Genomic DNA, 572,009 nt, shown 5'->3' with positions numbered 1-572,009 from the left:
AAAGAGAAGCAACATTATAACAAACTCAGGCTCCCCTAGTGGTTAAAATGGTAAAGAATCTGCCTGCAATACAGGAGACCTGGGTTCAATCCCTGGATGGGGAAGATCCCTTGGAGGAGGAAACAGTAACCCACTCCAGTATTCTTGCCTAGAGGATCCCATGGACAGAGGAGCCTGGTGGGTTATACAGTCCGTGGGGTCACAGAGAGTCGGACACAATTAAGCGACTGAACAACCCAGCCCAATGCACAAGGAGGGGTTGGGGTCCACTTCCTAACTCAGACAGACTTCTACCTTCTTTATCCTACCCCTGCTGAGGTCTCCTATTTGCCTGTTGAAATGGAAATAACCAATTGCTTTACCCTCTGCACACAGACTTGTGTATGTGTATACACAGGCCACAGTTTTGTTTAAAAAGCCCCAAGTGCTACAGTCCGGCATAAAGTAGAAAGTCAGTCCTACCCACCACCGCTCAGGTAAGTGTTAGTTAAAAGCTGACACCTACTTTGGCCACCTGACGCAAAAAGCTGACTCACTGGAAAAGACCCTGATGCTGGGAAAGACTGAAGGTGGGAGGAGAAGGGGATGACAGAGGATGAGATGGTTGGATGGCATCACCGACTCAACGGACATGAGTTTGAGCAAGCTCTGGGAGTTGGTAATGGACAGGGAGGCCTGGTGTGCTGTGGTCCACGGGGGTCGCAAAGAGTTGGACGTGACTGAACGACTGAACTGAACTGACACCTATGAACACCAACTGCACGCTTTCATACCTCACCTTTCGTTTCATCCTGTAAGCTCAGGAAGGAGAGGTGGCAGAGGTGATGAGACACTTGGGGTTCACCAACTTCGCAATAGGGCTCCCCAAGTCCTGGAGCTTGAATGCTGAGCCTCGGAGCACCCGGCCGGCTCCTGCTCCACCATCCACCAACACGGCTACCCTGACCAACAGATGCCCAAGCCTCCATTTCCATCAGTGGGGACCCAGAGAAGCAAGACTGCCTCAGCTCTAACAGGTTGAAAAGTAAAAAGGGCTTCTACAGAGCAGGTGTGAGGAGCAAATCAGAGACAGAATATATGGCTGAGGTTCCCAAACTTGAACCACCAACACGAGCCTCTGGAGGGGACTTAAGGGCACCTCGCGGAGCTCCCCCCAGGGCTTCCCAAGTATCTGCGGCAGCAGGGGGATGAGCAGGCCTGATACTCTGCATTTCTGACAAGCTCCCTGGAGAGGAAATCACTGCTGGTTCAGAGATTCCTCCCCCCAACCTGGAGAATGGCCCCCTGGAAAGCATTCGCCCCGGCACCTCCCAGGTCTGCAACTGCTAAGTCAGTACCCCCAAAACAGAGCTCAATGCCCCACCTCTCTGTCTGAAGTTCCCTCGACTGCAGCCTCAGCACAGAGGCTGCTACCTCCCTTCCCAGGACCCCTGTGGCTTCCCAAGCCCAGCCAAACCTGGACCCCAAATCCCTGCCCTGGCTGAAAACATGCGTCCTTTTGGGCTCTGAACATCACACCTATCAGGGTACCCAGGTACCCTCTCGCCTGATGGACTGAATTTTCTTTCTGAGTTTTGCAGAGAGCTCTCGGTGCTGTGCTGAGTCACTCAGTCATGTCTGAATCTTTGGGGCCCCATGGACTGTGCAGCCCGCCAGGCTCCTCTGCCCGTGGGATTCTCCAGGCAAGAATACTGGAGTGGGTTGCCATGCCCTCCTCCAGGGGAATCTTCCCGACCCAGGGATCGAACCGTGTCTGTTGCATTAGAGGTGAATTCTTTTCCACTGAGACACCAGGGGAGTCCTGAATCGGCTCTCCATACACATATAACCTCCCTTTCTTGGATTTCCCTCCCTGTCTGTCTGTCAAATGCATTGGTGCCTTTGCTTGAGATTACCGAAAACTTGCTCATCTTGTGAAAAATGGCAATCTATGCAGTGATTTTGTTATTGTTATGGTGTTTAAATGATTCAATAAGAGCTGGAAATACAGTTATTCTTAGAAATAAAGATCTGAAGCAAGGAAACTGATAGCCATCAAAGAAAGAGAAATCATTTGGAATAAACGTTAGATGTTACAACTGATTACTTTACATTGCTCACAAAGCCATTCAGTCTCTTCTGTCACCTGAGCCCAGCGGTGATGCACAAAAGTGCAAGTCACTCAGTCAGAGTCCGACTCTTGGCGACACCATGGACTATACAGTCCATGGAATTCTCCAGGCCAGAATCCTGGAGTGGGTAGCCGTTCCCTTCTCCAGTGGATCTTCCCAACCCAGGAATCAAACCGGGGTCTCCTGCATTGCAGGAGGAGTGTTTACCAACTGAACTACCAGGGAAGCCCACGGTTAGGTTATCCACAAAAAGCTCGGTGTGGATGACCACAGAGCTGCTTGCCAAGGGCTCCCCTGCTGGTTCAACAGATAAGAACCCATCTGCCAATGCAGGGCAACTGCACTGTGGGTTCGATTCCTGGTCCAGGAAGATCCCACAGGGCAACTGAGCACTGGAGCCCTTGCTCTGCAATCACGGAGCCCACGAGCCACAACTACTGAAGCCCGAGCACTCTACAGCCCGCATTCCACAAGAGAAGCAGCCACGAGACGCCCGCCCACCGCAACAAGAAAGCAGCCCCCACTCGCCGCAACTAGAGAAAAGCATACGCAGCAACGAAAACCCAGCAGTCATAAGTAAATAAAATTATTTTTTTTTAAAGACACAGATTTTTATTTTTTATTTAAAAAATAAAACCCACTTGCCACACCCAACGTGCAAGGAGAAAGGCACAGAGAGACTGTGCTCCCGACCTGGACAAAGGTCAACGCGTTCCATACTCCCCGAGTCGCTAAAGCATCCTCAGGCGCGGGGCAGTGGGTAAGGCGGAGATGCTGACCCAGGGGAACGCTGCCCCCAAGCCAGGCCCTGGAGATGCAACGGCCGAGAGCTGCAAGAGGCCACAAGCCAAGGAGGACGCACCTGGAGAGCTCCAAACACACCCTTGGGTTCCTCCCAGCGGGAACAGAGCCTTATGTGATCCGCTGAACACAGCCTGAGCATCCAGGGGTGCAACAAAAGCAGCTAGGGAACGTCTGCTTCTCCAGGGCTGTGCAGACGGTCCCCAGCACGCGACGCCTGACAATGAGCCGGGGTGCATCATTATCCGAGAGGATATAATCACAGGAAGACAAGAAACTGTGAGATATCGCGTGCTGAGTCCTTAGTCATGTCCGACCCCCACAGATTGTAGCCCTGCCAGGCTCCTCTGTCCCTGGGATCCTCCAGGCAAGAATACTGGAGTGGGTTGCCATCCCCCATTCTGGGAGATCTTCCCCACCTTGGGATCGAACTTGAGTCTCCTGTATCTCCTGCAACAACAGGACTATTTCTGAGCCCAGGGATCGAACCCACGTCTCCTGCATTGCAGGCAGATTCTTCACCCGCTGAGTCGTCGGGGAAGCCCATTCTAAATCTTCCCGAAGTGCCAGCCCATGAGTTTTCTCAGCACTGCCAAGTGGACTATGGGAAGAAAATACCAAATTCTCATCCCTTACTGAGAACCCCCAAAAGCTGTAAAAACTACAATGTCATGCTACCAGGATCATATTTGTACAGATGGTTTTCTTAAAGCAAAACCTAATACACAATGCACAAGCTCGCTACTCAGGAGAAAGAGTCATGGGGTAATTACCCCCAGTGAATGAGGCATGCTTTAAAGACATTCCTGGAAAATTCCTTTTATTCTGTTCAAGAGCAGTCTGCCTTTTCTTTTTTTCTTTAATACAGAGCTGCAGAGAGAAATTTTTAAAAACTTGGAAGTTTCTAGATCGAGCCTTTAAAGCGATTCCAAGCACATAGTTTTCCATAAACTCTGCATTTTGATAATGAGGGGTGATTTTTTCGAAAGCTCCAGGTGTTAAGAACGGCAACCTTTCCTTCAGGAGAAATCTCTCCTGCTTTTAAGTCCATCACATCTGAAAATGAGCCAGAAGTGATAAACTGCCTCGTTGCTTTCAGGGGACTGTCTCCAGCAGCGGAGATGCTGGCCATCCCAGGGCGGGGAGGTGCCACTCCCTTGCACCCCACCTTCCCCCTGCACCCCACCCGGGATGTCTGGGAAAGTTTGGCTTGGAGCATCTTCCCCACCCCGCCAACCCTGCCCAGGTTCTGAAGCCGGTGCAGCGTCCAGGGATGAGGGGGAAGAAACAGCCCACATGAACTGGCCTGGCGGGCCCCAGCCAGACCCTGCTGGGTTCAAAAGGGCAGAATTCTTGTGTGCTGGGATCACAGAAGCACAGCAGGGCTATTGATCCGCTGGCCCACATTCCTGTCCGCAGAATGCAACTCCGGCTTCCCAGCATTGTTCCCTGGACTCAGGGGCTCCGACTCCTGGGACTAACAAGGGTTTCCGGCCATTACCTCTGCCCACACGTGTCATTCCTGGGATGGATGGAGAATCAGAGGAAGCCTTCTAGGTTTTCTGCTTCTGAACTTACCATGTTTTTTCCTCCTCTCTGTGGAAATCAATGTTTTGTTTTTTTTTTTTTACTGCTTAAACAATTAAACTGGAAAGAGTCGAGGAAGAATCCAGAATGCCTCTCCCTTTTCAGCTGAAACGTGATTTCCTGATTCCTATCAAATGTTATTCACTCAGTCGTGTCTGACTCCTTGCGATCCCGTGGACTGTGGCCCACCAGGCTGCTCTGTCCATGGGGATTCTCCAGGCAAGAATACTGGAGTGGGCTGTCATACCCTCCTCCAGGGGATCTTCCCAACCCAAGAATTGAAGCCCTGTCTTCTGCGCTGCAGGCAGATTCCTTACTGTCTGAGCCACCAGGGAAGGGCCATTACTACCAAGAAGAAGGCAAAGCAAAAAACCCAAAAATGACTTTGTACAGATCCTTTCCTTTTCTTAGAAAAGTAATACCTGATTACGTTTTCACACCACGTCGCCTAATTTCACATGAACGGAAGGCATAACTACAAAACTATAACAGTGACCGTTCAATCACAATCTACAACTCATAAATAACAAGAAGGACTTCCCTGGTGGTCCAGTGGCTAAGACTCCACACTCCCAATGCAGGGGGCCTGGGTTTGATCCCTGGTCAAGGAACTAGATTCCACATGCCACAGCTAAGAATCAGTGCAATTAAATAAATAAACATTTTTTTTTAAGAAGAAACAAAGAATAACAAGAAAGGTAAAAGAACAAAGCGTGGGAAAGATTTATTTGATATAGTGTTGATTTTTATCCTAGAGTGCAATCAGTTTGGCAGTTTGCTGTGGTTATCCGCTCAGTTGTGTCTGACTCTGTGTGACCCCATGGACGGTAGCCCACCAGGCTCCTCTGTCCATGGGATTCTCCAGGCAAGAATACTGGAGTGTGTTGTCATTCCCTTCTCCAAGGGATATTCCCAACCCAGGGATCAAACCCAGGTCTCCCGCATTGCAGGCGGATCCTTTACAGTCTGAGCCATCAGGGAAGCCCAGGAATTACATAACCAGAGTGGCTGATAATCTGTGCATAATTAGGCAATCGACTTGATGAGTGACAGTTCTGTGGGCATTAATATTATTTATACTGGGCTACAGCTTGGGGCTCAATTACCAGGGAAGTGTGGTCTTCAATGCTGCTACTGGAACTGGGTCCCCAAAGCACAGGCCACTCAGTCCAGTGCTGTTTGATATTTACTGAATTTTTAAGTTACATTCTTTTCTCTTCCACACAGAGGTGATTTCTACACACGGTCTGTAAGCCCTTCAATGCAGAACACACGTCCACGTAGAGACACTCGTCCTAACTCTTTAATGACAGGGACATCTCACCCTTCAGCTATCTGTCACTTCTCAGTTCACTTCAGTCGCTCAGTTGTGTCCAGTCTTCGCGACCCCATGGACTGCAGCACACCAGGTTCCCTGTCCATCACCAACTCCCGAGTTTACTCAAACTCATGTCCAACGAGTCGGTGATGCCATCCAACCATCTCATCCTCTGTCATCCCCTTTTCCTCCCGCCTTCAAACTTTCCCAGCATCAGGGTCTTCTCCAATGAGTCAGTTCTTCACATCAGGTGGCCATAGTATTGGAGTTTCAGCTTTAACATCAGACCTTCCAATGAACACTCAGGACTGATCTCCTTTAGGATGGGCTGATTGGATCTCCTTGCACTCCAAGGGACTCTCAAGAGTCTTTTCCAACATCACAGTTCAAAAGCATCAATTCTTCGGTGCTCAGCTTTCTTTATGGCCCAACTCTCACATCCATACATGACTACTGGAAAAACCATAGCTTTGACTAGACAGACCTTTGTTGGTAACATAATGTCTCTGCTTTTTAATATGCTGTCTAGGTTAGTCACTTCTAGAGCTACTGAAATCATCATTATGATATTTAATCTTCACTAGGAATCACTGATATTTTCAAACTATGGTGTTGGAGAAGACTCTTGAGAGTCCCTTGGACAGCAAGGAGATCAAACCAGTCCATCCTAAAGGAAATCAACCCTGAATATTCATTGGAAGGATAGATGAAGCTCCAATACTCTGGCCACCTGATTCGAAGAGCTGACTCACTGGAAAAGATCCTGATGCTGAGAAAGATTGAGAGCAAGAGAAGAAGGGGACAACAGAGGATGAGATGGTTGGATGGCATCACCGACTCAATGGACGTTGAGTCTGAGCAAGCTCTGGGAGTTGGTGATAGACAGGGAAGCCTGGCGTGATGCAGTTCATGGGATTGCAAAGAATTAGACATGACTGATCGACTGAACAACAACAAGGAATCACTGGGTGCTTGTTATTTAAAAAAATAAAAGGAAAAGACTTTCCTGGCAGTCCAGTGGTTAAGACTTCACTTCTGAATGCAGGAAGTGTGGGTTCCATCCCTGGTCAGGGAGCTAAAATCACACATGCTTTGAGGCCAAAGGGAAAACAGAACATAAAACAGCAGCAGTAATATAACAAATTCAATAAACACTTTTAAAATGGGGGACTTCCCTGGCCTTCCACTGGTTAAGACTTTGCCTTCCAATGCAGAGGGTGTGGGTTCAATCCCTCATCAGGCAGCTAAGATCGCACATGTCAAAAAACCAAAATATAAAACATAAGTAATACCGGAACAAAGTCAATAAGTAATTAAAGAAATAGTCCACAGCAAAAAGAAAAAAAATCTTCAAAAAAAATTCAAAAATAGTCCACATCAAGAAAAAAAAAAAAGGAAAACGTCTATTCTTCCCTTCCCAAGAAGCCCAACCAATAAGGAGCCTCTGTTGTGACATCATTACTTTGAGCGATATTTCATAAGAAGGAGAAAAGTTGACTCAAAGTGACTCATGTGGTTGAACTAGACAACTACTTTTCAACAGTCATCACTCAAGAAAGAAAAGAAAGCGAGGTCACTCAGTCATGTCCGACTCTGCGACCCCATGGACTGTAGCCCCCCAGGTTCCTCCATCCATGGGATTCTCCAGGCAAGAATACTGGAATGGGTTGCCATACCATTCTCCAGGGGATCTTCCCGACCCAGGGATTGAACCCGGGTCTCCCGCATTGCAGGTAGATGCTTTACCATCTGAGCCACCAGGGACGTCTTATCACTCAAGAGAGGTTCCCCCCGCCACCCCAACTGATTCCTTTACACACAGCTAGGACCAAGCAAGAAAAACAAAGCAGCAAAAAGCAAGTCAAGTGTCTGCAGGGAGCCCTCTGGAAGAGACAGACACTCGGAGGGCCGTGCCCTGAGCACACGTGCTCCACGTGGCCCCCGGGGATGAGTGGAACACCTGCCCATCACCCCCAATCACACCTGGGCGAGGAGGAGCGGCCGCGTCTGCCCTGGAAGCAGCCGCTCCCACCCCTGGGGCCTTCTGGAAGGGGCCACGCGCACGTGGGAGGTGGGTCTCCCATGCCTGCCCAGTCCTGGGCCCCTGCCACGTGGGAGGGAAAGAGGCAGCTGGTACCTGCAGCCACATCTCCTGCATCCTCCAGCCAAGTGCCGGGATGGGGGAGAGAGGACCCTGCCATGCCTTGGGGTACCACCCAGACCCCTTGCCTTTTCTCTGTTGGCATCAGCCCCGGGAGCTTCCAGATGGCTCCGGAAACTCCTACAACCATGTGCCTTCACTGCAGAGAGACACCCGCCACCAACTCCTGCTTCACAACTCTCCCTTGGCTCACAGGGGACCACTGCACCCACTGTGGCCCCCTCCTGGGGTTGCTGGGTACCCCCACTCCAGACTCTCCCTGGACAGGGAACACTGACTTTCTTTCCCAGGCTGACTTCTGCCTGTGGGCCCAGCCGGCTGCACCAGAGAAAGCCCTGTGACAGCAAGGCATGGAAGACCCACCCGGAGGACGAACCTAGGAGGGCCTTGTCATCAGCCTCCTCCCAGCCACATGTCTAGACGACTCCAGGATAAGGCGGAACACCTCGATCAATTTCCTTATGTTAAATTACGACTTTATTGAGCTACGAGCCACATACCATAAAAATTCACCCTCTCTAAAGACTGGTAGTCAGGGGTTCTCTGGTGGCTCAGACATAAGAGTCCACCTGCAATGCAGGAGACCTGGGTTCGATCCCTGGGTCGGGACGATCCCCTGGAGAATGGCATGGCAACCCACTCCAGGATTCTGACCTGGAAAATCCCATGGACAGAGGAGCCTGGCAGGCTACAGTCCATGGGGCCACACAGTCAGACCACATACCATAAAATTCACCCCCTAAAGGGTAAATGCATATATAAATTAGATAACTAACAAGGACCTACTGTGCAGCACAGGGAACTCTACTCAAAACTCTGTAATGGTCTACATGGGAAAAGAATTCAGAAAATCCAAAAAGTAGTAGATATCTGTATAACTGACTCACTTTTCTGTAGGTTCAGTTTCCTGTACCACTAAAACTAACACAGTATTGTCAATCAACTACCCTCCAACAAAAGTTTCCAAAGTTTTATTTTTTTTTTTTAAAAAGGAGCTTTAATGCACATCTGTCCTCAAAGGCCCTGGCTATAAACGCAAATGACCCTGGTCAAGCCTCCCAGCAGGCTTGTTATACAACAAGGAGGAAGAGAAAAGACTCAACAGAAAACTTGATAAACTCCACCATGAGGCATGCAGATACATCAAGGCACTCCCAGCCCCGGCAGAGTTAAGTTCATTGATGGATTCTCCTGCAGTCTGGGTTCCTTCAATAATGGTTTTTGAGGGGCTTTCCTGGCGGTCCAGGGGTTAAGAATCTGCCTACCAAAGCCGGGGACACGGGTTCGGTCCCTGGTCCGGGAGGAGCCCATGTGCCCACACCGAGCAACTAGGCCTACGACCCAAACCCACATGCGCTGGAGCCCGGGAGCCACAACAGGAGAAGCCGCCCACAATCAGAAGCCTCTGCACCGCAACTAGAGAGGAGAACCCGCTCTCACCAACCAAAGAAACCTCCTGGGCAGCAAGAAGACTGACTCATCACGGCCAAAAATTAACTAAAAAAGAGTTTAAAAATTCAAATGATCACGATCATGGTTTGAGACCTGGAGGGTTTTCGTTTTTTTCATTCGCAGTTGGGTTGCCTGCAAATACAGGAGAAAAGGGAAAACAGAGAAGCTCATTTCTCAAAGGGCTGGTCGAGGGGAAGGTTGGCTACAGAGAGACCCTGGCTCAGTGTCTGCACCCCAGCGTCCCCACCACCCCCCACCGCAGACAGGCACAGGGCAGCCTCGACAGAAGAACCGAGTCAGCAGGGTGCCACAAAGGAAGGATGAGGTCTTCCTTCCAAGACAAGAGGTTCACCCAGCTCGGGGTGCTGCAGAGGCTGGTATGTGGTGAGTCCAGAGGTCGTGCAAGGAAAAGACGGGTCCTGTGACTGTCCCGGGCAGGCTTTCATGCACGTCTGTCCTCAAAGGCCCCGGCTATAAATGCAAATGCCCCTAGTCAAGCCTCCCAGCAGACTTGTTACACAATAAGGAGGAAGAGAAAAGACTCAACAGAAAACGTGATAAACTCCACCATGTACCATGCAGATATATCAAGGTACCCCCAGCCCCGGGAAACGTGCACTTCACTAAGGGCTTCACCTGCAGCCTGGGTTCCTTAAACAATGGTCTGAGGCCACGAGGAGGCTGTGTGACACCGGGGGTGAGAGGGAAGCTACAGACACGGGACGTGTAGGCTCCAGGGACTAGGCGACTGGTTGGCCATGCAAGGTCAAAGAGAGGCAGGCAGGCATCCTGGATGTGGGGAGAAACCAGTTGGGCCAGCCCCGCAAGTGCAGGAGAATTAGGGAAGTTTATGCAAGATTCCATCTGTATCAGGCTGAGTTGGAAGGGGCTCGGGGAAGCACCCACCGGGCTGGTCTGGAAACTGGGATGGCAGTGGAAACCTGAGAGCGTCAAGCAAGCACTGGAGACCACCTAGAGGAGAGAGGAGGAGTCTTCGGCAGAAACCAACACTGCAGGTGAGGGCCAGGAGAAAGGGCCAGGACTGGACACTTCCCTGAGGGTCGCCAAGAAAGAGAAAGCATAGCTGTGTGAACGGGACGTCTGTGTAGATGGCCCATCGCCACACGGGTAACCAAAGAATTATACTCTGGGAATTAGTTCCCTGTGGTCCAGTGGTCAGGACTCGGGGCTTCCAACCGCAGGGGACACGGGTTCGATCCCTGGTCGGGGGGAACTAACGTCTGCAGGTCAACAAGCTCGGCCTTAAAGAAGAAAAGAAGAAAAATATATGAACTTAAAAAAAGAAAAATATATGAACTACACTCTGTAAAAGCAAATCAAGTCCCTGCCAGGAGCACACAAAGTGTCCTTACTGACCATCAGAGAATGTAAATTTCACCTTTGGGAGTAAAAGTTTCACAACTATACGGAGTGGTATGAGGTTCTAATTACTTTTCTGCAAAACACCAGCCTCCCTAGTGGACCTCCCTAGTAGTCCAGTGGTTAAGAATCAGCCTTGCAATGCAGGAGACACGGGTTCGATTCCTGGTCAGGGAAGATTCCATATAAAGAAAGCCAAGCGCAGAAGAATTGATGCTTTTGAACTATGGTGTTGGAGAAGACTCTTGAGAGTCCCATATGCCAAGGAGCCAACTAAGCCTGTGCGCCAACAACTACTGAACTCTCTCAACCCCTACAGCCCAAGAAACTCAACTACTGAGCCCATGTGCCCTAGAGCCTGTTCAGTTCAGTCGCTCAGTTTGCGTCTGACTCTCTGCGACCCCATGGACTGCAGCACGCCAGGCCTCCCTGTCCATCACCAACTCCCAGACTTTACTCAAACTCATGTCCATGGAGTCGGTGACGCCATCCAACCATCTCATCCTCTGTCGTCCCCTTCTCCTGACTTCAATCTTTCCCAGCATCAGGGTCTTTTCCAATGAGTCGGTTCTTCACCTCAGGTGGCCAAAAGATTGGAGTTTGAGCTTCAGCATCAGTCCTTCCAATGAATACTCAAGGACTGACTTCCTTTAGGATGGACGGCTCGGCAGCAAGAGAAGCCAGCGCAATGAGAAGACCACACACCCCAAATAGAGACTAGCCTATACTCACTGCAACTAGAGAAAAGTCCATGCAGCAACAAAGACACAGTACAAGCAAAAGTAAATGAACAAAAACAAAACCAAACCCCAGGCCCCTAAAAATGGGAAGGGAGAGGGGGAAGACTGCCCCCACCTCAGCTCGCAAAGTTGCAGCGGCCTGGGCTCTGTGTGATCCCCATGCTGAAATCACCACAGAATAAATACAAGTCAAGCAGCAACAGGCCTGTCTTTTCAAGTCCAGATGCTTCCTTTCCAAACTTTCATTCGAGACTCGGGGCATCTAAACATGAATGACAATCAGGAGCAAAGCTGCACGTACCAAAACCCCGCACAGCTATTTTAAAGCCTGACCTATTTGATTAATACGAGTTAATTATTAAAAATTAATTATTCATTCTCCAGGGCTTCCCTGGTAGCCCAGCTAGTAAGGAACCCCCCTGCAATTGCAGGAGACCTGGGTTCGATCCCTGGATTGGGAAGACCCCCTGGAGAAGGGAAGGGCAACCCACTCCAGTGTTCTGGCCTGGAGAATTTCAAGGACTGTATAGTCCATGGGGTTGCAAAGACACCACTGAGAGACTTGCCCTCACTTTGCAGTTCTGCAGAAGTTAAGGTTTTCTTCTTTGTTATGAAGTGAAGTGAAGTGAAGTCGCTCAGTCATGTCTGACTCTTTGCAACCCCGTGGACTGTAGCCCACCAGGCTCCCCCGTCCATGGGATTCTCCAGGCAAAAAACACTGGAGTGGGTTGCCATTTCCTTCTCCAAGGGATCTTCCTGACCCAGGGATCAAACCCAGGTCTCCTGCATTGCAGGCAGACGCTTTAACCTCTGAGCCACCAGGGAAGCCCTCTTTGTTATATGCCTGTCTTAAAAAAAAAAAAAAGCTAAATGATAAAACTCAGTACATGCCACAATTAACAAAACATATCCTTTTTAAAATTCCAAGTGGCCTACACAAAGCTAAGCTTCCTCTTAAGCTTGTATCTGAGTCCAAAGACTGTTGACAATGTAACTCTTTTTTTAAATATTTACTTTGGCTACACCAGGTCTTCCTTTCAGCATGCAGGATCTTTTAGCTTCATCACATGTGATCAAGTTCCCTGATCAAGGATCGAACCTGGGCCCCCTGCATTGGGAGGAAGGAGTCTTAGCCACTGGACCACCAGGGAACTTTCTCTCTCTCTTTTTTTAAATTGTCCCTGGTGGCTCAGCCAGTGAAGAATCTGCCTGCAATCCAGGAGATTAGGGATCGATCCCTGGCTTGGGAAGATCCCCTGGAGAAGGAAATGGCAACCCACTCCAGTATTCTTGCCTGGAGAATCCCATGGACAGAGGAGCCTGGCGGGCTGCAGTCCACGGGGTCACAAAGAGTCGGACACGACTGAGCAACTTTCATCTCACTTCATAGTTGCTTTATAATACTGTGTTACTTTCTGCTGTACAGCAAAGGAAATCAGTTACACATATACATAGTTATACATATACCTATATTCACTCTTTTTCAGGTTTCCTTCCCATTTAGGTCTCTAGAGAGCACTGAGTAAAACAATGTAACTCTTAAGAGAATTACCTTCAAACAACGTAATTAGCTCTACAGCGATAGAAAGCAAAGAATTCCAGAATTCCAGACTTCCGGAGGTGTGGGGGGGCGGGGTTCAATACAGCTCTCAACCAAAAACAACATTATTATACGCTTTGGGCTGCTGCAATCTTTTCCTTTACTTTCAGTTTTTTTCAAGATGGTTTGACTGTTTTTGCAACAAGAAAAAAAAGTTTCACTAAGCCAGTAATTGACAAGCACACGGACAATTAGCACACATAAATATCATTGTGTTTCAGTTCAGTTCAATCACTCGGTTGTGTCCCACTCTTTGCAATCCCGTGGACTGCAGCATGCCAGGCCTCCCTGTCCATCACCAACTCCCAGAGCTTGCTCAAACTCATGTCCATCGAGTGGGTGATGCCATCCACTGTGTGTACACGTTTACAAATGTGGCACAGTTCACAGAGACAGAAGCAGAGTTGCCCCAGCAGCATTGTCTCGTCAGCCTCGGCATTTCCAAGCCACAGGCAAAGAACCTCTTCACCTCCTCTGACAGTCTAGGACCTCGAGGCCCCTGAGCTGTGATCTTCTTCATTAGCAATGATACACTGACCACACCCCCAAATGCCTTGGTGCTGGTTACTAACTCATCCCAAGTCCATCATCCTTGAGTTTTCAAACTGGACCCTAAGGTTCTGGTCAGCCTAGATCCTCTCTCGGGGTTATGACTTTTTAACACATCTACCATCTTCTCCTTGGCCCTTTTTTTATGTGAGTCCCCTCTTCCTCCCATCCTTCTAACCTTCATGGGTTCAATGACATATTCACATGTCCACCTTCCTTCAGCTTCCCCCTGACCTTCCCAGGCTTCCCTTAAGCATGTTAACAGAAGAGGCTCTCCCTTGCCCACTCCCCTCATCACCCCCTTCCCCTAACCCTCAGGTGCCCACCCCAATGCCACATTCCTCTGGGCACCCGCTTTACTCTGCACTAGTCATTATCTCCCTTTCCTTGATGGTCTACCTGGCATCTACATTCCATTCCCTGGAGAAAAGAACAAGCTGCCTGCCGAGATCATCATTAATTAATCTGATAGAGGCAGCCTGGTTAATGAGGACTGAAGTGTGCAGTCCTCCCCAGGCAACACGGTCTGCCCTGGAACCTACATGCCTGCTAAGTCACTTCAGTCATGTCCAACTCTTTGTGATCATATGGACTGTAGCCCACCAGGCTCCTCTGTCCGTGGAGATTCTCCAGGCAAGGATACTGGAGTGGGTTGCCATGCCCTTCTGCAGGGGATCTTCCTGATTCAGGGATTGAACCCACATCTCTAATATCTCCTGCAATGGCCACACGTGCCACTTGCACTTGAACCAAAGCAGTTTAGAGAGAGTGAGTGAGTGAGTGAGTGAGTGAGTGTGTGTGTGTGTGTGTGTGTGCAGTCGTATCTGAATCTTTGCAAACCCATGGATTGTAGCCTGCCAGGCTCCTCTGTCCAAGGGATTGGTGTGTGTGTCTGTGTTAGTCACTCAGTCCTATCTGAAATCTTTGCAAACCCATGGACTGTAGCCTGCCAGGCTCCTCTGTCCAAGGGATTGGTGTGTGTGTGTGTGTGTGTCTGTGTAGTCACTCAGTCGTATCTGACTCTTTGCAACCCCACGGACTGTAGCCCGCTGGGCTCCTCTGTCCATGGGAATTCTCCAGGCAAGGATACTGGAGTGGGTTGCCATGCCCTCCTCCAGGGGATCTTCCTGATTCAGGGATCAAACCCGCATCTCTAATATCTCTTGCAATGGCCACACGTGCCACCTGCACTTGAACCAAAGCAGTTTAGTAAAGGACAACTCAGCCTCAGCCAGGGAGAAGGTGCGCTCCCTGACATCATGGCAGGCCAGCCCTCCCTGAGAGCTAAGTAGCTGGACCAGGGATTCTCTCTGCTCTGACTCACCACCATCCCCCTGAACAGTTCCCAAGCAACTGTGTGCAAGAAGGGGAAGGCAAAGCAACCCAGTGAAAATTAAATTATTGGTGGAGGGAAAAGCTAAGGTGGAAAGAAGCTGAATCTTAGAGCGTGCACGTCTCATTTTTACATTCATAAATGTGCAGGGAATAAGCTACGTGCTAACGTAGTGACCCACCAGGACAAGGTAAGTAGTCATTCCCTTTTGCCAAGGGTGTAAATTAGGCATTACATTAGGAGAAGGAAATGGCAACCCACTCCAGTATCCTTGGAGGAGCCTAGCAGGCTACAGTCCATGGGATAGCAAGAGTAGGACACGACTTAGCAACTAAACCACCACCACCAAATTAGGCATTATTTATTCAGTTTCTTAAGGCTATGTGTATTTGTTAAAAAGAATACACCTAGGGACTTCCCTGATGGTCCAGTGGTGAAGACTCCGAGCTCCCAGTGCAGGGGACCCAGGTTCCATCCCTGGTCAGGTAACTAGATTCCACATGCTGCAACTAAGACCCAACTAACTAACAGCCAAATAAAAAAAAATTAAAATTAAAGACAAAAAAGGAAAACTTTTGGAAACAAACTTATGGTTACCAGGGGGGGTAAGGGGGGACAGGGGCAGGATAAATTAGGAGATTGGGATTGACACATACACACTTATTAGTACATATAAAACAGATAACTAATAAGGACCTCCTATATAGCACAGGTAACTCTAGTCAATACTCTGTGACGGTCTATTTGGAAACGAATCTCAAAAAGAGTGGATATGTGTATCTGCATAACTGATTCACTCTGCTGTACACCTGAAACCAACACAATATTGTAAACCAACTGCACGCCAGTAAAAAGTCAAAACAAAAGGAAAACTTCTAATTTCTCTCCAGATTTCCTTTGTTGGAACAGTCTAATTCTTAAAGTAAATAACTGAAGAAACATGCAACGGTCCAAACACAACAGAGGCTTATTTCTCACTCATGTCATAGTACTACTGGGAGGGCAAGGGGCGCTGTGGACAGCCAGCTTCCTCCCCAGGCGTTCAGGGACCTGTGTGCATGAGGCTCTGCTCCGGAATCATGTGCATCCCAGACAACCAGGAAAGGGGAAAACAGTACTGGTTGGAAACAGGCCTGTCTGCATCACTTCTACTTGCTTCTGATTGGGTAGAATTGTCACATGGCCTCATATCCCCCAAAGGACGCTGGGAAGTGTAGTCCATCAGCACATGCAGAGGGAAGAAGAGACTCTGACTCCGGTTCTTAGCCCCCAAGGTATGCTGGGAAGTGTAGTCCAATAGCCCCCAAGGGACGCCGGGAAGTGTAGTCCAGCAGTGCATCCACAAGGAAGAGGAGACTCTGTCTAGAGTTCATAGCCCCAAGGGATGCTGGGAAGTGTAGACCAGCAGTGTATCCACAAGGAAGAGGAGACTCTGTCTCCAATAAGCAGATAGCATCTCTACCAAACCCGTAGGTCCAACTCCATGCCCTCAAAGATCTACTACTACCAGAAAGCCAAGCAAGTGAAGAAATGGAGTTTTCTGTCCTGGGGACAGTTAACCTTCATCTTTCCTACTATTTTCACTTCCCAAACCACTTTTTAAAATTCCCATTGCTGTGGGAGGGAGGTTCAGGATGGGGAACACATGTACACCCATGGTTGATTCATGTGAATGTATCACAAAAACCACCACAATACTGTAGTTAGCCTTCAATTAAAATAAATTTTAAAAATAAATAAATAAAAATCCCATTGGTATTGAATATCACATTGGTCTGAAAAAGCTACCTTTCAAGAATATTACAGAAAGAAAACAAAAATCTTTATTTTTCACAACTAGCTTTGGTGGAGAAGAGGGAATAATCACTTGCAGCGAGCTGTAAATGGCACAACTAATGTACTGGTGTTGGGCATTAGATGAGTTTCTGAATTAAATGCTTTTCTACAAATCCAATACTAAATGATCAAAATCAGTAACAAAATCTCTAGAAGACCTATTAAAGTGCTGCCACACAAAATCCAGGTTAAAGTCTTTCCTTGGTAAATCACCAGTTCAATACATTAACACTAGTTTTCATAGCTTTCCAAATTCTTTTTTTTTAAAAAATGTTTTATTTTGTATTGGAGTATAGCTAATTAACAAACAATGCTGTGATGGTTTCAGGTGAACAGCAAAGGGACTCAGCCATACAAAGACACGAATCCATTGTCCCCCCAACACCCCTCCTATTCAGGTTTTCACACAACACTAAGCAGAGTTCCCTGTGCTGGACAGCAGGTCCTTGCTGGTTCTCCATGTGAAATACAGCAGTGTGTCCATGTCCATCCCAAACTTCCTAACTATCCCTTCCCCCATCCTTCCCCCCTGGTAACCATAGGTTATTACAGAGTATTGAGCAGAGTTCCCTGTGCTGGACAGCAGGTCCTTCTTGGTTATCCATGTTAAATACAGCAGTGTTTCCATGTACATCCCACAGTTTTCCAAATTCTTAATAAAGCAGAAAGAGGTAAGGAGAAGGGAAGAAGAGGGAAGAGAGATGGAATTTAAATCTACCACAACTAGCTTTCCTTACTGCCTCATTTCATCCCCATGTTAATAATATACTTAAGTGGGAGTGATTCTAGTTTGATGGCCAGAACAATTAAGGATCAGCAAAGATTCAGGATAGACAGTAAGCTCTAGCTATGCCTGTGAGACATTCCTCCCAACTGGAACCACCGTGGCCAGGCCAGCGATGACCACTCTGACCTCACCAGGCAAGGTAGGGTTCCTCTAAACTGGCAATCCTCAGGTCGACTTTCAAACCTGCCCTACACCAGAAAGCTGTTCTCACTGGAGGAAAATAGTATCTGACAGCAATGTGCCTGGCCCCAAAGAAACAATCAAAGCAGTGGCCTTAAAAGAGAGCCCCGGGAAGCAGCCTGGCTAGATCACTCACCTGGGTGTGGGTGACTCACCCTGAACCAGGTGGTCACCCTTTCTTACACGCGGGCAGACAGCAAGGTCCCTCCACTAGACATTCAGACTGAGCCTCCAACAGGGCAGACAGAAGCCACACACACACAGCAGCAGATCTCAGAAATGGAATCTACGCAGAAGACATTTTTAAAAGCCAGTTTAATATACTCACAGATGTGAAAGAAGAACCATGAAACAGGATCAGTATGGTATCAAAAAGGAACATTCAAGAGCAATAACACAAGGCTTCCCCTGCTGGCTCAGTGGTAAAGACGCCACCTGCAAATGCAGGAGACACGGTGCAATCCCTGGGCTGGGCAGAACCCACAGGCAGCGGAGCAACTAAGCCCAGGCACCACAGCTACTAAGCGTGTGCTCTTGACCTGGGGGCTGGAATGACCAAGTCCACACGTCCTAGAGCCCTGTGCTCCACAACAAGAGAAGCCCATGCACCGTAACTAGAGAGTAGCCCCTGCTCATCGCAGCTAAAGAAAAGCCTGCAGAGCAATGAGGACTGGAAGAACCAAAAATAAACTATTTTTTTAGCTGCTCAGTCGTGTCTGACTCTTTGTGACTGCATGGACTGTATCCCGCCAGGCTCCTCTGTCCATGGGATTCTCCAGGCAAGAACACTGGAGTGGGTTACCATTTCCTTCTCCAAGGGATATTCCTGACCCAGGGATCAAACCCAGGTCTCCTGCACTGCAGGCAGATTCTTTACCATGTGAGAGCTATAGGGAAGTCCCTTAAAAAGAACAGTAAAAGAGAGGGGGAAAAAAAAAAAAAAACCAAAACCACTTTGGTATGTGAAGGAAAAAACTGAAAGCACACATTTAAAACTTAATTGAGGGGCTTCCCTGGTGGCTCAGTGGTAAAGAATCTGCCTTGTGATGTGGGAGTCACAGGTTCAACCCCTGATCCGGGAAGATCCCACACGCCAATGAGCCACAACTACTGAGCCTGTGCTCAGCAAGAAAAGAAACCACCACAATGAGAAGCTCACGCATCACAACTAGAGAAAAGCCCACACTGCATCTAAGACCCAGCACAGCCAAAAATAAATGAAATTTTTGAAAAAGAAAGAAAAAAGTACTTTAAAAAACTCAGTGCTTTGGAAAACATGGTTGCATGCCATCTCCCCAGATGAACCAAAGTAGAGAGAAGAGAAAAATAAGACAAAAAAAAAAAAAATCAGAGCCAGCCCAAAGGATAAAGAGACAGAAGGGCTTGTTGTCTTCCCAATATTACTGCACACCAGCAGAGATGAGAACACCAGCTGCAAAGAAAGTGCAGAGGGAAAACTGTCTCCAGCTCAGGCCTCTACACCCAGCAATCCTGTTACTGTCACGGTACGTTAATGACATTTTCAAACAAAGAAAGGTCTCAAAAAACGCTCCCCCACCCCTGTGTGTCTGATTATAGAAAACGATTTTTCGCAATTCGGGAAGATGAGGAGGATAAATTAATGATAAAGCACTCAGGAAATTAGGCAAAGAAACAAAACTTATCGTTAACCTTGGTGATAATGAAAACTTCGTGCAGGGCAAAAAAAAAATACTCAGAGTTTCCACCACCAGGTTCAGCAGTGTTGGCACTGGCATTCAAAAAACCATACCCAGTGAAAACTGCTAACCCGGTGGTTCTCAAAGTGGGAGATTTTTCTCCCCCTGGCAGGGGACACCTGGCGAGGCTTTTTTGATCATCTCACCTACAGGAGATGGAGATGTCTGTGTGGGCATCTCGTGGGTGATGTTAGAGGTATTATTCACCAGCCCACACTGCACAGGACACTGCCCACCACAAAGAATTATGTGGCCCCAGAGGTCAACAGTGCTAAGGCTGAAAAAAATCCCTCTTCTGTCCAAAATTATGATCGTAGTTATACTGGGAAGTTGGGGGCCCCAAGATATGTGTCTGTGTACTTGGTGGGAAGGAGGTGCATGGAAAAGAGACCACATCCCAAGTGGGAAGTCGACAGTCACCCAGAAACGGAACAAACAAAAGCAGCAGCAAAACAGAATGTAAGCAAATGCCCAAAGAAATCAGCTGAAAAGTTTCAACAGCTTCTCTGGAGGAAGAGGAAATGGCAAGTGGGGAGCTGCTGGGTTTAATAACAAGCCCCGAAGAACTATTTGATTATTTAAACTGTGCAAGAGCCGTTTTGATAAAAAATAAAAACAAAACTCAAAAAAGATACACTAACAACTGCGGCCCTTTCCTTCCTGAAGAAGTAAAAATGTTGCCTTTAGAGCCCTGGCTGTAATCTACCCTGCCTGGGTTCTCTTTGACCTTCACAATTCGCCTTTGATCTGAAAGTCTTGGTCACTTTAGAAGCTACCCCAACTCTTTACAATTCACCCAACCAAGGCAGTAGATACTGCCTCCAACTTTATAGCCAGGAGATTTAAAAAAAAAAAAAAAAAGGCCCACATTTTTTTTAAACTGTGACTGTGCAATTCAGAACATCCTGGTTTTTCACAACAGTCTGATTTATTCAAACCTGAAATAAAGTTGTTTGTTGTTCAGTAAGTCGTGTCCAACTCTTTGTGACCCCTTGGACTATAGCACGCCAGGCTACCCTGTCCTTCATCAGCTCCCAGAGTTTGCTCAAACTCATGTCCATTGTGTCGATGATGTTATCTGTCTCATCCTCAATCGCCCCCTTCTCCTCCTGCCTTCAACCTTTCCCAGCATCAGGGTCTTTTCCACTGAGTCAGCTCTTCGCATCAGGTGGCCAAAGGACTGGAGCTTCAGCTTCAACATCAATCCTTCCAATGAATATTCAGGGCTGATTTCCTTTAGGATGAACTGGTTTGATCTCCTTGCTGTCCCAGGGACTCTCAAGAGTCTTCACCAGCATCACAGTTTTAAAGCATCAATTCTTCAGCGATCAAGCCTTCTTTATGGTCCAACTCTTATGTCCATACATGACTACTGGAAAAACCATAGCTTTGACTATACGGACCTTTGACGGCAAAGTGATATCTCTGCTTTTTAAATGAGATTTATTTATTTATTTGGCTGTGCCAGGTCTTAGTCATGGCATGTAGGAGCCAGTTCCCCGACCAGGGATCGAACCCAGGCCCCCTGCATTGGGACTGCAGAGTCTTAGCCACTGGGCCACCAGGGAAGTGCCTTTGCTTTTTAATACACTGTCTAGGTTTGTCATAGCTTTCCTTCCAAGGAGTAAGCGTCTTTCAACTTCATGGCTGCAGTCACTGTCAGCAGTCATTTGGGAGCCCAAGAAAATAAAATCTGCCACCGTTTCCACTTTTTCCCCCATCTACTTGCCATAAACTGATGGGACCAGTTGCCATGATCTTAGTTTTTTTGAACGTTGAGTGTTAAGCCAGCTTTCTCACTCTCATCTTTCACCCTCATCAAATGAGTCCAGTTATTTTTTCAGTGATAACCTACTGTGCTTGTACTTAGACAAGTTCTCCCAAAGAGGGGCCTTAATTAACATCCCTACTGGTCAATGCAAGAGGCTCTGTGTATCACAGAGCCATGCAGATATCCGATCCACCCAGGTAACAGGAAAACAATTGTTCCACAAGTTACACCCTCCCTCTCCGGGACACTGGCAAGTTTTTTAAAAAAAAAAAAAAAAAGAACCAGGCAACCCTGAGCGCTTTCAAAGTCCTTCGTGTGGGTGGAAGGTTCAGCGTGGGAGAGCTCGGCTTGCAGAAATGTCTCCTCAAAGGATGGCCTGACTGCGGTGTGTGAAAAGTAAAAGAGGTAATGAGACTGAATAAAAAGTCTGTTCAGCCTTCAAATCCTGAAATAATCTCGCTGGCTGTTTACACTGTGCCCAGTGTACAAGGAGCAAAGCTCCCCAGGGCCCCAAAGAAATCCACAGACCCAGGTTTATTTGCACGCTGACACAAAACAACTTTGGCAAGAGGATCGCTCCAAAACGCTTTCACCAAATAGAAAAACCAGCCGTCTCCAAGCTGGGAGCCCAGTTTCTTCGGCCGCGAAATAGAAAGGTGAGTGAAGAAATCCCAGCTCATTAGGACAAGGTGAGAACCACTAATTTTTTTATGAGTCTTTCATTCTCCTTCTCCTTTCTACATTTAGCTCTAGGGCAAAATCGTTTTTCTTTTTTTGAAGGGTGAACGTTAGGACATGTTCCAAACTACTCATAACTGGAACAGGAAGGGCAAAATCCTTCCCGGTGGGGAAGCATGATGCAAACCTCAAGTTTACAGCTTTTCATGCTTAGAAGCCTCTGGGTTTATGAGTGAGTCAAGATGAGTTGGGAATTCCGAGCTGGTGCTAGTATGTTAAAGGACCCGACCACCAATGCAGGAGACTTAAGAGATGTAGGTTCGATCCTTGGGTCAGGAAGATCCCCTGGCAACGCAAATGGGCAACCCACCCCAGTATTCTTGCCTGGAGAATCCCACGGACAGAGGAGCCTGGCGGGCTACAGTCCATGGGGCCGTAAAGAGTCGGACATACTGAGTGACTAACACATAACAAGCTGAGTTAATTTCTAGGAGAGGAAGAACACACACACCCTCCGCCTCCACCCTCTGCACCTCAAAGCTCCGTTTTTTTGCCCAACTTCCCATCCCCACATGGAAAACACGTCATGAGGATCAGAGGTGAGAACTTGCAGGACCCAGAGAGGCAGAGGCTGGCACAGGCGGAGAAAGACACACCTGAAGGCCAGTTGGCAGGCAGGTCTACCAACTGCAAAGGTATTTCAGCACGGGAGTGGGGGGAGACTTCACCCCCCCTTTTTTTTTAAACCACACTGTGAATTTTTAATACAAACGTGTCTTTGGAACTCCACTCTTCTCTGAACAGACACAAACTGCAGCTGGCCTCAAAGCGGCCAGGACCTCACCTTGCCCAGGAGTTGCCCTGGCTACCACAGTACCCGAGCTAGCTAAGGTGGGGGTGTCCAGCCCTCATCCACCCACCTTTTCTGTCTATGGAGCCCTGGGATATGGGCTGTGGGATTCTGCTTCAACACAGACATCAAGCAAAATGCAGAGAGGCTGAGATAAATCAGCTCCCAATCCATAGCTCGGGGCTTCCCAGGTGGGCTCAGCGGTAAAGAATTTCTCGCCTGCCAATGCAGAAGCTGCAAGTTCGATCCCAAGGGTCAGGAACATCCCCTGGAGGAGGAAATGGCAACCCACTCCAGGATTCTTGCCTGCAGAATCCCACGGACAGAGGAGCCTGGTGGTACATGGGGCTGAAAACAGTCAGATAGGACTTGTGACTAAACCAAAATTTACAGCTCACTGACATGAATGAATCAGCCATGGGTGTACATGTGTCCCCCATCCTGAATCCCCCCTTCCACCTCCCTCCCCATCCCATCCCTCTGGGTTGTCCCAGCGCACCAGCTTTGCGTGCCCTGTTTCACGCACCAAACTTGGACTAGTCATCTGTTTCACATATGCTAATATACATGTTTCAAAAACCACCACAACATAGTAATTAGCCTCCAATTAAAATAAATTTTTTTTAATGAAAAAAAAATTCACAGCTCACGTCTACAGATGCCCTGTTTTCAAAACCTTCAACGGTCATTGCCAAAGAGCTTGGCTCTTGGCGGGGGCAAATATGGGGGCATCAGTGACAACAGCTTGTCCTGCCCAGGGGTCACCCGGTCACCGATCAGCATGACTCAGCACAACCCATAAAAAACGCAGCCCCTTTCAGACACAAGGCGACCCGCCGATGGCTCTGAACCTTCACTACCAGGAGGACCTCTGAACTGGGACATCACTCACCTGGGTGTGTGGGCCAATCACACCCCCTCCGACCCCCCAGTGTGTGTCCTGATTCTCCCCCCATCAGCCTGCCTTCGGCTTGCAAACCAGGAAGGACATTTAAAGACATAGCCTTGCATCCAGCGAGTGGTTTAAGGGTCTGGAGACCCGGGAAAGGGGGCACACTGGCCAACTCCCTGCCCCCGCACCTCCCCAGGAGGTCCTGGTCCCCAAGAGGCAACCTGAAACTCATCAAGGTCCCAAAGGAGCCGCCCCTGGGACCGGGGAAGGCCCGGATGACTGTCTTTCTTCTGGGGGCGCTCACGGAAAGGCTCCGGCGTTCTCGGTTGGAGGGAAAAGGGGAAGGAGGGGAATCTAAGACGCGATGAGAAGGAGAAGCAAGGCTTCATTCCTTCCCGAGGTTCACAAACATTCCTGAGGCCGCAGGGGGCCCGCTGACACCCAGCTGGCGCGCTTCGGGCTGCCCAGTGAATCCCCCGGGTGGCCCTTCTGGAATCCGAGCCCCTCCGCAGACATTTCAGAAGTCAGGCCCTCCCCCAACCTCCCCCCACCGCCCCGCCGCACCCAAGTCTTCCACTTGCTGACCTAATGGAGAGAGGAACGCCCACCAACTGCAGCGCTCAACCTACTGACAACGCTCCTGAGAGGGCCCGCATCAGAGCAGAGCCTCAGAGACGCAGACACGTCAAGGTCTCTGGAGTTCCTTAGGGCAGGAATGTTATTTCTGCTGCACACACACAAAAAAACGGCCTTTTGTGTTTTTTTTCCAGACCTGGTAAACCTCAAGCTTACAAGTCAGTGTCAAGGTACTGAACGGTTACAAATCATGCTGGCTGCTTTTCTGGGGACTGACTCTATGTGGCTCAGCTGGTAAAGAATCCGCCCGCAATGCGGGAGACCTGGGTTCGATCCCTGGGTTGGGAGGATCCCCTGGAGAAGGGAACGGCTAACCCACCCCAGTATTCTGGCCTGGAGAATCCCGTGGACTGTTTAGTCCAGTCACAAAGAGTCAGACACGACCGAGCGACTTTCACTTAACTCACCACGTATGCACTTGAGATTCCAACAATGCCACTCCGGGGGAGTCAGGGTCCCTTTAACCTTGACTCCAATCCAGAGAAAAGGCAGTTCCTCAGGGAGCAGCCCCCGCCAAGCGCCCATAAAACTCAGCTCGCCCATAAAACTCAGCTCTCGGGAGTTCCTGCTCCCATTTCCTTTTTTCCAGCTACAAAAAATGCAGATGAAGCAAGTATTTGTTTGAGTTTTACTATGTAAATAAAGCCTATTATCAGGGCCAGCACCGAGGAAAAAAACAGCCTTCCCCACCCAGGTTGGCCAGGCCAGGGGCCTCCCAAGCACCTTCAAAAAGAAGAATAAAGCACAGCTTTCCAAGCTAAAATCCTTTCAAAGCAAAAGTGGCGTACAGTTCATCTGCTGCTGCTGCTGCTGCTAAGTTGCTTCAGTCGTGTCTCTGTGCAACCCCATAGACAGAACCCCATAGAGTCGTGGGCTCTGTGCAACCCCATAGACAGAAGCCAACCAGGCTCCCCCGTCCCTGGAACTCTCCAGGCAAGAACACTGGAGTTGGTTGCCATTTCTGTCTGCAATGCTCTAGAGAGGGCGATTTTGTGCCAGGGTGCACGTGACAGTACAAAACACTTTCGGTTGTCACACATGGGAGAGGGGGTTACACTGCCAGTGGGTACAGGCTAGAGTTACTGCTAGACACCCTACAATACACAGGAAAGGACGCCCCCCACACCCCACTCAGCAAAAAAGGATCCAGCCCAGAACATCAGAAGTGCCAAGGCTGAAAAGCCCTCGTGGTGGTGGTGGTGGTGATGTTAATTTCATTTCTCAGTCATGTCTGACTCTTTGCGACCCCGTGGACTGTAGCCCCGCTAGGCTCCTCTGTCCGTGGAATTCTCCCGGCAAGAATCCTGGAGTGGGTTGCCATTTCCTTCTCCAGGGAGATCTTCCCCACCCAGGGATCGAACCCATGTCTCCAACTGGAGAAGCAGCAGAGATATGCAGGGTCAAGATCTGACCCTCAGGGCCCTTCTCAAGATGGGACCTCAGGGCTGTTCCATCTATAAAATGGGCTAATAAAACTCCATCAGGAAATCAGGGACTGAGCCGGCCTTGTTCTTGGTATCACCTCCAGCTCGAAGTTGTACACTCCCAGGAGGCTTTCAACCAAGACACTCATCATCATACATCTTACACGGGATCAGGCTTCTTCCAAGTCAGATTCTGTTAGAAATGAGCTGTAAAATACCCCAGCGCTCTAAATATGTAACCATGTAATTTCAGCATTTCTTAAATGCAAAAAAAAAAAAAAACTATTAGAAGACCCATTATTTAATGAGACCTAGAGATGTTTCCGGAGAAGGCAATGGCACCCCACTCCAGTACTCTTGCCTGGAAAATCCCATGGATGGAGGAGCCTGGTAGGCTGCAGTCCATGGGGTCGCTAAGAGTCAGACATGACTGAGCGACTTTACTTTCACTTTTCACTTTCATGCATTGGAGAAGGAAATGGCAACCCACTCCAGTGTTCTTGCCTGGAGGATCCCAGGGACGGGGTAGCCTGGTGGGCTGCCATCTATGGGGTCACACAGAGTCGGACACGACTGAAGTGACTTAGCAGCAGCAGCAGAGATGTTTCAGTAGCTACTGGGAAAGAAAAGATTCAAAGCTTGGATTAATCAAATTCTGGTGGTGAAACACGTTTCTCCAGTCTCCATCACAACAATCTACTTTCATTTTTTAAGACATTATAATGAGCACACTTTTCTCCATCCTTTCCTAATAAGTTCAGTTAAGTCGCTCAGTCGTGTCCGACTCTTTGCGACCCCATGAATCGCAGCATGCCAGGCCTCCCTGTCCATCACCAACTCCCGGAGTTTTCTCAGACTCACGTCCATCGAGTCAGTGATGCCATCCAGCCATCACATCCTCTGCCGTCCCCTTCTCCTCCTGCCCCCAATCCCTCCCAGCATCAGAGTCTTTTCCAATGAGTCAACTCTTCGCATGAGGTGGCCAAAGTACTGGAGTTTCAGCTTTAGCATCATTCCTTCCAAAGAACACCCAGGGCTGATCTCCTTTAGGATGGACTGATTAAACCTCCTTGCAGTCCAAGGGACTCTCAAGAGTCTTCTCCAACACCACAGTTCAAAAGCATCAATTCTTCGGCCCTCAGCTTTCTTCACAGTCCAACTCTCACATCCATACATGACTACTGGAAAAACCATAGCCTTGACTAGACGGACCTTTGTTGGCAAAGTAATGTCTCTGCTTTTCCATATGCTATCTAGGTTGGTCATAACTTTCCTTCCAAGGAGTAAACGTCTTTTAATAAAGTGACAGTTAATTACTTTAGTTGTTAACAACCAGCTGTTGGATCATGAGCAAACATCACTGATGACTTAATCCAGGAGAAAATGCAAGCAGGTGAAACACTGCCAATACCACACAATACAGCATGTGGTTAAGAAATACACATGCGCGTGTGACAGCGTGCTCATGTTCATGTATATACACAAGTGTGCATGGAAATTTAGCACGGGCATCCAAACTGTCCTGAATCCTCTCCATTCTAAGCAAAGAAACCACATTATCTCCAGTCACAGTATAACACCTATAAAAACCAAGCAGCAGTTTAAGGGAGGGACATAGGAGCATGTCAGGTTAAAATCACAAGCAGCTTTATTTCTGCAAAACCGTGAAGCACGATCTGGAAAGGCAGAGTGCGTACACTGCCACCAGTCTAGCCACACAAAGACACACACACAGAAACACACACACATGCAGAGTGTATACACTGCTACCAGTCTAGCCACACACAGATACACACACACACACACACACACACACACAGTGTGTACACTGCTACCAGTCTAGCGACACAGAGTCACACACATACACACGCAGAGTGTGTACAATGCTACCAGTCTAGCAACAAAGAGACACACACACACAGTGTGTACACCGCTACCAGTCTAGCCACACAGACACACACACACACCCAAGACACACACACACACGACACAGACACACACACATACACCCAAGACACACACAGCAACACACACCCAAACCGTAGCAACTACCGGGAGAGCCCATCAGGGGCTAAATCTGGAGCCAACAGCCCCCAGTGGTCTGCACAGGCCCTGGTTTGTGTCCACAGGCTCTACCGCACTGCTCCTTCGGTTTGTAGAGGGGGGCCCTCTTGCACAGGAAGATGTAACGCCACTAAGAACTCGGGGGTAGGGGTGTTACGACTTGGGGTACAGAGAAAGGGGGAGGTACTCCGAAATCCTTTTCCCCAGCTTCCGGTAAAACAACTGAATTTTTAGGCCAGTTTTCTTACCCAGTGGAAGCCCCCAAAGCAAGACGCTATCTTAAACAATATTGTACCACTTATTCGATCTGCTCTAACGACAGATCCGAGGAAGACAGCTTGAATTGGATCTGCGTGTGCTCTTTTTTAAAAGAAACACCTAAAGTTCTAAAGGTTTGGGGGATTCACCTGGTATCTTTTTAACCTTTACCATCCAAAATGTCTGGTAAAACTCATTATTTAAAAAGCTCAAGCTACTATGCTGTAAGGTATGCAGGGAGCACCAGATCTGCACAAGGTCTGCCCACTAAGCTGCCTCCCACTTTTCAAAGAATTCAATGCATTAATAGGTTGCACCTGGGTGAAATTAACAACAACAAAGACAGCCTCAACCCCCAGTTCAACAAAAATTCAGTGCACGTTTGCCCTCAGAGTCTCTAGTTTATAACCATAAAAAAATGAGAGAAAATAAAAAGATTAGTCCGGTCTCTCATTTGTTATCTAGGTAACAAAGCCACACCACCTCCTAAATGCAATCCGGTGGGGCAGGTTAGAAGTCAGTTCAGTGCTTCCAGCCGCGGTGAAGCAGGAAAGCAGAGAAAAAAACAGTAAGTCACCTTCAAAACCTTCTGCGAGCCAAGAATTTTTTTTTTGCATTTTAAAGAGAACTTTGTCCCCAGGAATGGCGCGGCCCAGACCTTCCAAGAGAAACTGACCAACAGACAGTTTTAACCAGGGGAAAACCAAAGGACTGGTTTTGTGTTTTTACGGGTTTATACAGGCTCGGCTGCTGAGTCTCAATATGGGTTTTCTATTTCGAGGCAAAAAAAGTCAAAGTTCTAAAGTAAACCCTACACACACACACACACACACACACACACACACACAGTTCAGTCGCTCAGTCGTGTCCGACTCTTTGCGACCCCATGGACACACACACTAGCAACTTATTCTCAAATCCCACTTTTATAAAGGACTCTGAAAACTTTCAGGTTTTTTTTTGCAAGTATCCAGGGCGCCGCGGATCTAGGGCTGGAAGCCAAACGTCAGTAAATATTGATGGGCTTTTGGGAATGGAGAAGCTGGCCTGCCGGCAGCTGCTCGCCCACACATCCTAGAGATAAGGGGTGCGGGTCCAAGTCGGGGTGCAGAAACAAGCATCCAAACAGGCTAACACAGGAGGAGCAGGCTCTGTCCACCCGGCGCACGTGGGAACGTTCCCCCCAGACCACTGGGCTGGCCCACAGGTACAGGCCGCCACTACCAAGGCCGGGAGTGACAGCGGAGGGCCGGGCCCCTTCCAAGAGGGGGAGGGGAGAGATCCGAAACAGGAGCCAATGGAACTATCGGCGGCGCCGGGAGCCAAAAAGAGCTGGGAAAGAAAGCAGGGCGGCCCAGGTGGCGCCCGGACCAGACACCTAAGGCGGGTCCCAGCGCCCCACGTTCTCTAAGGGGACCCAGGCAAACGCGAGTCCCGGGCCCCGGGCGCCACCCGAAACCCCCCCCTCGCCCGGCGCTCCTGACCTCGACGAATCCCCCGCCCCCCGAGGCCACCTCCCGGCTGTCACCATGCAAGTCCCGCGCCCCGCCTCACCTTGGTGATGACCAGCGGCTCGCCGTGCTCGCGGCCGCCCTTCAAGGTGAAGCCCCAAGGGGCGCCACCGCTCAGCTGCACCTCCACCAGGCGCCCGCCATCGGCCGTCCGTGCCTCGGCCTCCGCCAGTCGCTCCGGCCGCGCGCGGGGCTCGGCGCCCTCCATGTCGCGGGGCGCAGAGGCGGCACGGCCGCTCAGGCCCCCGGGGCCGCCTGACCCGTGCCCATACGCTCTGGAGAAGCCCAGCCGGCCGAGAGCGAGGGAGGCTCTCGGCGCCCCTGTCGCCGGCCGCGGACAAACTTGCGCTGCAACTTGCAAGGAAAGTGCCGACCCGGGGCGCGAGGGAGTACGGAGGACTCGCGGCGCTGCGCACTGGGGAAGGCGGTCCCGGAGGGGGCGGGCCCGCAGGGAGGGGTCAGGGAGCCGCGGGGAGGGGGCGGGCCGGCAGGGAGGGAGCGGAACAGCGGGGGAGAGGCGGGGAGATGCGAGGAGGGGGCGGAGCCGCGGGCAGGGGGCGGGGAAACGTGGGGAGGGGGCGGGCTGGCGGGGAGGGGGCGGGGAGCCCCGGGGAGGGGGCGGGCCCGAGGGGAGCGGGCGGGGAGCCGCGGGGCCCGGCGCGCGCTCGGGGGCAGGGGGCGGGGCGCATGAGACGAGGTTTGGCTCGCGCTGTGCGCGAAAGAACAGGGGGCTCGCGCCGCGCGCGCGGGAAGTGGGACTCTCGTCGTGCTGCGGGCGCCGGGGGGAGAGCTAGCCCCGCGGGCGCAGAAACCGGTGTCTGGCGCCGCGCGTGCCTGGGGCAGGGCTGACCCGGCGCGCTCAGAAACGGGAAGGGGGGTGGAACTCACGCCGCGGCGCGCGCCCAGAAACTGAGGGCTCGCGCCCCGCCGCGCGCGTAGGAAGCGGGGGTGGTTCTCGCGCCGCGCGCGCCGGGGGGAGGGCCGGCTCCGCGCGCTCAGGAACGAGGGGGCTTGCGCCGCGCGTGATGGGAGGCTCCACGCGTGCAAGGTGTGGGGGCTCGCGTCGCGCCGCGAGCGCAGGAAGGGGCGGGGCTAGCGCCGGGCGCGCCCGGGGGAGGGCTGAACCCGCGCGCGCAAGGAGTGGCTCGCTCCGCGCGTGCCGGGCAAAGGACTGGCCCCCGCGCGCAAGAACCAGGGTACTCGAGTGGCGCCGCGCGCGCAGGAAAGGGGGATGCTCGCGCCGCGTGCGCACAAGGCAGCGGCCTCGCGCCGCGCGCGCACGGGTCAAGGGCTGGCCCCACGCGCGCGCAGGAACTGCGGTCTCGCGCCGCGCCGCAGGAAAGGGGGGGGCTCGCGCCGCGCGCTCCCGGGCGAGGGCTGGCCCCGCGCGCGCAGAAACAGGGGACGTACTCGCCCCGCGCTCGCCGCGGGGAGGGCTGGCCCCGCGCGCTCAGGAACGGGGGGCTTGCGCCGCGCGTGACGGGAGGCTCCGCGCGAGCAAGAAGTGGGGGCTCGCGTCGCGCCGCGTGCGCAGGAAGGGGCGGGGCTAGCGCCGCGTGCGCCGGTGGGGAGGGCTGACCCCGCCCGCGCAGGAACCTGGGGACACGCGCCGCGGCGCGCGCCCAGGAAGCGGGGTCTCGCGCCGTGCGTGCCGGGGGTGGCTCCGCGCACGCAAGAAGAGGGACTAGCGCCGCAGGTGGCGAGGGGCCCCGCGCGCGCAAGAGTGGGGGCTCGCACCGTGCGCGCCGAGGTAAGGAAAGGCTGGCCCGCGCGCGCAGGAAAGGGTGTGTGTCCAGTCTGGTTTGATTTCAAGCGAAAGTCCTAGCTCTGTGGGAGTGATTTCCCTGGTGAAGAGGGGCCATAGAAAGGCAGTATTTTAATACAAATCACGGCTCAGTCACTGTTTATGAAATAGCAATGGATCAAAATGGATGTCACAGACCCAGACCTGGCAAGAGCGCGTGGTTTCTGGGGGAGATGGGTTAAGATGAGACAGCACTGTTGAGGGCTCCCGGTTCTGAAGAATTAACCTCCCTCGCCCCCCGGGAAGGCCTGCTGACGGGCGAGAGAGCGGACTTCCCGACCCTGAGCTCTCCGCCCCTCACCCCTCCTCCTCGCTGCCAAGCATCACCCTCGTGAGGCCTCGTGGCGTTCCGCGCTGCCCTCACCGAGCCTGGCGCCTTTTCTGCCAGCGCGGGGGGTCGGGCGGGGGCCGCGGGGAGGCCCAGGGCACATGACGCCCCCTGCCCGCGGGCTCCGCGTCCAGCACACGACCCAGGCCGATCGGCAGACCCGAGCCGCGCGCGTCCCCAGCACGACCCATGGCCTCCCCGCGCCTCGGCACCTTCTGCTGCCCCACGCGGGACGCCGCCACGCAGCTCGCGCTGGGCTTCCAGCCGCGGGCTTTCCACGCGCTATGCCTGGGCAGCGGCGCGCTCCGCCTGGCACTCAGCCTCCTGTAGCTGCGGCCTGGGCGCCGGCCTGCGGGTCCTGAGGTCGCCTGGGCCTCGCGACCGACCTCGGCCCGCGGCCCCCCCTCCGTGCGCATAGTGAGCGCCGCCGCCACTTGCGACGTGCTCGGCTGCCTGGGTGAGCGCGCGACCCGCGCGGGCGGGTGGCGACCCGTCGGTGTGCGAGTGAGGACGCCCGACCCGCGGGTGGGGACTCGAGCGTGCGTGGTTCAGGGCGCGGGGCCCGCAGGTGGGGACCCGACTATTAGTGGTTGAGGGCCGGTGCCCCGCGAGTGGGGTCCCCTTCATGGTAGTTGTGTGCGCACGGCCCGTCGTAGGTGGGGACCACTGCGTGCGCGGTTGAGGACGGGCGACTCAACGGTGGGGACCCCTCCGTGTGAGGGTGAGGATGCCTGGCCCGCGAGTAGGGACCCATCTGTGCGTTTTGCAGGGCGCCCATACCTCGGTGGGGACCGTGCCGTGGGCGGTTGAGGGCTCAAGGCCCGCGTGTGCGGATTCCTCCTTACGTGGTTGAGGTGGCGCGGATCGTGAGTAGGAAACCCCTTAGTGGGAGTTGAGGGCGCGCGGCCCACGTGTGGGGACACTTCCTTGTGCGGGTGAGGCCGCCCGGCCTGCAAGTAGGGACCCGTCTGTGCGTTTTCTAGGGCTTGCGCACCACGAGTGCGGACCACTCCATGCCCAATTGAGGGCTCGCTGCCCGCGAGTGGGGACCCATCTATGCATTTTCAGGACGCGGGTAACGCCGTGGGGACCCCTCCCTGTGCGACCCGCGGGTCGAGACCCCTCTGTGCCCAGTTGAGGGCTCGCTGCCCTAGAGTGGGGACCCCTCCGTGAGCGTTTAAGGGCGCACGGCCCGCGAGTGCAGACCCCGCAGTGCGCGGTGGACGCACGGCCCGCGGGTGGGAACCCCTCGGTGCGCGGTTGAGGGTGCACGACCCACGGGTAGGGTCCTCTCCATGTGTGGATTAGGACGCCAGACCCACCAGTAGGGACCCATCTGTGTATTTTTCAGGGATCGGATACCGCGGGTCGGGACCCCTCCGTGCCCAGTTGAGGGCGCGCTGCCCGCGAGTGGGGACCCCTCCGTGCGCGGTTGAGGGCCCATGGCCGACGAGTGGGGACGCCCTTCATGGGCGTGGAGGGCGCACAGCCTTGTGGTGAGGACAACTTCATGGGCGGTTGAGGGCGCAGAGCCCACGGGTGGGGAATCCTTGGTGTGCAGTTGAGGGCGCGCGTACAGCCTTGAGGACCCATTCGTGCGCGGTTGATGGTGCGTGGCCCGCAAACTGGGATTCCTCTGTGTGTGCTTGAGGGCACGCGGCCTGCCAGTGAGAACCACTGCCTGAGCGGTTGAGGGTGTACAGCCTTGTAGTGGGGACCACTGCATGCGCGGTGGAAGGCACACGCCCGCGGGTGAGAAGCCCTCCGTGTGTGCTTAAGGGCCACTGCACGAGCGTGGGGACGCCTCTGTGCGCGGTTAAGGGCGCATGGCACGCAGGTGCAGACCCCTCAGTGTGTGGTTGAGGGCGCACAGCCCAGTGCTGGGGACCACTGCATGCGCAGTTAAGGGCACACGACACGCGGGTGGGGACCCCTGTGTGTGCCTGTGAGGATGCCAGGCCCGCGAGTTGGGACCCGACTGTGTCCTGGGCATGCGCAGTACGGGTCGGGACCCCTGTATGCCCAGTTGAGGCCCGCGGCCGGCGAGTGGGACCTCTCCTTACGCGGTTGAGGGCACACGGCCCGCGGATGGGAACCCCTCCATGCCGTTGAGGGCGTGGGGCCCGCGAGTGGGGACCCCCTTCTTGGGAGTTGAGGGAACACGGCCCTCAACTGGGGAACTCTCCGTGTGCTGGGAAGGACACCCGTCCCGGGGCTGCGGGGGCCCGCCCGCGCAAGGTGGGGGCTCGCGCCACGCTCCCAGGAGGCGGGGGCTTGCGCCGCGCGTGCCGGGGGGAGGGCTGACCCCGCGGGCGCAGGAACCGGGGGCCTCTTGCAGTGTGCCTTGTGCGCCGGAAGTGGGGTTCTTCTGCCGCGCACGCAAGAAGTGGGGGCTCATTCCACGCGTGCCAGGGGCCTCACGAGCGCAGGAAGGGGGGCTCGCACCATGCCACGTGCGTTGGGGTCGGGGGCTCGCGCTGGGGTCGGGGGCTCAAGCCGCGCGCACACGGGTGAGGGCTGACCCCGCGCGTGCAAAAAGTGAGAACTCGCTCCGCGCGTCCCGAGGGGGCCCCGCGCCCGCAATAAGTGGGGGCTCTCTCCACGTACCCAGGAAGCAGGGGCTCGCGCCACGCGTGCCGGAGGTCCCCGCGTGCAAAGGAAGGGGGACTCGCGCCGCGGGTGGCGGGTATCCGCGCGCGCAAAAAGGGGGCTTGCGCCGCGCCACGTGGGCAGGAAGGGAGGGGATCGCGCCGCGCGTGCCTGGTGGAGGGCTGACCCCGCGCGTGCAGTAACCGGGGGGCTCGCGCTGTGGCGCACGCACAAGAAGTGGGGGCTCGCGCGGCGCGTGCCGGGGAGCCCCACGCGCGCAAGAAGGGGCGGCTCCCGCCACGCATCCAAGAAGGGGGACTCGTGCCGCGTGTGCCAGGGGTGCCGAGCGCACAAAAAGTGAGGGCTCGTGCCGCGCATGCCGGGGGACTCAGTGCACACAGGAAAAGGAGGCTCGTGGCATGGGCGTCGGAAAGGTAGGGCTCGCGCCGGGGGAAGGGCTGGCCCCGCGCACGCACGAAGTGGGGGCTGGGGCCACGCGTGCCGGGGGTGGGGGGGGGCGCCTGTGCGCGCTGGAAACGGGGGACTCGTGGCGTGAGGCGCGCCCACAGGAAAGAGGGTCGCGCACTGCGCGCGATGGGGGAAGAGCTGATCCCGCGCGTTGGTTGGGGGCGTTTGTTGGGGGCTCACGCCGCTGCAGATCAAGGGGCGGGACGCTCTTAGGCTGCCGCGAGGTGCCCAGAGGGTGTAAGGATCCTAGGGGCGGGTGCACCGAGGTGAGGTGAGGGGGCCTTGGATGGAGGCGCGCTTGGGACTTCCTCCCGCCCGCGGGGAGTAGGAAGCTGCGGACTACGGCTGCAGCTCGGGGCTGTGACCTGGGGGGATGGGCGCGGGGTGAGTGGCGCTCCCCGTGGGGCCAGAGGTCTGGCTGGGGCGGCGGCTTGAAGCCCAGCCCTTTCCTGCGCCCGGACAACAGGCAGGAGAGGCCGCGGACACTAGGTTTCATCCCTAGGTGGGAAAGATCCCCTGGAGGAGGGCATGGCAACCGGGTCCAGTATTCTTGCCTGGAGAATCCCTTGGACAGAGGAGCCTGGTGGGCTACAGTCCATGGGGTCGCAAAGAGTCGGACAGGCTGTGCGATTGAGCACACGATCAACCAAAAGATGAAAGACCATATAAATGCACCTACAGTTTTTGTATGTGCCCTGTCCCAACACCGTGCCTTCCTTGTGGCTCAGCTGGTAAAGAACTGTGCAATGGGGGAGACCTGGGTTCCATCTGTGGGTTGGGAAGATGCCCTGGAGAAGGGAAAGGCTACCTACTCCAGTATTCTGGCCTGGAGAATCCAATGGACTCTACAGTCCATGGGGTCACAAAGAGTCCAACTTTCACTTTCACAACACAGTGCTGCTCCCCTCACCCTCCCACTGGTCACCCCCAGCCCGAAAGCTGGTATTGACTAAAAAAATCTCAATTTAAACCTTAGATCTTAGCTAGGGCTGAAATTCAGACCACTCGGTCCACTAAAGCATGAAATCCTTGTCTCCATAAATCACAGCAGCTGTGGTCTATCACATTTTCATTCACTGTGTAATCGTTGTCTGAACACCCATCTGCCACTCAGAGGGCTTATACTGTCATTCCTTGAATTCAGGTGTAATTTTACCTACATCCTCACTAAACATCATGCTGCTGAGCTTTTTTTTTTTCGTCTTCACATAAGGCATCCCTTCCAGCTTCACTCAGTCAGTTCAGTCGTTCAGTCGTGTCTGACTCTTTGCAACCCTATGGACTGCAGCACGCCAGGCCTCCCTGTCCATCACCAACTCCTGGAGCTTGCTCAAACTCATGTCTATTGAGTCAGTGATGCCACTCAACCATCTCATCCTCTGTCATCCCCTTCTTCTCCCACCCTCAATCTTTCCCAGCATCAGGGTCTTTTCAAATGAGTAAGTTCTTCCAATCAGGTGGCCAAAGTATTGGAGCTTCAGCTTCAGCATCGGTCCTTCCAGTGGACATTCAGGACTGATTTACTTTAGGATGGACTGGTTTGATCTCCTTGCAGTCCAAGGGACTCTCAAGAGTCTTCTCCAACACCACAGTTCAAAAGCATCAATTCTTCTGCACTCAACTTTTTTCATGGTCCAACTCTCTCATCCATTCATGACTATTGGGAAAACCATAGCTTTGACTAGGTAGACCTTGTCTGCAAAGTAATCTCTCTGCTTTTTAATATGCTGTCTAGGTTGGTCATAGCTTTTCTTCCAAGGAGCTTTAATTTCATGGCTGCAGTCACCATCTGCAGTGATTTTGGAGCCCAAGAAAATAAAGTCTGTCACTGTTTCCACTGTTTCCCCATCTATTTGCCACGAAGTGATGGGACCAGTTGCCATGATCTTCATTTTTCAAATGTTCAGTTTTAAGTCAGCTTTTTCACTCTACTGTTTCACTTTCATCAAGAGGTGCTTTAGTTCCTCTTTGCTTTCTGCTTAGCATCAGTTGAATATTTATAAAGCCACAGTCTATATTGACATTAATAAACATGCTGCAAGAGACAGCACCAAGCCTGCTGTCAGATAGGTGCCCTTCTCTTAGCCCCTCATAAATCTTTCAACATTCCTGGGATTACACAGTTGAGCCCGTCTGTCTGTGGTCCCATCACATGGAGGCTTCTGTATCACGTTTCACATATCATGACAAGACTGTCAACCATCCGTGGTGTGACATTACGTCTGTCTTGTGAATGAAAGGCATAGCCAAAATGTACCAACTTGCACCCCTTTGGGAAGCATTCAGTATGACATTGAGCCCATGTAGACTTCTGCTGGTGACAGCTTTCTTTTCTAATAACTAACAACTCAGGCAGAATTTCCCAGAGTATAGTGTGTTTGTCAGCATCTAGCTTTTCACAACAGGGGGCCAAAGTACTGGAGCTTCAGCTTAAGCATCAGTCCTTAAGCATAAGTCCTGAATATTCAGGACTGATTTCCTTTAGGATGTACTGGTTGGATCTCCTTGCAGTCCAGGGGACTCTCAAGAGTCTTGTCCAACACCACAGTTCGAAAGCATCACCTGATGTGAAAAGCTGACTCATTGGAAAAGACCCTGATGCTGGAAAAGACTGAAGGCAGGAGGAGAAGGGGACGACAGAGGATGAGATGGTTGGATGGCATCACTGACTGGATGGACATGAGTTTGAGCAAGCTCCAGGAGATAGTGAAGGACAGGGAAGCCTGGTGTGCTACAATCCCTGGGGTCACAAAGAGTCGGACATGACTTAGTGACCGAACAACAGGAATGTTGGTTTTGTTCTACAAAGAACAAAAGACAGAGCACATTTATTCTGTGGATTTTCTCAATTTTTGGACATTCATCTTCATTGCTTAGGCCTTGAGACTGAGCATCTATCCTTTTGGACTCTCTGAGCATCCAAACCTAGACATTTGATAGTCTCAGGAATGTGTGTTCCACCTTGTCAAGTCTAAGGTTTATTTCCTTTGATAGAGCAGAGATAAGTGAAATGAAAGTGTTCCTGCTTTCACTTATCAACAAGCAGAGCATCGGTCAACAAGGCGAATTGGACCAACTTTTAGAGATTTATGTCTGTATGTGTTCGTCCTCCAGTTGTGTCTGCTTCTTTGACACCCCTTGGACTATAGCCCGCCAGGCTCCTCTGCCATGGAATTCCCCAGGCAAGAATACTGGAGTGGATTGCCATTCCCTTCTCCAGGGGATCTTCCCAACCCAGGGATTGAACCTGGGTCTCCCACACCGCAGGCATATTCTTTACTGTCTGAGCCACCAGGGAAGAGATTCAATCAGTAGCTAATCCTCTTCATGAAATAGAGCACAGATTGTTTAATTTTTTGTTCTAACAGATGTATAACTATAAAATGTAATGAAGGATGGAGTTCCAGAATTTTCCTGGTATGTTTCAAATTATAGGGTCAAGTACCTTTCAGTTTAAGCTCAAGCATACTGAAACACCTTTTTCACAGGGCCAGTAGGAGGCCACGTGCCAGAAGGTGACTAAGCCCGTGGGTCGTGGGTCATAACTGCTGAGCCTGAGGGCCCTAGAGCTCCTGCACCAAAAACATGGCACCCCACACCTCTCCTGGCTGGTCCCCAATTGCTGCAACTAGAGAAAGCCCGAGAGCAGTAACGGAGACACCAGCGCAGCCAAAAAATATAAATCAATAAATTTTAAAAATATTATATCTGAGAAGGGCCAAGTTTCGTGCTGGCAACTAGAAGAGACTATATACCTGATTGGGCTTCCCTAGTGGCTCAGTAAAGAATCCGCCTGCCATGCGGAAGAGCGGGGTTCCATCCCTTCACCAGGAGGATCTCCTGGTGGAGGGCATGGCGATGCACTCCAGTATTCTGGCCTGGAGAAGCCCCATGGGCAAGAAGGCTGGTGGGCTACAGTCCATGGGTCACATAGAGTGGGACACGACTGAGCAATTAACAGCAGCCCTGGAGAGGACATCTCGTATGTTAACACCCATCTGTCCTGGCTCTTGGGAGCCCTTGCCTTGCTCTAAAATCTACTGGAGGAAGAGCCAGAGGCTGAGTCCTCATCTACAGAAGTGAATTCTCCTCTGAGCTCTCTGGCTGTTGGAAGAAAACATTTCTTTGGGGCTGTCAAACTCAGAATGGGTGACTTCAGAGAGACGCTTCTGTGTTGAGAGTCTTGGCTGTAAACCTTCTTTGGAAAGGCTCACAGAGGTGGTCAGATCCATTGACAAGGATTTCTTCTTGAGCCACAGCTCCAAGTCTGCGCTTCTGTTCAGATCAGTTCAGTTCAGTCACTCAGTTGTGTCTGACTATGTGTGACCCCATGGACAGCAGCACTCCAGGCCTCCCTGTCCATCACCAACTCCCGGAGTTAGCACGCCAGGCCTCCCTGTCCATCACCAATTCCCAGAGTTTACCCAAACTCATGTCCACTGAGTTGGTGACGCCATCCAACCATCTCATTCTGTCTTCCCCTTCTCCTCCTGCCCTCAATCTTTCCCAGCATCAGGGTCTTTTCAAATGAGTCAGCTCTTCCCATCAGGTGGCCAAACTATTGGCGGTTCAGCTTCATCATCAGGCCTTCCAATTAACATTCAGGACCGATCTCCTTTAGAATGGACTGGTTGGATTTCCTTGCAGTCCAAGGGACTCTCAAGAGTCTTCTCCAACACCGCAGCTCAAAAGCATCAGTTCTTTGGCACTCAGCTTTCTTTATAGTCCAACTCTCACATCCATGCATAACCACTGGAAAAACCATAGCCTTGATGAAACAGACTTTTGTTGGCAAAGTAATGTCTCTGCTTTTTAATATGCTGTCTAGGTTGGTCATAATTGTCCTTCCGAGGACTAAGCTTCTTTTAATTTCATGGCTGCAGTCACTATCTGCAGTGATTTTGGAGCCCAAAAGAATAAAGTCAGCCACTGTTTCCACTGTTTTCCCATCTATTTGGTATGAAGTGATGGGACCGGATGCCATGATCTTAGTTTTCTGAGTGTTGAGCTTTAAGCCAACTTTTTCACTCTCCTCTTTCACTTTCATCAAGAGGCTTTTTAGTTCCTCTTCACTTTCTGCCATAAGGGTGGTGTCGTCTGCATATGTGAGGTTATTGATATTTCTCCCAGCAATCTTGATTCCAGCTTGTGCTTCTTCCAGCCCAGCGTTTCTCATGATGTACTCTGCATAGAAGTTAAATAAGCAGGGTGACAATATACAGCCTTGACGGACTCCTTTTCCTATTTGGAACCAGTCTGTTGTTCCATGTCCAGTTCTAACTTGCTTCCTGACCTGCATATAGGTTTCTCAAGAGGCAGGTCAGATGGTCTGGTATTCCCATCTCTTTCAGAGTTTTCCACAGTTTATTGTGATCCACACAGTCAAAGGCTTTGGCATAGTCAATAAAGCAGAAATAGATATTTTTTCTGGAACTCTCTTGCTTTTTCGATGATCCAGCGGATGTGGGCAATTTGATCTCTGGTTCCTCTGCCTTTTCTAAAACCAGCTTGAACATCTGCAAGCTCACGGTTCACATATTGCTAAAGCCTGCTTGGAGAATTTTGAGCATTACTTTACTAGCGTGTGAGATGAGAGCAATTGTGCAGTAGTTTGAGCATTCTTTGGCATTGCCTTTCTTTGGGATTGGAAAGAAAACTGACCTTTTCCAGTCCTGTGGCCACTGCTGAGTTTTCCAAATTTGCTGGCGTATTGAGTGCAGCACTTTCACAGCATCATCTTTCAGGATTTGAAATAGCTCAACTGGAATTCCATCACCTCCACTAGCTTTGTTCGTAGTGATGCTTCCTAAGGCCCACTTGACTTCACATTCCAGGATGTCTGGCTCTAGGTGAGTGATCATACCATTGTGATTATCTGGGTCGTGAAGATCTTTTTTGTACAGTTCTTCTGTGTATTCTTGCCATCTCTTCTTAATATCTTCTGCTTCTGTTAGGTCCATACCATTTCTGTCCTTTATTGAGCCCATCTTTGCATGAAATGTTCCCTTGGTATCTCTAATTTTCTTGAAGAGATCTCTAGTCTTTCCCATTGTTATTTTCCTCTATTTCTTTTCATTGATCTCTGAGGAAGGCTTTCTTATGTCTCCTTGCTATCCTTTGGAACTCTGCATTCACATGGTTATATCTTTCCTTTTCTCCTTTGCTTTTCACTTCTCTTCTTTTCACAGCTATTTGTAAGGCCTCCCCAGACAGCCATTTTGCTTTTTTGCATTTCTCTTCCATGGGGATGGTCTTGATCCCTGTCTCCTGTACAATGTCATGAACCTCCGTCCATAGTTCATCACACACTCTATCAGATCTAATCCCTTAAATCTATTTCTCATTTCCACTGTATAATCATAAGGGATTTGATTTAGGTCATACCTGAATGGTCTAGTGGTTTTCCCTACTTTCTTCAATTTAAGTCTGAATTTGGCAACAAGGAGTTCATGATCTGAGCCACAGTCAGCTCCCAGTCTTGTTTTTGCTGACTGTATAGAGCTTCTCCATCTTTGGCTGCAAAGAATATAATCAATCTGATTTCGGTGTTGACCATCTGGTATGTCCATGTGTAGAGTCTTCTCTGGTGGTGTTGGAAGAGGGTGTTTTCTATGACCAGTGCATTCTCTTGGCAAAACTCTATTAGTCTTTGCCCTGCTTCATTCTGTATTCCAAGGCCAAATTTGCCTGTTACTCCAGGTGTTTCTTGACTTCCTACTTTTGCGTTCCAGTCTCCTATAATGAAAAGGACATCTTTTTTGGGTGTTAGTTCTAAAAGGTCTTGTAGAATGGGATTAGGGCTTTATAAAGGAGACCCCAGAGAGCTCCGTGAGTTTCCCAGGTGGTGCCAGTGGTAAAGAACCCGCCTGCCAATGCAGGAGATGTAAGAGATGAGGGTTCCATCTCTGGGTCGGGAAGATCCCCTGGAGGAGGGCATGGCAACCCACTACAGTATTCTGCCCTGGAGAATCCCCATGGACAGAGGAGCCTGGCGGATTACAGTTCATGGGGGTCGCAAAGAGTCAGACACCACTCAGCGACTCAGCACACAGAGCAAATACATGATGGTTAAAAAAATATACATACACAGGTATATAAAGCACTACCTAACTACGCAGATCAATAGTCCTTAAAAAAGACAAGAGTACTTAGATGAAATTACTATTGCAAAAGTTTTCATTGATTTCTTTTTTTGACTAGGCAGTGTGGCTCCTGGGATCGTAGTTCCCTGACCTGGTGCCAAGTCGTAGCCAATGGACTGCCAGGGAAGTTCCAAGCATTTTTGCATTTTAAAGTACATTTTTAGAAAGCTATTGGTTATTTTTCAATGTTTTTTTTTTTCTTTTAATTAGGTAGGCAATGAGCATGTATTTCTTGAGGGCTTTTGACTTGTCCAGCACCAGGGAGGACTTGCGAAGGAATGTAAAGGATGCAAGAAATATGAAACATTCACTCTGGCCATAAAGAAAACGTCATTAGCTTCCATGAAACAATGAGGGCACAATTAACGTGCAAAATGGCTTTTCCCTGCCAAAGGTTCATCCGCATCAGAGAAATCCAAGTAGAGAAGAAAAGAAAAAAGAAATAAATAGACCTCTGTGTTTCCTTCTCATCCACTTTTTTTTTCCTCTGAAAGGTTTGAAAACACATCCTGGAAGGAATGACTGAGCTAGTATGCTGCTGGCTGAGAGGAGGTGGGGTGATGGTTCAGGTGGGGACCCCAGGGGCAAAGAAAAGATTGTTCTCTGTGGCCAAGTTGCGAGCATCAGGACTTGGTGGCAGCCTAGCACATGAGCTCAGAGTTCATTTTGAATCTGTCCCGAGTCTCCATACCCCACCTCCCCTAGGGCTGGTGTATATCTCGGGGGTTGGAGGCCATCAAAAACAACTTCCTGGGTTTTTGGCTGAAGTTAGCTGAGTTGAGGGGCTCCCGAAGGGAATTTCAGGCAGACGCACACTTGAGGGGAGGCAATTATGAGTTTCATTCAGGCAGGTGGAATCTGAGATGCTTTCCCGATACTGTCTTACCTTTCCAAGGGCTGTAGTAATAACGTAACATCGCTAGTGAAGAGCTATTCTTTCCCTTCGGGAGGTCTGAAGTCTGGAATCAGGGTGTCAGCAGAAGGGACTTCCCTGGAGGTCCAGCCGCTAACACTCTGCACCCCCAGTGCAGGGGGCCCAGGTTCGATCCCTGGTCGGGGAACCAAGATCCCACAAGCCACAACTAAGATCTGGCGCAGCCCAATGAAGAATAGCCCAATCCGGGATTCTTGCCTGGGAAATCCCATGGACAGAGGAGCCTGGCGGGCTGCAGTCCACAGCGTGGCAAAGAGTCGGACACGACTTAGTGAGCACACACACATACATTTTTTAAAAAGGTGTCAGTGGGGCCATAACATGTCTGGAGGCGCTAGCAAAGACTCTGGTCCTCCCACCTCCCACCTTCAGATGGCTATAGGTGCTTCTTGTGATTGCCCTAAAGTCCCACCTGAAGAATCAACTATCACTTCTGCATCTCAAAATCCTTATTGTAATCACATCTGCAAAGAACTTTTTCTTTTTTTTCCAAATAAGGTAATGTTGACGGGTTTTCCAGGATCCAGACCTGTCATCTTTGGGGAACATTTAGTCAGCTTACTGGAGAAATGGAAACCACTCATAGGTGTCCTGGAAAATGAAGGGGACTTTGCCAGTTAGTTTGGAAGAAGCCTGGCTAAAGCCCCACAGCTGATTTCCACAGCTCCCCCTCATGAGGAGCAGGAGTCAGGCTAACAATCCACTGACCTCAGGTGGTGCTTGCAGAAGCCTAGTCCCCAACCTTCTGCCAAGGGAGGACTACCCCCCAGGGAAGCCCTCACATAAAGATTTGGCATGTCTCAGTCACTCAGTCATGTGCGACTCTTTGCCACCCCATGGGTTGTGGCCCACCAGGCTCCTCTGTCCAGGGAATTCTCCAGGCAAGAACACTGGAGTGGCTTGCCGTTTACTTCTCCAAGATCTGGGATATGTACCAGCAGAAGACCCAGATAGACATTTCTCCAAAGAAGACATACAGGTGGCCAACAGGCCACATGGAAAAATGCTCAACATCACCAATAAAAGGAAATGCAAATCGAAACCACCATGGGGTATTGCGTCACACCAGTCAGAATGGTATTAAAAAGTCTGCAGATAATAAGTGCCGGAGGAGGGGTGGGGGAAAACGGAACCTCCTACACTGTTGGTGGGAATGTAAGTTGATGCAGTTACTATGGAGAACAGTATGGAGGTTCCTTTAAAAACTGAATACAGGAAAAAAAAAATGAATACAGAGTTACCATATGATCCAGCAATCCCATTCCTGGGCATATATCCAGAGAAGAACATGATTCAAAAAGATAATGGACCAAAGTTCATAGCAGCACTATTTAGAATAGCCAGGACATGGAAGCAACCTAGATGTCCATCAGCAGATGAGTGGATAAAGAAGATGTGTGAAGTAGCCCCCAGCCTGGGCCATGGTCACCACCCCATGAGTGACCCTCAGCTGAGGTCAGGGTCTGGAGATCACAGCACTGGCCAAGGGGCAGGCTTGAGGCTCCTGAGAGCACAGGAGCTCTGACACCCACCTGGCACCCTTACCTTCATCCCTAGTATATTTGTGAACGTCTTTTTCAAATCTTGAACGCCTTCTGGGACCCAACCTGCCTGTAACTTGGGGATAGTTCTGCCAATGAAATTGCAGGATGAAAATGCAACACCGGGGTCATCAAGGCAGGTCTAGTGGAAACCAAGGCAAGCGATTTCGAAGCTGCAGAAAAAGATTCCACATGTGAGATTTCAGCAAGATAACCTCAAATGTACTGCTTTGCCCAAAGGCAGAATGAAATTTCTCCTCCTTCGCCATGATATCACTTGGGTGATTATGCAATAAATGCCTTTCTAGCTTCATATGGCACATTTTAAGGGGAAAAACAAAAACAGTGAGTGCACGTTCATTCAATAAGTTGTGTCCCACTCTGCGACCTTATGGACCGCGTAGCCTGCCAGGCTCCTCTGTCCATGAGATTCTCCAGGCAAGAACACGAGTGGGTTGCCATTTTCTTGTCTAAGCAATCTTACCGACCCAGGGATTGAAACTGCTTCTCCTGCAGACAGATTCTTTACCCCTGGGCTACCTGGGAAGCCAAAAAATCCAGTAGAGATACTTGTAGGAGATTCTTAGATAGGACTTCCCTGGTGGTCCAGTTGTTAAGACTCCATGCTGCCAATGCAGGGGGCACAGCTTTGATCACTGCTCAGGGGAACTCAAGGGCATGGCAACCCACTCCAGTATTCCTGCCTGGAGAATCCCATGGACAGAGGAGCCCGGCGGGCTACGGTCCATGGGGTCACAAAGAATCCCGACTTAGCACAGACACACAAAGTTTCTCCTTCTCACTCCCAGTACAGTCACAGCCACACACACACACACACACACGGCAAAAGGGACTGGTCATCTGTGTATCCTTAAAGCTGATAATTCAAGGGCTTCACAGGAAGCAGGACGCTGAAAAGGAAGCCTCTGCTTCTTTGGTGTTCGAGGGCTATTGCTTTGGGTGCTGGAAATTCCTCACTGGCCACTGGCCAAAACATTTCTTTCAACTGAGTCTATATGACCCCTTCAAGGAACGTAGAAGTATTTCACTAGCAGTAGAAATAACAGGGAGTGACGGAGGACTGCTGTCTGAAAGGTGGTGGAGTTTTTACTGCAAGGGAGAGACTTTTTCTGGCACACATAGCATGTTTCTAAAAGTCGGATAGGTTGTCATTCCTTACCTCTACACAATTACACTTGTAGAAAGCCTGCAGGAACTACTGTGTGATTGGCTTTTAAAACAATACAGTTGCTTACATTTCAGAATAATTTTAGATTGGGACTCACCTGGTGGTCCAGTGGTTCAGACTCTGTGCGTCCACTGCAGGGGGCATGGATTCCCTGGCAGAGAATGTAAGATCTCCAGGAAACTAAGCTCCTACTGCCCTGTGGTGTGTGGCTGTCTCCTTTTCTAAATAAAGCTTTATTGGTACCATGCCTCATCCATTCACTTACCTTCTGCCAGTGGCTGCTCTGGGGCTCCCAGGGCAGTGGTGGGTAACTGCCACAGAGACCATGCAGCTTGCAAAGGCTAAAATATGTACTGTCTGGCCTCTTCAGAACAGGGCTTCCCTGCTGGCTCAGCTGGTAAAGAATCTGCCTGCAATGCAGGAGACATGGGTTCAATCCCTGAGTTAGGAAGATCCCCTGGAGAAGGGAAAGGCTACCCACTCCAGTATTCCTGGGCTTCCTTGGTGGCTCAGCTGGTAAAGAATCCACCTGCAAAGCAGGAGACCTGGGTTTGATCCCTGGGTTGGGAAGATACCCTGGAGAAGGGAAAGGCTAACCACTCCAGTATTCTGGCCTGGAGAACTCCATGGACTGTACAGTCCACGGGGTTGCAAAGAGTCAGACACGACTGAGCAACTTTCACTTTCATTTTTCTCTTCAGAATAAAGTTCTCTGACCCCTTAATAGACTCAAGTGCTGTCACTAGTTTGAGAGACCGGGGTTACATACATGGTTCACTGTGGATATTCAACCAAGGGCATCGCAATGGGACCCAGAGACCGGAAGGGAAGAGCCACCACTTTCAAATCATGGGCCCCTTCAAGGGGCGGACTGACCCACACTTTCTCTGTGAGTGCCCTTCGGTCCCTCTGAGATGGAGCTGTTGCTCTGGTCTGTGTATCAGACACATGTTTCCGCCGAGTGTGCAACCAGCTGCACATAAATCTGTGTCATCTGCAAACACGAGTTCTCGCCACAAGCCAAGCCCTTGAGGTTCGTGTGGATTTCCTATCACCTGCTCATGGCTGCTTCTATAGCAATATAGCAGTCATTTTGAAATTAGTGAGAGTCTGTGGTTAGTGAGCAGACTGCCTTTTTGTTAGATATCTGAGCTCTGACGTCAGAGCACGTGGCTGCCCAGAAACAGTCATCTCACTTTACTATGTTACTATACTGTGCAGCAAGGAAAAGGAAATGGCAACAAACTCCAGTGTTCTTGCCTGGAGAATCCTGTGGATGGAGGACCCTGGTGGGCTGCCGTCTATGGGGTCGCACAGAGTCGGACACAACTGAAGCGACTTAGCATTAGCATACTATGCTGCAGAAAGAAACATAACATTTAAATGAAGGTTGAAATACGTAATGTGTGTATATGTGTCAATGGACACGTGAGTTTGAGTAAACTCCAGCAGTTGGTGATGGACAGGGAGGCCTGGCATGCTGCAGTCCATGGGGTAGCAAAGAGTTGGACACGACTGAGCAACTGAACTGAACTGATACATGTGTCCATCCTATAGACCTCCCTGTGGAGCCCTATACCAAGGTCACAGACATGGAGCCCTTGGACTAAGGTCACAGGATAAAAATCTCTGGAACTGATCATGTCCTATAGCAACTATTGCCCTGAGCCTCCAGATCTAAACTGGCCACTTTCCTGACCCCATGTGAGCTAAAATACCCACTCTGTTATCCACCCAATAGCATCCTAGGGGGTTCTCAAGTGGCACTTGAGGTAAACAAACTGCTTGCCAATGCATGAGACATAAGAGACTCGGGTTTGATCCCTAGGTTGGGAAGATCCCCTGGAGGAGGGCATGGCAACCCACTCCAGTATTCTTGCCTGGAGAATCCCAGGGACACAGGAGCCTGGTGGGCTACAGCCCATAGGATCACAGAAAGAGTCGGACACGAGTGAAGCAACTTAACACACACAGCATCCTAACCAATCACCTAATGCCACCCTTCTAGTAGGAATTTTCTGTCTTAAGGCTATAAAAATGGGCTGCTAGCCAATCAAAGGGGCTGGCTCTCCTTGACCGGCCCCCTGTTCTAAAGGCGTCTCCCTCTCTGATAAACTCTCCTCTCCTCTCATTCTGCCTCATCTCTGAAAACTTTTCCAGCCCGTGCACAGACCACCACACTCCCCCAAAACACACTTCCTTCAGAGTGCAGTGACATTCAGATGCCATCACATCTGAGACCACCTGCGACCTGCCTCCAGCCTCTCAAAAGTGGACTTCTTCTTGCTTCGAGATGCTGAGTCACAGAGAGTACTTCGGTCTGTCTGACCCCTTTGCGGACACTCACATTCACGGGGCGGTGAACCTCGTATTCCCTGCTGGAGCTTAGGGAGTGACCTGCCTGGATTGAAGTCTCAGCTCTACGACCTCTGTGAGCTTGGACACGTCACATGTCTTCTGCTGCCTTGGACAGAAACTAGAGATAGAAAGGTGAGCCACCAGGATAGGGGGTGCCAGTTAAGCCAGACTTGAAGTTATCCAGTGCAGCCAACACTGCACTGGAAGGCAGTCGGATAAGGATACTCGCGTTAGCTTGGGTTCCTTCTTTGTCTCTGGACACAAACCCCACCCTGTCCTTTCCAGCCTGGGCTCGTCTCTTTGGAGGCTGAGAAATGGAGCTCAAGACTTAGTCAGATGGCTCCAGCATTGAATGTTCTGCTGACTGCTCTCTTAGGCACTATTTCTCAAGCCATCCATTTCTGCTATCTCTTCAGAACAAAGACTGGGTTTCCTTCAGGAAGCCAAGTCAGGTGAGGTTAATTCCCCACAAAAACCACAAGTCAGACTCTTTGGCTTCTAACTCTCAGTAGCTCACTCATAGTCTGACTCTTTGTGACCCCATGGCCTGTAGCCTGCCAGCTCCTCTGTCCACGCAATTCTCCAGGCAAGAATCCTGGAGTGGCTAGCTGCTGTTCCCTTCTCCAGGGGATCGTCCTGACCTCTGATGGAACCCTGGTCGCCCGCATTGCAGGCAGATTCTTTACCTTCTGAGCCACTAAGCCCAGGTTCAAAACCCACCCACTGTGTGCAATATTTACAGAGCTACTGAATTCCCCCGGGGTGGGGGTTGGGGGGCAGAAAAAGAGTTGCATGCCAAGCTGTAACCCACGACAACACTTTTTTATCCGCTTAAAGCTCTGTAGGCAACCTTGAGCAGTTTTGTCCGTTCTGGAGACACTGGGCAGAAACAGAGGCCGAAATGCAGTGACTCTGTTGCACAGATCCACCCCCCAAATCTTTGGCATCAGGGCAAATGGACAAACGCGGCATTTCCATCTTTTAAGGCACGTTCCACACACGATCTTCCAAAAGAATGTTCTGCTTTCCAGGAGCCAAGGAAATAGAAGATCAACTGTTCCAAACAGGTACTGAGATCTCCACTCTCTGAAGGACTCAGGGTCTTGGGAGTAGTCCTATGATGGTTTGTCCTGTGTTTACAAGCAAGTGCATACTCTCCAAGGGTGGTTAAAGTTTCAACACCATCAGTGTGTGTTCTGACTTCTATCAGAGCAGCTGCCCCTGCTTCCAGACAAGCCAGCCTGGATCTTTCTGAAGTGGTAGCGTTTGCAGCTCCTGGTTAGAGGCCCTGCTTCCATCTCGCAGTGACCTCCCCTCTGCCTTCCACCCCAACAGAAGCCCAGTCCTGTGGTTTTCTAGGAGGAAGGCTGAGGAGCTGAGGCCAAACTCTGGCTTATGTAAAACTGCAAAGCTGGTGGTGGAAATGGAGATGAGCCTCTGGCGTGGGAGACGGTGGAGGAAAAGCATAGGGATGCCTTACATCTGGTTGGAAAAATTCTGAGACCTCATGTTTACTGCTGGGAGGAGGTCAAAGACTGTCTGCTCCTGGCTGCAAATGGACCTGTTAAATTTCCTGATGGTAAGTATGATGGAGCTGGTGTTTTTCTTTCTTTCTTTTTTTTTCAAATTTTGATTAGTGAAGAATCTGCCTGCAATGTGGGAGACCTGGGTCCGATCCCTGGGTTGGGAAGATCCCCTGGAGAAGAGAAAGGCTACCCACTCCAGTATTCTGCCCTAGAGAATTCTATGGATAGTATAGTCCATGGGGTTGCAAAGAGTCTGACAGGACTGAGGGGCTTTCACTTTCACTTTTAGTAAAGCCATAACTTAGATGAGGCTCTTAGATTTTCAACTTGAAGACTTTTTTTTTTTTCAAGTCCACTCAATATATTACCAATAGTACTAATATCATTTTGAAACTATTATGCGTATAGAATTAAGCATGACTTTCAATGTTTAATGCAGTTCCTCTAAAAGCAGTTTGGCTTCCCTGGTGGCTAACTTGGTAAAGAATCCACGTGCAATGAAGGAGACCTGGGTTCAATCCCTGCGTCCGGAAGATCCCCTGGAGGAGGGCATGGCAACCCACCCCAGTATTTTTGCCTGGAGAATCCCATGGACAGAGGAGCCTGGCGGGCTACAGTCCACGGGGTCGCAAAGACTCGAACAGGAATGAGCGACTAACACACTTTAAGAAAATCTGAATAAACTTGAACTTTTTTTTTTTTTTTCCTAAAGAGAGTTACTCTTGAAAGCTAACATACAATGTCAAAAATCTAACCTTACATGGTTGAGATGAGTAAAAATTGAGCGGACCTGAAGGTATAAAACGTGTGTGTGTATGTGTGTGTGTGTCCAGTTTGGCAAAAGAGTTTCCCCTTTCTTCAAAGTTTTGTTGATTCCAAGCAAAAGTCCTAGCTCTGTGGGGTGATTTCCCTGGCGGAGGGGGGCCACAGAAAAGCAGTATTTTCATGCTAATCACGGCAGGGTCACTGTTTATGAACTGGCAACGGATCAAAATGAAGGATGTCAGAGACTCAGACTGCTCAGACCTGGCAAGAGCGCGTGGTTTCTGGGGGAGATGGGTTAAGATGAGACAGCACTGTCGAGGGCTCCGGGTTCTGGAGAATTAAGCACCCCCGCCCCCTCCCCCTCCCGGGAAGGCCTGCTGACCGGCAGGAGAGCGGACTTCCCGACCCTGAGCTCTCTGCCCCCACCCCTCCTCCTCGTTACCAAGCATCACCCTCGTGAGGCCTCGTGGCGTTCCGCGCTGCCCTCGCCGAGCCTGGCGCCTTTTCTGCCAGCGCGGGGCGGGGATCAGGCGGGGGCAGCGGGGAGGCCCAGGGCACATGACGCCCCCCCCCCGCGGCCCCCGCGCCCAGCACATGACTCAGGCCGGCAGGCAGACCCGAGCCACGCGCGTCCCCAGCACGACCCATGGCCTCTCCGCGACTAGGCACCTTCTGCTGCCCCACGCGGGACGCCGCCACGCGGCTCGCGCTGGGCTTCCAGCCGCGGGCTTTCCACGCGCTGTGTCTGGGTAGCGGCGCGCTCCGCCTGGCGCTCGGCCTCCTGCAGCTGCGGCCCGGGCGCCGGCCCGCGGGCCCCGGGATCGCCTCAGCCTCGCCGGCGACCTCGGCCCGCGTCCCCGCCTCCGTGCGCATCGTGCGCGCCGCAACCGCTTGCGACCTGCTTGGCTGCCTGGGTGAGCGCGCGAGCCGCGCGGGCGAGGGTGGGTGGGGAACCCGTCGGTGTTCGAGTGAGGGCGCCCGGTCCGCGGGTGGGGACCCCTTCTTGGGAGGTGAGGGCGCACGGCCGGGGACCCCTCCGTGCGTGGTTCAGGGCCCGTGCGTACTGCACTGATGGAGACCCCTCCGCGCGCAGTTGAGTGCGCGCGGCCCGCGAGTAGGGCTCCCTCTGCGGGTGAAGACGTTGGGCCCCTAAGTAAGGGCGCGTCTATGCGTTTTTTCAGGGCGTGCCTAGGTGCGCGGTTGAGAACCCGCGGCCCACGGGTGGTCCTCCGTGGGAGTTTGACGGGGTGAGGCCCGCCAGTGGGGACCCCTTCATGGGAGTTGTGGGCGCACGGCCCGTCGTAGGTGGGGACCACTGAGTGCGCGGTTGAGGGCGCGCAGCTCAAAGGTGGGGACCCCTCCGTGCGCAGCTGAGCGTGTGCGGCCCGCGAGTAGGGCTCCCTCAGTTTGTGGGTGAGGACGCCCGGCCCCCAAGCAGAGACCCGTCTGTGCGTTTTTTCAGGGCTCGCCTACGTGCGCGGTTGAGAGCCCTGCGGCCCCACGGGTGGGCCTCCGAGCGAGGTTGACGAGGTGTGGCCCGCCACTGGGGACTCCTTCGTGGGAGTTGGGGGCGCACGACCCGTCTTAGGTGGGGACCACTGCCTGCGCGGTTGAGGACGCGCGGCTCTACGGTGGAGACCCCTCCGTGTGAAGGTGAGGACGCCTGGCCTGCGAGTAGGGACCGTCTGTGCGTTTCCTAGGGCACACGCACCGCGGGTGCGGACCCCTCCGTGAGCAGTTGAGGGCCCGCGGCCCGCGAGTGGGGATCTTTCCGTGTGTGCTTGAAGACGCGCTGCCCGCGAGTGGGGACCCCTTCGTGCGCGGTTGAGGGTGCACGGCCCACAGGTGGGGACCACTGTGTGTGCAGTTGAAGGCACACGGCCCGGGGTGGGAACCCCTCCATGCCCATTTGAAGGCCCATGGCCCACGAGTGGGGACCTCTCTGTGCCCAATTTAGAGCGCGCGGCCCGCGAGTGGGGACGCCCTTCGTGGGAATTGAGGGCGCACAGCCTTGTGGTGACAACCACTCCGTGCTCGGTTGAGGGCACATGGCCTGCCGGTGGGGTCCCCTCCATGTGCAGGTGAGGACGCCCAGCCCACAAGGAGGGACCCATCTGTGCGTTTTTCAGGGAACAAGTACCGCGAGTCGGGACCTCTCCGTTCCCAGTTGAGGGTGCGTTGCCGGCGAGTGGGGACCTCTCTGTACGCGGTTAAGGGCGCACACCCCGCGGGTGCAGACCCCTCTGTGCGCGGTTGAGGGCGCACAGCCCATTGGTGGGGACCACTGTGTGCGCAGTTGAGGGCCCGTGGATGCGGGTGGGGACCATTGTGTGGGCAGTTGAGTGTGCACGCCCGCCAGGTGGGGTCCCCTCCGTGTGTGGGTGAGGACACCAGGTCCACGAGTAGGGACCCATCTGTGCATTTTCCAGGGGTCGATTACCATGGGTCGGGACCCCTCCGTGCCCAGTTGAAGGCCAATAGCCAGAGAGTGGAGTCCCCTGCGTGTGCGGTTGAGGGCGCACGGCCTGCAGGTGGGGACCACTGCCTGCGCGGTTGAAGGCACCAGTCCGCGGATGGAAACCTCTCTGTGCCCAGCTGAGGGCAAATGGCCTGCTAGTGGGGACCTCTCTGTGCCCAGTTGAGAACGTGTGGCCCGCGAGTGGGGACGCCCTTCATAGGAGTTGAGGGCACACAGCCTTGTGGTGAGGACTACCACTCTGTGCGTGGTTGAGGGCACACGGCCCACGGGTGGGGAGCCCTTGGTGCTCAGTTGAGGGCACGCGTACTGCGGTGGGGACCCCTCCATGCCCAGTTGAGGGCCCAGGAGTGGGGACCCCTCTGTGCGCAGTTGAGGGCGCACGGCCTGCGGGTGGGGTCCCTTCCATTGGCGGGTGAGGACGCCCAGTCCATGAGGCCCCTTCCGTGTGTGCTGAGGGCCGCTGCACGCTAGTGGGGACCTCTCCCTGCGCAGTTGAGGGTGCATGGACCGCGGGTGGGAACCACTGCGTGAGCAGTTGAAAACACACGACCCAGGGGTCTGCGAGTGGGGACCTCTCTGTGCCCAGTTGAGAGCTTGTGGCCCACGAGTGGGTCCTTCATGGGAGTTGAGAGCGCATAGCCCTGTGGTGAGGACCACTCCGTGCGCAGTTGAGGGTGCACAGCCCACAGGTGGGGAACTCTTGGTGTGCAGTTGAAGGCATGCCTACAGCCTTGAGGACCCATCCATGTGCGGTTGATGGTGCGTGGCCCGTGAGTGGGAACCCTCTCTGTGTGCTTGAGGGCGCACTGTCTGCGAGTGGGAACCACTGCGTGGGCTGTTGAAGGCGCATGGGCTTGTGGTGGGGACCACTGCATGCGTGGTTGAAGGCACACGGCCCGTGGGTGGGAAGCCCTCCGTGTGCAGGTGAGGATGTCAGGGCCGCGAGTTGGGACCCGTCTGTGCGTTTTCAGGGGCGCGTAGTGCGTGTCGGGACCCCTCCATGCCCAGTTGAGGCCCGCGGCCCTCGAGTGGGGATACCTCCATGTGTGTTTGAGGGCTCACTGCCCGCAAGTGAGGACGCCTCTGTCCGCGGTTAAGGGCGCACAGCCCAGGGCTGGGGACCACTGCGTGCGCGGTTGAGGACACCTGCCCTGCGAGCAGGGAGCTGTCTGTGCCTTTTTCAGGGCATGCGCACCTCGGGTCAGGGCTCCTCTGTGTGCTGTTGAGGGTGCGCAGCCAGCGAATGGGGACCTCTCCTTTTGCGGTTGAGGGCACACGGCCCACGATGGGAACCCCTCCATGCCCAGTGGAGGCCGCGGGGCCCTAGAGAGCCAGGATGGGGACCCCCTTCCTGGGAGCTGAGGGAACACGGCCCTCAACTGGGGAAGCCTTCGTGTGCAGGGAAGGACACCCGTCCCGGGAGTCGTGTGCATGGTTCAGGGTGTATGTACCACGGATGGGGACCACTCCTTGCATGGTTGAGCGCGCCTGGTCTCCGGGACTGGGGGACCCTCCATATGCGGGTGAGGACGCCAGGCCTGCGACCCGTTTGTGAGTGGTTGAGGGCGCCCGGCAGGCAGGTGGGGTCCCCTCCGTGCAAGGATGAGGGCACCCCGCCCACAGGTGGGGACCCATCTGTGCGTGGTTGAAGGCATGCAGCCCGCAAGTGGGAAGCCCTGGGTATGAGTGGGGGTGCCCAGCAGTCGGGTGGTGCATGTTTTAGGGCCTGTGGCCCATGAGTGGGGACCCCTACGTGTGCAAATGAGGATGCCTGCCCCAGGGAGCGGGTACCGCTTGTGCGTGGTTGAGAGCGCCTGGCCTGCGGGTGGGAGGACTGGTCCAGAGAGGGCTACCCAGGGACACTACGAGGACGAGTGGATTCTGCAATACAATATGGGTAAAAGTTGCTTCCGGAGACTTCTTTTTTTCTTTTCTTTTTTTTAACACTTTGATGTATTTGTTACTGCTCTTACTAGGGAAACTTTAGGCAGTGCTGTGAAGGAAAACACAGAAAATACAACGGTTCCATGATCGTTGTACCAATGAGAGACTAGTAGTTAATATTATCAAGCCTGTGCTCACATACATGCAGTTGTTTCCAAACCGATTTAGCAGGATCAGGAAGAAAACTCCATATATACGAGAAAAGTTTTATTTCCTTTTTTATCTATGTATCTAAATTTGGGTTTTCTATCACAGATGTGCAAACTTGTAGTCTCTAGGCTAAATCCAGCCTGCTTTTCTATGTACAGCCCATGAGTTAAGAATGTTTTTACATGTTAAAGTGTGTTTTAAAAATCTACCAGGGGGCTTCCCTGGTGGCTCAGACGGTAAAGCATCTGCCTGCAAGGTGGGAGACCCGGGTTCAATCCCTGGATCGGGAAGATCCCCTGGAGAAGGAAATGGCAACCCACTCCAGTACTCTTGCCTAGAAAATTCCATAGAGGAGCCCTGTGGGCTACAGTCTATGGGGTCCCAAAGAGTCAGACACGACTAAGCAACTTCACTTTCTCCCTTTCTAAGAGGAGAGTGAAAAAGCTAGCTTAACACTCGAAGCCTAGAAATCTACAGAACAGGGACTTCCCTGGTCGTCCAGTGACTCAAACACTGTGCTCCCAATGCAGGAGACCTGGGTTCGATCCCTAGTCAGGGAACAGGATCTCACATTGCGGCAACTGAGACCTGGCCCAGCCAAGTAAATAAATACTTTTAAGAACATCTACAGAACAATGCTATTTCAGACGTGTAAGCATTCTGTGAAATGTGAATGTCAGCGTCCGTAAGTGGACTCTTATGGGGATACAGCCGTGCCCTGCACTTGTGCACTGTTGGGGCAACATCTTCCACCCACCCCATTTCCCCACGAGGGCCGAAATGAGTGTTGCATAGAGAAACATAGAGAAAGTGTGGGCCACAGACCCTAAAATATTTTCTCTCTGATCCACTACAGAAACTTTGCTGACCCCTGCTTTCAACCCTAGCACGGCACGTTTTACAAACTCTAAGCTCGATACTGCTGACCTTTTAAACTTTTTTATTTTGGACTTTATTATATATATGCAAATGTAGAGACTGTATAAGAAGCCGCCTGTTCTCATCACCTAGCCTCCTCTATACTTCATCCCTGTACCCCACTCCGCATTGAATTAATTTGAAGCAGATCCCAGAGTTTATATCATTACATCCAACACAAATCTCAGTATGTAACTGTAGAAGAATTCAACCTATATATAATTATATACATAATTATAATATATGACATGTCCATTGTAACATACTGTATACTACATGTGTGTGTATGTTAGTCACTCGCTCATGTCTGACTCTTTGCAGCCCCATGGACTGTAGCCCGCCAGGCTCCTCTGTCCATGGGATTCTCCAGGCAGTAATACTGGAGTGGGTTGCCATTTCCTCCTCCAGGGGATCTTCCCAACCCAGGGATCAAACCTGGGTCTCCCACACTGCAGGCGGATTCTTTACTATCTGAGCCACCAGGGAAGCCATATACTATATGTTACAATATTATTATATATTACAATATATAATGTATTTAATATGTTATATTAGTGAAGTGAAATCGCTCAGTCATGTCCAACTCTTTGCGACCCCATGGACTGTAGCCTACCAGGCTCCTCTGTCCATGGAATTTTCCAGGCAAGTGTACTGGAGTGGGTTTCCATTTCCTTCTCCAGGGGATCTTCCCGACCCAGGGATCGAACCCGGGTCTCCTGCATCACAGGCAGACACTTTACCCTCTGAGCCATCAGGGAAGCCCAATATGTTATATTAAGTGTATATTTAATATAGTATCATATTATAATATGTAATTATATATATATATATATATCACACTGATATCATTGCCACCTAAAAAATAAGGAAAACCGATTCCTTCATGTCACCGCTACATGTTCAGGCATGTCATACATGCCAGTTTTCCGTTCGTTAGTTCAAATCAGGATCCAAAGAGCGTCCGTGTTCTGTGAGTGCTGACGGGTGCTGGCCATGTTGGAATCATCTGCTCTTGAAGGAGAGGCTCTGATGGTATTTGAATGGCTTCCACCTCCGTGTCCTGAGGGTGTCGCAGCAGCTTCTAGCCCACCTTGACCAGATACCTGGTGGATGTGTTCCAGGGGTTGGCTCCCCTGTTCCTCTTGCTGTTTTGTGCTTGGAGACACTCAAGAATCTTGACTCCAGACACATGCTATGGAACTTGTAGTCACTTTTTCAGACTGGAGTAAGACAGGAAGGAATACGTCCCTTTCTGTTAGCGACAAAGCGAGTGTGGTGCAGGATAATTAAATTTTAAAAAGTTGGTTTTCTCCCTGATTCTGCTGAAGCATTTGGGGGAAGCATCTTAATAGTTTCAGTAACTTGAATATCTGGAGATAGAGTTGCAGCCAAACATCTTTTGGGGGGTGGGTCAGGAAATAAGATTGGTACATCCTTTCACCTTTTGAAGGAAGGTACATGGCACTGTGGGCAAATGAGCAGAAGCAGGAGTCAGGGCAAGGCAGGGGGTGTCTGGACCTCCTCGCTGAAAAATAACAAGCACAGATGCCAAGGTGTCCCTGGTGGTGCAGTGGTAAAGGACCCGCCTGCCAATGCAGGGGACGTGGGTTCGATCCCCGGTCCAGGAGGGTCCCGCGTACTCCAGAGTCTGTGAGCCACAACTGCTGAGCCTATGCTGCAGAGACTGGGGTCCATAACATCTGAAGCCCACGACCCACCTAGAGCCTGCGCTCCGCAACAAGAGATGCCACGGCGATGAGAAGTCCACATACCACAATGAAGAGTAGCCCCTACTCTGAAACTAGAGAAAGCCTGCGAAGACCAAGTGCAGCCAAAATAAAGACAAAAAGAAATACAGATGCCTATTGCATGGAATGTGATTCCGCTCCCCCACTACCCCACCCCACCCCCCGGAGGATTTTTTAAAATCTTTTTTTTTTTCCTGGACAAATTGCACAGCTTGTGGGATCCCAGTTCCCTGACCAGGGATTGAACCTGGGCCATGGAAGTGAAACCACAGAATCCTAACCACTAGACCACCAGGGAAGTCCCGCCCCAGTTTTGCTGACACTTCACTGACATACAGCACTGGGAAACGTTTAGATATCCAGCACAATGACTCACATTTACCATAAAATGTTTCCTAAACACCCATCACCTCATATACATGCAAATATATATACATATGGTGTTTACTGAGCTCAAAGCAGATCTCCATAGTGAAAACAACAAAGCACTATTTGGAAGAAAACGTCATTTCTGTTATTTGCACTTAAGAATGAGAAGCGACATCTTTAGGATTTTAGTGTCCATAATGCCCTTTGGTGGTGTAGGACACAGTGTATATCTGGTTGCCTATTTTGAAGTATATGTTTTGTATGCCAACTACACACATTATGCTAGTATACAAGTCTGTACTGTTCATTTCCCCTTGAGCATTTTGTGTTATACACTGTACACTCAAACAGATGCTATCCCAAACCTCACAACCCTATTATATACGTCGAGTGTGGATACTGATTATAGGCGAATTAGATATCTGGATCCAAGAGCAAGGAACACTCCCAAATAATAAATGTCAAAAGTAGATTACAAGAGCTAACTTGTGAAAATCTTCAATTTTTAATTTTATTAAAAAGAACAGAAGAACTCTCTTCCACAACTTCAGAGTAAGCTTTTTCGGGACTTCCCCGGTGGTCCAGTGGTTGAGAATCCACCTTGCAGTGCAGGGCACACGAGTTCCATCCCTGGTCAGGGAAGATCCCACATGGCATGGAGCAACTAAGCCCATGCACCACAAGTACGGAGCCCACGAGCCATGACTACTGAGCCCAGGTGCCGAAACTACTGGAGCCCAGGTGCCCTGGAGCTGGTTCTCCGCAGCAAGGGAAGCCACAGAGATGAGAAGCCCAAGAGTAGAGGCCCCTGCTCGCGACACCTAGACAAAGTCCTGTTAGCAGCAACAAAGACCAATCAATAAAATAAATCAATACATCCTTTTTTAAAAAAATTAAAAAAGAAAGAATGTGCTTTTTTTCAGTCATTCTTTTTTTTTTTTTTAACATGAGGACTAGTTAAGCCGGACACTAAAAATACAGTCAAGAAACACACACTGTTATTCACACAGTTGCTTCTTAGAGGCAAATAAACGACCAACCAAAATAAGGAACATGACTCTAGCTGATGTTAGTGGAAGTGGAAATCAAAGCGCCAGGGATTGCTCTGCAACCATAATCCTTATCTTCTGAGTCTTTTTTTTTTTTTTCTCTGTCTCTCCTGTACCCACCAACATGTGTATCTTTCATCTCTGCCTCCCTCACATCTTTCTCTCTCCCTTCCTATCTTCTATCCATCCATCCTTTCATCTGTCCATGTGTCCATTTGTCCATCCATCATTTTTACAGTCAGCAGGCCCCCTTTAGGTCTGAGTCAGGAGCGGACACAAAGAAAGCGTTATCACCTGGTTGCCCCTTAGGTATCGCGGTCCGATCTGCGGTGTGGTTAGGGTTTCCGAGTTTCGTGGACGACATCTCTGCCATGAACAACACAGATGTGTGGCCTGCCGTCTTCTGCGTGGGGAGTGCAGTAAGTGTGGCTTCCCTGGTCACCCTCCCCACCCCTTCACTCCCCTCTGTTACACTGAGTCCTCAAAGTATGGTCCTGACCCTCCCACCAACCCAGTGAGGTTTTTACAAAAGCTCAGAGACCCCCACCCTTAGCCCACTGACCAGGGACCCTGTGGGAGGAAGGCCTGTCTGTGATTTAACAAACCCTCCAGGGGTCTCTGGAGCTTCCCAGGTGGCTCACGGGTGAAGAACCCGCCTGCTAATGCAGGAGGTGCTGGTTCGATCCCTGGGTAGGGAAGATCTCCTGGAGGAAATGGCAACCCACTCCAGTATTTTTTGCCTGGAGGATTCCATGGACAGAGGACCCTGGGGGGCTACAGTCCACAGGGTCGCAAAGAGTCGAACACCATTGAAGGCACTTAGCATTGCAGCACATCCCTGCCTTGCTCCCCCTGGGAAGGTCCTTCTTGCGCATCCTCTTTCGTCCTCAGCAGAAGCGCATCTGGTTCAAAGTGCCTGGCCAGGCCTGTCATCTCTGAGCCCGTCATCTCTCTGCCTACACATGTGAGCATCAGGAGGGGCTTGCTGGACCAGTCTGGCTGAGCAGACCGGGAACCAAGGCACCCGCCTGCCCCCAGGCCACGTCCCAGCCTAGGCTTCCAAGGGTGGCCACGTGTCTGCCGAGGGCTTTCAGGGACACGAGATGACATCAGGGAGGGGCGGGGCCACCCGGAGCCCGCCCCCAGGGGCTGGGATGACATCAGGGGTGGGGCGGGGCCACCTCCAGCCTGCACCTAGGGGCTGGGATGCCATTCTTCTGATTACAGCTCTGGATCCAGCTGCTGTACAGCGCCTGCTTCTGGTGGTGGTTCTGCTACGCAGTGGATGCCTACCTGGTGATCCAGAGGTCGGCTGGACAGAGGTATTCAGTGCGAGCGGCCGGGTTCTTCTGCTCTAGCTCATTGCTGGAGGGGAAGGTTGGAGAGGCCACGAGCACTTATTTCTGTAGGGTAGACACTGAAAGTGAAAGAGGAGAGCGAAAAAGTTGGCTTAAAGCTCAACATTCAGAAAACTGAGATCATGGCATCCGGTCCCATCACTTCATGGCAAATAGATGGGAAAACAGTGGTAGACTTTATTTTTGGGGGGGCTCCAAAATCACTGCAGATGGTGACTGCAGCCATGAAATTAAAAGATGCTTACTTCTCGGGAGAAAAGTTATGACCAACCTAGAGAGCATATTAAAAAGCAGAGACATTACTTTGCCAACAAAGGTCTGTCTAGTGAAGGCTGTAGTTTTCCCAGTAGTCATGTATGGATGTGAGAGTTGGACTATAAAGAAAGCTGAGTGCCAAGGAATTGATGCTTTTGAACTGTGGTGTTGGAGAAGACTCCTGAGAGTCCCTTGGCCATCAGGGAGATCCAACCAGTCCATCCTAAAGGAGATCAGTCCTGAATATTCATTGGAAGAACTGATGTTGAAGCTGAAACTCCAGTCCTTTGGGCACCTGATGCAAAGAGCTGACTCATTGGAAAAGACCCTGATACTGGGAAAGATTGAAGGCAGGAGGAGAAGGGGACGATAGAGGATGAGATGGTTGGACGGCATCACCGACTCAATGGACATGAGTTTGAGCAAGCGGGAGTTGGTGATGGACAGGGAGGCCTGGCGTGCTGCAGTCCATGGGATCTCAGAGTTGGACACGACTGAGTGACTGAACTGAACTGAGACACAATCCATCAGAACCTCCCAGTGGGCACTCCACCAAGAAATGTCTAATGCCAGCTCGTTTTTATGTAAAAGGCAGAAGGCACAATCAAAACAGCAAGGTATTCTTGCTGGGCACCTGAAACATTGTAAGTCAACTATATATATATATACACATATATATATTAAGAAAAAATAGCAAAATATTCTCCAGGTGCCCCCCCAACCAAAATTGAGGATTTTAAAACCATGGAAATAAGTAATTCAGTAAATTTCATATTTGGAACTGGACAGATGCTAGAAAAGGATTGGCATGATTATAAAAATTCTGATGGTATCTAAAGGTATAGGAAGAAGTTCTAAGAAGTGTGTATGGATGTGTTATGCTAAGTACAGAGCCCAAGATTTCTGGTGCTGGAGAGGGGGCTGTCTAGGAGGAATTACACAGTGGTTAGTGCCTTGGCCCCAGTGGGTTCAAGTTCCTGACCCTCACTCACTCACCTCAGTCACTGAGTGACTGTTGGCAAGTTTCTGAACCTCTCTGGATCACCTGCAAGCCTTACTGACTCTGCTCCTTTGGGGGGACAGGGTGGCTTGTGTGGGTGTACAGAGATGAAGGATGGGGATGGTTAAGGATGTAAGGATGGAGGTGGTAAGAGTGTAAACTCTGCAAGGAATGATCAAGGGTGGCAGTGGAGAGAGATAGCAAGTCTCTCAGCTCTCCTGGAATGTCAGATGGCCACCCACTTCTCAGAGACCTTCTTTGTGGTTTGGACTGAGCATTAAGACCCTTGCATGTTGGGTACCCAGATGACTTCAGGAAGGACAGAGGCTGGGAACCTCTTGCTACTGGGGGAGCTAGGTCCCTAGGAGGAATTATGCCAGCTCATTTTTATAAAAGGAAGAAGGCACAATCAAAACAGCAAGGTATTCTTGCTGAGCACCTGAAATGTCCATCCCTTCTGTCAATCTTGAGAGCCTTCAGTTCAGTTCAGTTGCTCAGTTGTGTCCGACTCTTTGTGACCCCTGCAGCACGCCAGGCCTCCGTGTCCATCACCAACTCCCGGAGTTGACTCAAACTCATGTCCATTGAGTCAGTGATGCCATCCAGCCATCTCATCCTCTGTTGTCCCCTTCTCCTCCTGCCTTCAATCTTTCCCAGCATCAGGGTCTTTTCCAATGAGTCAGCTCTTCGCATCAGGTGGCCAAAGGATTGGAGTTTCAGCTTCAGCTTCAGTCCTTCCAAAGGATATTCAAGACTGATTTCTTTTAGGATGGACTGGTTGGTTCTCCTGGCAGTCCAAGGGACTCTCAAGAGTCTTCTCCAATGCCACAGTTCCAAAGCATCAATTCTTCAGTGCTCAGCTTTCTTTATGGTCCGACTTGCACATCCATACATAACTATTGGAAACACCATAGCTTTGCCTAGACGGACCTTGAAAGCCTTAGGTTAAGGGAAACAAACCAGACACAGAAGGCCACATTTTTTACACTTCCACTTGGATGAAATGTCCAGAATAGGCGAATCCATAGAGAGAGATGGTAGCTGAGTGGTTGCCAGGGGCTGGGGGTGCAGGCGTGATGGGGGGAGACCCCCGAATGGGTGTGGGTGTCCTTTTATGGGGATGAACATGTTTTCAAACGGGTCTGAGGTGGGGCTTGCATGGCACTGTGGATATCCTAAATGCCGCTGAGTTGTTCACTTTAGAATGGTGACTTTGATGTTACATGACTTTCACTACTCAGCACTAAGGGGTGACAATACATACACAAGTGGGCACAGCTGTGTGCCAATAAAACTTAATTTACAAAAGCAGGCAGAGGGCCAGATCTGTACGGAGGGCTGTGTTTAAACAAATAAACAAACAAAACAACCTCAGAGGCACAATCAGGGGCTACTTGCTGAGAGTCTGCTCTGCATGTGTTTTACCGCTGCTCGCAGAGTGCGGGACCAGGCAGGCGCTGGACCTGAGGTTCTGGACCTGTATTCTCTCTCCCCCAGCACCATCCTGCTGTACCACCTAATGACCTGGGGCCTGGCTGCCCTGCTGAGCGTGGAGGGCGCCCTCATGCTGTACTATCCTTCCATGGCCAGGTAAGCCGGGGCTCCCCCAATGCCTGACCCCCGTGGGGCGTCCTCCAGCAGACATGCCTGGGTGCTGACCCCATGTGGGTGGGCGGGCCTTCGTCCAGGATCCGTGCAGCTGCGAGCACGTGCCTGGCTCCTTGAGCCAGCCAGGGTCCCCTGCTCCTGCCCATCACGTGTGTTGGGTTGGTGCTGTGCCCAGTGTGGATACAGAGCTTGCAGGGCACCATGGGTGTCCTAAATGCTGCTGAGTTGTTCACTTTACAATGGTGACTTTGATGTTATGTGACTTTCCCTACTCAGCACTAATGGGTAAAGCAACCATAGACAATACATACACAAATGGGCATGGCTGTGTGCCAATAAAACTTTATTGACAAAAGCAGGCGGAGGGCTGGATCTGTACTGAGGGCTGTGTTTAAACAAACAAACAAAAAAAACAACCTCAGAGGCACAATCGGAGCTGGGGGTGCATCTCTGCTCCCTACACACCTGTGATGGCTCTCTCCTACCTGCTCTTGATTTTTTTTTAATCCTTCAAACCAGCTTCCTCTGGGCACACAGGTGAGTTGAACATCCCAGGGCTGAGTTCCAGATGTCTGGGAGACTCAAAGGGTTGCTTTTAGAATAGCTCATTTTCAGCCTCTGCTGTCTGCACTTTTTTTTCATGTCTCCATCCTGTGCTCTTCTGAACACACGCTGGGAGATGTGGCCTCTGAAACTGTCTCAGACATTTCTTTGAGTCTGAACCCCTGCCCTTTACCATTTGTAAAACCTCAAGGTCTCTCTAAGGAGATATATTCTACATTTTAATGGAAAACTGAAAATCAGACGTTGGACACCATCTCTTGGTGATTTTAAGGTGTTGTAGACCCAGGGAGGGGCTTCCTGGGTAGCTCAGCTGGTAAAGAGTCTGCCTGCAATGCAGGAGACTCCAGTTCAATTCCTGGGTTGGGAAGTTCCCCCAGAGAAGGGATAGGCTACCCACTCCAGTATTCTTGGACTTCCCTGGTGGTTCAGACAGTAAAGAATCCGCCTGCAATGTGGGAGACCTGGGTTCAATTCCTGGGTTGGGAAGATCCCCTGGAGGAGGGCATGGCAACCCACTCCAGTATTCTTGCCTGGAGAATCCCATGGACAGAGGAGCCTGGTGGGCCACAGTCCATGGGGTTGCAAAGAGTTGGACACAAATGAGCAACTAAGCACAGCACAGCACAGACCCAAGGATCAGTACAGCATGGCCCATAGTACAGATCCGGCCCTTTGCCTGCTTTTGTAAATAAAGTTTTATTGGCACACAGCCATACCCATTTGTGTATGTATTGTCTATGGCTGCTTTATCCATTAGAGTTGAGTAGATTTGACAGAGGCCATGAGGGTTCTGAAGCCTAAAATATTTCCTATCTGTTCCTTTAGAGAAAAAGTTTGCTGACCTGTGGTGTAGACTGTTTCTCCCCATCTTTCTTAATTTCTTGCAGCTGCTCACTCAAATGTCTCCACAGTCCTATTGCTTTGTCAACTGTGACTACTTCCAGGCCTCTGTGTAGACCCCTCAAAATAATCTGCTCTCCCCAGGAGCCTTAAAAGGACGAAGACAGAATAAGCAGCTGTTACAGAGGATGCACTTAATCGGAAAGAGAATTTTTATCACTCACCTCCACCCATGGGATCCTGGGGCTGTTTTCATTTGAGCCCAGGTGCTTCCCAGATTAACACAAGGCCTCCAGCTGAAGCATTTTCATTCTCCATTATCTTATCCTCCAACATCTCCACCCTCAATCATCCCCACCCTCTATCATCTCCAATATGCATCACCTCCAACCTCCATCATCTCCACCCACCATCATCCCATCATGCCCATCTTCCATCATCTCATAGGCCATCATCTCACCCTCGAACATCTGCACCCAATATCATCCCCACCCTCCAACATCTCCACCCTCAATCATCCCCACCCTCCAACTTCTGCAACATCACATGCAACCATCATCATCTGCAACTTCCATCATCCTATCTTCTCTAACCTCCATCATCTCATCCTCTATCATCTCATCATCTCATCTTCCATCATCTCTACTCTCCATCATCTCCACCTTCCATCATCTCATCTTTCATCATCTCCACCATCCATCATCCCACCCTCCATCATCTCCACCATCCATCATTTTCATCCTCCATCAGAACCGTCCTCCATAATCTCCAGCCACCATCATCTCATCTGCCTCATGTCCACCCTCCACCATCTCCACCCTCCATCAGTCTGCCCTCCACCATCCCATCATCTCCACCCTCCATCATCCCATCATGTCTACCTCCATCTCCTCCTCCTCCATCATCTCTTTCTCCATCATTGCCACATTCCATCATCTCCACCTTCCATCATCCCATCATGCCCACCCTGCATCATCTCATCCTCCAATGTCTTCACCCTCCATCATGTCCACCCTCCATCATCCCATCATCTTCTCTGCACCTTCCATTGTCTCCACCCTTCATCATTTGCATCCTCAGAGCACTGTGCAGGCTCCCACCCTCACTCATCTGTCCCTCATCATTCGAATCTCATCTTTTGCTCCTCCTGTTTCCCTTTCTCCCCTCAAGCCCTTGTAGACCATGGTTTAGCTTTCACAGCTGAAGAAGAAAGCTTCATTTAAAAAAGAACGCACCATCTTCACATGGTATTGCCATCCTTAGGGCAACAAAAGGTGGGCACTGCATTGTTCATGCCTGGTTTTGTGCATTCTTCCACTTTCATCTCTGGTGTGTGCACTCCATACTGATGACAGCACCAGCATCTTTATCATGCCCCCTTCCCGGGCCTCCAGGGCTACGCCCTCCTCTGGCTTTCCCCCTCATCTGGGGTTGGACCTGAGCAACTTCTCCTTTGGATGCCCTCTCCCCCTTTGCCACTTTCTCTACATTATGCATTTGTTCAGTGACACTCCCGGCCTTGGTACCATAGCTGTGTGTAGCATACCACCATGTCCCGTTGCTGACGGACGAGTCCCCCAGCCCATCAGTAGACATTCCTGTCTTTGTTTCTGAAAAGAACCACCGAAATGATTATGGGTTACCTTGGGAACAAGTGTCCTGAGAAATAGGAAGCTCGGGTGTTTTCAGTTGTTCGAGGGCAGAGCTTGGATCTTATTGGTGATGTCAGCCAGGCCTAGAATGTAGTAAAGTGCTGAGGACCTTACCAGTCTATTGAGTGCCTTTGTCTTGCTTGAACTGTGTGTGTTTTCTTTGAAGGGGTCCCACAGGGGGGTTGTGGTGGGGGTGGGCGTCCATCATCCCAGAGTCTTTCCTGTCTTTACTTTTTTCCAAGGGGGAACTTGAAAAGTGGCCCACTTTCTGAGACAAGACAGAACTGTGATTGATCTTCCTTCTCCTTCTGTGACTTACTTGCTTGTCCACAGACATGATGAGATGTGAGTCAGGTTTCCTTCCGGCAGCCAGAAGTGATCTGTGCATTTCCCTTTGCGCTCTGGGTCCTCTTATCTCGGCTTTCAGATAAGGCAGCGGGTTATTTCAGGTAAAGCCTTATTGTTGGAGAATGCCTCGGTTTTTCTCTCCCCCCCTCCCCACCAGGTGCGAGAGGGGCCTGGAGCATGCCATCCCCCACTACATCACCACGTACTTGCCGCTGCTACTGGTCCTGGTGGGCAACCCCATCCTATTTCGAAAGACAGTGACCGCAGGTAAAGGGCAGGGAAGCTTCCCTGGGGATGAGGCCACGGGGATGAGCCCCAGGACTTGGGCCCCAGTCATTACCTAGGATCCCTGACCTCATCTGTCATCCTGCAGAGACGAGCAGAATGAAGTTGGGGAGAGTGAGTGGGTTTACATTAGTGACAGGGAGCAAGCCTGCTCAGTCACGGCTAGATGGTCTTTGCCAGCACGCGTTAGCGCACAGCCCAGGGACCTGTGGACTTTTTCCCTTCTACCTGGACTCATCCTGGGTCTATCCATGGCGTGCCCCCAAAGACCCAGTGTCCTTGAAAACTGGCGGAGGGGCAGATGGGAACAGGAGAGGAAAGGAAAGGTCACCCGTGGGTGAGGGGTGGAGATGGACAGGGCTGTCCCCGGTGGCGGAGGGGCTGGCTCCCCCCGTGCTGTCTGGGCCCATGTCTTCTCCCAGCTGGGCAGGAAGCAGGAAGGGGCCCACAGGACATGAGTCAGAGGCACCAGAAAGATCTGGGCAGAAGGTGAGTCAGCAGACCCACAGGAGGGGGCCTGCATTCCAGCCCCCTACCCCATCCTTGAGGAGACGAGCCCTGGGGCAATTCTCTAGCCCCCTCGTGCCCTGTGGGTCCCTCACGGGCAGAATTGGAATAAAGAAACACACCTCCACAGAAAGGTCACTGGAGGATCGACTGTGGATTGCAGAACTTTAAGCGACATGCTCTGCTACTTAGGGAGACAACATCACCAAGGCTCTTTGGGTCTCTTTCTCTTCGTATCTGCGTTGAAAAACAGTGTGTGTACACCTGTCAGTAACACAACATTGGAAATCGACTCTACTGCAATAAAAATTTAAAAACACGCAACCCCCATAGTGTATTAGAAAAAAAGAAAGTGAACTCACTCAGTCGTGTCGGACTCTTTGTGACCCCATGGGTTGTAGCCTACCAGGCTTCTCCATCCATGGAATTTTCTAGGCAAGAGTACCTTAGTGGGTTGCTATTTCCTTTTCCAGGGGATCTTCCCAACCCAGGGATTGAACCCTGGTCTCCCGCATTTTAGGCAGACGCTTTTACCATCTGAGCCAAATATAGTTTTAAAAACATTGCATTAAAAACAGTGATCCAATTACATCAAATAAAGGAAAACGAAGTGTAGGAAAAAACACTGGAAAGAAATATACTAAGATGCTAACAGTAGTTGTCTTTGGGGGGATGATAGGTTGTTAATTTTTTTTCTAAACTTTTTTTTATATTTTTCAACTTGTCTAAAGGAGGATGCCAAATCTTTCAATATTTTAAAATAGCAAGTATGAGACTCCCCTGGAGGTCCAAGGGTTAGGACTACACGCTTTCACTGCAGGGGGGCCTGGGTTTAATCCCTAGTTGGGGAACTAAGATCCCACGTGCAGAGAATCTTGGCCAAAGAAAGAAAGAAATCAAGGATAAATTATTACTGTTTACATTTTTTGGCTGCATCTTTCAGCATGGGGCATTATAGTTTCCTGATCAGAGATTGAACCTTGCCCCCTGTGTTGGACGCATGGAATCTTATAACCACTGAACCACGAGAGAAGTCCCCTAGTGAATTATTTTTATAATAAAAATAACATTTATATTTATATTTAATATTTATAAAATAATTTTTTATTATAAAGATAAAAAGTATAAACTGTTAAAAATACAGCTCCTGAACGAATAAAATCCAGATAAAATCGGGGGTGTAGTTAACAGCACTGCACCAGCGTTATTTTCTTCATGCTGACCAACGTGTGGCTGTGAGTGTGGTTGCGGAAGACGTTAACACTGGAGGCAGCTGGGTGCAGCTATATGGGGGCTCTACTATCTCTGTATATCTTATATAAATCTAAACAATTTCAAAAGTGAAAGTGAAAGTGGCTCAGTCATGTCGTGAACCCATGGACTATAAAGTCCGAGGAATTCTCCAGGCCAGAATACTGGAGTGGGTAGCCTTTCCCTTCTCCAGGGGGATCTTCCCAAGCCCAGGGACCGAACCCATGTCTACCGCATTGCGGGCAAATTTACCAGCTGAGCCACCAGAGAAGCCCCAGAATCCTGGAGTGGGTAGCCTCTCCCTTCTCCAGGGGCTCTTCCTGACCCAGGAATCGAACTGGGGTCTCCTGCATTGCAGGCTCATTCTTTACCAGCTGAGCTATCAGGGAAGCCACAAAGACTTCAAAGGAAACCTTTAAGAGCTGTGTATTCCCCCTGAGTGTCTGAGAAGCGCCCCCGCCCCTCCCCATGCAGTGGTGAGAGAGGCATGGCTGGTATCTTGCCTCCTGCTCTCCAGGGTGACTTGGGCTCCCATCCAGTTTGCTGGCCTTTGTCGATCGTGAACATCACACACCATTCCCCTCTGCTCCACAGTGGCCTCCTTACTGAAGGGAAGACAAGGCATTTACACGGAGAACGAGAGACGCATGGGAGCCATGATCAAGACCCGATTCTTCAAGATAATGCTGGTTTTCATTGTTTGGTAACGTGTTTCTGTTTCTTTAAACTCTCACTGGGACGTGAAGTGCAAACCTCTTGTAAGCTGCCTTCCCAAGTGTGACCTGAGTTCCAGAGGCAGAGTCTTGGGAGAGGAAACCTTTAGAGGCTTGTCCAGATGGCCCTGGAGGCAATGCTGTCCAGACAGGAAGGCCAGTCTGCACCCATGACCTTCTGGAAAGAAATTCACATCCGCTCAAATTATAGAGAATCGCTAAGAACAGAAAATCCTCACTTTAACGTGGTCACATCCCAACCACTTGCCTCTGGAGTACTGTCCCATCGCCGAGGGTTAACATTCAAATCAAATGCTTCATCGTGCCTTCTAAATCCATCTTTTATTTTTGCACCCATCTTTGTTTTATTTTTTAATTAATTAGTTTTTTGTTGTTGTTGCTGCAGTGTGAGGCATGTGGGATCTTACTTCCCCGGCCAGGGATTGAACCCTCATCCCTCTTGCACTGGAAGTACCGAGTCCTGACCACTGGATGGCCAGAGAAGTCCCTGCATTTGTCTTGACAGCAGGATTCCTGTATCTGATGAGACTCAGGGATGACACCCCGTGTCTGTGTGATGACTCACAGCTCAGGGCAACAAGGACAGAAACCATGACTCCCCAGGCAGTCCAGTGGTGAGGACTCTAAGCTCCCACTGCAGGGGGTAAGAGTTCCATCTCTGGTTCAGGAAACTAAGATCCCGAAAGCTGTGTGGCACAGCCAAAAAAACAACTAAAAAAAAAAAAACAAGAAGGGTAGAGAGCAATCTTCATCTCCTCAGTGGGCCTGCCCTGTCCCCCACAGGCAGTCTGCCCCAGCATTTCACGTGGGTTTGCTCTGTGCAAATAGAGCTGTGACAAGTACCAAATCAGAAAGCCCTTTGCTGCAGCGACAGAGTGCTTTGCCAGACAGGGCACACGTTGGTGGTTAATAATTTATCTGATGGGAAGAGGCTGGTTTGGACATTCTCCTGGGAGAGCCGTGAGTCACCTCCCTTTAAAAATACCCCGAGCCCGCCATTTCCAACTTCGCCACGACCTGCCGACACTACCGTCAGAAATTTCCGACATAAAACATCAAGGTTCGTGTTGGTTTCCATCAAGACGTCAGCTTGCTCGTCAAAGGAGGAACGACTTCTGGGCTATTTGACATGTGCCAGAACCTTCCACCCGATGTGGTGTTGATTGTGACCATCAGGAGGGTCTCTTGGTCTCTGCTTTCGGCTGAGGGGGATGCCGTCTCTGACGTCTAATTCTCGTCTAATTCTGCAGCTACTTGGTCACCCCTCCCGGACTTCTAGGTCTTGGGAGACATGTTCCCTGGGGCTTCTCAGGTGGCTCAGTAGATAAAAAAATCTGCCTGCAATGCCGGAGATGTGGGTTTGATCCCTAAGTTGGGAAGATCCCCTGGAGGAGGAAATGGCAACCCACTCCAGTATTCTTGCCTGGGAAATCCCATGGACAGAGGAGCCTGGAGAGCTACAGTCCATTGGGGTCACAAAGAGTTAGACATGATGGAGTGACTCAGCAGTCATGCATGCAGACATGTCCCCTGACCTCTGGCATTGAAAAAAAAGGATATTGGGAAGCAATTATCCTCCCATTAAAAATAAGCAAAAAAAAAAAAAAGAATGATATCACATGTTCTCTTTACCTGTGGCCCATTTTCTTTCTCACAGCTGGTTCTCAAATGTCATCAACGAAAGCCTTTTGTTCTATCTTGAAATGCAACCAGATATCAACAGCAGCTCTTTGAAACAGGTCAGAAACGCAGCCAAGACCACGTGGTTCATGATGGTAGGTCAATCTTGATTTTAAATGTACTTCCTAAAGGAGAAGAAAAAAACCCAGACAAGATAAAAACCACTGAGAAGTATGATCTATGTGTTATTTAAATATGTGGTGAGTTGAAGAGGTTGCGGGGGCCCCCTTATCTGGCTGTGGTCCGTGAGTTAGCTTGTGCATTTACTCTTGGCATCAGTATTAAAGGGATCCGACTCTGGTAAGTCAGTTTGGTAAGTGTCTCAAACCTTTCAGGCTGACTAAACATATCTGGGAATTTATCTGCAAGAAATGTTTCAGACTGAAAAAGCCACAAAGTTGGAGGTATTCCTTGGAACACTATCCATAAATATAAAGCATTCTAGACAACCCACATTTTCTTTTTTTTATAAAAGGGAATGGTTAAGTAAATCACTGTGTTTGATCTTGATGGAATGGTATGCAGATGCTGAAAATGACAATGTAAAGTATGACAATTATGAAATCTCATAATAAGTGAAAAATGCAGGATGTAGAGATTATACTCATTTCAACTACCTAATCACACATGTAGGCAACAATATTGCCTAGAAACACACCACCATAATCAGGTGGAAAGCTCATGAATACATCGTCCTCAATGTTTCCAGGATATTGTGTCCCCACTGCAAAAACTCTCATACAGGAGCTCTTAGTGGAGAAGTGCCTGGGTTTCCGTGGTGGCTCAGTGGTAAAGAATCCGCCTGCCAATGAAGGAGACCCCAGTTCGATCCCTGGGTCAGGAAGATCCCCTGGAGAAAGGCCTGGCAACCCACCACTTAGCAAGTAAACAAGTGGAGAGGCTCACCGTGTCCTCAATTAAATGCGTGTGCATTCAGTGTTGCCATCATTATTAAACACATATGACTCTGGTAAGTTAGTTTGGCAAGTGTCTCAAACTTTTTAGGCAGACTAAGAATATCTGGGAATTTCTCTGGAAGAAGTGTTGCAGACTGCAAAAGCCACAGAGTTGGAGGTATCCCTTGGAACACTGTCCATAAATATAAAGCATTCTAGAGAACCCACATTGCTGGGGTGATGCCCGGGACCTTCCTCTCCACCCCTCTTGTCTCCTATGTCTCCCACGCATCTCTGAAGGCTCAGAACCTCCAAGCCAGTCTCTCTCTTGCCCCAAACTAGCCAACAGGGTGCACCCCAGTTGAGGCCAGCCCTGTGGACCGAAGTGACCCCTGTGAGCCCTGATGCCCATCAGTGCCCTGACTTATATGCCGTCTCTTTCCCCTCCCTTCCAGGGGATCCTGAATCCAGCCCAAGGTTTCCTGTTGTCCCTGGCCTTCTATGGCTGGACAGGCTGCCGCCTGACGCTTCCAGGTCCCAGCAAGGAGATCCAGTGGGACTCGATGACCACCTCGGCCACCGAGGGGCGCCCCCTCCCCCGGGGGCCCCCACGAGCCCGGGGAAGGCCCCGCTCCCAAGAAGGATCTTCCGGGCGGCACGCACACTTCCGATGAGGCCTTGAGCTTGGTTTCCGAAGGTAAGAGCCTCTGGGTAGAGGCAGGCCTAGGTTGGGGGCCCCAGGCTCCCCAGGAACTCCTTTGTCAATGACCAGGAGGCTCCCTGCCCTGATTTCTGGAACCAGCTTCAGGGCATGAGTGGAAAGGGACCACCTTAATCTTGCAGCTCGTCACTCACCTCTCCTTGTAATGTGAGCGTGGTGCCTTTCCTCTGCCTGCGTGCCACGTGGCTTCAGTCCTGTTGAACTCTCTGCGTCCCCAGGGACTGTCACCCCCGCTAGGCTCCTCTGTCCCTGGGGATTCTCCAGGCGAGAATACTGGAGCGGGTTGCCATGCCCTCCTCCAGGGGATCTTCCCCACCCAGGGACTGAGCACCGTAGCCTTGTATTAATAATCACTAGCTCTGCCTTGGGCTGCATGACATTCTGAGTCTGAGATAAACGGTCACTTCTCATCCGGTGCTGACGTGTGCTGTAAGACAATGAACAGTAGGCGACCTGACCTCTGGAGATTTTTACGTGCAGTTTTGGTTTGTCCACTTCATCCGGGGGCATTTAAGATGAAATGCAGGTCACCCGTCGCTGGCCCTTCCACTCTGTCCTCTTCAAGACTCTCGCACCGTGGTCCTCAAATTGGTCCTCTTTTTAAACTCCTGTTCATCTAATTTGGACTTCCCCTGGTGGCTCAGATGGTAAAGAGTCTGCCTATAATGCTGGAGACCTGGGTTCGATCCCTGAGTCGGGAAGATTCCCCTGGAGAAGGAAACGGCAACCCATTCCAACCTCCTGCCTGGAGAATCTCATGGACGGAGGAGTCTGGTGGGCTACAGTCCGTGGGGTCGCAGAGTCGGACACCACTGAGAGACTTCACTTTCACTTTTCATCTAATCTGGGGTTATGTCCATTAAGCCAACTGATGTGGAGGGTGCAAGTATTAGTTTAAGGCCCAAATAATGTTTCTTTAAAGCTTGAAAGTGAAAGTGAAGTCAAGACTGCTTTCCTTTAGGATGGACTGGTTGGATCTCCTTGCAGTCCAAGGGACTCTCAAGGGTCTTCTCTAACACCACAGTTAAAGATGTGGGTGAAAATCAGCAAAGAGAATGACTCCCATATACAAGACCCCTATGTCTATACCACAGGCTGTATGGTGAGGCCAGAACCCTCAGGAACCGGGGGCCTTTTCGAATAAAGTGGTAATCTCGGAAATGAGATAAGGCTGCCTTAATCTCGGGCGTGTTTCCTTTCTCCTTTCCAGCCACTTTGCTTTCATAAGACAGAAAATACTGTTACATGTCAGAGAAAAACCTAGAGATACAAACTCGAAGTGGTAAGTACGGTTAGGCCTCTCCCCGTCTGCACTGTTAGGATGAAGCTTGACCTGTTTATCATATCCTTAAGCCTCTATCTGCTACTTTAGGATTGACTTCCAGGCCGACAGGCTTCCACCGAGCCTTCGTCATTAAGCATCTAACATGGTGTCTGGCACGTACTCGCCACTTAACAGAAAAGGCAACTGAATTTGAACAAATATTCCTTGAGCGCCTGCAACCCAATCAACACTATTTTAGCTGAGGCGGGGGCTGGGGTGTGAGCGTCTCTGAGAAGCATCACGTGGGCAACTTAGAAATAAAGACTTATAAATAAATAAAGGCTGAATTTGCATGTAGTTTGGTGGTGGGAAGCTGGAGAGAGGCATGTGGGGAAGAGATCTGTCCAGGGTGTTTACAGATTCTGCATTTTTATCTTGGGGCCAGCAAAAGGCCAGTTAAGGTTTCTGAGCGGAGATAGAACACTTACATTTGCTCGTAGGACTAACCTAGTGACTGGAAAATTCCATGGATGGAGGAGCCTAGTGGGGCTACAGTCCACGGGTTCGCAAAGAGTCAGACACAACTGAGCGACTTCACTTTCATGACTATGGCGGCAGTTCACAGTGAGAGGATCTGTGTATAATTCCTGATGACAACTTGAGTTCAAAATACGAGGAGCATCTTTGTAAAGAATCAGGATTTCCCCCAAGCCCTCACATCTTTCCAATAATCCCTTGCTTTTCCAGTCTTCCTCTTTCTCCATGCAATCCCGTGTTTCCCACAAAGCTCTATTTCCCTGTAATTCCCTACTTCTCTCTCCAACCCCATGTCTTTTCCAACTCTACACTTCTCCCACAATTTTCTTTCTTCCCCTTAATCCTTGCCCTGCCCACAACTCTCCATTTTCCCACAGCTTTCTGTTTCATTCCAGAATTCCTCTTTTGAATAATTTTACTTTCCCACAGCTCTTTGCTGTCTGTGGTCAGTCTTATATCACCATTTTATCTCCTAGGGTTCTGTTCCCGACCACATTTCAGTTCTTCTGCCATTTTATTCTTCTATGATTTTCTGTTCTCATTTTTGTTTTTTTCTTTTCCACAACTGCCTATTCATCCCCAAATTATTCATTCTTATGCAAAAATCTCCCAGGGCTCCCCTAACCCTCTTTTTCACAACGACCAGTCTCTCCCACAACACGCTTTCCCCGTAACGAAACAACGTAAGACTGTATGATCCTTGCCCACTGCCGCCCGCCATTCCGTCATGTTCTCTGCCTGCCTGCTGTGGGTGGAGTTTAGTCAAACAATCAGTTTAATCACAGAGGTGAGAAATGCTAAAACAAAGGAGAACAGTCAAAGGAGACCAAATAATAATAATATACTCATTAAGTGTAGTGAGATTTCCACTGTAGCTCAAACAGCAAAGAATCTGCCTGCGAGGCAGGAGACCCGGGTTTGATCCCTGGGTCGGGAAGATCCCCTGGAGAACAGAATGGCAACCCACTCCAGTATTATTGCCTGGAGAATTCCATGGACAGAGGAGCCTGGTGGGCTACAGTCCATGGGGTCACAAAGAGACATGACTGAGTCACTAACACACAGACACCAGGACCTTTAGTTCTTTCTGAAGGGGCTATAGATAATATTCTGAGCCACCTCCTGTGAGCTGTCTTATAGATACCAAAACACACCAGGTGGAAACGTTAACGACATGATGACCCAACTGTACCCAGGACTTGCTGCTGCTGCTGCTGCTGTCGCTTCAGTCGTGTCCGACTCTGTGCGACCCCATAGACGGCAGCCCACCAGGCTCCCCTGTCCCTGGGATTCTCTAGGCAAGAACACTGGATTGGTTGCCATTTCCTCCCACAATGCATGAAAGTGAAAAGTGAAAGTGAAGTCGCTCAGTCGTGTCTGACTCTTAGCACCATGAAGTCAGTGAAGAGGATTATCAGAGGTGACTGTACTGCTTCTGTGTGTAACGCGCCTCCCCCACCCCACCGCAACTTTGTCTCTAAAAGCTCTCACTCTCTGCCTGTCGGGGGGTTGGCCTTTGGACAGATGTCTGCCACCCTCCTTGTAGTTGCTGGCATCTGAAACAAAGCAAATTTTTCCTTTCCACCAACCTGGCCCGCTTATTGGCTTTTGAGCAGCAAGCAGCCAGACCCTTTCATGCATACCTTTTGGTCACTGTAATCTTCTGTTCTGACAGTCCTGTATCTCTCCCTCAAGTTCCTGTCCTTTCCCACAGCACCCTTTCTCACGATTCTGTCTCTCCCATCTCTCTGTATCCTCTGACACAATTCCGTGGCTCCAAAAGTTCCTTTTTCTCTCTGGGATGCCGCGCTTTCTCACAGGTCTCTTTTCCCTTCATCATCCCTCGTCTCCCTCTTGCAGTTTTCTCTTCTGCAATTCTGTTACTCTCACAATACCTTGTCTTTCCCTCCACTCCCTGTTTCCTCTTTCTTTTCCCCCCACACGTGGTTCTATTTTGCACAATCTTCCCTCGATCTTCAGAGTTCCCTGTTCTCTCCCACGCTTCCCCGTTACCTTCCACGTTTCTATCCTGTCTCATGCATCTTGTTGTCTCAGATTCTTTCCTGCCACCCATGTGCGGTCCACATAACTCCTGGTATGGGTTCCCAATGCCCAGGGAGTATGGGAGTGAATAGACCCCAGGGCCTCCAATCTGTCAGGCTGGCTAAACCTTGAAGGCGGTTCCACAGCTTGAAGGGGATGCAGGGCTAGGTGTCACACATTCTTTATAGCTTATGCTCCATACTTCCTGGCTGGGGTTGCCAATTTAGGGCTTTGAGATGTCAAGGAATCCAAGGACAATGGCCCAGGGCCCAAGAGACGACATGCCTCCCCGAATGGCAGGTCTACACGGAGCTAGGAGGCTCCCAAGAGCCTGCTTGGACTTGCAAGGCTCACTGCCGGGAGTTGCTAGGAAGGAAGCCTGGCCCTTGGGCACTGTGAGGTCACCAGCAGCTGCACTTCCTGCAAGGACACTCAGGTATTCACACGCCATGGATGCAGAATGAGTGCACACCTACCACAGCCTTGTTGGATTTGCTCAAGACCAGACGAGAAACCCGTGGAAAGGCAGACATGCTGGAAAACACTCGGTGCAGACAGCAGGCCAGCTCAGCCCAGGCGGGGCTAGGCTTGGGGGCTCAGGGGTCATCTGCAATGGTGCTGGCATCTGAGACTCACAGAGTGGTTGTGGCAAGAAGCGGTCTCCTTTGTGGAGCCCGAGGGGACAGCGAAGGATGCAAGAACTTAGGAGAAACAAAAAACCACAGGATGTGGAGCATGCCCCAGAGTGTCAGGTCACGAGGGTGGGTGCTGAGCTGAGACCTCGATCACGAGCCACTGTGTGACCCTCCAGGCCATGGTCTTTCTGCAAGAACTACAGAGACTGCACACAAGTTCCCACGAGCTCAGGATGTGAGGGTAAACAGTGTGGGGTGACCCTGTGAGAAATCAAAGCCTTTGTGAAGCGCCTCCAGCAGCAATGCGGTTTTGGAACCGGAAGTCATCTTCCCAGCTGGTGCCTGGTCTCCAGTTGAGCTGTTTCAAATCCTAAAAGATGACGCTGTGAAAGTGCTGCACTCAATATGCCAGCAAATTTGGAAAACTCAGCAGTGGCCAAAGGACTGGAAAAGGTCAGTTTTCATTCCAATCCCAAAGAAAGGCAACGCCAAAGAATGCTCAAACTACAGCTCAATTGCACTCATCTCACATGCTAGTAAAGTGATGCTTAAAATTCTGCAAGCCAGGCTTCAGGAATACGTGAACTGTGAACTTCCACATGTTCAATCTGGTTTTAGAAAAGGCAGAGGAACCAAAGATCAAATTGCCAACATCTGTTGGATCATCAAAAAAGCAAGAGAGTTCCAGAAAAAATCTACTTTTGCTTTATTGACTATGCCAAAGCCTTTTAGCGTGTGAATCATAACAAACTGTGGAAAATTTTTAAACAGATGGGAATACCAGACCACCTGACTTGCCTCCTGAGAAATCTGTATGCAGGTAAGGAAGCAACATTTAGAACTGGACATGGAACAACAAACTGGTTCCAAATAGGAAAAGGAGTACATCAAGGCTGTATATTGTCGCCCTGCTTATTTAACTTATATGCAGAGTACATCATGAGAAACACTGGGCTGGATGAAGCACAAGCTAGAATCAAGATTGCCAGGAGAAATATCAATAACCTCAGATACACAGATGACACCACCCTTATGGCAGAAAGTGAAAATTAACTAAAGAGCCTGTTAATGAAAGTGAAAGAGGATAGTGAAAAAGTTTGCTTAACTCTCAACATTCAGAAAACTAAGATCATGGCATCTGGTCCCATCACTTCATGGCAAATAGATGGGGAAACAATGGAAACTGAGAAACTTCATTTATTTATTTTTTTGGCTCCAAAATAACTGCAGATTGGGACTGCAGTCCATGGGGTCGCAGAGTCGGACACAACTGAGCAACTGAACTGAACTGACTGCCTGGCCTCCAGGAGGAGCGCGTTCTCTGCTCCAGCCAAACAGCTGCTCCCACCATCTTGACAGGCAACCTCGACTCTCCTGAGATGGGGCTGCAGGGTCCATGCCCGTTGACGTGAGCCTTTCCCCCTTCTCCCGTCTTCTAAATTCCTCTGCTCTCTGTGGGCTCATCACTCTTGGTGTGACCTACCCTGACCTAGAGCCCCCCGGACGTATCTTCATCCTGCCCTGGGAGGACCCTCCCAGCGCCTCTCCCCATGCAGCGCACCGTGGGGTTTCATGTGGTGGTCGTGGGGATGCTACAAGCGCTCTTGTTGGCCTGGTGATTAAGAATTTGCTTTATGATGCAAGGAACACCAGTCTGACCCCTGGTCCGAGAAGATCCCACATGCCATGGGGCAATAAAGCCCGTGTGCCACCAACTACTCAGCCTATGAGCCACAAATACTGAAACCCGTGCTCTGCAACAACAGAAGCCACTACAATGACAAACCCACTTACGGCAACTAGAGAAAGCCCACGTATAGCAACAACAGGCCCAGCACAGCTACAAAGAAATAATTTAAAATAATGCACTTAAAGCACAAGCGACTCAAAAAAAAAAAAAAAATGTTGGACGTCATCGAAATTAAAAAAATAAAGGAAAAAGGAAGTGCTGTGAACGATGGCATATCCGTAGAGGGCAGGAGACTAGTTTTAGCGAGGGGTCCAGGACACCTCCTTGAGAATGAAGTGACATTTGAGTTGAGACCTGAGTGCAGTGTGGGAGTGAGCCACGAGAACATCAGGAGAGCTTCATAGACAGAAAAGGGGATGTGCAAAGGCCATGTGGCAGGATTGAGCTTGGGTATAAAGAAGCCTGTGCCTGAAGTTTGTGAGCGAGCAGAGTGTCATGACGGGAACAGGCTGCAGCCATCCATAGGGTGTTATAAGTTGAGAGAATTTGGGATTTGGAGGTTTTCAGCAACGGGAGTCACCTGCCTCATGCACAGTTGAAAAGGCCACCCTTCCCTATGTCTTCCATGGCTCACACACACACACACACACACACACACACACACACACACACCCTAGAACCTGGCACAACAGCAGGCAAGCCTGGGTATTTCTGCCCTGAGAGAATAATCTTCACATCTGTTCCCACAGGTTCCAGAGGCAGGTGTGTCATTGGGATGGATTAAACGGGCCTCTAGGGGTACAGTTTTGGCGAGTGATGCCTGGCTTTGATTCCACTGATTGCTCCCCACACCCTTCCCCCTCCTCCAGCCACATGGCATCATCTGTGAAAAGGCCACTCTTAGTTTTACCAAGAGAAGGCCTCCGGGTACTTCCTAGAATTGTGCAAGTGGTGGCCAGGTGACCATGGAGCCCCCTGCCCAAGTGACCCCCCACCCCCCAGGACCACCGAGCACTGAGATATCTGGACCCCTGATTTAGCGCAAGTCCCAGGGCCCTGAAGCTGCACGGTGTCAACAGGCCCGGTTTCCATTTGCTCTGCAGCGTCCACAGGGTTTGGCTGAGAGTGTCTCAGGGTAAGGGCAGTGGGGTGGATACAGTCATGACATCAGTCAAGTTGCCCGAGATGATCCTGTAGGGTTTGCTCTAATCCCGCGTAGGTGGACGTATTATGTATTTTTCTTTTTTCGCTTTTTAATACGGCCGTGCAAGTTGTGAAAGGCATTCCCGGACATTGACACTGACCCGTGACAGTCTTTCCTCCTCCCCAGGTTCCGGCGGCAGTACCATTGAAATCCACATCGCAAGCGGGTCCCGCGGCGGAAAGGCCCCCGACTCTCTTCCGAAAGTCCAAGGAACCCCGTAGAGAGGACGAGACAGAGGGCTCTGGACCCTGTGTGTATTTTCAGACGCGAGGGTTCTCATCCCTTATGACGGTACCCTTGCCCTTCAGTCAGCACACTGCGGGGTGTAGCGTCCCCCCCAGCTGAATCTTCCTGTCATCACAGTTAACAGAGTGTTCCCTGGCAGCCTCTGTGTGATGCAGAGGCCCACCGTGAGCCTGTGCTTGGAAAGGAAAGGCAGATTCCCTTGGAGCCCAGCAGCTTGTCTGGAGTCTCCGTGGACGTTCGTTTCTCTGATCTGGCTGTAATGTCAACGCCAGATCCAGGTCCTTGGAAGAGTTAATAAATAACAATAATTAAAAAAAAGAAGTAGTTGTGTCTGAGCTCCCAGCCTGACTTGGGGTCTGTCTGAATAACACCTCTAAGCGAATGCTCTTGTGTAAGATAAGTGATGATGCAGGGACCGGGGACGCACCTGGGAGCAAGTTCCTCACCCACCACTAGGGGGCAGAGGAGGGCAGGCTTGGACCACCAGGTTAGCCTTCACTCTGTCCTCAGCTGTGTTGAGCGGTAGCGATTCAGTCTACGGGAAGCTTCCATTCAGTTCTGTTCAGTGGCTCAGCCAGGTCAGATTCTTTGCAACCCCATGGACTGCAGCACGCCAGGCCTCCCTGTCCATCACCAGCTCCTGGAGCTTGCTCAAAGGCATGTCCATCCAGCCGGTGATGCCATCCAACCATCTCATCCTCTCGTCCCCTTCTCCACCTGCCCTCAATCTTTGCCAGCATCAGCGTCTTTTCCAAGGAGTCAGTTCTTCGCATCCCGTGGCCAAAGTATTGGAGCTTTAGTATCAGTCCTTCCAATGCACACCCAGGACTGATCTGCTTTATGATGGACTGGTTGGATCTTCTTGCAGTCCAGGGGACTCTCAAGAGTCTTCTCCAACACCACAGTTCAAAAGCATCAATTCTTCAGCACTCAGCCTTCTGTATGATCCAACTCTCACATCCACGCATGACTATGGGAAAAACCATAGCTTTGATTATACGGGCTTAGGACCTGACTCTGCTTAGATTATTGCCTATATTTCCCTCTTTCCATAATTTTACATATATAATAATATAAAGCTGTCCTTTGGTGCCCATGAGAGGTTTGTTCTGGGACCCCCACAGATACCAAAATCCACGGACGCCCTCCACATCTGCATGGATGACTGTTTACAGACTTTATGTATTATAAACATATATGTGTATATACATATTTGGAGACAAAAATATTGTACACACTACACACAGGAGACACAAGCCACCTAGGTAAGTCTATGGCACAAGCACACAACGTTTCCTCAATTCTGCTGTGTGATGCTCATTCACATCAAGATTAGGACTCTTGTCTCACTCTGGAAAAGCTGTCCAAGCTGCTTCTGGATTTGTGCTTTTGGAGTCCTAGGGCCACAGACAGGATTCAGGGCATCCCACAACCGTGGCCGTGGTACCCCAGGGCCGCACGCTCCTAAAGCTGCACTTATTACCTCACAGCCACCTTGACCCAAAGTGTCCAACAGCAGTAAAAAGGACTTTTGAGCCTTTCTGGGTTCTTAACCTCTGTATCGATATCCTGTCTGCCCCAGTCATCAGAGAAGCCCCGAGACCTCTCCTCTGAGGGCTCCCCCTGCCGAGCAAGACACAGCTCCAACCCCATTCTAGAGCAAAGATGCTAGCCGCTGGCTTCCCAGGCTCCCTTGCAGCTAGAGTGTGTCTGGCGTGGCGGATGAGACTTGTGCCCCAAGTCAACGTTGGAAGCTGATGCGCAAGGAAATAGGCTGTGCAGAAGCAATTCTGGGGAGGGGTTGGCAGCTGCATGTCTGCTTTGGAAGGCAGCCTGGGTGAGCCCTGAGGGGTCAGCCCAGTGTCTGGCATCGAGCTGTGGGCAGCACCCCAGTGCTGTGTTACCTGCATGGGCCTGATTCTGGGCCTGGCTCTAGCCAGTTCTATTTGCACTGTCCCCCACACCTGGGATACCCCAGAGCTGCTCAATATACTCCTCAGCCATTCTTTCTGGCTTACGTTAGCCAGAGTCCAGTGGCTCAGCTGGTAAAGAATCTGCCTGCAATGCAGAAGACCTGGGTTCGATCCCTGGGTTGGGAAGATCCTCTGGAGAAGGAAATGGCAACCCACTCCAGTATTCTTGCCTGGAGAACTCCAGGGACAGAGGAGCCTGGCGGGCTACACACAGTCCACGGGGTAGCAGAGTCAGACACGACTTAAGCAACTAAGTTTCACTTTCAGTTCAGTTCAGTTGCTCAGTCATGTCTCTTTGCAACCCTGTGGACTGCAGCACACCAGGCCTCCCTGTCCATCACCAACTCCCAGGGTCCACCCAAACCCATGTACATGAGTCGGTGATGCCATCCAACCATCTCTTCCTCTGTCATCCCCTTCTCCTCCTGCCCTCAATCTTTCCCATCACCAGGGTCTTTTCCAATGAGTCAGCTCTTTGCATGAGGTGGCCAAAGTATTGGAGTTTCAGCTTCAACATCAGTCCTTTCAATGAATACCCAAGACTGATCTCCTTCAGGATGGACTGGTTGGATCTCCTTGCAGTCCAAGGGACTCTCAAGAGTCTTTTCCAACACCACAGTTCAAAAGCATCAATTCTTCGGTGCTCAGCTTTCTTTATAGTCCAACTCTCACATCCATACATGACCACTGGAAAAGCCTTGGAAATATATAGCCTTGCAAAGTGTTTAAATGAGCCTACTCATTGCCTTATTGGAAAGATTCCCCACCTCCTCATTCACAATCATGGTTTTGGTGGAGTTTCTCTCAGCAACTCGGCTCAAGCATAAATGTTTCCCTTTATAGGAGCTCCCATGCTCCAGAGTATTATTAACTTCAAGGCTCAGGGGAAGGTAACACTTTTAACAGTTCCTGCCTGCCCCCACCCCTGTGGAGTGTCCCTCCCCTCAACTTCCCATGCCGCTCTGCGGGTGGACCTGTATGTTAACTTTGCTTACCTTGCACATGGATGAAGACACTTTGCAGAAACAGGGAGCCAGGCTGGGGAAAACACAACAAAAATTCCACCCAATTCTGAGTCTTTCGTAAAGGTCTGTATCTGCTGCCCACGCCTTCCCATGCGTGTGAACTAGTGATTTGCAGGCTCCCAACACTGACAGTGACCAACACCAGCGCCCACAGGTGCACAGAACCCTCGCCGTGAGTATGAACACCTCAAAGACCTTTTAGGAACATCACCCAGATGTGGGCTCCTAAAAAAAGAAACCAAACAAGTTCTCTGCTCCGTGAGTGGAAACTCAGATTCCCAAATCAAACTGGGGAAGGGGGAGGGGGTTCTCAATGGACAAATATTTTTAGAATCACTGCAGCAGAAGGTTCCATAGAGATGAAAGTTAGGTAAAAGCTCAGGCAATCTGGTCTCAACCCAGTTTCCGTCACAGCACAGAGACCTCCTTGGAGCTGTGCCTGAGCTACCAGCGTGTTGCTTCAGCTACGGAAGCCCGAGTTCCAACACACTCGTTTAACAGTGGTTAAGTCCCGCCATGCGACGTGCACCCCGGTGGGTTCGGGACATGGCTCATCCCAGACCCTTCAGCAGCAGGGCTCGGGAGTGCTCAGAGATTCACCCCAGATCCGCTGCGTGAAAGCACCCTCAGTCAGCTAGGCAAGGCTTACAAAAAAAAAAAAAAAAAAAGAAACAAAACCAGGCAGGTCTGCACCCCGGGCAACACTGGGGCAGAAGCAACAGCCCAGGTCTGGCGTGATTCCCATGCAGGGTCAGCTTGTGGCCGGAGGACATGGGGCTCTTTGGGGTGACTCGCATGGCCAAATGCAGCTCGTCTGGCCACCTCTGTGTCAGCTCCACACTGCCTATCACCCGGGGGACATCGCTTCAAAGGGAACCGGTCACCGTCTGCATGTGTCTGCCTGAACCGTGTGCTGCGCCCGGTCACCAGCATCCCTACAACTTCAGGTTCTTCTCTTATTATTCATCCTGCACCTCAAAACTGCCAGCGACCCAAGCCTGCCTGCAGGAGAACATCCATCTGCTTTTTGACTTTTCTAAAACTGCCAGCCTGAAACAAAGTAATGAGAATGAAACTAGTTACACACACAAAAAAAGCACACTCGCCTTTCACATCATAACGCATCTGCAACCTCTGGTCTCTTCATCTGGTTTACAACGAACTGGTTGTAAAAGCAGCCCCGGCCCCCGCCCATTTCTCCCAGAGGAAAAAAACAAACAAGAGCTTGGGGACTTGAGGCAGCGGAGTTAGCGTGGGCCCCCCAGACGAACAAGAAAGTACACACAGAAAGTTCTCTATCAAAATAGAGCAATTTATTTAAGATAACCTAATATGGTCTGTTGATTCTCTCTTGGAACAAATGAGCCATCTCTCTCACACACACACATGGTGATTCACACACACACACACACACACACACACACACACACACACACACACACACACACACACACACACACACACACACACACACACACACACACACACACACACACACACACACACACACGGTGATTCTCTTTCCGGGAGCGTGTGAGGGTGGGGGTTGCAGTGGGGCATTGGTGGAGAGAACGGAACGGGGTGAGGGGTGCCGTGTGGATGGAACAGAAGCTGGAAGATGCGGACTGGACATCTGGCTGTACGTCTGACACAGACAATAAAAACCGCAGAAGCCAGACATTCACAAACCTCAGGGAGCGGCGGGAGGAAAACACTCTGCATTGGATGGGAAACACGATCAGAAAAAAAAAAAAAAAAAAAAAAAAAAGGCTGAAAGGTTAAAACAAAACAAAACAAAAAGTAGACCCTTACTCCCGACAAAGTGCACTTCACTAGGCTCCGAGATCTCTCTTCAGAAAGACAAAGTGAACATTGCGGTTCTGTAGCCGTGGAGTGGGCTCGGACGCGCTTCCCCGGGCGTGCGTGTGTGTGTGTGCGTGCGTGCGCGCACGCAAGCGAGCAGAACGAGCTCCCCGGCAAGGTGGACGATTCCAGGGATGGATCTGTGCGTTACTCTCTGCTTTCAGCACCAAGGTCCCATCTGCACACTGAGGACTACGAAGCGCTCTACACGAAGTCTAGAAGCCGCTCGCACTAACGAAGCGATGCGCCCACTGAGCGCTGGCAGAGGGTGCAGCGGGTGTGACTCAGGGCAGGCATGATTTCAGAGGCGCCGGCTGCCTCCTCCTCGTGGTCCCCATCCCGGGGCCTCTTCCTGATGGTTCATGGGCAGTTCTGCCTTCCTCAGCAGCTTCAGTTCATCACCACGCCCGGTATCCAGTCCGTGTCCTTGGCTTTACAGCCCCTGGCTCCAACCCGGCAACTTCCAGCCTGGTACAGGTTTACCAGGAGGCCCCCGTCAACACTTGGGAGACCCTGTGTACCAACCTCCCCGTGACGATCCTCTCATGAGCCTTTTATATCGAATCCCACCTTCACCACCCTCCAGCAGCATTTGGCTCATCAAACGCAAACCTTGTCTGGACCCCGGGCAGCTGATGCTGTGTGGACAGTGACACGTTTTCACTCGGGGAGGGGTCCAGATGGTGTTCAACTAGACCTCTGCAAACTGCATCTCAAAGTTAATCATTTTGGGGGGGGGTGAGGGGGGTCAGTGATTATCCGTGGACGCCTGAGGGCGTCTGCTATCTTCAAAGGTGGGAGTGGAGACGCCAATCAAACACTGACCTTCTGAAAGTTTGAGTGTTTAGATACAGCAGAGCCTGAGAACACGCCTGACCTGTGAAGAGTGCCTGTTGGTCTTCTGCTGTCAAGGGGGTTTGAAAAACTCTCAGATCCATGGAGATAGATAGTGAGCTGAGAGAGAGGAATGCACTCTGGCTTTGGGGCTGCTCCCAGGACAATCCAACTTCTGCACAAAGGCCTAGCCATGCCTTACTGTTGGCTTTTGGGTCCATGGACAGATACCACCACCCTCCAAAACCATCCAGGCTGGTTGCTGGAACACACAAGGGCTGCCAACCTACCCACCGCCAGCCCCATCCCCAGGGGAAGACGGATAAGCCCAGAGGCCCTGCTGCTAATTTACAAGCTGGGTCAGCATGGGGTCAGGACAGCAGTAAAAGTACAAAGGTTACCTGATCCAAGGGAAAGGAAAACTCCCCTAGGGACACACAAAGCCATGTTTTAATTTTTTTTTTTTTTTTTTAAAAACAGTAAAAAGATTCATTGTTTAAAAAAAAAGGGCAATTTCTCCTGACCTGCTGCCAGAGGAAGCAAACTGTGAAGATGGCCTGTGAACTGAGACACCCTACCTCTGTTAATTCACCCTCAGGACTGCAAACCTCTCTCCAATCACTTCTGTCGCTGTGAGACCCAGTGAGGTCCCGGAGGCCCCTCCAGTCGGTCAGCCCTGGAGGGACTCGGCTGAGCTGCTCCTGGTTTGGAGGGGGTCCCCCCGCCCACGCCCACGAGTCTCAAACAAGGCGGCATTGGTGTCGTCGAGCGGGATGGTTCCGACGGCCCCCCTTCAGCGATGCTGGATCTGGGAACGCTTCTTGGGTTCGAGGGCACCCCCTTGTCCGCTGTTCTGGTCCAATGCACTGGGAAGAAAGAAACGTCCAGGTCTTCTTGGAGCAGAAAAGGGGCTGGGGTCTTCCTCTCCAGCCGCACAGACCAGCCCCAAAGCCGACCCCAGAGCTGCCCACCCGGAGTCCCCTCACTGCTTTCCACCAAGTTCAAAGTGAAGGGACCCCTCTACCTGTCTCTTCCTAAAGGCTTCTTTTTTTGTTGTTAAATAGGAATCACACAAAGCTCTCGTGTCTGAATGGCCATTTTACGATTTTAAAATTGTTTTAACATAAAAAATATCTTTTTTCTCTTCTCCAAAAATACTCCGGGCTCTTTCTCTTATAAGTCATTTTTTTTTTTCTTCTTCCCCCTCCTTGTAAAAAGTCCCCCTTGCCCTGCCTTCTTACATAAAGCACTTATTATGCGCCGAAAGTGCCCTTGAGACTGGAAGATGGGAGGCAACTATGAGGGAGGGGGAGGGGGATGGGGGAGGGGGGAGGGGAAGATGCAGGCCAGAAAGCACCGCATCTGAGAGGGGCTGTGTCTCTGGTGGGTGAAACAACAGCAAAGAAGCAAGACACCCAGTAACAGTCTCCACCTTGGACCCAAGGCCCGCCGGCCTCCACCACCCTTCCACCCCAACCAAGACGACAGGATTCCAGCCCATAGAAAAACCACGGGGACAAAGGTTCTAGAAAATAGAAACTGTTGGGATTACAAAGGTACCCATTTCATCCATACAAACTGGTCTTTCGAACATCCTTGTGAGAGTTTAACTGTAGTGTCCAAATGTTTAGGGGGAAAAAAAAAAAAAAACAACCCATTGACGGGAGGAGTTTTTCCTCCCCTTTTGGTTTATCACAGCATTTTTTTTTCTCTTTTCATTTTGGCACAGCCTTTCCTGTTTTTTCGTTCCTCTCAACCATTGGAGCCTGTTCTGGGTGGCAATTGATCCATGCACTGAGTCAAGCTGGTGGCTTCTCGCTCCCCTGGGGCTGGACGTTTCAGGTGGAAACCATTCCTTTTCCCCGCCTTTGACAGCACTTGCGTGTGTGTTTTCTGTTTTAAACTTCTCGGTGGAGGTTATGAAAAAAAAGAAAAAAAGAAAAAATAGAGACTCCAGTGGCCAGGGATGACTTGGTCTCAAAGGACACTCCCTAAGGTCAGGTTGGCGCTGTTTCGGAGCTGACGGAATTGTGTCTGAATAGTGCTACAACCCCACACATCCACTGCTGGTCCGTCGGAATTCTCTTCTCGTGTCTGTAATATTTTTTCTGTGTGTGTTTACTTTCGCAGATCTAACACGCACACCTGGAAGGAGAGAGAAAAGCGCCTGTTATCTTGAGAGGCAACATAAGATGCCCTTAAGAGCACAGGATGGCACATGGCCTGTGGACCAAATCCGGCCCGCCGTCCACTTGTTTATAAATAAAGTTTTATTCACACAGTCCAGAGGGTTCAATCAGACCAGCTCTAGCGGACAAGTGAGTGTCTAAACATCATTAGCACCCAAGCCTAGGCCACAGCCGTCAGTGGGTGTCACAGACCAGACCCCTACATGGTGGAGCAGATGGCAACTGAAGCCTGAGCACACAGCTCGCGTAAGGGTCGGGGGGCAGGCTGACAGCCAGCCAGCCAACGCCCTGTCCTACATCTCAGGGCAATTCCAAGTGCAGAAAGCTAGACACCTCAGGGGACCAGCAGAGGGTTACTGGGACCCAGGAGACCTGTTGAATGGAAGGTTGGGCCTTCATCACCAGAGGGTCTGGGTGGGGGCGCAAAGGTTGAAGCCAAGGGTGGACCAAGTTAACTGCTCAGCCTCATCACCTGTCATGTGGTGGTCACTTCTCTGCTGTTGGGGGGAGGTCCTGAGCACCCTAAGACTTCCAGCAGCAGCCCCGGTTTCCACACCAGGTGCCAGCAACCCCCCACCCACCCCCCCAAAAGCACTAACAACCCAAATGCCTCCAGACACCTCCAATGTCTCCAAGGGTGCAACCGATGCAGCTGAGAACCACCAATTCCGCCAGGAAAAAAAACACACATCATTCAGGAAGCAAGAAGAGACATTCGCTCCCAGAGCACTGCCCAGCCCAGATGCTTCCTTCACCAACACACGTCTCCAAGGCCTATCACGGCCCTGGGAGTACTCCTACGTGGGTCTCAGGGGTCTGGACCGTTGTTGACCCCACCCTCCCCGAACCCTCCCTGCTCCCCGCACCGCCCCCTCTCCTGCCTGGGGAAGCCCCAGGGTGCTGCTTACGGAGCCGTCTGACGCACTGGCGCCCACTTTGTCGCCCCGGGCATTCCAGCACACCTCGAAGATGCCCCCGGTGCCTCGGTAGCTGTGCACGAGACTTCCGCTCTGCAAAGCAAGGGCGCAGTCACTCGAGAGGCGGAACGCTGGCGAGGCCACCTGCCCACCGACCCCACCTGGGGATGTCAGCCCAGAAGCTTGCAAAGCCACAGAAGCTAATAGAACTTTCAGTTAAAGGAGCTCTGGCCTCGCGGGAACATGTGACTCAGATCTGTAGCTGCAGTGTGGGGCCTGCCTAAATGACCCTTGGCTGCCCACCAAGAGAGACAGCCTCTATGGTTTCCGCCAGGCTCACGCCTCCCGAGGGAAGGAGAAAGTCAGCAAGATTGGATACGTGCTTATATTTCAACCAGGCTTCCGTCTCACTGAGTGTTCAAGGGAGCCTCAGAATAACTCAAAGAGTTTTATGGTTTAGTGGGGGAGAAAAAGGATGCAAAATGTGGGAAGCTGCTGTATATATACAGCACAGGGACCTCAGCTCGGTGCTCTGCCATTACCTGGAGGCTTGAAGATGGGTGGGGAGAGGGAGATTCAAGAGGGAGGGGACATATGTATACATATGGCTGATTGCCTTGCTGCATAGCAGAAATCAGCTGTAAAAAAAAGCAATTATCCTCCGATTTAAAAACAAACAAAAAAAAGGGTGGGTAAAATGATTTGCTGAGCTGCTGATGGCAGGCAGAACCCAGCTATTGATGGCAATTTTTTTGAAAGTCAAGCATCCTCCTGTGATGTGAGTTCGATCCCTGGGTCAGGAAGATGCCCCTGGAGAAGGGAATGGCTACCCTAACTCCACCATTCTTGCCTGGAGAATCCCGTGCACAGAGGAGCCTGGCGGGCTACATAATATAAGTCCATGAGGTTGCAAGAGTCGGACAGGCCTGAGCGACCGAGCACACACATGGGCGGCTGTCAGCCTGGCTCCACATTAGGGCCACTGTCGTGTCTCATTTGCCAAGAAGGCACGATTGCATGAGGCGGCCGCAGAGGAGGAGCCCGAGGTCTCAGTGGACCACCCTCGGCCCCAGGCTGGCTAACGTGGCATCCGTTACTACCTCCCTTGAGAAAGCATGTTCATCAGTGTCTGCCAGGCCTCAGGGCACACCAAGGGGGTGCCCGCTTCATCCATCCTGGGACCACACGCAATGCCTGCTGCTGTCAATGGAAGGCAGTGGGTGCAAGGTTTCCTGCCAAGGGCTCGGAAAAAAAATAACCCGAGTCCCTGGCAGGGGCGACCCAGCATCCACAAAGAGCCTGGGGCAGATGGTGCTGGGTGGGCTTCTGACCCTCCGGGGAACTGGGGATGTGTCTATGTCCGTGTCCGAGGCAAGGCATTCCTGAGTGCAAACTCAGGTTCTGGGGTCACCAAGAAAGTGAAATCAAACTGTCAGTCGCCCAGTTGTATCCGACTCTCGGCGACCCCACGGACTGTAGCCCGCCAGGCTCCTCTGTCCCTGGGATTCTCCAGGCTAGAACACTGGAGTGGGCTGCCATTCCCTTCTCCAGGAGAATCTTCCCAACCCAGGGATCAAACCCGGGTCTCCCACAATGCAGGTGGATTCTTTACCATCTGAGCCACCAGGGAAGCCCATGGGTCAGTGAGAACTTGACTGTATTGGGTGTGGGGCTGGGGGGGTTGGTGGGGACCCGGGCGGTGGGCATGCAGGGAGTTTACCTGAGTGTTCCAGATGTGCACACACTTGTCGAAGGAGCCGCTGGCCAGGTACTTCCCGTCGGGGCTGAAGGCCACGCTGTACACGGGTTCCTGGTGCTTGGTCAGTGTGTGGAGGCACACGCCCCGCTCCACGTCCCAGAGGCGGACGGTAGAATCGAACGAGGCGCTGGAAAGACAAAGATGGTCACCGTGGACGCCTGTGGGTTCAAAAAAGGCCACCACAGCTGTCGGCAGGTTCCCGCCGGTCTCCCGAGGACGTGACTCTCACAGTGGGAGTGACTTTCCTTACATCTCAAAGACCGTAAGTGGGTATTTCTTCCTCTTCTAGAATGTGACTCAACACACACTGAACACAAAGCCACGGTCCAGGGAGGGGACATGTATGCCTGTGGCCGATTCATACTCAGGTACGCCAAAAGCCATCACAACATCATAAAGTTTTTCTCTTCCAATTAAGATAAATAAATTTTTTAAAAAGTCATGCAATAAATCTCTTTCTCTTTTTGGGTGCCATTATCAAGGGAACAAATTGACAGCCACACTCATTTATTTCTGCATTTCTGTGAGACACAAATGCTACGTATTTGCTAAATTTTCTAAAACGGTCCCACCACTGACAACACATGTATCGCTGCCAAGTGAAAAACAAAGCCAAAAATAAAAAGCCGAGAGCCGTATTCGGGGAAATGGTTAAGTGAGCGAACACAAATTTTAATCTCACAGGAATTAAAATATAATCACATCCAAATATACAATCACACTCCCAGGAGCTGCAAATTTTAGTTCCGTCTAAATCTGAAAGAAGAGCGTGAGTGCATGCGTGCCAAGCTGTCCCATTCATGCCTGCCTCTTTGTGACCCCATGGACTGCATCCCCGCCAGGCTCCTCTGTCCATGGGATTCTCCAGGCAAGAATACTGCAGTGGGTTGCCGTGCTCTCCTCCAGGGAATCTTCCTGACCCAGGGATCAAACCCACGTCTCTTACATCTTCAGCATTGGCAGGCGGCTTCTTTACCACTAGGGCCACCTGGGAAGCCCACCCACCACAGAGCTGTTTCACCAGGCATTTCTTTCCTCTTCTGGGACTTACATCCATCCCTTTATGCTTGGCGCCTAGAAGGGTCACTTACGGCCGTCATGGGTACCATGTGATTCAAAAGCACCTCACAAGTCATCAAACAAAACAAAACAAAAAAGATAACGTTCTGTTCCTAGACCTTTAAGTGCATTTCAGGCCAGTGGCTTGCAATAGGAGCATAACAGCTCTCATGTTTTTCTGGATCAGCTTTTAGCTGATGCAGGAATTCCTTTCTGTGTTTTCTGAGAGATGGCCTTGGGTCAGGCACTTTCAGTAACAGATTCTTCATCCCACTGCTATGTGACAAAGACAAGGGGAGGGGGTCTCCCCCTCATTTACTGCAGGGCTGGGCCACCAGCCATTCTCCCCACTAACCCATTCTCTCCAATTCTGCAGGAAAAAACCCACAGCCGCTTCCTCCCAAGTCCTGTCTTTCCCAGGCCAGACCACACAACCATGCTTTGTGGGATCATGGTCTCCAGAACCCTCGGTGTGTCCCATGTTCACTCCTGGAATCTCTTTAGCTTGTGTGCCTCAAGGTTCTTATTAAAATATCCTACTGGGAGTACAACACTGTATCCCGAGTGAGGTCTGCCCAGGACTGGGAACAGAAGTCTGCAGAACGCCGCCTCCGTGAGGAGCTTTTGTGGGCTTCTAGCCGCTCTGCTCCCTTCTGCGTGTCACTGACTGACTAGTCCTCTGCATCCGATGCTGGTGTCTTAGGGGGTTTACTGCACACACCAGGGGTCCCCATCCTCCGGGACCTGATGCCTGATGATCCGAGGTGAAGCAGACACGATCATAACAGAAATAAACGGCACAATAAATGTAGTGCACTCGAATCATCCTGTAAACCTTGGAAAGTGATTTTCCATAAAACTGGTCCCTGGTGCCAAAAAAGCCGGGGACAGCCAGGACGAAAGGTTAGGCTGGATCTGGTATTGGCCGGGGAACCTTCATCACCATCAACACTCTCACCACCTGCAGCTCCGAGCTGGGCCAAGTAAACCAAGCCCGAAGCGAAGTGAAATGAACTGAAAGTCACTCAGTCGTGTCCAAGTCTTTGCGACCCCTTGGACTATACAGTCCATGGAATTCCCCAGGCCAGAATACTGGAGTGGGTAGCCTTTCCCTTTTCCAGGGGATCTTCCCAACCCAGGGGTCAAAACCAGGTCTCCCACATTGCAGGCGGATTCTTTACCACCTGAGCCACCAGGAAAGCCCAAGAATCCTGGAGTGGATAGCCTCTCCCTTCTCCAGAGGATCTTCCTGACCCAGGGATCGAACCAGGTGTCCTGCATTGCAGGTACATTCTTTACCAACTGAGCTTCTAGGGAAGCCCAACCAAGCCTGGGGTTCAAGCTAAACTGCTTCCTTTCTTCAGTTGTAGTAAAAACCTTCACCAAAGCAAAGTGCTGGGAGAGTGGATGTAAGCAATTCCTCCCTCCAGCCTCAAGGTTAAAAGCATCCTTATCTCAACTTAGCTATCATGTGATAACCTCTATCTCCTGGCCCTTTCACTTTGAGTTAAGTTTCTAAGTAACTCTGAATGTGAGTCACTCACTCATGTCCAACTCTTTGCGACCCCACAGACTGTAGCCCGCCAGGCTTATCTGTCCATGGGATTCTCCAGGTAGCTTTGTCCCATCTCCAGGGGAACTTCCCAACCTGTGTCTCCTGCATTACAGGCAGACTCTTTAGCATCTGAGGGCATGAACACGTTTGCAAGACACACTGACAGCATCTCCTGGTCTCTTGGGGACACGAATGACTTTTACTGGGCGCATGGCTGGCGCAGCCTCAGCCACCAAGGCTGCTTTCGGGAACCGAGACTGGGGTGCGGGCTGTCTGTCCTTTACCTCGCCAGCATGATGCTGGAGTTGGGGTTGCTGGTGGCCGGCCCGGTGGGACTCCACTTGATGGTGTATATCTCTTTGCTGTGCGCCTGAAGGTCGTGGACACACGTGTCCTGCTTCATACTCCAGATCTACAGGACGCAACGGGAACACGGTGAGCAAAGGCAGATTCTTCCACTGCGGGGAGCTTCGGCACCGTTCCTGCCTGGAGCACTGCAGAGGTTTCTCTGTCCCTGGGAAGCTGACGTCCAGCGGGGTGGGCGGCTGAGAAAGGGCAGGCGCTTCACAGGCAGAGGCGTCCGCTGACCACCAGGGGGCGCCCGTGAGAAAGGCCAGAGAGTTCCATAGCACCCTGGTCTGATCTCGGAAGCTAGGCAGGATCGGGTCGGGTCAGGTCTAGTTAGTAATTGGCTGGGAGAAAGGCCTCGGGAACGGAAGGAGGCTCCACGGGACCTCGACTGATAAACAGGGCTTCACTGCCGGGGCAAGCGCCACGTCGTTTGCAAAGAGAAAAAAACGACAGAGGCAGCAAGAGTGCTCACAGCACAACGGCCAGCTGCAGGAGGAGCGCTGGGACCGAAGACACAGCACGAGGCCCCAGGGGTCACCAAGGGTCACACGGCCCAGCCTTGCAGCCTTACCTTCAATGTCATGTCATCAGAGCAGGAGGCTAGCAACATGCCAGACGGATCCCATTTGATAGCGTTGACCTCATTCTGCAAGAGAGCAAAAGGTTTAAAAAAAAAAAAGAAAGAAATGAAGGCCTGGGTGTAGTAAACACAAGAGTCCAGCAGAGGGCAGGAGCGCTCTGTCTTCTCTGCAAAAAGCCTGGGAGTAGTAAACACAAGCGTCCAGCAGGGGGCAGGAGCGCTCTGTCCTCGCTGAAAAAAGCCTGGGAGTAGTAAGCACAAGCTTCCAGCAGGGGGCAGGAGCGCTCTATCCTCACTGCAAAAAGCCAGGAACCTGTAAAACAAGTTGAATGCAGAATTCCAAATAGCAAGGAGAGAGAAGAAAACTTTCCTCAGCAATCAGTGCAAAGAAATAGAGGAAAACAATAGAAAGGGAAAGACTAGAGATCTCTTCAAGAAAATTAGAGATACCAAGGGAACATTTCATGCAAAGATGGGTATGATAAAGGACAGAAATGGTATGGTCCTAACAGGAGCAGAAAATATTAAGAGGCAGTAAGAACACACAGAAGAACTATATAAGAAAGATCTTCATCACCCAGATAATCATGATGGTGTGATCACCAACCTAGAGCCAGACATTCTGGAATGCTTTAGGAAGCGTCACTATGAACAAAGCTAGTGGAGATGATGGAATTCCAGTTGAGCTATTTCAGAATCTAAAAGATGATGCTGTGAAAGTGCTGCACTCAATATGCCAGCAAATCTGGAAATCTCAGCAGTGGCCACACGACTGGAAAAGGTCAGTTTTCATTCCAATCCTAAAGAAAGGTAGTGCCAAAGAATGCTCAAACTACTGCACATCTGCACTCATGTCACACGCTAATAAAGTAATGCTCAAAACTCTCCAAGCCAGGCTTCAACAGTACATGAACCGTGAACTTCCAGATGTTTAAGCTGGATTTAGAAAAGGCAGAGGAACCAGAGATCAAATGGCCAACATCTGTTGGATCATCAAAAAATCAAGAGAGTTCCAGAAAAATATCTACTTACTTTATTGACTATGCCAAAGCCTTTGACTATGTGGACCACAACAAACTCTGGAAAATTCTTAAGAGATAGGAATACCAGACCACCTGACCTACCTCTGGAGAAATCTGTATGCAGGTCAGGAAGCAACATTTAGAACTGGACATGGAATAACAGATTTGTAATAAACAGGGAAAGAGTACGTCAAGGCTGATATTGTCACCCTGCTTATTTAACTTATATGCAGAGTACATCATGAGGAACTCCGGGCTGGAAGAAGCACAAGCTGGAATCAAGATGGCCAGGAGAAATATCAGTAACCTCAGATATGCAGATGACACCATCCTTATGGCAGAAAGCGAAGAAGAACTAAAGAGCCTTTTGATGAAAGTGAAAGTGGAGAGTGAAAAAGTTGGCTTCAACATTCAGAAAACTAAGATCATGGCATTCGGTCCCATCACTTCATGGCAAATAGATGGGGAGGGAAACAGTGGCAGACTCTATTTTTTGGGGCTCCAAAATCACTGCAGATGGTGACTGCAGCCATGAAATTAAAAGACGCTTACTCCTTGGAAGGAAAGTTATGACCAACCTAGACAGCATATTAAAAAGTGCAGACATTACTTTGCCAACAAAGGTCCGTCTAGTCAAAGCTATGGTTTTTCCTGTGGTCATGTATGGATGTGAGAGCTGGACTATAAAGAAAGCTGAGCACCAAAGAACTGATGCTTTTGAACTGTGGTGTTGGAGAAGACTCTTGAGAGTTCCTTGGACTGCAAGAAGATCCAACCAGTACACCCTAAGGGAGATCAGTCCTGAATATTCATTGGAACGACTGATGCTGAAGCTGAAACTCCAAAACTTTGGCCACCTGATGCAAAGAACTGACTCACTGGAGAAGACCCTGATGCTGGGAAAGATTGAAGGCGGGAGAAGGGGATGACAGAGGATGAGATGGTTAGATGGCATCACTGGGTCAATGGACATGAGTTTGAGCAGCTCCAGGAGTTGGTGATGGGCAGGGAGGCCTGGCGTGCTGCAGTCCATGGGGTTGCAAAGAGTTGGACACAACTGACCAACTGAACTGAACTGAACTGAACTAACACAAGCTTCCAGCAGGGGGAAGGAGCCCTCTGTCGTCTCTGCAAGAAGCCTGCTTGCATTCACCCTGGATAACCAAGCAGCACCCCAGGTTTCAGGCATGTTTCTCTTTCTCCTTCCTCCTTGATCCAAAGTGCACAGTCATACGCCCTACACAGCCAGCCACCCTCAGCTATATTTCTCCAAGGGGGGAAAAAAAATCACATCTAAGAAGGAAGCCAAATGAATTTATCTGGAAACCAATGTAAAACCAGTTAGTTATTTCAAAGCTGACTTTAAAAAAGTAATTTTCGTACTTTTTTTTCCCCTTTATGTCTTCAGACATTTTTATAATACCTACTTTAGTGTCTTTCCTGCAAAATCCAACACCTGGCTCATGCCAGATAATTAAAAAAGAAAAACAAAACAAAACAAAAACACCACTGCCAACCCAGGTGGATGACTGACCACCGGAGGCAGCTTCAATAGTCCCAAGGAGGCTAGAAGAGAATGAGTTGGCAGTCACAGTAAGTAGGCTTTTAATCCTAGGCAGAGACCAGCCGGTTTCCCAGCTCCCCACACACCTTTTGTGAACCCGAGGCCCCACACTCAGGACTCACACTCACCGTGTGTCCCTGGAATGTTTTGACGGGGCGGTCGCAGCCGAGTCTGCAGACGTGAATACACATGTCCGTGCTGCAGGAGGCGAAGGTAGTGTTGTTCTGCCAGTCCACGTCGAGAGCAGGGGCTTCGGAGAAGCAAAGGGCGGAGGGGTGGGGGAGAGGGGACAACATGGGCATTGAGCAGGTGTGCACAGAGCTCAGCTGACTCAGAGGCGGCAGCAGCAGAGTTGAGAAACCTGATAATGTGATTAAAGCAAGACTCGCGGTGCCCACACAGCCTCGGTGCATCACGGACCCTGAGGTTTGCGGTTTACATTTGCAAGGATGACCAGACGGCTCCAGAAAGAGAGCCGACCCCCACCAACGCGTCACCCAAAGTGATGCTTTCGGTGCCCTGAGCACACAGCAACTCGCTCCCCTGGCGCAGGTGAGATGGTAGGGGAGAAGCACCTTGCTGCTCCCAGGAACGTCACCGGGCTGGGTGATGGATTTTCTTTCGGTGGGGAAGGGAGAGAGCGGAGGAAAAAGACTTCACAGCCTATGTTCAACGTGTGTGTGTGTCTCTCGCTCAGTTATATCTGACTCTTTGCGACCCCGTGGACCACAGCCTGCCAGGCTTCTCTGTCCATGGGATTCTCCAGGCACAAATCCTGGAGTGGGTTGCTATTCCCTTCTCCAGGGAATCTTCCCTGATCCAGGGATGGAACCCAGGTCTTCCGCACTGCAGGCAGATTCTTTACCATCTGAGTCACCAGCGAAGCCCCATGTTCAAGGTATCAGGGTTGAAAGAAATGCCCCATGACCCGTTACTGCATTCTACAACTTGAAGATGCTGAGTTGACGAGAACATCTGAGGGGAGACATGTGGCCTTAGGATGGACACCGTGTCTACGTCCTGGGCCTTTCTCAGAGGCCGCTGGTTTGAAGACCTCCGTGAGGGTTTGGGGGACATGACGGCTTGCTTCCCTTCTGCCATCGTCCCCAGGAGACGACTCAGCACCCTCATTCTCTCCGGATATGTCCCTGTTTCTACAGAAAAGGAGGGTTAAGTCCTGCAAGCCTCTGCACAGATCTTTGCCAACTGATCAATACCTAACCTTGTCTCACGTGTTTCTTACACGTAAGTCAGCCCTGAAGTGGGACGAGAATCCAGCTCACCCAGGATATGATAAATCCGACAACCCCCTTCTAACCTTAGCCTTCAACGTATATTTATTAATTTTTTAACATGTATACTTTGGCCAGCTGATGCAAAGAGCCGACTCATTGGAAAAGACCCTGATGTTGGGAAAGATTGAGGGCAGGAGAAGGGGACGACAGAGGATGACATGGCTGGATGGCATCACCGACTCAATGCACGTGAGTTTGAGCAAACTCTGGGAGTCGGTGATGGACAGGGAGGCCTGGCGTGCTGCAGTCCATGGGGTCACAAAGAGTCAGACACGACTGAGCCACTGAGCAATTTCTGGCTGTGCTGGGTCTTGGCTGCTATGCAGGTGACTGTCTAGCTGAGGTGTGCGGGCTTGTCACTGAGCCAGCTTCTCTTATCGGGGAGCACAAAGTCAGGAGTCGTAGGGCACGTGTTTACTTGCTCCGTGGCACACGCTATCTTCCTGGGTCGGGGATCGAACCTGAGTCCCCTGCCTTGCAAAGGTAGAGTGTTAACCACTGGACCACCAGGGAAGCCCCTGTTCTTAACCTTCAAACCAGAGGTGCACCCCGTCCACCCTCCTGCCTTCCAGAACTGCAGGACAGATCCCATCAGCTTCTAAATCTTAGCACCACCCCTCACAGAGCCTGCAGGCGGAGGGTTTCACGGAGAGGCAACACTGGCTTTCTCAAGAACCCAAAAAGGGGGTTCAGCACACGTCCACGGCTCCTGCTGAATTTGCCACAGGCGCCCAGTGGAATGAAGGAGCCGGATCCACTTGGTCAGCAGGACGATCCTGGGAGTGTGGAAGCAGAGCCCGCAGCTGCTCTTGTTTATAACACTGCATGCATGAGCCAAGTCACAGATTTCCCGGGCCGGCCTCTGCCTTCAGGCAAGCAATTAATACGCCTGGAAGGGTGACAGTCTGGCACGCGGTTCCGGGGATGGTTAGCGGCACCTGGCCTTAAAAGCGAATATGTGCTGAGCCCCGGCCATCTGAACAGAGGATGCTGTGTACTCAGCTGACTGGGGTCGTCGGTCTGTGTGCACTGTGTGGCTGGGACCCCGCCCTCCCCCGACCAGTCACGAGGGCTCAGCGGTTCTAGGGGGTCTGCGTGACCTGCTCACACTTGGCCAATGACGTTTGAGCATCAGCACCGCGCTAGGCACAGTCATGCTTCACGTTGCTTTTTTCCTTTTAACTTTTACTTGAGAAAAGGTTATAGAATTGATGCTTTGGAACTGTGGTGCTGGAGGACTCTTGAGAGTCCTCTGGACAGCCAGGAGATCCAACCAGTCCATCCTAAAGGAGATCAACCCGGAATATTTACTGGAAGGACTGATGCTGAAGCTGCAATATTTCTGGTCACCTGGTGGGAAGGACTGACTCATTGGAAAAGACTCTGATGCTGGGAAAGATTGAAGGCAGGGGGAGAAGGGGATGACAGATGGTTGGATGGCATCACCGACTCGATGGACATGGGTTTGAGCAAACTCCAGGAGATGGTGAAGGACAGGGAAGCCTGGTGTCCTGCAGTCCATGAGGCGGCAAAGAGTTGAACACAAGTAAGCAACTGAACAGTAACGACAAACAGAATCCCGGGAAGGTGCAGAGATGTTACAGGAAGGCTCTACCCTGAATCCGTCACCCACTGGTTGCACGTCGCGGCCCTGCAGCACTGGCTGGACTTGGAAGGTGAGTGGGTGCAGACCCAGCTGTGTATGCAGTGTCATAGGCTTTGATCTCAAGGGCTGATCCATGTAACCAGCATGGTGGTCAAGAGCCGCAAGCGTGTTCCACATCACCAGGATCTCCCTTGGGCCATGTTAGTTGGCCCACCATCCTCTCCCTGGACTGAGATATAAATGCTATCTCACCCAGGATGTGATCCTTGGAGTCTGACTTTATTTTTTTTTCAAACTGCAGAAGCCCTTTGAGATCTATGCAAGCCTTTGGGTATTACCCACCTCATGAGTCACTCAGTTGTATCTGACTCTTTGTGACCCCATGGACTGTAATAGCCCGCCAGGATCCCCGTCCATGGGATTCTCCAGGCAGAACACTGGAGTGGGTTGCCATTTCCTTCTCCAGGGGAATCTTCCCGACCCAGAGATCAAACCTGGGTCTCTTAAATTGCGCGCAGATTCTTTACCATCTGAGCCACTAGTTAGGTCCTGTCTGAGCCACGATTTGACCCTCATGGCTTGGGCAGTATTATCAACAGTCTATCAGTGAAAATGAGTGGGTTGCCACGCCCTCCTCCAGGGGATCTTCCCGACCCAGGGATCGAACCTGGGTCTCCTGTATCAGAAACGGATTATTTACTGTCTGAGCCACGAGGGAAGGTCCTGTACTTGTTTTTAAACTGTTCTTTCTCAGTGCTGAGCGGTGGAACACTGTTAAGCTCTGAGGCCTAAGGTTTCTTGCTGACCGAGGGCACCCCCACCAAGCCTTCATGGGGAACACCTCTGGAGAGGCAACGCAACTGCTGATTATCAACGCATCACACACTGAGGGATGGTTGTCCCTACAGCTTAAAGAAAAGCACGCTCCCTTGTCTTCCATCTTGGACAGTGTCTACCATACCACTTCACGGTATAGAGAAAGAGCAAATAGCACCCAGAGCCAACCCAGCAATGGGATATGGGGCGACCCGTGGGCAGCAACACCCCAGGTGAGAAGCTCCCTGACGGCAGAAGAGACACGTGGTCCGTGGGATAGAAAGCCTGGGACCTTGGGAATGCTCTGGGGAAAATTTACATCCTGCTGAAAGACTCAATACAAGAGTCCTCAGGATGAAAACTGGTACAGGAAACTTATGGGCATATTCCCCTCTGAAAAAATCAGAAGCCAGAGCTGTCTGTGTTACAGACATGCCCCCATCACATGAGCACACTGGTGCTCAGCACGAAGAATCAGAACTCTGGCAGGGTTCTGCCCCATCGCTGAGTCCCTTCCCTACAACAGAGCTCGAGATGCTCTTATCCTCTGTAATGAGGCTGCGATCCCCGAAGGGGGCTCACGCCAAACCCGACAGAAATCCAGCAGGCTCACCTGCCACGGTCTGCTCTGTCCATGGCACAGACGGCCGGCTCAGAGGAGGTGACGCGCATGGATCAAATCATGGAGACCGGGTTGTCAGGGGCTGGGAGAGGGGCACTAGAGAGCACGTTCTTAACGAGTAAGGGGTATCCTTCTGGAGTGACAGGAATGTTCTGGAGCTAGACAGCGGTGAATGCTCTGCACATTCTGCCCAATGGAAACACACACATGGACACAGACACGCAGACCTACACACAGAGGCACGCACAGAGACACACGGACCACCCCCCCACAAGAGACACAGACCCACAAACAGAGACACACACCTACAAACACACACGCACCCACACAGACATGCCCCTTCAGAGAGACACCCACACCCACAGACCCCCCAAAGATACATCCCTTCCCACACACAGAAACACATCCACACACAAACCCCTTCCACAAAGAGAGACACACACCCACACCCACACACACACACACAGACCCCTTCCACAGAGAAAGACACACCCACACACAGACACACACCCACACACAGACCACTTCCACAAAGAGACACACACTCAAACACAGACACACACCCACACACAGACCCCTTCCACAAAGAGACACACACCCACACAGAGACGCCTCCTTCACACATAAAGACTCCCCTACAGAGAGACACATACACAGACCCCGCCCCCCCGCAACACATACACATCGCCACACAGAGAGACATACACAGAAACACACAAACAGACCCACATACACACGCTCACAGGTTGGGCGCCCAAGCTCCCTGCTCTTGGAGCCCTGCCCACTTCCTGGTGGGGAAACACAATTCTACAAAAGGCTCAGCGAGAACACAATTCTACAAAAGGCTCAGCGACTCCCACCTTCATCACTGCTGTTAAGAGTAAAACAGTACGAAACACCCCCAGCCCAGCACCCCCAGAGACGTGTGCAGCATGGAGTCCCCGAGCAGAGCCACGGAAGACATGGGCTGCCTGCCTCTCCAGCAGGGCGAGGTATGCACGGGGACCCTCCCGGGGCCTGCTGGCCGTACCAGGAGGGAAAGAAGGACTGCGTGCCTTTGTCACAGTCATGTTGAGGGCCCTTCGGGGAACCTCTCCTCCCAGGCTGCTTCTGCAGGACCACACCCCTCACCTCCTGCTTGGAGCCCTTCCCAGGCAGCGAGGTGGGTCACGCTAGCTTGGGGAGTCCTGGGGGCCAGCCCTGTGGTTCTGAGCATCACCAGGAACCTGGATCTGCCCAGCAGGAGAGACCCTCGGATGGCGACCAACACATCACCTCAGGGCCAGCCACTCAATGCATCACCCAACGTCCACCTTGCATGCTCAGCACTGCTCATGAGGCATGCCTTCTTCCGAGCATTCACCGTTACTTTAAGAGACCGTTCTCAGGACTCCGAATTCTTATTTTTGAATTAAAAACAAGAAAAGTTAAAAAAAAAAAAGTATTAAAAAAGTACTCACCGGAATGAAATGGAAACTGTTGTTTGGCTTCTCCTGTGTGAGCATCCCAGATTATTGTTGTCTGTGCTCCGCAAAAAAAAAAAAAAAAAAAAAAAAAAATTTAGTTACTGGTTCCTCCCGCAAAGGTATCTCCAGAAAAATTTGTCACACATGAGAACACAGCGAGCCCTTCTTTTTTTTCTAAACTAGCACTGCTCAACTTAAAATTTTCTAGTAAGCACACTAAAACATTAAAAAAAAAAAAAAAACAGTAAAACTTATTTTCACAATATACAGTTTATTTCACTCCAGTACAGTGAAAATGTCACTTCAACATGAATCAATATATTCGCATCATGTGGCCTGTGTCTTTTTCGCCCACTCTTTGGAATCCAGGGTGTGTCTTACACACTTAAATCACCCAGACATCACACTTATGAACTCAGCCACGCCTGTCTGGTTATTATACTCCTCCGGACGACAGCAGCCGTAACTGATATGCAGGAAGCTACCAATTTTGGTGGGAGTCCCATCTTTATCCTCAAACTTGAATATCTATCATTAAAAAAAAAACTTTTCTTTTTAAATGAAGAGATTTTTGGTTGCACAAGACGTGAGATCCCAGCCATGCATCGAACATGTGTCCCTCTGCACTAGAAAGTGTAGAGTCTTAACCACTGGACCCAGCAGGGAAGTCCCAAACTTGAAAAATTATTAAAAAACAAACAAACAAACAAAGCATATCTAAAACTCCGTTTTGGACCAATTTTCCAACTGAAACGCTGCAGAAATGGTTATTTCTTGAAAATCCCCCTGACCGTCACTCTGTGAAGTGGGGACACTACACAGGCTAGAGAAACTGGGTTCCACTGGGGTCTGGCCCTAATGTATTGCTGTACATATTAAGAAGAAGAAAAAAAAAAAAAAAAAAAAGATCTCCACCCCAGAAGACAAAGGAAGTCACGAATGCTTCTGAACACATTATAGTGTTGGGGAGACACTTGGGGAAGAAGCCGGAGGCAGTTCAATGCAAAACATTTGGAATTAATTCTCAACTGGAATTTTCAGCTAAATTGGAAACTTGATGCCTCCCTGTCATTGACATTTTAACAAAGATCTTCCTTTAGGAAAAACTGGCTCTACTTTGTATCAACAGCGCTAATGTTCCTGGCGAGATACTGACAGCACTGAGTGTGTTTGAAAAACTTCAGGCCAGCTCCAGTGCTAAGTCGCTTCAGTCGTGTCTGACCCTCTGTGACCCCAGGGACTGTAAGTCCATCAGGCTCCTCTGTCTGTGGGATTCTCCAGGCAAGAACACTGGAGTGGGTTGCCATGCCTTCTTCCAGGGGATTCTCCCCATCCAGGGATGGAACCTGCGTCTCTTATTTATAAGTCTCGTGCATTGGCAGGCGGGTTCTTTACCACTAGCTCCACCTGGGAAGCTCTAGACCAATTAACATTTTTATCCCCCGCTCCACTGTGTGGTTTATAGCATTTTAGTTCCCTGACCGGGTACTGAACCTGGGCCCCGAGCAGGGAAAGCGCCAAGTCCTAACCACTGGACTGCCAGGGAAGTCCCAGAGATTTTTTTTTTGATGGAGATTGGTCCTGAGTGTTCATTGGAAGGACTGATGTTGAGGCTGAGACTCCAATCCTTTGGCCCCCCGATGCGAAGAGCTGACTCATTTGAAAAGACCCTGATGCTGGGAAAGATTGAAGGCAGGAGGAGAAGGGGACGACCAAGGATGAGGTGGTTGGATGGCATCACCGACTCGATGGACATGAGTCTGAATAAACTCCGGGAGTTGGTGATGGACAGGGAGGCCTGGCGCGCTGTAGTCCATGGGGTCGCAAAGAGTCGGACACGACTGAGCAACTGAACTGAACTCTTTTTTCTTAACTGAGCCAGTCACAAGTCTGGCATGGCAGAGAATATATAAACACTTTCACAATTCTGACACAACTTCACATACCACATCAGTTGTTGTAACAACTTACTATCAGTTCAGTTCAGTCACTCAGTCGTGCCTGACTCATTTGCGATCCCAAGGACCTCACAACTTACTATGTGTTACCTTAAACACACACTGGACAAAAGTAAACATGACTTATCCAAAAGCTTTTATGGATCAGAAATACAGGTTAGCCACTCTGGGTTAAGCACGCACCGAGGGCCAAAGCCAGTATCCCTAACTTAAATTTCATCCCTGAGAAGATATCATTTTCAAGAACACTGTTATTATTCCTGCCACAGTTGATTCATCATGGTAGACAGTCTCTCACTCAGAGGTTCTAGAATTCCAGAAGATCAAAACCACAGAAGCTCACAAAACCTCCAAACAAGGCCCCTTTGATTTCTTAAGGGGGAGGTAGAATTTCCAGAATTCAAAGAAACCGTGATGTTTCCCGAGAGATTAAACATAGCTGAAAAAAGCAAGGTATCTCACGCTCTCACTCACTTTGTCTACTCCAGCACTCAAAATGTAATTGCCCTTCTTGTTCCACTTCAAGGCGAAGATGGGGCCTTTATGTTGGCCTAAGGTGCTGGCCAGGTTACCTGGTAGGTTAAAAACAAAGAGAGAAATCAGGGTGACTTCTGAGACACGCTCGGTCTATACCCCAGATGATGGCAACTGAAAGTACCCCCTCTTCCAACCCTGACGCGAGGGAGGCGGGGCCAGGAGGACTTACCATCCTCTGTCCATATTCTTGCAAAACCATCATAGGAACCCGTAGCCAGCAGTGTCCCGTCACTCTGTGGGCCAGAAACACACACCAACACAAACTATTTATTACAGCCTGCAGGCAGGGCCTCCATTCCCCGAGCAGGGGTCGGTCAAACTCACGGCCCCTGAAACAGAGCTGCAGACCCCTGACCTCTGGGCCACCAGGGGAAGTCCCAGGCTTCCTTCCCCAAAAATCATCACAAGGCCAGGGGGCGAGGAAAACACACCGCACCCCGTCACCAATGACGACACCAATAAAAGACACCGTACGAAAAGTTACTGAGTGACTTCGGGAGACCTTGACGAGCTTTGAAATAGCTGCAGATACTCTGACAAGAAAAGAGTTTGTGATGAAATGACAGGACATCCAGGAACGTGATAAGCCATTGGTGGGAATGCAAACTAGCACAGCCACTACGGAGAACAGTGTGGAGATTCCTTAAAAAACTGGAACTAGAACTGCCATACGACCCAGCAATCCCACCGCTGGGCATACACACCGAGGAAACCAGAACTGAAAGAGACATGTGTACCCCAATGTTCATCGCAGCACTGTTTATAATAAATAGCCAGGACATGGAAGCAACCTAGATGTCCATCAGCAGATGAATGGATAAGAAAGCAGTGGAACATATACACACTGGAATATTACTCAGCCATTAAAAAGAATGCATTTGAATCAGTTCTAATGAGGTGGATGAAACTGGGGCCTATTATACAGAGTGAAGCAAGTCAGAAAGAAAAACACCAATACAGTATACTAATGCATATATATGGAATTTAGAAAGATGGTAATGATAACCATGTATGCGAGACAGCAAAAGAGACACAGATGTACAGAATAGTCTTCTGGACTCTGTGGGAGAAGGCGAGGGTGGGATGATCTGAGAGAATAGCATTGAAACATGTATATTATCATATGTGAAACAGATCGCCAGTCCAGGTTCGATGCATGAGGCAGGGTGCTCGGGGCTGGTGCACTGCGATGACCCAGAGGGATGGGATGGGGAGGGAGGTGGGTTCAGGATGGGGAACATGTGTATACCTGTGGCGGATTCATGTCAAGTATGGCAAAAACCACTATAATATTGTAAAGTAATTAGTCCCCAATTAAAATAAATTAATAAAATAATATCAAAAACAGAAAAAAATAAAAAATAAACTGTATAGTCCAAAAAGAAAAAAAGAACGTGATAAAGAGAAAGTGAAAAGATGCTGGAGAGCTGTGTGTGTGTCCGGGCACAGATGCTGAGGGTCGGGTGGGAAGTTCGCATCTCCCTGGGCACACCTCAGGGTATCCCCACATAACAGGCTTCCTGATAAAGCCGCCAGACTCTTCCTGCCGCCGACGTGCAGCTTACTGAACACCATCCGGCTGGCGGTCGGCCCGGACCCCCGGGTGGGCTGACCCACAATCCCGTCCCCTTCCTGGGGTCCGCCCCAGCTCCGCCCAACACCACAAGCCGTCACCGAGGTCGCGGGGACTGCACAGGTGTCCCCGACGGCGTCCGGGAGGGAGGCAGCTTACGTTCCAGTCCAGCGAGGTGACGTCTTTGTTACTGGGGACGTCGTGGCCCCCCTCCCGGATACAGTGCCTCAGCACCAGCTGCGTGGAGCCCCCGTTGCTGTTTTCATTCAGGTTCCATATCCTGGCGGTCGAGTCTCCGGACCTGCGCAAGGAACACAGCCGGCCCTCAAGCTTCCGGGCCCAGAGCAAGCAACTCCCACTGTTGCTTGTCGCCTGGCTGGGTCTCTATCTTTTTAATGTCGCTCCAAAAAAAAAAATCACCGTGGTTTTCTCTCTCCACTCTTAGGTGCCCTAATCATTTTAAATGTCTGTGCATAGCTTTCCACACAGCTGAGAAAACAGCTGAATACGGACTTTTGCACAGGCTTAGACACCCCAAGGGTTCCACCCTGCTCAAAGCCCTGCTCTGTATGCTCTGAGAAGATTTCACACATGACGTAGAAAGGGAGTGTCTATCCCAGGAGGAAGGACTCGGACACCTGGACCCCGGGCACCCCCCAATCTGATCCTGGAGGACTCGGACCCCTGGAACGTGGGCACCCTCCATGTGACCCTGGAGGACTCGGACACTTGGACCCTGGGCACCCCCCAACCTGACCCTGGAGGACTCGGATACCTGGACCCTGGGCAACCCCCAACCTGACCCTGGAGGGCTCAGAAACCTGGACCCTGGGCACCCCCAAGCCTGACCCTGGATGACTTGGACACCTGGACCCCAGGAACCCCCCAACCTGATCCTGGAGGACTCGGATATCTGGACCCCGGGCACCCCCGGCCTGACCCCTTACCCCGAAGCCAAGAGGTCACTGACAGGGTTCCAGGCACAAATGAACACCTCGGACTCGTGGCCCCGAAGGACGGTGGCTTTGCTGGGCGGGATCTCCACGTCTCCATCTATTTCCATTGGTTTCGAGTGATTATCTGTCGCGGGGAACAGGACAGGACACGTGTCTCACTGACATGGAAGAAACCCATCCGTCCTCAGAGCGTGTAAGCTTGACAGATAACTTCCTCCGCTGCACTGCCAGGTCACTTGTGACAATTGTAACCAGGTGATGGCTTCTGTGAAGTCTTCACAGTCTCCAAATTTGATAGGGGAATTAAAAACTGGTGTTTATTCTTTGTAACTAGGGCCAGGCTCATAGGTAATAACAATGGGAATGAGACTGGACACAAACAGACAGCTGTCTCTTGAGCAGAATTTGAAGCTTTCTTCCCTGTCTTAGTGAACTCCGGGAGTTGGTGATGGACAGGGAGGCCTGGCGTGCTGCGATTCACGGGGTCGCAAAGAGTCGGACACGACTGAGTGACTGATCTGATCTGATCTCTGTCTTTTATTTCTACAGTAAAAAGACCCCTATTTTGTTACATTTTCCTAAGAAGTCAATGAGGAGAGGGGGACGCAGAGGATGCGATGGTTGGATAGCATCACTGACTCAATGGACATGAGCCTGAGCCAACTCCGGGAGATGGTGATGGACAGGGAAGACCAGCGTGCTACAGCCCATGGGGTCTCAAAGAGTCAGACACCACTGAATGAACAAGAGCAACACAGTGAAATTAGGAGTTCTGAACACCAAAGGCCATCTCACTCTTTGTTATATGCCTAGAACTTAAGTTGTGCTGTTGCTGGTTAAGTCGCTATGTCACGTCCGCGTCTTTGTGACCCGGCTTCTCTGTGCACAGGGATTCTCCAGGCAAAAATACTGAAGTGGATTGCTGTTTCCTCCTCCAGGGGATCTTCCCGACCCAGGGATCGAACCCGCATCTCTTAGTATCTCCTGCGCTGGCAGATGAGATCTTTACTGGTGAACAACTTAGCAACTGAACAAGTCAGTTGCAAATACTGCTACTAGAATGCAAGTTACAATTCAAACGACAGTGAGAATAATTAGGATACATATAAAGTTTCCTCAGCAAAAGTTCCTTCTGTTGATGGGACAAGTGATTTTATGAGACATCTTCCTGAGGCGTCACCTCCTTACCTACGAAGTTCCCACACGGACACGCAATCCTTCTTCCAGAAGGCTCACCACTCACAACCCCTTGGCCTGCTAACAACCTCATGGTCTTGGGACTCCAATGCTATTTTCTTACTGGAGCTAAGTGTGTTCCAGGCTTTTGAAGCCATGCAGACACAGCCCAGATGACCCAATGGGGACTCCAGGTTGTGAAAGGGTGGTGGCGACAGGTCATGGTAGATGCCGCACAGAAGAGACTCATCCTGGATCATGCTTTAGCGTTAAGTCGCTCAGTCATGCTGACTCCTTGCGACCCCATGGACTGTAGCCCGCCAGGCTCCTCTGTCCATGGGATTTCCCTAGGCAGGAATACTGGAGTGGGCTGCCATTTCCTCCTCCAGGGGATCTTCCTGACCCAGGGATGGAACCTGGGTCTCCTGCCCTGCGGGCAGATTCTTTACCATGTGAGCCCCCAGCAAAGTCCTGAAAAGTAGATCCACTTTTTCCCCTTCTATGTGGCACAAGAAAGAAGGTTCTTGAAGGTCAGAATGAAGTCTAACTTCAGACGCTGTAAGTCTCGCTGAAGCCGCCTTTTAATAAGAGCAGGTGGGACAGAGTAGAAGTTGGAAAACAGTGGACACTGCATGCGTGTGTATGTGTGTTGCGGGGGGAGGCCGGTGGCCAGCCCTCAGGTGGAAAGTAACCCCATTGCAGAGGCCCCCTCAAACGAAGGAGGAGCTGGGAGCTTCCAGCGCAGCTTGAGGTATGCACCTGTCTCCACGTGGCTACGCTCCCTTGGCGTTTTAGATTGAAAGAAACGGTGGAGTTTAAAAAGTTTGCAAGATTTCTGTAACAGCAGTAGGTACGTAGATTTCTCAAGCCTCACCAATTACGCTTCCTTTCTGGGGTGGAAGGTGAAGAAAACGGGGACGTTCACCTTCTGGGCTGTAGCTGAAGCAAACGAGGATGTTCACCTTCTTCCTGTTTTACTTTTAGCACCTTGACGGAGAGACCCCATGTGACTGGGCACACCCACGAATGACGTGCAGGCACAAGCCACGTTATCTTTTCTTCTCCTTTCCTGGGACCCTGTCCTTGCGAACCTTGTGAACAATGATTATGGGGCCTGCTGATGGGAGGTCATTTGATTCGACACTGCACAGACAGTCTTGAAGCCATCCTGCATGGCAGCCTGGCCCTTCTCTCTGCCCAGTGGTAGAGCCGTGTCCCGACTCCAGTGGGGAGAGGCCTCGGCCCGGAGATGACAATCTTCCCCCTCGGGTGTGCACAGCACTTCAGAGGGAAGGGGCGTTCAAAATAGGGAAGAAGACACACTCACTGGCAGAGACTTACATGCATGTACATACACACACACTCTGAACGTAGAACTTCCTTGAAGCTGTCTCTGAATTTGTAAGCAGGAGGTTCTCTGGCCTTCCCTGGCGGCTCGGATGGTAAAGAATCTGCCTACCAATGCAGGAGACGCAGGTCCGATCCCTGGGTTGGGAAAATCCCCTGGAGAAGGAAGTGGCTTGCTCCAGTGCTCTTGCCTGGGGCATTCAATGGACAGAGGAGCCTGGCGGGCTACAGTTCATGAGGTTGCAAAGAGCTCTCTGCCTCATTTCGCACACACTTTTGGGCATTAGTTAACAAGAACACTGCTGCAACCAGCCACATAAGTCGGCATTCGCTATGTGGGCCTGGTAACCTCTCAGTGACCATGGGCTCTGAGTGTCATGTCAGAATCTGTCTGCAGGGCAGGACAGTGCAGGGCGCCTCCAGAGATGAGACCCTTCTGAGCCGGGCGGTGTTCACACGGCAACACGACTACCTTTACACCCAGTGAGCTGTCAAAGCAGCAGAACTCCTACAGCAGAGGATGTGCAGGTATTAAAGAGTCACATCATCGGTACCACGTATACATTTAGACAGCCAGCGGGAACGTGCTGGGGCTTCCCACGTGGCGCTCATGGTAAAGAACCCGCCTGCCCACGCAAGAGACGGGGGCTCGATCCCTGGCTTGGGAAGAGCCCCTGGGCGGAGGAAACGGCGACCCGTTCCACTACTGTTGCCTGGAGAAGCCCGTGGACAGAAGAGCCTGGCAGGCGAAAGCCCACAGGAGTCGCAGAAGAGGCGGAAGTGACGGAAGCGACTTTGTGCACACACACGCATGGGAATATGCTGTTGTGATGCAGGGAGCTCTGTTAACAACCTAGGGAGGAGATGGGCTGGGACGGAGCTTCAAGAGGGAGGGGACATATTTATCACGTGTATACCTATGGCTGCTTCGTGTTGATGGACGGCAGGGGACCTATGTATACCTATGCAGACGCTGGTGTTCATGGATGGTGGAAACCAACACGATACTGCACGTTAATTATTCTCCAATTAAACAAACCAACCACGTCTAAGGACTTCGATGGGAAAATTGGAGCAAGAAGGCCTCCTGGGTGCAGAGTAAGCAAACGCTAGCCAAGGCCTGCAGGGCACCGTCCAGCGGACCCAGCCAGAGTCAGAGGACACTAGAGAAGCCCGCTGGGACCAGGCATCCCACACTCACTGATGGCGTGTGCTCCGTTCTCCTCCCCGTTGACTGTGGCCTCCCCGTTCTTTGGTGGGTTTTGCTGGGAAGCAGCCGCAGGTGCTGCTGTCGTGGCCGCTGCTGCTGCGGCTGCTGCCGCCGCTGCGGCTGCTGCGGCCGCGGCCGCCTGCTGCTGGGCCAGCTTCTCCCGGAAGGCCTGCTGCCGCGTCTGCACCACGTCCGGCATCACTGCGTCGATCAGGGACAGGGACTCGATGGGGCGGCCGTCGAACACCGTGCCGTCCTGCGGACAGAGCCCCGGGGAGGGGGGTGGGTCAGCTCCGGCTGGGCGTCTCCTGGGTTGGAAACGCAGGTGCCTGGGGCCCCGGGGAGGCGTGGGGGGCTGGGACTGGGAAGGGGTGGCCCATAGACACCCAGCACTCGGTCAATAACAACATGAACCCAGACGTGAGGGGGTCACCCCAAGCCTCCTATTTCCCATCACGACCGGAGGGCTGCAGTGGTCTCAATGGAAGGGGGCGATCGTGCTCCTCAGGGCAGGGGGGCATCTGGGAAAATCTGGAGGCGTGTCTGGTGGTCATGACTGCGGGGGGGTGCAGCTGGCATGTAGTGGGGAGGGACCAGAGATGCCACCCAACATCCTGAAGTGCACAGGATGCCCCCTCCGCTCTGAGAAGTCTCTGGCTCAAGCTGGAAAGTCCTGCGCCCCCCCACCCCCAACAATCAGGCTCTGACTCATAGCGTATGTTCCATCTGACATTATCAAACGCATGTTCTGCCATGTGAAGTGACTTCCGGGGACTCAGGATGCAGACAAATGCAGCCACGATATTGCTAACAACGGCACCGCTGAGTTACCACGCCTATTTCCTCGGCTTCCTCTCAGTTTCCTAGTTTCCATCAGGGATGAGGAAAAAAAAAATCTCCTACCCTTTTAGAAAACACAGGAGGGAGTAAGAGAGTCCTTTCCTGAGAAGGTGCTCTGATTATTAGAGTCACAAGAAACTCCAGGCCTCTCGCTGTGCCTGCTAGATGTTCAGACAGGTTTTAGACCGTTTTCCCTCATAAATCAGGAAGAACTGAAGGACGTACGTACCACCTACACAGTACTCGAATGAAACAGCACCCCAGCCGACTACCGGATACTACACGGTATTTGAAAATTAGGGAACAGAAAACAATGTAGAACGTGGCAAAAAGAAGCCACCCTCATCCCCTGATTATGCCCATGGAGTGGCCAGTGTTGACCGGCTGGCCAGACGGCTTCTACATCACCTTCCTTCTTTGCATATTCATGCCCCAGACGCATGACGATTTTGCAAAAGGTAGCAACTGCGCAGAGTAATAAAACGCTTCCTTGCCTAAACTCTAAACGCACACCGTCTCACTCGTAACAACCGGAAAGCTAAGTGATCAATGAGACGACCTTGCAGTCTCCTCTAGGCGATGTTGGACTTTGAATTGACAAGGGAGAGAAGGTATGGAAATGAAAGCCGTGGAAACTGGGTGTGTGTGTGTGGATATGTGTGTGTGTATGTGTGTGTGAAAGTCACTCAGTCATGTCTGACTTTTGCAACCCCTGCTCCAGGCCAGAATGCTGGAGTGGGTAGCTGTTCCCCTCTCGAGGGGATCTGCCGAAGCCCACGATCAAACCCAGGTCCCCTGCATTGCAGGTGGATGCTTTACTATCTGAGCCACCAGGGAAGCCCAAGAATACTGGAGTGGGTAACCTATCCCTTCTCCAGGGGATCTTCCTGACCCAGGAATCAAACCTGGGTCTCCTGCATTGCAGGCGGATTCTTTACCAGCTGAAAATTCTTTGCCTTTACAAGGGAAGCCCATATGTGTGTGTGTGTGTGCCCATGTATATGTGTGTGTGTGTGGATGTGGATATGTGTCTGTATGTGTGCCTGTGTGGGTATGTGTGTCTGTATACATATCTGTTATGCGTATGTGCGTTTGTGTGTATCTGTGTGTGCGCAGAGAAATCCAATCACAGCATCGCATAATCTGAGAGCTGGGGTCCTGTACTCCTATCCCCACATGTGTTTTGTGGGAAAAAATAAAAGAGACTTAGATGGGGTCACGTTGCCAGCAGAAGATCCCGGGCACCCCGATGTCTGAAAAGGAAAGAGGAGATTGCCTGCTGTTGGGCAGGAACGCCTACAGTATCCGCAGACAGCCAGGTGTTCTCTGAGATGCGGGGTTTTGGAAAACGACAGAGGAACGCATGTGAGAGAATGTGAGATACACTACTTCTGTGATTGTAAAAGCTTAAGGGAAAGTGGAGGTAAATGCTACAAAGAAAAGACAGGCCTGCAAGGATGAGAAAGGGGAAGAGCAGGCGGAGGAAAGCGTGGAAGGGTGCAGGGAGATGGGCTCGAGGGTGGGGTGATCGTGGGAGCGGACTTCTGGTAGTGAAGGGGAGGGGGCGCATGGCCACTGAACGGGGTCAGCTGTGCTGGATGCGTTGGAACAGAAAACGGGGACTTGGGGCACAGCAGTGTGCTGGATGGAGGTGGGGTGTGGGTAAACAGAGGCAGGACGAAAGAGAAAGGGTGGTAAGTGCAGTTACAATCAGAGGGAGTCAGACTGAGACTCCGGGAAGACCCGGACGTCACAGGAGGCCCCGGGATCCTCAGAGGACAGTCCCCAGACGGAAGCAAAGCAGGTGGGAAGGGGAGCTGTCTTGACCCCTCACCCTTTATCTTTAAAAGGCTTCAGTTCAGTTCAGTTGCTCAGTTGTGTCTAGCTCTTTGCGACCCCCTAGAATACAGCACGCCAGGCTTCCCTGTCCATCACCAACTCCCGGAGTTCACTCAAACTCATGTCCATTGAGTCAGTGATGCCATCTAGCCATCTCATCCTCTGCCGTCCCCTTCTCCTCCTGCCTTCCGTCTTTCCCAGCATCAGTGTCTTTATAAATGAGTAAGCTCTTCGCATCAGGTGGCGAAAGTACTGGAGATCCAACTTCAGCATCAGTCATTCCAATAAACACCCAGGACTGATATCCTTTAGGATGGACTGGTTGGATCTCCTTGCAGTCCAAGGGACTCTCAAGAATCTTCTCCAACACCACAGCTCAAAAGCATCAATTCTTTGGTGCTCAACTTTCCTTATGGTCGAACTGTCACATCCATACATGACTACTGGAAAATCCATAGCTTTGACTAGACGAACCTTTGTTGACAAACCTTTGTCTCTGCTTTTTAATACGCTTTCTGGGTTGGTCATAGCTTTTCTTCCAAGGAGCAACAAGCACCTTTTAATTTCATGACTGCAGTCACCATCTGCAGTGATTTTGGAGCCCCCCAAAATAAAGTTTCTCACTGTTTCCATTGTTTCCCCATCTATTTGCCATGAGGTGATGGGACCAGATGTCATGATCTTAGTTTTCGGAATGCTGACTTTTAAAAAAGGTTACAATAACCCACTTAAAAACTGCTATAAAATTGGCCCCGATATGCACATACCCTGATCTATAAAGAGGGAGGGTATTTAAGCAAATCGGGAGCAACTTAAATGTACACGTCTGGTCCCAACCTCCCGGAAGCAGCTGTGCAGTGAGAGCTCTAACAAAGCCATCGCTTGAAATAACCCTCTTGAACTCAACAGTACTCATCCCTCCGCTTCGATCTTCTGGGAGTGGCCTCACTCAGGTTCCAGTAAAACACAGACTCTAGTGAAATGACTCACAGGGTCCCTCTTCCACCGAACTGCTGAGAGACATCCAGGAGGAAGGGTCATTTCCGTGCCCGAGGCTGGCCCATGCCCATCGTGAGGCAGGGCTGAGCCTTGAACGAGGCGGGTCTGACCTCCCAGGGTCCACTACACGCAGATGGACGTGTTTCAGCACGTTTCCCACTGTTTGCCCTCCATGGTGGGCGGAATCCGCAGATACAGAAGGGCTGACTGTGGGACCTGAGCACCCCCTGTGGATTCTGAGAGACGACCGTATAAATCAGCATCCTTTTCAATGCATCATGATGACCGCTTTACGGTGAACGGTGTCAGATTCTTGATCTCCAAAGAAGATTTAGCTTGGGGCCAGGGACCAGGGTTGATCACTGAAGAGCTTTTGTGTAGCAGAAGTTTTATTAAAGTATAAAATGGGACAGAGAAGGCTTCTGACACAGATATCAGAAGGGGGACGAAGAGTGTGACCCTCACTAGCGTTGAGTTCAGTTGCTCCATTGTGTCAGATTCTTTGCAACCTCATGGACTGCAGCACACCAGGTCTCCCTGTCCATCAGCAACTCCAGGAGTTTACTCAAACTCATGTCCATTGAGTCGGTGATGCCATCCAACCATGTCATCCTCTGTCGTCCTCTTCTCCTCCTGTCCTCAATCTTTCCCAGCATCAGAGTCTTTTCCAATGAGCCAGCTCTTTGCATCAGGTGGCCACAGTATTGGAGTTTTAGATTCAACAGCAGTCTGTCCAATGAACACCCAGGACTGATCTCCTTTAGGATGGACTGGCTGGATCTCCTTGTAGTCCAAGGGACTCTCAAGAGTCTTCTCCAACTCCACAGTTCAAAACTATCCATTCTTCGGTGCTCAGCTTTCTTGATAAGTCCAACTCACATCCATACATGACCACTGGGAAAACCATAGCCTTGACTAGATGGAGTGTTACCAGGGTAAGCAAGGGAGCTATATCCTTTCTCATTAATTATTACAATAAATCAAAAGAATGTCTCAAGTTTGTGAAAACTTTACCAGACCAACTCACATAATTTACATTGTAAGATAACAGCATTAGCCAGAAGGTTTTCAGGAAGGAGAAAGTGTCCTCAAGCAGGAGATACACTGTTGTCATATAATCCTTAGGACAGAGTTTAAAGTGAGCTGTTTATGTACTCATGAGTTCAGGCTTAAACAAACAAACAAACAAACAAAAAACCATTTTGTGTGACTAAGACTTAAGGAATGTCAAGGGGGAAAAAAAAAAAAGATGTTTGTCCTTTCCTCTTCCTTGAGAATTTCAGGCCCCTATCTTCACCTTGAGAACCCCAGACCCCTTTCTCCTTCTCCTCCTCCTTGGGGACTCCGGACTTCTTATCAACCTGCCTAGGCATTGCCTCTCTCAGTAATACCACTGTGACCAACCAGTCCACAACCATCTATGGGCCTTGGGAGCTGGCTCCTTGGGTATCACAGCACTGGGATCCCCTGCTGGAGAAAAGGATTTAGCACAAAGGGAGAGGGGACCGTAATGCACTGGGAGAGGCCGTGGCAAACTCCCTTGCTAAGGTCTTCTCAGAGTGCCCAGGCTGCCCAGGGTGGGGGCGTGCTGCAAGGCCCACATCCTAACCCCCCGCCTCCCCAACCCTTGGGAGGAGGGCCCACATTACCTCGTTGATGCTGATTTCGGCCTCCACATACTGCAGGCCCTTCTGCAGGATGGAGATGAGGGCGGCGGGCGGCACTAGGGTCCCATTGATGTTGGACTGGCTGATATGGCTCTCGATACCGAATGTGAACGCCGAGTGGGAAAAACCTGCAGGAGCACACGGGAGGTGGGGAGGGAGGGTGGGGTTCCATGAGCAGGCACCCCTGGGGGGTCAGACGCACCTAACGAGTACGCGGCAGGGGGGTGCGGTCATGCTCACAGGACGCCCAGCCTCTGGTGTGGGCGGTGTCCCAGAGGCAGACGGCAGACCAAGGTGTGACTGCATGGAACAGCTGGTAAAAAAGCAGAGGTTTAAAAAAAAAAAAAAAAAGAAAGCGCCTTTCCAGTGCCATTATTATTATTTAAACAAAGAAACAACTTATTTAAAAAAAAAATTTTTTTTGGCTACCAAGTGCCACGAGTGGGATCTTAGTTCCCGGACCAGGGATCGAACCCGTGGCCCCACCGCACCCCCGCACTAGGAGCTGAGGAGTCTTAACCACTGGGCTGCCAGGGAAGTTTCCCCCTCCCCCCATCCCCAACCCTTTCCAGCGTTATAAAAGCAAAACAGAGGTCACAGTCTGCCCCATTGTAGACGTTACAGAAGTCGGATCCCAGGCTCTGTGTGCCTGGGTCCTGCACGGCTCCTTCCAGAAGCTCACGCTGATGTCTGCTGGCAGGAGCCCCCTCCCAGCATTCGGGGCAAATGAAGCTCACCACCAACAGTGGGAAGAAACACGAGGTGGTTCTGTACCCATCGCGGGGTAACCTTGAGTCGCTTTACAGAACTGGGCATGTCCCTACCCGACCCTTGGCTAAGGGCTGAAGGGTCCCCCCACACCCTGCAAAGCCCCTGCAGCACCCTCGTCAAATGCCTCTGCACGAACCCACTGACAACACTGGGCAGGTGAAAGGTAGTCACAGATAAGGCGTGCGCGGAGCTGCCTGGATGAAAATATGCAGGGAGAAAGACTGGGCTGCTGACTACACGGAACAAATGAGGCGTGTGTCAAAGGAGACTGCTGTAACAAACGAGGCCGTGTCAATGCAGGAGGCTGCCGGGCCAGGAAGGAGGTTTTTGGGGGCCTTCGGGTTGGGGAGGGAATGGTCTGAGGCATAAGTTTCCTTTCTGCTCTGTCACCTGTTGGGGGGTCCCGGGCACCCCACCTCCATCACTTATGAACATCTTGCCATCAAGACTGGCTCATCCTATGTGCTGGGGTGGGTAGAGGGGTTGGGGAGGGGAGTCTCATGGGGGAACCTGCACACTGCCTCCCCACCTCACTTTCCTAGGACACCCCCTTCATCAGCCGGATGATGGGCTGCCCGCCCCCAGGTCCCCCAGCCTCCATCCGGGTCAACAAATACAGCCAGCCTCTGCAATATACAGAACAGCCAGCAAGATGGCAATGTTACTCCACGCAAGGAGAGCCGTTTCTCTTCCTCCACTCCTCCTCCTCATGGCCTGATTATTAAGAATATATGCAATAGGCACTTGATTCATATTTATTTCCAGAGTAATACTGCAGAGCCTGCTACTGACTTCCCGTGTTATTTCTTTACAAGCCGGAACCACCTACATGAAACTGCAGGACAGCACCTTGGAGGCTCTGTCTCCAACACAGGGTCCCTGTGCTCCTGTTGTTGGAAGGGCATGAGCAGAGGAAGGCCCTTTGCAAATCGGCCTTCTGTTTTTCCTTCTGACTTGTTCTCTCTCTGGCCCTCCTTTGCCCTAACCACTGCTGCCACAACAGAAACATCCAGCCCTGTCTTCACCAAAGACCTTATTCTCTGCATCTCCGCCACCACACACAGAGCCTTAACCTCCAAGCTCTCTCATCCAGTTTCCGGCAAGGGTGCATGAGAAAAACCCCAGGTCAGCAGACAGAGAAGGACAGAGTGAGTATCATCGGCTGAGAGACACCCCAACCCCATGGACTCCCTACGTACTCTGGTCCACCGTGGCTTCTGTCTTGTAGAATTCTTCCCGGGTGACCATCTGACCCACTGACTTTTTCCATCTCCTTATCTGTGTCTCCACCAGCAGATCGGACAGGATGCTGGACTGAGAGTCATCTGCTTCCCTCCTGGTATCGTCACAAGGTCCAGAGCAGGACTACGCCCACTGGGTAATAACAAGACACCACCCGCCAGGCCCGACAGTGCCCACAGCTGACCAGGTCTTGCTTCTAATTGAAGAACGGTTCCTAATTCATGTAAGCCTTCCCACCACCACCTTCCCTCCCTGCTGGCTCAGATGGTGAAAGAATCTGCCTGCAATGTGGGAGGACCTGGGTTCGATCCCTGGGTTGGGAACATTCCCTGGAGAAGGGAATGGCAACCCACTCCAGTATTCTTGCCTGGAGAATCTCCACGGACATAGGAGCCGTGGGGGTCGCAAAGAGTCGGACATGACTAAACGACTAAGCACGCACAGGACCGTGTGCAGTCTCTCCCTTGTACCCTTCTCTTCTTTTTAGGAATCAGGTCCCGAGATCACCCTTGGGGTCTGACACAGGCCACGCACTAGCTCCAAGCTTGTGGCTGGACACCCGTCTCTCAGCCCACCACAAAATTCCACCTGGAACCTTCTGCAGAGCATTCCCCCAGGGCATAGCGTGGGCTATGGCCAGGGCCCCCAACAAATAACATCTCAGCAACTGACGGAGCAGCAGTCAGAGAGAGGTCACACTTCCGGTGTATGTCTTTGTCCGTTCCAGCTGCTGTAAGAAAATCCCACAGCCTGCGTGGTGTGAGCCACAGACATTTATTTCCCACAGTTCTGGAGGCTAAACTCCAAAATCAAGGCACTGGCACGTTCAATGTCTGCTGAGAACCACTTTATGGACCAGACACATGACTACGTTTTTCCCGTAACCTCAGGAGCAAGAAAGCTCTGTGGGGCCTCTTACAAGGGCACTAATTGCATTCACGAAGGCCCATCCTCAGGACCTGATCAACACCTAAAGACTGAACTTCCAAATATTAACTGGGGATAGTTGTTCAGTTGCTCATTTGTGTCTGACTCTGCGAACCCAAGGACCGCTGCACACCAGACTCCTCTGTCCTTCACCATCTCCCAGAGTTTGCTTAAACTCACGTCCACTGAGTTAGTGATGCCATCCACCATCTCATCCACTGTTGCCTGCTTCTCCTCCTGCCCTCAATCTTTCCCAGCAACAAGGTCTTTTCCAATGAGTCAGTTCTTCACATCAAGTGGCCAAAATATTGGAGTTTCAGCATCAGTCCTTCCAGCGAATACTCAGGGTTGATTTTCTTCAGGATGGACGGGATGGATCCCCTTGCCATCCAAGGGACTCTCAAGAGTCGTCTCCAACACCACAGTTCAAAAGCATCAGTTCTTCTGTGCTCAGCCTTCTTTATGGTCCAACTCTCATATCCATACACGACTACGGGAAAAACCGTGGCTTTGACTCTATGGACCAGGGTTACATTTAAACGTATTGAGGGGAGGCTTGCAAAATTCAGTCTGCAGTCACCTTGGAAATCTGCCATCTCTGGGAAGGACGCTACCTGTAGGGTGGCCCAGCCTCCACCACCATCTGCGCCCACCCCTCCCAATCGGACTCCAGGGCTACTGAGCACATTCACTTGCAGTTTGCCGGTCCTATAGCTTCTGTGCCTTAAGCGTGCTCAGCTTTCAGCACACCTCTCCTTCCACCCAACAAGACGTGGAAACAAAGAACGGACTATCAGCGGGTAGAGACGGAAACGCTTGGGACTGGCTCAGTGGCAGGCGTGCAAGTTGGTGAACAGGGGCAGAATAGAGAGCTTGGTGGCACCTGGATGGCCGATCCAGGTGACAGCTCAGTGTGAGTGCCGTTGCTGTGCACTGGGGCAGCCGCTGAAGCTCGGAGACCTGCCCACTACTTAGTAAGAGGCGTCCCCGATGAAGCACTCCTCAGGAAGGTTTCTCAACCGTCACATGTGAACCAAACTGTTCTTTGTTGTGAGGAGTGCTATGTCCTAGGTGTTACAAGATTTAGCAGCATCTATGATCTCTACACACTAGATGCTTGTTTTTTGTTTGGGGTTTTTTTTTTTTTTTTTGCTGCCCTGCATGATCTTAGTTCCCAAACCAGGGACCGAATCCATGGCCTTGGCAGGGGAGGTGTGGAGTTCTAACCACGGCACCAACAGGGACGTCTCATTACACACCAGGTGTTAGCAGCAAGCCTTCCATAGTCGTGACAACCGAAAACGTCTAACTAACCCCAGTACGGCAGAGAACCAAAGGCCCACAGGAAGCACACCCCCCTTAGTGACACACTCCTCAGGTCTACATCACGGACACATGTGCTTCATTTATAAACACCACGGGTGGATTGCTGTCACTGAAAACCAAGCCACAGAATTCAGGTAACACATAGTCATGGGGGGCTGGGGGAGCGGGCAGATAACCAGGTGAAGGAAGAGTATTTTTGAAGAGAAAAAAGGGTATAATCATGACAAGATGGGAAAGGTTTGCATGTGCTTAGTCACTCAGTCCGGAGAAGGCAATGGCACCCCACTCCAGGACTCTTGCCTGGAAAATCCCATGGACGGAGGAGCCTGGTATACTGCAGTCCATGGGGTCGCTAAGAGTCGGACACGACTGAGCGACTTCACTGTCATGCATTGGAGAAGGAAATGGCAACCCACTCTAGTGTTCTTGCGTGGAGAATCCCAGGGACAGGGGAGCCTGGTGGGCTGCCGTCTATGGGGTCACACAGAGTCGGACACAACTAAAGTGACTTAGCAGTAGCAGTCACTCAGTCGTGTCTGACTTTTTGTGACCTCCATGGACTGTAGCCCACCAGTCCACGGGAATCCCTCTGTCCATGGGATTCTCCAGGAAAGTATACTGGAGTGGGTTGCCATGCCCTCCTTTGGGGGATCTTCCCAGCCCAGGGAGCAAACCCAGGTCTCCTGCATTACAGGCGGATTCTTTACTGTCTAATCCACCAAGGGGAAGATTTATACTACATTTTTTATAAGGCACAACAAGACCATCAAGAGTTAAGTATGCACCCCATCTGTTCACTGCAGCATCATTCACAATAGTCAAGACATGCAAACAACCTAGATACCCATCAACAGGTGAACAGATAAAGATGACATGGTACATACAGAAAATGGAATATTACTGAGCCAAGAAAAAGAATGAAACAATGCCATTTGCAGCAATGTGGATGTAACTAGACATTATCATACTAAGTGAAGTGAGTCAGAGAAAGACAAAAATCAAATGATAGCACTTATATATGGAGTCTCTTTTAAAAAAAAAAGCACTAATGTACTTATTTACAAAACAGAAACAGACATCCAGATTTAGAAAACAAACTTGTGGTTACTAAAGGGGAAGGGAGGGAAGGGATAATTAGCAGTCTGGGATTAACAGAGACACAGCACCATACACAGAACAGATAACCACCAAGGACCTATGGCATGGCACAGACAACTATAGTTAATACCGTGCAATAACCTATAAAGTAACAGAAGTTTAAAAAGAATATAAAAAAAAATTAAATAAAAAAATTAAAAGAATATCAATATATACATGTATGGGGCTTCCCTGGTGGCTCAGTTGGTAGAGAAGCTGCCCGCAATGCGGGAGGACCTGGGTTTGATCCCTGGGTTGGGAAGATCCCCTGGAGAAGGGACAGGTCGCCCAGTCCAGTATACTGGCCTGGAGAATCCCATAGTCCATGGAGTCGAAAAGAGTTGGACATAACTGAGCAACTTTCCCTTGTACTTGCTAAACAGCTGGAACTAACACACATTGCAGATCTACTATACTTCAATAGAAACAATACATTGAAAAAAAAATAAGATTTTGAAGAGCACTATTCTTCCCATTTGGGGTGACAGGTGCTAGGAAAGCAGCGTGTGCATGGATGTCCTCACCCACCGCTGCTGCTGCTGCTGCTGCTGCTAAGTCACTTCAGTCGTGTCCGAACTCCGTGCGACCCCATAGACGGCAGCCCACCAGGCTCCCCGGTCCCTGGGATTCTCCAGGCAAGAACACTGGACTGGGTTGCCATTTCCTTCTCCGATGCATGAAAGGGAAAAGTGAAAGTGAAGTCGCTCAGTCGTAGCCAACTCTTAGCGACCCCATGGACTGCAGCCTACCAGGCTCCTCCATCCACAGGATTTTGCAGGCAAGAGTACTGGAGTGGGGTGCCATTGCCTTCTCTGCCTCACCCACTAGGCAACCCAAATAGATTGAAAACCAAGCACATGCTTTGTTTGCTGCTTAACCACTAAGCCAGACCTCTTTGACAAACAACCTCCCAAAGCATTCGAGCTGTGCAGTGAACCGTCCTGCCCAACTAATGTCGGCCTGATTCATCAGCAGAACCTGCTAAAGAATCACTCACTGGCCCTTGGAAACACTGCCTATTCAGCGGAGAAAGGCAGACACGTAATATTCGGGCAGCCGTGAGGCCGGTGGTCCACCTTCGGCTGAAACAAAGGCACCCGGGCTGGGAAGATCCCCTGGAGAGGGGAAAGGCTACCCACTCCAGTATCGGGGCCTGAAGAATCCCGTCGACTCTATAGTCCATGGGGTCACAAAGAGTTGCACACGACCGAGCGTGTCCAACTCTTAACATTAAAGGCAGCATCAAAGGCACTTGTTTGAGGCACTAAATGCAGAGTCTTTATTAAGGACTTCATAGACTTAATACTGGGAATACTGACAGCTATCCAAAGCCAGTGGGCACAATATGAAACTTGTCCAGACCAGGGATATGCAGCCCAGGGCCCACGCTGCCTGTGTTTATAAATCAAGTTTTATTGGCGTAGTCACTGCCCATGGGTTGATATGCTACCTGTGGCTGCTTTCACAGTGCAACGGCAGAGCAGAGTCGTTGCAAGAGACACAGTATGGGCCGCGAGTGAAAGTACAAGTGTGCGTTGCTCAGTAGTGTCTGACTCTTTGCGACTCCACGGACTGTAGGCCAGCAGGCTCCTCTATCCATGGGGATTCTCCAGGCAGGAATACTGGAGTGGGGTTGCCACGCCCTCCTCCAGATGGGCCACAAAGTCAAAAATATCTAGGATATGCTCCTTTATAGGAAATGTGCGCCAGCTTGACTATTCCGTGTCTATTGTATATGCACACTGATGTGTCCATGTGTTCAGTAGCTTAGCTGTGTCCACCTCTTTGCGACCCCACAGACTGTAGCCCGCCAGGCTCCTCTGTCCATGGGATTCTCCATGCAAGAATACTGCAGTGGGTCCCATTTCCTTCTCCAAGGTATCATCCTGACCCAAGGATCGAACCCGCATCTCTGGCATCTCCTACACTGGCAGGAGGATTCTTTACCAACTGTGCCACGTTGGAAGCCCATGTATACACATATGTACAAAAATATGCATGTATATCTACGTGTACCCACAGACGTATGTGCAAATGTATATATATATTTATATATATATGGACCCGCAGACACAGACCACACGAAAGCAAGTGTCGCGGTCTACCCTGTATCCATTCTTCCCTTTCTTACTGCTATGGACTAAATGCCTGTCTCTCAACATTCATACACTGAAAATGCACTCCTTAAGGTGGTGGTGTCTACTTTTGAACTGTGGTGCTGGAAAAGATTCTTGAGAGTCTCTTGGACTGCAAGGAGATCCAACCAGTCCATCCTCAAGGAAATCAGTCCTGGGTGTTCATTGGAAGGACTGATGTTGAAGCTGAAGCTCCAATCCTTTGGCCACCTGATGCGAAGAGCTGACTCACTTGAAAAGACCCTGATGCTGGGAAAGATTGTGGGTAGGAGGAGAAGGGGATGACAGAGGATGAGATGGTTGGATGGCATCACTGACTCAATGGACATGGGTTTGGGTAAACTCTGGGAGCTGGTGATGGACAGGGAGGCCTGGAGTGCTGTGGTTTGTGGGGTTGCAAAGAGTCGGACACGACTGAGTGACTGAACTGAAAAAGTGGTGGTGTCAGGGAGGTGATTAGGACATGAGGGTGGGGTCCTCACAAATAGGGTTCGTGTCCAAACATGGACACGGACAAACACTCAGTTCACGACTTAACCTGCGGGACGACATATGACTTTCTTCCCACAACACCTTCCTGGCCTGTTAGCAGCCCGCAGTGACTCTGCCGGCACCTGGGAATTCCTACCCTCGATAATGGTGAGAAAAACTGTTGGGTGTTTACGAGCCACTCAGCCTGCAGCCTTTTGTCACAGGAGCCGAAAAGGCCCCAAGACGTACCTCCTGCCCTGTGTGATTGACAAGGTGACGGTACCCGTAGCTGCTGTTCACCGAGCACTTCCCTAAGTGTCAGCCGGCAGTACTAGAGCTTTCTAGGTGCTAGACGGGACCCAAGACCCGTATGTGTACCCACAGACAGGTTACCCATGGTAACCTGGCTGATCTGACACGAGGAACCGAGGACTCACTCTCCTTCTCAAAAGCAGTGAAGAGTCTGCAGACCTGAGCTTGGCCTTGGAAGCCTCTCATTTCCTGCACTAAGAAGCTTGGCCATCTCTCACTATACCTCACCAGGCTGCCTTTGCGAGAAGCATATATACCACTTTCCCGCAGTACACCTCTGCTTAAGACTCTGCTCCCTTGGTCTACCACGGTGGTTCGTGGTTGTGAAGTGTGTGCACTTCTGTCGGCCAGAGGAAGACATGGGCAATATATGGAAATACTTTTGCTTGTCACCAGAGGGTGTGTTGCTGTGCAGTTGCTAAGTCTTTGAACAACATTCCACGCGTCTGCTACAGTTTTTTTATTACGAAGCGGGGTGACAGAGGATGAGGTGGCTGGATGGCATCATCGACTCAAATGGACTCTGAGCAAACTCCGGGAGATGGTGATGGACAGGGAGGCCTGGCGTGCTGCGGTCTGTGGGGTCACAGAGATTCGGACATGACTGAGCGACTGAACAATGGCAACTTTCTATTCGAGGAGAGAACACACTTCACCAGCCTGGGCCTGCCCTCGTTGGCTTCCTTCTCTGACCAACAAACAGGTGGAATTAGGTGATCGCCAAGGTCCCTTTCAATTCTAAAATTCTATACAGAGGAAGGAACGGCCTCATTGTCCCAGTTGAACCCACAAGATCTTGATTTACGGAGGTGAGTGAGTGACGACACACAGAGATTAAGACCACCAAGAACCCGTGACTTGCAGTTCCTGTGGGAAGGGGCCATGCCACGCTGCCAGGGATACAAGAAAGGTTATCGTATCAGGGGCCACATCACCAAGAAACAGACAGGAACTAGACTACAGCTTTATGGAAACGAGGGTGAGCAAGCAGCTCTGTGGGAACGTTGCCCACTGGACAGACGACAGAGTTAGAGTCTGTGTGCTTGGGAGGTCTCTATCATGATTTTCACGAGAGCCACCTCTGAGAAAGAGACAGCGAGCCCACTGATGGCTCTTGCCATCAGTCCAACCCTACAATAATGAAGGCCAAGCAGCCACTGGTTGACACGCTCATCCATTCCAACTGGCTATGCGGATGGAAGCCCAGTTCAAAAATCACTGCAGATGGTGACTGCAGCGATGAAATGAAAAGACGCTTGCTCCTTGGAAGAAAAGCCATGACAAAACTAGACAGCATATGAAAAACCAGAGATGGTACTTTGCCGACAGAGGTCTCAACGGTCAAAACCTGTGATTTTTCCAACAGTCGTGTATGGATGTGAGAGCTGGACAATAAAAAAAGGCTGAGCACCCAACAACTGATGCTTTCGAACTGTGTCACTGGAGAAGATTCTTGAGAGTCCCTTGGACTGCAAGGAGATCCAACCAGTCCATCCTAAAGGAGAACAGTTCTGAATATTCACTGGAAGGACTGATGCTGAAGCTGAAGCGCCAATCGTTTGGCCACCTGATGCAAAGAGCAAACTCACTGGAAATGACCCTGATGCTGGGGAAGATTGAAGGCGGGAGGAGAAGGGGAAGACAGAGGATGAGATGGTTGGATGGCATCACCGACTCAAAGGACATGAGTTTGAGCAAGCTCCGGGAGTTGGTGAAGGACAGGGAAGCCTGGCGTGCTGTGGTCCATGGGGTCGCAGAGAGTCGGACACGACTGAGCGACTGAACAACAAACAATCGGGAATGGCACCTAACAATGGGATCATCTCTGGAAACAAAAGCGTGGGCTGCTACGGTAGATGCGGTGTTTCCTTGCTTCTGGAGCATCCCTGGGCGCAGAGCAGTCAGCACTCTCTGTCCATTCCCCTCTGTCCATTCTCCCTGGATCAGTTTTCTGCCACAGAACCGCAGCGGCCTGCAACACGGCCCGCGTCCCTCTTGGTGTGGGGGACCAGGAGACTCGGGTGTGGGGGCGTTGGCGAGAGTAGAGGTAACAAATAAAAAGGAAGAGAGGCTGAGAGCAGTGAAGCGGATGCTGTTGCTGTTCGGTCACTAAGCTGTGTCTGACTCCCTGTGACCCGGTGGACTGTTACCCACCAGGCTCCTCTGTCCATGGGATCTCCCAGACAGGGATACCGGAGTGGGTTGCCATTTCTTTCTCCAGGGGATCTTCCCAACCCAGGGATCGAATCCAAGACTCCTATGCTGGCAGGTGGATTCTTTACCACTGAGCCCAGTTAAGTGCTGAATCACTGAAGTTGCTCAGTCGTGTCCCGGCTCTTTGTGACCCCATGGACTGCAGCCTACCAGGCTTCTCCATCCATGGAATTTTCCAGGCAAGAGTACTGGAGTGGGTTGCCATTTCCTTCTCCAGGGAATCTTTCCAACCTGGGGATCGAACCCAGGTCTCCCACGTTACAGGCAGACGCTTTACCGTCCGAGCCAACAGGGAAACCCAGTTAAGTGGCAGCTGGGTCCAGGAAATCAAAGAGAGGAAAAAATACACACACACACACACACACACACACACACATGCTGTAAACAGGCAAGGCGGGAGAAGAAGATACCATCCCCTCATCTTTGGGGGCTAATTTATCATCAGTTCACTTCTTCTTTTTGGACGTGCTGCATTTGTCTCGCCAGAGGATTACCTTTTCTGCCCGGGAAACCGCTAACCCCAGTTTCATTCATGGTCAACAGCACAAATATTCACTGAGTTGTTTTTGACTCTGCAATCTGCAATCACTGCACACGTGCACATCGACTTTATTGAATCTAAACCAACTCCCCCGCCCCGAGACCCAGCCCCCACTTTCTGTCCTAATTCTCTCCTATCTTGCTGGGGAATAACTTGAGCACAGGCAGGCTGCTCTCAGGGCTGCAGACCTACTCCCACTGACCCGCCGTAACGTGGAATTTGGTATAAAATGGAACTGCTTGGAAGGCGCCCAAAAGACATAGCAGGAGGACCTCGTTAAAAATAGGGTTTTGCTTCTAACATCTGGCCTGGACCCCAGGGGTGGCGGCTGAGTGCGGGCCTGCCAAGATGTTTAATATCCCCCAAACCTGGGAGGGCTCCAGGAGGAGAAGACATTAGTCAGGTTATAAATGCAGGGTGCTATTTCCTCCCGGGGCCGACCAACTGTGAGGGGAGGCAGCTCGCACACGAGGGGCGTCGGGGCGCGCTCCCCCAGACCCCAGCCCTGGCTTCCAGCCGCCACGCAGAGAAGCAAGGTTTGGGGCCAGCCCCTTTTGGCCCCATCACCCCAAGAGCCCTTGAACCCTCATAAAGTTTGGACTCGCTATTTTGTTAATTGGGGAATTCAACCATGACCGCCAACACAGAGATTTACGATGGATGACACCGTAAAAATTACAATAATAGAAACATACACACATACACGCACACACATGACTTAGGGGGAGGAGAAACAGAGAAAGCAGTTTGGAAGAGAGAGGGAACAGTCTTATCACTAGATGCTTGATGCAAGTGCTGTTCTTACCTGGGGGTAATTTCCTCCAGTCCCTCTTACTTCTGTAAATTGATTTTTCACACGCTTAATTCTTGTGGTCCTAGAATTTTACACCCCTGTTCTTTCTTAACCTAACAGAGTATCAGCACTTCTCCCAGTGACTCATTAGTCCCGGCCACCATTCTGCCAGAGATGGTAAAGAGTTTGCCCCCAAGGCAGGAGACGCGGGTTGGATCCCTGGGTCGGAAAGATCCTAGAGGTGGACACGGCAACACTCTCCAGTAATCCTGCCTGGAGACTCCTATGGAAAAGGAAGCCTGGTGGGCTTATAGTCCATGCGGTCGCAAAGAGTCACTCCAAAGGGTCCACTGAAGCGACTTAGCATTCACACCATTCCAGTGGAGTCTCAGTTTTCACAGAGAGTCACCCCTCATGTGCATGGCCTTCAGATTTCATTTTCAAAAACTAGCCAACGGGCTTCCCGTCGGACACCCCGGCCTTCACCTGCTGCCCGTGACCCAGAGTCCCTGTACTTCCTTCCCCTTCCTCCCATCCTGTATCCTTTGTAGTTCTTGCCAAGATGCGTCTTCACCCCTCAACAGTGTAACCGGCTTTTGCTGAGCCTTGTGACATTAACGCAGGCCCTTGATGATGTTGCTTGAAATGCTCTGCTTCCTTTTTCCCCTGAAGAGTTCTAGTTCAAATGCCTCCTTCTGTCTGCACCCCTCCCCTGCTCCCCTGTGAACACCGCCAACCTCACATTTAGCAGCCCTTGTGTCAAGACACCTGTTTATTCCCTAGGTGGGGAGAAAAAGACTTCCTCCTCTAGTGTGTCTCCTTCCAACCCTAGCACTAGGGCAGTGCCACCACTCAACAGGGCCAGCGAGAGACATTTGGTAGAGCTGAAAATCCTGACAACTGCTTAATTGGGGCACATCACATTCCTGGAGAGTGCCCGTACCTCTGATGGTACCTGAAACAATTTTACAAAGCACGGGGGGTAGATATTTTATTTTATTATTATTTTTTAAGATATTTTAAAATCTAACAATTATTGTTTTAATTGTGCATTATGCAAACACGATAGTAGATGTATTTGAAAATTTAGTGAAAAGTTAACTGCTTCAATTTTAAGGAAAAATGTTAGTAATCATTAACAAAATACTTTTAGGTGTATGCAGATATGGCAAAATGATGTCTCTGGTACAAGAGAACCAAGAATGGGAAATACATGTATAGACAAGGGAGGACTACAGACAAGTTCAAAGGACAAGGAAGTAATAAATACTCAGGATACAAACACTGTGTCCAGGTTCCCTGGACAGGAAGAAACACATGTATTCTATGGGCAGCCTCAGACAAGAGTCTGCAAGCTGTATCCTCTGGGCCAAATCTGGCCCCTGGCTTGTTATTATAAATAAAGTTTTATTGAAACACAGCTACTCTCAATGGTCTATGTACTTTTGATGGCTGCTTTTGGATCACAAAGACAGAAATGACGGTTGCGATAGAGACAAAAACAATACCTTTTAAAGTAAGATTCTGCAAACTGATCCAGGGGAGAGACCTAAATTATGAGACTACAGGTCTTCAGGAAAGCGGTTTTGGATCCGTTGGCTTGTATAACCCTAAGATGCAGACCTAATGAGAATATTGGAAAAGGAACATCACTGCCTAGCTTCCCTCAGTAAAACAGACATGAACATACCAGACAGAGAATTAACAAAACGGAATTCAGTGAAGAGGACAAAATGTCCAGGCCACGTGGGATTTATTTCAGGAATGCAGACTTAATGCTGAGAAATAAATCCACCATCCCAGCACGTTAAGAGTGAAGAAAAATCATTTAAGTGGAAGATTCTGGAGCCAGAGGGTGTATTCTGAATTCTAGCTCTGTGACTTCCTGGCAGCATGACCTGGGCAAGCCTCTATCTTCTCAACACTTTGGGTCACTCACCTGTCAACGATGGAGGCAGCTGTATCTACTTCTTGAAAATAAAATGAAAGCGTTAGTTGCTCAGTCGTGTCCAACTCTTTGCAACCCCACGGGCTGTAGCCTGCCAGGCTCCTCTGTCTGTGAGATTCTCCAGGCAAGAATACTGGAGTGGGTTGCCATGCCCTCCTCCAGGGGATCTTCCCGACCCAGGGATCAAACCTGGGTCTCCTGCACTGCAGGCAGACTCTTTTTTATCGTCTGAGCCACCAGGGAAGCGCCATCTCCATCTTAGGGGGAAACAGTTTGACTCATCAAGAACTGAGAATCATGCCCGGCACACAGCTCATGCTCAATAAATGGGAGCTACAGTCATTCAGACAAAGCAGCGGAACAGATGGAAACCCTGATAAGATATAGGGAGTGCCTGGCAGACAGAGACGCGAGGATGAGAGGACTGGGCATGGGGGCAGTCGGAAAGATACCGTGGACGAGAAATAGATGACAGCAATTCTGACATTTTCACGTGAAACCTGGATGAGGTTACGGGGGTCAGAGGAAGTTCTTTGCAGGGGAGGAATGGTGGTCAGGAAATGGCAATGCTCTCAGTGTGGGATCATGTTGAAGGATGCTTGGGAAATACACAACTAACAGCAGTACTGAAGGCAACGGAGAGGCTGGAGATGGCCCCCCCAGACTGGGGGATCTGAGGAGAGGCTGGGGAGAGACCACCCACTCCCACCCCCAGACAGGGGGATGAGATGCGAGTTAAGGATGGAAACCTACACTTGCAGAAAGAGCACCCCACTGCCCGCAGACCTGGATGTGGGAGGGAAAGAAAAAAGGATGTCACCTTTGGGATAGTGGCATTTTAGACGTGGACGGAGGAGACGTCACTAGGGCTACAGACAGACACTCGGGAGAAAAAAGGACAGTGTTGTGTCTGACAGTCCAGATGACCGGCTCACCGAGTCTGGAAGGAAGAAAGGGAGCTGTGATTGGCAGAATGAAGTACATCAAAGCTGGACATTTTGAAGGTCACATTAGAATTTCAGAGCAGGCAGATCTTAAATGTGATGGTGTATGATCTTTGGAAACAGGCACCGTGCTGAGCACGGTTAATTCATCTCAGCTAAAAAAGGAAACGGGAACCATCTGAGGCTTTTTCATATCGTCCCCACCCTTTAAAGGAGGAACCAATGGCCTAGGAAGTTGTAAGGACTTCTTCAACAGCACCTGACCTTCCTCTGATGGCCATACGCATGGAAATGATTTGGCTATATTGAGCAAGACACACGTTGAAACAAGTGTAACCTACACGCAGGCTTCCTGGGTGGCTCAAGTGGTAAAGAACCCACCTGCCAAGGCAGGAGACCCAGGAGACGCAGGTTCAATCCCTGAGTTGGGAAGATTCCCTGCAGAAGGAAGTGGCAACCCACTCCAGTATTCTCACTCACAAAATCCCACAGACAGAGGAACCTGGGGGGAGCTATAGTCCACGGGATCGCGCAAGAATCAGACGTGGCTGGGCGACTAAACAACAAGTTACAAACACTCGGCCGATTTGCAAGTGCTTTTGTAGCGCATTGCTTTCTCCCAATTCTCTGACAAGTCAACAAGCACAGGAATGGCTAAGCTTGAATCTGAGCTTTGAACGCACAGACGACGGAGGGCAGCAAACTCAGAAAAGATGGCAGAACCGCAACCGCATGGGAAACCGGGATGGCTGAGAATCTTGGGGATGTGTCGAGAGCAACCGCACCACGGTTCCGTTTTGCTACGCTTCAGTGGGTTATCATCACACCCAAACAGCAGTTCAGGAAGACATTTTTTTTTTGAATGAAGAGGAGCTCGTTGGCAACGGGCACCAATCGAAGAGGGTTTGGGATGAGATGATCCCAACCCAGTGCAGGGTGTTTTGAAAGCCCTAAGGGGCCTAAGGGGAGATGGCCCCCCGCAGACTGAGCTCTGTCCTGCAAAGGAAGCGTGGGCAAGCTTTGCTGCGGGAGGTGTGTGCAGCCCTGCCCCCACAAAGCTCTCCTGGGGGGGTGCTTTCTATGTGAGAGGCGTGGGTATCACATTCTCCAGTTACTTACCCACCCTTACACTTTTTACAGTGAGTTTTCAAACATGAGGTAAAAACACACAAGTGCACACGTGACCGTTACACCACCACACACCATGGTGTCCACCTGGAGGGTACTGGGGCTGGGCGGACAGCCTGGGTCTGCCCAGGTGCTCCTGCCCCTTCGACAAGAGCTGCAGGTCCACATAAAAGCCTGGATGGCAAAGCTTGGGTGGCTAACAACTCAGCCCCTTTGCCATCGGACATGCTGCTGGGAGAACCAGGTGTCATCACACTGCTCAGCCAGGAGGGGACACCCCCAAGTCTGTGCCTGGTTCTCCTGGACTGGACCCCGTGCACCTTTGCCCTTGGCTGACTGTAACCTGTCTCTTTTTAACTTGGGAGGGGGGTGGGGGTTGTTCCCAGGTGCTGGTAGGGGTAAAGAACCCTCCTGCCAATGCAGGAGACTTAAGGGATGCGGGTTAGATCCCTGGGTGGGGAGGATCCCCTGGAGGAACGCAAGGCAGCCCACTCCTGGAGAATTCCCCAGTCCCTAGGGTCGCCAGAGATGCCGAGAGTCACTTGAAGTGACTTGGCACCTACCTACGGATTACATCTCAATGGAGAAAAACTGAAGCTATCAATTCAAACAAAGGGTTCTCTTGGATACTGTGTAAACAAGAAAGCTGAACAAACAGAATATACACCCAACTGTATACGATTAAGAGGAATGTAACAAAAATGGAGCATCGACTTTGATTAACGTGTTGGTCTTTTCGATTGACTTTTCTTGAGACGTAAGTGCCACCTAACAAAGTGTAAGTCTGGGGTATGCACCGTGATGATCTGATACATGGATATACGCTGTGGAAGAACCACACAATACGCTCAGCTCACATATGCAGCACCTCACATGATCAACCTTTACTTACTTCACTGAGAACACTTCCAGGATCTTAGCAACCGTCAAGTACCCAATATACCACTATGAAGTAGGTTAAAATCCGTATCTTTTTGTTGTTATAATCCGTATCTTTTTGTTGTAATCCACTGCGAGTGTAACAGTTACTAAATTCTGTGAAAGTCGCTCAGTCCTATCCGACACTTGGCGACCCCATGGACTATACCATGTAATTCTCCAGGCAGGAATCCTGGAGTGGGTAGCCTATCCCTTATCCAGGGGATCTTACCAACCCAGGGATTGAACCCAGGTCTTCCGCATTGCAGGCAGATTCTTTGTTTACCAGCTGAGCCACAACGGAAGCCCAAGAATACTGCAGTGGGTAGCCTACCCCTTCTCCAGTGGATCTTCCCCGCCCAGGAATCGAACCGGGGTCTCCTGCATTGCAGGCAGATTCTTTAGCAACTGAGCTACCAGGGAAGCCCAAATTCTGTGACTCCTTCTAGCAAATCATAGAGCCTAGGGGTAGTCTAGGAGACAGGGATACATCACCAAAGAACTGGAAACAAAGAAATGAGACATTTCTGTTTCACCTGACTTATTTCCTTGCTCCCTCCCTCCCTTTCCGTCCTCACAGCCTGCAGGATTGTAGATCCCCAACTGGGGATCGAACCCCAGTCCCAGCAGTGAAAACACCAATTCCTAGCCACTGGACCACCAGGGATTTCCCTCACCTGCTTTTAAATTACTTTTATCCTGTGCTCATGCGGACAAACCATTCAGGTATTCCTTACTTATTATCTGATGAAACGAATATTTTCCTGTATGCTTTCTAAAGCAGAGGCTACCACTGCCTCACAGAAGTGCTTGCCTTTACCGTTTCATAAGGATCCTCTTTTTAAACGGGGACAACATTAGCAATGTAAAAATGCCACCGCAGTCAGAGAAGTATTTTTAGCAACTCAGCTGAACAATGAGCCCTGAACCTGGGTTTAAATTAAGCTAGCTGAACCATTAAAATGCCTTCCCGAATCCGGGGTGGGGGAAACGTGTCTAGCATAAGAAGGCAGTCCAAGCTCCCAGGAAACACAGTGGAGCCTACAGGGTGATCTGTCAGCCGCTAGAATTAGAGGGCAATGCTGCTGAATCATTTCTGGAGACGCAATTATTCACGAATGTTAAGAGTAACACCCTTTTCCTGGTTATCTAATCTCCTCACCGGGAGTCCAGAAAAAACCAAAACCCAAAGAAAAACAAAACCCAGATTGAAGACAGCTACTCCCAATTATTTTATTATCTGCTGGAGAACAGTATTGGCAGAAGTTCCCCCCTTCTTCAAGGGGAAAAATACTCTGGAAAAATTTTATAACAACAGGGACCGCTAGGACCACTGTTAAGAGTTTCATTTGCTTTCTGCAGAAAGAATCAAAATGCAGCCCAAGAAGACGAAACAGAAGGGAGGAATGAGAATCTCGTTACAACTCCACTTTGCAATAAAAACTAACTGAAGAAACACATCTCACAACTGAAGGATGTGTTATCAGTGGTTCTCAACTAGGGGTGGTTTTGCCCTCAGAGGGACATTTGGTAAAGGTCAGAGACATCTTTGGTTGTCACCAGGGAGGGCGAGGGGGGCAGGGCGTTCCTGTCATGCAGTGGGTGGAGTCCAGGGATGCGGTCTTAAGAACCTACAATACAGCATAGCCACCCAGCCCATACATCAACAGTGCTGAGGTTCAGGAAGCCAGGCCTCTGAGAAAGGTTGAGCGTCTTCAGATAATGCATGCTGTTCTGACCATTCAGAGTCCCTCCAAGAGATTCAGTTCAGTTGCTCAGTCGTGTCCGACTCTTTTCGACCCCATGAACTGCAGAACACCAGGCCTCCCTGTCCATCACCAACTCCCGGAGTTCACTCAAACTCATGTCCATCGCGTCGGTGATGCCATCCAACCATCTCATCCTCTGTTGTCCCCTTCTCCTCCTGCCCTCAATCTTTTCCCGCATCAGGGTCTTTTCAAATGAGCCAGTTCTTCGAGTCAGGTGGCAAAAGGACTGAAGTTTCAGCTTCAGCATCAGTCCTTCCAATGAATATTCAGGACTGATTTCCTTTAGGATGGACTGGTTGGATCTCCTTGCAGTCCAAGGGACTCTCAAGAGTCCTCTCCAACACCACAGCTCAAAAGCATCAATCCAAGAGATTAAGACCCTCAAACTCTGCCCACCTAGGAGAAATCTACAAGTGAAGACCACGAAGGGGATACTGAAAACCTGGCAAGACACAGGACCAGGAACGCAGAAGAACACCGAAGAACACTATTAAAATATTGATTGATTTTCGGCTGTGATGAGTCTTCGGTGCTGTGGGCGGGCTTTGCTCTGGTTGTGGCCAGCAGTGGCTACTCTCGAGTTGCAGTGCCTGAGCTCCTCATTGCAGTGGCTTCTTTTGTTGCAAGAGCATGGGTTCGAGGGGCACGTGGGCTCAAGTCGTTTCAGCTCATGGGCTTAGTGGCTCTCCAACATTGGCATCTTACCACACCAGAGATCGAACCGGGGTCCCCTGAACTGGGGGGCGGATTCCTATCCATGATGCCACCAGGGCAAGTCCCTGAATATGGACTTTTATCCTTCTACTAACGATACAGCCTGTCCAACGCCTATGGTGCCAATCAAATGCAGAACAGCTTCTCACGACAATGTTCCAGGAGGAGCGGGCCAGGTGAGCCTGGCCTATGATGCACGCCTGAGTCTGCTGAATTACCAACGAAGCAAAAATCTGGCTCTGGATACACAACCACCACTGTTCACCTTCAGATGACTCGATTATTTTTCTGTTGCCAAAAGCCCCAGAATGGCTGTGTGGCTATCCGCTTCTAAGCTAACACGGTAACACTCGAACCCATTATACAAAAGACACTCCATCAGAACCGAGGCCTGAGCCTTGGCTAACGACCTGCAAAATCTTAATTAAAATGTCTCGGCTGCATTTGTATTACTGACCACCTTCTCTGTCTCAGTCATAGGCAAAGCTCTGCAGACCATGGAAGCGTAAAGTCATGATTTCTCTGGTCTTTTTATTTTAGTAATTTCAAGATGATCATAAGCTGTGAAAACAGTGGAGTCATTTCACCCAGCCACCTTCAACAGTGACATCTTCTCTCACCGTAGGACAGTGTCAAAACCAGGGAATGACTCAGGTGATGGGTCACCTGACTGCAAACCTTCAGCTTCCCTCCTTTCAGATCGGTGTGTGAGCATCACCTAGGCACACAGCGTCTATGTGAAAGCTACTCCATCATGTCTGACTCTTTGTGACCCCGTGGACTGTAGCCCACCAGGCTCCTTTGTCCATGGGATTCTCCAGGCAAGAAGACTGCAGTGGGTTGCCTTTCTTTCTCCAGGGAATCTTCTCCACCCCAGGATCGAACCCAGGTCTCCTGCATTGGCAGGCAGAGTTTTTTTTTTATTTAACCACTGAGCCACCTGCTGCTGCTGCTGCGTTGCTTCAGTCGTGTCCGACTCTGTGCGACCCCACAGACAGCAGTCAACCAGGCTTCCTGTCCCTGGGATTCTCCAGGCAACAACACTGGAGTGGGTTGCCATTTCCTTCTCCAATGCATGAAAGTGAAAAGTGAAAGTGAAGTCACTCAGTCGTGTCCGACTCTAGCGACCCCATGAACTGCAGCCCACCAGGGTTCTCCGTCCACGGGATTTTCCAGGCAAAAGTACTGGAGTGGGGTGCCATTGCCTTCTCCGACTGAGCCACCTGGGAAGCACTTATTCAGTGAATTACACCATGTGAGATCTTCCCAGGCCAGGGATCAAACCTGTGCCACCTGTATCAGCAGGTGGATTTTTAATCCCTGGACTACCAATATGCATAATTTTTACACTGCTCAGGAACATTTCTGCAGAGTCATACCTCTGTGCGTTCAGAACGGAACCATCCTTTGGCTCTGTGCCTGGACTTGCCTGCGGAGAGAAAATGCCACCTAAATCTTACTTGGAATCTGATGTGAGGCGGGGCAAGAAAGGGCATATGTGTGTGCTACCTGGTCAGGAAATCTTTCTAACCATTCTCCTAACAGAAGCTCCACGAAATGCATGAAAAAAATGCCATCTACCTTCCATTTAAAACCTCAAGAGTCTGGTTATGTAACATGAATTCACAAGGATAATACAGACCACAGAGCCATGTGCGTATTATGTAAACCAAAGGAAACATGCCTGATTCTGCCTGGCCAGTCACATGAGTGCAGATATGGGCTTGAAACCAGTCCATCCTAAAGGAAATCAACCCTGACTACTCACTGGAAGGACTGATACTGAAGCTGAAGCGCCAATACTTTGACCACTTGATGTGAAGAGCAGACTCACTGGAAAAGACCCTGATGCTGGGAAAGATGGAAGGCTGGAGGAGAAGGGGACGACAGAGGATGAGATGGTTGGATGGCATCACCGACTCAATGGACATGAGTTTGAGTAAGCTCCGGGAGTTGGCGATGGACAGGAAGGCCTGGCGTGCTGCAGTCCATGGGGTCCGCAAAGAGTTGGACACGACTGAGCGACTGAACCACAACAGAAAATAGCTCCTGTCCCATGTTGTAGGCGCTTCTGTTTGAAAACCACCAGCGCTCCTCGAAGAAGACAGCAGGTATGGCTGTGCTAAGGTAGGCAACAGATATGCATAATAGATTAGCCTCCTGACCATGAACCACGACAAAGCAGGAAGCATACTTCACTGTATAAGGAGTTTCCAATCTTATTCAAAGGTGTTTATTTAATTTTTTAGTCTTTACCCAATGTCTCACCATGTTGCTTCTGTTCTACGTTCTGGGGTTTTTGGCCTCGAGGCACATGGCATCTTAGCTCCCCAGCCAGGGATTGCACCCACAACCCCCACATTGGAAGGTGAAGGCTTAACCACTGGAGCACCAGGGAAGGCCCTAGAAGGTCTTTTTGTTGTTGTTGTTCAGTCGCTAAGTCGAACCCAAGACTCTTTTGAGACGCCCATGGACCGCAGCACGCCAGGCACGAATGTTGTAAAATCCCCACAATAAGCAGAGAAATGCACCATCGTGTTGATTTCTGATATATGCGAAACGAATTTCTGCCATCTGCGCCGTAACCAAAGGCTGCTTTTATTGTCTCAAGTGTTTCAAATGACAGCCACTGGGGACACCCAGCCTGGTAACACCCGACAAAACATTCGGGAAACTCAGTTTCTCACTTGTGTTTCTGGTTCGCTGTCAGAGCTACCACCACAGTCGTCAAATGGTTTCGATTAAAGGTTCTATCTGTTTTTCACGGTGTGCAGACGTTGGTCCCAATGCTAGAGGGAGGGGAAATATGTCCCCCAAGCCATGAACACCTTGGGTGAATCTGCATGAATACCCATGCAAATCAATGCACATGGAGTCTTGGCTCCTGTCTTCCCAGGTGGGGCAATGGTAATGCGCCTGACTGCCCGTGCAGGAGACTCAGAGGACATGGGTTCGATCCCTGGGTGGCAAAGATCCCCTGGAGGAGGGCATGGCAAAACACTCCAGTATTCTTGCCTGGGAAGTCCCATGGACAGAGTAGCCCGGCGGGCTACAGTCTATGGGGGTGCAAAGAGTCAGACATGACTTAGGGACTAAGCATATCAAGTTCAGTTCAATCACTCAGTCATATCTGACTCTTTGCGACCCCATGGACTGCAGCACACCAGGCTTCCCTGTCCATCACCAACTCCCGGAGTTACTCAAACTCATGTCCATCAGGTTGGTGATGCCATCCAAACATCTCATCCTCTGTCGTCCCCTTCTCCTCCCACCTTCGATCTTTCCCAGCATCAGGGTCTTTCCCCATGAGTCAACTCTTCACATCAGGTGGCCAAAGGATGGGAGTTTAAGCTTCAACATCAGTCCTTGCAGTGCATACTCAGGACTGATCTACTTTAGGATGGACTGGTTGGATCTCCTTGCAGTCCAAGGGACTCTCAAGAGTCTTCTCCAACACCACAGTTCCAAAGCACCAATTCTTCGTCACTCAGCTTTCTTTATAAAGAAACTCCAGTTTCTTTATAAAGTTGGATGTCCAAGTCTCACATCCATCCGTGACTACTGGAAACACCATAGCTTTGACTAGATGTACCTTTGTTGGCAAAGTAATGTCTCTGCTTTTTAATACGCTGTCTAGGTTGGTCACAGCTTTTCTTCCAAGGAGCAAACGTCTTTTAATTTCATGGCTGCAGTATCTACCTGCTGTCTACCTAGCATCCCACCCAGCGCCTCCCACCCAGTTTTCTGCAGAAGGGTGCACTGGCTCAGGAGAAGCAGGCGGGCACGTGTGGACCCTGTCCCACTCAGCGGATCCATGGGAACCACGACCCCAGTAACAGGTTCACAGAGGCTAATTCCAAACCCTGAGAGGAAGCGTTAGCATTTCATCAGTATTGTGCAGATATATCTGCAGGAGACCAATGTCTTTTTACCTATTTTCCAATATTCCCTGTGCCCCAGGCACTGATTATCATTAGCTCTGTGGCGGGAATGAAATCTATAATATAAAACCACCAGCGGCTGTGAATTGCCTTGCTGTTGAGTGAGACCGAAGCGGACGCGGTAGATTCTGATAAACTGAACCCAGTTTTGTCACCTGGCCCAGCAGTGCGCCTCCCAGACAGCTGCCCAAGAAAAAGGAAAACCCCAGACCACAAAAGCCTATGTGCAAATGCCCCCAGGAGCCTTAGTCGTAGCTTGGAAACCACCCAAATGCTCTTCCACAGGACAAACGACTAACCGCCCTGCATCCATAAAACAGAATACTGGGCCAGGCTCAGTCTCTTAAGTCATGTCCAACTCTTTGCGACCCCATGGACCATAGCCCGCCAGGCTCCTCTGTCCATAGGATGCTCCAGGCAAGAATACTGGAGTGGGTTGCCATGCCCTCCTCCAGGGGATCTTCCCAACCCAGGGATTGAACCTGCATCTCCTGCATTGGCAGGCGAGTTCTTTACCACTGTGGAAGCCCATAGGAAATAGAAGACCATGTAGCATATAAAGGAAGTAGTACTGAAGTATGCACCAGCGTTAGCCAATCTCAGATGCACGGAGTCAGAAAAGCCAGACTCTCAAGGGTACACGCTGCAGAGATTCACTTCTCAGTCACAATCGCAGAGGCAACACTGCAGTGCCAGGAAGCAGACCGGTGGCACCAGCAGCTGCGGTGGGGTGAGGAGGAGACTACAAAGGGGGAGTTTTTGGTGGAACCATTCCATATCTTGTTTGTGCAGGTGTTTGTATCACTCTGAACATCTGTATTCTAAAAAGGGTCAATTTTCTGGCGTGAAAATTATACTCTATGTAAAAAAAAAAAAAAAAACCACGGTAGAGATGAAGGTGCAGAGGGATGGAGAAGCTGGACACTGACCATGAAGGGAACTGCCAGGCTGGGTGGCAGAGCCGCTCTGCCTCAATCGGCTTCTTACAAATCGTCAGGATGACAAAAGCGACCACATGATTAACCCCCAAGAGGCAGAGGCCGATGGACTCCTAGCCCTCCAAAGCGGACTGCCGCAACTCATGCAAAACGTAAAAATTAAAAGCACAACTAAGCCACTTTGCTGCTGGGGCTGCTCAAAATCTCCAGCTGAACTGAAAGAAAAAAAAAAAAGCCTTGCACACTAACCGATCTTTATCTGGATGCCAGGAGGAGCAACCATAAACAATAGCATCCAGACAGCACCTTCCACAGGCACGGCCCTTGCTTTAGACAACAGTGACGCCATGAAATCCCCTCTGCTTTAGAGGCTGTGGAATCCACGGCAGGGCGGAGGGAGGCCAGAGAGGAACCCTAGATGATGCGAATTCTGCCTCTTGAGGGCAGAAAAGGAAGCCCCTTTTCAAGATACTTTTCCTGAGTTTGCAGAGATGTGATGTGCATTTTGTCATAACACTTTCAGGAAAGTGTTGCTTCTGCACTGCGCCTCCCAGCTATCTGGTGGGGTGGGGTGCATGAGGAATCAATGTTCTGATGGGCACCGTTTTCCCTGCAGCCCTGAACATCCTGACCGGCACATGTGCTGCCCGACTGCACCAGCCCAGCCCCTGCGGTGGCAGAGAACTTGTGCCTTGAGGTGGGCTGGGATATTCTGGGTCTACCCACTGCCTGGTTGTACAGCCAACAGCAGACCCCCAGAGATCCAGAGGTCTGCCTCCGTGCAGGGTCCTCCCCACCTGCCATCTCCCAACCTCCTACACACACACCTTCTACACACATAGCCTGGGGGGTGACACGACTAAAGACCTAGGAACTTTCAAACCCCCAGTGGAGAAGCCACTCTGGGAGGAGTTGAGTGAGTCACCTAGCGTGACAGAGAATTTATGGATGATGGGTTTGATGCTGGTAAAGCAGAGACAGCACAGATACTTGATCAGGAGAGTCCTTCCTTCTCCTTCCTGCCTTCTTTTCCTTCCCCTCCTCCCCCGTCCTTCCCCTTGTTCCCTGTCCCTTCCTTCCTCTTCCTTTCTTCATTCCCTCTTCTTCCTTCCCCTTCTGCCCTCTTCCTTCCCTTCCCTTCCATTTCCTTCCCCTCCTTTCAGCTAGAAAGGAGACGTTATGAGGCCAAGAACATGCTCTGTCCACTTGATGGCTGCTCAGTAAATTCCCTGGTGGCTCAGTCAGTAAAGACTTTGCCTGCAGTGCAGGAGGCCTGGGTTTGATCCCTGGGTCAGGAAGATCCCCTGGAGAAGGGAAAGGCTACCCACTCCAGTATTATTTCCTGGAGAATCCCCATGGCCAGAGGAGCCTGGTGGGCTACAGCCTATGTGGTTGCAAAACATCAGACACAGCTGAGCAACTAAACCACCACCTAACCAAAGCGTGAGGATTTGAGATAAATGTTAAACAATCCCACAATGAACGTTTAACAACATTAGGCATTTCTTCTTTGGAGTATGCCCTCGTGGGGGTACCAGAGGCAGTTCCCGGACGCACACAGTCGTCAGAGGAACACACAGTCATCTCTTAACTCCTCACTCGATCTATGGGATTCTACTCAAGGCTCTGAAAAATTAGGACAGCCGCTCAGCAGATGCTACACACAATGGGCATTGATGGAATACACTGTGTCTCCCAAGGCTCCTTTCTTAGTCGCCTGGTTACAGAAAGTTTCTCAACAAATGTGAGACAAATGTAAACAAATCCTAAAAAAGGAAGTCTCGCTTTTCTGGGGGGAGGGATTAGACATTTCTGTGTTTATTCAAAGAGGCCAGCAACGCTCTTGCCCCGGGGGGCCCTGGGGACTGCCCACCGGGAGAAACCTTTCTCTAGGTTACACAAAAGTTTTCTTTCCCAAGTCTCTATTTACCTTCATGTTCACAGAGTGATGGCAATTTCACCTTAAGATTGTTTACACATTTGGACTGCACTTTTTCAGCCTATTTTTGTGCAACTGTTTCTAAAGAGAAAGAATCCTGAATTCCAAGCTGGAAGTCTTCAGGGAGGCAGGGTTTGGCACGTGGAATTTTCATCTGCAGACATCTCTGGGAATCTATGAGATCAGTGCTGGGAGGACACTTGGACTCCAGGTGAGAGATTTCCTGGTTAATTTCCAAGGTTAAGTTATCAGAGCCGTGGGTGTGATCTCCCTGATTGACGAGGGATGAGGTGGTACATATTTTGTTCTGCTCATTTTTTTCATAGGAAATATCTAGCAAGAGCTAATCCAAATGGTCAAATGTACATGTAGAAAGAAGGTGTACTCTTCATGAATAATGATAGCTAGGGTGGACAGCAGAAACAGACACCTCAGGCTTGCGTGGGGAGAGGTTTATTTATAACATGTGGCATGCCCCACGTATTTTATCCTTTTTGTTCGAGGATCAGAATCGAGCCATTTGGGTCGCCTGCAAGACTGGCCCATCTCACCCTTCTGGGCTCATTCTGAAAGAGTCTGGACCCAGGGACTCACACTTGGATCAACCTCAATGATAGCATGTGCGGAAGTGGGATGTGAGAACTGGCTTCTTTCTCGAATAATCAATTTGCAGACTACAGAAAATGTGACACAAAGTGAATCAAGCTTCAATATGCACAGAACCGACTGTTATAGCTTGAACTGTGTCCGCCGCAACGGCATAGGCTGGTAGTCCTAGCCCACAGCACGGCTCAGAATGTGACGGCGCTTGGAAGAGGGTCCCTGCAGATGTCATCTGTTAAGACGAGGTTGTGCTGGAATACCGTGAGCCCCCTAATCCACTATGACTGTGTCTTTACAAAAAGGAGAAGTCCGACAAACGTGGACAGAGAGTGACACGCACACAGGGAGAACGCCTCGTGAAGGGGAAGGCAGGTCTCGGGGGACAAAGCGCCTATGAAGCAAGGAGTGCCAAAGACGGTCCAGCCGAAGCTGGCAGACAGGCCGGAGCAGACCCCGTGGGGCAGACAGTCGCGGGAAGAGAGCAAGCCAGCTGGCACCCTGCTTTGGACTGCTGTCCTCCACGGCGCTGGGACAGAGCATTTTTGTTCAAGCCGCCCCACTGAGTTACCCCACACCAATTCTGTACACGGATCTGTAACCAGCCCACAGACGCTCTCTCTGTGGCCGGGACCAAGAACACCAAACACCCCAGCCCCATCCATCTATATATATACACACACACACACACACACACACACACACACACACACACACACACACACACTATATGTATACACCAGCCCACAAATGCCCTCCCTGTGGTGGGGGCTAAGAACACCAATCACTCTAACCTCTCCCTATATATACATATATACACACACACACACATACACACACATTTATACGTTTGCTTGTGTGTTTAGCTGCCCAGTTGTGTCCGAGATGCTTTGCGACCCCATGGACTGCAGTCCGCCAGGCACCTCTGTCCATGGAATTCCCCAGGTAAGAATAGTGGAGTGGGTTGCCATGCCCTCCTCCAGGGGATCTTCCTGACCCAGGAATGGAACTGGGGTCTCCTCCATGGCAGGTGGATTCTTTACCAGCTGAGCTACCAGGGAAGTCCCCATATGTATACACCAGCCCACAGATGCCCTCCCTATAGTGGGGGCTGAGAACACTCAGATCACCCCACCCCTCATGTATATACACCACATGTATACAGCAGCCCATAAACACCCTCCCTATGGTGGGAGCCAAGGACACCCTATCGCCCCACCCTATAATATATACACCATGTACACACACCAGCCCACAGATGCCCTCCCTACGGTGGGAGCTGAGAACATGAAATCACCCCACCCCCCACGTATATACACCAGCCCATAAACAGCCTCCCTATGGTGGGAGCCAAGGACACCCTATCGCCCCACCCTATAATATATATACCATATACACACAGCTGAGAACATGAAATCACCCCACCCCCCAGGTATATACACCATATGTGTACCCTAGCCCATAAACACCCTCCCCTATGGTCGGGACCAAGAACACCAACCGCCCCACCCCCATGTAGATGCACCATACATACACACCAGACCACAAACGCCCTCCCGAGGATGGGGACCCAGAACACCAAAACCTCCCCGCCCCTCACCACATCTATCACAACTGCTCTTGATCAAAATGGGCTTCCCCTGTGGCTCAGCTGGTAAAGAATCTGCGTGCAGTGCGGGAGACCTGGGTTGTATCCCTTGGTGGGCAAGATCCCCCTGGAGAAGGGAAAGGCCACCCACTCCAGTATTCTGGCCTGGAAAATCCCATGGAAAGAGGAGGCTGGTCAGCTATAGGTGTTCGGGTTACAAAGACTCAGACTGAGTGACTAACCCTTGACTTCACTTTATTAGAGGTACTTCCTTGGTGGCTTAAGACGGTAAAGAATCTGCTTGCAATTTAAAGAGACCTGGGTTCAATTGCTCAGCTCGGGAAGATCCCCTGGAGAAGGGAAAGACCACCCATTCCAGTATTCTGGCCTGGAGAATCCCATGGACCGCATAGTCCACGGGGTCGCAAAGAGTCGAAAAGGACTGAGTGACTTCACTTTCCCTTCACTTGATCTTCATTCCAGGCTGGCTTCAGGTGAACAGAAATGTCAGCACAAACAAGAACACATTCCCTCATCCCGCCCCAAGAGCAGGACGGCCCAGCCCCTTCTCCGCCTCCCTTCAGTCCTCTGAATGAGGGTGTCCGGAGCTCTCTCTTCCCTATAGACCGGGTTTTCCATCCGTGGTTGCTGGCCCTGCAGGTGGCGTGTTGGAAGGTGTTTTTTTGCCGCTCCGGGCAGGAAGCCGGCTTCTTACCTGACTCCTGGAGATATCGGTACACCAGGAAGTTCACCTCGTCACTGGTAATGCTCATCTTAGCCTCACCTCGCGGGGATGAGGTCTTTACGAAGCAGCAGCCACCACCCTCTGTCGGAAAAGGCAAGAGGAGAAAGCGGAGAGACGTTTCAGACACTGCCTGCGTGTTCCTCCTCAACCGCATTTCTTTCGGAAAATAATTGATACATGTAATACTCAGGAGGTAACTAATGCCCCATTCCTGCCGTACGTTCTGGTAACATAAAGGTTTTATAATTATCTAAACATATATACACATACAGATGAAAAATTTCCCCTGTATTTCCTGGTGACATAAAGCTTTTATAATTACCTAAACATACAAACATACAGGTGAAAAGTATCCCCCAAAACACGAGCTGATGCGTTTTATAATGCTGGCATGGACTCATCTATAAACCACATTAACGGAGACAAAATCAGGGGCACCAGAAAATGAGAACAAACACCTCGACTTGATTCAGTGAAGATCCTGCAGCGGTTGGTACCGAGCTTCAATGGAACCCCGAGACAGAAGGTGGCTGGTGGCACCGGCTGGCCCTTCCCTGGACAGACGAGGAAGATTAGAGTCCTGTCGACACCCCCAGGTTGGGTGACCACGTAGCTCTGGTCACACCTGTGGGTCTGCAGCACAGATGACTCACAGCAACCTCCCACGCATCCAAGTTCCATGCTGAACCTGACGGTCACCGAACCGACAGAGTGCACGTGGCCCCGACACACACAGCGAGGAGCTGAGTCATCGACAAGGAGATATGACTTCTATTAGGAGGCGGGGAGTCAGCAAGCTGCCCCGTGGACAGAGTGCAACGACAGCATTCAGTTCTGCGGCAGACTGGCCAAGACCATGGCATCTTCAAGGATGAACCAAGTGCTTCTCGGGACCCAGGGGCAGGAAGACCAGCCTGTGTGCCCGGACTGTGGACTGAGATGGCCTGTGTCATCGGCCAAGCAGGATTCTTACAGAGCTCAGAATGCTTGTGTGTGCTAAGTCGCTTCAGTCACGTCCGACCCTCCGCGACCCCCATGGACTATGTGTAGCCCCAGCCAGGCTCCTCCGTCCCTGGGATTCTCCAGGCAAGGACACTGGAGTGGGTTGCCATGACCTCCTCCAGGGAAATGCTTGTGCTGACTGCAATGAAGTTAGGGGAACCCCAGGGCAATGGTTCAGACCTCCAAGGACTGATGGGTTGGAGGTAAGGCAATCATGTCCTGAGGGCACCAAGAACAGAGAACATGGCACTCGGAGCGTGGGGGGGCTTGAGGCTGAGCCAGGAGGCCTGATGCTGACTGCACCTTCATCCCTATGGAGCTGTGGACCACAGGCCTCAGTTTTCTACCTATGCCAGCTGCGGATGCTAAGAACCGCTGCCCTCCCCCTCCCCCAGGAAGGTGGTGAGGATGACATGCTTCTACACACACTTCCAGACCAGGGCCCTGAGCACCGCAGAGACACAGGAGGGCTCTTAATCCTACTCCGCCCCACTGCAAGCATCCTCAAAGCAGAGAGACCACCACCGCCCCCAGGAACACGCCTCCAAAAACAATAACAAAAATGGGTTCTTGATTAGTGACATGGTGTTTATTTTCTTGCCTGACCCAGTTTTGATTCATGCATGTGTGTGCTCAATCGTGCCCGGCTCTTTGCAACCCCCATGGACTGTGGCCTGCCAGGCTCCTCTGTCCATGGGATTTCCCAGGCAAGAATACCGGAGCAGGTTGCCATTCCCTTCTCCAGAGTTCTCATCGGAGGCACCTCCCATTAGGTAGATCTGAGAATCTTTGTGGTTGTGACTGGGCAGAAAGGAAATGACCGTCTTCACTGTGTGGTAAAAACCACACATTCCCTCACTGTTCTGGTTTCAGAAGAAAAAATCAGTGTGAGCTGATGACACGTCTGGAGACTTCCTGCTTAACATGAGTGTTCCAACATAAATAACCACTGGGGGGCTGAAATCCATCAGGAAGCTGAAGGGAAGATTATTTACGGTATTTTTCTTTTTTTAATAACTTACTTTCCAGGTGGCAAAAAACTCTTAATAACCACAGTCATAAAACAGTTCAAAATTCAGTTGCAAGAGAAGTCGTGTCTATGATGTTATACTTAAAATGGAGAACCAACAGGACCTGCTGTCCAGCACAGGGAACTCTGCTCAATCCTCTGTAATAACCTTATGGTCACCAGGGGGAAGGATGCGGGAAGGGACAGTTAGGGAGTTTGGGATGGACATGGACACACTGCTGTATGTAACATGGAGAACCAGCAAGGACCTGCTGTCCAGCACCGGGAACTCTGCTCAATGGTCTGTAATAACCTTATGGTCACCAGGGGGAAGGATGGAGGAAGGGATAGTCAGGGAGTCTGGGATGGACATGGACACACTGCTGTGTTTAACATGGAGAACCAACAAGGACCTGCTGGACAGCACAGGGAACTCTGCTCAGTGTCATGTGGCAGCCTGGATGGGAGGGGAGTTTGGGGGATAAGGGATACATTTAATGTACGGCTGAGTCCTTTTGCCTTCTACCAGAAACTACGGCAATGTTGTTAATCGGCTGCACCGCAATACCAAGTACAAAGTTAAAAAAATTTTTTTTTTTTTTTTTTTTTTTTTTTTTTTTAAGGGAGTGGGAAATGGTGTCTAAGGGTTTGGCTGTATTGCGTGTACAGTATTTAACATGCTCTCATACTCCAGGAAGGGACAGGACCGCTCCCCAAACAACACAATCTGACCTGCTCTGTGATGATCTTAAAGGATGTAATGACCACAGAGCCACTTGAGCGTCAGCTCTGGGAGATGAAGACAGACAGGGCGAGTGAGTTTCCCTGCCCACGGGCGGGGAGCCTGGTTCAGAAACAGCGATGGAACAAGCACACAGTCACTCCAGGGTGGGGAGCGTGGTGTTCAGTGTGATATCATCCATGGCAGAAGTTTCTCTCTTAGTAAATCGGTGCCGTTAGGACGCAGTCTTATAACATCCTGTCATGCGGCCCCTTCCGCCGTTCTCCAGGGATGGAAGAAAAAGTCGGTCTGAGGTCCTGTCTCTGCTATGAGTCTGCTGGCCTGGACACTGGAAGAATGCATCGCGTAAGGTGATCTTCTGGACAAGGCCCTGGGACTTGATTCCACGCTGAGTAAGGGTGCAAAGCCAGAGCTGGAAAATCTACTATAAATGACCTCATTGCAGCAAGGCGCTTTCACAAATTCTCTGCCGACTGCAACATAGTAGGACTCACCTCCTGGCTTCCCTTCTCCATAATACTGGGGGTAGTTTAGCCGATCAGTCGTGTCCAACCCTATGTGACCCCATGGAATGTAGCCCACCAGGCTCCTCTGACCATGGGATTCTCCAGGCAAGAATACTGGAGTGGGCTGCCATTTCATCCTCCAGGGGATCTTCCCGACTCAGAGAGTGAACCTGGGTCTCCTCTGCTGCAGGTGGATTCTTTACCGACTGAGCCACCAGGGAAGTCCATAACATTGCTCTCTTTTCAAATGGAAACTGTGTTTTCCAGTGGCCAGTTATGAGACTAGAAGCTTAATGTGTGTGTCAACATTTACATATAAATGCTCTTGTACACACTGCTGGAGACTAAGGTGGGGAGGAAGCAAGCCTGTTTCATCACATTACACACCTGCTCAGCTTGCATTAACTGAAACGAAGCCGCCACGTAACTGCTGGAAAACGACTGCAAACTTTCGTTGTTGTCCAAAGACAGTAATGAGTACTATTCAATAAATGATGGCTTTTATAGTTGGACTTCAGTTATTGCAGAATGTACACACAGAATAGATTGGACAGAAAACAAGAAAATGTCAACAGTGGTTTCACCTTCTTTGCTTCCCCCACAGACTTATCTTCATTTTACTAAAGAGTATTTGCATGCATATTATCCTACAGTGAGAAATACAGTCCCCCCAAAGGTAAGATTTTTCACTAATTTTATAGTTGTATTTATTTACTTGGGAGCCCAATGGTCCAAAATTATAAACATAATCCAAGAACTATTCTTTCCTCACCAGAGTTCACATGCCCAGCAGTGGCATGCACGCGTGCCAGCTTGCTTCAGCGTGTCCGATTCTTTGCAGCCCTATTACCTCAGCCCGCCAGGCTCCTCTGTCCCTGGGATTCTCTTCAGCGTGTCCGATTCTTTGCAGCCCTATTACCTCAGCCCGCCAGGCTCCTCTGCCCCTGGGATTCTGCAGGCAAGAATGCTACAGCGGGCGGCCCTGTTCTCCTCCAGGGGATCTTCCCAACCCAGGGACTGAAACCACGTCTCTGACGTCTCCTGCACTGGCAGGCGGGTTCTTAACCACCAGTGCCACCATCTGAATAAGAGAATGCAGTAACCTAGTAAGACTGCAGTCCTCAAAAGGATTTTCATGACCGGCAATGACATCCATGATACAGTGCTACGTGAAAAAAAAAAGGAGGCTCCAAATGGAATGCGCGTGTGCCTAAGTTTCAGTTTGTACACACACACAAGGCCTCCCCCGGTGGCTCAGTGGGTAAGCAATCTGCCCCCAACGCAGGAGACCCAGGTTCGATCCCTGGGTGGGGAAGATCCCGTGGAGAAAGAAATAGCAATCCACTCCAGTATTCTTGCCTAGAGAATTCCATGGACAGAGGAGCCTGGCAGGCTACAGTCCATGGGGTTGCAAATAGTCAGACACGACTTAGCAAGTAAACCACACAAACCACACACACACACACACGTACAAATAATAGATACCCTCTAAAATGTAAACAGTAAAATAAAATGCACCAGTCTCTCCAGGGCTGGGACGATGCTGGACTTAAATCCGTGTACGTGTGGCGTGCCTTTTCGGTATTCCCCTAATTTCCTCCTACAAACGTGAACTGCAGTCACATTCATTAGGATGTAATTAAAATCAGGCAGCGTCTTCAGAAATCAGTATGAGAACAACCCAGCTAAGGAGGAGAGAAATTGGCAGGGTTGAGACAGCAAGGAGAAGGGAGCCTCCTCGGGTTAGAAAAATAATGACACGCTTCACAGAAATCAAAAGGGTGAGGCCTTCAGAAAGGGGCCTTTCTGAGCCTATGTGCCGGCCCTGATTCATTAGTGGCTGGTTGGTTAGCTTCGTTCCGACTCTCTGCACACAGGCATGAAGCATGGAGACGCGAGAGGACGGGACGTCCTGGCCCAGACATGCGGCCAAGACCACGTGTCCCCCTCCCGAGCAGCCATGGGTCCCCATCTCGAACCCTCTGAGCCGCACACCCTGCCCACCCCACACTTCTCTGCCCCATCGGGAGGCAGGCCAGAGGGAAACCTTCCTAAAAAAGTTCACCCCGATGATAGCAAGCCACTGCTAAGTAAGGTCTGTGTGGCAGAGAGACAGACACACACGTAAGTCCGACAGCACCGTTATATTTTACAGCCTTCCGTCCACGAGGTGAAATGCAAGCTCAGGTGCCCAAGCTTTCGCAGCTAAGTGCCTCGGGAAATACGGACAGCTTCAATGTAAAAATGCCCTTTCCCTTCTTTGCTGGAGGACGTGGGTCTGCCAGCTAAGGCTTCCGATTAGTCCGTAAATTAATTTACAGACTTTAATTATCTGAGACCGAGGGGCTGGAATGACAGTCTCTGCACTAGGCCCTCTGACAAATCACAGGAATATACACAGGCTGGTTACGAAAGCTCTCAGACAATGTGATTTTCAGCCACATACGCAAGATTTATCTTGGCCTGGATGATTCCCTTTTCTGTGGTAGGTGGAGTCCTAAGTGAGGTCATCGACTCCTATAATGTGGTCTCCAGAGTTTTGAAAAAACAAACAAGCAAAAAACCCTGTGGCTTTGTCTGTAAATATAAAGGCAGGCGATGCTTTGCCCTCTGAGTCAGCCTGTGTCTCAAAAACCTTGGTGCTAAAATAGGGAGATACTGAGGGCAGAAGGAAAAGGGGGCGACAGAGGATGAGATGGCTGGATGGCATCACCGACTCAATGGACATGAGTGAGTAAACTCCGGGAGTCGGCGATAGACAGGGAGGCCTGGCGTGCTGCAGTCCATGGGGTCTGCAAAGAGTTGACACGACTGAGCAACCGAACAACAAAAACAAAAGTATACTGTGATGCTTCAGCTTTAAATGAGCATGGTGACCCATGCCTCTATTCTTGCCTGGGAAATCCCTCGGACAGAGGAGCCTGGTGGGCTACAGTCCATGCGGTCTCCAAGAGTTGGACATGAGTGAGCACGCATGCACACACAACAACCACACACCACATAAAAGAAAAATACTCAAAGCACCGTGAAGCCGAGTATCCCAAGAGTGCCCTTTGACACTGAAATCAGCAAGCAGAAGGCATTCAGTTTTGTCATCCGACGCTCGGCAGGTGAAATTCCCACAGCCAGAGGAGTGCGCAGATCAAAACACAGAAAGAAATTCTGATGCGAACAGGGAGGGGTCGTCAATCTCGGTACTGTGGACACTCAGGACCACATGGATCTCTGTGACGGGTTCCCCGACGCCCTGGAGGATGATAAACAACATCCCTGGTCTCCACCCACTGGGTGTCAGGAGCAAACATCTTCCTCAAAGGTCTCCAGACGTGATCAAATGTCCCCTGGGAAAGGCTGGTTCCAGACGTCCAGAGCCACACTGCCCGTGGAAGGCCCTGTAATTCCTAAAGTCCATGAGCAGCGGCAGGCTGTTGGCCAAGCAACCACAACTTAGTAATAAAGTGTCAGTCACTTGACCGTGCCTGACTCTTTACGACCCCACAGACTGTAGCCCGCCAGGTTCCTCTGTCCGTGTGGATTCTCCAGGCAAGGAGAATCATGTTCATGGAGTGCGGTTGCCATGCCCTCCTCCAGGGGGATCGTCCCAACCCCTGGATCGTACCCGTGTCTCCTGCCCTGCAGTTGGATTCTTTATCATCTGAGCCAGCAGGGAAACCACAATGTGGACGCTGTCTTAAGCTCGCCATGGACCTCGCAGAGCTGCATGTCAGAGGCCTTCAACTCGAAGGTCACGGTCAGAAGACGGAGAAATAAAATGGGTGTCTTTCTCGAGGTCAAGGCTGGCGCACCGCAGCCCACAGGCAGATTCACACGTCGCCCACCTTCCGTAAGGCTTAGGAGCTATCCACGGCGTCTCTGTTTCTAAATGGCTGCAAGGAAAATCAAAACAATCCTATTTTGCCACCCCTGAAATTGCGATGACATTGGAAATCCAGTGCCCATCGGTGAAGTATTACTGATGTCACTCAGCCACACTCGTTCATCTGTGTATGATCAGTAGCGGTTCTCACAGGGCAAAGGCAGAGGAAAGCAACGGAGACCCCGGGGCCCACAAAGCATCAGCTATCAACATCTACTCTCTGGCCCTTGATGGAAAACGTCTGCCAACCTCACTCCCCCGAAGATTGTCCCCTCTCTACATTAGAACACGCCCGTCTTGTCGTTTTCCAGCCGAAATTCCTGTCTGGGAACCTGAAGGTGATGCCCTAAGAATGTGGACGCTCCTCAGGCATAACCCGCTGGTGGCTCTGAAATGAAGAGCCAAGAAGACACCACAGCCATCACCTGCTGTGTGTCCGTCACTGTCCGACGAGGGACCTGCTGAAACTAGGCTAAGTCAAACGGGAACAGACCAAGGTCCGTCTGGTCAAAGCCATGGTTTTTCCAGTAGTCCTGTATGAATGGGAGAGTCGGACCATCAAGAAGGCTGAGCACCGAAGAATCAATGCTTTAGAACTGGGGAGCTGGAGAAGACTCTTGAGAGTCTCTTGCACTGCAAGGAGATCCAACCAGTCCATCCTAAGGGAGATCAGTCCTGGGTGTTCATTGGAAGGACTGATGGTGAAGCTGAAGCTCCAATCCTTTGGCCACATGATGTGAAGAGCTGACTCACTGGAAAAGACCCTGATGCTGGAAAGATTAAAGGCAGGAGGAGAAGGGGACGACAGAGGCTGAGATGGTTGGATGGCATCACCGACTCAATGAACGTGGGTTTGAGTAAACTCTGGGAGATGATGAAGAACAGGGAAGCCTGGCGTGCTGCAGTCCATGGGGTTGCAGAGAGTCACACACAACTTGGTGAATGAACAGCAACAGGAACAGACATGAGCCCTCACTTTCTGACACACAGCACCCAGCGCAGAGAGAAAGGGCTGTGATTTACAGATGACTCCCAAGCTCACGGTCACGGAGGCACCATGGGCACTGTGGTATGTGAGCAGCAATGCCTTTCCCCAGCATAATCCCAAATGAACATCCGCATGTCGAAATCGCACAGGGAATCATCAACGGCTACACAAATTTCCAGAGTCACCTGTGAAGCTAAACATCAATGCCCAACTCACAGCAGGAAGTCAACGTGTGCGCTCAATTCAATTCCCTCAAAGCTCATGAATACTCAAAGCCCTGAATACTGAATGCAGACTCAATCAAGACACGGATGAGCAACAGACCTTCTCTCTCCCCTCTGACATTGAAACTATGACTCAACTGCGTTTTAAAAATACTGACTGATGGTGCAGCCGCTTTGGAAAAGCTGGGATGATTCTTCCAAACGTTAAACAGAGTTACCATATGACTGAGCGATTCTCCTCTCAGGTATATACCCAAGAGAAAATGAAGGTACACAATCCAGATAAAATTTATACACGAATGTTCACGGCAGCGCTCTTCTGAACAACTCAATAAAAGTAAACACAACTCAAATGTCCATCAGCTGATGCATGGATAAACGGCATACAGTGGTCCATCCGTACAAATGGAATATTCTTTGGCCATTAAAAGACTCATGCTACAACCTCAACACCTGATGTCACAGACTCAATTAACCTTTTCTAATTTTTCAATTTAAAAAAAACCAAACCACCCCTTCCAGATAATTAAGTAAAATATTGAAATTCTAATACAGCTGGCCCTTGAACAAAATGGAGTTTGGGGTGAAAATCCCCTTATACCTACAGGGGGCCCTCCATATCCATGGTTCCTCATCTGTGGATTCACTCACGGACTGTGCACAGCGGTTAGGTATTTATTAGGGGGGAAATTAACGTATAAGTGGGCCGGTGCAGTTCAAACCCATGGGCCAACGGTACATATTTACCTTGTTACATGTTTGGTCTTAAACAAAAATACCACATAAGGTTGTTCCTGTGGTTAAATTTGGGCCTATCATCTTACTTCTGATTGCTTCTTTTTAAAGAAGTACAGCAAAAAATCTTCCGCAAAAATGCCATCTTTTATGTTTTTAAAATAACAAAACTTCTATCAGTGGTTTTTTTTTTTTCCATTAAAACAAGGAAAGAACCAGAAAACACAAAAAAATAAAGGATAAAATCAAACTCTAAAATTCCATCTTCCAAAATACTAACAGTGCTTCTTCTTGATAGAGGGTGGAGAGGGGAACCATCAGCTTTAGGTTGAGACGTGGGCTTCAACTCTGGTTTTTCATTTTTTGGGGGGGTCACAAGGCTTTCGGGATCACAGTTCCCTGACCAGGGATGGAACCCACGCCTCCTGTAATGGAAACTGCAGAGTCCTAACCACTGGAACCACAAGGAACTCCCTGGGTTTCCATTCTTGATGTCTGCGCATCTATGATTCTTTGGTTTCTTCCTCTGGGTATACCTTATCATCTCACTAGATCTATCAATAGTAAGCTACATGTTTTTTTAATAACTTTCAAGGTTAAGTAGGAAATCAATTTGCAGATAGACACAAATCATATTAAGAAACTAACAAAGCAAAGAATTAAGATACAGAAGCCAAATAAGATACAGCCTCATGCCCTCAATTATAATCAATTTTGCTGCTTAATTTTAATTCATAATGGTGATGCAAGGGATTGATTTTAGAAGCTGTCATCTGCTCCAGAAAAGTTTAAAATAGCTGGTTCCGTATTCAGCTTCATGTTCAGTACAGGACAGTCGTATCCAACTCTTTGCGACCCCATAGACTGCAGCACGCCAGGCCTCCCTGTCCATCACCAACTCCCAGAGCTTGCTCAAACTCATGTGCATCGAGTCGGTGAGGCCATCCAACCATCTCATCCTCTGCTGTCCCCTTTTCCTCCTGCCTTCAATCTTTCCCAGCATCAGAGTCTTTCCCAATGAGTCAGTTCTTCAAATCAGGTGGCCAAAGTATTGGACTTTCAGCTTCAGCATCAGTCCTTCCAATGAATATTCGGGACTGATTTTCTTTAGGATGGACTGGTTTGATCTCCTTGCAGTCCAAGGGACTCTCAAAAGTCTTCTCCAACACCACAGTTCCAAAGCATCCATTCTTTGGTGCTCAGCTTTCTTTATGGTTCAACTCTCACATCCATACATGACTACTAGAAACACCATAGCTTTGACTAGACGGACCTTTGTTGGCAAAGTAATGTCTGTGCTTTTTAATATGCTGTCTAGGTTGGTCATAGCTTTTATCCCATGGAGCAAGCCTCTTTTAATTTCATGGCTGCAGTGACCATCTGCAGTGATTTTGGAGCCCAAGAAAATAAAGTCTCTCACTGTTTCCACTGTTTCCCCACCTATTTGCCATGAAGTGATGGGACCGGATGCTGTGACCTTCATTTTCTGAATGTTGAGTTTTAAGCCAACTTTTTCACTCTCCTCTTTCACTTTCATCAAGAGGCTCTTTAGCTCTTCACTTTCTGCCATAAGGGTGGTGTCATCTGTGTATCTAAGGTTATTAATATTTCTCCCGGCAATCTTGATTCCAGCTTCTGCTTCATCCAGCCTGGCATTTCGCATGATCTGCATATAAGTCAAATAAGCAGGGTGACAACATACAGCCTTGAGGTACTCCTTTCCCAGTTTGGAACCAGTCCATTGTTCCATGTTCGGTTTTAAGTGTCCGCTTCTTGACCTGTATACAGATTTCTCAGGAGCCAGGTATGGTGGTCTGGTATTCCCATCTCTTTAAGAATTTCCCAAAATTCTTAGAAGGTAAAAAAGCCCAATTCATCTTAAAGAATCAAGGAAGTAGCACATCGTTATTTAATAATGCTTTGTCTATTACCTTCATGGAGAAAGAAATGGCAACCTACTCCAGTATTCGTGCCTGGAGAATCCCATGGACAGAGGAGCCTGGTGGGCTACAGTCCACTGGGTCGCAAAGAGTCAGACATGACTTGGCAATTAAACAACAATTACCTTGAACTTCAGCAAGAAGAAAGACCTCAGACATGTATCATTTTAAAACAGAAGGTGTTCAGTTTTGGCAAAATGCAGTTCTGTTTGAAACGAATTTCAGGCGGAGAACAAAGATCAAAGGCAGGGGTGTACCTTTAGGGTGACTTCATGTGTAGACCTCGGAACCAGTGGGCTCCCCAGCACCCGATCATAGGAACTGCCAAGTGTCTGCTGGGACCTGCCTGGTGAGAAACAAGGAGATTGAAAAAAAGGAAAACCACAACACAATCAAAATGAACCTGAAAATTCTTTGGGAACTGTTCACCTTTGATCTCTCCTGTTCTTCTTTTCCTTTGTCATCTCAAACACGTTTTACTGTTTCATACCCTCTATCTTCAACTTTTACCCAAACTGTGCAGTTTAATTTGCAAGGTAAAAAGGAAAGTAATTAAAACCAGCCATCAGCATTATGGTACATGCAGAGCTTTACAAGGAAAACGTCTCAAAGTAAATAACATTGGTTAGAGTGCAGACAAGCATTCTGCTATCATTCAATGATAATGAACGCCCTCTTGAAACATCTTTGTTTTAGGGAGTGTATCACATAAAATCAGTAAATTAAACCGTACACACCCTAAAGAGAAGAAAGATGCTTCACAGAAAGTTGATAAACAGCGCTTGGGCCAATGTTACCATCATCACGCCATGCAAGTTTGCGTGCAGACATGCACTCAGTTATGTGCTCATGCAAACAGGGAAACGTTAGAATCGTTTCTCCCCCCCTTCTTTCGGCTTTCTAAAATAAAGCAAAAGGAAGCACTGACTACCAGGTCTCAAGTTTTCCGCTGTTATTCTCCTACATTTCCATTTCAGAGCAGTTCTGTATTTGCACAGATTTCTAAAGAAGCCAGGGGTATATCTCACAAGATAACCCTTCATATCACAAACTTGCTTTTCTCAGTCAACATAAATAGAAAGCAGTCAACCAGCATCTATTTAAGGATATGTACCTCCTTCCTTACAAAATGTCTTTGGTTGTGAGTGAGTCCAGGCTCCTACAGGATTTAAATTATCCACACATTCAAAAACTGAGGAAATTAAATGACTACCACTTTCTGTAAATTCTTGTTCAATAGTCTTAAGTGATATAAAAAGGTGCCAGGTTTAATGTAATTCAAATTCAGAAGCAGGGCTATGAATGAAGCTGTTTCTTATTAGTGAATTAATCAGAACCTCTTGAAACGTTTTTAAGGAAATTCAAGGAAATTATTCCCACTGAGCTATGTTTATAGTTATACTGTTCAAAGAAAGGAGATTAAAAAGATTCTATAAGCAGGTTCATAGGCTGTTAAGTTTCATTACACTATATTTTTAAAACATCATAAGGATCTGTAAGATGAAAGTAATAACCAAGAACAACTGAAAAAAAAATCTACCGCTGAAGGAAAATAAGATTTAAACAAAACTCTGCAGTTGTTTGAATAGACATTTAACGGCATTAGACTGAAGCAGGGACAAGGGAATATGGACTTTTCTTATAAAATAAAAATGCATTTCATTATGAAATAAATTCTGTAGTAGAGATGAAATAGGACAATACTCCTGAGAGTAACCTGACGCAGAAAGCAATTGACTATTTTCAGGACTGTGTTGTAAACCCAAAATAGCCTTCTGATGAGACTGCTAAATACCGTAAAGTATCAAAATATGAGCAGATGTCACCACAATAAGCCCCAAATTGCTTGAAAATTAAAACATTAAAATCCACAATAATTCAATTAGGCAATTAATATATAAACAGCTCTTATTACAAGCTGTTCAGGAAAAAAAAAAAAAGCTTCAGTATTTAGTATTTGGACCTATTCTTTGTCCAAAACAGATGGTAACTCACAAATTGAAGGTTATCTTTGATATAAGTTGTTAAATTCAATAAGAGTAATTAACATCATCTGTGTGTTAGAAACACACAAAACATGTGAAATATGACTTTGGTTAATGACATTCTGGTTATGCAACATGACAAATTAATTAGTTTACTGCTAAAAATAAGAAGTTAAAGTGAGAAATCTGACCTTCCAATACCTTGTCATTCCTGATTTTCCCATTACGAACAACCAAAGAGAACCACTACCCATAAGCCGTGCTGGCAAGAATTCATGGGACTGAAAAATATTTGTGGGACATGCAAATGATTTTAACAAATGCAATATATTCCTTAATTCTCAAAGGTAAACACACAACGAAAGTGACGTGAGTCCCTCAGTCACGTCCGATTCTTTGTGACCCCACAGACTGCAGCCTGCCAAGCTCCTCTGTCCATGGAATTCTCCAGGTAAGAAACCTGCAGTGGGTTGCCATTCCCTTCTCCAGGGGATCTTCCCAACCCAGGGACTGAACCCGGGTCTCCTGCATGGTAGACAGATTCTTTACCGACTGAGCCAAGTAACCCGTAATAAGAATATGGAAGCATCATAGCACGTCCACAGTGATAACACAGGTGCTTTCAACCAGGGGTGGTGTGTCCTCTGCCCCAGGGCACTCTAGGATATTAGGCAATGTCTGGAACCATTTTTCAGTGTCACAACTGGAGGAGGGACACGACTGGCATAGCATTAAGCATCTACAACTCACAGAACAGTCTTCCACACAGTAGACAGATCAGGCCCCCAAATGCTACTAATACCCAGAAACTATATTTTAATGGGACAGACTTTAGTGTTACGTAGGTTAGACTAGGGAAACAGAGTCCAAGATGGTAGTCAGAGGAAGGGACAACTAGAAGGACCACGTGCAGGGCAGACAAAGGAAAGGAAAAAGCCCATGAAAAGGAAAACCTGAGGCCTGGAACAAGAACCTCTGGAGGGGGAAGAGGCCTAACACACCCCTTTCCCTGACTGGCTTGACCATACACCCTAATTGCATTCCCTTCCCTGATTGGTTGCAGATACAAGCCCTATTTTGCAAAGGGAAATAGCCAATGGAGCCCGAGGAACCGCCAAGGGGAAGAGAAAAATGTATACAAAGGGAAACCTAAAAATGACACCAGACCACTCCCACGGGTGTGGGTCCACTCTCCTGTCTCAAGACTGTCCTGCACGTGGCTTGCTTAATAAATCCTGCCTGCTTGAGCTGTGTCGGTCTGTCGTTTTAATTCTTTCCTATGAAGAGACAAGAATGGAGGGGAAAAAACCTACTTGCCAGTAGACTAAGTAGACACTTTTCTTCGTGACTTCTGCCTTATTCGTACGGTGCCATATTAGAAGTACACATGGGCCTTCGATTCAGAAAGGAACACCCACGGGACACTTTAGCATAGACTATCACAATCTAAAACGGGTTACCGAGGTCAATCACGGATTCTGTATAGAGAAAATGGTTCACTAAGAGACACAAAAGCATCAGATACCCAACTGCAAAATAGTTCAAGGCATTCAGTGGATTAAGAGCATGGGAATAACAATGAATTCTTATAAGTGGGGGCTTCCGTTGCAGGGGGCACATTTCCTGGTAAGGGGACTAGGACCCCATATGCTTCGAAGCATAGCCAAAAAAAAAAAAAGAATTCTGATAAAGAAAAAATATTTAAGAGCAATGAAGCAAAATAATAACTATTACAGAGAGAAAGTCTCTGGAAAAATAGGAATACCAGAACATTCAAGGTTCAGCAGATAATCCCATCACTTAATGAGGTACAAATGAAATCAAGAAGAAACTGCATCGTTCATTTGAAAGAAGAATATCCATGTTTGCAAAAAAAGAGAAATGGCTTTAACAAAATTGAAATTTGAGTGGAAGGGCTTGAAAATCAAGTATAAAAGATTGTAAGAGAGGAAATTTATAGGCTTATCCTTTTACGTAAATACATGTAACATGTAAACGTCTTCTATAATAGAGTCCTGAAAAAAGTTTAGCAGAATGTTGAAAATTTCTGATGCTTTGTAATGAATACTTGGAAGTCCATTATTCTCTTCATTTCTTAGTATGTTTGAAATCTGCCAGAGTAAAATGTTGTTTTTTTTTTTTAATTCACATAAAAAGATCTGTGAACTTATTGATTTGCCCTTGTTACTTATGAGGCTGTAAGCTACTTTGAAAGCAAGAACAATGCCTTCTACCATCTCTTTATACTTCACTGTGGCTAACACACTACCTTACATTCAGGGATAAACAGCTCATCAGGGTGTGCTGAAATGTTAAAAACTAAATGTCTTTTTTGGGGGGAGCTATGGAAAATGCCATGGACGGAGGAGCCTGATGGGCTGCAGTCCATGAGGTCGATAAGAGTCGGACATGACTGAGCAACTTCACTTTCACTTTTCACTTTCATGCATTGGAGAAGAAAATGGCAACCCACTCCAGTGTTCTTGACTGGAGAATCCCAGGGACGGGGGAGCCTGGTGGCTGCCATCTACGGGGTTGCACAGAGTCGGACACGACTGAAGAGATTTAGCAGCAGCAGCAGCAGATACAGTTAAGTGTCTTCTAGCTCTGAGATTCCATGGTATCAAGTTTCAATTTATCTGCTTATGCTTAACTCTTAACTCACCAAGATATCAAAAATCACCTGGCCAGGTGATCAAGTCACATGTTAAGTCTTTCCCAAAGCACAAGTGAAGAGATTCCAAGTTTGGCTTGTTTTTTGCAATCACAAACCAGCAAATTAAAGAGAGAAGGAAGCAACCTTTACAACACTGTCAGGGGTCTAACACCCTGATTTCAAGCAGTCTACTTTGTCTGAGTTCCCTCCAATAGTCACTTAAACGTCCATAATTAACGAGAAAGTAGAAAAGAGCCTCCCAGAGGAAAGGGCCTGGGAACTGCAGCTTTGAGAAAAGACTAACATGTGACTTGATGACTGCTGCACTGGAAAACCAAGAGGAAAGCGGAAGTGAACTCACAAGATTTTTTGCACAAGTAAAGGAAACCGTAAACGAAACAAAAAGAAAACCTACAGGCTGGGCTGCAATTCAACAGGACTCCGTTTCCAAAACACACGAATAGCTCACACAACTCAGTAACAGAAAACCAAACAAGTCCATCAAAAAAACTGGCAGAAGACCAAAGTAGATACTCCTCCAAAGAAGACGTACAGATAGCCAATGAGCACCTGAGAAGATGCTCGATGTTGCTCATCACTGGACAAATTCAAATCAAAACTACAATGATGCATCACCTCACACAGGTCCGCATGGCCATCAGCAAGAAGTCTACAGATAACAGATGCTGGAGAGGGTGTGCACAAAAGGGAACTCTCGTACGCTGTTGGCAGAAATGCATTTGGTATGGCCCCTATGAAGAATGGTAAGGAGGCCCCTTAAAAAAACTCAAAGTACAATTACCATAGGATTCAGCAATCCCACTCCTGGTTATGCTGCTGCTGCTGCTAAGTCGTTTCAGGCGTGTCCAACTCTGTGCGACCCCACAGATGGTAGCCTGGGTATATATCTAGAGAAAACCCTAATTCTAAGAGATACATGCACCCACATATTCACAGAAGCACTGTGCACAATAGCTAGGATGTGGAAGCAGCCTACATGTTCACCGACAGATAAAATGCTAAAGGTGTGGGATGTTGTGTTTAGTCGATATATTGTATCCGACTCTTCTGTGACCCTATGGACTGTAGCCCACCAGGCTCCTTTGTCCATGGGATTCTCCAAGCAAGAATACTTGAGTGCGCTGCCATTTCCTCCTGCAAGGGATCGTTCTGACCCGGGGATCAAATCCATGTCACCAGCATTTGCACGTGGCTTCTTTACCAATGAGCCACCTGGGAAGCCCCTAAGGTGTGGTGTGTGTGTATATATATATGTGTGTGTGTGTGTCTCAGTTTTATCTCACTCTTTGTAACCCCGTACACTGGGGTAGCCTGCCAGGCTCCTCTGTCCATGGGATTCTCCAGGCAAGAATACAATAGTGGGTTGCCATGCCCTTCTCCAACATATCCATATCCATATCCATCTATACATGTATATACACATATACATACATATAATGGAATATTACTCAGACATAAAAAAGGATGAAATAATACTATTTTCAACAACATGAATGGACCTAGAGGTTACTGTATCAAGTCAGACAAAGGCAAACTCATCACTTATATGTGGAACCTAAAATATGACACAAACGAGCTTAGTTACCAACCAGAAAGAGACTCATAGACATAGAAAACAGATTTATGGTTACCAAGGGAGATTGGGGAGGGGATAAGCTAGGACTTGAGGACTGGCAGACACATGCTACTATACATAAATCAGATAAAAAACAAGGTCTTTCTGTGAAGTACAGGGACCTACAGTTAATATCATATAATAAGCTATAATGAAAAAGAAAACTAACCATAAAAACGGTTTATACATAGCTGCTACTGTGGATCTGTTCTAAGTGCCTTGAAGTTATGTAATCCTGCTAATAAATAATGACAGAATCCTTCCTACTAGAATGTCACGCTTCCAACGAGGATCCCAGGTACCCCCACGAGCAGTGTCAGACCAGGGGTTCACACACAGCCAGTCACCACTTTCTTGTCATGATGCCTTCCTGGCTCCAAACTGCAGGCAGCAGAAATATTGTGAATTGCTGTCCTTCTCTAGGGGCTTCCCTGGTGGATCAGCCGGTAAAAAATCCACCTGCGATGCGGGAGACCTGGGTTCCATTCCTGGGTTGGGAAGACCCCCTGGAGAAGGGAACGGCTACCCACTCCAGTATTCTGCCCTGGAGAATTGCACAGACTGTATAGTCCACGGGGTTGCAAAGAGTCGGACATAACTGATTGACTTTCACTTTCATTTTCCTTCTCTAGCTTGTCTGTGTACCTAGGTATTCACCTAGAAAATGACACTCCATGCTCAGGATATAACTTTCCCAAACTTTAACTTTTCTGACACATGCTGAGATGTTCCTGACGACTTCCTGACAGATTTTGAATACACCAGTTGCTAGACATTCTAATAAAGAGGTTCTCCTGCTGGAAGACTATAGATTCCCCAGAAGAAATATGAAACCAACGTGCATTTCTCTAGACTCTGGAAGGCTGCAAGCTAAAGATGGCAGTGCTTGACAAAAATGAATGCAAGTCTGCCAAGATGGTAATGACTTACAAAAATAAACTTGACTTTTAACATCATAATAGTGGCAAGAAGTAGGGCAGTTCTACACGTGCCTTTACCCACTGGGAATTAAAATCAGGCCATGATCCTCACGTCTCTTTTCACTCACCCAACTAGGAACACGGGTACCGTGAGGTGAGAGGTCATGGTGCATTAAGTGGTTCCTCATCTCCTATCATCACATTCCTCTTTGAACACCATTCATTTATGGGATGTTCTTTATTTAGATGGATTAGTTATTTTTTGTCACTATACTAAAAGGGTGCCCAATTCTCTTTCTACGTAAACTGGCAGACAAGAGTAAAAGGATCTGTTCTCTGTTAAGAGTTCTATTTATGACACACACACAAAGATTCTGGGTTGTTTTGTTCATGATAAACACTAATTACGTGCATGAATTTCAAGGGGAAGAAAAGGGAAGGAAGGAAGAGGAAGGAAGGATTGGGAAGGAAGGAAGGTGGAAGGAAGGGGAAGGAAGGAGGAAGGAAGGGGGAGGAAGGGAGAGGAAGGAAGGGAATGAAGGAAGAGGGAAGGAAGGGGAAGGAAGGAAAAAGAAGGAAGGGGAAGAAATTGGAAGGAAGAAAGAGGGAAGGAAGGGGAAGGAAGGAAAGGGAAGGAATTCGAAGGAGGGAAGGAAGGAAGAGGGAAGGAAGGGGAAGGAATGTGAAGGAAGGAAGGGGAAGGAAGGAAGGAGGAGAAGGGGAAGGAACTGAAAGGAAGGAAGGGGCAGGAAGGAAGAAAGGAAGGGAAAGGAAGGAAAAAAGAAGGGAAGGAAGGGCCAGGAAGGAAGGAAGGGAAGGAAGGAAGGGGAAGGAAGGGGAAGGAAGGGGGAAGGAAGGAAGGGGAAGGAAGGAAGGGAAGGAAGGAAGGAAGGGAGGAAGGAAGAGGAAGGAAGGAAGGAAGGAAGAGGAAGGAAGGGAAGGAAGGAAGGAAGGAAGGAAGGAAGGAGGAAGGAAGGAAGGAAGGAAGGAAGGGAAGGGGGAAGGAAGGGGAAGGGAAGGGAAGGAAGGAAGGGGGAAAAAAGGAAGGGAAGGAAGGAAGGAAGGGTGGAAGGAAAGGAAGGAAGGGAAGGAAGGAAGGGAAGGAAGGGGAAGGAAAGGAAGGAGGAAGGAAGGGAGGGAAGGAAGGAAGGAAGGAAGGGAAGGAAAAGGGAAGGAAAGGGAGGAAGGAAGGGGAAGGAAGGAAGGGAAGGAAGGGGAAGGAAGGGAAGGAAGGAAGGAAGGAAGGAAGGAAGGGAGGGAAGGAGGGAAGGAAGGAAGGGAAGGAAGGGAAGGAAGGAAGGAAGGGGAAAGGAAGGAAGGGGAAGGAAGGGGAAGGAAGGAAGGAAGGAAGGAAGGGAAGGGAAGGAAGGAAGGAAGGAAGGAAGGAAGGAAGGAAGGGAAGGAAGGAAGGAAGGAAGGGAAGGAAGGAAGGAAGGGAAGGAAGGAAGGAAGGAAGGAAGGGGGAGGAAGGAAGGGGAGGAAGGGAAGGAAGGAAGGGAAAGGAAGGAAGGAAGGAAGGAGGAAGGAAGGAAGGAAGGAAGGGAAGGAAGGAAGGAAGGAAGGAGGAAGGAGGGAAGAGGAAGGAAGGAGGAGGGAAGGAAGAGGAAAGGGAAGGAAGGAAGGAAGGAAGGGAAGGAAGGAAGGAAGGAAGGAAGGGAAAGGGGAAGGGAAGGAAGAAGGGGAAGGAAGGAAGGAAGGAAGGGGAGGAAGGAAGGAAGGGGAAGGAAGGAGGAAGGAAGGAAGGAAGGAAGGAAGGAAGGGAAAGGGAAGGAAGAGGAAGGAAGGGGGAAGGAAGGGAAGGAAGAAGGAGAAGGAAGGAAGGAAGGGGAAGGAAGGGGAAGGGAGGAGGAAGGGGAGGAAGGGAAGGGGGGGGAGGAAGGAAGAAGGGAAAGGGAAGGAGGGAGGAAGGAAAGGAAGGGGAAGGAAGGAAGAGGAAGGAAGAAGGAAGGGAAGGGGAAGGGAAGGAAGAGGAAGGAAGGGGAAGGGAGGAAGGGAAGGGGAGGAAGGAAGGGAGGAAGGAAGAGGAAGGAAGGAATAGGGAAGGAAGGGGGGAAGGAAGGAAGGGGAAGGAAGGGGAAGGAAGGGGAAGGAAGGGGAAGGAGGAAAGAAGGAGGAAGGAAGGAGGGAGGAAGGGGAAGGAAGGGGAAGGAAGGGGAAGGAAGGGGGAGGAAGGAAGGAAGGAGGGAGGAAGGGGAGAAGGAAGGAAGGGAAGGAAGGGGAAGGAAGGAAGGAAGGGGAAGGAAGGAAGGAAGGGGAAGGAAGGAAGGGGAGGAAGGGAAGAAGAGAGGGGAAGGGAAGGAAGAAGGAGAAGGAAGGAAGGGAAGGAATCCAGGAAGGAAGGAAGGGGAAGGAAGGGAAGGAAGGAGGAAGGAAGGAAGAAGGAAGGGGAAGGAAGAAGGAAGGGGAGATGGGGATAAGGGGAAGGGAGGAAGAGAAGGAAGGAGGAAGGAAGAGAGGAAGGGGAAGGAGGAAGGAAGGAAGGGGAAGGAAGGGGAGGAAGGAAGGGAAGGGGGAGGAAGGAATCCCAGGGAAGGGAGGAAGGAAGAGGAAGGGGAAGGAAGGGGAGGAGGAAGAGGAAGGAAGATCTGGGAGGAAGGGAGGGGAAGGAAGGGGAAGAGAAGAAGGGAAGAAGGAAGGAAGGAAGAGGAAGGAAGGGGGAAGGGGTTCCTGAATTGGAAGGGAAAGGGAAGGAACAAGGAATGGAATGAAGGAATAGGAAGGATTAAGGAATCTGAGGAAGGAAGAGGAGGGGGAGGAAGGGAAGAAGGGGAAGGAAGGAAGGGGAAGGAAGGAAGAGAAGGGAAGGGGATGAGGGGAGGAAGGAGGGCGGAGGCGGGAGAAGGAAATAGGAAGGCATTGAAGGAAGGAAGGGGAAGGAAGGAGGGGGAGGAAGGGCGGGAAACCAAGGAAGAGTCGAAGGGGAATTTCAACAAAGGCACCCTAGTACACACGAGGAATCTCACACGCAGAGAGAGCAGGAGGAAGCAGAAGGGTCCTTCACAGGGAACCTTGTATGTCTCTATTATTTCTCTAACTAGGTTAGGAAGATAATGTCCCTTTTCTGAAACCCCATGAAAAATCGGGGGAGATGAGATATGAAGACCAAAGGGAAAAGTTCTAGAGGAAAGCAGGGGTGAGGAAGGCAGGAATCTTGGATCCTTGACACCCAAACTGAGTCTGCTAGAACTGAACGGAGGAAAACAGCTGCAGACGGTACATAAATGGGAGGAAAAAGCCAACACAATTAAAAAAACAGATTGCAGGTGGGCTGGGGATAGGCAGGAGTCTGCCGATCCTCGCCTGAGGGCAGTTCTGGAAAATGGCATTCAGTCGTCTCTGACTCTTTATGGCCGATGGACTACAGTCCATAGATTCTCCCAGAGAATACTGGAGGGGAAGCCTTTCCTTCTCCAGAGGATCTTCCCAAACCAGGATCAAAACCAGGTCTCCCAAATTGCAGGCTAACTCTTTACCAAGCTGAGCTGGAAGGGAAGGGGAAGAATACTGGAGGATAGGAAGGTACTCTCCAGCAGATCTTCCCGACCCAGGAATCAACCAGGGTCTCCTGAATTGCAGGCAGATTCTTTCACCCACTGAGCTGTCAGGGAAGAAAGGCAATATCAAGCCTATTTTATTAAGGTGTGGACCCAAACTTTCTTGGAAGGAAGGCAGAGTCACTAAGGGTTCACCTTGGAAAATGAGGAAGCCCGGAGGCCCTCCATCCATGGGAAGGCAAGAACACCGCAGGGGTTGCCATGCCCTCCTCCAGGGGATCTTCACCCAGGAAGAACCCACGCCTCTTTATGTCTCCTGACTGGCAGATGGAAGATGCCCCTGGGAAGACGACTCCATATTACAGGAAAATAGACAACCTTCTAATTGACTTCAGACAATTAACATAGGACAGAAGTGGTCTATTCGAGAAAAAACAAGTCTCTGCCTTTGTTTCTAGGAAGGACTACAGAGGGGGTTCTGGAATGACGGGTGGAAGAGGTTCTGGTCTCTGGGACACACACACACACACACACACACACAGACATACACACACCATGTACACCTGCCAGGAGCTTCATGACACTAGCTCAAATGCCATTCTTAGGTTAAGATGATGCTCTTCCCAAGTGCAAAGTCTCATGAAATTTCCAGTTCTTTCACAGATCGATAAGCTGAAAACTGAAACAAAATAAATCTCATCAGGGAGATGACATCTCTTTTTCCCTCCCTCCACCTAAACACGATTTTTAACAGGCTCGCTTAGACTAATTTAGATTTCCAGCCAAAGTGACAGGAAGGGACAGAAAAGTGTGGGCCATTTGCTCCTACACAGGCAGTAATTTCTCCTTATCTAGGTCCTCACCAGAGGATCTGTTACAACTGATGCAAAGGACACTGACATTATCACTGAAGCCCAAGTTTTTTTATCAGGTGTGGGAACCTTGAGGGGAAGGACAAAAGACATAAACAAGGAGCCCCAGGTGGTGGGGGAAAGAAGGCCTGTGAAGGAGACGAAGAGACACAGGTTTGATCCTGGGCCAAAGATCCCCTGAGAAGGGCATACCAGACATGGAGGAAGGGGGAGTAAGGGGAGCCCATGGACAGAGGAGCCTGTTGGGCCATAGTCCACGGGTCGCAAGGAGAGCCGGGCAGACTGAACGAAGAGGGGACTCACTCACCACCAAGAAAACCGAAGTTTAGCTGACTGACGGGAAGGCCCAAGTCGGACATGACTGAAGGGACTTAGGGGCATGACACACGCATAAAGACATGTGAAGCACTAAACCACCAGCAAGAATACTTCCACTGTCCTTCCAAGGGAGGAAGGCCAGGCTCATTGTCACTGAAGATGGAGGGAGCTGGGTGGGGACACAACCGAAGTGATTGAACTGAAGGAAAGGAACTGTTCAGATGGAACACTCAAATATTTATCCACTGAAAAAACATGGAAGCGCGTGGTGGAAGGAAGGGAAGGGAGAAGAGGAATCCATATCCATATCCATCTATACATGTATATACACATACATACATATAATGGAATATTACTCAGACATAAAAAAGGATGAAATAATACTATTTTCAACAACATGAATGGACCTAGAGGTTACTGTATCAAGTCAGACAAAGGCAACTCATCACTTATATGTGGAACCTAAAATATGACACAAACGAGCTTTAGTTACCAACCAGAAAGAGACTCAGAGACATAGAAAACAGATTTATGGTTACCAAGGAGATTGGGAGGGGATGAAGGAAGGAGGACTGGCAGGACATGAAGAGAGGACAGGAAAATCAGATAAAAAACAAGGTCTTTCTGAAGGGGAGGGACCTAGAGTTAAGGATCATATAATAAGAAGAATGAAAAGAAAAACTAACCATAAAAACGGATACATAGCTGCTACTGTGGATCTGTTCTAAGGCCTTGAAGTTAAATCCTGCTAATAATACGACAGAATCCTTCCTACTAGAATGTCACGCCTAACGAGGGATCCCAGGTACCCCCACGAGCAGTGAAGGACCAGGGTTCACACACAGCCAGTCACCACTTTCTTGTCATGATGCCTTCCTGGCTCCAAACTGCAGGCAGGGGAAATATTGGAATTGGTCCTCCTAGGGCTTCCCCTGGTGGATCAGCCGTAAAAAATCCACCTGGAAGCGCGGAGACCTGGGTTCCATTCCCTGGGTTGGGAAGACCCCGGGAGAAGGGAACGGGGACCCACTCCAGTATTCTGCCCTGAGAATTGCACAGACTGTATAGTCCACGGGCTGCAAAAGAGTCGGAATAACTGGATTGAAGGAACTTTCATTTTCCTTCTAGCTTGTCTGTACCTAGGTATTCACCTAGAAAATGACACTCATGCTCAGGATATAACTTTCCCAAACTTTAACTTTTCTGACACATGCTGAGATGTTCCTGACGGACTTCCTGACAGATTTTGAATACACCAGTTGCTAGACATTCTAATAAAGAGGTTCTCCTGCTGGAAGACTATAGATTCCCAGAAGAAATATGAAACCAACGGGGAAGGGGACTCTGGAAGGCTGCAAGCTAAAGATGGCAGTGCTTGACAAAAATGAATGCAAGTCTGCCAAGATGGTAATGACTTACAAAAATAAACTTGACTTTTAACATCATAATAGTGGCAAGAAGTAGGGCAGTTCTACACGTGCCTTTTACCCACTGGGAATTAAAATCAGGCCATGATCCTCACGCCCTTTTCACTCACCCAACTAGGAACACGGGTACCGGAGGTGAGAGGTCATGGTGCATTATGGTTCCTCATCTCCTATCATCACATTCCCTTGAACACCATTCATTTATGGATGTGTCTTTATTTAGATGGATTAGTTATTTTTTGTCACTATACTAAAAGGGCTCCCAAGAAACTGGCAGACAAGAGTAAAAGGATCTGTTCTCTGTTAAGAGTTCTATTTATGACACACACACAAAGATTCTGGGTTGTTTTGTTCATGATAAACACTAATTACGTGCATGAATTTCAAGGGGAAGAAAAGGGAAGGAAGGAAGAGGAAGGAAGGATTGGGAAGGAAGGGGAAGGAATTGGAAGGAAGGAAGGGGAAGGAAGGGGGAGGAAGGAAGGGGGAGGAAGGGAGAGGAAGGAAGGGGAATGAAGGAAGAGGGAAGGGGGAAGGAGGAAAAGAAGGAAGGAAGAAATTGAAGGGAAAGAGGGAAGGAAGGAAAGGGAAGGAATTCGAAGGAGGGAAGGAAGGAAGAGGGAAGGAAGGGGAAGGAATGTGAAGGAAGGAAGGGGAAGGAAGGAAGGGAGACGAAGGGGAAGGAACTGAAAGGAAGGAAGGGGAAGGAAGGAAGAGGGAAGGAAGGGGAAGGAAGGAATGGGAAGGAAGAAAGAGGGAAGGAAGGGGCAGGAAGGAAGAGGGAAGGAAGGGGAAGGAATTCGAAGGAAGGAAGGGGGAGGAAGGGGAAGGAAGGGAAGGAAGGGAAGGAGGAAGAGGGGAAGGAAGGAAAAGGAGCTGGAAGGGGAAGGAAGGAAGGGAAGGAAGGGAAGGAGAAGAGGAAGGAAGGGGAAGGAAGAGGAAGGAAGGAAGGGAGAGGAAGGGGAAGGAAGTGGAAGGAAGGAAGGGTAAGGGAAGGGAGGGAAGGAAGGAAGGAAGGAAGGAAGGGGAAGGAAGGGAAGGAAAGGAAGAGGAAGGAAGGGGAAGGAAGGAAGAAGGAAGGAAGAGGAAGGAAGGGAAGGAAGGAAGAGGAAGGAAGGGGAAGGAAGGAAGAAGGAAGGGGAAGGAAGAAGGAAGGAAGGAAGGGGAAGGAAGGAAGGAAGAGGGGAAGGAAGGAAGGAAGAGGGAGGAAGGAAGGGAAGGAATAGGAAGGAAGGGGAAGGAAGGGGAGGAAGGAAGGAAGGCCCGAGAGGAAGGAGGGGAAGGAAGGAAGAGGAAGAAAGGGGAAGGAAGAGGAAGGAAGGGAAGGAAGAGGAAGGAAGGGGAAGGGAGGAAGAGGAAGGAAGGGGAAGGGAGGAAGAGGGAGGAAGGGGAAGGAAGGAATAGGAAGGAAAGGGAAGGAATTCAAAGGAAGGAAGGGGAAGGAAGGAAGGAAGGGAAGGGAAGGAAGGAAGAGGAAGGGAGGGGAAGGAAGGAAGAGGAAGGAAGGGGAAGGAAGAGGAAGGAAGGGGAAGGGAGAGGAAGGAAGGGGAAGGAGGAAGAGGAAGGAAGGAAGAGGAAGGAAGGAAGGAAGGAAGGAAGGGGAAGGAGGAAGAGGAGGAAGGAGAAGGAGGAGGAAAGGAAGGAAGGAAGAGGAAGGAAGGGAAGATGGAAAGGAGGAAGGGGGAGGGGAGGAAGGGGGAGGAAGGGGGAAGGAAGAGGAAGGAAGGGAAGGAAGGGGAAGGAAGAGGAAGGAAGAGGAAGGAAGGGGAAGGAAGGAAGGAAGGGGGAGGAAGGGAGGAAGGGGGGAGGGGAAGGGGAGGAAGGAGGGGAGAAGGGAAGGAAGAGGGAAGGGAAGAGGAAGGAAGAGGAAGGAAGGAAGAAGGAAGGAAGGAAGGAAGGGGAAGGAAGGAAGAGGAAGGAAGGGGAAGGAAGGAAGGGAAGGAAGAGGAAGGAAGGGGAAGGAAGGAAGAGGAAGGAAGGGAAGGAAGAGGAAGGAAGAGGAAGGAAGGGGAAGGAAGGAAGGAAGGAGGAAGAGGGGAAGGAAGGGGAAGGGAGGAAGAGGAAGGAAGGGGAAGGGAGGAAGAGGAAGGAAGGGGAAAGAGGAAGGAAGAGGAAGGAAGGAAGGAAGGAAGGAAGGGGAAGGGAGGAAGAGGAAGGAAGGGGAAGGAAGAGGAAGGAAGGGGATGGAAGGGGGAGGAAGGGAGAGGAAGGAAGGGGAAGGAAGAAAGAGGAAGGAAGGGGAAGGAAGAAGGAAGGAAGGGGAAGGGGAAGGAGGAAGGAAGAGGAAGGAAGGGAAAGGGAGGAAGAGGAAGGAAGGGGAAGGAAGAGGGGAAGGGAGGAAGGGGAAGGAAGGGGAAGGAAGGAAGGAAGGGGAAGGAAGGAAGAGGAAGGAAGAGGAAGGGAAGGAAGAAGAAGGAAGGGAAGAAGGAAGGAAGGGAAGGGGAAGGAAGGGAAGGAGGAAGAGGAAGGAAGGGGGGGAAGGAAAGGAAGGGAGGAAGAGGGAAGGAAGAGGGAGGAAGGGGAAGGAAGGAAGAAGGAAGGAAGAGGAAGAGGAAGGAAGAGGAAGGAAGAGGAAGGAAGGAATAGGAAGGAAAGGGAAGGAATTCAAAGGAAGGAAGGGGAAGGAAGGAAGGAAGGAAGGAAGGGGAAGGAAGGAAGAGGGAAGGGGAAGGGAGGAAGAGGAAGGAAGGGGAAGGAAGGAAGGAAGGAGGGGAGGAAGGAAGGAAGGAAGGAAGGAAGGAAGGAAGGGGAGGAAGAAGAGGGAGGAAGGGGAAGGGAAGAAGGAATAGGGAGGGAAAGGAAGGAAGAAGGAAGGAAGGAAGGAAGGGGAAGGAAGGAAGGGAAGGGGAAAGATGGAAGGAAGAGGAAGGAAGGAGAAGGAAGAGGAAGGAAGAGGAAGGAAGAGGAGGAGGGGATAGGAAGGGAAGGAAGGGGATAGGAAGGAAGGAAGGAAGGAAGGGGAAGAGGGGGAAGGGGAGGGGAAGGAGGGAAAGGGAGAAGGAAGGGAGGAAGAGGAAGGAAGGGGAAGGAAGAGGAAGGGGGGAGGGGAGGAAGGAAGGGGAAGGAAGGAAGGAAGGGAAGGAAGGGGAAGGAAGGGGAAGGAAGGAAGGGGAGGAAGGGGAAGGAAGGGGGAGGAAGGAAGGAAAGGGGAAGGGAAGGAAGGGAAGGAAGGAAGAAGGAAGGAAGGGAAGGAAGGGATGAAGGGGAGGAAGGAATCTGAAGGAAGGGGAAGGAGGGGAGGGAAGGAAGGGGAAGGAAGGGGAAGGAAGGGAGGGAAGGAAGGGAAGGAAGGGGAAGGAAGGAAGGAAGAAGGAAGGAAGGAAGGAAGAGGAAGGAAGGGGAAGGAAGAGCAAGGAAGGGGATGGATGGGGGAGGAAGGGAGGGCATGGAGGCGGGAGGAAGGAACAGGAAGGCATTGGAAGGAAGGAAGGGGAAGGAAGGGAGCAAGGGGGAGGAAGGGCGAAGCTTGGTGTTTTGAATCCTCGATTAAAAGGCCCAGGCATTTCAACAAAGGCACCCTAGTACACACGAGTGCATCTCACACGCAGAGAGAGCAGGAGTAACGCTGCAGGGTCCTTCACAGGGAACGCACTTGTATGTCTCTATTATTTCTCTAACTAGGCTACTCTGCTGACAATCCTCCCCTTTTCTGAAACCGAGTTTAAAAATCGGGAGATAGTCAGGATATGAAGACCAAAGAGGGAAAAGTTCTAGACTGGTAAAGCAGGGGTGAGCACACTTTCTCTGCAGGAATCTTGGATCCTTGACACCCAAACTGAGTCTGCTACAACTGCTCACGTCTGCTTTGGCTCTAAAACAGCTGCAGACGGTACATAAATGGGTGTTGGGTGTGCTTCAACACAATTAAAAAAAAACAGATTGCAGGTGGGGCTGGCCTATAGGCAGGAGTCTGCCGATCCCTGCCTGAGGGCAGTATCAGTGAAAGGCATTCAGTCGTCTCTGACTCTTTGCGACCCCATGGACTACACAGTCCATGAGATTCTCCAGGCCAGAATACTGGAGTGGGTAGCCTTTCCCTTCTCCAGAGGATCTTCCCAAACCAGGGATCAAACCCAGGTCTCCCACATTGCAGGCGAATTCTTTACCAGCTGAGTCATAAGGGAAGCCCAAGAATACTGGAGTGGATAGCCTTTCCCTTCTCCAGCAGATCTTCCCGACCCAGGAATCGAACCAGGGTCTCCTGAATTGCAGGCAGATTCTTCACCCACTGAGCTGTCAGGGAAGCCCAAGGCAATATCATGCTCATTTTATTAAGGTGTGTACTCCAAACTTCTTGTGTGCATGTGCGCAGAGTCACTTCACTTGGGTCTGACTCTTTGCGACCCCATGGACTGTAGCCCGCCAGGCTCCTCCATCCATGGGATTCTCCAGGCAAGAACACTGCAGTGGGTTGCCATGCCCTCCTCCAGGGGATCTTCCCGACCCAGGGATTGAACCCACGTCTCTTATGTCTCCTGCACTGGCAGATGGGTTCTTTATGCCCCCTGGGAAGACGACCCATATTACATTAAAATAGACAACCTTCTAATTGACTTCAGACAATTAACATATGACAGAAGTGGTCTATTCGAGAAGTAAAACAAGTCTCTGCCTTGTTTCTAGGAATGACCACAGTGGAGGGGTGCAGTTGGAATGACGGGTGGATTTCAGCCCAGGTTCTTGGTCTCTGGGACACACACACACACACACACACACACACACATACACACACACACATGTACACCTGCCATGGGAGCTTACATGACACTAGCTCAAATGCCATTCTAGGTTAAGATGATGCTCTCAGAACCCAAGTGCAAAGTCTCATGAAACTTTCCAGTTCTTTCACAGATCGCATAAGCGTGAAACTGAACAAAATAAATCTCATCAGTGTGGAGATGACATCTCTTTTTTTCCCCCTCCCTCGTTAAACACGATTTTTAACAGGTTTCGTTTTTAGACTAGTTTTAGATTTCCAGCCAAAGTGACAGGAAGGTACACAGATTTCCTGTATGCCATTTGCTCCTACACAGGCTCAATTTCCCTCCTTATCTAGGTCCCCCACCAGAGGGTCCATCTGTTACAACTGATGAACCCACACTGACATTATCACCTGAAGCCCATAGTTTATATCAGGCTGTGGCACCTTCTATGGGTTTTGACAAAAGACATAAACACACCTGAGCCCCCCAGGTGGTGCTCGTTGTAAAGAACCTTCGCCCTTCAATGCAGGAGACGTAAGAGACACAGGTTTGATCCCTGGGCCAGGAAGATCCCCTGGAGAAGGGCATGGCAACCCACTCAGTATTCTTGCCTGGAGAAGCCCATGGACAGAGGAGCCTGTTGGGCTATAGTCCACGGGGTCGCAAGGAGTCGGGCAGGACTGAACGACTTTCACTCACTCACTCACTCAAGAAAACCGAGGCTTAGCTGACTGACGGGGTCGCAAGAAGTCGGACATGACTGAAGGGACTTAGTACGCACACACGCATAAAGACATGTGTCCAGCACTAAACCACCATCAAGAATACTTCCACTGTCCTAAAAGTTCTCCGTGCTCCAGGGGCTCATCTCAGCACTGAAGATGGTGCTGCAAAGAGTCAGACACAACTGAGTGATTGAACTGAAGTAATATTCCACTGTCTAGATGCAACACTCAAATATTTATCCACTCACGTATAAAAGGACATCATGGTTTCTCCCAAGTTTTGGCAATGAGGAATCAAAGCTCTATAAACATATGTGTGCAGGTTTTTTCCTTTGAGTACATTAAAATTAAATGCCATTAAAATGATATAAGTAAGACTTGCCTGGTGGTCCAGTGGCTAAGTCTCCACGCTCACACTGCAGGGGCCTGGGCTCGATCCCCGGTCAAGGAATTAGATCCAACACGTGCAACTAAAGATTCTGGATGATGCAGTGAAGCCTAAAGACCCACACAGTTTTGCACTAAGACCTGAGCAGCCAAATAAATCAACATACTTTTTAAAGAATTATCTAATTAACAGATGTTCAGGGGAAAGCTTTTAAGAGGTTCTCAATTGTGGGCAACTGTGTCCCCGTAGGGTCATCAGTCAATGTCCGGAGATATTCCTCAGTGTCACAACTCAGGGGAGGGTCTCTGGCATGGAAGGGGTAGAGGTCAGACAAGATGTTCCCACGTGAGAAAGGATTCTTGGGCCCCCAACGTAACTAGTGCTGAGGCTGAGAAACTCTGCTGCTGCTGTTCAGCCATTCAGTCGTGTCAGACTCTTTGCAACCCTGTGGACTGTAGCCTGCCAGGCTCCTCTGTCCGTGGGATTCTCCAGGCAAGAATACTGGAGTGGGTTGCCATGCCTTCCTCCAGGGCATCTTCCCGAGCTGGGGATCGAACCCATGTCTCTTACGTCTCCTGCATTGCCAGGCGGGTTCTTTACCACTAGCGCCACCAGGGAAGCCCTGAGAAGCCCTGGTATGAGGATAAAATGCTAACTCTCCCTAGGTCCACTCCGTCTCACCTCGCAGAGACTGCCCCTATTTCCCAGCTCCCCCTACAGTCCTGCAAGTGCCCACCGTGTGGTACTCTTCCTTTTAACACAAACGTGATCTGCTATCATCCCTGAATCTGAGTCATGAGAGGTGCGTGTCACTGGTTTTCATCATGAAAACCTTTCAACAGCAAGGCTGCTCAGTACCTGCCTACATAAAATAACTCGTCGTCCACCTGTTCTCGTAGAAAGTGTACATTTTATCAAGTCCCTCTAGGTCCATGATATGACTTAACCATCACAACAATCCTTTTGTTATTCCCACTGTCTAGCTGTAAAAGGCCAAGTTCTTGAGAGTTTAAATGAACAGAACGGTCCAGACTGGTTTCACAGCTAGGAAATGGTCAAATTTGTTTGTTGTTCCTCAGTTGCTCAGTTGTGTCCGATTCTTTGCGACCCCATGGGCTGCAGCACTCCAGGCCTCCCTGTCCATCACCAACTCCCAGAGCTTACTCAAACTCATGTCCATTGAGTTGGTGATGCCTTCCAACCATCTCATCCTCTGTTGCCCCCTCCTCCTCTTGCCCTCAATCTTTCCCAGCATCAGGATATTTTCAAATGAGTTGGCTCTTTGCATCAGGTGGCCAAATTACTGGAGCTTCAGCATCACTCCTTCCAATGAATACTCAGAGATGATTTCCTTTAGGATGGACTGGTTGGATCTCCTTGCAGTCCAAGGGACTCTCAAGAGTCTTCTCCAACACCACAGTTCAAAAGCATCCATTCTTTGGCGCTCAGCTTTATGGTCTAAATCTCACATCCATACATGACTACTGGAAAAATCATAGCTTTGACTAGATGGACCTTTGTTGGCAAAGTGATGTTTTTGCTTTTTAATGTTCTGTCTAGGTTGCTCATAGCTTTTCTTCCAACGAGCAAGCGTTTTTTCATTTCATGGCTGCAGTCACCATCTGCAGTGATTTTGGAGCCCAAGAAAATAAAGTCTGTCACTGTTTCCATTGTTTCTCCATCTATTTTCCATGCAGTGATGGGACTGGAAGCCATGACCTTAGTTTTTTGAATGTTGATTTTTAAGCCAGCTTTTCCACTGTCCTCTTTCACTTTCATCAAGGGGCTCTTTAGTTCCTCTTCACTTGCTAACATAAGGGTGGTGTCATCTGCATATCTGAGGTTATTGATATTTCTCCCAGCAATCTTGATTCCAGCTTGTGCTTCGCCCAGCCCAGCGTTTCTAATGATGTACTCTGCATGTAAGTTAAATATGCAGGGTGACAATTTATAGCCTTGATGTGTTCAACTCTCCCAATTTGGAACCAGTCCGTTGTTTCAAGTTCTGTTCAACTTGTCTGGTTCTTGACCTGCATACAGATTTCTCAGGAGGCAGGTAAGGTGTTCTGGTATTCCGATCACTTTAAGAATTTTCCATAGTTTGTTGTGATCCACACAGTCAAAGGCTTCAGTGTGGTCAATGAAACAAAAGTAGACGTTTTCCTGGAATTATCTTGCTTTTTCTATTATCCAACAGATATTGGCAATTTGATCTCACGCTCCTGAGCTGATCTGAAATGTATTCAGTCATTTGCACTGTGTATATGTGTGTTAGTCGCTTAGTTGTTTCCGACTCTTTGCGACCCCGTGGACTGTAGCTCACCAGGCTCCTCTACCCATGGGATTCTCCAGGCAAGAATACTGGAGTGGGTAGCCATTCCCTTCTCCAGGGAATCTAGACGACTCAGGGATCGAACCGGGGTCTCCTGTACCGCAGGCAGATTCTTCACCGCCTGAGTCACCAGGGAAGCCCTCGTTTGCACTTTATCTACAAGCAACTACGCTCTATTCAGTTTTGGATTTTCTGTGATTTTTTTTTTTTTCCTTCACCGGACCGCCTTCCAGGTTTCCGCAGTTAGCCTTGACATCTAGAAGATGAAAGCCAGAACGGGAGTGAGTCATCCTGGGGCTTTGCATTCCATTCACGTGCGCATCTCTCCCGTGGCGTCAAACTCAGATCAACATCGAATGTCTTATTTATAGCGATGGTTTATTTATAGATGAGCAGGATGACCAAGAGCACCCTTATGCCTCCAAGAAAGCAGCAGCGTGTGCAGCTAGACGAGGAAACCAAGTGCGGGAAAAGGCAGTTCCTTCCTGATTCATGGAATGCAGTTCTTTGGAGATAAAACACACCCTATTTGTCATTAAAATTCTTTGTTTCTGAGTGCGTCTGCCTTCAAGATGTTAACGCTTCTTTTGTTCCATCATTGGTACGGGAGACTTGTGAAATCACAAGCAACCATTATTATTAGTGTCATGACTGGGGACTTGTCTGGGAGTTTAGTGGTTAAGACATGGCACTTTCACAGCAAGGGGCATGAGTCTGAGCCCTAATTGGGGGACTAAGATACTGAATGCCTCGAGGTGAAGCCAAATACACACAGACATATATATATATACGTATGTACACGTGTATTCATATACATACATATATATACACATGTACGCACACATTGATGACTGTAAAATCATAGCTAAATATGTACATCAGGCCTCATTTCATGCAACTACAGCTATTGAATATGAATTTTCCAAACTAGAAAATGAGAGCTGGGAATTCCGTGGTCTCTGTGCTTTCAATGTCAAGGGTCTGGGTTTGATTCCTGGTCACGTAATTAAGATCCCATAAGCCCTTGTGGTGCAGTGAAACAAAAAGAAAAGAAAAATGTCACCCACCATTTTTTTAAAGTCTTTTTTGATTTTGTTACAGTACGGCTTCTGCTTTATGTTTTGGGTTTTTAGGCCTGTGGGGTCTTAAGCTTCCCCGACCAGGGATCGAATGCACACCTCCTATACTGGAAGGCAAAGTCTCAATCACTGGATCTCCAGGGAAGTCCCGGCCCACCTTTTTTAGAGTTCTGATTCCTCACTGCCCTTTCCTCCTACCTGACGGCTGCTAACCAAAACAGACTCACATGTGAGTGCCCGTCAGTCAGTCCTCCAAAGCCAGGGACGAACAGGACACGTGGGTTGGTCTGTCTCGGCTAAGATGACTAAAACAGTTTGAGAGTTTGTTTCTGCCTAGCTTTCAAGACTCAAGCTTGCCTTCACGCGCAGGGGCTGCAGGAGGCAGTTTCTAGTACGGGCTCCAATATCACTGGGGGTGGCAACTGCAGTCACAAAATTAAAAGACACTTGCTCCTTGGGAGAAAAGCTACGACCAACCCAGACAGTGGATTCAAAAGCAGAGACATCACTTTGTTGACAAAGGTCCGTCTAGTCAAAGCTATGGTTTTTCCAGTGGTCAGGTATGGATGTGAGAGTTGGACCATAAAGAAGGCTGAGCACCAAAGAATGGATGCTTTTGAACTGTAGTGTTGAAGAAGACTCTTGAGAGTCCCTTGGACTGCAAGGAGATCCAACCCGTCCATCCTAAAGAAAATCGGTCCTGAATATTCATAAGAAAAACTGATGCTGAAGCTCGGATACTCTGTCCACCTGATATGAAAAAACACCCTGATACTGGGAAAGACTGAAGGTGGGAGGAGAAGGGGACGACAGAGGATGAGATGGACCGATGGCATCACCGACTCAACGGACATGAGTTTGAATAAACTCCAGGAATTGGTGATGGACAGGGAGGCCTGTTGTGCTGCACTCCATGGGGTCGCAAACAGTTGGACATGACCTAGCGACTCAACGGACAACAGCAAGTATGTGATTATTTGGAGAAACAAACACTTGAGACAATTCGTTTGAAGCAAGACCAAGAAATCTATCAGTTAAGTAAAGCCTCCTCTTTTAAAGGAATCTGACATAAATTCTGCGAGGCAGAAACCACCTCTGTAAGCTGATGGTGTGAGGTACCAAAAAGATAACACACCTCATGGAAGGAGGAGGCACTGCAGGGCCTGGCATTACAAATGTCAAAAAAGACTTGTGGTTTCCTGTAGTTTCAGAGGGCGACTGACTCTTGAGACAGAAAAAGATGATACACAATTTAACGCCAGAAAAAAATAACACACAATTTAATGAATATCCATGGGTCAACAAGCCCTGCTTGGCGGGTGCTCAGAATTCCCAGATTAATCCCAGGGTGTGATGGTCCCCACTGGCTTTCCACGGTGGGCTTGGGACGCGGAAGTCACATAAAATAGAATGTCACCCCGCGTGATCCGGGATCAAAGGTGCTCGTGTAGGACAGAGCTACAGGACGTGTGCGTCAGGCTCACATCTGCATGGACGTGGTCCCCGCAGTGATTTCCTCATCGCCCTCTGCCATCTCACAGACTTGGGAGAGCCCATCGCTGGGCAGTCAGAACCTGGAAGTCATCCCAGGTGGTGTGCGTTATATATCCCATCTCCCTTCCACTGCACCACTGGCCTATCTTTAGACGCACTTTTCAGGTACTAAAACAATAAAATAAACACACTGGCACACGCTGATTCTTCTAGCCCTGTATATTTGCCTTGAAGGCCAAACTCTTGCCTCTGTCTTGGGTGGCTAGTCTCAATCACGCCATTCTTTACACCCAATCTAAGCTGGCTTCCTTTTCTCCAGATTCCAGCACGCTGTTATTTGCCAGAAATTACACTCAGTGCTTGGAAAGGGTAGTGGTTCCCTTCCGACACAAGCTGGCACACTCTCGGAGAAGCAGTGTGGTCCTGGTGTGACCTCGGCTAAACCCCAGACTCCTTCGCTCGGGGCTGTGTGTCCCCTGGTGAGGAACTTAGCCTCTCTGGGCCAGTAAAGGAGCACGGCGTGTTTAGCAGTTATGCTGCAGAAATTCACAGATTCAGACACATAAAGCCGGACGCATAGGCCTGTACAGAACGACAGTTAACTGCAACATGCTAACGGCTGTGGAGTGGTTACTGGAATGATGCTGTGTTCCTTCTGTGCTGTTCATCATTTGTTTCAATTTTTAAAGCAAAAATGAAAACCAAGATGATTAAATATATTAATATATAAAAATTATATTATAAATAACAATGAATAAATAATAAATGATATAATACACAAATCTATACAAATACATAATATAAATATTAATATATAATTGTATATATTTAACATATAGTTAAATATATTAATATTAAATATATTAATATATAATTAAATATAATAATATATTTAATCATCTTGGGTTTTATTATATATATACACACAGACACACAAACATATATAAACCTAAAAGCCAATATAAATCTACATTTTCACCAGTGACTCCCACAAAGGAATAAATGTCAGAAGCTTCTTTAACAGGATTAAAACAGTCACATAAGTGAAAGTATAAGAGAATGATGTTTTTGTTTCCACTGGAACATAATCACAGTTATCTCTGGTTTTTTCTTAAACGGAAACTAACTGCTTGGTTTTCAAACAACTGCACTTTTAAGTGGGCAAATGTGTCTGAGAAAGGAAAAGAACAGGGTCAGAAGAAGGAAGAAGAAAACAATCAGGTTAGACGGAATGTAGATGCTACAATTCTTGACTCTAGCAGTATCTTCATGCTACACCATCAAATGATTTTATCCGCCTAGTACTCTTTTACTGATCCTCTTTTACCAGTCTAGCAAGCAACAGGCTTCGTGCAAACATGATTTCAAGTGTAGTGTTAGCGTGTTAGCTGCTCAGTCGTGTCCAACTCTTTGCGACACCATGGACTGGAGCCCGCCAGGCTCCTCTGTCCATGGGGTTCTCCAGGCAAGGATACTGGAGTGTGTGGCCATTCCTTTCTCCAGGGGATCTTCCTGACCCAGGGATGGAACTTGGGTCTCCTGTATTGCAGGCCGATTCTCCACTGTCTAAGCCACCAGGGCAGCCTAATGATTGCAAACACAGTAAAATGCAAATGCTCTATGTCCTATAAAAATCAAGTATAAAGGAAAACTAGGATTTAAGTGAATATCCTAGTTTAAGCTTAATCTGATTTCCTTCGATCCTGTCCAAATTTCCCTGGGGTCCTAAGATCACCCTCATGAATTATGCAATGTGTTAAATCCCTAAGTAAGTATACTGGAGTGTGTAGTATAGCTTCCCAGGTGGCGCTAGCGGTAAAGAACCCACCTGCTGATGAAGGAGACTTAAGAGGCGGAAGATCCCTTGGCGGAGGAAGCGACAACCCCCTCCAGTAGTCTTGCCTGGGAAATCCCATGGACGGAGGAGCCTGGTGGGCAACAGTCCGTGGGGTCGCAAAGAGTCGGACATGACTGAAGTGACTTAGCACGTCTGTACTACAGTTTGGAAGGTGTATCAAGATGTTCTGGGGATGCGACTTCTGACAACACAGTCAACAGAACAAAGTGTGACCCCGAAATGGTACTGGGAAGATGCCATTGGTAACAGGGAACTGGTGCTGTGTCAGATTACCTGGTTGTGCAAACAGAACTATTCACAAGTCACACGCCGCCCTAAACACACAGAAAACGTCTCTGCCAAAAAAATGCTGAAACGCCCTGCAGTTTCAAGTATGACATTTACATGGTTTTATAGAAATACCACGGATTAAAAATAAAAGACAGTGTCTTTTGGTAGGAGAGAAACCTTGTTCCTCCAAAGAGTATATGAGAAAACTAAAGTGAACTTTGAGATATCTTTCTCAATTTGGTTCCTCCATTATACAGAGATTTACTTATTCAAATGAGAAGAGAAGAGACGGCCCCTTACAAAGAAAAGGATGCAGAGTCTGGAAGTGCGAGTAGAAAAGTTAATGTGTCTTAAACGGGTGACTCTCCAACTTGACTGGGGACTTTATACTGTGCTCTCCTGCTGGCAAAGGTCAGTACAGTCAAAGCTATGGCTCTTTAGTAGTTACGTACAGATGTGAGAGTCGGACCATAAAGAACACTGAGTGTCTGAGAATTGATGCTTTTGAACTGTGGTGTTGGAGAAGACTCCTGAGACTCACTTGGACTTAAAGGAGATCAAACCAGTCAATGCTAAACCCTGCATATTCATTGGAAGGACTGATGCAGAAGCTGAAACTCCAATCCTTTGGCCACCTGATGTGAAGAACTGACTCACTGTAAAAGACCCTGATGGTGGGAAAGATGGAAGGCGGGAGGAGAAGGGGACAACAGAGGATGAGATGGTTGGATGGCCTCACCAACTCAATGGACATGAGTTTGAGCAAGCTCTGGGAGTTGGTGATGGACAGGGAGGCCTGGCGTGCTGCAGTCCATGGGGTCGCAAAGAGTCGGATATAACTCATCTGATCAACAACAAATCTCCTACTGAAGGAAGTCTCCTGGGGGCTCCCCCCCTCCCCATAAAGAATAAAAATCTCTATCTGGGACCTTAAGAACTGCAGTCCAGGAGACACAGATACAGGTAAAACCAAAGGAAGCGTTCGGGGAAAAGAAAGAACCAGGGGCTCGTAAAGACAGAATTCACAAGGGTGTTACAGTTGCCCAGTGAGAATTATGAGTGACTCAGATGCAAGTCACAGGTTATTTGTCCTCACAGAACCATGAGTTATTTTAGGGTTCCCAGGGGCTTTTTTTTGAGACTTAAATGTGAAACAGTGACAGCAAAAGGGTTCAGAACAGCGTGATTAATTAAGGAGACATTTGATGCACCCACTGACACCCCGGAAAAGCCCCTGTACACAGGCCAAGCACTCGACAAGTGTGAATACGCTCAGCTGACTTCTGGGGTCTTAACCTGTTCGATTCGATTAGCGCTTGGTAGATACGTTCTTAAAGGGCCAGAGACTAAATACTCTTCATTCCATGAGCCGCAGAGAGCTACAACCGTGCAATACAGGCATCAGCAGGTTTAGCGGTGTTCCAAGGAAACTTAATTACGTATAATGGAACTGAGAGAATTTTCATGCGTTATAACTTGTCATTCTTCTTGGCTTCATTTTTCAAAAAACACTTGCTTTATTTATTTTTAAATTATTTACCTGGCTGTGACTAGTTGCGGTATGCGAACTCTTAGCAGCATGTGGGATCTAGTCCCCTCAGCAGGACTGAACCGAGGGCCCCTGCATTGGGAGACTGGAGTCTTAGCCGCTGGACCACCAGGGGAGTCCCTGGTTTTTACATTTTTAAGTGGTCCCCCCCCACCAAAAAAAAAATCAAAAAATGGTGGTTCAGTGGTTAAGACTCCATGCTCCCAAGGCAGGGGTCCCAGGTTCAATCCCTGGTCAAGTAAACTAGATCCTACGTACCTCAAGTAATGATTCCCTCTGCTGAAACTGAGACCCAGAGCAGCTAAATGAATGAATGAATAAATAAGTAAGTTTAAGTTCAGTGCAGTCGCTCAGTTGTGTCCAACTCTTTGCGACCCCATGGGCTGCAGCACACCAGGCCTCCCTGTCCATCACCCACTCCCAGAGTTTACCCAAACCCATGTCCATTGAGTCAGTGATGCCATCCAACCATCTCATCCTCTGTCATCTCCTTCTCCTCCCGCCCTCAATCTTTCCCAGCATCAGGGTCTTTTCCAATGAGTCAGTTCTTCGCATCAGGTGGCCAAAGTATTGGACTTTCAGCTTCACCGTCAGTCCTTTCAATGAACACTCAGTACTGATTTCCTTTAGGAAGGACTGGTTGGATCTCCTTGCTGTCCAAGAGACCCTCAAGAGTCTTCTCCAACACCATAGTTCAAAAGCATCCGTTCTTTGGTGCTCAGCTTTCTTTATAGTCCAGTTCTCACATCCATACATGACTACTGGAAAAACCATAGCCTTGACTAGATGGACCTTTGCTGGCAAAGTAATGTCTCTGCTTTTTAATATGCTGTCTAGGTAAGTAAGTATTGGGTTGGCAAAAAAAAAAGAAAATGTAGAAACCATCCTTAGCGTATTTAATGTACAAAAGTAGACAAAGGGTTAAATTTCGCCTGCAGGCTAGCTCTGCTAAAGCTGTGTTAGATAAGATGAGGCATGGTTAGATTCCATTGCTATCACAGCTTGCAAAGATTACTGAAAAACGAACCTCAGAAAGCATTATGACAATTCGTCAAAACATTCAACACACAGTTACCATATGATTCAGCAATTCCACTTTTAGGTATAAAACCAAAAGAACAGAAAGCAGGAACCTGAACAGATATTTGCACCCCAATGTTCTAAGTGACAACATTCACAATTGCCAAATAACAGAAACAACCCACATGTCCACTGATGGATGAATGGATTAAAAAAGTGTTGTTTATTCATACAGTGCAATGCTATTCAGCTTAAAAACAGAATGAAATTCTGAGACATCCCACAACATGGGCAAACCTCGAAGACGTCGTTTAGTCGCTAAGTTGTGTCCGACTCTGCGAGACGCCATGGACTGTATCGTAAAGGAAATCAGTCCAGAATACACATTGGAAGGACTGATGCTGAAGCTGAAACTCCAATACTTTGGCCACCTGATGCGAAGAACTGACTTAATGGAAAAGACCCTGACGTTGGCAAAGACTGAAGGCAGGAGGAGAAGGGGACAACAGAGGATGAGATGGTTGGATGGCATCACAAACTCCCGGAGTTGGTGATGGACAGGGAGGCCTGGTGTGCGGCAGTCCATGGGGTCGCAGAGAGCTGGACACGGCTGAGCGACTGAACTGAAGTAATGCACTGCAGCCCACCAGGCTCCAATGTCCACGGAATTTTCCAGTCAAGAGTACTGGGAGTGGGGTGTCATTACCTTGTTCATCTGAAGACACTATGCTAATTGAAATACGTGAGACACAAAAGGAGAAATAATGTATGATCCCACTTATGGGAAGTATCTAGAGTAGTTAAAAATAGAGACAGAAAGTAGAATGGTCTTGCCAGGAGAGGGGCGAATGGAGAGGAGAGTTAAGTTTAAGAGTTTAAATCTGGAAAGGTGGAAAAGTTCTGCAGGTGGATGGTGAATGTACTTAATGGTACACAGCACAGGAATACTGTGTACTTACAAGTGGTTGAAAAGGGGAACTTTTATGTAATGTATATACTTTTCCATAACAAAAGAGATCTCAAAGGAAATGAACCTTCAGTGCAAATGTACTTCTTCCAAAGACCCAGCGGCTAGTTACAAACTTAGATCAAAATGTTTGTGACAGCTAAAATGTGCATTCGCCAGTCTACTCTGAAGAAAAGTCAAGAATATCTGCTTTTTCCATAAGCCAGAGCCAAATCCTTCACTGTGAAAAGAAGCTGTCCTCGGTTATCTTCCAAGTCACAGATGACATTTTAAGATACTTGCCACTGCAGCGGAGGCATTCCCTAGAAAACAGTCTCAAAATCTGGGTAATTTCTGGAATTTCTGAACGTTGGTCAAACCTAGAAATTCTTAAGCCAGCTTCTGTCCTTGGAGAATTTATCTTCACGGAAGCAGAATGACACATTTTGGCTAATTGAATTTGTATTCATCTTTGTGGTTAGGAAATGCGATTGATGTTCTTGCTAAATCAAGGTTCATCATAAAAGTCATTCAAAAAAACAAACATACGATGCTGTTACGTGATTCTCAGGACCATACTTGTGGTTGTTAGTAAAAACTCTAGAATCCAGGAAAAAAACAGCAGCTAATCAATCTAGGTGGGCCGTTTCGTCCTACCTAAGATGAAACCTGAAAAGTGAGGGGGAAAATTGGGGGTGGGGGTGGCAGATCTAAGCATAATTCTGGGTGGAAGCTATTTCCCTCATTTAAAAGAAAAGAGTTGACAAAAATAAAATGAGATTAATGCATGTTCTGTCAAAAACTCTCCCGATGGCTGGTTCACTGAAGTCTGATCTCCTGCAAACTTGGGGCTTCCCAGGTGGCTCAGTGGTAAAGATCTGCCTGCCAATGCAGGAGACATGGGTTCGATCCCTGGGTTGGGAAGATCCCTGGAGAAGGGAAAGGCTACCCAGTCCAGTATTCTGGCCTGGAGAATTGCATGGACTGTATAGTCCATGGGGTTGCAAGAGTCGGACATGACTCAGGGACTTTCACTTTTTTGCTGAATGAAAATACACAAGGGGTTATCAAATGACTTTGGAAAACTTTCAGGCACCTTAGGTTTCCAAAAGGAATTTTTGTTTTTTAAATTGGCCTCACCTCTTGGCTTGCAGGATCTTAGCTCCCCGAGCAGGTATGGAACTCAGGGCCCAGGGAGTGAGCACGTGTAGTCCCAACCACTGGACTGCCAGAGAATCCCCAAAGGCCTGTTTCTGTCATTTGGTTTTCTCCCAGTGCGTGCATGCTAAGGCGCTTCAGTCGTGTCCGACTCTGTGCGACCCCATGAACTGTAAGCCCACCAGGCTTCTCCGTCCCTGGGATTCTCCAGGCAAGAATACTGGACTTGGGTTGCTGTGCCCTCCTCCAGGGGATCTTCCTGACCCAGGGATCGAACCCACATCTCTTCCATCTCCTGCACTGCCAGGCAGGTTCTTTTACCACTAGCGCCACCTGGGAAGCCTGGCTTTCTCCCTCACTCCACTGCAAATCGACCACCTTTTAGGACAGGACTATGCTGCGTCCAGCTGCCCTGTGAACACATGCAGCGCCCCTGCCCGCTTCAAATCCCAGATCCACATCTCAGGTCCCAGGCCTCGCCGCTGCACGCTCAGCCCAGGACTGGCCCCCATGACGCGTGCACGTAGCGGACCCCGCGGCATCTCGAACACCGCATGTCCACGTGCGTCCAGCCTGCCAGCCCCAACCACCCACACCAACACACCCCCCCACTCCAGCCCACCTTGAGAGTTAAAAATGACACCTGCCTCCCACCCAGGGGGACACAGGCCAGACCCGTAGTTCCTCCAACCAGGATATCCACACATCCGCTGGGGCTCATTGCCCAAGACTGTCCGAGTCTGCGCTTTTCCTTCTCAGATCCGCTGGGCTGTGCTAGTGGGAAATAAGACTGCCTTCATCCTGGGACCCACTAGGACCACTCCAGTTCTGACCCGCAGCAGCAGCCAGCCACCAGTCACAGCGGTGGGAAAAGTCTGCAGGCTCTCAACTTGAAATGCAGCACCGTGACCATCGTATCCTGCAAGGAGCCGTCAGGTGGGCCCCGCAGCACAGCTCTCAACCTCATCTCCTGGTCGGTCTCAGGCCCCCACCATAGTGGCCTGGCCTCCTTTTTGTCCCTGGGGTTTCCAGAGCTCAGCGTCACAGGCTGCCGCTTTGTAAGTGCTGTTCCCTTTCTCTGGAACTATCTTTTCCCCGCTCTTCCCAGAAACATGCTTCAGACGACGGCTCACCAGTTTCCCCTTCTAAAAGCTCCAACGTAGAAGCCCTTCTGGTCCGAGGCCTTCAGCTACACGGCCCCACTCCTTCTTGACCACATGCGTCACCATCAAAGCATCCTGTGCCATCTGGGTACTGCCTGTCTCTCAGGTAGCAGGCAGGCTCTGGCAGGACATGGCCTCTGGACCACCATATCGCTGAGCTCAGAGTTCTCCCTCCAGCCACAAAACTGAGTTTCGTGCCAGACGCGACAAACACAGGTGATCAACAGCCTACGACATACGAGCATGAACTTAAAAACGGGCACGACCTTGAAATTCAGAATACAACACAAAAGGGACATCCCGGGCGTCCAGTGGTTAAGACTTCAACTTCCAAAGCAGGGGGTAATGGGTTCGATCTCTGGTCAGGGAGTTAAGATCCCATATGCCTTTGCCGGGGAGGGGCAAAAAACAAGAACATGAAGCAGAAACAGGACGGGAACAAATTCAGTAAGGACTTTAAGAAATGGCCCACATATGAAAAATCAAAAAGAGAAGTTAAGGACACAATCCCCTTTATCATCGCAACAGAAAGAATGAGATACCTTGGAATAAAGCTACCCAAAGAGACAAAAGACTTGCATGCATAACACTATAAGACCCTGATAAAAGAAATCAAAGATGACACAAACATGGAGAGATATTCCATGTTCTTGGATTGGAAGAATCAATACTGTGAAAGTAGCTATGCTCCCCCAAAAGGAAGCTACCAGATCCAATGCTATCCCTATCAGTAACCAATGGTATTTTCCACAGAAGGAGAACAAAAAATTTCACAATGTGTATGGAATTCAAAAGACCTCGAATAACCAAAGCAATCTTGAGAAAGAAAAAGGGAGCTAGAGAAATCAACCTTCCAAACTTAAGACTTTACAGTCTGAAAATAGATAGCTTCGGTCATCAAGATTGTATGGTACTGGCACAAAAAGAAAACGACAGAACACCCAGAGATAAACCAAAGCACCTATGGGCACCCTATCTTTGACAAAGGAGCCAAGAATACAGAAGGGAGAAAAGACAGCCTCTTCAATAGTTGATGCTGGGAAAACTGGACAGCTACATGGGAAAGAATGCAACCAGAACACTTCCTAACACCAAACACAAAAGTAAACTCAAAATGGATTAAAGACCTAAATGTAAGACCAGAAACTATAAAACTCTAAGAGGAAAACATAGGCAGAACACTCGATGACATAAATCATAGCAAGATCTTCTATGACGCACCCTCTAGAGTAATGGAAATAAAAGCAAAAATAAACAAATGGGACCTGATCAAACTTAAAAGCTTTTGTACAGCAAAGTAAACAATCAACAAGGTGAAAAGTGAGCCCTCAGAAGGGGAGAAAATGATAGCAAATGAAACAACTGACAAAGGATTAATATTCAAAATATACAAGCAGCTCATGTGGCTCAATGCCAGAAAAACAAACAAACCAATCAACAAGTGGGCAGAAGACCCACGTACCTCCAAAAAAGAAATACAGGTGGCTAAAAAGACATGAAAAGATGCACAACACGACTCATCATGAGAGAAATGCAAGTCAAAACTACAATGAGATACGACCTGATGCTGGTCACAACGGCCACCATCAAAAAACCTACAAACGATAAATGCTGGAGGCAGCGTGGGGAAAAGGGGACCCTCTCGAACTGTTGGTGGAAATGCAAACTGATACAGTCACTATGGAGAACGGTGTGAAGAATCCTTAAAAACAGAGGAATAAAACTACCATCTGACACAACAATCCCACCACTGGGCATATAACCTGAGAAAACTGGAACTGAAAGAGACACACGTACCCCAGTGTCCACTGCAGCACTGTCCACAAAAGCCAGGACGTGGACGCAACCTGGATGCCCATCGGCAGATGAATGGATAAAGAAGCTGTGGTACATATACACAACGGAATATCACCCAGCTATGAAAAAGAACACATTCGAGTCACTTCTAACGAGGTGGATGAACCTGGAGCCTATTAGACAGAGTGAAGTGAGAAAGAGACAAACACTCTGTATTAACGCATGTATACAGAATCCAGAAAGATAGGGCTGATGAACCTATTTGCAGGGCAGCAACAGAGACGCAGATGCAGAGAACAGACTTGTCGGCACCGGGGAAGGGGAAGGAGCGAAAATTGGAGAGAGTACCACTGAAACATATACAGTACCGCATGTAGAATTAAAAGCGGCAGTGGGAATTTGCTGTATGACGCAGGGAGGTCAAATCCACCTAGATAGGGTGTGAGGTGAGAGGTACGTTTGACAGGGAAGGGCTCACACACGTACCTGTGGCTCACTCATGCTGGTGTCTTGCAAAAAACCAACACAATATTGTAAAGCGATTATCCTCCAATTAAAAATAATTTTTTAAAAAAGAGACAGAGGGGGAAAAAAAAAGGCCCATGTTAAAAAAAACAAAGAAAAACCAAATACGATTACTTAAGACCAAACTCCAGTGAAGATGGCACTTTCCTCCTTCATGACTCACGGGTGGCTTTCAGGTCGCGCTGGGCTTTTATACTAAGCGCTAACGACAAGCAGAAAGTGTGTGTGGAAGTTGCCTGGAATCATATCCTTCTAAATGCATAGTTGAACGAGCAGATGGCGTGACACCTCCACATCACCTACATACAAGGGTATATCCTCGGCATTACGTGAGACAGACAATCTGGCAAGTCCTGCGCGAACACACACGCACACACATATGCAATTACCAGCGTCCGCTCTTCGCTGGCCGGAGAAGGCAATGGCACCCCACTCTTGCCTGGAAAATCCCATGGACGGAGGAGCCTGGAAGGCTGCAGTCCATGGGGTTGCCGAGGGTCGGACAGGACTGAGCAACTTCACTTTCATGCACTGGAGAAGGAAATGGCAACCCACTCCAGTGTTCTTGCTTGGAGAATCCCAGGGAAGGGGGGAGCCTGGCAGGCTGCCATCTATGGGGTCGCACAGAGTCGGACACAACTGAAGCGACTTAGCAGCAGCAGCTCTTCGTTGGCAGGGCTAACAGATAAAAAGATGAACGGCAAAAGGATCTCGTAAAGGATTCAGCCATTCCCAGGGGCTGAAGCTGCTGCCACCAGGCAGGTACGGATTTCCACGAGCACAGCTCAGGAAAGGGACGCCAGCCAGTCCAGGCTGTTGACAGGTCCTTACCCGTGCTCTGTATCTCCTCTACAGAAGAACCTTAAAGCGGGATGCCCGACGCACAGGGATGGGTGAACACAGCTGGCAAGGTAGTGTTCACAACCATCCGCGTCTTTCCTCTGGGTACCTCTGGATATGCCCGCTCCCAAAGCCGGTCCAGCTTTGCTCAGCTGCACCTGCTGCTGTAATGACACGCGTTCCTGAGATATTTCCCTTGAGAAAATATGAGTGCATACAGCAGCCGCTGACCGGATTTTTGCTAAAGCAGAGTTGATGCTCTGCAGACAGGGTAAATGGCAATCATTTTAATAGAGGCCGTGGAATCACATGTGGGAAAGACAACCACGAGGGGCTTCCCTGAGGGCTCAGCTGGTAAAGAATCTGCCTGCAACGCAGGAGACCCCGGTTCAGTCCCTGGGTTGGGAAGATCCCCTGGAGAAGGGAAAAGCTACACACCCAAGTATTCCTGGGCTTCCCTGGTGGCTCAGCTTGTAAAGAATCTGCCCACAATGGGAGACCTGGGTTTGATCCCCAGGTTGGGAAGATCCCCTGGAGAAGGGAAAGGCTACCCACTCCAGTATTCTGGCCTGGAGAATTCCATGGACTGTATAGTCCATGGGGTTGCAAAGAGTTGGACACGACTGAGCGGCTTTCACTTGCAGGATAACCAAGACTAAAACACAGGAAGACCTTACGGTCCTTGCCCCTCACGTCCCCCACCTCCTTTTTTGTCTGTGGAAAAACGTTAGCCAAAGAATAAGTTTAATCAGAGGAGTGAGAAAATGCAGAAACATAGGAAAACAGTCAAAGGAGACTAACTATAAACTATTAACAATTTAGCCACTAAGAATTGATGGCTTCGAATTGTGGTACAGGAGAAGGGTTTTGACAGTCCCTTGGACAGACAGCAAGATAAAAGCAGTCAATCCTAAAGGAAATCAACCCTGAATATTCCTTGGAACGAATCGAGCTCCAATAGTTTGGCCACCTGATGAGAAGAGCCAACTCATTTGAAAAGACCCTGATGCTGGGAAGGATTGAAGGCGGCAGAAGAAGGGGACGACAGAGGATGAGATGGTTGGATAGCATCACCAACTCGATGGACATGAGTCTGAGTAGACTCCGGGAGTTGGTGATGGACAGGGAGGCCTGGAGTGCTGCAGTCCGTGGGGTCACAAAGAGTCACACGTGACTTAGTGACTGAACTGAACTGAGCTGCATGTGCACGAATCAAAGAACTCATTTGTGCTTCCAAATGCCAGGAGTTTATGACAGCTAACAGTGATTACACAACTTTATAATATGAAATTAATGCAGCAAAATCACCACAATATCCCAGAGACCGCTAGTATTCTGAAGCCCCTTCATGAGATAGTAGTATCTGAAGGCTGACTCTGTAACACAGATAAATTAAGAATATACACAACTAGCTTCTTGGGCTCCCCTGGTGGCTCAGATGGTAAAGAATCTGCCTGCAGTGTGAGAGACCCAGGTTCGATCCCTAGGTCAGTAAGATCCCAGAGAAAAGGGAATGGCAACCCACTCCAGTATTCTTGCCTGGAGAATTCCATGGACAGAGGAGCCTGGTGGGGTACAGTCCATGGGGTCGGCAAAGAGTCAGACACAAGGGAGCAACTAACCCTTTCACTTTTTCACAACTGGTTTTTTAACATTAGAAAGGATATGCAATGGAATTGGAACTAAATTCATATTGAAATGAGTACATTCTGCACTTTGTTGAATGCATTAGCTCATACAAAATCATTTATGACAGTTTTTTTTTTAAAGCAGCTATCTGTGAAGTGAGATATATAACCATGAAATACGATAAATTTTTTAAAAAAGGATACATCCTGCTGATCCTTTTAATCTAATCCCTCACCGTATCTCCACTTCTGCCTTCACTGGCGTAAATTTAATCTCCCCAAGAGGTGGTTAAATCAAAGCCTTCTGGGCCTCAAAAGGAATGGTTCGTTGGTTGCTTGCTTGGGCTCCAGGGTCCGCTTGTGGGCATCGCCATGAAAGAACCTACTTCATCATGTTAATCTACGCCTGTGTTGCCACTGCTGCAAATCATTTCAACAGCACTATCTTCGCAGATTCCATATATGTTGTTGTGTGTGCTTAGTCACTCAGTCACTTTGTGACCCCATGGATTAGACAGTCCGTGGAATGCTCCAGGTCAGAATACTGGAGTGGATAGCCTTTCCCTCCTCCAGGGGATCTTCCCAACCCAGGTCTCCCACGTTGCAGGCGGATTCTTTACCAGCTAAGTCACTAGGGAAGCCCCAAGAATCCTGGAGTGGGTAGCCTATCCCTTCTCCAGGAGGTCTTCTAGTCCCAGGAACTGAACTGGGGTCTCCCACATTGCAGGCAGATTCTTTACCAGCTGAGCCACCAGGGAAGCCCCAAGAATCCTGGAGTGGGTAGCCTATCCCTTCTCCAGCTCTTCCAGACCCAGGAACTGAACTGGGGTCTCCCACATTGCAGGCAGATTTTTTACCAGCTGAGCTACCAGGGAAGCCCAAGAATCCTGGAGGGGGTAGCCTATCCGTTCTCCAGGAGGTCTTCCAGACCCAGGAATTGAACCGGGGTCTCCCTCATTGCAGGCGGATTCTTTACCAACTGAACCACCAGGGAATCCATTAATATACAGTATTTGTTTTCCTCCTTCTGACTTACTTCACCCTGCATTTTGACTTGTCACCTTGAAAGTGTATGATTTATTATAAGATTATGTCTGTTCAAATATACTTATAAAAGGTTTTTCATTTTAAATTATCAGTTGTTTGACATAGGGATTTGAATTTATCCTCATGATTTAAGTCCCTATGATGTAACTAATCCAACTCTAATTCACTCAATATATATAGAATGACTTTGCAACTACTATTCAAATTAAAGTACTAGCCAATCTAACATAGCCTCCTTGTAAAATATATTTACGATAAAAAAAAGCTGCAAGGGATTAACCTTAAAACATTTTAAAAAAAGAACTTACCTTAGTACCCTCTGATGGTTTCTTTCATTTCGGAAGCCCCCCCCAAAGTGCAAGAGCTAAGATCCTCCCATCTGTCTGCACTGACCTACCTACTGTGGTAGTTCTCACTGGGGGCGATGTTGCCAAGCACTCAGGGTGGGGGGACATCCAACAACATGTGGAGACATGTTTGGCTGCTTCAACTGTTAGGAGAGAGTTCCTGTACACTACTGCATAGAGACCCAGGATGCTGTTCCACACCCCGCAACGCAGAGAACAGTTCCTACCATCAAAAACTGGTGTCACTGTTCAGTTGCCCAGTCGTGTCCAAGAGCCGGACCGTAAACAAGGCAGAGTGCCAAAGAACTGATGCCTGCGAACTGTGGTGCTGGAGAAGACTCCTGAGAGTCTGCCCCCAAAACCCAGCTCAGTTCAGTTGCTCAGCCGTGTCCGACTCTGCAACTCCATGGACCACAGCACGCCAGGATTCCTTGTCCATCAACAACTCCCAGAGTTTACTCAAACTCACGTCCATCGAGTTGGTGATGCCATCCAACCATCTCATCCTCTGTCGTCCCCTTCTTCTCCTGCCTTCAATCTTTCCCAGCATCAGTGTCTTCCAGTGAGTCAGTTCTTCACATGAGGTGGCCAGAGGATTGGAGTTTCAGCTTCAGCATCAGTCCTTTCAACAAACACCCAGGACTGATCTCCTTTAGGATGGACTGTGTTGGATCTCCTTGCAGTCCAAGGGACTCTCAAGAGTCTTCTCCAACTCCAAACGTCAAAAGCACCAAGGTTCGGAAACCCATTTTATCCCCTTATGTATGCGGGGAATTTATCTCTTCTTCCTGGAGCCAGTTTTCACAGTCTATGTAAGTTGTACCTTTTTTTCCCCACCCTGTTGTTCCTAAATTGTCCATGAGACACTTTCATTTTTGTAAGAACTCAGTCTTGCTTCTGTCTTTCCAGCATTCAGACTCTTCACGTAATGGACAGCTGCTGGGAATAAGTCGTCATGAACTGACAATCCAGACACCTTTGACACCTCTTGTTATTTTTTTTTAATATTTACTTTTATTCTTGCTTATTTGCTTGCACCAAGTCTCAGGGCACATGGGGTCTTTTGTTGCAGCTCACGAGACCTTTTGCAGTGGCATCTGAATTCAGTGGTGGCATGTGGTACCTATGCACCCGGGTTTCCCTGCATTGGGTGCAGTGACTCTCAGCCACTGGACCACCAGGGAGACCAACACACCTCTCTTTGGGAAGCTACTATCTCACAAAGATAACTCTCCTCCAGTCCCCACAGGTTAATTCTCAACGGGAAACTTCTACCTTCTTCCCAAACTTAACAGACTTAACAACACTGGAGATAACACCACTCAACTTGACGAATTCTAAGTCAGATAATCCCACCATCAACACACCATCTTTCACTCCAAACATTTAGAGCATCAGCTTCATCGAGATGGGGAAAACAAAAACAAAACAGCAGGCCAAAAGTGAAGGATGCTCTGAAGCTTCTAGAAGGCAACAAAGCTAACCTTCTGCTCCAGGGAGAAGACATTCTGTATGTGGTCCTGTTTTGACCACAGAACCCAGGCCTATGATCAGGGCAAGGCTTTGTGGAAAGGACGGAGGGGGCAGGCGAGAAACAGAAGACCACGGTGATCATTCGGACATCAACAGGCTAAGAATTCACAAGGCATCTATTTCAAATGCCGCAGACCAGCCGTCATGAACGCTGTTTGATCAGTGTCTACCATGAAAAGCTGTACCTCCCAGACATCACAAATCCAGCCTATTCAGTCCCAGGTCGGTCAAATAATAATAATAACAAAAAACACGGTGTCTTGTAGCTGTCTGTGCTGTCTCCACCCCCACATCGCATTATTCCTACAGGATTTTAAAGGCTCAATGAGTCAAAATGGGGTCACACAGATGAAGTCCACATTTAAGCACTCATGATAAATGGGTCTGCTCCTCCGTCCACACCAGGGAGGTAAAAGTCCGCCCTAAATGCAAGGAAGTCCATCATCACACACGGGGGCCTCACACAGCTAGGTCTCTCTGCATTTATCTCTTCTTAATTTCTACAGGGCACAAGCCTCCATTCAACAATACGATTTTCACGGAATGGAAAATGCACGGTGTTAGGTCAAGAGGAGCGTTGAGAACCGATAACGCTGGATAAAAATAATTATAATGATCTACCAAGCACCCTGGAAAGCAAAACAGCATGACAGGCCCAGTAATACATAAACGTGTTCCATCTGCATACATTGTAATAACACGGCCACTGGAAGAAAATCCAGTGTCAACTTTCCTTACTGCCTCAGCGTCTGTGATTTAAACAAAATCAGGGGCTTCTTATTAATCAGTTCAATTCTCCTCTGAACCACCATCCACTCCATTCAGCCTGCACGACCAAAAATTTCTCATTAGCTTAAAAGAGACCGTGCTCAGGGAAAATCATTGTGTGTGCTAATTTCTACCAAAAAAAAAAAAAACCCAGGAGAAATCAATTTTTCCTTACAAAGTTTCTAACTGGCAAAGGTCCACTCAAGAGTGCTGTGGTTTTCTGCCTCCCCCAGTACTATTATATTAATATAAAGGGACATAATAGTTTATATATTTGTTGAAAACACAGAAAGAAGTTAAATGAACTTTCCTTTTCTATTTACATGGCTGAAAAATTATGAACAAATAATCCAAACACACCATATTCACATTTAAAAATATTCAATGAATACTCAACATTTCTACTCTATTTCTTTTCAGTGGGTGGGGATGTGTGCATGATTGTTAGAATCTGCTCTCTAGTAAGCACCCCACTCCAGTACTCTTGCCTGGAAAATCCCACGGACAGAGGAGCCTGGTAGGCTGCAGTCCATGGGGTCGCATAGAGTCGGACACGACTGAGCGACTTCACTTTCACTTTTCACGCATTGGAGAGGGAAATGGCAACCCACTCCAGTGTTCTTGCCTGGAGAATCCCAGGGACGGCAGAGCCTGGTGGGCTGCTGTCTATGGGGTCACACAGAGTCGGACATGACTGAAGGGACTCAGCAGCAGCAGCAGCAGTATTCTTGCCTGGGAAATCACAGACAGAGGAGCCTGGTGGGCTACAATCCATGGGGTCGCAAAAAAGAATCAGACACGACTAAATAACAACACCCAATGTGTCACACCCAACACATACTTTTATCCACCAGGATGTACGCGTTCTGTCTAATTTGTTCACTGTTAGATTCTCTGCATCTAGAAGAATTCCTGAGACAGGTGGCAAGTGCTCTAGAAACATTTATTTACTGGTTAGGTGAACGCGTTCAGTCTGAGAGATGGCGTGAACGCAAATGACCCAGGAGCATACAAGTTCATCAAGAACTTCATGTGCAAATATTCTGCAAAGTGCTACGTGGTGTGGAAGGACCGTAGAGACAGACGCCTAAGCCCCTTCCTGTACCAGAAGCCTGTGCTACAAACCACACAGGCTTTGCATAAAAAGATAACTCCCAACAAACCGCACATTAGACTAAGTCTGGCCGAGGTAGGAGGAAGACAACAAAGGCATGCTCTTTCGTCTTTGTTACTTCATGCAACCACTATAAACTCCCCGGAGAGCATATTCCCACTTGGTGCACAAAGAAAGAGGTTCCTGGTCACCTGGCTGAAACTCAGAGTAAGTGGTGGGCAAGAAAGGAAACACAGATGAGCAGAAGACGGAACCCAGAAGCTCTCTGCAGGAGCCGTTGCTGTACCATATACCCCCATCCTCGTCCCACAGTCTAGAATTCTGCATTGAACACGTGATTGTTTTAGCAACACCGTGTTCCCACTAGAGTGAGGACAAGGTCGAAGGTAGAATCTGCTAGACTACCGTTATCAGACTACCATTATCCACTTCCTTCCCTCACCCTTTGAGAACAGGAGACCTGGATTCTGTGTGGGCACATGGTCACACCCCTCTCAAAAGGACAAGCTTTCCCCGTAACCCAGTTCCAGCCAACGGCTACAAGCAAAAGTCAAATATGAAATCTCTAGTCTCTGCTCTTAAAGGCAATGAAATCCCCCTCCTCACTCCTACTCAGGGATGTGATTGTGAGGGCAGGAGCTGGGGCAGCCATTCCAGACACAGAGGAGGACAGAACTTTGGGGCTCCTACTGTGAGGCAGTGCTTTATGGAACGAGAGGTCCATCACCCCACTTTCAAAGCTACAGAAAGTTACATCTCAGCTGACTTAAGTGACTCACCCCATCACTGCCAAATTACCTAGCAGAAAGGTCAGAAGCTGCTTCCTGGCCTCTTATAACAACAGAGACATTCATCAACAGGGAAGAGGAAGTGAAGAAATTACAAACTACAGCTACTAATGATTTCCTGGTCAGAAACCTAAGACTTCACAGTGTGTTTTGGAACCAGTGTTCATTCATGGGCACCCTAGGGTGTTTTACCATATAAACAAAGCCTGAAGAAAATCCCTTTCATCAGAGGAGGCATCAGTTAGAGGCAGCCCTGAGCTTATGACTTTCTGGCTCTGAACCTGTACAAGTTTCAAAGCGTGTGCACATGGGGACCCCTGAACTTATAGGCTGCCAGGCTCCTCTGTCTGTGGGATTCTCCAAGGATGCAAGAATACTGAAGCAGGTTGCCAGATCCTTTTCCAAGGATCTTCCCGAGCCAGGGATCGAACTGGCAACTCCTGCAATGGCAGGTGGGTTCTTTATCACTAGCATCACCTGGGAAGCCCAATTCAACCTCTGAGACCTTTTTTTAAGTGCACAGCGGGAAGAACCAACCACCTTTATCTCACGGGGGATGCCGAGGGGTCAGAAAAACAGCGTAGACCGAGGACCTCGTTCCCTTCCACGTCAGCACCGCCTTTTGTGGCCAGGAACCCATACATCCGGCAGAGGTAAGGGGAGGTGGCCACGCGTGAACTCGGCTCACAGCGAGGCAAACAAATCCTCATGCTGACTCCCCTGGGTATACAGAACGCTTTAGGAAGGCCGACAGTGAAAGCAGGGCCCGTGTTCAGACGCGGATGTCACAACCAACCCACCGCCTGTGATCTCAAGCACTGCTTCTTTCCTTTGTGGTGTGAGAGCTCTGATGGGAGATGTGGATGGGCCAACAGAAATGTGACGTGGATGGGCCAACGGAAATGCGACGTGGATGGGCCAACGGAAATGTGACGTGGATGGTCTAAGAGAAATGTGATGTGGATGGGCCAACGGAAACGCAAGGTGAGCTTACATCTAATTAAAGAATGTTTAAACGCAAACTAATTTTCACAACATATTTAAACTTAACCCAGCATATCCCAAATAGCATCATTTCAACTGTAGTTCACACTGGTTTTTAAAAAAATTATTGAGATCTTCGACATTCCTTTTACCTACAAAATGTCTAAAATTCCCAAAGTCTATGTGTTTTCCACTTGCGCCACATCTTAATTAGGAAACGGAATTTTCAAAGGAAATAGACCACTGCTATCAGAGTTCAGAAGATGTATTCCGTACACTGAAAACACAGGTACACACACCCATGTGATTCGCAACATACAACTTATGGAGCAGCTGAACCAAGGATCGAAATTTAAATCAATAAGGAAATAAAATCTCTAAATCTGATCCTCCGTAACCCTAGCTATATTTGAGGGTGCTCCTTGGGTCTACAAGGCTTGTGGCCCCTAAACTGCTAAGAAGCCTGCAGGAGTGAAAGTTTGATGATTGTAGTCTGCAGGATGGAAGGACCTGGGGACATTCCAGGCCACACGATTCCTCTGTAATTGGTCCACATGCAAATTCTTAAATTATGCACCCACAGCATTTTTTTTTCCCCTCGACAAATTTCAAATAGATTAAAAAGAAAACCGGACAAGCCACCCAACTTTTAAATTTTCTGAAAATAGTGTAACTTCCTGCTAGAAAATTATTTTTCATAATGCACATTTTCATATTTTTACATAGACACTGGAATTTAGGGGCTCAGACTGGACTGACCAAGGCAACGAGTCCAAAGTAAGAAGTGCTGTAGGTTTAAATTCCACGCTGGATTTTGCAGACTTAGTACAGAAATGGAAAGAACATAAGATATGTCTTGGATGATTTTTTAAATATGGGTAACTTGTCAACATGACACTATTTTGGATAGTGAGTTGATTACATTAATACATAATGTTGCAAATAATGGGCTTCCCTGGTGGCTCAAACGGTTAGATTTGCCTGCAGTGCAAGAGACCTGGGTTTGATCCCTGGTCCGGAAAGATCCCCTGGAAAAGGGAATGGCAACCCACTCCAGTATTCTTGCCTGGACAATCTCATGGACAGAGAAGTCTGGCAGGCTACAGTCCACAGTGTCCCAAAGAGTTGGGACATGACTGAGAGACTGATTTTTTTTTTTCACTGTTGCAAATAATATTAATCGAGCATATATTTTGGAGAAGGAAATAGCAACCCACTCCAGTATTCTTGCCTGGAGAATTCTTTGGATGGAGGAGCCTGGTGGGCTGCTGTCCATGGGGTTGCACAGAGTCAGACATGACTGAATCGACTTAGCACGCGTGCATGCATTGGACAAGGAAATGGCAACCCACTCCAGTATTCTTGCCTGGAGAATCCCAGGGACAGAGAAGCCTGGTGGACTGCCGTCTATGGGGTTGCACAGAGTCAGACAAGACTGAAGTGACATAGCAGCAGCAGCAGCATATATTTAGATATATATTGCAAAAATAATTTATGATTTCTTTTTACTTCTCTACTGTGGCTACTAGAAAACCTTATATTAAATTTATGGTTTGCATTCTACTTCTATTTGGCAAGTGCAAAAACCCAGACAGTTTCCATGGTGCCTGCAGGCTCTAAAATGTGTTACTAATACTCAGCTAGATGAAACCATAGCATTTTTCCAAGGCTTCTTTTGTGTCCACTGCAAAATTTTAATTAGATGCCCATCGCATCATTTGTTTATTCCGTGACCAATTCAAGACAGATTAATAATCACAAATTGTTCTAAATGCAGACCACCTTTCTCTAGTAAAAAAAAACAATTTTCAGTTTGAGGATTTTTTAATATAGAGACTTATCACAAGTTCTGTTAAGACGCCTGAAAGGGTTGTGGGTCTCAAAAAAGCCACGGTCATTGGCAGGTTGCTCGCTTTGTGGGCAAACACTGACCTCTCACCTGGTGTGTACTGTTACACCTTCCGGTTTCAAAGCCACCTGGCCCAGCAGACAGCAAGGTGCGCTGTGAACTCCCGGGCTCACTGCAGAGCACTGGGTGTGGACCGCGTCTGGCTGAGCCTGTCTCATGTATAACCTGGGGGGTGACGTCACCAGAGCTGCACCCCTCTTCCTAGTAGGTTGCCATGGGAGACCTAGGGTGATGATGCTACAGTGGACTCTGTACCACAGTCAACAGTACAGCTCAAATCTCAGTGCGACCGTGTTTAAGATGGGCTTCCCTGATGGCTCAGTGGGTAAAGAATCCGCCTGCAAACGCAGGAGACACAGGAGATGCGGGTTCAATTCCCTGGATCGGGACCAGGAAATGGCAGCCCACTCCAGTATTCTTGCCTGGAGAATCCCATGGGCAGAGGAGCCTGGCGGGCTACAATCCAAAGGGTTGCAAAGAGTCGGACACGACTGAGCTTGCACACATTCTGTTTAAGATAGGGTGCTGCTGAACAGATATTTTAGCCAGGACTACAGACAGTTTTTCTTGCCGTTATTGTTATATTAAACCTCCTGTTAGACAAGGCTTCCTGCCCCTTACACTGTCGGCTATCACTTTTAAAGTTTAATTAAGCCTCGCCTACTCAAAGCGCTGGAGAACTCACAGCTAGAGATGCTTAGGCTCCCAGCACAGGGAGCTGTGTGCATCTCATCAATGATGACAAACTGAACATTCGAAGGCCTCCTTTTCCAAGAGGCCCTTTATTGTCACTTTGAGGTCTACTTTGAACAATAAAAAAAAAAAACACACCATTCAGAGATGGATTGGTTGAGTTGCCTAGCCACTGAGTTGTTTTCTAGCCACTGAGTCTCCTGAGTCGTGTTCCACTCTTTTGCAACCTCAAAAGACTGTAGCCCACCAGACTCCTCTGTCCACGGGATTCTCCAGGCAAGAACACTAGAGGGGGTTTCCATTTCTTTCTCCAGGGGTATCTTCCTGACCCAGAGATCAAAGACGAGTCTCCTGCACTGGCAGCCGAATCTTCTGCATTGGCAGGCCAATCCTTTACTGCTGAGCCACCAGGCAAGCCCAGGTTGGTGTTAAGGAGAAGGAGTTTATTTTGCAACAATGGTACGATAGTATAGGAGAGCTTTCTACTTTTACTACTTGGGCAGAGGGAATATGGCTTCCGTTTGCCCACAGTTGGAACCGGTACCCTGCACCTATCTGTGTTAACCACACGCCCTGGGAAACGGAGTTCAAAGTGAGCATCTCTCACCTTGAGCCACCGTGGGGAAAGGAACCTGGGAGTGAGTCCTCTCCCCATTCCTCATTTCTGTGTGTAATCGCAGAGTGTAGAAACAAGGAAACTCCTAGTGCGTAGCAGTAACATACTGAGAGGAAACAGAACCCTGAGACCTGAGAAGATGCATGTTACTATAGAAATAAGGCCATTTTTCCACGTATTACCTCATCGATTGAAATTTGGCAGGAAATGATTCATGGCTAGACTCTCACCTATTGAACATAATCTAGAGCAAAAACATTCACACATCATTGCGAAGCGAAAGCCGTTAAGCTACAAGGCGACAAGAACCGTATCCCAAAATCATTACATTTGTTTTTAATAATCTATCGATGAATTTTTTTTTTTTTTTTTTTTGCGGGCACATCAAGAGGCATGCAGGATTTTATAGTACCCTGACCAGGGATCAAACCAGCAACCCCTGCCGTGGAAGTGCCGAATCTTAACCACCTGACCGTCAGGGGAGTCCTTCTACTGATCATTGCTGTCTCATCTTTTTCCTCGCCTTTCATTCATTTCCTTTCCAGGTTTGGAAATGGAAAAAAAAAAAAAAAAAAAAATACTTAAACACTCTAAAAGGAGGAACTGAAATAGATCTTTGCAAAGCTTTCCAAATGTGTCATGTTATACAACAGCGCAAGGAGAGAGAAGCAACAGCAAACGCAGAGACGCCTCACTGATGACTTCAGAGCAACACAGAAAACAACCAATCCCCTCCTTGTCCCTAGCGTGCCGTGAAACAGCACCGTGCTTCAAATACACAGCAGAGACATTCGATCTATTCATTTGCACAGCAAAATATATGTCACCCGGACACACTCAGTCACACCTAGACACACACCCTTGGAAAACAAACTTGGGCTAATGACAAGTAGAAGCGAAGTGCAAGCCGGCCTATTGATAATTATAAATATTTTAAGATCTTTTGCAGGCTAACCTAAGAATCTGCGCTTTTCCTACAGATGTCATTCTGTAAAAACATCGTCTTCTGATAAACACACTAGGAATCGTGAAATGAGCTGAATTCACGTAGAGCAGTGACATTCAAAGGCATCAATTCTCATCCATGAGCAGTCACAGCGCACATCCCCCCCTCCCCCCACAATGGTTTTAAGGAAAGGGGTCAAAGAGAGTTAATGAGCAAAGAACGTATTTTGGTATAATCTCAGTAATAAGTTCATATGCTGACCCGCCTTCCTGCTTTCTGGACTCAACTCCTGTTTAAGACGCAGCCCCAATATACAGACTCACAGTCTGGCTCCAGTCAGGAGACTCAACTTCCCGGCAAACGCCAGAAATGGCCCATGTAGCTGAAACTCTGACAGTGCAGTCTTTATTAAAACAGCTGGCATTCACGTGGAACCCAGAGAGCGTAACCCCAAACAGAACCCGAGCCATTGCTTGCAAAGCAACTTACGTCCAAGTCACAGAAAAAAAAAAAAAAAATGCAAAAGACTGGCGAACAGGATGAAATAGTCCACCTCATTTTTTTTTTTTAAATCAAAGACATGCAAAAACAAAACAAAAAAAGTGCCCGCGTTCCCATCTCAGTTGACCACAATGTCCTGAGCTGTCTGAGAGACGGGGCCCCACCCCCCACCCCAGCCCACCCCACCCTGGGCTCCCTGGCAACAGGGAACAACCAGCACAAACTTTCAAGGAAAGCAATTTGGTAATCGGTCTCAAGAGCCCTACAGCTCCATTCCCAGCCATCTCTCCTAAAGCAAAAAAAAAAAAAAAAAAAAAAAAATTGGAAGCAATCTGAAGCTCCAGCAACAAGTGTTAAATCAATTACGGCACACAAACTCGACGGGATGGATGCTTGAAAAATGTTTTCAATGAACGTCGGCAATGATCACAAGGCTCACTCCATAAGGTTAAGTTGGGAGAGCCGGGTCACAAAGCTGAACCTTCCTGACGTTTCATGCACAGGAATACAGGCAGCTGGGAGGAGATGTACCAACAGTCTGATGGGGGAACCGGCGTGGGTGGGCTCAGAGGTGTTTATTTTGTTTCCAGATTCCATTCTTTGTTTTTTTCCCCAAATTGCTCATTCTATGCAGCACATTGCTTTTAAAAATCAGAAAAGAGGGACTGAAAATCCTGGCCAGCAAAGAGTAATGACTAAATTCCTCATCTGCCAAGGATGAAGAAGATGAATTAAGACAGCGATGTACCTGTTCACCTCTTTCCCAAGAACGTCAACGATGGTTTTCCTCAAGAGGTGCGGTGTGCCGGCGCGGGGGGGGCGGGGCAGAGATTCCTTCTCCTCGGGGGTTCACAGTGATCAGCCTCCTCTGAGTCACCTTGTGAAGGTTTATGATGCCAGAGTCTATAAACACAACATTAAATATTTATGGTTGATATTTGCTGCTTCTAAAAATAACGTGGAGGAGAAGGTCTCTTAACAAGGCCTCCCGTTGACCTTCTTGCTGAAATCACCAAGGCTGCTGATTCTGTAAATGCGCTGACAGCCACCCACAGGCCCTGGAAATCCGTAGGCCAATGCCGCCTTCTTAATCCAGTGGACGCCCCCAGCCCCGGGGGGCCCTTTCCACCTGAGCCAGGTACCCTTGGCCTTCATACCCCAGTGTTGATGGGGCCCCAAACCTGCTTATGCGATGGGGCATCTTCTTCCATCAATGAAATGTAACGAAATATTACATAAGCTTATCAGTTAGGAAGACAGTCTTTTTTTCCCCCTACCAAAACTACTTTCGATGCTTTGTTACAGACTAACAGACACGTCATCAGACAAAAATGTGCCATGAGGGGCTTCCGGAAGGTCCGGTGGTTAAGACTCGAGTGAGTGTCCACCGAAGGAGATGTGGGTTTGACCTCCTGTCGGGGAAACTCAGATCACACATGCTGTGTGCATGGTACAGAGTGCAGCCCAAAATTAAAAAAAAAAAAAAAAAAATCATGAAAACGCTGGCGGGGTGGACAAGAGTGAAGAGATCTCAGAGAAGGCAGTGAACATGCAGATGGATTCTGTGCGGAGATGGTTTCCTTCGGGAACCACTGCGCTTCACGGGACTCAACCCTGGAAACGGCAGAGGGTGCATCACGGGTACGGTTTATTACGGAGAGACGACCCCAAACTGGAATTACTGGACCCGTATTCCAAGACAAGGCTGAATTACCTTCCATCAAGCAATGAGTGAAGAAACCTGCGTTTAAATTTGCTGCTGTTTAGATGCTGTCGTATCCCACCCTTTCAAAACCCTGTGGACTATAAAGCCCGCCAGGCTCCCTCTGTTCACGGGATTTTGCAGGCAAGATCACAGCAGCGGGGGGCTGCCCTGGTGATCCAGTGGTTCAGACTCCGTGCTTCCCACTCAGGGGGCACGGGTTCGATCCTTGGCAGGGGAAATAAGATCCCACGAGCCTCATGGTGCAGTCCCCAAAAGTTAAAAAAAAATACTACTACTGGAGTGGGTTGCCATTTCCTTCTCCAGGGGATCTTCCCGACCCTGGGATCGAACCAGCATCTCTTGCCTTGGCAGGCTGTTTCTTTATCGCTGAGCCACTAGGGAAGCCTAGCATTCAAACAGCTTAAGCTTAAGTCTCCAGGAGGTGACGCTTACCTTGCTCCCCCTATAGCAGTAAGCATGGGCTTTGAAAGAAGTGTGGACACACAAGAGAGGGGAAAGTGGTAACTCGACACTGAAGGGACTCTGCAAACGCAAACCCTGAGCAGAGGGCAAGCTCTGCAAGCTCATCAGCGTTAGGTCATGTTGAGAGTCCCGGCCCTGGAGGCAACGTGATCACAGGGCCCGTCTCTGCGGTCTATGTCCCCCAAACTCATAAGCCCAGCCTCATCACGGGGCACACACGTGCCAAGCCCAAAGTGAGAGACGTTCTACGAAAGTCGCGGCCGGTATCCCTCAAAACAGAGACACCACCACCAAACAAAGTCTGAGACGCTGCCCTGGCCCAAAGGAAAGATGGAGACAGGACAACTGAGTTCAGTGTGATGGGGACGGGAATTCTGAGACAAAAAAAGGACATGGATCGAGAAAAGGTTAAACGTGAAAAATAATCAGATATACAGTGGACAAAATTTTTTTAAATCATGTATACGTGTTTCATTTCTTTTTTTCTAATTGATTTATTTTAATTGGAGGCTAATTACTTTACAATGCTGTAGTGGTTTTTGCCATACTTGACATGAATCCACCACGGGTGTACATGTGTCCCCCATCCTGAACCTCCCTTCCACCTTCCTCCCCATCCCATCCCTCTGGGTCATCCCAGTGCACCAGCCCCGAGCACCCTGTCTCATGCATCGAACCTGGACTGGCGATCTGTTTCACATATGATAATATACATGTTTCAATGCTATTCTCTCAGATCATCCCACCTTCGCCTTCTCCCACAGAATGCAAAAGACTGTTCTGTACATCTGTGTCTCTTTTGCTGTCTCACATATAGGGTCATTGTTACCAACTTTCTAAATTCCATATATATGTGTTAGTACACTGTATTAGTGGTTTTCTTTCTGGCTTACTTCACTCTGTATAATAGGCTCCGGTTTCACCCACCTCATTAGAAGTGATTCAAATGCATTCTTTTTAATGGCTGCTTTCTGATGAAATGCCCAGAGAGGGGCCTCACTCTTCCTGCAAACATGGCTCAACCATCATGGTTAAGAAATCTGTGCAGGAGTGTCTGTACGTGCCACCTACATCAAGGTCCATGTCTCTGGGTAGCAAATCCCCACACACACACAGGTTCCCAATCCCACCCCCATCTGGGTCAACAGCTGTTACTGTGGCCAAACCATCAGTAATTCCCTCACGGTTATGAGCGAGCCTCACTCCAAATCTTTGGACGCATCAGCAGTCCTCGGTCTTGGCAACCCTGGAGGAAACATACGTGTGCACACACACACACACACACACGATCCTATCAAGTCGCATTTCTGTCCTTCAAAATGCCATTTTCTTTCATGTCTCTTTGACTTTCCGCTTTTCCTCCCTTAGGAATTTTGGCTATCTGCCTTAGCTGAACTTGAAAAGGCAGGGAAGATGAGTGTCCATGGGAAAAAAACTAAAGTTGGGGTTGGGGGGAAGGATACTGGCAAATCCCTGGACAGCGGCGTGATGGCCACTAGCTGTGAAGGTTGCAGTATCTCCAACCTTGTGCCAAACAGACCAGGGGCATTTAGGGCAAGTAAAGGGCTCCCCGTGCAGCCTTTCCACATGCCAAGGCTTCTTCTGTACATGAAGGCTGCTGACGCAGCCGCTCTGGGGGTCAGACCCTTTGGGGTCCACCTTGGGCCAGGTCCACTTCCCTAGCCCGAAACCCACTCCTCTCTCTGCACAGCAGTTGCCTTTCTAGAAAACGTGAACGATAAGAGAATCCTGACTCTGAGGATCCTCCGAAATGTTCATCAAGTCAACCTGCGGGTGGAGAATTCACAAAATTCAGTTCCCTACCCACCGGGGTTCATTTCTTCTGTCTCTGCTCAGTCCTGTCTGACTCTCTGTGACCCACCCCGTGGACCATGTAGCCCCCACCGGGCTCCTCTGTCCCTGGGATTCTCCAGGCAAGGATACTGCAGTAGGTTGCCATGCCCTCCTCCAAGGGGAATCTTCCTGACCCAAGGATGGAACCTGACCCAAGGATGGAACTGACAGACAGGTTCTTTACAGTCTCAGCCACCAAGGAAGCCCTTTCTTCTATCTTCTGCTGCTGCTGCTAAGTCGCTTCAGTCGTGTCCGACTCTGTGCGACCCCGTAGACGGCAGCCCACCAGGCTCCACCGTCCCTGGGATTCTCCAGGCAAGAACACTGGAGTGGGTTGCCATTTCCTTCTCCAATGCATGGAAGTGAAACAAAAGTCGCTCAGTCGTGTCCGACTCTTCGCGACCTCATGGACTACAGCCTACCAGGCTCCTCCGTCCATGCGATTTTCCAGGCAAGAGTACTGGAGTGGGTTGCCGTGGCCTTCTCCTGACGTGCCTTTAAATTACCGTGAAGAGGTCATTTGAGCTTACACTTGACCTCTGCACTTTTACAGCCTCACCGGCACATGGAGGTTATCTGCGGAATGAATGAATGATGTTAGCGCTGACACTGAAATGCAATAAAGATGTTATCATCCTTGAAACTGTTAGAAAGAGCTCAGGGGCGGGGAAAAAAATTCTCATTCATTTTTTTTTCCCCATTAACTTTGCCTAGAAGACAAAAAAAAAAAAAAGGCAATTCATTATTTAGAAAAGGCAAGGGCAACCTTTCCTAAATGCCTTGGGGCAGAAGGTAAATGTGCAGGGGCAGCAATAATTCAGGCAGTCACTGAAGATTTATTTACCCGAGTTTAAGGAGGAAATGGGAGGAGAGCTGACTGGCCACGTCCACCGGCGGGGGCTCAATGGATGTTTCCATTTCCTGGGAGGGAAACTGACTTTCTGTCCAAGAATATCGTGGAGAGCACAAAACAGGTGCATAATTTTTTATTTAGCTAGGTAGTAAAGCGACGGGCTTCTGAGATGCTGCTCGTGGGAAAGAATCTGCCCGCCAGTGTAGGAGATGCAAGAGACTCGGGTTCGATCCCCAGATTGGGAAGATTCCCCTGGAGAAGGAAAACAGCAACCCGCTCCAGTATTCTTGCCCTGGAGAATCTCATGGACAGAGGAGCCTGGTGGCCTACACAGTCCATGGGGTCAAGAAGAGTTAGACACGACTGAGCACGCACGCACGCACACACACACACACACACACACACACACACACAGAGTAAAGTGACAGTCATTACATGCAGATTCTATTGTATCCAAAAGTCAGGGCACAGACACAGCTACAGAAATTTCCCCCCACTTTCTGACAGTTGACTAAGTACTCAAGTGAGTAATTCTCTAACCAAGATGGCAACTTACGGGTGCAGAAAATAAAAGGCTGTAGTACGCAGCCTCTTCACATGCATTTTTATTTGTTATTTGTTATCTCATTTATGTGGCCCCACCATGTAGCATGTGGACTCTCAGCTCCCCGACCAGGGCTTGAACCTGTGCAGCTTAAGGATGGAGTCCTAACCACTAGATGCCAGATAAGGCCCCAGGCAGCCTCTGAGATGAAATCCAAGGAGCCCCACCCCACTGGTATCTGCACCCAGGAACCACCCCAACCCACACTGACCAGGATTGGTCTACGCGACCCACAGAACACGGCAGAAGGAAGAGCACGTCCCCTCTAGGTCGGACTGTGAAAGCATGTGGCTTCCAGCACTTTCTTTTTAATGTTTTTAAGTTATTCTATTGTTAATTTATTTATTGGCTGTGCCATGAGGCATATGAGACCTTTAGTTCCCCATCCAGGGCTGGAAGATCTCCTTGCACTGGGAGATTAGAGTCTTAATCACTGCTCCATCAGGGAAGTCCCCAGCACCGTCCTTCTCTCTCTTTCTCCTGTACTCTGTTTCCCCTCCTCTGCTATCTCTCTTTCTCTTTCTCTCTCTCTCTCTCTCTCTCTCTCGATCACACACTCTGGGGAAGCCAGGTCACGGGCAGCCCTGCAGAGACGGGAGGGGACTGAAGCCTCCCGCCAACGGCCACGTTCATGAACGGGCTTGGGGTTGAGCCTCCAGCCCGGCACTAGGCTCAAGAGACTGTGGTCTTGGGGCCAACACGATGACTGCAACTCACGGGAGACCTCAAGCGGGAACACTCCGGCTCATCCGTGCTTGGATTCCTGAGTCTCAGAACCCACGGGAGGTGATCTGTGTCTGCAGTGTGCAGCTGGGAGTGCTGGGGTGATCCCTCACACCCCAGTGGATAAATAACACAGGGGCTGGAACTGGGAACGCACTGGTGGACGTCAGAGAACACTGGCATAGAGACTAATCCCATTCATTCGCTCCCCACAACTCGCCAACCCCTCCAAGCCAATTAGTATCTAATTCCATTTGTTTGCCTTCAACCAAGCATGCAAACACACAAACAGCTGCAAACGTAAGACCCAGAAAACTACATGCATCTACCCTGACCCCATCACATAGCTCTCTTTCAGTAAAACCAGGTCTACCAGGTAAACCATGCACGCTTAGAAACCACACTGACATTTCCACCCCTAAATCCCCAGCAATCACTTGCTCCCCTCAGCTAGGCACGTCCATGTCCGAATGGTACAAAACCGGCATTTTTCCATTGTTGTTGTTTGTTGTTTACTCACTCAGTCGTGTCCGGCTCTTTCGAAACCTCATGGACTGCAGCCCGCCAGGCTCCTCTGTCCATGGGATTCTCCAGGCAAGAATACTGGAGTGGGTTGCCATTCCCTTCTCCCGGGGATCTTCCGACCCAGAGATGGAACTCGTGTCTCTTGCATTGGCGTGTGGGTTCTTTAGCCATGACCCACCATTTTCCATTAGATTAGAAGAAAAGTTCTTTCCAATCAAGTGTAAAGGTCTTGATTCAGAATGAGATGAATCCTAAACGTGTCTGCTTTATTTTAGCAAATTCTTCACATAAGGTCTCGAGACGCTGTGCTGTATGTTACATCATTGTTAAAGAGTTCAGTCCAGTGGCTCAGTTGTGTCTGACTCTTTGCAACCCCATGGACTGCAGCACACCAGGCTTCCGTGTCCATCACCAACTCCTGGAGTTTACCCAAACTCATGTCCATTCAGCCAGTGATGCCATCCAACCATCTCATCCTCTGTCATCCCCTTCTCCACCCACCCTCAATCTTTCCCAGCATCAGGGTCTATTCCAATGAGTCAGTTCTTTACATCAGGCGGCCAAAGTACTGGCATTTCAGCTTCAACATCAGTCCTTCCAACGAACACTCAGGACAGAACTCCTTTAAGATGCACTGGTTGCATCTCTTTGCAGTCCAACGGACTCTCAAGATTCTTCTCCAACACCACAGTTCAAAAGCATCCATTCTTCGGTGCTCAGCTTTCTTATAGTCCAACTCTCACATCTATACATGACTGCTGGTTAAACCGTAGCCTTGACGAGACAGACCTCTGTTGGTACAGCAATGGCTCTGCTTTTTAATATGCTGTCTAGGTCGTTAAAGTGTAGATTGACCTGAAAGAAAAGAGTCCCCACTTATGGCTTTCAACTATTCTGGATTATTTTTCTCATATGCAGAATTTCCGTTTCTGTTCAGCAGACTTTCTCACAGCAGCACTCAGAAACAGTGGATGTGCACACATTCTAACTGGGGCCCTAATTTTGGAGCTGGATCAGGCTCAGGGGTTGTAATTATGATGGGAAATCGTATTCCCCGTGGTCCAAACTGCTCCTGGAAGCTGATCGTCCAAGGCCCCAAGGTCCATCCCCGAGGGCTGAACACGGTGATGGGGCACCCAGGTGATCTGCTGTTTACCACGTGAAGCCACCGTCGCCAAGAGAGGCGAACCCAAGGTCAAGGTTTCACCTACTGCACTCTGAGACTTTCAAGTTCGGAGTGTTTCTGACACGTCTGTTTAACACGTTTCCCTGAAAAGCGCCAGGAAGCCTTGAAATATGTGCCAGACCCACTCCAACAGTCTTGGGCTCCCCTGTTGGCTCAGCTGGGAAAGAATCCGCCTGCAATGCTGAAGATCTGGGTTCAACCCCTGGGTTGGGAAGGTCCCCTGGAGACGGAAACAGCTACCCAGTCCAGTATTCTGGCCTGGAGAATTCCTGGAGACTGTATAGCCTCCATGGGGCCACAAAGGGTAGGACACAACTGAGTCCCTTTCACTTTGGCACCAACGAGTCTTCCACGGTGCAATTTCTTTCACAAGAAACTGGACAAGAAACTCCATGGAAGGGCCTGGGGATTCCAGGCATCAAAACCACTCACAGGCACAACTGGTTCTACCCTCGATCACCTCTGCTGGGAAATGGAAGGGGGTTGCACTACAGATCGTGGATTCTAGAGCCTCCCCTGGCGGCTGGGGGCTTCACACGGTCAACATCACATGGTTGCATGACGGAATATTCCAGGGATCAGGTTAGGTGGGCCCACAGTCTCCACTTTGAACACTTCACCCCCTGAACCCCATCGTCATAAGCAGCAGCCCTCCGGGCCGGTCTCAAGGCAAAGCCCACTACTTCCTGCTCACCTGCGATCGAGAACAGGCTCCACAAACCAGCAAAGCCACCTACACCTCGCTCACGAAAAAACCCCCTCCTGACGGACAGGCCACGAGAGCTCCCAGGCCTCCCAGAAATGTCAGGAAAGACACAGTCCCCTGGGGCTTGTGTATGATGGTCACCCAGGCCCCGCAACAGCAGGCCTGGTGGGTGGCAGGTGGCCACACCTGCAGCTCTGTTCTGCCGGCTCGTTCATTTGATTAAAGACAAACAATTTATACCAGTTTGGACTTCTCCACCCGCCCTGTAAATGGCCAAGGGTAAAGGGAGATCGCCACTACTGCGGGTTGAACTGGGCCCCCCTCTAAAATAGATATCTTGTGGTCCCAATACCTTGGACACCTTAGAGTGCGACCTCATTTGGAAATAGGTTGGTCGCGGATAGAATTCATCAAGATGAAACGCCAACTGAAAACACAACGAGATACGCACCTGACACCCGTCAGATTGTTGAGCGTGGGCTCAGCCAGACAGACAACAAATAACAAGTGTGTCCAAGGATGGAAAGAAAAGGGAACCCGTACGATGCAGTGACGGTAAGAAGGCCGACTGGTGTAGCTACTGCGGAAAAGAGAACGGGGCTTCCCCAGAACATTACAAACAGAACGGCCGCTCGACCCAGCCGACACCACTTCTGGGCATTTTCCTGAAGAAGACGAAAGCACGAAGTTGAAGAGATATACATGTCCCTATGTTCACTGCAGAATTATTTAGAATAGCCACGATCTGGAAGCAACCTCAGCGTCCATCGAGAGATGAACGGATAAAGAAGACGTCACACACACACACACACACACACACACAGAGGAAAATGGCTCAGCCATAAAAACAGAAGGAAACCTTGCCATCTGTGACCACGGGGATGGACCCACAGGCTATTCAGTTCAGTCACTCAGTCGTGTCCGACTCTCTGTGACCCCATGGACTGCAGCACGCCAGGCTTCCCTGGCCATCACCAACTCCTGGAGTTTACCCAAACTCATGTCCATTGAGTCAGTGTAGGGTATTACATGAAACTCAACAAATCAAAGAGAAATACTGCATGATTGCACTTAGACATAGAATCTAAAAATCGAAACAAATGAAGAAACACAACAAAATGGAAACAGACTCATAGAAGGAGGTAGTAGGCAGGGGGCAGGAGGTGAAGGTGAGTGAAATATATAAGGGAGCCTAAGAGGGAGAAGGCAATGGCACCCCACTCCAGTACTCTTGCCTGGAAAATCCCATGGACGCAGGAGCCTGGTGGGCTGCAGTCTGTGGGGTCGCTAAGAGTCAGACACGACTTCAGTGAGCGACTTCACTTTCACTTTTCACTTTCATACATTGGAGAAGGAAAGGGCAACCCACTCCAGTGTTCTTGCCTGGAGAATCCCAGGGACAGGGGAGCCTGGTGGGCTGCCGTCTATGGGGTCGCACAGAGTCGGACACGACTGAAGCGACTTAGCAGCAGCAGCAAGAGGGAGAAACTTCCAGCCACAAAATGAGTCAAGGGGATAAAACAGAGAGCCTGGGGAATACAGTCAATAATAGTGTCATATGTTTGTTTGTATGGTGACAGATGGTAAGTAGACCTGTTGTGGGGATCATTCTGTAATGTATACAAAGATCGAGTCATTAGTCATGCACCCAGAATCAACATAGTGTTGAGGGTCAATTTGCGATTTCCTGGTGGCTCAGGTGGTAAAAGAATCAACCTGGGTTCGATCCCTGGGTTGGGAAGATCCCCTGGAGAAGGACAGGTAACCCACTCCAGTGTTCTTGCCTGGAGAATCCCATGGACAGAGGAGCCTGGTGGGCTACAGTCCATGAAGTCGCAGGGTCAAACGCGACTGAACGACTAATATTTTCACTCTTTTCAGGGCTCACTGTAGGTCAATCATATGTCAATAAAAAAGAAAAAAAAATACATCCAATCACACATACAGAATTCATCAAATGAGGTCACACTGGAGCAGGGCGGGCTCTTAACCCACTAGGATGGTGTCCACGTAGGAAAATGACCGTGTTAACATAGACAGACAAGGCGAAGACTAGGATGACGTATCTGTAAGTCTAGGGACATCCAGGGTTGCTGGAAACCACGGAAGCTAGCAGATGGGCAAGAAAGGAGCCCACCCAGAGCCTTCAGCAGAGGGCCAGCCTGCTGACATCTCAATCTGAGACTTCTGGCCTCCAGGAATGGGAGAGAATGGACTCCTGGTGTTTTAAGTCATGTGGCTTGTGGAATTTTGTTAGGGCTGCCCTAGGAACCGGCTATGACCACTAAGAAGCATAGCTTTTAACCTGCTTTATAATCAAGACAAGTGTTTATTAAAATGCTGTTTCTGAATATAATGTAACAACACTTTTCATAAGAGAAGACATTCATTTCATTAAAAGAGAAAAAAATAAAATCAAATAAAAGGAATTTCCTCACAGACTGTCAGGGAATCTGCACGTAAGGAAAAGGTCCCTCTGGCCGGCTTTGGTGCTAGTTTGGAACTTCATACCTTCACCCAGGTGGCCACCCAACATTCAACCTCAATCACCCAGGCCTCCACCGTGTCCCCTCCACATCCTGGGAGGAAGCTGGGGTTCAGGTGGCGATAGAGTGGGACGAGGTACAAGATTCCACATTACCGCGTTGACATTTTCAGGGCTGAAAAATGCTGCCCACAAATGCACAGATCAAAAGCATAGTTTGTTTACATGACTGGTATCTACATGCGTGTCCACAAGTGCATTTAAAAATCTTTCATAATTTCTACTGTGTCTAACATCAAGATAATTATTCTAAAAACCAAGGTGGCGTGTGGGTTTGAGACCAATAGGAGAGGCCCCGAACTCTAGCTCAGCCAGGCCTCCAGGGTCCATACATTAAATCTCAGCATGGATGAGACACCATCACCATAATGAGAATCTCTCTATTCCTCCCGGTAATGAGCCCTTTTGAAGAATTAATTAAAAATTCTGACATGGCTTCTCCGAAAGCAGAAAGGCGGGCTTCTTGAGGGGGGCAGAAGAAACTAGCTCATATCGGTGGGCGTGCTTAGTCACCCACCTTTACCATTCATGTTTTAGGATGTCTGCAAAGTCAAGGGATCTTCATGTACTCCAGGAGTTCTCCAGTGTTATCAGGCAATGCATCACGCTTCTCGTTTAACAGGACTGACAAGAATGCCGACTTCATGCGGATTAAGGGCTAAGTCTGCTTAGTCAGCCATAAAAAAGAACAAAATAATGCCATTTACAACACTATGGACCCAAAGAAGGTCGTACTGAGTGAAGTGTCTCGGACAAAGAAAGACAAATACCATATGATATCATTTATATGGTACAAATGAATGTATTTACAAAATAAAAGAGAGTCACAGATGTACAAAACGAACTTATAGTTACCAGGAGCTGGGGTGGGGAGAAAAACTGGGAGACTGAAATTAACATACACACTGCTGCTGCTGCTGCTGCTAAGTCGCTTCAGTCGTGTCCAACTCTGTGCGACCCCATAGATGGCAGCCCACCAGGCTCCCCCGTCCCTGGGATTCTCTAGGCAAGAACACTGGAGTGGGTTGCCACTGCCTTCTCCACCCCTAGATGTTAAATAGGTAACTAACAAGGACCTACTGTATAGCACAGAGAACTCTGCCCAATACTCTGCAATGGCTTACATGGGAAAAGAATCTGAAAAACAGTGGATGTATGTGTATGTATAATTGACTCACTTTGCTTTACACCTGAAACTAACACAACATTGCAAATCAATTATAATCCAATTAAAAAAAATCTACCTTTTGAACTTGTGGATTCTGTTATTCCATGAGCAGTCAACCAAGACCAATTATTAGAAAGAACCAAGGACACCAGCTTGAGGCTTTCCTGATATTTGTAAAAGCGAAAAGACACAGTCTATCACCATTTAGTAAACAGCGTCCATCTTATAAGAGGGGGCTTCCCTGATGGCTCAGTAAAGAATCTGCCTGCGATGCAGGAGACCCTGCTTCAATTCCTGGGTTGGGAAGATCTCCTGGAGAAGGCAAAGGCTACTGACTCCAGCAATCTGGCCTGGAGAATTCCATGGACTATACAGACCATGGGGTTGCAAAGAAACATGCCTTTAGAAAAGGCAGAGAAACCAGAGATCAAATTGCCAACATCCGTTGGGATTACTGAAAAAGCAAGAGAGTTCCAGAAAAACATCTATTTCTGCTTTATTGACTATGCCAAGGCCTTTGACTGCGTGGATCACAATAAACTGTGAAAAATTCTGAAAGAGATGGGAATACCAGACCACCTGACCTGCCTCTTGAGAAACCTGTATGCAGGTCAGGCAGCAACAGTTAGAACTGGACGTGGAGCAACTGACTGGTTCAAAATAGGAAAAGGAGTACGTCAAGGCTGTGTATTGTCACCCTGCTTATTTAACTTACATGCAGAGTACATCATGAGAAACGCTGGGCTGGAAGATGCACAAGCTGGAATCGAGATTGCCCGGACAAATATCAATAACCTCAGATATGCAGATGACACCACTCTTGTGGCAGAAAGTGAAGAAGAACTAAAGAGCCTCTTGATGAAAATTGGTGGCAGGAAAGCTGAAATCCAACACTCCCAGTCCCAGTCTTCAAGGGAAGGAGAGGAACTTGAAGACAATTGTGTCCTTAATGATCACTGACTGCTTGCGCTCCCGAACTGAGCTTCCACAGCGCCATGAGATGTTACAGACGGTTCTGCAAGATGACACACGGCACAGAATACCACCGTTGGTCATTAACTATCTCTTCGCCAAAAAAAAAAAAAAAAAAAAAAGGTTAATGCCCTAGAACACAGACTTATTACTTCATTCTCCATCCAACCAACTGCGGAGTGGTCCCCTAAGCGCCTGTAGCTCAGTCCACACACCCTGACTGGTCTTTCTTCCCTCTACCAAGAAAGAAGACTCATCGCTCTGCTCCCTTGTGACTGAGGGGTCTGGCCATGTCCCAGTCCAATCTGATGATAAAAAAAGAAGTTTTATTTATCGCTGTACCTCCCGTATCCAGCATAATGCTCGATCCACACAAAACCACTCAGCAAGGGTTGGCTGCCCTGAATTAAATTCAGATATAATATTATGAAAACACTATATGATGAAGCATGGCTTTGTGCAGATCGCGGGAGAGCACAGGCAAGCTTTTATGACTCAAGCTCCTGCCAACAAGCATTTCCAACAGGGGTCAGCGATGCTTAGCAATATTACCTAAGTGGAGGGGTCAGGAGTCTTCTCTCTTATGAAGGAATGTTGCTCTCTAGGGTTTTCTCCAAGCTGTGAGGACCTGCTGGGTTTCCATCACAGGCAGATAAGAGCAAATAAAGACATAGGGAGCTTTATTGATCCAGTCGAGACACACAGCAGTGCCAAAGAGTGATTTCCCATCAAGGATGCAGGTTGACTACATCCCTATGATAGCGGACAACCGCAGACCGGACAGGTGTTCTCACTGGGTCTCCTAGTCTCTCCCAGGCTTCTGTGGGGTTCACAAATGACTGACATTCCGAAGGCAGAGCACCTTCCCATTTTATAAAGATCTCCCCAAACGGGAAGTGTCAGGAATACTCTAGAGAAGCCCAGTGTTCATGATCTTTTTCAAAAAAAATAGAGATAGTATTTAAAGCCATTTATTAATCCATTCATTTATTGACCAAATATTTGGCATGCACCTATAGGGCTTCCGAGGCTTCCCAGTGGGAAAGAATCAGCCTGCCAGTGCAGGAGATGTGGGTTCGATCCCTGGGTCGGGAAGATCCCCTGGAGGAGGAAATGGCAACGCACTCGTTTCTTGCCTGGAGAATCCCATGGACAGAGGAGCCTGGCAGGCTATAGTCCATGGGGTCTCAAAGAGTCGTACATGACTGAGCAACTGAACACACACACACACACACACACACACACACACACACGGACACAGCAGGCATCTACTATATGCTAGACACTTTAAAAAAATGCTTAAAGTCTTTATTGATTTTGTTACAATATTGCTTCTGTTGTATATTTTGGTCCTTCGGCCATGAGGCATGTAGGACCCCAGCTCCACCAGGAAAAGAATCTGTACCCCCTGCATTGGAAGGCAAAGTCTTAACCACTGGGCCACCAAGGAAGTTCTTCTGCTAGATACTTTTAGGTTCAGGGCATTTAAGTAAAATAGCTAAAAAAATTTTTTTAAATGCCAACTTTGTTCAAACTTTGTTTGCTACATTCTATTTTTTTTTTTTTTAACTTTTTACTTTGTATTGGGGAATAGCCAGTTAGCAATGCTGTGACAGTTTCAGGAGGACAGCCAAGGGACTCAGCTACACTATTCATGTGTCCACCCTCCCCCAAACCCTTCTCCCACCCACACACCACGTTCATGATCTTTCATTAAAGGAACCACGGTGCCTGTAGCTACTTGAAAACTTGCAAAGTGGCAGGGGCCCGTCCTGTATTGTGTTTCAAGGTGCTGCAAAAAAAAAAAAACTCACAAAAACCTGGGCTCTACCATCTAATTCCTCATCCTCACCAAGACCAAGTCGGCTCCCAACAACCGGAGCCTGGCTGGAGAAACACATGTACATTTCTCATCACCACTACAGCTTTCCTGTGAACCCAGGAGAGCTTTGACTCTTTTCTGTCTCCACCAGGGAGCCCCAGCTGGGGGTGGGTCTCACGTCCAAGTGCAGGGAAGAGTTTCTCAGGGGCAGCCTGCCTGGCAGAACAACCCACAGATCTCTTGGAAGCTCACGGCCAGCCCTGGCCCAGCAGAACCCTGGGTACTTGTCAGCGTCTCTGCTTCTCTCCCACCTCTTAACGTCTGTGAGTGCTCGGATACCACCCATCGCAGGACACAGACGTTTATTATGCCTCCCATCCAGAATCCGCTCGTATCCCGCGCCAACTTATTTACGCAAGATGCTAAGCTTGGCCATTCACTATGGATCGGTGTTACTGCCACATTCAGATAACACGATAAAGATCAAGATAACAGCAACAAGGAAACCCTCCTTCTCCTTGGGTTCTAATATGTGATGTAGTTGACTCTGAGATCAAGGTGTGTGTGTGTGTGTGTGTGTGTGTGTGTGAAGTCACTTCAGTTGTGTCGGGTTCTTTGCAACCCCATGGACTGTAGCCCGCCAGGCTCCTCTGCCCATGGGATTCTCCAGGCAAGAATACTGGAGTGGGCTGCCAGTCCCTTCTCCAGGGGATCTTCCCGACCCAGGGATCAAACCCAAGTCTCAAGTCACGTTCATCATTACTAGTGCCCCCTGAAGGAGAACACTGACTGAAGACAAGACCAGGGTGGGCTCAGAATTCCTTGCTCAGGTTTTTGCTTCAACAAAACATCTGAGCATGCAGCAGCCGGGGCTGGACCAGGCCAAGGGCCGTCCCACGGTGCAGCTTCCAAAGGACACACACTCTGGACTCGAGGGCTGCTTGACCTAAACATTTCCCATAAATTTTGGGCATATCATGCATTTCTTTCTTTTTAAAAAAAAAAAAAAACAGCATTCTATCAGTGTCTATCACGCCCAGTGACTTTCGGCATTTAGAATACATTCTGACCAGTGGGTGGCTGAGTATGCGTGTGGGTTAGAAAACCGTGACAGAGTGGGCATTCACTGTTGTTCCCAATTAATATCTCTGGGAGGAAAAATGCCCCCAGAATTTCATGAAATAAATGAAAAGGCGAAGAATTCTATAGGATCCACTGTCGGGGCAGTTGAGTCCTCTGGCGTGACAACAAGGCTCGCATTCTAAAGTAAAGCAGCAAATATGCTCCAAGTCTTCCTTGCTGTTCAGTCGCTCAGTCATGTCTGACTCTTTGTGACCCCATGGACTGCAGCACACCAGGCTTCCCTTGTCCTTCATGATCTCCTGAAGTTGGCTCAAACTCATGTCCATAAAGTCTGTGACACCATCCAACCATCCCATCCTCTGTCGTTCTCCTTCTGCCTTCAGTCTTTCCCAGCATCAGGATCTTTTCCAATACATCAGTTCTTCGCATCAGGTAGCCAAAGTATTGGAGTTTCAGCTTCAGCATCAGTCCTTCCAATCAATATTCAGGGTTGATCTCCTTTAGGATGGACTGGTTGGATCTCCTTGCAGTCCAAGGGACTCTCAAGAGTCTTCTCCAGCACCACAGTTCAAAAGCGTCAATTCTTTGGCTCAGCTTCAAGCCTGGAGGCCTTTAAACACCCCTCTCCGTTTCTATCAGCGTTGAATCTATATTTCTAATTTGCTTTACTCTGGGTCCTTGTATCCACTGAGGACTTAAGTCTCTCCCTTAATGATTAGTCTCATTTATGACTTTTGCTTCATGTATGAGCATCAGTGTCAATTATATAAAGCCTCCACCTGATTATGCATAACGAGAGGCTCCAGGTGTGGTGGGTGTTAAGGTAAGCTGTGATGTGGGAGTCCAGGGTCCCCCACCAGCTTACTCCCTGGGGTTCCCCAAGAAGGCTGAGGGACACTGCAAGCCCTCTCCACCAGGACACGGCTCTCCCCGCTCGGGCTGGACACCACCTCCTGTGCCTCTGTGCTGTTGACGTTTAGCCGCTCAGTCGTGTCCAGCTCTCTGTGACCCCAATGGACTGTAGTCCATCAGGCTTCTCTGTCCCTGGGATTCTCCAGGCCAGAATACTGGAGTGGGTTGCCATGCCCTCCTCCAGGGCATCTTCCTGACCCAGGGGATGGAACCCAGGTCTCCTGGAGCATCGGCTCGTGGATTCTCTACCACTGAGCCACCTGGGAAGCCCAACTGCCCTGCACCCTTTCACTGAGTCAGTCAAGGGAACTGTCTGCCTTTACGCGACAAAAAAGACAGCTACAGGACGATCCTGGGCACATTAAGGACTCCCGTGTAGACCCTGGTGACAAACCTCATCCACACTCAGATTCACGGCTGAAAGCCCTGTGATGACCTCCCATCCTCTCGCACGTGTCCAGCAAAGACCCCTGCACACCCCAACCAGCCTCCATGAACAAATTGAAAGTGAAAAGCGAAAGCGTTAGCTACTCAGTCCTGTCCGGCTCTTTGTGACCCCATGGACAGCAGGCCATCAGTCTGTGGAAATCTCCAGGCAAGAGTACTGCAGTGAGTTACCATTCCCTCCTCCAGGGGATTGTCCTGACCCGGGGGATCGAGCCCAGGGTCTCCTGCATTGGCAGGCAGATTCTTTACCGTCTGAGCCACCAGGGAAGAAGCCTGGTTGAATGAATTTAAAGCGAAATCTAAAACAAGATGAAACTCATGCATCCCAGAGAGGGCGACGACAGATGCTGACATGTGCATTTCCAGAGACTACAATGGAAACGTGGGGCAGGTGTGGGGGGGTGGGGGGGGTGTCGGTGGGCGGCACTCTAGACAGTGGGGAGTGAGGACCGACAAGATACTGAGCCAGATCCAGGGGGAAACTTAACTCCCCCAGAACAGAAGAGGCCACGCTGAGAGGGAAGGGTGTTTAATGCATGGCTTCAGAACCTCAGAGATGTGAGCGTGGGGTAGGTCCCAACAAGGGCGGCGATGCCCACCCAGGAGGCGGGACCCTGTCCGCGGACGTTGTGGGCTGTCCCGGGTAGACAGATGCTGGGGGATGATGCTGACTCCTCGTGGCAGGGGCGCTGGCCTGCCCACCAGCCTCCACCCACGAGAAAAACCCGGAGCACTCTTCCCCAAGTTGTTAACAACCACCAGTATCTCCAGACCCTGCCTGATGGCCCCGTCGGAAGCAAAACTGCCCTGGTGCTATTCTATGGTGAACGGCCGACTTTGCTGACCCGTGCTTACGACAGACACTCAAGAGTTTAGAGGGCTGGCTGGCGCGAGAAATAATAATAAGCACTTCTCATCTTCCCTAGGAGCCGTAAGCAGCTTGACGAGCGCCACATCTAAGCATCCTGGCTCAGCATCTTCAAAGTACTTGCGAAACACTTCACATCCACTCTTCACTAATGAAGCCACGCATCCGCCTCCAATGTCCTCCCAGTCGTGAGTGCGGCCGTCTGCTCCCTCCCTAAACAGTCTCCCCGTGATTTTATTTACAAAATCAACTGTGCGGAGTGCAGGTGAACGTGAGCGGTCTCCAAGAGCAGACTGCAAAAATAAACAAATAACCCACGGCTGACTGGCTTCCCGTGTACTTGATGTTCAGCCCTCCTGAAGTCTGGGAGAACGGACTGTATGTAAATGATGACATTGAAACAGAACTGCCTAAACCTTCAGGAAGTTCTGTTCCCAACACAGGTTTGCTGATTTCATGGCAAACTGCTCCATGTGTAGCGGACTGGAGGGATACTGTTACCAGATGTTAGCTGAGAGAATCTGGCACTGTGTTCAACTCAGGCTGGTGACCAAACCCACCCGGGGTGCGGACATATGAAACAGAAAACTGCACCTCAATTTACAAGCTCTGCTTGGTTCCCCTGCTAGCGTTCAATTCTTCCAATGTCCCAGGGATTCAAACCACGGTTCCGGATTCCTTTTCACGTTTGCCGACCTCTCCCTAAAAGCCAGCAAGACGTGGGCAAGGAGGGCGTCTGAAAGGCGGCGGCACCCAGGAGCCATGCAGCCAGCAATTCAATAGAGGGAATTATTTATTATATGAACCCTCTACATCGAAACCCTGAAGCCAGGTTAACGTTTGGGCAAAAAGGTATTTACGTTTCAAACACGGAATATTGAGCACCCTCTTATCAACAAAGCTGTTAAGCCACTTCGCTGCCAGCAAAGGGAAATAAAACGTGATACGCCCATCTAGTCTTATTATTGGCAACAAAACCTTCAGGACTCTCATGTTGTTGGACTATTATCCAGCTGACCGTGGCCTTGGGTGCTCAATCGTGTCCAACTCTTTGCAACCCCAGGGACTCTAGCCCTCCAGACTCCTCTGTCCATGGGATTCTCCATGAAAGAGTACTGGAGTGGGTTGCCATTTCCTTCTCCAGGGGATCTTCCTGACCCAGAGCGAGCCCCCTGAGCGAGTCTGAGTGTCAGACGGGGGTCTGAGAACCACCGTGTATATTACAGGGCGGAGTGGCCAGACCACGCACAGGCTCAGGACATGGGTTTGCCCCCTCACTTGGACATTCTAAAGTCCCCTCCCCATTCACCAGGATGCCAAAGCTCCACTCCCTGCAAAGTCTAATTTCTATAACCTCACTAGAAGAAAAGCACAGCTGTGCAAACACACAGGTGAGAAAGGAAAACATCACGGAGGCGAGAGGCTTTTGCAAAGGCAGGGCAGGCACCTGGCCAGGTCTGTTCCAGACTGTTTGAATGTGTCTACATCTTAACATCATGGAACTTATACTTGGTTCAACCGAAACTCTGCTCTGGAGTGGGGCTTCCCAGGTGGCTCCGTGGTCAAGAAGCTGCCTGCCTGTGCAGGAAATCAGAAGGGACATGGGTTCGATCCCTGGGCTGGCACGATCCCCTGGAGGAGGAAATGGCAACCCACTCCAGCGTTCTTGCCTGGAGAATCCCCTGGAAAGAGAGGAGCCTGGCGGGCTACAGTCCATGGGGTTGCAGAGAGTCGGACACGACTGAAGTGACTGAGTACACACGCACGCACTGCTCTGGAGACCTCTGAAAGTGTGACATCTCCACTCGGTTAGCTGACCCAAGGTGACAATGAAATGCAAGTTCTGAAATTTCAAGATGCTCTTAAAGCAGTCTGCCTCGGACAGAGGAAATGCAAGCTGTGCCGTAGGCAGAGTTGGGGAAGCCCGCACGAATACAGGTATATGCTAATAAATTGAGGACAAGAAAACAAAATAAACCCACCGAGGTACGACATGGTGATTCTAGTCCGTGGCTCTTAAAAAAAAAAAGTTTTGTTTGAACATGACTTTAATCTCCAAGGACAATACAAGGATCCCTCAAGGCTAAAAATGTATTTCCTGTGGCTTCTTGAGAAGTTAAGCTCCAAAATAATTCTCCCCTCTCTAGGCAAGGCACCGCAAAAATCCAGGTTCAGTCGCTCTGTTGTGTCCGACTCCGCAACCCCATGGACTGTAGCCCACCAGGCTCCTCTGTCCATGGGATGCTCCAGGCAAGAATACTGGAGTGGGTTGCCATTTCCTACTCCGGGGGATCTTCCCAACCTAGGAATCGAACAAACCCGCGTCTCCTGGGGCTCCTGCATTGGCAGTCAGGTTCTTTACTGCTGAACCACCCGGGAAGTCCACCACTAAAGATGGCTAAGGACAAATTCCTAGAAGAAACGCCAGAAGAGAGTAAAGCAGAAAGCAGGGGTAGGGAGTGGGGGCAGGGAGAGCTGCATTAATATGGAATGCTGTCATTGAGTAATTTTCCCCACGACCTAGGAATCCCTGACAACTAACACTTACTACTCTCTGCCTAAAAATGCACCCAGTCACAACTGTGTTCCTCTTAGAATGAAGTGAAGTCAAGTGAAAGTCGCTTAGTCGTGTCCGACTCTTTGTGACCCCATGGACTTGTACAGTCCACAGGATTCTCCAGGCCAGAAAACTGGAGTGGGTAGCCTTTTCCTTCTCCAGGGGAATCTTCCCAACCCAGGGATCGAACCGAGGTCTCCCCCACCCATTGCAGGAGGATTCTTTACCAGCTGAGCTACCAGAGAAGCCCCCTTTTAGAACACAGATACATAAAAGCGGGGAGGTTATTACAGTAACATATGCACGGATATAAAAAATTCTTGGAGGTGCTTTCTCAGGAATCTCAAACAAGTTCACCCTGCTCTATAAATGCTGCTCCTTCCCAAGAAAATCTTCCCTGGTGGCTCAGACGGTAAAGCATCTGTCTACAATTCAGGAGACCCAGGTTTGATCCCTGGGTTGGGAAGATTCCCCTGGAGAAGGGAGGGGCAACCCACCCCAGTATTCTGGCCTGGAGAATCCCATGGACGGAGGAGCCTGGCCGGCTACAGTCCATGGGGTCGCAGAGAGTCGGACACAACTCGGTGACTTCACTTTTCCTAAGCAATTCCTGTTGGCAGTTCTCTGGGGTCTCAGGTGGGCGGGTTAGTCCATGGCGGGGAGCTTGGGCAGTATCAGGTGGGGGTGTTAAGTCAGGGAGAGAGGGGAGGCGATGGTGGGGGTGGGGCGGGGAGGTGAGGGCTGGCTTAGGGTCGATGGTGGGCTTAGGAAAGGGTGGGGGGTGCTGGGTTGGGGAGGGGTGGGGCCGAGCTGGGTGTGGGCTGGGGAGTGAATACTGGCAGGTATTCCAGCCAAAGGGCCCTGGGGAGGGTGAGGGGAGAAGGTCAGGGAGTCCTCTAGCTGGGGGAAGAGCAAAGCCACCCCTCAGATCAACCCCACCCCTCCACCGGTCCGCATACCTCCCCACACTAGATTTGGGCAGTGCATGCAATTGGCGGACACTGGGGGCTGGAGGAGGCCCCCAGATTCTGAATGACCTTCCCCGGGGGTTCTCCAACCTGAATGACACTCCAAACAGGTGAGCGTTGTCACCTGTCAGCACTCCAGCACCCCAGACCCTGGACAGGCAGGCAGGTTCTGAATGAGCAGACATGGGGTTTGATGGGGGGGCCTCCACACACTGGGCGGTAGGGTGGGCAGGGAGCCAGGCTAAGCTGTCCACCCCCAGGAGACACCCACAGGCTCCCCAGAGCAGGCTGGGTTTTCGGTAGCTAAGCAGGACCCAGGGAGGCATGCAGACAGGAAGAACATTTTGTTCTCGGGAGGGTGGTGGCCGAGCCTTCACTGGCCATCACGTCTCCTGTTCAGTCACCGTTATCAGGCGTGAAAATCGGCCAGAGTTCTCTACCATACGGAACACAGGAGAACCGCAGTGCGATTCTTCACCACCTTCACATCCTAAGTTTCCAGTGGTACGTAAACACCAGGATCTGTGAAAGCTCCAGACGCTCAGAAGCACCCCCCAAAGATGCCCCTCCACCCTCACCCCAGACTCACTCATTGATTTTCCCCTTCAAGTAGAGAGTACTTATGTAGATTGCATTGCAACGATTCAAGAACCATAAAAAACAAAAAACAAAAAAGAAACCCTATTTAGAAATCAGTTACAAATGGTGGTGATGAATCCCACTGAAAGCGAATTTTTTTTCCCCATGGCTGTTTTCATGCAGAAGAGAAAACAGCAAACATGGGTTGTAAAAGGTCCGAGATGGGATACACAGAAACAGATTATTCAACCTCTCTTATCTGCAATGAAAAAGTCTTAACAACTTCTTGAGAAGGCAAGATAAAGACAGAGGGAAGAGGACAGAGCTGAGCCAAGGACATGGTGAAACTGCAAACTACCCCCCTCACCACGCGACTGAACAACGGTGAGGGTGAAAGTCGCTCAGTCGTGTCCTGCTCTTTGTGACCGCATGGACTGTACGGTCCATGGAAATCTCCAGGTCAGAATACTGCAGTGGGTAGCCTTTTTCTCTTCTCCAGGGGGCATCTTCCCAACCCAGGGCTCAAACCCAGGTTGCCTGCATTGCAGGTGGATTCTTTAGCAGCTGAGCCACCGGGGAAGCAACAAAAGAGAAAAAAGAACTTTAATCTGCTGGGACATGGGAGAGCAGTGACCTGGGATACGAAACGTGGCATCTGAGAGCAGACAGACAGACAGAGGCTGTGCAACCCCGGCATCTCTTCTGCTGCAAAATGCTGACAAAACGCATCGCACTGCCCCAGTGGCTGCTGAAGGGCCCGACATTGCGCTAAGTGCTTTCCGTGGACAGCTGTCGTTTAATGCACACACGAAGGCAAAGGTATCATTCTTCTGCAGGGCACCAACAGTGAGGCTGAAACCTCAGAGCTTTTGCTGAAGGGCACAGGGAGTAAATAGGAGCCCTCCATAGCTGGGATGGCAGAACCCAAGAAATGATGGCTCCATCTCTGGGATCCGTACTGGGTCTTCCCTGCCAGGTGCTTCCTGCGCTCAACCACCCTTTTCCATGATTCTTTCCCCCCATAAGCCCCCCAAACCTCATCATGACTTGGGTTGGGGGGTTCACCCCCCCAACTCTCCGAGTTTATGTTAACAAGCTAAGAGTATACACGTCAGATGCCAGCAGACATATAGCGTCTAAACTATAGTTGCAACGTCTGTCCTACAACCCATAACCGATGCTGTGCTGCGTGATCAGCTGCTCATTCGTGTCTGACTCTTTGCAACCCCCCATGGATCGTATCCCGCCAAGGCTCCTCTGTCCATGGGGATTCTCCAGGCAAGAATACTGCAGTGGGTTGCCATGCCCTCCTCCTAACCGATGCTATCCACTTCAATATCCGATCTTACTCACTACCCTCTTTCAAACAGCAGTAGCAGCAAAGCCATGGGAATCCCATCCATCAGAACAGCCACCACACAGGAGTGATTAAAGGTCAGCCGTCATCCACCTGAATTTCTTGGAAATAAACCTTCGATTCATAAACCTCATCTGCCTGTAATGCTTAATTCACATACTTAGTATCACAAGAACAAAGGACTTAGGTGCACTGGATAAAAATTAAGAATTCTCGGGACTTCCCTGGGGTGGGGGTGGGGGTGGGCGGGTCCTGTGGCTGGGGCTCTGTGGTCCCAGTGGACAGGCAGGGAGGCAGGTGGGTTTCGATCCTGGCTTGCGGAGATGGATCCTACATGCTACAGTTAAGAGGTCTTGGTGCCGTAACTGAAGATTCTGGGTGTTGCACCTGAGATGTGGTGCAGTCAAATAAAGAAACATTTATACTGTATTTATATTATGTTAATGTATCAATTATATTTATATTATGTATTATTAATATGTATTAATATAGTATTAGTATATATTATAATACATGTTAATATATAATACACAATTATAATGAACATAAGATATATTGTACATTGTATTATATATTAATATACGTTATATAAATATATTTATATAATATAAACACACACATTTATATATTAATTATATTTATATAATATATATTAATTAAATTTAGTATAGATTACACTATTATAGTATGTATTAATGCATATTAATAGTATATATTATAATATTAATATATAATACAACCTAAATATAATAATATATATTTACATTATGTTTATAAATAAATGCATTCATAAATATAAATATATAGTGCTTGGTATTAGACCGACCACTTGATAACAAGCGAATTCCTTAAGATTGTTTCCCTCCCCTTCACACCTATCCCAGATATGAATTCAAGTCTGAGCAGACAAACTCCAGGAAGGACGTGGTGATGGACAGGGAGGGAGGCCTGGCCAGCTGCAGTCCATGGGGTCACAAAGAGTCGGACACAACTTAGCAGCTGAACAACCAAAAAAATACATTTAACATCTACTATATATTTGTAAGTAAATATACACTCGATATTTATTTATTTGGATTCTTGCCTGGAGAATCCCATGGACAGAGGAAATTGGACAGCTATAGTCCAGGAGGTTGCAAAGAGCCAGACACTACTGAGCAGCTAAGGATGCGCACTCACACACACACACACACACACACACACACATAAGGAATTCTTGTTCCCAGGCGCTAGGCTCGTAGCACCTGAACAGAACTAGGTAAAGGAATCAACATGTCAGACACATGACCCTTGCGAAGACTACCAGCTTGGGAATCAGGTTGCCATGGGAACATCAGCAAAGCCTGTTGTGAATTCAGTCGCTCAGTCGTGTCTGACTCTTTGCGACCCCACTGACTGCGGCACACCAGGCCTCCCTGTCCATCCAACTCTCACGGCTTGTTCAAACTCCTGTCCATCGAGTCGGTGATGCCATCCAACCATCTCATCCTGTATTAACACTGGTACCAAGGAATTCCCTGGCAGTGCAGTCAAAAAAAGAACAAGAAAAAAAAAAAAGCTGGAACCAGCGTGGCTCCCTTTACTTTCATGAACCCATGAAAAAGGGTTCTCCTGGTCATCTCCACCTTCCCCTGTTCCCTTGTTTGACTTTTTGCCACTCCCAGTGGCTGAAGAGAGCTCACACCCAGCGTGCAAAGTGGCTGTGTGCTCCATCTCTTGCTGGCTTCCAGGGAAAGAAGAATCACTGAGCTGACGTGCAGAGACGGGGCAGGGGTTTAAACCAGCTCGCAGCCCCACGATGCTTGCTTCTGGTTTCTCTTCATGTCACTATGTGCCTCTGTCTCCCATGGGGCTCAGGAAAACAAAGAACTTTCCCCCCTGGGCGTGGCTGTATGGGGATCTGGAATCCCCAACTGCAACTCCATGCAAGTAAAGGAAAGCAACAACCAGCTCAATCATCTCCCAATCATTTCCTCCCTCAGTCCCTGCAAGAGCAAACAGGGTGTGTGTTCGACTCCTTTCTCAGCTCACACGTGAAATCTGGAGAGTCAATCTAATTATTCTGGCTCCAATTTCCAATTCTATCAGTAAGCATTGACACAAGACAGGTCAAGGGCATTCCCTACAAGAGGCTAAAAATAAAGTTCTGCCTTCTTTGCCACCCCAAAGGCAGGGGTCCTAAAGCCCCATGACAGCAAATATTTCAGATGGGAGCTTGCAACGATGCCTGGGAGGGCTTTCCAAGGCCCTGATGGTGGACACACAGTTGCAAGTTTCAAATCTGTTACAGCTTTCTTGCATCCCGTTGTTGTGGAGACGGATTCTGTTATAACAGTACGCTTCAATTCTCTGCTGAATAGGAATTTATCTGACACCTCCCTCCTCCCGTCTCTCTGTGGCTTTATTTTCCACAGTTGGCACACAGAGTAATTCACACATTCGCAAATATTTAAGGGAAAATTAAATTTAAAAAACCAATAAACTACTTGGAACCACAACATAATGCCTGCCTGTCTTTGCTTCGAGGAATTTTTACATTAAATAAAGATGCAAAATCCCCTCCCCTGGGGTTTTCAGTTTGCCAGAGAGCTTACTTCTGTGAACGATTTCAATCTAACTCCTAGGATAACTGTCTTTGGTACAATCTATGGTTTTTTGCAAACAGGATAAAAATGACTTTCATGGAAAAGAAAGCATCATGGCTTCATTTCTTTTCTTTTTCTTTCTGTTATTTATTATCCATGCTATCTGTCTGGCAAGCTGTCCCAAGCTTCCTTGGGATGCCAGAGGCTGCAACAATTTGCAATATCCTTAAAAGAAACGGCCGATTCAGTTTCCCGCCACCCCCCAACCAAGGCCGCCTTGCTTGCCAGCTTGGTCTCAGTGCCAAACACGCCCGCGCATCCTGCCGCGGGGGGACCACGGAGGACACAGGATGTCGCTTGTGACATCGCCAACAGAGTCCTTTTCAGCCCCGAATTTCCAGGGCTCCCTTCTGTTCATTCCTCCAGCTGGGCGTGACATACCGCTGGGCTTCGACGCTCACAGGTGTGGCGCGTTCCTACTGACACCCCATCGTTGTCAGCTCCAGGGCCACCTCCCACTGAAGCAGTTTACTTTGGAGGCCAGGGTGCAGGGAAGCCAAAGGGGCAGGTTACCACCTCCACTTGGGGTATGTGGGTGTTGGGCGGGTGGGGAAGGTTTACTGTTCTCAGCAAAGAGTCTTAAGCATCTCATCACAGCCTTAGCGAGCAGTGGACCTTCCTCTGCAGTTTTACCCAGAGGATCTGGGGCCCCGATACTGCCAATACTCCGGGGCTTCTTCCCAGGCGGTTCGGCGGTAAAGAAACAGCCTGCCAATGCAGAAGACGTGGGTTCGATCCCTGGGTCGGGAAGATTCCCCTGGAGGAGGGCATGGCAACCCACTCCAGGATTCTTGCCTGGAGAATCCCCTGGACAGAGGAGCTTGGCGTGCTGCAGTCCATGGGGTCCGCAAAGAGTCAGACACGACTGAGCGACTGAACTGAACCAGGAAATAGTACTATTTGGCTATAAAAAGGAAGGAAGCCATGGACACAGCCTACGACATACGTGAATCTTGAAAACACTGTGAAAAGTGAGAGAAACCAAGTCACGAAAGGCCATATAACATAGGATTTACGGGGAACGCCCAATACAGGCAAAGCCACAGAGATACACAACATGTCTTCAGCTGCGGGGGTGGGGTGGCGGGGGTGGCGCTGAGGAAAGCAAGAAAAATGTAGGGAGTGACTGCTCTGGGGGATGAGGTTTCTTTGGGGGGGTACTGAAAATACTCTAAAATTAAATTGTGGCAATGACCGTACAGCTATGCACGTACCCTGTTCTTGCTGCTCAGTCGTGTCCAACTCTTTTGTGACCCCCTGGACTGTAGCCCTGCCAGGCTCCTCCGTCTGTGGGATTCTCCAGGCAAGAATCCTGGAGTGGGTTGCCATCTCCTCCTCCAGGGGAATCTTCCCGACCCAGGGATCGAACCTCCGTCTCCTGTATGGGCAGATGGGTTCTTTACCACTGAGCCACCTGGGAAGTCCCTTCTGCACCCTACGCGGCTACAAAGAGTCAGGGGTGCAGATGATCCTCAACCTCTAGCAACTGAACACACCTGAGAATTTGCTGCAGCCCCTGGGACCTGGAATTCCCCCCAGGGGTTATGGAGCAAGCCTGACCCCCACGCCCCAGGCTCCTACATGAAGGAGCCGTCTCATCCTCTCAAAGGGAGTCCAAATGCAGCAGCATCAGAGAGTCAGGACCAAAGCCGAGGAAGCACGTCGCAGGAAATGGATCCCCAGCAGGATGATGCATTTTGTGGCAAAAATCAGGTCATGCCAGCCCTGGCTAGCCACAGTCCAGAATTTCTTGATTCGTATTCAAGAACTCTCCGTCGCCGCAGATTTCACAGGTTTCGAGAGCCGTAAATCCATCTGCTCCCGGCTTATCTTGAGTTTCACACAAAATTAATATTCTACCTACATCCCACGCTAGGCAAAGACAAACAGCTCCAGAACGCAAAGTGACAGTATTCTATGTAAGTAAACACCGTGAAAAGACTCGGTTGAAAACATATCTGCAGCTTAACTTCTGTGTTTTAGAGGAATGTATATTCTGGCTTAAAACTCAACATTCAAAAAACAAAGATCATGGCGTCCAGTCCCACCGCTTCATGGCAAATAGATGGGGAACCAATGGAAAACAGTGGCTGACTTTATTTTCCTGGGCTCCAAAATCGCTGCAGATGGTGACTGCAGCCATGAAACTGAAAAGACGCTTGCTCCTTGAAAGAAAAGCTAGGACCATCCTAGACAGCGTATTGAAAAGCAGAGATATTACCTTGCTGACAAAGGTCCCTCTAGTCAAAACTATGGTTTTTCCAGCAGTCATGTATGGATGTGAGAGTTGGACCATAAAGCTGAGCACCGAAGAATCGATGCTTTTGAACTGTGGTGTTGGAGAAGACTCTTGAGAGTCCCTTGGACTGCAAGGAGATCCAACCAGTCAATCTTAAAGGAAATCAGTCCTGAATATTCATCAGAAGGACTGATGATGAAGCTGAAACTCCAATACTTGGCCACCTGATGTGAAGAACTGACTCAATGGAAAAGACCCTGATGCTAGGAAAGACTGAAGGCGGGAGGAGAAGGGGACGAGAGAGGATGAGATGGTTGGATGGCATCACCAACTTGATGGACGCGAGTTTGAGCAAGCTCCGGGAGTTGGTGATGGACAGGGAGGCCTGGTGTTCTGCGGTCCCCGGGGTAACAAAGAGCCGGACACCACTGAGCGACTGAACTGAGATTTTGTAAACCAAACACTATGTGGCCACACAGAAAAATGTCTTTAAAGTGGATGGAAAAAATTTTTAAGGTCAGGAAATACCCAGCCCTTTATCACTTTGAAATGCAATGCCTCCAATTAGAACATCTGTAAACCAAAGAACAAAGTACCCAATAACATAATTAATTTAACAAAGAAACTATAGCCTAAAATATGAATCACACTTAAAATTAATCAGCAACACTAAAATAAAGACAAAATGTGAACCCAGTAATGTCATTAATTTAAGACAGAAAGTATGTTAAACCGTGAATCATGCTTCAAATTAATCAGTCACATAAATCAGAAAATCCCGCAGCAGTGAGGATCTGCCTTCCCGACGAAGCTTTGCTTCAGGTTTACAAAATAAAAAGCCGACCGCAGCGCCTTATTTAGTTTGAAAAAAAAAAAAAATAATAAAAGATAGCTGTGTGTTTTAAAAGACCCAAAGATGCTACCAAAGCACTTCGTTGAGCAAGGTAATTTGCCAGACAGAATATACATTATTTAACAGATTTTCAACTATTCCAATGCACTTCTGTCAAGACTCCAAGTCTGCACCCTACAATTTCCACCCCAAACCAAAACTCAGACCAAACATCTGTGTGGCACCCCTGGCAAACCAGTATCCTGCTCCAATCCTAGCATGCAGCACTCAAATGCCCTCCTTACCTGTGACAGACAAACAGATAACCTCAACATCCATTCTGGGTTCTTCCTCGGCAACCAAGTGTCAAAAGAAATTCATTTCAACTGCTCTGTGTGAAGTTCTAAGCTCATCCGAGCTGAAAGACATTACTGTGTACCCCTGTCAGCAAACAGCAACTGCTTGAGGATTTTAGTATTGCAATAACCGTGTCAGGACAAAATCAGATCCCAATATAGAGCACTGATTTTTATTTTTTTGTAGATGATGCTTGAGTTATAGACCCGTTTCGGAATCATCAAGAACCCTTTCACATAAACACTTCATCACGTTGATTGCAAAGTGTCTCAAAAGTGTATACACACAGCACCAGAGTTGACAGTTTCTCAGAGAAGGCAAAGGAGGTGGTAACAGGAAGGCAGAGTCAGGGGGCAGTAGGGGACATCCACCCATCCCTCTCTGGGGCTGTGGTCAACTCCTAAGGAGGTGGTTCCCCTGGTGGCTCAGTGGTGAAGAATCCGCCTGCCAATGCAGAAGACATGGGTTTGATCCCTGGCCCTGGGAAGACCCCACATGCCATGGACCAACTAAGACTGTGCACCCCAACTTCTGAAGCCCATGCCCCTGAGAGCCAGTGCTCCAAAACTACTGAAGACCCAACACTCTAGAGACTGAGCTCTGCAACAACAGAAGCCACTGCAGTGACAAGCCCATGCACCGCAGCTTTACAGAGAGGAGGCCTCGATCTCTGCAGCTGGAAAGCAAGGCCGAACAGCAACGGTACTGGAGTGAGTCGGCCTTCCCTTCTCCACGGGCATCTGCCTAACCCGGGGATCGAACCCAGGTCCCCCACACTGCAGGCAGATTCCTTTTTTGTTTTCTTGGTATTATCACATTTTTGTATTTTTTTTTTTCTTTAATTGGAGGCTACTTAACTTTACAATACTGTAGTGGTTTTTGCCGTACATTGACATGAATCAGCCAGGGGTGTACATGCGTTCCCCATCCTGACCCTCCCCCCATCCTCTTCCCCATCCCATCCCTCAGGATCATCCCACTGCACCAGCCCTCAGGATCATCCCACTGCACCAGCCCTGAGCACCCTGCCTCATGCAACGAATCTGGACTGGCAATCTGTTTCACATATGATAATATACATGTTTCCATTCTGTTCTCTCAGATCATCCCACCCTCGCCTTCTCCCATAGACTCCAACAGTCTGTTCTTTACATCTGTGTCTCTTTTGCTATCTCGCATATAGGGTCATCCTTACTGTCTTTCTAATTTCCATATATATGTGTTAGTATACTGTATTGGTGTTTTTCTTTCTGACTTACTTCGCTCTGTATAATAGGCTCCAGTTTCATCCACTTCCTTAGAACTGATTCAAGTGTATGCTTTTTAACGGCTGAGTAATATTCCCTTGTGTATACGTACCACAGCTTTCTTATCCATTCGTCTGCCGATGGACATCTAGGTTGCTTCCATGTCCTGGCAATTGTAAACAGTGTGCAAGAGGATTCTTGCTGAGGATCCAGCTGAGGCACCAGGGAAGCCCAATAGAAGACCCAGCAGAGTTAAACAATAAATGAATAAGTAAAATTACGTATTTTTTTAAATATAGCTCAGGAGAAAGCCATCTCACTGGAAAACAGCACGGGAGATGTCAGCCGGCACAGGGCCCAGTTCTGAACACGCCTGCTACGCACCCAAATGTTTCTTCTTTGGGTCATTCCTGTGGAGGCCAACTGGAACGAGGCAGGTGGGATGAACAAATAGAAACTCATCTCAGAAGACAGTTCCTAAATCAGCAGAAGAGTGCATTAAGGCACTTGAGGAAGAATATAAAAGAAGATTCTGGAGTTTTTCCGTGTGAGTATCATACCATGGACCCCACACGCCTCCTGGAATTGCTTTCTAGGTCAAAAGAGTGGCCACAGGCCAGATATAAAAGGACCCCCCCTTCTTTATTTCTTTTTTCAAAATTGATGTATTATTGCATGGGCTGTGTTGGGCCTTCCTTGCAGCATGTGATATAGTTCCCCGATTGGGGATCGTACCCCTCCCTGCCTTGGGAGCGTGGAGTGTTAGCCACAGGACCGGCAGGGAAGTCATGGGACCCAGCTTTAAAAGATATCTTCACAGATCACTCAACTATCCATCCGTGGGATAACCAAACCACCATACACACACACACACGATGGAACATTATCTAGCCACAAGAGGGAAAACACAAGCTACCCCATCATTAAACTGCAAAGACATTTCAACTTAAACAGGCTCAAAAGGACGAATCTCATGTGATCCCATTTACGTGTGGTGCTTAGAAGTCTCAACTGCAGAGATATTAATATAAAGCAGAACCATGGGTGCCAGGCGCTGGGGGAGGGGAATAGAGAGTTGTTGAAATGCGTATGTAATGTTAGCTTGGGAAGATGGAAAAAGTTCTACACGTGGATGGTGGTGATGGCTGTATAACAAGGTGAAAGTACTTAATGACCGTGAAAGTGAAAGTCGCTCAGTCGTGTCTGACTCTTTGTGACTCCGTTGGCTCCTCTGTCCGTGGGGACTCTCCAGGCAAGAATACTGGAGTGGCTTGCCATTCCCTTCTCCAGGGGATGTTCCCAACCCAGGGATCGAACCCAGGTGTCCCTCATTGCAGGCGAATTCTTTACCATCTGAGCCACAGGGAAGCCCAGTGATAGTGAACTATGCATCTGAAAATGGTTAAGACAGGAAATAAAGCTGTAACCCAATGGGAAAAAATGGTTAGCATGGTACATCATACGTTATGCATATTTTATCACTGTAAAACATAATGCTTTGTAAATCTGACTTAAATAGGCATTAAGTGAAGGCACGACCTTTCAGACATAGCTTTCTGGACTGTAACTTCATCTTAGGATTCCGTTAAAAATTTGCTAATTGTGCACAGGGGTGTCTCATAAAAGTACAAACGTGGAGATTTCACAATTTTTTTTTCCCCTGGTGGCCTCACGGCACACGTTGTGGAATCTATTTCCCAAGCAGAGGTCAAACCCGTGTCCTTGGAAGTGAAAGGACCAAGTCCTAACCACCTGGACCACCAGGGAACTCCCCACAAGTATTCAAATAAGATTTAGAATTACTACTGACCATTAAGAAAATTACGCAAATGTTTTAACAGACTATAAATCACAATGAATCCAACTGAGGCTTATGAAGTTATCCATATGATCACATTGTCAAAAATGTAGTTCTTCCTGTGACGAAAAACAACATTTAGGAACAGAAACCCAAGTATATTCATTTGTAAGAGTATAATCATGTTGAGTATTGGAGTCCTCATGTGAGTGTGTGTGCATGCATGCTCAGTCGAGTCCAACTCTGCGACCCCATGGACCATACCCCACCAGGCTCCTCTCTGTCCATGGGATTCTCCAGGCAAGAATATTGGAGTGGGGTTGCCATGTCCTTCTCTAGGGGATCTTCCTGACTTAGGGATCAATCCCACGTCTCCTGCTTGGCAGGCAGATTCTTTATCTTTGAGCCACCTGGGAAGCCCCAGAGTCATCATAGGAAGACTCAAAGGGTATTATTCCTTACCACAGAGCTTCAGAGCCAACGCCAATAGTCGCTAACCTACTGTGAAGCATGATGAAAGGCAATATTCAATATATGCCAAGTTTGGGGGCAAATCCTAAACCAGCCAAGCTCATACTACCGACATTTGAAAGTGAAAATGAAAGCCATTCAGTCACGTCCGACTCTTTGCGACCCCATGGATTGTACAGTCCATGAGATTCTCCAGGCCAGAATACTGGAGTGGGTAGCTTTTCCCTTCTCCGGGGGATCTTTCCAACCCAGAGACCGAATGCAGGTCTCCAGCACTGCAGGCAGATTCTTTAGCAGCTGAGCCACCAGGGAACCCCAAGAATACTGGAGTGGGTAGACTCTCCCTTCTCCAGGGGAACTTCCTGATCCAGGAATCAAACCGGGGTCTCCTGCATTGCAGGTGGATTCTTTACCAACTGAGCCATCAGGGAAGCCCATTTGGGGTCAGATAATTCTTTGGTGTGTGAGAAGGTGGGAGAGGCTGTCCTGTCCATGGTGGGGTGTTTGGCAGCATTCTCAGATGCCAGGATCACTCCTTCCCATCAAATCAATCATATATGACAACCAAACACGTCTCTAGACTTTGCCAAGTGTCCCAGGGTGGGGCAGGGTGGTGGGGGGCGGTGGTTAGAAGACTGCCCCCAGTGGAGAACCCCTGTCCTCAAAAAGAGATCTTCAGGAACCGCCCATGTTTACGAAGAAAACCAAAAGGTAATACTAAGAAAAATAACACTCTCTGATTTGCTGTAAGAGTCAGAAGTAGTAACAGATGTCAGAAATGAAAAGAAACCTGCCATCACCTTCAGGCCATTTTACAAGCAGAAGCTACAGCCAATTTCAAGAGCTTATTCTTGAATTTTAATTAATCAGAACTCAATGTCCATTTATACCTTCCCAGGTGGTGTTAAGCAGGAAAGAACCAGCCTGCCAATGCAGGAGACATAAGAAACATGGGTTCGATCCCTGGGTTGGGAAGATCCCCTGGAGAAGGGAAGGAATGGCAATAGACCCACTCCAGTATACTTGCCTGGAGAATCCCCATGGACAGAGGAGCCTGGTGGGCTACAGTCCACGGGGTCACACAGAGCTGGACACGACTAAAGCGACTTAGCACGGCACAATGTCCATTTGCATCAAGTTCCGTGAAGAAGAGACTCACTAGACTCCTGATCCATCAGTTGAGGGCATGCCCCTGCCAACAGCATGAGTTTTTGTGGGTTCTAGAGGAAAGAAGTGGTTTCTCAAGAGAAAGTGGGTTTTTTCCTGAAAACCTGGAGGGAGGGCATGTCAGTGGGGCTCTACGTCTGTGTTCTGGGGATTCAACAAGGCAAAGGTTGTTTGGACGAAAAGAACACTGAATAAACCTCAAGCGAAGACTGGAAGCAAGGGCTGAATCACACTGACAAACAGCATCTCATCATGCACTTTCATCAGCAGGAGACCTCAGAAAATGAAACTGCACTACACCATTATCCATGTGGAATTCACGTCTTCCAATCAGCTAGTTATGGTTGCCAGGGCACCTGGATGCTTTATGGCTTCTGATAAGACAAATGAGCAACACCCTACGTCTAGCCCATGGCACCCCAAGCCTGCCGAACAATACCCATGTTCCAACCCGTGCCACTGCCTGTACCATACCTTAGTATGAAAAAGCCCTGCAACCGGGTTGGTCTGTAACATGGCAGACTGTCCAGATGAGATTCACAGAACACGCTGTGTTGCCCCTGCTAGTGTCTGGTTCTAACCATCAACAATTCTACCGGGAATGTCTCCAAAATGCAGTCCTTTGAGCCCTTTTAGGATTTTATGAACAGAAAAGAGTTGGTGAGAAAAGGCTACCCATCCCCTTATAGTAGGCCACACCTCACCCAATGCACCAGTTTCAAAACTGGGAAAGGATTACATCAAGGCTGTTTATTGTCATCCTGCTTATTTAACTTATATGCAGAGTACAGCCAAAGTTGTGACCAACCTAAACAGCATATTAAAAAGCAGAGACATTACTTTGCCAAAAAAGGTCCGTCTAGTCAAGGCTATGGTTTTTCCAGTAGTCATACATGGATGTGAAAATTGAACTACAAAGCAAGTTGAGCGCTGAAGAACTAATGCTTTCGAACTGTGGTGTTGGAGAAGGTTCTTGAGAGTCCCTTGGACCGCACTGCAAGGAGTTCATCCTAAAGGAAATCAGTTCATCCTAAAGGAAATCAGTGCTGAATATCCATTGGAAAGACTGATGCTGAAGCTGAAGCTCCAACCCTGGCCACCTGATGCGAAGAACTGACTCCTTAGAAAAGACCCTGATGCTGGGAAACATTGAAGCAAGAGGAGAAGGGATCGACAGAAGACGAGATGATTGGATGGCATCACCGACTTGATGGACATGAGTTTGAGCAAGCTCTGGGAGATGGTGAAAGATAGGGAAGCCTGGAGTCCATGGGGTCTCAAGGAGTTGGACATGACCAAGCAACTGAACAACATCATCATCACGCGAAATGCTGCGCTGGATGAAGCACAAGCTGGAATAAAGATTGCAGGGAGAAATATCCACAAGCTGGAATCAAGATTGCCGGGAGAAATATCAACAACCTCAGACATGCAGATGATACCACCCTAATGGCAGAAAGATCATTTTTGAAAGGACAAAATTACAGAGCCGGAGAAGTCAGTGGCTGCCAGGAGCCACAGAGGCTGACCATGCAGTGGGGGCACGCGGGGGTTTTCCTGTGCCAATGGAACGGTTTCTGTGTTGGATTATGGTGGGGGTTACTTAAAGCTCCACGTATGATTATAGCTCACACACTGTCCACATGCACGCAGGCACACACCCCAAAACTGCTAAAATGAAGACCAGGGCTGCATCAGCGCAAAACTGCAGCTGTCAGTTTCCTACTTTTGATAACATAGTATCTTCACGAAAGACCAGGGAAGGCGGGGGACGACCTAGACCTCAATTTGCTATTTTTTTTTGCTTCCCGGATGGCGCTAGTACAGGAGACTGTGGTTTCAGTCCCTGGGTTGGGAAGATCCCCTGGAGGAGGCCGTGGGCAATTCCCTCCAGTGAGAATCCCATGGACAGAGGAGCCTGGCAGGCTATACATTTCATGGCATCCCATGTGTTCAGTGGGACACAACTGAAGCACCAGACCACGCACACACATATTTTTGCCATGTCTTGTGAGCCTAATATTATTTCAAAATAGAAATTGTCAAAAGTAACAGTGTCTCACTCATGAACAGATACACCAAACGTGGGCTATTCACCCAATGGAATGGGGTCTGGTAATCAAAACGAATGCAACAGCACCGCTGAACCTTGAAAACGTTCCACCGAGTGAAAAACCAACCGTCCACGAAGCGCACACACTCTGCGTGATTGCATTGACACGAAACATCCAGAATGAACAAATCCAGAGATGCTGACCATCGACAGGCGGTGGCTGGGGACTGGGGGAGGCCTGAACAAGGAGTGAGCTCTCATGGGTCCATGGGGTTCTTTGGGGAGCGAGGAAATGGTTTAGAATCAGTTGTGGCGATGGGTGCGGAACTCTGTGAATATTCTAAAAACCACGGAAGCGTACACTCTGAATGGGCGAATTGTCGGCTATGTGAATAACAACATGATCAAGTTGTTAATACCATATGGCCGTGGCTGGCAGACGAGTTGTTATGTAAGTATCTTGCCATGATTTACTGTTCTTTCTTCACCCCAGGGGGCTGGGGGTTGTTGGTTCAAAAGGTCACCTATGATATCGTTTCAAATTACACGAAGCCCATCTGTTACTGATGGGTATGTGACCCCAGGCGTGTCTAGGTAAAGGGAGATAGCAGCTCTGATGCTAAGAGAATCAGAATCAGACTCCTTTGGGCACTGTGCAGGCAGGGTTAACATCAGGGCCTTTGCCTTTTCCTTAGGGAAGCCTGGCGTGCTACAGCCCACGGGATTACTAAGGGTCGGATACGACTGAGTGACTAAACAATAACCCCCATCACTCCCCTGCATTGCACCAGGCTGGCTTATCAACTTTTCCCTTTAAAGAGGAAAAAAAAAATCTTATTGCTCATTTCTCGCCTTTGCCCATAGAGCCCCCCATCTAGAACGCATATCTTCACTATGCACTGAGATCCCAAACGCCACCAAAACCCGTCCAAGTCTCCCCTTCAAGACGAAGGTCCAGCCTTCCTCAGCGGCTGCAAGGCAGGTTAGTAGATCCTTCCTGGGAATTCCCACAGCAGGAGACGTCTGCACCGTCCATGGGACACCCATCCATGCCACGGCTTTCTAAGACCTGTAACGCCTTCCCCAAAAACACGAGACATATCTCACTTAATTTCCACACACTCCACAATGCTCCAGAAGTAAGAGATTCAGAGAACAGTCACCCCAGAAACAGAAGACTTTCATAAAAGGGGGGTCTTGAAAAGGAAATTCTTGATCTGGGTGAGACCCGGGCCTTGCTGCAAGCTGGGTGAAATACAGCAGCCAAGACGATGGCTCCAGACTCCAGAGGTCCCCGTTCTAGGAACACTGCCTGGGTTCTCCATGCTCTCACGACAGTCCACGTGGGGCTCGGACGGAAGGAAAACGCCTCCCCAGGTGCCCCCAGCACAGGCCACATGGCCTCACGATGCTGTCCAACAAGGTGTTTATGGAAAGTTCTGTCTGGACCACAAACTAGGCCGTGGATGTCTGTCGTTTCCAAACACATACAAGACAAGCATCAAAAAAAAAAAAAAAAACCACACACACACACGCACACACACACACCTCTGTTTCTCATAAATCAGCCATCCGAGGGAAAATAAGTACCTGCAATGTTCTCGGGAATGAGAGACCATGAAAGAAATGATGCGTCTTGCAAAAGCACACAATAATCATCTCCATCTCTCCTTCCTAAAATTTCTGACTTTCCAAACGCTCCGAGAAACAGGAGTTTATCATGAAGTGCCAACACAGACAGATACACAGCATGTTTTGGTTACCAAATCAACTACTACAGAACATCTTGAGAAATTACTGTTTCTGGTACATACAGCCAATAAGTAATAGTAAATTTTTTAAAAAACATGGACCAGTTGACAGGATACTTCATTATAGAATAAGAAAGAAATCCATTTTACAATTTTACTTACTCAGAGACAAATGTAGGCAAATCTCGTCTTCCTTCTGGGATTTATTTTTAGGCCTGTTTTCTATCTTCGGTTACCTGTCAACAAAAACACATCCAACATCAGGCAAAAAAAGAAGTCAATGAAACCCACTCCCAGTATTCTTGCTTGGGAAACCCCATGGACAGAGAAGCCTGGTGGGTTACAACCCCTGGGGTCTCAAAAGAGTTGGACACGACTTAGTGACTAAATAACAACAAATTGCACTTTATCACACCTAGTATTTTTTAACATCTTTTTTTTAATGCAGTAAATATTACAATATAATCTGGATAACAGATCCTGGTGAATTCAATAAAAATTGCCAGATCTCCCTTGTGGCCGTTCAAAAACAAAAAAAGTCAACAAAAACATCTCAACTACATTCTCGACCATTCAAAGACTTACGCAGCTTTCTGAAGCAGTAGGGGTCTTAGGAAGCGGAAACATTAACAGTGTCAGATGGTGGACAACCATCGTTGGTGAAATTTAGTGTTTCGTCTCTGTGCATACAGTGAGCCTGTTCACGTGCAATCTGTTCAAAACTCTCAATCTCAAACTAGTTATGATCACCTCACTAGATATTCCAATCACCCCAAAACACGAGACACATCTCACTTATCTCTGCACAGTCCACAGTGCTCCAGAAGTAAGAGATTCAAAGAGCGGTCATCTAGCCAGCTAGAGCATCTAGCCAGCTCTCACTGTTCTCTAAGCACCCTAAAACACACTAAACGAAAAACACAGGTTATTTTTCGCTCGATTCGATGCAACCTGGCACATTCTCACTGAGAACTCCGCGTCCAGACGTGTGGAAAGAGCAGACGCCGCTCGGCGATGCTGCTGTTGGCATCAGGGAACACGATGTCTGCGGTCGTGCGACACTTAAGTATCCGGACGGTGAGAAGGGGGGGATCTCAGCGAGAACGGAACATTGGCAACTAACTAGTAAGAAAACGCCCAAGACCATGTAAGAGAACTGGTAGTGGGGGAGAAGTGACCATTGGACACGGAGCTGAGCTCACACCGTGGGCCGAGACGGGGCACCGTGAGGAGGGAGCCCTCGAACGTGCAGGAAGGCAGCCCACGAGCGCAAACGTCCAGTGGCGATAGCGACCTGGGTGACGGGGACACGGGAGGAGGGGCCGGGTGACCGTGCTGCAGAAGCGAGCGACAGTGGATCCTGGGCACGGAGGACTCTGCAGCCTCAGAAGGAGCCTGACTCCTCCTCCTTGGTCTCTCTTCACCCGGCACCAGGCTGAAGGACAGAAGAAAATCTGACCATCCCCCCACTTAAAATAAAACCCTTCAGGGCTCCCATCATTCTCAGGACAAAAGGCTTAGAGAAGCTCTCGCCCTGCAGAGGAACACGGGGGAGCTCGCAAAGGGCCGGAGGGGAACACAGAGGTGGAGAGAAGACGCACGGAGTCCGCGATGTCCTGGAGATGAGACGCGGGGCATGCACAGGTCAGCGCGTGTGTGCTGGGGTCGGGGGCAGAAGCAGTAAGGATGCCATCCAGGTTCAGAGCTCGAGCAAAAGGTGGGATGTTTGGGAAGTCAGAGTAGAGGAGAGAGCAAAAGCTTTTGAAGGTGTGAACTTTTCCTGAAACCCCTGTTGGCTCTCCCACTCTCTGAGCGGATTCTTAACTAGGTGATGGCACACGTCTGAGCGGGTGGCAGAGGTCACAGTCCCAGAGTTAGGTATGTGTAACCAATGGACTTCCCTGGTGGCTCAGACGGTAAAGCATCTGCCTACAAGGCGGGAGACCCGGGTTCAATCCCTGGGTCGGGAAGATCTCGGGAGAAGGAAATGGCAACCCACTCCAGTGTGCCAGGAAAACCCCATGGATAGAGGAGCCTGGTGGGCTACGGTCCCTGGGATCGCAAAGAGTCAGACGTGAGTGATTGACTTCGCTTCACTTCACTTCAACTGTGACCCCTGGAGCTGTGGGCCTGGCTGGGATGCACCTGGGGTGGGATTTCTCCACCTCAGCAGTACTGGCATTGGGACCAGATCACTCTATGCAGTGGGCTTCTCGTGGTCACTCATGGTAAAGCCACCTGCCAATGCACTGGACGCTAAGAGATGCAGGTTCGATCCCTGGGTCGGGAACATGCCCTGGGGTAGGGCATGGCAACCCATTCCAGTATTCTTGCCTGGAGAAATCCCATGGACAGAGGAGCCCAGTGGGCTACATACAGTCCATGGGGTCGCAAAGAGTTGGACACAACCGAAGCAACTCAGCAGGCATACAAGAATTCTCTGGGGTGGGGATGTGGGGCTGTGCTCCATGTGAAAGGACTCTGAACAGTATTTCAGGCCCTATCCACTTGACACCATAGGAATCCTGCCATCCATCCAGGGTGTGACAACCAAACTGACTCTCGCTGCCCAGTATCCCCTGGACAGCACAGTCACCCCGCTGAGATTATCTGAAGATTATCACACTAAGGCTTCCCAAGTGGCGCCACTGGTAAATAATCTGCCTGCAGGAGACGCAAGAGACCTGGGTTTCGTCCCTGGGTCGGGAAGATCCCCTTGGAGGAGGGCACGGCCACCTACGCCAGTATTTCTGCCTGGAGAATCCCATGGACAGAGGAGCCTGGTGGGCTACAGTCCATGGGGTCGCAGAGAGTCAGACACAACTGAAGTTAAGTGATATCATATGACATCCCTTTTACGTGGAGTCTAAAAAAAAAAATGTAACACCCTGGCAGTCTAGTGGTTAGTGGTTAGGACTCTGACCTCTCACTGCCCAGGGCCCCAGATTAATCCCTGGTCAGGGGGGAAACTAAGATCTCACAAGCTGTGCAGCACAGCAAATTAATAAAGAATAATTTTAAAAAAAGGACAAATAAATGATACAAATGAACTTCTTTACAGAACAGAAAGAGACTCACAGATACAGAAAACAAACGGATGCTTACTAAATGGGGAAGAAGGGTTGGGATAAATGAGAATTTGGGATTAAGATATACACACTACTATGAATATATATAACGGAGAAGATAGTGGCACCCCATCCAGTACTCTTGCCTGGAAAATCCCATGGATGGAGGAGCCTGGTGGGCTGCAGTCCATGGGGTCGCTAAGAGTCAGACACGACTGAGCGACTTCACTTTCACTTTTCACTTTCATGCATTGGAGAAGGAAATGGCAACCCACTCCAGTGTTCTTGCCTGGAGAATCCCAGGGACGGGGGAGCCTGGTGGGCTGCCATCTCTGGGGTCGCACAGAGTCGGACACGACTGAAGCGACTTAGCAGTAGCAGCATGAATTTGTGAACTAAATTGCACAGCACGGGGAATTACAGTATCTTTCTCATAACCTATCATGAGAAAGAATCTGACAAAGAATAGATTCAACGGTATTTCTACAAATGTAAAGGCCACCACCGAACCCAGAGGAGGAGGATCTGGCCAGTGAGACAGAGAAACAAGAGCGTAGCAATGCGGGATGAAAACCACAGACAGTTCGGTGTTCCTGGCTTCTAGTGACAGCCGCCACTCAGATTACCAGGGGAAGACTTAGCAAGTAACTGCCGCTGAGGCAGAGGACTGGAGGTGGGGGCCCGTGGCTGATAGGACGACAAGGACAAACACACGCCGTCTTCTCTGCATCTGCTCCCTGCACGGAAGAAACCGAGGAAGACTTCACGGAGGCGGCAGCATCCCTTGCCGCAAGGAGTCAGGTGAAGAGGAAGGTAAAGCGGCCAAGCAGCCGCCACGTGAGTGGTAGTGGAGGTCAACGGGTGGGCGCAAGCAGAGGGCATGGAAGTCTCCCAAAATGTCAGAGGGTGGGTGCTCAGAAAAGAGAATGCCGACAGCAGAGTACAGGAGGGCTGGTTGGCGGGGGAGAAAGGGGGCCCCACAGACCACAGGAAAGAGACCCCCTCTCCCCCACCGCCCAATCAGCATAGACCAACCTCAGTCTTGGGGCCACCCAGCATAAGAACAGCTGCTAGTGGTGGAGCATGCTGGCTCCAGGGCCACCCCACGACCAGAGCCAGCAGAGCAGGGCACCAGTTCAGTTCAGCTGCTCAGTCGTGTCCGACTCTTTGTGACCCCATGGACTGCAACACGCCAGGCTTCCCTGTCCATCACCAAGTCCCGGAGCTTGCTCACACTCCTGTCCACTGAGCTGGTGAGGCCATCCAACCATCTCATCCTCTGTTGTCCGTTCTCCTCCCGCCTTCCATTTTCCCAGCATCAGGGGCTTTTCCAATGAGTCAGTTCTTCGCATTGGGTGGCCAAAGTACTGGAGCTTCAGCAGAGGACCAGAGCCAAGCTGTTTTCTGACTTGCTCTCAAACCATCCCAAATCCCCCTACCTCTCGAAGGAACACATCTGAACCACCAGAAATTGGGATTAAAGGGCACCTCAGGAACCTCCAGTCTTGCTCTTTTCTTTACCCTCCCCAACCACGTGTTGTCTAAGCTTACAAGAAAGGGCCCACCCTCCTGGCAGACAGTGCTCAGAACCCTTTAACTCTTTATCAGTTTCAGTTCAGTCGCTCAATCGTGTCCGACTCTTTGCGACCCCATGGACTGCAGCACGCCAGGCCTCCCTGTCCATCACCAACTACCGGAGTCCACCCAAACTCATGTCCATTGAGTCGGTGATGCCATCCAATCATCTTATCCTCTGTCGTCCCCTTCTCCTCCTGCCCTCAACCCTTTCCTACATCAGAGTCTTTTCCAATGAGCCAGCTCTTCGCATCAGGTGGCCAAAATACTGGAGTTTCAGGTTCAACATCAGTCCTTCCAATGAACACCCAGGACTGATCTCCTTTCGGATGGACTGGTTGGATCTCCTTGCAGTCCAAGAGATAACTCTATCAAAAGGCTGACAAAAGGTGCCCCATGCACCATCCACCGCTCCATTCTGTCTTCCTTCCACCAAACTACTATGCACATATATTCAGTTAAAAAAAAAAATGAAAAAGTTTAAAAAAAAAAAAGAGAGAGAGAAACAGACTTACAAGCCTCACTTTGCTCCTAATTAATTATAAGAAACTCTCTCCGGACCAGAGACTCCTCAGCTGTGAAATGAGGGTATTAAATTATTTATGAGGTTTCACCCACATCAAAAAGGAAAATCGGAGGAACCATTTTCCTGTTGACTTCCTTGGTAAATTCTAAGGGAAAACACCTTGCAGGGAACTGAACCAAGAATTTGCAAAGGGATTGCTTTGGGAGGACTTGGTGGAGAGAGCGGGGTGGGCGGCAGACGGGTGTGAAGAGAATTCATCTGTGTTCCACAGCCACCTGAGCACAGAAATACATCCAAAGCAATTTTTTTTCCCCTCTTCTGAAGTTGCCATAATGATTAACATGTTCACCCTGGAGAAACTCTAGTTGTACCATCATGAAAAAAAAAATGCGAAAAATGTAAAATATGTTTTCCGAAACCACAGAGCATGACACAGGAGCTGCAGTTTCCTCCCGAGTCCTCTTCTTCCTTTTATTTTTTTTTTTTTGAGAGAGCCCGAATTAACCTGGCCGAGCCCCAGCAGCTCAGATACATTCCGGCGGGAGGGGGTCTCAACGCCAGAGAATTCTAACCGCTTCATTTGGTACGTACTTGCAGAGTTCAGGTTCTGTATGATGAAGCTGTTGTTTCCTGCACTTTCAATACCGCCCAGTGCTTTTTATATATTCGGATGATTCAGTCCATATTAGATTTTTTTTAATTTACTTTTAATTGGAGGATAATTGCTTTACGACACTGTGTTAGTTTCTGCTGTACAACAACAAGATTCAACCCTAGTATACATATGTCCCTTCCCTCTTGAACCTCCTTCTCATCCCCCTACCCCACCCCAACCCATCACAGAACAGAGAGCTGGGCTTCCTGCGCTATACAGGCAGCTTCCCAGGAGGCTAGTTATTTTACCCGTGAAAGTGAAAAGGGAAAGTCGCTCAGCCGTGTCTGACTCTTTGCGACCCCATGGACTTGTAGAGTCCAGTGGACTTCTCCAGGCCAGAATACTGGAGTGGGTAGCCTTTCCCTTCTCCAGGGGATCTTCCTGATCCAGGAATCGAACCAGGCTCTCCCACATTGCAGGCAGGTTCCTTACCAGCTGAGCTACCCGGGTGACCCATGGTGGTATTGTGTATATATCAGTGCCACTGTCTCAGGTCACCCCACCCTCTCCTTCGCCCGCTGTGTCCACAAGTCTGTCTCTATTCCTGCCTTGGAAATAGGTTCATCGGTACTACTTTCCTAGATTCCTACCAGGCTCCTCCATCCATGGGATTTTCCAGGCAAGAGTACTGGAGTGGGTTGCCATTTCCTTCCCCAGGGGATCTTCCCGAGCCAGGGATCGAACCTGGGTCTCCCGCATTGCAGGCAGATGCTTTCTTTACCATCTGAGCCACCAGGGAAGCCATACACACGCCTTAATACACGACATTCGGTTTTCTCTTTCTGACTGACTTTCCTCTGAATAACACGCTCTAGGTTCAGCCACCTCACTAGAAACATCAGCTTAGTTCAGTCGCTCGGTCGTATCTGACTCTTGGTGACCCCGTGGACCACAGCACACCAGACTTCCCTATCTATCACCAAGTCCCGGGGCTCGCTCAAACTCACGTCCATCGAGTCACTAGAACCTACCAGATGGTTAATCCTGTAAATCTGTGCTTTCTCCAATGGGGCTAATTGTGTCCCCTGCCCTCCCCTCCCCCAGCCACCGTCACTGGACACGTCCATGTCTGGAAACATTTTCAGTCCTCAGGACTCCGGGAAGGATATTACTGGCATCGAGTGAGGCCAGAGAGGCTGCTAAAGCTCCTACAGCACGTAGAACATCTCCCTTCATAAACAGCTAGTAATATCTGGCTCAAATGTCAATATCGCCACGGCTGAGAAATCCTCATTTGAACCATACTAAAAATTTAAAAAAAAAATTATTTATTTAGTGGTGCCAGGTCTTAGTCGTGGCATGCAGGCATGTGGGATCTAGTTCCTGAAGGGAGATTTAACCCGGGGCTCCCTGGACTGGGAAGGAGGAGCCTTAGCCACTGGGCCACTGAGGAAGTCCCCATACTAACATCGCTATAATTCTGCAGAAGGTATACACTGTGTATCATGTTTATTCTTTTCAAAGTAACAGAATACGCACACTGCAGGTGAAGCAAGACTTCTCATCTCAGCTGCAACCTTTTCAGCAGCATCCTTCCCCAATTCTGCTCTCCAAAGCAACCACACTTGAATCACAGAATTGTTTCTACAGTTGGCAATATTCCCTGGCATGGACTCACATGATTCTAAATAAACTGCTGTACAATATACCCTATCAACTTTAGAGATCACTTACTTGGTTTTCTCACATACGGATGAAGATTTTGTTTTTGTAAATTCCGCTTACCCCTTGGAAGAAAAGTTACGACCAACCTAGACAGCGTATTAAAAAGCAGAGACACTACTTTGCCAACAAAGGTCCGTCTAGCCAAGACTATGGTTTTTCCAGCAGCCATGCATGGATGTGAGAGTTGGACTATACAGAAAGCTGAGCACAGAAGACTTGATGCCTTTGAACTGTGGTGTTGGAGAAGACTCTTGAGAGTCCCTTGGACTGCACGGAGATCCAACCAGTCCATCCTAAAGGAAATCAGTCCTGAATATTCATTGGAAGGACTGATGTTGAAGCTGAAACTCCAATCCTTTGGCCACCTGATGTGAAGAGCTGACTCATTGGAAAAGATCCTGATGCTGGGAAAAGATTGAAGGCGGGAGGAGAAGGGGACGACAGAGGATGAGACGGTTGGATGGCATCACCGACTCAATGGACATGAGTTTGAGTAAACTCCTGGAGTGGGTGATGGATAGGGAGGCCTGGTGTGCTGCAGTCCATGGGGTCACAAAGAGTTGGACATGACTAAGCAACTGAACTGAACTGAACTGAACTTCCCACCACCCATCCTGGCTTACCCTTCCACATTTTTCCAACAGCGTAACATGTTTTGGTTACATATAAACTCTACACTGGCTATTTTGACAACGGAACAGGCACTTCCAGGCAAGCAAGCGGTAGGTTTATGATGCCTTTCTTCAGTCTAACTCTTTAATTTTCCTGGGATGATTTGGCTGCCTCTGTTTTTCTTTGATAATTCCCCCAACAACCTTCCACCGTCTTTCAATTTTTCACTCAGACAACCTGGCAGTTCTAAGTTCACCGCAACCATTGCTCTCCTGACCCCCCAAATATATACACACACCAGACCTTCCTCCTGAAATTTCTGGACTCTGCTCCAGTCTATACTTGTCAGAGTGAGACCTGCTGAGACCAGATGCCGCAAGATCACACCACCAGCATCGTAACAATTCTTTCCGCCTCTTTCTGTTTCAGGGATGCCAAGTCTCCCCCCTTTCTTGGTTTACTGTCTCCTTTCAATGGAACATATTCTCCAGCAGCTTCCTGAGAGAAGTGAAGTATGGAACCTTAAAGCCTACTGATAATCCTGAGTATGGACAAATCTCTTTATGCTACCCTGAATTAACAACCCGTGAGGGAATGAACGCAAAAGTCTGAGTGAAAATAAATTTTCATAGAATTCTAAGCTCAGTCTGTTTTCCGAGTTAAGAAATATGATGTCATTCTGATTCCAGGCCCTTCCTATGACTCTTTTCCATCCAAAAAAAAAAAAAAAAAAAGTGCTTAGACGCTGCCTTTATCCTTGATTTTCCACAATGAAATGCTGATGAGATTTCAAGTAGTAATTTTTGATACGCTTAATTTCTATTCTCTCTTCTATTTGGTTTGAAATTTCTGTCTTCTTCAGATTGGAGATTCCCCTCCTTCCCTCTGCCCCCCTTCCCTCTGTTTCCCTGGAATACTTATCAGGCAAAATCTGAATAACCATCTCTCATCTGTCTGACAAAACTTCCTGCACCGTATCTCTGTTGCCCAGTATGGTATTCATTGACATCCTATCTGAAAAGTGAAGGGCTTCCCCGCTAGTTCAGCTGGTAAAGAATGCACCTGCAATGCAGAAGACCCTGGTTCGATTCCTGGGTTGGGAGGTTCCCCTGGAGAAGGGATAGGCTACCCACTCCAGTATTCTTCGGCTTCCCTGGTGGCTCAGCTGGTAAAGAATCCGTCTGCAATGCGGGAGGACCTGGGTTCGATCCCTGGGTTGGGAAGACCCCCTGCAGAAGGGAATCCCACTCCAATGTTCTGGCCTGGAGAATTCCATGGACTGTATAGTCCATGGGGTCACAAAGAGCCAGACACGGCTGAGTGACTTTCACTGGGAGGTAAGGGCTTCACAGGTGGCGTTCGTAGAAAAGGACCTGCCCGTCAGTGCAGGAGACGAAAGAGACCTAGGTTCACTGCCTGGTTCGGGAAGATCCTCTGACGTAGGAAATGCCAACCCACTCCCGTATTCTTGCTTGGAAAATTCCATGGGCAGAGGAGCCTGGCGGGCTACAGTCCACGGGCTCGCAAAGAGTCAGACACAGCAGAGCATGCAGACAAGTACGGGGATTCATTTAGCCACGTGTGACTACTGAGCAGTTGAGAAGTGGACAGTACAACTGAGGCGTTGACTTTAAATGGAATTTGCTTTTCACTAATTTAAGTTTAAAGAGTCACACATGGCCGGGGGCTACCATGTGTGACGGCACAAACCTAAAGATGACGACCAAGAGGAAAAGAAGGCAACCAAGGAAGGTCAGTGCCTTTAGCATCGACCGTAAGATGAAAATAAACACAGAAGAAAAAAGTGCGAGCAATTTCTAAATCCCCTCGGTTACGATTTCCAGCATGAGGTCCCAGGATGTAATTCCGTAGGGGTCTCCTTCCTCAGAAGAGTTGGAGGACCTTTCAGCATGACGTCAGACAAGCAGAAGCAACCGTCTGCTCCTAAGATGATGTTTTATTATACCTGATGTATAAACAGGGCAGCCAAGGGTCCTCTCTCTCCTGAGGGGGAGACAGGAAATGAAGTCGCTCAGTCGTGTCCAACTCTTTGTGACCCCATGGACTGTAGCCCCGCCAGGCTCCTCTGTCCATGGGATTCTCCAGGCAAGAAGACTGCAGTGGGTAGCCTTTCCTTTCTCCAGGAGATCTTCCCAGACCAGGGATCGAACCCAGGTTTCCCACATTGCAGGCAGATTCTTTACCATCTGAGCCACGAGGAAAGCCCAGGTCGCCTCCGTATTTCTCAGAAAAGAGAAATCTGTATCGTACTCACAGCATCACAGCATAAAGTAGAAGCGAAACGTTAAAAATAATAAAACACAAGGGAGAGATAACAGGTAAGCTGCAGATGGCAACTTCTTCAAACGCCACCCTGATGGCTGTCATGGAGCCCTGATCTCAGCACACTTGGCAAGAGAACACAGTTCTCTACACGTGTTCTAGCAAAAAACACTGCTGCTTCGAGATGGGTGCTCCAGGGAACAGAAACTAGAGCAGCTGGCAAAGGCCTTCTCTATGCATTCGTTCATTCACTCATTCAACAATCGTCACAAACTGGCATCCATCTATGATCAGAAAACAGAGGAAAATCAAACCGGACAGCCCGCCACGAAGCTGCCCAGCGTCTTGTTTGATCAGAACCACTGGGAACCTTTTTATGAAAGTCCAGAACAGAACACAGCCGGCACACGCCACAGCTGTGCATTTACAACAAAGAGTAGGATCGCCATGCAAAAAAAGTCACTCCCCTTATTTCAGCTCTGAAGAAACCCAACCATACTAGCATTCCAGCAAAGTGAAGTCCAAGTCACTCAGTCGTGTCCGACTCTTTGCGACCCCATGGACTGTACCCGCCAAGCTCCTCTGTCCATGGGATTCTCCAGGCAAGAATACTGGGGTGGGTTGTCATTTCCTTCTCCAGGGGAATCTTCCAGACCCAGGGATTGAACCCAAGTCTCCTGCATTGCAGGCAGACTCTTTACTGACTGAGCTACAAGTGAAGCCCTTGTAGCTAGCCCTGGCACTTCAGGTATAGGGAAATAAGAATTCAGGAAACATGGCTCATTTTAAATTTAAGGATCAACAGGGAAACATATTTTCTTCATCTACTCTTCTGGTAAGTCATTTAATATGCACTCTGTCCTGCAAAGTGACATTTTATTATGCTTGTAGATTTTTTTACAAGCTCAGTGTTAAAAGTATGAGTTATTCAAATACGGACACTAACCAAGACATTTATATAAACATGATTTCTTCCTCAGTGCATTATGACACTAATAACAAGTATTTCATGCTTGTAGAACTGGCAAAATCAATGCCTCCGAGACTGTACTGACGTGTATGAGCACATATATATTGATATAGAGACACATGCATCATTTACCTCACTGGAAGGACTGATGCTAAAGCCGAAACTCCAATACTTTGGCCACTTGATGCGAAGAGTTGACTCATTGGAAAAGACCCTGATGCTGGTTAAGACTGAAGGCAGGAGGAGAAGAGGATGAGATGGTTGGATAGCATGACTGATTCGATGGACATGAGGTTAAGCAAAGTCCAGGAGAGAGTGAAGGACAGGGAAGCCTGGCGTGCTGCAGTCCATGGGGTCTCAAAGAATTGGACATGACTTGGAGACTGAACGAGCAGCACCACGACAGCAGGCTGAACCATACACACGTCACCCATGACAAATGAAAAGTACTTTCCCAACTCACACCACGATAGGCCACATAAATTTCACACGGAGAGACTACGACAGGACTTGTCACCTGAAAACATGGTACGAGACAGGTAACAGAACATGACCCAACTGGTCTTCTAATTCTGTAGCCATCCAGAGCTACTATCAACAGGAAAAAAAAATAAAAAAAAAACAGGCCCATGACAAACTTTAATAAGCTATCTACCAGTGACACAGAATATGTTGGCAGGCAATTTTATTTTGTGGCATGAAATTTTATTTAACAAGAGAAAGCGAATCACAGCACTTAAAGAGGATATATTAAAGCATCAGGATAACACGACCTTTTTCGTGTTCAGCAAACTGTCCATCAACAGCCACTACGATCTCTACACAGAGACCGCACCAAACGGTAAAAATAACCTTCAGGTAAGACATCGGTTTCTGGTTTACAGATGACACTGTGAGTGCTCCACAGGGTACAAAACAATCCTAGTTAATCTTCTCCTCATCTCCCAAAGCACCCTCTCCACATTTTGCAATGAGCCATTAAGTGAACTTTCTTTTTTATTTCTGATGTGGACCATTTTTAAGCCTTGACTGAATTTGTTACCACATTGCTTCTTGCTTCAGGTTTCATGTCTAAGCAGTCCTCTTAAATGTAATTGTCAAGCACAAGACATGTTACCTACTGGCTGAAATCATCATACAGGTTTCTGAGCAGCATATGGCATCGGCACTGACGTTTCTGTCATCTGCAAACACTTCCTACTCCCTCCCCGCCTCACCTGGAAAGCTCAACAGTATGGTCCTCAATTTTGTTTAACGACACACCTCTAAGATCATCCCTTTGGGAAGACGATTCAATTCGACTCTGTGCTTAAACACCTCAGAATCCAGGACACCAATGGCAACGATCAGCTCATTCAAGAACAGAATCTGAAAACACAGGCAAGCACACACACCTTCCGATTCACAGATCTAAGTTCTTCTGCAAATGTCGCCTCAGTATTTAGGACATCAGAAAGTTATCCCAAGTAATGGATGGAGAAAGTAGCATATATATATATCTGTGCTACCGTGTGTAGCATGGATCGCTTATGAGGAGCTGCTGTATAACACAGGGGAGTCCACCAAGGACTCTGTGATGACCTGGAGAGTTAGGATGGGAGAGTGGAAGCAGGTTTCAGAGGGAAGGGATATATGTATCAGTTCAGTCGCTCAGTCGTATCTGACTTTTTGCCACCCCGTGAATCGCAGCACGCCAGGCCTCCCTGTCCATCACCAACTCCCGGAGTCCACCCAAACCTATGTCTATTGAGTTGGTGATGCCATCCAGCCATTTCATCCTCTGTCGTCCCCTTCTCCTCCTGCCCCCAATCCCTCCCAGCATCACAGTCTTTTCAAACGAGTCAACTCTTCGCATGAGGTGGCCCAAGTATCGGAGTTTCAGCTTCAGCATCAGTCCTTCCAATGAACACCCAGGACTGATCTCCTTTAGGATGGACTGGTTGGATCTCCGTGCAGCAAGTCTTCTCCAACACCACAGTTCAAAAGCATCAATTTTTTGGCACTCAACTTTCTTCATGGTCCAACTCTCACATCACTACTGGAAAAACCATAGCTTTGACCATGCAGACCTTTGTCGGCAAAGTGACGTCTCTGCCTTTTAATATGCTACATAGGCTGGAGACATTCCAGGTTGCCACAACTGGGGCTGAAACCGAGGGTTTCTCACCACCAGCAAGCACTGACAGTTCACGGAACACACACACACCTGCCATCTGTCCACACCTGGCTCACGCACACAGCCCAGACTCTGTCTGGCCCGGCCACAACCCAAGCCCACCTCCTTCCCCACAAGCTCCCCTTGCTGGTTTCGCATCCCCCAGCCTCACACCCTTGAGAGAACCCATGAGTCCCACCCAGGAGCGTCTTCAAGCCTCCTGCCACGTCTCACCCTGTCTGCAAGCTCCCCGCTGAAGCCACACTTTTGCCACCAGAGGCAGTTCCTCCAGGCACACTCCTGAGGTCTCATAATGAAAGTGAGAAGATGAGACAGCTGGCATGAGACGTGGACATCCCCCGTTATTCTATCCGGGATGCATTTGACCTGGTGACCAGGAGTGTGCATGCTCGGGCCAGAAGCTCTGGGACAATCCACCCCTTGCCGGTCGTACGCACCCCTGGGCCAGGATTCCTCACGCCTCCAGCCCCTCATCTCTACGGAAAGGGTTGTTGCTACTGAGTCTCAGTTGTGCCTGACCCTTTGGTGACCCCACGGACTGCAGCCCGCCAGGCTCCTCCATCCATGCGATTTTCCAGGCAAGAACACTGGAGCGGGTCGCCATCTTCCTGATTCGGGGATTGAACCCACATCTCCAGCACCGGCAGGCATTGATTCTTTCTTTACCAGTGAGCCCACCACGGGAGCCCTGTCCAAAGCGGGACAGATGACCAAGTGACAGAAATCTAACTGACCTTGGGGAAATGAACTGGGAGAACTCACTGCATGCATGACCATGCCTAGGGACCACGTGGCATGTTGTGTCCGACTCTGTGCAAGCTCACGGACTGCAGCCCGCCAGTCTTCTCTGTCCGTGCGAGTCTCCAGGCAAGGATACCGGAGTGGCTTGCCATGCTTTCCTCCAGGGGATCTTCCCAACCCAGGGACGGAACCCGCGTCTCTTATGTTGTTTACTAAGAGTGCCCACCCAGGAAGCCCGGAACGCCACACAAGTCATTGGATAAAATTAGTTTCATCAATGCCATCCATTCATTCTGGAATCAGCTCACAGCCTGCTCACCAAGGATACTTCTGACCCCAGACAAGACATCTCTGAACCTCATAGTTCCCTCTCCCTGTAAAAATGGGACAAAGCCCGTTACGCGGCGGTGGGGAAAAACAGAGACCCAGGAAGTAAAAATACACAGAACAGCTCCTGGCCCAGCAAACTTATTAAATCAGAGGCTCTTATCGACAGGGAGACACTGAGGCTCTGAAGTAATCCAGAAAATCATTCCAAATCTTTCCTCCTCCTAAGTGGAGAAACAGCTATGCTTCCTGCACCAACTCCTTTACACTTGCTTACGGCGAGATCAGTGTGAACTCTTCTACTTCCATAACCTCAGTTTCATTTCCTGCTTTTCAACTCAAGGGATGATGCATATTCAAGGCTCTGAAGCCCAGTATTCAGTGGAGTTTAGAGGCTACTGCCCAGCCACACTGATGGAGACAGAAAAAGAATTTCCGTTTCATTCAATGTACCTTTAAGCCCAAGAATTCATTTCTTAATGGGTTTCTTCCCGCCTCTCTGCCCCCGCCCAGTAAATTTAAACGATTCAGGACCTTTGTTAATTGTTATAAATCTTCCTTTCATAGACTGCTTTTAAAGAACTTTAATTTTCAGGCTTACAAGGCCCTAGAAAGTTTAACCAGGGTCTGCTCACCAGCTGCTTTTGACACTGCCCTCATCATACTAAATTAAGACACACACTTTGCCCTGACGGACTTCATCAGGAAACTTCCAGATTAAAATAAGATGCTGCCAGCGCATCAGAATTCAAAAGCCATGGTAAGCCAACAGAACTTCCAAGAAGCCACCGTGCTCTCTCAGTCATGAAAATACCTAAGAATTTCCCACCTGGGAAAAGAGAAGGAGAAAAAGATTTGAGGTAGGTCCCAAACACACAAACACACAAGTAGCAAAAGTAAAATAATTCACTGAGTGTGTGCTTAGTCAAGTCTGACTCTTTGTGACCCCATGGACTGTAGCCCACCAGGCTCCTCTGTCCATGGGGATTCTCCAGTCAAGAATACTGGAGTGAGGTGTCATTTCCTCCTACCGGGGATCTTCCCAACCCAGGGATCAAAGCCTGCATGGCAGGCAGATTTCTTTACCCACTGAGCCGCCAGGGAGGCCCTAAGTGGGGAAAAATCAGGCCCAACAGAAGATAGTGTGACGAAAAATAAGATAAAGTTAAAAGGTCAGCAGAGTAGCTTAAGTTGGCCATCAGACACAACTTTACATCAACTGGAAGATTCTCAGTTTCCTAGATGTCTCTTCGAAGAAACAAATATGATTAGATAGATGCTTCATTCACAGTATGCAAAAGATGAAAAAGATACAAGGATCCAAAACACAGAGCCTTCTAGAGTTTGACACACATGCAAAATTTCTCCCCTGGGTCCTAGAGGGGAGACTACGGACGCCTCGAACCTCCTAAGTGCGGTCCAGCAGATGACCGGGCCACTTCTTAAAATAACCCTCGGTGTCAGATAACCGTCCGGCGCCAAAGCACAGCTAAGTGAATCAAGTTAATATGGCAGCAGCCTGCACACCGCCCCATGGCCTCGTTTACTCCAGGGGTACATCTTACAAGTGCTCAAAGTCCCAACTCGGCTGCAGGTCTCTTGTGAGGCGGGGGGAGTTCACAGAAACACATCACTGTTTATCGTAAACACATTTCGGAGCCAATAAATACACCGCTTCGCCAGTATTGCTTCTAACTGTTGCCTAGTAACCCACGGTATGAGCGAGATCACACTGGGACTTCCACTGCTGCGAACAATTCCTTGTGATCGTAAGCGATGCCCCAATAACACGGACAGAACGATCTTTCTTAAGTGTCAAAAACCTTGCAAAACCACCTACCCTAGAAAAAGAAAGCTACATTTTTATTACCTACTGTTCAAGGGAAAAAGTCCTAAAGGCAAGACTACCTCATGGCCGTAAATTTCAGGAAGGCTTTGTAATTATTTCTGTTTGTATTCATCACAATACATGGGTCTGCCGGTATTTGCAGAATAGCAGCACACACGACATGGGAACCACACCGGCGGGGTGTGTGTATGTGAACAAATTTCCTGGTTTCCTGAGAAACAATTACATAACACTTGGCACTGAAAGTTTTCCAGGGACTTCTCTGGTGGTCGGGTGGTTAAGAATCTGCCTTGCAGGCCAGGGGACACAGGTTGGGAACCGGGATTCCCACATGCTGTGGCTTACTAAGCCCGAGGGCTACAACCAGCGATCCCGCGTATCGCAACTAAAGAGTCTCTGCGCTACAATGAAAGATGGCATATGATGTGACAAAGATCACAAGTGATACGACTAAGACTCAATGCAGCTAAATAAATAAATGAATGATTAAAAAAAAAGACCTTCCACAAATTTGAGTTGAGAATTTCAGGAAAAACATCCAGAGCTATTTACGACCTTTATTTCAGGAGAGCAAAAAATCCCTCTTGTCTTTTTGCTTGAAACGATCCGAGTTGATCCGTACTGCCTCAAGGTAATGATTACAAGGGCTGGTTACCAGCTGAGCCGCCAGGGCAGACCAAGAAGACTGGACTGAGTAGCCTATCCCTTCTCCATGGGATCTTCCCGACCCAGTAATCGATCTGGAGTCTCCCACATTGCAGGCAGATTCTTTACTAGCTGAGCTATCAGGGAAGGCCTTTTCTCTCTCAGAATAGTCCCAATTTGGAGAGACAAATTATATGGCCACTGAGATACGAGAGACAAGTCAACAACCAAGATGGACTAGGTTCTAGGACAACGAAGTAAGGATGTCAGGGTCCCAGACGTGGGTTTCTGCATAAAGAAGAGTCTGTCGTTCAGTCATTGAGTCGTGTCCAACTCCATGGACTGCATCGTCCCAACTCTTTGCCACCCCGTGGACTGCAGCACACCAGGCTTCCCTGTCCTTCCCCATCTCCTGGAGTTTGCTCAAACTCATGTCCACTGAGTCGGTGATGCCATCCAACCATCTCATCCTCTATCTCCCCCTTCTCTGCCTGCCTTCAATCTTTCCCAGCATCAGGGTCTTTTCCAAAGGCTTACAATTCAATCTTCCTTTTTTTCCCCCCTCCATGTGTCTTTGGCAGGTCATCAGGTCATCAAAGTGGAAACCTAAAGACAAAGAGTTGTTGTTGTTAAGTCGCTCAGTCATGCCCGACTCTTTGCGACCCCATGGACTGCAGCATGCCAGGCCTCCCTGTCCATAACCAACTCCCGGAGCTTGCTCAAACTCATGGCCAGCCAACCATGTCATCCTCTGTTGTCCCCTTCTCCTCCCGCCTTCAATCTTTCCCAGCATCAAGGTCTTTTCCAATGAGTCGACTCTCATAAATGAGAGGGGAGTTAAGAGTCCAGGGGCATCTTCTTGCAGGGGCTTCGGAATGCACAGAGAAGAGCAGAGACTCATAAGGAGCGGTGCTCAATCTGGGAATTTAGGGTCTTGGGAAAAACTGCACAGAACCAGCCCGGAGTCCTGAGACTCACAGTCTGTGCCCGAGCCCTGACTCTCTGCGGGCCCTTGAGGGCCGGGACTGCCCACACTGCCTTCCTCTGTTCAAAATCCTTCACCAATTCTCCCATCCACTCAGACCACGCTCATCACACTGCAGAAACTCAAAAAGACAGACCCAGAAGATTCGCTCAGTTTACTGCTTCAAGGAACGCACAGTCTTTCATCAAGTACGTGATGAACATCCCCTAAATCCCTACTCGACAAGCGACACTCTGGGCCTTGTAAACGGAGATTAAGACGTTCTTAGAAGATGAGGAATGCTGGGGAGGATGTGGAGAGACTTAAACGCTCACGTGTCCTGGATAGGGACACAAAACCACACAGCCACTCTGGAGAACACTCTGGCGGTTTCTTAGGAAGTTACACACACACACACAGTCTCGCAGTTCCACCCTGAGGAGTAAACCCAGCAGAAACAAAAATGCTTGTCTACACTGAAGCCTGCACATTATGTTCAAGTGGCTTATGTGAAAGTGAAAGTCACTCAGTGGAATCCGACTCTGTGCGACCCCACGGACTGTAGCCCACCAGGCTCCTCTGTCCATGGGATTTCCCAGGCAAAAACACTGGAGTGGGTTGCCATGCCCTTTCCCAAAGGATCTTCCCAAACCCAGGATTAAACCCAGGTCTCCTGCATCGCCAGGCAGATTCTTTTATCATCTGAGCTACTAGGGAAATCCCATAGCAGCTTGTTCGTAACAACCAAATAGTGGGAAAAGCCCACATGTCCAGCAACTGAGGAACGGGTAAGCCCAATGGGCTATAGTCACTCACAACACAATCAGTTCAGTTCAGTCGCTCAGTCATGTCCGACTCTTTGCAACCCCATGAATCGCAGCACGCCAGGCCTCCCTGTCCATCACCAACTCCCAGAGTTCACTCAGACGCACGTCCATCGAGTCAGTGATGCCATCCAGCCATCTCATCCTCTGTCGTCCCCTTCTCCTCCTGCCCCCAATCCCTCCCAGCATCAGAGTCTTTTCCAAGGAGTCAACTCTTCGCATGAGGTGGCCAAAGTACTGGAGTTTCAGCCTTAGTGTCAGTCCTTCCAATGAACACCCAGGGCTGATCTCCTTTAGAATGGACTGGTTGGATCTCCTTGCAGTCCAAGGGATTCTCAAGAGTCTTCTCCAACACCACAGTTCAAAAGCATCAATTCTTTGGCACTCAGCCTTCTTCACAGTCCAACTCTCACATCCATACATGACCACTAGAAAAACCATAGCCTTGACTAGATGGACCTTTGTTGGCAAAGTAATGTCTCTGCTTTTCAATATGCTATCTAGGTTGATCATAACTTTCCTTCCAAGGAGTAAGCATCTTTTAATTTTATGGCTGGAGTCACCATCTGCAGTGATTTTGGAGCCCAAAAGAATAAACTCTGATGCTGTTTCCACTGTTTCCCCATCTATTTCCCATGAGTGATGGGACCAGATGCCATGATCTTCGTTTTCTGAATGTTGAACTTTAAACCAACTTTTTCACTCTCCTCTTTCATCAAGAGGCTTTTTAGTTCCTCTTCACCTTCTGCCATAAGGGTGGTGTCATCTGCGTTATCTGAGGTGATTGATATTTCTCCCAGCAATCTTGATTCCAGCTTGTGCTTCTTCCAGCCCAGCGTTTCTCATGATGTACTCTGCATAAAAGTTAAATAAGCAGGGTGACAATATACAGCCTTGACGTCCTCCTTTTCCTATTTGGAACCAGTCTGTTGTTCCATGTCCAGATCTAACTGTTGGTTCCTGACCTGCATGTAGGTTTCTCAACAGAATAGCAGTCAGCAATTTAAAAAAAGGAGTGAAATACTGATTCATGCTGCAACACAGATGAGCTCTGTAAACATTATACCGGAAGGCCACACCCGAAAGACACATACTGTACGATTCCACCTGTTTGAAATGCCAAGAACAGGCAAATTCAGAGAGACACATAACAGAGGAGTGGTTCCCAGAGGCTTCATGGCGGGAGGCGTAGTAGTACCAACTGGCACAGGGATTCGTTTTAGGTGGTAAGTGTTCTAAAAACGGTATATGGGGACCTCCCTGGCGGTCCAGTGGTGAAGATGCCGCACTTCCAATGCAGGGGGCACAGGTTCAAGCCCTGGCCTTGGAAGTAAGATCCCACACGCTGCGAGCGGCAGCCAAAAAATAAAAGTAAATTTAAAAACAAAAACGGGAGTATTTTAAAAACTATACTGTGGCACTGAGTGCACAACTGTGTGTGTGTGACGGGTGTACATCCTCAGTCGTGTCCAACTCTTTGCGACCCCACGGACTGCAGCCCGCCAGGCTCCTCTGTCCAAGGGATTCTCCAGGCAAGAACACTGGAGTGGGTTGCCATGCCCTCCTCCAGGAGATCTTCCCGACCCAGGAACTGAACCCAGGTCTCCCGCATGGCAGGCAGATTCTTTACCGACTGAGACACCAGGGGCTCCTACTCCACACAGCTCTGTAAATTTGCTAAAAATCATTGAATTGAACACTGACAATAGATGAATTCTGATAGGTCAAGTATGTCTCAGAAACTTGCTTTGCTTTTTTTTTTTGCTTTTTTAAAAAACACCTCTCTGACTCTTAAAGCGAAGATCATCTGTGTATATGTGCACGAATGTTCAACAAACCATGGTTATGTGGTCATCACACAATGAAAAATCTAGAGACAAGTTCCACCTTTTTAAAAAAAAATGAAACTCATTTGCTCTGGTACAAAGGAGTTAAAAAAGTACACTGCCTCTAATGTGAAATGCATAATTGCACAATTTTAGTTGGGAAGAGGCCTATAGATAGGCTTTCTGATTCATATTACACCTGAACAATAAACGCTCGAGTCAAATCATATTTACACATAACATGACTTTCAGCCCGTCTGAGATGAAAACTGAACGGGGGAACTGTTTGTTGGCGTAGTCACAATAGAATCCAGAAGCGGAAACTCACCAGAAAATCTGCTTATGACAACGCCGGAATCCCAACACCTGAAGCCCCAGTTTAAGTGAATTTCAAATTCGATATAAGTGGATTAAGAAATTCAATTTTCTCTTGTGACACATGACAAAAGCTTCAGGAATGACAGGGAAATACATCTTTTAAAACTGCCCACCAGCTAATCTACCTGTTGCAGGGGCTTTTCACACACGTCGTCAAGTTCGGCACTGCTGAAAAGATGTATGGAGCTCACGCACTTTAGTGTTAGCTCACTTCTGTGGAAGGGCCCTTCTATTTTGGACTGCATCCTCATTCAGTTCAGATCAGCTCAGTCGCTCAGTTGTGTCCAACTCTTTGCAACCCCAGGGACTGCAGCATGCCAGGCCTCCCTGTCCATCACCAACTCCCAGAGTTTACTCAAACTCATGTCCATTGAGTTGGCAATGCGATCCAACCATCTCATCTTCTGTCATCCCCTTCTCCTCCTGCCTTCAATCTTTCCCAGCATCAGGGTCTTTTTCAAGGAGTCAACTCTTCGTATCAGGTGGCCAAGGTATTGGAGTTTCAGCGTCAGCATCAGTCCTTCCAATGAACATCCAGGATTAATTTCCTTTAAGATGGACTGGTTGGATCTCCTTGCAGTCCAAGGGACTCTCAAGAGTCTTCTCCAACACCACAGTTCAAAAGCATCAACTCCTCGGTGCTCAGCTTTCTTGATAGTCCAACTCTCACATCCATACATGACCACTGGAAAAACCGTAGCTTTGACTAGACGGACCTTTGTTGGCAAAGTAACGTCTCTGCTTTTCAATATGCGGTCTAGGTTGGTTTTAACTTTCCTTCCAAGGAGTAAGCGTCCTCATTACAGAAGTGGATTCCGTAGGACTGTCATTTCGCCAGGTCATGCCAAAGAACGCTGTCAAACCTGGCCCCTCTTAGCAGCACTTGTCACGCACCGGGCAGAGTAAGGATTAGCAAGAAGGGACACAATCGAACACAGCCAGGCTGTACTGCTCGCTGCAAAGTCCTGGAGCGTGACCTCACACCCGTTGGTAGCTGAACGCCGTCATCCCAGCATGTAAAACTCCTGACAGTAGCACCTAGACACGTGTGCACCCATCTTAAGTCTCCCACAGCGGCTTAACACACACTCAGCTCTCTTAAGCAACACGGACTGCTCTGTTTCGTCTGGGGGTGAGGGTCTACAGGGGTCACAGGGTTGTGCTCCATCTACAGGCTCCAGGGGAAGAATACGGGGTCCCGATTTCACACAGCTCCTGGAAGCCACCCGTCTTCTTTGGCCCAAGGGGCCCCCCTTCACTCCCAACCTCTGCCTCTCGGGACACATGTCATCTCAGAGTCTGACCCCTCCACTCCCTCAGCAATCCCAGAAAGGCCACGGCGTCTGCCTTCCTCTGAGGCTAAGGGGTCAGCCCAGTCCTCACCCCCACAACGCCTGCACTGTCTTTTCCCCCTAAAACACCCAAACCGGAAGCATGTGACCTCAAAGGTCAAGAGAAATGCAACCACGACGTTCCCAGACCCAAACAGGAAGCCCAGTCAAGGCCGTCCTGGGCAAGCTGAGCCCAGCTCTGGAGGCGGCCCTACCCGCTCAGGGCCCAAGGAGCCCCATGGGTCCTTTTCAGGTCAACGGGCAACACCCACACTTTCATCCCAGCCCTGCCCCCTGCAATGGGGGGGGCTGGCACCTTGCCCATCTCTCCAAACAGTTAAAAGTTTGCCAGCTGAGCTAAAGGCTTTCTTCCCAGCCACTGAGCAGCAGCCACAGCATGTGCTATGAAATGCTAGCACCCTGAATCCACATTCTTTTTCTTTCCTTAAAAAAAAAAAAAAATTATTTATTTATTTGGTTGCCCTGGGTCTCAGTTGCAGCTCTAGAAGGCTCTAGTTCCCTGACCAGGAATCAAACCTGGGCCCTCTGCTTTAAGATCACACAGTCTTGGCCGCTGGAGCAGCAGGGAAGTCCCCAATCCATACTTCTTTTCTTTTTTTAATTCCCCTTTTTTCTTTTTTTTTAAACACCCAAACCATGTTGTATTGGGGTACAGCCAAGAACAACAGCACAGAGAACTCTGCTCAGTGGTATGTGGCAGTGTGCACGGGAGAGGAGTTTGGGAGAGAACGGACATACACGTATGTATGTGACTGAGTCCCTCTGCTGTTCACCCAAACCCACACTCTTACCCTCCATGGTCAAAGTTAAGCGTGGGAAAATATCCCACATTCTCTCCACATACATGTTGGAACACAAGCATTTCGAAAGACTATTTCATGCACCAGGAGCGTTCTTTCTCCGTATTTGTAGGGGGTTGTATGTTTCCATTTGACGCCCTCTGGCTAACCATCTCCGCTTCTATAGCAGGAAGGTGTACAGGAGACCATACAACATAACCCACTGACGCGTGCAAAAGAAAACTATGTTGAAACCTGCCACAGTAAAAAGTAAATCTTGCACCAACTACACTTTCAAAACATGAGAGCTACTTTGGACTCCTGAGCAGAAGACGACACGAGGTCCTGTGACCAGTCTTCATATCACTGCCACACACATCATCAACCAGATGCGGACAGCAGGCACAGGAAGTTACAGTCGCCTGGGGAAGATGCTGGGCATTAAAACCAGGTATCGGGGTCCAGTCCCACGACACACGTCCTGTGTATGGTGACAGGGTCCTTTGTGTGTGCCCACGTGGATGCGTGAGTGCACACACCTGCGTAAGTGCACATATGTGTCCATGCATACATAAAACTTTAAAAAGTCATGCTTAAAAAGCCATGAAGTGAGGCTCTTAAACACTCTGCGTGCCAGTTTCTCAAGATGAGCACTATTAACATTCGAGGTGCTTTCCAGGTGGCGTTCGTGGTCAAGAATCCACCTGCCAATGTGGGAGACATAAGAGACTCAGGGAAGCTGTCCTGGAGGACAAAACGGCAACCCACTCCAGGATTCCTGCCTGGAGAATCCCATGCACAGAGGAGCCTGGAGGGCTACAGTCCATGGGCTCACACAGTGTTGGACACGACTGACTGGACTCAGAATGCACACATGCTCCTGAGAGAAACCTCTCTGGACAGTAAACCCCCTTTGCTGCCTGCAAACCCCCAAAACTACAAACTCAAGAGGGCCCAACAGACTCACAAGCCATCATCTGCTTCTCTCAGCTGACTCAACAGAGCTGCTCTGCTCAGAAATGTCCTGAGAATATTCCAGATCTCCTTTCACTGTTTGTATCTCAAGAACTGTGTCTACGGTCCACAGTCCAGGGGAAAGTGATCTTTCCCCTCCGGACTCCACAGCTGAAGAGTAAAGACCTTAGCGATACCTGAAGCCCCTGCTGTCACCCGGCAGACATTTTTGGGGACATGGCCTCAAATGCTCACGGCTTCCCAGGCAGCTCAGTGGTAAAGAATACACCTGCCAACACAGGAGACGTGTGTTCAGTCCCTGAGTCGGGAAGATCCCCTGGAGAAGGGCATGGCAACCCACTCCAGTGTTCTTGCCTGGAGAATCCCACGGACAGAGGAGCCTGGTGGGCTACAGTCCATGGAGTTGCAGAGTCGGACATGACTGAATGACTGAGCACACGCGCATGTGTGCAGGCACACACACACACACACACACACACACACACACACACACAGAGTCTCGGTACTGAGAGCTCTTGCGGGCACTGAGGCTTTGTCAAGCAGCATTCCTGGCCTGCACCCACCAGAACTCAAGAACATTGCTCCTAACCCCCAGCTGGGACGAAGTCTTCAGACACGGCCAGATGAGCCCTGGGGAACACAAGCTGCCACCGGCTAAGAACCAAGGCTCTCAGCTACAGAACGGTCCCCAGGATGGGTGTGGCCTGTACTTAGAGCATTCACGGTCCTCGAACCCAAAGCAATCTACTTTCCCAGATTGTTATGGATTACCATCAGAATTATCTTCCTTTTGTTCTTCAGTCTCTCAGTACTGTCTGACTCTGTGCAACCCCATGGACTGCAGCACACCAGGCCTCCCTGTCTATCACCAACTCCCGGAGTTTACTCAAACTCATGTCCACTGAGTCGGTGATGCCATCCAACCATCTCATCCTCTGTCGTCCCCTTCTCCTCCTGCCTTCAACCTTTCCCAGCATCAGGGTTTTTTCCAATGAGTCAGCCTTTTGCATCAGGTGGCCAAAGTATTGCAGCTTCAGCATCAGTCCTTCCAATAAATATTCCAGGGTTGATTTCCTTTAGGATTATTTTCCTTTGGGAGGGTCTTAAAAATGCCAATAAATTCTGCCTAACACTGTGTTGAGTGACATTCAGTTAAAAAGACGACGATGTAAGTTCTTACAAAGGAAAGCTTTAGAAGTCATTTTGTCATGCAAAAATAAAAAAGACTATTTTACCGAGATGACTTTGAAGAGTCTAACACAAATCAAAATCGCCTTCTTTCACTAGTTTCACACCAAAGCCTGCAATCAGGGAGAGAACTCGGGAGACGGTCATATTAACCCAGATTCCGTCTTTCCCTCACCTGACCGAGATTTTTGTAGGTTACACAAATATTACCTTGGAACGACTGTTTTATCTTCCTCCAACTGGCGGAGAGAGAATGAAATGGATTGCTGGGGAACAGAGTCTACATAAAAGCCAGTCCTTTCTCCTTTATCCGGAACAGCCATACGAATTTACATGCTTCCATCTACTTCTTCCTCCACCCCCCTGCCCCCATCCCTCACTAATGGCATGAAGTCTTGGGCACGGTCAGAAAGGAGCATTTCTGAGATCTCAGGCCCCCACCATTCCTTTTGAAAACTACCATGATCGGAAGAGAAAGGCTTCTCGGCAATTCTAAGACAGACCTCTCCAGCTTCGAAAGGAGGTGGGGAACGGGCCTTGTCTCCTCACCACCCTGCCCCGAATCCTCAGAGCGCCGTTCCATCTGTTCCAACCACCCCTTCCAGGCTTCCACTCCACGTTGGAAGCTGGAAAAAGTGCTGATTTCAGGATCCAAGCAGAGAGGGGTCAAACTCATCACCTTCTCCAAAGTTCCAGAGGGAAAGAACGGCTGCACAAAAGTAGGTCCAGACCCTGAGGTGTGCAAGTCACGATGGACCACCCCCCTACATACACACACACACACTCCATGCTCAGAAACCACTGGTAGCCGAAAGGATCACAAAGAGTAGGAAACAACAGAATTCCTGTCCGCGAGCCATCTGTCTGGTGCAGAAGGAAGTGGACCAGTCCTCTGACTTCTAGTCATAAAGCATAAGAACGTGAGCGGCTTTTATAACAGACGGGTCTGCACAGTGCCCAACACCTGATTCTGTACATCTGGGGCCAGTGCATCTTTCTCGAAAGGGCCAGACAGGATTGGTGAGCCAACGGGTGAAACAGAGAATGGGACAGAGAGATTATATATAACAAGAGAGAAAACAGACTTCTCCCAAACTGTCACTGACAAAATTCAAAATGTCATGGACAAGGAATAAAGGATCACTTCAAAATTGGGAAAGGAGTACATGAAGGCTATATTATTGTCCTGCTTATTTAACTTATATACAGAGTACATCATGAGAAAAGCTGGGCTGGATGGAACACAAGCTGGAATCAAGACTGCCGGGAGAAATATCAATGATCCCAGATATGCAGATGACACCATTCTCATTGTAGAAAAAGAAGAGGAACTAAAGACCCTCTTGATGAAGGTAAAACAGGAAAAGTGAAAAAGCTGGCTTCAAACTCAACATTCAGAAAAAACTACCATCATGGCATCCAGTCCCATCACTTCATAGCAAACAGATGGGGAAACAGTGAAAACAGTGATAGATGTTATTTTCTTGGGCTCCAAACACTGCAGATGGTGACTGTAGCCATGAAATTAAAAGACGCTTGCTCCTTGGAAGAAAAGCTATGACAAACCTAGATAGTGTATTAAAAAGCAGAGACACCTCTTTGCTGACAAAGGTCCATATAGTCAAAGCTATGGTTTTTTTCCAGTAGTCGTGCATGGATATGGGAGTTGGACTGTAAAGAAGGCTACTGATGCTTCCGAATTGTGGGGCTAGAGAAAATTCTTGAGAACCCCTTGGAAAGCAGAGATCAAACCAGTCAATCCTAAAGCAAATCAATCCTGGATATTCACTGAAAGGACTGATGCTAAAGCTGAAACTCCAGAAGACAAGATGGTTGGACGGCATCAGCAACTCGACGGACATAAGTTTCAGCAAGCTCTGGGTGTTGGTGATGGACAGGGAAGCCTGGCGTGCTGCAGTCCATGAGGTCGCAAAGACCCAGACATGACTGAGCGACTGAACTGAAAATACCATGAAGGCAGAAGAGAAATAAAGATGGAACCTATCAAAGCCAGAAGCTACTAGCCCACAGACAGTGCTTTCAAAGAATTTTTCCCACGTACAAAATCATTTGTCAAATGTTTACCATTTATCACAACAAATTATTAGAGACTTTTCCAAACTTCAGAAGCCAAAAAACGTTCCGTGCCACTGGCTGGCTTGACCGGGGGCCCTGGTCTAGCCTAGAGATGGCACACGACTGGTTCAGCCAATGAAATGCACTGCAGTATTCTTGCCTGGAGAATCCCATGGGCAGAGGAGCCTGGCGGGCCACAGTCCATGGGGTCGGCAGAGTCAGACGTGCATAAAGGCACTCATCCACGTGCATAAACACACGGCCACTGAATCCTGAGGGGCCGACTCAAGAACAGAGACATATCTGGACTTCCTTTTCCTCTTGGTTACACTGGCGTGATGATATTCAGGCCACGGAGTTCGTGCCGGGGTGAAAACTGTCGATTCTGCAGAGAGTCCTTGATTCCTGCTGCTCCCAAGAGCGGTTTCATTGACCTTCTTCAGTTCCTATGAGTCTGGCTTACCTTAGGCAGGAACTGATTCGGTTGTTTAGAACTAGGAACCCTGCCGGACACTCACTTGATCTACAAAGGGATGTGTGTCACTGGTACACCAACACGTGCAACACACATGTGTGTGTGAGTCGCTTCGGTCACGTCTGACTCTCTGCCGACCCCATGGACTGTAGCCCGCCAGGCTCCTCTGTCCATGGGATTGTCCAGGCAAGAACACTGCAGTGGGTTGACATTTCCTCCTCCGGGGGATCTTCCCGACCCAGGGATCGAACCCCCGACTCCTGTGTCTCCTGAATTCAGGTGGATTCTTTTACCCGCGGGAAACCGGGGTTTGATCCCTGTATGGGGAAGATCCCCTGGAGAAGGGAAAGAATACCCACTCCAGGATTCTGGCCTGGAGAATCCCACGGACTGTATAGTCCATGGGGTCGCAAAGAGTCGGACACGACTGAGGGACTTTCACTTTTCACTTTCTCTACCCGTTGAGCCATCAGGGAAGCCCATATGTATGCATATGTGTGAATATTTTATTGACAGGTTTGTTTTTGTTCAAAACCAAGCTGTACATAAAGTACACACAACATACATGCTTATAACCGCTTGCAAAACATCAGGAAAGATACTCAAGAAAACTATGGACGGTGCTAACTCTGGGAAGTGAGATTATGACGGAGAGACTGCTTTTGTGTCTAACACACACACCCTTAGGACTCTGAAATTTTAAGTTTTTAAGTTAACTAAACAGCATTACTATAACCAATACATTCAAAACTAAAAGCAGGGTCTTTTGGCTTCCCCGGGTGGCTCAGTGGTAAAGAATCTGCCTGCAATGCAAGAGACCCAGGTTTGATCCCTGGGTTGAGAAGATCTCCTGGAGGAGGAAATGGCAACCCACTCCAGTATTCCTGCCTGGGAAATCCCATGGACAGAGGAGCCTCGTGGGCTACAGTCCATGGGGTCACAAAAGAGTTGGACGTGACTGAGCGCACACGCACGCTCTTCCCAAACAGCATTACTATGACCCATATATACGAAGCAAAAAGGAGGGCCAAACCCAGAGAATAAACTCTCACCCACGGGAATTGCTAAACCTCCCTTGCAATCTTTCTCCCCACTTCTTTCTAAGGCAGCTCCCTCTGACAATATCCACCCTGAGGCTCATCCCCGTCTCTGGGCCAAATTAAATCTGGCCATGCAATGTTCCAAGAAGCAAGAGAGAAACCTCTTTTCTCTGAGACAGACAGAACTGAATTGCCAAATCTAGCCTTAGGAGCTCAGGCCCACTCTACCGAGATTTCCACATTAGGTGCTGCATGTTTAATAAATTAAAAAAATTCAAAAATGACTTGAGTTGCATCATAATGGCCTTACAATCATCCGCGTCTATAGAACAGAATTAGCACATCTAATTATAGCTCAATTTCACCAAACACATCCTTCCTTTTTTTTTTTTTTCTTTTTCGGTTTGGCTTGGTTCTTATAGTGCTTGATTCCCCAGGTCCTTCTTTATCCTGGCGAGTGACATTCTCTCTCCATTTGCTATTATGCCTACGCCTTATACAGAAGGGACATTCTGCCTTTACATCCACAGGAGAAGCAAAGTTAAAAAGTAGGAGAAAACAATGCTGCATTCATACTTGATTAGATTGATAGAAAAAGCATTTTTTAACATCCTTTAGAAAAACAATCAGAGAGGGATACGCAAACGATATGTTAGACCCTACTAAAAGTAACAGTCCCTGGGACTTGTCTCTGAAACTGGAGGGTTTTCTAAACAACACGGCAAGCATTCATGAGTGCAGAAGCAGCCTCTCTCTCTCGGTTTCATCCTTAATAAAAATTATGGGGAAAAGAAATGCTGCCCAACCCACTGAATTTCGATGTGTCTGTAATTAACTGTCCTTTCTCAACTGTACCATAAAACTTTTTTTTGCCTTTTTTTTTTTTCCTTGTAAATCCACAACATATAGGGAATTACTTCGGGCCTCACTTCCCTCAAAGGATTTAAGTTAACCCTCATGAACTTTCTAAGGAGGAAAAAAACATACAGCCAGAAGATTTCATCTTCAATAAAGGAGTCACACTGCCAGAAACGGGGCCTTTCCGGTTCACAGATTCGCTCTGATTCCACGGGTCTGATGACCTGGTCTCTCCCGTAAACAGAACAAGTTTCAACAGCCCTTAATTAGGGCACTGGGAAGTCCGGGCTGCCCGCCTGGCTCTGACCACGTTCTCTGAAACGTGTTGATCAGGCTTCAGCAGGTCTGGGTCCCATGACTCAGGAGCTACCCAAGAGTCTTTGTTTGGAACTTGTGCTCCGGGCCTCATTCTTTGTTCTGATAACCCATGGAGTACACTCGACCCTCTCGAACCCAAACCCTGAGTTTTCAGTTCAGTTCAGTCGCTCCATCGTGTCCGACTCTTTGTGACCCCACGGACTGCAGCACGCCAGGCCTCCCTGTCCATCACCAACCCCCTGCCTGGCCCTTAAGTGAGCACTGGGCACGTTTGATCTCCTGACACTGGGATCACGATGATGCTGATAAAAGACCGCGCGATCTCAGTCCACAGGGTCCACGGCTTCGATTCTTGCTTCCTCCTGGGCTACCAGGACCAGCCGTCCGACACGCACAAACCCTGTTCCGCTGCCAGTGATGGAGGTCTTCTAGGATTCTGCCCAGAACCAAATCTATCCCGCCCTGGGCACCCTTCGGGAGCCCACCGGGTCAGGCTAGCTCTACCTCTCCGCCTACAGCCTGCGAGGATCACCTGCGATCGCTGCTACATGCCCTTTCGGTTGATTTGACATCAAGGGTTGGGAGGAGACAATTCCACCACGTGGCCTTCACCTGCTTGGCTGGGCACACGCGGCGGGCCAGGCTCTGTTCGAGGGGTGGGACTGCACGATCAATGTGCTAGAGCCCGGGCCGTAACACAGAGGGCAGTGTCGTGGGAAAAGAGAGAGGGATATACCTACAGATCATCAAAAGACAACACAGGAGTGCCATAACAGACTGCCTGTGGCGAATTACAAAACAAAGGGCAGAAAGTGCCATCTGGGTGGCAAAGAGAGAGAGAGAGAGACGCCCCGTGTAGAAGGTGACATCAGAGCCCAGTTCTCCAGAATAACCTAAATCAGTCACGAGAAAGAAACAGGGTGTAGGGACCACAAGATGACCCTTGTGTCTAACAGAAACTGACCTTTCCCAAGTGTCCACGCACCCAGATGGGCGCCTGTGGCACCTCCCTGAACTCACACAACCACCTTAGGAAATAAACATTGCCAACTCCCTTCTCCTGATTTAAAAGCCAAGGCAGGAAGGGGCGACCCTGACCGGGCACCACAGCTATGCAGCGGAGGAGCTTCGATCCACCCGGGCCCAAGTCACCTTCCAGGCAAGACCATGCCGTTTGTAGGATACCCACGACCTCCGTGGGACCTCAGTGCTGTGATGAAGGTCACAAGAAGGGCTCTGTGCACTGGAGCGAGTTCACATGTGTCCAGACATTCCTTTTCACCACCCCCGCTAACCCCCAACCCAGCATCTATCCTTTTCCTCTTTGCGGCCACTCTAATAAAATCTTCAGAAGGGTAAGGAAAAAGTGAAAGTCGGTCAGTCATGTACGACTCTTTGCGACCCTATGGACTATACAGTCCGTGGAATTCTCCAGACCAGAATCCCAGAGTTGGGGAGGTTTTCCCTTCTCCAGGGGATCTTCCCAACCCAGGGACTGAACCCAGGTCTCCTGCATTACAGGCAGATTCTTTACCAGCTGAGCCACGAGGTAAGCCCAAGAAGACTGGAGTGGGTAGCCTATCCCTCCCCTCCAGGGGATCTTCCCGACCCAGGAATCGAACCGGGGTCTCCTGCATTGCAGGCAGATTCTTTACCGGCCGAGCTCTCATGGACATCAACGCTCTAATTCCTTCTTAGCAGCGTCTCCCCTACTTTTAACCCTAACCTGACCCCTCCGCAGCCCTCCTATTTGAGCACCACGTGCCCTGCAGTTTCTCGACTACACACGCTCCATGTACCCGCCTCCCTCCACCCTGCTGCAGATGGTCTGGCTGGTACAGCCCCACGTCTGCTTCTCCCAGACGCACACACACCGCAGCACTCAAGCATTCAACCTTCCCCCGGCCACCTGTTCCTCCCAAATGGTCATCCACAGACAACTGAACACGCTCCAGGGTCTGGACGCTTGACACCCCTTCCCAAACAACAAACAATAAAAAAGGGCAAATGCCACTGAAGAAACTGCTACAGCACAAGAGACAGAAACCTCCCATCCACGCTTTTCAATGGGGACCCTTCTCCAGGGGTCCAAGTGGTTAGGAATGTTCTGCCAATGCACGGGACACGGGTTCAATCCCAGGTCTGGCAAGATTCCACGCACCTCAGGGTAAGTAAGCCCGTGCACCCTAACTATTGAGCCTGAGCTCTAGGGTCTGTGTTCCAAGAACAAGAGAAGCTACCGCCCACCACCATGAAGAGCAGTCATTCTGAATGACTTCATCATCAATGAAGAGTCCCCGCCATCGCCATTAGATAAAAAGCCACAAACACCCGTGAAGACCCAGCACTGGCCAAATAGAAATTTTAAAAATTATTTTCAAAATCCATCTCTTTACGGCAAGCAAAGTCCCATAAACCAGACAGAAACGATCAAAACTAGAACGGCAGAGTGACTGCCACAAAAGTCATGGACCCCATGGATGGTCACATGCCAGGCTCCTCTGCCCATGGAATTTTCCAGGCAAGGATACTGGAGTGGGTCACCATTCCCTTCTCCAGGGGGATCTTCTCGACCCAGGGATCGAATCCAGGTCTCCCGCATTGCAGGACGATTCTTTACCACCTGAGCCAGCAGGGAAGCCCTAAATTTTAAAAGAATTGTTTTAATAAATCTTTTCAAAACCCATCTCTTTACTGCAAGAAAAGTCCCATAAACCAGATGGAAACCATCAAAACAGGAAGAGCAGCAAGACTGTCTCACCTTTGAAGGAATAAGAAAAAAAAAAAAAAAAAACAGAACACAAGCCAAACAAAGTAAGCCTAATCTCCGGTGTTCATAAATCGTTAACGTTTCAACAATGAACTGAATCCTCAGACACACGGCACAGACACCCATGTTGTTAACACTTGGGCTCCCGAGTCAGAGTCTCAACCCCTCCATGACCCTCAACACTCATGACCTGATCACAGATGCACTCCCAGCATCTCAAACACTTCTAGCTTGGGGCTGCTCGTGATCACAAAGATGCACACCCCTTCCAAAGCCTTCAATCTTCCAGGTTCCACCATGCCACCCACCGCTCCCGTGAGCAGCCCCCCACACACCCCGGTGCCTCTGTAAGCTAAAGCATAAACTCACTTAACGCTCATAGCAGCATTATTCATAGCAGCCAAAAGGCAGAGACGAGACATGCATCTATCGATGGATGAGTAGGTAGAAAAAATGTGACATATACCCACGATGGAATGCTGGTACTGTTGTTCAGTCGCTCAGTCATGTCCGACTCTGCGACCCCATGGACTGCAGCACGCCAGGCCTCCTTGTCCATCACCAACTCCCGGAGCTTGCTCAAACTCATGTCCATTGAGTCAGTGATGCCATCCAACCATCTCATCCTGTTACCCGCTTCTCCTCCTGCCTTCAGTCTTTCCCAGCATCAGGCTCTTTTTTCCAGCAAGTCGGGTCTTCCCATCAGGTGGCCAAAGTACTGGAGCTTCGGCATCAGTCCTTCCAATGAATATTCAGGACTGATTTCCTTTATCGATGGACTGGTTGGATCTCCTTGCAGTCCAAGGGGCTCTCAAGAGTCTTCTCCAGCACCACAGTTGCAAAGTGTTCGAAAGGCAATGGAATGTGATTTCAGCCTCAAGAGGAAGGAAGTCTGACACCTGCTCCAACATGAAATGAGCCTCAAGGGAATGTTAGCTCATCACTAAAGGATACATCCTGTCTGATTCCACTCATCACGGAACAGTCAAATCCAGAGAGACAGAAAGTAGAACAGGCATGATCAGGCTCTGGGAGACAGGGAGGCTGGGGAGCTAGTGCTTCATGGGGACACAGTTTCCGTGTGGGCAGTTGCAAAGCTTCTGGAAACAAACGATGGTAACGGCTGGGAACTCAACTGAAAGCCACAGAACTCGACATCTTACAATGCTTCAAAGAGTGGTATTTGCCATCTTTGTTACCCAGAAAAAGGCATAAACAAAATTTACAATTCAGGCCTTCTGGCTGGCAAGGCCCATCTCAGGAGTTCACTGGCCTGGCCGGAACGGCTTGGCTGGGCACAGATGACCGAAGGCTTCCACCCCCTGCACAAAGTTCTTGGCTGACTCTGGTTAGTGGCTACTTGACTGAGGAACTGCCCTGACCTGAAGAACCGCTGCGACTGAAAAGGGATGCTCCCCGTATTTAACTGGCCCACTGTGCCATCCGGGACCCATTCATTCGTTCATTCAGCAAGCGTTACGCAGCACCCGTTCACCTGATGCCAGGTACTCGCATAAACAAAAATCATCAAGACGTCCGGGACCGCTGAACATCTCCCAGAATGACCAAGGAGCACGCGGTTTTACGGAGAAGTCACCGAGTGACAAAACCCGTGACGTTTCACCCACATACAGAGACGCCACTTGCCTCAGGACTCTGCTCTTCACAGCACAGGTTGCAGAAAGCTCCATGCTGCTACGAGGCCAGCTCCCTTCACCCCGCGCCCCCGGTGCACCACACAGAGTCTCCACTGCCATCTTCTACACCCCAAAGCTCACCTTCTACAGGGAGTCTTCCCGCTCACTTTGAGACAAAGAAAGAATCAGCATTCCCTGATGGCTCTGACGGTAAACAATCTGCCTCCTGCGATGCAGGAGACCCGGGTTCGATCCCTGGGTCAGGAAGACCCCTGGAGAAGGGAATAGCAACCCACTCCGGTATTCTTACCTGGAGAATCCCATGGACAGAGGAGCCTGGAGGGCTACAGTCCATGGAACTACAGGGAGTCAGACACGACTGAGCAACTAACACTTTCCCAGAGTGGCTCCCTGCAAAATAGCTTCTTGATTCCACCCTCTGCTGCCTGTCCTGGGCCAGTCTCCAGGCTCATTTCTCTAGTTCCAAAGGACCCCTGCCCTTAGCTAACTACACAGGAGCTCAACCTCCTCTTATTATAGGAAAAAACAGGTTGTCCTGTCCTTTCCAACCCACCTGCTGCTGCTGCTGCTGCTAAGTCGCTTCAGTCGTGTCTGACTCTTGGCGACCCCATGGACTGCAGCCTACCAGGCTCCTCCACCCATGGGATTCTCCAGGCAAGAGTACTGGAGTGGGGTGCCATTGCCTTTTCCTCCAACCCAGCAGGGCTTGGCAACTACTTGAGTGAAGGCCCCGAGCGTGCATAACAAGTATCGCAGGCTGTAGGGATCACACACGGACTGTGTTACGTGTGGCTGTTAGATCCTCTTCCATGGCTCTTTAACATGTAAAAACACACTTAGCTTAGTGAACGATAGGGGTATATGGACTCAGCCCACGAAAACACAGGCACCAACTCGATGTACATGTTACTCTCAAATCATTTTTTCTCATGTACAGTTACCTTTTTTTAACTTTTTATTTTATATGGCAGTACAGCCAATTAACAATGATGTGATGGTTTCAGGTGGACATCGAAGGGACTCAGCCATACATATACATGTATCCATTCTCCCCCAAACTCCCCTCCCATCCAGGCTGCCACATGACACTGAGCAGAGTTCCCTGTGCTGTCCAGCAGGTCCTTGATGGTTCTCCCTGTTAAACACAGCAGTGTGTCCATGTCCTTCCCAAACTCCCTAACTATCCCTTCCCCCATCCTTCCCCCTGGGAACCATAAGTTCATTCTCTAGATCTGAGAGTCTCTTTCTGTTCTGTAAATAAGTTCATTTGTATCATTTCTTTCTAGATTCCTCATATAAAACACGTCATGTGGGATTTCTCCTTCTCTGAATGACTTACTTCACTGAGTATGACAGTCCCTAGGTCGGTTCATGTTGCTGCAAATGGCACTACTTCACCCTTTTTTATGGCTGAGTGATACTCCACTGTACATATTTTAGGTACAGCTTTCGGTGTGCCCGTTTCTCTATGGAAAAAAACAACAACAACAACATTTGGTGCTCTCCCCTCTTTCTACACAGCACGTTCCATTCTCCAAGCATGGGTCTTCAAGACCCCATGAAAGTCACCCCCTCAAAGTCCAAGCTCCTCACTTCCCTTTAAACACCTCCGAGCACCACCCAGATGGCCCCACTTTGTCCTGCCTGCTCCATCCTGCCTTGGACCTGCGTCCACCCCGACCGGGTGGTCCTCACTGAAATGTCTCACACATGCGGAGCCCTGAGCAAACACCACCACACTCACAGACATCACCGTCTCCAGTTCCAGCGACGTTCCAGCACTATCACCAAGACACATGTCCCTCATCTGCTGGGTGATCTTCCCAAGACAGCAAGAAGGAGCTGTTCCCGATTCCCTTGTCTTTTTTAAAAAAAGAACTCTCAGCTTACATAGTACTGTCCATCAACACTACCTCAATATAAAAAAAAAATTTAATAAAACGCAACCCCTCCTTCCAAAAAAATAAAGAATGAGAACTCTCGTTTCTATGAGGCTATCTGAAGTTGAACTCAAGAGCTGTTCTCACCCTGATCATCACTAAGCACCAGCACGGCAAGGCTGCACAACTCATCGCCTGACCTGTGAATCGGGGAACCGGTTCTGCTGCATAATTAACAGGTTCCATTCATCTGTCTACTGGGTGTGTCCCTCATGAGAGGGCATACCCGACAGGCCATCATCAAAGACGTCTCCTGCCTATTTGATCCCTGCCACGACTGAACGCTTGTGTTTCCCCCAAAACCCGTGCGTGGAAACATGCCCCGCAAGGTGATGCTTCAACTTGGGAGGTGGGCCTGTGGGAGGTGATAGGACTTGAGGACGGAGTCCTCAAGAAGGGCGGGAGTGCCCTCATGAGTGAGATCCCACTGAGCTCCGTCGGCCCTTCCAGCAGTGACGACACAGCAAGGAAACGACCGTGTTATGAACCAGCAAGCAGGCGCTCACCAGCCAACAAATGCTCCTACAACACGTGCCACTTCCGGCCTCCGGGACCATGAAAAAGATGTTTCTGTTGTCTTATAAGGCAGCCGGTGTATGGTATTTCGCCGCTCAGTGTCCAGCTGTTTTGCAACCCCATGGACTGCAGCCCAACAGGCTGCACAGTCAAAGAAGGTTGCTGTGTGTTAGTCACTCAGTCGCGTCCAACTCTTTGTGACCCCAGGGACTGACTGTAGCCCACCAGGCTCCTCTGTCCATGGAGTTCTCCAGGCAAAAAAATACTGGAGTGGGTTGCCATTTCCTTCTCCACGAAAAAGTTGGAACTAGCGGGAAAGAACCCACCTGGCAACGCAGGTAGACGTAAGAGACATGACTGAGACAACTTAGCACACATGTCGTTTCCAGCAGGCATGGGTGGATGTGAGAGCTGGACCATAAAGAAGGCTGAGCGCCGAAGAACTGATGCTTTCAAAGTGCGGTGTTGGAGAAGACTCTCGAGAGTCCCTTGGACTGCAAGGAGGTAACACCAGTCCATTCTAAAGGAGATCAGTCCTGAATATTCACTGGAAGGACTGATGCTGAAGCTGAAGCTCCAATACTTTGGCCACCTGACACGAAGATCCGACTCACTGGAAAAGACCCTGATGCTGGGAAAGACTGAAGGCGGGAGGAGAAGGGGGCGACAGAGGATGAGATGGTCTGGATGGCATCACCGACTCGATGGACATGAGTGTGAGCAAACTTTGAGAGATCGTGGAGGACAGGATCGTGAGGGACAGGGAAGCCTGGCGTACTGCACTCCATGGGGTGGCAAAGAGTCAGACACACCTTAGCAACTCAACAACAACAAAGGAAAAGACAGGCAAAGGAAACCAAAATTCCAAGAATGGGAGTGGGAGGAACTGGGACACTGAAATTGACACCTGTGTGCCACTGATTCCATGTATAAAACAGACAGCTAATGAGAACCTTGGACACAGCACAGAGAACTCTCCTGAGTGCTCTGCGGGGACCCAACAACAGCAATAAGCTTATGGTATTAAGACTCCATCACAGCAGGACAAAGGGACTAAGGCAAAGCACCCTGAACAGATTCAAAGGTCTCAGGTTTCCAGGTAGTCAGTCCTCAAGGTCAGGAGCAGCATCAACTAACAAGGGTCAAGGACTTCCCGGGTGGCGGTCCAGCGATTAGGATTCCATGCTTGCTATGCAAGGGCTGCGGAGGGTCAACCCCTGGTCGGGGAACTAAGACACCCCTCACCCCACAATACCACATGGTGCAGTCAAAATTAAAATATTTTCTTAAATTGAAAACAAAATATAAAATTAACAAAGATCTAGGGTTAATGGTCCTCAACACAGCTGAATCCTCTCACAACACAGTGCCCAATGCAGGCTAGTCAAGGTCATCCTTCCAGTCACTCCCCAGGGACTTACTAAGCACCTACTGTATGCCTTCCCTCATAGCTCAGTCGGTAAAGCCATCTGCCTGCAGTGCAGGAGACCCTGGGTCGGGAAGGTCCCATGGAGAAGGAAATGGCAACCCACTCCAGTATTCTTGCCTGGAGAATCCCGTGGACGAGGAGCCTGGTGGGCTACAGTCCACGGGGTCCCAAGAGTTGGACACGACTTAGTGACTAAACCACCACCAACCACCGCCATGACACACTGCTGGAAAGTGAGGTACAATCGAAAGCAAAATTACCCCCGACAGCAACGTCTTCCACAGCCCGGAACAGGGACAGCAGGGCATTTCCGGCCCCAGCACACACAGATCAGGCAAGATGGTACGTGTCTCAACCGGTAGAAGGTCCAAGATCCCTGAGACTCCCCCCACCCCCCGCCAGGCCCCCACACTGACCTCTGCTCAGAGGCAGCGATTTGAACCCCTATACTGAAACGAGTTCCCAAGGATCGCCTCAAAGGCCTTTGGTAACTCTGGAAGGCATCATCAGACTGACCTTTAAGCAATTAATTACGTCAAGACTGAAAAGGAAAGAGCGGCAGAGGAGAGGCTCAAAACAACTCCAGGAAGAATCAACCTAAGAGAAAGACATCTGCGAACAGGTTTTTTTTGCACTTGAGTTTTCTGTTCCAAGGAGATGGCTCTCATCCTTCAAGCAGAAGAGAAATTAAAGTCATTGCCTCCGTGTGATAGCCAGAAAGGGTCTTTACGGTGAATTTCAACGAGCAGCCTGTGACTTCCACGTCGTTTCAGTATGCAGCTATGCTTGCTTCTCGGCAAGGTTAAACGAACCACGATGGTGGGCAAGCTGCCCTTTGCTTGTATGGCAACGTGAACCACGCTGCTGGGTCAACGTGTATGCTCGGGTTCCTTGCAAATTATTTCATAATTGTTACCTGTATGTGCCGAACAGGGCTTACTTAACTTGCCGCGGTTATTGGCAACAGGACACCCAACACCACGGGATCAAGAGCACTCGATTCCCATGCTTGGCCAGACAAGGGCTGCCCGATACACTTAGAACGTGACAAGCGTTACGTAATGGCTATACAATAACCTCTGTAATACCTCACGCAGACGGTACTCTTCAAACAGAGAGGACGCTCCTGGACCCATCACGGGATCAGTTCAGTTCAGTGCAATTGCTCAGTCGTGTCCAACTCTTTGCAATCCACGTGGACTGCAGCACGCCAGGCCTCCCTGTCCATCGCCAAGTCCCAGAGCTTGCTCAAACTCATGTCGCTCGAGTCAGTGATGCCATCTAACCATCTCACGGGATAAGAAGACCTATTACTGAGCACTTCAGGTCGTCAAGAGTCCCTTAACAATCATGCCACAATTGGGTATCTCACTGGTATACACGAGTCCTGAGGTACGTACTGGCTAATCCAGGCCAATCAATTTCAAGTCATTCTAGTGTTAAAGAGTGACTTCCCTGGTGGCTCAGACGGTAAAGCGTCTGCCTACAATGTGCGAGACCCAGGTTCGATCTCTGGGTCGGGAAGATCCCCTGGAGCAGGAAATGGCAACCCGTGTGAAAAATGAATCATTCAAAAACTCTTGGGGAATAAACCATAGGACCTTGAAGATTCATGCCTCCAGATCCCAATGTTATCCGTCTTTCTCATCAACATGCTATTGCTGGCCTGTTAAATTTACATCCCTTTAAAACCTCCCATGCCCATAATTACAATAAAATAGACTGAAGCAGCAGCAGCTCCCTCTAAATATTCTTTTCACAGTAGTAATGTATAGGTGTGCCTAGATATAGAGTTTATACAGAGACTTATTCATATAGGTGAACTTATTTATATAGACCGGGCTTCCCAGATGGCTCAGTGGTAAAGAATCCAGCTTGCCAATGCAGAAAACCCGAGTTTGATCCCTGGGTCGGGAAGATTCCCCGGAAGAGGAAACAGCAACCCTTACCAGTATTCTTGCTTGGGAAATCCCATGGACAGAGGGACCAGTCGGGCTATAGTCCATAGGGTCACAATGAGTCCACAATTTAGCAAGTGACTACACATGCACATTTATATAGATTGGGGAAAACTGAAGGCAAGAGGAGAAGGGGACGACAGAGGATGAGATGGTTAGATGGCATCACCGACTCAATGCACGTGAGTTTGAGCCAACTCTGGGAGATGGTGAAGGACAGGGAAGCCTGGCGTGGTGTACTCCACGGGTTCACAAAGAATCAGACACGACTGAGCAACAACAACAACTTATTTATATCCAAACAGGAAGAATGTAAAGCATGTTTTCATTAGTACTAAGCATCAGGCATTAACGATGGTCTACTGATTTCTAAGGGGCTTCCCTGGTTGCTCATGGCACCGCCAATGCTAGAGACGCAGGTTCGACGGGGTGGGGAAGATTCCCTGGAGAAGGGCATGGCAACCCACACCCGCACTCTTGCCTGGGGAATCCCATGGATTCCTGAAAAGGGGAAGCATGTCTTCTCATTGAAGATTTTCACTCAGAAGGAAAGCAAAGTGTTTCCACAATTGTTTTCCTAATCTAGCTCCCTAACATCACAACACTTTTCTGAAGAGCAGAACTGCTTTAGTCAACAAAATTTTGTGTAAACACCAGTCAGGGGCAAGACCGGTCAAAGAACCTGCCTGCCAGTGCAGGAGAGGCAGGTTCCATCCCTGGGCTGGGGAGATTCCCTTTGGCGAAGGAAAGAGCAACCCACTCCAGTATCCGTGCCTGCAAAATCCCTTGGTCAGAGGAGTCTGGCAGCTACAGCCCATGGGGTCACAGAGAGTCAGATAGGACCGAGCTAGTAACACACACAGACTACAGGGGTTTTTTGTTTGGTTGGTTGGTTTTATTGTCATTTCACTAGTTCTTTAAGAGAAATCCTTTGTTCACTTATTTTTAGCCTTGTTTCTCCAATTAAAAGAGAATTGTAATAGGTCAACAAAGGTCCGGCTAGTCAAGGCTACGGTTTTTCCTGTGGTCATGTATGGATGTGAAAGTTGGACTGTGAAGAAGGCTGAGTGCGGAAGAACTGATGCCTTTGAACTGTGGTGTTGGAGAAGACTCTTGAGAGTCCCTTGGACTGCAAGGAGATCTAACCAGTCCATTCTGAAGGAGATCAGCCCTGGGATTTCTTTGGAGAGAATGATGCTAAAGCTGAAACTCCAGTACTTTGGCCACCTCGTGAGAAGAGTTGACTCATTGGAAAAGACTCTGATTCTGGGAGGGATTGGGGGCAGGAGGAGAAGGGGACGACAGAGGATGAGATGGCTGGATGGCATCACTGACTCAATGGACGTGAATCTGGGTGAACTCCGGGAGTTGGTGATGGACAGGGAGGCCTGGTGTGCTGCGATTCATGGGGTTGCAAAGAGTTGGACACGACTGAGCAACTGAACTGAACTGACTGTAATAGGTCATAAACATTTTTCTCAGGACAGCCTTTGCTAGGTCATTGGTTTTAGTTTTACATATTTCCTCTTTATTGCTTTAAAGCAATAAAAATTTCCCTTTTGATTTGTCTCCTTAAGCCAAAGATTGTCTAGGTACATGTTTCTTAATTCTTAGGTAAAATTTTTTCTTCACCTTTTACTAATCTATTTTTCAAGTTATTATATAATAATCAGAAAATCTGCCTGGTTATATGTCAATTATATCTTCATTTAAAAAATGGAAAAGACGTTTTGTCTACAAAACTGCTACTTAAGAAACGCTGTGTAGGGACGGAGGCTCAAGAGGGAGGGGATATATACAGAGTTATGACTGAGTCACACTGTTTTACGGAAGAAACCAACACAACATTGTAAAGCAATCATCCTCCAACTAAAGAAAAACTTTATGGGGAAAAAAAACCAAAGGGCAGTGGGAGAAGAATGCATGAATATGAAATAAAGAATAGAGAAGTATCCCGAAGAACACAGAAAGGAACAGGTACTCACCCAGCCAACACACCTGGGTCAAGTCTTGACCCTGGTGGGACTGAATGGTGTCTTCCCCCAAAACTCAGATGATGACACCCCGACCTCCCAGGACCTGAGAATGTGGCTGGAGGTGAAGACGGGTGTTTAAAAAAAAAAAGGAGGTGATTCAGTTAAACGACATCATCAGGGTGGGCACGGCTCCCGTACGAGTGGTGTCCTTGTTAAGAGTGAAAACCGATCAGGACGCAGACGTGCACACACGCATGGAATAAACACCACGTGAGCACACAGGGAGGACATAGGATCCACACGCCAAGGGGAGGAGCCTGGGGGGAAACCAGCCCCAAGGACACCTGGATCTCGACTCCAGCCTGCAGGACAGTGAGGAATCAATGTCTTCCAGAAGCCCAGTGCGCAGCCCTTAGTTACGGCAGTCAGAGCCGACTAACACCCGCTCTACCAGGCTCTGTGCCGCTCCAACGCGGGGACAAAAAAAGCAGTAGGGAAGGAAATTCAGGACCCGTCTGGGCCCAGGCTGCCTGTCCCCTATAAATAAGAACAACGGATGTGTTTGGGTGGAAGACTGCTCCTCTCTCTAAGCCTCTCTTTTCTCACCTGTATAATGGGATCATAACAGGAAGGTCGTTATTAGGATCCGAGAGAAGGAATACGCAGTAGTCACCAAACTTTTGAGACCTCCCAAGTGCTCAATACACACTTTGGTTGTTCAGTCACTCATTTCTGTCCAAATCTCTGTGACCCTGGGGACTGCAGCACGCCAGGCCTCCCTGTCCATCACCAAGTCCCAGAGTTTGCTCAAACTCATGGCCACCAAGTCGGTGATGCCATCCAACCATCTCATCCTCTGTCATCCCCTTCTCCTCCCGCCTTCAGTCTTTCCCACCATCAGGGTCTTTTCCAATGACTCGGTTCTTCTCATCAGCTGGCGAAAGTATCAGAGTTTTAGCTTCAGTGTCAGTCCTTCCAATGAATATTCAGGACTCATTTCCTTTAGGATGGACTGGTTGGATCTCCTTGCTGTCCAAGTGACTCTCAAGAGTCTTCTCAAGCACCACAGTTCAGAAGCATCAGTTCTTTGGGGCTCAGCCTTCTTTATAATCCAACTCTCACATCCATGCATGACTGCTGGTAAAAACCATGGCCTTGACCATACAGATCTTTGCTGGCAAAGTAAGGTCTCTGCTTCTTAATAAGCTGTCTAGGTTAGTCATAGCTTTTCTTCCAAGGAGCAAGCGTCTTTTAATTTCATTTTCAACACACACTATCATTCTTAAAACTGGGCTGCATCTGGGCCAGTTCAACCTGCCTCTGCTGTTAGGTATTCAGTCGTGTCCAACTCTCTGTGATCTCATGGACTGGAGCCCGCCAGGGTCCTCTGTCCATGGGATTCTCCAGGAAAGAGTACTGCAGTGGGTTGCCATGTCCTTCTCCAGGGGATCTTCCCAACCCAGGGATGGAACCCACGCATCTCCTGCATTGGTAGGCAGATTCTTTACCACTGAGCCACTGGGAGGCCCTTCGAGAAGGGGAGCTATTTCTATAATTGAATACGTCTAAAAATATGACGAGAAGGTACGAGTGAAGATGAAAGACAAAAATGTGCCATTCCAAAATAGACACATTTGGGAACACTTCCAGAGACGTTCTCCTCCGGTTACATGTTAAGATTTCATGAGCTGAAGTAAAGCCAGAAACACGCATATTTGTGACGGAAAGACAAACTATTTTTCCTTAAAACTGAGAAGCCGGTAGGATTTTCTCACTCTATATTGAAAGAAAAGCGTAAATACTTTTGAAAGGATAGGGGAAGGAAAAACATATAGCACTTAAAAAAAAAAAAAAAAAAAAGTACTGTTCTACTGCTTTAAAGCCGTGGATAATGTTAAGAACATAAAAAATGTGTGATGTGGTCTGTTCATTAAAGTGTAGGATTTAGTATAAATTGAATTTTAAACTATAATTTACCCAGACGATAATTTTGAATGTAATAACTGAATTTGCTTTAATTGCCTTTAAATCCTGCTGGCAAAATCTAAGGAAACTCTTAATTTCTGCCAATTTATTAGAAGCAGGCAAGCTGGAACACACAATAAAAATCATTAGGTAATAAAACAAATCTTGCTTTACTTGGTGAACCCACAGTGTCACCAGAAGCTATTTATGTAACAAAAGAAACGGAGGAGGTGGGGAGGAAAGACCACCTCATTCCATTAAGAAAAACATCTGGCTTATAAACACACGTTCATTGCAAAGACAACTATAAACAGGATCCTTCTGGCGCTGGTTTTCTCAGAATCACCCTTTTAAGGCTTTTTAAGTCTTCTAAGAGGGGAGCAATTCATAAATGGTTTCCCCACATTGATGAGCTTTTCCTATTCTGTCCTGGGTCGTGTTTTTAATCCTCTGTGTTGCTAGATGTTAACCTCTCCACCCACGCTTGGAACAGGAAAAGCTTCTGGAATCGAGGTTTCCTACAGGTTACCACCCAGAGTCTCGCAAGCCCTTCATGCTACCGTCTGGTTCGGCTGAGGATACGCAGAGTGTATCCCGCCCCAAGGGCGGGGTGTCTGAGCCCTGGACCCAGTGTGGCTCTGACTGTCTTGGGCAGAGAGTCAAACACAACAGCAGACTCCAGTACCCGCTCCTACAGGAATCTGGAAGTATCACACCTTCGGGGGAACCTTCCTTCAACCAGTTAGAAATTCAGCCTTGCAAATGGCTGGACCTCCTTGCTGTCCAAGGGACTCTCAAGAGTCTTCTCCAACACCACAGTTCAAAAGCATCAATTCTTCAGCACTCAGCTTTCTTCACAATCCAACTCTCACATCCATACATGACTAGTGGAAAAAACCACAGCTTTGACTACATGGACCTTTGTTGGCAAAGTAATGTCTCTGCCTTTTAATATGCTGTCTAGGATGATGGACAGGGAGGTCTGGTGTGCTGCGATTCATGGGGTCACAAAGAGTTGGACACGACTGAGCGACTGAACTGAACTGAGGTTGGTCAAAGCTTTTCTTCCAAGGAGCAAGAGTCTTTTAATTTCATGGCTGCAGTCACCATCTTCAGTGATTTTGGAGCCCAGAAAAATAAAGTCAGCAACTGTTTCCCCATCTATTTGCCATGAAGTGATGGGACCGAATGCCATCATCTTAGTTTTCTGAATGTTGAGCTTTAAGCCAACTTTTTCACTCCCTTCTTTCACCTTCATCAAGAGGCTCTTTAGTTCTTCTTTGCTTTCTGCCATAAGAGTAGTGTCATCTGCATATCTGAGGTTACTGATATTTCTCCTGGCAATCTTGATTCCAGCTTGTGCTTCATCCAGCCAAGCATTTCTCATGATGTACTCTGCATGTAAGTTAAATAAGCACAGTAACAATATACAACCTTGAAGTCCTCCTTTTCCTATTTGGAACCAGTCTGCTGTTCCATGTCCAGTTCTAACTGTTGCTTCCTGACCTGCATACAGATTTCTCAAGAAGCAGATCAGGTGGTCTGGTATTTCCATCTCTTGAAGAATGTTCCACAGTTTGTGGAGATCCACACAGTCAAAGGCTTTGGGGTAGTCAATAAAGCAGCAGTAGATGGTTTTTCTGGAACTCTCTTGCTTTTTTGATCATCCAACAGATGTTGGCAAGTACTGTTTAAGTCTGGCTTGGAGAATTTTGAGCATTACTTTACTAGCATGTGAGATGAGTGCAAATGTGTGGTAGTTTGAGCATTCTTTGGCATTGCCTTTCTTTGGGATTGGAATGAAAACTGACCTTTTCCAGTCCTGTGGCCACTGCTGATATTTCCAGATTTGCTGGCATATTGAGTGCAGCACTTTCACAGCATCACCTTTTAGGATTTGAAATGGAATTCCATCACCTGCACTAGCTTTATTCGTAGTGATGCTTCCTAAGCTGCACTTGACTTCACATTCCCAGATGTCTGGCTCTAGGTGAGTGATCACACCATCGTGATTATCTGGGTCGTGAAGATCTTTTTTGTACAGTTCTTCTGTGTATTCTTGCCACCTCTTCTTAGTATCTTCTGCTTCTGTTAGGTCCATACCATTTCTGTCCTTTCTTGAGCCCATCTTTGCATGAAATGTTCCCTTGATATCTTTTAATTTTCTTGAAGAGATCTCTAGTCTCTCCCATTCTACTGTTTTCCTCTATGTCTTTGCATTGGTCACTGAGGAAGGCTTTCTTATTCCTCCTTGTTATTCTTCGGAACTCTGCATTCAAATGGGTATATCTTTCGTTTTCTCCTTTACTTTTAGCTTCTCTTCTTTTCTCAGCTGTTTGTAAGGCCCTCTCAGAAAACCATTTTGCCTTTTTTGCATCTCTTTTTCTTCGGGATGGTCTTGAAGAGGTATACATCTTCGTCACAAAATAAGTGGGTCACGGGCATGAACAACGTACAGCACGGGGATTACAGTCAGTAACAAGGTCACATCTTTGTACAGAGACAGCCAGTAACTACAGACTTACCCCAAGGATCGTTTTCCAACGTACAGAAATATTGAATCACTATGTTCTGCGCCTGGGAAACACCTGGCACTACAGGTCAATTACAACTTCAAAAGCAATCAGACAGATGATCAAAGTCCCGAGAAAAGAGATCAGATTTCTGGTTACCAGAGACGAGTGCTGGGTGGGCAGAGGGAAGTGAATGAAGGCGGTCATAAAGTGCGAACTCCCAGTTTTTATCCGTAAGTGCTAGGAATGCGACCTACACCATGCTGACTGTAATTAATACCGCTTATATGTTACACACGAAAGTTGAGAGCAAATCAGAGTTCTCATCACAAGGAAAAATATTTTTCTTCTTTTTTTGGGGGGGGGGGTATCTACTGCATGTTTAGCAGCTCAGTCTCACTCTTTGCGAGCCCCTGGACTGTAGCCCGCCAGGCTCCTCTGTCCACAGAATTCTCCAGGCAAGAATACTGGAGTGGGTTGCCATGCCCTTCTCCAGGGGATCTTCCCAAACCAGGGATCGAAGCCAGCTCTCCCACATTGCAGACGGATTCTTTACCCAGAGAACCATCAGGGAAACCTTTGTATGGATTATAGATGATGGCGCTTCACTGAACTTCTTGTGGTCATGATTAAATGATGTATAGAAATCAAACCGTTAAACTACACGCCTTAAACTTATACAGTGCCGTATGTCAATTACCTCTCACAAGAACAACAAAAAGACCGCCTTTACCTTCTGCGTCCCAGAAAGCTGTACACGCCGCTCACAGTAGTGGTGGCCCATGTCTCCTAACAGATGATAAATATTCTCAACATCATGGTCTGGACAGTCTCTGTTGCTGCTACACGGCTCTGCCCCCAGGGAAGACAGTCTCAGGATAAACAATGGATGTGGCCAAGTGTCCCAATAAAAATTGGTTTTCAAAATGGGCCACTGGCAGTGCCTTCCCCTGACACAGAGCCTTTCCAGAATCTAGCTCCCGGCACTTCCTTCATGACTGAATTTCAACAAGTCATACGTGGGCTTCCCAGCTGGTGCCCGTGGTAAAGAACCTGCCTGCCGATGTGGGAGACGCAGAAGATGCAGGTTTTGATCTCCGGGTCCAGGAGGGCATGACAGTCCACGCCAGTATCCTTGCCTGGAGAATCCCATGGACAGAGGAGCCTGGCGGGCTATAGTCCACAGGGGTGCAAAGCGTCGGACACGACTGAAGCGACTTAGCACACACGTGCACACACACAGCAGAAACAAAAAGCAAAACCGTCCAAGAACTTCTGGATTCGGTATTTTTCGATGACGGCTTCCAGGGAAAGGCCAACAACATACATTATTGGTATAACAGAGGCAATCATTGCTGCCAAGAATCCCCCAACTGCCTTGAGGTCAGGAGTGGCCCGGACCTCAAGGCATGCCCTCAGTGAATAACGGTCGGTGGGCAGGCAACAGCTGCAAAGGCCTCTTGTCAGGAGTGGGTGGTGCTGGCACCCAGGGTCACCTGAGGCCACGTGGCTTCATCATGCCCAGCTACCCCTTCCTCTGAAACTGGCCTCCTCCTCTTCTTCTCCCACCCACAGCTGCCGATCCCGAAGAGGGTCCCACCCCCAGCCGGAACTTCTCATACCCAACCCCCCACCCAGAGTCGGCTTCCCAGGAGACCCAATCTGCAGAAGTGGGGTCACCTTCTCAAGGGGTCGCAAAATTCCCAGGTGAGCAAATGAGGAGAGCCTGGTCAATACAGGTTATCGTTCTTGGAAGAAAAGCTATGACAAACCTGAACAATGCATTAAAAAGTAGAGACGTCCCTTTGCCGACAAAGGACCATAGAGTCAAAGCTATGGTTTTTCCAGTGGTCATGGACGGATGTGAAAAATGGACCATAAAGAAGGCAGAGCACCAAAGAATTGATGCTTTTGAACTGTGGTGTTGGAGAAGACTCGAGAGTCCCTTGGACTGCAAGGAGATCCAACCAGTCCATCCTAAAGGAAATCAGTCCTGAATATTCATTGGAAGGACTGATGCTGAAGCTGAAGCTCCGATACTTTGGCCACCTGATGCAAAGAAATGACTCACTGGAAAAGACTCTGATGCTGGGAAAGACTGAAGGCGGGAGGAGAAGGAGACGACAGAGGATGAGATGGTTGGATGGCATCACCGACTCGATGCACATGTGTTTGAGTAAACCCAGAGACATAGTGAAGGACAAGGAAGTCTAGCCTGCTGTAGTCCATGGGGTTGCAAAGAGTTGGACATGACTGAGTGACTGAAAAGCATTCTTGATGATCCCTCCTATCTTCTATTTCACAGACATTTTCCCCAATTCAGGACTCCAACACCATGCAACATGTACTTTCATAGGCAAGTGAGTTCCAGGGCCTCTCAAGACCTCCTTGACCTTCAAATGGGAAAGACTGTGTTCCTAAGCCTTCCTTCCATTAGGACGATTCGTAGGCAACTGTGCTGAGCTAAAGTGACTCTAAGTAACCAAAGAAAATCTACCTCCAGTAACGCACTTACTGGTATACAGTATGGTGGAGTATTATTCAGCCATAAAGAAGGAAAGAGTTTCAGACACTACACTACTACTACACTACTACTACACTACACTACACTACTAACGGGTGAACCTTGAGGACGTGATGTTCGCTGAAAAAAAAAAGGCCGTCACCAATGGACAAACACAGTGACGTTCTGGGGTGGTCCAAATCACATACGCAGACAGCAGGACAGAGGTTTTGGGGGGCTGGTTGGAGGGGAGGGGGCAGCTGCTGCTTACTGGGCAGAGCGCTTACTCCTGGGAGGGGAAAGTGACTGGCTGCCCATCGTCTGTCTATACAACCAGTGGCCACATTTGCCACACAACATCCAGATACCATACCGTCTAAAAATCCCCAAATATCCACCATCCAGCCTCTTACAGAAAATTTTGCTGATGACAAAAATGAAACAAAATACTTCCACCCAAAACTGCTTTTAGTGTAGGATTAGTGACTAAATATAGGCTAAATGGATTATGGTGACTTACTTAAGTCACACTGCAGTTAATAAAGCAGCGATGAGATGTGAACTGGGCTTCCCAGGTGGAGCTAGTGGTAAAGAATGAAGCTGCCAATGCACGAGACATCAATCCCTGGGTTGGGAAGATCCCCTGGAGAAGAGAATGGCAACCCACTGCAGTATTCTTGCCTGGAGAACCCCATGCACAGAGGAGCTTGGTGGGTCCACAGCATCACACAGTCGGACATGTGTGAAGCAACTTAGCCACGCACACACAAGATGTGAACAGTTGTTTTTCTCAAAGGGCCTCGTACAACTAACGCGTCTCTGGTCCTTCTTTCCTCTCTGACATTAAAAATAGGCCACAGTATCTGAGAAAGAAGCACACACAACCTCTTCAGAGGTGATGGCTGGTCTGTTTCTCAGCTACACTCATTCTTCAAAAGCCCAACCTCTGGAACTCACATACGACACCCAGCAATTCCACTCCTGGTCTATCTCCAAAAAACTCAAAAACTGTAATTCGAAAAGATACACGCACCCCAGTGTTCAGAGCAACACTACTCACAATACCCAAGACTTGGGAACAAGCTGAATGTCCATCGACAGATGAATGGATAAAGGAGATGTGATGTATGCCCAGTGGAATATTACGTAGCCATAAAAAAGCATGGGATCTTGCCATTTGCAGTAAGTTGGAGGTCAATGGAATTTGACTAAGTACAGCCACAATCAGTTCATCACATGGGTCTGGGGCCACCCAGACAGAAGGGAACACAGACCATGGGGACTTCCACGGCCGAAACAGGCACGACCTGGCCCTCCACAGACAGAGGTCAACCACCCCTGAAGACAGGATCCCGGGGACACGCAGGGCCCCAGTGCTGCCTGTGAGGGACCCAGGAGGCCACCTTGCCCTCCCCAAGCTTCACATCCGAGCCCAGAATAGACTGGACCGGACAGTCATCCATGTTTCTCTTCTGGTTAATAAATACTCTGACCGATTCTGAAACCTACCAGTCACAGAGCACCCAGACACGGAATGGGGGAAGACACAGGTGTCATCTCTAACAGCACATGGTCTCTTCTGCCGTATCTGTTTGCTTACTTTGAACTCACCTCTAACCTCTTACCCCAAAACGCGCGGCCAGAGAAGTTCAGGAAAAGTTCCCTGAGCCAGACTTCTGCACAGAGCTGGCTGGGCTATACGAGAGACTGTGTCTTCCCTCTCTCTCTGAGTGTCTCTCTCTCACACACACACTCACACACACACACTCACACACACGCATACACCCCTTCATTTTGAAGGCTGCCCGCAGCTGCACTCATTACTCTTATTTCTTCCACAGGAAACAGGACTAGAAGGGAAAATAAGGCAGGAACTTGTCGCCTTGTGCACTCACATAGCCCCATGCTTAAGTCTTCAACCCTCTTGGGCAGAAAATAGAGGGGAAAAAAAAAAGCCAAGACAGCCTGCACTTCAAACAGGATCGGGACTTGTTTCCACTCAAAATCTCTCTGGGGAAAAAAAAATAATAATGTTCCCCGTGCAAACAAATTAAGGAAAAATACAGAAACTGCATGCACACCAAAAAAATTTGATTTCCAAAACTGGCAAGGCGGCCCGGTTGGTAATGCTTCATCTGTCATATATACCATGAAGACCAACACACTTACATTACAGACAAGATGGGTTGTGTCCTCCTGTTGACAACCAGCTCCTAGAACAGAACGAAAGGCAAAACACCACTCGGGAACTATGTAATTCTTCCACGAAACTCCAGATAATTTCTTTTTTAAAAAGCAAGCTCTTTAAATGCAAATAGTGCCTCCTTGCACCCCCTCAACAAATAAGGAAAAATACAGAGCGCACGAACACCAAAACATTTGCTTTCCAAAACAGCGGATATACATAACCACTGACACGGCGACCCGGTTGGTACCGTTTTCCGTGCCGTATATGCTATAAAGATCAACACATTTACATTGCAGATGAGATGGGTTACTTCCTCCTGTTCACAACCAGCTCTGAGAACAGAAGCAAAGGCAAAACACCACTCAGGAGACTATATAATTTTTCCACGAAAATCCTGATAGTTTTCCACAAAAATCCAGATAGTTTATTTTTTTAAAAGCAAACTCTATAGATGCAAATAGAATGCTTTCTTATATAGCAATGATTAACCCCCTTCCACGAGTCTAGAGACTCCAGGGAAAGCCCAGGAACAGACGCTCCAGCTCAGAGGGTCCCCACAACGTCCTCTCTTACAAGTTAGAGTGATGCTTGCACTGTTCTCATCAGGAAACGGGTGCAAACACCAAGGAACGCACGACCCAGAAAAAGAAAAGAACGTTACGTTCCGTCCAGTAAAATATGGGTTGGATCTTAAACACTCAAAGCCAGGAAAGCTAAGGCTCTGCCCTCAAGTCTCAAAGAGATTTAAAAGGAATACACCATGAGACAGGAACATAAACGCATTAAGAAGGATCGTGTCGTCATGGGTTTCCATGCGAAGAAAACAAGAGAGGAGAAAGGCAGCAGAAATCATGATGCTGTCCTCAGTCGTCTCTGACTCTTTGCGACCTCACGGACTGAAGCCCGCCAGGCTGCTCTGTCCATGGGATTCTCCAGACGAGAACACTGGAGCGGGTTGCCATGCCCTCCTCCAAGGGATCTTCCCAGCCCAGGGATCGGAACTTGAGTCTCCTGCTTGGCAGGGGGCTTCTTTAACCAACTGAGCCTACCTAAGACATCTAACGAACTTCCAAAGTCTTGTCTCTAACCGACCCCCTCCCTTCCCCATGTCCTGGGCCATCTGCCCCGGGCCAAGGAACCACTGCTGTGAAATATTCTAGCAGGCAGCATCGCTCAATGCACTTCCCTTCCTGACTTCCTCCAGTCTCTCTCCACTGAGAAGCCAGAGCGGACATCAGCCTGGCATTCCCCTCCAAGCTACTGCTCAATATTCCCAGGACAGAACTAACTTCTAAGTCAGTCTCCAGATGCCCGGCAAAGGGGCCAGTCCCTCCCCTCTCTCCCTGGCCGCCTCCGCTCCAGGCAACCTCAGGGCCTTTGCACAAGCTGCTCCTTGTCCAGGCATGTGTTCTCACTCCAGTCCTTCTTCCGGTCCTGCCTTAACATGCTCCCTTTCAGCGTGACTAAGGAGGAGAGAGACTTTCTTCACGGCCGCCTGCGTTTCCCCGTGACTCTCATCACTGTTGAGATCCAGTCAATCTCAGGAGGGATGCTTGCTCATCCCTCCCCTGTCGGGTCACCGCCAGGCATCCCAAGCACCCAAGGGAACCATACAGCACAGACCAAGCTATTTGTGGGATGAATGAACTCACAAGTTGGGGAGAGGGAAGCTTGCCCCACAGCTGAGCAAGCATTTTCCGTAGCTGGAATACCAGCTGGAGCTACCAGGGCAGAGGTACCAGTCCCTGCAGTGAACAGAGGAGGCAGGTCCCTCGTGCGTCCTGGGAAACCCAGTCTGCAGACCACACTGGAATGGACCCGCAGGCCACAGGTCAAGGGCGTCCGTGAACTTGGATGGGGGCTGGGGAGAAGCAAGAACTTTATTTTCCTTCACCTTTTGCATAACTCTATTGGTAACTGCATTAGAAACGTGGGCAATGGGCCTTTGTGAAAACTGCACAGCCTGAGATTCTAACCGGTAGGACCCTGTAGGCGTTTTCGGATCAGCTTTCAGATGTCTCAGATACTTTAAAAAATACCGCTGACACCCACGGCTACTTTGAAATGATGGAGGTGGTTACAGCCATTGCTAGGTCGTGCTCTGAATATTCACTGGAAGGACTGATGTTGAAGCTGAAACTCCAATACTTTGGCCACCTGATGCGAACAAATGAATCGTTGGAAAAGACCCTGATGCTGGGAAAGATTGAAGGCGGGAGAAGGGGACAACAGGGGATGAGATGGTTGGATGGCATCACCGACTCAATGAACCTGAGTTTGAGTAAACTCCGGGAGTTGGTGATGGACAGGGAGGCCTGGTGTGCTGCGGTCCACGGGGTCGTAAAGAGTTGGACATGACGAAGCGACTCAACTGATCGTGTTCAGAACCGAAAGTGGATCTCAAAGAGATGTTTGTACACTCAGACGGAGAGCAGTCCCAGCAGCAGAAAAGAAGTATATAAAGCCACGATCCCCCACCTTTTTGGCACCAGGGACTGGTTTCACAGAAGACAGTTTTTCCAGAGACTGGGAAGGGGGTGGGGTGGGGTTGTGGGGTGTGGTTTGGGGGAAGATTCACATGCATGACATTTATTACTCACTTTATTTCTAATCTAATGCCACCGCTGATCAGACAGAGGTACCGGTCTGAGGCCCAGAGCTGGGGAACACCCCTCTTCCAGCAGAAGGGACCACAATGCCCATCCACAGATGAGTGGATAAATACAATGAGGTCTTCCCATACAATGACATAGGATTCAGCACTTTAAAAAAAAAAAAAAAAGGCAGCAAATTCTGATACCTGCTACAACAGGGGTGAACCTTGAGGACATGATATCAAGTAAAAGAAACTGGCACAGAACAAATGCTGTGTGATTCCAGCATTTGTAAGCATCCACAATATACTCAGATGTATAAAGACAAAGTATTGGGGGCCAGGGGCTGATGGTGGGGGGACGGGGATGGGGACAGACTCTCAGTCTGGGAAGATGAACACGTGGTATGGATGGATAGTGACGTGTGTGTGTGTGTGTGTGTGTGTGTGCGCGCGCTCAGTCGTGTCTGACTCTTTGCGACCCCATGGACTGTAGCCCACCAGTCTCCTCTGTCCATGGGGATTCTCCAGGCAAGAATACTGGAGCAGGTTGCCATTGCCTTCTCCAGGGGATCTTCCCAACCCGAGGGATCAAACCTGGGTCTCCTGCACCACAGGTGGATTCTTTAGCATCCGAGCCACCAGGGAAGTGAAAGGGTCAAATAAGCAAGCTGTTCAGAGCCGTGGGCACTGGACTCTGAAGTCAGGATAACCAAGCGGGGACATGCTGCAATGCCCCCCCCTCCCCAATGCTGCTGCTGCCTGCATGGGAGTTTCTGGGGAGCCCCTCGGGTGGGGAACAAATCCGAGTCCCAGGACAAGCAGGCCTGGTAGAAGCAGAGGGCGCTGGAGCAGCCAGGGTGAGGCGAGGGGGGTCCCCCCACAATCTGGCATTCACAGCCACTCAGACGGTGCTTCTGCCAAGCGGGGGTGGGGGAGGGGGGCAGACGGCAGACAGCACGTGGTGCAGGGCTGCTTTGCGGAGAGGGGAAGGCAGGGAACTGGGGAAGTGTTCTCTGCAGAAGGGCGATGAGTGGGGAAAGACACAAATAGAGCAAGGAGCTCCCGGATAAGCAACGGGTTCTGCTAATTTTTTCCTTTTTTATGACGCCCAGCTTGCACTTGCAGCGCTAGACTAAAAGGCCTTGAGAAGGCTGCAGAAGACGCAGCTGCAAGATTTTTTTTCTCTCCCGACAAAACCAACGGGTTTTTAACAAGATTCCCCAAACCATGTGACTGCTTGATGGGATGCACACAACTGAGCCCACGCTTTCAATGGGCTCCGACCCCTTGGCGCGCAGATGGAAAGTTCGAGATGATCTTTTCCCTTCTCAAGGCTGCAATGTCCACAGAGAGAGTGGAGGGCTTGACAAGCATTGATATTTAAAGATGGGGGCTGCTGAGCAGGGGCAGGAAACAGAGATGTGAGTGTTGTGGCATTCTCCCGCCCTCCCCGAACCCAAGGAGAGCATGTTCACCTCCTCCTCCCTGCTGTCATCAGAGACGGCCAGCAATGATCCATTAACAACGAATAAGCAAAGGCCCCTGGGTACTGATCAGTTCCCCAGGCTGAGCAGAGAAACCGGGTAATTCCAAGCTTCCTATAGTTTCAGTTCAGTTCAAGCACTCAGTCGTGTCCGACTCGTTGCGACCCCATGGACCGCAGCACTCCAGGCCTCCCTGTCCATTACCAACTCCTGGAGTCCACCCAAACCCATGTCCATCGAGTTGGTGACGCCATCCAACCATCTCATCCTCTGTCATCCCCTTCTCCTCTTAAATTGTAAGAAAATAAGAAGAAAATTAAAAGACGCTTCCTCCTTGGACGGAAAGCTATCACAAACCTAGACAGCATTTTCAAATGCAGAGACATCATTTTGCCATCAAACGTCCATACAATCAAAGCTATGGTTTTCTCAGTAATTATGTACAGATGTGAGAGAATTGGACGATTAAGAAGGCTGAGTGCCAAAGAATGGATGCTTTTGAACTGTGGTGTTGCAGAACATTCTTGAGACTCCCTTGGACTGCAAGGAGATCCAACCAGTCCATCCTAAAGGAGATCAGTCCTGGGTATTCATTGAAAGGACTGATGCTGAAGCTGAAACTCCAATCCTCAGGCCACCTGATGCGAAGAACTGACTCACTGGAAAAGACCCTGATGTTGAGAAAGATTGAAGACGAGAAGGGGGCGACAGAGGATGAGATGGCTGGATGGCACCACCGACTCGACGGACAGGAGTTTGCGCAAACTCCCGGAGTTGGTGAAGGACAGGGAGGCCTGGCATGCTGCCGTTCCTTGGGGTCGCAGAGAGTAGGACAAGACTGAGCAAGTGAACGACAAAAGCAATGAGTAAGAAGAAACAGAAGCTGGGACTTCCCTGGGGGTGCCATGGGTGAGAATCTGCCTGCCAATTTGGGGAAGGTGGGATCCCTGATCCTCAGAGTCTGCAGCAACTAAGCCGGAGTGCCCTAATTACTAAGCCTGTACTTTGCAGGGCCTGGGAGCCGCAAGTACTGAACCCGAGTGCCGACACTGTGGATGCCTATGCAGAGCCTGAGGTCTGCAAGAGAAGAAACCCGAGCAAAGAACAGTGCCCCCCCAGTCACTACATCTAGAGAAAGCCTGCACGTAGGCTTCCGTCCCTCTCAAAGAGAGCCTGCACATAGCAACAGAGATCCGGCACAGCCAAAGAGAAAAAATAAATACAAAGAAACAAACAGAAGCGAGAAGAGAGGAAAATATAGCTAGCCCAGCTTTGGTTCGCAGGGACCATGAGCACGCAGACATTCTCCCCTCCCAATCCTCTGTGTTCACCCCACCCAGGCCATTTTCCCCCCCAGCTACTTTCAGCTTCCCCAAGCCCTGGCCCCTGGAGGCTCTGCTGATAGGACATTACAGAAGCCCTCATCCTGCTGGCTCATGAGACGCCCCGTAAATCCACACCCGCAAGTGGCCAGCGGCTCCCACACTGGACAGCAAGGATACAGATACGCATCATCATGGCGGAAAAAGCCCTGCTGGAGAATATTTGCTCAATGAGACCATCTTCGATGAATCCTTTTCAGTCTGCCCTGGTTTATGCGTCAAGCCTTTTTTTTTTCCTCTTTAATTATTTACTTGATGCACTGGGTCTTTACCAACTGAGCCACCAGAGAAGCCCATACACAGACCAGCAACAGTGGGTGGCTTTAAAAAAAAAAATTATTTACGTGGATGCAGCAGGTCTTTACCAACTGAGGCACCAGGAAAGCACACACACACACATGCACGCACACACACACACACACGCACGCACGACACACACACAGATCGGTGGCTCAGGTGGTAAAGAATCCGCCTGCAATGCAGGAGACCCAGGTTCCATCCCTGGGTTGGTGAAAGATCCCCTGGAGAAGGGAATGGCCACTCTCTCCAGTATTCTGGCCTGGAGAATCCCATGGACAGAGGTGCCTGGTAGGCTTACAGTCCATGGGGACTCACACAGAGTCAAACACGACTTAGCGACTAAACCACCACCTGGGTCTTAGTTGCAGCACATGGGACCTGACTGTACAATTCAGGTCCCCTGCACTGGGAGGGTGGAATCTCTCACCACAGGACCACCAGGGGAGTCCCAATCCATTGATTTTTTAAAACCCAAGCAGTGAGCTCAGCCTGTTAAACAGAAAGTCTTATCTAGAGTAGATAAGACTACTTATCTACTCTAGATAAGACTTTCTGATTCCAAGTACGGCCGGTGATTGCAGAGAAGGGCAGGCAGGAAGGAGAGACATCGCCAAGCTCTCTACACCAAGCTTACAGCCTCTCTTCTGAAGCAGTCTGAAAGCCTAATTCGTCTCCTGCATTAGCTTGCCCCAAAACGTCTGGCTTCCCTTGGGTCAGGACGCTTGGCTCTCTCACAAAACCAAGACCTTCATATTTGGTCATCCTTCGGTAAAGCTTTTAAAGAGAAATCATTTTCGAATCCGTCACTCTCAAAGTCTACACCCTCACCACCTTCCCATGTGTCTCACAAGAAATGTACCCACCTCTCCTTTTCCAAGGGAAAGAAATACAGCCCACATCCTGTATGTCAACTCCTGAACCTCTCACCTCCTGTTAAAAAAAAAAAAGTACTAATTGCTCAGTTGTGTCCGACTCTTGCAACCCTGTGGACTGTAGCCCGCCAGGCTCCTCTGTCCATGGGATTCTCCAGGCAAGGACACTGGATTGGGTTGCCATGCCCTTCTTCAGGGGAATCTTCACAACCAAGGGATCGAATCCACATCTCCTGCGTTGCACGTGGATTCCTTCTGGTCCTAGCAGCCAGGGAAGCCTCACCTCCTGTTAGCGTCCACCCAATCACCCGGTCTTCCCCCACACTAAAACCGCTCTCTGCACATTAGCTTCCTTCCCAAAGGCTTTGGTGTGTGCTTTGTCGAGCTCAGTCGTGTCCCACTCTTTGCAACCCCATGGACTGTAGCCCGCTAGGCTACTCTCTGCCCATGGGGATTCTCCAGGCAATACTGGAGGGGGTTGCCGTTCCCTTCTGCAGGGAAATCTTTCCCCTACCCAGGGATCGAACCCAGGTCTCCAGCGTTGCAGGCAGACTCTTGACCTACTGAGCCACCAGGGAAGCCCAAAGGCTGTTGCACTTCTCTGCTGACCTTCAGGGCTGGACCTCCCAGAAGATGCACGCACCCAGCCACCTCCAGCCTCTCGCCCGTCACCCCGTTTCCAGTGACTGCTCCCCAATGCCGAAAACCACCCATGGCTTCTCACAGGGGGTTCCCAACCTCTAGGTGCTGAACCACCTCTGCAGGCCTGAGAGCCCCTGCTTCTCCGGCTGCTCCTTCCCACCTCTCTCGGCTCCCTGCGCTCCTGTGGACATGCTCCTTCACGGCTCTCCTCCCCAGACCTGCCCCACTGCATCGCTGCCTGCTCCCCCATCCCAGAGCTCCAGGGCACTTCACCCACTCTCTGCTGAGGCAATCGCCACATGGAAGTTTCAGGGCACCCGCAACAGCCTCTGCTACAGATGCAATGCAACCCCTCCACCACCTCACTGTCCAACTAAAGCACAGGGCCTCAGAGTCACACACTTGTTCATCTAGAACAGGAGACCCTTCTTAAAGGCTCTTCTGCTGCTGCTGCTAAGTCACTTCAGTCTGTGTGACCCCAGAGACGGCAGCCCACGAGGCCCCCCGTCCCTGGGATTCTCCAGACAAGAACACTAGAGTGGGTTGCCATTTCCTTCTCCAATGCATGAAAGTGAAAAGTGAAAGTGAAGTCGCTGAGTCTTGTCCGACTCTTAGAGACCCCATGGACTGCAGCCCACCAGGCTCCTCCGTCCATGGGATTTTCCAGGCAAGAGTGCTGGAGTGGGGTGCCATTGCCTTCTCCAAAGGCTCTTCTACTTCACGCTTAAAACAGCTGAGCATCCCAGTCCGACCTACTCCTGAGAGCACCGTGATCCGTCCCGTTCTGCACTCCTGCACACGTGTTCCAGCTCCTGGCACAGGAAGGGAAGGTGTGAACAGAGCATATTTAAAGGGACAAGAAATGGTAGGCAGGGGTGGGTCCAGGAAAAATAGAATAGCTGGCTCCACCAACCATCTCCCAAAGAACACCAAGGCCCCTGGGAGCCTCAGTTCCTACCCTGATACCTCCCAGGCCAAGGAGACCAAAGAGCCAGGTGCCCAGCTCTCCCTGAAGTTATTTGTAGACCTTGTCCGAGGAGCAGAGGAGAAAGCAGAGAAGTTTCCAGACTACGATTCTTCTAGCAGCTTTCAAAGTAGGTTAATAGTGAAAAAGATCCGGGCTGTGTGTGTGTGTGTCTGTGTCTGTCAATTGTTCAGGAGTGTCTGACTCTGTGACCCTGCGTACGACAGCCTGCCAGGCTCCTCTGTCCATGGGATTCTCCAGGCAAGAATACTGGAGTGGATCTTCCCGACCCAGGGATCGAACTGGCTTCTCCCGCAGTGCAGGCCGATTCTTTATCATCTGAGCCACCAGCGATACCCCCGGCTCCGTCACTGTTGCTGTTAAAGCCTCAACTTGACCCCTTCTGCAACGTCCCTCTCCGTGCCACTCCCAACCAGAAGAAGTGGATGCCTCCAGCACACGGCAATGAGGGCTGGAGAAATCTAGAAAGAAAACAGAAGAAATGGGAAGGAAAAAACAGAAGCCACCCAGGATACCGCAGCTAATGGGACACCCTGGCTTCGTACCATGCCCATCAACACAAGACAGGTTTAAAGAAGAAACCGGAAAGTAAAGTGGGCTCCAAATTACAGGTGTGATATCGTCCAAGGCTGCACTGGCTTCTCACTGAGAAAAGTTCTTGTAGCACGTTTGCATGCTAAGTTGGTTCAGTCAAGTCCAATTCTTTGCGACCCCATGGACTGTAGTCCGCCAGGCTCCCCTGTCCGTGGGATTTTCCAGGCAAGAATATTGGAGTGGGTTGCCATTACCTCCTCCAGGGGATCTTCCTGACCCAGGGCTAGAACCCGGGTCTCTCAAATCTCCTGGCTTGTGCAGGTGGGTTCTTTACCACTAGCTCCACCTGGAAAACTCCAGCCTTCAGGAAAAACAACCCAGAAAAACAACAGTGGGTAACGGACTTCCCTGGTGGTACAGTGGTTAAGAATTCCACCTTCCAATCCAAAAGATAGACGATCCACCCCGATCGGGGAGCTAAAATCCCACATTGCCTGGAGGCCAAAAAAACCAAAACAGAAAACAGAAGCAATATTGTATCGAAGTCAATGAAGACTTAAAAAAATTCGTCCATATCAAAAAAAAAAAAAATGGGTAGAAAGGCAAGAAATGGGTCACCGCCATCAGTATGTTAAGCCAAGCCTTCCACGGAAGGTGCTAGAATGTAGTCAGCACCCAGGAAGAAGACTGCATGCCAAATCCTAGCTGTTCCACCTCCCAGCAGTGGGCCCTGCCTTTCAATTGCGTTCTGAGTACCAATGGTACTGGGCTGTCCCCCAGGACCTACAGCGAGCAGAACATCTTCCTCCGAGGAGAGGAGCTTCAGTTCAGTTCAGTCGCTCAGTTGTGTCTGACTCTCTGCGACCCCGTGGACTGCAGCACACCAGGCCTCCCCGTCCATCACCAACTCCCGGAGTTTGCTCAAACTCACGTCCATCGCATCGGTGACGCCACCCAACCATCTCATCCTCTGGAGATGGGAGCTTAGCAGTGGTCTTTATCCACCAGCAACTCTGAGACGGGGATGAAGAGAAAGTAGGAGATTCTCTTTCTCTCCCAAAGAGAGACGAACAAAGGTCTCTTTAGGGGGAGTTTCTATTTGTTTGGTGGTGCCTGGTCTTAGCTGTTAAGCATGCAGGGTCTTTAGCCGCAGCATGCGTAATCTAGCTCCCTGGGCAGGAATCGAACCTGGGCCCGCCCTGCATTGGGAGGGCAGTCTTAGCCACTGGACACCAGAGAAGTTCTCACAAAGGTCTCTTCTTGATGACCCAACTTCCTCTCTTCTCCCACTGAGAGGGTAATGGGCTGGAAAGCCACGGGTCACCAAATGGAGGAAACAGGCTGCAAAGTGTCAGACAATTTTTTCTCTCTCTCCTAATCCACAGGAGGAAACACAGCACAGGTGTCAGACTTTTATTTTCCCCTTGCTCTACACAAAATTTAAAGGTTTCTTTTAAAACTCTGCATTGCCATGACACCCAATTCCACCTGAACCTCACTTTTCTCACACCTTGAGCTCACCAATGCATTTTTCTTAGGAAAATGTTTTCCTGAAGCTACGTTAATGAAGTCTGTATTTACCCTAGGCTCTGTGTTCAAGTCATTCGCCTAAGACTCAGAACCCATAATGGCTCAACAAACCAATGTTTTACTCATGGAAATGCCCCCTAAAGCGATGTTAATGAAACCATGCATTTGCTTGAAAACCTGCCTTTCTTCAATCGTTTTATGGCCCTGGATGACTCGCCTGGTGCCAATGTTATCTCAGAATGCATGTTGTGCGTGAGAGGCCTGGTGCCAGTCTCTGAATTTTGAGACATTTCCTTCCTCTAATTTAGCAGCTTGCTAACTTCTTGCTAAAAACCAGCAGGGTGCAGGAGGGGGGCACTCTTTCTGCCCACTTCTGGTGTCTATGTCAGAAGCTTTCTCCATCTCTTTTATACTTTACTAAAACTTTATTACACACAAGCTCTGAGCCATGAAGCCTCGTCACAGGCCCCAGAACGAATTCCTGTCCTTCGGAGGCCCAAGAATCGCGGCATCATTCACGGCTCCTAGCGACAACCTTTCACCACCAAGCTCAGGGGCACCCTGTACCCCTCTTTTTATGCACCGGCCCTGATCTGCTCTGATGAAGCCAGCACCCCATCCACTGCAACCCTGCCATATACATGGCTGACACAGCTGAATGTGGGCTTCCCTGGTGGCTCACAAAGCGAGGAATCTGCCTGCAATATGAGAAACCCGGGTTCCATCCCTGGGCCGGGAAGATCCCCTGGAGGATGGCATGGCAACCCACTGCAGTATTCTTGCCTGAAAAATTCCACGGCCAGAGGAGCCTGGAGAGGCTACAGTCCACGAGATCACAAAGAGTCGGACAGGAGTGAGCGACTTTACACACACATGTGCACATACACCCAGTTTAATGCACTCTACCTTTCCTGGGACCATCACGTCTTAACTGGGACACAGTTTCATGTCAAACACGTGAGTCTCTAATTGTGGAATACCAGGTTCCCAAGTTTCTCACCTGGTAAAGAATCTGCCTGCAATGCGTGAGACGTGGGTTCGACCCCTGGGTCGGGAAGATCCCCTGGAAGAGGTCATGGTAACCCACTCCAGCATTCTTGCCTGGAGAATCCCCATGGACAGAGGAGCCTGGCAGGCTACAAGTCCACCGGGTGGCAAAGAGTCGGACAGGCAGGGATCCCACCGTTTCAGATCCCCTTTCAGGCTGGTTCTGAAAGGGCCAGAGAGTCAACACAGGAGGATTCCAGGGGCCCGAGGGAAACTCTCCCTTTGGAGGGAGAAGGCAACCAACCCCAGACGCTATCTGAACGAGCAGGGATGGCTGGGTTTCAGCAAAACTGGGAATTTCGTATCATTTTCATGTGTCACGGAACAGGAGGCTTTTTCCAGCCGTTTAAAAATACAAAACCATTCTGAGCTCGCAGGCTGTACCAAAACAGGTGGCAGGCCAAGTCTGGCCTCTGCCTTCAAGGAAGCCTGTCTCACGCTGCGGCTCAAGAGACGGTTTTTGGAACCGGACACCGTCCAATTTTTCCAGGGCTCCCATGCACCCAGCCCAGGCCTCCAGCTTCCCGGCCCGTGACCCCACCCCGAGTCCCGAGGTCCCTGTGGAATCCTGAGAGCAATCAGTGCCATGAACTCGGGGTGAATAAACCTCGGGCGGCTGAGAACCAGAACGCTGCCCTGCAGAGAGCATGGACCCTGAAGTCCCCATTCTGTCTTGGCGACGTGGCACATCACTACCCCCAGTTTGGTTGCCCTGCTTGCCAAACAAGGAAGAGCCTTTCCACGGATGTGGATGCCTCGTGGAGGCTCAGGGAGGACAGACATTCCCGCCTGCGGATAGCGGGCACCCAAAAAAACCACACGTCCATCACCGATGACGTTTATCCTTCCCTCCCCACCTCGGCCACACCACTAACTCCAGCCCCAAAGTCCAGGTTCAGGTGCCAAGCTGGGGACGTGACCCTGGCCACTGAGAACGCACCGGGTACCCGGGAATGAGGCTGGAGTCCACACAGCAGAGGTCAGAGGCGGGACAGGCTGCTCGGGTTGCAACACGCAGGAAGTCACACCAAGAAGTCCTCTGCCTGCAGATGAAACATGCAAAGGAGTGCTGGTTCCACTGGGGCAAAAGGTGGGGTGGTCCCTGCTCCCCGCAGCCTTGAGCCACTTCCTCACTCAGCAATTATAATCCCCAGCCTGCCTCTTCTGCCGTTCCACACTGCTGTGTTGAGTGCACAGCTGCTTACAAGGAAGACATGTGACTTATATGCTGCAACAAAATAGCAAAGGGTAACTCTTCAGGGACCTCCCTGGCTCCCCAGCACTGGACACTGCAATCTCCATGCAGGGGGCCTGGGTTTGATCCCTGCTCAGGAAACAAGATCCCGCAAGCTCTACCAACCCCCCAAGGAGAGCTCCAACCAACACCCCAATCAGGGAAAAAAAAAAAAACCAGACAGCTGTTTAGACAATGGTAGTACTCTTGCCTGGAAAATCCCATGGACGGAGGAGCCTGGTAGGCTGCATGCAGTCCATGGGGTCGCTAGGAGTCAGACACGACTGAGCAACTTCACTTTCACTTTTCACTTTCATGCACTGAAGGAAATGGCAAGCCACTCCAGTGTTCTTGCCTGGAGAATCCCAGGGACGGGGGAGCCTGGTGGGCTGCCGTCTATGGGGTCGCACAGAGTCGGACACGACTGAAGCAACTTAGCAGCAGCAGCAGACAACATTTCTTAGGAGACTACGTGCTAATGGTTTTTTAAACCTGACGGGGAATTTTTTTTTTTCTTGTTTCTTTTCTTTTTTTTTTTTGACGGGTTGGAAACTGTGCCCGTCTCACTCGTTGTTTGGCCTGAGGTGCCAGTGGTGGAGTTCTCGGGCAGTTGACTGGAGCCGGGTCTTGGTGTTGAGATGGAGACCTCACTCTGATTACTATTCCTTGGGGCCTGGTGAGTGTGTTATTTCAGCATTTCAGACTCAGGGGCTCAGGACCGATCCCTGGCCCATGAACCATGATCCCACAAGCAGTGGGATTTCGGAGGGAATACAAAGAAAAAAAAAAGATTAAAAAAAAAGAGAGATGAAAAACAAATAAAAATAACCAGAACAAAGAATAAAAAATAACAACCCCTGGTGGTCCCTGGGGCTGTCTTGTCTGCCCTCTACCCAAGTTCAGTTCAGTTCAGTTCAGTCGCTCGGTCGTATCTGACTCTTTGCGACCCCATGAATCGCAAGGCCCCCCACCAATGCCTGCTAAGTTCCTGGGGAGACACAAACTCCATGTCTTCCCTCACTCCCATCTCAGCTCCGTCGCCCCCGATGGTTAATTTCAGTCATTCCCTGATTAGCTTAAGCACGGGGCCAACTGTACAAAGCTTGTGGCAAAAATTGCTGAGTGTTAGGAAAATGAAATGACCACCTGGATGTGCTTTTTTTTTTAAAACAGAGCTCTGCTTATGAATGGAGAAATAGTTCACATGACTTCGAAGGATAAACTTGTAATCATTTCCAAGCGAGATTCACCGGGGAGCAAACCATAGAACTGGGGGTCACACACACAAGCACACATGTGTGTCAAGCACTTCTCCTCCACGGCAGGGAAAGGACCCACCCTGAATCTTCATCGGAAGGACTGATGCTGAAGCTGAAACTCCAATCCTCCGGCCACCTGATTCGAAGAACCGACTCACCGGAGAAGACCCTGATGCTGGGAAAGATGGAAGGCGGGAGGAGAAGGGGGCGACAGAGGATGAGATGGTTGGATGGCATCACCAACTCGACAGACGTGAGTTTGAGTAAGCTCCAGGAGTTGGTGAAGGACAGGGAAGCCTGGCATGCTGCGGTCCATGGGGTCACAAAGAGTCGGACACGACTACACGGAACTGAGCTGATATCAATTTCACGAAAGGTGATGAGGGTGACTTGAGGTACCCCTGTTTTCAGAATTTTTCCTACCCCTCAACATTCAGAAGGACGCTTTCCAAGTCTGCCCCTTTGACGTCTCCATCTTCATCTCTGTGTTGGAAGTGTGGGAAGCTTTGACTTCCCTCCCAGATGTGTATCTTGTTGTAAATGAAAGCAGCATGCCACGCTCCCTCCCCTCCCTAATCTCACGCTTTCTCTTGCTTGGCTGTCTGTTTGCTGGAAGACAGGAGTCAAAGGGGGCTGAGAAAAGGGAAAATGTACACACAGAGAAGATACCGCCCCACTTCCTCTGATAGCAGCCACTGTCTGCCCACTCACTGTGGACGCCCAGTTCCTAACTGGGGCTGGAGCGGAGATAACAGACCGGGACGTGTTTTCCGGAGCCGCAATCTCCGAATCTGCTCTCCCCAAACGCGAAGTCACACCCTGTCCTCACAGGTGGGGGGGCGGGGGGCGCCTCTGACCACCACACGTGATCACGGGACGGATGTTCAGGGCACAAAGTATGAAAGCGGTCCGGAATCTGTTTTAAAACAGCTCCTGTTGTTGAGTTGCTAAGTCGTGTCTGACTCTGGTCCCCGTGACTCTCCAGCGTCACAAAGGAGACCTAAGTACTTTCTGCCAAATGCACGATGAACGATCCCCCTACATAATGTGGCTGTCGTTCAGCCGCTCAGCCACGTCCACCTCTTTGCGAACCCATGGACTGCAGCATGCCAGGCTTCCCTGTCCATCACCCAACTCCCCGGGCTCGCTCAGACTCACATCCATGAGTCAGTGATGCCCTCTGACCGTCTCATCCTCTGCCACTCCCTTCTCCCTTTGCCTTCAATCTTTCCCAGCATCAGGGTCTTTTCCAAAATAGAGTTACTGAGATAGAAAGCACATACCAAGACAATTCACTCAGTGGAAGGTATGCAAGTGAAGAGCTTGCAGTAAATTCAGACTCGTGCAACAGCCAGCAGCTCAATCAAGAGAGCATTTCCAGGAACCCCAGTAGCAGTCCTCAACCCCATCCCTCGGCACTCACGAGCTGCGACACCCAGCTCCCCAGTCCCAGGCAACAGTCATCTCATCATCTCCTTTCTGCCCACCAGGCCCTTTCTGGTTCAGCCCGCAAGCCTCTGTACGAATCTGACAGCCTCCCCTGTGTCAGTGACCTTCCCGACCAATTTCCCAGTTTTATGATCACGTCTCAGGGGCTCAAGCCACAGCAGCAGCTCCTGCAAGTGCACTGGACATTCACACGCACTGGGGGCGGGGGGGCTTCTCGATGCCAGAGCGACAGCTACTGTCCTGAGCGAGCCCCTGAGTGGCTCGTCTGGGCTGCTCCCCCGGGTGTTGGGCGCACACAGGGTGGCTCTCGAGATAAGAGATGCTGTCCCACTCCTGCGACCCCACAGAGAGCCACGCATCTCACGGCTGTCTTGTGACTATCACCGACCAAGCCAAGAGGAGTGGGGGGCGGAGGGGGAGAAAACCATTCTACCACATTCCATGGGGTGGGAGAGGCATGTCCATTTTACGTATCAGTTTATTAATAGCATCTCCACTGTCCCAGCCAGACTCGTGGTAGACCATCATCCAAAAGGAAGAGAGGGAAGAAATTCCAAAGAGGGATCCTGATGGCGTGGAATAATAGCAAACCATCACCAAACGGGAACAGAAGAGGCTGTTCCATCCATTTACTGAAGAAGGGCCGTGGCAACTCATTAAGGACATGAAGCCAGACTCTGTGATTTCGGGTTGCAATAGACAAGCTGGGGGCGGCGCGGGCGGTTTCTCTTCCACACTGTGTTCACCCATGCCCCCGCCAGACCTGGAAACTAGCTTGTATTATCTGAGCATTGAAAACCAAAGGAGCACACCCCTGATGGGAGCTCAGGCACTGCACACATCTGGATTTTTAACCACTCAAAGCGACCTGTGCCTTCCGGGGTGGGCTGCCACCTGTCCCATCCACTTTGGCCGCCAAGAAAAGTCAAGGGAATCTTTTAACGGGTGCCTGTTTAAAAGCCCTAACTCATTCCATCCCCTTTTGTTCCATTTATCCTCCACTCAAGGATTGAGAGACGAGATATTACGAATGTTTATCTTTAAAAACGTGTAACTCACCAATGAGTGCAAGCAGAAACCGGTGCGCTCCCAGCAGGGACCGTGGACAAAGTGACTACGTTATGCCATGCCGATTTCCTGCTTTGGCTGTTGGTCTGAAGTTATGTAACAAGGGCACCATTGGAGGAGGCGGTACACAGGACCTCTCGGCACTATTTCTGGAACTTGCTGTGGTTTATAACCAACCAAAGTAAATCATCTTAAATGAAAATTCTCTAAATAATTTCTTTTTTAATCTAGTAGCCTCTCTTACTGATGCTCTGAGGAACTAAAAACTGGGGGCTAACCAAAGGGTGCAAACAAGCCCTCAGAAGGTCTTTCAAGTCAATACAAACTCACTGCCACAGACACAGGCAGTGAACCAGGAGGAAAAAAAAAGATCTCTTCCTGTAACTAGGAAGAAAAAAAAGTTCTCCTATTGCATGAAAATGTAATATCCTGCAAGTACTAATCAACAATCTGAAAATGAAATTAAGAAGACATCATTCACAAAAGCATCAAAAAGAATACAGCCAAAACTCCCAAACAGAAAGCGCAAAAAAGTATCATCTTTACAGCTCCACCTCCACTGAGACTGGCTTTCCACAGTCCTGACTCATGCTCACGGTCAGGGTCTGCAGGAGTTAACGGAGGCCTTCCATCAGCATCGAAAGCTTCGCCGGTGAGGCCAGGACCGCATCCAGTTGTTTGAGTGCATGATATTAAAAATGATCGATCAACAAGCAGCAGAGACCCAGCCAATTAATCACCCATCTAGTCTCGCAATCAAATATGTATTAACCAAAAAGGCAGCCCGGCATTCACAGCCAGGCTCCGCTGTTCTCGCGTTGCAACATAAACAATTCAGAGAACGCTAACGTCAGAGAGGGACCCGAGTCCTGAAAATGTGGAAACCTGAATCGTTGACAGTCTTTCTAGCACTCTGTGACTGAGATGTCCCACGGATCCCTCGACGCCAACAAGTCAACACACAGGTCTCAACAACGGCTTTGTGCAGTCCTTGTACACGACTGACTGAAGGACTCTGTACCTAGGAATGCACGGTAAGGGCAAATTCCTTGTAAAGAATGAGTCTCGGCACAGAAATGGCCAACGGGCACGAGAAAAGATGCTCAACGCGGCTGATCGCTAACATCAGAGAAATGCCGCGTCCAAACCACAACGAGGGACCACCTCATACCTGTCAGAATGCCCATCATCAGAAACTCTACAAATAATACAAGCCGAAAAGGGTACGGAGAAAAGGGAACTCTCGCACACCGTCAGTGGGAATGTAAATTGGCACAGCCGCCACGAAGGCTCTTCATTAAAAAAAAAAAAAAAAAAACTAAAAACAAGAGTTGCCATATGGACCCTGCAATCCCACTCCTGGGTATAGACCCAGAGAAAACTAAGATTTAGAAAAGATACATGCATCCCTATGTTCACAGCAGCACGAGCCACGATACCCAAGACAGGGAGACAACATAAAAGTCCACTGAGGGAGGAATGGATAAGGAAGACAGGGTACATATTATACACAGTGGAATACTACTCAGCCGTGAAAAAGGGTGGAGTGATGCCGTCTGCAGCTACATGGATGGACGCAGAGACAATCACACTAAGTCAGAAAGAGACAGGCGAACCTCACGTGGTATCACTTAGAGGCGGACTCTAAAATATGACACAAAGCAACTTCATCTACGAAACAGACTCAAGACCGAAGAAAACAGGCCTGCGGTTGCCAAGATGGGAGGGTGGTCCAAACAGGCCTTCAATTATACCACGTCCGGCTGGCTAGATAAGAAAGGCTCTCAGATCTCACTCTAAGACAAGCCCTCCAGGATGCAAACTGCTGGAAGGTGGGTCCTTTTCCCGGTTCCTGTTCAAGGCAGTTGGGTCATTAATAACTTCCAGGGAACAGAACTAGCATAGAGCATTCCCTAAAAGGTAACAAGAGAACATCCCAAAGACCGAGTGCTGGCCACCAGGTTTCACCACACGTTAACTTTTACCTCTGCAAGTGCCAAAGCAGCTGCTGCTGCTGCTGCTAAGTCGCTTCAGTCGTGTCCAACTCTGTGCGACCCCATAGAGAGCAGCCTACCAGGCTCGTCCGTCTATGGGATTTTCCAGGCAAGAGTACTGGAGTGGGGTGCCCTTGCCTTCTCCTGTGACAAAGCTAGACTCCCCCCATAATTCCAGTAACTCAAACTACAGGCTGTAAAGAGTTCCCCTTCTAAAAAAAATAATTATTTGGCTGTATTAGGTCTTAGTGTGGCTCTCGGGACCTTCGTTTTGGTCTGAAACGAAGCCTTTCAGGGGCTGAAGCCAAGTCCCTTGCATTGCAAGGCACATGCTTAACCACAGGACCGCCCGGGCAGGTCAGTGTGAACAGTCTTGAAGATGGAGCAACTGTACTGTGAGCTGGGACCTTCGGAGAGCATGGAGCGCAAGGGCCCGGCAGACAGAAGAAATAGGATGATTCGTTTATTTCCCTGGGGCCAGTGAGTGGTCACATGGGCGGTTACTGAGAGCATTAGGCCTAAAACTCAGTAAGCAGCTCCCATTTAAGGGTCCTTCCAGGTGAACATCAGTCGTGATATTGTCCAGTCGCTCAGCCATTGTCCGACTCCTTGAGTCCCCATGGACCGCAGCAAGCCAGGCCTCCTTGTCCATCACCAGCTCCCGGAGTTTACTCAAACTCATGTCCATCGAGTCGATGATGCCATTCACCCATCTCATGCTCTGTTGTCCCCTTCTTCTCTTGCCTTCAATCTTTCCCAGCATCAGGGTCTCTTCCAATGAGTCAGCTCTTCTGATCAGATGGCCAAATTACTGGAGTTTCAGCTTCAGCATCAGCCCTTCCAAAGAAACATGCAGGGTTGATTTCCTTCAGGACTGTGGTTTGATCTCCTTGCAGGACTCTCAAAAGTCTTGGTATCGCAAAAATGAAAAAAAAATCATTATAATCTCCAGTTACATGGCTCTCCTTTGATTTCATCCAGCAAATCTTGGATAAGGTCAGAAACTTGCCTTGGCTCAAATTACCCCAGTTTCCCAACGGGAGAATCCACCTTATTTCTGAAAGTATTTGCTTCCTATGTGCCTGCTTCTGCATGTGGACAGGAAGGGAAGAATTTACCCCGTGAGAAGTCAAAGCTTCCAGGAAGATCAGGGTGCAACCCTCCTCTGACAAATGACCCAGTCATCAAAGGAACACAGGGACTGCTCATCTGATGATGCCAGCTCTGTAGAACACCACGAGGCAAGCGGAGGAACATCACCTCCATCGACCATCAAGAGTTCCTAGAGAGTGTTCTGGAGATCTGAACGGAGACACTGCCCCGTGGCTCCGACAAGACGGCTAGAAGTAAATGACCCCTGGGATCTCCCTCATCACTCTGAGTCACAGGTCACACACCCAGCCCGCTGGCAAAGGTTTGCCGGCTGTCCTCGAAAGCACATCTCCTCACATGTTCCCTGCACTCCAGGCGGTTTCATCAGACTGTCCCTCTCTCCCCTTTACGCACTCTCTCACACACACGCACACACAGCCACATCCATCCCCAGTCTCAACAACTTTCTCTTCTCCGTGGGTCAGATGGCAAAGAACCTGCCTGCCACCGTGGGAGACCCGGGTTCGATCCCCTGGGCCGGGAAGACGCCCTGGAGAAGGGAAGTGGCAACCCCACTCCAGTATTCTGGCCTGGAGAATCCCACGGATGGACAGAGGAGCCTGGTGGGGCTACAGTACCTGGGATAGCAGAGTTGGAAAGGACTGCGGGGCTAACACTTCCACTGCACGCTCGAGAGACGATCACACGAACTGTCTTCTGCTCTTGGGACAGGACTCGGGGGCTCAGATCGCCTTGATACAGGCGTGGCAAACAGAAAGGGAAGGTCTGTTCCCTCCTAAGGGCAATTTGTTCAGGACGAGTAACATCCCGGGTGCCTCTTCCAGGGAAGTCAGGTCGGACAGGGTGGTTGGTTTCCTAAGAAGCAGAGACTCCTCAAAGTCACAGAGAACAGAGCAGAGGAGGCGGGGAGAGGGGACGTGGGTCACACAAGCATCAAAGGTGCACACTTCCAGCCGTAAAGTCAGTCCTGGGGCTGCCCTGGTGGGCCAGTGGCTGCGACTCTGCACTTCCAATGCTGGGGGCCCCGAGTTCAACTGCTGGGGCAGGGGGACTAAGACCCCCTAAGGCCGTCAAGAAGCGCGGAATACCAAATGCTAATACGAAGACCAAGCACAGCCAAGTGAATAATAAATCCTGGGGATTCGACGCAATACATGATTCCAGTTAATAACGCTGGAGTCTGTGTCTGAACACTGCTAAGAGAACAAATCTTAAAAGTTCTCATTGTGAGAAAAAAACAAATACATGACTCTGTGAACACTGGAGTCCGTATGTAAACACTACTAAGAGAATAAATCTTAAAAGTTCTCACTATGAGAAAAAAAGTAAATAAGTGTGGTGATGGTTTACTGAACCCACTGCAATCTTTGCATGTTTACATACATCAAATCGTTATGTCGCACACCTTAAGCTCATACAATGTGCGTTTAGTCACTGAGTCGTGTCCGACTCTTTCGTGGACTGTAGCCCGCCAGGAGCCTCTGTCCACGGGAACTCTCCAGAGAAGACTGAAGTGGGTTGCCATTTCCTTCTCCAGGGGATCTTCCCAAGCCAGGGATCGAACCTAGGTCTCCCACATTGCAGGTAGATTCTTTACCAGCTGAGCCACCAGGGAAGCCCAGATACAAGATTACATATCAAATTACACCTCACTTTTTACAAACGAAAATTAAAAAAGGACAGCTGGGGACACCCCGGTGGCCGGTGGTGAAGAATCTGCCTGACAATGCAGGGGACGCGGGTCAGGCTCCCTGGTCTGCCAAGAGCCCCCGTGAGATGAGTCACAACTACAGAGCCTGCGCTACACTTAAAGAAATCCGGTGTGGAGCAATGAACAGCCTATGTAGTACACAATGAACACCCAGCACAGTCAAAAAATTAAAAAAGAAATAAGGACAGCTGAAGGCTGGAACTGTCTCTGTGGGTTCTGACCCTCTCCTCATTGCCCAAGTCAGGAAATGTCATGCCTCACACGGGGAATCAGGAAGAACACACAGTCTTCCTCTTAAAACTACCATCCCAAAGACACATTCAACAAGAACCAGTGCAATGAAATATCACTCGACCGAGAAAAAAAAAAAAAAGAAAGTTTTCCACAACAAAGTTCTTTTTTTTAACTTGCTGGTAGCCCCAAACAGTGATGCCTGACTCAGGATCACCGTGATGATTGCAAATTCGAGGTGACTCAGCACCTTCAGAGGCAAATGCTTCCCCAGCTGGCTTCTTGGAAGAACTCTTTCATCGGCCCGGTGTGCAAGGCACGTGCGATCCAGGGAGACATCGACTCACTCTCTGTCCTCTGCTTGTCCTGCCAGCAAGCCACATAACCCGATTTCATTTCATTTTTTTTTCACACCTCCAACGCTTCAATCACCAAAATAAAACAACACCTGCGTAGGAGAAGCAATGAGGCTGTCAGCCTCTCCCTTCCTCAAATGGGGTCCAAGGCTCCTTTTTGCCACTTAGCACCTGAACATCAACAGGCAGACCCCTCAGCCCCCAAAGACTCGAACCGGAATCGACAGCAAGATATAAAAGGCTGGTCTGGTACATGAGCCTTAACCACAAGACACAATGCGCATTCCAACGGACACGGCTAGCAACTGACATTACCAACCATATGCTCGACGTGCTGCACACCAGAAAGCAATCCCAAAAGGCATGATCTTTGCTGTCAAGGACTTGCAATCTCACTGCCAAGGAAAAAGAGAACACACGCGTAAGAGAAAACAGTTGGCAAAAGGCCACTTGGAGGGGAAAAAAAAAATTAAGTTCATAATGGAAATCTAATAAAAAACAGATTTTTCAACACCAAATAAATGGTCCATGTATTAGATAGACTGGGCAGCAGAAAAAGAAAGAAATGTAATAAAACTGAAAGGATGAATGCAGTACGAAAGCAGTAAGAATAGTAAGTCCCAGAAATCACAGAGACCCAGTCAAGATCTTCAGGTTTCCACTTGCCTGCATACAGCCTTGTCTGAGACTATTAAACGACCCCCTTTGCCTGGGGAGGGCTTTATGTCTTTATGTGGAAAGGACTGCCAACCGCCGTTCCCAGTGCTGACTATACTGCAAGGCACGGTGCTGCAACCGCCAAGTGCACGAGAGTCACCTGGAAATTGCGTTTGTGCAGGGCGGAGGAGGCTGGTGGGCTGCAGTCCGTGGGGTCGCGGAGAGTCAGACACGACTGAGCGACTTCCCTTTCACTTTTCACTTTCATGCATTGGAGAAGGAAATGGCAACCCACTCCAGTGTTCTTGCCTGGAGAATCCCAGGGACGGGGAAGCCTGGTGGGCTGCCGTCAATGGGGTCGCACAGAGTCGGACACGACTGAAGCCAACTTAGCAGCAGCAGGGTTCTTCAGGCTGGGCACGTGTAGACCCCAGGCCAGGTAACTCCTTGTGGGGGGTTAACTCGTGCATTCTTAGGGGATGAGCACTATCCGTGACGTCTGCCCATGAGATCCCCTGAAGTCTCCAAACCTTGCTGAATGTCCCTAATGGAAGTGGGTGGTGGAGACATGATTGCTCACCTCTACCCCATCACCCCACCGCCAACCACCCCATCCCCAGTTAAGACTCAACCTTCAGAGAACTAAGATCATGGCATTCGGTCCCATCACTTCATGGCAAATAGTTGGGGAAACAGTGGAAACAACTGAGAGACTTTATTTTTGGGGGGCTCCAAAAATCACTGCAGATGGTGACTGCAGCCATGAAATTAAAAGACGCTTACTCCTTGGAAGAAAATCTATGACCAACCTAGACAGCATACTAAAAAGCAGAGACATTACTTTGCCAACAAAGTCCGTCTACTCAAAGCTACAGTTTTTCCAGTACTCATGTATGGATGTGAGAGTTGGACTATAAAGAAAGGTGAGTGCCAAAGAATGGATGCTTTTGAAATGTGGTGTTGGAGAAGACTCTTGAGAGTCCCTTGGACTGCAAGGAGATCCAATTAGTCCATCCTAAAGGAAACCAGTCCTGAATATTCACTGGAAGAACTGATGTTGAAGCTGAAACTCCAATACTTTGGCCACCTAATACGAAGAACGGACTAACTAGAAAAGACCCTGATGCTGGGAAAGATTGAAGGCGGGAGGAGGAGTGACAGAGGATGAGATGGTTGGATGGCATCACTGACTCAATGGACATGAGTCTGAGTAAACTCCGGGAGTAGGTGATGGACAGGGAGGCCTGGCCTGTTGCAGTCCATGGGGTTGCAAAGAGTCAGACATGACTAAGCGACTGAACTGAACGGAAAGACTGTCAATGGAGTAAGAATAACAGTCTCTCTGAGAGTCCCATGCCGTAATACCTGGGCTCTATGACAACACGACTGTGTGTGGCAAAAAGGACTTTGGAGAAGCACTGAAGTTAAAGATCTTGGGCGGCGGGGGCACGTGAGCCCCGCACTAAGTGAGCACTCTCTCCAGGCTGCAGTTGGGAGACATGTGACCACGGAAGAGTGATCAGAGAGGTGGTGCGCTGTGGGCTTTGAATACAAGGAAGGGGCCCTGAGCCAAGGAACACAGGGGGCCTCTAGAAGCTGGAGAAGGCAAGGAGTGCATTCTTCCCAAAAGCCTCTGGAAAAGCACGTGGCCCTCCTCGACACACTTGAGACTCATCTCGAACTTGTGACCTCTGGAAGCATAAGATGATAAAGTTGAGTTGTTCAAGCCAGGAAGTCTAGGGTCATTTGTCCCAAGAGTGCCAGGAGACTAGCACAGTCAATTACAAGATCAACTGAGAAAATACACGACCTTCAGCTCCTGGTAGCTCAGTTGGTATAGAATCTGCCTGCGATGTGGGAGACCCTGGTTCGATTTCCTGGGTCGGGAAGATCCCCTGAAGAAGGGATAGGGTACCCACTCCAGTATTCTTGGGCTTCTCTGGTGGCTGAGCTGGTAAAGAATCCGCCTGCAATGTGGGAGACATGAGTTCGATTAAGGCTACCCACTCCAGTATTCTGACCTGGAGAATTCCATGGACTGTATAGTCCACAGGGTTGCAGAGAGTCAGACTCGACTGAGCGACTTTCACTTCACTTTAGTTCCTAAGAGTAAGCCCTTTGTTAGAGATACAGACACTCTAGAAAGTTACGCCCATGGATAGTTTGAGAAAAAAATCAGCCTCCAGATTCTCCCACCTGACCCCAGAGTGGAAATTCTGGCCCCTCACAGAAAGTTTACAAATTCTTTAAAGCAACAACTCTGCCGCTCTCTTTCAGTCTAAGCCGGCACTGTGGCTTCGGGGAGCCCTCAGAAACCACCTAGCTGGTTGGAACCCGTGACCCCAGAGCAGGTTCACACCAGCCTCGTGGTAAATGCAGGCTTCCAATGTCTTGGCAGGGACTCTGTAAAACTCCACCCAAAAACGCAGCACAGAAGAAGGGTATATGAATGCATGTGTGCGCGCAATCTAGAAGGATGCTACTGATGATCCTATTTGCAGGGCAAAAACGGAGGGGCAAAAACAGAGGACAGACTTGGGGGACACAGCAGGGGAAAGAGAGGGTGGGGCGAATTGAGAGAGACACACTGACACAAATGCACGACCATGTGTAAACAGCTAACGGGAAGCTACTATACAGCACAAGGCGCTCAGCTCAGTGTTGTGGGAAGACCTAGAGGCCTGGGATGTGGGACAGGGAAGGAGGTTCCAGTTCAGTTCAGTCGCTCAGTCGTGTCTGACTCTTTGCGACCCCATGAATTGCAGCACGCCAGGCCTCCGTGTCCATCACCATCTCCCACAGTTCACTCAAAGCCACGTCCAACAAGTCAGTGATGCCATCCGGCCATCTCATCCTCTGTCGTCCCCTTCTCCTCCTGCCCCCAATCCCTCCCAGCATCAGTCTTTTCCAATGAAGTCAACTCTTCGCATGAAGTGGCCAAAGTACCGGAGTTTCAGCTTTAGCATCAGTCCTTCCAAAGAAATCCCAGGGCTGATCTCCTTCAGAATGGACTGGCTGGATCTCCTTGCAGTCCAAGGGACTCTCAAGAGTCTTCTCCAACACCACAGTTCAAAAGCATCAATTCTTCGGCGCTCAGCTTTCTTCAAAGTCCAACTCTCACATCCATACATGACTGCTGGAAAAACCATAGCCTTGACTAGATGGACCTTTGTTGGCAAAGTAATGTCTCTGTTTTTCAATATGCTATCTAGGTTGGTCATAACTTTCCTTCCAAGGAGCAAGTGTCTTTTAATTTCATGGCTGCAATCACCATCTGCAGTGATTTTGGAGCCCCAAAAAATAAAGTCTGACACTGTTTCCACTGTTTCCCCATCTGCTGCTGCTAAGTCACTTCAGTCGTGTCCGACTCTGTGTGACCCCATAGACGGCAGCCCACTAGGCTCCCCCGTCCCCAGGATTCTCCAGGCAAGAACACTGGAGTGGGTTGTTTCCCCATCTATTTCCCATGAAGTGATGGGACAAGATGCCATGATCTTAGTTTTCTGAATGTTGAGCTTTAAGCCAACTTTTTCACTCTACTCTTTCCCTTTCATCAAGAGGCTTTTTAGTTCCTCTTCACTTTCTGCCATAAGGGTGGTGCCATCTGCATATCTGAGGTTATTGATATTCCTCCCAGCAATCTTGATTCCAGCTTGTGCTTCTTCCAGCTTGGCCTTTCTCATGATGTACTCTGCATATAAATTAAATAAGCAGGGTGACAGTATACAGCCTTGACGTACTCCTTTTCCTATTTGGAACCAGTCTGTTGTTCCATGTCCAGTTCTAACTGTTGCTTCCTGACCTGCCTCTTGAGAAACCTATATGCAGGTCAGGAAGCAACAGTTAGAACTGGACATGGAACAACAGAGGTCCCAGAGGGCGGGGATATATGTAAACTTGTGTCTGATTCACGATGATGTACCACACAGTATTGTAGAACAATCGTCCTCCCACTAAAAAAAAAAAAAAGTACACACACACACACACACACATAAAATCTCTCGCAAACCACTGAAACTGAAAAAAGACGGTCAGCAGGTGCAGCTTGAATTGAACACAACTGTTTTCCTCCACCCATCTTTAGGGAAGAGATGGAATAAACAAAGAGAGAAAGCAGGTTATGGTTTCCGCCAGAGTGGAAGCTGACCTGGAAAGGGTTTTGTAAACATTCCTCACTGCTGAAGCAGTCTGCATCTCAGCATCATCTCAGAGGGGCCGGAGGAGCCGTTGATCCAGTCCTATATGCTGTGTCCACCCGAATTCCCCACCACCACCCTCAAGCCCTACTCCATCACCCGGAGACACCACGAAAGGCTCACCAAGAAGCTGGGACAAGAAGCTGATACATGACGCAAAGTGAAAAAGGCTAGGTAGCAAAGGCTGCGTACTGCATCATCCCACTGATAGGAAGTTTCCAGAACAGGCCGATGCACAGAGACAGAGACCACACCTGGTGGCTGCCAGGGACTGGGTGGAGAGGGGGACACGGAGAGATGCTTCATGCACGTGGGGTTTTCTCTGGACTGACAAAAATGCTCTTGAACTCAAACAGCGGTGATGGCTGCACAACTTCATAAAAATATCAGGAAAGCAGCGAGTTATACACTTTGAATGAGACACGTGCATGGTAGGTGAGTTCTATCTCAATGCTGCTGGTGCTGCTGCTGCTAAGTTGCTTCAGTCGTGTCCGACTCTGTGCGACCCCATGGACGGCAGCCCACCAGGCTTCCCCATCCCTGGGATTCTCCAGGCAAGAACACTGGAGTGGATTGCCATTTCCTTCTCCAATGCGTGAAAGTGAAAAGTAAAAGTGAAGTCACTCAGTCGTGTCTATCTCAATAGAGTTGTCATATTTAAAAAGAAATAATAAAAATTAAAAAAGAGAAGAAGGAAGAAGAAACAACCCAGAGGATATTAGCCAATGATTACGAGACACTGCAAACTTAAAAAAAAAAAATTAACCATCCTAAGGAGGTGAGTTTACTTAACAAGCCTGGAATCCTGCATACGGACTGAATCCACCAGACTGAATCCACCGTCAAGGTTCTGAAACGCACGAGCAGAGGTCAGTAACTGTGACCCGAGGTGGCTTATGGAAAGGACTAGGGCGCCAAGTGGGAAAACCTGGGGTTCGTGATCAAGTGCAGGGAGATGAATGTGCAAAAAACAACAGTTCTCAGTCCAACGAATCACTGGAAAAGACCCCGATCGATGGGAAAGACAGAAGGCAAGAGGAGAAAGAGGTGACAGAGGACGAGATGGTTGGACAGCATCACCGACTCGATGGACCTGAGTTTGAGTGAACTCAGCCTGGCGTGCTGCAGTCCACGGGGTCGCAAAGAGGTGGACACGACTGAGTGACTGAACAGCAAAGTTTTGAGTCCCCTCAACAACCCTGCTGCAGAAAACCAACGTGGTCTTAAATGGGATTTAGAGCTCTGTGTTAACTGAATCACCGCAAGCAGCCATGGACAGTCACCCAAAGGCAAAGCAAACACGGACGGCAAGCGCGAACAAAGCCCGCAGAGGCAATGACAAGCCCAACCTGAACCTACAATGTGCCCAACTCAGTTCTAGGAACGACCCAACAAGCCAACTGCCCGAAGCCAGCAGTGTGTACAGAGAGAAATTTCACTCTGACGAACATCTGGGCCATCAGAGACCCATACAGAAAACACACATTTGCGATCCAAATATAGAACATTCCATGGAAAAGCAAACACCACAGGAAATTCAAGGAGGTTGAACATTTACTTATAGACAGCAAACAATGAATCAAATGCAAAACTTCCCTTAAAGCAAACGCCACCCAGCCAAATGGGACCCGAGCTGACCTCTTCCTCTTGGGCCAGGAACTGACGAAATTAAACTTCACGAGGGACAGCTGCTTCTGTGGACCATTTCAGGTTTAAATATGAACTGGGAAGTCGTGAAAACAGACAGTCTCTGGTTTTATTCAACTAACTTCTCTGAAAACACATACAGGATGATCAAAAAGAAAAAAACACAAGGCAATTAGAACCTATTAACGATTGGGTAGATACGAGCTGTACGGAGAGAAAAAAGAAACACTTCCATGAGCTAATCTTATTCTATATTTAGTTTGAATATACTAACGTAATTAACCGGGGTTATATAATGTTGCTAAATTCAGATTCCCAATCGTAAAGCTTCACATACAATTATTTGAACTGCAATGGATTTTTGTTTCTGCGGGAAAATGAAAATAGTTCATTTTCATAACCCACGCGTCCCTAGAAGTAACGGCCTTCCTTGATAGAAATTTCGTGGATGGTAATTCACAACACTACAGATGTGTTTACATCTTCCCTCAAAGGTTAGCATTATCTAGATATTCCACATACTGCTGGCTCTTACCATTTGTCGCTTCTATTTCTCTATATTCCTGCTTCCCACACCTGTGACTGTAATGCCCCGGGAGTATACATAGATAGATCCTGGGCTTCCCTGGTGGCGCAGTATTATAAACACTCTGTCTGCCAATGCAGGAAACTCAGGTTCAATTCCTGGGTGGGGAAGATCCCCTGGAGGAGGGCATGGCAACCCACTCCAGTATTCTTGCCTGGAAAATTGCATGGACAGAGGAGCCTGGCGGGCTGTGGTCCATGGGATCGCAAAGAATCGGACACGGCTTAGGGACAAGCACATACACACAGATCTCTGCACTTCATGGGGACCTGCGGCCCACGTTTAGGAAATAAAAACAACTTTTGTACCCGTTTCTTCGAGGAATCTAAGGTTATGGTTATTCTCCGATACATCTCTGAATATTATTTAGCATAACTGGGCTCACAAATAACCAAACAAATAATTATTAGAGAGTTATCAACAACAACAACAGAAAAAAGAATCCTTTCCAAAGCTGAAGCGATTTATCGGTGCTGAGCTGACCTGTCTACAACAAGACGTTGGGTCGCCGGGACTTCCCTGACTGTCCAGTGGTTGAGAATCCACCTTCCAATGCAGGGGACAAGGGGTTCAATCCCTGGTCAGGGAAGTAAGCTCCCACACCCTGTGGAGCAACAAAACCCGTGTGCCACAGCTAGAGTGCCTGGGGATCACAACGAACACCCCTCCTGCTGAAACTAAGACCCCTCCTGGGGGAGGGTCAGGATGCGGGCAAGGCTTAAGGCATCCAGTTAAAAGCAAAATACTTTGCGTCAATATCTCTCACCTCTTAGATGATCAGGGACGGGGCAGACAAGAGTACATTCCCAAAGACTTTCATCAAATCACATTTGTTACAGGAGCTTCAAGCACTGATCTCTGGAGAGCAGAGACAAAGGGGCATAATATAGATATCAAAAATTCTACTTCCCGGGATTTCCCCGGAGGTCTACTGGCTGAGATTCCAAGCTTTCAGTGCCAAGGGCCTGCATTCTATTCCTGGTTAGGGGGGTTAAGATCCTGCAAGATACAAGGTTCAATTAAAAAAAAAAAAAAGGACAAAAAAAGTCTACTTCCTGTTTCTTCTCTGTCTCTACAGTCGGTGTCTTCTGAATATTACCATAAAAGAAACTATCTTCTGTTTTCTTTATTAGCAGATTAAATGGATCAGTTTTGTTGCTGTGCAGTTGTTCAGTCGTGTCCAACTCTTTGCAACCCCATGGACCGCAGCACGACAGGCCTCCCTGTCCATCACCAACTTCTGGAGTTTACTCAAACTTATGTCCATCGAGTCGGTGATGCCATCCAGCCATCTCATCCTCTGTCATGCCCTTCTCCTCTCGCCTTCAATCTTTCCCAGCACCAGGGTCTTTCCCAATGAGTCAGCTCTTTGGTAGCCAAAGTACTGGAGCTTCAGCTTCAGTCCTTCCATTGAACATCCACTGAATATTCCATTGATTTCCTTTAGTATGGACCGGTTTGATGGGTTTACCCAAGGACAAATGAATGTCTTGAGTGGATCCTGATGAGCCCGAATCGTATAGAACAAGAGCGTCGTCAGCTGCAGGCGTCTTGCGTGCACAGGGCTGGTTCTCTGATTTCCTGGACTCACAAAAGCTACACTGCAAACTCAGGAGCCACAACAAGAGACACAAGACTCAAACACCACAACTCACACAGAAAACCTGAAACTGACACCTCAGTCACTTCAAGCTAAACAAACACAACGGCTGCTGTGGAAACCCGGGAACTACTTGCGGTCGGCATTCCGTGCCTGCAAACCGAAGCTTCAGCCGTTCTCTGCAAACGACCTGAAGCTCAGGCAAAGATCTGAAGTGTGGAGGTGAGTCCCAGGTCTCACCTCGGCAGCCCACAGTATGGTCTGGGTTGTGAATATAACTTCTGTTATTTATTCACTCTCTGCAATGCTACCAACAAGCATCAACCAAAATGACACCTTTCTCTATTACATAGCCTCTCAAGTGATATGGAAAAAAAAAAAATATATATATATATATATATATATATATAAAAACAACCATGATGGATGAAATATGTCTTTGGGGGAAAAAAGAAAAAAACGCAATATAAACAGCCAGACCGAAGGCACACAAAGGCTTGTATAACAAGCCTGTTCCAGCGCTATCTCACATCTTGTGCAGTTGGAATCACGTCTTCCACAAAAAAAAAAAAAAAAGCCTGGTTCTTGGGAGCCCCGAGGGCATCCGTCAATGAGAGCAGCTGATTTACAGACAGAATTAAGTGATTATGAAAACACCGCGGCATTAAGAAATGCTTTAAAAAGCACAGCACAGTTGCAACGTTTCCCCATGCAACTGCAACACTTGTGTGTACACACTCACGTACACACACAGACTACATCTGTGCCCCCCTTTATTCAGGGACTTCAGTTTCTTTCCTTCATCACCTCTAAGGACCTCACCAGTGATCTCTAAGACACTTTTTCACCGTACACCTCTCAGTGAAAACCACTGAAGCATTAACCCCAACTCCTGTTAAGTATTAACTAGAGATAAGACTCAACACCCCCCCCCCCACCCGCCGACAACTTAAGCTTCTTCCTGCACTCCAGTAAATCTCACAGAGCACCTACCAGAGATGAAATTCACTTCTCAGGAGTCCACTTTGGGAATTAAAAGCGGAAACAAGGAATCTGTGTCCCCCTCGGCCCCAGCTAAATGTAGAGACTCTGGGTTTCAAGGAAACCTAGTCAGAGGCCCATGAAATTTAACAGGCGAGTTCCATTTCCATAAACTCCTCCACTTGTTCTCAGCCGGTCTACAACCATCTCTTGTCACGCCCTGGACACGCGACATCATTAATTCTCTTTGTCACCAACTTCTGGGCCGGTGCCCCTCCACCGCTCTCTCTCCTGGCAAAGCTTTTTGAAGAATTACACTTCAGATCCCTGGAAACTGTTGAAATTGGCACAGAATCATCGTGCGTCTTAGGAACACAAACCTAACGTAATTACTTTTTCCATGATCACATTAGGAGCTAAACCAAAGCATGTCTCCCAAGACTGACCTGCAACCATCAGAAACAAGCAACCGTGGTTCTGACGTTGATAACTGAATACCTGAGTCTTTAACCAACACTGAGTTGGCAGTTAAGTTTCAAGGGATTAAAATGCCCGGTAAGATTCTGTTGGGAAAAACCACCTCGGCAAGTACCCAACTTGAACCTGTCTCCTAAGTGAATCAATTCTCTGCTCAGTTGCTTTTCTGAAATTCAACATAAAACTCGGCAACCACCTGGCTAACTTTATAGATGCTGAGAATTACGTTTGCATAACCGGCACTACAGACATGAAGCAGACTCTACTTTCTCGGTTCTCATCTTCAAACGCATGTTAAGATAACAAGGGTACCTGGAAAGGCATAGTTGACCTGGCTAAGTCCAATACTTTGGCCACCTGATGCGAAGGGCTGACTCATTGGAAAAGACACTGATGCTGGGAAAGATTGAGGGCAGGAGAAGGGGATGACAGAAGATGAGATGGTTGGATGGCCATCACTGACATGATGGACATGAGTTTGAGCAAGCTCCGGGAGTTGGTGATGGACATGGAACCCTGGCGTGCTGCAGCCCATGGGGTTGCAAAGAGTCGAACACAACTGAGTCACTGAACTGAAGAATCACTCACAATACACCAGAAACAAAAATCTCTACTCAGTGACGCAGGATTTTCTCCAGTTCTCCGTCATAACTTACCAGGTCTTTCCCATATCAAAGTATTTGCTATTCCTGATTTAAGAAACAATATGGCATCACACAAACTTTTTTTGCCCACATTTCCATCTCCCAGAAAGTTTAAACTAACAGAAATGATTGCAAAGTGGATAACGGATGTTCACAGACACCTTAGAGCCGGATGACAAGGGGCAAGTCTGTAACAGTTACGAGTCCAGCTCTCCAAGACAAGAACGGCCGTCTCTGTACATGGATTGCTCCAACATGGACGAGGCTGACTCTCCGGGTCACAGAAGTCTTCAACGTCTTGGAGTAAAACAGGGAGGCTGATCGCATTGGTGGAGGAGGTGAGGGGCGGGGGGGAAACGGGTGGGGGATAGGATAGATGGGGCAGGTTGGTGGCAACTGTTCCAGAAAGCAAAGTGCTAGGGGATGGCTCAGAGAAGACAATGGCACCCCACTCCAGTACTCTTGCCTGGAAAATCCCATGGGCGGAGGAGCCTGATAGGCTGCAGTCCATGGGGTCGCGAAGAGTCGGATACAACGGATTCACTTTCACTTTTCACTTTCATGCATTGGAGAAGGAAATGGCAACCCACTCCAGTGTTCTTGCCTGGAGAATTCCAGCGACGGGGAGCCTGGTGGGCTGCCGTCTATGGGGTCGCACAGAGTCAGACACGACTGAAGCAACTTAGCAGCAGCAGCAGCAGGGGATGGCTATTCGGGGTCATCTTTGGGCTCAAGAGAAGTAAATAAAGAGATCTCTCATGCATCCTTTTTAGCATTCCAGCTACACACACCAGGACAGGAATAAATGACAGGAATTCCAGGCAAGAGACACTCTTCACAAGAATAAACACTGTGAATTTTGCCCTGAGCATCATTTCTGCGTCTTTCACAGGGTCTCGCGAGATCAGAAGACAACACCACACCTAAGAATTATTTGGAGGCAACTCACAGCCCAAAGTGTCCTCTGAAATGCTACAGGGCTTTTTTTTTTCTAAGTAGGCAACTGACTTAGCAATGTTGAGGACTGCCTATTTCAATCATGGGAAATATGACAAAGCATGACACACAGTTCTCCCAAACTGCTAGTTGATTTAAACCACCGTTAACTCAACGTTCAAAACACAAAGATCATGGCATCCAGTCCCATCACTTCATGGCAAATAGATGGGGAAATAATGGGAACAGTGACAGACTTTGTTTTCGCGGGCTCCAAAATCACTGCAGATGGTGACTGCAGCCATGAAATTAAGACACTTGCTCCTATGACCAACCTAGACAGCATGTTAAAAAGCAGAGACATCACTTTGCCAACAAAGGTCCATCTAGTCAAAGCTATGATTTCTCCAGCAGTCACGTATGGATGTGAGGGTTGAACCATAAAGAAAGCTGAGTGCCAAAGAATAGATGCTTTTGAACTGTGGTGGTGGAGAAGACTCTTGAGAGTCCCTTGGACTGCAAGGAGATCCAACCAGTCCATCCTAAAGGAAATCAGTCCTGAATATTCATTGGAAGGACTGAGGTTTAAGCTCCAATACTCCGGCCACCTGATGGGAAGAACTGACTCATTGGAAAAGACCCTGATGCTGGAAAAGATTGAGGGCGGGAGAAGGGGACGACAGAGGGTGAGATGGTTGGATGGCATCACCGACTCAACAGACATGGGTTTGGGTGCCCTCCGAAAGTAGGTGATGGACAGGGAGGCCTGGCGTGCTGCAGTCCGTGCGGTCGCAAAGAGTCGGACACGACTGAGCAACTCAACTGAACTGAAACCGTAACCTATAGTGTTTAAAAAAAAAAAAAGACAAGAGCTTCCCTGGTGGACCAACGGTTAAGAATCTGCCTTGCGATGGAAGGGAAAAGGGTTCCATCTCTGGCCAGGGAAGATCCCTCAGGCCACAGTGCAACTAAGCCCGAGGGCTACAAGCGCTGAGCCCCTGAGCTGCAACTGCCGACACCCAAGCGCCACAGAGCCCGTACTCTGCCACAAGAGACGCCACCGCAACGAGAAACTTAAGCACTGCCGTGAAGATTAGACCCTGCTCGCCGGAACAAGAGAAAGCCTGCGTGAAGCAACAAAGACCCATCACAGCCAAAAAACTGCAATCAATTAAAAAAAAAAAAAAAAGCTATCGTCAACAGTGAAGCAGGCTTCCTTTTCCATATTAGAATCCGCACACACGAGACGTTCGAGAGGCTTCACGGCTAGCTCCTTAACGCCTTCAACGCTACAGGTGAGGACACACACAGGGTCAGTGACTTCAACACAAGCCCAAGGCTGGACTCACCTGGCCAAAACATCAGGCAAAGGCTTGTCCTAAGAGAACATGCCATGTCTCACTTGATTACAGACAGTGAAATGACGACCCAAGGTAGAATGTAGGTCAGCAACCACAGAGAAACACAGCTGTAGGAATTTTATTGCTACGACAAGCGAATGCCAGCACAAGTGGGTATTTTTAGCCTGCCTTATGGCCCTGGTATTAACCCACTGGGAAAAACCACTGCCTCGAAAAGGCAAGTCCAGTTTTTGAAACTCAAGACATGAGCTACGAATATACAGGACATATTCAATGTCTCTCCACGGGACTGCTGGGAAAGTCTGAACGCGGCTCCCCAAAAAATGTCCCACCTCAACTGACCTCGCAGCAAGGACTGCCCGGCATAGGAAGAGACTAAATCTCAGGCAACTAGACCACAAGACACCTAACATTTTATCACTATGATCTCTTCAGTATTAAGAATTAAGTATTAAGAAGCTCTAAGTGTGGTTTTCCCTTGCTTTTGATCATATGCATGGTGCAGAATGATTCTCAGGAAAACACACTGGCCCAAGTGTTCAGTTAACTAGCTCAGTCACATCCATCTGACTCTGCGACCCCATGGACTGCAGCACGCCAGGCCTCCCTGTCCCATCACCAACTCCTGGAGCTTGCTCAAACTCGTGTCCATCAAGTCGGTGAGGCCATCCAACCATCTCATCCTCTGTCATCCCCTTCTCCTCCCGCCTTCAATCTTTCCCAGCATCAGGGTCTTTTCCAAGGAGTCAGCTCTTCACATGAGGTAGCCAAGGTATCGGAGTTTCAGCTTCAGCATCAGTCCTTCTGATGAATATTCAGGACTGATCTCCTTTAGGATGGACTGGTTGGATCTCCTTGCAGTCCAAGGGACTCTCAAGAGTCTTCTCCAAGACCACAGTTCAAAAGCATCAATTCTTAGGCACTCAGCTCTCTTTATGGTCCAACTCTCACATCCATACATGATTACTGGGAAAACCACAGCTTTGACTAGATGAACGTTTGTCAACAAAGTAATGTCTCTGCTTTTTAATACTCTGTCTAGGTTGGTCAGAACTTTTCTTCCAAGGAACAAGCATCTTCTAATATCATGGCGCAGTCACCATCTGCAATGATTTTGGAGCCCAAAAAAATAAAGTCTGCCACTGTTTCTACTGTTTCCCAATCTATTTGCCATGAAGTGATGCCATGATTCTAGTTTTCTGAAGGTTGAGTTTTAAACCAGCTTTTTCAATATCCTCTTTCACTTTCATCAAGAGGGTCTTCACTTCCTCTTTGCTTTCTGCCATAAAGGTGGTGTCACGTGAAGCTATTGATATTTCTTCAGCAATCTTTATTTCACTTTGTGTTTTATCCAGCCCGGAATTTAGCATGATGTACTCCTTGGAAGGAAAGTTATGACCAACCTAGACAGTATATTCAAGAGCAGAGACATTACTTTGCCCACAAAGGTCCATCTAGTCAAGGCTATGGTTTTTCCTGTGGTCATGTATGGATGTGAGAGTTGGACTGTGAAGAAGGCTGAGCGCCGAAGAATTGATGCTTTTGAACTGTGGTGTTGCAGAAGACTCTTGAGAGTCCCTTGGACTGCAAGGAGATCCAACCAGTCCATCCTAAAGGAGATCAGTCCTGAGTGTTCATTGGAAGGACTGATGTTGAAGCTGAAACTCCAATACTTTTGACCACCTTGTGCGAAGAACTGACTCATGTGAAAAGACCCTGATGTTGGGAAAGAATGATTGAAGGCGGGAGGAAAAAGGGACGACAGAAGATGAGATGGCTGGACGGCATCACCAACTCGATGGACAGGAGTCTAAGTAATCTCTGGGAGTTGATGATGGACAGGGAGGCCTAGCATGCTGCAGTCCATGGGGTCGCAGAGAGTCGGACACAACTGAGCAACTTCCCTTTCACTTTTCACCCTGATTCTGGTGGTGCTGGTTACAGACATTTCAGCAGGCAGAAATTCAAACTCCATCATATAGTAAATCTGGGAAACACAGAGAGTATATATGTGTCTATATATAGCATGTATCTGTGTGTGTGTGTGCACGAGCATATGCCAGCCCTGAAATTTAGCTCAAGAGGAGAGAAAAAGACAAGGAAAGCAAGCAGGCAATTGCTGGAGACCACCGGAACCAAGAAAGACATAGTATTCTTGTTATTATTGGATGCATCCCCAGGCACTCCCAACTTCAGAGAATAAGACATAAGCACACCGGGCTCCAAGCACGATGATAACCCTGTCTGTTAACACAACAAGCCTGAGAAATAAATTTGATTTTCTCTCTGTGTCTCTCTCTCTCGCCATGAGAAAACTAAGGCCAGGGGAGGTCACTGATATGCCCAAAGGCGACGTCAGTGCATGGTGAGCTGGCCTCAAACCAGATTTTCTTCAGAGCCCTGCCCCAAGACCCCCAGGACCCCAGGACCACCAGGACCTCACAAGGCCCCCAACCTGGGTGTGCCTGGCGCTCCCCTGGGGCTCCCAGAGGAAGGCGCTTCAGGCTGGCTCCGGGGGACCCCAGTGCACACAGGGACCAGACTCTGGGTGCCACAGCTGACCCCCACCCACCCACTGCAGGTCCACAGCCCTGCGGCTTCCCAGCCCTTGTCCACTAATCCACTAGTCACAGGAGGGGACCCAGCCTGAATCCTGCAAGTAGGGGACCCCATGCCCCCGCCCTCCGGAGCACCCCCAGCGGTGGAGGTCAGCCTCCCCCGCCCAGTCCAGGTTAACCCACACGGCCCTGGGCCCTGTGAGGGTCTGAAATCAGCAGACAGGTGCTAGGTTCCCCCCCACCCCAATAAATGCCCAAAGTCCCCAGAAGCTGACTGAGAGCGAAACCTGGGCAAATCTGCAGTGACATCAGCAAAACCCACAGGAAGGAGCCCAGCGCAGGGGTGCAAAGCCTCGAGGGCTCTGAAAAGTTGAAGACAGAGCCGGGGCTGAACTGGGGGTAAACACATTCTAGCCCCCCAAGCCCCTCCAGCTTCTGTGGTCCCCAAAGGCCATCCAGCTGGCCACCTCCTCCTGTTCACTTGTCTTCCCTTCCTTCTAAAGCATCCTAAAACGGCCTGCGAGGACCACAGCACCCAATGCCTACCTGGTCCCACCAGCCCACTGACCCCCAGACCAAAACAGGACTCAAGACTCACGGCGCTGGGTCCTTCTTTGGGGGCGGCTCTGTACCACGGAGCACCGTGAGAGGGGACTCAACATCCGTGGGCCCAGCAGGAGACCACCGTCCCCTCACCCCCCGACACATGACCACCGCAGATGTCTCCAGACGCTGCCAAACACCGTAGGGGACGAAAGTGCCTGAACTGAGGACTGCGAGTGGATGATGAGCTTCCCGCGTTCAAACGCTGAGGACACTGTTTCCATATGCAACTATCTCCTCTACCTTCACCTGCTAAAACTTTTCTCTTCAACCTGCGAGCCAAAGCTTCATGGCTCCCTTCCGCCCACCAAGAGCTAACCAGACCCATGGAAGTGGTACCCAACTTCCTGCGGAAGATAGAAATAGTCTTCCCTCTGCTTCTCTTTGTCCTCAACCTGTGAGCCAATGCTTCATGGCTCCTTTCCACCCACCAAGAGCAAACCAGACCCATGGAAGTGGTACCCAACTTTCGATGTTAAGACAGAAATAATTTCCCCTCTGTTTCCAAGTCTATGTTTGTTCCAAGTAAATTGTTTTCAATGGCTTCCACTTCACACCTGCATCCTTCCGTCTGGCAGAAGATTCCCAAGAAATATTTGATGGCGATGATCTCACACAAGAGGGCTTGCAGGAGGCCATCCCCTCTGTGAGCTTACAACCACCCTGGATCAAGTTTCTGGGGAGCACATTCGTGACCGCCTGCATTTCCCGCCACCCTTCCCCCGAGGTTTTAAACTTGCTTTCTCCCCTTCCCTTCCCTTTAAAAAAACAAGTGGACTCCGTCCGTCTGTCCCTTCACACATCCAGCTTTTCTTTTGGTTTTGACTGGTGATATGGCCAGGCCTATCCGTTTGGTCCAGCCCCATGGGAAGGATGGATGGGGGGAGAGGGCCACAGAGGGCCAGCCCCGAGGGGACAACTGGTGTCCAGTTATTTCCTTCACGCTAAAAATAGTTATGGGAAAAAAAAAAAAAAAGGTTTATCATCTTTTCCACTTAAGCATGTTTACAGAACGACTTGAGTCTTGCCTCCCGATTGAACTATATTTTTTAAGTGTCTCGGGTGCTGAGAGAGGAACAGCTTATTACTGCAGGTCACGTACTTTTCTAAAGGAGAAACAGGAGGCAACACCTGGGGGGCCTCATTTCACAGGGCAGTGCGATCGGGCTGGTCCCTGGCGCCGGTCAGACCTGGCGGTGCTCCCGGACAAGAGCTGGGCGAGGGGGCATCCCCAGAGTTGGCGTGAGGAGCCCTCCTTCCCAATAGGTCACTGAGGGAGGCTATGAATTCCTGATGCTCAGGACCTAGGGGAGATGCCTTCTCTGGGTCTGGCTTCCCCCGGCTGGAACCCATTTTGCCACTCTGCAAGCAAAATAATCGTGACTATCCCTAAGTCACCAAAGATTTGAGGTGTCTCAAAGGCTGACAGCTCTTGAGATGAAAGCAAGACTAAAGACAAATGGCACAAAGGGGCCATCTGGGAAGTCACCTCTCTCCCAGAAGCAAAACTGGGTTTCCCGCCCCCCTCCTGATTTACACATGAAATTTCTAATCCGTGGCTATTAAAAGAAAAAAAAAAAAAAAAAAGATTATGCAAAGAACACATCATAAGGAATTCACCATCCTGTGCAGAGACCGGTGTACAGGAAACGGGCACCATTCAGCCACTTGTTAAAAACACACTGACCGTTGTGAAGTCTCATCTGTAGGGAGGATTCCTTGTCAGCCTGCTTGATACAGAAGAGTTTGCCCTCAGGACGTTAAAACTTAGAACATAAACTTGGCTTGGGGTGGGGGAGAAGGGGGGGGCGTATCAGATATGTTCTCTCAATCAGCTACATGGGGCCACACTGTTAGCAATACCTTGAGACCCCAAGGGATGTTGGCCACAACAGACTCGGGCCGGCAACGTGGGGACTGGCTTTTTTCCAGAAGGGGAAACTGACGCACACCCTTTTTCCGAAGTTGAATCCTCAAGAAAACTCCAGCTTGGAGTCCCGGTTTTCTAATTCAGAAATGATCCACACCACCTCAACCTTAAAACCACAGCTGTCGATCTCACTGAAATCACTTTCCCAGGTGACTTGCTAGCTGAAATCTTTTTTAAGGTCTACGTTGGCCACCTGATGCGAAGAACTGACTCATTGGAAAAGACCCTGATGCTGGGGAAGATTGAGGCCAGGAGGAGAAGGGGACTACAGAAGTTGAGATGGTTGGATGGCATCACCGACTCGATGGACATGGGTTTGGGTGAACTGCGGGAGTTGGTGATGGACAGAGAGGCCTGGCGTGCTGCGGTTTATGGGGTCGCAAAGAGTCGGACAAGACTGAGCAACTGAACTGACTAACCAGTAACTGTCTAAAACTCTTACAGCCTCTCCCCTCCTTCCACAAGGAGCAGGCTAACTCTTTACTGGTTTCTTTACAGATCCTTACTTGTAGTAAATATAGAGTGCGTGTGTGATAAATCACTTCAGTCATGTCCAACTCTTTGCAACCCCGTGGACTGTAGCCCACCAGGCTCCTCTGACCATGCGATTCTCCAGGCAAGAATACTGGAGTGGGTTGCCATTTCCTCCCCCAGGGGATGTTCCCAACTCAGGGATCGAACTCCAGTCTCCTGCATTCCAAGCGGATTCTTCACCACTGAGCCACCAAGGAAGCCCAACTACAGAGCACCGCTCCCAAACTGGACCTTCTTCAAGTTCTATACTGGTGACCCCCAAACACATCTATTGAGTATCTGAATTATGGACAAAGCCCTGAAACAACAGAACTGGGCATTTTAGTAAAACCACCACTAATAAATGAATTTTAATCAACTGGAATCTAAATATGCCCAGGTGGGCAGTGGATACCACCCCAGATAATTAAGCTATGGGTAAAACAAGGCCACTATGATTGACCTTTCATGATTTCTGTTGAGAAATCTAGGGTTTTATATATAGAAAAAGAGAGTTCAATCTAAGATTCTGTGTGGGGGAGAAAAAGTGTGTGTTTCTGTAATTGAACAAGTTTGTCTCCAAATGGGAACATTCACCCCATGTCAACACAGGAAGACAAAATAACACCAAGCTTCAGAGCTGGGTTTCCAGAATCAATCTTCCCTCCACCATAGATGAGCAAAGTCAGTGTCTTCACAGGGCGTTAAGCGCCTGTAAAATCCTCAGCGCGTGGCATTTGAGTAACCAAAGGACGATGAATTTATCCGCGCCGGAGCAACAGTGAAAATTTACAGGCAAACTCGACGTTTTCAAAAAAACTTACACATAACGGTTCCTCCTCTCTGCTCCTGCACCATCCAATGAGTGCCGTGATCTCGGTTCCCGTTTTTATTTTTGCACATATAGCAAACGACGCTCGCAAAGCTGGCAGGACTTCAAGGTCAATGGCGGAGCAGGACGTCAGGGTGGGCTGTTTCACTAGTTCAGGCCAGACGGGGACAAAGGTTGCTTTTCCAGCAAAAGCAGTTTTACGTGTCCCCTCGGAGCTGGACTCAGGGGCTCTATACCCGTCTTTGGCCACCTAGCACTGAAACCTACAAACCTCCCACCCAGGTACATTCAGGAAGTCATCACCAGTGAGAACACTGAGGCTCCTCTGGTTCAAAGGGGGTTGACTGCACGCACTTTAACTAAAACACCCCAACATGCAGGAGGGGCAAGACTCAGGCTCCAGGGGTGAAATTTCAATGATGGGGGGGTGGTGCTGATAATACCTGGAGTGACTAAGCCCTGGAAAAAAAGCAGAGCCAACCTCCTTGCTTTGCACAGCACCAAATAAAAAACACCTTAGAGTCTTCACGGGCTGTTCCACAGGTGTGTGTTCACTTAAGGAACTTCACACGGAATGATCCTTCAGGGGCCATTTTAAGACGTGGGTCAAGGGATGGGACTTCCAGCTTTCATTTCCGGATTCGTTATCCAGCTGGGTGGTTTTCCAAGCAATCTGCAGTACATCTGAGATATCTGAACATCCCTTTCACGTGAAAAGCGTCTTCAAGTATCAATGGTTTCCATAATCACCATCTCCCCCACCCCCACCCAATCGCGTCTTTTCTAGGAATGACTAAACTTCCCAGAAGTCCTTCCACCATCTGCTACCCCCGAGGCCACCGATCAGGCTGGACTTAACCCGAGCCTCCCCCGCCATCACCACCCCCTCGCTCCCCAACCCAGACTGGAGTCCCGCCCCTCGCCTTCCAGGTTAACCCAGGGGCTCAGGCGGCGCGTCTGGATAGAAAAACATTCAAGAAGTCAGTTCAAGCCGTATGTGATAAAGCCAAGCAAGAACCCAAACCGCGACAAAAGGAATAGAGAAGACAGATTTCTATTTCCTCGGCGGTTCCACGCTACAACATCGGCGACAGGAGGGGGAAAAAAATCAACAACAACAACAACACACCTCGGACTTTTTAACTTCGTGGAATTTGCAGTGGACTCGGAGGAAGGCCAGGCTGTGCCCTAAAACCATCCCGGTCGCGGGTCTTGCCGCGCACGGGCAACGCACGTGAAGTCGCAGCGCCCGGGGGTGGGGGGGGGAGCCCTTTAGCGACCCCCAAGTGTCACAGTCCCCGGCGACCTCCGGTGGCCCCCGACCAAACGATGGCGCGCCCCACTCCATTCCGAGCACTGGCCACCCCCACCGCCGTGGGCGAGGTCCCCTCGGGAGGGTGGCGGGGTAGGGGGTGGGGAGAAGGAAGCACCGCCTGGCACGCGGATCTCGGGGCACCCCTCCCCCTAGACCAGGCGCAACAGGTCTACAGCCACCCCCCCCTCCAGGGCGCGCTCTGTAGATCGCCCAGGGACGCCCACCCCCACCCACCCAAGTGGTCCCCACCCTGTTTTCCTCGCTACGGGCCGGGCTGGGAGGGTGGGGCGCAAGTTGGGGGGAGCTCCCCACTTCCTGACAGTTTCCGCGCCGCAGAAACTGAACCGCCGCGGGCCCGCGCCGCCTCGCCCGCCACTCTGCGCCCTGCGCGCGCCGCCGCGGCGCGCCCCCCGGGGTCCCGGCCAGCGCCCCCCCCCCGGGGGGGGGGCGATGAATGGGACTCCCCTCCCCCATGGGGGGGGGTCCCCGCGGCCGCGCAGGTTCGTCCAGCCAGCCCCGGGCCCGGAAGACAAAAGCGGCACCGGGAGGGACCAACGGAGCGCTCCCTACCCCCACCCCCCTCGCCAAAACTTACCGATCACCTCCCCCTCCCCAAAACAAAGAAGCCTCCCCTTACCCCCAGCTCCAGTCTCCGCCCGCCCCTCCAACCCCCGACGCGCCGGCACCACTTTGGGGGAGCGGCCCCATCGGGGTATTGTTCAGCCTGCAGGGAGCGCGCGCAACACCCCAGCCCGATCCCCGGGGGACACTTGGGGAAGCTGGGCCCCCTCCCTCCACCGCACCCCCACCCCCCTACCAGAGACGGGGGTACCCGAGCGGGCGGCCGGCCGGCCTGACCCCCTCAGAGGGCGGGAATGAGCCGGGCCCGGGCCTCACCCCTACCCTGAGCGAGAGAAGTTTCCGCAGCGCGCCCGGCCCGGGCCGAGCCCCGCGCGCACACTTACCTCGCCCTGAGCCGCGCAACTTGTGTCCGGCGCCGCCGCTCCAAGCCTGCGCCCCGCCGGCCGCCGCCGCCGCCGCCGAGCCCGGGCCGCGCCGCGGCAGCCGAGGGCCCGGCGCCCGAAGCCGCCGCGCGCCGCCCCGGGCCGCCCCGCCCCGCGCCCGCGTCCCCGCCGCCGCCGAGTCCCCGAGACGCGCGGGCGCTGGAAAGTTTCGGGTGCCGAATGGCGGCGAGGGCGCTGCGGCGGCGGCGGCGGCGGGCGGGGGCGCGGGCGGCTCCTCGCTCCCGAGCGCGGAGGACGGGGCGGGCGGGGAGGGGGGGAAAACGGCGGCGGCGGGAGAGGGCGGGACGCGGGAGGGACCGGCGCGGCCAGTGACCTCCGCTGGGGAGCGGCCGCCGGAACGCCGACCCCGGCCGGGAGGACGGCCCTGGGCGCCGCCCCCAGCCTGCGCCCGCCCCCGCCGCCGCCGCCGCCGGGGGAGGGGAGCCCGGGGCCCCAGCGCGCTCCCCGACCCGGGACGCCCCATCGCCCTCCCCCCATCACCCTCCACAGCCCCCAGCCTGCGCCCTCCCCCACCGCCCGGGGCCCTTGCGCGCTCCCCCACCCGGGGCCTCCCCATCGCCCACCCCCACGGCCCCCAGCCTGCGCCCGACCCCGCCGCAGGGAAAGGGGACCCCGGGGCCCCTGCACCCTCCCCCACCCCCAAAGAGGCCTCGTCCCAGGCCAGCCCCTCCCCCAGGACCCCCAGCCCGCCCCCTCCCCCACCGCCGGGGGAGGGGAGCCCGGGTCCTCTGCAACCTCCCCCCACCCGCGTACCCCCTCCCCACCCCGCAGACCCTCCCCCACGCCCAAAGGGGCCGCGTCCAGGCCAGCACCCCTCCCCCACGGCCTCCAGTCTGCCCCCTCCCCCACACACCCCGGCCTGCCCTTCCCCCACGGTGCAGGCGGTAAGAGCCCGGGCCCCTCCCCCATGGCCTCTAGGGGGGCGGTAGACCTGCTTCCCAGTCCAGCCCCTCCCCCGCGGAGGGGGACCCTCCGACCCTACCCTGTCCCTCACCCCCCCTCCCCCAGCTCCCCCCTCCCTGCCACGCCTGGGGTGGGTGAGGGGAACCCGGGCTTCTTCCCTCCTCTCTGCGAACCTTGTCCCAACCCCGAGGCCTCCATCGGGGGTGGGGGTGGGGGGCGCATCAGAAAATTCGGACCTACCCCCCACCCAGTCCCAAACCCATTATCCAGGAGGGGAAAGGAACCGGGTCGCCACCCCCGTGGTCTCGGGGAGGGGGGGGGAGGGGGGCAGGGAGACAGGGCCACTGCTGTGTTACCCTCCCCCAGCTCAAAGATGAACCCCCCCTCCCCTAACCTGCCTGAGGGTGCCAGCCCCCTCCAAGTCGCCGGCCGAGAGGCCATCCCCCCCATCCCCGCGCGGTCTCTTCCCCTTCCCCCCAAAAGTGGGGGCTCCAGTGAAGCCTCCACCTTTGCAAAAATCCCTAGCAGGGAAGGCGCCTGGGGAAAAAGAAACTCAAGACGTACTGGGGTGGACGCCAGGACCTAGGGTGGGGGGGGGCTCCAGGCCGGGGTTTCGGGGGGAGCGTGGTGGTGGAACCGGGACCCTGGGGCCTTCTCGCACGTCCCCACCCCCACCTCCAGCCGCAGGCTGCAGAACCTAGGACGTTTGCAAAGCTGTTTGCTGACTCGGCCCAGACCTGGTGAACCCAAGGCCCCAGGTTGCTTTCGCCCCCTCCGGGTTGGTGACAACTGCCCACCACCCGTGACCTGAATTCGCGGAAACAAACACGCGCGCGCTGCACAAGCACCCCAGCACCTTGGATGTCTGCTTTGGCGAATATTTTCAAGGAAGCCGGCCCCTCCCTTTAGTGCCTAACGAGGGTTTTTGGGGTTTTTTTTTTTTTGCCCTAAAGAGCCCAGGACACTCAGCATCTTGCACTGTAACCTCGCTTGCTCCTTTCTGGGACACTGGGCCGTTTGTTGTTCCTGACCGTGTGGGGAGGGGAGGCGAGGTGACTTTTTTTTTAAGGGGCTGATCCTCCATTCCAAAAGGCGGCCTCAAAATGACGTTGCCGAATATTGCTGTAAAACGTCAATGATTTAAAACGACGGTGACTGCACCATTATTCGAGCACAGCAATAAAAAAAAAAAAAAGACACTTACACGGTCTCCATAATTGTGAATCAGCAGAATAGATTTTGCCCTTCTTTTCTACCGGTTACCATTCAAGCCTCTCCCCACCCCCCACCACACACACAGACACACACACACACACACAAAAGGACGTGGCGGGGCCTTGCCTCCAGCCTGCCCGGCCTGGCTCCCGGGCTCCTAGGGCTTGTGAGGACTGAGGCTGAGGTCTTTTCATGCAATCGGAAAAAAAAAAAAAAAAAAGGCTATGCAACAGAAAACCCGGGCAGGCAAGCGCGCCTGATGCAACTCTGCCCCGGTTACACGTGCTTCCCCTCCCCCCACCGCCCGCTGGTGGGAGCGCTGCGTTTTTTTCCGCCTGTAGGGTCACATTGCGGTTGATTGATTTCTCCTTTCGCCTTGCTCAGTCATTCAGATTTGGAAAGTAAATAACAAGTTGACATCATTACCGCGCTCGGCTCTACGGGGACGTCGGCCCTCGGCTACCGCACACTCTCGAGTAGCCGCGCAGCCAAACCTGGCCCTCTCTGGCTTGCCATCGCTAGCTGCTCGTCGGGAGCTGCTTGGAAATTCCGAACCGAACGGGACGAGGAGAAAGGCTTCTTTTGTATGTTTTGATGGCTTGGCAGATGCCAGTCATTTTTAAAGTATGGAAAAGTGGTGGAAATCCTCGCTCCCTCCTACGCCCCAGCGTGGCCGGTTTTTGCAGCTGGTCTGGCTCAGCTGGTAAAGAATCCGCCTGCAATGAGGGAGACCTGGGTTCGATCCCTGGGTTGGGAAGGTCCCCTGGAGAAAGGGAAAGGCTACCGACTCCAGTCTTCTGGCCTAGAGAAATCCATGGACTACAGTCCATGGGGTCGCAAAGAGTCGGACAGGACTGAGCGACTTTCACATCCTTGTGAAATGCAATGCAAGGGAACTTGGGATCCATCTTTCCTATTTGATCGGCTCCCAACAATCCCAGGGGTCTTCTTACAAGACTGGAGTACCTTAGTCAAAGAGTCCTAGGAACACCCAGGGACTTTGTAAGACCTCAGATAGGAAAGGCGACCCCTACATTTTCCATAATAACACTGAAATAACTTTCTGAATGCTAGATGGGTGGTAGGTAGGTGGGAAATTAGACTATTATATTTAATCTGGCTTTCAGATTTTTCAAATGGTGGAAGAAAAAAAGCACATTAAAGTCGAGCAGGAAAGGAGCTAGCGCATCTGACAAGGGTATAAAGGCTACTATGGAGGCTTCAGCAGCAATGATTTCCACAGTTATCCACTGCACAATATCTGTACTCCAAACAATTATTTTTGGTTGTTGATGGAAAGAGCTGGAATACAAGAATCTGCTTGCAACAAATGCTATAAATATTCCCCCTAAACAGCAGCCAAATTTGTAATCAAAGGGCAGCCGGAACCCACACAAATACAGTCACCTAATTTTTGACAAAAGACCAAAGGTATTTCAGTGGAGAAAGAATATCCTTTTCAACAAATGGTGCTGAAACAAGGGACATCCGTTTACAAAACAAACAAAACCATTGATCTAGCCCAAACCTTAGGCTTTTCACAGAAACTAACTTAAAATGGATCTTTGGCCTAAACGCAAAAGGCAAAAAACACAAAACTCCTAGAAGAAAACATAAGAGAAAAATCTAGATGGCTTTGGGCTTAGCGATGAGTTTTCAGATAAAATATCAATAACATGATCCCTGTTTAAAAAAAAAATTGATGAGTTGGACTTATTAAAATTTAAAACGTAACGTTCTACAAAGGAGACTGTTAAGAGAATGAAAATACAAGCTACAGACTGGGAGATCATATTTGCAAAAAATCCATATCTGATAAAGGACTGAAACCAAAATAGGCCAAAAAAAATTCTCAAAACCGGACACTAAGACAAAAATCCAAAATAAAAATGGGCGAAAGGTCTGGAAACAAAATCTCCCCAAAGAGATAGACAGACGTCAAGCAAGCACATGAAAAGTTGTGGAATATGATATATCACAGGGAAATATCACATTGAGACAAAGTACAGAGAACTCTCCGGCAGGCCAGTGGTTAGGGCCTGGGTACTTTGACTTCAGAGGCCCCCGGTTCTGTTCCAGGTCTGGGGAACAAGAGAATGTAAGCGGCAAAAAAAAGAAAAATAAAATATCAAATGCTAACAGGATGCAGACAAACAGGAACTCTGAATGCCTGTGCTGATGGGAATGTGCAACTTAAGACCGCTTTGGAAGGCAGTCGGTCAGTTAAAGCTCCTCTGTCCGTGGGATTCTCCCAGCAAGAATACTGGAGTGGGTTGCCATTTCCTTCTCCAGGGGATCTTCCCAACCCAGGGATTGAACCCGGGTCTCCTGCATTGCAGGCAGACGCTTTATCCTCTGAACCACCAGGAAAGCCCTCTTATAAAGCAGAAACATACAACTACGTTCCTGGGTTTTTAACCCAGCTAAGTTGAAAACTTGTGTCTGCAGAAAAACCCACACAGTGATGTCTAGCAGTTTTACTCAGCCAACGCTGAAGGCAGCAACAATGTTAGTCGGTAGGTGGACAGATAAGCAAGCTGGGACACATCCATATGGTAGAATATTATTCTGCAATGAAAAGAAATGAGATATCCAACCACGGAAAGACATGGAGGAACTTTAAATGTATGTCAGCGAGTGAAAGAAGCCAATCTGAAAAGGCTACATCCTGTATGAGTCCGACTCTATGACATTCTCAGTTCAGTCACTCAGTCGTGTGCGACTCTTTGTGACACCATGGACTGCAGCACGCCAGGCCTCCCTGTCCATCAGCAACTCCTGGAGCTTGCTCAAACTCACATCTATTGAGTCGGTGATGCCATCCAGCTATCTCATCCTCTGTCATCCTCTTCTCCCGCCCTCAATCTTTCCCAGCATCAGGGTCTTTTCCAATGAGTCAGTTCTTCACATCGGGTGGCCAAAGGATTGGAGTTTCAGCTTCAACATCAGTCCTTGCAATGAATATTCAGGAATGATTTCCTTTAGGATGGACTGGTTGCATCTCCTTACAGTCCAAGGGACTCTCAAGAGTCTTCTCCAGTTCAAAAGCATCCCTTCTTCAGCGCTGGTTCAAAAGCATCCCTTCTTCAGCGCTCAGCTTTCTTCATGGTCCAACTCTCACATCCATACACAAGGACTAGGAAAACCACAGCCTTGACTAGACGGACCTTTGTTGGCAAAGTAACGTCTCTGCTTTTAATATGCTGCTTAGGTTGGTCATAACTTTTCTTCCCAGAAGTAAGCATCTATGACGTTCTAGAAAACGCCAAACTGGAAAGGTCAGTGGTTGCCTGGGGGCTCTGAGGATGAGAAAGAAGGGCTGAACATGGGCCTCCCAAAGGGCTTTTCAGGGCAGTGAACCCATTTTGTATGAAACTGGAGTGGTGGGTGCATGACATTCTGCATTTGTCCAAACAGGTAGACCTGGCCAGCACCGAAAGTGACCTCGGAATATCAACTGTGGATTTTATCGATATTGATTCGATAAAGAGTGGTAATAAATGTACCACTCTTACACAAAAGATGTTCACACTGGAAATGCTGTGTAGGAGGTGGGAAAATGGAACTCTCTGTACTGTATGCTAAATTGTTCTGTACATCTAAAACCGTTCTTTAAAAAAACAGTCTATTAATATTATTTTTTTTTAAAAAAAAGAGAGACAGTAGGAAGAGGCATTAAGCTTCTCTCGAGAATTACTGCCTAGTTTTCATCGAATCCAGTATCTAATTTCACCGAGGCCCGTATGGTTTTCTACAGCTCCTCAGACATAGGCCAATAAAGTGAAAGTGAAGTCGCCCAGTCGTGTCCGACTCCTAGCGACCCCATGGACTGTAGCCCGACAGGCTCCTCCGTCCATGGAATTTTCCAGGCAAGAGTCCTGGAGTGGCTTTGCCATTTCCTTCTGCAGGGGATCTTCCTGACCCAGGGATCAAACCCAGGTCTCCCGCATTTCAGGCAGATTCTTTACCATCTGAACCACCAGGGAAGCCCACATAGGCCAATATTTGCTTGCAAATCTCAGAAAGGACCGAGATTCCAGGATTGCTGTGCTCCATGCCTCGGTGATGGTCGCAGAGGATGTCTCACTTTTGAGGAAGCATCTGCCTACCACAAGCTTCCCTTATGAAACGAATAACGGGTGAGTGCTTGCCAACCTCACTTACAAACCTCTGGCCAGTGTTTGCTTTAGGGTTGCTGTTCTTTACTCACTAAATCGCATCTGACTCTTGGGATCCCGTGGACCGTGTAGCCCGCCAGGCTCTTCTGTCCAGGGGGATTCTCCAGGCAAGAATACTGCAGTGGGTTGCCATGCCCTCCTCCAGGGGCTCTTTCCAACCCAGGGATCGAACCCAGGTCTCCCACATTGCAGGCGGATTCTTTACAGCTGAACCACCAGGGAAGCCCATTTGCTTTGGGCGCTTGCTTTTAATTTTCCTTAGGGAGACTGGAATGGAAACTATAAAACGGGCTGGTTATACAAGTGCAAACATCCCTGGAGAAGTAAACAGGGGTGAGGACAGAGAGAGAGGTCCATCATCCTACATGAAGGCGAGATGAGGTAGGTGGTACGCTTTCTTCTCCTCTAGAGCTGGGGAGACATCAAATCTCTCTCTTTTATTTTTTAGAAAAGTGAAAGTCGCTCAGTCGTGTCCGACTCTTTGCGACCCCATGGACTGTGTAGTAGTCCATGGAATTCTCCAGGCCAGAACACTGGAGTGGGTAGCCATTCCCTTCTCCAGGGGATCTTCCCAACCCCGGGATCGAACCCAGGTCTTCCGCGTTCCAGGCAGATTCTTTCCCAGCTGGGCCAACAGCATATTTTTATTTATTTATTTTTGCCTGCATCGGGTCATGGTTGCAACACACAGGATTTTCACTGTCGTGTTTAACAGTAGATAAAGACAACCCAACAGTAAAGTGGGCTTTATTGCTCTGAGGTATGCGGGATCTTAGTTCCTGACCAGGAATCTACCCCACATGCCCTTGCACCGGAAGCCGGATTCTTAACCACTGGACCCCCAGGAAAGTCCCTCATCTCTCCTTCAAGGTGGGGTGAATTGTGTGTCCCCTCTCAAACCCCTGTGTTCAAGTCCTAAGCCCTAATACCTTTCGCTCAGTTCGGTTACTCAGTGGTGTCCGACTCTTAGCAACCCCATGGACGGCAGCACACAGAAAGCAACTGCTTTTGGAAAGCCGGCTTATAAAGTAATAAATAAATCAGAGGCAGTCATTACGGTGACCATTCCTTATCCAATCTGACTGGTGTCCTTCTAAGAATAGACTATTGGGACACAAACACGCACCAGGGGATGACCGTGTAAGGACACAGCAAGAAGGGAGATCTTTGAAGAACTCCACCCAGCCAACATCCTGACCCGGACTTCCAGCCTCCAAGATGGTGAGAAAATACATTTTTTTTTTAAACTTTCCCCGCACTGCGGGTGGGATCTTAGTTCCCTTGCGGGTGGGATCTTAGTTCCCTCGTCAGGGATAGAACCAGTTTACACTCACCCCCTGCATTGGTAGTGCAGAGTCTTAAGGACTGGACCACCCGGGAAGCCCCCGTAAATTTCTCTTCCTTAAACCACTCAATCTGCGGTGCTTTGTTATGGCGGCGCCCGCAGAGTAATTCATGTGAGTCATGGCTGTTTCCTTCTGTTTCAAATGTCACCTTCAGTTCGCATCCTTCGAATACTGAAAACACCTTGCACTTGGCATCGGGGAGCTGGTACAACAATATCCAATACGATCCTCCCCGTAATATTGGAGGGCAGGGATTTTTTATCTCTAGGGTTCGGAGGGAAAGACTGGACCCACAAGTCACTCAGCTGGTAAAGAATCCGCCTGCAATGTAAGAGACCCCAGTTCGATTCCTGGGTTGGAAAGATCCCCCAGAGAAGGGATGGCTACCCACTCCAGTATTCTGGCCTGGAGAATTCCGTAGACAGAGGAGCCTGGCAGGTTACAGTCCGTGGGGTCGCAACACTTTCAAGAAGTTAAAGGATTGAGGAAAAGGCTCTGTAACCATTTCCATGCCCCAGACCTTCTCTGGCAATTTAGTGATTATATTGATTCCAAATGCATACATACATAATACACATAAGATGACAAAGAAACTCAAGTCTGTTAAGATGCAGTTAAACTTTTTTTCAGGCCTTCCAATGTCATGATACATGCCCTTCTTTCTCAGTCCTTCCAATCATAAGCTCTAGAGGCGGAACTAATAACTTCCATCATTTCAAAGCAGTGGTGCAGGTAAACAAAATATGATTCAACTGCAACCTGCTCTGAAAATACATCAGAGTTCTGTTGGTGACAGCTTGGTGGCAAATGAAAGGTACTATTAACTGTCATCTCCTCTATAGTCACACTTTTCGGAAATGCTACATTTGGGTTCGCTGCAGGGGTTCTTCCCACCCAAGTTCATGGACTCCCTTTAATCCGTCTACCGAGGGAGAAAGTATGATGGTTGTCCATGGCCCTGTGGCCTTAGCAGGACTAATCCATGTCACCAGCATGGAATACCCTCCCATGGTTCATGGGCCAGGACCCTAGATCGAGATGACTTTAAGGGGGAGCCAAAAACTTAACTCATCAACCTAATCCATATTTTTAAACGCTGAATTAACACCAAAAAGATGCCTCCATGATCAAAAAGGTATCAAAAGGTGTTATAAAACACAAGTTCTGGGGAACCTGTAATGAAGAAAACAGGCAAAATTCCTTGCCCTGATGGAGCTTCTGTGCTAGGACAGGAGCTGGCAGTGGTCAGCTCTGACACCTGTTTTTTCCACAACCTGCAAGCAAAGGATACATTGTTTAAAGACTCGGGGAAACACTGGGCTTCCCTGGAGAATCCACCTGCAACTCAGGAGACGGGTTCAATCCCTGGTCCGGGAAGATCCCACCTGCTGCACAGCAACTAAGCCCGTGCACCACAACTGCTGAGCCTGTGCTCTGGAGCCTGGGAGCCCACCTGCAGCAACTACTGAATCCCACTAGAGCCCAATGTCTGCAACAACAGAAGCCACAGGCGATGAGAAGCCGGCACACCACACCCAGAAACTAGCCCCCCACTCACAACTAGAGAAAAGCCCATGAAGCAATGAAGAGCCAGCACAGCCAAAAATAAATAATTTTTAAAAGATTGGGGGGAAAAATCCAAAAACAGTGATATTTTGTGACATGGAAATTAGGTCACACTTGGATTTCAGTGTCCATCAATAAAGCTTTATTGCAACACACATGTGTCCATTCCTTTTCAGCTCACAGCACTGTAAAAGCAGAGGTCAGTGACCCAGTGAAGCGTGAATAATACTGACTACTTGGCCTAGAAACCCAAGTTTCTAGGCGATCGAAGGATTCAGTCCATCCTAAAGGAAATCATCCTAAAGGACCAGATTATCCTAAAGGAAATCAGTCCTGAATATTCGCTGGAAGGACTGATGCTGAAGATGAAGCTCCAATTCTTTGGCCACCTGATGTGAAGCACTGACTTCATTGGAAAAGACCTGGATGTTGGAAAAGGTTGTAGGTGGGAGGAGAAGGGGAGGAGAGAAGATGAGATGTTTGAATGGCATCACCAACTCAATGGACATGAGTTTGAGTAAGCTCCGGGAGTTGGTGATGGACAGGGAGGCCTGGCGTGCTGCGGTCCATGGGGTCGAAAAGAGTCGGACACGACTGAGCAACTGAACTGAACTGAGCTGAAGGACTCAAGGTTCTTCATGTAACTTGCCTACCTCTTCCCAGGAAATTCTTTTCTCTTTTTATAGTGTGTTTTCAAAAAGTTTTCAGAGGGACTTTCCTGGCGGTTCAGTGGTTGAGAATCCGCCTTCTTGGGTTCGATCCTCAGTGAGGAAACTAAGATCCCATATGGCACAGGGAAAGTAAGCCTGTGACCCACAATGAGAGAAGTGACTGCAATGAAAAGCCTGCACATCGAATCTAGACTGAGGCCTCCGCACTCCACAACTAGTGAGCTCACATGCTGCAACCAAGTCTCAACACAGCGAAAATAACTACAAAGAAAACACTTTTCATAAAACGTTATATGAAGGAACCCCGTCTTTTAATATTGAAGAAAAGGCAGAAGGAACACGATAGTGTTCTGTTTATGGGGATGGGTCCTAAAAAGGCACAGAAATGCCTAGGGATAGCCACCCACTTAGAGAGGGTGGAGGCCATTCGGAGGACTCAGGGAAATTAAACCTCTCTTGACAGGAGCAGACTCAGGTGGGCAAAGGAAGAACCGAGGCTTCTCCTAGCTGCCAAAGTGTTCTGATGGTTTCCTAAACAGTTTTCAAAGACGACCTCATCTGTTGCCATAGCAACCTATGACGTTGCTGGGGAGATACAGTAGGGATCCTATATTCGTTTCACAGGGGAGGAAAGTTCAGTCTCACAGAGGTTAAGGGCTGTATCAGTTTCCTTTTGTTGCTGCAACGGATTACCGCACACCTAATGGCTTAAAATTTAAAAAATACAAATAAAACTTATTATCTGGACTTCCCTGGTGATCAGGGGTTAGGAATCCCCCTGCCAGTTCAGGGGGGAGCGTGGGTTTGATCCCTGATCTGGGAAGATTCCACGTGCCACGGGGGCAGCTAAGCCCATGGGCCACAACTACAGAGCCCAAGTTCCACAACCAGAGAAGCCCCCACAGTGAGAAGTCTGCACGTCGCATCTAGAGAGTAACTCCCCGCTCACTACAACTAGAGAGAAGCCCACGCAGCAATGAAGCCCCAGTGCGGCCACAAATATATTAATAATAATGATAAGCCAAACTTGTTATCTGACCATTCTGGAGGCCAGAGGTCCCCTGCGGGTCTCACTGGGCTAATTAACATTGAGTTGTTGGCAGGCTGGTTCTTTCAGAGATTCCAGGCGAGAATCTGGCTCCTTTTGCCTTTTCCAGTGTGATCCCAAAGGCCTGGACATGTGACCTCCCTTTGGTCGTGTCCTTCTCCCAGTGCACAACCCCCATCCTGCCCAATCCTGGTGATTCAATTAGCCCAAACTGTATAATCCACGATAAATTTTCCATCGCAAAGCTCTAAACTGAGCCACGTCTGCAAAGTCCCCTTTTGCCAGAGAAGGTGGCCTCGACGTACAGGTTTCAGGGCATTCAAGTGTAGACTTGTTTCCTTGTGTGTATTAGTCGCTCAGTCATGTGCGAGTCTCTGCAACCCCCATGGACTGTAGCCCCGCCAGGCTCCTCTGTCCATGGGATGCTCCAGGCAAGATTGCTGGAGTGGGTTGCCACACCCTCCTCCAGGGGATCTTCCCGACCCAGGGATGGAACCCGGGTCTTCCGTATTGCAGGCAGATTCTTTACCATCTGAACCACCAGGGAAGCCCCAATATTCATATTCTACTTTCCAAAGTGGGCCATCTACTGGAGTTCCAAATCCTACAGCCCTCCTAAGCACAAACCACGTTGCTGCTGGATCAGCGAACAATTTCCAAGCCCACCCACCCAGCAACATGCAGAATGGCAACCAAGGAGCTGCCTGGGTTTGCTCAAAGTACATGGCTGTTACAGTTACAAAATAACAGGAGACGGTAATTGTCAAAAGGCTGTTCCTCCTCCCTCTCTACTTTGGTAACCGTATTTCATTATAAGACATTATGTGTTTTTTATTTGTCTTCCCCGCTCCGTTTGTTTCCACTTCTGCATTTAGTGTTTAAAAGTCACCGTGGAGAAGGAGCCTGGGAGACAAGAAGATTTTATAAATAGTCGCTGCACAAAAATCATCTCCCACATAGTCAAGCTCAACACTACATTGACAAAGAACATTCAGCAGCTGCAAGAAAAAAAAAAAGCATAGGTGAAAGTACGTGGAGGTGGAATATTTGCATTTCTTTTTCCCTCCGCTGCCTTTATCAGAAGGCCTTTCTGATGTTTTTATGAAACGAACAGCCACCTGATAAGATCAGCACACACAACCCAGCCGTTGCCTCCTACTTAAGTCACCTAAGAGAGTGAAAATGTAGGTTCACACAAAAGGCTGTACACTTGTAGGTTGGCTCATAGATGCCCAATCCTGGAAACAACCCAGATGTCCCTCAGCAGGGGAAAGGACAAACTCACTGCAGTGCACACATGTCGTCGCTCTACGTGCGTGTGTGCTAAGGAGCTTCAGTCGTGTCTGGCTCTTTGAGACCCTCTGGACTGTAGCCCACCAGGCTCCTCTGTCCATGGGATTCTCCAGACAAGAATACTGGAGTGGGTTGCCATTCCCTTCTCCAGGGGATCTTCCTAACCCAGGGATCGAACCTGGGTCTACTTCCAATCTTGCACTGCAGACAGAGTCTTTATCACTGAGCCACCAGAGAAGCCCACTATAGCTCTTTTTTTAGGAAGTCTGCTTAATTGCTCACTCATGTCCAACTCTGCAGCCCCATGGACTATAGCCTGCCAGGCTCCTCTATCCATGGGACTCTCCAGGAAAGAATACTGCAACGGGTTGCCATGCCCTCCTCCAGGGGATCTTCCCAACCCAGGGATCAAACCCAGGTCTCCCGCATTACAGACAGATTCTTTACCATCTGAGGCACCAGGAAAGCTTGTAAATTACATCTCAGTAAACAATGGAAACAGTGACAAATTTTCTTTTCTTGGGCTCCAGAATCACTGCAGATGGTGACTGCAGCCATGAAATTAAAAGACACTTGCTCCTTGGAAGAAAAGTTAGGACCAACTTAGACAGCATATTAAAAAGCAGAGACATTACTTTGCCAACAAAGGTCCATCTAGTCAAAGCTATGGTTTTTCCAGTAGTCATGTATGGATGTGAAAGTTGGACCATAAAGAAGGCTGAGCGCCAGAGAATTGATGCTTTTGAACTGTGGTGTTGGAGAAGACTCTTGAGAGTCTGTTAGACTGCAAGGAGATCCAACCAGTCCATCCTAAAGGAACTCAGTCCTGAATATTCATTGGAAGGACTGATGCTGAAGCTGAAACTCCAATACTCTGGCCACCTGATGGGAAGAACTGACTCAGTGGAAAAGACCCTGATGCTGGGAAAGGTTGAAGGCAGGAGAGAAGGGGACAACAGAGGATGAGATGGCTGGATGGCATCACCAACTTGATGAGTTTGAGCCAGCTCCAGGAGTTGGTGATGGACAGGGAGGCCTGGCATGCTACAGTCCATGGGGTCACAAAGAGTCTGACACAACTGAGCAACTGAACTGAACTGAAACTTGACTTCAAAAAAACAGAAAACTCAGCAGATTCAGGAAAGCACCATAAAACTCAAAGGAATTGGAACACAGGGCTTCTCCCTAGTACGTGTGTGAGAAACTCTTCCCGTCTGTTGCTATGGTCACTTGACTGAAGCCATTTACTGAGGTGAGATATATGTCATCTACAGTTCTTAAAATTTCCCTAAAGGAGGGAGGAAGGGAAAGAACGTTTTAATGTGTTTTTTAGATAACCATCAGAATAGGTCACATTTCTGGAAATGACTGCTTCGGGTGACTCTCCGCAGCCATTGAAACCCATGGCCACACACTGCCGTCCGGTCACTTGAATGTGGAGCTGACCTCAGCAGTCAGCGGGTTTCCAAGGCACAGCCTGAACGGTGGCTAAAAGCACAGGAATGATCTGAGATGATTTCTGGGGCAGGGAAACTAGAAATAAGATCCAAAAGGGGGGTAGTTTGCCTTTGCATAGATCCCCCTTGGATGACAAAAATAACTTTTTCAAATGACTAGATAATTCCAAAGAGGTTTGAAGTTTTAAATGTTACAGTTCTTCCCAGAATGGCAGAATTTGAAGATGGAAAGGTTTCACATAAGGAGCTAAGAATACCAAATGGTGGCTGCATCTCCCATAGCTTTCTGTATTCTTAAGGAAAGAGGACAAAGATTACAGCTACTAAGTAAATGATTGTAAATAAATGATCACAGCTGCTAAACACATGATTCCTAGTTTAAGTATGATTCTTGGTTAGGATATACTGATGTCTGCGGAGGCTTCCCAGGTAGCTCAGCGGTAAAGAATCTACCTGCCAATTCAGGAGATGCAGGAGACCTAGGTTGGATCCCTGGGTCGGGAAGATTCCGCTGCAGAAGAAAATGGCAACCCACTGCAGTCTTCTTGCCTAGAAATCCCATGGACAGAGAAGCCCGGCGGGCGTCAGTCCACGGGGTTGCAAGGAGTCAAATGGGTCTGGCACACAGGCATGCCATGTCTGTTGAAACATTATAAGCAAAGAAGTGTCAGGAAAAGCTTGAGCATCTCCCAAATCCCACAATCCCAGCCTAATCATGAGAAAAACGGGACACAAACTCAAACTGAAGGACATTCTATAAAATACCTGCCTAACATTGCTCAAAACTGACAAGGTCATCAAAAACAAGGAAGGATGGAGACCCTGGCCCCGCCCTGAGGCACCCAAGCAGATGCCTGAACTCTGTTCCGGGGCAGAAAGAATCTCAGCGGAAGAACTGGGGAAATCCACAAACGGTCTGGAGTCCAATTCATCGTCATGGACCAAGGTCAATTTGTTCGCTGTGACAAAGCCCATCCGTACGTAGGGGGGATCCAGGTGAGGGGCAGATGAGAGTCTCAGCCCTAACTGTATGTGCCTCTGTGACTATTCTAAAATGTCAGAAGCGTGCCTAAGCAACTCAGAATGGTCTGTTTCAGTGGAGACAACTATTTTGAAAATATAAAGCACTTGAGCTTGTACACACAGACACAATCCCATTTTGAAGAAAGTGAAACAGGCCCCTGGAGAGGAGACAAGAAAATAAATTTTAGATAAAAGTATCAAGACATACGGACAAGAGAGGACCCACAGGCCTGTAGCTGTGGTGTGTTACCCCAGGGACTGTAGTCCGCCAAGCTCCTCTGTCCCTGGGGATTCTCCAGGCAAGCCTATTGGAGCGGGTTGCCGAGTTCTCCTCCAGGGGATCTTCCCCACCCAGCGATCGAACCCACTGTCTTCTGCATCGAAGGCAGATGCTTTACCGTCTGAGCTGCCGGAACGCCTAGTTCTTGTGTCTTTAAAGACAAATGAAAATTATTAAGAGGTGGGATGCTCTGTTTTGTTTTGTTTTGTTTTTTCGTTTTCCCCTCACCTACTTGGTTCAAGCCTCCTCCCCACCCCCACCCCAGCCCGAACTGGTTCCTAAATGGTCTCAGCTTGCACCTCCCCCTCCCCCCTCCCCCCTCCCCCTCGCCCTCCCCCTCTCCCCCAAGCCCCACCCCCAGGTCCCATACGTTTCCTTGGCAACCAGGGACCCTCAGCCTACTTTAGGCTTTCCGCTGGGATGAGGGACCCCTCCCCCTCCTCCATCAATCTCTCTGTCTCTCTCTCTCATGAGCCAACATGTCAATGTTTATGTTTTTGTTGGGTTTTCCCCAACTAGGATAAGAGCTCCATGGAGGAGCAGAATGTTAGGACAGACAGATAAGAAGGGGAGGCAGGTGTCATGGTCTTTTGATGTGTTAACCTCACACATCTTCACACAGTTGGCGATGGTTCAATCAGACACTGTGTCTATTTCCTAGGCAGCAGCAGCTGTAACAAAGTACCCTATACCACAGGGGGTTAAAACCATACAAGTTTACTTTTTTTTTTTCCCCTGGAGGCCAGAAGTGCAAACTCGAGGTACTGGGAGGAACAGGTTGCCATGGAAGGCTCTAGCGGGGAACAAAGAAATGCTTCTTTTTCAGTCTGTTGCAGCTATTGGAATCCTTAGTGTTCCCTTGGCTTGGAGCTGTATCATGTCCAATCCCTGGCTGCATCTTCATGTGGCTGTGTGTGTGTCTAAACCTCCCTCTCAGGGGCTTTCCTGGTGGTGAAGACTCCATAGTTCCAGTGCAGGGAGGGGTGGTGGGTTCGATCCCTGATTGGGGAACTAAGATCCCCCATGCTGTGTGGCACAGCCAAAAATATTAAAAATAAATAAATAAATAAACCTCCTTCCCTTTTTCTTTGAAGAACACCAGTCACTGGATTTAGGACTACCCTAATTCAGTATGAACCTGAAAGTTGCTTAGTCGTGTCTGACTCTTTATGGCCCCAAGGACTGTAGCCCGCCAGGCTCCTCTGTACATGGGATTCTCCAGGCAAGAATATTGGAGTGAGTTGCCATTTCCTTCTCCAGGGGATCTTCTTGACCCAGGGATCAAACCCGAGTCTCCTGTGGCTCTTGCATTGCAGGTGGATTCTTTACTGCTGAGCCACTGAGAGAAGCCCACAAAGACCCTACCTATTTCCAAATAAGATCACTTTCATGGATACCAGAAGTTGGGATTTCAACATACCTTTTTGGGTGAGACACTATTTAACTTAACACTCACACTAAATAATCATTGGAAGCAGCGATGCTGAAGATGAAGCTCCACTACTTTGACCACCTGATGTGAAGAGCTAACTCACGGGAAAAGACCCTGATGCTGGGGAAGGTCAAAGGCTGGAGGAAAAGGGGACGACAGAGGATGAGATGGTTGGATGGCATCACAGACTCGATGGACGTGAGTTTGAGCAAGCTCTGGGGGTGAGTGAAGGACAGGGAAGCCTGGTGTGCTGCAGTTCATGGGGTTGCCAAGAGTTGCACAGGACTTTTCGACTGAACCACCACACCAGCAAATTGTAAGTGTTGCATGGAGGTATTCTGTAAACGTGATCAAAGTCCATAGTCAGTTGACTTTGAACTAGGGAAACGATCTCAGATAATCTGAGTGGGTCCCATGCAGTCAGGTAAAAGGCCTGCTGAGCCCGGCTGAGGTTTCCATGAAAAAGAGGAAATTTGTTTTGGGGACAACAGTTTGTCAGTTCCCAAGAATATTCTCACCTGACCTTCCCTTCCTACTGCTGCTGCTGCTAAGTCACTTCAGTCGTGTCCGACTCTGTGCGACCCCAGAGACGGCAGCCCACCAGGCTCCCCGGTCCCTGGGATTCTCCAGGCAAGAACACTGGAGTGGGTTGCCATTTCCTTCTCCAAAGCATGAAAGTGAAAAGTGAAAGTAAAGTCTCTCAGTCGTGTCCGACTCTTAGCGACCCCATGGACTGCAGCCTACCAGGCTCCTCTGCCCATGGGATTTTCCAGGCAAGAGTACTGGAGTGGGGTGCCATTGCCTTCTCCTTCCTAACTGCATGCCCTACAAATTTCAGACGTGTGTAGCTTGCCCCCACAATGGCACAAACCAATCTTTACAACAACAAATGGCTTTCCCTGGTGGTTCAGGTGGTAAAGAATCTGCCTACAATGCAGGAGACTCAGGTTTGATCCCTGGGTTGGGAAGAGCCCCTGGAGAAGGGCATAGCAACCCACTCCAGTATTGTTGCCTGGAGAATTTCTTGGACAGAGAAGCCTGGTGGGCTACAGTCCCTAGGATCACAAAGAGTTGGACACGAGTGAGCAACTGACACTTTTTCACTTGACACTGGTTCTGTTTGAACCAAAAGTATTACATTGAGATTGAAGAATTGCCTTGAATTTATCAGTATATACACATAGAATCCCAAAGCAGAATACCTTATGTGTAATGGTAAATTGCCTGAAAATGCTTACGATATGCCTTGACTATAACCCAGAATATTGTGGTTGAAAACACTAAGTCATTTATAAAGAGAGCTAGAAATAAGTCATCTTCAGTTCTAAAAAAAAAGTGAATGTGGTAGGGAAATGCATTTTTCAAATTCTGTAACTTATACTTCCGAGCCACTGGGTTCTGATGACATATGGCCTTGTGTCTTAAAAATCAAATGATCATCTTGGTTCTGATTCAACAGTATTTCAGGTTTTTCCTACAGCAGCCCCAGGATATGAATGACCATAGAGACTGGCTGGTAATAGTGGCCAGGAACCAGAGCTTTTCCAAAGAAGAAAGCCAATGAGCACCCAAGAGTTAAGAACAGAGGAGGAAGGCGAGGGATGGATGTCAGCCAGTCTGAATGCGTGGGAAGTCCAGACCAAGAGAAATCACTCGCTGTGTGATTGCATTTCTGTGCTGTATTAAATTGATTCTCCCACTGCAGCTGTTGAGTCGCTCAGTCATGTCCGACTCTTTTGCGACCCCCATGGACTGTAGCCTGCCAGGCTCCTCTGTCCATGGGATTCTCCAGATAAGAATACTGGCATGGGTTGCCATTTCCTCTTCTAGGGGATCTTCCAGACCCAGGGATCAAACCCGTGTCTCCTGCTTTGCAGGCAGATTCTTTACCATTGAGCCACCTGGAACGGGCCAAGTGAAGTGAAGCGAAAATCGCTCAGTCGTGTCCAAAACTTCGACCCCATGGACTATACAGTCCATGGAATTCTGCAGGCCAAAATACTGGATTGGGTAGCCTTTCCCTTCTCCAGGGATCTTCCCAATGCATGGATCGAACCCAGGTCTCCGGTATTGTAGGCAGATTCTTTACCATCTGAGCCACCAGGGAAGACCAAGAATACTGGAATGGGTAACCTATCCTTTCTCCAGTGGATCTTCCTGACCCAGGGACAGAACCTGGGTCTCCTGCCTTGCAGGTGGATTCTTTACCAACTGAGCCATCAGGGAAGCCCCAAAATTGGCTAGGGCCAAGTAATACAGCATGAAAGACTGGGTGACTCCAACAAGAGACACCTACTGTCTCCCAGTCCAAGATCAAGGTCTCAGCAGGGCTGGTTCCTCCCGAGACCCCTCTCCTGGGCGTGTAGACGGCTGTCTCCTCCCTTTGTCCTCAAGTGGTCATCCCTCTGTGCATGTCTGTGCCCTGATCTCCTTTTTTATACAAGGACACCAGGCCTATTGGAGTAGGGCCCATGCTAGGGACCCTGTTTGACCCCAGTCATCTCTTTAAAGACCTTATCTCCTTATTTGGCTACATTCTGAGATACTAGGAATTAAGACTTTTCAGCGTGTGAATTTAGAGGGATGCAATCCAGCCCCATAACATATGGAATGTCTAGAAAAGGCAATTCCCTAGATATAGAAACTAGATTAGTGGTTGCCAGGGGCTGGGGGATGGTGGGAATATAGAGTGACTCCTAAGGGATACACAGTGTCTTTTTCATTTTTTCTTTTTTAATTAGAGTACAATTGATTTACAATATTGTGCTACCTTTAGATACATAGCATAGTGATTTCTTTTTGGTGTGTGTGTGTTTTTCTTAAGAGAATTTTGTTTTCAAATGAGGAAAATATTCTGGGACTAGAGAGTCATGGTACAACTCTGTGCGTGTATGGGAAAAGCCACCGAATCGCACACTTGGAAAGGATAAATGTAACAGCACATGAATGATATCTCAATAAAGCTATTATACAGAAACAAAAACCCAAGAGTGCAGAGGGGACGGGAGTTAAAAGTGGCACCATGCATAAAGGATTTGAGGAGGACAGAAGTTTTCTTTTAACTATTACTTTTATTGTGTTATTGGAGGAAGACTCACCCTCCCAGCCCTCTGAGATCCATGAGAAGGAATTAGATGGCTTATGGCCACTTTCAGTATCTCCTAAAATATCTCTGCCCAGGTGGCTCAGTGGTGAAGAATCCAGCTGCCGATGCAGGAGACGTGAGTTTGATCCCTGGGTTGGGAAGATTTCCCTGGAGGAGGAAAGGGCTACCCACTCCAGAATTCTTGCCTGGAAAATCCCAGGAACAGAGGCGCCTGGTGGGCTACAGTCCATGGGGTCACAGAGTCAGGCATCACTGAGTAACTAACACAACAACATACATACATATAAACACATGCGTGAATGTATACATACACTAGCGTGTGTATATCGATACATACACACAATCATACGTGTTTACATAGTATGCATCATACATATATATATCTAGCAGGATTATGGTAAAGAATCAACTTGCAATGCTGCAGAGCCAGGTTTCATCCCTGGGTTGGGAAGACCCCCTGGAGAAGGGAATGGCGACCCAGTCCAGGATTCTTGCCTGGAGAATCCCATGGACAGAGGGGCCCTGCGGGCTACAGTCTGCAGGGTTGAAACGAGCAACTAACACCTTTACTTTCAGCAGGACTAAGTACGGCCTCTGATCCGAGAGGCCTCCAACACTGCCCACTTAGCCTCCATGGAGCCAGATTCCCCCATGTGCAAAGGTGATATTTAGTTCAGGCCACATGGATTCCGAGGGCTTCATGTTGAACTGAGTTCTCAGGAGCTAGTTTCTACTTGCTGCTGCTGCTGCTAAGTCGCTTCAGTCGTGTCCAACTCTGTGCGACCCCAGAGACGGCAGCCCACCAGGCTCCCCCGTCCCTGGGATTCTCCAGGCAAGAACACTGGAGTGGGTTGCCATTTCCTTCTCCAGTGCACGAAAGTGAAAAGGGAAAGTGAAGTCGCTCAGTCGTGTCCCACTCTTCATGACCCCATGGACTGCAGCCCACCAGGCTCCTCCGTCCATGGGATTTTCCAGGCAAAAGAGTACTGGGGTGGGGTGCCATTGCCTTCTCCAGTTTCTAGTTAAGCACACTCAATAAAGAATTTTTCGGAAACCTTCATGAAGGTGCTTGTTCTGCGTGGTGTCCCTTAGCTTTCACCTTTCACTCCCGCCGCTGAGCTTGGCTGTACAAACTTGCACCTTCATTCGATCATATAAATTCAATTTTATTTTACCATTTTGAGAGACTGCGAGTCAATAAATACTGAAAGGAGAGAGAACACTAGGAAACCCATGTTTTAGTACAGAGTATATTTTTAAAACATGATAAACGTCTGCCGCCGGAGTGTGTTTTTATTCAGAGAGGGGTTGGTTAAGTAGATTGAATGAGGGGCTGATCATTTATTGGACTGTTTCCTTAAAATCCCAGCACACCATCTTTAGTAACAGCTGTAATTGGTTAAAAACATTAATTTGGGGGTTTCCCCAATTTTCAGTCGTCCTTGTACACATAGCCATATTAAAAGAAAATCTGTTCAAATAGGGTCTTTGTTGTTGTTGTTCAGATTGACCTAGCATGAAAACACCAAATAAAATGTGTTAGACACGGAAAAAAAATTTTTTTTTCAGCTTGTGGAAGGCCCAGGTTTAATATTTTATACTAGGCCATGCAGACTGGAGGCTGGATACCAGGCTTTGCCGCTGGATAGGGACCTAGCTAAAGGGGCAAGAGTTGCAATGCCGAGTGCCCAGATCTTCCCTTGGGGTGATCAGCGGTCACTGATCAGTAGGGAGGGGACTGTAACAGTAACAGTGATAAAAACACCTTGCTACTTTTATCCCTGGGCAGAAGCGAAAGGTGCATCAGCTATTACGCTTAAAATTAAAGTAGCTCAAAAATATACATGTGCTAATTTCCACCTATCCGCTCTAAATTATGTATTTGTGTCAGAGTCTGTGCAGGTGGATGAGATAAGGGCTTTTTCTCCTTTAGGAGATGTTTCTGCTACAACTTCAAAAAAAAAAAATCAGGCTAAAACAGTTTAGATTCTTTTAACTGTGAGTTCAGTTGGCTTGAAAAAAGGAGCTTTGCCAAAACCTTTGAGCAGATTCCAGAGGTTGCTTGAAAGTGATAGAAATAAAGTCACAGGAGTGAAGTTGGATACAAAGTATACAAAGTACATTGGAAACAACAGTTGGATAAATTAAGGTAGGAAAAACTTTGTAAGGATACATTTGTACTAAAATCACAGAAAACTGTAACTTGTATGAAAAGAAGAACCCAATTTCCCTTCCAGATTGCATTCAGTTCAGTTCAGTTCAGTTGCTCAGTCGTGTCCAACTCTTTGCGACCCCTTGAATTGCAGCACGCCAGGCCTCCCTGTCCATCACCAACTTCTGGAGTTCACTCAAACTCAGTCCATTGAGTCGGTGATGCCATCCAGCCATCTCATCCTCTGTCGTCCCCTTTTCCTCCTGCCCCCAATCCCTCCTAGCATCAGGGTCTTTTCCAATAAGTCAACTCTTCGCATGAGGTGGCCAAAGTACTGGAGTTTCAGCTTTAGCATCATTCATTCCCTCCAAAGAAATCCCAGGGCTGATCTCGTTCAGAATGGACTGGTTGGATCTCCTTGCAGTCCAAGGGACTCTCAAGAGTCTTCTCCAACACCACAGTTCAAAAGCATCAATTCTTCGGCACTCAGCCTTCTTCACAGTCCAACTCTCACATCCATACATGACCACAGGAAAAACCACAGCCTTGACTAGACGGACACTACTTACTTCTTATCGAGTGTGGGTACTTTTAGGAATTACTTAATACAAATGTAACTTCCTAAGCAGCAAACTGTTCCTAAGATAGCAATTCAGTGGTTCTTCTAGAAAAAAAAAAATACACAAATTGAAGCACTGTTGTAATCAGGTGAATTTAATTCTGTTCAAACAAACCTTGAGTTGAAAATCCCATGGATGGAGCAGCCTGGTGGGTGCAGTCCACAGGGTCGAGAAGAGTCGAACATGACTGAGCGACTTCGCTTTCCCTTTTCACTTTCATGCATTGGAGAAGGAAATGGCAACCCACTCCAGTGTTCTTGCCTGGAGAATCCCAGGGACCGGGGAGCCTGGTGGGCTGCCGTCTATGGGGTCGCACAGAGTTGGACACGACTGAAGCGACTTAGCAGCAGCAGCAGCAGCAGCAAGGGAGGAAAATGAAACAGTAAGACGCAGCCTTACCTTCCAAAAGCTTCTAGTCTGGTAGGAGGCAAACTTAACTAAAAGTTGTGAGGAATACATGCTAGAAATGAGTGCTTGTGTGTGTGTGTGTGTGAAGGTTCATTATCTCATAAGAATTCATCTTTTCCTTAAATTCTGCTTTGCCTAGCAGGTGTTCTAAAACCTTGGAATTCTGTGTTCCTTTCTTTTTGAAACTGCCCTGAGTATAATTTCCTTCAAGGAAATGCAGAATTATTAAAGTGAAAAGCAAAAGCATGTCTCTTGTGACTTTATGACACTCGACCATTTCAGGTAATTGAGCGAACTCCTGAATCAAAATGTTGAGGCTGGCAATGTAGACATGGTAGATTTCAGCGCAAAATAGACAAGGTGGATTTCAGCTCAAAACAGACAAGGTGGATTTCAGCGCCGGCCTGAAAAATCCTCAAACCAGCACAGACCTGCTCTCCGCATGGAACCTTTCTCTCCACCTCTCCCAGACCTTATCCAGGTTTAATTTGCTGGCGGGTTTTCTGGGAGGTTCCATGGATGTTTGGTCTCCATCAGTAATTAGCCACGTAGTCACTCCCACCCCACACGCAGGGGCTTCCCTGGTGGCTCAGGTGGTTAAGAATCTGCCTGCAACATGGGAGAGCTGATTTTGATCCCTGGGTTGGGGAAGATCCCCTGGAGGAGGGCGTGGCAACCCACTCTGGTATTCTTGCCCGGAGAATCCCATGGACAGAGGAGCCTGGTAGGCTACGGTCCATGGGGTTGCAAAGACTCGGACACGTCTGAGTGGCTAACACCCATCACTGAAAATAAGGACAGTGAAGGAGAGGGTGGGCAGGGCTGTGGGGTTTCAGCTCTCAGGTCTCTATGGCTGGAGGAGCAGGACATCCTGTGATGGGGAGGGTCGGGGGGGGCCCACATGTCTCTGGACACGATTATCCCTTGGCTGAACTCCTGAGACAAGAGTGGGAAGTAGGAACACTGTTTCCACCACCATGAGGAGCGGTCTGCCTGGGGCTCGTGCATTATTCAGCCTCTCCATAGAAACAGGCAGCGTCTTGGGGCATGTAGGGCTGTACCCTCTTTAGTCTCCAAGAGCTCCCGGGAACTGAGCCTTCTATAAACAAATGTGACAGGTGTCACGCTTCTTGCCAAGGCTCGGCCGTAATGCCTGTGTGTGTCTCCTTACTGTCAAGCACAGCACTGCGGGATGGTATCCCGGCCTGAGGGGCTTAGGGGTGACCCCGTCCACTCCCAGTCATGGCCTGGCGCAAGCAGGCCCTTCTGCACCCCTTTCTGCATTTCTAATTTTTCTCCCAGTTACACCAACTCCTCCCTTGAAACCAGCTGCTGCTGCTTGTCCCCCACAGATTCCCAGGCAATTGATTCCAGCTGTCCCTTCCAGCTCCTTCCATCCTTCTTGCCTACCTGCCCAACCTGCCCTTCCATCCTGGCCCCCCACCCAGGACCTCATCACCCAGGTTGGACTCTTCCAGGCATCTGCGGCCCACCCGGCCCCCTCAAGCCTCCCCCTGCATTCACTGTAGCAAGTCTGTTCTCCATGACTCTGGTGTGACCTCCCTACTCTTCTCCACCTACGTCATCCTCTGACTGCTTTGCAGGTTGCACTCAGCTCTTTCTGCATCTCTTATTCTTCACGTTTCCAAGCCCCTGAGTGAACGCTACCCCTTCATCTATTCCTTCATATGTGTGTGTGTGCTTAGTCGCCAAGTCGTAGCCGACTCCTTGCGACCCCGTGGACCCTGTAGCCTGCCAGGCTCCTCTGTCCATGGTATTTTCTGTCCTCTCTGAATATCTGGTGCACTTAGCAGCTCTCTCAGTCGGGGGTAACTTGCTGTAGTCTGCTTTGGATCCCAACGGAATTTTTCCCTTTATTTTTATATATTTATTTATTTTTTCTCCAGCTGAGTTGGAACATCCTTGAGACCCTAGCATCATCTGCAGTGACCAAGGTGAACCTAGGCAGAAAAGCTATACCCTTTTTTTTTTTTTTTTTGGTTGAACAGTTATTCTAAGAGTGTGATACACTTGGTGACGATACAAAGGAGAGAAGCACTCTGCTTGGGAATTGGCAAGACCGATATGGGAGAGTAGGGAGGAGGTCCCCACGGGGAGGAGACGAGAGAGGACGGAAGTCTCACACCCAGAGCAAAGTCTCCACACACGAGACTTGTTGAGAGAGCCATAAGGATGGAAAGAGGGGCATGATGGGAAATTCATTTGGTGTCACACAGGAAGCTGTCAGGGGCTTCCCAAGCAGTGCTAGTGGTAAAGAACCCACCTGCCAATGCAGGTGACGTAAGAGATGCAGGTGGGTTCAATCCCTGGGGCGGGAAAGTCCCCTGCAAGAGGGCATGGCAACCCACTCCAGTATTCTTGCCTGGAGAATCCCATGGACAGAGGAGCCCTGTGGGCTACAGTTCATAGAGTTGCAAAGACTCTGAAGTGATTGAGTACATATACAGGAAGCTATAGGACTTATAGCCCTTTGGTGCAGGGAGATCTCGTAGAGGTCATATGTGGTCATTGCCACCTAAGCTGCAGTAGCCCTGGAATCAGATGCTGACCATGGGGAGGTTGGAGGAAGCAATGTCAGACAGGAGTTAATTTCCCCTGGCTTCCCTTTCTTCTTGGCCAGTTTCGACATCTACCCTTTGCTTGTGTGCATGCATGCTAAGTCACTTCAGTCGTGTCCAACTCTTAAGGACCCCGTGGACTGTAGCCTGCCAGGTTCCTCTGTCCATGAGATTCTCCAGGCAAGAAGACTGGAGGGGGTTGTCATTCCCTCCTCCAGGGGATCTTCCCCACCTAGAGATCGAACCTGTGTCTCTTGTGTCTCCTGCATTGGCAGGCGGGTTCTTTACCTCTATTGCCACCTAGGAAGCCAAATATAAGTGTTAGTGAAAGTGTTAGCTCTGTCGTGTGTTGACTCTTTGTGACCTGATGGACTCTAGCCAACCAGGCTCCTCTATCCATGGGATTCTCTAGGCAAGAATACTAGAGTGGGTTGCCATTCCCTTCTCCAGGGGATCTTCTCGACTCAGGGATCAAACCTGTGTCTCTTGAATTGCAGGCAGATTCTTTACCATCTGAGCCACCAGGGAAGGCCTTATGTCAATGTTTACATCATGCCATACACAATCAGGGCTTCCCTGATAGCTCAGTGGGTAAAGAATCCACTTGCAATGCAGGAGACCCCAGTTCAATCCCTGGGTCTGGAAGAGCCGCTGGAGAAGGGATGGGCTACCCACTCCAGTATTCTTGGGCTTCTCTTGTGGTTACAGGAGACCTGAGTTTGATCCATGAGTTGAGAAGATCCCCTGGAGAAGGGAAAGGCTACCCACTCCAGTATTCTGCCCTGCAGAATTCCATGGACTGTATAGTCCACGGGGTCGCAAAGAGTCAGATACGACTGAGTGACTTTCACTTTCATACACCATCTAGTGCCTGGCACACCACAGGCACTCAATAAACAAACTCGTAAAGTGTGTTTAAGATTATTTGTTTTAATATAAAATTATTTTCATTTGAAAATGAATGAAGTGAATTACTGACACATGCTACCATGTGGAGGAATCTCTAAAACAGGTGGAGTGAAATAAGCCAGAGAGGAAAGGTCACCTATCCCATGATTTCACTTATACGGAATGTCCAAGACCAGTAAATCATTAGAGACAGGAAGCAGATTAATGGTTGCCTGGGGCTGAGCAAAGGCAGATTAGAATGAGGACTAAGTGAGAAGGTAGCACAATTCTGTGAATATATTACATGCCATGGAATCCCCTGCATTAAAAGGGCTACTTTTATGGTATAGGAATTTCATGTTGGCCAAAAAAAAAAAAAAAGTGCCAGGAAATTTCCTAAAATGCAAAGATTTTTTTGAAAATAAAATTAATTTAAAATTAGAAAAGTAATTGGAAAAAGTAATCTAAGTTCTTTTCTGACTCAACTGCAGAAACACAAAAGGCTCCTCCACTGGATATGTGTCTGCAGATTAATTCCATAGAAACACACTGGAATGCAGTGAGACCCTCTCACTGTGCTACGTGCTAAGTCGCTTCAGTCATGACTCTGTGCGACCCATGGACTGTAGCCCAGCCAGGCTCCTCTGTCCAACGGAATCTCCAGGCCAGAATACTGGACTGGGTTGCTGTGCCCTCCTCCAGGGGATCTTCCCAACCCAGGGGTCAAACCCACGTCGCTAGAGTCTCCTGCATTGGCAGGTGGGCTCTTATTGCTAGCGCTACCTGGGAGGCTCTGTATTTGTGTGAAAGTCACTCAGTCAGTGTTTGACTCTTTGGGACCCCAAGGCCTATACAATCCATGGAATTCTCCAGGCCAGAATACTAGAGTGGGTAGCCTTTCCCTTCTCCAGGGGATCCTCCCAACCCAGGGATTGAACCCAGGTCTCCTGTATTGCAGGAAGGTTCTTTAACAGCTGAGCCACCAGGGAAGCCCAGGAATTCTGGAATGCGTAGCCTATGCCTTCTCCTCCAGATCTTCCCAACCCAGGAATTGAACCGGCGTCTCCTGCCTTGCAGGTGGATTCTTTACCAACTGAGCTGTCACGGGAGCCCTGCAAATACACAAATTCGCTGTGCGTGGTTCAGATGACACCCACCATCTGACCCCACAGCCACCCAGAGTGAAACCTGGATGCAAGTTGCTTGAGATTCTTGAGGCAAAGAACCATATTTTCCTTAATATAAATAGAAGTAGTAAATGATAACTGCTTAGCTCACAGGAAAAGGGTGAGCAATGCCAGGTTTCATTTATCTCACACTCAAAGCTGCACTGACCTACTGGTTTGCCCGTTCCCAGAAACACTACCCAGCCACGCTGACAAGGAGCGCCCGCTGAGCAAGACCAAGGCAGAGCGGCACATTTTGTATTTCTTCCTCTCCTTCCAAGGACGGAATTAGAAAACATTTCAAGAGGGAAATATGAGTAATCTGATATTACACTCTTAAAATGCTGCATCTTTGTGCCAGAAGCTGGTTGAAAGAGAATAAAGTAACATACAAGAAAGATGGGCTCCCCAGGCGGCGTGAGTAGTAAAGGACCCACCTGCTAATGGACGGAGGAGCCTGGTGGGCTGCAGTCCACGGGGTCGCTAAGAGTCGGACACGACTGACCAACTTCACTTTGACTTTTCACTTTCATGCTCTGGAGAAGGAAATGGCAACCCACTCCAGTGTTGTTGCCTGGAGAATCCCAGGGACGGGGGATCCTGTTAGGCTGCCGTCTATGGGGTCGCACAGAGTCGGACACGACTGAAGCTACTTAGCAGTAGCAGCAGCAGCCAATACAGGAAATGTAAGAGACACGGGTTCGATCCGTGGATGGGGAAGATTCCCTGGAGAAGGGCATGCAACCCACTCCAGTATTCTTGCCTGGAAAATCCCAGGGACAGAGGAGCCTGGCAGGCTACAGTCCATGGGGTCACAGAGAGTTAGACACGACTGAAGTGACTTAGCACGCACGAACAACAAAGACAGGTATTGGAGGGGAGAGGGGAGAGGAGGAAGTGGGGTGGCGAGTGGAATGGAATATTCCAGACGTCTGTTGATGTTTAGTCACTGGTTTCACATTTTGTCAAAGTATCTGTTACATCAGCCTTGAGTTAGGTCGGATTTTTGTCTTTAATCTAGGGGTAATAACTTACATACCTTAAATGCAAAAAAAATCATGTGTCGTACAGCAATGTACACCTGATGCTGGGGAAGATGGAAGGCGGGAAGAGAAGGGGACGACAGAGGATGAGATCGCTGGATGGCATCACCAACTCGATGGACATGAGTTTGAGCAAACTCCGGGAGTTGGTGATGGACAGGGAGGCCTGGTGTGCTGCAGTTCATGGGGCTGCAAAGAGTCAGACACGACTGAGCAACTGAACAACGACGCCTTAGGAACCATCAGCTACATCAAGTTGGGGACCATGTCTACAAGGGATCATCATTCTGCTCTTAGTCAATAACTCCCATAGAAGTTCGTTAAAGCTCTTATCCTCAGGGCTTCCCTGGTGGCTCAGCTGGCAGAATCAGCCTGCAATGTGGGAGACCTGGGATCAATCCCTGGGTCAGGAAGATCCCCTGGAGGAGGGCATGGCAACCCACTCCAGTATTCTTGCCTGGAGAATTGCCATAGACAGAGGAGCCTGGTGGGCTGCAGCCCATGGTGTCCCAAAGAGTAGGACACAATTAAACAGCCAAGCACATCTTGAATGCTCTTCTGATTTCTCTCACTGGAGATGAATTTTTTTTAAAAAACACTTACTTATTTGGCTGAGCCAGGTCTTAGTTGAGGCCTGCAAGATCTAGTTAGCAGACCAGGGATGGAAGCCAGGCCCCATGCATCAGGAGCTCGGGGTGTTAGACACTGGAGCACCAGGAGAACCTCACCAGAGATGATTTTTATCATTGGGGTGTTAACGCGTGTCAAGTCACTCTCGCCAAAATGCTTATTCTCAGCAGAGCTGGAAGGACAACAGGCGTACTGTCGCATGGAGCCTTACTGAAGTCATCCGGCTGTCATCTGGATACATCTTTCTCATCAGATCCACTTGAGAATGTAGGATGGATGATCCTGAAATCAGCGGATACAAAAGAAATGTGCTGCCCAAAGACAGAAGGTGGAGGAGGTGGGCAGAGCCTGTAGATGTATCTTCCCCTCTGCCTCGTTTATTTCCCTTCCCTTTCCTCTGCTCAAACAAACTCCAGATCAATAGGAGGAAATAAGAAAAAAAAATCAAATTTATGTGCAGCCTCCGAGAGTGGCTTTTCCTCTCTCTTTGCAGAACGTGTTCTACTTATGTAAAAACATCAACTCTGAAAAGCGTAATGCATTCATTCCCACCAAATATAGTGCATTAGGGTTTATTAGCGTTTGGGAACTTCAAGTAATGGAAAAACTGAGCCGCATAAAAAGTGACACATGATAAGTAGCTCTGAATTTAGCACCATTTTATTAAGAAGCCAGCACAGCCCAGTTGACAAATGGGCCAGACATGCTGACCTGCCTCACCTCCCCTAAAAAGCTCAGATGAAAACAAAAAGTTCTCTAAGCGGATGAAAATAGCTACAAAAATAAACGGGATATCCTGCTACAGCTTCCCTGGGTTCAAACAGGGCTTTGGAAGATATTAAATGTTTTAAACAGAAAGGCTGTTAAAAATAGAGAGCAAATGTAAATAAGCAGGGTTTTTTGGGTTTTTTCCCCCAAGATATTTTGGAGCCGAGAGTTGCAGGTGGAGGGAAGATGACTGAGACTTAAAATTAATCTGTCCCTTAATTGCATTTCATCCCAGTCTTAATGGAGAGCTCTTAGAAAACATCTGCCTCACGTTGTTGGGGTTAAAAAGGTCTGTCTACGTATTTTTCACATATGCATGGTCAAAGTTGGGGTGACTTCCGGAAAACTCAGGAGCAAAGAGCAAAATGTCCCTCTTGCTGGCTTTCCATGACGATTTCTTCCATAAGTCTTCCCCCACACCCCAAAGGTGTGCGGGACAACTCTAGGCAGCCCCACTGGTGCTTGTGGCTTGGTGGTCTCCCATCCCCTGGAGCGTGGGCGGGAAAGGGGAATGTGGCAAAGGGGAGGGTGGTAATGCCCATGATCAAGTTGGAGCTAGATGCCCGAGAGGCCTCCTGGCTGGCTTGAGGAGGGAAGGTGCTATGTCAGGAGAGAAGAGGAAGCGGGAAGAAGCCAGGGTCCTATATTCCACAAGGACAAAAAGAAATTGCATCCTACAGTTGCAAGCAAATGAGTTCTTCCAACAACCCGAGGGAACTTCAGGAGCTGACTGTGCCTTGGTTGAACCTCCCGATGAGAACTCAGCCCAGCTGTCCCCTGGACCGCAGGCCTGTGAGCCACCCCTCCCCCTCCCCCAGAGAAGCAGAGCAGAGGATCTGGCTAACTTGTGCCTGGACTCCTGACCCCTGGAAATGTGACCTTAAATTAAATATGTGTCTCTGTGTGTGTCCCTGCGCGCCCCCTCTCTCCCCACCGTTGCTGCCCTGCAAGGCCTGCAGGAAGATCTTACTTCCCTGACCAGGGATCGAACCCACGCCCTCAGCTGTGAAAGCATGGAGTTCTAACCACTGCAGCTCCAGGGAATTCCCCAAATATGTGCTGTCTAAAGCCACCGAACTTGCGGCAGTGTGTGATGGAGCAAAAGACGCCTAACGCACGAGGACTTATGCTTTATTCTGTCTCCACAGGATGCACTGTGACTGGACATGGACCCGTTCCGTGTTCATCACTAGGCACCCGCTGCCTCTTCGCCTTTCATTATCTTCCTTGTTCTAAAAATAATGTGTTGCACGCACCAAAGGGCAAATTTCACATGATTCTACTTAGAGGGGGCTTGCCCAGGATGGGCAAAATCATGGAAACAGAAAAAATAGTCATCGCCAGGGGCTGGTGGGGGCGACAAAGGATGGGGACGTTGTTTACAGGAAACAGTTTCTGTTGGGGGTGATAAAAAAAAAAGTTCAGGATGTGGACGGTGGGCATGTGTGTGCGCCTGTGTGCTCAGTGGGCGTCCGGCTCCTTGTGACCCCATGGCCTTTGGCCAACCAGTCTCCTCTGTCCATGGGATTCTCTAGGCAAGAATGCTGGAGTGGGTTGCCGTTTGCTTCTCCAGGGGGATCCTCCAGACTCAGGGGTGGAACCTGCCTCTCCTGTGTTGCAGGTGGATTCTTGACCACTGACTCATCACCAGGGAAGCCCCCAGGTAGTACTGTTAGATGCCTGACATGTATGCACCTTACATGCGTGTACTTAATGTCACTGAATTGAATGCTTAAAAAGGATTCAAGTGGTAGATTTTGTGAGCTATCCTTTAGCACCACAGAAACATCTAAACAAACTGTGACCAGGTTTTACAGCATTACTTCTCCATTGTATTAGGAGAGTCCTGAAAATGGAAATGCTTTAAGGCCCCAAAGGACTCTGTCATGAGTGTAGAACTGGGAGGACGCGGAAGCAAGGTGGCGGTGGGGGCAGGGGCAGTGCAGGGGGAGGGAATCACCTTTTCCTCAGTTGTCATGGCGCTAAGCCACCACTCCACAAAACGGCAGGGATGCGAGGGCCAGGACGCAGGACGGGGGAACTCCCAGGCTTTGTCTGGGGGCTTTGCTTTAGGAACTCTCCCTTTCCACCTTATAACAGTGCTGAGACACTCAACATCACAGAGGTGGCTGGTGGCGATGGCCTGAAAGGAGGTGGGGATGGACTGAAAGGATGCAGAGATGCCTGAAAGGATGCAGAGATGCCTGAAAGGATGCTGAGATGACCTGAAAGGATGCAGAGATGCCTGAAAGGATGCAGAGATGCCTGAAAGGATGCTGAGATGACCTGAAAGGATGCAGAGATGCCTGAAAGGATGCAGAGATGGTCGGAAACGATGCATAGACACCTGAAAGGATGCAGAGATGCCTGAACAGATGCAGAGATGCCTGAAAGGATGCAGAGGCCAGATGTGGAGGGGGTGGGGCAGCTAGCAGCCTCTGGGGAGGGGTTCCGGGTAACAGGGGGATTGAGGGCAGCCCTGGAAGCTGATTCTAGGACCAGCCGGAGGCAGCACAGAGTTTGGAGTCGAAACGAAGGGCCAAGTGGCTTTCACAGGTCGCCAAAGGCACCAGGCACAGGGCTGACAAAGAAGACTCTTGGCCGTGGTCTACTCTGCTCCTTAGAGAGGCGAAGTTCGTCTCCCGAACAGAAAGAAGAGCTGGTCAAATAGGCTCCGGGACAAACAGGGTGCGTGATTAAGCCACACCATGGAAGGCAGGGACCTTCTGTTTGATGCCCTCGAACCTCCCCTGGTGGCACTTCAATTTGCCTCCATCAAGGGGCTTTGGTGACAAATTATGTAGGTACAGTAAACAGTTAGCGGTAAAGAAGCCGTCTGCCGAGGCAGAAGATCAGGGAGACTCAGGTTCAGTCCCCAGGTCGGGAAGATGCCCTGGAGGGGGGCATGGCAACCCACTCCAGTGTTCTTGCCTGGAGAATCCCATGGACAGGGAAGCCTGGAGAGTTACAGTCCAGGGGGTCACAAAGAGTCAGACACGACTGAGCAACTGAGCACACACGCACAAACTTTAAACGTTTCAGAGTCTAAGGTTCTGAAACTATTTAGTCTGGGGTTACAAGCACCGATTTGAATGTCCCGTCGGTGCTGGCTGTGGGGTGTGGTGCACATGTCATTTCTGGGGCTCCGCTCCAGGCTCTTGCCTCTGAAATGTGGGCTCAAGGCTGTGTCTTCTCCTGACACTGATTTGAGAGGAGCATTTCTGCGTTTAGCACTATGATTAGCACACCGTCATTGCTCACCACACTGGAGGTATGATGATTCCCCTGAAATATGTCTGTCACACAATTACAATGTGAGCAGACACAGTATTACCTATATGACTTGAAGGACTTCAGTGCAAAAATCCCAAATAAAACAACTACCAAAAAAAAAAAAAATTGGGGGAATGAGACCTGGGAATTATTAAGAGACCGATTGCCTGAAAAAAACACAAAACATTAGGCTAGAAGAGTGATTCTCAAACGAAAAGTGCAGCAGAACCTCTGGGAAGACTTACCAAACCTAGATGGCTGGGCCCCCGGCCTGGGGTTTTCGATGCAGCAGGTCTGGGGGAAAGCCAAGAACCTGCATTTCAGACGAGTTCCGAGCAGAGTCTGAGGCTGGCCTGAGAAGAACACTTTGAGAACCTCTATGCTGCAGGAACGTGCCACTGGGATGTTATTACTAGCTCATTGGAAAAGACCTTATGCTGGGAAACACTGAGGGCAGGAGGAGAAGAGGGTGACAGAGGATGGGATGGTTGGACAGCATCATCGACTCCATGGATGTGAGTTTGAGCAAGCTCCGGGAGACAGTGAAGGACAGGGAAGCCTGCTGTGCTGCAGTCCATGCTAAGTTGGACACGACTCAGCAACTGAATAGCAACATGCGTGTAATCAGCATATGGAGGACTGCAAATGGAAACAGTGACAGACCTTATTTTCTTGGGTTCCAAAATCACTGTGGACAGTGACTGCAGCCGTGAAATTAAAGACGCTTGTTCCTTAGAAGGAAAGCTATGACAAACCTAGATGGCATATCAAAAAGCAGAGACATCAGTTTCTCAAGAAAGGTCTGTATAGTCAAAGCGATGGTTTTTCCAGTGGTCATGTACGGATATGAGGGTTGGACCATAAAGAAGGCTGAGTGCCGAAGAATTGATGCTTTTGAACTGTGGTGTTGGGGAAGACTCTTGAGAGCTCCTTGGACTGCAAGGAGATCCAACCAGTCCATCCTAAAGGAAATTAATCCTGGAAAATTATTGGAAGGACCAATATTAAAGCTCAAATACTTTGGCCACATGATATGACAACATGCCTGTGCCCAGCATGCGGGAGACCGCAAGTGCACGTTTGGTTAAGTGCTCAGGAAAACCTGAAACAGTGAAGACAGATTCCTGCCTGGAAAAGCGAGAGGTTAAGGGAAGCATGGAAGCCAACCCCACACTAGCAAAAAGAGAGTGCTTTAACAGGGGCCTGCAGAGAGGCTCAGGGAGTCCTGGGCAGGGACCCTGCTGTCCGGGGACCTGCCGGAAGCCTGGGGTGGAGATCCAGGTACTTCGAGAGCATAGACAGGGTGCTGTCACTGTTAGAAGGAAACAGGCCTCCATTTACCCCTGAAGGAGACTCTAGCAGGCCTTAGCAAGGAAACTCGCTGGTCTCTCCACGACCACCCCATTCCTCCCTGAGGTCCTGCGAACAAACAACGAAGGGCAAGCTACTTCATTTTCTCCTCGCCCCTACTCCGTCCCAGCCATTAAAAAAAAAGTGCCAGGGCTTCCCTGCTGACTCAGTAGTAGAGAATCCTCCCAATGCAGGATTCGAGGGTTCAGTCCCTGAACCGGGAAGATCCCGCAGGCCGTGGGGCCACTGAGCCCCGAGTGCCACAAGGACTGAGCCTGTTTGTACTCTAGAGGCGGCTTTACAGCAGGAGGGGCAACTCAACGGGAAGCCGGGAACAAGGGAGTAGCCCCTGCTCACCCCGGCTAGAGAAAGGCTGCGCAGCGACGGGGACCCCGCATGCACAAAAATGATCACTTAATTTATAAATGATTAATTTATAAATATATTATAACTATATAACATAATTATTTATGCAAGTATATATATTTATAAATATATAACATAGAAATATATTTATAAATATATTTATATTATAACATCTTTGTTATATGTTATAACATTATAACATTTATAACATATAACATATGAATAATATATTCATTTATACAAATATATAAATATATAACATTCATTCACATAAATATATTAATATATAATATATTCATTTTTATAAAAATATTATAAACATAAATATTTATACAAATATATTTATAAATATATATTTATTATATATAAATAAATATAAATTTATTATATTATTTATTATGTTTATATACTATAATAAATTCTAATATATTTTATATAGTAAAATATATTTGTATTTATATAAATATATTTATAAACATATACTTATATAAATACAAAATGTATTTATAATATATGAATATATTATACATATAAATATTCATTTATATGAATATATTTAAAATATATAACATATTCATTTATATAAATACATAAATATACTATAAATATATAGCATATTTGTTTCTATAAATATATAAAATACATAACATTCATTTATATATATAAATATACAATAAATATATGATATATTCACTTATATAAATATATTTACAAAAATATAATATATTCATTTATATAAATATATAAACATACTTATAAATATATAATATTTTAATGAATATATAAGTATATTTATAAGTATTAAAAATTTATTATATAAATACATAAAATAATGTATAATAATAAATAACATATAATAAAAAATAATAATAGACAATATATAATAATAAATATAAAGTATATATTATATATATAATGCATTTAAATATTAAATATTGTATTTTAATATATATTATATTTTGAATAAATGATAAAATAAAAATAATATATTATAAATATATAAATACATATTATAAATATATATAATATATTTACTATATTATAAATAATTATAATAAATATAATTATTTATAAATTATAAATCAATAATATATTTATTTATAAATAATGTACTTATAAATATATAAGTACATTATTTATAAATAAATAAATAAAAAGTTAATTAATTAAAAAAGCAAGAGAAGCAGTGCGACATGGTGCCTGACTGGGGCTACAGATAATCCCCAGTGGTCTGGATCTCTACCGCTGTGTCACAGATTACCCCTAACGTAGAGACACAGCGTGGTCCTCTCTTGTTTCCTGGTTCAGGCGTGTGTACACACCGTAAGTAGGTCCTCTGCTCCGGCTGCAGTCGAGGTGGACTGACACTGCCTTTTTCACCTGAAGCTCAGGAGTCTTCTCTTCAGGCTCGCTGGTGTCGTCTCCTTCATCCCTTCATGGGGGTAGAACTCAGGCCCTCAGGTCCTAGGGACCACTCCTGTCCACAGGCAGCTCACAAGTGGCTGTGTTTTGTGCCTGAGATGAGCAGGGGAGTGTTTATTTTATAAAGCTCACCTGATGAAGCCAGGCCCACCCTGGCTAGCCTGCCTTTTGATTGACACCCGTGATTAAACCAGGCACACCCAGGCTAGTCTGCCTTTCGATTTACGCCACTGATTAGGGCAGGCCCACCCAGGCTAGTCTGCCTTTTGATTGAGAACATGGATTAGGCCAGTACCAGCAGGCTAGTCTGCCTTTCGATTCACACCACTGATTAAGCTAGGCCCACCCAGGCTAGTCCTCATTAATACTGATGCCAGTGATTAGGCGAGGTGCACCCAGGCTAGTCTTCCTTTCAATTGACGCCACTGATTAGGCCAGGCCCACCCATGCTAGTCTGCCTTTTGATTGACAACACAAATTAGGCCAGTACCAGCAGGCTAGTCTCTTATTTGACTGAGACCACAGAACAGGCCAGGACCACCCAGGCTAGTCTTCCATTTGATTGAGAGGACTAAGCTTAGGCAAGGCCCACCCATGTTAGTCTTCCTTTTGATAGACGCCACAGATTAGGCCAGGTGGACTCAGGGTAGTCTGCCTTTTGATTGAGACTAGGGAGTAGGCCTGTACCAATAAGCTAGTCTGCCATTTTATTGACACCCCTCATTAGACCAGGCCCACCCAGGCTATTCTTCCTTTCAAATGAGAGCATTGAAAGCTAGGTCCATTCAGGCTAGTCTGCCATTTGATTGACACTGCTGATTAGCCCATGCTTATCCAGGCTGGTCTACCTTTCGATTGACACCACTGATTAGGCCAGGCCCACCCTGGCTACTCTGCCTTTTGATTGAAACCACTGCTTAGTGTAGGACCACGCAGGCTAGTCTGCTGTTTGATGGACACCCGTGATTTGCCCATGCCCACTGAGGTGAGTCTGTATTTCGACTGACACCACTGAATAGACTAGGTCCACCCAGGCTAGTGTGACATTTGATTGACATCACTGATTAGACCAGGCCCACCTGTGTTCGTCTTCCTTTCCGTTGACACCACAGATTAGGCCAGGCCCACCCAGGCTAGTCTGCCTTTTGATAAGACCATGGATTAGGCCAGCACCAGCAGGCTAGTCTGTTATTTGACTGAGACCATGGATAAGGCCAATACCAAAAGAATAGTCTGCCTTTCGATAGACACCACTGATTAGGCCAGGCCCACCCAGGCTAGTCTTCCTTTCTATTGATGCCACTGATTAGGCCAGGCCCACTCAGCCTAGTCTGCCTTTTGATTGAAGACCATGGATTAGGCCAGTACCAACAGTCTAGTTTGCCTTTTGATTGACACCACTGATTAGGCCAGGCCCACCAGGCTAGTGTGCATTTCAACTGACACAACTGATTAGACCAGACCAACCCAGGCTAGTATGCATTTCGTTTGACACCACTGATTATGCCAGGCCCACCCAGGCTAGTTGTCAATTCGATTGATGCAATTGATTAGGCCAGGTATACCCAGGGTAGTCTACCTTTTGACTGAGACCATGGATTAGGCCAGTGCCAGCAGGCTAGTCTGTTATTTGACTGAGACCACGGATTAGGCCAGTAACAAAAGGCTAGTCTTCCTTTTGATTGATGCCACTGATTAGGCCAGGCCCACCCAGGCTAGTCTTTATTTCCATTGACGCCACTGATTAGGCCAGGCCCATCCAGGCTAGTCTGCCTTTTGATTGACACCATGGATTTGACAGTACCAGCAGACTAGTTTGTTATATGAGTGAGACCACAGATTAGGGCAGTACCAACTGGCTAGTCTATGTTTCAATTGACACCACTAATTAAGTAAGGCCCACCCAGGCTATTCTTCAATTTGATTGATGCCACTGATTAGGCTAGGCCCACCCAGGCTATTCTCCCATATGAATGACATCTCTGATTAGCCATGCCCACCCAGGCTTGTCAGCATTTAAATTGACACCACTGATTAGGCCGGGCCAACCCAGGCTAGTCTTCATTTCAATTGACGCCACTGATTAGGCCAGGCCCACCCAGCTAGTCTTCATTTCAATTGACGCCACTGATTAGGCCAGGCCCACCCAGGCTAGTCCTAATTTCCATTGATGCCACTGAGTAGGCCAGGCCCACCCAGGCTGGTCTGCGTTTTGATTGAGAACACAGTTTAGGCCAGAACCAGCAGGACAGTCTGTTATTTGACTGAGACCATGGAAGAGGCTGGTACCAACAGGCTAGTCTGGCTTTTGATTGATGCCACTGATTAAGCCAGGCCCACACAGGCTAGTCTACCTTTTGATTTAGACCACGGATGAGGCCAGTACCAGTAGGCTAGTCTGTTATATGACTGAGACCACGGAGTAGGAAGGTACCAACAGGATAGTCTGCCTTTCGATTGACACCACTGATTAGGCCAGGCCCAGTCAGGCTAGTCTTTATTTTGATTGATGCCACTAATTAGGCCAGTACTAACTGGCTAGTCTGTTATTTGACTGAGACCATGGATTAGGCCAGTACCAACAATCTAGTTTTCCTTTCGATGGACGCCACTGGTTAGGCCAGGCCCACCCAGGCTAGTCTGTTTTTGATCAAAACCACTGATTAGGCCAGGCCCACTCAGGCTAGTCTACCTTTTGATTAGGCAAGGCCCATCCAGGTTAGTCTTCCTTTTGATTGACACCACTGATTAGACCAGTACCAGCAGGCTAGTCAGTTATTTGACTGGGACCACGGAGTAGGGCCATACCAACAGGGTAGTCTGCCTTTCGATTGACTCCACTGATTTGGCCAAGCCCACCCAGGCTTGTCTGCATTTCAATTCACACCACTGATTAGGCCAGGCCCACACAGGCTAGCCTGCATTTCAATTCACACCACTGATTAGGCCAACCCCATCAAGGCTAGTCTGCATTTCAATTCACACCCTGATTAGGCCAGCCCCATCAAGGCTAGTCTTCCTTTCGATTGATGCCACTGATTAAACCAGGTCCGTTTAGCCTAGTCTCCCTTTTGATTGAGACCACGGATTAGGCCAGTAGCAGCAGGATAGTCTGTTATTTGACTCAGAAAACGAATTAGTCCAGTACCAACAGGCTAGTCTTCCTTTCGATTGACAACACTGATTAGGCCAGGCCCACCCAGGCCTGTCTGCCTTTGGATTGACACCACTGATTAGGCAGACCCACCCAGGCTGGTCTACATTTCGATTGACACCACTGAGTAGGTAAGGCCCACCCAAGCTATTCTTCATTTCCATTGATACCACTGATTAGGCCAGGCCCACCCAGGCTAGACTGCCTTTTCATTGAGACCACGAATTAGGCCAGTACCAACTGGATAGTTTGGCTTTCAACTCACACCAATGATTAAGCCATGCCCACCGAGACTAGTCTGCCTTTTGATTTAGACCACTGATTACGCCAGTACCAGGAGGCTAGTCTGTTATTTGACTGAGACCAAGGATTAGGCAGGTAGCAACAGGCTACTCTGACTTTCGACTGACACCACTGCTTAGGCTAGGCCCACCTAGGGTAGTTTTCCTTTCGATTGAGGCCACAGATTAGGCCAGTACCAACAGGCTGGTCTTCCTTTCGATTGACGCCACTGATTAGGCCAGGCCCACCTAGGCTCGTCAGTCTTTTAATTGACACCACTGATTAGGCCTGGCCCTCCCAGGCTAGTGTGCCTTTCTGTTTACACCACTGATTAGGCCAAGTCCACTCAGGCTAGTCTGCCTTTTGATTGAGACCACGGATTAGGCCAGTACCAACTGGCTAGTCTGCCTTTTGATTGACACCACTGATTAGGTTAGGCCCACACAGGCTAGTCTTCCTTTTGATTGAGACCACGGAAGAGGCTAGGCCCACCCAGGCTAGTCTCCCATTTGATTCACATCTCTGATTAGCCATGCACACCCAGGCTTGTCTGCATTTAGATTGACCACACCAGTTAGGCCAGGCCCACCCAGACTAGTCTGTCTTTTGATTGACACCACTGGTTAGGACAGGCCCACCCAAGCTAGGCTGCATTTTGATTGCGATCACGGATTATGCCAGTACCAGCAGGATAGTCTGTTATTTGACTGACACCATGGATTAGGTGAGTGCCAGCAGGCTAGTCTGCTATTTGACTGATAACACAGATTAGGACAGTACCAACAGGCTAGTCTTCCTTTTGATTGACGCCACTGATTAGGCCAGGCCCACCCAGGTTAGTCTGCCTTTTGATAGAGACCACGGATTAGGCCAGTACCAACAATCTAGTTTGCCTTTCGACTGATGCCACTGATTAGGCCAGGCCAACCCAGGTTAGTCTGCCTTCTTGTTGAGACCACAGATTAGGCCAGCACCAGCAGGCTAGTCTGTTATGTGACTGAGACTATGGAAAAGGCCAGTACCAACAGGCTAGTCTGCCTGTCAACTGACAACACTGATTAGGCTAGGCCACGCAGGCTAGTGTGCATTTCAATCGACACCACTGATTAGGCCAGGCCCACTCAGGCTAGTCTGTCTTTTGATTGACATCCCTGATTAGAACAGGCCCACCCAGGCTAGTCTTCCTTTTGATTGATGCCACTGATTAGGCCAGGCCCACCCAAGGTAGTCTGCATTTCGATTGACACAACTGATTAGACCAGACTCATCCAGGCTAGTATGCATTTTGTTTAACACCACTGATTAAGCCAGGCCCACCCAAGCTAGTCTGCCTTTAGATTGAGACCACGGATTAGTACAGTACCAGCTGGCAGTCTGTTATTTGACTGAGACCACAGGTTAGGCCAGTACCAACAGGCTAGTCTTCCTTTTGATTGACGCCACTGATTAGGCCAGGCCCACCCAGGCTTGTCAGTCTTGATTGACACCACTAATTAGGCCAGGTCCACCAGGGCTAGTCTGCCTTTGAATTGAGACCACAGATTAGGCCAGTATCAACTGGCTAGTCTGCCTTTCGATTGACACCACTGATAAGATCAGGCTTACCCAGGCTAGTCTTCCTTTTTATTGACAGCACTGATTAGACTATGCCCACCCAGGCCAGTCTGCCTTTTGATTTAGTACCTGCAGGCTACTCTGTTATTTGACTCAGACCACAGATTAACCCAGACCCAGCCAGGCTAGTCTGCATTTCAGTTGACACCGCTGATTAGGCCAGGCACACTCAGGTTAGTCTTCCCTTTGATTGACGTCACTTATTAGGCCAGGCCCAACAAGTCTAGTCTGTCTTTTGATTGACATCACGGATTAGGCCAGGTCCACACAGGCTAGTCTGCATTTTGATTCTCACTGCTGCTTAGGCCAGGCCCACTTTGACTGGTCTGCCTTTTGATTGACAGCACTGATTAGGCCAGGTCCACACAGGCTTGTCTTCCTTTCAATTGACCCCCTGACTATGCCAGTCCCACCCAGGCTAGTTTTCCTTTTGATTGATGCCACTGATAAGGCCAGGCCCACCCAGGCTATTCTGCCTTTTGATTGAGACCATGGACTAGGCCAGTACCAACAGGCTAGTCTGCCTTTCAATTGACACTACTGATTAGGCTAGGCCCACCCAGGATAGTCTTCCTTTTGATTGACACCACTGATTAGGCCAGACCCACCCAGGCTAGTCTTCCTTTTGATTTTTGCCACTGATTAGACTATGCCTACCAGGCTAGCCTGCCTTTTGATTGAGACCACAGATTAGGCCAGTACCAGCAGGCTGCTCTGTTATTTGACTGAGACCAGGATTAGGCCGGTACCAATAGGCTAGTCTGCCTTTTGATTGACACCACTGACTAGGCCAGGCCCAACAGTCTAGTCTTCCTTTGATTGACAACACCGATTAGGCCAGGCCCACCCAGGCTAATGTGCCTTTTGATTGAAACCACGGAGAAGGCCAGTACCAACAGGCTAGTCTGCCTTTCGATTGACACCACTGATTATGCCAGGCCCACTAAGGCTAGTCTTCCTTTTGATTGACACCACTGATTAGGTGAGGCCCACCCAGGCTGTTCTGCCTATTGATTGACACTCCTGATTAGGCCAGATGCATCCAGGCTAGTCCTCATTTCAATTGACACCACTGACTAGGCCAGATCCATCCAACCTAGTGTAGGCCAGACCCACAAAGGCTAGTCTTCTTTTCAATTGATGCCACTGATTAGGCCAGGCCCAGTAAGGCTAGTCTGCCTTTTGATTGACACCACTGATTAGGCCAGGTCCACACAGGCTAGTCTGCATTTCCATTCACACCTCTGATTAGGCCAGGCCTACCAAGCCTAGTCTGCCTTTTGATTGACACCCCTGATTAGGCCAGGTCCACACAGGCTAGTCTGCATTTCAGTTCACACCACTGATTAGGCCAGCGCCACCCAGGCTAGTCTGCCTTTTGATTGACACCCCTTATTAGGCCAGATCCACACAGGCTAATGTGCATTTCGAATCACATCACTGATTAGGCCAGGCCCACCTAGGCTAGTGTACATTTCAATTGATGCCACTGATTAGGCCAGACCCACCAGGCTAAGTGCATTTCAATTGATACCGCTGATGAGGCCAGACCCACTCAGGCTAGTTTACGCCAGACCCACACCAGCTAGTCTTCTTTTCGATTCACTCCACTGATTAGGCCAGGCCCACCCAGGCTAGTCTGCTTTTGATTGTGACCGCAGATTAGGCCAGTACCAGCAGGCTATCTGTTATTTGACTCAGACCATGGATTAGGCCAGGCCCACTCAGGCTGATCTGCCTTTTGATTGAGACCACAGATTAGGCCAGTACCAGCAGGTGAGTCTGCCTTTCGATTAACACCACTGATTAGGCCAGACCAAATCAGGCTAGTCTTCTTTCCATTGATGCCACTGATTAAGCCAGGCCTACCCAGGCTAGTCTGCCTTTTGGTTGACACCACTGATTAGGCCATGCCCACCCAGGATAGTCTGCCTTTTGATTGAGAGCATGGATTAGGCCAGTATCAGCAGGCTAGTCTGTTCTTTGACTCAGACCACAGATTCAGCCAGTACCAATAGGCTAGTGCACAGTTGCACTCATCTCACATGCTAGTAAAGTAATGCTCAGAATTCTCCAAGCCAGGCTTCAGCAACATGTGAACCATGAACTTCCAAATGTTCAAGCTGGTTTTAGGAAAGGCAGAGGAACCAGAGATCAAATTGCCAACATCTGCTGGATCATGGAAAAAGCAAGAGAGTTCCAGAAAAACATCTATTTCTGCTTTATTGACTATGCCAAGGCTTTGACTGTGTGGATCACAATAAACTGTGGACAATTCTGAAAGAGATGGGAATACCAGACCACCTGATCTGCCTCTTGAGAAACCTATATGCAGGTCAGAAAGCAACAGTTAGAACTGGATGTGGAACAACAGACTGGTTCCAAATAGGAAAAGGAGTACATCAAGGCTGTATATTGTCACCCTGCTTATTTAACTTATATGCAGAGTGCAGCATGAGAAACGCTCTGCTGGAAGAACTCAAGCTGGAATCAAGATTGCCAGGAGAAATATCAGTAACCTCAGATATGCATATGACACCACCAAGAGGAGCTAAAGAGCCTCTTGAAAGTGAAAGTGGAGAGTGATAAAGTTGGCTTAAAGCTCAACATTCAGAAAACTAAGATCATGGCATCTGGTCCTATAGCTTCATGGGAAATAGATGGGTAAACAGTAGAAACAGTGTCAGACTTTATTTTTTTTTTGGCTCCAAAATCACTGCAAATGTTGACTGCAGCCATGAAATTAAAAGACGCTTACTCCTTGAAAGAAAAGTTATGACCAACCTAGACAGCATATTGAAAAGCAGAGACATTACTTTGCCAAAAAAGGTCTGTCTAGTCAAGGCTATGGTTTTTCCAGTAGTCATGTATGGATGTAAGTTAGACTGTGAAGAAAGCTGAATGCTGAAGAATTGATGCTTTTGAACTGTGGTATTGGAGAAGACACTTGAGGGTCCCTTGGACTGCAACGAGATCAAACCAATCCATTCCATGATCAAACCAGACCATCCTTCCCAGGCTAGTCTGCCTTTCTGTTGACACCACTTATTGGGCCAGGTCCATCCAGGCTAGTCTTCATTCCCATTGTCACCACTGTTTAGGCCAGGCCCACCCAGGCTATTCTTCCTTTCGAATGAGAGTATGGAAAGCTAGGTCCATTCAGGCTAGGCTGCTATTTGATTGACATCACTGATTAGCCCATGCTCATCCAGGCTAGTCTACCTTTCGACTGACACCACCGATTAGGCCAGGCCCACCCTGGCTACTCTGCCTTTTGATTGAAACCACTGCTTAGGGTAGGACCATGCAGGCTAGTCTGCTGTTTGATGGACACCCATGATTAGCCCATGCCCACCGAGGTTAGGCAGTATTTCGACTGATACCACTGAATAGACTAGTCCACCCAGGCTAGTGTGCTGTTTGATTGACATCACTGATTAGGCCAGGCCCATCCAGGCTACTCTTCCTTTTGATTGAGATGATGGATTAGGCCAGTAGCAACAGGCTAGTCTGCCTTTCGATTGACGCCACTGATTAGGCCAGGCCCACTAAGGCTAGTCATCCTTTCGATTGACACCACTGATTAGGCCAGGCTCACCCAGGCTAGCTTGCATTTTGATTGAGACCACGGATTAGGCAAGTACCAGGACACTAGCCTGTTATTTGATTGAGACCAATGATTAGGCCAGTACCAACAGGCTAGTCTGCCTTCTATTGAGACCACTGATTAGTCCAGGCCCACTCAGGCTAGTCTTCCTTTCGATTGATGCCACTGATTAGACCACGGCTACCCAGGCTAGTCTGCCTTTTGACTGAGACTACGGATTAGGCCAGTACCAACAGCCTAGGCTGCCTTTCTATTGACATCACTGATTAGGCCAGGCCCACCCAGGCTAGTCTTCCTTTCAAATGACACCACTGTTTAGGCCAGGCCCAACCAGACTTGTCTTCTTTTCGATTGACGCCACTGATTAAGCCCAGCTCACCCAGGGTAGTCTGCATTTAAATTGACACCACTGATTAGGCCCGGGCACACAGGCTAGACTTCATTTCCATTGACGCCACTGATTAGGCCAGGATCACCCAGGCTACTCTGCCTTTTGATGGAGACCACAGATTAGGCCAATACACACAGTCTAGGTTGCCTTTCGATTGACAGCACCGATTAGGCTAGGCCTACCCAGGGTAGTCTTCCTTTCCGTTGACACCATATATTAGGCCAGGCCAGGCTCCCCTAGGCTAGTCTTCCTTTCAGTTGATGCCACTGATTAGGCCAGGAGCACCCAGGCTAGTCTTCCTTTCAGTTGACGCCACTGATTAAGCCTGCCCACCAAGGCTAATCTTCCTTTTGACTGTCGCCACTGATTAGGCTAGGCCCACCCAGGTTAGTCTGCCTTTTGATTGAGACCGTGGATTAGGCCAACACCAGCAGGCTAGTCTGCCTTTATATTGATACCACTAATTAGGCCAGGCCCACCTAGGCTAGTCTTAATTTTGATTGACACCACTGATTAGGCCAGGCCAACCCATGCTAGTCTACTTTTCGATTGACAACACTGATTAGGCCAGGCCAGCCCAGGCTAGTCTTCATTTTGATTGATGTCACTGATTAGGCCAGGCCCACCCAGGCTAGTCAGCCTTTTGATTGAGACCATGGATTATGCCAGTACCATCAGGCTAGTCTGCTATTTGTCTGAGACCACAGATTAGGCCAGTAACAGCAGGCTAGTCTTACTTTCGATTGACACCACTGATTAGGCTAGGCCCACCCAAGCTATTCCTTTTGATTGATGCCATGGATTATGCCAGCACTAGCAGCATAGTCTGTTATTTGGCTGAGACCACAGATGATGCCCGTGCCAACAGGCTAGCCTTCCTTTTGCTTGATGCCACTGATTAGGCGAGGCCCACCCAGGGTAGTTTGTCTTTTGATTGACAGCACTGATTAGGCCAGGCCCACCCAGACTAGTCTAACTTTTGATTTAGAACATGGATGAGGATGGTACCAGCAGACTAGTCTGTTATTTGACTGATTCTACGGTGTAGGACAGTATGAACAGGATAGTCTGCTTTCAATTGACACCACTGATTAGGCCAGGCCCACTCAGGCTAGTCTTCCTTTTGATTGACACTACTGATTAAGCCAGAACCTCCAAGTCTAGTCTGCATTTTGATTGACACCACTGACTAGGCCAGGTCCACCCAGGCTAGTCTGCATTTTGATTCACACCACTGATAAGGCCAGGCCCACCCAGGCTAGTCTTCCTTTCGATTGATGCCACTGATTGAGCCAGGCCCACCCAGTCTAGTCTGTCTTTTGATTGACACTACCGATTAGGCCAGGCTCACCCAGGCTAGTCTACCTTTTGATTTAGACCACACATGAGCCGGTACCAGCAGGCTAGTCTGTTATTTGACTGAGACCATGAGTAAGACAGTACCAACTGGCTTGTCTGTCTTTCAGTTGACACCACTGAGTAGGACACGCCCACTCACGCTAGTCTTCCTTTCAATTGATGCCACTGATTAGGCCAGGCCCACCAAGTATAGTCTGTGTTTCAGTTGACAGCACTGTTTAGGCCAGGCCCACTCCAGCTAGTTTTCCTTTCAATTGACACCACTGATTAGGCCAGGTTCTCTAAGGCTAATCTGCTTTTTGATTGACATCACTGATTTGGCCAGGCCTACCCAGGCTAGTCTGCATTTCGATTCACACCACTGATTAGGACAGGCCCACCCAGGCAAGTCTTTCTTTCGATTGACAGAACTGATTAGGCCAGGCCCTCCCAGGCTAGTCTGCCTTTCAATTGATGCCACTGATGAGGCCAGGACCACCCTGTCTAGTCTGCTTTTTGATGGAGACCACGGATTAGGCCAGTACCAACTAGGTAGTCTGCCTTTCAATTGACACCACTGATTAGGCCAGGCCCACCCAGGCTAGTCTTGATTTTGATTGACACCACTGATTAGGCCAGGCCCACCCAGGCTAGTCTGCCTGTTGATTGAGAACAGAGATTAGGCCAGGACAAGAAGGCTGGTCTGTTATTTGACTGAGACAATGGATTAGGCCAGTACCAATGGGCTAATTCACCTTTCAATTGACACCACTGATTAGGCCAGGCCCACCCAGGCTCATCTGCATTTTGATTCACACCACTGATAAGGACAGGCCCACTCAGGTTAATTTGCCATTTAATTGAAAACATGGATTAGTCCAGTACAAGCAGGGTAGTCTGTTATTTGACTGAGACAATGGGTTAGGCCAGTACCAATGGGCTAAATCTGCCTTTCGATTGACACCACTGATTAGGCCAGGCCCACCCAAGCTAGTCTTCCTTTCGATTGACACCACGAATTAGGCAATGCCCACCCAGCCTAATCTGCCTTTTGATTGAAACCATGGATTAGGCCAGGACAAGAAGGTTGGTCTGTTTTTTGACTGAGACCACGGATTAGGCCAGTACCAATTGGAGAGTTTGCCTTTCCATTGACACCAAAGATTAAGCCAGGCCCACCCAGGCTAGTCTGCCTTTTAATTTAGACCATGGATTATGCCTGTACCAGCAGGCTAGTCTGTTATTTGACTGAGACCATGGATTAGGCCAGTGACAAAAAACTAGTCTTCCTTTTGATTGACGCCACTGATTAGGCCAAGTCCACTCAGGCTCGTCTGTCTTTTGATTGACACCACTGATTAGGCCTAGCCTTCCCAGGCTAGTCTGTCTTTCTGTTGACACCACTCATTAGGCCAGGTCCATCCAGGCTTGTCTTCATTTCCATTGATGCCACTGATTAGGCCAGGCCCACCCAGGCTAGTCTTCATTTCCATTGATGCCACTGATTAGGCCAAGCCCACCCAGGCTAGTCTGCCTTTTTATTGAGTCCACGGATTTGACAGTACCAACAGACTAGTTTGTTATATGAGTGAGACCACGGATTAGGGCAGTACCAACTGGCTAGTCTATGTTTCGATTGAGGCCACTTATTAAGCCAGGCCCACCCAGGCTAATCTCATATATGAATGACATCTCTGATTGACCATGCCCACTCAGACTTGTCTGCCTTTTGATTGACACCACTGATTAGGTCAGGCCCACCCCGGCTAGTCTTCATGTTGATTGACGCCACTGATTAGGCCAAGCCCACCCAGTTTAGTCTGCCTTATGAGTGAGACCATGGATAGGGCAGAACCAGCAGGATAGTTTGTTATTTGACTGAGACCACGGATGAGGCCAGTACCATTAGGCTAGTCTGTTATTTGACTGAGACCATGGAGTAGGCAGGTACCAACAGGATAGTCTGCCTTTCGATTGATGCCACTGATTAGGCCAGGGCTACCCAGGGTAGTCTGCATCTCATTTGACACCACTGATTAGGCCAGGCCCAGTCAGGCTAGTCTTTATTTTGATTGACACCACTGATTAGGCCAGTATCAACTAGCTAGTCTGTTATTTGACTGAGATCATGGATTAGACCAGCACCAACAGGCTAGTCTTCCTTTTGATGGACGCCACTGGTTAGGCCAGGCCCACCCAGGCTAGTCTGTTTTTGATTGAAACCACTGATTAGGCCAGGCCCACACAGGCTAGTTTACCTTTTGATTAGGCAAGGCCCACCCAGGCTAGTCTTCCTTTTGATTGACACCACTGATTAGGCCAGTACCAACAGGCTAGTCTGTTATTTGACTGAGATACGGAGTAGGGCCATACCAACAGGGTAGTCTGCCTTTTGATTGACTCCACTGATTAGGCCAGCCCCATCAAGGCTAGTCTGCATTTCGATTCACACCCTGATTAGGCCAGCCCCATCAAGGCTAGTCTTCCTTTCGACTGATGCCACTGATTAAGCCAGGCCCATTTAGGCTAGTCTCCCTTTTGATTGAGACCACAGATTAGGCCAGTAGCAGCAGGCTAGTGTGTTATTTGACTCAGAAACGGATTAGGCCAGTACCAACAGGCTAGTCTTCCTTTCGTTTGAACCACTGATTAGGCTAGGCCCACCCAGGGCTGGTCTTTCTTTCAATTGACGCCACTGATTAGGCCAGACCCACCCAGTCTAGTCTGCCTTTTTTTGAGACAACGGATAAGCCCAGTACCAGCAGGATAGTCTGTTATTTGACTCAGACCACGAAAGCAGCCAGTACCAACAGGCTAGTCTGCTTTTCGATTGACGCCACTGATGATGCCAGGCCCACCCAGGCTAGTCTTCCTTTTGATTTAGACCATGGATGAGGCCAGTACCAGCGGGCTAATCTGTTATTTGCCTGAAACCACGGAGTAGGACAGTACCAACAGGATAGCCTGCCTTTTGATTGACGCCACTGATTAGGCCAGGGCTAGTCTCTGAATTTCGTTTGACACCTGTGATTAGGCCAGACCCAGCCAGGCTAGTCTTTATTTCGACTGATGCAACTGATTAGGTGAGGACAACCAAGTCCAGTCTTCCTTTTGATTGACACTACTGATTAGGTCAGGTCCACCCAGGCAAGCCTGCATTTCGATTCACACCACTGATTAGCCTGGCCCACACAGGCTAGTCTGCCTTTTGATTGATACCACTGATTAGGCCAGGCCCACCCAGGCTAGTCTGAATTTCGATTGACACCACTGATTAGGCCGGGCCCACCCAGGCTAGTCTGCATTTCGATTGCCACCACTGATTAGGCCAGACCCACCCAGGCTAGTCTGCTCTTTGATTGAGACCTTGGAAGACACCAGTACCACCTGGTTAGTCTGCCTTTCGATTGACAAAACTGATTAGGCCAGGCCCAGCCAGGCTAGTCTTTATTTCGATTGACGCCACTGATTAGGCCAGTACCAACCAGCTAGTCTGTTATTTGACTGAGACCATGGATTAGGCCAGAACCAACAGGCTGGTTTTCCTTTCGATTGACACCACTGATTAGGCCAGACCCACCCTGGCTCGTCAGTCTTTTGACTGACACCACTGATTAGGCCTGGCCCTCCCAGGCTAGTGTGCCTTTCTGTTTACACCACTGATTAGGCCAGGTCCACCTGGGCTAGTCTGCCTTTTGATTGACACCACTGTTTAGATTAGGCCCACACAGGGTAGTCTTCCTTTCGATTGAGACCATGGAAGAGGCTAGGCCCACCCAGGCTAGTCTCCCATTTGATTCACATCTCTGATTAGCCATGCCCTCCCAGGCTTGTCTGCATTTAGATTGACACAACTGATTAGGCCAGGCCCACCCAGGTTAGTCTTTATTTCAATTGACGCCACTGATTAGGCCAGGCCCACCGAGGCTAGTCTGTCTTTTGATTGAGACCACGGAAGAGGCCAGTACCAACAAGTTAGTCTGCCTTTTGATTGACACCACTGATTACGTTAGGCCCACTCAAGCTAGTCTGCATTTCGATTGACACCACTTATTAAGCCAGGGCCACCCAGGCTAGTCTGCTTATTGATTGACACCACTGATTAGGCCAGACACACCCAGGGTGTCTTCATTTCAATTGACGCTACTGATTAGGCCAGGCCCACCCAGCCAGTCTGCCTTTTGATTGAGATTGTGGATTAGGCCATTACCAGCAGACTAGTCTGCTATTTGACTGAGACCAGGGATTAGGCCACAACCAACAGGCTAGTCTGCCTTTTGATTAACACCACTGATTAGGCCAGGCCCACTAAGGCTAGTCTCCCTTTCGATTGACACCGCTGATTAGGCCAGACTCACCAAGGCTAGTTTAGGCCAGACCCACACAGGCTAGTCTTCTTTTCTATTGATGCTACTGATTCAGCCAGGCCCACCCAGGCTAGTCTGCCTTTTGACTGAGAACACAGATTAGACCAGGCCCAATCAGTCTAGTCTTCCTTCAACTGATGCCACTGATAGAGCCAGTCCCACCCTGGGTAAGTCTGCCTTTTCATTGACACCACTGATTTGGCCAGGCCCACCTAGGGTAGTCTGCATTTTGATTCACACCACTGATTAGGCCAGGCCCACCCAAGCTAGTCTTCCTTTTGATTGATGCCAATGATTGAGCCAGGCCCAGCCAGTCTAGTCTGTCTTTTGATTGACACCACCGATTAGGCCAGGCTCACCCAGGCTGCTGCTGCTGCTGCTGCTAAGCCACTTCAGTCGTGTCTGAATCAGTGCAACCCCATAGATGGCAGCCCACCAGGCTTCCCCGTCCCTGGGATTCTCCAGGCAAGAACACTGGAGTGGGTTGCCATTTCCTTCTCCAATGCATGAAAGTGAAAAGTGAAAGTGAAGTTGCTCAGTCATGTCAGACTCTTAGTGACCCCATGGACTGCAGCCCACCAGGCTCTTCTGTCCATGGGAGTTTCCAGGCAAAAGTACTGGAGTGGGGTGCCATTGCCTTCTCCACACCCAGACTAGTCTACCTTTTGATTTAGACCAGGATGAGCTGGTACCAGCAGGCTAGTCTTTTATTTGACTGAGACCACGAGTAGGACAGTACCAACTGGCTTTTCTGTCTTTCAATTGACACCACTGATTAGGCCAGGCCACTCATGCTAGTCTTCCTTTTGGTTGATGCCACTGATTAGGACAGACCCACCAAGTATAGTCTGCATTTCAGTTGACACCACTGATTAGGCCAGGCCCACTCTGGCTAGTTTTCCTTTCGATTGACAGAACTGATTAGGCCAGGCTCTCCCAGGTTAATCTGCTTTTTGATTGACATCATGGATTAGGCCAGGTCCACACAGGCTAGTCTGCATTTCACTTCACACCACTGATTAGGGCAGGCCCACCCTGACTGGTCTGACTTTTGATTGACAGCACTGATTAGGCCAGGTCCACACAGGCTTGTCTTCCTTTCAGTTGACACCACTGACTAGGCCAGGCCCACCCAGGCTATTCTGCTTTTTGATTGAGACCACAGACTAGGCCAGTACCAACAGGCTAGTCTGCCTTTCGATTGACACTACTGATTAGGCCAGGCCCATGCAGGATAGTATTCCTTTCGATTTTCACCACTAATTAGACTATGCCCACCAGGTTAGTCTGCCTTTTGATTGAGACCATGGATTAGGCCAGTACCAGCAGGCTACTCTGTTATTTGACTCAGACCACAGATTAGGCCGGTACCAATAGGTTAGTCTGCCTTTCGACTGACACCACTGACTAGGCCAGGCCCAACCAGTCTAGTCTTCCTTCGATTGACAACATTGATTAGGCTAGGCCCACTCAGGCTACTGTGCCTTTTGACTGAGACCATGGACTAGGCGAGTAGCAACAGGCTAGTCTGCATTTCGATTGACACCACTGATTAGGCCAGATCCCACAAGTCTAGCCTGCCTTTTGATTGACAGCACTGATTAGGCCAGGTTCATACAAGCTGGTCTTGATTTCGATTCACACCACTGATTAGGCCAGGCCCACCATGCTAGTCTGCCTTTTGATTGACACCCCTTATTAGGCCAGGTTCACACAGGCTAGTCTGCATTTCAATTCACATCTCTGATTAGGCCAGGCCCACCAAGCCTAGTCTGCCTTTTGATTGACACCACTGATTAGGCCAGGTCCACACAGGCTAGTCTGCCTTTTGATTGAAACCACTGATTACGCCAGGGCCACACAGGCTAATGTGCATTTTGATTCACACCACTGATTAGGCAAGGCCCACCCTGGCTAGTCTGCCTATTGATTGACACCGCTGATAAGGCCAGATCCATCCAGGTTAGTATAGGCAAGACCCACGCAGGCTAGTCTTCTTTTCTATTTACGCCACTAATTAGGCCAGGCCTACCCAGGCTAGTCTGCTTTTGATTGTGACCATGTACTAGGCCAATATCAGCAGGCTAGTCTGCATTTTGATTGACACCACTGATTAGGCCAGGCCCACCCAGGCTAGTCTGCCTTTTGATTAACACCACTGATTAGGCCATGCGCACCCAGGATAGTCTGCCTTTTGATTGAGACCACGGATTAGGCCAGTATCAGCAGGCTAGTCTGTTCTTTGACTCAGACCACGGATTCAACCAGTACCAATAGGCTAGTACACAATTGCACTCATTTCACATGCTAGTAAAGTAATGTTCAAAATTCTCCAAGCCAGGCTTCAGCAACACGTGAACCATGAACTTCCAAATGTTCAAGCTGGTTTTAGGAAAGGCAGAGGAACCAGAGATCAAATTGCCAACATCTGCTGGATCATAGAAAAAGCAAAAGAGTTCCAGAAAAACATCTATTTCTGCTTTATTGACTATGCCAAAGCATTTGACTGTGTGGATCACAATAAACTGTGGACAATTCTGAAAGAGATGGGAATACCAGACCACCTGACCTGCCTCTTGAGAAACCTATATGCAGGTCAGAAGCAACAGTTAGAACTGGATGTGGAACAAGAGACTGTTCCAAATAAGAAAAAGAGTACGTCAAGGCTGTATATTGTCACCCTGCTTATTTAACTTCTATGCAGAATACACCATGAGAAACACTGGGCTGGAAGAAGCACAAGCTGGAATCAAGATTGCTGGGAGAAATATCAATAACCTCAGATATGCAGATGACACTACCAAGAGGAACTAAAAAGCCTCTTGATGGAAGTGAAAGTGGAGAGTGAAAAAGTTGGCTTAAAGCTCAATATTCAGAAAACTAAGATTATGACATCTGGTCCCATCACTTCATGGCAAATAGATGGGAAAACAGTGGAAACAGTGTCAGACTTTATTTTTCTGGGCTCCAAAATCACTGCAAATGGTGACTTCAGCCATGAAATTAAAAGACACTTGCTCCTTGGAAGGAAAGTTATGAACAACCTAGATAGCATATTCAAAAGCAGAGACATTACTTTGCCAAAAAAGGTCTGTCTAGTCAAGGCTATGGTTTTTCCAGTGGTCACGTATGGATGTGAGAGTTGGACTGTGAAGAAAGCTGAATGCCGAAGAATTGATGCTTTTGAACTGTGGTGTGAAGACTCTTGAGAGTCCCTTGGACTGCAATGAGATCAAACCAGTCCATTCCATGATCAAACCAGACCATCTTTCCTAGGCTAGTCTGCCTTTCTGTTGACACCACTCATTGGGCTAGGTCCATCCAGGCTAGTCTGTATTTCCTTTGACGCCACTGATTAAGCCAGGCCCACCCAGGCTAGTCTTCATTTCCATTGACGCTACTGTTTAGGCCAGACCCACCCAGGCTAGTCTGCCTTTTGATTGAGACCACAGATTAGACAGTATCAGCAGACTAGTTTGTTATTTGAGTGAGACCACGGATTAGGGCAGTACCAACTGGCTAGGCTGCCTTTCGATTGACACCACTTTAGGCTAGGCCCACCAAGGCTAGTCTCCCATTTGAATCACATCTCTGATTAGCCATGCCCACCCAGGCTTGTCAGCATTTAGACTGACACCACTGATTAGGCCAGGCCCACAGAGGCTAGTCTGCCTTTAGATTGAGAACACAGATTAGGCCAGTACCAACTGGCTAGTCTTAATTTCGGTTGATGCCACTGATTAGGCTAGCCCTACCCAGTCTAGTCTGCCTTTTGAGTGAGACCACTGATTAGGCTAGGCCCACCCAGGCTCATCTGCATTTCCATTGACACCACTGATTAGGCAGGCCCACCTAGGCTAGGCTGCCTTTTGATTGAGACCATGGATGAGGCCAGTACCAGCAGGCTAGTCTGCCTTTCGATTGACACCACTGATAAGGCCAGGTCCACACAGGCTAGTGTAGGCTAGATCCACACAGGCTAGTCTTCTTTTCAATTGATGCCACTGACTAGGCCAGGCCTCCCAGGTTATTCTGCCTTTTGATTGAGACCAGGACTAGGCCAGTACCAGCAGGCTAGTCTGTTATTTGACTTAGATCACCGATTAGTCCACATCCAACAGGCTAGTCTGCCTTTTGATTAACACAGCTGATTAGACCAGGCCCACTATGGCTAGTCTCCCTTTTAATTGACGCCACTGATTAGGCCAGGTCCCACAAGTCTAGTCTGCCTTTTGATTGACACCCCTTGTTAGACCAGGTCCACACAGGCTAGTCTGCATTTTGATTCACATCTCTGATTAGGCCAGGGCAACCATGCCTAGTCTGCCTTTTGATTGACACCACTGATTAGGCCAGGTCCACACAGGCTAGTCTGCATTTCAATTCACACCACTGATTAGGCCAGCGCCACCCAGGCTAGTCTGCCTTTTGATGGACACCACTGATTAGGCCAGACTGACCAGGCTAAGTGCATTTCGATTGATACCACTGATGAGGTCAGACCTCTCAGGCTACTTTAGGTCAGTCCCACACAAGCTAGTCTTCTTTTCAATTGACTCCATTGATCAGGCCAGGCCCACCCAGGCTAGTCTGCTTTTGATTGTGACCACGTACTAGGCCAATACCAACAGGCTAGTCTGCATTTCGATTGACGCCACTGATTAGGTCACACCCACCCAGGCTAGTCTTCCTTTTGATTGAGACCATGGATTAGGACAGTACCAGCAGGCTACTCTGTTATTTGCCTCAGACCATGGATTAGGCCAGGCCCACCCAGGTTAGTCTTCTTTTCGATTATGCCACTGATTAGGCCAGGCCCACCCAGGATAGTCTGCCTTTTGATTGAGACCACGGATTAGGCCAGTATCAGCAGGCTAATCTGTTCTTTGACTCAGACCACAGATTCGGCCAGTACCAATAGGCTAGTGCACAGTTGCACTCATCTCACATGCTAGTAAAGTAATGCTCAAAATTCTCCAAGCCAGGCTTCAGCAACATGTGAACCATGAACTTCCAAATGTTCAAGCTGGTTTTAGGAAAGGCAGAGGAACCAGGGATCAAATTGCCAACATCTGCTGGATCATGGAAAAAGCAAGAGAGTTCCAGAAAAACATCTATTTCTGCTCTATTGACTATGCCAAAGCCTTTGACCCTGTGGATCACAATAAACTGTGGACAATTCTGAAAGAGATGGGAATACCAGACCACCTGATCTGCCTCTTGAGAAACCTATATGCAGGTCAGGAAGCAACAGTTAGAACTGGACATGGAACAACAGACTGGTTCCAAATAGGAAAAGGAGTATGTCAAAGCTGTATATTGTCACCCTGCTTATTTAACTTCTATGCAGAGTACACCATGAGAAACGCTGGGCTGGAAGAAGCACAAGCTGGAATCAAGATTGTCGGGAGAAATATCAGTAACCTCAGATATGCAGATGACACCACCAAGAGGAATTAAAGAGCCTCTTGATGGAAGTGAAAGTGGAGAGTGAAAAAGTTGGCTTAAAGCTCAACTTCAGAAAACTATGATTATGGCATCTGGTCCCATTGCTTCATGGGAAGTAGATGGGGAAACAGTGGAAACAGTGTCAGATTTTATTTTGGGGGGCTCCAAAATCACTGCAAATGATGCCTGAAGCCATGAAATTAAAAGACGCTTACTCCTTGGAAGAAAAGTTATGACCAACTTGGATAGCATTTTCAAAAGCAGAGACATTGCCAAAAAGGTCTGTCTAGTCAAGGCTATGGTTTCTCCAGTGCTCATGTATGGATGTGAGTGTTGGACTGTGAATAAAGCTGAATGCCGAAGAATTGATGCTTTTGAACTGTGGTGTTGGAGAAGACTCTTGAGTGTCCCTTGAGATCAAACCAGTCCATTCCATGATCAAACCAGACCATCCTTCCCAGGCTATTCTGCCTTTCTGCTGACACCACTCATTGGGCCAGGTCCATCCAGGCTAGTCTTCATTTCCATTGACACCACTGTTTAGGCCAGGCCCACTCAGCCTAGTCTGCATTTCCATTGATGCCACTGATTAGGCCAGGCCCACCCAGGCTAGTCTGCCTTTTGATTGAGACCACAGGTTAGACAGTACCAGAAGACTAGTTTGTTATTTGAGTGAGGCCAAGGATTAGGCCAGTACCAACTAGCTAGTCTTCATTTCAGTTGATGCCACTGATTAGGCCAGGCCCACCCAGTCTAGTCTGCCTTTTGAGTGAGACCACAGATTAGGCCAGTACCCGCAGGTAGTCTGTTATTTGACTGAGACCATGGATTAGGCCAGGACCAACTGGGTAGTCTGCCTTTCGATTGACACTATTCATGAGGCTAGGCCCACCCAGGCACGTCTTCATTTCGATTGATGCCACTGATTAGGCCAGGGCCTCCCAGGATAGTCTGCCGTTTGATTGAGACCACGGATTAGGCCAGTACCAGAAGACTAGTCTGTTATTTGACTGAGACCACGGATTAGGCTAGTACCAACAGGCTAGTCTGCCTTTCGATTGACACCACTGATTAGGCTAGGCCCACACAGGGTAGTCTTCCTTTTGACTGAGACCACGGAAGAGGCTAGGGCCACCCAGGCTAGTCTCCCATTTGATTCACATTTCTGATTAGCCATGCCCACCCAGGATTGTCTGCATTAGACTGATAGCACTGATTAGGCCAGGCCCACCCAGGCTAGTTTGCCTTTTGATTGAGACCACAGATTAGGCCAGTACCAGAAGGCTAGTCTGTTATTTGACTGAGACCATGGATTAGGCCAGGACCAACTGGGTAGTCTGCCTTTCGATTGACACTATTCATGAGGCTAGGCCCACCCAGGCACGTCTTCATTTCGATTGATGCCACTGATTAGGCCAGGGCCTCCCAGGATAGTCTGCCTTTTGATTGAGACCACAGATTAGGCCAGTACCAGAAGGCTAGTCTATTATTTGACTGAGACCATGGAAGAGGCCAGTACCAACAGGCTAGTCTGCCTTTCGATTGACAGCCCTGATTAAGCCAGGCCCACCCAGGCTAGTCTTCACTTCCATTGACAGCACTGAATAGGTGAAGCCCACCCAGGCTAGTCTGTTTTTTGATTGAAAACACGGATTAGGCCAATACCAACCAGCCTAATCTTCATTTCAATCAACCCCACTGATTAGGCCAGGACTACCCAGGCTGGTCTGCCTGTTGATTGAGAACAGGGATTAGGCCAGTACAAGTAGGCTGGTCTCTTATTTGAATGAGACCATGGATTAGGCTAGTACCAATTGGAGAGTTTGCCTTTTGATTGACACCAATGATTAAGCCAAGCTCACCAAGGCTAGTCTGCCTTTTAATTTAGACCACGGATTATGCCTGTACCAGTAGACTAGTCTGTTATTTGACTGAGACGATGCATTAGGCCAGTACGAACAGGCTAATTTGCCTTTCGATTGACACTGCTGATTAGGCAAGGCCCACCAAGGCTAGTCTGCCTTTTGATTGAAACCATGGAAGAGGCCAGTACTAACAGTTTCAGTTCAGTTCAGTTCAGTCGCTCAGTCGTGTCTGACTCTTTGCGACCCCATGAATCGCAGCATGCCAGGCCTCCCTGTCCATCACCAACACCCGGAGTTCACCCAGACTCACGTCCATCAAGTCAGTGATGCCATCCAGCCGTCGCATCCTCTGTCATCCCCTTCTCCTCCTGCCCCCAATCCCTCCCAGCATCAGAGTCTTTTCCAATGAGTCAACTCTTCACGTGAGGTGGCCAAAGTACTGGAGTTTCAGCTTTAGCATCATTCCTTCCAAAGAAATCCCAGGGCTGATCTCCTTCAGAATGGACTGGTTGGATCTCCTTGCAGTCCAAGGAGTCTTCTTCAACACCCCAGTTCAAAAGCATCAATTCTTCGGCACTCAGCCTTCTTCACAGTCCAACTCTCACATCCATACATGACCACAGGAAAAACCATAGCCTTGACTAGATGAACTAACAGGGTAGTTTGCCTTTTAATTGACGCCACTGATTAGGCCAGGCCCACCCAGGCTAAACTGCCTTTTGACTGAGACCACGGATTAGGCCAGTACCAGCAGGCTAGTCTGTTATTTCACTGAGACCACGGGAGAGGCCAGTACCAACAGGCTAGTCTGCCTTTCCATTGACACCACTGATTAGGCCAGGCTCACCCAGGCTCATCGGCATTTTGATTGACACAACTGATTAGGCCAGGCCCACCCAGGCTAGTCTGCCTTTTGATTGATACCACATATTAGGTCAGTACCAGGAGCCTAGTCTGTTATTTGACTGAGACCACGGATAAGGCCAGTACCAACAGGCTAGTCTTCCAGTCGATTGACGCCACTGAGTAGCCCAGGCCCATCAAGGCTAGTCTTCCCTTCGATTGATGCCACTGATTAGGCCAGGCCCACCCAGGCTAGTCTACCTATTGATTTAGACCACGGATTTGTCCAATACCAGCAGGCTAGTTTATTTGACTGAAACCAGGGATTAGGCCAGTACCAACAGGCTAGTCAGCCTTTAGATTCACACCACTGATTAGGTCAGGACTCTCCCAGGCTAGTCTGCATTTGGAATCACATCACTGATTAGACCAGGCCCATGCAGGCTAGTCTTCCTTTCAATTTAAGCCACTGATTAGGCCAGGCCCACCCAGGCTAGTTTGCCTTTTGATTGAGACCACGGATTAGGCCAGTACCAACAGGCTGGTCTGCCTTTCGATTGACACCACTGATTAGGCCTGGCCCACCCAGGCTAGTCTTCATTTCGATCTATGCCACTGATTAGCCCAGGCCCACCCAGTCTAATCTGACTTTTGATTGAGACCACAGATTAAGCCAGTACCAGCAGGCTAGTCTGTTATTTGACTGAGACCACAGAGTAGGACAGTACCAACATGTTTGTCTGTATTTTGATTGATACCACTGTTTCTAGCAGACCCACTCAGGCTAGTCATCTTTTCGATTGACATCACTGATTAGGCCAGGTCCACCCAGGCTCGTCTGCCTTTTGATTGAGACCATGGATTAGCCCAGTACAAGAAGGCTAGTCTGTTATTTGACTGAGACCACGGATTATGCCAGTAGTAAAAGGCACTCCAGTGTTCTTGCCTGGAGAATCTCAGGGACGGGGGAGCCTGGTGGGTTGCTGTCTATGGGGTCGCATAGAGTCAGACACGACTGAAGCAACTTAGCAGAGGCAGCAGCAGTCTGCCTTTCAATTGACTCCACTGATTAGGCTAGGCCCACCCAAGCTTGTCTTCCATTCGATTGATGCCACTGATTAAGGTGGGTCCACCCAGGCTAGTCTGCCTTTCGATTGACACCACTCATTAGTCCAGGCCCACCCAGGCCAGTCGGCCAGTTTACTCAAAACCCTGTTTAGCCCATGCCCACCCAGGGTAGTCGGCTTTCCATTGACACCACTGATTAGGCCAGGTCCACCCAGGCTAGTCTCCCTTTCCATTGACATCAGTGATTATGCTAGGCCCATCCAAGCTAGTCTGCCATTTGATTGACATCTCTGATTAGACCACGCTCACATAGGCTATTCTTCCTTTCATGATCACACTGATTAGGCTAGACGCACCTAGGCTAGTCTGCATTTCTATTGACACCACTGATTAGGCCAGGCCCACCCAGGACAGTTTTCCTTTCGATTGACACCATGGATTTGACTAGGCCCAACCAGGCTAGTCTGCCGTTTGATTGACACTCCTAGTTAGAACAGGCCCACCCAGAGTAGTCTTCCTTTCGATTGACGCTACTGATTAGGTCAGGCCCAACCAAGCTAGTCTTCCACTTGATAGACACCACTGATTAGGCGAGGCCCACCCTGGCTACCCAAAATTACTGCAGATGGTGACTGCAGCCATGAAATTAAAAGACACTAACTCCTTGGAAGGAAAGTTATGACCAATCTATATAGCATATTCAAAAGCAGAGACATTACTTTGCCAACAAAGGTCCGTCTAGTCAAGGCTGTGGTTTTTCCATTGATCATGTATGGATGTGAGTTGGACTGTGAAGAAAGCTGAGCACTGAAAAATTGATACTTTTGAACTGTGGTGTTGGAGAAGACTCTTGAGAGTCCCTTGGACTGCAAGGAGATCCAACGAGTCCATTCTAAAGGAGATCAGCCTTGGGTGTTCTTTGGAAGGAATGAGGCTAAAGCTGAAACTCCAGTACTTTGGCCACCTCATGTGAAGAGTTAACTCATTGGAAAAGACTCTGATGCTGGGAGGGATTGGGGGCAGGAGGAGAAGGGGATGACAGAGGATGAGATGGCTGGATGGCACCACTGACTCTATGGACATGAATTTAAGTGAACTCCAGGAGTTGGTGATGGACTGGGAGGCCTGGCATGCTGCGATTCATGGGGTCACAAAGAGTCGGACACGACTGAACGACTGAACTGAACTGAACTGAACCTTGGCTACTCTGCCATTTAATTGACACCCCTGATTAGACCAGGCCCACCCAGGCTAGTCTTCCTTTCGATTGACCCCACTGATTAGGCCACGCCCACCTAGGCTAGTCTACCTTTTGATTGAGACCACGGATTAGGCCAGTACCAACAGGCTAGTAGGTCATTTAAGAGAGACCACAGAAGAGGCCAGGACCACCCAGGTTACTCTGCCATTTGATTGAGAGGATTGCTTAGGTGAGGCCCACCCAGGCTAGTGTGCCTTTCGATGAACACCATTGATTAGGCCAGGCCCACCAAGGCTAGTCTGCCTTTTGATTGATACCCCTGAATAGACCAGTCCCACCCAGGCTAGACTTGCTTTAAATTGCCACCCCTGATTGGGCCAGGCCCACACAGGATAGTCAGCCTTTTTATTGAGACCACGGATTAGCCCAGTACCAAGAGGCTAGTCTGTCATTTGACTGAGATAATGGAAGAGATCAGGACCGCCCAGGCTAGTCTGCCATATGATTGAGAGGAGTCCTTAGGCAAGGCCCACCAAGGTTAGTCTGCCTTTCCATTGACACACTGATTAGACAGGCCCATCCAAGCTACTCTTCCTTTCGATTGAGACCACGGAAGCGGCTAAGCCCACCCAGGCTAGTCTCCCATTTGATTGCCGTCCCTGATTCGCCCATGCCCACCCAGGTTTGTCTGCCTTTCAACTGACACCACTGACTAGGCCAGGCCCGCTTAGGCTAGTCTTCATTTCAATTGACACCACTGATTAGGCCAGGCCCACCCAGGCTAGTCTGTCTTTTGACTGAGAACACGGATTAGGCCAGTATCAGCAGGCTAGTCTGCCTTTCGATGGACACCACTGATTAGGCCAGGCCCACCCAGGCTAGTCTGTCTTTTGACTGAGAACACGGATTAGGCCAGTATCAGCAGGCTAGTCTGCCTTTCGATGGACACCACTGATTAGACCAGGTCCACTCAGCCTAGTCTTCCTTTTGATTGATGCCATTGATTAGGCCAGGCCCACACAGGCTGGTCTGCATTTTGATTGAAACCATGGATTAGGCCAACACCAACAGGCTAGTTGCCATTTAACTGAGACTATGGAAAAGGCCAGGACCACCCATGCTAGTCTTCCTTTCCATTAACACACTGATTAGGCTAGGCCCACCCAGGCTGGTCTGCTATTTCATTTACACGACTGATTAGGCCAGGCCCACCCAGGCTAGTCTGCTATTTCATTGACACGACTGATTAGGCCAGGCCCACCCAGGCTAGTCTGCCTTTTGATTGAGACCACATATTAGGCCAGTACCAGCAGGCTAATCTGTTATTTGACTGAGACCATGGATTTGCACAGTACCAACAGTCTAGTCTGCCTTTCGATTGACACCCTTGATTAGGCCAGGCTGACCCATGCTAGTCTGCCTTTTGATTAGGATCACGGATTAATAGAGGTCCACCCAGGCTAGTCTGCCTTTGATTGAGAGCACTGCTTAGTCCAGGCCCACCCAGGCTAGTCTGCCTTTATATTGACACCACTGATTAGGCTAGGCCAACTCAAGCTAGTCTGTCATTCGACTGAGACCCCTGATTAGACCAGGCCCACCCAGGCTAGTCTTCCTTTCAATTGACACCACGGAATAGGCTAGGCCCACCAAGGCTAATCTGCCATTTGATTGACATCCCTGATTGGCCCATGCCCACCGAGGCTAGTCTGCATTTCATTTGACATCACTGATTAGGCCAGGCCCACCCAGGCTAGTCTGCCTTTTGACTGAAACCACAGATTAGGCCAGTACCAACAGGTTAGTCTGTCATTTAACTGAGACCATGAATTAGGCCAGGCCCACCCAAGTTAGTCTGCCATTTGACTGAGCCACAGATTAGGCCAGGCCCACCCAGGCGAGTCTGCCTTTCGACTGAGACTACAGATTAGGCCAGTACCAATAGGCTCATCTGTCATTTGACTAAGACCACGGATTAGGCCAGGCCCACCCAGGCTAGTGTGCCATTTGATTGAGAGCACTGCTTAGGCCAGGTCCATGCCGGGTAGTCTGGCTTTTGATTGAGACCACGGATTAGGCCTGTACCACCCAGGTAGGTCTGTCTTTTGATTGAGACCACATATTAGGCCAATACCAACAGGCGAGTCTGTCATTTGATTGGGACCACGGATTAGGCCAGGCCCACCCAGGCTAGTTGGCCATTTGACTGATACGACAGATTAGGCCAGGCTCACCCAGGCTAGTCTGCCTTTTGGTTGGCACCATGGATTAGGCCAGGCCCACCCAGACTAGCCTGCCTTTCGACTGAGACCACGAAAGAGGCCAGGACCACCCAGACTAGTCTGCCATTTTATTGAGAGGACTGCTTAGGTGAGGCCCACCCAGGCTAGTCCACTTCTCTGTGGCTTAGCTGGTAAAGAATCCGCCTGCAATGCAGGAGACCTGGGTTCAATGCCTGGGTTGGGAAGATCCCCTGGAGAAGGGAAAGACTACCCACTCCAGTATTCTGGCCTGGAGAATTCCATGGATTGTATAGTCCATGGGGTCACAAAGAGTCGAACACCACTGAGTGAATTTCACTTCACTTAGTGGTCCTCAAACTGTGGTCCCGGGATCAACAACATCAGCATCCATGTATCCTCAGTTGCTCAGTCATGTCCGACTCTTTGCAACCCTATGGACTGTATAGACCACCAGGCTCCTCTGTCCATGGGATTTCCCTAGCAAGAATACTGGAGTGAGTAGCTATTTCCTTCTTCAGGAGATCGTCCTTATCCAGGGATCGAACCCTCATCCTGCATCTCCTGTGTCGGCAGGCAGGTTCTATACTGCTGAGCTATGGGGAAGGCCCAGCAATATCAGCATCATTTGGTAGATTATGAGAAGTACAAATGACCCAACCTCATTCACACCTCCTGACTTGAGAATTCCAGGGGTGGGGCCAAGAAATCTGTGTTTAGGGCACTTCCTTAGCGGTCCAGTGGTTAAGACTCCACTCTGCCAGCAAGGCAGTGTGGGTTCAATCCCTGGTCGGGGAACTAAGATCCCACATGCTGTGCGGTGCAGCCAGAAGATTTTTAAAAAAAGAAAAGAGAAGAAATATGTTTTAACAAATCTCTGGTGCATGCCGAAGTTGGGGAATCACTGCTTTGGATCAGCAAGTCTCAATCTGGGCTGCGTATTAAAAATACTAGACAAGCTTTTAAAAGTCCCATAACCCAGGCCACGCCACACAGCAATGAATTAAATTGACTTCACTAGGGGCAGGATCCAGGCCACACTCATTTTCAAAGCTACAATGTGCCACTAGCCCAGGATAATTTTTGGATTCTAAGCACAGCGCTTACTTTCCCCATCACCTCTTGGAGGGGACAGTGCAGGTGTCATGACAAAGTGGCCTCATGAGTCCTTTTCTCCCCTGGGGCAGGGGACCTTTCTCCATCTCCTCTCAGGAACTGTTCACACCCATTCCCCCACCTTAGAATGCCCTCTGTCCACTCTGGTTGGGTCACCCACTAGCCTAGTCTTGCTTCCCTAGCAAAGCCTCTGCTACCTTGACTGCTGACCTAGGTCTTCCTGTTTAAGACACTGTGCCCCTCCTGTGGAGAACTCTCTCTTTCTTTTTTTTTTTTTTTATTTTAAAAATTAAAAAAAAAAATTTTTTTTTTTTTTTTGTACCATACAGCATGCAGGATATTAGTTTCCAAATCAGGAAATGAACACTTGCCCCCTGCAGTGGGAGTCTTATCCACCAGACCACCAAGAAAGTGCCCTCTGTGTGATTCTAATTTACAATATTAGAAAGTCTAATTCCTGAGCAAGATTTCATCTTATAGAACAAGTGAAGATTGAGGTCAGACTGCCACTGAGAAAAATGAGAAAATCCATTTTTGTTGTTGTTGTTGTTTCGATCCAGCATAAACTTTGTAGAGAATCCAACAAGGTGACAGGTACCTGAGCTTGGCAGGTAAAGGCCTTGATTATCCCTGCCTCTGTATTTCCTGTCTTCCTTACAACTCTTGGTGTGGGGAGAGGGGCACACCCACAGCTGGACACATTGACCAGTGCACATTCTTACGGCAGTGCCCCTTACTGCAATCTCCAGAGTGTTGTAAGGCTGGATTCCTGACATGAAGGAATGTACAGCGGGTTGAGAAAAGCCAGCTTCGTAAAGGATAAGCTTCCTGGGGTCACCCCAGTGCCCTTCAAGGCACCGGGGTCCTAGTCTTTCCCTTGGGCATTGCCCTTGGTGTACTGCAAACCCTCACAAGTCAAAGCAGGGGCGTCCTTGTATGTCCGAGTTTCTGCTGAAACGGACCCACATGTCAGCACCCTGCTGTCCTGGGCAGAGTCCTCTCCACAGTCCATTCTCCTCCTCATTCAGCCTGCATTGCTGCATTGGAGTCTCTGGTCCATAGCTCCTCGTGAAAATAAATTCTCTAGGTTCTTTCCACCGTGTTTGGGCATTGTGGTTCCCGATGGGTCCTGTGGTTCTCACATCCATTCCCAGACCTTCCCTGTCATGCAGCGTGCAGTGGAGGCTGGTCCTTGCACACTCCACCCTGTGCTGCACCGTACGAGCTGTATCCGCTACAGCCATCGTCTACTTCTTGCTCACGAAGCACTCGGGCTGTGTTTCGCCTCTGGCCTGACTCAGCTCTGCTGACCAGGCTTGGCTCAGCTCCGCGTGTCTTGCTACACCTGGAGCCAGGTCCTGTCTGGAGGCAATGCCGTGTCTTTTCTCAGCATTCTTTCAGACTCAGATCTTCTCTGGTCAAAAACTTTCCTGCCTCCCTCTTCTGCGTTTAAGCATCCTCGTCATTACACTAGGAGCACGCAGATAACCCGGCATTTCTAAGAGCCTTCAAGAGACCGCTTGTTTCACACACACCTACGGATGGGGGAATGATCGCACACCTGACCCAAGGAGCCTCTCGGAAGTCGTGCTAAGTATAGACGGGAACGTTAAGAGCCACCTGGATGAACAAAGAATCGCTGGTGGCAGTGCTGACATTCATCTCACTTGGCATTGAATCTCCTGGTCTTTGCATTTCCCCCGTTGGCTCGAGGTTGTTCCCTCCTATCCAGCAGTAAGAGGTCTCAGATCCAATCTTCTCCTTCTGCTTCCTGTCTCCCACTGCAAAATCCCAAGGAAACTTCAGAGAGTGGACTCGACTGAGCGACAAGCACTCTTCTGGAATTTGCCTCCCAAAGAGGAGAGGGTGGAGACTGAGAAGTTCTATCACATCCAACCCCAAGAGATGAGAGCTACAAGCAGGCAGGTTTCCAGGGCTGGCCTGAGGGAGCGATGAGCCCCCTCCCTCCTGGGACTCCACGCCGACCTGAGTGCCCTGCCTCGGTCCAATGGCCCCCGGGGGAGAGAGGTGGTACGTAGAAGGCAGGAACAACCTCCACTCCTCATTTGGTGTTCTTTCTTTCCCAAGTTGTCCATTGCTGGTTCTGAATCCTCCCCGCATTGGTCGCCCGTGGCTGCTATCATTATCACAAGCTGAAGAGCTTTAAAGCAGCATACGCTGAAGCTGTCACCGGGCTAGAGGTCAGTGGTCTGAAACAGGTTGTTGGCAGGGCTGAGTCCTTCTCCAGGCTCGGGGTTGCGGGGGTGGGTGGGACATTCTTGTTATTCTTTCTCTTCCAGGTTCTAGAAGGCGCCTGCTTTCCTGGCCCCTCTCTGCATCTTTAAAGCCAGCAGCGAACCAGCTTCACCATCCTGACTCGCACCTCTGCTTCCAGGCTCACATCTGCTTTTCTGCTCCTGACTTTCCTGCCTTCCTCTTACAAGGATCCTTGGGATTCTGGGGGCCCGCTCAGACCACCCAGGACAAGGTCTCCATCTCCAGATCTGTAATTGATGACATCTAAAGAGGAGAGTGAAAAAGTTGGCTTAAAGCTCAACATTCAGGAAACTAAGATCATGGCATCCAGTCCCACCACTTGATGGCAAATAGATGGGGAAACAGTAGAAACAATGAGAGACTTTATTTTTCGGAGGGTCCAAAATCACTGCAGATGGTGATTGCAGCCATGAAATTAAACGATGCTTACTCCTTGGAAGAAAAGCTATGACTGATCTAGACAGCATATTAAAAAGTAGAAACATTACTTTGCCAACAAAGGTCTGTCTAGTCAAAGTTTGGTTTTTCCAGTGGTCATGTATGGATGTGAGAGCTGGACTGTAAAGAAAGCTGAGGGCTGAGGATTTGATGCTTTTAAAGTGTGGTGTTGGAGAAGACTCTTGAGAGTCCCTTGGACGTCAAGGAGATCCAACCAGTCCATACTAAAGGAAATCAGTCCTGAATATCCATTGAAAGGGCTGATGTTGAAGCTGAAGGTCCAATAATTTGGCCACCTGTTGCAAAGAGCTGACTCACTGGAAAAGACCCTGATGCTGGGAAAGATTGAAAGCAGGAGGAGAAGGGGACGACAGAGGATGAGATGGTCGGATGGCATCACTGACTCAATGGACATGAGTTTGAATAGGCTCTGGGAGTTGGTGATGGACAGGGAAGCCTGGTGTGCTGCAGTCCATGGGATCGCAAACAACTGGACACGACTGAGCAACTGAGCTGAGCTGAGCTGAGCAGAGTCCCTCCTGCCATGTGAGGTCACAGAATCACAGGCCCTGAGGACCAGTTTTTTAATTCTTAAAAAAATTTTTTTTTAATATATTTTTTGGATCGCCTGGGACTCTGTTGCTACGCTTTGGCTTTCTCTGCTTGCGGCAAGTGGTTGCTACTCTCTGGTTGCAGTGCATGGGCTTTATATATTTATTTTTTCTATTACACATGTAAGTGATATGAAACAGTCTGACTTATTTCACTTGGCGTAATATCCTCCAAGTCCGTCCATCTCGTTGCAAGTGGCAAAGTTTCATTCTTTTCCATGGCTGAGTAGTATTCCACTGAGTGTGTATGCTCGTGCGTGTACCAACAGAGATCTACTTCTGAAAACCTATCAAACAGGAGGAGCCTTCATTTCAACATGGGGACCAAGGGAAGGCTGGGAGGGGCAGCCGTGTGGATCCTCCAGGGAAGACAGATGGACCCCACTCTAAGGGGCTTATGCTCTGCATTTTGTTGGGGGTCATCCAGCAAATGATGCTCCCCACCTTTGCCCACGCCTCGTCGTGTGTTGTATGCCAAGGTGGGCCACGTCTCAGCCATCTGGGGGCAGGGGGAGCGGTGAACCCCCACAAAGGACAGCTGTCATCCCCCGCTGGGAGGTGTTCATCTCATGAGCCTGGAGGTTATAGACGGGACTGTCTGTACGCACTCTGGAAGGATGGGTCAGGACAAAGCGGGAAATGACCGGGAGTCGGCTCACATGCAAAGTTGCTGTAAATTCACAGGAACGCTCTGCATGTAAAATATTTTGAAAGCCTTAATGATTTTAAGAACGTAGGAGAGCCTGTTTCAGGCTAATAAACTGTCGTCTCAACGAAGCTCTTTGAGGGCTTGCTTTAATGAACAAGTGAGGATAATTCATAATTAGCGTGCACTTTTTTGGGGGAGCCTGGGGAAAATAATTCTAGTGAAATTAAGGGCTAATTACCAGGCTAGAACCCAGGAAAAGGGTCTGCAAGAGCCAATGCCACATTTTTTTGGATGCGTGCTAAAAATACCAGCCCCGCAATAAGGGAAAACCCAATTTCAAGTTATCTAATATTTATGACATGCATGAAAAATATTTTTATTCGTTTTGTTAAAGAGAGAAGCAGCAGGAAACGGTGCCAATTAATCTACCAGAGCTATATCTTAATAGACTTTGGAAGACGCTTGTCCTGAATTAGTTAATTATTCCTACAATTATTACTGAAAAATCATATTAAAAGTCAAAAGTCACACTCTTGTATTCTTTCATCTTCCCAACGATTAACTCAAAGGTAATTGCGTTGCCACCAGCAAGCGGACTCCTTACAGCTTACGCACAGATCTGCAATTTCCACTTCTTTTTCTCAGACTGGAATATATGTCCCTGACTGTTCACTGTCTCCCCAAACTGGAGGCTTTATCTCACGTGTGTCTGTTTCCAAATGTGGAATATTTATTTATCCTCTCAGTGTTATCTTTAGGGAATTTACAGTCCAGTTTTGCTTGTTGATTCAGAAAAGCTTTTTTTCTCTTTTAGGAAGCTCTCCACCTAGGGTTGGCTTGTTACATAAGAGCTCCAACATCTCAGAACTGTTGAAGTGCAAGACGCGTAGGATTTTGAAGAGATGCGATCATAATTATACATTCCCAGGTCCGGGCGGCTGCAACAGGCTCAGGGGAAACCACACCTGGGCAAACAGAGATATAACAAAAAAGACAAAAAAAAAAAAAAAGACACTTGTACTACCTAAGGACGTGATAGCTAAACCAACACTCTTGAAAAAAAAATCAGCTATTATTGCTACAGAAGAATTGATGCTTTTGAACTGTGCTGTTGGAGAAGACTCTTGAGAGTCCCTTGGACTGCAAGGAGGTCCAACCAGTCCATCCTAAAGGAGATCAGTCCTGGGTGTTCATGGGAAGGACTGATGCTGAAGCTGAAACTCCAATACTTTGGTCACCTGATGGGAAGAGTTGACTCATTGGAAAAGACCGTGATGCTGGGAGGCATTGGGGGCAGGAGGAGAAGGGGACGACAGAGGATGAGATGGCTGGATGGCATCACTGACTCGATGGACATGAGTTGGGGTAAACTCTGGGAGTTGGTGATGGACAGGGAGGCCTGGCGTGCTGCGATTCATGGGGTCCCAAAGAGTTGGACACGACTGAGCAACTGAACTGAGCTGATGAAATAGCATGGGGCTTCCCTGGTGGCGCTAGTGGTAAAGAACTCTCCTTCCAATGCAGGAGATGTAAGAGACATGGGTTCAATCCCTGGGTGGGAAAGATCCCCTGAAGGAGGGCATCAGTTCAGTTCAGTCGCTCAGTCGTGTCCGACTCTTTGCGACCCCGTGAATCACAGCACGCCAGGCCGCCCTGTCCATCACCAACTCCCGGAGTTCACCCAGACTCACATCCACCGAGTCAGTGATGCCATCCAGCTATCTCATCCTCTGTCGTCCCCTTCTCCTCCTGCCCCCAATCCCTCCCAGCATCAGAGTCTTTTCCAATGAGTCAACTCTTCACATGAGGTGGCCAAAGTATTGGTGTTTCAGCTTTAGCATCATTCCTTCCAAAGAAATCCCAGGGCTGATCTCCTTCAGAATGGACTGGTTGGATCTCCTTGCAGTCCAAGGGACTCTCAGGAGTCTTCTCCAACACCACAATTCAAAAGCATCAATTCTTTGGCGCTCAGCTTTCTTCACAGTCCAACTCTCACATCCATACATGACCACAGGAAAAACCATAGCCTTGACTAGACGAACCTTTGTTGGCAAAGTAATGTCTCTGCTTTTGAATATGCTATCTAGGTTGGTCATAACTTTTCTTCCAAGGAGTAAGCGCCTTTTAATTTCATGGCTGAATCACCATCTGCAGTGATTTTGAGACCCCCCAAAAATAGTCTGACACTGTTTCCACTGTTTCCCCATCTATTTCCCATGAAGTGATGGGACCAGATGCCATGATCTTCGTTTTCTGAATGTTGAGCTTTAGGCCAACTTTTTCACTCTCCACTTTCACTTTCATCAAGAGGCTTTTGAGTTCCTCTTCACTTTCTGCCATAAGGGTGGTGTCATCTGCATATCTGAGGTTATTGATATTTCTCCCAGCAATCTTGATTCCAGCCTGTGTTTCTTCCAGTCCAGCGTTTCTCATGATGAACTCTGCATATAAGTTAAATAAGCAGGGTGACAATATACATCTTTGATGTACTCCTTTTCCTATTTGGAACCAGTCTGTTCTAACTGTTCTTCTGTTCTAACTGTTGCTTCCTCACCTGGATACAGATTTCTCAGGAGGCAGATCAGGTGGTCTGGTATTCCCATCTCTTTCATAATTTTCCACAGTTTATTGTAATCCACACAGTCAAAGGCTTTGGCATGGTCAATAAAGCAGAAATAGATGTTTTTCTGGAACTCTCTTGCTTTTTCCATGATCCAGCAGATGTTGGCAATTTGATCTCTGATTCCTCTGCCTTTTCTAAAACCAGCTTGAACATCTGGAAGTTCATGGTTCACGTATTGCTAAAGCCTGGCTTGGAGAATTTTGAGCATTACTTTACTAGCATGTGAGATGAGTGCAATTGTGCAGTAGTTTGAGCATTCTTTGGCATTGCCTTTGTTTGGGATTGGAATGAAAACTGATCTTTTCCAGTCCTGTGGCCACTGCTGAGTTTTCCAAATGTGCTGGCAAATTGAGTGCAGCACTTTCACAGCATCACCTTTCAGGATTTGAAATAGCTCAACTGGAATTCCATCACCTCCACTAGCTTTGTTCATAGTGATGCTTTCTAAGGCCCACTTGACTTCTCATTCCAGGATGTCTGGCTCTAGGTGAGTGATCACACCATCGTGATTATCTGGGTCGTGAAGATCTTTTTTGTACAGTTCTTCTGTGTATTCCTGCCACGTTTTATTACTATCTACTGCTTCTGTTAGCTCCATACCATTTCTGTCCTTTATCAAGCCCATCTTTGCATGAAATGTTCCCTTGGTATCTCTAGTTTTCTCGAAGAGATCCCTAGTCTTTCCCATTCTGTTGTTTTCCTCTATTTCTTTGCATTGATCACTGAGGAAGGCTTTCTTATCTCTTCTTGCTATTCTTTGGAACTCTGCATTCAGATGCTTATATGTTTCCTTTTCTCCTTTGCTTTTCACTTCTCTTCTTTTCACAGCTATTTGTAAGGCCACCTCAGACAGCCATTTTGCTTTTTTGCATTTCTTTTCCATGGGGTTGGTCTTGATCCCTGTCTCCTGTGCAATGTCATGAACCTCCATCCATAGTTCATCAGGCACTCTTATCTACCAGATCTAGTCCCTTAAATCTATTTGGGCGGTGACCAAGAGGAGTTACCCCATGTCCGAGGTCAGGGGCAGCGGCCGAGAGTACCAGGCTGTGATGGAGGAGGGCATGGCAACCCACTAAAGTATTCTTGCCTGGAGAATCCCCATGGACAGATGAGCCTGGTGGGCTACAGTCCATGGGGTGGCAGAATCAGACTTAGCAGACACGCACACATGCATGAAACAGCATGTGCTGTTACATATGTGTAAACTATCTCAGCTCCGTGACATGAAAACCAGATTAATCCAGTCCCTGCAATGTTTGCTCCATTAAAGTGATTAGCCAGCCTTTCCTTCATGGAGTGAAGGTTCACTCAGGTCCAGTTCCTGTCAAAACCATCACGGGATGCAAATGAGTAGAGTCCAAATTTTTTTCATCTTTTTACTTGTGAGCCTGCTGGTTCCTAGCAAGGCACATCCAAGGGATTTGAGAGGCACAAACATGCTGGAAACTCCAGCAGCAGAAAAGTTGAATAAGGCAGAAAGGAGAGCAGAGACTAAACGTTCACAGTTGGCAACAGAGTGGGGTCTAATTTGGTTGGAATGTGCTTAAGCAGGAGTTTCTTGTTCTAAGCTCCTCCAGGCGGGGCTGGCGAACTATGGCCTCTGTCTCTAGCTGTGAGGGTGGGCGAGGGAAGCAGAATCAGGGTGAAATGGGGAAGGGTCAGGGCGGAAGCCCCAGGGAGTATTTAAAGGTCAGAACTTGCTCTGACTGCAGCCTGGGCTCTGGATTTAAACCCACTTTGCAAAAATTGAGTTCAAAGCCACGGGCTCCGATTTCACAGCATATCACTTTATGGTGAAACACCCAAACAGTTCCACTGCTCCACCTGACCGTGCAGGGACTCCCCGGGTGGTGGTGGGGAGACAGGTGACCACCAGGAGTGCCCAAGAGCGCGGAGTGTGGAGCCACTGCCTGGGGACCCAGCTGGGGCTCTCCACTGACCCTCTCTGGGTGGCAGTGCTCTCATCTGTAGAATGGGGGCAGGGTTGTTAGGAGAACGAATGGGCTTCCCTGCAGGCTCAGACAGTGAAGAGTCCGCCTGCCAAGGCAGGAGACCCGGGTTCAATTCCTGGGTGGGGAAGATCCCCCGGGGAAGCGAATGGTCATGCACTTTGGTATTCTTGCATGGGAAACCCCAGAGACAGAGGAGCCCTGCTGGCTATTATAGTCCATGGGGTCGCAAAGAGTTGGACACGACTGAGCGACTGACACTTTCACTCACAACAGTGGCAAGCGCCATGTACGTGATTTTTTTGCCACCTGAGACCCACCCTGCCTGAGAACCACACTGGGCAGGGGGTGGCCCTCTGCCAACCACACACCCAGTTTCCTTTTTGCCCACCCCTCAGTAAGGACGGATGAAGAAAGAAATGGCAACCCGCTCCGGTATTCTCGCCTACAGAAGTCCATGGACAGAGGAGAACCTTGGCAGGCTGCGGTCCATGGGGTTGCGAAGAGTCCGACACGACTGAGCGACTTTCCCAGTAAGGACCGAAGAGTCACTTGTTCCAGAAGCTTCTGGACCTTTCACAGAAAATGTTGCAAACCCGAAGAATGTTGCAGGATTTGAAGAATGTATTTTGAACGGGGGGGGCCCTCTGGCACAGGCTTGGAGAAACCCCCATGGCAGGGACGTGACTTGCTGTGTGATGGCCACCCACCAGGAAGGCGGGCCAGCTCTCCAACCACAAAAGACCCTCTTCTTCACCTAAACACGCGAGTGTCAGGGCTCACGACACGTCAGGTCTGAACCCAGTGAGCTGAGCGTGTGATACACATGCCCGACCTCAAAGACCTCTCCAAGGTAAAGCCTCCCGTTGACCATTTTTATATAGATCACAGGTTAACACCGTGACATTTTTTTTGCGGGGGGGTGCATGGCATGTGGGATCTTAGTTCCCCAGGCAGGGATCAAACCTGCACTCGATGTATTTGAAGTGCAGAGTCTTAACCATTGGACTACCAGGGAAAGTCGCAGAAACCACTGCATATTTGATATACCAGATAAATAAAATATATTCTTAAAGTTAATTTCACCTCTTCCTTTTTACCTTTTAAATCACCTCTTCCTTTTTACCTTTAAACATCGAACTTGGGGCACATATCAATAACCTCAGATACGCAGATTACACCACCGTTATGGCAGAAAGCAAAGAACTAAAGAGCCTCTTGATGAAAGTGAAAGAGGAGGGTGAAAAAGTTGGGTTAAAGCTCAACATTCAAACGACTAAGACCATGGCATCTGGTCCCATCACTTCATGGCAAACAGATGGGGAAACAATGGAAACAGTGAGAGACTTTGTTTTCTTGGGCTCCAAAATCACTGCAGATGGTCACTGCAGCCATGAAATTAAAAGACACTTGCTCCTTGGAAGAAAAGCTATGACCAACATAGACAGCATATTAAAAAGCAGAGACATTATTTTGCCAACAAAGGTCTGTCTAGTCAAAGCTATGGCTTTTCCAGGAGTCATGTATGGATATGAGAGTTGAACCATAAAGAAGGCTGAGCACCCAAGAACTGAGGCTTTTGAACTGTGGTGTTGGAGAAGACTCTTGAGACTCCCTTGGACTGCAAGAGATCCAACCAGTCCATCCTAAAGGAGATCAGTCCTGGGTGTTCATTGGAAGGACTGATGCTGAAGCTGAAACTCCAATCCTTTGGCCACCTGATGGGAAGAGCTGACTCATTTGAAAAGACCCTGATGCTGGGAAAGATTGAGGGCAGGAGGAGAAGGGGATGACAGAGGATGAGATGGTTGGATGGCATCACTGACTCAATGGACATGAGTTTGAGCAAGCTCTAGGAGGTATTGAAGGACAGGGAAGCCTGGCGTGCTGCAGTCCATGCGGTCACAAGGAATTGGATATGACTGAGTGACTGAACTGAACTGACTTGGGACACATGCTCTGTTTCTAGGGGCAAAAAAGTTCTGCAGAGGCATCTCTGATGAGGGTGAACAAGATTCTAAGAGCAGGCGGCTCCTCAGGGCAGGGGTGGGAGGGTGGAGTGGGCAGGCAGCCGGGATGAAAGCAGAGAATTTTCTTAGGATGTTTCCGACCCAGCCATGTCTCTCTCAGGTAGACCCAAGGCGGGGACATGAGTAGTTGACACCTCCTGGGAGGATACAGTCCCACACCTCATGTGGATGCTCTCTGTGGGAACTCCTGGAGAAATGTGTCTCTGAAACACAAAGCGGGAATGAAACAGACAAGGAGACCGGGAGATGAGAGCCAAACCAAGTGAGAGGCTGGCCTGCTGCAGGACGAGCTGTGTGCTGGGTTTCAGCACAAACCGGCATCTTCCGGAGCAGGTGGGTGCAGGGGGTGGTGCATGCATGGGGAAAACCTGGAAAGCTAGACTATTTATGGTTCTGAACACTTGGCGGTGGCGGGCGGCCGGGTGGGAGCATCTTCAGACAAGAGAAAGTCTCTGGGGAAAAAAAAACGGCCTGCAACCCTAGAAAGCTGAGCAACAGCATGAGACAGGTATTAGTTCCAGAAAATTCTCAGGGCTGAACTAGAAAGGAAACGCAATCACAGCTTGCCACTTGAATCAGTGGAGAACACAGGAAGCCGTAACAATATAAAGACTGTATCAACAAAAACTGTAGGATCTAATTTGAGGGGCTGGAGGGCATTGAGCTGGGGTGGTTAGACCGGCCCAGTCCCCCAGGTACCAGCATGGAAGTGGATGAAATGACTGAAATGAACAAATCAGGAAAGAACAGCATGTCCCAGGTGGCGCCAGTAGGAAAGACCCCGCCTACCAAATCAGAGACACAAGACACGAGGGTTTGATCCCGAGGTTGGGAAGATGCCCTGGGGGAGGAAATAGCAATCTACTCCAGTGTTCTTGCCTGGAGAATCGCATGGACAGAGGCGTCTGGTGGGCTACAGTCCACGAGCATCACAGAGTCAGACATGACTGAAGGTTCTGAGCAAGCAAGCACGCATGCATAGAAATATGGAGAGAAATTCTAGAAGAAACAGACAGGAATGGAAAGCTGTTACCTGGGGGTGAAGGACATGGGTGTGAGGAGACACAAGAGTAGGGCATCGACATTTAGTCCTTTTTATTGAATTACACGCCAGCTCTCGTTTGATGCTTTTGAACTGTGGTGTTGGGGAAGACTCTTGAGAGTCCCTTGGACTGCAAGGAGATCCAACCAGTCCATCCTAAAGGAAATCAGTCCTGAATATTCATTGAAGGACTGATGCTGAAGCTGAAACTCCAATCCTTTGGCCACCTGATGCGAAGAACTGACTCACCGGAAAAGACCTTGGTGCCGGGAAAGATTGAAGGCAGGAGGAGAATGGGACAACAGAGGCTGAGATTGTTGGATGGCATCACCGACGCGATGGACATGAGTTTGAGCAAACTCCAGGAGTTGGTGATGGACAGGGAGGCCTGGCGTGCTGCAGTCCATGAGGTAGCAAAGAGTCAGACATGACTGAGCGACTGAACTGAACTTAGTTTAATAGTGATTTTTTTTTCAAGTACACAGAGATTCCTCACCAGCTGAGCTTCCTTGTAGGAAATGAAATGTCACCAGAATTTGAGGCTTTATGGTATGAATTTCTTCATAACAGAAAGAAGCAAGTTTCAAAAATATTCTCTCCTTGCACATGAGTTTCCCAAGCCAGTGGTTTTAAGGGCATCCTCTGTGAGTCCCACCCCACCACCCCACCTCCTCTGCTCAGTCCTGTCATCTTCTCAAAGGCTACTGGGGAGTCTGCCCCCTGGGGCCACGAAGCTAGCAAGTTCCCCGTCTCCCTCCTGGGAGCAGTTTCCAGCTCAGCTCCTCCTGTCTCTGCATCCTTCTCAAAATCTTCCTTCCCCCCATCATCACCCAGTGATTCAGGACACCGGTACGAGTTTCAGGGACGGAGGAGACCAGGCAAATGCCTCCTCGGGCTGGCACTTGTTAAAAATAAAACGTCGGCATGCATATTTTAACAGGAATCAGTTTGGATCCCAAAATAGAGTGATGGGAAGGACACACAAAGGGGCCTCCTTTCTCTCCTGCTTTCAGCTCCAGAAAACGTGTTCAAGGCAGCTCTTGTTCTCTACCTAACGGCATCACCACCCCGCCCCCACTGCCAGCTATATCTTCAGAGAAAGTGTTTGCACATCTCAGATTGCACAACAGACAGTCAGAGAGGTGGGGGCAGTGTACACAGCATCCTTGCTCTCTGCATCCTTGAAAAGGAATGAGATTTTGCTTGTTGGGCTCTGGAAACAGGGATCTCGCTGTGCATCTGTGCATTCAGCTGAGCGAGTGGAGAATATGGTGTGTGGCTCACGCCCCGCGTTGCCCAGACTGCCCCTTTGGCAGACCTGGGCGGGAGACGCTGGTCTTTTTCCTCCTCTTCCAGGGTTATGGGACACGCTCTCTCCTCCTGGCGAGTCATTGAAACTTGACTTCTTACTCACCGTTGTGTTTCTCCTGGAGCATAAAAATCACTGCTCAAGTTTCTACTGCGGGCAGTGGAAACCAACAAGGCAAAGAAAACGGAGTGAAAAATTAACCTTGTGGGGAGTGCTCGCTTTTTCCTTTACCGGTCATGTACGGATGTGAGAGTTGCACCATAAAGAAGGCTGAGCGCCAAAGAATTTGATGCTTTTGAACTCTGGTGCTGGAGAAGGCTCTTGAGAGTCCCTTGGACTGCAAGGAGATCCAACCAGTCCATCCTAAAGGAAATCAGTCCTGAATATTCATTGGAAGGGCTGATGCTGAAGCTGAAGCTCCAGTACTCTGGCCACCTGATGCAAAGAGCTGACTCTTTTGAAAAGACCCTGATGCTGGGAAAGCTTGAGGGCAGGAGGAGAAGGGGACGATAGAGGATGAGATGGTTGGATGGCATCACCGACTCAATGGGCATGACTCTGGGAGTTGGTGATGGACAGGGAGGCCTGGCGTGCTGCAGTCCATGGGGTCGCAAAGAGTCAGACACGACTGAGTGACTGAACAACAACAACTCTTCATAAATGAGGAGCTGGTTTCAAAACAACCCAAGTCAATATGACATCATTAGACGGGGGCTGGGGCCCAGCCGTTTGGCCAGTCTTGACAGACGTCCCGTCACCAAGCCTCAGGTCTCAGATTCAAGTCCAAGGTGGAGAGACTGGAAAGGAAACGCTGCTTGCCATACAAACGTGGGTTTTCTTGAGCAGCGTGAAATTCCAGCAGGTGCTGCCGACGTTCACACGGGATTGGGCTGTATACGATCCGCGTCTCTGAGGAGATCTTGTTCCACGTGAGCCTGCCGGATGAAAGCCCACGGTGTTTCCTAGACTTCTTGGGCCTCTGACAGACACTTCTTGGAAACTTTTTTTTTTGCTTTCTCAAAGCACCAGCTCTTACGGAACCAAAGCTGAGTCCGCTCGCCTGCGGGCAGTGGAGGCAGCCTGCTGACCCGGGGCTGGTGGTGGAGGAACGTGTAGCGTTCACTGCAGAGCGCCGCGCAAGGAGGCCAGGGCAACGGGTGCTCAAAAATCCAAACTCCCTGATGGGTCTCACAAACGCGCTCTTCTTTGATTATTGATTGATTTTACTTTGTATTGGAGTATAGACGATGAACAGTGCTCTTAGTTTCAGGTGGACAGCAAAGGGACTCAGCCATGCATATCCATGTATCCATTCTCCCCCAAACTCCTCTCCCATCCAACCTGCCACATGACATTGAGCAGAGTTCCCTGTGCTGTCCAGCAGGTCCTTGCTGGTTATTCCCTTTAATTACAACAGGGTGTATACACCCATCCCAAACTTCCTAAGTATCCCTTCCCCCTCATCCTACCCACCCCCCACCCTCCCCCGGGCAACCATAAGTTTGTTCTCTAAGTCTGTGAGTCTCAGAAAAGCATCTTTAAAGGCCAGGTGAGGGAGGCAGGTTGTCGGGTGTGTGATCAGCTCATGCACAGTGCTCTGACTGGCTGATAGTGAGGTAACAGGTTGGGGTCACAGGAGCGACCTTATCAATCCTTACGCTGCGGTAGGCCTAGGGGCTATGGGCTCAAGGTCAGCAATTAGCTGGCTCTTTCGTCTGGTGGGGGTGGGGTGGGGTTTAGCGTCTGTAGAACAGCTCAGGAGTGTGTGTCAGGCACTGTAGAAAGAAGCTAGATCGGAGGACACGGGAGGGTGTGTCTGTCCACAAAAGGCCCATCTGGTCTTGCTGGGTTACACAACCACTTGTTTGCAGAGAAATTCTGTTTTCCTAGCTCCTCATCACATGTTGTTGTTGCTGTTTATTTGCTAAGGTGTGTCCGACTCTTTGCGACCCCATGGACTCTAACCCACCAGGGTCCTCTGTCCATGGGATTCTCCAGGCAAGAATACTGGAGTGGTTGCCATGCCCTCCTCCAGGGGATCTTCCCAACCCAAGAACTGAACCCACGTCACCTGCATTGCAAGCAGATTCTTGCCTGGGAAACCCCATGGACAGAGGAGCCCGGTGGGCTATATAGTCCACCAGGAAAAAGAGTGGGACACGACTTAGTGACTAAACAATAACCAAACAGGTGTCAGTCTGAATGCTCTTCAGGTGCAGTGAAGAAAGTCACACAGTCGTGCCTGACTGTTTGTGACCCCATGGACTACACAGTCCATGGAATTCTCCAGTCCAGAATACTGGAGTGGGTAGCCTTTCCCTTCTCCAGGGGATCTTCCAGACCCTGGAATCGAACCGGGATCTCCTGCGTTGCAGGCAGATTCCTTACCAGCTGAGCCACCAGGGAAGGAGAGACACTGTTTATTGATATACACAACCTGGATGAATTTTCAGGGAATTATGCAAAGTGTACAATGCCAGTCCTCAGCAGGCCCCTGGCTGCCTATGGCTGGGGAAGGAAGGATGGGGAATGTGACAGTAATTAGGTGACACAGGGGATTTCCCTTGTGGCTATTGAAGAGTGCTGTGTCTTAATAGTGGCAGAGCTCCGTAAATGTAAAAGTGGTGCGGCTTCATACCGTTACACACAATGACACATCTATTTCATGAACGCACAGAAAAACGCGAGATGCAAGTAAGGACTGTTGGCGATTTCACTGGACTGTGCCTTTGTCACGGTCCTGGCTTCGGTCATGCGCTATGGTCTTATGTAAGATGCTGCTTTTCAGGAAAAATGGGTAATGGAAACAAGAGACTCTCTGTGTTATTCTTGCAACTTCTTGGGCGTCGATCATTAGTTCAAAATACACAGCTTCCTTGGGGGGGCTCAGACAGTAAAGAATCTGCCTGCAACGGAGGAGATCTGAGTTCACACCCTGGGTCGGGAAGATCCCCAGGAGAAGGGCATGGGCTATCGACTCCAGTATTCTTGCCTGAGGAATTCCCTGGACAGAAGAGCCTGGCGAGCAACGGTCCCCCGAGTGGCAAAGGGTTGAACAGGACTGAGCGACTCTCATTTTCACTTTCACACGTTATTTGGTGGAAAAATCCTGGCTCGCAGGAAACCCTCAGGGGGTTCTGTTAGGTTAGTTCATTCATACACCTGGTGACAAGCTGACCTGGATTGGAAGGCGTGTCCTTCCACGCAAGTACACAGCTGGCGATATTAATAGACGCAAATGTCTAAAGTACATTTGTCTAAAAAAATATCCCATTCCCCACCCCCCGCCCAAGAATCCACTGCTGCAGAGTAAAACGCAAACCAGACACAGGATGAAGGCTCATTCAGTCAGTCTTGGTCGGCTAGCAGGTAGGGACGTCCTCCTGAAGAGCGTGTCCAAGTTTGAGGTGTACCCCCTTTCTCTTTTGAAGCACGTGGTTCACTGTGGGGCCCACGGGTGCCTGATCGCTCTCTGGCCTGTGGCAGCCTCTGTGGCTCCCTCCAGACCCCCTCCCCACTGCCCCACCCCCTGCACAGCTGGTTCAGATGCTGGTTCTATTGCATCTGAATTCTGAAGTGGCAGCATGGTATGCTTTTCCTGTCTCCAACTACGAGGCCAGAGATGCATCCTGGGAACCCTCATTGAATAATTAATCTTCCCTTTTAAATAATGCACAAGTCCTGGTCTCATAATTGCTGGGGACCCAAGAATGAATCAGTTGCATGGCTTTTCTTTTTCCCTGTTTGCTTGGAGGAAGGGCTAGGCACCGCTGAGTGGAACAGAACCCCGAGAGGCCTCTAACTAGGCCATTATCTCAACGACATCTGAGCATGTAATGGCGAAAGTGTAGTCACCATCACATTCCTGCTGGGGGGAGGGGGGCAGAAAGCAGATATTTTGACTTTCAACCGAAGCCCATGGTTCCTTTCCTGGCAGCCCACTCATCCATCCTGGGGAGGATCAGGCCAACTATCAGTTCAGTTCAGTCGCTCAGTTGTGTCTGACTCTTTGCCACCCCATGGACTGCAGCACACCAGGCTTCCCTGTCCATCACCAACTCCCGGAGTTGATCCAAATGGGGTCACACAGAGTCGGACACGACTGAAGCGACTTAGCAGCAGCAGCAGTAGCAGCATCTCCATTGAGTTGGTGATGCCAGGCCAACTATAGGTAAGTAAAATCAAAATATGCCCCCAAACCCTCGGTTTACCACAAGGACTGGCAAACCACAGCCCACAGGTCAATCCGGCCCACCGTCCATTTTTGCAAATAAAGTTTTATTGGCACACACCTACTCCCGTTCACGAACATGGAGTCTCTGGCTACTTTCGGCTTCAGCGGCAGAGTTGAGTGGTTGTGACAGAGACCTAAGGGAGAGCAAAGTCTACACAAATTTATTCTCTGGCCCCTTGCAGAAAAAGTTTGCTGACCTCTGGTTTAGAACCCCACTGAAGCCACCTGTCTCTCCTGAATTTAAGACAATTTTGCTAGGGCTGTCGGCCCTATGGAAACTCGGGGTTGAATAGGATTTCTTCTCACCTTATTAAGGGGAGGCGGGGAGAAATAGAGACAAGAAGCGAGAACCCTGAAAATCCCTCACTGGGCTCTGGGCCTTGAATATTTGAGATGAGAACCTGGGCTCTTGGGCGGGAAGGTGCTGATGGGGGGTGGGAGACAGAGGGTGTGGGTAGGGGTGGGCTACACACACTCATAGATGGAAAGCATGAGTCATGGTGCCTGGCACGTAGTAAATAGCAGGGCTCTTTGATTGATTTGATCATTATAATGACTGTTTCCCCAAGATTGACTTTATCTTTCAGTGATGTTTATCACATAAACTACGATTTTCTCTGTCCTTGTCGTTTGAACCAGAAATTACGATCTCCCCCACTTGCAGAGCTGGGAAAGCTCCACCTCTGTCAGCATGGCCCTAGAGCATGCCGGAGGAGCAGGCTAGCTTTTTGAGCTGGTCAGTGCTTGTCTCTCCATAGGCACTTGGGCCCCTTCTATATCAGCAGAAAGCCAGCCTGCTTTGGAGCAAACCGAGCTATGCATATAAAAAGGAAATATTTCCAGTGCAGAATCCGTACTATCCAGTGGGATCCCATAGTAAGCCCCCAAAGCGGGCGGCAGAGGATGAGACGGTTGGATGGGCTCACGGACTCAATGGATATGAGTTTGAGCAAACTCCGGGAGGTCGTGAAGGACAGGGAAGCCTGGTGTGCTGCAGTCCACGGGGTCCCAAAGAGTCGGACACGACTGAGCGACTGAACAGCAACCACCGCAACAAAAGAAGCGAAGAGATGAGCAATAGGAAAAGAGAAAAGTCACGGTCACACCGATCTTCTGAAGACAAACCCCAAGGTACCGCCTGCCCTCTGAGAAAAGTCGTGATAAGTCGTGCATTACATACACATTGGCTCCTGGCGACACTCATTTACAATGCTGTGCACCTTTCAGTTCTGTTTCCAGAACATTTCCATGACCCTCAAAGGCAGCCCTGAGGCCACTCAGCAGTGTCTCTTCCCTGCTTTCTGTCTCCATGGGTTTGCCAAATCTGGATCATTCAGGTAAGCAGAATCACACGGTATAGTTTTGTGGCTGGCTTCTTTGGCTTAGCACACTATTTTCAAGGTTTCGTCCAAGCTGCAGCATGCATCAGTACTTCACTTCTATTTTTTTTTAATTTGTTAAAAAAAATATTTTGGCTGCAGCATGTGGCATGGGGATATTAGTCTCCTGATGAGGGATCGAACCCGGGCCCCGTGCATTGGAAGCATGGAATCTTAGCCATTAGACTGCCAGCGAAGCCCCTTCACTTCTTTTTACCCTGGAATAATATTTCATTGGGCTTCCCTTGTAGCTCAGATGGTAAAGGATCTGCCTGCAATGCAGGAGACCAGGGTTCAATCCCTGGGTGGGGAAGATCCCCTGGAGCAGGGCATGGCAACCCAGTCCAGTATTCTTGCCTGGAGAATTCCATGGACAGAGGAGCCTGGCGGGCTACAGTCCAGAGGATCACACAGAGTTGAACATGACTGAAGCGATTTGGCACACACAATATTTCATTTTAATACAACACTCTATTTATCCATTCACCTGTGGGGACTTTTGGGTTGTTTCCAATTTGGGGCTATTGTACAAAGTGCACGTATTCATATTTTTCCAGTAGGTATGTATGCATGTGAGAGTTGGACTATAAAGAAAGCTGAGCACCGAAGAATTGATGCTTTTGAATTGTGGTGTTGGAGAAGACTCTTGAGAGTCCTCTGGACTGCAAGGAGATCCAACCAGTTCACCCTAAAGGAAATTAGTCCTGAATATTTATTGGAAGGACTGATCTTGAAGCTGAAATTCCAATACTTTGGCCACCTGATGCGAAGAGCTGACTCATTTGAAAAGACCCTGATGAGGGGAAAGATTGAGGGTAGGAGGAGAAGGGGATGACAGAGGATGAGAAAGTTGGATGGCATCACCGAATCAATGGACATGAGTTGGGAGTTGGTGATAAACAGAGAGGCCTGGCGTGCTGTGGTTCATAGGGGTGCAAAGAGTCGGACACGACTGAGAGGCTGAACTGCACGTATTTGAGCACCTATATTCAGTTCTTTGGGTACATACCCAGGAGGAGAATTGCTGGGTGACATGACAAATTTATAAATATGTAATTTTTGGCCAAGCACCCCCCTCCGCACCCACCGGGGAACCGAACCCACATACCCTGCTTTGGAAACGCAGAGTGTTAACCACTGGGAAGTCTGGAGAATCTTATGTTTAAGTTATTGAATTGTAAATTTAAGGGACTGAGGCACCACGAATGAGCATCTTCCCCACTGTGGCTGTACCATTTTCCATGCCCACTCATGTTCCTTCATCAACCCAAAGAATGACTTCCCACTGCCTCCCTCTTCTGCTTCACACACGGTGTCCTCTGCTCACCGTGGGCCTTCCCACGACACTCTCTCACTTGTCCTCTGTGCTCAGGTCTCTGACTAGAGCCCTCCTGTCTGTTTACTTGTTTAACCAGTTCACTCTCCCAGACTTTCCCGACAAAACCCTCAAGTCCTAGACATACGCCTCTGATGGGCTTTGAGATCACAGCCCTCACTGCACTGTCGTGAAAGTGCAAGTCGCCCAGTCGTGTCCAACCCTTTGCAACCCCATGGACTAGACAGACCCGGAATTCTCCAGGCCACAATACTGGAGTGGGTAGCCGTTCCCTTCTCCAGGGGATCTTCCCAACCCAAGGATCGAACCCAGGTCTCCTGCATTGCGGGCAGATTCTTAACCAGCTGAGCCACCAGGGAAGCCCAAGAATACTGGAGTAGGGTAGCCTTTCCCTTCTCCAAGGGGATCTTCCTGACCTAGGAATCGAACAGGGGTCTCTTGCTTTGCAGGCAGATTCTTAACCAGCTGAGCTATCAGGGAAGTTCCTTTCTATTTGGCGAGTTTCCCTCTAAATATTAATAGTATTCTCCATGCAGGCAGGGGGAACATCTGTCCTGCTCATGACCTTACACTCAGTTCTCAGCACAAAGTTAGGTATTTGAACACATTAAATTCCAAGCATCACCCATGACAAGCTCAAGACTGACAATGGTGATTAATGGACGTGACACACGTTTAATCCTGGTTAGCACTGAACTGGTTTCTAGCCTTCAGTCCCCTCCCCTGCATCCTTATTTCCACGTACCCATTATCTTCACGTGTCCCAGTGGCTCTCAGTCTTACGATGGGGTCCTTAGAAGCCATTTGTACTGAGGTAAGGAGCTCTGGTTCGAGACATAACCATTTAAAACTGCTGGTAAAGAATCGGCCTGCAGTAGGGGATACCTGGTTTGATCCCTGGGCTGGGAAGATCCCCTGGAGAAGGGAACGGCTACCCACTCCAGTATTCTGGCCTGAAGATTTCCACGGACTGTCTAGTCTGTGGGGTCTCAAAGGGTCAGACACGACTGAGCGACTTTCAGTTTTCACTTTCACTTAAAACTGCAATGTTGCTAGATGGGTGATTGTTAAGAATCAGATTCCTGTTGCTTTTGATTTACTCTTTTTCCACAATGTTGAACAAGCTGCCTCTATGATGCCAGTTAGTTATCCAAAAACAGTTATTGTTCAGGGAAACAAGTGTTGTTCAACCTTTCCATGCAAAGGAAACTTTTAAAAAGAAGTCTTTTGGCCTGCAATGAAATACCGCGTCCTAGGGGCTTCTCCCGGAAAAGGCAATGGCACCCCACTCCAGTACTCTTGCCTGGAAAATCCCATGGATGGAGGAGCCTGGTGGGCTGCAGTCCATGGGGTCGCAAAGAGTTGGAGGTGACTGAGGAACTAATGTTTTCACTTTTTCTTTTGGGGAACTAAGATCTCACACGCTGCATAGCTGGAAAATAGAAAGAAAGAAATACCATATCGTAGAATGGTTCATGTCATTTTCCACACGGAAGAAGGGCAAGGATGAGGAGCCACCAGAATTCTCACACACTGATGGTGGGCATTGAAAATAACTCAGCTGCTTTGGAAAACTGATCAGAGGTTTGTAAGAAATTCAGCATCCATCCATTCTATGTCCAGCATTTTCACACACAGGTAGTTACATAAGAGAAATCAGACTGTCTACATCAGCCTTGTGCAAGAATGATTTATTTACAGTCACCAAAAATTGGAAACAATCCAGGCATCTTTCAATAGGAAAAGAGCTAAATGAGCAATGACCTTGCTTTAGAATGCCTCCCAAAGGCCTCATTGGTAAAGAAGCTGCCTGCCACTGCAGGACATGCCGGAGACAGGGGTTCAATCCCTGGGCCGGGAAGATCCCCTGGAGGAGGAACTGGCAACCCACTCCAGGATTCTTGCCTGGGGAAATCCCATGGACAGAGGAGCCTGGCAGGGTTGCACAGAGTCCATGGGGTTGCAAAGAATCGGACACAACTGAGCACGCATACACACCCATAGAATGGGATACTACTCAGCCCTAAATAGGAAAGAGTGGTCTATATATGCAACACCATATAAGGATAAATTTCCGAAACATTTTGCTGAGGAAAAGAAGCCAGTCACGAAAGAGTATGTACTAAATGATTTGGGACGTTCTATGAGAGACAGATCTAATTTTTAGTGACAGAATGCAGATCAGTGGTTGCTTCTGGGTAGACAGAGGATTAACTAGGAGGAGTGACAGGAAATTACCTGATGATGGAAATTTTTATATTTTGATAGTGGCTTGAGTTACACAGGCATGAGTATCACCAAAACTGATCAAACAGAACATTTAGACTTATGCATGTCAGTCTGTGAAAACTACACTTCAACCTTCAAAATGTAAAAAAAAAGTCACCTTGCTGCTTGTAAATAAAAAAATGACACATGCAGGGGGGTGGGGAGCTTCCCTGGTGGTCCAGTGGTTAACAATCTGCCTTGTGATGCAAGGGACACCGTGTCGATTCCAGGTCCCAGGAGCCCACGTGCTGGAACAACTGGAGCTTGGGAGCCCTAGAGCCCATTCTCCGCAACAAGAGAAGCCCTTCCTATGAGAAGCCCACAGATCACAAAGAATATCCCCTACTCACCACAACTGGAGAAAGCCTCGCACAGCACGGAAGACCCACTCTAGCTTAAAAAAAAAAATCTTAAGAAAAGATGATGTGTGTAAACACCTGGTTTTTTTTTTTAATGGTTAGGTCCATGGAACAATTTTGGGGCTTCCCTGAGCCAACAAATTTGGTGGCTCAGATGGTAAAGAAATCTGCCTGCACTGTGGGAGACCTGGGTTTGATCCCTGGGTCGGGCAGATCCCTTGGAGAAGGGGATGGCATTCCACTCTAGTATTTTTTTGCCTGGAGAATCCCATGGACAGAGAAGCCTGGTGGGCTACAGTCCATAGGGTCACAAAGAGTAAGATAGGGCTGAGTGACCAACACTTTCACTATGGAACAATTTAATCGCACAGGATATGTGGCCATATTTTAGGTGGTGGTATTTGGTGGCATTCTTTGCTTTCTACTCTGCAGTCATTTAATTTAAAAAAAATGATGCTTAAAGATGAGATTTTTTTCCCCACCATTGAAAATATTGCTGTATTTGAATAATTTTTAGACCCTCACTCTTGAATGCTCATTAGAGTTTGAAAAAAAACACCCTTTGAGGTATTTGTATGTTAGCTTTTGCTGTTTTGATCAACGGCTGTGAAATTTAATGGCTTAAAAAAGACACTGTTAATCTTGCTCACGGTTCTTGGGCCAGCAATCTGCACTGGGCTCAGGCAGGTGCTTCTTCTGGCCTTGCTGGGCTCAGCGGTGCGGAGCGGTTATCTTCCTGCTTGTAAAGACCAAGTTAGCCACGCATGCCATCAGCAGTTGTAATATCTGAAGAAGGGCTAAGGTTGTGGGGATCCAAGACAGGCAGGACCAACTGGCAGAAGCGAGTCCATTCCACTGTCTTCCACAGCCCCACACTTCCCATCTTGAAAAGGGCTCCCTTCTCAGTTTGCTTCTTCTGTGGGGGAGGGCTGGAGATCCTCCTGACAGTAAAAGCTAGCTGGTTTGTCCTCCCCGGCACTAAAGTAGCAGAAAGGCAGGCTTGATGTATTTTTGAAAATATGCAAGATTTTCAAAGAAGATACAAGCCCAAAGCTAACAGGAATGCTGTTTAGTCACCAGGCTGTCTCCGACTCTTTGCAACCCCATGGACTGCAGCACGCAAGGCTTCCCCGTCCTTCACCATCGCCCGGAGTTTGCCCAAGTTCATATCCATTGAGTCGGTGATGCCATCCGACCATCTCAACCTCTGTCATCCCCTTCTCCTCCCGCCTTCAATCTTTCCCAGCGTCATGCTCTTTTCCAAACAGGGCTGCAGGAAGCTTAAGACAACGCTACAACAGAAAAAGAGCAATCCACTGTGCATTTTTTTTGGTGGATTCTGGTTTGATCATCACATAACCAAGAAGAACACATAGATTAAAATGGTTGAGATGAACCATCATTGCGGATTTCAGGTTTTAAGGAGTCACAGTAAGAAGGAAACTGTGATGTTTCCTTGTTAAAAACAGAAACTATCTACTGAATGCTTAGAAGAAAAGGACAATTAGAAGCAGATGTAAGCATCTTTTAACATCTAGTTGGTTTCTTTTTATTATTTACCTATTATATGTAATACTGACTTTATCCTACAATTTACCTATTATATGTAATACTGACTTTCCTATCTATTAAGCAGAAGCAAATTATGTTAAAATAGAAATCTATCCAAGACCAGGAGAAATAGTAACAGAGTCATTTCAACCTTGCACATGTGTATTAAGTTTTAATGCCAACAGCTAAGAATCTTACTCCTTGGAAGAAAAGCTACGACCAACCTAGACAGCATATTAAAAAGCAGAGACATTACTTTGCCAACAAAGGTCCATCTAGTCAAGGCTATGGTTTTTCCAGTGGTCATGTATGGATATGAGAGTTGGACCATAAAGAAAGCTGAGTACCGAAGAATTGATGGTGTTGGAATTGTGGTGTTGGAGAAGACTCTTGAGAGTCCCTTGGACTCCAAGGAGATCCAACCAGTCCATCCTAAAGGAACTCAGTCCTGAATATTCATTGGAAGGACTGATGTTGAAACTGAAACTCCAATCCTTTGGTCACCTGATGGGAAGAGCTGACTCTTTGGAAAAACCCTGATGCTGGGAAAGATTGAAGGCGGGAGGAGAAGGGGACGACGGAGGATGAGATGGTTGGATGGCATCACCGACTCAATGGACGTGGGTTTGAGCACGCTCTGGGAGATGGTGAAAGACAGCGAAGCCTGGAGCACTGCAGTCCATGGGGTCACAAAGAGTCGGACACGACTGAGCGACTGAACAACAGTAATCTGACATTCAAATTTCACTTGTACTTACAGAAAGATATTTTCTCTTCGGGGGCAAGGCAACGTTTTTTTTCCAGTGACGATTAACAGGTAAAATGGTTCTTCCAAAAATAATTTGTCCTAAAAAAGCTGTAATGGATACTCATGTAGCAGGGCATGAATATTCCTTCTCCACAGGGGCAATGATGCAGACACAGGAACAGAGAAGGAGAAATTAAGATAACCCACTGAGAATCAATATTTAATCTTTTCTGCTTGAGAAGTCTGATCCAGTTAGTCAGGTAATTGAGACTGTGATGTGGTGTCCTCTGAGTTCCCTATTTTCATCGCTCTTTTTTTCCACAAAGGTATTATTTTCTGAAGGGTCGGATTTCTGAGTTGTAGAGCAATTGATTTAGCTTTCACATGTTGCACTTATGAATCAAAAAAAATAACACAAAACGTTAGTTATATCTTTTTTTGCCTTTTCACGGGGGATGACAGAGGATGAGATGGTTGGATGGCATCATGGACTTGATGGACATGAGTTTGAGCAAGCTCCTGGAGTTGGTGATGGACAGGGAAGCCTGGTGTCCTGCAGTCCACAGGGTCACAAAGAGTCAGACATGACTGAACGACTGAACTGAACTGAATTTTATCTACTTTGGGGCCTGAATTTCACCATCGAGGGTCCTTGGTGCTTGTCAGACCTGCACCTTCTCTTTAGACCATGGCCAACAATAGTCTGTGAACTCCCATGACCTCCAGCTACAAAGTCCAAGCTCTGTCTGGCCGCATTGTTGTTATTTAAAAATTTTAGTTGATCCAGGTCTTTGTCTATAGTTTTCCAGTAGTTACATACAGATGTGAGAATTGGACCATAAAGAAGGTCGAGAGCTGAAGAATTGATGCTTTCAAACTGTGGTGCTAGAGAAGACTCTTGAGAGTCTCTTTGACAGCAAGGAAATCAAACCAGTCAATCCTAAAGGAGGTCAACAATGACTATTCATTGGAAGGACGGATGCTAAAGCTGAAGTTCCAATACTTTGGCCACCTGATGCAAAGAGCCTACTCATTGTAAAAGACCCTGATGCTGGAAAAGATTGAAGGCAGGAGAAGGGGACGACAGAGGATGAGATGGTTGGATGTCATCACTGAAACAATGGACATGAGTTTGAGGAAGCTTCTGGAGATGGTGAAAGACAGGGAGGCCTGGTGTGCTGCAGTCCATGAGGTCTCAAAGACTGGAACAAAACTTAGCAACTGAACAACAACGAAAAGTCCTCTTCATGACTACAGTTGGGCTCCAAGTCGGATAACTTTCTAGATCTGGGTTTCTGCAAAGCAGACCCCAAGACAGGGTCTGAGTTCAGGCAACAGGCTGATGTGTGAGCAAATCTGGGAGGCAGCTTGGCAGACTGAGGAAATGAGAAAGGGAAGTGAAGGCAGACGATGAAGGGAGCCTCGCCCAGCCCATGAGTGTGAGCGCCGTGGGCAGAGGAAGCCCCACCTCCCTGGGGCCCTGAGGGAGCTGGTATAGCTCTGTACCTCAGAAGCTCTCCTTGTACAGGAGGAGGGAGCTGGGGTATTTATACTCTGGCTCCCAGAGCTGTGTGCCAGGTGCCAGTGGCATCCGCTCCCTGCATCGTGACGAGTAAAAATGTCTCCAGACAGGGCCCGATGTCCCCAGTGGGTAAAATCACCCAGGCTGAGAACTCCACTGCAGAAGGAAGTGAGGATGGAGTTTGACACGCAGCTCAAAGGCACCATCCCTTGCCTGAAAAATGGGTTCCTTCCCTGTATCCAGGCAAACTCTCCTTTGAAATAATTATTTATTATTTTTTGGCTGAGCTGGGTCTTCGTTGCTGTGTGACAAAGTTGCCGAAAGTGGGGGCTGCCTCTAGCTGTGGGGCCCAGGCTTGTCATCGAGGCGGCTTCTCTTGTTTTGGAGCATCGGCTCCAGGGCACGTAGGCTCAGTAGCTGTGGTGCACAGGCTTAGCTGGCCTGCGGCGTGTGGGATCTTCCTGGACCAGGGATGAAACCAGTGTCCGCTGCACTGGCAGGTGGATTCTTCAACACTGTGGACATCCAGGGAAGTCCAACCCTTCCTTTCTTATTCAAGGTCCAGCCGTGGTGCTATTATTTCCAGGTCTGACACCCCTCTAGTCTTGATGGGAGCTGTTGTGTGATGTTTTGCCACTACTTCTGATCTTGTCAGCTCCACGTCTGGGGCACCCTCTTGGAGAGTCTGTGAACTACTTACTATTCCCTAATAAATTCATTTTCTGTTTAAACTAGCCAGAGTGAAGGCCTGTGGTTCACAACCAAGAACCCAGGCTGATACAATCGGCCTCATTAAGATTCACCCCCGATCCCCTTCTAAAACCTAGGTCTTTTGTTCTTCAGGTTCAGAAGTCAGGCAGATACTCCAGGAAGAGCTCACAAAGGCCAATTCCCATGCCTGAGACCCATGGGAACATGCCAATTTCCACATGAACATTGAGGTTCAATGCTGTCTCTATTATTTTTTCCCCCCCTCCCCCTTTCAGGACTACTTGAGAAAGTTTGTAGGAATCAAAATTTCATCTGATCTCTACACATTTATGCTTTTTGTCCTCTGGATTCCAAACACAGTCCACCCTAACCCTCCCCACTTCCCCTGTTATCCTTTCTCCCCACTGGAGTGATTCCTTTATTTTTAACTCTCCCGAGCTTCTTCTGTCTCCTTTTTCTTCTGACCCAATCTCTTTTCCACCTAATCTTGTTTTTTTTTTTTTTTTGAACTTATTTATTTATTTGGCTGCTCCAGGTCTCAGCTGTGGCCTTCCCAATCTTCATTGCAGCATGCAGGCTCTTTTAGCTGTTACATGTGGGATCTAGTTCTCTGACCGGGGATCGAACTCAGACCCCCTGCATTGGGAGTGTGGCATCTTAGCAACGGGACCATCAGAGAAGTCCCTCTTCCGCACTGAAGTCTTATCCTCTTTTCCTCTTGCCGTATCTTTCTCTCTTCCCTCTCTAAGCCTCCCCTAAAGCCTCCCACCTGTGCTGTCCATCCTGAGAGTGAGGTCAGAGGCTCCCTGTGTTTCCAGGCTTTGCACCTTGTTCCCCCTGGGCTGTTCTGATGGTGTCTGCGGCATCAGTGATGACCACCTGCACGCCGAGGTAGAGATATCTGGCCCTGTACTTAGGTGGAGGGCCTGGCAGTCATATGAAAGGGACCTCTGTGTTCATAAAGAGCCCAGCTTGCCTCAGGGCTCCACCAGCTTCAAAGAAACTGTCCTGCGTTTTCAGCAGCTCTCCCCCACCTGCCAGCCTGTGGCAACCTGCCCCATCCCTTCATCCCTCTTCGGAACTGTTCCCCGTGACTCATTCCTCTGGTGGGAGGCAAAAGGGAGCCCTTGACTCCAGTAAAGGTTCAAAATAAACAAACAGAAATAACAAATCACAGATTCCCAGGCAGGTGGGAGGAGGTGAAGCGGAGGCGGCATTTTCCCACTATTGTGTGTGCATGCGTGCCCACTCGTGTCTGATTCTCTGTGACCCCATGGATTGTAGCCCGCCAGGCTCCTCTCTGTCCATGGGATTCTCCAGGCAGGAATACTGGAGTGGGTTGCCATTTCCTTCTCCAAGGGGTGTCTTCCTGATTCAGGGATTGAACTCACATCTCCTGTGACTCTTGCCTTGGCAGGTGTATTCTTTACCATCTGAGCCACCAGGGGAGCCCCCCAAAATGAACCTGTTATTTACTGAGTCATGTCCGACTCTTTGCCACCCCATGGACTGGAGCTGCCAGGCTCCTCTCTGCTTGGGAATCACAAAGGGATTAATCAATTTGCATAAGACCAGAGAGTGGCAGGTTGGGACACGAACCCCAATGGTGTGGCCCAAGAGCCTACGTGACCCACCTGTGCCCCAGCCCTGTCGTGTGCCCACCACACCCTGCCACTGCACCCTGCTGTCTGCAGTCCTATGCTGCCTGCGGGAGCAAGACTCAGGATAGTCTCTGATGATCCTCGCCTCCTGGAGTTCACACCCTTGCCTCACGTCTTCCCTTGTTGATATGGCTGCCCTCCATGGCCAACAGAATACTGAGAAAGCGATGGTGTGTGACTTTGGAGGGCTGGGTCACGACAAACATTCCAGGGTCCTCTTTGGAGTCTTGGGTTGCTCACTCTAGGGGAGCCAGCTGCCATGTTGTGAGGAAACTCCAGCTGTCCTTTTGGGGTCCTCTTTGGAGTCTTGGGTCCCTCACTCTAGGGGAGACAGCTGCCATGTGAGGAAGCTCAAGCTGTCCTGTGCAGAGGGACTGTGAGGACATCACACGGAGAGGAACTGAGACCCTGTATGGAGGGGCCCCTCCAGCCTCCACGTTTTAGATACTGTGGTCTCCAGTCTCTAAGTCTTCCTGCAGAAGGCCAAACACTGTGAATTCAGGACAAGCTGTCCCTTCTGTGCCCTGTCTGGATTCCTGATCCAAAGGAACTCTGACATGTAATAAATGTTTATGACTGTTTTAATCACTGGATTAGGGAAGGACTTATATGCAGCAATACACAATTAATGTACAGCCTTTCCCAAGGACGGGAGACATCACCCTGCACTCAGTTTGTTGTTCTGTTCAGCTGCTCAGTTGTGTCTGACTGTGACCCCATGGACTGCAGCACACCAGGCTTCCCTGTCCTTCCCTATCTCCCAGAGTTTGCTCAAACTCATGTCCATTGAGTCAGTGATGCCATCCAACCATCTCGTCCTCTGTCGTCCACTTCTCCTCCTGCCTTCAATCTTTCCCAGCATCACGGTCTTTTCCAAAGAATGGACTCTTTCCATCAGGCAGCCAAAGTGTTGGAGTTTCAGCTTCGGCATCCGTCCTTCCAATGAATCTTCAGGTTTGAGTTCCTCTAGGATGGACTGGTTTGTTCTCCTGCTGAAGTGTGAACTTGGATACCCTGACCTCTTGACCAAGTCTGACAGGACAGTGCTGCAGGAGCACAGATGAGGGCTTGGGAGCTGATGAAAGGACTCACATGCTGGGTGCTAGGTGGCTGGTGGATAATGGGAAATGGACAGGGAACCTTGAAAGGTTATCTATGGTGAAGACACAGAAGGTTTCAAAGCCCCAGTTAGTCACAGATCTGCAACACTTTGGAAAGTGTCTCCAGTGGAAGACGGGATGACTTCCTCCTAAAATACCTTCTTCTTCAGATTGTCTCCCAATCTACAAGATGAGTGGCCAACAGCTCCCTTCCTGCATACCATTTCCTCATCTGCGGGATGTACGTCCCACGCTCACAGATAGTTCTAATTCACTCGTTTGTGTTGCCTGCAAATAAGCTTTTCAGGTTCCCTATTCCATTTTAATCTTTCCTTCACTTCACTGAAGTAAATCTGTTCCCAGTGGCTTCTGGACATATCCATAACTTAAAAGACAGTTCTTGTCATGGCAATAAACTAAAGACAACATGGAAATGAGAAGACACTCGCTCTGCCCCAGGTTCCCTCCCCAACAGTCAAAATGAATAGAAAAACCGCACTGGCTTTTTATATCTTAGATAGTAAACCAATGCATGCCTGCGAGCTCAATCCTGTCCAACTCATTGAGGCCCCACGGATTGCAGCCTGCACCAGGCTCCTCTGTCCATGGGATTCTCCAGGCAAGAGTACTGGAGTGGGTTGCCATGCCCTCCTCCAGGAGATCTTCCTGGGCCAGGGATCAAACCCATGTCTCTCCAGTCACCTGCATTGGCAGGCAGGTCGTTTACCAGCTGAAACACCAGGGAAGCCGAGTAAACCAATGCCAGCCCAGAAAAGTGGAAACCTGACCGCCTTGGCAAGGATTCTGGCAGCTGGGGAGGCAGACTGTTCTAAATATAACGGTTGAAAGAATTCAGTGCTCGAATCACTCTCTCCACTCACCTCTGTCTCCCAGAGATCATTCCAATACGCATGTCAGGAACAATTTGAGACAAGTGCTAGGTACATTCAGCAAGAAAGGTCCCCTCGGAAGCATCATTTGGAAGCTGGGATTGCTAAGTCGTCCAGGGACATGGCTGAAAGGTCATTTCCTTGATTCAAGTGATTGGGGTGGGGAGAGGTCAGTCATGGCCACATCAGCAGTGAGACAAGTCAGGGGCTTGACAGCTCCTGGAAGAAACATTTTAAAGCAAAATACCCTCCGCTCTGTGACTTCCTTGGCTTCGAAGACTCAGAAAAGGTGTCTTGTGCAGTCGTTGAGACAGGTCTGACTCTTTGTGGCCCCCTGGACTGCAGCATGCCAGGCTTCCCTGTCCTTCACCGTCTCCTGGAGTTTGCGCAAACTCAAGTCCATTGTGTAGGTGACGCCATCCAACCATCTCATCTTATGTCGTCCCTCTCTCCTCCTGCCTTCAATCTTTCCCAGCAACAGGGTCTTTTCCAATGAGTTGGCTCTTTGCATCAGGTGGCCAAAGTATTGGAGTTTCAGTTTCAGCATCAGTCCTTCCAGTGAATATTCAGGACTGATTTCCCTCAGGATTGACTGGTTGGATTTCCTTGCAGTCCAAGGGACTCTCGAGAGTCCTCTCCAACACCACAGCAAGGGTGTTCTACAACACGCAGCGTCATTCTCTGCCTTGCATACCATCAGTGAGGACACGGAACCTCCACGTGTGTTCTTTTCACTGGAGAGGAAAAGCCATCCATAGCACCCATGACGTACACATGCTCCGCACACATCTGTTTAGAATGCTGTCTGTTTCAGATACACATCACCGTGATAAATGTTTGACACATTTGGATATAACAAAAGACACGGCAGAGAGCCCTAAATTAAATTCAGGGGGTCCCCCGGGTTTTCAGGTGAGAAAACAAAACTGAAAGCATTCAGACTTGAAATATTTGGAAAGAATTACATGGCCGTATGGCTTCCCTCATAGCTTCGTCGGTAAAGAATCTGCCTGCAATGCAGGAGACCCAGGTTCGATTCCTGGGTCGGGAAGATCCCCTGGAGTAGGAAATGGCAATCCATTCCAGTATTCTTGCCTGGAGAATCCCAGGGACAGAGGAACCTGGCGGGCTGTAGTCCAGGGGATGGCAAAGAGTTGGACTCGACTGAATTGACAGCACACACGCACACTCTGGAAGGGGAATATTTTTTTAAAAAACAACTTTAAGCAAAATATTTATGTTTATATTAATTAAAGATATACCTACATTTTAATTCAAAATATTATATAGCCACAAGAGATACAGGTATATGTATAGATGAGTCTCTTTGTTACCTACCACAAACTATAACAACATTTGTTTTATTTTTTACATCTTATTTTTATCTGTTAGTCACTCAGTCATGTCTGACTCTTTGCGACCCCACGGACTGTAGCCTGCCAGGCTCCCCTTCTGTGGGATTCTCCAGGCAAGAACACTGGAGTAGGTTGTCATGCCCTTCTCCAGGGTGAATGATTGCAACATTGTGATGATTTCTTGGAAATGGCACTTTCAATGAAGTCCTGAAGATTTTCTGCTCCTCATCACTCACTTCTTTTATGAAATCAGGTTTTGGAATGCTTAATCTTGATTGAAATATGTTCTGACTCCTTGAGAACACATGATATTGTAAATACTTTTCAAGGTTAGGGGCAGATGCTATCTTTTTAGGGAGGTGAGATTATGAAAATCAAAGACAGGTGCCCCTGTGCTATGAGCCCCTTGACCTCTAGAGAAAGTGATGTCGGAAATAGAGTCCTTGATGGTTTTTCTTCTGCTTCATGGTTATTAGCAACTCAGTTGTGTCTGACTCATAGAGGCCCCATGGACTGCAGCCCGCTGGGTTCCTCTGTCCTTGGGATTCTCCAGGCAAGAATACTGGAGTGGGTTGCCATGCCCTCCTCCAGGGGATCGTCCAGATCCAGGGATCGAACGTGGGTCTTCTGCATGCAGGCAGGTTCTTTATCGTCTGAGCCACCAGGGAAGAGTTTCCCCTGATTAATTCTTCATCTTGGCTTTGCTGCCCTAGAGCTGTTTTAGGAGTGGTTTCCCAGGCTTACACCCAACCACTTGGGTATGATGGTGGGCAGTCCACTTTGGTAGCTGCATGGTGTGAGCTGATAAGTATTGGGGCCTCAAAGGTAATGTTTCCAACAGGGGAAAAAAAATATATATATATATATAAAAGTGCTGCAGGTCATCGATCTCTTTTAAGTCATGCTTCTACCCTTGGTCTCTTTGGCAGTTCCCCAAATTATAAGACTTGCTGCTCAGTTCTGCTTAGTAACCTTGCTTTGAAACTCAGGAAGTACCCCGCATGCAGCCTTGTCAACAGGGAATCATTAACTTTGAGCAGACAAAATGTGTATGCTTAACTGTTTTTAATGACATAAATGTCCGGGCTGCCCCCTGCGCTTTAATCGGCGCACACAGTTTCGCAAGGAGGCGGCTCACAGCTGCTACCTTCCAGTATTCAGTTTTGCACTTGCAAGCAGAAAAAGAGGCTTGCTTTTACGAGACACGGAATTTCACCTTTTTGATTTTAAGCCCCGCTCCACCCCAGCCTATTTCCCAAAGTAAAAGGAGGTGGACTAACAGAGGAGGAATGAAGACTCATAAGATCTTCTTTGTTAGCACCGACTTACTCCCCATTGGAGAACTGGTGTTTCAAGGAAAACTAAGATGCTGACAAAGCTTTTTGGAGTTCTATTAGAATGTTAGTCAGACTGTGCTACACTCCTGCTTTACAGGAAAAACTGGAAGCCAGGTCTTTACAGGGCTCAGAAATGATTACCCTGGCACCTTCTCTTTAGCTGTGAGAAGACAAGCAATGTCGGCTTAATTATCAATGAAATCACTGCAGATGGTGACTGCAGCCATGAAATTAAAAGACGCTTACTCCTTGGAAGAAAAGTTATGATTAACCTAGGCAGCATATTAAAAAGCAGAAATTACTTTGTCAACAAAGGTCTGTCTAGTCAAGGCTATGGTTTTTCCAGTAGTCATGTATGGATGTGAGAGTTAGACCGTAAAGAAAGCTGAGAGCCAAAGAATTGATGCTTTTGAACTGTGGTGTTGGAGAAGACTCTTGAGAGTCCCTTGGACCCCAAGAAGATCCAACCAGTCCATCCTAAAGGAAATCAGTCCTGGGTGTTCATTGGAGGGACTGATGTTGAAGCTGGAACTCCAATCCTTTGGCCATCTGATGTGAAGAGCTGATTCATTTGAAAAGACCCTGATGCTGGGAAAGATTGAAGGTGGGAAGAGAAGGGGACGACAGAGGATGAGATGGTTGGATGGCATCTCCGACTCAATGGACATGAGTTTGAGTAAACTCCGGGAGTGATGGACAGGAAGGTCTGGTGTGCTGCAGTCCATGGGGTCGCAAAGAGTCGGACACGACTGAGCTACTGAACTGAACTGAACCCTACACGTCACTACCTAAGGCCAGGCTTCCTCCATCCTACACGTCACTACCTAAGGCCTGCCCTTCCTTCATCCCTGTCTCCTTCCCTTCTTTCCTTCCTCACTCCCTTCCCCTTCCTTTTCATGTACTTCACTTAAGAATCCAAAGAACCCTAGCCCTGCTTCAAGATTCTTGATTCTGGGATTCTCTGGTGGTCCAGTGGTTAAGAATCTGCCTGCCGAGGCAAGGGACCCAGGTTCCATCCCAGGTCAGGGAAAGATCCCAGTGGCGGCAGAGCAGCTAAGCCAGTGAGCTTCAAATACCGAAGCCGGAGCACCTAAAAGCCTGTGCTTGGTGACAAAGAGGAACCGCTGCAGTGAGAAGCGCACATACCACAGCTAGAGAGTAGCCTCCACTTGCTGCAAACAGAGAACGCCTGTGTGCAGTCACGAAGACTGAGTACAGGGAAAAAACAATGAAATAAAACCTCAGTTCAGTTCAGTTGCTCAGTCGTGTCTGACTCTTTGTGATCCCCATGGACTGCAGCATGCCAGGCCTCCCTGTCCATCACCAACTCCCGGACTCCACCCAAACTCACGTCCATCGAGTGGGTGACGCCATCCAACCGTCTCATCCTCTGTCGTCCCCTTCTCCTCTCGCCTTCAGTCTTTCCCAGCTGGCAACGATTGCTGGGAAATAAAGCCTAGATTTATTTTTAACAAAAAAAGGAGTCTTGACTCTGGGATGGGAAGTTTCAGATGGTGCCCTTTGGTACCATGGGGATATCGGCTTCCCATCAAAATCACCCCTACTTTGGAAGTGTCTCAGACCTCCCAGACACCAAACTGGATTGCATCTCCCCCACCCAACTCTGCTCCTTTTTCATCTTGTTTACTAAAATGCATTCATCCTCCAACTCGCTGTCCCGCCTGACATCTTTAAATCACTTTTCAGCTCCATCTCAGCCAATATTCATACAGAAAAGAGCAGACATGATATTTTAAGCTCCCTGAAATTTCCACAATGTAAATGCTCTCATGAAACTGGCACCAAATGAAGAAGTGAGACACTATTGGTGCCCTATGAATAATGTTTTCCTCTTTTGAGCTGATTTTTTTTCCCCCCAGATCTCATGAACTCTAAACTCTCCCTGTTTCCGCCTAGAACCCTCTTTCCCCTTGGGTTCACCTTCTCATCTGTCTCTCAGGCCCCATCTGTGTCCCTTCCTATCTTTTATCCTGCTCACTGGCAGCCTCAGGCTTTAGAACAACCTGAATGTCATCTGTTCTCGGTTCAGAAACCCGCTCTTGTTCCCCAGTACTAAGGGGTGAAAAGTCTACTTTCTCATCAAGAATGCAAGGTTCTCAGGGACCAGCCTGCAACCTGTATTTCCAGCTCTGCTCCCCACAGCTTTGCCTCATACAGCTCATGACTGAGCCGAGTGAAAGATCCACTGACCTCATGGCTCCAATCCCACGGACAGGGGAGCTACTCTCCTTAGCATCGCAGAGTCGGACACCAGTGAAGTGACTCAGCATGCTTGCGTGATAGAAACAGTAAGAGCCATGATAGCTGACTAGTCATAGATATTCAACACACACGGGGCCCCTGATGAAGGTATCACAGATTTTCACCCTCGCAGCAACCTTAGGAGAGACACGCTATCATCAACCCTCTTTACTGGAAACTCAGTAACTTAGCCAAAGTCACAGAAGTTCATTTAAGCCTCAGAGGGTCTGACCTTGTAAGTGGGATGTATACCAGGGTTTTCCGGGTGTGTGATTTTGCCCACGCTGTTCCACTCTGCAGGGCCTGCATCAGCAACTTGTTTTTCAGTCCACAACTGGGTCAGTCTGTAAAGCTCGGCGAGTATACTTCCTCCTCCAATGAACTCTTCTGGTTTCCTTCAACTAGAAGTTGGCTCTGAACATACCAACCATTGTAGCTTCCCTGTGTGACACACATCCTTCATTTAACTCATTGATTTAAGGAACGTGGTTGATTCTTATTATTTGTAGTAGTGATGGAAACTGCAAAGTCGCCAGGAACTCTGAATGAGTGGACACTGAGCCACTGCTCCTGGGAGACAGACAGAGTTGGGTTCCTGTGAGTCTCTGCTACAATATTTCATCAACGGATCAGTACCTATGCTTCTTTTATGCATGGGCCTTGTTCACACACACCGTATTTAATAAATGCTACTGATTTCATTCACATGGAGCTCGTGGCGGCACCATAACTCATGCGTGGAGGAAGATCATCAACACACATATTTTCTCCAGAAGGCACTCCACAGCCTTCTCAGGCTTAGGAGACTGGACAGCACTTCTGCATTTGTGGGTCATTTTAAATGGAGATATCATCAGGAAAAAGCACCAACAGGCAAAAAAACAAAAAACAAAAAAACAAACCAGCGCACTAAACGGGCTGTGAAAAAACCTCAGCTGGCAATACGCTTGTCAAACAGCCAAACATTTTTCACCGTTGAGTATGTGTCTTTGAATGACTGTGAAAGCACCCGAACTATTGATTTCAATAAATAACTCTTACTGAGAATCCACGAGTAATGAGGACAGACTCTATTCATTTCAACCCTGGGTTACTGTTACTGAATGAGTGCCTCTCTTTCCTGAGACGTTATAATCTCCTCAAGAAGAAGAGCCATGTTTTATTCACCTCTAGGCTTCCCCCACAACAAGCCCAATGCCCTTCTCACTTTACGGGATCAATAAATAATTTATTAAATGAATTAGAAGGAAAAGGAGGAGATAGGTAGTGGCTCAGAGGTTCATGATGTCATTTCGTCACTGTATCTGGCTTTCCTTCAGATATTTTCGGGCAACCGGATGGCCCAGCTCCCCTGGTGGCTCAGATGATAAAGAGCTCTGCCTGCAGTGTGGAAGACCTGGGTTTGATTGCTGGGTGGGGAAGATCCCCTGGAGAAGGAAACGGCAAGCCACTCCAGGATTCTTGCCTGGAAAAATCCCATGGGCGGAGGAGCCTGGTAGTCTACAGCCCATGGGATTCCCAAAGGTTCGCACATGACTGAGTGACTTTCCTTTCAGATGGCCTATGCCATTAAGATACCTGCTATGTGTCATGTCATGGTGTACCTCCCTCGTCTAAAGCATTTCTTCTTATTTTAACACCAAAGGTATCGGGGAGTGAGAGGAAATGTGTATTTTTATCCTTGGAAATGTGCCATCAACATAAACAAATGCAATGAAATACTTTGGTGATGCTTCCCAGCCCCCCTGTGATGTTTCAGGAAATCATACCACCCACGTGTGGACAGTGGCCCCATGACCCTGTGAAGCGGTGGGGGTGGGGCAGTGGGGTGCGATGGGGGGAGAAAGGAAACAGGCTCTGGACCACGGGTCAGCTTTAGTTGTGACAGCAGCAGAGTTTTCACCAGGCACAATCCTGTGGATTCCCTTCTTCATCATCCCTGGTTAATGCCTCCAACTCGTGAAAAAGACATTGATTTTCTCCTCCTGCTTTTTTTTTATCCCCACATAATAAAGTTGGCTTGCCTCTCCTCCCCCACCACCCTTTGCATTTTGAATAGAATGCAAAAATAATGACGTTGTTGGTTTAACATCCGTAAACTTTAGCTATGTAGGCTTTATATATCAAATCAACATTTTTTTTTTTCCATTGCCATGACTGCAAGGAGATCCAACCAGTCCCTCCTAAAGGAAATCAGTCCTGAGCATTCACTGGAAGGACTGATGCTGAAGTTGAAACTCTAATACTTTGGCCACCCGATGCGAAGATCTGACTCATTTGAAAAGACCATTATGTTGGGAAAGATTGAGGGCAGGAGGAGAAGGGGACAACAGAGGATGAGATGGTTGGATGGCATCACGGACTCAATGGACATGAGTTTGAATAAACTCCGGAAGTTGGTGATGGACAGGGAGGCCTGGGGTGCTGTGGTCCATGGGGTCGCAAAGAGTCGGACACGACTGAGCAACTGAACTGAACTGAACCAAACTGAACAGCTCTATCTCTGCAATGATTATATGTGATTTTCCACTGCTACAGGAGACGGGTAATTATTTTACCAAGCAAGAAAAAAAGGCAGCTTTGGGAGCAATTTAAGTATCTGATGATGTTCAAGGTAATATTTTGAGGACAGATTTGTAGCCAGACTTCTCAAAGTTTAAAAACAACGTCCATTCAGGACATTCTATTCGGGGCTTGTGTCAAAGGAGAATCCAATGGAGATGTCTGATTTTCAACTCTTTTGCCCTATTCTTTCTGAATTTTCAAAAACTTCCACATAAGAGAATGTGATTAGGAAAACAGAAACAAATAGTACTGCAGATTGTAAGAACCGGCCACGATCCTTCACTGGTTACCTGCATGCATGCCCATTTGCAATATGACTCTGCAATGACCCCCATCAATAGGTGACATCTATTTTCCCTTCCTTTTGAATCTGGCCTGGCCTTGTAACTTGCTTTGGTCAACAGCATGTGACAGCAGGGACAATGTGTGAGTTCCAGGCGTAGACATCAAGAGCCTTATACCCCTATTCCCTGTGTGAAGTCTGTGTAGTCTGTTGGTGGTGGTGGGGGGGGGTAAGGGGTAGAGGTGGTGGCAGACCAGGTATGGCAGAGACAAGTCATCTCCTGAGCACTCAGTCTTCAGTGCCCCTGGAAGCCAACTACAGATTCATGAATGAGCTCAGGTAAGACTGACTCCAGCCTCTGAGTTCCCTCCAGCTTACAGAATCATGAGCAAAGTAAATGGTGGCTGTTTTCAGTCATTAAGTTTTTGGCAATGCTTGTTACGCAGAAAAAGCTGACTGATACAAACATCCGAACAGGGTCTAAAATTTTAATCTAGTGAGCAGACAGGAGTAGTCACCTGAAAATTATTTTCTAGCTACTCCAAAGCAGCAGTTTTTCGAGGAATTTTAAACATTCTTAATTAAAAAAAATTTTGCCTTTAGCAATTGCAGTAGTCTTTTGGGGAGAGTAATCAGAATTGTTAACCTTTGCCCTGTGAATAGGAGTCTATGCATTTCTCCTTAGTAGGGAGCAACTGAACTGGGAATATTGAGGAGAAAGAGAAGTGGCCTCTGACAAGGACTTTGATTACTAGGAAATGCGACAAAAGAAGCAAGAAAATATCACAACCCCAAACAATGCTACTGTCTCCTAGGATTTACATTCTGTAAGCCAACAGAGAAGAAAGAGTGTGCAGAAATTCTAGTGGAGGACTTTCCTTGGATAAGAACTGAAAGTCTCCGCTAAGAACCTTTCTATAGTGATCAAGCCTCTCTATATCTATCTCTCTAAAAGGTAAGAGATATTTCTATACCTTATCTATTTACAAACATTAAGTGAAATACGTGTAGCAAAGCTAATCAGAATGGCTATTAGAGCAAAAACCTTTCATGCTGGAACACAGAAAACTCATCTGAGGTTGTTTCTATACCATGAATTACATTAAAATCATTCTGAACTGTTTGAACGGTGTGCCTCCACAGAGACACATTTTGTGCCCAATTACGCTGAACGTGATCAGTAACTGCTTTCTACAGAAGTGACAGGAGACTGATTGAAACAGGCAGACACAATCGATTTCGAGGAAGCCGGTTCACATCTACTGAATCTGCAGCGTTCGTTCTGTCTTTATTCCGCTCAGAAGACAGCAGTCTGGTCTTCGAGAATCCAGGCAGTCTTAAGTTGGCCTGTGAAAGCATTTACATCCATTCTGGGGGCGGGGGAGGGGGCTGGGTGCGCTGAGGTCTCATGATTTTCCTAGTGAGGACTGGAAAACGCGTTCTGCTTTAACCGACATGCACGGGAAATTAAAAACGTCTAAAGACAATACATGTGCTCATCAAAGCCCACTACTGTTTCTGTTTTCCTCAGGGTGTGAAGGGAGATGGCATTCCCGTGTCTCCCTTGCAGTTGGACGATGCCAGCTGCCGGTCCTGGGGGATATGGGGGAAGGGGTGAGCTCCAAAGCTGCTGGGCTTCCCTGGTGGCTCAGAATCATTCTTTACCTGGTGGTAAAGAATCTGCCTGCCATGCGGGAGGCCCAGGGTTCTTTCCTTAGTTAGGGAAGATCCCCTGGAGAAGGAAATAGCAACCACCTCCAGCATTCCTGCCTGGGGAATCCCATGGACAGAGAGAAGCCTGGTGGGCTCTGGTCCATGGGGTTGCAAAGAGTCGGACACTACTGAGTGACTAATACTATGGCTGCTATACTCCAGGCTTTGGGAACCCCCATCTGACAGTCCTGCACCCCTCCTGTTAGGCTGTAAAATGCAGATGCTGGCAGACGGCCCAGCCCTGAGATGCAAGAGGTCGGCATCCGGAAACGATGACCCTGTATGCAAGATGGCAAAAGAGACACAGATGTAAAGAACAGACTTTTGGACTCTGTGGGAGAAGGCGAGGGTGGGATGATGTGAGAGAACACCATTGAAACATGTATACTACCATATGTGAAATAGATGACCAGAGCAAGTTCCATGCGTGAAGCTGGGCACTCAAAGCCAGTGCTCTGGGACAACCCAGAGGGATGAGATAGGGAAGGAGGTGGGACGGGGTTTGGGATGGGGGGAGACACGTACACCTGCGGCTGATTCATGCCGCTGTATGGCAAAAACCACCACAATATTGTAAAGTAATTAGCCTCCTATAAAAATAAATGTAAGTGCAAGTTGCTCATTAGTGTCCGACTCTGCGACTCCAGGGAGTATACAGTCCATGGCATTCTCCAGACTAGAATATTAGAGTGGGCAGCCTTTCCTTTCTCCAAGGGGATCTTCCCAGCCCAGGGATCGAAACCAGGTCTCCTGCATTGCAGGGAGATTCTTTACCAGCTGAGCCACAGGGGAAGCCCAAGAATACGAGTGGATAGCCTATCCCTTCTCCAGGGGATCATCCTGACCCAGGAATTGAACTGGGGTCTCCTGCATTGCAGGCAGATTCTTTACCAACTGAGCTATCAGGGAAGCCCAATAATAATAATAAAAATAGAAACATCAGCGTCCTTACATGCCTTTGTGAAGCACAACCTCCCCTCCCCCACTCCAGAGACTCAGTAACTGGCTTGTCTGGTGATGCTCACTGGGCTGGATTACTGGTCTTCTTGCCCAGGTGGTTCTCTACTGGCAATGCACATTTCTGCGGGGTGCCTTCCCGCAGCCCCATCCACGTTCCAGTTGATTAACCGGTCCCTTAGAAATCTTCCTGCTGGGTGTTTCATCACCTAGCCTCCTCCTTGGCACGCATGGGTTAATGGGAGTGACTCAGGTCCTTTTACACTGGTCTTGCAATTTCTCCGCAGCCCTGGAAGTCGGCTCTTTTTGGCAGCTGTCCTTGGTTGACACTCCCCCTGCACCTTCAGATCCTTAGGAGAAGTGACTCTGCGTGCCGAGACACCCAGCCGGTGCAGGTCTGGGCGTAGTGGAGAGCCTGGGGCCAAACCAAGCCACACAAAACCCCATCTGCCTGACCTTCAATTGGTTGACTCTGTGTGTCTTTCTTATCCCAAGGATCTCCAAAGAGTCCTTTGCTCTCAGCAGCACACCCTCAAATCAAACAAAGGTTTCTGAGTAGAAAGAATAGCAGAGATGTTGCCGTTTTTGCTCACGTAGTCTGAGGTGAGGTGAGGTGTTACGCTCAGTCGTGTCCGACTCTTTGCAACCCCACAGACTGTAGGCCACCAGGCTCCTCTGTTCATGGGACTCTCCAGGCAAGAATACTGGAGTGGGTTGGCATTCCCTTCTCCAGGGGATCTGCCCAACCCAGGGATCGAACCTGGGTCTCTTGCATGGCAGGCCAATGCTTTACCACTGAACCACCAGGGAAGCTATGTAGCTTATCCAGTGAATATTCAGGGTTGATGCTGAAGCTCCAATACTTTGGCCACCTGATGCAAAGAGCTGACTCACTGAAAAAGACTGATGCTGGGAAAGATTGAGGGCAGGAAGAAAAGGGGACGACAGAGGATGCGATGGTTGGACGGCATCACCGACTCAATGGACTTGAGATTGAGCAAACTCCGGGTGATGGTGAAGGGCAGGGAAGCCTGGCGTGCTGCAGTCCACGGGGTCGCAGGGTCAGACACGACGTGGCGACTGAACAACAACCTGTCGGGAATGTTCCTGCAGAATCCTCTGACCTTTCCTCTTTGCTGACTCATAGTAACACTGGGGGAACAAGAAACCGGTGGGGATAAGAGAGAAGAAAACCCAGCTACTCTGCAACTCTGGGAAAGAGTCAAGTTTGTTCCTGCAAGTCTTTGTTTGCTTGGTTCAAAGCTTTGTTCCACTAGACCCTCCAGGCCAGGAGATCTTCAGCTAGCGGGTGGGACGGAGGCGTAAGGGGATCCCCTCCAGGAAGTGTGTGGGTTACAAAGAGTCTGTGGGGACCCCAAAGTCTTGAGGGACTTCACATGCTGAAACACTGGCTCCTGTGATGCATGCAGTAGGTTTCGTTTCCTGCAGTCTTCCCCGAAACACTTGCCAGCTTGCCGACCGTTATCACCACGCTGCATGATTTATGAAAGCTTCTCAGAAGCTAACTGAGTAATCTTTTTATTTGCTTCCTATTTTACCCTAAACTTTTTTTTTTCTTTCCTTTCGCATCTAGGACTCCTGGGGTATTTTTACAATGTTTCCGTAGTTTAAATGGAACAACTCATCTCCTGAGGCAAAAAAAAAAAAAAAAATTTTTTTCAGGGAAAGAAGACAAAGTTTTGCCAGATGGGATCCTTCCAGAAACAAATGGGCTGCTACAAGGAAGACCAACTCCTCCTCCCGAGTGTCGTGGAGGTAAGGGATAGTTGTCTGGGAGAAGAGATATGACGGGAAGATCTTGTTGTAGATGCTCAGAGATGGAGGCTGATGTCCACTCTGGTCCAGTGCAAATTAATCAACCCTACCCCCACAAACCAGTCCATCCTAAAAGAGATCAGTCCAGAGTGTTCATTTGAAGGACTGATGTTGAAGCTGAAACTCCAATCCTTTGGCCACCTGATGGGAAGAGCTGACTCATTGGAAAAGACCCTGATGCTGGGAAAGATCGAAGGCAGGAGGAGAAGGGGACAACAGAGGATGAGATGGTTGGATGGCATCACCCACTCAATGGACATGAGTTTGAGTAAACTCTGGGAGTTGGTGATGGACAGGGAGGCCTGGTGTGCTTCAGTCTTAAGGGGTCGCAAAGAGTCCGACATGACTGAGCGACTGAATTGAACTGAACTGATCCCCCCAAGTACAGAGAGCGCATCGTGTTTAAGAAAGATTCTATCAGGCTTTCCTGGTGGTCAAGTGGTTCAGAATCCACCTGGTCATGCCAGGGGACATCAGTTCGATCCCTGCTTCAGAAAGATTCCAAGGACAACTATTGAGCCCATGTGCTGCAAGCAGAGAGGGGCCTGAGCAATGAAGACCCAGCGTAGTCAATAAGAAATACAAATAATTCCCCAATCTGGAGGATTTCTGTCTCAAGAATATAACAAAAACATCTTACAGGTGGGAGGATTTCTTCAAGTGAAGAAAAGGGTGAAGTCACTCAGTCGTGTCTGACGCTTTGCGACCCCACGGACTGCAGCCCGCTGGGCTCCTCTGTCCACGAGGATTCTCTAGGCAAGGATACTGGAGTGGGCCACCATGCCCTTCTCCAGGGGAATCTTCCCGACCCAGGGATCGAACCCAGGTCTCCCCCATTGCAGGCAGACTCTTTACTGTCTTAGCCACCAGGGAAGCCCAAGTTAAGAAAGTCACCTGCTAAGAAGACAGGGGTGTGTTTTCCGAGCATCAGATGCCTGCCTTTCGAGTCTTCCCTCCGATCAGATGTTGGGATTGTCACCAGGCAGCACACAGAGTGGGTCTGTAGGTTTCACCACCTGGCTCGGGAGACGGAGGAGCTAGACACAGCAGTGTCAGGAGCTTCTGAACGTGTACCTTGAATCCAGCATGGCTGGAGAGGCCACTCTAGGGCCAGGAGAACCTGGCACCCACGTCCTCAGAATTTTGCTGGTTGAGTCGTTGCTTCTGTGGCATCTCGAGATGCATTTAGATGCCGTGTGTCTGTGGCCTGGCATTCCCGCCAAGTATGTCTAAGAACCAAGCACAGCAGCAAGAACATGAGAAGGCTCACCCTGCTTCTGGGGGAAGCTAGACTCTTGAGAGTCCCTTGGACTGCAAGGAGATCCAACCAGTCCATCCAAAGGAAATCAGTCCTGGGTGTTCATTGGAAGGACTGATGCTGAAGCTGAAACTCCAATCCTTTGGCCACCTGATGGGAAGAACTGACTCATTGGAAAAGACCTTGATGCTGGGAAAGATTGAAGGTGGAAGGAGAAGGGGATGACAAAGAATGAGACGGTTGGATGGCATCACCCACTGGATCGACGTGAGTTCGAGCAAGCTCCAGGAGTTGGTGATGGACAGGGAGGCCTAGCGTGTTGCAGTTCATGGGGTTGCAGAGAGTCGGACATGACTGAGCGACTGAACTGAACTGAACTGAGTGCGGTTCAGTGTGTCTTCAAGGGTGGGTGTGTCAGCCACCTGGAGCGTTTGTTACAAAGGCAGACAGACGCCCAGGATGTCAGCCTTGGAGCTGTGGCCCTCGGGGCTGGGCAGATTTCCGCACAAGGTCTCTCTGCCAAGGATCCCTGGCTGACAAGCGACAGATTCTGGTGACAATCCTTTACGACCACGCTTTCCAACCTAACCTACACTGCGGAGGCCAATGTCGGATAAGTGACTTCAAGACCTTTTGAGCAAAGGACAACCTGAGTTTTGTGAAATGTACATATTCTGCCCACAACAGATCCTCACTTCTTTTTTTGGATGTTTTGCAAATTAGTCGAGAAATATATGGCAAACTAGAAAAATAAGGAAACTGATTAAAAAAAAAATGTGCATTGCATGTTTTCCCTATATAGACAGTAACGCTATGAAAAAGGAATTTGGCGACTGAGAAAAGCCAAAGAGTTTGAAATGCTAATTCTGATAGAATGCATTATTTGGGCACCGGGTTATTGCATCACCTTGTGATTGGGAAAATGTCTTCGTTATTTCTTTCCTTAGCTAGGTAAAAGACTGACTGATGCTGGGCTTCCCTGGTGGCTCAGACAGTAAAGAATCTGCATGCAATGCAGGAGACCCAGGTTCGATCCCTGGGTCACAAAGATCCCCTGGGGGAGGGCACGGCAACCCACTGCAGTATTCTTGCCTGGAGAATCCCACGGACAGAGGAGCCTGGTGGGCTACAGCCCATCATGGGGTCGTAAAGAGTCGGACACCACTGAGTGACTAACATTTTCACTTAGGGGTGAGCAGGCTCAGATTCACTGTCGTGTGACTCTTCAGTGGCACAAGATCCCCATGGTTGGATTTGGCCCTGGCTTGGGTTATAACATCCGGGACTGTCATGTTGAAAGCTGCAACAGTTGTATCTCTTGAGTGTGCATTTTCGAAGGTTGAGTCTGAGGATCACACTGCAAACAGCTGGGGCTGGGAGTCTCGCCAGAACCACCTTTCTGCAGGCCCCTTCTCTGCCCCTGGTCCAGGGCTGCTGCCCAGCTCTGCCTTGGGACGCGGGGCACCGCTTGAGGTCAGCAGACACGTGTCCCACTTGGTAGCCTGGCACCTGTGATGGTCTGACTCTAACTGGCTATGCCCAAGGAAGTGTGACCTTGAAAAAGACCAAGGCAGGTCAAGAGAGACTGCAGAACTGAGCAAACGTCCTTTCTCTGGCTTTTGAACACAGGCCCCTGCGTTCCCATTCCACGCCAAGCCCCACGCCATCACGCAGCAGGTATCTGTGTAAGTCACATACGGACTTGTCTTTGCCCAGCCGTGTGCCGCATGCAGGCCCAGGAAAGGGAAAGAGGGTCACTCATTTCCCCGCAAACCATCCAGGAGGGAAGAATCTGCCAGTCAGGGTCTCCTCTGAAATCCCTAACAGGGTTCTAGAAATGCTGCAAACTTCTCAAAACTCCAGTGATGCTCTGCTTCTTCTGACAGACTCCTCCTGGTTATCGGCTTTCCCTGCTACAGACCTGTCTAGACTCTTGGATCTGCAAGGAGATCCAACCAGTCCATCCTAAAGGAGATCAGTCCTGAATATTCACTGGACGGACTGATGCTGAAGCTCCAATCCTTTGGCCACCTGATGCCAAGAACTAACTTATTGGAGAAGACCCTGATGCTGGGCAAAGACTGAAGGCGGGAGGAGAAGGGGATGACAGAGGATGAGATGGTTGGATGGCATCGCCGACTTGGTGGACATGCATTTGAGCAAGCTCCAGGAGTTGGTGATGGACAGGGAGGCCTGGCGTGCTGTGGTACATGGGATTGCAAAGACTCGGACACGACTGAGGGACTGGACAACAACAAAAGCCCTGTGCAGAGATGAGATCAGATAGTTTGGAGGCTGAAGGCAATGAATCACGCAGAAGTGACAAATTGTTCCTGAACCCGCCCCCTCTCGATTCAGGTAGCTCTTCTAGTGTTGGAGGCTGTGTGAAGGCAAGCTTTCGAGAGGGAAGGGGGTCTCGAGATGCCCAGAGAGAAGACCCAGCAGGGGCCTGGCTGGAAGGCAGAAGATGGAACTCAGGAGGTGCCCTGGGCGTGTCGGTGGCCCCTGTTGGGCTCCCGCAAAGCACATGCCTGAGGCCTAGCGGTGGAGTCACAGGTGGTGGGGCCCAACCTCCACTGACCTCACTGAACACACTGCCTCCCACTGAATTCTGCGTCTATTCTGAGTCATTCTTCCAGCGGGTCTGCTCTGGCTTCTCCTCTTCATGGTCCTGGGAGAACGGGCCTGGGAGGATAACCAGGGAGGGGTCTTTCAGAAGAAACAGAGCATCAGAGGAATTTTTTCTTTTTAAGCCTGTAATGTTTCTAGAACCACGTTAGGGGTTTCAGAGGAGACCCTGGCCTGTGGATTCTTCCCTCCTGAAAGAAAAGCCTGCCCCAAACCCAGCGTGCATGCAGCAGGATCCAGTCCCAAATGCCAACACCGCCAGAGGTGACATAAATGAAAAAAACACTTATCAGGGAGTGCTCCTGAATTCCATCCCAAGTCCCCCAGCAATAATCTAGCATTATTTTTGCCCTGGGAGAAGGCTCCATGACTCAGCATTCAGAATATTAACTGACAGGAAAATGCCTCCCCAAAGAAAAACTCCGGAGTACTCCGAGTGCTTCCAAGGGGAGCAAAGTGGAGAAACGCAGCGGTGCATTGGGAAGCAACAAACGTGAGAAAAGGGGTGGGTGGGATTGGAGCTCCCACCTTGGCTGCCCATGGCAATGTCTAGGCATTAAAAAATTTTTTTTTGACTGCCCTGCATGGCTTCCCTGATTTCTGTTCCCCAATGAAGGACTGAATCTGGCCCCCTGACTCTGACAGCTTGAAATCCAAACCACTAGGGCACCTGAGAACTTTCCTTTTAAAAACATCCCCCCTCCCCTTTGGATCTCTAAAGAAAGTGAAAGCCACTCAGTCATATCCGACTCTTTGCACCCCCTTGGACTACACAGTCCAGGAACCTTTGCAGGCCAGAATACCAGAGTGGGTAGCCTTTCCCTTCTCCAGGGGATCTTCCCGACCCAGGGATCGAACCCAGGTCTCCCGAATTTCAGGCGGATTCTTCACCCGCTGAGCCACCAAGGAGGCCCTCCAAGTAACTTTAAAAAAATTCCGATGGGTGGACCACATCCCAGACCTAAGGAACCCAAATCCCTGGAGGCGGCTTTCTGGCCGTAGTGTTTTTGAAGAGCAGGGAATGTGTGATTTCGGAGCAGGGGGTGAGTGGAGGCCCACGAGGTGCCACACGGATGGTTACTGAGTTCTAAAGTGAGAAGAAAGGAGAGCTAGGGCAGGGCTGGTGAGGAGGAGCTTTGCAAAGGAGTAGAAGGTTGGGGCTTCCATAGTCGTTCAGACGGTAAAGCATCCGCCTGCAATGCAGGAGACCCGGGTTTGATCCTTGGGTCCGGAAGATCCTCTGGAGAAGGAAATGGCAATGCACTCCAGTATTCTTGCCTGGAGAATCCCATGGACAGAGGAGCCTGGCTACAATCCATGGGGTTGCAAAGAGTCGGACACGACTGAGCGACTAACAGGCACACAGAAGGCCGGGGCAGGAAGGGGAGCCCCCTGTGGGAAGGCCACAGGTGGATGTGAGCGGAGAAGCCATCTGGTAGGAGGCGGGACCAGGATGGGATGCTCACTTACGACTGCCAAGGTGCACACAGATGGGGTCGTCAGGCCCGGGTCCCTCCTCTGGGTGAGACCGGGTGTGGGCAGAGTGGGCCTGTGTTTCTACAACACTGCAACCTGCAGCTAAAGGAAGCGACCTCAGGCCCACATAACAAAGACCCACACTCCCCTGGGGACCAAGCCACTTGCGGAGGAAGCTGATTCAGCTGGGTAGGTTGAATGGGGTTCACCAGGGTACCATGCTCTTTTTACACAAGTGAGGATGAGCCAAAGCCAAAGTGTCAGTCACTCAAGTCAAGTCCGACTCGTTGAGACTCCCATGAACTGTAGACCTTGCCAGGCTCCTCTGTCTGTGGGATTTCTCCTGGCAAGAATAGTGGAGTGTGTTGCCGTATCCTCCTCCAGGGGGTCTTCCCCACCCAGGGATCAAATCCGTGTCTCTTATGTTTACTGCACTGGCTGGCAATTTCTTTACCAATAGTGTCACCAGGGAAGACCCAGGTCTGTGTTAGGGGTGCCTTTTCACCTACAGTGCCTGAGAAAATTGCATTATACTAGTGCGTTTAAAAAGGTAGTTGTATTGAGATACAGTTTACATGCCATAGGGCTTCCCTGGTGGCTCAGGTGGTAAAGAATCCACCTGCAATGCGAGAGACCTGGGTTCAGTCCCTGGGTTGGGAAGATCCCCTGGAGAAGGGAAAGGCTACCCACTCCAGGATTCTGGCCTGGAGAATTCCATGGACTGTATAGTCTATGGGGTTGCAAAGAGCTGGACCCGACTGAGAGTCTTTTGCTTCATTTCACGTTACATACCATAAAATTCACCCACTGTAAAATGTACAAATCATTGTTATTTCTCAGTCTACTTTGATGTGTCTTTAATTTTAAATTTATTTATTTGTTTATTTTTGGCTGTTCTGGGGTCTCCGTTGCTATGTACAGGCTTTCTCTAGTCGTGGTGATTTCTCTGGTTGAGGTGATTTCTCCAGTTGGGTTACTCTCTAGTTGCGGTGCTCAGGATTTTCTTGGCAGTGACTTCTCTTGGAGCAGAGCACAGGCTCCAAGGCGCACAGGCTTCAGTAGCTGTGGTACATGGGCCTTGCTGTCCCCTGGCACATGAGAGCTTCCCGGACCAGGGATCAAACCTGTGTCCCCTGCTCTGGCGCTTGGATTCTTCACCACTGGGGCACCAGGGAAGCGCTTTCAGTGTATTTCTTTCTTTTTTTTAAAAAAATATTTATTTTATGTATTTATTTGGCTGTGCTGAGTCTTCACTGCAGCACACGGAATCAATCTTCGCTGCAACGTGCCATCTCTCAGTTGCAGCTTGGGGATCCAGTTCCCAACGAGGAATGAAACCCAGTCCCCTGCGTTGAGAGCACGGAGGAACTTAGCCACTGGACCACCCGGGAAGTCCCAGTTTCAGCGTATTCTGAGTTGTGCAACCATAACTCCACATCTAGTTTCAGACGATTTCATCACCCCCAACAGAGCTGACAACCACCTAGGGCTGTCCCCTCCTAGAGCTGACAACCACCATTTGGCTACCTCCTGTCTCTGTAGGTTAATCCATCCTGGACATTTCACAGAAATGGCCTCAAACGACAGTCAGCCTTTGGTGTCCCCGAACAACATGGTTGGATGACATCACCGACTCAGTGGACATGAGTTTGTTTTTGCCTTCTTGCCTGGAGAATCCCATGGACAGAGGGGCCTAGTGGGGTACAGTCCATGGGGTCACAAAGAGCTGGACTCGACTGAGCAACTCAGCACCCTGTGATGTTTGTCATTAACCAGGGAACACACACACACACAGATGTCTTTTTGTTGTGGTGCCTCCCTCTCTTGCTGCATAATTTGGGGCATTCAAAGTCATTCAATTTACAGGGAAGCAGTCATTTGCACCATGCCCCTAAAATGTGCACCTGTCTATGAACGCCAACAGTGTGTATCTAACAGAATACAACAGAGGCAAAATTTTCACTCCTCACCATGAAGATTTCAGGGTTGCCAGATGTCCCAGGAAATACGGCAGGCAGTGCTTTGGGAAGTTCGCATCCTGGATCCTGCCAAGACTAGGGTATTCAGGTATTTCTGGTTCTCTCCACTCATCTGGGGTGTCCTTTCTACCCCCTTTCAGGCCAACCTCTTCTCTCATCTGAGGTCTCCAAGGACAGGAAGCTGCTCTTGGCTCGGAACGGTGGCCCAACTTTTTTTCTACCTTTAACACTGACTGGGCTGGCTGGTTAAGTTGCTGAGTTGTGTCTGACTCCTGAGACCCCGTGACTGTAGCCCCCCAGGCTCCTCTGTCCATGGGATTTCGCAGAGAAGAGTGCTGGAGTGGGTTTCCAAGACCTTCTTCAGGGGATCTTCCTTCTTTGTTAGGGGAGGCACACTGACTGAAACTGCCCATCTTCGCCAGGCAACATAGTAAGCATTTGAGCCAGCTTTTACAACACAGGAGGGCTTCCCTGGTGGCTCAGGTGGTAAAGAATCTGCCTGCAATGCAAGAAACCTAGGTTCGGTCCCTGGGTTGGGAAGAGCCCCTGGAGAAGGGAACGGCTACCCACTCTAGTATTCTGGCCTGGAGCATTCCATGGACTAAATAGTCCTTGGGGTTGCAAAGAGTCAGACGTGACTGAGTGGCTTTCACTTTCACTTTATGACAGAAGGTCCCAGTAAGGAGCCCGGAGCTAATAAGCCACCACCAAGCAGAAGAGTTCAGGAAAGTTCAGAAGGAAACACCGCATGTCAGACCACCGCCCCCCCCCCGATCGTTCTTGCTGGCGTCCACCTTGGATGAACAATGTGTACACCACCAGGAAGGACCCTGAGTTAGAGCGATTGCCCAGACACAAAACCCAGAAACTAATCCCATCACCATGAAACCCAAGACTGAGCCACGTGGCACAGCAGTCCTCCTGGGTTCACTTCCCTGGTTGCTCTCTGCCCGGGTGCCCCTTTAAAATCTCTTACTTTGTCAGCTCATGTGTCTCCTCAGACAATTCATTTCCGAGGGTTAGAACCCACTTTCACGGGCCCTGGAAGGGGTCCCCCTTTCTGCAACAGATCCAGGGATTGAACCCAGGTCTCCTGCACTGCAGGTTGATGCTTTACACTGGAGAGCTTCAAACAGGAGCCCCACAAACCCAAGGCAAGCAGTCTACACAGTTGTCCATGGCAGGGGGAAACTGTATCCTTTTTTTTTTTTGCACATAAAAAAGTTACTTGTATAACTACACTAGGGGGTAATTTAGGAGACTATATTTCTTTAGGGTTAAACAAAAAGAATGTTTTGCCCTGCGGGAATGGTTAGTACACTTCTGGCATTTGAAACTGGGGAAGGTGGAATGTTAAAAAGTATGCCTTTGAAAAATATTTAGTGACCTAGAAAAAATATTTTTAAGTCTAGGTAATAAAATCAGGATGCCAAGCTATTTAGACAGTGCGCGAGCCCCATTTTATTATTCATCTCCCCTTTACCCTCAACTCCCATGTTTGGATGGAATTTTTTTTTTTCCCTGCAGAGACAAACGACAGGCATGTCATGCATGCCAACATTAACGCCAGCTTCTTCCGGGAATCTATTTTCTCGTCCACTTATATTAGGAAGAGTAAAGATTATTTAACAGCTACTCTGTAAAGTCACAGCAGAGGGACACAGCCTTCAACGGGTGGCTTGAGAATGCACCGAACTGTCTGTGATAACTTTGGGAAATCTGGGGGTTTAATGGCAGGGCTGGGTAGTAGGGAGCGGTTCTCAAACTGTGGCCTGGAACCCCCACCCCTTTGACGTTCAGCAGAAATTCAGACACTCTCCTGTGTCCACCAACAGGACGGGCATCCCTAGACTGTGGGCCTCACTTTTCCTTCATTAGAGCCCCCATCTCTGCCTCCCAGGGCTCCCCCTTTACCTCTGGCCCCCCAATCCATCTATCTCCCCATCCTCCCGCCTGCCCAACCCCCCCACCCCCTGCGGTCCCTTTCCTGTTTACAGTGTGCAGCCCCCAGCCCCTGCCCCGCCCCGAGAAAGCCTAGGATCCCGGAGAAGGAAACTGAGAGCCTGAGAGCCGGAGCAGTGTGTTGGGAGCCTAGGATTTAGAGAGAGCAGGGCCAGACGGAGATGGACAACCAGTCCATCCTAAAGGAGATCAGTCCTGAGTGTTCATTGGAAGGACTGATGCTGAAACTCCAGTACTTTGGCCACCTGATGCGAAGAGCTGACTCATCGGAAAAGACCCTGATGCTGGGAAAGATTGAGGGCAGGAGGAGAAGGGGACAACAGAGGATGAGATGGTTGGATGGCATCATCGACTCAATGGACATGAGTTTTAAGTAAACTCCGGGAGTTGGTGATGGACATGGAGGGAGGCCGGACACGACTGATTGGCTGAACTGAACTGAGCTGGACTGACCCGGGCCGGCAGGCGTCGGGGCGGGGGCCGCGAGTGCGCCGCTCTTCGAAGGTCGGCGGTAATTCTTTCCCGGCGGCGCGGGGCGCTGACCTCGCGACAAAGAACCGGTCAGGCCGCCGCCCCTCCCCCGCACCCCGGAGGAGGCCGAGGAGGCCGCGTAACCGGTCCGGATTCCAGACTCGGCCTGCCCCCGCTCCGCCGCGAGGGGCCGGGGCCGCGGACCGGGGGAGGGGAGGGGAGGGGGAGGGGAAGGGGTCGGAGGTGGGAGGAGGGAGGGGGGAAGAGGGGAGGGGTCAGGGGTCGGAGGTGGGAGGGGAGGAGGGAAGAGGGGAGGGGTCAGGGTCAGGGGGTCGGAGGTGGGAGGGGAGGAGGGAGGAGGGGAGGGGGTCGGAGATGGGAGGAGGGGAGGGGGAAGGGATGGAAGGTGGGATGGGAGGAGGGAGGGGAGGCGATCAGAGGCAGGAGGGGGGGGGGGGGGGGGGGGAGGGGAGGGGAGGGGAGGGGAGGGGAAGGGATCGGAGGTGGGAGGGGAGGAGGGGTCAGGGGTCAGGGGTGGGAGGGGAGGAGGGAGGAGGGGGAGGGGATCGGAGATGGGAGGAGAGGGAGGGGAAGGGATGGAAGGTGGGATGGGAGGAGGGAGGGGGAGGCGATCAGAGGCGGGAGGGGGAGGGGAGGGGAGCGGGGAGAGGAGGGGAGAGGAGGGGGAGGGGAGGAGGAAGGAAGTTAAGGAGAGACGGTGTATGGAAGGCCAAGGACCGGGGCATAAGAAATCCAGTTGCAAGACTCATTAGGATGCAATTGACAATTAAAAAAAAAAAAAAACCCCAAAAAACAAAACCCAGACTGTATAAATTTACAGTTTCCTTTTCAGCTGAAGCAGACAATGTTAAAACACATTAGCTTTTCTGTTTCGGAATGCAAATTAAAACATAGCCGAGCTCTTGGAAGGCTTAATTAAGGGCTTAAGAAAATAAAGGATTTTTAAAACATGCATGTTTGAGGAAGGCAGATTTTAGTCTGGGAGAAATGTGGCTTTTTTTTTTTTTTGAAACTTAAAAAGAAAATTGCTTAATAATAAAACGGCCCAAGCCTTCCTTGAACATAACAGGAAGTCTGCTTTGAAAAAAAAAAAAAAACCCGCTTTTTTTTTTTTTCAAGCAACCACTTGTCCACAGACTGAGAAGGGGTGGCTTTGTGGTGGAGGCTGGGCACCCAGAGACCCCGGAGCTGAACCGCCTCTGGGTCAGTACATAGGGACCCTCCAAGCTTGCTCAAACCTCAGTGGTAGCACTCCTGAGCCCTTCCCCCTCTGGTTCAGAAAGGACTTTCTTAAATAGCTGCCTGGATCAGCCTTCCCTTCTCTTCCCTACTCCTTTCCTTCAGCCACAAAGCAAAATGACAAAACCAACCAAACAGAAGAGCAGCCCCCCACCCACCCCCAAACCCAACCCAGCCCACCCCCAACTTTGCATCAGCTGTTGCTCACATTATGTGAATTTTCGTGAGCTATTTTCTGCGCTTTCCTTTCCCTTGAGAGATATTTAAGGCCTTTAAATGCCATTCTGTGCACACATAACTTAAAAAGGTTTGGCACAGGAGCAACACTCGAAGATGTATAGTTCACAATCTGTTACCATCACAGTGAAGCCAGATTCAGTTAAAAAAAAAAAAGCTTGGCTGGCTTCTCCAAGCCAGGTTATGCAACTGTCTTAAAATCCTTAATACAGTCTAGGGACTTTTGTGAGATGCAGGCACCGGAGCCAACAGGGAGAAGACAGGATTTGGTTGCCTTGTGTAATTTTTTTGGGGGGTGGGGTTCAGGGGGGAGGGGGCTTGCACATGTTTGGGTTTAGTAAGCTATACTATTTCAGCGGAAGGATTGAGAAATCTCTGGCATTGTAACTGTCTGGGCTTTGCAAATTGGGAACAAGAAGAAGAAGAAAAAGAAAAAAAAAGGCATCCTTAGGAACTTGACAGTTTCTGTAGGGTCTCTGCCTTCTGGCAGCAGAGTGGTGGTCTCAGCTTCTTCCCAGGTGGCGCTAGTGGTAAAGAATCTGCCCACCAGTGCAGGAGATGCAAGACATGTGGTTCAATCCCTGGGTGGGGAAGATCCCCTGGAGAAGGGAATGGCAGCCCACTCCAGAATTCTTGCCTGGAGAATCCCATGGACAGAGGAGCCTGGGGGGGCTACAGTCCATGGGGTCGTCAAGAGTTGGATGCTACTGAAGCAACTTAGCAGGCACTCAGCTGTTGGGTTAGGGCCCATCCCAGTGACCTCTGATGCTAGTGACCCTGATGCTGGGAAAGACTGAAGGCGGGAGAAGGGGATGACAGGGGATGAGATGGTGGATAGCATCACCGACGGGATGGCCTTGAGTTTGCGTGAACTCTGGGAGTTGGTGATGGACAGGGAGGCCTGGCATGCTGCAGTCCATGGGGTCGCAAAGAGTCTGACCCATCTGAGCGATGGAACTAACTGATTGACTAGTGACCTCATTTTAACTTGAAGTGAACTCGCTCAGTCATGTCTGACTCTCTGCGACCCCACGGACTGTAGCCCACCAGGCTCCTCCATCCATGGGATTCTCCAGGCAAGAATACTGGAGTGGGTTGCCATTTCTTTCTCCAGGGGATCTTCCAGAGCCAGGGATCGAACCCGGGTCTCCAGCATTGCAGGCAGATTCTTTACCTTCTGAGCCACCAGGGAAGCTCCACTTTAACTTAACCACCTCTTTAACGACTCCCTTTTGACTCACTTTCTGGGCTACTGGGTGGGAGGATTTCAAGGTATGAATTTTGAGGGGGTGGACGCGTCACAGCTGAGGTCCTAACAGGACCAAGGGCGGGTGAGCTACAGGAAGACAGGCAGAAGGTGGAGAAGGACTCCTGTCTGTCCTCCCCCCGCCCACCCCGGCCTGGGGGTGCCCTGCACCTTCTGAGCACCTGGGCTGTGTGCCCTGGAGGGAGAGGTGGGTGGGCGAGGGGAGAGACCTGTCCATGGATGCTGGATGGTGCCGGGCAGTCCCTAACTCCCAGACCCGGGCCATGCACCCGTGTGACTGCTGATTTGTGTATCCTCCTTCCTGGGAGAGGACAGACTTTTTTTTTTTAGAGATTCCTTTTCTATTCCCTCTTCAACACAGCCTCCATGTCGTCAGAAAACACTGCTCGGGACGGATGACCCCCGAGTAATTTCTTTTTTTGGCACGAGATGTGTCTTATGAACGTTTGGGTCCCCAGCATTTGCTAGAGAGCTGGACTTCCGTGGTGGCTCAGATGGTGAAGTGTCTGCCTGCAATGCAGGAGACCCGGGTTTGATCCCTGGGTTGGTAAGATCCCCCTGGAGAAGGAAATGGCAACCCCACTCCAGTATTCTTGCCTGGAACATCCCATGGACGAAGGAGGCCTGGTGGGCTATGGTCCATGGGGTTGCAAAAATAGTCAGACACAACTGAGCGACTTCACTTTCTGGGCAGCCTCAGAGGGATCTTAAGGTTTATCAGTGGAATAATCATGTGGGTTTTCAAGATGCGATTTTAATCATTGTTGATTGTGTGTGACAGAAACCGCAGAGCCTGTTGTTGTGCAATGATCAGTGGTAATTATTGAAAAGAGACAGCGTTTTCTCATTATTGGTCGCTTTCGCTGGAAAGAAGTATCCCCGCTGTGAATGCTGTGATGTTGCCGGTTTCCTCAAGCGGTTCTCAGGAAGATGTCCTGAGGCTACAGTGTGTTGGAGCATCTGTTTCAGTTGCTGCTGCTGTTGTTCAGTGGTTGTCGTGTCCGACTCTGTGACCCCATGGACGGCAGCACGCCAGGCCTCCCTGTCCATCACCAACTCCCGGAGCTTACTCAAACTCATGTCCATTGAGTCAGTGATGCCATCTAACCATCTCATCCTCTGTCGCCCGCTTCTCCTCCCGCCTTCAATCTTTCCCAGCATCAGGGTCTTCAACGGTGAGTCAGCTCTTCACATGATTGGTCAAATTATTGGAGCTTCAGACTCAGCCATCAGTCCTTCCAGTGAATATTCCGGGTTGATTTCCTTTAGGATTGACTGGTTGGATCTCCTTGCTGTGCAAGAGACTCTCAAGAGTCCTCTCCAGCACCACAGTTGGAAAGCATCCGTTTCAGAGGACCTTATTAACGGTTGATTCCAGCACAAGTTGATTCCAGCGCAGGGGTGGCTGGAAGGAATTGGTGATCTCGTGGTGGTGGTGGTCATTTAGTCGCTGGGTCGTGCCCAGCTCTTTGCGACCCCATGGACTGTAGCCCTGTCAGGCTCCTCCATGGGATTCTCCAGGCAAGAACGCTGGAGTGGGTTGCCTTTTCCTCCTCCAGGAGAATCTTCCTGCCCAGGCACCATCGAACCAGGGTCTCCCGCGTTGCAGGCAGATTCTCTACCAACTGAGCCTCCAGGGAAGCCCTTGTGGAGCTCGAGATGCTTTTGAATACTCGCATCAGCCTTGCAGTTCAGCCTTGACAGAGAAGCCAGAAGCAGAGAGGACTCAGTGAAACACATCCATCCTTCTGGGGGGACATTCTTGCTGGTGATTATCTTGGAATGGTCAGCTACTGGCTTGGTCACTGGTAGACAGCTTGTCTTCTGTTTTGGGGGGTGGGGGTGCTGGATCCATGTTGTCCTGGACAATTGGTGACCCCGCTTTGTGCAGTTTTCGGCAGCGTGCCGAGTTCTGTTGTCCCCCGAGGCTCTGGGGCTGCAGTTGCTGGTCACCGGGCAAGGCTGTGGGGTGGCTGGGACTATCCCGTGGCCTGGGCAGTCTTGCCAAGCAGAACACTTCTAATCAGCTCCAGCACATGAGCAGTCACCCGCTGTTGACAGGTGGCCAGCGATTACGTAACTGGGCTGAAGCCGAGCTGTGAGCCAAAGTTCCATTAGGTAATTAACGGCAGGCCAAAGGTTGGGGGGAAATGGCCTCACTCACTCACTCTTTCAGTCCCGCCAGGCTCCTCTGTCTGTGGAATCTCCCAGACAAGAATATGGGAGTGGGTTCCCATCTACTATTTAAGGAGATCTTCCCCACCCAGGGATCAAACCCACATCTCTTGTGCATTAGCGGGCATATTCTTTACCAGGACCACCACCAGGGATACCCCTTCAGTCCCTTTGACTGTTGTTTGGTTGCTAAGCCATGTCCGACTCTTGAGTGACCGTAACCCACCGTGGGATTTTCCAGGCAGGAATCCTGGACTGGGTTGCCGTTTCCTTCTTTGCTTCCTGCTAAATCCTTGGGTCTTTTCCGGTGTATTTTGTTTTTATTTTATTTCCCTTTGCTCTTTATTTGGAGAGAGCAGGAAAGGAAGTGAGGTCTTTGAAGTACAGGAGTAGGAAATGAGAGGAAAAGCCTGCGTGGTGGTAGCACCAGAGAGAGGTGGACCTATTTCCAGAGGACACAGGTGGGTTTTGTCTGCTCCTGTGTCCACTCCGCGCCTCGGGGTCAAAAGGAGTCAAGTTTTCTTTAAGGAACATCCGACAGTCACTCTCAAATCCTGTGCTATATGGAAACCAGGCCTGGCCAAACAACATTTCAAATTCCTCGGCTACAGCGACTGGTCAGGTAAGAGTCTGTGACTCTTGATCTAGAGACAGCTGGAGGTGGGCTTTTGCCCGCATTTCTAACCACCCCCCCAAAAAAAAATGAGTTTGTTTATAAATCCATCTTTATCAGTACTTGAGACTGAAGACGACATTGAGGCCCTGAAGAACATGGAGTCAAGGAGTGGAGAGAGAGATACATAGTGTTTCGGCACCTGGACTTTGTCAAGCCTATAGGCCACACGTGAACTATCCACTTCCCTTTTTTTAAGCACAATTTGATGTGTGTTGCTAAGGCTTGCCATTGTGAAAAAAAATATCCTGGTTTATTAGAATACTAACCTCTTTTTTTTTTTTGTAGAGAATTACAATGATGCTGGGCTTCCCTGGTGGTTCATCTGGTAAAGAATCTGCCTGCAATGCAGGCGACCTGGGTTCAATCCCTGGGTCGGGAAGATCCCCTGGAGAAGGGAAAGGCTACCCGCTCCAGTATTCTTGGGCTTCCCTGGTGGCTCAGCTGATAAAGAGTCAGCCTGCAATGCGAGAGACCTGTGTTCAATCCCTGGGTCGGGAAGATCCCCTGGAGAAGTGAAATGCTACCCGGTCCAGGATTCTGGCCTGGATAATCCCGTGGACTGTATAGTCTATGGGGTCACAAAGAGTCGGACATGACTGAGCGACTTTCACTTTTCACTCTAAAATGATACTGAATGCTATTCAGAGTCACAGAGATTCCTTCTTTTTTTTTTTTTTTTCACTAGGATGCATTATCTACGGACATAAAAATGTCTCCGAGATATGTATATTTTACTGAATAACAGAAATAGGTACAATTAGGGAATTCCCTGGTGGTCTAGTGGTTAGGACACTGCGGGTTTCACTGTTGAGGACACAGGTTCAATCCCTGGTCGGGGAAACTGAGATCCCACAAGCCGTGTGACCCACTCCACCTGCTAAAAACAAAAACAAAAATTCATGAAGGACAACACTGTTACCACCACCACTCTTTCCCCACCAGATGTTACCAGTCTTTGGACCATCATCTCTGCAGTGTTACTGTGTTTGCAACCCTTATCCAGGATGCATTTTGCATTCATGTATCATACTGCCTGTACCTTGCAGATCCTGCGTGTATCTATCACTCAAGGGTCAGCTGGACGCTCCTCTCTGCCTAGCTATGTATATAGCTCATTCACTCAACTGCTTTCAGAGCCTTCTGCAGATGACCAGGGCCACAATGTATCCATTAGGGAGGTTTTTTTCTTTTTTTTTTTTTTTATTGGTACCTGATGTTTATAGTAGAGAATTTATTGAAGTCGATCAGTCCAACAGAGCTCCTATCGGAAACACACTGAAACAGGATGTACCGCTCTTGGCGGAAGCCATCTGTGGTCCTTGGTCCCCATCCAAGCTGGCGATGGCTGTTGTCAGACGAATTGCACAACTGGGTGAATTCAGGTTACCCCGGATCAGTCTTCCACCCCGAGCTGGGCCCTCCCGAGAGCAGGCAATGCTGTGAGCCCCTGTGTGGCTTTCCGGTCCGACCCCCAGCCCCCACTGCTGGCCCCCAGCCTCTGCTGAACTCACCGCCAAGCAGATGACAGTGTCAGCAGGTAGAAAGCCACTCATTTCTTACCTCGGCCATGCTGACGCTCACCTTCATCCACATATATCATCCCCACCATCTCTGGGTCCAGTTGCCCTTCCTTCTCTGGTAACACCTCCCCACTGTGTCCTCTCTCCTACTGGGTAGCTCCATCCTTGGCTCCCACTCCCCACCCCGAGGTTGATCATAACTGTGAAAGTATGTTGCCTTGATAATCTCACCTTCAGCATCCCAGTTCTCATCTGGATTATTGTTAAAAAGCAAGAAACGTCATTTTGCCAACAAAGGTCCATATAGTCAAAGCTAGGGTTTTCCCAGTCGTCATGTATGGATGTGAAAGTTGGACTATAAAGAAGGCTGAGTGCCGAAAAATTGATGCTTTGGAACTGGTGTTGGAGAAGACTCTTGACAGTCCCTTGGACTGCAAGGAGATCAAACTAGTTAATCCTAAAGGAAATCAGTGCTGAATGTTCATTGGAAGGACTGATGCTGAAGCTGAAACTCCAGTCCTTTGGCCACCTGATGTGAAGAACTGACTCATTTGAAAAGACCCTAACGCTGGGAAAGATCGAAGGCGAGAGGAAAAGGGGGTGACAGAGGATGAGATGGTTGGATGGCATCACCAACTTGATGCACATGAGTTTTAGCAAGCTCCAGGAGTTGGTGATGGACAGGGAAGCTTGTGTGCTGCAGTCTGTGGGATCACAAAGAGTCGGACATGACTGAGCGACTGAACTGAACTGAAAGAGTTGCATGCGACTGAACAACTAATGCTTTCCTTTCACGTACCCTGCTACATGCCTCCTTGCTGAAAATCATTCAGTGGTACCCCGAGTCTGTTCTGGGTATGACCTACACCCCTTGGCCTAGACCACCTTGCCCAGGCTCTGCAGTCTTTCCTGCTCTACTGATGACCTGTGTTCCTGCCCCTTTCTGAGTCCTTCCCCGCCACCCCTGCCCCCATGTCTTACTAAGTCTCTGTTCTGCAACGCCCTCCTTCCCTGTGAACTCCTTGACGTCTCTCCAGGTCCACAAAGTGCCACGTGCAGACCCACAACTAACAGAGCACACAGCTGAAAGCCATCCCCAAAGCCAGCCATCTGTACAGCTGATGGGAAACGTGTGAAATTTTATATGGAATGTTTAAAGTCAAAATACAGCTACACGTAAGCTACTTGTTAGTGACCAAACAACCGCAGTAGGGAAAAAAAAAAAACTTCATTAAATAATTTGATTGCTTATGAAAATATCAACTGTAATTTCCCATTACACACAGAAACAATTGATGACTATCAACAGAGAAGGGGAAATTCGAGGGTGGCTGTGGAATTCGAAGATGTAACTGGTTATTATGGTAATATCGACATGAAATTCTGGTCCCCTTACTGCAGGGTGAAATAACTGGACCGTGATGTGAATGGTCTAGCCGATACTGGATTTTCATAGCATATTTAAATTACAGCCCCGTTCACATGTAGGACAAAATGGCCAGTTGGATCAAAAAAATGTCCTTAGTACGGGGAACAATTTCAGGTCATGGAGAAAAAGCACATTTGGCATCTGGTAGGTGCCAGGAATGTAGAAACAGGACCCGCTGTCAAAACTGTGTAATAGATGACATTTTATGGCCATTTGGTTTTATTCCATTTTTGTATCTCTATTTTGAATTTTTTTTTATCGTAGTAAAATGTACAGAACCCAAATTTTACCATTTTCACCGTCTCTTTAACAGGACAGTTCAGAGGCACCAAGTACTTTAGCAGTGATTTTATTTCACCTTGGTGAGGAATTCAAGAATGGATACAGCATAACTTAAAACTGCCTTGAAACTGCAGACACTTGGCAGTCTACTTTTTTTTTTTAAAACCTATGAGAGAAAGAAGTCTTTATGTCCAATAACACATTTGAGAATTGATGGACTATTTTCTTGATGTCCTCCTGGTAGAGAGAAGAAAAAAACCTAGTTTGTAGTTCTAAGGACAAGGTGCAGGCTTTTTTTTTTTTTTTCAGGGCATTTTTGTGCTTCCTATTTTGGAGTGAACTTTCTGGCTGGTTTGGATAAAAGAATCTCAAGATAAAGTGGGCAAGATGTCAGGAAAATAAGACTGAATCGTGGTACCCATCCAGACGGAGAGCCTGTGAGAACTTGATGAGTGTCTGTGGAATTCTGGACACCTTTCAAGTCCTCCTGGTGCCTTCACTTGTTACTGCAGCTAAGAAGTTGAAATAGCAAGTGGAGCTCTGAGCACCGCAGATGGGGGTGGAGTTATTTCAGTCTTCTCCTGGATTCTGATGTTCATTTGGACCCAGTAACGTGCACACAATTAAAAAAAAAAAGAGTTTGTTCCAACAGAAAGATGGCCCTCGTTCTGCACAGAAACATCTTTTTGAGTGATCATTAAATAATGGAGTGCTGAAGTGCTTTGACTCTTGAGCTCAGCAAGTAAATTAATTTGAAAAAAAAAAAATAGCACAAAGGTTCTCTGTTCCTTCTGTGAGAAAGTTTCTGTTGAACAATTTTTCATGATGAGCAAAAAGAAAAAAAGATTGCATTAATTGCGGGTGTCCCTAGATCATTTTCTCCTTCGTTTTTGGGCTTTACTCCTCTTCCTCGTTTGAAGTGTTGTAGACAGCTTTGATCATGCTGCCGTTGCCAAGTGATTCATCCTTCTGCTGAATCCCCCTACCACCGAACGGAAAGGTCCTCTTGCTCAGCGTCACACAGTTCAATGTTCATCCCGGGCTTTGAACTACCTCGCCATGAGAGAACAATTGGGAATTTTCTGACTAGAGGAAACAGAACACTGGGCTTGGTTTCTGCAGCTTGGATTTTTATATGAATTTCCAGACAGCTCTCAAGTTCTAAAAACGACTCGGGTCATCTCACGACGCGTTCCCTAATCGTGAACCTGTCAATGCTTCCAAGAAGGGCTGTCCTCCTTTGCCCGGAAGTCGCAAGGAGACTGTCAATGTGTCTTTGTCCTCGAACAGGAGTAAGAAAAGTTACTTGTAGTCCACTTTTATCATGGCTCTTCATTTGTGCGGACTCTTTCTTCTTTAAAAAAAAAAAAAAAAAAAAAAAAATTTTATTTGAACCAGGTCTCAGTTGCAGCACCAGGTGGGATCTTTAATTATGGCAGAAGAAGTCTTAGCTGTAGCACATGGTATCTAGTTCCCTGACCAGGGATCGAACTCTGGTCCCCTGCATTAAGAGTATGGAGTAGTAGTCACTGGACCACTAGGGAAGTACTTGTTTCTAGCGCCTTGGTGGGAAAACACACACTTTTTTTTTTTTTAAGGAAAACCTTGTTGAAAGGAAGATTGCTTCTGCGTTTCAACGTGACCACTTCCTGGTTGGTGATGTCACTTCCTGGTTGGTGATGTCACTTCCTGGTTGGTGATGTCACGGCCGACCCTTGCTGAAGGGCTGCAGCCTGACCTCTGGTGTGACCCCTGGGAGCTCTTGGGCCTCATGAATGTAGCTTTAACTGATTTCCCAGGCCAGTGAGCGTGTGCATACCAGCGATTTGCAGAATCAATGAAAAATAACGAGTTAAGGCAACCAAGCGGAGTGGAAAGCGTCCTACAGAGCACCCGCCTTTTCCTGCCTCCCACTTGCATTTTTAACAAACAGAATTCAGGGCTGGATAAAGTCCAGGACACCCAGTTATTTTTGCATTTTGGACGCACAGCGAATGATGTTTTAATATTACGTCTATCCCAAAGAGGGCTTCCCTGGTGCTCAGATGGTAGAGAATCCACCTGTAATGCAGGAGACCTGGGTTGGATCCCTGGGTTGGGAAGATCCCAGGGCCTGGCAATCCACTCCAGTATTCCTGCCTGGAAAATCGCAGCCGAAAACTCACTCTTTATCTGCATTCTGCCTCTCACTTATCACACCTTTTAGACCTACAGGCCCCAATGCGGTAGCCGCTGGGCACAAGTGACTAGCAAGCTACTCAACTGTGGCTCGTCTCAGTGGTTACGTGAGTTTGACTTCTAAGGCTTCATATGAAGAACCCCAGGTTTCTGACTTTAACGTAAAGGAAAAAAAAAAGTTTCCCATTAATAACTTTGTGCTGTGCTGTGCTTAGTGGCTCAGTCGTGTCTCTTTGCGACTCCATGGAATGTAGCCTGCCAGGCTCCTCCATCCATGGGATTCTCCAGGCAAGAATACCGGAATGGTTTGCCATTTCCTTCTCCAGGGAATCTCCCCAACCCAGGGATTGAACCCAGGTCTCCCACATTGCAGGCAGATTCTTTACCATCTGAGCCACCAAAGTAACTTTAGTATTAAGTCATATGTTGAAATCATACTATTTCGTCATCTACTGAGCTAAAATGAATTGTTAGAATTGTTTCTTTTTAATTTTTAATAGGGCTACTAAATCATTTAGAATTACATGTGTGGTTTGCGTTATATTTCTGTTAGATCACAAGGCTTTAAAGCAGGGATGGGCAGACATTTTTCTGTTAAGGGCTAGAGAGTGACTCTTGTGGGCTCATGATGGACAGGATCTCTGCTGAAAATTCTCAGCTTGGCCCTTGTAGCCTCTGAGAATAATATAATACAAATGGGTGTAGCCGAGTGCCAATAAAACTTTATTTGTAACAATAGGCAGGGCTACTTTGGCCCAAGGGTGTGGTCTGCTGACTTCTGCTTGAGACACCTAGGGGTTTTATTTGTATTTTTAGGTGGAATGTCTCCATGACTCTTCCCTGGAGAAGGAAATGGCAACCCACTCCAGTATTCTTGCCTGGAGCATCCCGTGGACAGAGGAGCCTGGCGGGCTGTGGTTCATGGGGGTCATGAAGAATCGGACCCGACTGAGCAACCAAACCACCATCTCCATGACTCAGTCCTATGACTTGGACAGAGGGAGAAAATATTTGTAAGTGGACAATTTACCTTTCCCAAAGGTGGTTGGAGTACTAAATATGAAATGGCTGACAGTTTATTGATTTTTTTTTTTTTTAAGTGAAGGGGAGGATAAACCACAGATATGGTGACTCTTGTGGCAGGGGGCGGGGTTGGGGGAGGTCTTGTGTCAATTCCTCCTGGATGTCCCCCCAGGGAAGTTCAGGTGGCCTGTCCTTTATTCTGCAGAGGCAACGAGGGCTTGTTGCTGCTGTTGCGGTCTAGTCATAAGTCGCGTCTGACTCTCCGAGAACCCATGGACTGTATAGCCCGCCAGGCTCCTCCGTCCATGGGACTCTCCAGGCAAGAATCCTGCAGTGGGTTGTCATTCCCTTCTCCAGGGGATCTTCCCCACCCAGGGATCGAACCTGGGTCTCCTGCATTGGCAGGCAGATTCTTTACGAGCTGAGCCACCACGGAAGTCCCAAGGAGGACCTGGGATAAGAATTTTGTCCCAGATGCCGCAAGAGCGTCAGGGCATACGCTTTACCCACAGTCCACGTGAGACACTGCAAATCTATCTGACAGATGGTAAAGGCACGAAACACCAGAAATGGGGGCTGTCACGCTGATAAAGCCAAAGGAATTTTTTTTTTTTTTACAAAGAGCTGCACAAGTAGTAAATCCCATTTTCTCACCCAAATAAAATGTTTTATCTAGTGAGAGCCTGGCATGAGGTAACTTTCTAAGAACTGACTTCCACATGATTGGGAAATACCCTGAAATGTACAAGCTTTCGGGATCACATTAAAAAAAAAAAAAAAAACCACCACTGACAGGCGCAGATATACTGTGGGGAGGTGAAGCTGCATGAGAGCGGTCCGTTGCGATTGGTCCATAAACGAGGTTCTTTGTATATTTCTTTTACTGCCAAGGTGGAGGGGTGGGCGGTGCTGTGGAGGGGTGGGCGGTGCTTAGAAGTAGTTCTGGAATTAAATATTCATCCGCGAAAGGGTAAGCCCAAGACATTTATAAATCAGTTTGATTTATCACCTGTGTCATGCTCTCCTTTTCAGCGCTGAGGGAACCTGGAATTAATTTCTGTTCCTTTTGGTTTTGTAGTATGTGAATGGGGCCAAGGTGTCAGTTCTTAACTTGAATTTCCATTTCCATGGTTATCTTCTCTTTGGGCACTGCCGGGGAAATGTGATTTCGCTGCAATGGCAACGCTGGCTTAAGTAGCCCGGGGGTCGGGGCGGGGGTGGGGGGACTGCTGTGGGACTAAGTTAGGGGTGGCGATGGGCTGCACTTCTCAGCTTGTAAGAGTTGACAGCCTTGGGGGAATCCCAGCGAAGTGCTTGCACACGAGTGTCTATTTAGGGGCAGCTCTTGGTTATTTATGTACAGTTGGGAAGGTCCCCTGGAGGAGGAAATGGCAACCCACTCCAGTATTTTTGCCTAGAGAATCCCATGGACAGAGGAGCCTGGCGGGCTACCTACCGTCCGTGGCGTCGCAGAAAGTCGAACACGACCGAGCGACTAATACTTGGTTTTCATCACTTTGTCGAAAATCTCCTTGTTCTCCTGGAAGAGGGAAGTAAGTAAAATTCAGTGGATGCTACTGCGTCTTGGGAACTTAATTTAGGACGTTTACATATTTTATTTCACTATTGAAATTACACGCTGACTAGTAATAAAGTGCAAAATCTACAGGCACATAAAGTGCAAAATACTTGGCAATATAAATGAATATAACTTTAAAAATATTCCGTTTTACTCTCCCACTGACCCATGTATCATTGAAACTGCTTTCTGGACTTCCCCCGTGGCCCAGAAGTTAGGATTCCACCTGCCAAGGCAGGGGACATAAGTTTTGATCCCTGGTGCCTGACGATCCCACATGCCTCAGAGCAACTAAGCCTGCGTGCCACGACTCCTGAAACCCATGAGCTCTAGAGCCCGTGTGTTGCAGCTACCAAGCCTGAAAGCCTAGAGCCCAGGCTCTGAAACAAGTGAAGCCTCCCCAGTGAGAAGCCCTTGTGTTGCAACAAAGAGCACAGCCAAAAAGAAACAAGCAAAATTTAAAAAAAAAAAAAAAAACCCTGCTTTCCAAGTAATATAGATTGAGGCACAAATCATCCATCTGATGATTTCCAAATGATCCATGTAGTTAGTTCTAAAGTCTTCCTGGATAGCTCGGTTGGTAAAGAATCCACCTGCAATGCAGGAGACCCTGGTTTGATTCCTGGGTCGGGAAGATCCCCTTGGAGAAGGGATAGGCTACCCACTCCAGTATTCTTGGGCTTCTAAGTTCTGAATCATCGGTTGCCTTTTAGAAATTGTCGATGGGATCTTTTTTTGAGACAGCTGCTACTAACAAAACAATGCCAGGATTTGATAGATGGAATTGTGGTAAGCTACCCCAGAAATGCGTGTGTGCTGAGTCGCTTCAGTTGTGTCTGACTGTTTTGCAACCCAAAGGACCATAGCCCACCAGGCTCCTTTGTCCATGGGTCTCTCCAGGCAAGAATACTAGAGTGGGTTGCCGTTTCCTTCTCCAGGGGAATCTTCTTGACTCAGGCCTCGAACCCAAGTCTCCTGCTACTCCTGCATTGGCAGGCAGGTTCTTCAGTGGCTCAGTTGGTAAAGAATCTGCCTGCCAATGCGAGAGACCCGGGACCAATCCCTGACTGAGCAACTCAGCGCACACAGCATTAGTATTCTTGCCGGAGAGTCCCATGGACAGAGGAGTCTGGCAGGCTACAGTCCGTGGGGTCCCAAAGAGTCAGACAGGACTGAGACTAACACTTTCTTTACTGCTGAGCCCCCTGGGAAGTCCCCCTGCAGGAATACTACATACTGAATGCAGGTATTTGGAGGTGGGGGCCTTTGACTGCTAATTACACCCTGAGGGTGGAGCCCTCATCAATGGGATTAGTGCCCCTGTAAGAGAGACTGTGCAGGGAAACCCATTCCAGTATTCCTGCCTGGAGAAACCCATGGAGAGAGGAGCCTGGTGGGCTACGGTCCATAGGTTTGCAAAGAGTCAGACAGGACTGAAGCAAGTTAGCAAGAGAGACCCTACAGAGATCCCTCTCCTCTCTTGTCAACGTGAGAGCACAGGGAGATGCTCCCTTCTATGAATCAGGGAAAAGGCCCTCACCAGACAGCAAATCTGGAGGCACCTTGATCTGGGATGTCTCAGCCTCCAGAACACTGAGAAATACATGTCTGCTGTTTACAAGCTGCCCCGTCTATGGCACTTTGCTAGAGGAGCCCACGGGGACTTCGCCGGAGGGGACTTCCCCTTAAGGGACCCTAATGGGTTCCAGGGACACCGTGTGTGTTTCAGCTGCACTGGCTGTGCTGCCTGCACGTAAATACCGGGGGGCTCACCTGGACAGGTTGCATCAGCCTTGCCCGCATGCCACCACTGAGGCAGCCTGTCCCCAGACCTGCCCCTTGCCCCTCCAATGCAGGGAGTCTCCATGGCAGTGGGAGGCCACCAAACCTGCTAGGCTACTGACCCCTCTGTCCACTCAGTAGCTGCCAGGGGCTTCCGGCATCAGCACAGAATGTACTTCTGGAGCCTTTAAAAAGTCTGAGATCCACTTAAGAATCCTGCCCTGCATTTGGCTACAACTTCACTCAGTTCAGTTCAGTCACTCAGTCGTGTCCGACTCTTTGCGACCCCATGGACTGCAGCACTCCAGGCCTCCCTGTCCATCACCAGCTCTTGGAGTCTACCTAAACCCATGTGCATTGAGTCGGTGATGCCATTCAACCCTCTCATCCTCTGTCGCCCCCTTCTCCCACCTTCAAGCTTTCCCAGCATCAGGGTCTTTTCTAATGAGTCAGTTCTTTGCATCAGGTGGACAAAGGATTGGAGTTTCAGTTTCAGCACCAGTCCTTCCGATGAATATTCAGGACTGATCTCCTTTAGGATGGACTGGTTGGATCTCTTTGCAGCCCAGGGACTCTCAAGAGTTTTCTCCAACACCACAGTTCCAAAGCACTGTTACAAAACATGACTTTGTAATCTCTTTTAATCTAGAACAGTCTGTCTGCCTTTGGTTTGACGTTGTTGAAGACTGCTGGCTTGTAGTCTACTGTAAGTGTCCCAGGGTCTGTGTCTGTTTGCTCATTTCTGTGTGCTCCACGCTGGCTGGACATTTTTTGGCAAGAACGCTGCAGAGGTGTGACTGTGTCCCTGTCACAGTTATAACAGGAGGATCCGATGCTCAAGATGACCTTGCATTGCTCTGGCTGACCTAGCTTAGTTGGTTAGGGCTATGCCCACTCAATACCCTTGACAAGTGGGCACTTCCTTTCCTGTGTAAGTGATGAGTTAATGAGGGGGGGCAGATGGGCCAGATTTGGGGAGTCTGAAGATCTGGTCACACCTACCCCCTAACTACTCCTGTTGCAAGTACTGCCTTGATGGTGACAGAATGGTGAATTACCTTTTTAATCTTCTCTTTTCTAAATTATTTTTTCATTCGCCCCTACCAGTTTTATTAAGATATGAGTGACACATTAACATTGTGTGTGAAGTCTTCTACAAATTCTGAGCTGAAAGTCTTCTAAGAGCTTGACTTCTGTACCCCAACTTTTGAGCATCATTACAGACTCATGGGTTTTTTTTAATAATTGTTGTTGTTATTTTTTTTCGGTTGTATGTATTATAATCAACTAGCATTATTATTATTTTTTGCCTACCTTGAGGCTGGCAGGATCTTAGTTCCCTGACAAGGAATTGAACCCCCAGCCCTGAGCACTGAAAGTGTGGACTCCTAACCACTGGACTGCCAGGGGCTTTTTATTATTTTTCGGATGCTCAAACTGTCCCCGAATTGGCCAGTGGGAGTCCTCTTGGCGTGCGTGGGTGTGCATGTGCTAAGTCACTTCAGTGGTATCTGACTCTTTGTGACCCGATGGACTGTATAGCCCACCAGGCTCCTCTGTCCATGGGATTCTCCAGGGAAGAATACTGGAGTGGGTTGCTGGGTGCTCCTCCAGAAAATCTTTCCCAAGCAAGGGATCGAACCCACGTCTCCTGGGTCTATTGCATTGTAGGTGGATTCTTCACTGCTGAGCCACCAGGGAAGCCCCCTTTGGCACCCATCACTATTAAAAGGCAGATTTCCGCCCACCCCAAAACCTGCTACACGTGACGTGCTTGAAAGAACTACAATACAGACGTGAGGTTTTTGATATTACTCTGCTTTGCCTCATCTCATGCTTCAGCCAGAATACACAGCATTTAACTTGTTGAAGATGAATATCTTGGGGAATAATGGCACTGCATGGCATTACTGTGATGCAATTATACAAATATTACTCCAAAGCTCACCTGACCACAGAGAAATTCTGGGTTAATAAAACATTGTGGTTTACCTGTTTAAGTCAAGGCTCAAGTTTGCTGAACATTTTATGACAGCAGAAATTCACTGAAAGTGAAGTGAAAGTCACTCATTCATGTCCAACTCTTTGCAACTCCGAGGACTATACAGTCCATGGAATTCTCCAGGCCAGAATACTGGTGTGGGTAGCCTTTGGACTTCTCCAGGGAATCTTCCCAGAATACCCAGGATTGAACCCAGTTCCTCTCCTCCCATTTGTGGGTGGATTCTTTACCAGCTGAGCCACCAGGGAAGCCCAAGAATACTTGAGTGGGTAGCCTATCCCTTCTCCAGTGGATCTTCCAAACCCAGGGATCGAACCAGGGTCTCCTGGATTGCAGGCAGTTTCTGTAACAGCTGAGCCCCCAGGGAAGCTCAGAAATTCACTGAGCAACCCCCAGATGTTTACCTCAACGTCTAAGACAAAGCCCCTGTTGCTACTGCTTTGGGAAGAAAGGTGTTTAAAAAATTTACTTATTTATGTATTTTTGGCCGTGCTGGGTCTTCACTGCCTCGAGAGCTTTTTGCTACTTGTGGCGTAAAGGCTTTTCATTGTGGTGGCTTCTCTGGCTGTGGAACACAGGCTCTAGGGCTCATAGGCTTCAGTACTTGCAGCACCTGGGGTCAGCAGCTGTGGCTCCCGGGCTCCAGAGCACAGGCTCCACAGTTGTGATGCACGGGCTTAGTTGCTCCTTGGCACGAGCATTCTTCCAGGACCAGGAATTGAACCTGTGTCTCCTGTACTGGCAGGTGGACTCTTTACCATGGAGCCACCAGGGAAGCCCAGAAAGGCTTTTTTTTGTTTGTTTGTTTTTTGAGAAGTCATAGCAACATACAAATTTCATTTCAATTTGATACAGATACTTCTTGTGGCATTTCTTCTGTGTGTGTGCATTACTCCACTGTAGGTGGTGTGTGTATAGGTGTGTACGTGTGTGCACTCCTTCAGTGAAGATAGTATGCATACTTGTGTGTATCCAGTTCAGTTCAGTTGCTCAGTCACATTCGACTCTTTGTGACCCCATGAATTGCAGCACGCCAGGCCCCCCTGTTCATCACCAACTCCCAGAGTCCACCCAAACCCATGTCCATTGAGTCGGTGATGCCATCCAACCATCTCATCCTCTGTCGTCCTCTTCCCCTCCCGCCTTCAATCTTTCCCAGCATCAGGGTCTTTTCCAAGCAGTCAGTTCTTCGCATCAGGTGGCCGAAGGATTGAAGCTTCTCACACTCGTCTTTGAGCTGGCGTAGAGTGAATCTGGGAAAAATTACTTGCAGCTGGTTCTCGCTGCCTTCTCTTCTATTTCTGAGCCTGGGGGTGGGAGTGGGTCACCGAGGGACACAAGAGCTGGGTAATGTATTACAGAAATGTGGCCTTCTTCGTGCTTGATGATGATGATAGCAGTGTCATTTAGTGCAGAGTGCGAGCTGTGCTAGAAATATTAAAGCTTCTGAGGCAGCCAAGACGTTCCGCTCACTTGCGTGTTAATCAGGCTCAGAAGAGCCGGAGGACCTCTCACTAAGTTGGTGAAATATCACGAAGAATAATTACAGTGTGTAAAAATAGCCGGAGAACAGAACAGCGGGTCAAAAGAGTTAACATGTGTTGTGCAATCCAGGAAGCCTGTGCAAACTTCCTTTTCTTTCCAAAGATCCTCCGTGGCGTCTTTCCCTGGGTTTCCGCCGTATCTGTGAGGGGAGCTTTCGAGATGGTGCAGTCAGTGACGACCCCAGGGACTCACAAAGCAGCATCTGTCTCGCTCTGGCAACGTGTCACTGCAAGTTGGCCCGAGGCCCCTGCTGCTGAAGCCACGTGGGGACCAAGGTAGGTGGAGATGAGGAGGGTGGAGGAAAATGACAACCTTGCCATCAAGTCTCCCCCTGACATGTTACGTTTCTCATCTTCGTGGGGGAGACATGTCACGTGGCCAGACCCAAGTTCAGCTGGGTGGGGTGTTTAATCCTTCCCCACGGCAAAGAGATGGGGAGACAATGGAAACAGTGACAGACTTTATTTTCCTGGGCTCCAAAATCACTGCAGATGGTGACTGCAGCCATGAAATGAAAAGACACTTGCTCCTTGGAAGAAAAACTATGACCAACCGAGACAGCATATTCAAAAGCAGAGACATGACTGCCGACAAAGGTCCGTCTAGTCAAAGCTGTGTTTTTTTGAGTAGTCATGTATGGATGTGAGAGTTGGACTATAAAGAAAGGTGAGCGCCAAAGAATTGGTGGTTTTAAACTGTGGTGTAGGAGGAGACTCTGGAGAGTCTCTTGGACTGCAAGGAGATCCAACCAGTGCATCCTAAAGGAGATCAGTCCTGAATATTCATTGGAAGGACTGATGCTGAAGCTGAAACTCCAACACTTTGCCCACCTGCTGCAAAGAGATGAGTCATTAGAAAAGACCCTGATGCTGGGAAAGATTGAAGGTGGGAGGAGATGGGGACAACAGAGGATGAGATGGTTGCATGCCATTACTGACTCAATGGACCTGAGTTTGAGCAAGCTCCGGGACACGGTGATGGACAGGGAAGCCTGGTGTGCTGCAGTCCATGGGGTCACAAAGACTCCAGATACGACTGAGTGACTGAGCAACAACAACAGCAAGGAAGGTCGTGGAGTAGTGGTGAGCACGACTGCACATACCACACTAGTCATCAGGATCTAATACACTCAAGTGCTCAAAATATATGATTTCGTCATGCTAATGGCAAGCCTGTTCAGCCCAGGCTAGTAATCAATACCCCGTATTTAAGGCCTGCTAAGAGATCAAACATAAAATGCTCTAAATCACGACATCGCCCTTCCCTTTGCTCAGTTTCTCCCTTTGAGCGATCAAATAGCTTGGAATCCTTTGACTATATCTTAAAGTTTGGGCTTCCCTGGTGGCTCAGATGGTAAAGAATCTGCCTGCAATGCAGGAGACCCGAGTTCAATCCCTAGGTTGGGGAAGATCCCCTGGAAAAGGAAATGGCACCCCACTCTAGGATTCTCACCTGGGAAATCCCATGGACAGAAGAGCCTGGTGGGCTATAGTCCATGGTGTCGCAAAGAGTCGGGCACAACTGAGTGACTAAGCATGACATGCATGCATCTTAGTGTCTGAGTTGTAAATATATAACACTTAATTTCTTGTAAGTTTTAATTTTTTTTTAAATGAAGGGGAATACTCTGCAAATATAGAAGTAATAGATTTTCGTTGCTAAAAGTTTAGGACCTAAGCACTAAAAGGAATAAACTGTGTTACCCTTCCACCTTCCTGAGGTTGAGAATTGCAGTGTCAGGGGAGACACACACACACACACACACACACACACACACACACACACACACACACACAGATGCCACTGAATTAAAACAAATGAAACAGCCCGTTTTAAAGGAATTTGTACTCCTCCGATTATGACAAAGATGGGACGCTTTTCCACTGGATATTGCGAATTGTATGTGTTTATTTTCCTGTATTTCCCTGTTCTTCTCTGTGTAGGGCTGTGTAGAAGTGAACACAGGATGTTCACATCTGTGAAGGCAACAGAAACGTCATTCCAAATTGCAATGGAGACAGAGAGCATCCGGTCGGGTAAGTAAGTCAGGACAGAGGTGCTCAGCTGGTCTCTGCAGCAGCTGGAATCGAGGATTTGAAGCCACCGGTTGTCACAGACATGGCTCATCCATCACCTCTGCTTCCCTTCTTAGACAGCCGTCTGCTCTCGCACCCGAGCCGCTGGCCCTGCTCAGCAGTGGACACGGAGGCCAGCGTGTCCCATGCTTAGGTTGTTAGCTATGCCTCCAGGGAGGATTCCATCCAACCCAGGGGGCCTGGCTTGGTGCTTAAGGGCATTTTCGGGAGCAACCAGTGGTGGGTGCCTTGAGCTGCGTGCGTGCTCAGTCATGTCTGACTGTTTGCGACCCCGTGGACTCTAGCCCGCCTGGCTCCACTGTCCGTGGGATTCTCCAGGCAAGAACACTGAAGTGGGTTGCTATTCCTTCCTCCAGGGGATCTTCCCAACCCAGGGATCAAACTCGGGTCTTCTGCATGGCAGGCAGATTCTTTACTGTCTTAGCCAGCAGGGGTCAGGGCCTTGTGTTTACTCTTAATAGATGCTGCCAAGTGCCCTTCAGAATAGACCCCACCCCACCCCTCCTAATTGATCAGGGCTCAAGATCACTTCCTTCAAGTATCTTCATTAAGTGGACATAACTGACTGTTTCACTAATTTTTTTCCCCCAAACTGAAACCAGTATTTCATTATATTTTTAATTTCTCTATTCACTAGTTAGGTTGAACATCTCTTCTCTCTTTCCCAGCTCTGTTTCCTGCTCTGTATAGTGGCAATTTGTCTCTGCTCCTTTTTCAGTCTGTTCTGTTGAACTGTCAGCTGGCTTTCCCGCAGATTTGGGACAGCTGACTTTCCTGTAGATTTGGGACAGTTCTTTAGATATGGAGCACATTAATCCCTTTGGGGTTTTTTTTTTTATGTTTTCCCTTATTGTTCTTGTAATTTTAAAGATATTTTAAATTGTGGAAGGATTGATTGTTTTTCCAGTTGTCATGTATGGCTGTGAGAGCTGGACCATAAAGAAGGCTGAGCACCAAAGAATTGATGCTTTCAAATGGTGGAGCTGGAGAAGACTCTTGAGAGTCCCTTGGACTGCAAGGAGATCCAACCAGTCCATCCTAAAGGAAATCAACCCTGAATATTCATTGGAAGGACTGCTGCTGAAGCTGAAACTCCAATCCTTTGGCCACCTGATGTAAAGAGCTGACCCTGATGCTGGGAAAGATTGAGAGCAGGAGGAGAAGGGGATGACAGGGGAGGAGATGGTTGAATGGCATTACTGACTCAATGGACATGAGGTGGAGCAAACTGTGGGAGACAGTGAAGGACAGGGAAGCCTGGTGTGCTGCAGTTCATGGGGTCACAAAGAGACATGACTGAGCAACTGAACCACAGCAACAAAATATGCTAACATCTATAGATCTCTCCTGTGTGGTTTCTTCTGTTGCTTTTACTCAGAGCAGCTCTTCGCATAGACTTGTATGCCTGCATTGTCAGCAACTAGCATTTTCATCTATCAAGCTAAGTTCTAACTCTGGAGGTCTCTGGTGTCAAGATCAGGGTTTGGCAAGCTTCCTCCGAAAAGGGCCCGATTGTAAATATTTTAAGTTTTGAGGGCCATAGGGCTCTGTGGCAACGATTTAAATCTGCTGTGTTGTAGATTTAACCAGGATGCAACCATAGACAACACCTAAATGAACGGGCATGTCTGGTTTCCAATTAAACATTATCATTATTTTACAGAAAGAGGCACCAGAGTGTAGTTGGGCAACCCTTGGACTAGACGGAGGCAATAGGAAAATCTCCTATTCAGATGGACTACTGAGGCACACTGGTGTCGTTTACTTGGCGAGAAACAGTGAACGCAGAGGGGAGCTGTCATTACAAAAGTAAAACAGACCATACTCGATTAACGGCTTGCTTCAGAACAGTGTTTTACAAAGTGGACTTGACAAATAACATGGTTACGTGACTGTGTGTGGGCTTCTCAGCTGGTGGTAATCGTAAAGAACCTGCCTGCTACTGCAGGAGATGTAAAGAGACGTGGGTTCGATCCCTGGGTCTGGAAGATCCCCTGGAGAAGGAAATGGCAACTCACTCCAGTATTCTTGCCTGGAGAATCCCATGGACAGAGGAGCCTGGCAAGCTACAGTCCACAGACTGGGTTGCAAAGAGTCGGACATGACCGAATCGACTTAGCACGCACACAGGTGACTGTGTGAGCCCTTTTTCCTTCTAGGCTTTTGGGTCTGAGGTTGTTCCATTTGTCAAAACACAAATCAATGACTGCAGTCCAAGGGGCCTGGTACATTTCTCAGGCTGGCTGGCTGAGAGTCTTTTTTTTTTTTTTTGCCAAGAAAAAGAAACACGGATATGGTATATTCTGCTGACCTGGGAAAACTGGTAACTTCAGGTGAAGGGGGGATTAGGGGTCGTTTTAGGAAATGAACATCTCTGTGACAATTAATGGAAAGGCATTCACGGAATTCATGAAATGTCCCTGCAAATGCACCCTCTCTGAAAAACTCGGATTGTCTCACTGGGAATGGTTACAAGTAGACTAGACAGCAGGCTGCACTTCTCCTGCCAGCATCATGTCAGACTCAGGTCCCTTGTAAAGGCTTCTTGGTTGGTCAAGGGAGGCCTGAAGAGTCAATGGTGGTGAGCTTTGGGAATCTCCAGGTGAAGTGTCACCTGGAATATTGCGAACACATTCAGCCACAGCTCCTGGTCCCTGTTGTCTATAGGAGGGGTGCATGTGTTCAGTCGTTCAGTCATCAATCTGACTCTTTGCAACCCCATGGGCTGTAGCCCACTAGGCTCCTCTGTCCATGGGATTCTCCAGGCAAGAATCCTGGAGTGGGTTGCCATTTCCACCTCCAGTGGATCTTCCCGACCCAGGGATTGAACCCGTGTCTCCTGCATTGGCAGGCAGACTCTTTACCTTCTGAGCCACCAGTGAAGCCCCACAGGAGGGTACCATGCAGTCTGCTGGATGAATGAATATATTCCCTGTCCCATGTCTGTCCTTTGTCTGAATCAAACTGTCCAGGGAGTGGTTGCTGGGAACCTGCAGAGACAAGAACCCTTGTGACCCTTCTGAGGTGTCCTTGCCATCTGAGAGGCCCTCAGACAGGGTCTCATGTCCCACACTGAGTCTAATCAACTATAGGAGCTAGTCCTCAGACTTATCCATTTTATGTCCAGGGCAAAGATTTTTGGGGATATTTATGCCTCATTCTACAAAATGACTCAATGGAAAAAGTGACTGTGTGTTTTCAACTTAACTCCATCTTCCTTGCTCGGTTGCTACAACCATATCGGAAATTCTGTGTCTAAAATGTTCTGGTGGTTACTAAGACCAGGACTGTGACTAAAATTAACTCTGATGGTCCATTTTCTCTTTATGTTACTCCTCATCTCTCTTGGTCATATTAACCTTGTTACTTTCAGAAAAAAAAACACACAACAAAAGAAACAACACACAAAACAAGCAACAATAAACAATTTTTTTAAAATTGGCTTTTTTTTTTTTTAAGAACAAAAATTCTATACCACTATCCGTGATAACACCAGGCTTAGGAGAGGGGGAAAATGAATTAGGTGTGATAATTTTTTTTTTCTCTTGCATGACTCTTTTGACCATATTTTTTAGTAGTATTGGTTCAAAGGGAAATCATAGTGCTTGCATGTTGAATGGCACCTCGCATAAATTAAATTGGCCTGGAGTTGTTAAAAGTATTTAGAGACTCTGTTATAACATGACACACTTTCTTAAATATTTGTGTTTTCATCTGTCTTCCTAATTGGGCTCTCAGCTGCTGGAAGGTAGCTCACATCTTATTTGTCCCCCGCCTGGGATGCAATCTGTACCTTCACGTAGTATCCTCTGAAGGCCTGATGCTGGTGGGGAGGAATGAACATCTTCATGGAAAATTCCAGCTCATCTGCACATCAGCTACCTTTGATTGAAAAGCATGTCTCTCCTCAGTCAGAGAGGAATGCTGTTGTCTGTTCTACATCTTAAAAAAAAAAAAATCCAGAGGCTGAAGTTTGACTGTAGGACTTTCAGACAACCCTCATTTCCACAGTGCAGTAACACCCCCATGTCACTCTGCCTACCTCACACTTGGGTGTTTGAATGCCAGCTGATGAGACCTCATTTTAAACTCTCCTGCTTTAAAAACATTTTTTTTTTTTTTTTTCTTGAAAGAGTTCCCTTTCTGTCCCAACAGTTTGATTTCTCTTTCAGTTCTGGTGGGCTGACAGCCTCAGAGATGTTTGATTTGTGCCATTTCTTAGGGAAGGGGATGAAATGATTGGATCTTATTTACCAGTTTCTGTCTGATAAAGATGGCTTTGCCATAAAAGAAGCAAACGATAAAAAACTAGAAGTACAAGACACTGGGTCTTAAAGTCATCCCGCTAAATAAAATGAAAAGAGCTCAGTTCTGGACTGCTGACTCAGGGCACAGCCAGCCGCAGGTGACTTTACTCGAGGACAGAGGTAAGGAGCAGATGACCTGGTGAATTTTTCAAGTGAGTGTGTAAGATAATCTTCAAAAGTCAAGTTTAAAATTCCCTGCTTAACTTTTTGTAACCCTTCTGGTTGTACAAATACCATTAGCAAGTCCTTCTTCCAACAATACAAATACCTCTCTTCTCCTGATAAAATCTCGTTTTAAGTAAGTTGAAGGGACTACAGGTTTTTTTTTTTTTTTCCCCCTGCCCAGAGTACATTTTTTTTTTTTTCCTGCTTTACCTTTTTATTGTTTGCTTATCAAGGGACAGGTTGCATGTGGTAAAATTCATTCTTTCTTAAGTGTGCAGTCCAGAAATCTTCAAACTATATACAGGCTGTGGGTCCAAACTGGCCTGCAGATTGTTTTGTAAATAAAGCTTTATTGGAACACGGCCACTCCTACTCATTTATGTATTGTCAATGGCTGCTTTCGTGCAGCAATGGCAGACCTGAATAGTTGCTACAGTCTTGGTCTGCAAAGGCAAATACATTTGCTCTCCTGAACTTTACATAAAATCTACAATCTTGGCTGAAAAAAAAAGTGACTCACTCAGTCTTGTCCAATTCTTTGCAATCCCATGGACAATCTTGGCTACAGTTCTACAAATTTTGACCAATTAACAGTCATGTAACCACCACATTAAGAGTTTAAAAATTTTCATTGCTCTTAAAAATTAAGGAAATTAAACTATTTCAAGATAATGCTGTGAAAGTGCTGCACTCAATATGCCAGTAAATTTGGAAAACTCAGCAGTGGCCACAGGACTGGAAAAGGTAAGTTTTCATTCCAGTCCCAAAGAAAGGCAATGCCAAAGAATGCTCAAACTACTGCACAATCGCACTCATCTCACATGCTAGTAAAGTAATGCTCAAAATTCTCCAAGCCAGGCTTCAACAGTCCGTGAACTATGAACTTCCAGATGTTCAAGCTGAATTTAGAAAAGGCAGAGGAACCAGAGATCAAATTGCCAACATCCGTTGGATCATAGAAAAGCAAGAGAGTTTCAGAAAAACATCTCCTTTATTGACTTTGCCACAGGAGCTTTATTGACTATGCCACAGCCTTTGACTGTGTGGATCACAACAAACTGTGGAACATTCTTAAAGAGATGGGAATACCAGACCACCTGACCTGCCTTCTAAGAAATCGGTATGTATGCTTATCAAGAAGCAACAGTTAGAACTGGACATGGAACAACAGACTGGTTCCAAATTGGGAAAGGAGTATGTCAAGGCTGTATATTGTCACCCTGCTTATTTAATTTCTATGCAGAGTACATCATGAGAAACGCTGGGCTGGAAGAAGCACAAGCAGGAATCATGGTTGCCGGGAGAAATATCAATAACCTCAGATATGCAGATGACATCACCCTTATGGCAGAAAGGGAAGAAGAAAGTGAAAGAGGAGAGTGAAAAAACTGGCTTAAAACTCAACGTTTAAAAAACTAAGATCATGGCACCTGGTCCCATCACTTCGGCAAATAGATGGAGGAACAATGGAAACAGTGAGAGATTTTATTTTCCTGGGCTCCAAAATCATTGCTTATGGTGATTGCAGCCATGAAATTAAAAGATGCTTGCTCCTTGGAAGGAAAGCATGACCAATCTAGACAGCATATTTAAAAAGCAGAGACATTACTTTGCCAACAAAAGTCCATCTAGTCAAGGCTATGGTGTTTCCAGTAGTCATGTATGGATGTGAGAGTTGGACTATAAAGAAAGCTGAGCACCGAAGAATTGATGCTTTTGAACTGTGGTGTTGGAGAAGACTCTTGAGAGTCCCTTGGACTGCAAGGAGATCCAACCAGTTCATCCTAAAGGAGATCAGTCCTGAATATTCATTGGAAGGACAGATGCTGAAGTTAAAAGTCCAATACTCTGGCATCCCGATGGGAAGAACTGACTCATTTGAAAAGACCCTGATGCTGGGAAAGATTGAAGGTGGGAGGAGAAGGGGATGACAGAGGATGAGATGGTTGGATGGCATCACTGATGTGATGGACGTGAGTTTGAGCAAGCTCCACGAGTTGATGATGGACAGGGAAGCCTGGGGTGCTGCAGTCCGTGGGGTCAAAAAGAGTTGGACACGACTGAACTGACAATTTTCAGTAAGAAGTGATTTTAGAGAAGTAAAATTTTATTATATATTTAAAACTGCCCTTTAGAGCTTAGACATTTTAAATCCATATGCACACACTATATCCTGGATATTTGTGGTTTGTCTTTCCAGCAGAGATTCTGCACTTCTCTCTCTGACAAAACCCTGATTTCCTGTTGATGAATTTAGCGCTCCAGTGTTTTCTCGTCTGATGTGTGGGTGGGCTGGATCCTGGCCGAAGCTTCTTCTATGCTTGCTGGTCTCAGTGATCCAGGGATGGCTGTATGACAGAGTCAATGTGATGCAAGGGCTCTGGGCAATGCTTTGCCATTGTGTGATGAAAGCAGCCATGGACAACGTGTGAATGAATAGGACTGGCCATGTTCCAATAAAGCTTTATTTACACAACAAGCAGTGGGCCAGGCTGGACCCATAGGCTGTATACAGTTGGAAGATTTCTTAACTACACATTAACAAAGGGTGCTGCCTGAAAAGAGACTTCAATCTTGGACCTGAATGAAGAAGTATCTTGAATGCCTGGCACCCACGGGAGCCCAAGATGGAGGTCTGGTGTGGAAGTGAGACTCAGGCTGGTTGGGCAGAGCTGAGAACTGCACAGAAAAACCAGCTCCTGGTCCTGTTGAGCTCATGAGCCCAGATTCCAGCCTTGCCTCTCTCTAGACTTAACTGCTGGGTTTCCCAAGTGATGCTAGTGGGAAAGAACCCCTAAGAGACACAGGTTCGATCCCTGGCTCAGGAAGATCCCCTGGTGAAGGGCATGGCAACCCACTTTAGTATTCTTGCCTGGAGAATCCCAAGGAGAGAGGAGCTTGGTGGGTTACAGTCCCTAGGGTCTCGAAGAGTCAGACATGACTGATGTGACTTAGCACACACAGCACAGACTTACTCCTGGACTGCTCCAGTAAGCTCCCTTGATTGTGGAAGTTTGTTGGAGAAGGCATCTCTGTTCCTTGTAACTAAATAAGTCTAATTGATGCCCACTGTATAACAGTCATGGAATGATAAAAACACCTGATATACACACTTATGCTATAGGTGAGAGTTTTATAACAGAACTTAGCTTTCTGAAAACAGAACTTGCCTCATAATTTCTAATCTGTTAATCAAACTCTCATTCATTCTTTCCTACTATTCACCTACTATTTATTGGAGAAGTGCAGCAAGGCAGGAGACTGCATAGTGGCCAAAATGGACACACTCTTTATTTAGAGGAAGTGCATGGTCCAATGGGTTTATAGCTCCAAACTGCAAAGGCACACTAGTTCATAAGCCCTGAGTGGGAAGGTCCGTCTAGTCAAAGCTGTGGTTTTTCCAGTAGTCATGTATGGATGTGAGAGTTGGAATATAAAGAAAGCTGAGTGCTGAAGAATTGATGCTTTTGAATGGTGGTGTTGGAGAAGACTCTTTAGAGTCCTTGGACTGCAAGGGACTGCAACTAGTCCATCCTAAAGGAAATGAGTCCTGAATATTCATTGGAAGGACTGATGCTGAAGCTGAAATTCCAATCCTTTGGCCACCTGATGCGAAGAGCTGACTCATTGGAAAAGACCCTGATGCTGGGAAAGCTTGAGGGCAGGAGGAGAAGGGGACAACAGAGGATGAGATGGTTGGGTGGCATCACTGACTCAATGGACATGAGTTTGAACAAGCTCCAGGAGATGGTGATGGACAGGGAAGCCTGGTGTGCTGCAGTCCATGGGGTCGCAAAGAGTCGGACACGACTGAGCAACTGAATGGAACTGAACTGAGTTCTATGGAGAAGAATGGAAGAGGGGAAGGCAAGATTTCACAGAGATGGCAGAAGAGAAAAGGAAAGATGTGATAGGGTGACAGAGAAGGTCTTGTTGAGAAGGCAAACCTGGAGTGGAGGTCTGACCTGTAGAGTCCCAGGGCCTTTTCACTGTAAATGTGGCAAGACACACTGATGACCATGTCTCAGCTTTGCTGGTCAGAAATAACTGCACTCAGGCTTTCTCTAGTTTTGCCTAGTTGGGGCTACTTTTCACTGGGGTGTGCAGGCTTCTCATGGTGGTGGCTTCTTTGATTGCAGGCCACAGGCTCTGGAGCACACAGGCTTCAGTATTTGTAGCTCAAGGAGCCAGTTGCTTCACAGCATGTGGGATCATCCCAGACCAGGGCTTGAACCTGTGTCCCCCGCGTCAGGAGGCGGGTTCCCAACCACTAGACCACCAGGCAAATCCACTACCTGACTACTTTTTTACAGCTTAATAATGTTGCATTGAAAGGATATGACACCTTTTGTTCAGCTGATGGACATTTGGACATTTTAGCCACCAGGAACAGTCATTTGCATTGATGGATTTTTTTGTTCAGCTGATGGACATTTGGACATTTTAGCCACCAGGAACAGTCATTTGTGAGTTTTTGTATGGACTTGCTCATTCAGTTTTCTTGGGTAAATACAAGAAGTGGAACTGCTGAGCTGAAAAGAGGTCTGCAACTGGGTGAGACTGGGCCTTTGTTTAAAAGGAAGTACCTGGTCCAAATACATTTTCTCTTTATAGCAAGAACTGTGAAAAGAAAAGTGAAGTCACTCAGTCATGTCCAACTGTGACCCATGGACTGTAGCCCCCCAGGCTCCTCCATCCATGGGATTTTCCAGGCAAGAATACTGGAGTGGGGTGCCATTTCCTTCTCCAGGAAATCTTCCTGACCCAGGGATTAAGTCTGGGCCTCCCGCATTGTAGGCAGACGCTTTACCATCTGAGCCACCAGGAAAGTCATGGCTTCACATTATGTTGAGGGCTGCAGCTTGCATCATTTTGTAAAGGACAGAGACATAAATGATAAATAACAGTGTATAAAATATTACAATCTACCACCTCAAAAAAATATTGTTTATGGAGTTTGGAGAACCAAGTATTGATGGCAGTTTTGTTTTGAAAAGAATGCTATGACTAACGTGGTTTTTCTTCCTCATGTTTATATTAAAAGAAAAGCAAAAAAACTATTTTAATTAAGAAAAAAAGGTCCAGAGAGATAGAGATGGAAGAAGGGAGTGTCTGTGTGACTAAGTTTTTGCTTTTAGTTCTCTCCTTAGAACAGAAATGATGAATATGACTCTTTCTGGGAAATTCTTTCATCCAAGAGTAAAGAATTTTGTAGCTGCTACCCAGTGAAGCGTCACAGGTCATCCTGACACAGAGACCTCCGCAGGGAGTGGGAGCTGGGCTGGTTCTTGTCTGTCTCGGACTTGGGTTTCCTTACAGAGTCCTCATGGCTCTGAGGAGGTCTGAGAAGAGTCGTTTTGGGGAATAATACACATGCTTGACATCCTGCTCTGTTTTCCCTCTGGACGTGTGTAAAAATGTCAGACTGCACCCCATCCAACGGCACCCAGCTTCCCCACGGAGCTGTCCGCAGCATGCGGAGATTAATCATCGGCAACTGTTTATTTAGACACAGAGGTCAAGTGCTAAGGAAATCCTCAAAATTTTGACGTTTTTTCTCGATTCTGCAAGCCACAGATTCTTTGCCCCTCTTTTCTGCAGAACTGATGAAACCAAACCAACAGAAGAACATGGTGAGAGACCAACCCTGGTCTGTGGCAGTTATTTGGCAAGAAGGAAAAGAAGTGAAGAACAAGCCTTGAAGGAAAGAAGTCTTCACGGATGCCACTGAAGTGGCAGACTCTGTCAATGAAAATCCTCCCTACTCTGTTCTTAGGTCACAGTGCTGTGTGCAGTCACTAAGCTGTGTCTGACTCTTGACGACCCCGTGGACTGCAGCACACCAGGCTTCTCTGGCCTCTGCTGTCTCCTGGAGTTTGTTCAAACTATGTCCATTGAGTCAGAGATGCTATCTAACCATCTCATCCTCTGTTGCCCCCTTCTTCCTTTTGCCTTCCATCTTTGCCAGCATCAAGGTCTTTTCCAAAAAGCTGGCTCTTTGGATTAAGTGGCCAGAGCATTGGACCTTTAGCTTTAGCATGAGTCCTTCCAATGAATATTGAGGACTCATTTCCTTTAGGATGGACTGGCTGGATCTCCATGCTGTCCAAGGGACTCTCAAGAGTCTTCTCCAGCACCACAGTTCAAAAAGCATCCATTTTTTGGCCCTCACAGTGAGGTCTCATAAATGACTGCTCTAATTTAGGAATCATCCACGAATTCATGTTTTTCTCATCCTCTGTCCTTGTAACTTATGAAAGAATAAACACGTGGATTAGTCAACTGTCATCTGGAAACGGGCAAGCAGGCGTTACCACGGATCTCCTAAATTGTGGATCTAGCACTTTTCAAGTGTTTTCATGCATGTCACATGTGGTGGGGGGAAGGAGTCTTTTTCTTTTCCCTCGATTATTTCTCATGCCTTTGCCCAGGACAGTTATGGGATTGCAGCGGAATGAAATCACCTCTCTTGTGTGGGGCTGTGGGACTGACTGCCACGAAGAGAATGTTACAGTACGGCCGCTGTGTAGCAACAGCTGCCTGGATGGAAAATTCCGGAGTCTTTTCTGTTGCAATGTTTTCCGTTTTTATACGTGCAAGGAAATGTGTGCTTAACTGAACTCAGCTGTTTGAAAAATTCACAGAAAATATGACATAATACCTGGTCTCTGCCATTTAAGCGATTGTAAGTAAGAGCAGGAGAGATGTGCTCAGTTCAAAGAGTTTATGAAATACATTCATTATTTTGTGACTCTTGTCCTCTCATGAAAGTCGCTCAGTCATGTATGACTCTTTGCAATGCCATGGACTATACAGTCCATGGAATTCTCCAGGCCAGAATACTGGAGTGGGTAGCCTTTCCCTTCTCCAGGGCATCTTCCCAAACCAGGGATCAAACCCATGTCTCACGCATTGCAGGCAGATTCTTTACCAGCTGAGCCACCAGGAAAGCCCAAGAATATTGGAGTGGTTAGCCTATCCCCTTCTCCAGCGGATCTTCCCAACCCAAGAATCGAACCGGGGTCTCCTGCATTGCAGGCGGATTCTTTACCAGCTGAGCTATCAGGGAAGCCCCATCTTGCAACTAGTACTGTGCCAAAACTGAGTGAGATTTAAGCAGTAGAATGTTTACATTCTGATTGATACAATGAGACGTGTGTCTGAAAAAATTACAGGTTTTTTTAATGATGAGAAAATGCGAGATCACAGTAGGGTACATTCTTTCATGGTTTATGAAAGTAACAACTTTTGAGCCACACTTTGAGGATGGATAAGAGATTAAAAAAAAACACTGGAGAATACATACAGAAAAGTATATATATGTATGTATCTTCAGGGTATATAACTTGCTGACTTTTTACAACTCATCTGATCGGCACAGATCTGATCAGCACACAGATCAAGAAAAGAATGTTTCTGGCACCCTGGGACTCCCCCCACCCCTGTCCCTTTCTGTGACTACCCATCTCCACTTCTTTGAACAGCACGAATGAACTGTGCTCACCTGTGTACTTACACTGAATGATGTGAAAGGCACCTGTTAGGAAAGTGATATTGTTTTGTGTATGGAGGACTCACGATGTGAGACACAAATGCTGTTTCTTTGTTTTCATCACTGCGTAGTATTCTGTGGTATAATATAACCCCATTTTCCCACTTCACTGTCAATGGGATTTCTGCTATTTCCAGTTCTAGGGAACTTTGAAACAGTGTTGCTTAACTTATTAAAGCGCCTGTCTTTTTGGTGAAAATATGTACATGTTCTTGTTGGGTATGTATTTACCCAGAAGTAGGAAAGTAAATGTATGGATGTGAGAGTTGGACTGTGAAGAAAACTGAGCACTGAAGAATTGATGCTTTTGAACTGTGGTGTTGGACAAGACTCTTGAGAGTCCCTTGGACTGCAAGGAGATCCAACCAGTCCATTCTGAAGGAGATCAGCCCTGGGATTTCTTTGGAATGAATGATGCTAAAGCTGAAACTCCAGTACTTTGGCCACCTCATGCGAAGAGTTGACTCATTGGAAAAGACTCTGATGCTGGGAGGGATTGGGGGCAGGAGGAGAAGGGGACGACAGAGGATGAGATGGCTGGATGGCATCACTGACTCGATGGATGTGAGTCTGGGTGAACTCCGGGAGTTGGTGACAGACAGGGAGGCCTGGTGTGCTGCAATTCATGGGGTTGCAAAGAGTCAGACACGACTGAGCGACTGAACTGAACTGAGGAAAGTAAAAGGAAGTGAAGTCGCTCAGTCATGTCTGACTTTTTGCGACCCTATGGAATGTAACCTACCAGGCTCCTCTGTCCAGCACCCAGGAGTAGGAGTGGTCCATTTTAGTAGATATGAAAGTGAAAGAGTTAAGTCAGTCATGTCTGACTCTTGGGACCCCATGATGGAGTGTAGGCCACCAGGCTCCTCTGTCCATGAGGATTCTCCAGGCAAGAATACTGGAGTGGGCTGCCATGCCCTCCTCCAGGGGATCTTCCCGACCCAGGGATTGAACCTGGACCTCCTGTATTGCAGGCAAATTCTTTACCGACTGAGCTAATCGGTAATCTTAATTTAATGTTATATTAAATTTAATATAATATTAAATAGAATACTATTAAAATTAATCGAATTAAAATTAATAATATTAAATAATTAAAGAATATTTAATGGTAAATCAGTGAATAAAACAAAAACTGAACTGAAACTTCAATTTTGTCACCCTGGCCACTTAATGCTGGGGAGCAGCTGCTATGTTAGCACAGAATGTCTGCTTCCCCACTGAGAGTCCTAGTGGACAGTGGACGAGAGGATAAAATGCTGAAGGGAGGGGTGAGGACTGGATTAAACTCACACATGTGTGCTGTCTGACCAAACATCACGGGAAAATGTTTGGTCTTTGATCAAAGCTGCAGCCCTGCTGTAGGAACATTATTTGTTCCTGGTTTTAAGCATTTCAGTCATGTCTCAACGATGTTTCCTACATTTTGTTTCTTTCACATATTCTTATTTTTGCTTTTTTTTTTTTTTCCTGGCTGTGAAATAGAATCTGGGTGGTTAGGCCATTTCCCAAAAAGTCAAAAAGCCATCGATCATGACTTAGTACTACATGTTGATTTATGGTTCGTGTGTGAACAAATAATTTGCCCAGAAAAACGCTGTCTGTAACTGAGGCCTCTTGGCCCCCTCTGCAGGGTAGGGTGAGGTCAGCGGCTGGCCTGGCCACTCCTGTCTGAGGGCTTGCTGCCCAAAGCCTCCAGTCCGTCTGAGAACGGGAAGTGAAAAACTCATGGAGGAACAAACAAGAAAGATCCTTTTTTTTTTTTTTTTTTTTTTTTCATTCATCCTTTAAAGAAAGATCTTTTTGATTAGGAAAATATTCTTAGATTTTTGCACGCCCTGGAGGTTTTTACATGTTGTTGAAAAGCAATAATATATTCTGCTCTTCAAGGCATTTTCTTTATCAGAATAAAACAAGCTTCTTCCAGTGAGCTCGAATCAATACAACCATAACTGCAACAGAATCCTCTCTTCCTTCTCAGGACTTATTCCCTTTGGGTTCAGCATAAAATGAAAACAAAATCCCAATGACATGCTAGTTGTATTGTGTGTGTTTGGTCATTGATTCATCCAAGAATTTTTGAAGTGAAATGAAAGTTGACTTTGCTCAGTTGTGTCTGACTCTTTGTGACCCCCATGGACTATACAGTCCATGGAATTCTCCAGTCAAGATACTGGAGTGGATAACCTTTCCCTTCTCCTCCAGGGGAATCTTCCCAACCCAGGGGTCAAACCCAGGTCTCCTGCATTGCAGGTGGATTCTTTACTGGCTGAGCCACCAGGGAAGCCCGAGAATGCTGGAGCAGGTAGCCAATCCCTTCTCCAGGGAATCTTCCTGACCCAGGGATCAAACCAGGGTCTCCTGCATTGCAGGCACATTATTTCCTGAGTACTTGTCACTGACCAAACACTGAATTTGGTGGCTTTATCTACATTTGGGAATGCAGTGGGCACTCAGACAGGTCTATCCCTCTATTCTCATGGCCCTTATAAGACAGAAGGGGAAACCAGTATTTTAAGAACGTAAAAACTAAACTGTGGCAGAAAAATGGGTCATAGTTGGCAAAGACCAAACTGCCAGGGAAACAGAGGTCAGATGGGTGAAAACATTCTGATGTTGCATAAAAAGTGGTAGAAAAAAAATAAAAGGGGCACAGGCTTTGGGGGTCAAGAGCACAGGATTTGGGGGTCAGGGGCACAGGATTTGGGGTCAAGGCATCCGAATTTCCTTCCTGGTGTATCAGTTACCTGATACTACTGTGGAACAAATAGCTCTCTAGGAGCTTAAAACAACAAATGTTTACCAACTCATCATTTCCAGGGCAGGAATTTGGGGGCAACTAACCCTGGAGAAGGAAAGGCTACCCACTCCAGGATTGTGGCCTGGAGGATCCCATGGAGTCCATGGGGTCACAAAGAGTTGGACACATGACTGAGCGCCTTTCACTTTCACTTCAGCTGTGGTTGGGACACAGGCTGGTTTATGAGACTGCAGTTGGGATGTCAGCACCAGCTGGAGGTATCCAGTGCCTTATTGAGGCTGGAGGATCAGCTCTGAGAATGGCTGCTTTGCATGGCTTCTGGTAGGAGGCCTCTGTGCTCCGGCATGGTTGAAAGCCTGAACCTCACCAAGTGGTCCTGCCTGGTGGACCACTCCAGCATCTTTATAACATGCCAGTCTACTTCCCCGGAGGGAGGTGTCCAAGACTGAAGCCTCACAGGGGACTGAGGCTTAAAAAGTCACAAACCTTGGCTTCACCCTTTTAATCCACTGGTTAAGTCACACACTCAAGGGAAGGAGAACTGGACTCCAGTTCTGAAGGGAGAGGTATCACAGAATTTGTGGACATGTTTTAAATCCATGGGACCTACCCTGGCTCTATTTTTCTCTAGCTGTGAGACTGAGAGTTTTCTCAGGTGAGACATATGTTGAATGATACCCACCTCACAGGGCTGCTGGGAGGATTCAGTGAAATACCTTAAGTGAAGAAACTTTGGCAAATTCTCACGAGTTATGCAAAGGTTGGTCATTTAGGAAAGAGCAGAGAGACATGGGGTGTATCCAGTGGCTCAAGTGGCAAAGAACCTGCCTGCCTTGCAGGAGACACAGGAGATGCAGGTTCGATCCCTGGGTCGGGAAGATGCCCTGGAGGAGGGCATGGCAACCCACCCAGTATTGTTGCCTGGAGAATCCCATGGCAGAGGAGCCTGGCGGTCTACAGTCCATCGGGTCGAAGAATCGGACATGACTGAAGCAACTGAGTATGCACACACAGAGACACACGGAGCCTCAAGCTTACAAATTCCCCTTTATTTAGTTGAGGTCATTTGCTGAACAATGAAGAGAATCCTTGATGACGCAGCAATGATCTGGGCTGCGGAATGTTTTCTTCACTGTTTTCAACCTCATTCTCTTTTATCAGAAGTCCAGTTTGATTCAGGTTGCAGCCCTTCAACCTTCCTTTGCTTGAACCCATTTTTAACTCTTTGCATCTCTGTACTGAGTAGATTCCTGGATGCGACTTTTCTACCCATAATTTCCTTTCTTGGCTGTTTTCAGCATAGAGAAGCTTCCGTCTTCTCCCTTCCCCATCCCCATGATGCTTAGTTTGTTTTTCCCATCCACCTGCTATTTTTCTTCACTCCCGACATTTGCTTCCATTCATAGATGCTGCTGATCTCTGCACACCAGGGGTTTACAAACTGAAAGTGTTACGGCAACACAGACATGCAGAGAAGGGATGGTAAAGAAACAGCTGTCGACAATAAAAGAGGGAGTTCTGCTGAAGAGGAGCAACAATTAATGCGTCAGCATTACGCAGAGTCAGTGCGTCCCTGAACCGTCATGAGGGTTATCTATGAGTACCTCATGTCCCCTGGTGTCTTCCTGATCGCTTTCAGTACTGACAACGAGTAGTGATGCTCTGAATCCCGGTTGGAATATGCAGCGTGAACACACTAGTTGTTATCCTTTACTATCCCCTTTCTGTGTGTCTGTCTGGCTCCGGTTTTTCTGGTCTGTAAGCTGCTAATGTGCAGAGGTCAGCAACATCATCTGATTGGGCTTCAGTGCGGGTTTTCCCTCCTGTGAGTGTTGGACTTCACATCTGTTGACATCCCGAGTTCTGCCCATGTTCCCTGTGTTTTTAGCAAGAATACTTACATGCCTGTTTTTGGATAGCTGTCAGTTCAGTTCAGTTCAGTCGCTCAGTCGTGTCTGACTCTTTGCGACCCCATGAATCGCAGCACGCCAGGCCTCCCTGTCCATCACCAACTCCTGGAGTTCACTCAGACTCACGTCCACCGAGTCAGTGATGCCATCCAGCCATCTCATCCTCTGTCGTCCCCTTCTTCTCCTGCCCCCAATCCCTCTCAGCATCACAGTCTTTTCCAATGAGTCAACTCTTCGCATGAGGTGGCCAAAGTACTGGAGTCAGCTTTAGCATCATTCTTACCAAATAAATCCCAGGGCTGATCTCCTTTAGAATGGACTGGTTGGATCTCCTTGCAGTCCAAGGGACTCTCAAGAGTCTTCTCCAACACCACAGTTCAAAAGCATCAATTCTTTGGTGCTCAGCTTTCTTCACAGTCCAACTCTCATATCCATACATGACCACAGGAAAAACCATAGCCTTGACTAGACAGACCTTCGTTAGCAAAGTAATGTCTCTGCTTTTCAATATGCTATCTAGGTTGGTCACAACTTTTCTTCCAAGGAGTAAGTGTCTGTTAATTTCATGGCCTCAGTCACCATCTGCCGTGATTTTGGAGCCCAGAAAAATAAAATATGACACTGTTTACACTGTTTCTCCATCTATTTCCCATGAAGTGATGGGACCAGATGCCATAATCTTTGTTTTCTGAATGTTTAACTTTAAGCCAACCTTTTCACTCTCCTCTTTCACTTTCATCAAGAGGCTTTTTAGTTCCTCTTCACTTTCTGCCATAAGGGTGGTGTCATCTGCATAGCTGAGGTTATTGATATTTCTCCCGGCAATCTTGATTCCAGCTTGTGTTTCTTCCAGCCCAGCATTGCTCATGATGTACTCTGCATATAAGCTTAATATGTCTCTCCAAATACTGCCCATTTTTGACCTTTCTTCCACGAACCTCACTTCCCCCTTTTTTCCCTGAAGGGCAGTGTGAAAAAGGAGGAGAGAAGCACCTGAGGAATGACACACAGCTGCAACAGAAACCTCTCAATGCAACGTCCTCACCTCATTCAGTCTTTATGGAGATCATACCCTGGTCTTTGCTAGTGGCTCAGCGATCAAGAATCTGCCTGCCAATGTAGGAGACGTGGGTTCGATCCCTGGGTCGGGAAGATCCCCTGGAGAAGCAAACAGCAACCCACTCCAGTATTCTTGCCTGGGAAATTTCCTGGACAGGGAAGCCTGGCGTGCTGCAGTCCGTGGGGTCACAAAGAGTTGGACAGGGCTGAGCGACTAAACCACAACAACAACCGTATTCTTAAGAATCGACTCTTCTCTGCCAAGTGCTATCTGTTTGAAGGAAATGAGGCATAGGTTTTATTTTTTTTCCCAGAACTCGTTGTTAGCATTTCTGAAATTACTGGACGTCCCCATGCCGGCCAGATTCCTTTAGGCTTCTGTAATGGCAGCTGTGAAAATTCGGCTATGGGCGTACACAGTGCTATCAAGAATTAAATAAGACAGGCTCTCTGTTGACAGACTGTTCACCCACTCCAGTGGACTTAAGTATCTTGATGCTTCTTCTGTGCCATCTGCTAGAAATCAGAAAATCTGGACATCTAATATTATTAGCTTTGCCATCAACTAACAGGGATTTGAACAGGGGGAGTCCAGGGTCAGCATCACCAATGCAAAGCATGACTGCTTTGCCGGATGACAAAGGGAAAAAAACATTAAAGGTAATTAATTACCGTGGATAGTTTAGTCCATTTGTTTAACCTTCAGTTTCACTGTTTGGAAAATGAGGTAACTGCATCGATTCTCTTTAGAGACTCTGCAATGACTTTTTTGGTTAAGATTTTAAATTAAATTTTCGGATACTGGATGGCTATCTCAGGAAAAAAAAAAAAAAAAACTAACCGAGAGATGTCAGTCAACAACTGCAGTGCTACACTGTAGCTAAGTTTTATCCAGGGATATTTGCTCAGAAAGTAACGTTTTTCAGGAATGTACATAAACCAAAGATGATATTTTTTTAAATTAACATTATCACCATTTTTCTTCTTCTTCTTCTAAGGTGCTTTACTGTGGAAAGCAGCTACAGAATTCCCCTGTGTTGCACTTAGGTGTTTTGACCCCACTCAGGTACCTTCAGGGATGCAACATTTTAATAATTGGACAGTTTCTCTACAATCACTTCCCCCTTGGTGGTAGTGTGGTGGTGTTTAGTTGCTAAGTCATGTCCGACTCTGTGACCCCCCGGACTGCAGCCTGCCAGGCTCCTCTGTCCATGGGGTTTCCCAGGCAAGAATACTGGAGTGGCTTGCCATTCCCTTCTTTAATCCCTGGAAGTGGTATCTTTCCCACCCAGGAACTGAACCCCCGTCTCCTGCATTGGCAAGAGGATTCTTTATCACTGAGCCACCAGGGAAGCCCTAATCCCTTACGTTCATTCTAAGTCTTTACCCTGTTTGGTGAGTCTTTATAAATCCTCCCAGGAACAGATTGCTGAGTCCCTAGCACGAAGGAATTGAACCAACTGTTTATCCTTTAACATCTATGTAGGTTTCCCACAGACAGATTGCCAATAGAAGGTAATCTCACTTTCCAGTGTCCAAATAGCTAGGTTTTCCCCAGTTGCATATTTGCTGTCAATTTCCATAGACTAACGTGTTTTAGAAACTGATTCTCATTTTGAATTGCCCACAGTGTGTGTCTCATCTTAAAACTGATGGAGAATATGTAGGATGTTATACAGAACATGGGAATATATAAGACTAGAACAATTAGCTCTGTATTGATGCTGCCTGAAATCTGACATCGACCCATACAGCCTAACCCTTTTCTCCAAGCATTTCCTAGTTGGTGTATAACACAGGGAGCTTGACTAGGTACTCTGTGACAACCTAGAGGGGCAGGATGAGGAGGGGAGGTTCAAGAGGGAGGGGACATGTGTACACTTGTAGCTGATTCATGCTGTTGTATGGCAGAAGCCAAAACGATATCATAAAGCAGTTATCCTTCAGTTAAAAAGAAGTTTTTTTAAAAAATGTAAATCAGAAAAAAAAGCTCTGCTTTTAGAATCTCTTCTGTACCAAATTAGACAAGTACTTGAGTTTTCAATTGCAGTCTTATAAACTGGGGAAAACCCCTTTGAATGTATTTTATATATATATATTTATTTATACATTAAGCATTTGTAGCAGTGGCATTGACACCTTTGTTCACTTCAGTTCAGTTCAGTCGCTCAGTCGTGTCCAACTCTCTGCGACCCCATGGACCGTGGCACGCCAGGCCTCCCTGTCCATCACCAACTCCCAGACTTTACTCAAACTCATGTCCATTGAGCCGGTGATGCCATCCAACCATCTCATCATCTTTCGTCCCCTTCTCTTCTGCCCTCAATCTTTCCCAGCATCAGTGTCTTTTCTAATGAGTCAGCTGTTCTAATGAGGTGGCCAAAGGATTGGAGTTTCAGCTTCAGCATCAGTCCTTCCGATGAACACCCAGGACATATCTCCTTTAGGATGGACTGGTTGGATGTCCTTGCAGTCCAAGGGACTCTCAAGAGTCTTCTCCAACACCGCAGTTCAAAAACATCAAGTCTTCTGCACTCAGCTTTCTTTACGGTCCAACTCGCTCACATCCAAACATGACCACTGGAAAAAAAACCATAGCCTTGACTAGACGGACCTTTGTTGGCAAAGTAATGTCTCTGCTTTTCAATATTCTGTCTAGGTTGGTCATAACTTACCTCCCAAGGAGCAAGCGTCTCTTAATTTCATGGCTGCAGTCCCCATCTGCAGTGATTTTGGAGCCCCCTTTGTTAGGTTTTGTTATACTTTGAAATCAGTATAAGAGCATAAGGTATAAACCACCTGCACAGGACAGTCCCCAGTTTCCTGGGAATTATATTACGTCATGACCCACGGAGAGATGATACAATGGCTTGTCTTCAAGCCCCTGAGAACAGGTGCCCGTGGTGGCTGTATCTAGTGATTCAAGTGACCAATAGTAGACTATGGTTGTATGAGGCTGTGGTGTTATATTACACTTCACAGGTTCAAATCCTTGTCCTCTGTTGGACTGACTCCTCTTATGAGCTGGGCAGGATTTTTCAGTCTCCCCGAGCCTCAAGTTTCTTTCTATGAAATGGGAATAACGCACACTGGTTACCACTGCTGTTGCTACTTAATTGCTTCAGTTGTGTCCAACTGTGACCCCATGGACTGTAGCCCACCAGGGTCCTCTGTCCATGGGATTCTCCAGGCAAGAGTCCTGGGGTGGATTGCCATGTCCTCCTCCAGGGGATCTTCCCAACCTAGGGATCAAATCCGGGTTTCCTGCATTGCATGCAAGATTCTTTACCTGTGAGCCACCAGGGAAACCCAGCTCACCCTGGTTGCCAGGGATTAAATGACTAGCAGCACTGTCATGCTTAGATCAGCTCTCTGCTCAGAGAAAGCACTTGCTAAACATCAAACAAAAAAAAAGAAAAAAAAGCCAATTTGTGCCACTTTTTTATCCCCTGATATAAAGGATAAAAATAAAAACTCAAACCACAATACAACAAGACAGTCACTGAACTGACTTATCCTCCCTTAATAATAGGCTATTTCCTTGTAAAATTAGGGAGTGGATTTTGGGATGCAAAGGAGGTATCTGTGGGTAGAAAAAAATGTCTGGATGAATAAAGTACTGTTAAAGTATTCTGCATGTGGGGTCATTACCCAGAGTACAGAAGGCATTTTTCTGTCACTGGGAATCCCCCTGCTACAGTGGGAGAATCGTCTTAATTTTTGTTTTAAGTTTTGTTGCGTGTAATAGGCTGTGTTCTCTTTAGAGGTCTGCTAATATTGGATGGGCTCATATAATTTCAAGAACTGAGCTACTCCATCTATCTATGAGTTTTCATATATTTGGTTCCATGAATCTAATTTGATACGTTTGGCTACAAGAGAGATTGGTAACCTGATAAGAATTTCCTGGCAAGATTGGAAATATGTCTCAAAATACAGCAAGTCTGGTTCAGAGGACTCACAATTTGTTTCTTAAAAATCCATCAGGCTTGGCATATCCAGTAGTTTTATTTGTAATGTAGCTTTAAAAACATTCAGGCCTTTACATGCACAGAGTAAAGAAAAAACATGACTTTAATCCTTCTTCAGTGCAAATATTTGAGAGAGCATTTTAAATTTTACCTCAATATTTTCCCTCAACTCAATTAAGCTCTCTTTCATGGAAAAATTTAAATCACACTCTACATGGATTCAACTTGATTAATATTTTTTTGTCAATTAAATTACATATCAAATACTTTCAAAAACTCACAGGATTGGTGAGTTATGGGAAATTTCGGAGAGGAATACAGACCAACTCTGCTGCTTTTATCAGAATACAATTAGAAAAAGGAACATTGTAAGAAAAGGTACAGTGTTTCTAAGAAGAAAAAAGCTAACTAATGTGCAAAGTATCTATGTTTCATTTTTGATACTATAAAGACCATCAGTAAAAAAAGTATTTTTTTAATCTGGTTCACTGAATACTCTGCTGGAAGGGCTGACACTTTGTGAACAGAAAAAAAAAACCAACTTTATCTGTTGGAGTTGAATCCTTTTCTGGGTAATCTGTGTTTGATATGTGTATATGTGTGTGTTCCTACTCCTATGGCTGTGTAACAGAGCACCCCCAGAATGCAGTGGCTTAAAACAATAGTAATAATTTCTTATCTTCCAGGTGGCTCAGCTGGTAAAGAATCTGCCTGCAATACAGGAGGTTTGATCCCTGAGTTGAGAAGATCCCCTGGAGAAGGGGATGGCAACCTACTCCAGTATTCTTGCCTGGAGAATCCCATGGACATAGGAGCCTGGCGGGCTACAGTCCTTGGGGTCACAGAGAGTTGGATACCACTGAGCAGTTAACACTGTTTTCCTGTCTCTCATAATGTCTTACCTCCCCAGGTTTCTATGCATCAGGAATTTGAGAGTTTCGTATTGATAGCTAGGTGATTCTGGCTCTGTTTCTTTCAGGAGGCTGTGGTCAGTTTTTGACCAGGGCTGTAATGATCTGAAGGCTGGGGGTGTGGTTCCCAGCGAGCAACGTCACTTGATTGGCAACTTAGCCCCTCTGTTGCCTTGCTAGATGCTGCTTGAGGGTCCTCACCTAGGGTGGAAGTGGACTCCACAAGGGCATGAATTCAGCTGGTCAACATCCCTGGGGGCTGTCTTGGGTCTGGCTCCATGCAACACGTGTTTCCGTCACTTGCATTTATCGATGTTTGAGAGTGTGCTTGGTAAAAATACCAATTTTCCCACAAACGAATGGATGTGATCTACTTGGAGGAAAATAATTTTAAGGTTTAAAAAGAACAAACACAGCAAGTTTTGAGAACCACGAAAGTGATGTGCTTTTGCACCAAAGAGTGGCTTTAAAGGCACTTCCTTCTTAAAGGGCTTCCCTTGTGGCTCAGCTGGTAAAGACTGAGCCTACAATGCGGAAGACCTGGGTTCGATCCTGGGTTGGGAAGATCCCCTGGTGAAGGGAAAGGCTACTCAGTCCAGTATTCTGGCCTGGAAAATTCCATGGACTGTATAGTCGTTGGGGTTGCAAAGAGTTGGACATGACTGAGTGACTTTCACTTTCCTTCTTAAAGGAATAACAGATTTAAAAGCTGTTCTGTATGCAATCACTCGTAAGCTTGGAATTAGGCTTTTCCCCTTTGCTTGGTTAGCAGTTATATATACTTGAGGACTTTAACACCTATTCGAGGAACTGGTCATTAGATACAGAAAACCCCCGTATGTGTGCTATGATTCGATAATGGCCTCACTGATATGGAAGAGAACCTGGGAAATTGGGGATCTGCAAGCTAAAAAAGTCTGACATATGACTGATTCCATAAAACCTCTCCACCCCTGGAGGCTGTGGAAGGAGCATGCTGGCGTCTATAAATATGGTAGAAAAACCACATATGCTTCAGAGTATCTGGGATGCTTCTGATACAACCTCAGGAGAAGGAGCTTCGGGGGTTTTGGGGGTAGCTCCACGACATGAGGGTTTCTCTGGTAGCTCAGATGGTGAAGAATCTGCTTGCAATGCAGGAGACCCAGGTTCGAACCCTGGGTCAGGAAGATCCCTTGGAGGAGGGCAAGGCAACCGACTCCAGTATTCTTGCCTGGAGAATCCCATGGACAGAGGAGCCTGGTGGGTTACAGTCCATGGGGTCGCAAAGAGTTGGACATGACTGAAGCGACTTAGAATGCATACACACACCATGACCTGAAGCAAGGCATAATGCCTCATTAAAGGCAGCCTTGGAACAGAAACCCTATGTCCCCTGTGTAGAAGAACTCTAGCGCAGGCTGGAGAATGAGCTTACTGCAGAAAGAGATGAATACAGAGAACGCCATACCCAGCTTCTCGAGTCCCTAGTCTCTCTGACTGGGGTTTCGTATGACGGATTTCAACAATGGTGCAACCCTCCAGCTCATCCAAACTGAACCCAGCTGTACCTTTGTAGGTTTCCTGTTTCCTCGCTTGATTTTTCTTCTGTAGTGAAACTGGCTTTCCTGACCAACCAAATTTGAATGGAATGATGGGTTTGCCCTCTACCTTGAAGTATTTGTCAGGAAAAGCAATTTTACCAGGAAAACAAGAAACCCCCACCCCTGACCCCCCGATTTTACCTCTTTAAAAAGAAACCACAAAGAGATAGAAAGCTCTGACAAGCATGGGACAGTTCTTTGAAAAGATTGAATAGTAATTTGTCTTCAAGGTACCAAAAATGACATGTGCAAGTGAGATAATACATATTTTTAATTAGATTTTTTTGGGGGGATTGTGACTTCTTGTCCAGGCTCCATTTGCTAGAAGCTTATTTTTATCTGGGTTCTACCTTTTTCTAAAACGGTTGCAGAGAATTCTTTTCTCAAGACATCAAATTCTTGGCTCCAGTTATAACTAGACAGGCTGCAGTATTTTGTTCCTTTTTTTTTAAAGTATCTTTTTCCTGCTTGTTTCTCATCTTTTATTTCTCAAAATACATGTGCTTTTTATAGATATGGGAGCCATTTTCAGATCAGGCTCTCTGAAAATAGTCTGAATCAGAATATATTAGGGGAAAAATCATCATTTACCCACAGAGGCACATCATGTTTCATTTTATTAAAAGCAGTACCCAGAGGGTGCAGACAGGAAAAAAATGAGGTGATTTTCTTTTTCCCCCTCCGCTATTCTTTAAGCCAGAGTTTTGTTTATAGGAAATGTTTTTTTAACATTCTATGGCTACGTTAATTAAAAATAAATGCAAGCAGAACGAGTTTCCTTTCTGCTTTGCTTTGTTGTTTTGAGTTCTCCTCAAATATCCTCTGAGGGGTTAAAGTCCATGGGTCATATTTTTTTTTTTTACAACGGTATCCTTTTCCAGTGTGGAATTAACCTTGGATCGGTTTCTCTTCTCCACTCCCATTGACTCTCTTCCGGCTCCTGCCCTTCATCCTTCAACTTAACGATTACAGCAGTGGCTCAGACTCGCGTCCAATTCAGGTCTCCACACTGCATGAGACGATTATTTTTCATAGAACAGTACTGTGATCACATCCTATCTGCTCAAAAGCATGTAACACTTTCTGTGACTGTTAGGTGAAGTCCAGACACCTCCAGGTCAGCACTGATGATCCATCAAAAACTGTGACAAGTGCAAATACTCTAAAACCCACCAACTGCTCTCTTGGGCTCCGGTCTCAGAGGAAAGAAATTTACGTTCACGCAAAGATCCATGTATGAATGTTCACAGCTGCTTTATCGGTAATTGCCCCAAACTGGAAACAGCTCCCTGCGTCCTTCAACAGATGGATGGTTAAACCAACTGTGGAATGACTATACTGTGGAATATTACTAGGCAACGAAAAGGGACAGGCTGTGGATTCACACAACAGCTTGGATGTCTCTCCAGGGAAATATGCTGACCGAAGGCCTGTCAGGAGTTAACTGAAGGTTGTTCTGATGGCAGGATTATTCCTTGGCATTTCTGGTTTGCTACTCACAAGAGCAAGAGAGCAGTCATTGGCACAGAAAGGTCCCAGCCAAGAGTCGTGGGTGTCAGCAGCTGGAAGACAGCCTGGCAGACGTGAAAATGTCTGTGCCAAGGGGATACAAGTAAGACTGAAGGTGAGAATGAGGAGCTCCATTAAAAATGGAATAAAAGAACAAGGAGATGGATAACAGGAGAGAAAGGAAGGAAAATCAGAGGACCACTCCGGTAGGTCCAATATCTAAATAACAGGAGCTCCAGACCAAACAAACAAACAAACAAACCCATAAATAATTTTTTTTTAAAGTGCAAGAAAGTAATTTCCGCTTCTGAGCTGGCACACAGTGGCAGCTCAGTTCTGAACTATCTCCTCCTCACAGAAAATGCACGAAGCTGTAAGAAAAACAATGGCGCACTGCCAAAGTCACGTTTTTAGTGAAGCCGGGAGTCAGAGCATCGGCAGACTTCAAACCACAAGCACAGCTCTCAAAGTCATAACCAGCGGGAAGCCCCCGCAGTCTTACATTATCCCAGTACAAACAGGGTTATAAAGTATCGGGGAAGATCCATCTGGGAGTCATCTATGTAGAGCTGGTGTCTGAAGGCACTGGAATAACCACTTTACCAAAGAGAGGAAGTTAAGTAAAGTGTAAGTTGCTCAGTCTGGTCCGACTCTTTACGACCCCGTGGATCATAGAGTTCGTGGAATTCTCCAGGCGAGAATACTGGAGTGGGGAGCCTTTGCCTTCTCCAGGGGATCTTCCTGACACAGGGATCAAACCCAGGTCTCCCACATGGCAGGCGGATTCTCAACCAGCTGAGCCACAACCAAAGAGAGGAGAAGGGGCTTATTAGTCAATGGCATTTAAAGGTGCTCACAGATTCACGTAGGAAGTTCTGATATGGGATGGGACCTGTGGATCTGCATTTCCAACAAGCCCCTGCGTGATGCCGACACTCTGAGTAACCAGATCCATGGAGCGGACTTTGAGTAACAAGGTTTAAGAGCAGCACTTTCAAGCCTTGGTTGCACGTTCCAAGCACCCAGGGAGCTGTAAAAAGTCCCGCTGCTCAGACTTCAGCTCAGAGCAGTCCATGGCATCTCGGAGGACCATCCTTGGTCAGCTGCAGCTGTAAAGGCAGAAACTGTTTGCTCGACACCACCAGCTATTAGAGAAATGCAAATCAAAACCGCAGTGAGGTATCACCTCACCCTTGCCAAACAGCTATCATCCGAAAGTCTACAAATAATAAATGCTGGAGAGGATGTGGAGACCTGGGAACCCATGTTCACCGCTGGTGGGAACGTCAATCGGTCCGGTCACTGTGGAGAACAGTCTGCAGGTTCCTCAAAACACTATAGAGTTACCGTATGATTCAGCAATCCTGCTTCTGACCATACACCCAGAAAAGATGAAAACTCCAAGTCGAAAAGACACATCCGCCCCAGGGTTCACAGCAGCGTTATTTACAGTAGCCAGCATGCGGGAGCAATGCAAGTGCTTATCAGCAGATGATTACCTTATGAAGATAAGATTTATACATATAGTTGGAATATTAGCTATTAAAAGAATGGGATACTGCCGTTTACAGCAATATGGATGAACTGAGAGAATCTTATGCTTAATGAAATGTCAGACTGAGAAAGACAAATAGTCCTGTACGCTCTTGCTTACATGTGGCATCTGAAAAATAACACAAGTGAATGCATATGCAAAATAGGAACAGACTCACGGATGTAGAAAACGAACTTGCAGTATCCAGTGGGGAGGAGGGAGGAGAGAGGAACAAATAAGGTGTGTGGGATTAACAGACCCAAGCTAGTATACGTACAATGAAAATGAGTGTCAGTGTCTGACTCTTGGCAACCCTACGGACCATACCCACCAGGCTCCTCCGTCCATGGGATTCTCCAGGCAAGAACAGTGGAGTGGGGTGCCATTTCCTCCTCCAGGGATCTTCCTAACCCAGGGATGGAACCTGGATCTCTTGCATTGCAGGCAGATTCTGTAACGTGTGAGCCACCAGGGAGACCCCCAGATTTTATATACATACATACATAAATAAATATAAATACACACACACACACACACACACACACACACACACACACATATATATATACACACATAAAGGTTGGGACTCAAAAGTGTCCAGGGAGGGGTTTCCTCATTCCCAAGACAGAGGTGTTTGTTAGGTCCGTTATGCCAAACCCCTGAAACGCTGCAGAGCTCTGAATGATAAAGACTTATCCTGAGAAAATGCAAAGGTCCCAGCAGAGGGAAGGGATGCTTCTGGACTTGAGGAGACAGCTTGAAACACTGGCTTGGGGAAAAACTCTCCATTTTATTTCCTAGACACAATGGTCTATAGCCAGTTATCTGTGTACCTATCCATTCATCTGCTATTTGTCAATGTACACTCATAAAACTTTTTTTTTTTCCTGGTGAAGACTTACTTGAGGCAATGGCGAAATGTATACTGTCAACGGCCTTGTTTTTTTAAGTTTGACATTGTAGCACATATTTAAATTTATGTATTCACATCAACCCATGGAAAGCTCCATGAGCACGTCCAACTAGGCAGCTTGTTTCTCTGCCTTCATGCCAATATTGTTTTATTCATTCATTAATCTACACGACACACTCCTGAGTACACTCTCACGGAGGGTGCCAGCCGTGTGGCCCATAAATCATCCCAACTTTCCACTTTTTTATTCAGACGATTCTCTAATCCTCTGTTAACATTTTAGAAAATGCCCAGTGATATACAATGAAAAGAATTATTTTTTAAAAGCTGCCTAGGTAACTTGGCTATATGTTACATGAGGTTTTACAGACTTGTAGTGTAAAGATATAAATTTATATTACACAGAAGGAATATAAGAGAAATAATGCTGATTAGGAGGTATCATACTGAACAGTGATAATGCACATTGAGAAACAAAATGGAAGATAGAATTTTAACTCTTTGGACTTACATTGGAAAAGACCCTGATGCTGGGAAAGACTGAAGACAGCAGGAGAAGAAGACAACAGAGGATGAGATGGCTGGATGGCATCACCGACTCGATGGACATGAGTTTGAGCAAACTCTGGGAGACAGTGATGGACAGAGAAGCCTGGTGTGCTGCATTTCATGGGGTCACAAAGAGTCAGACACGACTGAATGACTAAGCAACACACAACCCAAATTATAAGTATGAGGTTCTATAATGGGAGATTCTGAGTGTCTGAATGTCTGAATAAATGTCGACAGGCCATTCATTTCCAGAATGGAACGCACACCACCATCACAGTTATTCAAGTTTAAGTCTTTACAGCTCACACTTTTGTGATCACTAACATAAAGAAGAAGAATCTGTAATGAGCTGTGTGTACGGGGTGTTCCTGATCACTGTCTGAAATCATCTTAGTGACTTCCATCTCAGCCCTGCAGTACCTAAATTCTGTGAGGGCAAGACCTGAATGGGTCTTGTTCAGCAGTCAGAATCAGACCTGGCACTCAGCAGGGTCTGTTAGTTTTCCAGGGCTGATGCACAAATATCGCAGATGGGGGCGCTTAGACAATGGAAATGTATGGTATTGCAGCTGAAAGTCTGAGATCGGTTGTTGGCAAGGGACAGGCTCTCTCTGAACACACCAGGGAAGGATCCGTGCGTTCCAGCCCTCTCTCCTAGCAGCTGGTAAGTTCCCTGGCTTGTGACAGCCGGACTCCAGTCTCTATAAGGCGTTCTCCTGCATGTCTGTCTCTGGGGCCAAATTCCTCTTTTCGTAAGGACGTCGGTCCTGGGATTTCCCTGGTGGCCCGGTGGTTAAGAATCTGGCTGCCGGTGCAGGGGACACAGGTTCCACCCCCGGTCTGGGAATCTCCCAGAAGCCGAGGGGCAACTGGGCTCTCAGGCTGCAACTAGTGACACATGTGAGCCCTAGAGGCCATGGTCCACAACGAGAGAAGGGCCACAGTGAGACGTCCAAGCCCCACAACTAGAGTGTAGCCCCGTTTCCTGCAGCTACACAAAGCCCGAGTGCATCTACCCGTCCAGCTGAAAATAAACAAATATGGATGCCGGTTATGCTGAATGAGTCCCTTCTGCTGCTCCCATGACAGTATGGCCTCATTTCAACTCAGCATGCTAGGCTCTCAGCCGTGTCCAACATTCTGCAACCCCCCACGTGACCTTATTTGGAAACAGGTCATTTTCAGAAGTACCATTCTGACTTAACTACTCCTGAAACAGACCCGTGTCCAAACGAGGTCACATTCTGAGCTCCTAGGGAGTTTAGGATTTCAAACCCATGAACTTAGTATGTGTGAGGGGGGAACACCATTTGACCCAAAACATAGGCACGCAGTTCGTATAGACACAGTGGATGAATGAAAAATGAAACAAGGAAAAGAGCCTATCTGAGCACTATTCCGCTTCCAGTGACCAGGTCATAGCACGTGTCTGATTATATCTACTTCGTGAGCTAGAATTCTGCAAAGTATCTAGGTACAGAGTTTTATCTTGAGTCTTTATGAACACAGGTGTTTTGAGTGATGTCAGTTGTGACAGTATATGAATTGCACATCATTTCATAATAGCTGAAGTACAAATGTACAAAGACTTTTGGGGAGGAAGCCTATCCAGCTAAACCTACCGAGTGGCTTCTGATTGTGACCCGTTGGCCCAGAGGTAAACCTTTAAGTTTGGACCTTGGTCCAAAGGTCTGAAAACCCACACCTCAGCTCAAGGTCTTAAAACCCACTCTTCTAACGTATTCAGTTTAGTTCAGTTCAGTCGCTCAGTAGTGTCCAACTGTTTGCGACCCCATGGACCGCAGCACGCCAGGCTTTCCCTGTCCATCACCTACTCCCAGAGTTCACTCAAACTCATGTCCATTGAGTCGGTGATGCCCTCCAACCATCTCATCCTCTGTCGTCCCCTTCTCCTCCTGCCTTCAAGCTTTCCTAGCATCAGGGTCTTTTAGGTGGCCAAAGGATTGGAGTTTCAGCTTCAGCATCAGTCCTTCCAATGAATATTCAGGACTGACTTCCTTTAGGATAGACTGGTTGGATCTCCTTGAGCCCAAGGGACTCTCAAGAGTCTTCTCCAACACCACAGTTCAAAAGCATCAACTCTTTGGCACTCAGCTTTGTTTATAGTCCAACTCTCACATCCACACATGACTACTGGCAAAACCATAGCTTTGACTAGAAGGACCTTTGTTGGCAAAGTAACGTCTCAGCTTTTTGATATGCTATCTAGGTTGGTCACAGCTTTTCTTCCAAGGAGCAAAGTTTTAATTTCATGGCTGCAGTCACCATCTGCAGTGATTTTGGAGTGGTTTTACTCTAAAGTATAAGTTCAAGAAATGGCCCCATGCAATTGCCAGACTTTTCTTTCCTTTGGCATGTGGCATCACCCTGGGTATCTATTATCTTCTGAGTTGCTTCGTCTCTTCTTATTCATCCTATAGTCCTTAAGCTACCCTGACCAGTCACTTGCTTGTATCACAGAACATACAACTCATCGCAGGACTTTCCTGGCGGTCCAGGGGTTAACCCAACTGCCAATGCCAATTGCCAATGCCAGGGGACGGTGGGGTGGATGCCTCAGTTGTAAACTAGACTTCCCCCATGCCACGGGGCAGCTAACCCCATTCACCACAACCACTGAAGCTGATGAGCCCAAGAGCCTGTGTTCCACAGCAAGAGAAGCCGCTGCAATGAGAAGCCAGCTCACTGCAACTAGAGAAGGCCCGCCTGCAGCAACCAAGACCCCGCACAGTCAAAAATAAATAAATCAATAAAGCGCTTAAAAACAACAACAACAAGAAAAACCGCAGAATTCTTAAGACGATTTACATGGAATATTTCAAAGGTTACGACCTGAACAGAGAGGAACTTTGTATCGTGTTTAGGGAAAAGTCTGTATCAGGTTTAGAGAAAAGTCGCCCCTTGCCTGCCTCCTGTGCCGCTTATGTTCCTGATTGCTGCTGCATGGATCTGTGCAATGCTGTACCCTGTGGCCTGTGCATAAAAATAACCAGCATGAGAAGAAGCCAGGCCTGATTTTTTTCTTTTTTCCCCAACTGTATTCCCAGTTCCTGAATAGCACGTGGCATATATTTGTTTTCTCACTGAGGTTCTCTTGCTGCTGGGAAGCTAAGTGGTAATGGCTTGGCCTTCTGCAGAATGACTGAAGCTGAGTAACGTGGGGCCCTTGTGGGAGGCATTTTATGTACTTCCCTACTTCAGGCTGCCAGCTGCAACCTGCTGAGATGTTCCTCCGTCACCTAAAATATTTTTTCCTATATGGTGTTTTCTGTGTTTATAAACACTTTCCAGGCAACCATATATCTACTGACAGTCAGCTTCACTGTCTCCGGAACATTTCCAATCAGGGTGCCTCCCACCATTGAAATAAAAGTGAAAGTCTGAAAGTGAAGTCGCTCAGTCGTGTCCGACTCTTTGCGACCCCATGGAGGGTAGCCTATCAGGCTCCTCGATCCATGGGATTTTCCAGGCAAGAATACTGGAGTGGGCTGCCATTTCCTTCTCCAGGGGATCTTCCCAACCCAGGGATCGAACCCGGGTCTCCTGCGTTGCAGACAGATGCTTTACCGTCTGAGCCACTAGGGAAGCCCTCCCACCACTGAGCTGATGCTAAAAAATTGGTAGCCGGTGACCAGGTCAAGAAGAAGAAGCAACAGAATTCAAACCAAGCTTACTGCCGCTCAACTTAGTGTTCTTCCCAGGAAAACGAGTGTTTTACTTAAGAGACGAAAAATGGAAAGAGAAATGCACAGCTTTTATAATTCATACAGCTAAAACTGTAAGCAACATGTTCCAGCCACCTCATTCTATGGGTGGGGAGACTGAGTCCCCAATACTTCCCCAAAGACTCACAATCCAGTCATGGACAAAGAGCATCTAGAACACAACCTCTAAGAGAAATGTAATGCTAGCCCCAGATGACAAGCCATATTTCTAATTTTAAACTTCAGAGCAATGCCATGAAAAAAGTAATAAGAAACAGATGAAATTAATTTTTAATAAAACATGCAACCAATCCTATACATCCAAAATATTATCACTTCAGCACGTAATTAATAAATATTATTAATGAATATTTTATATTCTTTTTTTTTACAGCAAGTCTTTGAAACACTCTTACAGGGCATCACAATTCGGGCTAGTCACATTTCAAGGGTTCAGCAGCTGCGTGTGGCCACGGGCTGCCCTCCTGAATGGCATAGATTCAGGACAGCCCTTAAGCCCTGTGTCATTTCCTTCCCAGCATCCGCACCCTGACCTCAGGCTTAGAACTTATAAAATATTAACTGTAAAGAGTTGGTGCTTATTTTGAATTATTGCAAATGGAAGACAGTTAGGGGTAGCAAGTACTGGGGAGGTATATTTCGTTCATGGGAGATGTTTTAACTTTTAACCCTTCTAAGATATGGAACTCTGGAGAAGGCAATGGCAACCCACTCCCATATTCTTGCCTGGAAAACCCCATGGACAGAGGAGCCTGATGGGTTACAGTCCACCCATGGGGCCTCAAAGAGTTGGACATGATTGAGCATGCACACAAGATGTGCAAGTGAGTAATAAAAACCACATTATCAACTTCACAGTGGGAGATAACCTTTAAAATATTTGGGAGATGGTATTTAAAATATTTGGGATCTGAAGAGAAAGGTGACTATTACACTCTTGACCTAAGGCTTCCAGGGTTTGATTTTCATGCTTTGAGTTATTTTCAATTGTGGTAACACAGCATTAAGATTCACCCCTGTTTCCCAGGCTTCTCTACTCTTTCCTGTCACAAGGAGCAGTGCATAGGTTCCATGTACAATAACTCACATTCTTCCATGTACAATAATTCAACATAAGCACCAGCTCTTTACAATGTCACAGTAGAGGAGCTGAACCCACACCCCCCAAACTCCTGCCTCACTTAAATCCTTTTGGACGACACTGGTCAGTCTTTCCTAAACTATGCTCTGCAGAACAACAATTCTGTGAGCTATGGTTGATAGATTCTACAAAGAAAAAGAGTGTCTCTGTCTGTATAACTTTGGGCCGTACTGGGCTAATCGTGCTAATTATGCTGGGGGTTGATTGCCTGTGACAAAGCTGAAGTGACTCCATGTTGACACCAACACCCCAGGCTGTCTCCCTCGCCTCTGTCTTCAGCTCGTACCCTCAGTGTTCATGCTCACTGCCTCCTTTTGCAAGATAGTTCCCCAAATGTGTGTGTTGGAGGATTAAATTAAAAAGAGGAGGGAGGAAGGGAGGAAAAATGCTTCCAGCAGAAAGCCAGAAATCTCCTAGATTTCAGCAGAAAGCTAGAAATACTCCTGAAATCTCCAGGAGTATGCCCCTTAGGTCTCATCACCTCGAACCATACACCAAGGCTAGCTGCAGCTTCCAGGGAAGCTGGGGAGGTGAATAATTTTTACAAAGCACTTTAGGGTGGGAAACTAAGTCAGCCTTGTCTACCTGAGAATGAAGGCGAAAACAGAACCTGGGAAGGTCAGAATCCGTCACACGGAGCCAAAGCTTTCTCACAGCCATTTACGGAAGATTTTGCTTTGTGCGGTGGCAAATGAGGGCAACATCAATGTCTTCTTGTCCAGCATAAAATTCTCATTTTGCACAGAGGAACTCAAAGAACTATTATTGTCCTGGAAAAAATCCGCTTTGGGCAGAGTTGTAGTAATGCGTGATTTCTGGGGCAGCCCTGTGTATTGAAAAGGAGCCACACAGAGAAGGTTTGAGGAAGACCTGGGGTTCGGCGAATCCTGACCTCACTCCTGAGGAAGAAAGGCTTGGAACCCCACTTGAGGCACCCCACCTTTGAAAGCATGCATGTAAGAGAGGAGCCCCCCAATAAGTAGCCTTCAAGAGCAAGGAGGCTTGCACATGTGAGACCCACAAGCATTGGCTCTTAACAGGCTTGCCTCTCAGATTGGACCCCAAGGCTTGGTGAGAAACTCGTGTGTGTGTGTGTGTGTGTGTGTGTGTGTTTTGTGTAGGGAGCTTATTTGCTTGTCATGGAACGTGCTTGGCATGAAACAGGCGATGTGTGTGTGTGTGTGTGTGTGTGTAGGAGCTTATTTGCTCATCATGGAACATGTCCTGAGATGCAGGCATCTGGTTTGACAAACATCCCTGGAAACTGCTGTGGTTTTCTCAGCTCACTGCTGCTGCTGCTGCTGAGTCACTTCAGTCATGTCCGACTCTGTGCGACCCCATAGACGGCAGCCCACCAGGCTTTCCCGTCCCTGGGATTCTCCAGGCAAGAACACTGAAGTGGGTTGCCATTTCCTTCTCCAATGCATGAAAGTGAAAAGTGAAAGTGAAGTCGCTCAGTCTGGCAAATGCCATCACCTCCTTCTTTTTTGTTTTTTTCTTTTATTTAAAAAAAAAAACTCTAGATCCAGAACTTTCCACAATAGGTAGGAAAGTCAGATCCACCCAGGAATGGGCTCTGGATTTGTAGTGGTATCCCTTCACTTATAGCAGTATTTCAGGGAAAGGTTGCGGGCACCTCTGAGGTTACAGAACTCTGCTGTAGCCTCTGACCTGGGTCTTTGATTCATGATTAGCCGTCATTCACTTGACAGCCTGGAGACCTACCCTGATCTGCAGCCAACTCCTATCTCAGGGGGTGGGGTGGCTTCTCTCTCCCCAGCTTCTGCCTGGACTCTTGCCCCAAGTTGAGTGCACCGTTTGGAAGGACAACACTGCCATCTGTTTGACTCTGGGCGATTCTCTAGCTGCCTCGGCCATTCACAGGAGTGGATCGCCTGCAATCTTTGGGATTTTCATTATCTCAGAAGGACCCTGTATTTGCCATACACCTTTGGATGCTGAAATTTGCACTGGGGACCTTTCTGGTACAAGTCTCCAGGCCTAGATTTGGTCCTGACCCTTCTTTGCCCACCAAGGGTCCAGCGGGGTCTGTGGGGTTTGAAAATTCATTGTTTTCTAGAAAATAGTATGGTTTGGCCCGCATCCCAGATGACACCCAATGAGTTGCCCTCCTGATAGTCGTGTCTTTGTACAGTTGACTCCTCATCAATGAGGGCTCATCAGGATGATAACTGCTGATAGAACATTAGGCACCTCTTCGACCGTGACTTCAGCAGACGGATCACAAAAGGCGTTGCCACTTATTGCCTTGCTCTGTCTGGGGTCACCTGGCTTCTGGGGGAAGCCAGTTCTCATGTCACGAAGACAGTTAAGCAGCCCCCTGGAAATGTATTTGTGATAATTAATAAGAATGGAGGCTTCCTGACAACTAGCGAGCACCAACTTGACAGCTCTGCGCACACCTCTTCTTGAAACTGCATCCTCCTTCAATCCCAGTCAAGCCTTCAGATGGCTGGAGCCCTGGCTCAGGTCTTGACTGCAACCTCACAGGAGACCCTGAACCAGAAGCATACAGATAGGCTGCTCCCAAATGCCTGATCCTTTGAAATTAGGAGGTAATGGTCATGATGTTTTAGAGGGCCAAGTTTCAGTGCAACGTGTCCCACAGAAGCAAGAACTGTATATAATAGTCCAGCGCCCACCAGAACTTCCTTTGCAAAGTCCCCTGCCTGTTTGCTAGACGATTATAATGTTTGGGCTACAAAAGTGCCCACATAGTATTTTCCATCCAGGACATGAATGAAAAGTGAAAGTGAAAGTTAAGGTCGCTCGGTCACGTCCGACTCTTTGCAACCCCATGGCCTATACAGTCCGTGGAATTCTCCAGGCCGGAATACTGGAGTGGGTAGCCTTTTCCTTCTCCAGGGGATCCTCCCAACTCAGGGATGGAACCCAGGTCTCCTGCATTGCAGGTGGATTCTTTACCAGCTGAGCCACCAGGGAAGCCCAAGAATACTGGAGTGGGTAGCCTATCCCTTCTCCAGGGGATCTTCCTGACCCAGGAATTGAACCAGGGTCTCCTGCATTCCAGGTGGATTCTTTACCAACTGAGCTCTGAGGGAAGCCCTGGACATGAATAAGTATTTTTAAAGTACTTAATATGTTAAAAGTACTAAGGTACTTTTACTAGTAGGGTACTTTTACTAAGTACTTAGTAAAGGTACTTTAGTAAAGGTGCTAAGTACCTTTACTAAGGTACTCATTAATTCAGTACTTCTCAGTATTTATTAATTTGGAAACATCAGACATGATGTGAGAATGCAAAGACCAAAGGTGACATGGTATGTAAAATGTAATTGAGATCAGAAATGTAATTGAATTAAAATGAGCGTGTCGGCTCCAGGAGCCAGACGTTTCCCCGCTGAGTTTATCTGAGACCCTGGATGGATACGATAGGCTGCTGGAATTGGTATAAGGTCTCCTTCATCCTGCTCTTTACCTTTTGAGGGTGAGATTTCTTTCCTTCCCACTTGCAAAGGTATAATATGAGAGCCCTTCCCGGGAGCCAGGATGGAAGCACGTATGTTGTAGGTGAGAAATTGTGTGTTTCATTGTAGGTGAGGAATTGTATGTTTTGTCTGTAAAGAGTGAAGGATTCACAGGTAGGACACACGTGAGAGGCAGATTGAGCAGGTTAGCATCCAACCTGGCCCCCTGGATCCTGGACAGGCCATTAATTGTTCTGCATCTGTGTGCTCGTTTGTGATTGGGGAGATAGCAGAAGCTTCTTGTGAGGGTTTGATAAGATACTTTACTGGGCCTGCCTCCACTCTATTCTGTTTTTGTTGTGGTTATGACATACAGTTCAGTTCAGTTCCGTTCAGTTGCTCAGTCGTGTCCAACTCATTGCAACCCCATGAACCGCAGCACGCCAGGCCTCCCTGTCCATCTCCAACTCCAGGAGTCCACCCAAACCCATTGAGTCGGTGATGCCACCCAACCATCTCATCCTCTGTCGTCCCCTTCTCCTCCTGCCCTCAATCTCTCCCAGCGTCAGGGTCTTTTCCAATGAGTCAGCTCTGCGCATCAGGTGGCCAAAGTATTGGAGTTTCAGCTTCAACATCAGTCCCTCCAATGAATACCCAGGACTAATCTCCTTTAGGATGGACTTAGGCAGAGGAACCAGAGATCAAATTGCCAAAATCTGCTGGATCATGGAAAAAGCAAGAGAGTTCCAGAAAAAACATCTATTTCTGCTTTATTGACTTTTGTGTGGATCACAATAAACTGTGGAAAATTCTGAAAGAGATGGGAATATCAGATCACCTGACCTGCCTCTTGAGAAATCTGTATGCAGGTCAGGAAGCAACAGTTAGAACTGGACATGGAACAACAGACTGGCTCCAAATAGGAAAAGGATTACGTCAAGGCTGTATACTGTCACCCTGCTTATTTAACTTATATGCAGAGTACATCATGTTAAACTTCTGAAAGTAATTGCATTATTAAAGACAAACACCATTATAAGGGACAGCTCAAACAGCATGCGTTACAGTGCAGAACAGAACCTGAGCCTGATGCAACGCAGCTGATATTTAACCAAATCAAATCATAATGTGGTGACGGGCACATTCACTTAGTGTGATTAAAATAAATATATGGTCATGTATACACCAGGATTACCCTGAGTTTTTACCTGTACAGTTAGCACAAAGCATATTTTCAGCCTGATTATCAATTGCTACAAACATAATAAATTGTTCCTGTGGCAGACAAAGCTAACATGAAATATAATCTTCCCTGTCAGCCCTGGAATGAAAAACTGAGAAACTGTGTCATTTGGAAGGATTTTGCACAACACGTGAACAGTTTTTGAAAATGCAGTGCCTTCATACTGTGGCTTTGTTTTTCTTTCTAGTGACGACAGCATAACAATTTAATGTTAACTCTTCATGAACATCTCCGACGTTCAGCTTATTTACTTTGGAAGACGGAGGACAGAAACAGTGTTGAAATTAATCGGAAACTCTTGATAGAATGGGGGATGCCAGACATCCGAAGTCGCTGACGGTAACGCTCACGGTTGTCCCTTTGGGTGAAATTTACTCCAAAAAATAGAAACTCTGTCCATAGGAGACTTTGGAGCCTGAAAATCGGGTTTCGTTTGCAAGTCGATTCATCCTGGTTACTTAGGATTATCTGATAAAGATTAGGAACAGAGGCCCATCTGAAGCTCCTGCCTACCTGTATCCTGCTTCCTTCCCCCAGGGACTCTGCCTTCCTGCTCATCTGCTTCTGTTTGTACTCTGCAGATCCAAGCCACATTTTAATAAGGATGGTAAAGATGTTTTGCCAAGCACCCAGCCAGCCGGAAGACCGCTGGCAGGTTTGCGGTGTCATTTTACTGAAAATACTGCAGGCGTTTTTTTTTTTTTTTTTTTTTAGGAATATATTTACATAAGAGGGAAGGCTTAAAGTGAGAGAGAAAGGCAGCTTTCTTCCAAAGGCTTTGATCCTGGCAGGCATCCGGGAAAACCTTTAATGATGAATTCTTCTTTGCTCACGCCCAGGGGGAGCTGAGTCAGGTCTGCAAAGAGGAATACGGCGTATGCCACGCGCAGTCTGCCTCCTGTTCCTTTCCCCTCTCATCCATGGCTGAGCCCTATGTGGGCACCTGCCTACCTACCAGGAGGACATAGTTCCTCGTACAGGGAGCAGGTCCCTCTCTCCTACTCTCTGAGCTGATCCAATTTTATTCGACTGTTTTTCTGTGCTGTGCTTGCTTCATGATTTTCTCAGTTTGGCTCAAGGGACCTTATTATTATTATTTTTTTCCAGGAGCAAACCTGGGGAATACAAGAAGTTTGGGTTTAGTGTGCTAAATTGAAGGCTTCCCTGGTGGCTCAAATTTAAGGACTTCCCTGGTGGCTTAGACGGTAAAGCGTCTGCCTGCAATGCAGGAGACCCAGGTTCGATCCTTGGGTGGGGAAGATTCCCCTGGAGAAGGAAATGGCAACCCACTCCAGTATTCTTGCCTGGAGAATCCAATGGACGGAAGAGCCTGGTGGGTTACAGTCCGCGGGGTCGCAAAGAGTCAGATGCGACTTCACTTGCACTTTCTTTCATGCTAAATTTACGACCAGCATGGTAGTGGAAGGTCAATACAGGAGATGTAGTGGCTACTGCGTCCTTCTGACTCAAGCTCCAGGTGTGAAAAGTTTCCTTGTGCCTCCTAGGAGCATCCCCAGGTGGCACTAGTGTTCAATACAGGAGACACAAGAGACTCGGGGTCAATGCTCTCGAGAAGGGCATGACATCCCACTCCAGTATTCTTGCTTGGAGCATCCCATGGACAGAGGTGCCTGGCGGGCTGCAGCCTATGGGGTCGAAAAGAGTCGGACGTGGCTGAAGCGACTTAGCACAAGCTTGAGACCAGACCTTGGCTACTTGGGTGAGAGAACACACATCACCACCTTGAAGTGGTGATGGAAGCGCAATGCCAGCCCGGGGTTCAAAGTCTCTGTCTTGAGAATGTTGTTGCCTCAGTTCACAGTGGAAAAGAATGACCTCTGTCTTGAGAGAGGCCCTTCACACCAATGTGCACTCGTGCAATTTGTTAGCTCTTGAAAAGAGAATCGATGAGTGTGTATGGGGATGTCTGTGTCTCTGTATGGCTGTGCATGGTTCAAAGATAAACTGAGGCATGTTAACAATTTCAAGAATCTAGTTGAGCAAACATTGATTTGAATAAGGCTGTGCCTAACCAGAAGTGGTTGGGAGTGCTCCACCAACAGGCGTGAGGTAGACTTTGATAGAGAAAAGCAGAAGCAAAGTTAGGAAATTGTTGGTTGGTTGTCCCTTAAAGCCCAGTTGGCTATTTGGGGTTGGTTGTGCTTAGGTTTCAGTTTGGTGACCTTGAGGCCTTCACAGGCTTAGATTTTGGTTTTTGACTAGGCCTCCACTGAATTAGCAGAAATAGATGTTTTTCTGGAACTCTCTTGCTTTTTCGATGATCCACAGGATGTTGGCAATTTGATCTCTGGTTTCTATGCCTTTTCTAAAACCAGCTTGAACATCAGGAAGTTCACGGTTCATGTATTGCTGAAGCCTGGCTTGGAGAATTTTGAGCGTTACTGTACTAGTATGTGAGATGAGTGCAGTTGTGTGGTAGTTTGAGCATTCTTTGGCATTGCCTTTGTTTGGGATTGGAATGAAAACTGACCTTTTCCAGTCCTGTGGCCACCGCTGAGTTTTCCAAATTTGCTGGCATATTGAGTGTAGCACTTTCACAGCATCATCTTTCAGGATTTGAAATAGCTCCACTGGAATTCCATCACCTCCACTAGCTTTGTTCGTACTGATGCTTTCTAAGGCACACTGGACTTCACATTCCAGGATGTCTGGCTCTAGGTGAGTGATCACACCATCGTGATTATCTGGGTCATGAAGATCTTTTTTGTACAGTTCTTCTGTATATTCTTGCCACCTCTTCTTAATATCTTCTGCTTCTGTTAGGTCCATATCATTTCTGTCCTTTATCGAGCCCATCTTTGCATGAAATGTTCCCTTGGTATCTCTAATTTTCTTGAAGAGCTCTCTAGTCTTTCCCATTCTGTTATTTTCTTCTATTTCTTTGCATTGATCGCTGAAGAAGGCTTTCTGATCTCTTCTTGCTATTCTTTGGAACTCTGCATTCAGATGCTTATATTTTTCCTTTTCTCCTTTGCTTTTCACTTCTCTTCTTTTCACAGCTATTTGTAAGGCCTTCCCAGACAGAAGTGATGGGACCAGATGCCATGATCTTCATTTTCTGAATGTTGAGCTTTAAGCCAACTTTTTCACTCTCCACTTTCACTTTCATCAAGAGGCTTTTTAGTTCCTCTTCACTTTCTGCCATAAGGGTGGTGTCATCTGCAAAGCTGAGGTTATTGATATTTCTCCCGGCAATCTTGATTCCAGCTTGTGTTTCTTCCAGCCCAGCGTTTCTCATGATGTATTCTGCATATAAGTTAAATAAGCAGGGTGACAATATACAGCCTTGATGTAATCCTTTTCCTATTTAGAGCCAGTCTGTTGTTCCATGTCCAATTCTATTGCTTCCTGACCTACATACAGATTTCTCAAGAGGCAGATCAGGTGGTCTGGTATTCCCATCTCTTTCAGAATTTTGCACAGTTTATTGTGATCCACACAGATGGGGAAACAGTGGAAACAGTGTCAGACTTTATTTTTTTGGGCTCCAAAATCACTGCAGATGGTGACTGCAGCCATGAAATTAAAAGACACTTACTCCTTGGAAGGAAAGTTATGACCAACCTAGATAGCATACTCAAAAGCAGAGACATTACTTTGCCAACAAAGGGCCGTCTAGTCAAGGCTATGGTTTTTCCTGTGGTCATGTATGGATGTGAGAGTTGGACTGTGAAGAAGGCTGAGTGCTGAAGATGCTTTTGAACTGTGGTGTTGGAGAAGACTCTTGAGAGTCCCTTGGACTGCAAGGAGATCCAACCAGTCCATTCTGAAGGAGATCAGCCCTGGGATTTCTTTGGAAGGAATGATGCCAAAGCTGAAACTCCAGTACTTTGGCCACATCATGCGAAGAGCTGACTCATTGGAAAAGACTGATGCTGGGAGGGATTGGGGGCAGGAGGAGAAGGGGACGACAGAGGATGAGATGGCTGGATGGCATCACTGACTCGATGGACATGAGTCTGGGTGAACTCCGGGAGTTGGTGGTGGACAGGGAGGCCTGGCGTGCTGCGATTCATGGGGTCGCAAAGAGTCAGACACGACTGAGCGACTGAACTGAACTGAACTGAAGTCCTGTTTAGAGCCTCGTTGTTTCATTAATTTAACAGTGTGCCCATGGGTGCATCTGTCTGTGGGCACACGTGTGTGTGCATGCATGGGTGTGTCCAGGTTTGCGTGCCTTCACGTGTGTGCATGTGCAGGCACGCAGATGTGTATATGTGTATCCACTGGTGCCTCTGTGTCTGTGCATTTACACATGTTTATGTTTGTCTATATTATGCATGTTTCTATTTGTTTATATATTGGGCTTCCCTCATAGCTCAGTCAGTAAAGAATCTGCCTGCAGTGCAGGAGACCCAGGTTCAATCCCTGGGTTGGGAAGATCTCCTGGAGAAGGAAATGGCAACCCACTCCAGTGTTGTTACCTGGAGAATCCCATGGACAGGGGAGCCTGGTGGGCTACAGTCCATGGGGTCACAAGAGTCGGACATGACTTAGCAACTAAAGAGAGAGAGAAAGAGAGAGAGAGAGATCTGATCATTGTACACAACCTGTCATAACCTCTCCTTTAAAGAAAGCTGAATGCCAAAGAATTGATGCTTTGAAACTGTGGTGCTGGAGAAGACTCTTGAGAGTCTCTTCGACTGCAAGGAGATCCAACCAGTCCATCCTAAAGGAGATCAGTCCTGGGTGTTCATTGGAAGAACTGATGTTGAAGCTGAAACTCCAATCCTTTGGCCACCTGATGTGAAGAGCAGACTCATTTGAGAAGACCCTGATGCTGGGAAAGATTGAGGGCAGGAGGAGAAGGGGATGACAGAGGATGAGATGGTTGGATGGCATCATCAACTCGATGGACATGGGTTTGGGTAGACTCCGGGAGTTGGTGATGAACAGGGAGGCCTGGTGTGCTGCGGTTCATGGGGTTGCAGAGCGTTGGACACGATTGAGCGACTGAACTGAACTGAGCCTTTGTCTTCCCGCTACGGCTGCGTGCTTGATGTTTGTAATCAGAAATAATTTCGAGGCCCCCCGAATGCTAGACGGCAGCTTCATGGAGTTAATGGGTCAGGAGGGACAGGCTGATTATGGAAGAGAGATGTGACTGAAACATGACTCCCAGCAAATCAGGGGCAGCAAGGGGAAGGAAGGTGTCCTGGGAGCAGGTTGCCTCCCCTGCTCGCTGGAGGTGGGAGGGTGCCCGTTGCCTGGAGACGGGGGTGAAGGGCTCAGGTAACCAAAACTGCTGTGCGGCTTCTGTGAAGGGCCCCAGCTGGCAGGGGTGAGGTGTCTGCAGAGCTTGAGTGGCTCCATGCCGTGCACTGGGCTTCAGCTTGCTGTGCAGACTGTAGGAGCTGCGTAGTTATGGGTACAGAGGACAAACCAGCTCTGCAGTGACCACCACGGGCTGTCTGCCCAACCACAAAAAGAATAACTGATCTTGGACATGCTCCTTTTCCACTGTGTCCCTATCTATTTGTTTTCTTTTTCTATGCACTCTCCTTTCTCTTCACCCCTTTCCACCCCCTCTCTCTCTTCCTCCCTTCTTAAAAAAAAATTAAATACTTATAAAATCATTTTTATAGGCAACTCTCATGTTCAGATGAAAAATCTGGCACAGTATTTATCTTGAGACATCACTGTGTTTTTCCTGGAGATGTAACGTTTACTCCTCAAACTTTCCTTATCTTTATTCCCATATTTTGCTTAATTTCCTACTAAGCCTTCTTTTCTTCTGAGATTAGTGTAATCTTTACTCAAAAACTAGGTAAGGATAATACAAGAAAAGATAAATAATTTATGTATCATTTCACTTATAATTTGCGAGCCCATGGACTGTAGCCTATCAGGCTCCTCCGTCCATGGGATTTTCCAGGCAAGAGTGCTGGAGTGGATTGCCATTTCCTTCTCTAGAGGATCTTCCTGACCCAGGAATTGAACCTGGGTCTCCTGCATTGCAGGCAGACACTTTACCGTCTGAGCCACCAGGGAAGCCCATAATATATAATACACTGTAATAATTGTATATAATACAAAAATATACTTTTTGTATACTTTTCATGTAGTTAATTTATGTAGCTAATAGTTTATTTTCAAAATAAAATATAAATATATGGATACAAAAAGTATAAATATACTTTGTATCTATATATATATATTTATGTACAGGATTATCAGGCAGAATTTATTCCAGGAGTGCAACAATATTTAACATGGGAACACTTTATCAGTGATGCATCCTACATCATTACACTAAAGGGCAAAATCAAAGATTTTAAGTACATACAGAAAAAGAAAAATTGATACAGTTAAACACCTCATCATCATACCTTTTTGGGACTTCCAGTGGCTGAGACTCCGAGCTCCCAATGCAGGGGCCCAGGTTCGATCCCTGGCCAGGTAAGTAGAACCCACATACTACAGCTGAGAGTTCACAGGCTGCAGCGGAGACCTGGTGTGGCAAAATAAATAAAATACCTTTTTATTTTGTAAAAAAAAAAATTTGTAAAATATTTTTAAAAATAAAGGAAACCTTTTATTAAACTAGGGACTGGAAGAAACTTCCTCAACCAAATAAAGATTATGGCCACAAACCCTTCAACTTTCAACACGCTCCCTTTAAGGAGATCTAGGTACCCATTCTCTCTATCGTTTGTAAGTTGTCTTCTTAAATGTAAAAGCTTGAAATACCCGCTACTGCCGGTCAGTATCATCCGGGCCAAGGAGGCTCTAAACTACATATCTGGCTGGCACAGTTCAGTTCAGTTCAGTCTCTCAGTCATGTTCGACTCTGCGACCCCATGAACCGCAGCACGCCAGGCCTCCCTGTCCATCACCAACTCCTGGAGTCTACCCAAACCCATGTCCATCGAATCAGCAATGCCATCCAACCAGCTCATCCCCTTCTCCCGCCCTCAATCTTTCCCAGCATCAGGGTATTTCCAATGAGTCAGCTCTTCGCATCAGGTAACCAAAGTATTAGAGTTTCACCTTCAACATCAGTCCTTCCAATGAACACCCAGGACTGATCTCCTTTAGGATGGACTGGCTGGATCTCCTTGCAGTCCAAGGGACTCTCAAGAGTCTTCTCCAACACCACAGCTCAAAAGCATCCACAGAAATACAAGCAGCTGACCAGGGTGCTTTAAAGAATGATGTTGATTTATTAGCGCTGGCTGTGCTCCGTGAGTCATGTGACAGACAGTCAAGGTGAGGCTGAAAACCACCTCGCTTCCTCGGGGCTTTGCAGGCGGTCTGGGTGCTGTGTTTGCCTTGCCACCCATCACCCTTAGTCTTCAGTGAAAGCCTTGCTCAGTTTCTCTCCAGTCACTGGGAGATGGTGTGAGCTCTCCTGAAGACGGCACAGTACCAGGAAGCTGTGACTCTCAACCGGGGAAGCCGGCCCCCCATCTGAGTCCAATATGTGCCGGAGCCAGACAGGTGTAAAAGGAAAATTTGCAGCAACACAGCTCTAGTGAGACAGCACTGAAGGATGAGCTTGCAATCGGGATCTCAGCTCTTTCCCATGGCTTATTACATTCAACTCTAGGTGGTTTTGCAAGAGTGGGTGAGGGGGAGCTGGTTGGAAGGGTGCCGTCTTGGGGGACTTCCCTGGTGGTCGAGTGGCTAAGACTCCACCCTCCAAATGCCTGGGGGCTGGGTTCCATCCTCGGTCAGGAAACTGAATCCGACATGCCACGACTTAAGAGTTCACACGCTGAGACTAAAGATCCTCCATGCTGCAACGAAAATCATGGCGTGGTTGGAACACAGGTTGCAAAGAATTTTCAGACACAAGAGTATTTCAGAAACAAGCGATGTATTTAGAGGAAGCAGCATAGCAAGTTCAGCTGGCCGACCTCCTGATGGATCAGGGAGAGGCAACCCCTTTGGTGGGGTAGAAGCCAGTTTTTGTAGCCTAGGACAAAGCAAATTGCTGCTGGAGGGTGACATTGGGTGATTGGTTAGGCTGCTGTAGGGTGAGTAATAGGGTGAATGAAAGTGTCAGTCGTGTCTGACTCTGCAACCCCACAGACTGCAGCCCGCCTGGCTCCTCTGTCCATGGGATTCTCCAGGCAAGAATACTGGAGTGGGTTGCCATGCCCTTCTCCAGGGGATCTTCCCAACCTGGGGATCAAACTCAGGTGTCCTGCTTTGCAGGCAGATTCTTTTAGCCACTGAGCTACCTGGGAGGGTGGGTATTTCTACTTACAATGAGGTCAGGGAGCCGCCTGGTTTAGATCAAGGAGGGGGTGAGGGGGCTCATAGCAAAAGTTGCTATGGGGGCTCAGTCAGTTCCAAGATGACCTGGGTGCAGGGCTCTCTGCCTCCGTGGCCTTGGTACAAAACTCTAAATCTGTGACCTTGATGGCGGGCTCCATGGATTGAAGGTCCTGCTCGCTGCAACTGAGACCTGGTGCAGCCAGATCAATCAAAATTAAAAAAAAGAAAGAAAGAAAGAAAGAAATATGGGGGACCTGTTTGGGACACTCTGGAAGTAGGTGGGGGCCCTTGGTGTTCCAACCGGTCCTCCTCCGGGGATTTGCTGATTATCATTGGCGCTGAAGTTTGGGACTCTTGGCTCCACCGAGCTCTGCAGTCTTTGCAGATCCTGAGGTCACATTCTTTCCTCCCACAATATGATCCCTACCTAGCTGGGCCCAAGGGGGTTGAGCAGGAGGGAGAAGGCAGATACTCACAGCAGCGGGGAGGGCACGTGACAGACAACTCTGGTTGCTACCCACGTGGTCATCAGTGCTCCAGCTCTTTGCCATCAGGGTAAAGGCTGACAGCTGGGTTTATAATTATTCCCGAGCAGCACATTTTCTCCTCAAAGGGTCACAGCTTGCGAGATTCCACGGGGAAGAAGCTGGTTTTTCAATTCGACTACAAACTCCAGATTCTTCCTACCCACTCCTTACCTGGCAGGCTCCTCACCCCTAGGAGGCCAATGTAATGAGAATTGGATGCTGAAGCAGGAGGCAGGGCTCTGGGGTTGTCTCACTGGCTTTCATTTCAGCGATGGCCTCAGGCAGGTTACTGCAGGGCCCTGTGAGTTCACTTCAGAATGACCCAGAGCTTTCCTGGCACAACGTGACTTCTTGTATCAGGCTGTTCCACCGTCTGGTGGATTTCGTGATTAGAAAGTAATTTCATTCCCTAAAGTATGCTAAAGACCAGGCTACACGGGCAGAACCTCCTTTCAGTGGCCGCCGCCTCCCAGCTAGACTTAAGAAAACAAAAGAAACAATTTGGCGTGATAATATTAGCAAATACGTCTTCCATAAGCTCTGTCTTCACGCCTTTTGAATTGCATTATCTCCTCTCCATATTGTTGACTCACTTGCATAAAGGATTTTGCTGTACAAAGTGGGGGAAAATTATTTCACACTTGCTTTGATCGGAAATCTGTGGAGGTAGTTAAACCATTCAGTGTATTCAAATGTGGTTAGCTCTGCTAAGGGAAGGGAGAGACGATCAAATTATTAGCATAAATCAGGAGGCCTAAGTGCTGTCCTGAATATTTTCAGATGGATTTAGAAAGCCGTTTAAATGTAAGAAGGTCAAAGATGCTGGGAACCTAAAGCATGGGAGTTGTTCATTATTTTAGCAATATTCTCATGTGTCATCTGACATCTAGATTATGTAAAGCCAAAATTAGGTCACCATGACAACCATCTGTGCCATTAATTCATTATTATGAGTTAATTCGGATCAGGATCTTGGCTACATGATGAAATGTTTGGTCTTTGTTCTGCCTGAAGACCGTTCGGTGGTAATTCGAGTTACTTCCAGGTTTTGGATTTGGGCAGCAGCTAATGTTGCCTTTATCCCCCCCTCCCATTAAAAGGCATAATCACTTGATTACAGAATTTGTAACGTCACATAATAGGTTTTGGCTTACAATTTTGGGGGGCGGGGGGAGGGTTGGTGCCAGTGGTATGTCCATGACCTAATAAAATAACTTGTTTTTCAAAACACCTTGAAACTTTGAGGATTTTATTCACTGAACTTGTTTTTCAAAACACCTTGAAACTTTTGAGGATTTTATTTACTGATTATATCAAGTTGTTGCCCAGGGATGTATATGGTGTCAGGAAAATTTGTGCAAGTGAAAGAGTAGTTGGTAAACCACAGGTAAATTATGCTGAAAGAGCAAAAAAAAAAAAAAATTGATTAAAAAATATGTGGTTTCATCGGGTGGCAGTCGCTTACAAATGACAGCAATAGTTGGCCAAGGTGTAGTCATGAAATTAGTTTGATGTGGGAAGCTAATTATATCCTGTATCTTGGGACATACTAGCTGGCCTGCAGGGAGCTATGGTGGGCCCCCAGGAGTAAGCCTGGAGGAGCCTTCTGGGCAGGTTGTATGTGGAAGCCAGTAAAAAATAAATAAATAAATAAACATGATTAAAAAAACAACTCATGATTTAAAAAAACTCATGATAAATTATAAAGCTTTAATGCAGATGTAAAAAGTTCTTGATAGTTTCCATCCGTTGCATCATTACTCTGTTAAATTATGTTGAGCGTGTGTGTGCATGCTAAGTCTGACTTCAGCTGTGTCCAACTCTTTTCGACCCCATGGACCGTAGCCCGCCAGGCTCCTCTGTCCCTGGGATTCTCCAGGCAAGAACACTGGAGTGGGTTGCCATGCCCTCCTCCAGGAGATCTTCCCCACCCAGGGATCGAACACTGCCTCTCTTGGGTCTCCTGCACTGGCAGGCGGGTTCTTTACCACTTTACCACTTTACCAACCTGGGGAATCCAGTGTTAAGTATACAGAAGAGTAGGTGGAGGACGAGGCTGAGTTTAGGAATTCAAGTATGGAGTTGGTGAAAACCTTGAAGCACATGTTTTGTTTTCAGGCAGAGAAAAAGGATCCATAAACCAGAAAGTGTTGATGAAATCAGTCAATCTACATATGGTGGGGGATAGGTAGGAAATAGATTCATGACTTTTTATCCCAGTGTGGAGAGATCACCAGAAAAGATGGACGAGTGGGAATTATTTTTCGGCTTTGAGCTCAGACAGACTTGTTAAATGCTGGCTCTGACTTTGTTATGGCAGCCCGGGGAAGCTGGTGTGTAAAGAGTGAAATGCTAAATCACCGGCCAAGGAAGTGGTTTTGAATCCCAGCTGCGGCAGCTGGAAAGCGGCGCTGATTATACATGAGATGGAGAAAAGCGTCATGGAGGCAATCAAGCGCTTGGAAGAAATGGTGGAAACCTTCCAGACCATACAGAGGCCAGAGGAGTCCTTCTTCTGCTTCGTACTTTTGCGGTTGAGCGAAACCTTCCGAGTTCACGCAGAGAAAAACGAGGGGGCCTCCCCGCTGCAGTCCACGGGGTTGCAAAGAGTCAGACATGACCCAACTACTGAATAACAACAACAATCCCTGTTCCGAAATCACTGTAGCTGCTGCATTTACTGAGATCCCTGTGTCGTATGAACTGATGAACATGAACTGCAGAAGCAAAGCAAGTGGATGATTGCTAATCTGTAACTTGGTTTAGCCAGAAACATGGAAACGCCTGAACGCTGAATGTACTGCACCCAGAGAAGCGAAATGTGGCGTATTTGACAACAGAAATGAACCAGTCTGGCTTAGACCAAGGGGAAGGGCCAGACAGCTAACATTCTGAGCTCTTTGAGGCGCACAGTCGGTTGTAAGGATTCCACTTGGCTGGTGTAGTGTGGAAAGCAGCCAGAGAAACATCTAAGCAGATGAACACGACTGAGTTCCTGTAAAGCTTGGTGCATGGACACTCAGATTTGAATTACATTTGACTTTCACGGGTCATGATGATGGCTCAGTCCTAAAGAACCCTGCTGCCAATGCAGGAGATATAAGAGACACAGGTTCGATCCGGGATCGGAAAGATCCCCTGGAATAGGGCATGGCAACCCACTCCAGTATTCTTGCCGAGAGAATCCTATGGACAGAGCACCTTGTCGGACTATGGTCCACAGGGTCCTGAAGAGGCACACGTGACTGAGCGCCTTCCACCCAACCTCTCCTGCTCTGAGCCACCACCATCTTTCTTCTGCAGCCCTCTGAACATTACTTTTACACATAGCAACTGTAGTTAGAAGTGATTTTTTTTGTGTGGGAATTAAGGGATATAAAGAGGTCTGCAGATGAATAAGAATTATGAGAGAGCAGAGGAGCTGAAGCAGAACCAAGTGAAGTGAAGGTCGCTCAGTCGTGTCCAACTCTCTGCAACCCTGTGGACTATACAGTCCATGGGATTCTCCGGGCCAGAATTCTGGAGTGGGTAGCCTTTCCCTTCTCCAGGGCAATCTTCCCAACCCAGGGATCGAACCCAGTTCTCTCGTGTTGCAGGTGGATTCTCTACCACTGAACCACTGGGAAAGCCCAGAGTCAAGCAATTTATCCTGGGGTCACTGGCAAGAATACTGGAGTGGGTTGCCACACCCTCCTCCAGGGGAATTTCCCCAACCCAGGGATCGAACCCAGGTCTCCCGTGTTGCAGGCGGATTCTTTACCAAGCTGAGTCACCAGGGAAGCCGGAAGAAGGACCAGCTGGTCTGTTTATCAGTGACAGAAGACAGGAGGAGGAGAGAACCGTTTCTGAGTGAGGCAATCAAATCCGTCTTGGTCGGTAAGAATTTGGTGAGAAAATTCTCCCTGGGCTTCCAGGCTGTGTGGCATCGCTTGACGGAGTCTTGCCTCTTGCAGGGGTCTGGTGGGTGAGGACGATGGAGAGGGAGGCAGCATGGAAGGTTCTTGGTTGACTTGGAGGCAGGGAGAGAAGCCAGCTTTGTGCAGATGCCTTTTGAAGGCCTGGAGAGGCATTTTGTTGAAAAGCAAAATAGCGTGACTTCACAGTGAGGGCCAGTCAACCTACCCCGGAGCGATAACGCGAATGCCTGGGGAGGGTTTCAAAGTTCAGGTTCTGATCCTGTAGTTCTGAGTGGGGCTGAGATTCTCCACTTGTTTTATTTTGTCTTCTTTCTTTTATTTTTAGGCTTCCCTGGTGGCTTCGATGGTAAAGAATCTAGCCTGCAATACGGGAGACTGGGTTTGATCCCTGGGTTGGGGAGATCCCCTGGACAAGGGCCTGGCAACCCACTCCAGTATTCTGGTCTTTTTTTTCCCTCTTCTTTCTTTTTTAAAAATTGAAGTGTTGTTGACTTACAATAGAGTGCTACTTTCAGATATAGTATACCGTGATTCAGTTATTTTCGCAGTCTATAATCCATTATAGGTTATTACAAGATATTCGAAATAATTCCTTGTGCTATACTGCACTTTTTTTTAAATTAAAAAGAGTAAAAAAAAATTGAAGGATAGTGGATTTACAAATGTTGTAGAAGGGACACAGGGGCTTCTGCGGTGGTGCTAGTGGGAAAGAACCCACCTGATATCCCAGGAGATGTAAGAGACACGGTTTCGATCCCTAGGTTGGGAAGATCCCCTGGAGTTGGGTCTGGCTACCGGCTTCAGTATTCTTGCCTGGAGAATCCCATGGACAGAGGAGCCTGTCCCCCTGGACAGGGATACAGTCCTAGGGAGTCGCAGAGCTTCAAAGATGACTGAAGTCGCAAAGCTTCAAAGATGACTTGGCACGCACACATAGAAGGGAATGAATCTTTTTCTTTCTATGTATCAAGTGTGGGATTTTAATTCCTGGAGCAGGGATTGAACCTGGGCCCTTGGGAGTGAAAACACAAAGCCCTAACTCCTGGACCCCCAGTGAATTCCCCTCTGTGTCTGTAATGTAAATCCTTGTTGTTTATCTACTTTAAGTGTTTGTGTGTGTGTGTAGTTTGTAACTGTTAATTCTGTGCCCAAACCTGCATTTCTAAGAAGCTCCTGCTGCTGCTGCTGCTGCTGCTAAGTCGCTTCAGTCATGTCCGACTCTGTGCGACCCCATAGACGGCAGCCCACCAGGCTCCCCCGTCCCTGGGATTCTCCAGGCAAGAACACTGGAGTGGGTAGCCATTTCCTTCTCCAATGCATGAAAGGGAAAAGTGAAAGTGAAGTTGCTCAGTCCTGTTTGACTCTTCGAGACCCCATGGACTGCAGCCCACCAGGCTCCTCTGTCCATGGGATTTTCCAGGCAAGAGTACTGGAGTGGGTTGCCATTGCCTTCTCCTAGGCTACGCTGATTCTGCTGGTCTCTACAGAAAGCCAGGGACTGAGCTTTAAATCATTAAAAAAAAATTTGAGGTGCAATTTGCATAAAATAAAGCTAACGATTTGAGGGTGAGCAATTCATTGGCCTTGAGTAATTCACAGCATTGTGCAACCTTGGAACTGTGCAGGGTTTAGTACATTCACACATTGTACATGTGTGCTAAGTCGCTCAGGCATGTCCTACTCTGTACGACCCCATAGACTGTAGCCCCGCCAGGCTCCTCTGACCATGGGATGCTCCAGGCAAGAATACTGGAGTGGGTTGCCATTCCCTTCTCCAGCAGATCTTCCCCACCTAGGGATCGAACCTGCGTCTCTTAGGTCTCCTTCATTGGCAGGAGATTTCTTTAACACTAGCGCCACCTGGGAAATCCGGGTACAAACCACTGCCTCTACGTAGATCCAAAGCATTTTCATCACCCCCAGATTAAACCCTGTATCCACTAGAGAGTCACTGCCTTTTCCCTTCCCTAAGCTTCTGGTTATCCCCAGTCTGCTTTCTGTCCCCGAGGATTTGCCCCTTCTGCATATTTCATCTAAATGGAACCATAAAATATTTGTCTTTTTATGTCTGGTTCCTTTCACTTAGCACAATGTTTTCAGGGTCCATCTACATTGTGGCCTGTGGCAGTATTTTTTTTTTCTTTTTATGGCTGGATAATATTCTATTGTATGTATAATGCACCATTTGTATATCCATTCAGCTTTAAATGGGCATTTGAGTCATTTGCACCTTTTGACAATTGTGATTAGTGCTGCTCTAAATGTGTGTAAAAACGGTGCATTTTTCTTTGCTTAGAAGGTCATTGTTTCTGCAAGTTACAAGTTGGTTTGGGAGTAACTGATTAGAGGAGACTCATCCAAGGTTTGACACTCTACTATTCCAATTCAAAAAATAAGTCTTAAGAACAGATCTCCAGGTGTTCTAAATTGTTATATGTGGTGAACAATCTCCTTTGGAAAACAACAAACTTTCCAGTTGTTTATTCAGGAATCCTGGTGTTTCAGGCACAAAAGGGACGGTGAACACAGCTGTGTGTAATGTCACAGGAGATCAAGAAAGATTTCTTCTCAGAATTCTTTCAAAGATTCACCAGGCTTCAGAGACACCTACGTTTGTGCCCCACAGTGGAGCTGACTGCCTGGCCATGAAAAGTACAGTTTGAAGAGTCTCTCTCTCCCCTCTGCCTTCCCAGGTGGCTCCGTGGTAAAGAACCCCTCTGCCAGTGCAGGAGATATAAGAGACACAGATTCCATCCCCGGATCGGGAAGATCCCCTGGAGGAGGGCATGGCAACGCACTCCAGTATTCTTGCCTGGAGAATCCCATGGACAGAGGAGCCTGGCAGGCTGCAGTCCAGGGGGTCGAATAGAGTTAGAATCACGTGGAAGTTCGGCCACAATGAAATGCACCTGTCATCTTGGGACCCAGAGAGGCGTCGATGCTTTTCTGGAAGTTCGGTGCATGTGTCTGTCCTGCAGTCACGCTGTCTTTTTCAAGAAACAGGGCTAATCTGCTCTGAGATATCATCAGGCCTCATCAGCTAAAGTCTGAAAGGGAGACTGTGCTGGGTGGCGCTCACTCCAGACTGAAGCCTCTGATTAAGATTTATCCCTGATTTTCTGCAGAGCCTCGGTTCCCATCTGGCCTGGAATTGGCCCCATATGGCAGGGCTTGTCGGCAGGGCTGGTGGGAGTGTGTGCGCCCCTCTGCTGTGGTTGTGGGCAGCGTGGGGAGGGTGTACAGATACTGAAAGCCCGTCCAGGATGTTGTGATGAGGCGGGTCCTAAACGGCTCATCAGCAAATGGCACAGAGAGGAATCTTCAAGGGACTTCCCTGGTGGCCCAGTGATTAAGGCTCTGTGCTTCCAATGCTGGGGACAAGGAGTGGATTCAGTCCCTGGTCGGGGAACAGATCCCATGTGCCTTGTGGTCCAGCCAGAAAGGAAAATTAAAAAAAAAAAAAAAAGAAAGAAAAAGGGGGTGGGTGGGATCTTGGAGATGGAATGTGGAGTGCAGTAGAGTCAGAACCAGGGAGCTTGAGACCAAGGGGTGACGGAGCCTGAGCTTGGACATGGAGCTCTTGCACCAGGACCGATTGATTCTTGTGCTTTCTCCTTGCAGCTTCATGGCCGGAAGGCCCTTGGATAGCAAGCCTGGAGTGTGGGAAATGCTGTCTCCTCACAGGATGGATGCCGTCAGGTGAGTAGAGACAGTCGACTGTGCACATGGAGATATTTGGACGCCGTACTTAGCATTTCATGGAAGCATTCCATGTCTCCTGTGTAGAGAGACCTGGGAAGTCATTTCAAGCTGGATGGAGCAAGGCGTTAGAAACAGCTCCCAATATTAACAAAAGAAAAAGAGAAAACAGGTAATAAAACTGCAGGGATGAGAGGTTCAACTCTAGAAAGTCCAACCGCGATTTCTAACAGGACCCCTGCTTCCGAATGTATCGTTTAACGGGGAAGTGAGGCCAGTGCTCAAACTCTAATAATCCAAACCATAAAACTGATCCAAAATAAACCAGCCGAGGGGCTTCCCTGGTGGTCCAGTGGGTAAGACTCCGAGCTTCCACCGTAGGGGATGTGGGTTTGATCCTTGCTCGAAGAACTAAGATCCTGCATACTGTATGAAAACCAAGCGAACAAAGCAAAAACAAACACATTATATATAAAATAAATAAGCCCAGCAAAAAACTATATGTGTTTGTAATACACTTTGTTCAGTTCAGTCGCTCAGTTGTGTCTGACTCTTTGTGACCTTATGAACCGCAGCACGCCAGGCCTCCCTGTCCATCACCAACTCCCAGAGTTCACCCAAGCTCATGTCCATTGAGATGCCATCCAATCATCTCATCCTCTGTCGTCCCCTTCTCCTCCTGCCCTCAATCTTTCCCAGCATCAGGGTCTTTTCCAATGAGTCAGGTCTTCACATCAGATGGCCAAAGGATTGGAGTTTCAGCTTCACCATCAGTCCTTCCAGTGAACACCCAGGACTGATCTCCCTTAGCATGGACTGGTTGGATCTCCTTTGTACATAATACATTTATATCTGTACTAATGTAATATGTAATTTCACAGTTGGTTGTAAAAGATATTACGACTGATTTTGCAACAGACTATATTACAGTCGAATGCTTATTGATCCCCCCGCCATTCTCCCAAATATTTTAATGAAAATATTATCCTTGCAGCTCATTTTTCTTGACTATATCTCAAGAAAAAGTATAAATTCATTCAGCCTGGTTTATAAATTACTAATTACACATCATAAATGAAAATAGTATTTCCAAGTCAGTTTGTCCTTGGAAAGCTTTGCTTTACTGGCAGGTTTCAGCCGGCACATTTCATGGTGTTTATCATGTTTTTTAAGTATGTCTGGACTAGCTCCGTCTGCCAGGCAGCAGAGAAATAGCCCTGCTGTCTCTGATTTAAACTTTAATTTGCCCGCAGTTGTTTAAGCATATGAGGGGAAACTATTCTTTACCCATGTTGAAAATCCAGGGCTCCTGCTTTTTACTTTGATCTGACGTTGGAAACACTTCCGAGTGAGGCGAGATACAAAGAGTGAGAAAAGATACGCAGATGCGTGGCAAAGACGACGCGTGAGACAGTCTCTGTCTCTAAGGAGCCTGTAATCAAGCGGAGGCATGTAAGAGAGAAATACACGAAAAAGATACCTAAGAATGACAAGCAGAGAATTAGGGTAGTCAGTTCTTAAGCACTGGAAAATAGTTTGGGGTAGGGCTTAGGAAAGGTGCTTAGAAAAGGAGGTGCAATTTGAGTAATTTACTTATTTAGTTTTGAGTTGAAATATAATTGATTTGCATCACTGCAGATGGTGACTGCAGCCATGAAATTAAAAGACGCTTACTCCTTGGAAGGAAAGTTATGACCAACCTAGACAGCATACTAAAAAGCAGAGACGTTACTTTGCCAACAAAGGTCCGTCGAGTCAAGGCTATGGTTTTTCCAGTGGTCATGTATGGATGTGAGAGTTGGACTATAAAGAAAGCTAAGCGCTGAAGAATTGATGCTTTTGAACTGTGGTGTTGGAGAAGACTCTTGAGAGTCCCTTGGACGTCAAGGAGATCCAATCAGTCCATCCTAAAGGAGATCAGTCCTGAATATTCATTGGAAGGACTGATGTTGAAGCTGAAACTCCAATCCTTTGGCCACCTGATGTGAAGAGCTGACTCATTGGAAAAGACCCTGATGCTGGGAAAGATTGAAGGCGAAGGAGAAGGGGATGACAGAGGATGAGATGGTTGGATGGCATCACTGACTCCATGATCAAGAGTTTGAGTAAACTCTGGGAGTTGGTGATGGACAGGGAGGCTTGGCATGCTGCAGTCCTTGGGGTCACAAAGAGTCGGGCAGGACTGAGGGATTGAACTGAACTGATAGTTGATTGTGGTAATTTCTGCTGTACAGCAAAGAGACTCACCTCTCTCTCTCTCACACACACACACACACACACACACACACACACTCACTCACATCATTTTTCTTTCAACATTTTATACTCTTTGACAATCTTTTAAAAGTACATTTATTTATCCTTGGCTTTGCTGGGTTTTTGTTACTGGGTGGGCTTCTCTCTAGTTGCAGTGAGAGGGGGGCTGCTGTCTGTCTGTGACGCACACTGCTTCTCACTGTGGTGGCTTCTCTTGTGGAGCAAACACGCTTGAGGAGTTGCAGCTCGTGGGTGCAGCAGTTTTGTGGCTGCCGGGCCCTAGAGCACAAGCTCAATAGTTGTGGTTCACGGCCTCGGTTGCTTTGTGGCAGGTGGGATCTTCCTGGACTGGGGATCGAACTCGTGTCTCCTGCATTGGCAGACAGATTATTCACCACTGAGCCTCCAGGGAAGCGCACACATTTTTTTTTAATACTCGTTTACATTATGGTTTAACCCAGGACATTAAATATGGTTCCCTGTGCTATACAGTGGGACCTTATTATTTATTTGTTCCATATATGATGGTTGAGGGAGTGAGTGAAAGTCATGGAATTCTCCAGGCCAGAATACTGGAGTGGGTAGCCTTTCCCTTCCCCAGGGGATCTTCCCAACCCAGGGATCGAACCCAGGTCTCTTGCATTGCAGGCAGATCTGTTACCAGCTGAGCCACCAGGGAAGCCCAAGAATACTCGAGTGGGTAGCCTTTCCCTTCCCCAGGTCTTCTCAAGTCAGGGAGTGAACCCAGGTCTCCCGCATTGCAGGTGGATTCTTTACCAACTGAGCTATCAGGGAAGCCCTATGTAGGATGGTTGGTATTTGCTAATTCCAAGCTTGCAGTCCATGTGTCCCTCATCCAGGGGCTGCAGTTGGTAACACTGTGGATTTGAAAGATGAGGCAGAGTAAGTAGGTAGGACATTATAGACAGGCGAGACAGGAAGGCTGTGGAATCAGTATCTCCCACATCGAGCCTTTCAAAGATTGGATATTTAAAAATTCCAGGAGCTTGCTAAAAGTTCTTAGCACTGAATCGTTACCACTAAAAAATGCTAGGTGTATCCTGTCTTTTCTGCTGTTCTTCTTCCACTTCCATTTCCCCCCGCCCCACCTCTAAACTACAATGAGTTAATTTTGAAGAAAGTCAGGCTTTATAAAATGCCAGAATACATTTGGGCCATCTTCTCCCTTTTAAACACAGTTTTAAAGTATACCAAGTTTTCATCACTAATTACTTCTCTAAAAAAGACAGAGCTGTTAAATGGAAAATAGGGAAAGAAAGTGAAGGGAAAAAGACCTAAGGAACCAGAGTGTGTGCTAATATTGTGTATTTTTGTTTTTTTGACCCCTGTGGACTGCATCTTGTGAAAGTGAAAATTGCTCAGTTGTGTCTGACTCTTTGCGACCTCATGGACTACACAGTCCATGGAATTCTCCAGGCCAGAATACTGGAGTGGGTAGCCTTTCCCTTCTCCAGCGGATCTTCCCAACCCAGGAATCGAACCAGGGTCTCCTGCATTGCAGGCAGCTTCTTTACCAGCTGAGCTACTGACTACATTTGTTGATTTTTAAAATTTATTTATTTATTTTTAATGGTAGGATAATTGCTTTACAGTGTTGTGTTGGTTTCTGCCAAACATCTACATGAATCAGCCGTAGGGATACCTATGTCTCCTCCTTCTCAAACCTTCCTCCTGCCTCCCTCCCCATCCCATCCTTCCAGGTTGTCTCAGAGCCCCGATTTGAGTTCCCTGAGTGAAGTCAAGTGAAGTCACTCAGTCTTTTCGACCCCATGGACTGTAGCCTCACCAGGCTCCCCTGTCCATGGGATTTCTCCAGGCCAGAATACTGGAGTGGGTGGCCATTCCCTTTTCCAGAGGATCTTCCCGACCCAGGGATCGAACCCAGGTCTCCCGCATCGCAGGCAGACCCTTTACCGTCTGTATGAGTTCCCTGAGTCACAAAGCAAATTCCTGTGGGCTCTCTACTTGACAGATGGTGACGTAAGTTTCCATGTTAGTCTCTCCAAACATCCCACTCTCTCCGATCTAGCCAGGACTTCCTGCAGGGCAGGGTTATGAGTCTCCTCTTTGATAGCACAGCTGCATGGTCGTTTTGCTTTAGTCTTCAGTGGCTCCCAGTTCAGATGTCTCAGGACGGCGCCCTGGGATGTGGTGGGGATGCCTCCAAGGCCCCCTGCCCCTGAAGCAACCCCCCACCCCCAGCTCCTGATGGGACCTGGGGCTGGGGTGGTGCTGGTGAGCTTTGCTCTCTTCCGCCCCGGCTTAGCAGACAGCCCTTGGGCTCGCCTCCAGCCTGAACACACGCAGGGCATCCATCTCTGCCTCGTTTCCTCAGTTACAGGTAATTAGCTCTGGGCTTCACACTAGCGCTGGAAATTGCATCCCCACATCTGCCTTGTTATGAAACCGCGTGGCTGCCTCTAGACAAAACATCTTCTAAATGGGATTTGCTCTCAAGTTATCTGGGTGTGTGGGGAGGAGGCAGCAAACCCAACTAGTGGGGGTGGGAGATCTATCTATCCTGCAGAAATGGCAACCAGCAAAGCCACGAATTCAGCACATCTTGATACAATAAGCAGGGTTAGGGAGTAAGTGTTTCTCTTTGAACTCTCCTTTCAGAGGTGGGGTGAGCCGTGTAAATTTTCATAGCAGCGATTTGTATATTTTATGATTTCCCGTCCTGACCCTTCTCGCTTTCCAGCTCTCCAAGAGACAGGCTATTTGCCTTATGTTACTGGCTTATTTGGACTTGTGCAATTCAAATACGATTCTTTAAAAAAAAAAAAATCAGTTTCTCACACATTCAGGGTCTCATTCTGGCAAGGGCCTTTGGTGTATAGAACTCTACTAAGATTCCAAACACTAAGATCTGGAAAGGACTAGCTGTCTGCAGGCCATAAAGATTTTGTCTCTAATATTTCCAGATCTGAAATCCAGACTTTATACGAGGTTGACGAGTACATCGGTGCCAAGGTCTGATGTAGGTTCTGATCCCGGCAGAGTGGAGTGTAAGGTGGAGGGGGGGGCATTCTAGCCTGATCCCGTCTGTCCTGATCTGCACTTTCCCTTCCAAGAGGGGCTTCCCCGTCCCTTCCCCAGTCCACACCTGTCTCCCAACCACCTCTCCACTTGGCAGATTAAAAAAAAAATGTATGGGTACATTGATAAATAATGGATTCGACCTTTATAGACATACATATACTTATATGTGCTTTTTAAAAAGAACGTTTTATTTTATATTGGAGTATAGCTGATGAACAAGCTTCCTTGGTGGCGATAGTGGTAAAGAACCTGCCTGCCAACGCAGTTCGATCTTTGTGTAGGAAAGATCCCGTGGAGGAGGGCATGGCAGCTCATACTCTCAGTATTCTTGCCTGGAGACTCCCCACGGACACAGGAGCCTGTTGGGCTATGGTCCATAGGGTCACAAAGAGTCAGACACGGCTGTAGCGACTTAGCATGCACAAATGTATGGCTGATTAATGGTGTTGTGACGGTTTCGGGTGGACGGTGAAGGGACTCAGCCGTATGTATACATGCATTCCTTCTTCCCCAAACCACCTCCCATCCAGGCTGCCACATGACACTGAGCAGAGTTCCCTGTTCTGGACAGCAGCTCCTTGTTGGATCTCCATGTTAAATACAGCAGTGTGTCCATGTCCATCCCAAACTCCCTAACTATCCCTTCCCCCATCCTTCCCCCTGGTGACCATAAGGTTATTACAGAGTATTGAGCAGAGGTCCCTGTGCTGTTCAGCAGATCCTTGTTGGTTATTCCTTTGAAATACAACAGTCTCTGCGTGTCCATCCCAAACTCCCTATGTCTCTCCCCCTCCTCCTTCCTGTACACTTTAGTTTTTAGAACAGTTTTAGGTTCACGGCAGCATTAAACAGAAGATACAGAGATTTCCCATATGGTCCTTGCTTTCCCCATAGCCTGCCCCTTTGTCAACATCTCCCATCAGAGAGGTACATTTGTTGCAGTTGATGAGCCTACACTGACACGTCATTATCGCCTAAAGTCCATACTACCTTAGGGTTCACTCTTGGCGTGATATTTTCTTTATGTTTGCACAAATGTATAATGGCAGGCATCCATCATGATTCTATCATACTGGCTATTTTCACTGCCCTAAAACCCCTCTGTGCTCTGCCAGTTCCTTCCTCTCCACATGCAGCTGCTATTGCGCTTTCCCCTTTTGCAGAATGGCATATAGTTGGAATGATACCGTATGCCGTGTTCTTAGATTGGGTTCTTTCACGTAGCAATATGCATTTAAGGTTCCTCCACATCTTTGCATGGCTTGATAACTCATTTGTTTTGGACTCTGGGTAATATTCCATTGCCTATATGTACCATGGCTTATGTGTCCATCCACCTATTCAAGAGGGCTTCCCAGGTGACTCAGTGGTAAAGAATCCACCTGCCAAGGCAGGTGCCCCAGGAAATGGGGGTTTGATCCTGGAGTTGGGAAGATCCACTGGAGGAGGGCATGACAACCCACTCCAGTATTCTTGCCTGGAGAATCCCATGGACAAAGGAGCCTGGTGGGGCTACAGTGCATGGGGTCACCAAGAGTCAGATGCGACTGAAGGAACATGCAGACGTGTACCTGTTAAAGGACATCTAGGTTGCTTCAAAATTTTGGCAGTTAAAGAATAAAGCTAGTCCAAGGGGTAAAGGGGGGAGGATGTGAAGAACCTGGAGACTGGAACTGACACATAGACACTGCTGATACTGTGAATAAAATAGGTAAGTGATGAGAAACCGTTGTGTAGCTTAGGGAACTCCACTCAGTGCTCCCTGGTTACCTGAATGGGAAGGAAAAAAAAAAAAAAAAGATGGGATATATGTACCAGTTCAGTTCAGTTCAGTCGCTCAGTTGTGTCCGACTCTTTGTGACCCCATGAACCGCAGCACGCCAGGCCTCCCTGTCCATCACCAACTCCCGGAGAGTCGGTGATGCCATCTAACCATCTCATCCTCTGTTGTCCCCTTCTCCTCCCGCCCTCAATCTTTCCCAGCATCAGGGTCTTTTCCAATGAGTCAGCTTTTTGCATCAGGTGGCCAAAGGATTGGCGTTTCAGCTTCAGCATCAGTCTTTCCAATGAATATTCAGGATCGATTTCCTTTAGGATGGATATTTGTGTACATATAGCTTATTCACTTTGCCGTTCAGCACAAACTAACATAGCACTGTAAAACACCTACACGCCAATAAAAATTGTTTTTTAAAAAGCTCCAAAACTTATGCTTAGTAATGGGATAGACTTTTCTATTCTTGAGGAAGACTTAAAGAAATCTGTCTTTCTCGATATTCTCAGTCACTGCTGTTTGCCAAGATCACCTGTCCTTTTTGGATGAGTCATTCAGAAATGATGATTTAATAGACTCTCGTCGCCACATCTGAAGTGACCATGATTCCTACTTTTACTGAGAAGGGAAATAAAGTGCATAAACTTATGAGAGTTTAATAAAAAGAATATAGCTTTTTATATATACTATAAGCATCTACATGCAAGGTTTTGTATAGACAGAACTTTTCCACTCATTTGACCAACACCAGAGAGGCACAATTGCTGGATCTTTCCCTTTATATATTTTTGTATCTTACAGAAGACTGAGGATTCAGCTGTGGACCTATTTCAGGGTAAAGAAAGGACAGTCTAATGAGAAAACTTGTGAACTGACGAGGGGTGTTGGAGGTGCCAGGGATAACAGACGTTTCTGGTCCCTTTGACTCCATTCCTGGGTACTGGTAAGACACTGTACGAGTGGATAAAACTGGCCCATGGACAACAGCTGGCTTCAGAGGACGAGCTACTTCATGAGTTAAATGTGGTTGCATCACAAGCTTGCTGAAAAGGAGTATGTTTCTAGTCCCCACTCTGAAATCTTGGCCTGCCATTCTTGGGCTTCGTCCACTGCATTTTAGTACCACCGCGCCCCAGGCTGTGTGTTTATGGAATGGAGATTGCACACTCGTAGGTCTTATTCTCTGAGTACAACTGAGCGACTAAGCACAGGGTGCTTGGCCGTGCCTTGGACATAAAGTTAATTTTTCTTGCTTGTGGTTGGGTCAGAGGGGAGACTTTGTCTCGGTGGTGAGGCGTGATCCTCTATGGACAACCACTGAGCCCCCTTTCTGCTCATCTGAGTAGTGTTGTCAGACTATTTTTTTGACTCTATTACTCTAAACTTTTTAAATGAAAACAGATGTATTTTTTTTTTTTTTTAGTACTTGTGATCTTTTTTTTTTACAGCATGTTTACTTGAGCATAACCAGAACCATGCAGTAGGGTGATCACCCACAGTTTGCATAAAGATAACCTAACCACAGACCAGTTAGCACGTGAGGAAGAAGAAACAGCAGCAGGCCGCCTGCCGCCTGGGGCCGTGTGGATATTGAGGTACCCGGAAGGTCCCACACACGTGGCTGTGGGAGTCTCAGCCCCAGTGTGTCCCCAGGGTCTTCTCTTTGGGACCCTTTTCTCCTCCTAGCTGCTTTTCCCCTTCTCCATGCAGGGTCTAGCCTGTATGTTTCCTGTTGGCCAGGGTTCTTCTCAGAGAGGGACGTGGTGGAGGTGGGACTCAGATCGAAGATCTTCTCATTTTCCCCATGTCTTCTCACTTTGCCAACAAAGCTCTATAAAGTCAAAGCTATGGTTTGTCCACTCGTCACATACGGATGTGAGAGTTGGACCACAAAGAAGGCTGAAGAATGGATGCTTTCGAACTATGGTGCTGGAGAAGACTCTTGAGAATCCCTCGGACTGCGAGGAGATCCAACCAGTCCATCCTAAAGAAAATCAGTCCTGAACACTTGTTGGAAGGACTGATGTTGAAGCTGAAACTCCAATCCTTTGGCCACCTGATGTGAAGAGCTGACTCATTGGAAAAGACCCTGATGCTGGGAAAGATTGAAGGTGGGAGGAGAAGGGGATGACAGAGGATGAGATGGTTGGATGGCATCACCAACTCGAAGGACATGAGTTTGAGCAAGCTCTGGGAATTGGTGATCGACAGGGAGACCTGGCGTGCTGCAGTCCATGGGGTCGCAAAGAGTCGGACACAACTTAGCCACTGAACAACAGCAATGTTTTTTCCGGAACTCTTGCAGAGTCCAAACTAGCTCTGTTCACTGCACAACAAGCCAGTAAAATGTAGGAAGAGGTGTTGAAGCAAAGAATAACGACTTTTTCTGGAAAGTGAGAACTCTGAGGAGGTGGCAGACGAACGTGCTAGAACACCATCTTGCCGAGTCAGGATTCAGGCTTCTTTTATACTAAAAGGGGAGGGGTTTTGGCTGCTTGCCACTTCTTGGTGTCAAAATCTTTGATTCTTGCAGCTGTCCACAAAAGTTAGGTCACGATAGTTCCGTAAACCTTCAATAAGACAAATGTTGGACTTTCCTGGTGGTACAGTGGTGAAGAATCTGCCTGCCAATGAAGGGAACATGGGATGATCACTGGTCTGGGAAGTTTGCATGCACTGAGGATCAATTAAGCCTGAAAGTGAAAGTGTTAGCTGCTCAGTTGTGTCAGACTCTATGTGACCCTATGGACTGTAGCCTGCCAAGCTCCTCTGTCCATGGGATTCTCCAGGCAAGAATATTGGAGCAGGGTGTCATTTCCTACTCCAGGGGATCTTTCCAACTCAGGGATTGAGCTCCCTTCTCTTGCATCTCCTGCATTGGCAGACAGGTTCTTTAGCAGCTGAGCCACCAAGGAAGCCAAGCTAAGACCTGTGCAAGGTTAAAAAAAAAAAAAAAAAAACCTTGCCAGAGGAACTGCTGAACCTGGGCTCTAGAGCGTGAGAGTCACAACTGCTGAGCTCATGTACTGCGACTAGCGAAGTCCGTGGGCCCTGGAACCCATACTCCACAACAAGAGGAGCCACCTCAACAGGAAGCATGTGGCACCTAGGGTAGCCTCCGCTTGTTGCAACTAGAGGAAAGCTGGCTCACAGCAATGCAGACCCAACACAACCACAAAAAATAAAAAAAAAAAAAAAGATGGTCTACTTTGTCATTGGGCTTCCCTAGTGGCTCGATAGTAAAGAAGCCACCTGCAGGAGACCCAGGTTCAATCCCTGGGTTGGGAAGATGTCCTGGAGGAGGCCATGGCAACCCACTCCAGTCTTCTTGCCTGGAGAATCCGTCCTATGGACAGAGGAGCCTGGTGGGCTACAGTCCATAGGATCACAAAGAGTCGGATATGACTGAACAGCTAAACAAGGACCGCTTTGTCATGATGGTAATTTCCTGCTGTGGTTTTAGCAGGTTTGGGTGTCTAACATCCCCTTTGCCACCACGGGGAAAGGCTGAGGTCGGGAGTCAGTCAACATTTTTCTGTAAAGGGCCGCAAGGAACATATCTGCCGCTTCTTGGTTCTACTGTGTGAGTGCGAAAGCCGGCACGGACCAGTTAATGGCTCTGGCTGTATTTCAATAAAACTTTATTGACAAGGATGGCCCTGGGTTTGTCCTGCACACCATTGTCTCACTTCCCCTGGTTTGAAGTGAAAGTGAAAGTCGCTCCGTCGTGTCTGACTCTTTGTGACCCCACAGACTATACAATTCTTGGAATTCTTTTTTTTTTTTCAATTCTTGGAATTCTTTAAGCCTGAATACTAGAGTGGGTAGCCTTTCCCTTCTCCAACGGATCTTTCCAACAAAGGGATTGAACCCAAGTCTACCGCATTGCAGGCGGATTCTCTACCAGCTGAGCCACCAGGGAAGCCCAAGAATACTGGAGTGGATAGTCTATCCCTTCTCCAGGGGATCTTCCCAACCCAGGGATTGAACCCAGGTCTCCCACGTTGCAGGCAGATTCTTTACCAGCTGAGCCACAAGGGAAGCCCTCCTCCAGTTCAGTCTGCATAGACATCTCCTAGGGAGCTTGTTAAAATGAAACTTACATTTCAGTAGACCAGAGGTGGGGGAGAGGTTCTGTGGTCCTAACAAGCTCCCAGGAGATGCTGGGGCGGCTGCCTCTTAAAACACGCGTCGAGGACCGAGGCATTCGATAACACCCGCTTTTTGTAAATAAAATTGGCAGTTGCAAGAAACCAGGAGAGGTCGGTGATGGTTCCAGCGAGCCATGCAGTTTCACAGAATTTCAATGACAGGGCCTGAAAGGCAGTATCTAAACTCAGAAGCAGACTGTGGGAATGGTGCTTTACTTAGAAGCGTCTTCTAACCAAACCAGACCCACAGATATGGGGTATGTCCTCTGAGCTTTCCTGGAACCCATTTACTTCTGAAACCGTCCCGGAGGAATTGCAGTCATTAAAAGGGAGCCTGGTTTTCTGTGGATCTCTCCTTGACCTCCCAACACCTGGGGACAAAGCAGATGTACTTATCAAATTGTGTTCAAGACAGGATCTTACTGGGAAACAGATGTCGGGTCAGAATTTTCCCATGTGTGGGAGGGCTGACAATCCTGCAGGTTGTTCAGAGTCGACCTCTCCATAACGGTGACTTTTCCAAATACTGGAGCTTGAAGACGAAGGACTAATGGCTTTCAGATTTGGGAAAGGTTAAAAAAAAAAAAAATGCTTGCCAGAGCAAGAAACAGACATCTGAAACTATCTTTGAGAGGATAAGCTCTCTCCGGGTTCTTCCTCTAAGCCCCGTGCTGTATGACTTGCGTTCTGACCCCTCCACTCTTGATGGCTCGGTGTGGTTCATCTCACTGGAATCACCACCAGCCTTCCCCAGCCCGCTTCTCTCTACCTAATTCTTTCCATACGGAAACGGGATGTTGCCAAATTCGAGAGAACCGCCCCCCTCCCCACTGCCCCAACCTCTCTTTCTCTGGTGGATTGTTGGAATCAATTCCATGTGTATAATTTATCTGGCTTTTTTTTTTTTTTACGACATGTGGTTGAGGGGGTCTGGGATTATTTTAAGTTTCAGGTTTTAAACATCAAAGGCAACTTTGACCCTCTTGGAGGATTTGCTACTATGGGGCACTCTCTGGGGACATTCAGGTAGGGATCAGGTTTCTGCCTGTCATTTCAGAGACCCCTCTCAAGGAAAAAAAAAAAAAAAGACTTTATGTTGGTGACTGTTTGTGCAAGGCAGATGTTTTGGCTGACCTTTCTTCTGCTGTGTTTTTATGACGTGAAAGGCACATGGTGTGAAAGATTCTGACTGTGGCTCCTTCTAGCTCTGGGTCCCCTTGGAGGAACTGTGGCCCCAGGGTTAGAACCAAAGAAGTGTCTCAACTGGGTCTCCCTCTCATTCTGATGTCTCTGTGTAGACGTTTTCACATTTTGTAGAACACGTGTAAAGGGCTCAACCCGACACATGTCAGGTTGGTGTTGGTGATTGCAATGCCACGACCTCAGCAACGCCTGGAAATGGACACGTTGCCTTCACCTTGTACTTCTGAGAGTGAAGAGGCACACAGTGGGTCAGCAGAATTCTCACCAAAGAGAGAGGAGTGCTGTGAGATGCCCCTTCCCCACTCCCTGAAAGAGCAGAGCTGGCTGTTTTGCTGTGACTTTCTGTGCGGAGTTCATTCCATACACTGGAGTCAAGGTCATTTTCTTCCGGGTGCCGCAGAAGGTCAGAGGATCTCTCGTGCTTTGGGTTTTGCCTCAGTATTGTGACTGTGGACACTGGCCCGAGTCAGGCTAGGGGCTTGTTGTTGTTCAGTCTCTCCTTCGTGTCCGACTCTTTGCGACCCCGTGGACTGCTGCATGCCAGGCTTCCCTGTCCTTCACTGTCTCCCAGAGCTTGCTCAAACTCATGTCCATCGAGTCGGTGATGCCATCCAACCATGTCATCCTCTGTTGCCCCCTTCTCCTCCTGCCTTCAATCTTTCCCAGCATCAGGGTTTTTCCAGTGAGTTGGCTCTTCGCATTAGGTGGCCAAAGGATTGAAGTTTCAGCTTCAGCATCAGTCTTTCCAATGAATATTCAGGACTGGTCTCCTTTAGAATTGACTGGTTGGATCTTCTTGCAGTCCAAGGGACTCTCAAGAGTCTTCTCCAACACCATACTTCAAAAGCATCAAGTCTTCGGCGCTCAGCCTTTTTTATGGTCAAACTCTCACATCTGTACATGACTACAGGTTAGGGGGAGTATTCATATAATAGCTTGTGTATGAAAATTTTATGCTCTTGAAATAATCCCTATTAGTTGTTAAATCTTGGTTCCACCACCAACATCTGAGTCTTGGTTTCAGATTTTAAAATATCTGCCTCGAGTGGTTCTTTTGAGAAAGAACATACAGATAGAAACGTCTGGCATCTAGGTTCACTTAAACGGTAACCATTGGTTATAAGCCATTTGGAACTCATCATAGAAGCGACTCAGAAGATTTCTCCTGGTGAAGAGGAGAAAAGTTAGCGTGAGGGTATCTGCTTCCTTTCAACTTTTGCTGTTTATGGCGATGCCATTTCTTGAATGGATTGTTTCTGTGGTGGACTGTGTGGACTAGAACCACACAGGCTAACTCATTGTCCTGGGTACGTGCAGGAAATGCATGCAGATGAGCAAATACATTTAATAATGCCTTTTGACGCCTTCTGAGAAACCGGGTGCTGTCCTAGGCGACTGTACACCTAGCTGTACGAGACGCAGGTGAAGGACCAGCTACTAGGAGATCCCAGGAGGAGCAGACTCCTTGGGTCTGGTGGGCAGGTGTTACTGTGTGCCTACATATGTCCCACAGTCGGAAGAGTGGATGACACAGAGAATCACACTGTCTGCTGGCATTCGGACTTCTCCCAGACGGCCCCAGAGGATGGGGCCGGCCGCATTCTGTCAATTCCGAAATGTACATTTTGGTAGGATTTCATATTCTGAAATGAGGATGCTTCCTACATTTGGCCACATGGCATAACTGTTGGTATCCTTTTCTTTTTGCTTAAAGGTTTGTGTTGTGCTTTAAACCCTGTAATGTTTGGTGAAATGCGGCAGATTTGGGCTCCTGAAGTTAGAACGCTGGATCGCTCAGTCGTGTCCGACTCTTTGTGACCCCCGCTGCACCGTAGGCCACCAGGCTCCCCCGTCCATGGGACTCTCCCGGCAAGAATACTGGAGTGGGTTGCCATTTCCTCCTCCAGAGTTGGAATTAGAATGGAGAAAACTGCAACTTCCCTGGCGGTCCAGTGGGTTAAGACGTTGCCTTCCAGTGCAGGAGTGGCCGGTTCCGGTCTTGATCAGGGAGCTAAGATCACACTTGCCTTGCAGCTGAAAACAACAACAACAACAAAAAAAAAAACAAACCAAAGTATAAAACAGAAGAAGTATTGTAACAAATTCAATAAAGAATTTTAAAATGGTCCACAATGGAAAAAAATCCTAAAAACATAATATAAAGGGTGCAATAAACTGCATTACTTCTGTCTTCTGGAATTAGAAGGCCAGAGAGGGAAAAAGAGATGAAACATTGGTGCTTTAGCCAACTGTCATGTCTGCTCATAGGAGACAGGAAAGCTCAGGTTCCTTTCTCTAGAGCTGTGCTTGTGAAGAAGAGTTCCTGGGCAGTATCAGCATGTCAACATTCAGAAAACTAAGATCATGGTATCCGGTCCCATCACTTCATGACAAATAGATGGGGAAGCGGTGGAAATAGCGGCAGACTTTATTTTGGGGGGCTTCAAAATCACAGCAGATGGCGGCTGCAGCCACGAAATTAAAAGATGCTTACTCCTTGGAAGGAAAGTTATGACCAACCTAGATAGCATATTAAAAATGAGAGACATGACTTTGCCAACAAAGGGCCATCTAGTCAAGGCTATGGTTTTTCCAGTAGTCTTGTGCGGATGTGAGAATTGTACTATAAAGAAAGCTGAGCGCTGAAGAATTGATACTTTTGAACTGTGGTGTTGGAGAAGACTCTTGAGAGTCCCTTGGGCTGCAAGGAGCTCCAAACAGTCCATCCTAAAAGAAATCAGTTCTGAATGTTCACTGGAAGGACTAATGTTGAGGCTGAAACGCCAATCCTTTGGCCACCTGATGCGAAGAACTGACTCATTGGAAAAGACCCTGATGCTGGGTAAGATTGAGGGCGGGAAGAGAAGGGGATGACAGAAGTTGAGATGGTTGGATGGCATCACCGACTCATCGGACTTGAGTTTGAGTAAACTCCGGGAGCTGGTGATGGACAGGGAGGCCTGGTGTGCTGCAGTTCATGGGGTTGCACAGAATTGGACACGACTGAGCAGCTGAACTGAACTGAATGGATCAGCATCTCCTGGGACCGAAGGGGTCAGAAACTCTGGGGGCAGCTCCCACAGGCTGCAGCTGATGCACGCTCATGTGAACAGTTTCCCGTGGCTGTTTTCCTGGAAGGGTGTCATCTTCCCTGTCTTCCAGGAGCATCTGGTGTGGGATCCCCGACATCTCTCTCTGACTTCCCCTTCTGCCAGATCGAAGCTGGTCTCTCCTTTGTTATCTGCCCTTCCTACATCACAGGGCGGCACTCTGTCCTTCTGAATGCCACCTCTTTCGTGACTTGTGCTTCGGGCTCCTCCTTCCGTAAATGGTGTTCTTCTGCTGGTCTGATCTGGGTCACCTTCTTCTCTCACTCTGCCAGCTTTCTCTGGCCGGTCCTCTTGATGCCAGAGGTGTCAATCCAGTTCTCTGTCAACAGCTTCTGAATTTCTATCTACAGTCTCGGTCTGTAGTGCCCGCACCCCCCAACACATACCCATGAAAATTCACACATCCCTCACATGCGACACTCTAACACAGGACTCCCTGGGACTTCCCTGCTGGTCCAGTGGTTAAGAATCCGCCTGCCAACCCAAGGGACACAGGTCTGACCCCTGGTCCTGGAGAATCCCACGTGCCATGGAGCAACTGAGCCCTTGGTCGGCAATAACAGAAGCCAAGGATATACAGAACAAGCAGAGAGTGGGCCCCACTCACCGTAACTACAGAAAGCCCTTGTGCAGCAAGCGGGACCCAGCATAGACAAAAAGAAAGAAATGCATTGAATGATAAAATAAAAATGGTACTCCTCGTCTTCTTCCTCAAACCATTTTTTTTTCCTTCTGATTTCTTTATCTTAGTAAGTGGTTCCAGCATCAAACCAACTGCTTCAAGTGACATCTGGGGTGTTTTCTTGCTCTATCTCAACCTCACGGCCATTACCCACCATCACATCGTTCTTGCCTCTTAACAATCTTTCCAGGGCTTTCTCTCCTGTTCACGCCCACGGTCTGTGGCCCTAACTGGGTCTATTATCATCCTTTAAAAAAAAAAAATTAATTAATTAATTTTTTTGCATTTTAATTAGAGGTTAATTATTTTACAATATTGTGGTGGTTTTTGCCATACATTGACATGAATCAGCCACGGGTGTACATGTGTTCCCCATCCTGAATCCCCCTCCCACATCCCTGCCCATCCCATCCCTCCATTTTTGAAATATCACATGTGTCTCCCTCCTTTTTTTCCCCCCAGCCTCTCTGGCTTACTCTGATCCCCTTTAATCTGTCCATGTTGGTCAGATTAGAGTAACATTTCTCTTGTTCAAAACTGGCGATGAAATTCCTTTTATTTATTTATTTTTTAAAAGCAGTCTTTACTGTCTCCTCATTTTCTCAGTGATATTTCCATGTCCAGGTCCCTTTCGAGCTCTCTTCTTACCGGAGTATCCCCCAAGCTGGCTACTGTCACAGAGTCTCCTTTCGGAAACTCACAGCCCCCTCTGGCATTTTAAAAATGTTTTGGAAAGTCCTGAAGTCAAAGAAACTCATTTAGATTTGACCTGGCATTTCTCATGGTCTTGGGTGACCCCGCACCTCCCACACTTCAGCCTTTTAACACCCCATGGCATTTCTGTTCTCGGTGCATCCCGGGAAAGGGCTGGACTTTCCGAGCAAGGCAAGTCACGAGCTGCCCCCGGCTTCCTCTTCAGCCTCATTTTCCTCTACTCCCCCAAACATGTTTTTACTGACAGTGATTTTAAAGTTTCATTTCCTAAAAATGTCACGTTTACCTCAGGCCCTTGGACTTTTAGCCTTTTTTTTTTTTTACTTCTGAACGAAGTGCCGTCTAACCTTCTTGTCATTCAGGTGTCAGCTCAACTGCCATCTCCTTCAGGAAGTCCTCCCTGACTTCTCTAGAAATAGTTCAATTCAGTTCAGTCGCTCATTCGACCCCATGGACTGCAGCACGCCAGGCCTTCCTGTCCATCACCAAGTCCCAGAGCCTGATGCTCATGTCTACTGAGTTGGTGATGTCATCTAATCATCTCATCCTCTGTCGTCCCCATCTCCTCCTGCCTTCAGTCTTTCCCAGTATCAGGGTCTTTTCCAGAGTCAGCTTTTTTGCATCAGGTGGCCAAGGTATTGGAGTTTCAGCTTCAGCATTAGTCCTTCCAGTGAATATTCAGGACTGATTTCCTTCAGAATGGACTGGTTGCATCTCCTTGCAGTCCAAGGGATTCTCGAGAGTCTTCTCCAACACTGCAGTTGAAAAGCATCAATTCTTCAGTGCTCAGATTTCTTTATGGTCCAACTTTCACATGCATACATGACTACTGGAAAAACCATAGCTTTGACTAGACGGACCTTTGTTGGCAAAGTAATGTCTCTGCTTTTTAATACGCTGTCTAGGTTTGCCATAGCTTTTCTTCCAAGGAGCAAGCGTCTTTTAATTTCATGGCTGCAGTCACCATCTGCAGTGATTTTGGAGCCCAAGAAAATACAGTCTGTCACTGTTTCCATTGTTCCCCCATCTCTTTGCCGTGAAGTGATGGGACCGGATGCAGGTGCCTGCGTCTGCAGGCTTTGTATCTTGTTTACATGTTCATCACCACCTTCTCCTTACAGACTGTAACCTTCTTGAGCACAGTGACTTCGCTCCAGCAGAGCATCTCCTTAGCACAGATGCTCGGTAAAGACTGGTCGGTGTGGGGGAATTCCCTGGCGGTCCAGTTGTTAGCTGTCTGCACTTCCACTGCAGGGGATCTGGTTTCCATCCCTGGTTGGGGAACTAAGGTCCAATGTGCCGCTTGATGTGGACAATAAATAATTAAAAATTTAAAAGAGACTGGTTGATGTGAAGTGAGAATTTGAGTGAGTGAGTAATGGTGGTTTCTGTCTATAATCAGGGGCTTCCCAGGTGGCGCTAGTGGTAAATAATCCGCCTGCCAATGCAGGAGACGTGGGTTAAATCTCTGGGTTGGGAAGGTCCCCTGGAGGAAGTTATGGCAACTCACTCCAGTGTTCTGGCCTGGAGAATCCCATGGACAGAGGAGCCTGGTGGGCTATAGAGCATAGGGTCGAAAAACGTCGGACACAACTGAATCGACTTAGCACACATGCATGGGTCTATAATCATGTAAGGAGCTACTCCTTATAAAGCAGTAAGAAAGTGCTTTGCTCACTGCAAAGGAGGGCTATTTCAAATGCTCTGTGTTAACTCATGTAACCCTACTGCTGCTCTAGTGAGCAGGCGCTGGCCGTATTATCCCCGTTGTTCAGATGGGCTGAGCGTGAGGCGTTGTTGGGTACGGCTGGCTTGTTCTTTGCAGCCGGAGGTGAAGGGAAGCTCTCATCTCTTTGGGGTTGTCGTGGGAGAAGGAACACATATCCTTAGGTGGCACTTCTCTAGAGAAGTAGGATAAATACCTGGAATGATTTTTTTTTTTTTTTGAAAAGGAAGACTTTCTTGGTCTCCCCTAAGAAATTGAGTACTTTTGTTTTGCTAAGAAACTGGCTGCTAGATATTGCTTGCAGCTTGCTGGCAAATTTGATAGAATCATTGTTCTCCTCGTTTATAGCATCCTGAACTGTTAGTGCTGAGGGTATTCTTTTTTTTTTTTTTAAACTAGTTTTATTTATTTATTTGGTTGCAGTGGGTCTTAGTTACAGCATGACAGATCCTTAGCTGCAGAGAGTGGGATCCAGTTTCCCGACCAGGTATTGAACCCAGGGTCCCCTGCGTTAGGATCCCAGAGTCACAACCACTGAACCGACAAGGAAGTCCCTGAGGGTCTTCTTTTAAATGAAATGGGTCATTTCAAGCAGTGGTTCTCAACTGGTGACAGTCATGTCCCCAAGGAGACTTCAGGTAATGTCTGGAGACATTTTTTTCCCATCATTTTATTTTATTTATTTATTTATTTTTAAAAAATTTTATTTTATTTTTTAACTTTACAATATTCTATTGGTTTTGCCATATATTGAAATGAATCCGCCACAGGTATACATGCGTTCCCCATCCTGAACTCTCCTCCCTCCTCCCTCCCCATACCATCCCTCTGGGTCATCCCAGTGCACCAGCCCCAAGCATCCAGTATCGTGCATCGAACCTGGACTGGCGACTCGTTTCATATATGATATTATACATATTTCAATGCCATTCTCCCAAATCATCCCACCCTCTCCCTCTCCCACAGAGTCCAAAAGACTGTTCTATACATCAGTGTCTCTTTTGCTGTCTCGTACACAGGGTTATTGTCACCAACTTTCTAAATTCCATATATATGCGTTAGTATACTATTTTGGTGTTTTTCTTTCTGGCTTACTTCACTCTGTATAATAGGCTCCAGTTTCATCCACCTCATTAGAACTGATTCAAATGTATTCTTTTTAATGGCTGAGTAATACTCCATTGTGTATATGTACCACAGCTTTCTTATCCATTCGTCTGCTGATGGACATCTAGGTTGCTTCCATGTCCTGGCTATTATAAACAGTGCTGCGATGAACATTGGGGTACACGTGTCTCTTTCCCTTCTGGTTTCCTCACTGTGTATGCCCAGCAGTGGGATTGCTGGATCATAAGGCAGTTCTATTTCCAGTTTTTTAAGGAACCTCCACACTGTTCTCCATAGTGGCCGTACGAGTTTGCATTCCCACCAACAGTGTAAGAGGGTTCCCTTTTCTCCACACCCTCTCCAGCATTTATTGCTTGTAGACTTTTGGATCGCAGCCATTCTGACTGGTGTGAAATGGTACCTCATAGTGGTTTTCCCATCATTTTAAGAAATAAATTTATTTCATTGGAGGATAATTGCTTCACAATACGTTTTAAAATCATTTTTTAAAAATAAATTCATTTCATTGGTGAATAATTGCTTCACAATATGTTTTTATCATTTTTAAAAATAAATTTATTTCATTGGAGGATATTTGCTTCACAATACTTTTTTTAAAATCATTTTTTAAAATAAACTCATTTCATTGATGAATAATTGCTTCACAATATTTTTTTAATCATTTTTTAAAACAAATTTATTTCATTGGAGAATAATTGCTTCACAATCTTTTAAAATCATTTTTTAAAATAAGCTTATTTCATTGGCAAATAATTGCTTCACAATTTTTCTGTCATTTAAAAAATTTATTTCATTGGAGGATAATTGCTTCACAATATTTTTTTTAATCATTTTTTAAAAAAAATTTATTTCACTGGGGAATAATTGCTTCATGATTTTTTAAATCATTTTTTAAAACAAACTTATTTCATTGGAGAATAAATGCTTCACTTTTTTTTTGGTCATTTTTTAAAATGAATTTATTTCATTGGAGGATAATTGCTTCACAATGTTTTTGTTTTAAATCATTATTTACAAATTATTTCATTGGGGAATAACTGCTTCACAATATTTTTTTAATCATTTTTTAAAATAAACTTATTTCATTGGGGAATAACTGCTTCACATTTTTTGGGTTATTTTTAAAAATAAATTTATTTCATTGGAGGATAATTGGGATAATTGGATGGTGCGGCTCCAGCATCTACAATGCACAGGGTACACCCTGCCCCCGATCTCCTCCCGCTTCCCACCCGTCACCAAAGGAAAGAGTGGTTTAAGCCTCAAATGTCCACAGCGATGAGTTGAGAAAAACCTCTTTCACGGTTTGATGTTGGAGCTTACAGGGAAAGAGAAATATCAAACAGAAACCCTGAAGCTCTGCACATAGCAGTGGGAAGTGACAACTGAAGGAGTGTGGTCAAAAGTGGGAAAAGCAGGCTCAGCTCCACCCCTCACCCCCGATTTTCTTCCAAACCATATGACTTATGTATTAATTCTGGCACGGAAACTGGCTTTCATTAGATTTTGTGCTTCTGGTTCTCTTTCCGTCTAGACTTTGGGCCGATTGCTCATCTGACCTCAGTTGAGGTCATGATACGTAGAGTCATGGTTCCAATCAGTACCATGTCTGTTGTAAACAAATGCGAAGGGGAAAAAAGGTAGAAAAAGGAATGTCCAAATGCTTTGCACACGTGTGTGCGTGCATGCTAAGTCGGTTCAGTCATGTCCGACTGTTTGTGACCCTATGGATGGTAGCCCGCCAGGCTCCTGTGTCCATGGGATTCTCCAGGCAAGGATACTGGAGTGGGCTGCCGTTTCCTCCTCCAGGGGATCTTTCCGACCCAGAGATCGAAAACTCATCTCTTACGTCTCCAGCATTGGCAGGTGGGTTCTGGGAAGCCCCTTTCAAGAGCTTTAGCTTTTGTTACAGATGACTACAGGTATATGAGGATAGCTCCAACAGAGTCAACCCTGGGTACATCTGCACATGATCTAGAAACTTCTTTATGCCTAGTGTTTTATGCATCCTAACCTAAGATATTAAGAGTTTAGGTCTTAAGAAAGAGCTTTGGTCCGTCTGGTGAAAACACCTATTTGTCATGACCGGTCAGCAGAGCAGCAGAAGGAAGGTCAGGGTCTCAGTCTGATGTGAGTCTGCAGGTGATGGAGCCATCATTTATGAATACGCACTTGTCATGTAAGATAGTATGGTTTCCTACGTTTGATCAGAGACTGTATTTTAGGCAATAGGCTGTATGTGGCCCTAGTTTTTTGGGTTTTGAATTTGAGATTTTTTTAAAAAAATTACTTGTCTCAACTTCAACTTTTAATATTTGAAATAAAATTTTGACCCAGCCTTCTTGGATGAATGGAAAAAAAAAAACCAGACTGCGGAGGAGTCCCTAGGTTTTAATGAGCACGGCACCATGGAAAGTCATCAAATGGGGGCTTACCTGGTAGTCCAGTGGGTAAGAATCTGCATTGCAGCGTCAGAGACACTGATTCAATCCCTGGTCCAGGAAAATCCCATATGCCAAGGAGCAATGAAGCCCGTGCACCACAATGGGAGAGCCATGCTCTACAAGAGAGCCACCGCAATGAGGACCCTGTGCACCGCAACCAGAGCTAGCCCTTACTTGCTGAAACTAGAGGAAACCCACATGTAGCAAAGGAGACCCACCAGAGTCAACAAATGAATGCATCTTAAAAAAAAAAAAAAAGAAAGTCATCAAACTAAAGGAAAGTGACTACCCTAGCACTCCATTTGGTGTTGGGAAAGGAAAGCAAAGTAACTCCCAACCTTGAAAGGTGGGATTAGGGAAGGAGGGCAGTTAAGTTACCTGCAAGAGAGCTTTAGACTATTTATACTTGTTTCTGGAAATCCTCAAGCAACGCGCGCTGAAGAATTTTCTCTAAATGTCGTTCTTGAGGAAGAGTCCTAGAAATGTCATTCTTGGAGAAATGTCCCAGAATGACACTAGCAAGAAAGAGGATCGTTTTCAGTAAACAGGGAAAGGGAAGTCAGACGCACGCACAGTGTATTTCAGGTCTGATGGCTTCAAGATGGCTAAGGCTTGGCCAAGAAATTAAATCTGTGACAAGTCCTTCAGGTATATGAGGAAGAGGGGGCCAGTCAGATTAGACATCTCCACAGGTGGGCGAACATCAAAGGAGGTGTTTGCAGCAGTCTGTTGCATGCAGGAAGAAAATGCTAGAACGTTTTGAAAGAATAAAGCAATAAAGGACAATACTGGGCAGTCTCTAGCATTGCTGACGTGCACATAGATCCGTCCAGGTGCTCACACCCAAGCTGCGTGATAGATGTGCATGTTGGAAGCGGGATGAGGGGCCTCCCTGGTGGTTTGGTGGTTAAGAATCCACCTTGCAAGGCAAGGGATGCGCGTTTGATTCCTGGCTAGAGAAGGAAGATCTCATATGCTGCGGGGCTAATAATCTGGCACACCACAACTCCTTGAGCCCGTGCTCCGGAGCCCGTGTTCTGGAGCTGAGAGAGTCCGTGTGCCGCAACAGAAGATCCACAGATGCAACAAAGACCCCAAGTGCCACAGTGAAGACTCCTGCATCCATGGGATGCTCCAGGCAAGAACACTGCAGTGGGTTGCCATGCCTTCCTCTAGGGGACCTTCCCGACCCAGGGATGGCTTTAAGATGGCTTCACCACATCTCCTGCAGTGTAGGTGGGTTCTTTCCTGTGGTGTGAGCCACCGGAGAAATCCCTAAGACCCGAAGCACCCAAATAAAGAAATATATATATTTTTTAAAAAGAAGCAAAACGAGAGAGAATTCAACGACACAGCACCCAGAGTACTGGCAGGTATCTCACCTTACCCGAGTGTGGGCAGACAATCTAGGGATCACATCGGTGAGTACATGTAGCACTAACCCCGGGAACACATTTGACTTAAAAAAGATGTTTGAAAACAGACAGCCTGTTGATGTCAAGAGTAATTCTCCAAGCGCAGCAAACCACGAGAAAATGGCGCATTTGTATTTGATATTGTGATGTCAAAACATCATGCCTGTCGGTTCTGGCCAAAAGTTAACACTCTTCCCCTTTCCCCTGGAAAAAATAAATAAAAATTATCAAGAAGACGGTATGGTTTTATGTCCAAGTTTGATAACGATAGATGTTTCCCCATGTACATATTTGTGTTGTGAGATATTCCCGACTGACGTTACTACTGATAATAAATATATTTATTATAAATATATTTAATAATAAATATATTTATTATAAATATATTTATTATCAGTAAATAGGTAAATCGTTTGTAAATAGGTAAATAAACACATTGCAAGTCCAAGCTCCAGCCTGACCATTCAGGAGCCTTTTGGTCTATGACACAGTCCTTGCGTTTCTTTCTATTGACTGATCGTTTTTTCTTCTGATCTTTGTCAATGTGCCGTTTACATCCGAACACATCCATTTTATCGATTTAGTCTGAGATTTGACAAACGCTCACAACCCTGTAATCAGTACAGAATTGTTCTTTCACCCTCGAAATGTTCTCTCTTGTCCCTCTGTGGTTAACGCCTCCCCCATCCCAGCTTCTGGCAGCCACCTATCTTATCTCTGTCCACAGTGTGGCCTCTTCCAAAATCTCATGTGAAATAAATCATGCAGAATGAGGCTTCGGGATCTGGCTTCTTTCCCTTGGCTTTACATCTCAGAGGGTTGTCCCACTGGTCGAGAGCATCAGTACTGCTTTTTTTTCATTGCTGAGTTTGTCGCTTGTGCGGGTATACGTACTGGAGTTTGTTTATCCACCCATCAGGAGGGGGACATTGGGTTGTTTCCAGGCTTGAGTGACTGTGCATAAAGTCAGTGCATACATGTGTACCCAAGTCTTGGTGTAGACACAGGATTTCATTTCCCTTGTAACCCAGGATTGTGACTGCAGCCTTGCGTTGTGTTCTACTGTTTAAAAAGTCTGCCAAAGTGCTTTTCAAAGTTGCTATGCTGTTTTATTTTCCTACCAGAAATGCATGAGAGGCCCAGTTGTTCTACATCCTTGAGAGTACTGGGTATGATCAGTTAAAAAATTATTCATTTAATAGTTCAGTCGCTCAGTTCTGTCCGACTCTTTGTGACCCCGTGAACCGCAGCACGCCAGGCCTCCCTGTCCATCACCAACTCGTGGTATTTCATTATTATTTTAATTTGTAGTTTCCTGCTGCCTAAAGATCCTGATGCTGGGCAAGACTGAGCGCAAGAGAAGGGGACGACAGAGGATGAGATGGTTGGATGGCATCACTGACTCGGTGGACATGAGTTTGAGCAAGCTCCAGGAGATAGTGAAGGACAGTTGGCGTGAGTGACTTGGTCAGTTCATGGTGTCGAAAAGCGTCAGACATGACTTAGTGATTGAAAAACAACAGCAATGACTAAAGATGCTGAACATTTTTCTCTTGTGATTATATGCCATTCTTATCTGTTCTTGGGTGAAGTGCACTTGTACTTGTTGAGTGACTATATTTATACATGTAGAATGACATTTGTGTTGATAGGAATTTTTTAGTGTTAAGTGAAATAATCATGTGAATTCTTTTTCTTTTTTTTTTTTTAAAGCCCCATGCCTGGTAGATTAGCTGTTCCTCAGCTAGAACTGTGGTTATTTGTTTGTTTTAAAATAAATGAACGATGGGACTTCCTTGGTGGCCCAGTGGCTAAGGCTCCAAACTCCCAATACAGTGGACACAGGTTTGATCCCTGGTCAGGGAAAAAGATCCCATATGCCACAACTAAAGTTTCTGCATGCCGCCTCTAAAAACTCCCCATTCTACAATGAAGGTAGGAGAGCCTGCTTGCCGCAGCCAAAGAAAGAGATAAATATTAACAAAATAAAATAAATGGGTGGTTATTGGACAAAGAGGGACTTAGGGGTTATGAGAACGTGACAAATTAAAGGATGATTTTGTCTCGGTTTTTCATGAAGGCGGACCTGGAGCCCCAGGTCCAAAGATCTGTGGGAAATGGGAAGGGGGGCAGTGATGAAACCTTAAATATGGAAATGGCTGGCTGGAGAATGTTCCAAAGAGGTAAGCAAATTTGCCACACAGAGAAATCACCCCGTAGCTTGTGAGGGACAAGGAGTCACCGAGGATGTGCAGGTTAGAATCTGCAAGTTGTTAGATCTGAATTTCAGAAATGCAAATTGGACAGGAAACGGGGGGGTCACTCCCTGCGTCAGGAAGATTCCCCTGGAGGAGGGCATGGCAACCCACTCCAGTATTCTTGCCTGGAAAAGCCCATGGACAGAAGAGCCTAGGGGGGGCTATGGTCCATGGGGTCGCAAAGAGTTGGACATGACTGAAGCAACTCAGCATGCACTTCCATTTAACCTGTTTTCCCCGAATGCTTTGAGAAGTGTCCATATAAGCAGCCTCGTGTCAAGTCAAGACAGCTGTCATCTCAAAACAGAGAATGGAGGAGTCCACTCTGTAGACTGCTACAAAAATGATCATCACGCCAGGCACAGTCACCTCTATGGGGCTGACGAAACCCCATGGACCCACGTATCTTGTGCATGAACACAGCGCAAGACCTGAGAATCCCACCATTTGTCCTTGACACCTGATCTTGATCATCTTTGCTTGCTCGCCTATCATTGTTAGATGGGTGTTACTTGGTTAGTCGTGGCTGACTCTTTGCGACCTCATGGACTGTAGCCCACCTGGCTCCTCTGTCCATGGGATTCCATAGGGAATAACATATGATCTCAATTGTTTTGTAGGCTCTTTATTTCTATTTCCTTTTTTTTTTTTGGCAACTCTAACTCTCATAATTCCCCATGGGGGCATAAATATAGTCTGATTACAAGCCAATACTGCTAAAAAAAAATATGTGCACTAAAAACGGGAAGTTTCAACACATTTAACACATATTGTGGAATTACTCTTGATTCAACACATATTGATGGGCACCTATTGCGAGGAATTCCCAGGCACTGCACTTACATTTGGGATAATAAATGTATCAGTGTATGGAAATATACACAGATGCCCAAGGGTCACAGGTCTGCATGCCAGTGGAGGGAGGGAGACAGTGCAAGATCATGACAGATAACAGAATGATATGCTGTGTCTAAGACTCTAAGCGTTCTGCAGAAGAGCTCTCTAAAACACTTCTATGTAGGTTGGGAGGAGTTGCTGCTGTTCAGTCGCCAAGTCGTGTCCAACTCTTTGCGAGCTCATGGGCTGCAGCACGCCAGCCTCCTCTGTCCTCCGCTATTTCCCAGAGTTTGCCCAAACTCATGCCCACTGATGCAATGATTCCATCCAACCATCTCATCCTCTGTCGTCCCCTTCTCCTCCTGCCCTCAATCTCTCCCAGCATCAGGGTCTTTTCTGATGAGTCGGCTCTTTGCATCAGGTGGCCAAAGCATTGGAGCTTCAGCATCAGTCCTTCCAATGAATACTCAGGACTAATTTCCATTAGGTTTGACTAATGGAATCATGGATGGTTCCTTGCAGTCAAGGAATAATAATGGATCTCCTTGCAGTCCAAGGGACTCTCAAGAGTCTTCTCCAACACCACAGTTTGGAAGCATTGATTCTTTGGTGCTCAGCCTACTTTATGGTCCAACTCTCATGTTCATACATGACTACTGGAAATACCATAGGTTTGACTAGATGGATCTTTGTGAGCAAAGTGATGGAGTTGTTACCCTTGATAAACCTCTGGCATGCTCTTCTGTGGCCAGGCCCATTGATACCACAGCTGGGTTTTGGTCCTTACGGGATGGAGCAGAGAGCTGTGAAGCTGTAGTGTTGAGAAAGCATCAGAGGCATGAAGCCAGGGATAGGCATGAAGATAGAGAGCTTGGGAACCGTTTGCTACAGGGTGTCAGAGACGGACAGCACCATTGTCCACAGAAGGAGCCTCCTGCCTTCTGCTGGGAAAGCTACTTATGTTCTCCTGATTTCAGGTTAATTTCACACCACAGTTTCTGGGGGGTCGGGGCAGGGCATGGGGAAGACAAAACAGATCTCTCAGACGTAAATACTATCCATAATGAAGTCTGATTGCTGTGGCTGTAAGCACCGATCAATACCTTTCATGACAGAAGAACTGAAACAGCCCCAGACAAACCTCAGGCAGACGTCGGTCTTTTTGTGGCGGTGTTTTTAATTCCACCTACAGATAAGAGTTTCTTGACATGTTGCTTTTGGATCTTTCACTGCTCAGTTTGAATATGCAGAATATTATTCTGCTTATCCTCTCTTTTTTGGTGAAAAAACATGCTGGCTGTTTTCTCAGGGACAGCAGTACCTCTGTCCTGCTGCCATGTAACTTGTGCTCTGAATATTATTGAACAGAGAGGGCTCGCTTTGCAGACATTCATCACGACCTGGGTGGAAAAAGGACTCCTCTGCAACTGTATCACTGGCTAGGTGATACAGTTTTTACCCGACACATAAAACACACCAACAAAATTTTTTTTTTTCATTTACAAGCAGGATAGAATCTTGTAATGCCATAAGCCATCATCAGACACTTGTGCTTTCAAAGTTTGAAATGCAACGCCATTATCTCTTGAAGCTAATGATTTTATTAGGATGAAGGTTTTCTGCGTGTAATGGATTTCTTTGCTCCTCTGTAGAGTTTGAGTGGAGTGTAATTGAGCCTTTAGGTAATTCAGTTCAGTTCAGTTGCTCAGTCGTGCCCGACTGTCTGCGACCCCATGGACTGCAGTACCGCCAGGCTTCCCTGTCCATCACCAACTCCCGGAGTTTACCCAAACTCATGTCCATCGAGTTGGTGATGTCTTCCAACCATCTCATCCTCTGTCGTCCCCTTCTCCTCCCACCTTCAGTCTTTCCCAGCATCAGGGTCTTTTCTAATGAGTCAGTTCTTTGCACCACGTGGCCAAAGTACTGGAGCTTCAGCTTCAGCTTCAGCATTAGTCCTTCCAATGAACACCCAGGACTGATGTCCTTTAGGATGGGCTGGTTGGATCTCCTTGCAGTCCAAGGGACTCTCAAGAGCCTTCTCCAACACCACAGTTCAAAAGCATCAATTTAGCCGTGGCTGATAGGCTAGGTGCTTTCAGGATCAGATGCAGTTCTGCCCCCTCTCATTAATATTGTGTGCACTGGCCCACAGGCAGGCGTTTGCCAGCCTTTGGGGAAGGTGATGAGAAACGGTATAAAATGTCAGTTAGAAGCCAGAACTTCAGGATCAGATACACCTGGGTTTGTGTCTGCATTTTCCCCCCATAATTTCTTCTGTGATCTTGGGCAGGGAATTAAGCCTTTCTTCCTCTGTTTCTTTGTGTCTGGTCCTGGTTGCGGCACATGGGCTTCTTGCTCTAGCTGCTGGCAGGTTGGGCTCAGTAGTTGGGACTCGTGAGCTTAGTTGTCCCACCGCATGTGGGATCTTCGTCCCCGGACCAGGGATTGAACCTGTGTCCCCTGCGTTGAAAGGCAGATACTTAACCAGCAGACCGCCAGGAAAGTCCTGACCTTTCTGCACTTCACTTTTGGGTTCACTCATCTTTTAAGACTGGAGGAGGCAATGGCCACCCACTCCAGTATTCTTGCCTGGAAAATCCCATGGACAGAGGAGCCTGGTGGACTGCAGTCCATGGGGTTGCAAAGAGTCGGACATGACTGAGCAACTTCACTTTCACTTTTCCCTTTCATGCATTGGAGAAGGAAATGGCAACCCACTCCAGTGTTCTTGCCTGGAGAATCCCAGGGATGGCGGAGCCTGGTGGGCTGCCATCTATGGGGTTGCACCGAGTCGGACACGACTGAAGTGACTTAGCAGTAGCAGCATCTTTTAAGACAGGAAGAACCTGATTCCACCAGGTTCTGTAGGGATTAATCATAGTATATGTAAAGCGTTCATCCTAGTTCCTGGCATATTATAAATGATCTCATTGGTAGAAAATAATTATGTTCAATTACTTAGAGCTTTATATTTTAAATGGGCTTCCCCGGTGGCTCAGCGGTAAAGAATCTGGCTGAATGCAAGAACCACAGGAGATGCATGTTCGATCCTTGGGTTAGGAAGATCCCCTGGCGGAGGGCAGGGCAAGTCACTCCAGTACTCTTGCCTGGAGAATCCCATGGACAGAGGAGCCTGGTGGGCTACAGACCATAGGCTCACAAAGAGTCAGACATGACCGAAGTAACTTAGCACACGCATGCATGAATGCAAACAGTAATTAAAGTCCACAGCTGAGTCTGTGTCATGGGCATAAGATCTTTGCTTTCAGAAGCATCACAGGACAGAGCTTTGCGAAGTTTTGTCCTGTCAACTGGAATAATATATCTTGGTGTTATTCTCAGATGGAAATATTTTCTCCCAGATCCTATGTTAATCCTAATTTTTCCAGAAAAGACGTAGAAACTTCAGCCTTTGCCTCAGACCGTAGTTCTTTCGTTGGAATGCGTCTGTTCCACTCGTGTTTAAGAAAAGCAGTTCATTTCAAAGACGTAGGTGAGAAAAACAGAGTGTAAACCCTTCTGTCCAATACACCATTGACGTCTCAAAATCAAACACAGGAAAAAGACCTCAGGAGCAGCAGAGCAAAGAGTTAACTGTTTTCATTTATTTAACTATTTTAACTAATTTTTTATTTAATAATCAAATTAAATTAAATAATAAATATTTCAACAAATATTCATTTAACTATTAATATTTATAAATTTTATTTATTTATATAAAATATACAAATATATATTATTTATATATAAATTCTTATATATAATATTTATATAAATTACATATATCATATATTAATATAATACATTATACATATTATTATATATCATATCATATTATATCATATTATATTATAATATATAAATTTATATTATATAAAATTTATATAAATTTATTTATAATAAATTTATAAAATTTAACTATTAACTATTAATATTAACTGTTATTACCTATTAATAGTTGACTGATATTAACTATTATTAATAGCACCACACTACAGGTACTGATCCCTAATCATGGCCAGAAATTGCTTTCTCTCTCATACAGTATGTCTTTGAAACTTCCATCAGAACTGTCATTGTATCTGGTGGCAAACCATATGAAAGGGTTTCTTTATCATGATGTAGTAATCTGTGAAATGTCTCGTTTAATACTCTAAGGGCTCACGAAGAATGTTGCTTTAAAGGGACTTAAAAGGCTAAACAATTGACCACGTGTCAGATGAGGCCCCGGGTGGGCACCATTTTCCCTGAGAAGCCCTGTGCTCTGGGGCCTGGGTGGGAATGACAGCCTTACGAGTGCTAAAGTGGCTGAGTCATGTCCAACTCTTTGTGACCCCATGGACCGTATCCTGCCAGGCTCCTCTGTCCGTGGGATTTTCCAGGCAATAATACTGGAGTGGGTTGCCATACCCTTCCCCAGGGGATCTTCCTGACCTAGGGATCAAACCCGCATCTCCTGTGTCTCCTGCATTGCAGGCAGATTCTTTACCAGCTGAGCCACCAGGGAAGCCCAAGAAGACTGGAGTGGGTAGCCTATCCCTTCTCCAGGGGATCTTTCCAATCCAGGAATCAAACCCAGGTCTCCCACATTGCAGGCGACTTCTTAACCAGCTGAGCCACAAGCTGAGCCTTGGGGGACATTCCCAATGATGGCCATCTCTCCCCATCTCTACATTGCCCAGGGAGCTCACCTCTCCACCATAAGCTTCCTTGTCAGTTATCGCCTCTCTTTTAGGACAGTCCCAACCCAGGAGCTTTTCAGATGATAAATGTGACCTCCTGGAAGGTTTGCAGTGGCGGGCGTGGGGGTATCCTGGTGGTGGCATCTCTCAGCGCTCTTGCAGTTATCATGGGAGCATCCTCTTAGCAGCTCCTTGCTGGCCAGCGGATTGTGTTAAGGTCACGTTCCCCATTTGGCTAAGATCAAGTGTATTATGACGGGAGCTTTCCAGGTGGCACAGGGGTAAAAAACCCACCTGATAGTGCACGAGACACAAGAGACGCGGGTTCGATTCCCTGGGTCGGAAAGATCACCTGGAGGAGATGGCAACCCACTCCAGTATTCTTGCCCGGAGAATCCCATGGACAGAGGTGCCTGGAGGGTTATAGTCCACTGGGTTGCAAAGAGCTGGATACGGCTTAGCGACTAAACCGCAATCAGCAATGGGCAGTTAGTCTTCATGTTACAAAGACTGTGCACCCCCCACGCACATCTCAAAAGAACATTGGGAGAACATATGTCTAATTTTTTTCCTATCAGCTCAGTTCAGTTCAGTTCAGTCGCTCAGTCGTGTCCGACTCTTTGCGACCCCATGAATCGCAGCACGCCAGGCCTCCCTGTCCATCACCATCTCCCGGGTTCACTCAAACTCACGTCCACTGAGTCGGTGATGCCATCCAGCCATCTCATCCTCTGTCGTCCCCTTCTCCTCCTGCCCCCAATCCCTCCCAGCATCACAGTCTTTTCCAATGAGTCAACTCTTCGCAGGAGGTGGCCGAAGTACTGGAGTTTCAGCTTTAGCATCATTCCTTCCAAAGAAATCCCAGGGCTGATCTCCTTCAGAATGGACTGGTTGGATGTCCTTGCAGTCCAAGGGACTCTCAAGAGTCTTCTCAACACCACAGTTCAAAAGCATCAATTCTTTGGCTCTCAGCTTTCTTCACAGTCCAACTCTCACATCCATACATGACCACAGGAAAAACCATAGCCTTGACTAGACGGACCTTTGTAGGCAAAGTAATGTGTCTGCTTTTCAATATGCTATCTAGGTTGGTCTTAACTTTCCTTCCAAGGAGTAAGCGTCTTTTAATTTCCTGGCTGCAGTCACCATCTGCAGTGATTTTGGAGCCCCCCAAAATAAAGTCTGACACTGTTTCCACTGTTTCCCCATCTATTTCCCAGGGTATAACTTTAGTTAAAGCAGTCATCAGGAAGAAACTGTTTATGGCGTCAGATGCAGATGACTTATTTTTAGAACAAACACCTTGCATTTTCAATAGGAAAAAAATAAATGAGTCTGTGCATTGGAGGTGTGAGATAAAATTAACATGAGGCAGACAGGAACAATGCAGATTGTGTGGGTAGGAATTTATTTCCCTTTTGGCTTCCAAGAATCAGTGCTATCAGAGTAAAAATTGGCCCTCTTCAAGAGATAACGAGGTTTCGTGCCAGCTTTGTTTTGTTATTATTCTTCATGCTATTATTTTTGGCTTGCACACAAGCTGCCTTTCTGCAGCAAGGATTGGAAAATGGTTTCTCCACGTTTGACATAAATGTAAAGTCTGTCCATTCCTGAGCCTGCATGTTTTGCAAAAATATCATGCACCAGCATCTTCGTTCTAGTTTGGAACGGATTCAGGAAAAATGTCCTTGGCTCCAGAATGGCTTTAAACCCGGTCTGGACGCTCTGGAAGGCTGGACTGGGTTTCAGCACATTTCCCTGCGCCCCTTGCAGTAAGGTTGGAGACCTGGGGGCGACACTGAGACCCGAGCCTAGAAATAGACACAGCTCTGTTTCTCCATGCTACCTGGCCCCTGTCATATTTTGCACAGAGATGCACCGTCTGAAAGGAACATAAGACAGTCACACGTGAAAGGCCACAAAAACAGCGAGAAAGAAATGTCTATCTCACCGAGAACGCCTCGCTCACCTCGCCAAGGTTTACAGCCTGTGGGCGCCTGATTCAGGCTGCCCTGGGTTTCAGGAACCGGTGAACGCCAGAGATAAAAACAGGAGGCTGGCTTCCCGTGGGGTTTTGCAAGTTCCTCTGCAATCCTGAAGGCCTTTAGCTGAGTCTTCCAGTGGCGATAGGCGTGTGGACCCCAAGGGTCTGTGGCATCCGCTGGCCTATTTGACCCGGAGCCCCGGGGGTGCCGACTCCCTCTCTTAAACTGTCGTCTCCTTGTGTTTTGATGTGCGAGTAGTGGACTGTTCTCTGGGTTCCTCCAGCCTGCCTCGTTCTGTCCCGTGCTGGGGCATTTGCACGTGCAGAATTGTTGATTTGCAGCCCTTTCCCCCAGCAGGGGGCGCTAGCGGCAAAGAACGCGCCTGGCTACGCCGGAGACAAGAGACGTGGGTCCGATCCCTGAGTGCGGAAGATCCCCTGGAGGAGGGCACTGCATCCTACTCCGGTTTTCTTGCTGGACAATCCCCATGGACAGAGGAGCCTGGGGAGATATGGTCCATGGCGTCGCAAAGGGTCAGAAACGACTGACGTGATTGAGCACGTGCGTGCACGCACACACACACAGATATGCACATAACTCTTCATTTCCCCAAGAGGCCTTTTCTGACTGTTCATGCTCAGGTACCACCCCAAACCCCTGAAATCTTTCGCCACTTACTATGCCAGAGTATATAAATGATGATATGATGAGTAAATAAATTCGTACATGAATGTGTTCCTAACATAGGAGATTTGATTTGGGTGATGTATCGTACATTCAGTTCAGTTCAGTCACTCAGTCGTGTCCTACTCTTTGAGGCCCCATGAATCGCAGCATGCCAGGCTTCCCTGTCCATCACCAACTCCTGGAGTTCACCCAGACTCACGTCCATCGAGTCAGTGATGCCATCCAGCCATCTCATCCTCTGTCATCCCCTTCTCCTCCAGCCCCCAATCCCTCCCAGCATCACAGTCTTTTCCAATGAGTCAACTCTTCGCATGAAGTGGCCAAAGTACTGGAGTTTCAGCTTTAGCATCATTCCTTCCAGAGAAATCCCAGGGCTGATCTCCTTCAGAATGGACTGGTTGGATCTCCTTGCAGTCCAAGGGACTCTCAAGAGTCTTCTCCAACACCACAGTTCCAAAGCATCAATTCTTCTGTGCTCAGCCTTCTTCACAGTCCAACTCTCACATCCATACATGACCACAGGAAAAAACATAGCCTTGACTAGATGGACCTTTGTAGGCAAAGTAATGTCTCTGCTTTTGAATATGCTATCTAGGTTGGTCATAACTTTCCTTCCAAGGAGTGTCTTTTAATTTCATGGCTGCAGTCACTATCTGCAGTGATTTTGGAGCCCCCCAGAATAAAGTCTGACACTGTTTCCACTGTTTCCCCATCTATTTCCCATGAAGTGATGGGACCAGATGCCATGATCTTCGTTTTCTGAATGTTGAGCTTTAAGCCAACTTCTTCACTCTCCTCTTTCACTTTCATCAAGAGGCTTTTTAGTTCTTCTTCACTTTCTGCCATAAGGGTGGTGTCATCTGCATATCTGAGGTTATTGATATTTCTCCTGGCAATCTTGATTCCAGCTTGTGCTTCTTCCAGTCCAGCGTTTCTCATTACCCGAGTTCAATCCCAGAGTCAGGAAGATCCCCCTGGAGAAGGGCATGGCAACCCACTCCAGTCTTCTTGGCTGGAGAATCCCATGGACAGAGGAGCCTGGCAGGCTACAGTCCATGGGGGCACAAGAGTCAGACAAGACTTAGTGACTAAACCTCCATCGTCATCATATGTTAGTTGTGTATCAGTCTACTCAAGAATTTTATCTGACTCTTCTCACAATGATATACATGCATAAATCCTCAAGGCGATCTATCTGCCTTTCATGGATTCATCCGTCCATGCAGTCATCTACCTGTCCACCAATCTACTAGACTACTAGTCTAGTCTCTTACCCGTGTCTATCTGTGTATCTATCTGTCTGGGTATCCTCGTGAAGTAGGTTCTGAATAGCAAGCTCTAAACTGGGTAGGGTGACCCTGGTTTCCATGGATAGTATTAGCTAAGAGGTTAGAGTTGAGATGACCCCAGTTGCCCTGCAGTACATGGGATCTTCCCGGACCAGGGACTGAACCCATGTCTGCTGTGTTTGCAGGATTCTTAACCAGCAGACCACCACGGACGTCCCCCAGGCTCTTTCGTTTGTTCAGCATTACGTTTAATTCACGTTGGTATGACCTGATACAGGCACAGGAAGGATCTGAAAACTTCATCGTCTCCTGTTATCCTGCAGCAAGATTGACGTAGAAGAGCTTGCAGGTTGTCATAGCTTTGTGTTCCTGGCGTTGCAAGAGATTACACCTTGCGAAAAAGACATACTCTGTAAGAGATTTTTTCTAAAAAAACTGGATCAAATTCCAGTCTCAGGGTTTTTACATGGAAACCAACTTGAAAGAGAATTCCGCCAAACAACTGGAAAACAAGTCACAGCCAATTGGTTTAAAATAATACTTGTGCACTTGATCTGTTTCTATACATAACTTGGAGTGGAGTCTATGAAATTCTACTGAAATGTGTGTTCCATGAAGCAGCGATGTTGATCACTCCATCACCATATAATTGCCTAGAACAAGGGCTTTCCCGGTTGTTCAGACAGTAAAGAATCCTCCTGAAATGCGGGAGACCTGGGTTCAATCCCTGGGTCGGGAAGATCCCCTTGGGAAGGGAAAGGCTACCCAACCCAGTATTCTCGCCTGGAGAATCTCCGTGGACAGAGGAGCCTGGCAGGTGGCCGTCCATGGGGTCGCAAATTGCTGGATATGACTGAGCAACTAAGCCCACCTAGAACATACTTGATGATGCAGTCATAGGTGGTTTTATATTTTTTATTCTCAGCCCTGCTGAACAGAAACAGGCCAAAGCCCAAGACTCTGCTTTGTATTTTTTTAATTAATTTAATTGGAGAATAATGACTTTACAATAGTGTGAGTTTTTTTTCCCTATACATCAACATGAATCAGCCACAGGTATACATATTTTTAAAAGTCTAGACAGGATTTTATTTAGAAAATTAAAAATTAAAAAAATATTTTTATTTTGTATAGAAATGTAGCCAATTAGCAATGTTGTGATAGTTTCAAGTGAACAGCAAAGAACTCAGCCATATATACACATGAATCCATTCTCCTCCAAACTCCCTCCCATATATATATAAATATATAATATATGTTATATATAATAAGGGCTTCCCTGGTGGCTCAGCTGGTAAAGAATCCTCCTGCAATGCAGGAGACCTGGGTTCGATCTCTGGGTTGGGAAGATCCCTTGGAGAAGGAAAGGCTACCCACTCCAGTATACTGGCCTGGAGAATTCCATGGACTGTATAGTAATTTTAAAAATTAATTATTTACTACATATGTAATAAATATATTTATTTATGTTATATAACCTAAACATTTACTGTATTGCTCTTTCTCTGTCTGAAGTACTTCACTCAGCATGACAATCTCTAGGTCCAAGACCCTGAGAAAGAAAAAAAGCCAAGATTCTTATTTGTCTTTTAAACTCTTGTCTTTGGTAGCCGGAATCACCTGCTGAAGGAAATTCCATAGCTCAGTGGTGATCATCTCCTACAGGCAATTTAAACTAATTAGGGGAGAAATGTCCTAATTTACAAAGGAAAAGACAGTTGTCTTGAGCGTAATTAATTTCTGCCATGAAAAATGCATATATTAGGATGTTACCTTCAAGAATTAATTAGTTTGCCTTTGACTATGTCTTTTCCAGAGTGCTGCTTACTTCAGAATGTAATTAAAATACTTAACACATAACAAATCAAAAATCATCGCCGTTGCTGTTTCAAAGCCAGCATGCAAGAAAGGAAATGCTGGTTTGTAAACGAACTGCACGTCTCATCTTAATTTCTCTGGACAAAGACATTGGGCCTATATTCTGAGATAATATCTGCTTTCATGCTAAATTCTCTAGTGAGTGTGAGATTGAACAGCCTTGTGCCTTTGCTGTGGGTAGATAAAGAAACAGTAAGCGACTTTTCCTTCTCCTGTGGCTGATCTGTTTGTGCTGAGCATTTTTTGATGCATTTTGAGCATTTTTTGTACAAATGCTCATGTACTGAGCATTGGGTGATGTTTCTGTCTCTTTTGATGGCCCCACAATCATCTCCAAGAGCTTGTGTTTCCAAGACACTCAGTAGAATGTCCGGGACAGCCACCCTGTTAAATTGACAAAGTGGAGGTCGTGGATTCTGGTAAACTCTCTGATCCCATATGCTCTTCTAGAAACTTGCTGTCCTTTTTTTTTTTTTTTAAATTAATTATTTTGATTGCCCTGGATCTTCTTTGCTGGCTTTCTTTAGTTGAAGAGTGTGGGGCTACCCTTCGTTGTGGAGGCTTCTTGTGTTGCAGAGCACAGGTTCTAAGATGCGTGGGCTTTGATAGTTGTAGGTACACGGGCTCAGTTGGTTACGGCTCTAGGGCGCAGGCTTGGTAGTTGTGGGGCCCAGGGTTAGTTGCTCCGAAGCATGTGGATCTTCCCAGACCGGGGATCAGGCCCATGTCCCCTTCATCGGCAGGCGGATTCTTACCCACTGTGCCACCCGGGAAGTCCAACTCGTTGTTCTTTATCAGAAAAAAAGTGAAAGTCGCTCAGTTGTGTCCGACTCTTTGCGACCCTATGGAATTCTCCAGGCCAGAATACTGGCGTGGGTAGCCATTTCCCTTTTCCAAAGGGATCTTCCCAACCCAGGGATCGAAGCCAGGTCTCCCGCATTGCGGGCGGATGCTTTACCAGCTGAACCACCAGGAAAGTCCTCTTTTATCAAGAGGTAGAATCGATTTCCTTTCTCCTTAAACCTGAGTGGGGCTCTGTGACCATCAGAAAAGATGGAATGTGGTAGAAGTATGTTTCCTAGGCTAGGTCATAAAATTCAGCATATTTCCACCTCATTTCCCGAATATTCACACTCTCGGAATCACATCATGGTGTGAGGAATCCCAGGGCACTTGAAGAGGCCTTGTGTAGGCTGTGCAACCAATAGCTCCTGCTGCAATGTGAGCCCACAGTCAGCGTCAGCTTCCAAACATATGAGTGTGTAATGCTGGGGCTTCCCTGGTGGCTCAGATGGTAAAGCATCTGCCTGCAATGTGAGAGACCCAGGTTCGATCCCTGGGTTGGGAAGATCCCCTGGAGAGGGGAATGGCAACCATTCCAGTACTCTTGCCTGGAGAATCCCATGGGTGAAGGAACCTGGTGGGCTACAGTCCACGTGGTTGCAGAGAGTGGACACAACTCAGTAACTTCACTTCCTTTTCTTTCTTCTAAAATCATCTCTTCAGATGATTCCAGCCGCAGCTCTTTGAGCTGCCGCCGTGAAGACTACCAGGGGCAGAAATGAGCTGCCTCCGCCAATCCCCTACCCCAGCAGACTGTGAGCAAAATCTGAGATAATTTGCTATGCTACAATAGTAACTAGAGCGCAAGATAAGACTTAATGAACAGTGTACTTTTTGAGGAAAATTCATTTGTAGCATCCATGTCTGTGGGGGAAAAAAACTTCTTTTGAAATAAGGATAAATTAGTGTACAGCAGAATAAGTTTCAATGGCTTCCCCCCGCCCCCCACATCACATGAGTGCATACGTACATGTGAGTTGCTCAGTCGTGTCCTAGTCTTTGCAACTCAGTGGATGTAGCCCACCAGGCCTTTCTGTCCATGAGATTCTCCAGGCAAGAGTTCTGGAGCGAGTTTCCATTCCCTTCTCCAGGGCACCTTCCTGACCTAGGGACTGAACTCCTGTCTCCTGCATTGCAGGCAAATGTTCTACCATCTGAGCCACCAGGAAGGCCCCTCATCTGAGTTAACGCCAACCTTACGATCTGCCTCTGGCTATAATGTTGTGCCCTTTAACCTTCTTAGATTACTGATGGCTCTGCTCTAGACCCAATGAACACAGGGAAACCTTTACTTTTGCCTTCTTTCTCACAAGCGTTTTTCTTCAAAGGCATCAAGCATATTTGTGATTTCCCCCCGTGCCTTGCTTTCGAGGTATGCTGGGGCCAGGTCTTCAGAAGCTGCCAGCCTGCTCACTCACCCTTCTTCTGGGGGCGATAAAACACCATCTGTGTGACTCGAATCCTCACGAATCCAAAGAACGAGGAGAGGAGCGTTGAATGGAAATGTTTTCAGTTCTAGCTCCCCTCCTTCCATCACTGGAGAACGGCACTATGGCAACTCTGTGGCTTCAAAAATAGAACACACGTCAACCCTTTACACCCTCACAGGCTTTAAAGACCCGTAAAACAGGGAAAATAACAACCTTCCTCCCACCTACCTCACAGCAGAATTATGAGCTCGTGCTTGTAAAGCACTTTGCCGTGTGAGGGGCAAGGCTGTGTAGAGCATCCTGCTGACAGCATCAGATAATTTGGAAATGCAGCCAGAGTTTCCCACCCAAATTGCTGCTTCAACCTTCGTGTCAGTTCGGAAAAGTTCCCCTGATGGAAAAGCACTCCTCTCCCTCAAGCAGGAGGAATGGCCTTCAGAACAGTGGGGAAGCAGTGGGCAGTGCAGGGCTCCTTCCTGACAGCTTCCATCCTCAGTGCTAGTGGAATCTCATTTGTACCATAATCAGTGGCTCTCCTCACTGACGGGAACATATGTTAACTCTGGGGATGGCCCTGTGCCTTTC

The 572,009-nt window shown here is 48.4% G+C and overlaps 2 protein-coding genes, 1 long non-coding RNA gene and 1 other non-coding gene across 8 annotated transcripts; 3 read left to right on the top strand and 1 right to left on the bottom strand.

Annotated features, from left to right (window-relative positions):
• The first annotated feature begins 50,737 nt into the window (after positions 1 to 50,737).
• GPR143 (G protein-coupled receptor 143) lies at positions 50,738 to 80,231 on the top strand. The gene is given in 10 exon segments (XM_070366629.1): positions 50,738 to 51,195; positions 59,248 to 59,357; positions 60,166 to 60,260; positions 63,049 to 63,141; positions 66,721 to 66,830; positions 69,201 to 69,309; positions 70,998 to 71,115; positions 72,372 to 72,505; positions 72,507 to 72,613; positions 80,137 to 80,231. Coding segments are annotated over 10 exon segments (1,239 nt in total). The 5' UTR covers positions 50,738 to 50,927.
• Positions 80,232 to 85,865: 5,634 nt separating this feature from the next.
• LOC102285105 (transducin beta like 1 X-linked) lies at positions 85,866 to 338,711 on the bottom strand. 4 transcript variants are annotated; one of them, XM_070366068.1, is made up of 18 exons: positions 338,574 to 338,711; positions 243,587 to 243,660; positions 205,696 to 205,850; positions 157,176 to 157,264; positions 145,866 to 145,976; positions 116,837 to 116,982; positions 111,501 to 111,765; positions 107,768 to 107,900; positions 106,980 to 107,121; positions 105,417 to 105,480; positions 105,185 to 105,282; positions 102,747 to 102,807; positions 97,076 to 97,197; positions 94,353 to 94,427; positions 93,715 to 93,842; positions 90,778 to 90,943; positions 89,049 to 89,150; positions 85,866 to 88,096 (listed from the first exon to the last, which is right to left on the bottom strand). In XM_070366068.1, exons 5-18 carry the CDS (start codon positions 145,921 to 145,923, stop codon positions 88,070 to 88,072), a joined length of 1,587 nt encoding a protein of 528 aa, XP_070222169.1. In that variant the 5' UTR covers positions 145,924 to 145,976; positions 157,176 to 157,264; positions 205,696 to 205,850; positions 243,587 to 243,660; positions 338,574 to 338,711; the 3' UTR covers positions 85,866 to 88,069. The 4 variants fall into 4 exon arrangements, with proteins under 4 accessions (XP_070222169.1, XP_070222171.1, XP_070222170.1 ...); XM_070366070.1 differs by lacking the exon at positions 145,866 to 145,976; XM_070366069.1 differs by lacking the exon at positions 205,696 to 205,850.
• Positions 338,712 to 475,184: 136,473 nt separating this feature from the next.
• LOC138986398 (uncharacterized) lies at positions 475,185 to 479,002 on the top strand. 2 transcript variants are annotated; one of them, XR_011463245.1, is made up of 3 exons: positions 475,185 to 475,352; positions 477,021 to 477,113; positions 478,837 to 479,002. It is a non-coding gene; the product is annotated as an uncharacterized lncRNA (long non-coding RNA). The 2 variants fall into 2 exon arrangements; XR_011463244.1 differs by having other exon boundaries at positions 478,081 to 479,002.
• Positions 479,003 to 516,666: 37,664 nt separating this feature from the next.
• On the top strand, positions 516,667 to 516,738 carry TRNAC-GCA (transfer RNA cysteine (anticodon GCA)). The gene has a single exon. It is a non-coding gene; the product is annotated as a tRNA-Cys (tRNA).
• Positions 516,739 to 572,009: the final 55,271 nt, after the last annotated feature.

The sequence above is a fragment of the Bos mutus genome, chromosome X (genome assembly GCF_027580195.1).
Source record: "Bos mutus isolate GX-2022 chromosome X, NWIPB_WYAK_1.1, whole genome shotgun sequence".
Taxonomy (NCBI): Eukaryota; Metazoa; Chordata; class Mammalia; order Artiodactyla; family Bovidae; genus Bos; species Bos mutus.
Note: the sequence above shows the minus strand (reverse complement) of the source record. Positions and strands in the feature narration are given on the sequence as shown.

Bases quoted from the DNA above. Each gene is read 5' to 3' on its own strand.
- LOC102285105 (XM_070366068.1), bottom strand. From the start codon at position 145,923: ATGAGCATTACCAGTGACGAGGTGAACTTCCTGGTGTACCGATATCTC. The intron at 105,481-106,979 runs GTAAGCTGCCTC...TCTGGCCCACAG, and splicing joins TCACCTCGCTGGACTGGAAC to AGTGACGGGACACTGCTGGC. The intron at 88,097-89,048 runs GTAAGCAGCACC...CTCTCCTTCCAG, and splicing joins CCAGTGCGTCAGACGGCTCC to GTGTGCGTGTTAGATCTGCG.